General features: G+C 33.2%; 6 protein-coding genes across 7 annotated transcripts; 4 read left to right on the forward strand and 2 right to left on the reverse strand.

Annotated features, from left to right (window-relative positions):
* The first annotated feature begins 36511 nt into the window (after positions 1 to 36511).
* Positions 36512 to 92894, forward strand: LOC147078305 (acyl-CoA Delta(11) desaturase-like). Its single transcript, XM_085960525.1, has 7 exons — positions 36512 to 36617; positions 36862 to 36926; positions 77169 to 77476; positions 83665 to 83795; positions 87716 to 87921; positions 88759 to 88944; positions 92160 to 92894. The coding sequence occupies exons 3-7, from the start codon at positions 77179 to 77181 to the stop codon at positions 92461 to 92463; spliced, it is 1125 nt and encodes a 374-aa protein (XP_085816651.1). The 5' UTR covers positions 36512 to 36617; positions 36862 to 36926; positions 77169 to 77178; the 3' UTR covers positions 92464 to 92894.
* Positions 92895 to 115614: 22720 nt separating this feature from the next.
* On the forward strand, positions 115615 to 223769 carry LOC147078306 (acyl-CoA Delta-9 desaturase-like). 2 transcript variants are annotated; one of them, XM_085958425.1, is made up of 5 exons: positions 115615 to 115740; positions 212154 to 212398; positions 218528 to 218658; positions 220998 to 221203; positions 221915 to 223769. In XM_085958425.1, exons 2-5 carry the CDS (start codon positions 212176 to 212178, stop codon positions 222417 to 222419), a joined length of 1065 nt encoding a protein of 354 aa, XP_085814551.1. In that variant the 5' UTR covers positions 115615 to 115740; positions 212154 to 212175; the 3' UTR covers positions 222420 to 223769. The 2 variants fall into 2 exon arrangements, with proteins under 2 accessions (XP_085814551.1, XP_085814543.1); XM_085958417.1 differs by lacking the exon at positions 115615 to 115740 and adding an exon at positions 204509 to 204682.
* Positions 223770 to 226014: 2245 nt separating this feature from the next.
* On the reverse strand, positions 226015 to 238742 carry LOC147078307 (DDB1- and CUL4-associated factor 13). The gene is made up of 5 exons (XM_085958404.1): positions 238583 to 238742; positions 237955 to 238502; positions 230408 to 230574; positions 228782 to 229082; positions 226015 to 226358 (listed from the first exon to the last, which is right to left on the reverse strand). Exons 1-5 carry the CDS (start codon positions 238650 to 238652, stop codon positions 226107 to 226109), a joined length of 1338 nt encoding a protein of 445 aa, XP_085814530.1. The 5' UTR covers positions 238653 to 238742; the 3' UTR covers positions 226015 to 226106.
* A 791-nt stretch (positions 238743 to 239533) lies between these two features.
* On the forward strand, positions 239534 to 348702 carry PH4alphaEFB (prolyl 4-hydroxylase subunit alpha-1). The gene is made up of 12 exons (XM_085958437.1): positions 239534 to 239765; positions 331696 to 331884; positions 332651 to 332802; positions 334218 to 334374; positions 334795 to 334973; positions 337197 to 337321; positions 339903 to 340012; positions 340474 to 340627; positions 343607 to 343831; positions 344839 to 344907; positions 345769 to 345934; positions 348142 to 348702. The coding sequence occupies exons 2-12, from the start codon at positions 331697 to 331699 to the stop codon at positions 348264 to 348266; spliced, it is 1650 nt and encodes a 549-aa protein (XP_085814563.1). The 5' UTR covers positions 239534 to 239765; position 331696; the 3' UTR covers positions 348267 to 348702.
* Positions 348703 to 352468: 3766 nt separating this feature from the next.
* jdp (DnaJ domain-containing protein) lies at positions 352469 to 358008 on the reverse strand. Its single transcript, XM_085958394.1, has 3 exons — positions 357778 to 358008; positions 357527 to 357628; positions 352469 to 354492 (listed from the first exon to the last, which is right to left on the reverse strand). The coding sequence occupies exons 1-3, from the start codon at positions 357862 to 357864 to the stop codon at positions 354166 to 354168; spliced, it is 516 nt and encodes a 171-aa protein (XP_085814520.1). The 5' UTR covers positions 357865 to 358008; the 3' UTR covers positions 352469 to 354165.
* Positions 358009 to 393076: 35068 nt separating this feature from the next.
* On the forward strand, positions 393077 to 393604 carry LOC147078310 (protein CFDP2-like). Its single transcript, XM_085960453.1, has one exon. It carries the CDS (start codon positions 393077 to 393079, stop codon positions 393602 to 393604), a length of 528 nt encoding a protein of 175 aa, XP_085816579.1.
* The last annotated feature ends 27958 nt before the right edge of the window (positions 393605 to 421562 follow it).

Here is a 421562-nt window from a genome sequence, read left to right on the forward strand (position 1 = left end):
GAACACCCAACTGCAGGTACCAAATTTCCAATGTCGTAAATGGAACAACTCCACCCCTTTATATATGTTTTCTTTATGATAAATAAAAGGAAAGCTAAAATAGTGTATTAATAATTCATAGTGCAGCTTATTTGTAAAAAATATCCAAGTGTATTTTTGCAATAAATTGTTAAATGCCGCTCGATAGTTAAATGATTAAGTTTTTTCTCCTTCCTGAACAATTTGCCCAAATGGAGCCGATTTGCGGATTAAACAGTCGAAATGGCACTTTTTAACAATCGTTGAAAATCAATGTATTTACATTACGCCATTTAAAAAATAGTTATAAAATATAATATATAGTATAATATACTTAAATATAATACCTTATTATCGATACACCAGTTCAATAGGGGAACAACTCAAAATTTAAAGGTTTTGAGTTAAGAATGCCATTTGATGTAGAAAAGTCTTCTCTTTATAATTTAGCAAAAAAAAATAATTAAAAATTTCTTCAATGTGTCATAAAATCGAATAATCCTTTCTAAGATCAATCAGTAATTCCATTATATAATCAAATTTATTTGTTAATTCGTTATTAAAATGTACAATTTCATTGTGCATTGATGAATTCCACTAAATCAAATACAAAAAAATATACACTTTCATCAAAATCAAGGCTTTAAAATTAAAATAAGAATTACTGCAAAAAATTCAAACGCCATTATCTCGGAACAAGGTTTAATGAGTCGTTCCCCTATTGAACTGGTGTATCGTTATATACACACTATAATGAAAAGTTATAACATTTATTAGTCTACCTATTGAGTTAAACAAGTCATATATTTTAAATAATAATTTATAATACAACATCACATAAGAAGTATAATATTATATTATATAGAATAATATTGGTACGAAGTACAATCCAAACTATCATCCATTGGGTTCCGACCAACGTAATCTATAAATAAAGCCAAATTCTGTTTGTTTATCTAATCACGACGAAATTAACTAATATTTATGCGATTAAAATATGTTGTGTTTAATTTTCGTTAATATTGACGATGGAATTTCGTGATGTTTTACTGCTACTACACTACTAATATTGATCCTCATTGTAGTAGTGTTAAAAAGAAGAAGGAAAATTTTAAATCGTTCAAGTTTAAGTTATCTTACGTTGGTATACCTGAAAGAAGAAGCACACTACATATTTTAATATTATTAAGATAATTAACAAGCCCTCATAAAGGTAATATAACACATATGAGTCGCTTAGAATCATAACTCACATATTCCAAAAATCAAGTTTTGAGATAATCGCTAAAAACCAACCGAGCACTATTTTTTGTAATTAGAAGAACAGTATTGAACTCCCTAGAATATTAATGAGTGAGAGAGTCGAATAACTTTTTTTTTTTTAAATATATATACCTAATACTCCTAACGTTGCAGACATACAGCATACTATGAGAAATAGAGCTCCCCGATTGGTTAGGAAGGCGTTGGTGACAAAACTCTATTCTTTGAAATATACGACATATTACACCAACAATGAACTTTGTCAACGATTTTCACATGGTTTAAATTGACTTTTAATACTCAACTATTTTTCGGTATATAGATTAATTCATTTAGAATCACTTGGCATATTTAACTAAAAAACGACAAAATTGCAATATGTGAGTTATGATTCTAAGCGACTCATATATACTATTAGTGTTGCTAACTTTACTACCTTTGTCGAGAGCTTATCCGGGATGCACAATATCCAGGATTTTTATAAAAACCAACAGAAATTATGTAATTTTTCGTGAAACATCGCATTCTTATCGAAGATGCAAATGTTAAACATTCTATAAAATATTTTGAACGGAGTATCTAAAAACTCTCGATTTTCATTCTGGAAGCAATCCCTTAAACATACCAGAAAAAAAATATCAAGAAGAGCTAAAAAAGCTCCCAACTTTTTAATGCTCCTTCTGAAAAAAGTTAACAACCATAATATGTTCCATATTATTGATTTTATAATGAAAATGCAAAAAGGCTGTATTTTTCGTCATATTTTCCGGAAGAGGCATATATGCAGAAGGGGATTATTTTCACTACGCGATCTCCGCAAGTAGCTCAATATCCAAGATGTTGATGATGTGAAACGACTAGACAACGCTAAAGAGATGTATTACGGTTTGGCCACCAACCTTCGACAGATAGAAGGCGACACCAATAGAATACACGTTAGTTACGCCACGATCCATCTAATAACTGAACATCTTTGATATATATACATATGATGAAAACATAGTAGGTACCTACCCTTAGTTTCGTTTTGTGATTATCTCGCCCTCGATAAAGTGACTGTCTATCTTTTTTTACTTTCAACCATACGTTTTCAAAGACACCTAAAAATCATAAAACAAATAATCCAAACTGCCTATTTTGATCACGGGTTGAACATAATATTATAGACATCCGCGTTGTATATGTATGATCAATGACATTATTAATGGACGACGCACTCAATACAGTAGCTAGCAAGTAAATTCGCGCATTCGCATATAGGTAGACGTCACGCAATTTCGATTATGCGATATCACGCATTGGGAATTTTTATCAATATGACCTTTATTGTAATGGCGTTAGAGCAGTGTTTCTAATGCCAATGTTCATTTGAGCGAACCCGTTCAAACCGAACCATTCGGCAGACCCAACAAAAAGCATCAGGAATTTATAGCAATATCACCTTTATTGTAATGGCGTTAGAACAGATTATGCCATTCGGCAGACCCGACAATAAAGTGAGTGTCATTTTCTTTTCTAGATGATTCGTCCATGTATGACTAACAAAATTCAATTTCAATAAAATTATTATAAAAGTTGTCTGACAAATTCTGAAGCGTAACATGTAGCCATTGAAGACTCGGCACCAAAAAGAAGAACTGACTCCACAGTCTACGTGGACTGATTATCCACGTAACCAATACCTTGGGAGTCTTGGGACAAACATTACATACTCTAGTCACGCAGTGTTTCTCAACCGGTGGTCCGCAGACATTTTCTGGTGGTCCACGAATTTTTGGCGTCTAAATTTGTATAAATTTCCCCATAAAAATCTTCAAAGCCCGTGCACCTGCAATTGTTTGTGTATTGTGTTTTTGGTTCTTAAGATAGGTTAATGGTTTTGCAAGACAAAATCACCCGCGATCAGATGTCATTATACATTCTCTCCTTCTTCTTCGACCATGTCCGAGCCTAATAGGATCATATGTGCCGCCACAGAGTGGTGGTTTGTAGTAACAAATTTTTGTTTTTTCGAGAAATGAATGTCAGCCACTTGCTCAACCTATTAGGTACATACTCTGACTCATACACAAATTGGAAAACAATATGTGTACTTTCCAGACCCAGGATTTGAACACGGGACCCACGACGCTATAAGCCAACGCTTAAGCCGCGCGGCCATCGTGGGTACGTTACTTATTTTATATTTCTGTTTTAGCGGTCCGCAAAACGTTTCTAATATTTTCAGTGGTCCGCAGTTGTAAAAAAGTTAAGAGACACTGCTAGTACACAACATTCGCATCCCTGATCTTCGGAAGAACTCTCACGTCTCCCACCACAACTTTGAAGGACCTATCTATATCATTAGTTACAACACAATCATGGCCCCCACAAGAGGGGGGGGCTAACAGGGCTATAGCCTGGGAGCCTATTCATGAGAGACCCGGCGTGGCGAGTCGCCTGTGGTGCTATTTTCCTTTCGTAATGATTATATTTTAAAATATGTGATTGTTCGATATAATTTTGAATTGTGTCATTACTTGATATCAACTCCATAAGTCAACTGGATGTAAGTATAAAAATACACTAAATACCCTTTATTTTACCGTGAACGCCATTTAAACTGAACACGCTACTGTAGAGCATTATACTACCTTTAACATTGGCCTGGTAGGGCGGCCCGACATAGATCCTAGCCTTGGGGCCCGCTTCAGGATGTGGGGGCCATGAACAAAGCCATATTAAATAGTCGTATTTACTGTTAACACGGAAATTAGCATGTGCAATTTCCCTTAAAACTTGTTTGCTGATTATTAGTTACCATAATAATATAGTGCGCACGCAGGTACTATACTACGTGTTAACAGTAAACACAACAGCTATGATAGGGTTCGAAGATACGAAGATACAGAAAAATTAACTGACGAAGATTTCAGTCAATAAAAGTATGTAAAAAGATGAAATTAAGATTACCGAATAGGTACTACAGAAAATATTATTACAAGCGAATTACTCACATAATATTATGCTAATCAGAGCTCCATAAAAAAGAAGAAGAAATGCTGTATGGACATCGCCGATATTGATTTGCGTGAAGTCGTATCGAACGTTACATCTGGGCATTTCTCCGACGAGTTTATTTTTTCTATGTTGCTCTATGCCAGTCTCTATTGATTTCAAATACCTGAAGAAGAAGAAAAGGTTTAATCCATTAGGAAGTTTTCCAGTCGATAGTAGTAGTATCAACTAACAAATGACGCAGAAGAGTGGTTTGAATCTTTGCTTACTTGACTGCATCAAAAGTTTTTCGAAAAAGTCAATAGATGGCTGAAAATATTAGATTAATTACGGCCCGGAAAAAAACCGGAAATTTCCGGGTCCGGTGTGATAAGGGTAAGTTGTATTATTTTAGAGATAACGAATAAATATAAGCATCGAATAAGATTTATGAAACAAAGTCCCAGGTGTTCTTAGAGCGTTTTGTATACAAAGGTTTGACTAGTATATTAGTAGACCGAAGGTACTTGATGGAATTTGAATTTAAATTCTAATTGATTTAAGTTTTGTATTTTTCCATTTGAGTCGTTTCTTGGAACCCGGGTTTCGCCTTTTGGCATCTTCAGGCGCTGTGTATAGTCACCAAAAGGCAAACACACACTGACAACGAACACTAAACTCTAACTACTTATCTAATAAATCAATCCAATAAAGTAGGTAAAAACTTATCACCTACCTATTAAGTCAAGGATCATAATAAAAAAAATACAAAGAAATTATGTATAGTGGAAATGTTACATTTACAGGAACAGGTTACAAGAAAAACCCATACATTATCAATAATAATAATACACTCGATCAGCGTATAATAAAATCGTCAAACCTAATAGATCATTAGTAATTATAAACAATAAAAATACTAATAGTGTTCGTTGTCATTTTGTGTTTGCCTTTTGGTGAATATACACAGCGCATGAAGATGCCGAAAGGCGAAACCCGGGTCGCAAAAACTAATCAAATGGAATAGTACAAAAACATTTGAGTGATATAAATAATGTAACATACAGTTTCTGAATTATTTCGTTTAGTGAGGATTTCTTCAGGGTGGCAATAACCAGCTGTCCATCAGTTTTTTCGACAGGCATCTCCGCGACCTGACACCACTTTAGCGAAGGCTTTGCGACGCGCAAAGCTGCTCTCGCCGCGCGTCGTCCCAGGAAAGCCGCGTATCCGCCGGAAATCACGCGCTTTATTGCAGCCGTAGTCGAAGACGCCAAGTTTTGTGGATCCAACAGACTTTTCTTGTAGATTTTGAGCAGAATCTCATTGGTGGCACTCTGCGCAAATTAGAACACTTTTAAGACCACCACAAAATGTTGAGTTAGGCATAAGAATAAAAGAAAACGAATCGCCTATAGAAAATAGGAAGGATTGTTATTATATATTATATTATCTATCTAGGTATTAATAATTATTTTACACGCTTACAACAGTCAATATTTTTAATAATACTTACCTTACGGTGAATTTCATCTCGACTGTTTGCCACAAATCCGACGATGAAATTGTCGTTTTCTAGAATATCATCAATGTATTTGATTTGAGATACTTTCACCGATAAAAAAGATGCTATGGATCCAGAATAAGTGTTGCATATAATAAAACTGAAAAGCATAGCGCAGAGGAACAGGATCCTGCCGGACTTCATTTTTGGAAACTGTACGCCCTCTACAAATAAAGAAAACACGATTTCTAGTTTTCAAATTAATAGTATCATCATCGGCGGCGTCAATCCACTATTACTAGATGAAAGCCTACCCTAGCTCCATCCACAATTCTCGGTCCTTAGTTATTCGCTGCCACGTAATCCACCAAACGTTATGAGTTCGTCTATCCAGCGGGTTTTAGGGCGTCTCTGTGGTCGTTTAGTGCCCCATTGGGTACCGCTGTATGACGGCATTTATCCAATCGCCGACGTGTCCAGTCCATTGTCATTTTATCTGCTTAGCGACCTCTATCACATCGCGTACTCTTGTCTGTTTTTTTTAAAATTTATTATTTGGTTTTTCCGCGTTATTCCCATCATGCACTTTTCCATGCCACGTTGCGCTACACGCAATTTTTGAATTTTATTGAATTAGGGGCGCCTGAATAGTATCTGCAAATGCGAGCTTCCATTGTGTCTTAAGCAGGGAACACAACATTAATGGGAACTGGCTAAATATCTTGAGTGTGGAAATATGGGATAAACTTAAACACGTGTTAAAGAACATGTTATTTTCAATATTTAATAATATGTATTTTAGTCTGTCACGTTAGTGTAACGTGCTTTCAATCTTTGGGAACAGTCGACGCAGTATTTGGGTTTTATGGTGGTCAAGCCATAAACTACACTGCTTCAGAACTTTGGTCCATGGCGATGGCTTTTACATTTATCTTTTATATGGCCTTAAGCATAAAGTGTTGTACCAATGTGTAGTACCAGTGCTCACGCATGCTTGTGAAAATTATATAGTTATGTTGACATAATGTGAAATGTTAGAATGTTAGTAATCATACTATTATATTTAATTTTGTTATAATGTAGTGCTTTCAAACCGGTGTGCCATAGTATACGTGTGTGCTGCGAGTGACTCCAATAAACGGGCTATACGGCCAAGCTTTATTAACGGCCCACATGCTCAGCGTAGGTCAAAATGGAGCTTTTATGGTATTTTTAGAGCATAACCCTGGACATTCCTTAAACGTTGTAGATAATCTATTTATATCATTTTGAAGCCTTATTATCCTTTATATTTATTTTAAACATTTGATGACTGCATAAAGTATTTTTATTACATAAAATAGTATTCTTTTAAACCTCTCGCTCTAATGTTTTAGAATATAGTCAGATTTCAGTACGTCCATGTGAATTGGTGTTAAGATTTTTTAGATTTATTAATTTTTAAACGCATTTACAAATTTACAAATTCATTAGTAAAATTAATGTTAACATTATATAGTGTCATATTTACGATAAAAAATTATATTTTATAATCTTTGTGATCCCAAATTTGACAAGAATTAGGCATTTTATTATTCATAAAATGGGCACGATTAAGGCCATGCATTAGTTGAGGCACGGTCTAAAAAGATCGTTGCTAGGCGATGCGCGGATTGCGGGTCGCGGGTGAAAATGACGCCTGTCAAACGAAATAATATTTGTCATATAAATCCAACATACGTCCATTTTATGTTCTGTTTATTGTTCTATTAGTAACAATAATGATATATTCATTGACATGTTTTCTTTTTAAAGTAAATGGGTAACGTTTTTAGTCATCTTTACACGATTTTAGAATTAATTGACCCGTCGCCATCACGCAGCAAAGTGACGTGTTTCTGGCTCGACATTCTCTCACTGAATGGCAGCGAGTCCAAAATTTCGTCGCGCCTACAGTTGAAAATTATTTGGCGTTTCACTGATGCGTCACCTTAACACATTTGAAGAAAATTCTAAAGATACTGATTATAAGCTATGTCTTTGACCATTTAAATGTGATAAACATCCTACGAATAATGATTGCTTTGTAATAATTATTGACCTAAGAATAAGGTAGTATTTTTTGGAGGGTCAAGTGTGTCACTTTAGTAAAAAAGGTTTAAGAACACTGCCCTAGAGGTAATGTGAATAAATTTTGCAAAATGATACCTTTTCAGTATGGAAAAACAAATTGTTGTTAGATACTTGATACGCATGCACTAAAATCAATTAATAAAAGAAATAATTAAAAAAACCTTTTCCTGTCTCTACTAAAAAATAACGTTTTGCACTCTAACCTATTGCATGCAGAATTACCTTGCGATGTCATAGAAGTGATGTACCACATAAGAAAATTTCCAATTCCCGACAGACTGCATAAATATCTTCTACAGCGTATGCAATTATTTATTCCATTTTTTCTATAATATTTTATTTTCATTTTTTGTTCATTCTTTTGAAATCCGATTACAAAATTACTGGCAATACAGGTAGAGATGGCAATTAAAACCCCCATACTTAGTACACTTATAAGCAGGGTTGAACTAAATTGGAACCAAAATAATCCTCCGCTTTTTATAGATTTTACATCTAAGTAGTACATACATGACCTGAAAAATAATAGATTTTGATTAAATTAGAGTAGTCAGACAGTCAGTTTAAAGTTAAAAAATTGTATAATGGATGACCTATTTCATAATGAAAAATATAGTCTAGTTAGCTAGATTATTTATGTTTATCTCGCAAACCTTGGCCCTTAAGGGGGAGAGGCATGCCAGCAGAGAACGTAGCGGAAAAATACGAAGCTTGGAATTTGAGATTGTTTTTTGATATTTTACAATTTCAGCTGTATTATTAATATAATTAACTGTACAATTTATTTTAGGTATGGTCCCAATATTGAAACTCAATTTGATATAAATGAAAAGTATTTCAAGTTATTTATAAAAATCGATGTTTTTTAAAATAAATATAAAAATATTAAAACGATGAATTAGTCAAAAATCTAAACGACAAAAAATCTAAAACTTAATAAACTAAATTTTAATAATAAATATAACCATAATATATAATGTAATAATAAGATATGAGCCTGCAACGAATTCACATTTTTTTTTACAATTGTAACTTTATCTTTGAATTAAAAAAAAATCTTTTTAATGTTTTCAGATACATATTATCTGTTAATTAATATAGTTGAAATTGTAATATATCAAAAAAAATCTCAAATTGCAAGCTTCCTATTTTTCCGCTAGGTTCTCTGCTGGCATGCCTCTCCCCCTTAATATTTGAATATACCTACACACATACGAGAATAGTTTCAATAGTTTGTTAAAAATCAAGTAAAACACGTTTTTTGGAACAGAGCAACTTTATTTTTCAACGTCTTTAGGGTTACACAATTGGTCCAACGACTTTTCCATCCTTTCATACCGTTTGAAAAATGGTTCATGTCGAACTTATTCTTTGTTCTTATTCTTATTGAAAATATTTTTTGACTGTGGCGATGACACCTGATTCTTCACACCGAGGCAATTTTTTTTTAATTTGCCAACAGAAAAAGGGTTAAATAATACGGGGCAGATAACGAATATTGTGCATAATATTCATTCGGCGATTGTCCATTACAATACCAGGGTTTCTTACTCTGTAGTGACCTATATTGGGTGTTAGCTTCATATTTGGTACTAATACGGCCAAAGTTAAACTCATTCATCCAAATTCTTCAAATAAAAATAATTTGTGACAATTGATCACACGGAACTCGTTTTTTCCCGTCGACGTGGTAGATGCGAATGTGTAATATTCAAATGGCTGTCAAACGTTAGCTATGAGTTGAATCTAACTGAAACTTTGACAAAGTCGTTTTAATAATGATACTTGTCTTGTCAACAATATTTTTTCTTTATGAATTGTGGCTTGTTTGTTTTCAAACTATCCTCGTATATATATATATATATATATATATCGTCACCTCAATACTACAACTAGATAACTCTGATTTTGGTCATTGTTGGGAAAATGAAATTTAAACTATACTTGATTAAAAAAAAACTAGGCTAAAATTATTATTTAAAATAAAAATGGAAAATTGTGCTTGTCTAATTGGGAATATTTAAATAATGTTCAATTGTATGAAAAAATATTGTAGATATATTATATTATTTATTTATGGTTTTAAAGTTATCTAAATTAATTTATGACTTAAATAGATTTTATCATTTTGTATAGAAGGAAATGTAGAATCATATTCAATATCTATCTCAAAAACAGTGAATGTCAAATTATCTAGTTGGAGTATTGAGGTGACGACATATATTATTATTTATACTACGAATATCATAATGACCATAATAATTAAAATAAATTGTTACATTGAATTTCTTATAAGGGGATGAATCATGATTAATTTGGTGTCATCATCAATTGGAAAGTTAGTTCCTATTACCAAATCGGTATTGCCTTCCAGAAGACCAGTTACTAGACCGTTACTCTGAATCGTTTGATCCCAGCTGGAGAATTCTTTAACAACTGACCTGAAAAATAAAAAATGATATCTTCAGGCTACAAACTTCAAACAAACGTCGTTTGCGTTGACCGCGAGTCATTGCAGACAGAAATGTTCCTCTATTATTAGATTCAATAATTTGATAATATATCTATTGATATTAAACATATAAGTTGAGGGTAAGGGTTTACGTAGGGTGTTGATTTATACTTTTCACTTATTAAAACACTGATTCAGGGACATTGTAAGTATATTTCGCTTGACAAGTAACAATTAATTATTAATAACATTATTTTGTAAACGCACGCTTTGGCGCGAAAAGGGGGCAAGTTGTATTTTTAGAGGCGACGTTCGAGGCTCAGAGGTAGGTGACCGACTGACCGTACCTACTCTTGATCCTTCGTCCGCCCAGAAACAGATAACGGTAACTTTCTTTTTGTTTGTTTCGCTGTGAATCCTGGTCTAGCCTTGACTCATTTACAGTTACAATAATATTATCATTATATTCCCAACTCTGTCGATTGGAAGATTTTTGATGGGGGATTTAGGCATTATGATATTTGGTATCAAAGTATATAAGGTATTTGATAGGTATGACTTGATACTTATGAGCACCTACCAGAGTTGTATATAAATTATACCATATCGACTTTAGAAAGGAAAAAGAGCGTAATCCTCAGTTTTTTCAAAATAGGTTTTATTGGATAATAATGTTGTACACGACTAAATACACGTCCAAAGGATGTCATTTTATCATCTAAATTTAGCTGTCAATAAAAAAAACACAGGAAATGAAGTGAGAAAAACGACTTAACCATGATTTTTGTTGGTTTTTCTTTAATTAATTAAATGGGAATATAAAAACCAAATTTATAATTATCATGCACTTCGAGGTTATGTCTAATTTGTATTTTAACTTTGACCGAAAATCGTAACAAAAACATTTTTGTGCCTCCTGTAAAATTCTATTGTGCGGATTACGCTCTTTTTCCTTTCTAATGTCGATATGATTATTTAATTCTAATTTACTTACCTACTTATATTCTTCTGTCTTTCCCTTGTATTCCGGTGTTTTTACGTATTTTTAAATTGTTTTATTTATATGAATTTGATATTAATACTATACGGCAATTTATTTCTGATATAAAATATCGACACTCCCTACGTATAATCCTGTATCTGAAAAACATGACATTTTACAGGAGAGCGTCTCAAAGATTCAAAACGCAATTGCAAAGTAACGGCTGGATATATTTTTTTCAAAATTGGTACAATGCTAATTATCACGATTAACTGTGTTTCAGCCAACTGCATACGTACAAATCTCCGGACACGGATTTAATCTACACCAATTTGTTAAGTCATTAATTATCCGTAATTTTCCGTAGATACTCACTCACCTTACATTCAAATAATTTGAAACACTGCCAAGTATTTCGCTAATAATTTCTTCCAGGATCGGATCAGCATTGTACATCATTTTGCCGCAAACCAAATCCTTCCCTGTAAAATTGCTGGTTGAAAGCTGATCTCTGGGAAGAGGCCCTTTCTCTGTCCACATTTCTAAAAATAAAAAGTGAATAATATATAGGATGCTATTCAAATACAGCTCTTATTATTTTCTACATGATTAATAATTATTAATCGAGTATATTCCATTGCAAACAATAATATGATTTAGAATAATCGTTCTTACACTCAATGTCTTTATATTTGATTGTATATACATAATAGTAAAAATTCGTTTCATGTTCGTTGCGATCGGTCTTGTATAAGGTTGTTGATTTTGGTTGCTATGGTTTTTTACTCTTATATTTTCCGCCTGTCGCAGGTGTTGCCATCTCTGCTGCCACAATGATAATAATTAAACTAGGCCCAATGTTGGTTTTGGCCACCTCCAAGAAATACCTCCACTCCTCTTTGTCTGCTGAAGGATCCTTAGATAAGCGTCACTGTACAGGCCAAGTAGCGTATCCCTCAAATATCAAATTGTTCAGGAATATTTATTAATTATTTTATTAAAAATTGAGTGGCTTACTGTGTACGTACCATGTGGCTTACGTTTAGAGAGGGTTACAGCATTTGGTTGGAATATTTTTTGTCAAGTTACAAATGGCTTAAAAATAGTTTTGAATTATTTTGATGTGAAATATTTTTTTGAGATTTATGATACTTGACCAGTTCGTGTAAGAGTATGCAATAAGTCCATTACCATCAAAATATCACATTGGTAAAAAGGAAGGGTTACGCTACTTGGAAGTGGCGAAGACTCCATACTAGGCGATTATTTGAAGCCTACCTTCTTAAGACAAATATTTTTTAATTGAATATTGACTTATTTATATAATCACTTGATAATATTATATTCTATAAAATAATTTATTTTGCCAACGAGAGATGCCGTATGTGTAGGAATTTATTACACAGATAATTACAAAACAATCTGCAAAGGTTTTAAAAAATATACCACAGCGCGACATCTGTCTTGACGTAAATAAAAGTCGGATTATGTTTCAAATAATTCTCAATTTTTTTCATATGGACTTTACGTCACGTAGCCCCGCCCAGTCTATCGAATTGTATGAACTAAGGTAAGCTACGATCGCAGAGTCTAAAACTAAATAATTAATAATTAGATAATTTAAAAAAATAATTTCTATGGTGTTTAATGTTTTTTAAAATAAAAAGAACTTTTATCTAATGATTTTTTATGTGTTTACTATATGCATAATAAATAAAATAAAATAATGTAAACTATATGTTTTGAAAAAATACGTAATTTAAACTGATCGCTTAATTTTATGTCGTCAGTGAGTTTTTGGAAGTTTCATTAAATTAGTGTATGGTTGTCATTAGTGTGCACCTATTCATTAGTAGTAATATCGTATTATCTTTTTATTTCTCGTAAGTATACCTGACAAGTATGCTCTTTTTGTCAGATCTCCACAGCCTACCTCTTTCCAAAAGCCACCCTTTGCCACTGCTACTTGGCCTGTACAGTGACGGCATATTCTCTACAGTCTACATAGTCAAATTAGCTCATTTATCAATCCCATCTTTCCTTTTCAGTATATTAAAGAGAAGTCTCTTGGGTGATAGGATGTCTTCTATCCTGGAGCATCGCTAACCTTACAAAATCGATTCACTGTGACTAAAATTAATTAAGAAACCCTTCTATTGACTAATGACTTTACAACAAATACAGTTCATAATTATATCTCCCTCGACAACATCTTCCTTGAGATGTCACTATGTTATCATTATGCCTAAGACAGAGTGCTACTACAAGGCTTTTAGGTATACCTAAATTGTCTGTTAACAAACCATCGGAAACGTCCACCTGCACATTGGAAGGTAAGCATCAGGCCTAAAAATAAAGTGGAGCATCTAAAATACCTCGGTTGCCGTCAGATCAGGATTGAGATAGTAAAAAGCAATTTTGAAATAAATGAAACATACAATCAAGACATAGCTGTGGGCAGTCAATGGAGGTGCTACATCATAATATTCTACTCTATCTAAGGGCTCGAAGTCTGGATGTTAAAGTAACGGACGATGAGCAGACTGGATCTTTCAAGTGCGTGGCTATATCGGAGTACCATGAAGATATCCTGGGTTGATCACTTTACCGATGATAACGTTTTTAAGACAAGTCAATAAGCTTGGAGAATAGCTAGTATCACGCGTAGAAAAGTTGCATACTTTGGCCATATGTAGAAGTATGATTTCCTCTAACGCATAATGCAGAGGAAGGTAGAAGACAACAGAAGTGTAGGAAAAATGAGATTCTCTTTGGCAACGCTACCTCAATCAGTGGCTCAATGTCCATGGCGTTGGGAATTTGATACGATTGGTTCAGAATAGGAAGGGAAGGTGTACTGCAAAGAAAATATAATTTTATTTCTGTTTTTAGTTATAATTATATTTATACGTTTAAATTAATGGTTTTCAAAAATTCTAAGTAAAATTATTTGAACTTAATCCTATGTTTAATCTAAAAGTGATATAGTCAAAGTTCAGAAACTTGTCATAACTAAAATCAATATCAATACATGTAGGACATTGATAACTAAATATATGTATTTTTTTCTTTTTTACACAATTATAATGTAACAAGACTTATCGTTGATCATGTGGGGCTGCTCCTCAACCCTAGGTGGTGGTACATACTCGTATATAGCTATATTATATACAATGGTAATTATTAAACAATCATAAAAATCTCGCTAAATAACTTTTGTACAGAAATATAATCATTTCAATAGAAAATACTGACCACAATCGTGATTTCAATAAAAAATGTAAGTAGGCATTTATTTTTTCCATTGAGATATAATATTTACCTACCAACTTATTTACTTTTTAAAGTCAGGCATATCAAACCTTTTATGAATAAGTGTAGGCAGGATTATTTCAACGATGTTGGATTATAAGTAAAGTAATTCATTATTGTTAAAATTTTTAGTGTGCTTGAATAATTTAACCACAGAGAAAAAGGCATGCATTGGCACTATATTCAGCATTAAAGCACAGTGACATAAACAAAATTGCGGCCTGTTGTGACGTGTAGTTAAGCGTATAATCAGGGAACTCAGAAATAAGGGTAAGGAAAAGCAAGCAATCGATGTCGAGTAAGGAAGAATACGGGATAAATTTAAGCACGTGTCAAGAATACGCCATAAGTCGAATACTGACAACTGCTCTCAGTGTATGCATTAACGCTCACTTTACCTAACTTAAATAACTGATAACCTTTTAATTACGACATTTAAATAACACGCTAATTAAATCTAATGGCCAATAACTCCAAACGCGCCAGTCGCGGTGTAAGCACTAAATGAGTTAATATTGGTATATTACACACACTATTGCACGTCTATAACTATAATACGTGGTTCATTTTCGTAGGATACTCACACATTGAAAACCCTGCGTCAAAATGTACTGTAAACTATATAGCCTTTCGGAACTCTATTTATTATCTGTTCTGTGCGTATAATGCATTGTGGTGTTTGTGATTTTATAATAAAATGAGAATGTATTGTTGGCATTGTCAAATAATTATTGACCGCTTATATTCCGATGCATCTTTATGACGATATAGCCCTGTTAAATATATCTCACTATCTCAAAGTATAACAATGTTTTATTTCCTTCAAATGAACCTGCAATGTGAAATTACATAATATAGTTACAGCTAATTTAATAATTATATGTAGTAAGCCCCTTTATTTCATAACATTTGTAGTGAAACCTAGAAATGAGAACACTATTTTTATAGTGTAAGCAAACCCATCGGTGATTAGATAAAATAAATACAAGATAAAAAGAACTTTTTATAAATAACGTTTTTAAATTTCCTGTTGAATCATATAAACTTGACATGACTAGCTTAAACGATCAAAAAAAAATGTACTTGATAGAAATAATACTGAAATGTCATATTGATTTCCATAGTAACGCACGTATATATTAATATTAATAATTTAGTTGCTAGGACCCCCACTTAGTAACCAATAATATTTTTACTTTTTACGGATTTCTTCCGAAATAACTTTTCATACGAAACAGAATTAACTGTAAATGTTATCAATTCTACTTAAAGATGGCTAAAAGTATTTTAAAAAAATGTATTGGCATCGTGTTCTGGTATATTCTAAAAGTTTCAAATGTCTAGATAGTCAGGAAGTTAGTTAAAAATCGATTGCAAGATTTGTACCGGACAAAATAAGAATACGAGCTAAGAAAAACGCTGTAAAATGAACAGATTCGAGAAATGAACGCAGTTGAGAAAGTGGTTGGATGGGGAATAACACGAAGAAAATTCTACATAATTATGTGGAAAGGATGAGTGAAACTAAAATTCCATACATCATGCTGTACGGAAAACCCACTAACCGTCTTCAAAAAAGATGGAACATCTGAAGAATCCATTAAACCCGTCCTAATGGTCCACAACAATTTTAAGATGAAGCTTTTTCAGTTGTATTTTCATAACTAATATAATAATAATATAGAAGATGATGTTTTAATGTCTATCGTATATTTCACAATATCAATATCGAATATTACTGATACGACTTCGATATACCTAGCATAATTAAACTAAACTAATACGTCACCATTTACATAAATAAAGAAATAAACGATTAATGATTTTATTTTATTCATCTTTACCTACGCTCTATGTTCCATTAAAAATCTCAATATTTTTTAAGGAACGTGAATTTCCACCCATATGGAGTATACGTTTTATAGCTTTGCACCTTTTTTGCACTTTTTACTACACTGATATGCCTCTTTGCCTGATTACCTAACAAAAATTTAGATCAAATGATATTCACTTGTATTATGTCACAGTGGCGCACGCAGGATTTAATATTGGGGGGGGGGGGGCAAGGAGGAGAATGTAAATTAGTCCCATAGGCTCTTCTTCTTTTTCACAGCCTAATTTCTCGTTTATCGGCCTTTTGTCTATTTCACTCGGTGTACCTACACCATGGTCCCCACATCCTGAAACGGGCCCTCAGGCTAGGATATTTGGCGGGCCCACTATCCACCGCTTAGATTAAAGGCAGTGTGAAACACTACATTAATGTTTTTAAAATTGTGTTTTAGTTCAAATTGAGGTTAATACAGTGAATCATTGGCGATTTTCAATACATCTACTGTAATAATGGAGCTGTCGAGTATCGACACATAATAATCAGAAAATATTTTGGACAATTATATAATTTAAAATGTTCATGGTCATGAAGTATAATAGCGCCGCAGGCGACTTTTTTTACTATTAAATCTAATTTATGATGTGTTTATGAAAGACAGTTCATTAGGGAACGGGTTTCTAAAAAAACCCGACATTAGTGTTTCGAATTTTTTGTGTTAGAAATTAAAATATATGATTTTTTTCTAAAAAGGGTGCTGGAGATTACAAATCATTTTTTTGCCGTGTTATTTGTCTAAGCCCAAGGTATAGTTTATTGGCTTTCAATTTCAATGGGTAAAATCATTCTGATGATTTTCATATTTTGGGGGGTGCCAGGGCCCCTTGCCCCCCCCTGGGTGCGCCACTGTTATGTCACATATATTATGTAGTAATAAATAAATAAATAGATAATATAAATGTACAAAAATATTTTTAGAATATATTACATCATTTTCATCCTAGAGCCAGAGTGCAAAGTAAGTTATGAAGCATATACTAGCAATTTTCTTCAATACAAAATAAATGATGCAATCGATTCGTCAGAAAATTTAATAAGAGGAATCCAAATTATTCAAACCACAGTCACAGAATTATTAAATTGCACTAAACCTAAAAAGATGCATCTTGTCACAAATTGTTTTTTTTTATTAATATCGATCTAGATTTCCTAGAACAAACGCTCAACTATGTTCAAACCAGTCACGTCCCGTAAGAATAGCCAGGTTAAGCGTTGCTTAGAGACAGCAAATATTATAATATACCTACATCTTTGATAGCAGATTCTATGGACGTCACTAAATACGCCCCTATGCTGAGGTATAGTTCATTTTCAACTATATAGTATATACTATATAATATACTACATAATACATAGTATACATTTTATGTGAATGTGGAAATATTTAAGCTCACACTGTAGCTGTTTTAGCAAAATATGATAATAATGTTCTAGAGACCCTTTTACCAATATAAGTAGAGTTCATTTTTCATGTATAATGTGAAATAATGAATTTTGTGTAAGCAATCTCAGATGTTTATGAGAGTTGTCGATTTTGAATGGCTTTTTTAATTTCGTATATGCTGTGGCCATTAACAAGTTAATGCGTGTTTGGCAATATTATTTTTATACCAATATCATATAGGCACATAAAAAGGCGAACAGTGAATTATTAATAATACGGTCACAAAGACGCAACTTAAAATCATTACAATGCAAAAAAAATCATCGCAATCTGATAGGCTAGAAGGCTCAAAGAATTTGCTACATCTGCGTTATTATAATATTAATAACGCAATCACAAGCAAAGTATAATATACTAGGTGACGTGATTTGTCACGTTGAAAGATTTTTTTTAACAAAGAAGCAGTAGTTTATTTTAGATCTCTGTGAAAGGGTCTCGAAATATTTCATTGTATTGTGCTGAGATTAGGTACCTACCGCAAACAGTTGTGTTAATTAATGCATTCCTGTATAATCCTTGATTAAGGTAAGCAAAATACGTTGATCTTTCTAATATCTTATTTAAAATAAAGTAGCACATTCCAGAAACCGATGGTGGAAGTTTTCCATAAGGCAGTTTACATCGCAATACTAATAGATTAGTTCATTAGATAAAATCGCCCTAAAGTCGAAGTAGAAAGTCTTACAAAGACGTGAAGATATTTCTCTTCAGCTGTGTATAAAGAAACAATGAAAGCTTTAAAAATCCCGGAAGCATATAGCTTTGTTAACAACAGTAATTATTGTGATGTACCTATTCGCCCAATTTATAATTATTCTCTCTGTGATACAGGGTTCGAAATGGACAGGAACGCACCGGAGCGCCGTTCCTGTTCGTGAAATCGGTAAAATTATCGCACCGTCTCGTGGAAAAAATAATTTGACCATCTGAGGTAGAGAGGACAAATAATAGAAAATCTAACAATCTTATTTTTTTGAAATACACATAAAATTTGATATCTTTGCTATCTTCAGAAAACTGTTTAGCGCTCCGGTTCGTAAACTTTTCCATTTCGAGCGCTGCTGTGATAATAAAATAACAAAGTTTGACTGAGGTAATCGAAAGGATTTGAGAGCCTGAAAACTATTGCCAAAAGTTACCTCGATTGTGCCTTACGCGTAGTGTTCAACTAATCTTCATTATCCAGTACTCACATATGGATGTGAAGCAAGGTTGCTGATTTTAAGTTTCCAAAATCTACAAACATCTCAATGTGGCAAATTTTACATAATCTTCTTTTTATATAATTCTTTCTTATTTCACCAATGTACACAGTTAATAGTGTCTGATATCTTCGTAAAATAAATGTTAGTTACTATTGGAGAATACTGTCGTACTATTTAAAGTTGTCGCTGTTTTTCACATTGTATTTTCGTTATTTACGGATGGAATAATACTACATCGATTCGCATAAATATAATAAATTGTCATGACAATTAGGTAGGTACGTTATATTATTTTTAGAAAAATTTATTTCTATTCATAAAAAGTTAATTAATGTAAACGTTATAGGTACAATCAAGTGTTCTAGGCACAGTGTATATCAGGGATGGCGAACCTTTTTGCGTACGCGTGCCAAAATTTCCCAAATAATATTTTTCGACCGTCTGACGTGCCAAGCAGTTTTTTATGGCGAAAAATAACGTTTTTTTTTTAAGTTTTCTAAAATATGTGGTTTTTAAGAATACTATTATAAAAAATTACAATTGAGTTCTTGATATTCTATCTTCCATCGTATTTCTAGGTGAAGGCATGTCTTTTATTCTTTGAATATTTTTTTCCTTGTTTTCAAAATTTTCAGAGAGATCGTGAAAGCACTGAACCCCCCCCCCCCTTCTTTCATATTATATTCTCCATCACTGAACGGTTTTCCATTTTTAAATATTATGTTTGAGGCAAAATAACAAACAGTTTTTATATTTATATGACTGCCGATAATTAATTTCATAGGGTTTGTTGATTGGATATTTTTATTTTTAATTACCCGATCCTAAGGATTGACATATGCAATAATTGCATATTTACATGAAACGTAATGATTATTCTTGAAAAGGATTTGAATGCTATTTTCCATACAATGCGATTTATCATTTATGCAAAGATGTCGTCGTTTCCGCTTGGGCATCGATTGGTAAACTTAAAAAAAAACCGAAGAAAATACGCATGGCTATGTCGTTATTTTTTTTTTTCAATATAGTATCTACGTAAATACGTAGATATTTATATGTATTTTTTTTATAAAAAAAACACTCTTCAAATATATATAAAATAGTAAGTAATTTCTTTTCTCTTCAAAGTGAAACATTCGCGTGCCGTGCAAAATCATCTCGCGTGCCATAGGTTCACCATCCCTGGCGTATATTATATCATGGCCCTCACATACTGACACGGGGGCCAGGATCTTTGGCGGGCCCCCTTCCAATTGTCGAACGCAGTGTAATTGTATACGTTGTCCATATTTCAAATTATACATATTCGTATTACGTAGGCCCACGACATAAATATTGACAATATCTTTCCGAAATTATTCCCATAATCAAAATAAACTGTTATCTAGCACCAATATTGGCATCGGTAAATGTATCTCGTAACTAGTGACAACTCTAACCAGTGACGTCCCGTGGGGGTAGGCAGATTGAGCGTCGCTTGGGGGCGGCAGTTACTCGAAGGGCGGCAAATCGAGGAGAATCATTAGATAAATATAATAATAGGTAACTAAACTATCCTAGTTATAATGGAAATATCTATCCATTAAAAAATCAGCTCACTGGTTAGAAACAAAATGTATTAATTAACATAAAAGGTATAAGAGGAGTGTAATTTTTTTGTCGGTTTCGCGACGTCTAGTTTACTTCCGCTGTCCTCGGACGTCACGTCCTTGATGACCAGCAATTACATGTGCAGATTTGCGAATTATATTTGAATTATAGGTAGGTACCTAAATGCTTGGATGCCTCATTAATTTATCAAAATATTTTTGCCAGTGATTCGCGAGTTTTGAAAGTTGTCAGGTGTATTTTTAAATGTATCTGAAACCGTGGACTCGCAATATTTTCTATTGAAGTAGAGATGACATTTAAATAAGATTTTGTGGTAGGTATATATTTTGTTAGTAATGTATCTATACAACACATTTCTTAGATATTGGAGTCATGAAAGGATGATAATAAAATACTGTATAAAAATGGGGTGGCATTTTGTCTCGGGACCAGGGCTCGAAATGGACCGGAACGCACCGGAACGACGTTCCGAAATTATCGCTCCGTCTCGTGGACATATTAATTTGACGGTGAGCTAGATTTGCCATTTAACATAAAAATCTAAAAGTTTGTCGACACTGGTAACCTCATTAAATTTCACGATAATTATCAAAATTTGTTTGACCAAAAATTATTTTAATCGAAATTTAATGTGGTTGCCAGCAACTTGTTGCCAATGTGGACACGGCATAACACACTTATTTTTTTTATTAAATACACAACCAATTAGATAACTATGTTAGCATTTTCACAACATATTGAGCGCTCCGGTTCGTAAAATATTCCATTTCGAACGCTGCTCGGGACGTCGCCGAATCTAACATTCTTATCCCAACGGTAAATGAAAGTAAAAGCTCATTCTAAGTAATAATATAATATATTATATTTTTTTCGGTGATCAAATTCGTACAGCTATTTATTCAAAAACCCCAAAAAATGATAAGATAATAATATTATACGCTTTTTATAAAACTATTTTACTGTAATGCCACCTAGTAATCCATATTTAAAGTTTATTTATTTTTTGTATCCGGATGTATTTCACAGATGTCACTATATCAAAAAAATATATTTTATTATATTTTTATGATTTGGCGTAGGCACTGAGTTCCCTGGGCGTAGGTCATTCATACATTTTTTGGGTGCCCAATTTTATTGACAATTTTTTTGCCAAAATAAATCAAAAGCCAGCTTTAAATTTTATTACTTCCAGCGTTGGCTGACCTATAGTCAATCCCTTAAAAATACCTATATATCTTTAGATATCTTTACACTATAGAAATCAATAAAATCCATCTTTGAATTGCTTGAAAGTTTGTTCGAAAACACTTGAAAATTGACCAACACCATCAGCCACACTCACAAAGGGCAGAAAAACGTTCAAACGATGGAATTTCCATTAAAAATATTATTTCAGCCGACGCTGTTGGACTACTGCGTTGTTAGGAATTCAATTATGTTCTAATGATTCTCCGGCAAACCCACATATGAAAAGTTTTAATTGTATTGGCCATCGATTGAAAGAAATTCCACGATTCTACCTACGCCACACAAGAGAATAGAGAAAAGGATAGGACTTAGCTAACGGTTATAATATATTTTATTATTATCACGGTTGCACATGATTTTCTTCAACATTGTGAACGCATTTCTTGCTTATTCAATTAAACTTTTCCCCCTATTTTGATTCCAATTATAATTAGGTACTTACGATTAGATATATAAAAATTGTTTCACGAGCTATAAGCACAAATAGTCTTATTTTTCGCCTACCTACTTATATTGACAATAAGTTTGTCCAGGTTGCAAAATTTACGTATTGTTTTCAAATCGACTGACTCATATTATTTTGTTTTATTTTTTTAATCAATACTATGCATATTTATCTTTTCCATCGAAAAGAAATTTAAATTACTGTACGATATAGACAAAAAAACAAAATTATGTAAATAGTCTACAGTCGGTATATGTATACATCGTATATTATAATACCCGGCAGTGGCGAAGAGTGGAGGTAGACTCTTAAGATCCGATATAAATAGTGCACACTAAACTTTGTCAGTCAAACGTATTTGTTTTGATTGAACTAATATTACAATGTGTAGATAGTGTTTGTAAGTTTTTAAAATTCAATTAAACTCTGTATAATATAGCCATAGTAGATAATAATAAAAATATATTCGATTATCTATAAAATATCTATAATAATGAAAATAAACCGTTCATAACTTTAGATATTTTATAGATAGAAGAATATTTTTTACCGATTATGGTTTGGGTAGGCAGAGCTTAATTGATTAAAAAAAACTAACCAATACAGTCTGTAATAATACGTATTCTTAATTCATCGACAACAGATAAATATGACTGAAAAAGTGTGCACTATTTCTGTCGGATTGCTCATTAGTACCTAAACTATTATGGTTGGGTTTAGACAGTGTTTAATTAAAATTTAAAAACTAACCAGCACCATCTGCAAATCATATTCTTAGTTCAATGAAAACAATGTGGAATATTTATATCGAATCTTAACAGCCTACCTCCATCCTACGCCACAGATACTCGGGCTTAGCTTATTTTCTTATGTCGTAGAATGAAGATAAAATATTGGTTAAATTTTATTGTGGGTATAAGTAAGCTATATTAACTCTGCCATTCTTGGTGGTGTTGGCTTGTGTGTCTCTGATAATTACCTTAGGAATCGAGGGCATCCGTTGTTTGTTCTCCCACGGTGCAGAACTAACCTGCCATTAGTAATGCCAATTGGGAGGGCAATAACCATGTTTAATGAAATCGCTTCGGATATTGATATATTCCACTTACGTGAGGGTGAATTAAGGTGGTCGTTGTTTTTTAAATTCTTAAAATAGGGTCTGCTTAACTCATCCGGTGTACTTTCTTGTACCTATACCTATACTTAATATTTTTTGTATTTACACATTTATACTGTAGAATAACTTAATACTGATCTATCTCTTGTGTTATGTACATAAAACTGTTTTAATAATATTTCTTTGTTTCTAAATGTCATGTTGTGAACGTCTTAAACTTATAATTTGTAATGTCCACAATATGTAAAATAAATAAATTGAAATTGAAAAAATAAATTGAAATTAAAAATGGTACATACTATGATTAATAAACGTCTCATATTAAATTACCTTAAACCATATTATTAATATTATCACAAATAATATTTAATTCAAATATTTTTTTATTTAACACATAATACACGCAATTTGAGAATATAGTGCTTACTTATTATTTTATTGAATATGCATAATTCGGAAAACCTCAAAAACATACAATTGGCATTGTCTTGGAAAGATCAGTGCCTATTGTTATAATAATTATGATGGATCAAAATTTTAAATGTGATTACTGATTACCGATATTGACGAAATGTAATAAAACCTCGAACGTATTGGTTAATTTCATCGAGATGAGGATATGGTGCAGGTGGTCAAATTGGTAAACCACAGTTGCTGGAATCCAATCGATGATTGGAATGGGTATTAAGCCCACCAGGACTGAATTTATAAATGGGTTTTTTCTGATGTACTCCGAATTTTGTATAGGTACAAATAATATGTAGTTTTTAAATAATAATTTATTAAAGCCATAAAAATTCTCGTCTGGGAAACCCATCAATTCTGGTGATCAAAAAAAATATCAACTACATATTTTGAAGTTTATTAGGATAATAGGGTTTCCGTATCTATGTTTCAAATAATTATTTCAAAATTCAATTTGTGTGAAGATCTCGTATATTGTGTACTTCTCTTGGATATTGAAGCAAGAAAATTCGTTTATTTTTAAGTTTTGACAATGGTGCCACAACTCAAATAGCTATGAAAATTAGTTACAAAACTCTATGAAGATAATATTATATGAAAATAATAGATTCTTATATGTTTTTTTGTCAACGTAATCCCTACAAGCAAAAGTCACCACACGCTAATTATGAGAAACACCCACGATGGCCGCGCAGCTGCGTCGGCCTATAGCGTCGTGGGTCCCAAGTTTGGATCCTGGGTCTGGCAAATACACAGATTGTTTTTCAATTCGTGTTTGAGTCAGGGAATGGACCTAATAGGTTGAGCAAGTGGTTGACATCCATTTATCGTAAAAACAAAATCATTTATTACAAACCTCCATTCTGTGGAGACCATAGCCCCACATCCTGAAGTGGGCCCCCAGGCTAGAATATTCGGCGGACCCCCCTACCTATCGCTAAGGATAAAGGCAGTGTGACGCTCTACACTAGTGTTTTGCGCGTACACCAAATGGTGTACGCGGTAAAATTAATGTGTGTATTTAGTGTTTTTTGTATATTTTAATACATCCATTTGAATTATGGAGTTGTCGAGTATCGATACACAATTAAAAATTATATCGTGCAACTACATAATTTAAAAAAATAACATTATGGAAGGAAAATAGCTCCGCTGACAACTTTTTTTGCTATTTAAGCAAATCAGTGATGTGTGTATATCTCACTTATCTGGTCGACTCGCCACGTCAGGCCCCTCCTTAACCCGAGCCCCCAGGCTAGAGCCTTGTCAGTCTCCTCTTTGTGGGGACCATGGTGGAGACCCATATGATCTTATTAGGATCGAATATGGTCAGTCGGTCAAAATGACTCCGATCCGTTTTCTATAAACTTACACATAATATTATATTATGTATAGACATGTCACGGTCAACAAAATGATTGTAACTTCTCAAGGACCAATGCTACCTCGATAGTAGTGTGGACAAGTAGTATTGCAAAAGTGGTTTCGAACAGGAATGCAGGTGCTCAACATGCACCGAATATTATTAATCTCCATAATATTGCCAACAAATTAGCTACACGCACTGGGATGGAAATGTTATGTCTCGAAGGCAATGATGATTGTGAATAGGGTTGCCGCTTATTATCCCGGTTTTACCGGAACAGTACCGGAACAACAATATCATAAATATAACTAAACGTGTTATTACATTATTGTGTGTTTTATTCGGACAATAATTTTCATTTTTTATTATTTCAAATATCAAAAGTCATTTGTTTAAATTTAAATTCACTTGTTTTTGTCATTTTTAGTACGAGTATGTCCGTATTTTGCCAAAATTTTATTTCGCGTATTTTTGTTAATAATATTTTGACAAGTTATATATATTTTTCTTGGTTTAACTACTACCACCCGTCATGTATGTACAGCCGTGGACATGCACGGCCGCCTTCCATGAGTCTATAAACGTGTCTGAAAGAAGTGAATTTAAGTGCTCATTCCGTCCCGGGCGGAGCCGCATGGCACTGATGCTGCAACCATGCACCGTAGTGCTTAAAGAAGGAAGAAACTGGACTGGCTCTGCTGTCCGCTGACATTAAGCGCCCTGTTACACGTATTTTGTACTGTAGCGTAAACCGTGCTTTGATAATAAATTAACAATATAATAAAAAATAATATGCAAATGCGCCTACTGCGAAGATATATTTCAGACTTTTGATCCTCAATATAGAGTGTGGTGACCACCGCTGGCTGGAACCGTTTCATTACCCGCGAAGTTAATTGGGATAATAAGGCTATACCAACGTTTACCAGATTACTACAGTGCAGTACGATTTTTGCGCGTCTTTATCACGATCATCGCCCCCCCCCCCCACATCCTGAAGCGGGCCCCCTACCCATCGCTGAGGTTAAGGGCAGTGTGATGCTATATAGAGCGCTTTCCAAGTGGTGTTCCGCGTTACAAAATTAACGAAATTCAGTATATTTCTAGTGGTGTTTTTGTATTCATAATACACCCTCTTGAATAATTATTGTTGTCGACATACAATAATGAAAAATTGCATCGTACAACCACATATTTTAAAATGGTAATATTGTCAAAGTATTTTTGTTTACTATTAGAGCAAATTTGTAAATTGTGTTAATCTCACTTATATTGTCGACCAGCCACGCCTGGGCCCTCCTGAGCCCGGGCCCCTAGACTTGAACTATGTTAGCCCCTCTCTTATGGGGGCCATGGTCATGATTCAACTTCACATGTGAGCACCATCACTAACCTCACTAGATTGTTCGTTCTACAATCTGTCGTCAATCATCATCGTCTTAATCGTTGAATCTACAAGACGACGTAAATTTTCACCACTTTTGACGAGAAGTCGATGGTTTTCACTCAACCCAATAGCTTTTTACTCTGGATCTGAACACACATTGAAAAATAACATAATGTAAAATTTCCAGACGCGACATTCAACCAGCATACATATTAGGACAGTTTAGTCGACAATATTATATAACGTAACTAACGAGAAAATAATCAGTATTACGAATACATATAATTTATATATTTCGGTATTGTCTCAGGGTAATATTGGCAACCCTAGTAATGAAATAAGTCATGCAGTACATATGCAACAAGAATGGAAACCACCAATTACGCACTGCGTCTGTCTGACACGATGTGTTGAGCGCCTCCAATGTATTTCGATCAAAATCACATCCGGAATCTTGTACAATAAAATACGTAGAAAATGGGCTTTAAACCACAACTCAGCGCCCATGGAAATGAGAACCTAGGTCCTAGAGCAGTGGTTCTTAACCTTGTTGGAGGTATTGACCCCCACCAGTTTCATATGCGCATTCACCGAACCCTTCTTAATTGGAAAAATAAAATATGATTTTTTTCAAATTCAAAACATATGTATATATTTTACTGGTGCACAAAATGAGCCGTGCATCAACATCACTGTGTTCAAAGAACAAAACCATTAAAACATGATTTTCACACAAAAACAAAAACATAATAATGAATATTTACTGCAAATCAGTGTGACTTCTGCTGTTGCCTTTCAGAGACCAGTTCAGAAATGCGCTGCTTCACCTTGGCAAGTGCCACTCTCATGTCATTTTTGCAACAAAGTCTGTTCCTTTTCTTCGTTTTTTATGTCCAGTATCCTCGAAAAGGATTGCTCGCAAAGATATGTTGTAACAAACGGTATGAAAATCTCCAAAGTTTTCTTAGCTATAACAGGGTACGTTACCATTTGTTGACACCAAAACGTCGAGAGCGTTGTTGTTCTGAAGAGTTGCTGTTGAACATGGCATCACGAATCATATGAGTTGGGTGTGTGTCTTGACCTCCGCCGAACCCCTGAGACTGACTCACCGAACCCCTGGGGTTCGATTGAACCCAGGTTAAGAACCACTGTCCTAGAGGCTAGGAAAGCTTCAAAGATTTTTTGACTGATTAAATTGAATAGAAGAGTCAAGCTTTCGATTGCATTGTACAAAAAATACGATAGGGTTTATTTACCACGGATAGTATTTTTTACTTAGCTTATATTAACTTTCCTTAAGTACTATAATACTATATATCACAGGTTTACAGCCTGTTTCCGGTTGTGACCCCATTTTATAATACCAAAGTAAGCCATATTATTATATTAGCAGAAAAAAGCACAATAATCATAAAATAAATTTTAACATAATATGGATTCACAATCATCAAAATTTCTTTTATTCTACTGTTTTTTATGTCCGTAACATTTTAATCACGCCTTGTTTGTTATCAAACATTTTTTTGTTTTGAGTTTTTGTTATTTTAAATTAGCAAATATTACATTTCGTTTTTTTTATCTCTTCATAACTAAACTAACCGTTTTCGTTCATACTGAAACGAATGTTTCCACTATTAGTTCGATTCTCTAATTTCCGGTTAGCAAGACTAATCAAGCGTCAATTTTACATACATACTCATAAGTACATAGATTTTTCTCAATACATATTATATGTAAATTAAAATGTGAAATTGCGTACGTAGTACATAGTTCCATATTCGACAGTATTGCATGAATTTTGAATTTTACATCATAGTCTATTTTTTTCAGTTTACTATTTAGTGTGACTGTGGCGACACTCTAGAACAGTGATACTCAACCTGCGGCCCGCGGGCCACATGCGGCCCGTTAAGCTTTTATGTGCGGCCCGAAACACATTTATTATCAGGAATTTCGTATATCTTGAGTTTGTTTCGACTTTGACGCACAGGGGCCTTATGTTAGAACTTGCGAGTTGTAGTCGCCCGGTCGACATGACGTCATATGACATCATTGTGACGTACTACCGGAGTGATAATAGCATTCGAGAATATAACGCTACTAAAATAGTGGCGTTATCCATTGTCTCCATACACAAATAGGTGTTTCAGCATAATAATATATATGGTGAGCCGTGTGCGTTGGACGGCTTGCCTCGAGCGTGTATTGGCTGACGTCACAATTACGTCATGTCGTCGGGTGACTTTATATCACTAGTTAGAACATAGGGCTGCAGATCTGGTATAAGAGTGTTGCTATTGCACACGATTAATTTAAAAAACACGCATATTTTTTCAAATCTCAAAAATGTTTTGTAAACAAGGGGGGGGGGGGGTTTCATGATATTTTTTTCATCACACCAGTAGTGATGCGGCCCGCGTTACTTTACAAATATATTTATTTGGCCCGAAGAAAAAAAAGGTTGAGTATCATTGCTCTAGAACAGTATTTCTCAACCACAAGTTCGCAGAAAATTTCTGCCGGTCCGCAAATAGCTATTGACCATTTTAAAATCTTAAGCTTTCTCTCCAGGGATTTTTCAAACATATTTTTATACTAAAACGTGCGTAAAGTAGCTGGCTCTTTATTATTGTCATGCTATACTATAATATTATAAATATGTATATAGGTAATACTGACACCACATTTTTAATAAATATTAGACCCAGTGTCGTCCGCTTAGAAGGATATTCGTTGTATAATTTACTGTGATACTGTTAACTTTTAAATAATATTATTAAATTAATATTTTTGATGCTATACTTCTTTTGGGGCGTTTGGTAGAGAGTGGAATTGAGAGTTACGAAAGTGCGCGACAGTATGAAGTTAGCTGCGAATCAGTCAGCTGTATACAAACGCAAGTTTGATAGTAGAATTGTTCCGTTGCCTAGGCAACGAATTTATTATTGTCGGCCATTTGTAATTCCTTACGTAAAAAAAAACGATTAAACGTCAGAGTGACAGTTGTTACTTTAAAAATAAAAACAACGAGAAATAATTATATAATTTAGTAATATAAATTAAAGTGTATAGAAATAAACCAACGGCGCTCCAACGGCGCTCAAGAAAAATCTTGATTCTTGAGTGTGTAAATTAACAAGATAATTATGAGCTTTCGAAGAATCTAGGTTAACAAAAGTTTTGTTTTTGTTTTGTTACGCCAAAGTAGTATAACTTCTAAAGCGCGTACATAAGTACACACACCGATTTTTTTTAAATCGATAATTATTCTAAATTCAAAAATTCAAATTCAATGCTGCAAAGATAATGTGTGCTAAATGTAAAGCGATTTTCAACATATTGCATTCACGTTGATATTAATTTGGCAATTTCATCATGATCATAATAATATTATTATAACATAATACTGTCTTATTACGACGGATACTGCTGGCGCAATCTTTCTTTTGCCCCCGTTATTTAACAATCAATTTACAACGTATGAATATCACACGGATAACAATAACCATCTGCACAATGGATTCAAAAAAAAAATATTTAACGAATAAAAAAACTTTTTGATAAATTATTCACAAGTTCAACTAGGTACGTTATAAGTATAAGGCATAAAGCCCACCAAAAAAGCGTTCGGTGCGCTCACTACTGAGTAGGCCCCCTCCCACCCGCGCATTACCCTTCACCTATGTAATAAGGGGCTCAAGGAGCACAAAATAATTATTATTATCAGCGTCTCTCATAACAAAGCAATAAAATATTATTAAATTTCTCGGGGCTTGTAATTAATATCGGACACGCAATAACTAAACAAAGAGTTCACTGTTCTTAAATAATGGCTTCTCGCCCGTCTATCGACGACGCTTCGAGGAGCGTGATTTTGCTTGCCGTGTTCAATGAATGGACTACGTTGTATTTTCGTTATTTCTTATCGCTGAGAAGCCAAAAAACGGTGACTCATGAGGCAGGCGGGCACAATGCGTCGTCAAATATAGTGTGCGCTGGCGTATTTGATTACGTTGTATTTTCGATGATTCACATAGAAAATGCGCGAGCGCCCCGCAAGCCTGCTTTAGTGGACTTTATGCCTAACAAAAAAAATTGAGTGATCCTGACACCGGTTAGTAATAATTAAGGTAATTTAATACTTTGATTTAAAATACAAAAGCCGATTACCTATAATTAGTAATACACTAATTTGCAAAGCGCTTCAGAGAGTATTGTTAGAACATTAGTTAACTTGCAATTATATAAGATACCTATAGCATAGTGGTCAGTGCACACTACACATGGACGAAGTACGCAGGTTGGAAACCCGCTGGGTGCCGTATTTTTTTCAAAAAGATTTTTTCTAGTGGTTATATATTTCTCAAAAGTTTGTAAATAATGTTAATTAGAATTTATATTTATTTATAATTTTTGTATTCAGGTTGATCAATAGTGTGCTAGATTTGTGAACTCATTCGTGTTCGGAATTGATAGTATTTATTATGAATAATTCCTTATGCAAAAGGAAAACACCTTCTCTTATCCTGAGTGAAAATGTGAAGATTTCCGACCATTATGACAATACCATTTTCACAGTAAACGTCGCCTTGCCGGACGCCTTTTTTATTCTGATGATGGCATGTAGCGTCAGTTTAATTGGTCTATTGTCACACAGAATTTTGACGATTTTAATAATATATGTTGAATTTCAATTACATAATGTCTTTGGAGAGAATCTGGAGAAGAAAAATGACCTCTCAATAAGAATATCTAAATTAGGGATTGCAATACCGGTATTTCAAAACCGGTATACCATTATTTTTCGATACGGAAATACCGGTTTTAAAAAGCAGATAATACCGATATTTTCGATATTGAAAGTGATAACAAAATGTATTAATTAACACATAAAAAGTTTAACATCACTGTATTTTTATCGGGTTACGCGATGTCTAGTTTACTTCCGTTTCCCTTCAACACCAGGAGACCAGCAATGGAGAGATTTGTATAGGAAATACCGAACTACCGTACTAGTATTTTCATTCGGTATTGCAATCCCTGATGATGATGATGATGATTGCAATCCCCAATCTAAATCTATACGCAATATTGGTAATTTTTCACGTATTTATCGATATATGTACATTATAATTCTATTAACTTTGTTTACAATATGTAATTACAACATCTATAATAAAGACAATATGTCGTATATCGGCAGATGTGTGCCACGGACAAAATAATAATATTACCGCAGAATTACCAATAGCGTTGGTATATTACTAATACTTATAGAAGAATCGTAAACGAACCGAACCCACGAAGAAGTCGAAAGACATTTTAATTTAATCAACCTGTCGATAACAAAAAAATATAGGAACTACCTATCCGTTCTTCATTATTTTAAAATACCTAACCAAAAGATACCTTTTGAAATTTTAAGCCTTTTAAAAAAAAATTAAAGATGTTTACCATGAGGGCAACTGGTGAGTTATCCCAAAGTCATAAGGGGTGCTATTATTAGGATATCGAACTCATGTTCTGTGTCTCAAAGTTTTCGAAAACATTTAATTATAAAGAATGTAATTAGATTATACGTGGAATTGGGTTTTTTTGATAATTTCACTGATAATAAAAGTCTCCTAAAATGTTCGTTGATCGAGGTATAAAAAATTCCCACAGCTATGACGATGGTGTATCGATTTGTATTATATAAAAATTAAAAAAATTTAAATTAAAAATTATCTTTTTTTAAATTTAATTATTCTGTGAATTTATAATATTATAGTCTATGGACATTTTTTTTATATTTTCTTAAAAATCTTATTTCATGACTTTTTGTTGTTATACTTATTTATGGATATCGATAAATTCCACTTACGTGAGCTGAGTTATAATTTCTTAAGATATGCTCTCTCCCTGCACTTCTTTCAAGATATGTTTAGTTTTGTAACAATTTGTATTAATCATTTTATTTATTTAAATATATTAAAGACGAGTATTAAATAATATATTATATTGTGTCATCGTGCTTTGCTATAGTGTAACTTATTTTTCTTTTTTTTGTCATATAAATAAATAAAATTAATTTGTTTTTTGAAAACCTATTTATATGAATAACTGTGAATAACAATGGTCAACAAAGCATGCCATTAAAATTAGTAAACTCCGGTAGTTTAGCAATAATTAGCATGTTCCAAAAACATAGTAGGTACAGGTACCTATATAATATAATGAACAAAAAGAAAATTTATATACATATTGTATAATATTGACAATGTAGCAATGGAGTTTTTATTTTATATTCATCAAAATATTAAGATAAATCTCTTATTTGACCGTGGGCGAGCGTACCTACAATCTAACGCATAGGTCGGCAACATAGGGTTTCCGAGCGCAGTCGATGCGTATTTGTTCAACCTGAGAAGGCCATTCATCGATATAATACAACATAATCTTATTTAAAAAAAAATATGATAAATAATCATAGTTTTGTCAAATTTTAGTCCCTGTATCCGTACAATTCAAAGGATTAATGTTTCTAATTGGTTTTATTTTTTATTTCCAGTTCTCAGAAAATGAAAATATGTTAGATAAGGTTAACCTTTGCTTTTTGAATCAATATGTATAACGACGATCTTAAATTAACTGGTAAAGAAAATGTTAATATTATACAGTTTACACGACAACCAATAATTGTCGCATCGTTATAGATGAGGGGTTGTATTTTTTCTATTATATCAATGTCGACTTAATACAATATAACTACGATTGTAGCATTTACAAACTGAATGTATATAATATTTTTCCAATACGTACCATCGAATATATAATTTTTTTACTGTTATTATTTGATGGAAAGACGTATGTATTATTAAACATATCAGACACTTAATTGTGACAGATTTTTATGTTTAATTTTGTCATATTGACAATAATTGACAGTAGGAAGATGGCAAAACACGATAAGTGTGTCCGTTTTTTTAAATTATTCAGCAGAGCAATTTTAAACTTCGAAAAAAAATTCAAAAAATGGTCATATCACATCAATAATAATGTTCTGTCAATACAGAGCTTGTTTCTCCCAACCTATAAGACCTAGACATTCCATATTTTTATATCTTGTAGATCCCAAAGTTGCGAGTCTGAAGGTATACATAACTCAATTTGCCAACAAAACGAACATATCATGTTTTGCCATTATACTACAGAATTGAAAATAGCCTAAAGATTTTCAATGTACTAATTTAAGACACGAAATATTAAAAATAATATCATCGTTTTCACCGAAACGGTTGCCAACCTCTGCTATAAGCTTTTATCAAATTAGTCTCATAAATTTTTGATACAGCAAGGTTTTAACAAAAACGTCGTGATTTTTTTTGACATGTCTTTTTTATTTCTTACAAAACTGGTATTTTATTGAGAAATATGAAAAACTACACATGCGTGACTTATATCAGTGAAACCCAGATGCTACACCTTGATAGCCATGCTACAGTGATATATTTGATAGTACAGAATCAGATTAATTTGCTTTATACTGTGCCAGCGGTTCTCTTTTGGGGTCCAACGTATTTGAATAGATGAAGCTTCATTTGAAAGCAAATTGAAATCAATTTTATTCACCCAATATGTTGCAGAAATAAGCGGTAAACTGGCAATCTACGGGTCCGAGTTTGCTAAAATTCCATTAGTGGACATCACTTTTACAGCCCATATCCGTCTGCCTGTCTTCTTTCATCTTCCCAGATCATGCCAGCATGCCATAACATCGCTATATACACTCCAGGGCTTCGGAAACCGTTTGACTTGACACTCAGTGTAAAGTGTAATTAAAGGCAGCATGGTCCACTCTTTCATCTCATTATTCTAAAAGCCATACCATACCATTGCACACCCAATATCTTCCACAAGTCTATGTTATCGAAGGTCAGTATGCGGTTTATTTGAGTCTTTATAAGTTGCCATAAGTTGCTACCTATCATAAAGCAGAACCGTCAAAATACATGCGTTAAACTAGTAATATTTGGTTTTAACTGGATAAAGACGTAAGTCTTGGACATTCTGCATCGCGTTAAATTATGATGACAATATTAGATTTTGAAGCAAAGAAACCCGCACCTGGCAAACTTATATGCTGTATTTTACATCGTTTTTCTTAGTTCGTATTCTTATTTGTCCGGTGGTTCTTTGACCAGTTTAAATCTTGCAATTGATTTTTAACTAACTTACCGACTAGCTAGACATTTGAAACTTTTATAATATATCAGAAAACGTTGCTAATGCATTATTTTAATACTTTTAGCCATCTCTAAGTAGAAATGAATTCATTTTCAGCTAATTCTGTTTTGTGTGAAAAGTTATTTCGACACCATTATTGGTTGCTAGGGGTTTGGGATCTTAGCAACTAAATTATTAATATAAACGTGCGTTACTATGGAAATCAAAATGACATTTCAGTATTATGTCTATCAGTACAATTTTTTTTTTGATCGTTTAAGCTGGTCAAGTCAAGTTTATATGATTCAACAGAAAATTTAAAAACGTTGTATATAAAAAGTTCTTTTTATCCTGTAATTATTTAAATGTATACTTTTTTCGCCAGTATGTACCTAGAAGGTTTATCGAATAACTAACAATCTGTCTGAGAAAACTCTTCAGGAAACAGCCAAATACATAATATATTGAATTGAAGAGCCACAGGAGAAAATATCGTTTACTATTTCTCGAATAGAACACACAAAGAACACTTGATTCAATTTTATTGCATTCATTCATATCTTATTTGCATTTCGCTATTGCAAAATTGTTAGTATGAATCACGAAAATCGTTAAAAACATTCAACTTTTATTTATCGCATGTCATGAACAGAGAAAAATAATAAAACCATCGATTTCTTAAAAAGTGATTCAAAAAAAAAAAACTTTCTAAGCTAAGATAAAATATTTTAGTTTACTAAATCAAGGTAATAAAATATATTATTATAGTCTAACAATTTCAAATAAATAAAATGAAGATTAAAATGTATCTATATTTTATATGCAAAATTATATTAGCTGCATTATCGTCATAAATACTGATTGTTTCTGTATTAATTGTATCAGTAATTTGAAAATATCGCATGTATATACACACTAGACCAAAACCGATAGCCAACCTTATAACGCAATTCGATAAGCATTTCGTGTAACAATTACTAGTTAAAATCGTCGTAATTATCTAAGGCGCTCGTAGTTTAATTGATAAAATATACTGGCGCGAATCCAGTAGATACAACTTCAAGTCCCGTCGAATGTCGTATTTTTTCTACAAAAACGATTTTTTCTAGTGTGTATATGCATGAGATGTTTTCAAATGATGTATATTCAGTATATAGAATGTTACATTCTGAAATCTTGTGTCTTATTCGTTGAATAAAAAAAAATTGTTTTTTTTTAAATTGTATCCGTGTTGCCTAAATATCCTATATTGTTTAAAATCATTAATAATTTACATTGTAATCGTTTGGTAAAAACTGTTTAATGTTGCCAATGTTGATAACCGCTGGTCTATACGATCCACCCCGTGTCACATCGCAGCGATAACTGGCAAAATATGTTTGTTTCCGAGCGAATTTTCCGCATTTGATCACAACAGGTTTTGGCCAAACCGACAAATAATAATAATATCTTTTGAGACATATCTCACCGAACACATTATTTTTTCAAAACGCCCTAATGGCAGTCGGCATATAAGTTACTCAGCGGAGGCCACAAAGTAGAGACCTCTCAGTTTTTAATATAACGAACGTTTTCGTGAAATTTTCGATGTTGACTGTATTTTGTCAGGTGTGTCAGCCATATCTCAACCAATTTACTTCTACCTGAGCGTATTGATTGCATCATTTCGCAGGGTAATGTTAATGCAATTTTGTAAAAGTGCACTCAGTTCAATACTTGCCGTTGTGATGTAGTTGTGCTTTTGGCTGCATGGAAATTGGAGATAATTATAAAAAAACTCTCAAAAATAATTTTTGCTCTTAAAGTTAGTTAATTTATCGTGTTCATTTATCAATATTACAATATTTTTCAGTAACTGAAATTAACAATAAGTGAAAAGTGATCCTACATCGTATTCTTGGGAGTATTTTCAATCAGGTATTATTATTTTTTTAAATATGATTAATACACAATATATAATTAATTAATAAATAATTTACTTTTTGGTTTGTCAAATAATGCAATAAAATTAAAATATATTTTTTTTTGCAATTGCAACTTCGACTATAATATAGTTTTATAACTTTGCACTTTTTACTATACTGATACGCCTCTTTACCTGATTACCTCGCATAAAATTAGATCAAATAATGATATTCACTTGTATTAATAAATAAATAAGTATATAATTTGTATAAAAAAATATTATCATCATTTTCATCGTAGAGCCGGAGTGAAAAATTATGAAGCATACATATATACCCCACCATTATTGATAATAGTGTTATAACTGAAATGGCTTTAGACTAAAAAAAAACTACCATATAAATGTAAAAATATTATTTATATTATCCCATTAAATATCACAATATGTGGATAACACTTTATAAATATAATGAATAAATGTATTTATGTACCAAACAATATTTTTACCAAACTGCGATAAAAAATAGCTTTTAAAGTTTGTACCTAACTACTTGATAATGACGCTATAGTATCAATCAATAATTTATCTGTTTATCTCATATTTTTACGGCGAAATGGATTTTTTCAAAATTTAAATAATTGGGCTTAAATTTTGCCTTATCTTCAAAATATTTGCACATTTTGCCAACGTTTTCTTTTCACTAGGAGGTTACTAACTTTATCCTTGTCAAATCTAACAATCGTTTAATACCCATCTAGCTTTAAATAATTACATGATAAAAATAACTTTTTATATGCCACATTTTTAAATTTTCTGTTGAATCATATATACTTGACAATTCTGTGTATTAATAAATATAGAATACTAAAATGTCATTTTGACATTTCATATTGATTTCCATAGTAACGCACGTATATATTAATAATTTAGTTGCTAGGACCTACTTAGCAACCAATAATAGTGAGTAGTACTACTTTTAACGATTCTTTTTCCAAAACATACAAATCAGAATTAACTGAAAATGAATTTAATTCTGCTTAAAGATGGCCAAAAGTAATAAAAAATGCATTCCCTTCGTGTTCTGATATATTCTAAAAGTTTCAAATATCTAGTTAGTCGGAAAGTTAGTTTAAAATCTTGGACAAACAAGAAAAAATCTGTACGGGACAAACAAGAATACGAGCTAATAAAAACGTGATAAAATATACATTGACGTACGGCGTTAAATCTATCGTTTTTATACACATCATCATTAAAAAAAATTACATTAAAAAAATCTACAATTATTATACCTAAGTTTATTGATTTAAGCAATTACCGTATTTCTAACTGTATTAATTGTTAGAAGTGTGACTTATTCATTATTAAATTTGTGAAAGAATAATGTTCTCTAAAACACAATGGTCATAATATTTTTTATTTATTTATTTAGAAAACAGTATTATGGCATTACAGCGATTGGCCAATACATAATAAATACAAATTACAACAATGACTTAATTACAAATAAATAACAACCAATATAACAAAGAAGTATGTGCTTATGTAGCAATTAAAGTACAATGATAAATATGACTTTTATTTTGAAACACTCGTTTATAGACTTTTTTTTTAAATTTTAGCAATTAATATAACATTTTTGTCAATGACAGATTGCTATCTTAGATACATACGGCTCTTAAAAGTATATATTTTTTTAAATATATGTAAGTAATTTAATATATTGTTAATTAATACACAACACGTTCTAATTATGTCACATATATCTTCATCAGACTATATTTATTTAGTTACTGTACCTACTATACCTTTATAACAAAAAAATAACATGAAACTATAACTACATAATAACCACTGATGTCCCGAGGCAAAGTGACGCCCCTAAGCAGAATAAATAATTGATATGCCGTCCCTTTTCATTATCAGTTTCAAATTTTCCAAAAAATCTTTAAATTGACGAACGCAGTATCGACTGTAAATTAGAGAATTTCCACGAAACATACTCTCAAATCGGTAGTTTTAGGTATGTGAAGGTCTGTGACACTGATAGGTTTGGAAGCACCCTTCTAAAAATTTGCTTGTGTGATAAACTACCATTACAATACAATATAGTAGTAATAATATCAAGACTTTTTATGATTCGATTATTCTAATGAAGTGAAAGCATCGTATGCTTAATTAAAAACCACCATTGTACTCAAAAGTTATAATAACTGTATACGCTCCTTCATTTGCCGCCCTTTATAACGTGCCACCCCTAAGCAACGCATGATCTACCAGCCTGACTATAACGTCTATAACACACTACTACTTTTTTAGAAAGTAAGTAGATATATTTGATCTAGAATAATAATTTATTAATTTAATTTTGTTACGATATTGTATCAATTATAATACAATACTTAGATATACATATAATATAATATATGATAATTTTATTATGAAATAATTATTTCCTACTCTACAAAATATTTTAATATGCGTTCGCATATTGTATAAAAACGTATCTTGGTCAAGTAAGCAAAACTTTAATTCGTTTTTATCAATAAATATGTAAATAATTTTATAAATATGTAAATAATTTTCCAAAATGGTATAAGTAAAACTTCTGTGTGATTAGTGTTGGAGTAGTAAATATTATAATAATGTGTAATATTGACACGATTATTTAAAATGATATAACATTGATGACGTGTAACCTGCATTGGTAAGTGAATTGAAGAAAGCCATTACGTTACATATATAAAAACACACAATCGTATATTAAACGTAGGGATTGCAATACCGGTATTTCAAAACCGTTATTCCATTATTAATCGATACAAAAACACCGGTTTCAAAAATCATAATACCGGTATATAATGTTTGAGGCTTTCACGGTTTTTTTTTATCGTAGTAGATTTTTGGGTTTCCACCGTGTGTCCTTCTTCCTTGGGCATGGCTTCCGGCACTATCAGCAAAATCCAATATTCGAGCCGGTATCCCTGGTCGTAACGATTGACAGATTACTCTGAGCAACGTTTGCTTAAAAGCTAATCGGATTCCTTTTGACATTCGTAGAGCAACGTTTACTTACATTCACATACTTACACTACATTTTCATCATAAAACATAACATCTCTTGATAATGGCCTGCGCAACGAGCCCGAAACGTCGAGTAAAGAAGGAAGAAGGACACACGGTGGAAACTCAAAAATCTACTACGATATAATACCGGTATTAAGAAATCATTCCGGTTTATGTTTATTTTTTTTTTTTTTTTTTTTTTTTTCGACCATGTCCGATCCTGATAGGATCATATGGGCCTCCACAGAGTGGAGGTTTGTATTGACAGATTTTTGTTTTTCACGAGAAATGGATGTCAGCCACTTGCTCAACCTATTAGATCCATACCCTGACACACACAAATTGAAAAACAATTTTTTTTTGTACTTGCCAGACCCAGGATTCGAACCCGGGACCCACGGCTTTGTAGTCCAACGCTTATGCCGCGCGGCCACCGTGGGCGTGTTTATTACTTACTACTATATTGTTTATTAAATTTAGTGTATTAGTAGTAACCTACCAAAACGCAAATAATATATTGACTGAAACCAACAAAAGTTAATTAATATTAAAATAAAATCCTTCAAATATATAGAATTGTCGCGATGAATTAACACGTTTCGAAATATAAAACATACGTGGCAAATATTTCCAATTATTCTATAACTTTGCTATTGATCCAACGTTGATAGTACATCTAACAAACATTGAATTTGAGAGAGATTTTCCGTTATTTGTATCAATTAGCAGTTCTAAAATATTATGATTCATGCATCATATTTATAAAGGTCAACATAATAAATGTAGTTAGGTAGTTTAGGTTGCTATAAAATAGTATTTTAAAAAGATTTTAATAGTTATATTTATTGATGGGTACTTCTTTTTTCTATAATATGTTTTGACGAATTTTAATACAGGTATTCAATAATAAATACCGAAATACCGGTATTGATATATACATTCGGTATTGCTATCCCTATCATAACCCAAGTAGGGACCTGATCCATATAATTTAACAACGATTGGGTTTCGTCCGTTTAGGTTTAGGTTTAAGGGAATATATCGAATTGAGTTTACGATTAGATAACTCACTCTGTTCACTATAAAGCGACGAGAAATTGTGTAGATTAAGTCATTCCCGGACTATTTCACCTACAGATAGATTCACAAGCTTATTCAAAAAAATTATTACCTAATACCTACTCACTGCAATATTGAATAAAATTAAAAATCACAATGCTATTAAAAAATAATAATAAATTGTTTCGCCATAAACAATGCACGAATTTTAATGACTCCTTTAGAATTTTGCATAGGTAATTCGGGTTTTTAGCCAAATCCAATCCATTCTTGAATAATGCAGCAGCCACAAAGTTATCAAATAAATGATAAAAAAATCTTGGTATTATTATATAACTTAGTTTTACGTCTACGGCCAATAGAAAAATTATCCGCGACAGACAATTTTCTATGAACCAGATTAAGTAGATAGTTAGGTCCTATATTAATTATAAATTATTGTTAATTATGTTATTTGTCTTCATTCCACCGATAATTAATAGTCAACATCATTAAAAGTATATTTCATCATTTAGCCGGGGTCGATCCGCTGTTCAATGAAGGCTCCTTCCACTCTTCTCGGTTCCTAATTCTTTGATGCCATCTACATCCACTGAATTTCGTTGATTGAACTGGTTTGAGAACGTCCCCGTGGTCGTTTAGTGCCACTTGGGTATTAACCACTATACTGCCCTTCCAAGGAAGAAGGAAGTGAAATTGAGTTATGAATGCCATCCGTTAGGTAATTTCGAAAGCTATGTGCAAAAAATAGACATCTTCTAAAATAATATATTTTTTTAGCAAAAAGGCAGTAATTACACCTATTCATTACAGTTACTGCTTGTTTATTATTACTTTGTTTGTATTTTATCATCCTACTTATAAAAATTACTACCGTTTTTTATTAATTCACAGTACTAAAGTTTGAGAAAAAACACATTATGTCATTTATCTCGAAAGTGTGTGAGAGTCCGTTACTGCCTTCTTCCTTAGAAGGGCAGTATATGGCGGCATCTGTCCAACGGTTGTCCACTCGCCGACCGATATGTCCAGCATATTGTCATTTCATCTGCTTGGCAAGCTCTATACCTATATGGCGTACTATTGTCTGCTTCCTTAGCAATTGGTTTGTTTTGTGGTCTTTCCGTGTTATACTCAACAGTATACATCTTTCCATTCCACGTTCCGCAACCTGTAATTTTTCTCTTACATTAAGAGTCCATATTTCACACGCATACGTGGGTACTGGTAGCATACAAGTTCCACTGTAGTCAGGTCGTGGCGTGAAACGGTAGTGCTAGTAATTGCTCATACTTCGAAAGCAATATACTAAACTGTCTATAGAAAATGCTGATTTTTTAAAATATTAATAACCATGCCCTTGCTTTTTTGTACAACGTGGTTGGGTGAGTTAGTTGCATTGATGTGGGGCTAATTAAGTTCCTCCATTAATATCTTTAATTTTCTTTATGGCCAGGATTAAATATTTTGTGTAGTGTTACTGTGTTGTTCTATTGCTTAGTACTTCGTGAGGCTTTTGGAGATCAATTTCATGCTGATCCATCATCAAAATGCTGATTGTTGCATATAAATATATAATTATTTATAACCATGTCCTTGTTTTTTCGTACAAGGTAGTTGTTAATAATTTTGAACAATCACAAACACCCAGGCTTTGAGAAAAACACATAAATATTGTGTCCTGACCGGGAATCGAACCCAGAACTTTCGGGTGGAAGGCAAGCGTCTTACGTACTGCACCACGAGAGCCGCCTGATTATTGCATATTTAAATAAATGGTAATAATTTAAACGAAATAAGCAATCAAAAATCTTCATTTTTTACGAACAGGTTGCCGCATTGCATTTGAAGATAATCAATAACTAGCACTACCATCGTGATTCTTAATTCAGTGCCACTGCCTGAATATAATCGGCCTAGGGTAGCACATCATTGGTTGGACACTTTACACTTAACTTAACTTTACATAAGGGGGCTCACTTTTGAAGATACTATTCAGGCGCCCAAATGCGATCCATGCCAGTTTGGTCCTGCGAGCAATGTCGTCATCTCGGCAATCCAGTATTTAGTTGTAAGTATATTAAAATATACCTATTAATACAATCGAGATGATGAAAATAAATTATAAGTCATAAATCCTACATACTATTTTTTGTATGTGCCGATAAAGTTTTTTTTTACAATGTTAACCATCCGTTTTTGACTAAACAGGAAAATGCAGGCAAAATATATATTTCGTGATTAATTACTTTTGGCGTTGTGTAGGATTTGTTTTTCAATTTTAAGGTTCACAATATCATTTTATAGTGTATTGTCCTTGGCGTATCTTAATTCTTATATTAAATAACTCTAGGATGCAAATAATAAAAAAAAAACAAACCATTGTAACAGACTTCCACGTAGATCTGTAGAGTATATATTTTTTTAAATTTTATTGTTGCTGCTTAAAATTAATAATAGAAACTTTTTTATTCTATAATATTTTTGGCGGCTCTCGTGGTGCAGTGCGTAAGGCACTGGCTTTACACCCGGGAGTTCTGGGTTCGATCCGGTGTGGTCAAAATATATTTACATAATCTAATATGTAAATTCCTCAAGCCTGGGAGTTTTACCACTGTTATTGGGCTTCACAGCCTGTTGTGGCGTTTAACAACGATACATATATAAAAAAAATATTTACTAGTAGGTAGAGTATATTGTGCTTCATAACTTTGCACTCCGGCTCTAGGATGAAAATGATGTATTATATTCTAAAAATTTATTTTCCCCCATATATTATCCGTACTTATAACACCCACGCTGGCCGAGTGGCTTAAATGCCGGCCTATAGAGTCGAGGGTCGCAAGTTCGAATCCTGGGTCTGGCAAGTAAACATATTGTTTTTCAATTTGTGTATGAGTCAGAGTATGGACCTAATAGGTTGAGCAAGTGGCTGACATCCATTTCTCGTAAAAACAAAAATCTGTCAATACAAACCTCCACTCTGTGGAGGCCCATATGATCCTATTAGGATCGGACATGGTCGAAAGAAGAATATTTATGTATTACTACATGTATTAATACAAGTAAATATCATATTTGATCTAATTTTATGCGAGGTAATCAGCCAAAGAGGTGTATTAGTATAGTAAAGATTGCAAAAGAGTGCAAAGTTATAAAACGTATAATACTCTACCTAGTTTAAATAGTATTTAATAATGAATTATACATAATAAACACTTTAATATGTTTAGGTATATTTTATGTAACGCCCTTGCTGGCAAACAAGACTGGTTTCGTTTTAATGGACATATTGGTCTCCAATAACTGTGGAAATAAGATTTTTAAATAAAATATTACTATGTATTTGTTATTTCTATAGTGTCTTATACCATTTCTTTCCTTTAAGAAATAACTGTTTAAAAAATAAAATAATCTCTAAGAAAATTCCGAGTTTCAACATGATTTCCTCCAAACACTGTCTTTACTACTAATTTTAAAAAGTCATATATCTGAGTACTAATTGTAGTAAAGGTGAAGATAATTAGTAACTATTTAACATTTAATTAAATCGACTCGTAAAAATAATTTAACAACGAAAAGTTTCTAAACATAGGTGATACAAGACAATTGCCACAGATAACACGATTTATCCGTCCATCTGTAAGTGTTAATATCGTAACGCGAGGATCGACACACTTACATACTATGAAATTATTAGATCTGTAATCGGATCAATATTAATTAATCAATACATCAGTTTCTACACAAAATATCTAATATTGAAAAAAAACTAGCTAAATATTTAAAAAATAAATCAGTTGAGCTAAAAAATATGAGAAAACAAACTCCTCGGTAATTCTAAATACTACACATAAATTATTACAACACATAGATCACTGTCTAAGCGTGTATTGTTATTCTTTTCATTTATTATAATCGTTGACTTCCTTCCAACAAGCAGCCTTTGCCGCTGACGATACGTTTTTCACAGCATTTGTCCAAAGTTGCTATACGATACAACATACCTACACAATAAGCCCCTTATATTATTATATAATGTACGTATAACCAATTTACGCGCCAATACTTAATTTTAACAATAAATATAGTGAAATCGAATTAAAGCTCCCCCCGAAAAGCTGTAAATATAGTTTGCTAAAAGCTTAATTCACACTGTAATTAAATTAAGTTTCTACTAAAACTTATATATTATTATTTAACATTGACTCTTTTTTTGATAAAGTGTAAAGATTTAATAATTTTTTTTCATATAACAGGAAATGACAAATATATAAAAAATATATATCTTGATATTTATGTTTAATAGAAAATGGTGTTAAGTCATTCATAGTGTGTAGACATATCTATATTTTATAGTTTATTATTTCCATCCCCGGTTTCATTATGGAATTACAAAACAGACATTATTTATTTAAAACATAATTTTCGCGCCGTTTCGGACCATGGTCACAGATTGACTGAATGATATATGATTGAATGAAATATGATTGAATGATATATGACTGAATGATATATGACTGAATGATATATGATTGAATGATATATGACTGAATGATATATGATTGAATGATATATGACTGAATGATATATGATTGAATGATATATGACTGAATGATATATGATTGAATGCCTTTATTCTTATTGGTTTTAAGCCAATTTTCAATCCTTAGACCGATTTCTGTATCTAACTACCTACATCTCATAGTAGCGTTTTTTCTTTTCTTCTTTCTACCATGTCTGATCCTAATAGGAACATATGGGGGCCTCCACAGAGTGGAGGTTTGTATTAACAGATTTTATTTTTAGGAGTTAGGTAATAGTTCATACTTTAGTTCATTATTGAACAAATAGATATATACATAATAAATAAGATATAAAGTTTAAAAAAAAAAAAACAATACTGCAGGCTTTCCCAAGCTATGGTCCGTGGATCGTGGATAGGAGATCCGCGAATTTATCAGGAGATTATCCTAGTGTGTCGAAACGAGCTATTTTTGTTTCACTTTCGTTTATTAGCTACGACATATTTATGCGAAGCGGATTTTCTTATTAAGCTGCAACAAAATCAAAGTCCAGGAACAGTTTTGACGCCACACCAAATATAAGGATGTAATTTTCTAATATTGTGTCTGATATCAAAAAGATTTTTAATTCAAGGACCCACAATCATCATTAAGGACTTAATTCACTTATATTTTTATATATTATGTTTTAAAAATAATTATCGTTTTTATCACTTAAATTTATTGATTAAATATTATTTATCTACCCTACAAAATAATCAACGGCGGTCAGTTAAAATTTCAAGATTTTCAGGATTGAAGTGTTCCACCACAGGAAAAATTTGGGAAACCTTATATCGTCACTGTTCTGGCAGAAGACACTAATTCGAAAAAATGACATATTGAGTTAGTTATACCAAAATGTTTCTTATTTCAAACTTTACCGTCTGGAAACCTTCTTAATACATAAACAGTCTATATTTTAAAGTCATCCTTTTCACGATTACCTAATAAACTCACATGATAGACCATTTCAAACATTTTAACAACTTCAAAGTCAAATTACTCAAAACTAGTATTCTCCACTTAGTGTGTTCTGTCAGAACAGAGACGATATAGTACTTACGTGTATAACAAAAATATTGAAGAGCCTATTAAGTAAGTAAAATGACATATCCTTTTCCTTTTAATATTTTCAATTATTCGTTTATCTCACCAAGGCCTGGCTTATTTCAACAAAATCAAAAACGAAACATAATAGATTCCCCACACGTAATATGTGTCACAACTGGTAAAATGCAACAAACATTTTTAAGCTTTAATTTGGCAATAAAAAAGTTTACCTAATATAAATAAAAACAAATAATATGATGTAATGCTTAATCCATGCAATTTAATTAATATTGATAATACGGGACCGATTTAGACCGACAGAAAATATAGTATATTTAGCGGATTATTTTATGTGAAATAACGTGTATTATAATTATAATATATTGTTTCATTTTAATCAAAACAATATCTTTCGACCTAAGAATTCACAGTAAACACCATTTAAGTGACTGATCTTATATTTTATTTCGCCTTAATCCATCATATAATACGCACACAAGTGTAGATCAGTGATTCTCAATTTTTTTTGTTGTGCGGTCCATAAACTTAGGCTACATATTCTTTTTAATAACTTGCTTACATAGTAAAAACAGCGAATTTTCAACAAAGCATAATTAACCAAGACAAAAGTAATTACTAAGCCGTATATAATACCCCATTTGCACGTGCATGGATTTACTGTTGACAGTAAGTATTATCGCGGCCATAACAAGAAAATGTATGGGTAAACATGCATTATCCTGCAGTTGCAAGCTTGCATGCATGAATCAAAAAAGTTTGGAAGCTTCTGAATTGTCAAGCGACAGTAGGGATTTTTTCGATCTGCGCCTGCGCAGTAGAACGATAGTGGCGAACCTGCCGGCAAAAAACGAACTATACTCATTTTGAGGGTAACCGATTTTCACTACCTGTCAAATAGTATCATAAAATGACAACATCGCGTCTCGCTTACTCTTGAAGAATGAGATTGGTGAGACAGTCAGCACTTTTACGTGTAAACAGCTATTATCACGATAGCTTAAAATACGCACTATTACTGCCAGTAAATACATGCACGTGTACAGGCGCTATAAAGTATAAAAAGGAATATATTTTTTAATACTAATATACTGATAAATGAAAATAATATGAACACCTGCCATGGGTACATAATTTTATATTTTTTACTATATACAAAAATCAATCAAAAAAAATCAATCAACTATACATTGTTAAATATACCTATTGTTATTGTTATTGTTATTTTGTGACTCCCTGTAAGGGGAGTGCGGCCCCCTATGGTACTACGCCCTAGTTTGAGAAGCATTGGTTTAGGTTTAAACCATGCAGATTTTATGATGGAAACTTTTATAAATTTCATACATCGTAAAAATATGTCTCTTCTGGATGATGATAACACAAAAAAAATACTCAAAATTTTGGAAACATAATATTATTATTAACGTTAGCACAATTATTATTCTTCAACATTTGACTTATGGCAAGTGTAATTTATAAGTTTTGAGTTAATAGTTCCATATAATATAGTATAGTATGTGGTGCTGGAATATACTAACGGTGCAATAGAATAATTCCACACGGCACACACAAATAATTGATTATATGTTGTCCCTTACAACAAGTTAAATACGGAGTGATACATTTACGTTATTATTTCGTACGTTAGTTACATGCAAATGTTTTGTTATAAAAAGAAAATTATATAATAATCGAAGTGATATTGCAATATAAATGACAATTCTGCGACAAACTGTTTAGTATATCAATTGATAATTTTAATAATTTTATTGGCTAGAGTTTAATTTAATATTATGTATGTAGTTATATTGAATTAAATGTCCACAAATATGTTATTCAATTGAGTGTTTCACAAGCATAGTGAACCAAGTCCATTTTGGTTATTACAACGTTTTTCTTAGGTCGTATTCTTATTTATCCGGTGGTTGTTTGTCCGGTACAAATCTTACAATCGATTTTTAACTAACTTCCCGACTAGCTAGACATTTGAAACTTTTAAAATACATCAGAACACGATGCCAATGCATTCTTTAAATACTTTTAGCCATCTTTAAGTAGAATTGAATTCATTTTTAGTTAATTCTGTTTTGTATAAAAAGTTATTTCGATACCATTATTGGTTGATATGGGGTTCTAGCAACTAAATTAATAAATAATATATACATGCGTTACTATGGAAATCAATATGAAATGAAATGTCATTATTCAGTATTTCTATCAAGTACACATTTTTTTGATCGTTTAAGCTAGTCAAGTCAAGTTTATATGATTCAACATTAAATTTAAAAACGTTCTATATAAAAAGTTCTTTTTATCTTGTAATTACATTGTAAGGGGGGTATGATTACAAAAAGTGTTATTTTGAGTACATTTAAGTTATTATGTAAGGGAAATCATACCACACAATAAGAAATACTCAAATATTAAGTTTGAACCTAGCTTACTCAAAAATAACCAGAATGGACTTGGTTCACTATGCTTGTGAACCACTCAATTGATTGTCAGTTATATATCTTGAAATATCTATAGAGTATAGATTGATAGTGATTTAGGTGATAGAACGTTCACTAATCTTTATTACCAATAATTATTTCCACATTATTAATATAAACCAACGAAATGTTGACTACGCGTGTCTGTTGAACGCCAACGATAAATTTGTTTGAAACAAACGTGTGAATGCAATCCAACCTGCAACATTGCGTAAATAATGTCATAAAAGGAACCGAATATATACATTTTTACGGAATGCGCATTTTGTAGTTAGATTTAATCTGTTAAACTTTGTTTGGCCCAAATTTGAATGTCAACATATTAGAATGTTCATGTCGATTGGTAATAATGCAATCAATAATCCATATTATCATATATTTTTTAGCTATCAAAATGAAGTAGATGATTTTGAAATAGGCGTGTGATTAATATTAAAGCAGGGTACTAAACAATATGACAATATGAAGGTTGCTAAGCTGAGAAACAGTTTGGTGAAAATTTCAGTTATTTTTTCATCTGTAAAACTACGCCAGAAAAGATTATCCCGTAAGCTAGAACTTTTATAGGGTTGTTAATGACAAATATTATGACAATTGTGATGAAATTAATTAAATTCCATTTTCAAATTTTTCTTCAATTATTTGTCACTGACGTTCGTTTCTATTCAATAGTTCGCTCCAACTTCCATTTCTTTTATGGGACCTTTATATTGTTATTTTAAACAACATGTCAACATTGAAACGACTCCTATTTAAAAAATTAGAGCAGGTCAAAGGGGTCAAAAATAGTTTTTGCGAATATTTCGTTAACTAGTTTCACGGCAAATACGGTGACTTGTAATTTTTAAATATCTCCACAAAAACGATTATATTATTTGTTATCGTAGAAACAACCATTTTCCAGTCTCAGAACAAATGCATTCCTTTCCACACCACTTCGGACGTAGAATATTAAGCCGGATTCATACTTGACATGCGTGTCGTGTCGTGATGGGGTCTGACGTCGTTGCTAGCGTGCACATCTATGTGTCGTGTTTTGATGCCTACTGACCAGTGTTTCCAACCGTACTATAATTGTAGTATTTGTACTAGAATTTTGGTCCGCGTATTATGTACGATATAAAAAAGGCATAGTACGCCCAAAATACTATAATTTTGAATATCGGAAAAAATTTGTAAAATGTGATGAAATTTCGAGATTTTCGTTCGATAAATTGGTGCAAAGTTCTATAATTTCGCAATATAAGAAAATTTGGAGAACTTGGAAAAAAATTGCGAAAAACGTAAAAAAAATCCATTGACTTTGGTTTAACATGAAATTTCTTGAATTCTTCGGCAAGCATTTTTTGTCGGAAGAGGCACCTAAATAAAAAGGGGTCTCGGAGTTTCTCAAATTCTCCGTTATTTTTTCTGATAACTAAAAAACCTATACAATTTCAGCAGATAATAACGCGTATTATATTTTTTTCCCCTAAATATTATAATTTTGGAGGCTCTGTACTCATTCCACTTTGAAAAGATGGCAACACTGCTACTGATGCTATTTTGAATCTTTACAGTCGTAGCTTTCGGTACGATAGGACGAACAAAATGTTAGATTCCGATTCAGATAGTGATTTTGAAGAAGACCTCGCATTTCTTCTGTTAGCTCAACTTATGGGGAACAATGGGTTCATCCCATAAACAAACTAAGAGGGTATAAAGGAGAATTTCACTATCTTGTGAAAGAACTCGAGGACGATGAAGAAAGATTCTTCATATATTTTAGAATGAACAAGATACAGATTAAAGAAATCCATTCCATGATTGCGAACGACATAGAAAAGATGCATACACCATTTCGTCAGCCTGTCAAAACGGCGTTTACACGGCGTCAGAGCGGTGGTGGGGGCACTGATGCGATCAGTCGGAGCGATTTGCGTCAGGACAGACGGCGTAACGACAGAGTGCGTCAGAATAGTATGCACGCCTTCATACAAAATATAGGCTTCCGATGTGCTTCTGATGCATCACGATACTACACGAAAGTCTAGTATGAATCCGGCTTTAGTCGTATTTTTTTGTCGTGGTGTTCTTTAAAATTTTTCCCCATCCATTAAGTATATAATATTTTTGTATTCTAGATAAATAAAATAATTTTCTTCTTATTCGTCAATATGTTAGGTTGGCTCAAAATTCATGATTTCTGCGTTATGCTTTTCAATTTCAATTGCTTCCGCTAAGAAATCAGCTGCTTGATCTATCAATATATTCATTGATGACCAAATTGCTTTATTCTGCTATATCCGGTGATGCATTCAGGCGAGATTAGTTATGATAATTATTATTGGATGATTAATGTAAATCAATTTTCCTGCAGCCAAAATACAATTTACAGCCTTTGGAGCATTACAATTTTACAGGAGAGCCAAAAACTGGTTTATAAGCACAACAATGAAGGTAGCTGGTAGATTTTTATTTTTACTTTGAGAATAAACGGTGCTATACAAAGAGTTTGGACTATAAAATAGAATACGTTATGATATTTGAAATTACTTTACAAACGCATGAAGCATAGTTAAGTTGGTAATTTCCACAAATATCAAGATCGTCCAATTGCCATTCCGATTGTCTTACACATGGCCCCCACAAGGGGGGGCTGACAGGGCTCTAGCCTAGGGGCCCGGGCTCAGGAAGGGCCCGACGTGACGAGTCGACTAGAGGAGTGAGATAAATACAGACCACAAATTTGCTCTAATAGTAAAAAAAAGTCGCCTGCGGGCTATTTTGCTTCAATAATTATTAAGAATTTAAATATTTGATTGTACGATGCAATTTTTAACTGTGTGCCGATACTCGACAACTCCATAATCCAAATGGATGGGAAAAATACAAAAAATCGCTAAAAATACACCTTAATTTTACAGCGTACACCATGGAAAACGCTAATGTAGCGCGTCACACTGCCTTTACCCTTAGTGATAGGTAGGGGGGGCGCTAAACATCCTAGCCTGGGAGGCCGCTTCAGGATGTGGGGGCCATGGTCTTTCATATTATGCAATGGCAACCATTTTTTTATATTCATTGTGATCACTTACTCGAGTACAGCTGTAAACGGTTTTACAAAGTTTTTTCAACTAAATAATAATGCCGAAGTGAAGTATTATTGGCTACTTATCTACTCACAGTAACAGCTTATCTTTTAACTCACCCTATAAATTGGAAAATAATTGTCATATCAGTAGCAACACACAATGCGAAGTCTAGTGGACCAGTGGTTCTTTTTTCTCTATAGAAAAGATTTTTTCAACATCTTTGGTGATATACGTTTTTTGTAAATTCTTTTTTCAAAAATTATATTTGAAGGTTTTACTAAATTATATAATGTACTCTAAATGAACATAGAATATTTATATATATATATATACCGATAATAATATGTTTAATTATATATTTAGTAAGACATGTTTTTTAATAGTTAGTTATATTAGTCATGCTATATTAAAAAAAACAATTCATTATATTTCACGTATTTTGTTATTCACTTTTAAGAACAGTAACGATTTTTACAATGTACAACGTATTCTTGTTTGTCCGGTGGTTGTTTATCCAGTACAAATATTGCAATCCATTTTTAACTAACTTCCCGACTAGCTAGACATTTAAAACTTTTAGAATTTATATCAGCACACGATGCCAATGCATTCTTTTAATACTTTTAGCCATTTTTAAGTAGAATTAAATTCATTTTCAGTTAATTCTGTTTTGTATGAAAAGTTATTTCGGAAGAAATCCGTAAAAAGTAAAGGTCTGGGGGTCTGGCATGAATGAATGACATGAATGACATTTCAGTATTCTATATTTATTCAGTATTTCTATCAAGTACACATTTTTTTAACATTTAAGCTAGTCAAGTCAAGTTCATATGATTCAAGAGAAAATTTAAAAATATTGTAGATATATAGAAAGTTCTTTTTATCTTATAATTATTCTATAATATTGTAATATATTAATAATATATTTTTTCTTCGATAATTTATTCTTTAAAATCAATTAAATTTAAAATATCAAAAAATGCATAATTACTCTGTGACTCAATGTCAAAAATAATTTATAGGTAATATATTATAAAATAGGAGAAAATAAATTGCTGTGCAGATCAAAATTCGGATAGTTCTCAAGGATCGGAGGATAAAAAAAACATATAAATCATAATTAAATAAATATATTCCGAAGAACTCAATCAATATATTAAATTTATATACGTTGTCCTCTTTTAGCTTACAAGGTAAACATTCTCATATTATTATATATTTTTGATATGAATAATTAATATTATATTGATTAGTTTTACAAGTTATAATCATGATAGTGCTGAATACATATGTAATCATTTGACCCAGAAAAGATCTGAAATCTGACTACTCTGATCACAGAGCTTTGAGCTTATTCCACTCTTTTCGGTTCTATGCGTTGCGTTGCCAAGCTCTTCTTCTTCTGAGCCATACGTTTTTTTTGTTATTTGTTTCTTTGTTAAACACCTCAACAGGCCTTGAAGCCCAATAACACCGGGATCGAACCCAGAACTCCCGGGTTGTAGGCCAGCGCCTTACGCACTGCACCACGAGAGCCGCCTGTCTGTGATACTTTTGACTATTTTTTTCCTGTCTGTCGTTGCTCTAAATACAGATGATATGCTGAAGTCAAAGGTTACATGTAAATTGTACGTAAAATATTTCACCGTGACACAGTTTACCGTGAGCTTTGTTATCGGAAAGAGCGATGACCGTATACCATAATATGGTCTCCAATTTTTTTAGATTCAATATGAACATTAATACAATTTTCATAGCTGATTTTGGCAAAATTTATGATTTCAAGAATGAATATCTAACCGAACCTAAGCAAACCTAACCTAACAAATAATCTAGTATATCGGCTATTTTCAAAATTTGTTTGCTGTTGGCTTCCTGTAAAGTGTAAACCGACAAGAACCGTGTTTTATTTAGAGATAAATTTTATGTCAGTACTATACGACCCAAAGAGGTTGGACGGTCTTTAATATACGGCCATAATATATCTCAGATACAACATTTTACTGTGAAGTGTAATACGGCGAACTGTATACGTACAAGTTTCCGGACACGGAGCTCAAAGCGGTCGGGATATTTTTTTATAGAGTCTGGTTTGCCGGAAATCTACCCTATGCAGAAGTTGATATCTCTCAGGATGCCACATGATGTGGCCAAAGTAGCCTGACTTTCTGGTTTTTGTTTATCTGATTATTTCTTTTGTCTTTTCCATTCTCGACATAATATGTAACCTTGGCTTTCCAGGTGATACAGAGCATTTGTCTGTATACCTACATTTCGAAAATTTCAAATTTACTATGCATTGTTTCTGTGTTTAGTTTGTAGCCGCATTGTATTTTCATGGCACCTGGATACAAGATTGAATTTGAGTCTAGTTGACTCGAAGATTCTCTTCCCCATTTAAGGGATGCCAATATACTCGGGTCGCTGTATTTATGAGTCATATTCAATACCCTGGGGAAAATTCCTCAGTGATTTTCCCATGCCCTCTGGAAGAATATTTATTGACTGTACAGTCCAGATCCGCCGTATTTTATTAATTTTAACACATCTCACCTCTTGAATTGTTTGGGTCCCGAATCAGTTGAAATACGACCATATATGGTGGAGCGAGTTCAAAAGAAATTTTTGAAACTCCTCTATTTGAGGTTATATGGATGGCTTTCTCTTAGGTATACTTACATCCTACCATGTCTGATTCTAATAAGTTCATATGGGCCTCCACGGAGTGGAGGTTTGTATTAACAGATTTTTGTTTTTACGAGAAATGGATGTCAGCCACTTGCTCAACCTATTACGTCCATACTCTGACAAATTGAAAAAACAATATGTGCATTTGCCAGACCCATGATTCGAACCTGGGACCCATGGCCATATAGGCCGACGCTTAAGCCGCGCCGCCATCGTTGGTGTATGCTTACACACTGTAGTTTAAATACTAAAAGATGTCAATATAATATATGGCCACGTATTTTTTATACATGATGTAAATGAGAACTCTGCCATTCTTTTTGGTATTGACTCGTGTGTCCCTGATAACTATCTTAGAAATCGCGAGCATCAGTTGTTTGTTCTCCTAAAGTCGTCATAATGTAATTAATTAGATATTTTAATGCAATTTAATTATCTGCATATTGCGTTTGGTAACAAACACGTCACTTTGTGATTGACGCCTTGGGCGACAATTCAAAGTAAATGCGCACGTAGAAATATCCAGTTTTTTCAAACTAATTTTTGAAATCTTTTGATTTCGAAAGATGCGGTTTTGTTTTTTTATAATTGTATAGGTACACACTTCAAGCCCTATTTTCCCACACTTACATGTAGTAATCGTTGCACAATTAATATGTATGGGTGTGGTGTGTATATTAATTGAGCAATGCTCATTTCTTCGCTTCCTCGCCATGAGCTACTTAATATATTACTACTTCGAATACCCTTCTATTCATTTCTTACAAGTCCAAGGTTCTTAGGATTGACATATTATTTTCCAATCTAATTAAAACTATTTCCTGGATTACTTTTTAATTAAGGTTATTTAGCGTTTAGTTTAGTTTGTCAGCAATCTTCCATATTGGTCTTGTAGATCGGCCTTCATGGTGTATTTATGGCTGTGATTCACATAATGATAACTATTGTTTTGGAAATATCTTGAAATGTTTACCGATAGGGAACACCAACTCAAATCAGTCCAACCAGTTGTCTTATTCACCACAAATGAGGTGAACATGAATATTTCTCCACTTAAGTCAGATATACCGCTTTTTGTACTATCCTTTTCTTTGGTCTTTTCATAAGATGTTTAGTGGCGACCTAAGTTCGGGGTAGATACTCCCGAGAGCCTAAAAAACTTTTTCTCTAGACCTCCTATTCCATCAGACCATTCATAGACTGAGGTACAGGGTGTAGCATATGGTATATTATACTATGGGGTGACCTCTATTATAATGTTAATCTATATTAAAAGGTTAAATAACTATCAGAATTTGTATACCTATATTCTTTTTCTCTCCATTCGTATGAAAATTGATTATTTTCTCGTTTCGCGATGGATCTTCTGACAATCAGAAAGAAAGTGAAACCACTGTATAAACTCTCTGATTACAATTCATATTATACGATGCAATCGTGGAATGTCATTTTTTTTCTTTTTATTTTTCATCAGTATCGCAAAATAACCTGAAATTATAAAGATGATTATGATAACTTGTATATCTACATTCAATGTAATAATCCAAAAATCGACATATCCTTCTATACGATATTATTAAGATTAATAATTTCTTTCCGATACCTACAATACAGTATCGATTCGATACTAAGAAGCCATCCATAGGCTGAAACCGTATGCAGTTTAGAACCCTGTGGCATACTAAACTTATGATTTCTGTTCATGAAAATATATGTTCACTAAGTTTGCAAGTGTAAGTGTATGGTATAAACAGATCAGATGCTTTGTGAAAATATATTTACATGAACAGAGATCATAAATTTAGTAGATAAGGCACACGGTTGTAAACCGCATACGATTTCAGTCTATGGAATACATACTACACGAATGAATCTACCTGAACTTATTTTTTAGGAACAGCATTATTTTTCGCGGTAAATATGTAATAAGTATATTGTTTTGACGAAGAATTTGCCTTCAAAAAGCATCTCTACAATATTAGATTCTCACTACTTAGTACAGAGAACGAGGGGTTTCGGGATACACTATCATAACCTCCGGAGAACAAAAAATAACAGAGTTTTCACATGATTAGTTCATTGTTCCTACTACTGGTTTAAGAGATATTGATAATATCTCTGGTTTGATCAGTGGGTTATGTATGTGAAGATCTGCTTGCGGCGTTCGGATTCCACCAAAAATATTAAATTTAAAATCAAACGAGATGCGTTTTGGCCAAGTTCCCGATCAATACATCGGTTTGCAAGCATAGTCGCAAATGCTTATATTACATGCATTGAACCAAATTGGGACATTACGCAATTAATTAAGTAATGATCATTCTATCTAGTTCAAATTTAAATCAATTCCTCACATCAATATTGCAACTAGATAACATATATGTTGATATTGTTGGGAAATTAAATACTACACTTGGTACAGTGCATTGAATTAATTCTCCTGTCACTCCATTATGGATAAATATATTCAGTTATTTTGTAATTGTCAAATATATAGCAACAAATATATATCTTAAAATATTAGTATCGTAAGTGGTCTAGTTTTAGAGTTTATCTGCTTTTTCGAGAACCTTATATGAACGGTTCCCATTATATTATGAATTATTATCTGCTGATTGAGCTATGTAGAGCAGTGTTTCTCTATTCATTCTAGTCACGGACAGTGACACGCTAAGCTTGGGTGTGAGGGGTGCAAGATACCCGGGCGGCAAGATTGATGGGGCGGGAAAAGTCTGAAAGATACATGTTGTTAAATTACATATATAATAAACTGAATATTATTATGAAATATATGAAGTACTTACGCACGTTGCCTATTGCAGAAAGGCAGCATATCGAAGAGTAAGAGCGAATAAGACAACTATTTCTTATTAAATATTTGATCATAGTTGTATACAAAATATCGAAAAGCATTGTTTCAAAGTCTCAATAGGATGAGCCAGTGTCATATTTTAATAAATAAATCGTTTCTGTAACAATATAATTCTTTGTAAGACGTAAGGATGCGTCAGAAAATAAAATGAGGCATAAAGCTCCAACGTTTTAATAAAAAAAAACAATTTGTTTTACAGATAGTAAACAAAATCGCTTAATTTGTTTGTCGATCTCCACCCAAAACATTTCAATCGTTTCAAGTCACTTAATTCAGAATGCTATTATATTTAAAAGGTAAGGATAAAGTCATTATTTTTGTTTTGATGACGATTTTTTTTTCTTTATTCCACTAAAAATATAATATTTATATTTGGGGTGCGGCTATTCTGGTCTGGCACCCGATCGGCAGTCACCCTTGGCGCGGCCCTAATCACGGACCAATATGAAAAACATTCACAGAAAGCAATGTTTTTTTCTTCTCAAAGTGTATTTCTTCTCCAGTTTGCCCGTCTCTGAATCCGTGGGTCGCCTCTGCATAAATATCACTTGATTTTTAATGTGTTTTATTTCAACGCACATCCCAATAGGTTAAATGAATCGAAAGATCCAATCAGGTATTACTAATGAACAAAAACTTTCTACTAAATTATTATTTAAATGCATATATATAATATACAATACATTTGTATCACACATATATTAAACTAAGTGATATCACCCAAGGAAGTGATGTTTCTTAATAAAAACTCAGCTATAAATCAGTTGAGATTTACTGTGTCATTGATTTTTTTTTGTAACTTTTAAGCATTATGAAATTTGTTACCACAAAACCTCTTACCTGACACAGAAGTTTTTACGGAATAAATTATACTTACTATCATAGTAACATAAAATAAATAAAAAAATATTTTATAAAATAGAGTGAAAAAGAATTAATAAACTACTGCTTTTATTCAACGAATAATTCATAAGATTTGAGAATAAAACTCAACATTTTTTACATTGAACATACTGTATGTGTATATATACTTTTAAAACACCTCATGCATATTTTTATTTTCTTTTTATCAAGTCCGTTCCTAATAAGATCATATGGGCCTCCTCGGAATAGAGGTTTGTATTAACAGATTTTTATTTTGATGTCACCATTTGCTCAACCTATTGATTATTGTCCATACTCTGACTCCAAAAACAAATGTCTATTTTTGCCAGACCCAGGATTCGAACCTTGCGACCCACGATATGATAAGCCGACGCGTAAGCCGCTCAGCCATCGTGGGGCCATTAAAATCATGCATATACATACTAGAAAAAAAAATTGAAAAAAGATACGACGCCCAATGGGATTTGAATTATGTAACAAATTTAACTAGAATTTCACGTAGGAACATGAAATGTTTTTCACATTGCGTTAATGTTGGCTATCGGTTTTTATGATTTTAATCAATATTTTAATTAAGTGCCCTAATTACTAACCAACGCCTTGAGCAAACGCAGTTTTTAGTTGTAACGTACTTGCATTCGTTAATAATTCAATGATAAAATATGTGAAAATGCTCCCGGATTTTTAAAATTAGTTTTATATATATTTTGTCAAAAGAAAAGCGAGGAGTTTTCGAATAAATAATAAAAAAAAAGTTATATAGATATTAGTCCGTTATACTATCATCAAAAGTGAAAAGTTCTTGGAAAACATCCTAACTAATTTTTGTGGTATATATTCCACAAATAGCGCACTGACCTCAGTTTAAATTAAAATAATAATAATATTCAAGCATTCAGAATATGCGACAATTTATCTATACAAATCGTTACGTATTGAATTTTGTTGATCTTTTTCGACCTTAAGGCTCTATAAACTGGTTTTTGAAATACGTGGGAGATTCATGCACACGATACAAAAACAATAGCTAACTAAAATGCCTTTTATATCTTAAAATAAATGTTGTTGCGTATTTTGATGACGCTAGATTATTGAAAATAAAAAATTTATTCAATAAATAAAATATCGGTATGCATTAATAATAATTGTCTTTTCCAATGTATGATGTGATGACCAATCATTATAATGACATAATGTAAAAAAACGTTCTAACCCACTTTTTTATTGATTGATTTTGGGCCAACCGATTATATTCCATGAAGTATATACAAAAAAACAGTAAACATATTATTTATAAGTACTTAATTAAAAATCGTTTGACTATATAACATTTGATAAAGCTTTGCCATTTTATTGTTGATCAAAACTTATTGAGCAAAAAAATACCATGCAGCTTATATTTATTTTTTTAAATTTACCACCAATAATAAATATTAAAGCCAATAAATATGTTGATTACCTGTTCACATATCAGTAAAACTACTAACTATTTAATTAAATTTTGAATTTCTTTTCCTCTAACTTTGAAGTATAATCACCATAATAAGTAGCCTGTTTCAATCCATTACTGGAGGTATCTCCGCTCTGATTTCTACTTTATTATCAGTTGCCATGCAAATCTGCCGAGCCTTAAGGGGGGACATGCTCGTCGAAGGTCAAAATTGAGTTTTTATTGTATTTTCAAACCATGATCCTGGACAGTCCTTAAACGTTGTAGATAATCTATTTATATAATTTTGAAGCCTTATTATCCTTTATAGTTATTTTAAACATTTGATGACTGCATGAAGTATTTTTGTTACATAAAATAGTATTCTTTTAAACCTCTCGCTCTAATGTTTTAGAATATAGTCATATTTCGGTACAGAACTGTGCAGTGGCGTTAAAATTTTTTACATTTATTAATTTTTAAACGCATTTATAAAACCATTAGTATAATTTATTACGAGATAATTTTTGTAAAATATTCACGATAAAAAATTATTTTGATAATCTCTGTGATCCCAAATTTGACAAGAATTAGGCATTTTATTATTCAAAAAATCGGCAAGATTAACACATTTGAAGATGATTCTAAAGATACTTATTATAAGCTATGTCTTTGACCATTCAAGTGTGATAAACATTTTATGAATAATGATTGCTTTATAATAATTATTGACCTAAGAATAAGGTAGTGTTTTTTTGAAATACGCCATTTCTTTTGTCATTCCCTAGTGGTTAAGCTACAACATACGGCCGTAGCCATAAAATGACAAACTATAATTAAAGTAGGGAATAAAATTATGTTAACGCGCGTGTTTGAACATGTACCTAACCGAATTTTTTTTAATTTTTTTTTAAACGGTACATGTTCAAACACGCGCGTCAATATCATTTTACTCCCTACTTTAATTATAGCTTGTTAATTTATGGCTACGGCCGTATGTTGTAGTTTAACTACTGGGGAATGACAAAAGAAATGGCGTATTTCAAAAAAACACTACCTTATTCTTAGGTCAATAATTATTATAAAGCAATCATTATTCATAAGATGTTTATCACACTTGAATGGTCAAAGACATAGCTTATAATAAATATCTTTAGAATCATCTTGAAATGTGTTATTCTTGCCGATTTTTTGAATAATAAAATGCCTAATTCTTGTCAAATTTGGGATCACAGAGATTATCAATATAATTTTTTATCGTGAATATTTTACAAAAATTATCTCGTAATAAATTATGCTAATGGTTTTATAAATACGTTTAAAAATTAATACATCTAAAAAATCTTAACACCACTGCACAGTTATGTACCGAAATATGACTGTATTCTAAAACATTAGAGCGAGAGGTTTAAAAGAATACTATTTTATGTAACAAAAATACTTCATGCAGTCATAAAATGTTTAAAATAACTATAAAGGATAATAAGGCTTCAAAATTATATAAATAGATCATCTACAACGTTTAAGGAGTGTCCAGGATCATGGTTTGAATATACAATAAAAACTCAATTTTGACCTTCGACGAGCATGTCCCCCCTTAATGTTTCGTCAATCCAGCGAAGCGAATCTTGGGACAGTCTTTCAGTTGTTTTACATCATTCGAGTGCCACTGGATTATAGCATATATCCAGTGGCCATCATGCCTACGAGCTATATGTCATATTGTAAAAATATAGTATATTTCCTTGGATAATCTCTGGATAATTATTTTTTTCAAAATTACTTCAATGTGGGTTAGAGCGTTTTTGTGTAACTATGTCTAATTTCCTTCAGACAACAATTCAAAGAAAAAAATCTATATTCATACTGTAGGAAGCCAAGATTCGAAAAATATATAATGATAATAAAAAAACGTTAATCTTATTCGACAAAATCAAAATTATTGACTTTGATCAATTTCTATTGCATTGCATCCGGTAAAAAAACAACTCAACGTAGATCTTTGCCAGTATAATGATAAATTAATGTACGAATCAGCAAAAAAATGTCATCGCGTATTTTTTTAATTTTTGAGAAAAGTTCATTTTTCGTTCCATGATCTTGACGACAAAAATATGAATGGTGACTATGAAAATAAGGAATTGCTGTGTAATGTACCGGGTAACAATGAAGATTTTGTCATGCCTAAACTCTAAAGTCAAAAGCATATCCCAAATCAAGAACATGTGTATATTATTATTACTGTCTTATGTACATCATCGTCGCAAAAATCCAAGGTTTTTTTGTATTAGAACATAATATTATTAAATATTCGCAATGTTCAATGTTCACCACGATATATCTTGGTTTGAACTAGGGATAAAATAATTATAAGATAAAAATAACTTTTTATATTACATGTTTTTTTAATTTTCTGTTGAATCATATAAACTTGAAAATTCTATGTATTAATAATTTAGGACAAATAAGGCAATAACAAATCATTTATTTTTTTGCTATTTTGCAACAAACAATCAAACAAAATAAATATAGAATACTGAAATGTCATTTTAATTTCCATAGTAACGCACGTATATATTAATAATTTAGTTGCTAGGACCACCCCCTTAGCAACCAATAATAGTGGATTGGATTACGGATTTCTTCCGAAATAACTTTTCATACAAAACAGAATTAACTGAAAATGAATTCAATTCTACGTAAAGATGGCTAAAAGTATTAAAAGAATGCATAGGCATCGTGTTCTGATGTATTCTAAAAGTTTCAAATGTCTAGCTAGTCGGGATGTTAGTTAAAAATCGATTGCAAGATTTATACTGGATAAACAAACACCGGACAAACAAGAATACTAGCTAAGAAAAACGTGGTAAAATGAATATTATCAGCGAGAAAATTTTAAACCAATGAGCAAAAAAAATATCATTTCAAGATTAAAGTCGAGACCTTTTTAGGGTCGCGACACAAAAGTATATCAAAATCCTCCTTGCAAAATCAATTTAAACCTGTTTTCTGCCAGGTATTAAATGTAGGTACTTAAGTCAAAATTTTCAAAATAAATGGAAGTTGCGATTTAAGTCGTATTTTATCTCTATACCGTACAGGCAATAATTATTAATCCTGACTTACTCACTCACGAATAAAAATCAAATGTTGTGTATGAAATAGAACTAACTATATTATTTATTTTGTTTCAGACCACATGGTAAATAAATTAAAAAATGTGTATTTTCTGAAAAAATAGTTCTTTTCTCTGGTACATTTATTTAAAATACAAATAATGCTGTTTTCACGTACCAATGTCATATTGAATAATAATCAGTTTCAACAATACGGTAATTATTTTGAAACTGTCGCTATAACTATCATGCATAAAAATTGATAAAATACAAATTTTATTTGAACTCTTGTCATCATCATCATCAGCTGGGATCTAGCCACTGCTCATTTCACTCTTCTATGGCCGTAGTTTTACGCTACCAATTCCACCCACTATATATTATGCCAGCTCGCACATCTAAACTCGTCTCGTCTGCAACATGCCGAATACGTTGATTTAACGTCATCGTTATTCATAAAACACACATTGCCAAATGGACCTCCGCTCATTGGTGAAATGCGACTTTTTAGTTTGAAAAAAAATCTAGTATCGCTAGCATCAAATCGCACGCGTCTCGGGCTGCAACTCGAAGCCTCCAGTGTTGCGGTTACGCATACTCACACGCTACGAATTGGTCATTCCTGTTTAGACGTCGAAGCTGGCCGTCGCCGCATTTCATACATATTCAAATTTCCAGAGGTTTCGCGTTGGTCGCTAGGTGCCTATGTGCGCGGTGTTTATATGCAACATCGGTGCGATGTTCCTACAAGGTTCGATTTATGGCTTTGCAGCAGACGAGACTAGACTGAATTTGTCCAGCAGTTGCCAACTTGCTGAGAAACATGCCCAACCTATTATCACTGCATTAGCTTAGTGACCTCTATCAACCTATGCCACGTTGCGCTACTCGTAATTTTTTCTCATAGATTGAGGGTCCATATTCCACATACATACATACGTGTGCACCTGTAATATACGTTGGTTAAACATATTACATTTTAGACGCAATGGGAGGTCATTTTTGAAAATACTAATGAGGTAATCAAAGGCGCTATATGCCAATTTAGTTCTTCGAGTAATCTCGTCATACAAACCTCAGCCGTCAAAACATTTGTGTTACCAGAGATAGACGTAGTTGTTTATATATGTCTAGAATACGTGTAGGTATCAACAGAAAATTTATAAATATTGTATTGTTTAACTACTTTATTACGTACCTACACCTTGAGAATAACATATGGACAAAAACGATATTTCTATGAACACAACAATAGAATTTAAAATATATATAAACAATTATTGCCAAACTTCTTTTAGAAGACGGCAGTTTTTGGATAGGTACGAGTATCATTAAACTTTCACCGGCACAAGATTTTAACACCATTAGCAACTGCTTAATTGGTATAGGTAAAATGGATACTCAAGAATAGCAATAAAAGAACACTGCGAAATATTTTTGTCGATGCGTGTCATGTCATAATGATGTGTATATGAGTTATGTCATATTGATCACATGACAATTTATTACAAGTTTTCTTGTTAATATCGCGAAATGGGGCAAACCAATATTAATTACCTATGCCGATTATATAATGTAGTTTCTAGTACATTGATATTCAACTTTTTTTGATCGAATACCACATAAACGACTGATATGGTATATGAGATTTAACAAGAGTGACAATAATTGTATTAAGGCTATACTTCAGCTGGGGCACGGTCTAAAACGATCGTGACTACGCGACGCGATGATTGTGCCAACGGCGCGTGCATAACAAAACATAATTTGTCATAAAAATTCAACATGCGTCCATTTAATGTTATGTGTATTGTTCTATTAGTAATAACAATAATATATTCATTGACTTGTTATCTTTTTCAAGTAAATGGGTAACGTTTTTTTAGTCATCTTTACACGATTTAAGAATTAATTTCCCCGACGCATCTCCGCCAACGCATGACGCCGATCACAAAACAAATTGACGTGTTCACAGCTCGACTTTCGCTCTCCGATTGGCAGCCAATCCGAAATTTCGTCGCACCTATAGTTGAAAATTATTTGCCGTTTCACTGAAGTATGCTCTTAATTAAATCTGCTCACAAATAATTAATTGAGAAAATGGACCTCTCGTTTAACTAATAGCGTCATTTGCGTTTTAACTTCCTGTGGGTCTATTCTATACTTATCGCCCGCTAAAGTGATAAAGTGATAAATATTATCACTTTATCATATTTATGTATTGAGGTATTATAATTGTTATAATAAGTTAGCCGTCTAAACAGTCAAAACTGTCTATCTCGCTCTAAAGTTAACACAGCCAAGAGTGGTGCTCTTAAAACATTGCACTTATTGTAACAATTAATTATTACAACTAATTTATTGTAATTTTTACAATAAGTGCTAATATTTCGATTCAAACCTACCCTATATAGCTGCCTTAGAGGCCGAAAAGCAGTCTTGTGTATAGAATAGACGTGTAGCTGGAAGCTGATCTATTGATTAGGTCACGCGCTGACTCGACCACTAGCTACAACCAACAGTAATGCGACTGGCTACGAAAATCTATGCAGCTCGGGGTGGAAATCACTTGTTGACACGTACATAATATAATATATTATTATCATGTATGTGAAGCATCAAAGACAACCTAATAAAAATATTACGTACATAGCTATTTTTTATTTTACGTATAACAATATGTCACGGAGACTGTGTAACTTATGTGTAAATTGGTGTATGTGTGAAGAGAACATTCTTCTTATTGTGCCATTCCCTAGCGGAGGTCGGCCACCATCAAGGCGATCTTATCTTTGTCGTCTGCTACCCGGAACATTAGGGGAACATTTTAGTAAACGTGAATAAGGGCGTGTCCGGAAATTTGTACGTATGCAGTTCGCCGTATCACACCTCACCGTGAAATGTTGTATCGGAATTATATTGTCGTATATTAAAGACCGTTCAACCTCTGTGGATCGTATATAAGTACTGAGATAAAATTCATGTCTAAATAACACGGTTCTTATCGGTTTACAGTAAGCCAGAGGCAAACAATTTTTTAAAGTAGCCGTTATACTGGATTATTTGTTAGGTTAGGTTAGGGTTTCATTCTTGAATTCATGAATTTTGCCAAAATCGGCTATGAATTAATCTTCATATTGAATCTGATAAAATTGGAGACCGTATAGTATACGATCATCTCTTTCCGATAGAAAGCTAACGGCGAACTGTGCTACAGTGAAATGTTTTCCGTACAATTTACATGTAACCGAATATGCGATGGTTTACACGGTTTACAAGAATTTCTTGCCCGATGTTAAAGATTGTAAAAATTAACAGGTTTTACCTCTGCAGCATGTGCTCACCACAGACACTCGTTGCTAGTACCTAATTAATAACGATTTGTGTCAAACGGTACTTATATCGATATTCCATGAAATATAGTTTGAGAAACGCTGAAACTAAGTTAAAATCTCAAAATGCTAAAATATCTACAGCTATTCATAAATGACTAGATCTAAAAGAGCACCCGTTACAACCACTGAAAGAGCTCGTCACCAATTTACTACATACCAACCAGATAATATAGATAGACGGACGTTGTGTTCGTAAATATTCGTGAATGTAGTAGGTATATAGTACAAACGCATAGTTTATTCAAGGTTTTCCGCAAAAATGTATCTTTTTAATCCCACCAGTGTTCAACCTCCTACGAAATATTTTGTAATCTTCACTGTATTTTTGAGTTTAAATTCAAAGTCACGATAAATCATCGCGAGAGATACAGTATCTCTATACTATACCTGCAGGGGTCGGTAACGCAGTCTCCGCGTGTATCAGTGCGGTCGCAGAGAATCGTGTAAAGCAGTGGTCGGCAACCTACGTAAAATGAAGCAACACATTTATATATATTTTTTAATTATTGTCCACTCCGTGTGCCACCCTCTTCCCCTGAGATACGAGGGTGGGTCAATAAGTCCTTAGAAAAGCCGACAGGTGGCGCGACTAGTACTGTAAGCGGTTTGTTTTCATGCAGCGGCACTACCGATTCAGTATGCTGCGAAGTTTCAATCAGATTGGTCGGGTTGTTGTGTGTTTCTCGTACATTTAAAAAAAAAAATTACTTGTTTACAAAAACGGAAAAAATTGAGTTTAGAGCTGTTATTAAACATTTTAATATAAAAGGGTTAACAGCAAAGGAAATAAAAAATGAGTTGGATTTAGTTCACGGCATATCTGCTCCTTCACTTGCAACTATTTATAACTGGTTAAATGAATTTAAACGTGGTCGTACATCAACAAAGGATGAACCACGCTCAGGACGTCCTGTAGAGGTGACTACACCAGAAATGATCAATAAAATCCACGATATGGTGTTAAGTGACCGAAGATTAAAGTTGAGTGAGATAATTGAGGTTACAGGGATCTCAAAAGGTAGCGTCATTTCTATTTTACATGACAAATTGGGCATGAAAAAAATTTCTGCAAGATGGGTGCCGCGTTTGCTCATAGTCGACAATAAACGCAATAGGGTGGTGGCCTCTAAAGCCCTGTTGTCGCTCATGCAACGCAATCCGGATGATTTTTTTCGTCGCTTTGTGACTGTAGATAAAACACGGATACACCACTATACTCCCGAGACAAAAGAACAGTCAAAGCAGTGGATTGCGAAAGGCGAACCATGTCCAAAGAAGGCGCAAACCGTAAAATCAGCTGGTAAGGTTATGGCTACTGTATTTTGGGATGCACGTGGAATTATTTTCGTTGACTATTTGGAAAAAGGAAAAACAATAACAGGGGATTATTATGCATCTTTATTGGACCAGCTAAAAAACAAAATTGAAGAAAAACGGCCTCATTTAAACAGGAAAAAAATCCTCTTTCATCAGGACAATGCCCGTGTTCACACATGTTTACGATCAATGGCGAAAATTGAAGAATTGAAGTTCGAATTGGTCGACCACCCACCGTATTCGCCAGATTTAGCCCCCAGTGACTTTTTCCTTTTCCCAAACTTAAAAAAATGGCTAAGTGGACAACGTTTTTTTTCAAATGAAGAAGTCATCGATCGGACAAATGCTTATTTTGAGGCCTTCCGAAAACTTATTTTTCTGACGGTTTAAAAAAAATTGAGAAACGTCTAACCAAGTGTATTGAGCTCCAAGGAGATTATGTTGAGAAATAAAAAAAAAACAAAAATAAAAACTGTTTAAAGCTTTTTTCTAAGGAATTATTGACCCACCCTCGTAGATATTTTCTTACCATGTCCGATCCTAAGAATATCATATGGGCCTCCACATGGTGGAGGTTTGTATAAATTAACAGATTTTTCTTTTTAAGAGAAATGGACGTTAGCCACTTGACAACTTATTAGTTCCATATTCTGACTCAAACACAAATTGAAAAATAATATGTGTATTTGCCAGACCCATGATTAGAACATGGGACCCACGACGTTATAGGACAATGCTTAAGCTGCTCGGCCATCGTGGGCCATTTTAGGCATTTTTAATGGATCATTAAAAATAAAATATAAGTTTACATATAGATATATCAATACACATAAACATTCCCTTACCTTGTCTGTCTGCATGTGAATTAGCAATCATCACATTTTCTTTCAAGTTTCAATTTTACAAGAAGGTCGTTAGTGTCATTTTGGCGAAAATTAATTTTATTCATTCACTCATATGGCGGCAGGTGCAGGTGACAACATAGCAGTGGCGAAGGTGGAGGCAGGCTATTATCCGACATACATAGCGCACACTAAACTTTGTCATTCAAATGTGTTTTCATTGAACAATCTGTACAATAGTGTTTGTTAGTTTTTAAAATTCAATTACAAACTGCCTAGTCCAAGCCTTAGTAGATAATAGTCAAAAAATATTTGTTTATCTATAAAATATCTAAAATTACGCCATTAAAACAAACACAATTTTAGATATTCTATAATGATAGTAAAATATTTTTATCGATAATAGTTTGGTGCAGGCAGGGCTTAATGACTTTTATAAAACTAACCGACACCATCTGTAATAATAGGTATGTGTTTTCAATTCAACGAAAACGAATAAGTATGATTGAAGAAGTGTGCACTATTTTTTTCTGATCGTCCACAGCATATGTAAACTATTATAGTTTAGTTTAGGTAAGGTTTAATTGAATTTTAAAAACTAACCAGCATCATCTGCAAATTGTAATCTTATTTCAATGAAAGCAAATAAGTATTACTGACAAAGTTTATTGTGCACTATTTTATTTAGAATCTTAACAGCCTACCTTCACAACTCGCCACTGGTATATTACCTACCTACTTCTAAAATATTTGATCCACGATTGAAGTAACAAAACATCAAACTCAAATATGACCCAACTGCGAAAAAAGATTATGCCGTCGTTTGCATAGGCGAGCGGTGGACCTAAAAAACCCGTTGGTACGCCATCCATTATGCATTTTTTTCTAGTTTCTGATACCTAATCATAAAAATGTTCGGGACCACTGGCATGGGCGGTTCTATAATACCTGACAACCTCACGCTCACTAGTTGTCATAAGAAGACTTTTAAATTAACAAAATAATATTGTACTTTTCATGACAATACACCTGGCTATAGAAATATAATATGATGACGGATATGAATATTATTATTTATTGTAGCAATGCTCGCATAAGTACAAAACTATAATAAAATCATTTTTTACAACGTTTTCCTTCTATTTTTGAGAAGGAAAAGTCAATGCTGTTTCATTACAAAGATCAGCGATAATATTTTATAAAAATCGTCTGGAAATTCTTAATTATATGATATATTACTATGTTTTTATTAATTATTACCAACTCGAGAGTAGACACATCGTAAAATCGGCAACACTGCTCAAGGCGATCATTAAACCTTAGAATAAGGAATAAAACGAGCATTGCCCATTCTGTTTTGATTCTAAGTGACTCAGCCGTAGTGGTTTGGCGGGCGCGGCGCGGCGGCGTCTTGCGAAACTCAAACGTACGCCCGCCAAACCACTACGGCGGAGCACTAAGAGCACCTTCAAAAACCCAATAAAATAATTTATCGTGTTTCATTAGATTGAATGATTTTCTGCGTGCGTACAGTACACGTCTTTAAAAGACATGTTACGTAAAATGTTTTGGGCCCTTAATCATACAATTTGAAAAATAATATCTTATTTCACATAAAATTTATTGGGTAAAATTCATGAGAACAAGTAGAATTTTCTAAAGCGTTGACTGCGTACCTATTAATTTGTAGACTGTAGAGCAGTGGTGCACAACCTATTTGACAGAAGAGGCGCGTAGTGGATGGAAATGTTGAAAAATAATGATATATTTATTGTATTACACTAGACATACATTTTTATTATTTTTAATTTGATAGTTGCATATCAGATACCGATTTTGGGCCGAGGTTTATGCATCACTGCTGTAGAGCATTTATATCTAAAAGATGGTTTTCCGAAGTGATCGCTAGAGGGACATTGCTGGCCCCACGGGCATGAAGCGTTGAGGACCAAATTAGCAATAACAATTAATTTTTAATTTTACTGGTTTGATTACTAATAAAAATGGTGAGAGAAATATTATGTTTATGTGCAATTTCATCTTTCTTAAATTTTTTTTAATAAACACTATTATAAGTTTAGTTATAAGCTGTTTCATTTAAAAACTAGCCATTTCACAGACAACTATATAAATATTTATTTGGTGAAATTAAAATATTACAAATGCAATTAGTTTGAGATAGACATAGAATATTCCTAAGGGAGAGAGTCGCTGAAAAATATATATTTTAAAGAGGCAGGTAAGCATATGATGCTTTTATAATAATAAACTATTTATTTATTCAACGAATAATTCAGATCTCTTTTTTTGAACATATATATAATTCGAAAACACCGCTAGAAAAAATCCTTTAAAAAATATATAACACCCAGCAAGATACGAACCTGCGCCTCATGGGATTCGCGCCCATGTGCCCTGACCACAAAGTTATACGTGTTCTATCTAAATGCGACAAAATAAGTAGGTAGTAGTTTTTACAATACCCCCTAAAGCGCTTTCTAAAATCCTGCTATTTTTTAACTGACACTATTTTCCTGAATAACACCGACCGTAACACTCCTGAATAACAAGAAATCCAATTCACGTCCACGCACGTCCACCGCAATGCCGTGTGTCTACAGCCTAATGTGCTCTGAGAATTATTTGTCGAGATCGCATTGAATACATACATAGATACATAAGTGTCTCAAACCTGAAAAGCTAATTTTTACAATGAATCATCATTATTTAAATTATTTGAGGTGTCAGATCTTCATTGACTTTAAGGCGAAGTCTTCACTGAGCCTTTTTTAAAGAGGCACCTAGCGGAAAAATACGAAGCTTGCAATTTGAGACATTTTTTTGATAATTTACAATTTCAACTGTATTAATGAATAAATATGTATCTGAAAACATTAAAAATAAAAATATTTTTTATTTTAAGTCAAACATAAACTTACAATTGTAAAAAATGTAATAAAATGTGAATTTGTTCTATCGGACCGCACCGTATTATTACATATATTTTATGGTTATATTTATTATTAAAATTTAGTTTATTAAGTTTTCTAAGCATCACCTAAGCGATTTTTGACTAATTCATAGTTTTAATATTTTTTATATCTATTTTAAAAAACATCGATTTTTATAAAAAATATAAATGTGTATAACTTGAAATCCTTTTTATTTATATTAATATAAATATTTTATTTATATTTATAAAAATAATTTTGCAATTTTGCAAAAGTAACAACATTTTCCTCAAGTTGTAGGATTCTGTTGAAGTTGCATTTTTGTAGGCATGCCAAAAGCTTTTCCATGCGTTGCCTTTCACAATAACACCGACCGTAATACTTGAAAGTCCATATCCTAATAATATGTAATATTTTAGTATTGTAACTTATGCACATATTAATTAAATTCATTATGAATTTATAATGCTACATTTTGCAAAACTAAGATAGATTGTCTAATTACATCTGATCTTTGAAATGCCAACTTTATAAAAAATGAGAAGACTTGGAATATAAAACCTACAATCTTTTTATTGTGTAAACGCCATTAAGAGGTCAGCGACATTCTAAATAATATAAGTAACAAAAATATTGTGTAACTCGTAGTATTCATAACGTCGTTAAACCTATTCTGGAAAGATGCAGTCTAAACATATAACACTGAAACAACTGTTACATTGTAGATTCGTAAGTGATTTCGTTTTGCAGAATCATAATAATAAGTGTATCAAACATTTGGTACAGTTCGGTTATGAGGAATACAGCGGCAAACACATTTTGAAAATAGTCGATATACTGGATTATTTGTTAGTTTAGCCTAACCTAACCTAACCTAAACTAACCCAAACTAACAAATAATCAAGTATATCGGGTATTTTCAAAATGTGTTTTCCGCTGTATTCCTCATAACCGAACTGTACCAAACATTATTTAGTTTTAACGTACTTGTACTTAGATACTAATAATTTTTAATTTAACTAATTATTTTCTTCAATGAATAAGTCACAAAATTTAATAATGTAGATAACATACATATTTTGGAACATCCTAGCAAGATACCTACCTTATAGAAAATATATTTTTGTAAAATTATTTGTACAGGGCAGAAACGAGTTCCACCGACGTGCAGCAGCCCTATGTTATAACTTGTGATATGAAGTCACCCGATGACATGACATAATTGTGACGTAAGCCAATACACGCCCGAGGAAAGCCGTCCAACGCACACGGCTCACCATAGATAGTATTACGCTGAAACACCTATTTGTGTATGGGGACAATGGATAACGCCGGTATTTGAGTAGCGTTAATTTCTCGAATGCTATTATCACTCCGGTAGTACGTCACAATGATGTCATATGACGTCATGTCGACCGGGCGACTTCAACTCGCAGGTTATAACATAGGGCTGCAGATATGCTTCCGAAATTTTATTAGCGAGCATATTTTGTGATTATTTTCTTATTCAAAGCGTCGATAACATTGAGCTACTTTACAAGCTGCTTGTCAGCGAGCTTAAAAGCGGGCGAGTCAGCTAGTGCGATTGTGATTATTACACACAAAACTTTCCACTCGCTCAGAAGCCAACAAGCAAGCGAGTTGAAACCGTCATTTTTGGTACTATTTGACAGGACGTATTGAGTAGTTCGTTTTTCTACTGGCAGGTTCGCCACTATCGCTCTACTGCGCAGACGCAGATCGGCTAACACGCCAGCGAGTAGCTAGTAAAGTAGCCCGGCTTTCAAACTTTCTCGGAAGATTGTTTACAATCTGCTTGTTAGCTAGTTCGATAATGACAAGGATGACTGGGCAAGTTTACAAGCAGATTGTAAATTCACTGGCTAGTAGTTTGTAAGCTCAATACCATCGACGCTTTAGATAGCGTCAGGATTTCTCTAAATTTTAGTTTTAACGTTCTTTTACTCACTAATATAATATATTTTTTATTCAATCACTTAAAAATGTTTAATTAAAAAATATACATACAAAGCCACTCACCTAGAGCGCAGTCACACGGCATTGCAATCGACATGGGTAGACCTATTATTTGATTCCAATGGCATCCGACTAGATTCACCAATTGCATAAAACAAATCCAATTCACGTCTACGCACGTCCACTGCAATGCCGTGTGTCTACAGCCTAATGTGCTCTGAGAATTATTTGTCGAGATCGCATTGAATACATACATAAATACATAAGTGTCTCAAACCTGAAAAGCTAATTTTTACAATGAACCATCATTATTTAAATTATTCGAGGTGTCAGATCTTCAATGACTTTAACTGCTGTCATTCCAGGCAATTTTGCAAAGGTAACAACATTTTCCTCAAGTTGTAGGATTTTCTTGAAGTTGCATTTTTGTAAGCATGCCAAAAGCTTTTCCATGCTTTGCCTTTCACAATAGTTGCAGACTATTTGCAATATTGGCAATATTAACTATTAAGGAATATCCTTGTTCGGTACTCGATACATCTTTAGACAAAAAATCACAATTAATAAGACGACATTATTTATTATTGACAAACTAACAACAAATTTCAAAAGAGATCACTGTTTTCTTTCTGTTGTTAATAATTATAAACTATTGGGGTTTTATAACTGAATTCAACTGAATTATACTTTTATTGGGCTAATATTTTATAATACGCAGATAGGTATATCAAATAATGACAGCAGAAAAAAAAAACAAACGATATACGAAAACAAAAGCAAATTTATAAAAAGAACAACAGAGCGTTGCATCTTTCAGAACAGTGTTGTCACTTTCTTACGTGGCGATTTCTGTCGTCCAATCGTTTGTTGAATGCTGAATAAGAAATCTAAAGGAGCGTTTCCACGTAAGTATTGATCTAATTTGAACCGATAGTCGTAATGAAGATGGCGTGAGGTTAAAAACCAAGTTGATATGCTGATATTATCAGTTGTACCTTATACCCCACAATCAGACACCCACGATGGCCGCGCGCCTTAAGCGTCTGTCTGCAGCGTCTGCCTATGCCCTATAGCGTCGTGCGTCCCAGGTTCGGATTCTCAGTAAGTACATAATATATTGTTTTTCAATTTGTGTATGAGTCAGAGTATGGACCTAATAGGTTGAGGAAGTGGATGACATCCTTTTCTCGTAAAAACAAAATCTGATAATACACACCTCCACTCTGTGGAGGCCCATATGATCTTATTAGGATCGGACATGGACGGGAAAAAAATATAAGCGACTTGCTAGACAACCAGTTGACTTAGGGGCCGTCCATATATGACATCACGTTCTAGGGGGGAAGGGGTCTGATATAATGTGATGATTTTTGACGAAGGGGGGAGGGGGAGTCAGAGAAAATGTGACGGTCACAAAAAATACAAAAGGATCTGAAAACATAATATTAGGGATCAGAGGGATTTAAAGATAAATATCGAAAAAAAAAAGTTTTTTGGCGTTTATTGAGGGGAGTGTCAAAAATCTGACGTAATATAGACATGAGTGGTAAAAGGTTGTAACGAAGGTGGGTTAAAAAAAGCCAAAATCGTGTGACGTCATATTAATATGTGGACGGCCCTTAGTGATGATTCACAGTTGAATCGAGGGAAGTAGAAAGGACCTCAACACCATTCAATCCAACTTACAAAAGTTGATCAGCTTTCTTGAAATGTGGTTCCAATTTATCGATTGACTTTCAACTGTCATACAACATACAGTTGAATGACAAAAATTATCTCTTCAGAACACGGTATAATACCCCGTTTACACGTGCATGGATGTACTGTGCACAGTAAGAACATGTATGGGGAAACATGTATTATCCTGCAGTTGGCTAAATTGCGTGCATAAATCAAACAAGATTGGAACATTCCAAATTGTGATGATTTATTGCGCGCAAATAAGATTATTTTCGATCTGCGCCTGCGCAGTAGAGCGATTGGAGCGCGCATGCCGGTAAAAAAATGAACTACTCATTTTGAGCTCCGATTTTCAATACGACCTGTCAGATAGTAGTATAAAATGACAACATAGCGTCTCGCTTACTCTTGAAGAATGAGATTTGAGAGACAGTCAGCACTTTTACGTGTAAACAGTTATTGCCATGACAGTTTAAAATAAGGACAATTGCCGACAGTAATTCAATGCATGTGTACAGGTGCTATAAGTATCATAAAGTATACAGTAATTTCTCTGACAGCGTTTTGTTTTTCAAATAGTATGGGATGTAAATCACGGTATCGAACGAATGGTTAACAACTAATTTCCATAATATAGGTACTAGGTAGGTACCTCCACTTTATGGATACCTATTTGCTTAGTCTTGCAGCGAATAGTAATTATGATGATATTTCTGTTTTAAGTGATTCTTGACTTAGATTGATAGAGATGACTTATTTTTTCGACATTGACAGATGTGTACAAAAAGTGTGAATATAAAAAATGTAAATTTGGCCGTGTCAAAAAATTCTGAGCCAATACATCCATTTTAACCTTTCGCTTACTGTGATAATGTATTCCGTTTCGACATGTACCTTCAGTCGCCCTGCGTTACCATTTCTTTGTAAGAATTGACACTGCTTCATTATTTTCTCGAAACTCCATTAAATTTACTCAATATATTTTTATTGTAAATTTATAAATTGATTATTTGTCAAAATATTATCATGTAATTAAATATTGATTGACGCTTACGATGGCTGAGCCGCTTACGCGTCGACATGTAATGTCGTGGATCCCAGGTTCGAATCCTGGGTCTGGAAAATACACATATTGATTTCAAAGATGTGTTTGGCGTCAAAGTATGGATCCTCATAAGATCATATGTAGCACATATAATCTTATTCGGGTTGGACAAGTAATAATTGTCTTGTGATATGAGTGATGAATGATAGGTACGCGACTGAGTGAAATAAGTTAGTGAGTAAGTGGCTATTTCAATATAATGTTGTTTTATGCAGGGTTCGAACAGTTATTTTTTTTCCGTTTCGGTTTTCTTACCGGTTCAAGTAAAATATATATATCGGTTCCAGTTTTCGGTTCAGTTCCGGTTCGAAGCCCTGGTTATATGTTAACAATTAGGATTTTCTGTTTTAGGTTCCTATAAACGATTCATTATGAAATATTAATATTCAATTTATTCATTTAAATTACCTAAATGTGTTTATAATAATATTTTCTGATTAGCTAGTTAAATGAATTTGATTTATTTTTGAATATTTTCTCTGTTTTAAATTGATTAGTATAAAATAATGTATGTTGTTGTAAATAATCTTTTGTAGTTGACAAAGTACCTCTGAGGCGAATGAAATAGGTGCAATTTAATATTAATTAACAAAAGCGGAATTACATATTATGTAGGTACAAATTTTTTCGTCAAGTTTAAATTATTAATAACATTTTTTTTTGTTTTAGATAGCCAAAGATGCCTCCGTATGCACCAGACCACAAACCTTCAAACGTAGAACTACCCAAGGAGGCAACCGCCAGCGAAGAACTAATGAGAAAACAGAATTCCGACGATGCTTATTGCAATGATAAAGGAAGGGAAAGGAATGCATTTTTCTACTCCAGAGACATCAACGACAAACTGAGGAAGGCGTTCCAGTTCGAAACGCCAGTCAAGTGGCTTAACTTCATCAGCATTTCCCTGGTCCATATCATTGGCTTTACTGGTAGTCTCTTTCTATGGGACCATGGCCAGGTTAACACGATACTTTTTGGTAAATATTCTTTTATACTATTCCTAAAAAATAATTGATAAAACTCCACATACTCATCCGCTAAACCAGCGAAAATTTTGTGTATTAGTGTAAAAAGATTTTTTCATCTCACCCTAAAAACATGATATGAGCGGTCAATCAAAATTTTCCTTTTATCATCACATTATAGACCTTCATTTAGATTTGTTTAAGCTGTAAATTGAAACTCTGATTCGATCGTTTTCGAAAGATTCCCTATTTTCGTTATTTTCTGCATAATTATGCTTAATAACGTACCCTCTAATAACTTTTCTATTGTGTGTGCGGATCATTAACGCATATGAGCAGTGGCGTAACTAGGGTTGGTGTCCCCCGATGTGGTAAATTTACACCCCCCCCCCCCAAAACACACACATAATTTTCCATTAAAACTTATATTTTTAAGGTATACATTAATTTCAGTGATTTTTATATTATAAGGTCACATGAAACGCCCGATTAAGACCGGGTGTGGTTTGGTGGGGCCATTAACTTCAATGAGGTATTATAATTATCGTTACAATAAGTTAGCCGTATAATTTGTCAAAACTGTCTATCTCGCTCTAAAAGTTCTCACAGCCAAGAGAGGCTATTAAAACATAGCACTTTTCGACAGTTTAGACGGTTAACTTATCGTAACGATTAACCGGCTCAATACATAAATACCCACGATGGCCGCGTGGCTTAAGCGTCGGCTTATAACGTCGTGGGTCCCAGGTTCGAATACTGGGTCTGGCAAGTACACATATTGTTTTTCAATTTGTGTATGAGTCAGAGTATGGACCTAATAGGTTGAGCAAGTGGCAGACATCCATTTCTCGTAAAAACAAAATCTGTTAATACAAACATCCGCTCCACGGAGCCTCATATGATCTTATTAGGATCGGACATGGTCGGAAAGAAAAGAGACAGAAATATGGTAAACTACCGTCGATAGCCGCCTTGTGTATAGAATAAACTCACTGATGCCTTACGCCATGGTCCCCACATCCTGAAGCGGGCCCCAGACCAGGATCTATGGCGGGCCTCCTACCCAGTGGCGCACCCAGGGGGAGGGCCAAGGGGCCCTGGCACCCCCCAAAATTATCAGAATGATTTTAAACATTAAAATTGAAAGCCGATAAACTATACCTTTGGGCTTAGACAAATAAAAACACGGCAAAAAAATGATTTGTAATTCTCCAACACCCTTTTTAGAAAAATTTCTTAGATTTTAATTTCTAACACAAAAATTTCGAAACACTATTGTCAGGTTTTTTTTAGAAACACAATCCCTAATGGAACTGTCAAAAAATTCTTGGTGTCCACACGAATTCCGGAATGGTGTAGGTCATGGCTGGGGAGGGCTGACAGGGCTCTAGCCTGGGGGCCCGGCGTGTCGGGTTGACCAGATAAGTGAGATAAACACATCATAAATTAGCTTTAATAGTAAAAAAGTCGCCTGCGGCGCTATTATACTTCATGGCCATGAACATTTTCAATTATATAATTGTGCAATATATTTTTTGATTATTATGTAGATGTATTAAAAACTAAAACTAGAACTAAAACACAATTTGAAAAAGTTAATGTAGTGTTTCACACTGCCTTTAGTCTTCGCGGTAGGTAGGGGGCCCGCCAAATATTCTAGTCTGAGGGCTCGTTTCAGGATGTGGGGACCATGGTGTAGGTACAGCGAGTGCAATAGACAAAAGGCCGATAAACGAGAAATTAGGTTGTGAAGAAGAAAAGAGCCTATGGGACTAATTTACATTATCCTCCTTGGGCCCCCCCCCAATATTAAATCCTGGGTGCGCCACTGCTCCTACCTATCGCTTAAGGTTAAAGTTAAATAAAGCCAGTACGATTTTCTACAGTAGATAGTGTTCCCCAAGTGGTTTTCGCAAAACCCCAGGGTTAAGGGTATTTCGTGTATTTTTAGTGATTTTTAAATAAATCCAGTCTATTTATTGAGTTGTCAGCACTCAGCGTTTATTATGAAGCACTGATCGTGACCTCCTTTTATGGTAGCCAAGTAGCATGCAACCCTTCGCCATATTTGGATAAATAGCCATTTTGTAAGTCAATAAACACACTTAAAATAATTATAAAAAAAAATTCTACACGTGAATTATCGTTTAATTATAATAGTAATCATCATATCACATCAAATTACACCACACAGCCACAACTTTTGAATTGTTAATAATTATTAAGGGAAATAGCGCCGCAGGCGACTTTTTTACTATTCGGGAAAAATTGTGGTGTGTTTTTCTCATTTAACTGGCCAACCCGCCACGCCGGGCCCCTTATAAGCCCCGGCCCCCAGGCTAGAGCCCTGTCAGCCCCCCTTGCGGGGGTCATGCCTTACGCTAAGCAATCAAATTAACAAAATATCATTAAAAAATAGAATCTCACCTGATCACTGATTAGGTGGGCAGTCAAAAAATCGAAGCTGATTCAAATGTTGGTAATTATTATTGATACGTCATCGTAATGAGGAAAGCCAAAACAATATGGCCGTTGGGCGCTTAGGTAGGCGAAATCCCGACTCGTTTTGATAATATGCTGATGTCTTCTAGATTTTTTTTTTACAGCGAACGGATCGGGTAAAACCGTACAAATATAAAACATCGATCGTTTTTATTAAGCGGATAATTATTTTTATAATACCAAGTCAGTGGCCAAGTATTTCAATAGGTACCTGATAAATATATAATTTAAAAAAAAATGGTGTCCAACCTTTTACTCTTGTGTATTTAATGTGACTGTAAAAGTCTCCTCTAAATTGACTGATAATAATTAATTAGCAGCACGATTCGAATAAATTAAAAACAAAAACGAAACGAAAAATAATATATATATAATATATATATATTTACTAATATTTTCCTTTATATAGCTGTCCCGATTTAGGTGTCAGCTTCTTGACTTTGCGTATATATTCTATACACAAGGCTAGTTTAGTTAGCTAGTTAGTTATTTATATACATATTTATGTATTGAGGCAAGTAAATTGTTGCAAGTTAATCGTCCGAACTGTCAAAAATGCTGTTTTAACAGAACCTTTCTTGGCTGTGTTAACTTTTAGAGCGAGATAGACAGTTTAGACGGCTAACTTATTATAACAATAATTATAATACCTCAATACATAAATATGATAAACTACACTGGATAGCCGCTGATAGCAGCCTTGTGTATAGAATAGATGCGCTGATGAAGTATTTCTTAGAATTTTTCCCACAGTTTTTGCAACAGCACCTAAACTAAACTAACTCCAGTGGTCGCTATTGCGATATATACCTATAGTATTAATATAAGTATTTTAGTTCAAATTTATGACTTTTCATGAAGCGAAAATATAAGATATTCACATGGAAATATAAAGAGGATAGAGGAAGGGTGCCTACTATGAGATACTTTTTTTATGACATTCTCAAATCTAAAATAAACTCATTGCAGGGTATCTATTATTATAAATACAGCAAACATACTGTTTACTAATAAATTTGTAGTCATGATATTTTTCTTTCAGCCAGTTTATTTTAGATTCGCATTTTAGTGAAAAATGTCAAATAAGCTGTTCTCCAAAAAGTGTTCCTAATTTGAGATAGTCGCTGTTCCTAATATGAGACTATCTCATATTGGGAACATTATGAAAAAAACAACAGCTGTAATTGATATGGTATCATACATACAACTAATTAAACTATTTTTTATTATTTTAAAAATATACAAGATATATATTTACAATATTGTCGTGAATATACTAAAATCTGTCATTGTACCCGTAGCGCATTGATTTGAGATTTTCTGAAAGTATTAAATTATTGACATGCGAGGCGTTTGTAGAATCAGCGTTGTTAACTTAGCGTTTTTCTTACCAGAGCTAGCATTTTTGAATAAGTAATTAGCTTGAAAATTTTGTATCTGGCGTATTGCGTTAAATCTAGCGTTGTTTGACCCCGCAAACAACTTAAATCTTCTCATAATAAAGAAATTTGCTTGAAAATCAACACGCTGATTTTTTGTCACTTATCTACTTCAACTCCACGTATAAAAATATGACTTAACTTCTTACCTACTTATTTTATTAGTTGTAAAATACAAAATTTCTCTTCGATTGTTATTCTTATAAAAACAATGTACTTAAATAATTATGATATATTTTTTTGAAAATATGATTTTTGAGAAAATCTAGCATTTTTTGCCTTCTCGGTAGCTTATTTTTTACCCTATCTGACATATTTTTTTGAATGACAGTTTGCAACACTGTGTAGATTACTCCTGAATAAGTAAATTTATCTCAGCCGAAATTTGGTTCGCGATTCACTGGTTGGAACCCCTGTTCTAGATTATGATCAAAAGCAACATAATAAAACCAACGTCGCAATTGCATTTATAAGTCCCAAAGGGTTAGTTGAAATAAAAAAGCTTCAAATGATAATAAAAAATATATACCTACACATACACTTTGTGTCAATTTCACTACTTTGTCAACTCTCGATTTACCAGAGTAATACGGCGAGTTAACCGAGGCCTACCTTCGCTGCGTAGTTTTAGTAGCGTGTAATTCGTCTGAGAGAACTTTGTGAGACAGCACATCTGTTAAAACATCTCTCTAATCGAGTTATTTCCAACCGGGTTCCGCGTAACCCTAGTGCTAAAGCATGGCTCCACACCTTGAAGCGGGCCCCCAGGCCATGATGTTTGCTGGGCCCCGTACCCATCGCATAGGTTAAGGACAGTTTGATGTTCTATAGTAGAAGTCCCCAAAATGGTATTCCACGGAACCCAATGGTTCTGCGAGGTATACTTATTAAGAATGTTCCGTGTACTTTCAGTGTTTTTTTTTCTTTCTATTTTTCAATAAATTCACTTGAATTATTGAGTTCTCGGTACTCAACATCATATTATTATAAAGCACTGATCACAACCCCCTTTTATGGTAGCCAAGTAACACGCGACCATTCACTATATTGGATAAATACCAATTTTTATTAGTCAGAAAACACACATTATTATAAAATAAAATTCGACGCGTGAATTATCAATTAATTTTATCAATCATATCTCATCAAATTACATTGCATAGGCACATTTATCATTTAATGTTAATATTTTTAAGTAAAATAGCCGCAGACGACTTTTTTACTACTAGAGCAAATCTGTTGTATGTTTATCTCACTTAACTGGTCGAACCCCACGGTGGGTCCCCCAAAGCCCGGGTTCCAAGGCTAGATCCCTGTCACCCCCCCCCCCCCCCTTCCTTGTGGGGCAATGGGCTAAAGGTAAGTTTTAACGTGATGTGTATTTAAATTTAAGCAATGGAGTCCCTATTTGGAAAGTTTAGCGTATTGAGTTTAAATTTTGCATCATACTAAATCTAATTCTGACTGGGGAAGAGAATTTTTATAAAACGTATGTGAAGGAAACAATTTAAGGATTTCAGTTGTATTAACAATTAATTGTTATATTATATATCTGCTAATTATTAACTAACTCTACCGGCAAGAAGATTAACTTAAGACAGTCTAAGAGGGCGGCAAATTAAGGAAGGAATTTTGCTGGTAGATTACATGAATATTATAAAATTTTCACCCTTGATTTTAATGTGCGCCATCCAAAGACGAATTCCGCAAGATTAAAAAAATGTTTTAAGGTTCCGCCAAACAAAAAATGTTGAGAATCATTGTTCTAAACTAACCTAACCTGACCATTGCGAATCACACTGTCACGTATGCACATATAGCAGGGAGGAGATTTTTAGGTTTCCCAGTTATGTACAGACGTGGATATGCAGGGTCGCCTTCCATGACGCGTATCCGAATGAAAAGATTTTACGTACTCACTCTGCTATCCTGATACGGAGTCGCATGGGATTGATGTAACAACCATGCACCATGGTGCTTACAGAAGAGGAAAAAATACTTTAAAGAGAAAAGAAAAGGGTTGGACTGGCTCAGCTAGTTTCGGTGACATTAATTATAATTAATGTCTTCTGTATCTGTAAACTGAATATCAAGATTTGAATGCGATGGTGATTTTACGGAGGACTCAACCCGATTAATCTGCTCTCCATATGACTCTGTACATTTCTTAAATACCTCAAAGTGGCCCTTGATTGATAACAAGTCTGCGTCTAAAATTATAAAATATGATAATATACTTGTTTTGTTTTGTTTTTTCAGCATTTCTCATTGGTGGAATGGGAGGATTTGGAGTAACCGCTGGCGCCCATCGTCTGTGGTGTCACAGGGCTTACAAGGCAAAACTGCCACTGAGGATTTTTCTCATAATTTGCTTCTCAATAGCTGGCCAGGTGAGATATTTTAAGCAATCATTAATGATACATATAGCACACAGTGACAGCCCAAAACTAAATTCAATGACAATCAACAGTAAAAGTCTCCAGCAATATAATACAAGCATTCTTCGAAAAAAAATACTTTTGATTAAAAAGACTATGGCAAGTTACATTGTTAGACACAGTGGATTTTAAGTTATCTGTAAGGTTTATGAATCAATTACCTGGGTCGCCCCAGGAGGAAGTGGGCGGACTACGCAATAATAACAGTGTTACCTCAATCAACCTAAATTATCAACCCCTTAGAATCAGATTCCATCCATAGTGTACGTCGTACGATATACAGCATACATACACTATGTTTTCTATCACGACATACCACGAAATATCCTGGAATGGACAACACCAAGATTGATCAAAGAAGCTGATTGTGAAATAATGCAGAGATAGAGCTCGGAACAAAATTGTCTGGAGACAATAGTAATATATCGCTAGCCTAACTAACAAACTTAATCCTGGTTATATTTGTTCTGAAATTGTACCTATAGATTCAATAAGCAAAGATGTCTCTTAGCTTAGAAACATTAAACATTCTGATTTATCGTGCCTTTCTGAGTACCAATTATATACCATGATACATACATTATCCTAGTATGAGAATCTTATATAATACCAGCAAGTACCCGGCATGCGTTGCAATGCCACCCAAAGAAAGAAAGTGTTTGTGTTTTAGTTCTGTTTATTGAAGTGGTAGGTATATGCACAATATTTTTTGTTTTTCCGTCTCGTGAGTACTTATACGAATAAATCAGAAGATTTTAGAATAGAAAAAGATAGAATAGAAGAAGATGGTTGTACTAATTCAGAAACCTTTGCGGGTGTTGGCAGAACAACTGACGAAAGTTTCATTGCAATCGGATGAATGGTATAGGAACCATACGAATAAAAGAAGATATAATGAAGAAGAAGAAAAGGAAGAAGAAGGTGGTTTTTCTAATTCAGAAACCTTCGCGGGTGTGCACACAACAACTCACCAAAGTTTCATCGCAATCGGATGAATGGTATAGGAACGCATACGGGACAGACAGACAGACGGACATTCATTTTTATAAATAAGACCTACTCTAAGTTACTATGACTATAACATTCGCGCAAGTGCAAGCAATAAATTGATAAAGTTTTATCGCAATCGGTATGGCAGAGCATAAAATACGAACAAACAAACAAACAAACATTGATTTTTATATATTAGATTATAAATCATGTTATTTATAAAATATACATACTACCTAGTAAGTACGCTATTCTAGCAGAATCTGTATTTTCCCAGTCCATTTCATTCTTCTTGAAATATCGTTTTCATCTCCCCACTTAAAGCAAAGTAAATCAAATGACTTCATACAGATAATTAATGATATAAGGAAAACATTGTATCATTTTTTTAAAGCAGCAAAAATTACTTGTGCCCACCTTCGTGGCGTCATAATATTATATAAGATTGTAATTATAGGCATCGGCCCACGTGCTCGTCGTAGGTCAAAATTGAGTTTTTATTGTATTTTCAAACCATGATCCTGGACACTCCTTAAACGTTGCAGATAATCTATTTATATAATTTTGAAGCCTTATTGTCTTTTATAGTTATTTTAAACATTTGATGACTGCATAAAGTATTTTTGTTACATAAAATAGTATTCTTTTAAACCTCTCGCTCTAATGTTTTAGAATAAAGACATATTTCGGTACATAACTGTGCAGTGGTGTTAAGATTTTTTACATTTATTAATTTTTAAACGCATTTATGAAACCATTAGTATAATTTATTACGAGATAATTTTTGTAAAATATTCACGATAAAAATTATATTGATAATCTCTGTGATCCCAAATTTGACAAGAATTAGGCATTTTATTATTAAAAAAATCGGCAAGATTAACACATTTTAAGATGATTCTAAAGATACTCATTATAAGCTATATTTTTGAACATTCAAGTGTGATAAATATCTTATGAATAATGATTGCTTTATAATAATTATTGACCTAAGAATAAGGTAGTGTTTTTTTGAAATACGCTATTTCTTTTGTCATTCCCTAGTGGTTACGCTACAACATACGGCCGTAGCCATAAATTGACAAACTATAATTAGAGTAGGGAGTAAAATTATGTTAACGCGCGTGTTTGAACATGTACCTAACAGAATTTTTTTTTAATTTTTTTTTTAAACGGTTGTGAGTATCTTGAGAATCATCTTCAAATGTGTTAATCTTGCCGATTTTTTGAATAATAAAATGCCTAATTCTTGTCAAATTTGGGATCACAGAGATTATCAATATAATTTTTTATCGTGAATATTTTACAAAAATTATCTCGTAATAAATTATACTAATGGTTTCATAAATGCGTTTAAAAATTAATAAATGTAGGAAATCTTAAGACCACTGCACAGTTATGTACCGAAATATGACTATATTCTAAAACATTAGAGCGAAAGGTTTAAAAGAATACTATTTTATGTAACAAAAATACTTTATGCAGTCATCAAATGTTTAAAATAACTATAAAGGATAATAAGGCTTCAATAATATATAAATAGATTATCTACAACGTTTAAGGAGTGTCCAGGATCATGGTTTGAAAATACAATAAAAACTCAATTTTGACCTTCGACGAGCATGTCCCCCCTTAACAACATAACAAACACGTTTTCAGAATAATAACTTTATATTGGGTTAGCTCGGGGGAAGTTAAAAGTAAGTTATTAAAAATCTCTTGTTGTTGAATCGATATGTAAGACTAACGTTCGTAAATAGTTATGAAGTAAACATTAAATTTAGAGGACATTTTTCGTCATATCGTAGACCCTGACGGCAAAAGAGCGCAATGCAAATGGTGTCTTCGAAATATGGTGTTCGCACCAAATGCTAATAATTTCTTTGATCGAACTCAGCGAGAGACACAAAATAACAAAACGGTTTTCGACAATAATATGATTGACAGGCATTTTTATTTTTTTCGGAGAAACTTTTCATTATGAATTGGAGAATTTAGAGAGGTTGGTGGTTTTCGGTAGCTTTGGTTTCGGAAAGTCGAAGCAGAGGAAGACCAATGGCGAACTGAAGCAATAAGAGAAAGATTTTGGAGTGTTAAACATAATTTATTCTATTATAACTAAAAGCTATGATATACGAAATTTCGTGAACATGGATCTCTCGGATGGATAATAACGGGAATGGGATAACTGGGCGCAAGGACAATTGGACGCCGCACTGTCGAAAGAAATAAATATACGTTCGTTACGACTTTATACAGAAAGTAGATGAGTAATTTTAATCAGTTTCTATCTACTACTTAGTAGTTTTAATGCATTTTGCTCAATGCAATGTTTTTTTATTGCGGATTGAGAATTATTATCATGCCTGGAGCATTATATAAAAGTAAAAGAACTCTCGTCTCGTTGCATCTTAAACATATGCACAATAAAATCATTATTTACGTGCGTAAATTTAAATTATCGCCAAGTATTAAATAGTAATATAATAATATTAAATATATGGTTTTAAAGTACTTATCCATAATTCACGAACGTCTATTTATTTTCGAATTTCATTTGTTTGCGTGGTGCCCAATTGTTCCGGCGCCGAATCGTCCTAGATCCATAAGAACTTATAGGAGAATTAGGGTTAAGACTTACGTCGTATACAAACACCACACGTTATAATATAAATAAAAAATGATAGGTATTTTCTTTTTTTCCTTTGACAAATGACTTCTTCGTGATTAGGTAAACAATATTGCTACATTAATTTTTTTTTTCTTTTTTCTCAATTCATGTTTGCTTCTTAATTACAGAATCTAAGAATTACTGTCGTTCGTCAATCTTTCTTTTGTGACAAATAATCCTACAATAACATATTGCATGATTGATGTTTCAGAACACCATGTTCGACTGGGTGCGCGATCACAGAGTCCACCACAAGTTCAGCGAAACCGACGCTGATCCGCATAACAGCAAACGCGGCTTCTTCTTCTCGCACGTCGGCTGGCTTATGCTGAGGAAGCACCCGGAAGTCTTGAAGAAAGGACAGCTTGTGGACATGCAGGATGTATTAGACGACCCAGTTGTCAAATTCCATCAAAAGTAAGTACCTATCTAATGATTCAAAATAGAGTCATGCTCAGCTTCCTCTAGAACAGATCGGGTAACTTTTTTGAATTACCCATTTGAGTTAAAAGTGAAATTGTTGTATGGCGATAAACAACTCATTACCTGTGTCAGCAGATTGATCAGCGATATTAAATAGTGTACCACAATTACAAATTCTTTAATATGCATTTCCGTAGTGTCAAATTATAGTACAATAAGTAAATTGCTTACGGCAAAGGTTATTTCCACGCTATCTATATTTTATACAATAGTCAGCTACTCGTATGTCTATTGACGCAAATAAGAGTAAGTAGCTCTCTCGATTAATATAGTTATTTTCTAAATTATAATGGGTAGTTATTATATAAAAAGTGAATAATAATTCATCGGACATGTCACTCTAATATACGTTTCCTTTCTGTTACTATCTCAATCTCCATATCGTCCCGCACAACATCTCATTGTACCGAGATGCGGACCTCGGAGCCGTTTCATAAGTATTGTAACATACCCTTGTACCGACTGTTAACGCTGCAAATAAAACTCGCTTCTCCATATGGCAACCACCAAATCTCGACTTCTCATCTCTCCTTCTGACGACCACATCACCGTCCTCAACACCATGACCTACGACACGTCGACGACTCTCACAGTGGTGACTCACATCGAACCCCACAGTTGTCTTAAATTCTACAGAATTCGGAAACATCATAACATGAACATAATATTATAATGTGTAATGTCCATAATATGTTAAAACAAATTGATCTAAATAGAATATGAGTTTCTTCAATAGCTGTGAACTAACACCATTTTTTATTACCATTTCAGATACTTTCTTCCCATGAAAGCATTGTGCTGCTTTATCATTCCAGTGGCAATTCCAATGTATTTCTTCAAAGAGTCGTTTGTTAACACTGCCATCACCCAGTTGGTCTTCCGCTACTTGCTCGGACTAAACTTCACTTGGCTGGTTAACAGCTTGGCCCACATTTATGGAGGAAAGCCTTATAACAAGTAAGTCAACCAGATTCTTAACTTCTAAACCTCGCGTCTTGGCGTGACTTTGGTTGTTTTAATCTCATAAATTATAAGATAGTGAATAAAATGAAATAATTACAAGAAAAAAGAACTTTTTATATACAACGTTTTAAATTTTCTGTTGAATCATATCGTCTCTGTTCTGGCAGAATACACTAACTGGAGAATACTAGTTTTGAGTAATTTGACTTTGAAGTTGTTAAAATGTTTGAAATGGTCTATCATGTGAGTTTATTAAGTAATCGTAAAAAGGATGACTTTAAAATAAAGACTGTTTATTTATTAAGAAGGTTTCCAGACGGTAAAGTTTGAAATAAGGAACATTTTGATATAACTAACTCAATATGTCATTTTTTCGAAATAGTGTCTTTTGCCAGAACAGTGACTTGACTTGACTAGCTTAAACGATCAAAAAAAATTGTACTTGATAGAGAAATACTGAATAATGAAATGTCATTTCATATTGATTTCCATAGTAATGCACGTATATATTATTATTTATAATAATTTAGTTGCTAGGACCCCCTAGCAACCAATAATGGTATCGAACTAACTTTTTATACAAAACAGAATTAACTAAAAATGAATTCAGTTCTACTTAAAGATGGCTAAAAGTATTTAAGAAATGCATTGGCATCGTGTTCTGATATATTCTAAAAGTTTAAAATGTCTAGCTAGTCGGAGAGTTAGTTAAAAATCGATTGCGAGATTTGTACCGGACAAACAACCACCGAACAAATAAGAATACGACCTAAGAAAAACGTTGTAAAAAGGGTCCAAACGACCGTATAAATGACATATTGAACAGTTTGCAAATCGCGTTTCGTTGAGATTATTTTGTGGTAAGTGGGAAGTATTTTAATTGCTATAATATGTAGTTACAATCGGTTTTAATGTAAGTATACATACGATCATGTTGGTCTCAAGTAGAGATTCCAATCCTGGGATCCCGAATCCCGGGATCCCAAGCTATTTTCGATACCTATGAATCCCGGGATTGATAAACATAATCCCGGGATTTCGGGATTGATTTTTTTATCATTTTTTATGGAAAATCAAATAAAAGCGAAAATATAACAGAAAAAATACTTTAAAATAAAAAATAACTACATTAGAAATAAACTGAGTTTGAATGAAGTTTGATTTATACCCATGTGTAGGTTGCCGATTCATTTTATTTTTTCACATAAATTATTAAAAATGGAAAGATTGGAAAAAAACAATGCTTCGCACTTTTAACAAAGTAATTCCACCATGATATCATACGTTTTACGGCAGTTTCATATTTGTCTGACTAATTAGATTTATGAAGCGGAAAGGCCATAAGTACACCATGATTATTTGCTTTACTATTTTAAATCTCGCTAATCCATTTATTAAGTCTTTACTATCAGAAGCAGCAATCTCCTATTAAATTCACATTATTATTTAAATTACAATATTATTTAGTCCGTTAAACTTGTGTATTTCCAAGATTGAACGTATACAATATTAACAATAAATTTTTTAAATAGTCTCGATTTATTTTTGACCGATTTTATGAATGTTATTTGTAAATATAAAAATTTTATATTAACAATGGAAAAAATGCCAATCCCGGGACCAGTCCCGGGATCCCGGGATTGTCAAATTGTAATCCCAAAATCCCGGGATCAGAATTTTGGCTCGGGATTGGATTCCCTAGTCTCAAGGAACGATCAACCGAAATAATTGTGTATCTATGTAAATCAGTAGCGAAGGATGGTGCAAGGCTCTTAAGATCCGCCATAAAAAGTGCATATTAAACGTCGTTAGTCATACGTATTTGTTTTTATTGAACTAAGACTATAATTTACATATGGTATTGGTTATTTTTTAAAAATGAATTAAACCCTGGCTAAACCAAACTATAATAGATAAAAAATATTATTATATCTATAAATTATTCAAAGTTATGTATGATTGAATTGCATAATTTTAGATGTTTTATAGATACACAAGTATTTTTTGACTATCATCTATTATGACTCGGTTTTCGCAGAGCTTAATTGAATTTTAAAAACTAATAAGCACCATCTAAAAAATTGTAGTCTTATTTCAATGAAAACAAATACCTATGACTAACAAAGTTTAATGTGCACTTTCTTATGGCGGATCCCAACAGCCTACCTCCACCCTTTGCCACTGATGTAAATAGATACACACATTCTAAGCTAATTTAATAAACGATTTTTTTTTAATTGTAAGGCTATATTCAGATGTTAACAAAAATTATGTATTAGACGCGTGTTGATTAATTTAGAACTCATTTAATTCCCACTTAGATTCTTCACATGTTATGGTAGTTGAAGTTCAATGTAGCGACGGCTTGGTCATGGGGATATCTTGTGGGATAATACGTGGGTATCAACAGGGCTATTCTAATAATATCACTTAACTCCAAAATCAATTAAAGAAGTGATACATATGGTACCTACGTCGTATTCAGGCTGTTAATTATCCCAGTAAGTTATGTCAGGCGTGATATTTTTTAACACGGCCGCCTATGACTATGTTCACCATGAGCTGGCAAATGAAGTTGAGTAAGACGCAATGCGGTGTGTTTATTTATTTAAAAAAACACATATTGAGTACATGACAAATTATTAATTCAAAACGTTCACAATATGACATTTAGAATGAAAAGAACAGTAAATCAACTTGGTAAAAAAACAAGCCAGCATATAAATTGAAATTTTCCAGAATATCTGTATTAGAGACCATACCACGTCAACAATAATTATTGTAGATAACTCCCTTGTTTTGGAATTGCTCCGAGTGACATCCGTGTTATTTTTGAGTAATAAAAATAACGGGAACGTATTATGTACTGTGTTAACTACATATTAGAATAGCCCTGTTTAGAGAAAGGGCGCAAGGAAAATGTGAAGTATAATATAATTGATCACACTTCACGGTATGTACTTGTGCGTAGATGTAGCGTGTGGCTGGCTGCATCCCACATTCCCCACGTATCTCCACTATGCTTGATACGAGCACATTAAGATTGCCGTATTTAAACTGTCTCCGTATTAAACATCAGATCTGCGACTTCCTGCTATTTTGTATCAATATCTAGTTGCCGTAATATGCAGAGAGCCTTAAAAGAAGGGAATAAAACAAAACAGCACCACTAATATTTGCGTGTGCGCTAATTTATAATTTTATTACAGAAATATCAGTCCAGTGGAAAACAAGTTGGTCTCATTCTTGGCCATGGGGGAAGGATGGCACAACTATCACCACGCTTTCCCATGGGACTACAAAGCGGCCGAGATAGGAGCGTACTCCTGGAACTTAACCACGTTCTACATCGACATGTTCGCCAAGATTGGATGGGCTTACGACTTGAGGCAGCCGAGTAAGGAGTTGGTTTACAAAACAGTTACAAGGAGTGGCGATGGAACCCATCCCATATTTGGACACGAAGAAATATCCCCTGACGAAGATAATACTCCAGTCGTAAAAGAGTATTAATGACGACATCTTAGCCATCTGTGAAAGGATTAGAAATAATGTATAATAATAATTAATGTCTTTTTAAGAGTCGAAGGTTTTTTTTTAAGTTATAAGTACTTATTGTTAATTATTTATTAAACTATACAAAACATAGTAGAACAAGAAAATATCGTTATTATCATGATATAAAAATTCTCATAAAAAATACTTGTCATAATAATATGTCAATCCCTTTCATTATCATATTAAATGGTTATAATACCTAATATTAAAAATCATTAGAACAATGTGGAAAAGAATAAAATATTTACTTCAGTATTGCAATCATTTTAAATTCAACGCAAAATAAACTTAAGTACCTAGGTATATAATATTATGTTATTATTTGACATAAATTTATATTATGAATTTAGGGTAAAACACATAATATTGGCCACATAAAAACAGGGAAAACCATTATAAAAGAATCTACCATAAACAAACTAGTTTTTCGCTTCATGATTTATTGATGTTAATTTGGTTTAATAAGAAAAAATCTACATGCAAAATAAAACAAGAGTTTTATTGGCTACCAACATATGTATATTGTTGGTTGTCTAAAATTTAACCAACCAATGTATAAGCATGGAAAGATATCGAAAAAATCAACTTAAAAAAATCAATATTATAGACACCTACCAATTTTAATCTTACTATATATTATATTTAAGTTCATAATATTATTTTATAAATAAGTACTTGATAAAAGTAATTTTAAATGGCAAACACGTGTCTGTTTTACCCTATATTTATGATATATATATATATATATATGTTTGCATACACATTTACATGTGTAGTACATAAAATTACGATAGTGTTGTGTTGTATAAAAATACTTTTTGAAAATATTGAAGATTAAAATTATATACAATGTGTGTATTATTATTTATATTATAAAATAAAATATGAATTAAAGTGAAAAAATATTGGAACAAGGATTACTATACAGAATATATACATATCTTTATGACGACTGATTGTATGGGTTGGTGAAAGTATTTTTTTAGTTATAAATGTATATAATAATATTTTATATGGTTTATTAAATATAATGAAAATCTGCCTTGAAAATAAATAATAATATATTCATAAGGTACACAACAGACTGCCTTATGAATCATAATTAATGCAAACGGTTTGAATTTTTAATTATAATTAATTTAAAATATGTTTAGGGGAAACAAGACTTATCGATAATTCACAAACCCGAACGTTCCAATACTCCTTTAAAATATCCGACAAAATAATTTACTTTGTCAAGATATTAATGATTGAGTGTGTTTGGGTTGCGAGGCTCTGTTTGTCATACCCAAAATAAGTAAATTATCTTTTAAAACATAATATGAAAATTATTTAATACCATCGCCATTTCATTTCATCATTTTTCTATCATTGTTTATTTTGTAAAATTCCATTATTCATGAGATATGTACCTATGTAATTATTGGTTTTCATTATAGCTAAATAAAACAATCATTTCAGAAGAGTACATTTTTAAATATAATATTATTAAACAACTAGAAACTGCGGTAGGTACCTGGAAACATGGGTCTGACAGATATAGAGGAAGCCTTCGGAAAACCATGCTAGCATTATATAAAATATAAAAAAGCTCCTGAGTTTGATTTCAAAAAAAGCTAAATAAAAATAAAACTCTCGGCCTTGGACCAGATGAGTTTAAAAAAAACTGTGGACGGGATAAAATCCTGAAGTTAATAGACCGTAAAGAGATATATTTCCAATACTCGAGAATTATTCTATAATCTCGTGAAATAAAAAACTCGAGAATTCTCAAGCCCCATATATCTATTAATAAAAAATTTCCATTTGACTTTCAAAAATTATTTCTCGGAAATTATTCAGAAATCAATAAAACCAATCTTTGAGTAATTCTCGATGGTAGAATTTTACCTCGAATGTCGAGAATCGAAAAAAGTCGTAAAATCAGGTATATCTATAAGCGTTCGGAGTAGAAAGCTAAATATTATATTACAATACGAAAAGAAAAATAACTTATTCTCTATGGTTGAAAATGCTTGGTTGCATACAAATTTGTTTAAAATTCTCCCTTCACTCTTAACTCTTTATAATAAGTTATATGCATGCATATCAGTGATGACATCATAACAAGCTGTTGACCCCACAATCTCGTGTTATAATAAACAATAATTATTTTCTATCACGCAGATTTACACCTTCTACTTCATGCCAAAGATAAACATTTAAAAATATTTTATCTAGAATCTAGAACTATCAATTCCCATGATAATAATTGATTTAATCTCGCCATGTACCCAAGTGTGCTTTGACTAAATTTACATGAATTTAAGTTAAACGTGCCCACCGGAAAGATGGACATAATATGTAATATGAAGGCAAAATTTAAAAAGTAACAAAAGCTATTACAAGCATGCCGAAAAATCTAAGTAAAGAGATCTTCACGTTGACAACATGACGCCGCAAATTTTATAAATGTAACAAAATTAGCCTTTGTGGCGATCAGGTTGAACGGTCATATGGGACCAACAGCTAGTTGAACCAACTTGCAAAGTTCTTCCCTTTCATATCAATCGTACCAAATCAAGAAAACCTTGAACATCGAGCCACTCACGGAAATTGCGTAGCCAATAGAACCTCTTTCTGCGTAGGCGTCAGATGCCCTCTATTAATCCCCGCATTATGAGTCGCATTAAATCAAATTTATCGATGTTTCAAATAATATAGCCATAAAATCATACAACTTCTAGTTGTACCTATACGTTAGATGATGACTAAGGTTTTATATGTTCTATTTACGTATTACCTTAATATTTTAAAAGCTACTTATTGGCGACGTGATAAGCCCAGTAAATCATAAGCTTCCTGAACTTTGTAGTTTAAATTATTATTAATTTGTATTCTGTAATATTTGTTGCAATGTTGTATGCTAACTCGTGTATCGGTACATATGCATATTATGCAAGTGGCTACTTATTAGTCTAAGACCAAGCGGCCTTGACATTGTAGTAAGAGTTGTGTTAATAATTCTGACCCGCATATTTAGGGTTGACAACCATCTCATTGGCCCGGACCGTCCTGGAACTTCCTGTCCTGAATCCCGGTTGGATCATATCTGGCACGCAAAATGTCCCTAAATTTTAGAGAAAGCACCGAATGATCTCTCACTCTTTGAGACACACATATCACACATAATTCTTCGCAATTCTCATTTCCCATCTTCCGTCCCACCTATCCCAAACGGGTATCATTCCAGTCCAGTGTGATGAAAGCATTTGAGGTGTTGAGTTTATAAGGGATTATGGACTTTATAAAACAGTGAAAGATTGATACCATAGTAATATAATATTATGTTGCATCTTTCGATATGTCTACCAAAGCCTAAGGCCCACAATATTTATACCGCGGCACAAAACTGTGAATTTCGATCGTAGTGCTAGTTATGTCTTATACTTATAATGCATTATTGTAAACTGTTTGTAGCAAATAGTGATTGTTTCATATTGAAAAAAATTGTAAATTAAACATATTCATTTACTGCAAATATGTATTGCATTTGAATTCAAACAATAACTAGCGCTACCATTGAAAATCGAAATTTGGTGTAGCGGCCTTGATCAAATCCAGCATCAAGAATATAAGGTCCCCCATATGTCCCATATCCCCCAATGACCCTGCTTATATCTGGGACACCTTATACAAATTTCATTTTTTCGCAATATTTATAGCAATGATGATGATGATGAAGCTGATGAACGTAATATACAAATATACTCTACATACAATACTATAAATTCCAGTATAACAAACCCTCATTGATGTATAGCATTGATATCGTATCCCACTGAGCTTGCCCAGATGACGCTTATCTCGAAGTGATACGCTGCGAATGCATGTGGACGGCTCAACGAGGTCACTTTTACGTCGATATCACGTGCGTCAAATCGCGCCATCTGGGCAAACTCTAATGCGGTTGGTTGCAGGTGAGCGCTTAAATATTGTAACATACACATAAAATGCATTGCTTAGATAAAAAAAATAAACTTTACATTGCAAAACAACTCACTCTTGCAAATTTACATTCATGTTTTTCTAGCATGTTTGTCCCATGAAGACTGGGTCAGTAATAGAAGTGACCTTTTTAATCATATGAATCATGAATGGTATATGACCCAATTCCTAGACCAACGTGTATGGTAACTACCATATTAAATATAGTGATATGCGAAATTAGTAAATTTTCAAAATATGAACTCGTTAATTATTTCGTAAAAGCCGCAAAGAGTGAAAGTAAATGAACATTTCAATATGGATTTCGGGTCAGAAATGTCCCGGAATTACCTCAAATATAGTTGGCAACCCTACCGGTAGTTCGCATTTCTTTCCGGTCAGCAATGTTATGCTGGCAGGAGTCCGGACTGCGGTCATTCACGGTAGAAGGAGCTCACGTGGTGGACATCGCATACATCCGTGCCAATAATACAATATTATTATTCTGAATGCACCACATTATGCATGGGTGGTAACCACAATGTGTAAATATTTACTTTATTTAATGTAGAATTAAATTCATTGTGATGAGAGATAAATTCAAATCAAATTAATATCTACTTTTACAAAACAAAATATTATGGTTTCAAACCTGGTAATGCGAAAACTAAAACTATATCCATACTTATTGGAAATATATTGTATAGAACTTGAGCCTCTGGCTTCTCGAGTTCTGGGAATAGGTACTGCACCAATTTTCATACAATCTACTTATCTGATTATTTGCGTGTTGTTTCAATTTCAATGAACAAAAATTGTAACTTTGTCAAACTGAAACTTAATCATCGATTTTTATTGGGATACCATACAAGATTCTATATGGAAAATGATTCTATCTCTTTGGCATAATCAATAATAATTACAAGATAAAAATAACTTTTTATATACTTACCACGTTTTTAAATTTTTTGTTGAATCATATAAACTTGACAATTCTATGTATTAATAATTTAGGACAAGGTAATTGTCAACAAATGATTTTTTTGCTATTTTGCAACAAAAAAACAAATATAGAATACTGAAATGTCATTTTGATTTCCATAGTAACGCACGTATATATTAATAATTTAGTTGCTAGGACCACCACCTTAGCAACCAATAATAGTGGATTGGATTACGGATTTCTTCCGAAATAAGTTTTCATACAAAACAGAATTAACTGAAAATGAATTCAAGCCTACTTAAAGATAGGGATTCCAATCCCGGGCTATTTTCGATACCTCTGAATCCCGGGATTCATAAACCTAATCCCGGGATTTCGGGATTGATTTTTTTATCAATTTTTATGGAAAATAAAATAAAAGCGAAAATAGAACAGAAAAAATACTTTTAATAAAAAATAGCTACATTATAAATAAACTGAGTTTGAATGAAGTTTGATATATACCTATGTGTAGGTTGCCGATTCATTTTATTTTTTTCACATAAATTATTAATAATGAGAAAGATTGGAACAAAACAATGCTTCGCACTTTTAACAAAGTAATTCCACCATGATATCATACGTTTTACGGCAGTTTCATATTTTGCTGACTAATTAGATTTATGAAGCGGAAAGGCCATAAGGCCGGATAAGTACGCCATGATTATTTGCTTTACTATTTTAAATCTCGCTAATCCATTATGTCTTTACTATCAGAAACAGCAATCTCATATTAAATTCACACTTTATATTACAATATTATTTACTCCATTAAACTTATGTACGTCCAAGATTGAACGTATACAATATTAACAATAAATGTCTTAAATAGTATAAATTATACTAGATTTATTTTTGACCGATTTTATCAATGTTATTTGTAAATATAAAAATTTTATATTAACAATGGAAAAAAATGTCAATCCCGGGACCAGTCCCGGGATTCCCGGATTGTCAAATTGAAATCCCGAAATCCCGAGATCAGAATTTTGGCTCGGGATTGGATTCCCTACTTAAAGATGGCTAAAAGTATTAAAATAATGCACTGACATCGTGTTCTGATGTATTCTAAAAGTTTCAAATGTCTAGCTAGTCGGGAAGTTAGTTAAAAATCGATTGCAAGATTTTTACTGGATAAACAACCACCGGACAAACAAGAATACGAGCTAAGAAAAACGTGGTAAAATTATTGTGTCCTCACTCCTCAGTATTCCTTAATCAATAGTTATTGGACTTGGTTATTAAACTGCTTATAATATTGTTATATTTACCCGACGTGTAAGTGATGAAATGAAATTTAGTATTAAATTTTAAATTGTCAAGTTTAGTAGGTACTATGAATCAATCGCGTCAGGCTTCCAATTTCGGGAGTCCCGGGTTCGAACCCCGGGTCTGGGAAATTCACCTGTCGTTTTTCAGCGTGTCTTCGCATCTAATAGGTTGAGCAAGTGGCTAACATCCATTTCTCGTAAAGACGAAAATCTATTAATACAACCTTCACTCTGTGGAGGTCCATATTATGATCTTCCTAGGATCGAACAAGCTAATAAAAATATAATCAATATTCTTTCCGAGCTATAGATATTTGTTTCTATCATAATAATATAGTTGGTCTGGTGTATTCAGTAAAAGATTCTGGCGCCCATATGCATTGCATATTTATTATTGACTAATGTCATTAGTAGGCTTAGGATTCTTAGGTATTTAATTTTTTTTTTTTTTTGAGCGGCCCACAACCAAATATCAAATAATTACGAGATAAAAAGAACTTTTTATATACAACGTTTTTAAATTTTCTGTTGAATCATATAAACTTGACTTGACTAGCTTAAACGATCAAAAAAATTTGTACTTGATAGAAATACTGAATAATGAAATGTCATTTCATATTGATTTCCATATTAACGCACGTATATATTAATAATTTAGTTGCTAGAACCCCCTAGCAACCAATAATGGTATTGAAATAACTTTTCATACAAAACAGAAATAACTGAAAATGAATTAAATTCTACTTAAGGCCATACATCAGTTGAGACACGGTCTAAAAAGATCGTCGCTAGGCGATGCGCGGATTGAGGGTCGCGGGTGCAAATGAGGCATGTCAAACCAAATATAATTTGTCTTATAAATCCAACATGTGTCCATTTAATGTTCTGTTTATTGTTTTATCAGTAACAATAATAATATATTCATTGACATGTTTTCTTTTTAAAGTAAATCGGTAACGTTTTATGTCATCTTTACACGATTTAAGAATTATTACGGCCGTCGCCATCACGAAGCAAAATGACGTGTTTCCAGCTCTACATTCTCTCTCCGAATGGGAGCGAGTGCAAAATTTCGTCGCGCCTATGGTTGAAAATTATTTGTCGTTTCACTGATGAATCACCTTAAAGATGGCTAAAAGTATTGAAAAAATGCATTGGCATCGTGATCTGATATATTCTAAAAGTTTCAAATGTCTAGCTAGTCGGGAAGTTAGTTAAAATCGATTGCAAGATTTGTACCGGACAAATAAGAATACGAGCTAAGAAAAACGTTGTAAAAAACGTTGTAATAAAATATCTATCTGTTTCAGACAATTTTGAAAATTTGTTAGCACCTATTTTAAAATATTTTTGGATAATTACATATTTTTACATATTCTAGGTTTAAGCACATATTTTCACATAAATACAAAATTTCAATGTCCCTGGACCAATAGTATTTTAAATAAAAATACTGGACGCTGTTCAAATGCTGCAGAATAAGCTGTTTTGGAAAATCCATCAGATTCCTCAGATGTTTCAATTTTTTCTACTTCAGATATAGTTTCATTTACATACGCAATAATAACATCTGTAGAAGTGGAAAGAAGTTTTTCCGTGTATAAAAATTTGCTAAGATTAAATTGTCAAAGATTCACATTCGAAAATTTGAAGCATTTTTTATTATTTATTGTAATAAAGCGTTTTCTGTTTGTGAATAAATAATAAATTAAACTGTTGAAATATATATTATGATTTATTGTAATAGGTACTTATTTAAATGTTTAGGACCTATTTTTGTTTTTAGCACATGTTTATGAAATTTTAACAACATATTTTCCAATTATATCTACATATTTTAGCTACCTAACTATTATTCATTTTTAGCACCTAAAAATCCTAAGCCTAGTCATTAGAATACATTGGCCCTACAATTCGCCCTCCTTTTGCGAGAAATGCCTGTTGGATTCATGCTTCGAATTCAACACAATATTGATAAAACAGCATGTGAATTTGTGAAACACGAGAATTGAACCCAATTTAAAATTTTTCGTGAACTCGTGAACGTTCATACCACAAAACAGATTAAATAAGAAGAAATGCGATTCTCAGTCACCGTAGACAAAGACTTAGAAGACAGTTTTAGTTTATGATTAAATTTGATCACGAACATGCCATTAATTGTAAGAAATACAAAGCCCCCCGAATGTCTTAATTCAAATATTACCAATATTATGATACAGATATAAAAATATTGAAAATAACATATTTTAACAAGTGTTTAAGTTTTTCCCATATTTATTCATGCTCAAAAATCGTACCTTCTTACAGCTATACTAAAAAGGTATACCACTTTTCTTATTTTTGTGTTTTCTGGTCCATACTTTACTGAACGAGTGCGCAAATCTGTTCCTCGTTTGAATTATGCTACTGCACGCCCCAATATCAGCAGAATGGGGACGAGTCTTCGTGAGTTAAAACCAGCATTCTTCTCATGGCAAGGTATATGGACTGTATTCCGTGGGTCGCCGAAATTCAGTGGACTTGAAGAAAAATCAGGTCGTGATGAGACCCTCCGGCTGAAGGTATCCGTAGCACGTGGCCGAACCAGGTGCAATGTCACGTCGTCATCTTAAATGTGACAAAACTATAGGTGACACTTTATATACTAGTATATCTACATACCTACGTGTTTGCTTTTATGTATATTTTATTTATAACTTTGTTCGCTTAGAAGAGAGGACCTATGTTGCCATATTATACAGATATTGCAGTAGGTAGTAGATACTTTATTATATTTAATATTATATAGCTATTATTGTTTTTAAATACTCATGTATTGTATTATTTGTAATCACAACTAGATAAACTCTTCAACACATTTATTTGTGCATTATTTTTTCGTGTAGATAAATTAATCACTTCATATAATATGAACGTGATCAGTGATCAATGTGATCACGTTTTGTGAGTGCACATATTTTACAAGATAATATAATATTATTTGTTTATTATGTCAACATTTGCATATCGCATTCAAGTGATCAATTGAAAGTACATAATTATGCTTCAAATCGGGGATATAGGTACCGAGTAGGGATTCCAATCCGGGATTCGGGATCCCGGGATCCCGAGCTATTTTCGATACCTATGAATCCCGGGATTGATAAACATAATCCCGGGATTTCGGGATTGATTTTTTAATCAATTTTTATGAAACATAAAATAAAAGGAAAATATAACAGAAAAAATACTTATAATAAAAAATTACATTAAAAATAAACTGAGTTTGAATGAAGTTTGATTTATAGCCATGTGTAAATTGCCGATTTATTTTATTTTTTCACATGATTTATTAAAAATGAGAAAGATTGGAAAAAAAACAACGCTTCGCACTTTTAACAAACTAATTCCACCATGATCTCATACGTTTTACGGCAGTTTCATATTTGGATGACTAATTAGATTTATGAAGCGGAAGGGCCATAAGTACGCCATGATTATTTGCTTTACTATTTTAAATCTCGCTAATCCATTTATTAAGTCTCTACTATCAGAAACATCAATCTCATATTAAATTCACATTATTATTTATATTACAATATTATTTACTCCATTAAACTTATGTATTTCCAAGATTGAACGTAGATATACAATATTAACAATAAATGTCTTAAATAGTATAAATTATACTAGATTTATTTTTGACCGATTTTATCAATGTTATTTGTGAATACAAAAAAATAGTATTAACAATGAAAAAAAATGCCAATCCCGGGACCAGTCCCGGGATCCCGGGATTGTCTAATTGTAATCCCAAAATCCCGGGATCAGAATTTTGGCTCGGGATTGGATTCCCTAGTACCGAGATTGTTACCACCATAAACATTTACTCTGGTATAATTGAATATAGAATATATTATTATTTGGCAAACATTTACTACATAATTAGAACTCAAAATAACCGAAATAACCAAAAATATAATAAAATATTATATATTACATATTAATAATCTTCACTGTTATTGCTTGATGGTTGGAACAGACCCTTTTTTGGGTTGCTACGATCCGGGATCTAATACTTGCTCCAACTCCGCTCCAAGGTCTGCTCCGCTCCGGATTAAAAGTTTTAATAGATGTTATATATATAAAATGCTAAAATTTAAAAAAATGAATAGTTTTGAAGTAATGTTTATTATTCGTACTTTTCATTGTGAATCCTATTAAACAAAATTTCCGAAAGCAAATCGTCTTTCATTATCTGCTTCTTCTGTCAAAAAAGTGAGGTTATTTATCACTCGGCAGTGTTGCCGTATTTCAAATAATTCCAGTGTTGCAAAATGTCAAGTATAATATTTTCATCGGATTATAAGACGAAAATTTAATAATAAAAAAAACATCCGGAGCAGTAGAGCACTACAAATTTTCGGTGCTCCGGCTCCGCTCCTTCTCCGGGTAAAACCCCATTTCTCCACTGCTCCATGCTCCTGCTCCGAGCTCCGCTCCAACGCTCTGGATATAAAGACATGTCATTAGAAATAACAAGCATTTTGATATGTTTAATTATATTTTATTTATATATTATACTAATTGTTTATAATACAATAATTTTCTTGTGGAAACAATTAGGTAGGTACGATATAATATCAAAACATATTGAAATTTTGTTTTTATTAACCTAAAACACATATATTAATTTAGAATAACTGCCATATTTTGATATTACTAAGTAAATTTTAAATTTATTTATTTAGGTCAACCAACAGGATCATTCACAGAGAATAAGTATACTTAATTATAATATATAATAAAATAATATGTGATGGTCCCAATAACAGGCGGTCACAAAAACATAATAAATCAAATAAAATAAAATAAAATATTAGGTAGGTACAGCTGTAAGTGATGAATATAATTGGAGAGTTATTGAAAATGGTTAAAAAAGAAAAACGCATTAATAGTACCTAATCATAAGGAAAATAGAGAGAAAACAGGAAAACCTAAAAAAGTACATAATGTAATTATAGATAAAACGAGTACCTAATATATTATGAAAAGAAAAATGCAATTTTACAAAATACATTTTAAAAAAGCAGATACAATTAGTCATAGATTTTGAATATGTAATGAATTGAATAATATATTGGCTCAATCGGTTTATGAATGGTAAGTACCGGCTTTCCAAGTAATTTTTGGTTGTAGTGCTATGATGGAATTACAAAACATGTAACGAATATTAGATGCCTACAATAATACACTAATAATGTTTAATCAGAAAATGTTTGGTTATGCAGGTATTTTGGAAAGAAAAGTCAATATTTTCATCCTAGCCATGGGCCGAACCTTTACCTATAGCTGATATAGATTAACGAAAATTACATTAGTATTATTTCTCATAATTTTAATTATATATTAAAGTTCTTGGTTTCACACGAATGGCTATGCCAGTAATGTATCATTGGACTAATTAGAATACTAATAACACATATCTTAGGCAGGTAATACTTTTACCCAGGGCTTTTTTGTAATGTAACGCGGTGGAACGGCGTTCTGGCAACTTTTTTCATGGTGTTTTTAATGTTTCAAAAGCAATTAAGTAGACTAAACAATGTTCGCGCTTAGATAGTTTAAGTTAATTTTCCTGAATCATCTCATATGAAAAAGCAAAGGTATCTGAAAAACTATCGCGTTTGATAAATGCCTTGAATTCTATTACCATTTCTTCAAGTGAATGTGAATGCGAATTTTTGCAAATAAATCTAATTATTACCCCAATAAGAGCTTCGTTGAAGACCAAAACAGTTTCGGGACTTTTGTCTGTCTTCCGTAAAGTCTTCCGGACCATCTTTGACACTTGTTGGTCCTTCAAAACACGCTGATCGGTGGTGGTTACTTAGTGGAAGACATTCGACCATAAACCTAACACTAAGAAAAGGACTCGAGACGATTTGCCAGACGAGAATTGGAAAAAAACTTTGGAGATCACTACAAACTTTTATTCAACAAATACACGATGTTTTTACAATTTTATTTTCGACAATCATTGTATATTAATCTGTACCCGGGAGGCATAGGATATCATGTCCATTTTTGCCAAAAATAACTTTTCAACACAGGAATACTTTAGTTTTTTTCCTCTATCTAGGGGTATATAACAGTATCTCTAATTCGGTATATTAACAGAAATAATAGTGTATAAATGCACTATATCCATTTTCATTCCGGGGCATATAACATTATGTGGACATGTAGTTATATGCCTCTAATTATTTATTTTTCCAATGACATCATATCCACATATCGTTGTATGCCTCTAAGAACTTTTTCACTTTTAATCTATGGTCGGTACCTAACTGATATTTGATGATTATTGAGTGTCAATTTCACGAAATATAGCAGCTACTTTCATATTATAAAGACCCATATTTTTGTAATTTAGTATTATTGGTGTGGGAACTATATTTTTATAGTTTTTCATTTTTGGGAATAATGAGTTCGCGTGCAAAATGGATAATGTTGTTGGCGTCAACATCAGCTCAAAATCCTAGAGAATGTCTATCACCAGGTAAATATTCACACCTACATTAATAATGAACCTATCTACAGTAGATATGCTCTGTGAAATGATATATTTTTAAGTAAGTACTGAAGTGTTAGAATGAGTTGTTTGGTTTAAATTTATAGTCATATAATTTCACACAAGTTTTTTCTCCATACATAATTTACATGTTATTATTACCACAAATTATTATTTTATTGCAGTAACGATTAGGGAACATTTGAATGATACCCGAAATTTTGCAATAGAGGGAAATACATTGTTACATGCAGAGAGCTTCGATTAATCTTCGATCAACAGCTTGTTGAAGAAAAGATGTCACGGAGAGTTGTAGCTTTCGAGACGTGGCTGTATAGACGCAATCTCAAAATTCCTTAGACTGACCGGGTGACATAATATGTTGAAGTTCTCAATCGAATGGGAAAGGACCAAGAAGTTCTGCGTAGTATCAAAACCAGGAAACTACAGTACCTCGGCCACACTATGAGAGGACAAAAGTACAGCATTCCCCAGCTTGTCATTCAAGGAAAGAACAACGGTAAGCGTAGCAGAGGATGACACTGTATTTCATGGCTTAAGAACCTCCGTGATTGGTACGAGTGCAGCTCCACTGAACTGTTCCGGGTAGCAGATGACAAAGCTCAGATCGCCTTGATGGTGGCTGACCTCCGCTAGGGCATGGTATAAAAAGATGAAGATACCCTTTGCATAACATACAAGACTAAACAAGTAGTCATCGATATTGTCATACCCCACACCCATTAATAATAAAAAGTATAATGGTATAATGTCCTATTCGACAACTCAATCGAGGGCATTCAGGAGACAATCGATATGTTGCTTGACAACTCGTCTCGCATTGGTTTGAAAATCAACGCGAAGAAAACCAACGTTTTATGCAACAGCACCTGTCCTGATCCAGATTTCCCTCTGATTAGCGAGAGGCAAAATATCGAGAGCGTCAACAGCTTTAAATACCTGGGGGTAGGTACACATCACGGAAGATGGCATTTTGGGGAGAGAGCTCGCTACCCGAATGGGAATGGCTGGAGCAACATTCAACTCGATGCGGAATGTCTGGGACTCACGATTGTAGTCGGTCAAAACCAAATGCTGTCTATTCGACGCTTGTATTCTGACGGTGCTGCTTTACGGTAGCGAATCATGGCACCTTAGGAAGGCTCAGAGCAACCGTATACTGAGCTTCGAAAACAGATGTTTGCGAAGGATACTGGGTGTGCGGGTGTGCTGTAGTATGACTTTAGGAGCAACGAGGAGATAAGAGAGCGCACCAAGCAGCCTCTGATTACGCTGAGAGTGAGGATGTGGCGTTGGACCTGGCTCGGCCACGTGCTGCTGATGCCAGAAGAGAATTTCAACCTGGCTTGCCTGTTCTTCAATCCAACCGGATTCCGGAGTCCTGGAAGGCCGCTAAATACCAGAGTGTATATGGCGAAGCTACAGGATGCTGGTTTGACCTGGAACGATGCAAAACGACTGGCGAGCGACAGAGATTCTTGGAGGCGCCACGTGGTGTCCATATGCTCCAGCTAAGGGGCGGATATGGCCGAAGAAGAAGACTTTCTTACCTTCATATTCTCATGATTTTTATAAAAAATTAAAACATGGGGCCAATTCTCATGATTATCCTAAATGTGACATTTCTGATGACAACTAATCATATTAACTCTTCGGTGGAATATTGTAAATAATTTTTTTTATTTCAGAAGTACAATAAAATTATATTACGTTTACTAATTGAACAAATAAATAAAATAAAAAGTTAAACAAATGCGTTTTATTTCAAAAACATAAAAAAACACAAAAAAAATCGTTTTTATGCTCTCCTGTAAAGTTGTCAAAATGGACATGATGTCCTATGCCTCCGGGGTACACATTTGTATTTCTTTGTTTGTTGAATTTTCTATGTGCTTTGTGGCATAGGAAAAGCTGCCTGAAATTTCATTTAAACCATATTTGAATATAATTTTCTTTAGTAAAAAACTTGACGAGAAGTGAGTTCCGGCACCTGTTTTCTTTAAATAAAAAAGCCCTGCTTTCACCTTTTACAGATTTTTTCTTTCATAGTCTCGTCGCTTATTACATGGTCATCTATCTTAATCACATCCACTTATGTAATATTATAATTATTATAATATGATTTTGAAATTTAAAGCTGAAACCAATCAACTTTAAATAATATAAAAATATGTAAATTCGTAGGGTCAATGGTACAGTGGATCGGTTGGCATTAATATGTGATGTAGTGTAATGTAATGTGACTCAGAATGTCATACAAAATACATCCAATATACAAAACCAGTTTGCGGTGAAGATCAAGGCTATCGTACATAATACTACCTATACCAGGCAATATCGATACAATTATAATAGGAACATAGTGCAGGATCCCATAGACTTTTCGTATAGGTACATAATATGCGGAACGCATTCTGACAATTGGAATAGGTTCTAGGGGTCACAAAGATATATAATGTCGATGTTGCCAGGCGATATTAGTGGTCAATTTTTTTTTAATGAGTTTTCAATTTTTTTTCTTCATATAACCCACCAAAAATTACACCATAATAAGTAAGTGCAAACTTTTTCCAGATCTTGAAACTGCTGTAGCTCCAAAAATCCATTTCTTAAAGCTGAAAGTGCATCCTGCATTGCACTACCCGCTATTTTTATTTTTTCAAATGGGACGAACCGTTCTACGACCATGCCGATGGCATGGTACAATTATTGCATTTTCAGTCAATTCCTGATTCGGTCTTGGTTTTATTGAAGAACTCAGAACAATTTTTGGTGGGTTATAAGAAAAAAATTAAAACCTCAATAAAAAAAATGACCACTAATATCGCCTGGCAACATCGACATTATATATCTTTGTGACCCCTAAAATCTATTCCAATTGTCAGAATGCGTTCCGCATATTATGTATACGAAAAGTCTATGCGATCCTTAACTAATAGGTCACTATATTATAATTTATAATAAATAAATAATCGTAACACAATAATACCTATACATAATGGAATGAATCATTCATTCATTATTTATTATTAAATTGCCATAATCGGGTACGAAGACAACAATAATGTTGCGAGAGTCATAAACTGATAAAAATTAAGTACTTAGTTAAGTACTTAGGTACTGTTCAAAACGATTTTATGAACCCTATGACGAATTATAGTTGAAAAATAATTTATAACATCGTCAACGAACGTGCTACCATTTTTTGTTTTTGAGGTTTGAGATGATGATTGTTGAGAAATGATAGATAATTCTCAAAATTAAGATATTCAAGATTCACTTATTCTGATTATTTCTCAGAGAATTCTCGAGACGAGATTGTTCGATCACAATCTCTACTTCAAATGATTCAGTTACAAATACGAAAATCATGATGGTATAATATCACAATTAGGGAATCCAATCCCAAGCCAAAATTCTGATCCCGGGATTTCGGGATTACAATTCAACAATCCCGGGATCCCGGGACTGGTCCCGGGATTGCCATTTTTTCCAATGTTAATATAACATTTTTATATTTACAAATAACATTGCTAAAATCGGTCAAAAATAAATCTAGTATAATTTATTCTATTTAAGACATTTATATTGTATACGTTCAATCTTGGAAAAACACAAGTTTAATGGAGTAAATAATATCGTAATATAAATAATAATTTGAATTTAATATGAGATTGCTGTTTCTGATAGTAAAGACTTCATGAATGGATTAGCGAGATTTAAAATAGTAAAGCAAATAATCATGGTGTTCTTATGGCGTTTCCGCTTCATAAATCTAATTAGTCAGCCAAATATGAAACTGCCGTAAAACGTATGAGATTATGGTGGAATTACTTTGTTAAAAGTGCGAAGCATTGTTTTTTCCCAATCTTTCTCATTTTTTTAAAATTGATGTCAAAAAATAAAATTAATCGGCAACTTACACATAGGTATAAATCAAACTTCATTCAAACTCAGTTTATTTATAATGTAGTTATTTGTTATTAGAAATATTTTTTTCTGTTATATTTTCGTTTTTATTTTATGTTCCATAAAAATTGATTAAAAAGTCAATCCCGAAAGTTTCGGGATTATGTTTATCAATCCCGGGATTCGTTGGTATCGAAAATAGCTCGGGATCCCGGGATTGGAATCCCTAATCACAATAATAATATGTAACATTATAATATTAGTATAATTATTTTTTTTACAAAGGCTGTAGTTTGAGTGTGCCTGCCATCTTTCGGAAGTTTTTTGAGATAAAATCAACATTTAGGCTTATTATTAGATTTAACAGGTGACGCGTTTTTGTTATGGGTAGAATCTTACAAAACAAACAATAATAAATATTATAGAATGTAGATTACAAAATATAATAATATAATATTATTATAACCAAATTTAATGCATGCATAATTTATATTGTAATGTGACGTAAATACTCGCGTCAATGATACGGTAATCGTAGTTGTTACAACTAGAATAAATAATTTTATAATAAGGATAAGCGCTTTTCCTATTTGCATAATATGAATCTTATTTGATTCTAATTAGATGAAAAATCGTTTACAAAAAAATCAGAAAATGTATATAATTTGACAAAATATCATTTGCATAATACTGCAAGTGGAGAAGCTATGCCAGCGATTCCCAACTGGTCCGCGGAACCCTGGGGCTCCGGCGAGAATTCGCATAAACGATTAAATTTAATAATATAGTAATAAAAGGTTTAACATGACCGACTTTTAGTGTTTTAAAAAATTACCTTCTCTAATCAAGGCGAGTCTCTAATCAAGAATTACCTAGTTGTCTAGCAAGACATTTACGAAAAGATTTTTTTAAATAAGTACATGAGTACCTACCTATAATAATGAATGATGGAATAAAAATTGACGAATTGATTGGTTAGTAATGAGCATCTAAAATAGTATACGCTAACGACACAAACGTTTTTATTAGCTCGTTTTCTTGTTTGTCCAAGATTTGAATTGGATGATTGAATATTTTTAACCAACTTCCCGACTAGCTAGACATTTGAAACTTTTAGAATATATCAGAGCACGATGCCAATGCATTATTTTAATACTTTTAGCCATCTTTAAGCAGAATTGAATTCATTTTCAGTTAATTCTGTTTTGTATGGAAAGTTATTTCAGAAAAATCCGTAAAAAGTAAAAGACTATTATTGGTTGCTAAGGGGGTGGTCCTAGCAACTAAATTATTAATATATACCTACGTGCATTACTATGGAAATCAAAATGAAATGTCAAAATGACATTTCAGTACTTATTCTATATTTGTTTTTTATTTACTTCATATCAAGTACAAGTTTGAGCATATTGAGCATAATAATTCAACAGAAAATTTAAAAACGTTGTATATAAAAAGTTCTTTTTATCTTGTAATTATTTTTATACTTATTGCCACCATGTTCGAAAGATTATATATTATGAGCCTCCGCAGAGTGGAGGTTGTATCAACAGATTTTTTTATGATACATTGTATTCTATCCACTTGCTTTACCCCGACTACAAAAATGATGACAAAATAATCGTGTTCATTTTTTTATTATAAGATTATTAAAAAATATATGCTAATTTTAGTCGAACCGGTTGGGAATCACTGATCTAAATACTTAACAATAAAATAAAATTATGCTGTCATTGTCACTGTATACCTATAATAGGTAGTCAGGTGATGATGCAATAATCCATGAGGTGCAAGATAGGTGCTTACATTTTTATATTGCTGTATATAAATTAAATTGCATCATTCACCCTGCAATATAATGTAGGTTTATTATGGAAAAATCGACGTGGGAAAAAAACAACGACGCTAAAGATAAATTCTGACAAATCTGTGGCACATTATAATAATTGGTAGGGCATCATTCTAGACTGGCCCACGGAGGCACCACGTAGCTAAATTTTAGCGGTCATCGCGGAACGCGTGTTAAATTCGCGCGGCGGAGTGGGGTTTGACAGATCTCGTGGAAGGGGAAAATGCTAGGTGGGGATTCGCGCTCGAGATCGCGCGATGCAACACGTGAGAATTCAACGACCGCTAAACGTCATACGTGCGTTTATCGCGAAATATAAAACAATATTATCAATTATAATAAACAAACATTTTAATCGATATACCGTCACCGTTTTAGCAAAACCATCTATGTGCACTTTCTCAAATTGTGCAGGAGAAGGATAAAACTGAATAAAAAAATAATGTTACATTTAAACATTAAAATTATGAAGAATGCTTTATTATAATCAGAAAATGGTCTAAGATTATTATTTTGTTTACAAAAATCTTTTATTTTTAATACAAAAATAATAAAAATACAGTTTGTGATGTCACATAAGTTGTTTTGACCGTTTTGTAAATACACATAGTTTAATTTATTCATCAAAATGTGAATAATAATAAATTCATGAAAAACTGTTACATAAATAATAGTTGAAATATACATAGTGCGTTAGTGATAAATTGCAATATCATTTTATTAATTATTAATGCAATAGTGAGATGATATTATATTTATAAGTTCGTTTACTTTCTATTAGCAGGTTTAAATGTTAGGTTATCGTAGAAATAGTGGTGATCTTTCTCTATTACACTTTTTAATTCCTGAAGATGTATGTATTTCGACTGTGATATTGGCAATGATTCATTATATATATTATAAAAGCTGTTGAATCTCGATGTTTTTTCTCTCTAAAGATATAACTTAGAGCAGTAGCGAATAATTTATTTCGGTTTTGATATCCACACCCATCCGATATTAGAATTATTTCATTGTATTGTCCTGCTTTCGATGAGATGAGACAAATTCATTAGAAGATACATTATGAAGAATGTATATGGTGAAATTGTGTAGTTGCAGCTTTTGTTTATAATACATTTGTGCCTGTGTTTTGGACATAGCAGCACACTTTGGAGATCCATTGTGATTACTAACCGTCCAGTAATACTTCTGGTACTCTCCTTCATTTCATTTTTGGTCTTCTAGCATCTTTTTTTTTTTTAATAATGTGGCTATTGTATTCCATTTCTGAAACATTCTTCATTTTATAACTACAGCAGATGGCAGTGATGGCACACTGATCTTTACGTGGTTGGTGGATACTGATTTTTTGGTGGTAAATATACTGGAGTATATTCAGCTGCTTTATGACCATTTTCCAGAGACCATTTTTTATATTCATCATGCATTTGTATTTTGGATCGGAAACACGATTCCACATACACCCTGGAGGTATTTTCTCTGCAATAATGGGTGGGAACTTTGGAATTAGATCCAACCATAATGTAACATTTTTCCACAAATCTCTCCGTTTTGATTTTTGGTTGCACTACCAATTATTTATCTTCAGTCAGATTCTTATTACTTGTCATTGTTGCTTTCAATTGGCCACTGTCATCGAGGCGTTTGTAGTTGTTTATCCAACTTTTAAATTAATTCTCGCCTATACCCTATTGACCATGTAGGCATCTTCCAGAAATTATTGAATATTTCCTGTCTCTCTTTTTGAGAAAGCATCTTTCAAACCGTCGTGCAAGACCATAATGCATAGCATATAACATAGAAACAAACAATGTGTAGCCAAACTGTAAAAAAACATTACACTCTCGATATCAAAATACCATCTTACTTATATGTTACTATAATATACACATAGTTGTTGATATCAAAATACCATCTTACTTATTATGTTACTATAATATACACATAGTTGTTTTTGTGAACCGTGGTTTTTGAACCTTACACATAGCTGTTTTTTATTTTTTGAAATAACTTCGGAGCGAGTTTACCCAACACATAGATCATTTTACTGGCCTATAGAGAAAAAAATAAGGAATGACGTGGTATTTAAAAGTCATTTTTGATAAAAGTGACACATAGATGGTTTTGCTAAAACGGTGACGATACGTAAATCACACACCCCGTTATTATTAATGTCAATAGTTTATTTATAGCATGTTTATAATACGCACGTGTTTTACAGCCAGTACGAGTAGATACTTGATAATATAAATAAAAATGATCAAAAATGACACCGTAGGTTAAAAATTCAATGGTTAATAGATAAATAAATTAATTTATCATTAGAAAATACACCGTGTTCCATGCTGGATGAAAGACTCAAGTCTGTAACTTCATGCAGTACCTACTTGTAGCTTTCTTTTTGTATACCCCACGTCTAAGTAACCCCAGAAATAAAAATATTGGCTAAATTTTATTATAGTATTGCGTTCAGATTCAGACTATAGTAGTTGGCACCAGAGATGAAATTTATTAAATTTTCCATTTCTATTTTTTTTTCTTCGTGACGTTCTAAAGACAAAAGTAGAAAAGTCAAACAGACGCAATTTATGGCCAGAAGATAAGGAAGATAAACTTAAGGTGAAAAGTAAAGGGGAAATCTCGATCACGGTGACCACTACATGGCTAATGATGGGAAGTGACATACTTCTAAGGTGGATAGGAAGAGAAATTTTGTTATTCTATCAAATAATGATCTAATTAATCAGAACAAGATTTTAAGTGCCTCTTTTACTATGATTGATCTCATATTCATGAAACTATCGATACGATTGTATAGACTTGAACGTAATAATTAATTATTCATTCAATCACAAAATAGTACAATGCCGCCTCTTTACAAAATGGCCTAAGCAAGGCGAATGTTGGTGACCCTTGATGTGTGTTAAAACAACGACTATGTGTCGATATACGGAAAACATTTGCCGATCATGGGCCACACAATGTGTATGTCACAAAGAGATTGATGTCACCCTTTTGAAATTGTACCTTGCTTACTTCGTCCAATGTAAAGTGCAGCACAATATATGGAAAATATTGAAATATTCGACAAAACTACTAAGATAATTAATTCATTGCGTCTATTGTTGAAATAGAAATGAGTTCTGTAGAACCAAACATATCAACTAGGTAATCACGGATTTTGCACAAGTTAGTGGAAAATTTCAAACCTGTTAAGAGTGTCATAGTTAAAAAGGTCACAATAGCAGATAATAATTTATATCGATAAACATAGTAACGAATCTACAAGTCTAGTGCAAATTATATTTATATAATGCGTGTAATAAAATATTATTTTATTGAACGTTTGACGCATTACTATCAATGCAAAAGTGTCTGATTATGGATAAATTATATCATATTATATCAAATGTACAAAATTAGCAAATTATTGTATAGCAGATCAGGTAGGTTTTAATAAGCTGTGTATTTACTACATTTAAAAAAAAAACATAGTTAAGCGTCAATTACATTGAGCTTCTTTACGAGCTGTTTGTTGGCGAATTTAAAAGCGGGCGATTTTTTAATGGTGTTTCATTGCATGGTTTTGTTTAACATTAACAACAATCTATTTCTAATTTGAAAATACCAGTTTTGCGCATCTAGCCTATATACAAGATTGCTTTCGGTCCGCTACGGCAGCTAAATAGGGTATGAAAGTATCGAATTATTAACACTTATTGTAACAATTACAATAATTTAGTTATAATTGTTATAATACGTGCTATGTTTTAACAGCACCTCACTTGCCTCACCAACTTATGGTAATTGTTGCAATAAGTTAGCCATGTAATTGTTGCAATAAGTGTTAATAATTCGATACTTTCCTGTCCTATTTAGCAGCCGTAAAGCCGCGTTAACACGGTCCAAGTACGATCCAAGTACACTTGGACCGAGTGCCATCCAATTGCACTCATATGAGACATCTTCATACTAATTATTCCTATCCAAGCTACTTGGACCGCGTCCTACTCATCCAAGTTAGCATGGATAGGAATAATTAGTATGAAGCTGTCACTTGGATGGCACTCGATCCAAGTGTACTTAGATCGTACTTGGACCGTGTCAACGCGGGTTAATAAAGGCCGAAAGCAGTCTTGTATATCGAATAGATGCGCTGATCTGTATTAAATTATGTGGGAAAGTACTATATTACATAAAACGTGTTTTATTTTAGTTAGAACAATGCCTTTTTGCGCAATTCGAACTCAGCTTTAAGTAATAATATTGTTCAAAAGTGAATCCATAATGACGTGTTGATTTAATTTGTTATTAGCAGTGATACATACCAAAATTAAGAAAAATATCATTCGTTCATCAAATGTTATCCACAGGGATAACAAATTCTCAATAGATACAGTAAACCGTTTGGTTGTTAATAGACAAACTAATACAAATTGTTACGAGGAAAGTAGATAAGCGACGTGTAACGCCGTGCAACGTTATACTGTCAGGAAAATGTGCAAAACGGTGCGCGCGCTTATTCCAAACGTACCGACAACGTGCCGACGAGTGAATCATGAAGTCCGTGCGTAAAGGTTCAGTTTTGTTTGCGATTGTGATGTCACATCGGTGCGAAGTTTAATATCGTTATCTTTAGTCACACACTTGACAGTTTTACACGTTGTTTTGACAGGTGAGTGATTCTTTTATATTTGTGTTTTTTGTTAAAAATATCGTTTGAATTTCGAACGATTTTCGTGGATTAATTTAATGGCCACCTTTTGTTCTTGCTTGACTGACGACGTAAATTTGACAATTTTTTGACAACGGTTTTACATCATGTCAAATTCCCAAACCTCAACGTAAATTACATTTAAATGTAGCGAGATTCAAATTTTAAAATTTTATTTAAAACTTCGTATTATTACGTTTACTTCTATCATTCGTAATGTAACTAATCTAAAAGTCTATCTGTTTTAACCACACAGTTAAGTTAACGGTTCATAATAATTATGATTAGGCACTAATTAGAAAGTGGTCAGATGCTCCGTTGTTATTTGCCGGTATTTTCATTTAATTTATGTACCCATAAACAGTATTTCTGTAACGTACTTCCTCATTCATTGCTGTTTCCATGTTTTCACAAATCCTTGTTGACGAACATGGACAGATTTATACCATTTTATTATACCAATGCACTTCAATTTCTTTTTCTTTTGACGTCACCATGAAAATTGGACCGAACGCTTCAGAATTTTGTGATCACGCGACACAAACTAATGGTGACACCTGCTTGAATAAATTAATTAATGGTGGTAATTGAATTTCAATTCTAATTTATTTAAGTTTGTACTATATTATACTATACAATTTGAAACAGTAGGTACAACATTATTTAATTCATTTAGAATTAACCGTTACATACCTAGGGACCTACATTAAATCATAACAATTTAAACACGACCTATAGTATACCTACGTCCTGGTTCCGTTGAGAGATTTTTAATTAACTGCCATTGCACAAATACAAATTCACGTCTACGTACTTCGTAGCATTAAATTTAAGGTAAATGTGCCGCAGAGGTGGCCATGAGATTTTACAACTTTCTTTTTAGACCAAACCAAACCTAACCTAACCTGGTCTAACCTACCCCAACCTAATATTACCTCATATAATCTTTGTTTGTGATAATGGTGCATCAAAATGTATGGAAATTTCAAATTTTCAATGAACGATTATTGGATCGAAAAGCCGATACGCCAACAGAAAAATGTATTTATAATAATTGTCTACATAGAATAAACTGTTAACGTAAAAAAAATATAAAAGTTCATGGCCACCTCTGCGGCACAATTACCAAATTTAATTAAAACATGTTTGACTGTTATGACGATTTCTTATAGGTAACCTAGGTACCTAGGTAATTATGTGTTTGTACTTATCTACTGTTATTTCAGATAGGTATGCGTGATTATCTTCGGGTGGTCGTGGGTCCCAGGTTCGAATCCTGGGTCTGGCAAGTACACATATTGTTTTTCAATTTGTGTGTGAGTCAGGGTATGGACCTAATAGGTTGAGCAAGTGGCTGACATCCATTTCTCCTAAAAAACAAAATCTGTTAATACAATCCTCTACTATGTGGAGGCCTATATGATCCTATGAGGATCGGACATGGCCGGAAAAAAATGCGTGATTGTCTTACGCTTGTAACATACAAAATGGTTTGAATCTCAGTGCAGCTACGGAAAATACATTTCAGAGCACAATAATGTGATGTTGCTACACTCGAATCTGCAATGCGAAATGACTACAGTCCTACAAACTTATCTAAAGAACGGTCAAAAATGGAACCACCAACTACCATAGTATGGACCTCATTTTAAAAACGTCATTCGAATGTTAGATTCTGTCTGGTTGCGAGTCTTGATTGGGTAGTTTTCGACAGTGGTTCCCCCATCCATTCTTTTGATAAGTTTGTAGTCTGTAAATGATGTGCCAATGATAATTAATCATTAGCGTCAATAACTTTTATTTTATATATTTATGCTCCGTCTCCACGAAAGAAAGCTTTTTCCCCCAAGTATGTACCTATTACATTTTCACGAAAACGACACTTTATAACGAAAAATGTATAGCCCAGCCAATGACATTGAGCCCAGCTCCAAATAATGATTTGACAATAAATTGGAAATGTCGTGTCCCAATCAATCATAAAATCATATTATAGAGAGATATTACTCGATATTAGCCATGTATTTCCGGAATGCCAAATTGATGCCATGTGAAACGTTATTTTCAGCAGTAGTTATCTAATTTAAAATTGGAAAGTCAACCATTTTGCTACGTCAATTTATTGCTTTTATCCACTGGATTTTAATGATTGCTAGGTATGTAGGACGTATGTACACTTAGTACCGTATTATTAGGTATAACATAGTTATTATTGTCGTCTCTAGCAATTCTTATAGTAGGTAGGTACTACACATTTACCTGATAAGTAGGTATTACAATGAACAATTCTTTTCAATTTACGCCAATATGAACATAAAGCGCGAACCAAATTGAGGTGCATGTCGCGTACTATCACGTGACGTCACAGTAAGCTGCCGGTACGGGAAAAAATGTGTAATGTCATTGTTCTTGGTGTCTAAAATTTTATCAGACTGATGCTCCCATCTCGTAGCACATTTTGAACCTTTAAAGTTTAAACGAACATTGTCAGTTGGCAAAATCTGCCGAAATCACAAAAACAACAATGAGGTCACCTCACGTTGAACCGCACTGCATCGACATCTGCGTGACGTTTTGAACGTTTTTATCGTCTTCTACATGCCTACACTTTTCGACTGTCATGTCGAAACCACGTTTTTTTTGTTTTTAGCGTATGGCACTATGTATTTTCTATAAGAATGTTGTCTATTATCTATGGTCTGCATGTTGGGTTCTGTTCAAAATATTTTCTATGGATGTCATGCCGCAAGTATTTTAACATACGCACACGTAGAAACTGTTAACATTAATTGAAATTAGCATATATTATAGTTGGCACTCTTCATCAGTGTTATTCTTCAGAGATGGTGATCGTTCAAATATTCTGAAAAATGACGAAACCATAGACTAAATTTGTCGCCGCGGCAGCGTGACAGTTAGTAGGCGACATGTAGACGACATGCACCTCAATTTGATCAACTTTATAGTAGGTATGTAGTACCTACAATGAAAGATTGTTTTCAATTCACGCCAATATAAACATAATATTATTATGTCAACTTTTCGAACAAACTCTCATATCTTCATTTTAAATAGAAGTTCGAAATTCAAAAAATGAAAATTGTGAACAAACTACACAAAATGACAGCGATTCCTAGTATTTAGGAAGCTTGCAAATTTTTTCCACTGTATGGACACGTTTTAGATTTTTTTGTAGATTTTATTTAGAAATGATTATATTATGTGTTATGGATGCAAGAATCAACTGTTGGGATTTATGAGTTGGTTTACTGTTAACAACTTTACAAGATAGAACAACGTCGTACCCCGTTTACACGTGTATGGATTTACTGTTGGCAGTAGGAAAATGTATGGGTAAGGTAAACATGTATTATCCTGCAGTTGGCAAGATTGCATGCATGAATGGGTTGGGTTTTGAAGGTTCTGAATTTTCATGTGACAGTAATTGTTTTTCGATCTGCGCCTGCGCAGTAGTGGCGAACCTGCCGGCAAAAAAAACGAATTTTCAGGTTGACCGATTTTCAGTAGATGTCAAATAGTATCTACGAAATAATACCATAAAATGAAAACATCGCGTCTCGCTCACTCTTAAAGAATGAATTGGAGAGATATTCAGCACTTTTACGTGTAAACAGCTATTGTCACGATAGTTTAAAATTAAAATAAGCACTTTTGCCGCCAGTAAATCCATGCACGTGTACAGGCGCTATAATACTATTCGGCTATTCATATGTGTATATGTAAATAATATTTTAAATATTACGATGTTAATTCTGGATAATAATTATAAAACCAGTACCACAGGCGAAAATAAACGTGTGAAAGAGGCTACTAAATTTATAAAAATAATTAAAGCTTCATAATTTATTATTTCAATGTTATTGTAATGTTACAGAATCTGTGTGTGTAGAGTGAATTTGCAAAAATCGCTAACTGAAAAGGCACCAACGACCGCCCCTTAATTTGGCCGCTTGTTTGCGAACATAGGGGGAGCGGTGCCCCTGCTACTGGGACTGTTATTGTAGGAGTAAATGGGTCGTAAAACGTATCTGTCTCCCTATTTCGTTTATAAATTCTTTTATTAAATACGTTCTAGGTAATTACCTAATAAATTTACGTAGGTATCAGATTGATTAATGTGTACCTACGTCATGTTACATGCATGGAATGTGAACCTTTATCATACATCAACATCTTCAGCCATCGTCCACCCACCGCCGAATGAAGGCAGCCCTTAGCTTATGTATTTTCGGTCATTTTCCTTACACTGATATTCGTTTCTGCCAAAATAATCAATTCGTAAACTATGCGTCGTGCCTAAGTATGACAACTCTGTACAATGTAGAATGTACATCATCACCTCAATATAAATACAATTATGTAACTTGCTTTGTGCTATTATATTACAGAATCTGAGACATCATTTCCTTCTCAACGTAATGCAGATACTTGAGTACTAAATTGGATTTGAAAAAAAAATGGGTAATTGCCTACATAACCCTCATTACCTAAATACAACAAGGTATACATATTTATACACAGTTAGTTACCTACTGAAAATAACCTAATGTTTCGAGATTTGTTGCTTACTTTATACCCTTTATACCTTATTTCCTAGTACAGACCTACATCTACCTACATACACCTCCCCTAAACAAATGTATAAACGAATTGTTTAAAAGTTGTTTACAAACAAACATTACGTATTAAAACTTGATAAATATTTTTATACAAATGCCCACGTTTTTTTTTCTATTCCGCCGCGGGTGGAAAATGTGCAACTGGCAAACAAGCAAGTGTGGACATGTTGGCAGAAATGTTTTTGCTCTCACCGGAAGTTGGTAGCGATGCGTGGTCTCTTGTAGTGTTATTATCAGAGGGTTGGAGCTTGGAGCGGACCCTTTTTTGAGTTGCTCCGCTCCTACTTGGTCCAGATCCGCTCCAGGGTCTGCTTCGCTTCGGGTAAAAAGTTAAAAGTAATAGATATTATATGTACGCAAATGTTAACATTTTTTAATAAGTACTTAAGTAGTTTTTAAATAAGGTTTATTATTGGTACCTACTTTTCATTATTAATTCTATTTAACAAAATTTCGGACAGCAAATTGTCTTTCATTATCTGCCTCTTCTGTCAAAAAAATGAGGTTATTTATAACTTCCAACATAAATTATTTTTTTTAATTAATTAAGAATTAAATTTCCCAACAATATCAAAATTTTTGAGTTGTAGTATTAGAGTGACGATAGACAATAAATATAAATTTATATAATAATAAAATAGTTTTGACTATGTACCTGAAGTACCTATATTATAAAATATTTCTTCAATGACCTTATTCTGTAAACAAATATTACCTATTGGAAAAAAAAAGTTGGTATGAACTGTTTATATTAGATAGGTAGGTAAATACTAATTACTTTCCAATTCATTGCCGATTTCATACTTTAATTCCTGAATAGCAACATTGAAGGGCAATGTCATGGTTTGTGAATATTGTTGCTATCTGCATAATAGTTTCCAACCTTTGTCTAATTTCAATTCAATGTACGATTTTAAACTAAAATAATAACGTTTATTTCCTAACTTAAGGCCCCGATCGACAGACATGCAGATTTATGCGAGTAAAGTCGAAATACATAATACCTACCTACCTAATTACAAAATCGATTTTTTTTGAAAACGGGTTACGGCTCGCCAAAGTCGTGTGCCTACCGGAACCAAAAAAAATATTGAAAAATCCCTCTGTGGTTTCCCTATCAAAATTGCTGTTGTAGCTAATACGTACCATTTTTTATACAAGTTCAATGAACTGTGTCTCTATCTCTTCGTACTTTATACCAGTGCTCCGAAACCTTTTCTCACCCATGGCACACCAAAGGTATTCCCAGAATTCCGCGGCGCACCACAGGTAAAACAATTATACATCAAAATATGGACCCCACATGATGAAGCGGGCCCCTACCTATCGCTAAGGTTAAAGACAGTGTAAAGTAGGTAGTGTTTTTCAAATGGTGTTCGAGGTAAAATTAATTGTATTCATTGTATGTTTAGCTTTTTTTGTATTTATTAATACAAACACTCACCAATCGCATATTTAAAAATATTAGTATCAGCGTAGTAATATGCAGGCGACTTTTTTTTAACCATTAGAGAAAATGTGTAATTTTTTTTCTCACTTATCTGGTTGATCTACCACACCCCCCTGAGCCTGGCCCTCCAGTCTATAGCTCTGACGAAAGAGAAACCCGAAGTTCTTATCACCCGTCAAGTATGACTGCTTATCATTTTCAATTATAGCTGGAGATGAAAAAAGTTTCTCACATAGGTATATGTCGTATAAAATGGGAGCTGAACTGCGATAGCCTTGTCGGAAATCCGAGGATATTCTTTATTAACCGAAATCCAGAAAATACCCAATGGAAGATCGGCGAAATTCATTTTTAGCGTCACGTCGTTCCTCAATTCAACAAAATTCCTCACAAATATAATTATAGTGCTTCTATAGAATTTCCGGCATTGGTTGCAAAAGGGTTTCGAATCCAGTCGTATTGATTGTATGAAAGTAATGATGAAATTTCTTTTGCAGCAAAGTTATAAGTTTTTGGGCCTGACCCAAAATTCATTGCTTGTTTTCAATGGTAGTGAATTTATTTAATATCCCTATGGTAGTGAAGCATATCAATATATTTTCATTCTGACCTTGCATTTTTTTTTATTAATTTTATTCAGGTGCTCAAATATATTACCAGCCATGCACGCAAATTTAGCCATTAAGTAAGTATTGTATAATATACAAAATTATTTGCATTTTTTTGACACAATGCGCCGCGGCACACCTAGCATTCATTGTCTCACGGCACACCAGTGTGCCGCAGCACACCGGTTGCGGAGCACTGCTTTATACGACTATGGGGTCATTTGGTTAGTTTCACTTTCTTATGTTTAGGCCTTATTATTGACACAATTACTATCGAATCCTGGGTCTGGCAAATACACATATTATTTTTCAATCTGTGTTTTTAGTCAGAGTATGGAGCTAATAGGTTTAGCAAAAATCTAAAAAAAACAAAAATCTGTTAATACAACCCTCCACACTGTGGAGCTCCATATTATAATCATATTAGGACCGGACGTGGTAAAAATAAGAAAATTGATTCCAGTTAAATTATGTGCAAATCATTTTCCCACAATGAGATTTAAAAAACCCATTGCATTAGTGTTTCTTTTAATCGAGTGTTATATTGAACATACATAATTTGAAAACACTTCTCAGTAATATTTACACAATAAATACGACGCCCAGCAGGGTTCGAACCATCTCCCGTCTGGATTCGCACTCATATGCACTGACCACTAAGCTATACGTCTAACTATCTAATTGCGACGAAGTTGACATGTGGTTTTTAGAATACTGTCTGAAGCGCTTTCTAATTTACTGTTTTATATATTTACAACGAACCATTATTTAGATGAACAATTGTGTAAAATCGCAAATAACAGTTAATAGATACATCATACTGTGTTTCCCTTCGGATATTACTTTACTTTACCCCCTCTGACTGCCAAACGGCCAATGGCCGATTGACACCTTTTTCCGTGTCGAACTAAAAAGCATAGTCGCTTTAAATAACATTGCCATATTGTTGGACGCCACGATAAAAATCTTTTTACCTTCATAAAACTATTGTATTGTAATCCAAAATGTCTATCTCTCTATTATAATTCCTCTTTGGTTATATTTTTCTTTTCTTTTCCATTTCTCTGAGAAACCTACTTTTGGAACAACATTATACCCCAGAAAATTAATTAACCATAGATTTTGTAGGTAAATTATTATCATACTTGACAGCCCCAATTCACATTTTGAGACTATTCATAACAGAAACCTAAAATTCTAAAAATAATTATGCTAAGCTGAACCTAAGTATACTAATATTCAAGGTGTTAATAAACTTTAATTGCGTTTTTCCGAAAGTTTTCGTTTTGGAGATAGTGTCGTCTATCTCTCAGATACGGATATGCAAACAAAAAACCGAAAATTATTTCACTACCTGTAATAGCAGTGGCGAAAGGTGGAGGTAGGCTGTTAAGATCTGCCACAAATAGTGCACACTAAACTTTGTCAGTCGTACGAATAAGACTACAATTTATAGACGGTGTTGATTAGTTTTTAAAATTCAATTAAACACTGCGAAAACCATGCCATAATAGATAATAGTCACAAACTACTCGTCTATCTATAAAATACCGAAAATTATGCAATTAAATCATACATAACTTTGGATATTTCATAGATAGAATAATATTTTTTATCTATAGTTTAGTTTAGGCAGGGCTTAATGAATTTAAAAAAAAATTAACCAACAATATGTTTAATATGAGTATTCTTAATTCAACGAAAACAAATGAGTATGGATAAAAAAGTGTGTACAATTTTGTAGTATCGCCCGAAGTATACCAAAACTATTGTGGTTTGGTTTAGGCAGAGTTTAAAGGATTTCTAAAAACTAACCAATACCATCTGTAAATTTTAGTCTTAGTTCAATAAAAACAATTACGTATGACTTACAAAGTTTAATGTGCACTATTTATGCTGGATTTTAACAACCTACTTCCACCCTTCGCTACGACTATATAGGTAGTAAGTATATATGTTATATACATTTGGTTCAAAATAAGTAGAACACAAATTTCGCTCGTTTTAATACATTGTTGACAATGTTGTTTCGTGACTGCCGTCATTATTGGTAACCTAGGCAACACAAATTACCTAGTTTGGTAAAATTGCGTTTAGGTAATTCATCATGATCGCACTGACCATTTCTTTTTTCGACTAAGTACTCATTCGAAGTAAAATGAAATTGCCCCCGGGCTTCAAGAGAAATTCAAATCTCTTTTTAATTTGACGCAGCCTTAATTTTGTTTTATCGTGGTATTCAGCAACAAAGAAAAATTACGCTCGAATAACATAATCCAATATACCTACTTAGATAGGCACGCAGTCTGTACTAAATTTTATATTTTATTACATATTTAAAAGTTGAATTACATATCGTGAATTTTTAAAACTTTATTACAATTTTTCTTTTAGTGGCAACATTCTGTGTATTTTTCGCAGCGCTATTATAAAACAAAAGCGCATCAGTTTCGTTTTTCTTTGCACATATTGTGATCTTTTGTTATGAAAATCATGAGTTCTTTTTTTAAATTCTTTGTTTTAAGTTATAGCGGGCAAATACCTATCTAGTACTAAAATAACTAACGCGTTGCAGATTGATATTACAGGTCTCTGCATTACCATTTTATCAGAATCTGTGTACCTAACTTGTTATGATTCAATTAAATTAAATTTGACGTTTTGAAACATATCAATCAACCAATATTGTTTATTATTATGTAATAATATGACTAATTAGAATAGACTTTGCTCGTGTAATGTTATAAAATAACCATAATATACTTACATGCTAATCTCTCACCGCAATATATTCCATTTACCGCAATACTATTTAGTAGATAAATTATATTTTTTTGGTTTATACCTAATAAGTGAGTAATTAATCATTAGGTAATTATCATATAATAACGTGTAAAACAGACTGACAAAAATCTGCTCACAAACAAAAAATAAACATTGTGTAAAAACTGTTTAAAAAAATGTATAATTCTGTTGTAGATGGAACTACAAATGCACTGATAAACGAGCAGGATATGGCCATCTTTGCTGGAAAATTTGTTCCCTTAATAAACGCGTGTTCTCGTGAAATCGTTGATTAAAGCAGGCAAATTTAATTTCATAGAATTATTTTCTAGGTGTAGATATGCGTTGAGTTTCAAATGATTCTGCATTTGTGTGGCAGCTTTTACAAACCATTGTATAATTTGTTTGCGGGCATATGTATTTTGGCTTGGACTGTGGACTTGACTTTACCTACTCACTAATATTAAAGAAAATTAATAATCACCATGACAAACAAAATAATAATTGACCGCTTCGTTTCACCGAAAATAACATTTAGTAATACGGATTAGATTAGCTTAAGTATATTTTATAATAATTGTGAAGAATCCGGCTTTACAGTAATTTAAATGAGTCCATAGACTTTTCTTCTTATCATTACCTTGATAAGACAGTAACCACACATTAAACAACGAAATGATTTTTAAAACTCCGGAATTAAATTGTGTAGCTAATAGTTTTTGTCTCATCCCGGATCCCAGAATGTCAATAATATTAATCCCGGGTTTTCAATCAATCAGTAGCGAAGGGTGGAGTTAGGATGTTAAGATCCGCCATAAATAGTGCACATTAAACTTTGTAGTCATTCGTATTTTTTTTTTATTGAACTAAGACTACAATTTACAGATGGAATTGGTTAGTTTTTTAAAATCAATTAATTCCTGCCTAAACCAAACCTTAATAGTTTTGGCATATTTTGGGCGATACGACAAAATTGTGCACACTTTTTCATTCATAGGTACTTATTTGTTTTCGTTGGATTAATAATGCATATATCACACATATTGTTGGTTGGTTTTTTTTAATTCATTAAGCCTTGCCTAAACCAAACTATAATAAATCAAAAATGTTATTTTATCTATAAAATATTCAATATTATGAATGATTGAATTGCATAATTTTATATATTTTATAAATAGACGAGTATTTTTTGACTATTAAGTACTATTTATTTTTATTTTTTTTAATTATTAATAACCATGTCCTTGCTTTTTCGTACAAGGTTCGTACAAGTGTTTTTGTCATGACCGGGAATCGAACCCAGAACTGTCGGGTGGAAGGCCAGCGCCTTACAAACTGCACCACGAGAGCCGCCTATTAAGTACTATTATGGCTTGGTTTTCGCAGGGCTTAATTGAATTTTAAAAACTAACCAACAGCATCTATAAATAATTGTAGTCGTATTTCAATGAAAACAAATACGTATGACTGACAAATTTTAATATGCACCATTTATGGCGGATCTTAACAGCCTACCTTAAGAGCGTACATAAATGAAACGGCAAATAATTTGCAACACTGTGGAACGAAATTTTCGCCGCGTTGCCATTCGGAGAGGGATAGTCGACCTGTTCGCACGTCAATTTCTTTTGTGATGGAGTCGGATGAATATATTATTAAATCGTGTAAAAATGACTAAAAAACGTTCCGCATGTACTTGAAAAAGAAAACATGTCAGTAAATATACTATTATTATTACGAATATAATAATGAACATAACATAAAAACGACGCATGTTGAACTTTTATAACAAATTATATTTCGTTCGGCTTGCTTCATTTGCACCCGCGACCCGAAATCCGCGCATCGCCTAGTCACGATCTTTTTAGACCATGCCTCTTAAACCTTCGCCACTGCAATCAATCTGTTTCAGTAGGGTTGATGTCTGGTTTTCTATTTTTGGTTTTGATTTTAAGTATTGGTCCTCGGCTTTTCTCACTACAGTAATATGGTTCTCAACAATCTGTAGAATTTATTAGAAATATATGTCATTACGATATCCTGTATTTTCTCATCAATTGAGATTTCTTAGAGTTATATTGAAATACTATAAAAGAGCATTAACTGTAAACGTCACTGATTTAAATTTGACAATGGCAAAAATGGCGTTTTTTGTAGGTACCTAGGTACATGATACTATTATCTTCGTGGTTATGATACTTTTTTCAAATATTTCTTTTGTGGTCAACAAGTGCATTGTAGACTTAATTTGTGTTTCCTACCGTATATTTATATTGTATAATAATATTCCTTAGACTATAGATATTCCGTTTTTTGTACTTTGCAGTTTGGATTTTGACTAAGTAGTAATTTTGGAGAAATTAAATATTTAGCGTACTACATTTGCAATGATACATTATGTATTTTGTAATGATTTAATGTTTTTTTCTTTTCATCACACATTACGAAAATCCACGCATATTACGATGTTTTTATATCTATGTGTACTAATATTTAAGGTAGGTACATACCATAATTAGGTAGGCATTTACATGTAATCGTACGTACCTAACTATCTTCTTATAATATGTGAATTTAAATTTCTGGAAACATTAAAAGGATCAATCAAGGCCATGAACAGTGTAGACGTAGATATATAACTGCTATTTTACGAGAATGGGTAGTTAGCTACCATGGCCCACACAAAGGGGGGGGGGGGCTGACAGGGCTCTAGCCTGGGGCCCCGAGCTCAGGAAGGGCCCGGCGTAGCGAGTCGACAACACAACATCGCTATAGATTGGTTTGTCGAATATCCGTTTTTGTCGAAATCGATCTTTCAATGCAAAATGATTTTTTGTATCTAAATGAACTAGAACCATCCTTTTCTTTAAATTGATTTGTAATGAAAACAGCATTCATTTGCTGTAAAAACGACAATTTAAATACCTCCACGTATTTAAATATAGATAATGATATTTGTTTTTTGTCTCCTGAACATTTGACTTTTGGTCTATTCGACAAACCAATCCTACAGCGACGACAAGTGATATAAACACACATCACAAATTCTCTCTAATAGTAAAAAAAAGTCGACTGCGGCGCTATTTTTCTTCAATGATGTTATTATTTAAAATAATGTGATTGTACGATACAAATTTTAATTGCTTATCGGTGCTCGCCAACTCCATAATTCAAATGGATGTATTGAAATATGCAAAAAAAACACTAAATATACACATTAATTTTACCGCGAACACCATTTGGAAAATGCTATTGTGTCACACTGCCTTTATCTTTAGTGATAGATAGGGGGCCCGCCAATGATCCTAGCCTGGTGGCTCGCTTCAGGATGTGGGGGCCATGTTAGCCACTGTGGATTGGAATACACACATTACATGAAACGATAAATCGTTTAATTCCTCGTACCTGTGATTCTTCAATCAGTAGCCATTATCGGAAACAAGGTCTGGTAAGCTATAGATACTCCTCGTTCCTTCTCTATCAGACTGACGGGGAAGCGATACCCACATGCTACCCAGTAGCGAAGGGTAGAGGTAGGCTGTTAAGATCCGTCATAAATAATACACACTAAGCCTAATCAGTCAAACGTATCTGTTTTCATTGAACTAAAACTGCAATGTGTAGATAGTGTTTGTTAAAATTTTGTTTAAATATAAAATAAATATAAATGTGTAAATAGTTTGTTTACCTATTCCAAGCCACAGAAAATAATAGTCAACTTTGTTTTTCTATAAAACATTTAAAATTATTCCATTAAACCATACATAACTTTATGTATTTTATAGATATAAGAATATTTTGTATCGATTATGGTTTGGTCAGGCAGGGCTAAATAAATTAAAAAAAAAAACTAACCAACGCCATCTGTAATATTATGTATTCTTAATTCAACGAAAACAAATAATTATGACTGAAAAAGTATGCACTATTTTTATCGGATCGCCCATAGCATACCAAAACTATTCTGGTTTGGTTTAGGCAGGATTTAATTGAATTTTAAAAACTAACCAACACCATCTATAAATTGTAGTCTTCGTTCAATGTAGACAAATAAGTATGACTGACGAAGTTTAGTGTTCACTATTTATGTAGAATCAAAACAGCCTACCTCCACCCTTTGCCACTGATGTTACCCCACCTGTATCCCCAAACCGTCCCTTTCATTGAATATCAAATATACGACTTCCTGCTATATTTTATGATGTCTAAACGTCGCAATGTGCGGAGAGCCTTAGAAAAAAATATAATTTGATTGAGGATGTCCTATTTCGACAATCGTTTATTTTTTTGTCACCCACTGATCTGTTATTGAAATGGGAAATAGGTAGCCAGTGACAGTGAAAATATGTATAGTTTGCTGTAAGTCATAAATTTCCCACGTAGCTAGACAGGAAATTGTACCAGTGATTATGACTGCATTAAACAGCTGATTAGAATACAATGTGAACAATGAAAGTAATTTTAACTTTGTGGGCATATCAATGTATGCACACATATCCGGAAATAACCAGGTATATGACTATCTATCATTTACTTATAATAAGACATACGCTTCCATAATAATATCATCAAATACATTAGCGAAATAGGTCAAAGACACGAACGCAATTTTTTAATAACCACTATTACAGTATAGGATCGGACAACCTGGAGAGACTGGTAGTTTTGGGTAGCCTCCAGGAAAGGCGAAGCAGAGAAAGAGCGTCTGCGCGATGGAGCGACCAACTGAAAGAGCTGACTGGGGGCACCATCCATTCTGCCCTGAGAGAAGCGGAAGATCGAGAAGGATGGAAAGTCTTGGTCGCTCAAAGGATGGCGAAATTTAAATGTGGTCACGATCCTCAGCCATGAGTGCACGACCAAGAAGAGAGATTATAGTGGAGGACGTGTTGGTACATACTTTTTATGTGCATGGGGCATTTAAGGCTATACTTCAGCTGGGGCACGGTCTAAAACGATCGTGACTACACGACGCGAAGATTGTGCAAACGACGCGTGCAGAACAAAACATAATTTGTCATAAAAATTCAACGTGCGTCCATTTAATGTTATGTTTATTGTTCTATTACTAATAATAATAATATATTCATTGACATGTTTTCTTTTTCAAGTAAATGGGTAACGTTTTTAGTCATCTTTAGACGATTTAAGAATTAATTCCCCCGTCGCCATCGCAAAACAAATTGATGTGTTCACAGCTCGACTTTCGCTCTCCGATTGCCAGCGATTCTGAAATTTCGTTGCACCTATAGTTGAAAATTATTTGCTGTTTCACTCAAGTATGCTCTTAAGCAACACCAGCATGAGACAAAGCAAGAATTAGTTGGAGCGGTGTCAAGCGAGAGAAAGCGATATAACCGTAACAATAATCGCCATTCGTAATTAATGCGCAATAGGAGAAATCGCATTTGCACATGTTCAATGCCAAATAGTTAAACTATAACACAAAGATTAACAATAGGTACCTAATACCACAAATAGTTTATTTTTAACCAAATTCATACCATATATTGTAACCTTCCGTCTAAGGACCGCGTTGCGAAATTTCAATGGCGATAGTGCCCATAGAACGCGTCGAGCGGGCGAAGTCGGCGTATGAAGCGTTTATTCATAACCATAATCACACGTCTCTTGCCGCGCATTACCCTTCACCTATGTAATAAGCGGCCCAAGCAGCACAAAATAATTATTATTACAGCGTCTCTCATAACAAAGCAATAAAAATATTATATTATTTCGGGGCTTGTAATTAATATTTACGATGACATTATTCAACCAGCGAAATATAGGACACGGAATAAAATTAAACAATGACTTCTCTGTTATTAAATAATGACTTCTCGCCCGTCGAACGACGACGCTTCGAGCAGCGTGATTTTGGTAGCCGTGTTCAATGAATGGACTTCTTTGTATTTTCATTAAATCGTATCGCCGAGAAGCGAAAAACGGTGACTCATGCGGCAGGCGGGGCACAAGGCATCGTCAAGTCCAGTGTGCGCTGGCGTATTTGATTACGTTGTATTTTCGATGATTTACGCGCCACTTGTAGAAATTTTGCGCGAGCGCCGCACTCGCTGCGTCAATGGGCTTTATGCCTAAGGTTTGGAGTATAAGAAAAATCGAAACTATCATGTGGTCATTTTTTATTATATTTATCCACACCTTTTACATTCTTCCAGGAATATTACCAATACATTTTAATACGGTTATACATTACAGAATGCGGGAGAGCTAAAAGTATGACTAAATATCGCTCACAGTCTCCAGACAACAACAATGACATGGTTTACATTTTAAAATCATATATTTATCATTTTATCACATGGGCAAGAAACTGATAAAAAAAAGTTTCAATTTGCTGACAATGTTTTATTCTCGTACAAACCGCGCGAAATTTAAAATTTATAAAAATTAAATCAGCATATTGTGTATATAAAATTATCCCAATCATAATTATTATTCATCAGTTTATAAAAACCCTGCCGATACAATAGTATTATGTCATGATTAGGGATTCCAATCCCGGGATCCCGAGCTATTTTCGATACATATGAATCCCGGGATTGATAAACATAATCCCGGGATTTCGGGATTGATTTTTTTATCAATTTTTATGGAAAATATAATAAAAGCGAAAATATAACAGAAAAAATACTTTTAATAAAAAATAAATACATTAGAAATAAACTGAGTTTGAATGAAGCTTGATTTATACCATGTGTAGGTTGCCGATTCATTTTATTTTTTCACATAAATTATTAAAAATGGAAAGATTGGAAAAAAACAATGCTTCGCACTTTTAACAAAGTAATTTCACCACGATATCATACGTTTTACGGCGGTTTCATATTTGGCTGACTAATTAGATTTATGAAGCGGAAAGGCCATAAGAACGCCATGATTATTTGCTTTACTATTTTATATCTCGCTAATCCATTCAATAAGTCTTTACTATCAGAAACAGCAATCTCCTATTAAATTCACATTATTATTTATATTACAATATTATTTACTACGTTAAACTTGTGTATTTCCAAGATTGAACGTATACCATATTAACAATAAATGTCTTAAATAGTATAAATTATACTAGATTTATTTTTGACCGATTTTATCAATGTTATTTGTAAATATAAAAATTTTGTATTAACAATGGAAAAAATGCCAATCCCGGGACCAGTCCCGGAATCCCGGGATTGTTAAATTGTAATCCCGAAATCCCGGGATCAGAATTTTGGCTCGGGATTGGATTCCCTAGTCATGATGGTGCCAGTATTTTAAATGTTCGTGAAAGAATTATATTTTTGTGAGCATGCACCGTATATCTCGTCCATTAATAAGTCAATGCTATGTACTTTACTAATCGATATAGGTACAACAATTACGACGATCAAGCGGATGCATTATTTTAAACATTGTTTAAAATTTGCTTAAAATATGCATGTTGCTTATGACTATCGATTTACATAATCCATAATGCAATGAATATTCCATACTATTATCGAAGTTATATTTACAATGTCATTGTCAGGGTGTCAGGGTCTAGGGATGTCATATCGATACATATTCATACTTCGTATCGGTATGATTTAGGTTTAGATACCTACTTACAGAAGCTTTTTAAACAAGTGCACATGAGAAAAAATATTGATGAATCGAATTAAAACCTTCATAAAAGTAAATGAATTGAAAGTAAATTATTGTTTTCGCTCAACTACAACATCACCACGCATGCCTACACTGCGTTGTAGTTCTCCAGTTTTGAAAACCCGGTGTGGAAGCGTCTCTATTAAAGCACCCAAGCCATGTTAGCATTAAGGCCCACCCACATTGAGGTGCATGTCACGGTGCTTGTCGCCTGCTGTTATGGGCTACCGCTACGGGGGAAAAGTGTGTAATGTCATTGTTCTTGGTGTTTACAATCTTATCAGACTGATGCTCCCATCCCGTTGCACACTTTGAACCTTTAAACGAACATTGTCAGTAAAGTTGGCAAAATCTGACGTAATCATTATAAGAAGAATGCGCGCACTTCACTGCATCGGCACCTGCATGATTTAATGAACGACAATTGAACGTTTTTATCATATTCCACATGCCAACACTTTCGTCTGTCACGTCAAACTGTCAATTGACGTTCTTTTTTGTTTTTAGCAGTTGGAACTATGTATTTTCTATGATAATGCTCTCTATTATCTATGGTCAGCAGGCTGTGTTCTATTATCTATGAATGTCATGCCGCATGTATTTTAACGTACGCACACGTAGAAACTGTTAAAATTATCAAGAATGATTAATAATAATTCAAATTACTAACATATTATAGTTGGCACTCTTCATCAGTCATTATTCAGTGAATTTACGAGATGGTGCACGTTCAAAATATTCTGCAAAATGACGAAACCATAGACATTTTTATCGCCGTGAGTTCTCGTGCACATGCACCCCAATGTGGGTGGGCCTTTAGAGTTTTTGTGGGCTACCATTCCTCCATCCGTACGATATGCATATTACGATATATAATATTATCAGCATCAATTCAATAAAGATTCCCCACTTTAGGTTGTAGGGCGTCTGTCTTAGAAATTGTGAGTACAGGTTCGATTCCCACATCTAGAAAAAATACATGTTGTTTTAAAAAAAATGCAACATTTTACTGCGAATGTGACGATCTCTTCATGTTTCAGTTTCAGTATTATATTACTATTTTTGTCTCTCATGTGCTCCTCTTTCCCATGATGTAAAGTCAGTCAAAGCACACTAGAGTGCGTGATGACCTCAGTCTTGGGTAACTACTTCTGAAACATTACCATACATAAACAACTGGTAATACTTCACATTAAATGCAGGGCCTCGCGATACGCTCGATTAATACCGGGTGTAGTGTGGGGCAATTTGGTTTTAAGTTGCTTATATTATTTTGTGTTGTATTTTATCCAGGACAGCAAACGGCTAAAGAACATAATTCTATAAATAACCTGTCCAAATAGTACTTTCTTAATTGTATATTCATTTTGTTGTTTTGCTTCGTTCGAATTTTCGAACAAATTTCGAACAATTCGAAAACACCATCCCCTGACTACCGGAATTTAATGTCTTAAATTTGAATTAGAAATACTTTAAATGTCACATCACGAAACTTAGGACCTGCAGTGGGTCTATTCTATGCTTATCGACCGCTAAAGTGATAAAGTGAAAAATATTATCAAACTTAGGGTAGGTTTGTATCAAAATATTAGCACTTATTGTAACAATTACACGAAGCCGGTTTTTATTGTTGCAATAAGTGCTATATTTTAACAGCACCTATCTTGCTGCTGTTAAAATATAGCACTTATTGCAACAATAAAAACCGGCTTCGTGTAATTGTTACAATACGTGCTAATATTTTGATACAAACCTACCCTAAGTTTGATACTATTTATCAATTTAGTGTTCGATAAGTATAGAATAGACCCACTGGTATACAAAATTCAACATAAATACTTAATATTCAAAATATCAAGAACTTTTAATGTTCTAAATTTGAAATATTACTTTTCTTATAAAGTTATGATTTTGGAACGAATCTATATAGAGAATCCGTAGTGACGTTATTGTCCATACAATATAACAGTGAATAGATGGATAATATACTATACTTTACTTCTACATGACTGCGGGTTTTCAGTGTTTTCACTATCGCTATACTAATGCAGATATCGTGTTAACTTTTCTGCACCATTTTTCCAATACAGCCGTTATGATTTATCGGTACGTAAAATATTGGAAGCTAAGTGGCACTTACTTAAGTAATAGTTCTATTTTCTAAAAATAGTACTAAAGTAGTTAGTTACCTGATATTTTAGCAACCTACCGTATTACAAAAAGTGACTTTTTTAATAATACGAATAATATTTTTCACATTAAAAGTCTGTTTATCTGGGAAGTTCGTGTGAACTAATCTTATACAGTTACAACTTATTTTTAACCCGACAATTTGTTTTTAATTTAGTTAACATTTCTGTTTGTTTTGTTAGATTTCCTTATACAACAATTTAGTAAGCGAATTTTAATTCTACGACATACTTACTAAATCGCGTAAATTGACAGGTTTGCGTTAAAAGAACACGTTTTTTTTACAATTTACACATTTTATTCAGATTATCAGATAGCATAAATTATTGAAGCTTCTCACTTTTGACTCACACTAACATTACGTTGAAATGAAAAATATTTTTTCGGTAGCTCTTGCATGCATCGATCTAGATATAAAAATTGATTACATCCTGCGCGCCGCGCCCATTGAGGCCGTCTGTGTTTCCGTTTTTATGTATATATCTCCATTGTATATCCGCGTATGCATATCATACCGTCTGGCTTCTATATTTTTACTGCGTCGGAAAGGTCGACAGGCAATGTATCCGGAAACGTGTACGTATGCATTTCGCCGTATCACACTTAACCGTGGTAATGTTGTATCGGAATTATATTATGGCCGTATATACCGTCCAACCTCTTTGGGTCGTATAGTACTGACAATTCATGTCTAAATAAAACACGGTTCTTCCCGATTTACAGGAAGCTAGCGGCAAACAAAATTTGAAAATAGCCGATACACTGGATTATTTGTTAGGTTTTCATTCTTGAATTCATGAATATTGCCAAAATCAGCTATGAAAATTGAATTAATGTTCATGTTGAATCTAATAAAATTGGAGACGGTCATCTCTTTCCGATATGAAAGCTCATGGCGAACTGTGCCACGGTGAAATGTTTCACTTACAATTTACATGTGACCAACAGGCAAGCGGGGTTGAACGCACCGCTCCGTGGTTAAGGCCAGATAGGCAGGTGCCTTGCTTGGTGGCTACGTGCTAGGTGGCATATCCTAGTGAACGAACGCACACTATTCTATCGCAATGGCCGCCTGCACGCTTCGCGCCTCGCTACCCGAGTCTCCCGGCGAACCAACGCGTAGGTTATTTTTATTGTGTCACCTGGTGATTTTGCCATTGTCTATGGACTTTTCAAGATGGCGGATGTTTCTTCAGTAATCAGTATGACAAACCGAGGGCTTAGTGTCAAACAACACTATCTACAAAAGTGCAACTTTACAGGAGAGCCAAAAATCGTTATTTTAGATTCTTGTAACTCAACAAGGGAAATGTTTATTTAAAACCTAATGTTAATATTTTATAATTTATTGTGTATTGTACATTTATCTTGCTTATGATGATGTTAAAATTTATAGGGATAGTTTTAAAAAAATATGAAAACAAGGGTAACTTATGAAGTTAGCGTTAAACTTTACTGACGATTTAATAAGAAATTAGAAAAGATTGACATAACGTTGTTTGACTATCATGTAGCCGTAAATGTAAAATAACGTTATCTCAAAAAAAAAAAAAACATAGTAAAACATAGTAAAACAAACACTTTTTTGTAGATAACGTTGTCTGACTTAAAGCACTCGAAACGTCAAACAACGTATATTTTGAGGTCACGCAACAAGTTCGAATTTGCAACTTTCAAAATTTTAAACTTAAATTCTCTGTGAGAAGTAGCTTTCTGGTTAGTTTTGAGAGTGACATATCGTTGTTAACTTGAGCGCTCCCAAATGTTAAATGAATTTGTACCTTACCACGTAGCCTGCAATGTGGCAGTAGTGCTAGTAGACAAGCATAGCATCTAGCTCAGGACTAGCGAAGCACCTGCCTATCTGGCCGAAACCTTAGGGTTTTAGGCGTAGACGCTTAGCCTATTCTATGTTCTATGTTCTTTCTTTATTTATAAATAAACGAATAATTAGTACTCACACAAATAAACTAAAATTAACTTAATTTTTGCTATAATGAGTAGGTATAAAGCGTTAGTATAAAATAGGATTGTCATGGCTTGTATAATTAATCGTAAATAAAAGGACGCTTAAAGTGTCTGTTGGTGACAAAACATTGAGGCGGGTTGCTATTTTGCGTAACTTGTATTATGATTAATGAATTTTTTGATCGATCTTTCTAACCACACCTTTATTCGAAAAATACTGCAGAGTAATTACTGAGTAAAAACTGGGGTAAACCTAGTACACACCTATGTAGGTATTATACATCTTCCCGCAAATAAATACACACAGTATACGAATGTTTTACTTCCGACATTTAAAATCTTTTGTATTTAAAACTGTCATAATTCATTCTCCATACCTACCTCCGCGGATAGAAACTGTGTACTGACAAATTAACAAGTGTGGACATATTTCCGGGATTTTTTTTAAAAGTGTACTCGTATTTGCGTTTTGATGCGAATTATTACCGCGTTTTTATTAGGATATTATTATTGGGATAATAATGACCTACGCGGTTTGCAGAGGTGTGAATGATTCAAGTCGCTCAGACATCAGGACAGATTGATGAGCGTGCGATATCTCCGTATGACCCTAGGTAATAACCCCATGTCCGAACCGTCCCAGAAATATTTACCTATACTGCTACATTCTGCGGTTTGTGGTTGCGTTTAGTCGTTGTTATGGACGGCGGGGCTTACCCGATGTGGCTGTCCAATTTAATTTGATTGCTTTGACAATGCTTGCATGCGGTGAGATCCGTTCGGTTTCTAACTAAATCTTGTGTGGGGGATAATGTTTACAAACAACTATATACCTAATTTGATTGCATGGAGGTGTGGGTAAGTCTGTACTTAATAAGTGACTAAAATATATTTTATTTATGACGCTTTTCCTTACAGACGCTATCATGTTTTTGTAAATCGCGATCAATGGCGTCACTGAATAAAATCTATATTGCAGGACAGCAAAAATTTTGCGATTATTTTCATTATATCTGCCAATGTTATAACTTTACTTATAACCTCAAAACAACTATTTTACATTATTTTTATAATATTATTACATACTACTAACGTCATTAAGACGTATAACTGTCGTTGTTTGTTATAATAAAAATACAAATAAACATGTTTATAGAGATCATAGCAATGACGTAAATTGTTAGTAAACTTGGCAAAATGTATTAGGGTCAAAGCACACTGCGAGTGGCTGTGCGGTGCGCACATGGCGAGGCATATAATCGTTCGTTTCAACATTTCTTTCGCGGAGTGGCCGAAATAATTTAGTGCGGTACCGCGTGTAGTCATGAACATCTCATTATTTTGTTTTATATACGCTAGAATCATTTTTATTTTCATAATTTCCCTGTGCTCTTCTCTCCCCGGCGCTTTGCATTAGAAAGTAACTTTAAACTCAGTCAGAGCTCACTTTGAGCGTAGCAACCTTAGTCCTGGGTATGGAATCCAATCCCGAGCCAAAATTCTGATCCCGGGATTTCGGGATTACAATTAGACAATCCCGGGATCCCGGGACTGGTCCCGGGATTGGCATTTTTTTCCATTGTTAATATTAATTTGTAAAATTCACAAATAAGATTGATAAAATCGGTCAAAAATAAATCTAGTATAATTTATACTATTTAAGACATTAATTATTAATATTGTATATCTACGTTCAATCTTGGAAATACATAAGTTTAATGGAGTAAATAATATTGTAATATAAATAATAATGTGAATTTAATATGAGATTGCTGTTTCTGATAGTAAAGACTTAATGAACGGGTTAGCGAGATTTAAAATAGCAAAGCAAATCATGGCGTACTTATGGCCCTTCCGCTTCATAAATCTAATTAGTCAGCCAAATATGAAACTGCCGTAAAACGTATGAGATCATGGTGGAATTACTTTGTTAAAAGTGCGAAGCGTTGTTTTTTTCCAATCTTTCTCATTTTTAATAATTCATGTGAAAAAATAAAATAAATCGGCAATTTACACATGGGTATAAATCAAACTTAAATCAAACTCAGTTTATTTTTAATGTAGTTATTTTTTATTATAGGTATTTTTTCTGTTATATTTTTGCTTTTATTTTATGTTCCATAAAAATTGATAAAAAAAATCAATCCCGGGATTCATAGGTGTCGAAAATAGCTCGGGATCCCGGGATTGGAATCCCTAGTCCTGGGTATCGTCTCCTAGGGCATTCCCGGCCTAAAACTTAACTAGATGCTTCACATCGCCAATGTAGGGCCACGTGATACGCTAGATTAAGACCGGGTGTGGTGCGTGGCGGGTTTTGGTTTGGAGGGATTAACTTCAATGTGTTAATACGGGTGTAACGTTACATTGAAAAGCCCAGGAAGCATTTTAATGGTTGTATTGTCATATTTTAGCTGTGTCTTGATAATGAAATCAGTTTATTCAAAATCATGTAACTAAAGGACAGTGTCGAAAATAGTTAAACATACGTTAAAGATACGCAGATACAATGTTACATAATGTACGTCAAAAGACAGCATGTCCGATTTAGCTATCTAACTTCTTACGTTGGGTAGACCATAATAACATTAATAGTTTTTTTTATTGATACATTGTTTTCCTTATTTAGTGTAAACAATGTAAAAACAATAATCGCAGCATTTGAAATTTAAATTCAATTTTATTTATATTGATCTTTACAAAATACAATTTTAGACGTCCACAACATGAAAAAACAAAGAATTAGTATTAATACAGTATTTAAAATCAAAGAGATAGAAGTAGTATTTAATAACACAGTATAAAGAAAAAAGACAACGTAGGCACTATTTTAAGAATTTATAAAACAGCATCCACTTAAACTCGTCCTCACGTTGGTGGAATATATCAATATCGGAAACGATTCGATTTTACACATTTTTTCCGCCTATTTGGCATTCCCAACGGCAGGCTAGTTCTGCGGCTTGAAAGAACACACGACCGATGTTGCCGATTTATCAGATAGTTCTCAGGGTCACAAAGGTGAATACTAGCAAGAATAGCAGAGTGCGCATCTACCCCTGTAATAAGTCGGCATAAGTACGTAGCCAAATATTGGTGACTTTTGATTTTTAGACTACATTAATATGTAAGCATACTTATGAGAAAGCTTTATGAATGCCCTTTCGGCTTATTGCAGTGTTTCACGAACTTTGTTGTTTTTTTTATTCAATTCAAAATTGGATCGCTGAGACATTATGTTACATGTCAATTACCTATCCTATGTGGTCGCAGCCATAATTTATTATGGATCGGTGCCGTTTCATCGTGTCAAGCCTATCAGGCACCATTAGCGAGTGGTGCAAGACTAATCAATGCCCTCCCCAAAGACGTAGACATTTTTGGTGACGTGTTATGTATTTTATATTCGAAATTTTATTTTTCTGTATACAATAAAATTGTACTTAAGTATGTTTTTATTTCACAACGTTTTTATTAGGTCGTATTCTTATTTGTCCGGTGGTTGTTTCTCTGGTACAAATCTTGCAATCGATTTTTAACTAACTTACCGACTAGCTAGACATTTGAAACTTTTAGAATATACCAGAACACGATGCCAATGCATTTTTTTAATACTTTTAGCCATCTTTAAGTAGAATTGAATTCATTTTCAGTTAATTCTGTTTTGTATGAAAAGTTATTTCGACACCATTATTGGTTGCTAAGCGGATGGTCCTAGCAACTAAATTATTAATATATATGAAATCAAAATGACATTTCAGTATTATTTCTATCAATTACAATTTTTTTTTGATTGTTCAAGCTAGCAAGTCAAGTTTATATGATTCAACAGAAAATTTAAGAACGTTGTATATAAAAAGTTCTTTTTATCTTGTAATTATTATTATTATTATTTTACATATTCTCTTCTCTCTTGTGAGGGTAATATTTGTTATAATGTAAATCTCATGTTGTGTACGTCTTGAATTTAGATTTGTTATGTTCTTAAATAAATAAATTTGCTTACCTTATTTTCATTCCCAGTAAAATGAAAACTTTTTCGAAAATGGTAATCCTTTTAATAACGGATTAACGAAAAATAAACATTACTTATGGCACTTGTCTTCATTTCTTGTTAGGCAGAGTAATAATAACTCACTGGAAAATCGACCTTGGAAATTTTCCGAGATGGAAAATGGTCGGTATAAATTTAGCTCGCTCGTAAATTTGGGAATTCATCCGAAGAACATACTACCTACCACGTGTCTATGGTTTCCTCATTATGCAAGTCACGATCTTCTCGCATCATGACTTTGTGATATTATATTGTCAAGTTATGATGTTATGTAGACATCTTCGCGGTCTCGCACACACAAACTCGACACAACCGCAACACGACAATTATTATGTAATTTAGTTGACATTCACAAGACACTTTCTTATCTGTTGTAACACTCATTACCAAGGATCTTGATCACTCTGGAATTCTGCCGAATTCTATTTCATATTCCTTCATCGTTTTCAGTGAATTCCTTCAATTGGTTTCATCTCTTCATCAATCATTGCTGTTCGCACATTGCATTTTTACCTGGCACAAAACAATTACAGTGAACCCCCGATTCTACGGTTTCCAAGGGACCCTAAAAAAACGATGAATGCGGGAAATGATAATTGCGGGATATATATATATATAAGTATATAATAAATATATATATTTAAACTCGTTTTTCTCCTGGACCTTTTTCGACGTCTTGAATTATTTTCAGTTTCACAGCAGTGTTCTAATTTTCTTTTAGTTGCGACTTATAAAAATTAGTGATGCGAGGTGCGAGGCAAGCCTGAGCGCCGACCGACCTGTGCAAACAAAACGACGCGACTGAAAGGTCTGTAGGCATCATAAACAATTCTACGAAAGCGAAATAAAAAATATTGAACAAAAACGGTCAATCGGGATAATATTTAGACGTTAGATCGAGGAAAACAATAAATTGGGAACGGTTAATGCGGGACTATTTTTTAACATTCTTCTTATGTGTGTTTGGCGGGACTTTCAAAAATGAAGGATCCGTACGGGAAAACGATTTATGCGACAACGGTAGATTGGGGTTCCACTGTAAGCTATTGAGGTCAGCGAACAAAAAAGTCTATAATAATTCCTGCAGTATGGAGGCACCAGAATATGCAGCATCACACAATAGAGTTTCCTTGGTCTTATTTGCGCGGGCTTTTAAATTTATAATAACGCGGTAGCCTTGTCGCTTTCGGTTATAACCATCTATCAAACAATCGATAAATGTTCTTGAAACAATAAAGACATTATGCATCTGTATTAAATTAACGAATGTATTTAAAATTTAATTGTTTTCGGACACCAGCGCATCTACTCTCTACACAAGACTGCTATCGACGGTTACCGAGAGTAGTTTAACATATTTTTGTATTAAGGTAGGTATTATAATTGTTACAATAAATTAGCCGTCTAAACAGTAAAAACTATCTACCTCTCTCTAAAAGTTAGCGCAACCAAGAGAGGTGCTGTTAAAACATAGCACGTATTGTAACAGTTACAACTAACTTATTTTGAAAATTATACTTCAATACAAAAATATAAAAAAATACCCTCGATAACCGCTGATAGCAGTATTGTGTATACATTAGATGCGTTGGTTATTTGACAATTAACTCAATATTAACCTTTTGGCTATATGGCACACATTCTCAACTTTTTTCGTGTCGTAACCCCATTTTATAGAAACCATATTTTATGACCCGCGACCCCGATAATTTGTAAAAAGTCTTTATAATATAATATTTAAAATGCATTGAAAATAGTTTTTTCAATATAATATAATTTTAACATATTTAATTAATTCTTTAATCAGCTTCAAAATTTGCGATTGAGGTGTCTTTAATAATGCTAACCTCGTTGCATTATCAACATATTTTGATCTCTTTTTTGTTTTCGCTTTTTTTAATTAACGGTATTTTTTCATGAAATAAGTTATGTGACGTGGAATCGTTTTGCAGTCCCAAGAATTCGTTTTGTACTTCATTCGGGAATGCTACTACAACAAGGGTCTATGGAATAAATCACGCTAGTGTGGGAGAGTTGAGGTCGCATCGACTCCCTGTGTGAGAACCGCCTTGTTTGTGAGATGGCATATTTTACAATATATGCAAATTCCATGTTTGACAGAATCATATTATTAATATTATACTAGTAATATACGCAGTTCTGAATGTTCCAGAATCTAGATACATATACATAAGCTACATAGGTTTTGTCTATATGGATTTATATTATATATTTTGACGAATATTATTAGGAATGCGTTATAGTATTTATAGATATACGAAAGGATGAATCTACGTTTTTTTATTTATTCACTTACTCATGTATAATTATTGCATCGTTATTCAGGTTTTATATGTTAAAGAAACGCCATCTTATAAGTTATATGTGGACGTAGCTATAAAAATTGTATTTATTCTAATACTAATTAAATTATCTTCGAGTCATTTAGAAATATGTATATTTTTAATTGTAGCAAAATTCACACTTTTAGGGCCACTCTGAGATAAAATATAATGCTTCACACCAGGGTTAAAGGCCCAAAATAAGATTAAGAATATCACCAGATGGGAGTTCCTCACCCCAGATGCCTGCATTGAAGCTGCGTTTTCCAAACGGTGAGACGTAATAGCCTGGGGAGTACACGACCTTTCTTGGCGGAGCGAAAGAACAGCGTGCCTAATTAAATTGGAAGACTTTTTAAAAACAATGGATGAAGTGCCAGTACTAAATATCGATTCACCATCACCAGTCTGGATAAATCTATTGCTGTATGAAAGCCTCTCCAAGCTGATTCCATTCTTCTTGGTCCCATATTTTTCCTAATATGTTGAACCAGCAGTCTCTAAGTTTGTGCCTACCCATTGAAATATAACGGTTTTTACCATACTTTATAATAATACTAGCTGACCCGGCGAACTTCGTACCGTCTCAGAACCAATAAATTTTGTGTTAACTTATTAGCTGAATGAAATTCAGTTTTTTAGTAAGTTAAAATAAATACTCAAAATGATTTGAGTTCAATAAATGTGTAAAAATCAAATCAAAATGAAAAGTATTTTAATTACATTGAAATGAATGTAATTCACGTGGCAGCAAGGCATTTGCTTTATTGAAGCGAATCGAAATGATTCGCGTAGCATTGTTGCACTGTTTCTGTTAAACTATTTGCTGGATGGGTTGCACTCGAGTCGATTCCCTTCATTGAAGCACCTTGTGATATACAACATTTTTCGTTTTGTTGTCAGGTGCGAGAACGAACAAAGCGGATGGTTTGCCGACACGTGAACATGCTACGTACAATTGACCGTGAGAGAAACATTCATTTTCTAGATTCAGGCCACAGACACTCAAGGATTGGCCTTGTGATTTGTTGATCTTCATGGCGAATGCAAGACGAATCGGAAATTGAATTCGTTTAAACTCGAATGGCATATCGGTTGGGATCATCGGAATTCTCGGAATGAAAACTTCCTCACCTTTGAACAATCCTTTGATTATCGTCGCGTAAAGCACGTTGCCCATAAGATTTCTCACCACCAAACGCGTTCCGTTACATAGTTTTGGTTGGTTCAGATTTTGAAGCATGATGATTACCGAACCAGCCTTCAGTTGTAAATTATGCGGTGGCAAGCCAGGCAGATCCAATGAGTTTAAAAATTCAGTCGGATAGTTGGTTGCTTCGTCTTCGTTTGTTACACTGTAGATAGATTTAAAGTAATGCAGTGGACCAACGATTTGATTTTGAATTGTGAAGTTTAAGCGATCCACATCTTTGTTCTTTGCCGCAAGAATTGCTCGTTCACTCAACCAATTGTGATTTTTGTGGTTAGTAATGATGTTCGGGAACACTTTGTCGATGAGGTCGTCCTTCGTTGAGACGAAATTGCAAAAATTCAGCGAAAAAGAAGTCAATCCGTTTGATTCGTCGACAGGAACACGGCCGTTACTGATAGTCAGCAATTGTTTTGAGAAATCTTCGGCAGATGGATCGTTTAGCAATGCAACTCGCATGTTTATCGTCAGCTGAAGTTTCTTCATATAGCGCCACAGAGTCGATGATTTGAGGCAAGCGTTTATTTCAACGGCAGCGGTCGATCTTGGAATGACTGGTAGTGTTTGGCGGAAATCGCCAGATAGTAGAATCATTACGCCTCCAAAACATCTCGAGTCATTGCGCAGATCTTTCATAGTTCGATCGAGTGCTTCCAACGCGCGTTTTTGCGCCATTGTGCATTCATCCCAGGTGATGATTTTACTTGCTTCTAAACCTTTGGCCATTGCTGAGTGTTTCGCAATGTTGCATGTCGGTTTTTGAGTCGTTTGAAGGTTTAACGGCAATTTCAACGCTGAATGAGCCGTTCAGCAGCCTTCTAGCAACGTGGCCGCTATCCCGGAAGAAGCTACTGCTACATCAATTTCGGATCTTGCACGAACAGTGGCGAAATCAGGAACATGAGGAATGTCTTCCCAGTTATAACGGACGCATCGAGGAAAAATAAACCACCATTTTCATGATCAATTGCCTTCATTACCGTATCGTACACTTCCTTCTGTTGGGGGTTCAATAGTGGTACATTCGTTCGAACTGATTGGTTCAATGCATCTCAAATCATATTCACGTTCACGTTTGAAAGAGTCGTTTATTCCACGACGTGGCGTTGGCATTTCTTACTTGACTAACAAATTGCCGCACATGAGGTAACACATGTCTTCGATCAAAAGCAAAGCCTGGTTATGTATCTACTCATTCACCCCGAGATCGGGATTTCATGAACTGATACGAATTCAATGTAAGATGTCTTCTGACATGTCATCCTTGTACTTGTTTCACAGTTCAGGTGGATTGGATGGGAAGCATGTCGAAATAATGATAGCAAATAATGTGGGTGTCTGACTTGGAGATGCAAAAACAATAATTACTTCAGCGATTGTCATGTCCCAATGAGTATCGTTTTCAAGTAAATTGAGCCGTTGACATGCAGCACGAAATATTGGGCACACTACACCATTGACAGTTTGAAGTGATTCAAATGTTGTCGGCCCACGAACATTCACCGGCAACAACCGCAAGTAGCATTCGTCATTCTCCGGATGAACTGTGAAAATGCGACCAAGAGCATCAGCAAAACGCATATCCGTATAATCAGGAACTGCATCGCCTTGCTTCCGACATTGAAATTTCTTCTATGAAGCATTCCAAGTGTAATAACGTGGCATCTCAGAGTAGTGCAACGTTCGTGCAAACGGATTGCTTTGGCAAATCGAAAAGAAACTGGTCAATGTTGTCGCTGGAGGTGTTTCAGCACGTTCAACAACATTCTATGCATTGAAATAAATTCGTTGACCATTCTCCAGATGCACCGCCAAATGTACAACGGTGTGATGACGTTCATGGATGGGGAATGAGAAAATACGCCAAATCGCTGCATTGCAGCTCACATATCGACTAACTTGATAGTGCGTGATTTCATCATTGGTATTGGGAGTTTGAACACCAAAAACCGCCATATCGCTGCCTTTGGTGACATATTTGCAGATGTATTTGATGGACTTCACTGAATTGCAATACTCCACGTTACAAGGCGCCTTGAATGTTTTGGAAAGAAGTGGCAAATAGGGAACAATCCAAGTGTTGTCGACCACGATATCGTTTCCTTTCACTTTCGTTGTGATAGTTCTACTGTTATCATCGGGTGATCAACGCCGATATAGTGGATAACCATCGTTCGCAGTGATAGTCTCCGCCGTTAAATTTTGTGGATAATGCTTGTAACACTTGCCGTCGACCATGCACGGTGATTGGGGGTTGATGGTGCCACATGGTCCGTGAATCATGTTAGTAATTACAACATCATGCAGGTTTGGCTCGGTTTCGGGATCAGGAATCTCGTCAAATATGATGTCATCTATTTGGTCTGGTCGAATTCTTTCAACTAACCAAATAAGAATGTGTGCATGCGGTAAGCCTCGTTTTTGCCATTCAATCGAATACATCCTGCATTGAGTATCCCCAAAGACGCGATGATTAACAATGTAGTTCATCAGCGACAGGATTTTTTGTTTGAAGACACGTGCGGTGATGTCGTACTGATCATTTGATGTTTGTCCGGGGGCAGCAATTGAACAATTTCTATCCATTTCGGATTGCACGTAAAGGTGATGAATAGATCTGGATGACCGTAATGACGAACATAATATTATGTCATTGCATATTGCGCATATTCATGCATATGACGCGGGCTGCCAATGTACGTCGCCAGTAGAATAGTCAATCGACCAACATTAGCTGCATATCCTTCGGTGCTGATTGCATCGCGTAAATGAATATACTCCTCCGAACGCAGTTTGGCTTGGTTCAACTGAATGAAAGTGAAGCGCTCCGTCTCGATTTTGACGTACAAAACGAACAACAAACGACGAATAAATGACGAACAAAAAAAATCATCGAAATCAGCAAATTGAGCTGTTGACATGAAGCACGAAATGTTAGACACACTACACCATTGACAGTTAGACATTTCTTTCTTTTGTTTGTTTGTTTCTTGTTTATTGTTTCTGTCATGTATCAGGGATGGCGTTGTATACGGATTTAAATTTTTTGTGATTTTCTTTTATTTTAGAATGCGCGAATGGTTCATTGTTCAAAATGTCAAAATGTATGAGAAAATTAATTTTATTCATAATTTTCTTTTCCATGAATTTTCCGATGTTTTAATAGTTATTCTGCTATTCGGGGCTGAGACAAATCCAACAAATCAAAGATCGTAAAAATCGGTCCAGCCGTTCTCGAGTTATAAATGGTGTAACTAACCCGACTTTCTTTTATATATATAGATAATATAGTATATCGCATACTCTTGTATTTTCCGTTGTCTGTAACTAGGCGTTATGCACATAAAGCACCTTTATGTTTCTGGACATCCAACTTCCTGATGGACCATGTTTCCCATCCATATGTTATAACAACTATTATGTACATACTGGTTGAACTATTTATTTTCAACACAACGTGCGGTCACTATAATAGAAGACATTATTCAAGCAGCCACGTTGTTCATAGCACTAGGTTCTCACATCGGGGGTTTTGATTCGATTCAATTCCTATGAGTCCATAATACATAAATATGTGATTTTCTGAAATCTGTAACTGGGTCTCGTGTCCTCTTGTAGTGTTGAAAAGAGAGAAAAAACATGTAGGTATTTTGAATAATTTTCATAAGTTTTTAATATAGTAGTTACCAGCGGCGAAGGGTGGAGGTAGGCTGTTAACATAACCCCATAAATAATACACACTACACTTTGTCAGTCATAAGTATTTGTTTTCATTAAAATAAGATCACAATTTATAGATGGTTTTGGTTAGTTTTTACAATTCAATTAAACCCAGCGAAAACCAAGCTATAATAGATAATAGTCAAAAAACACTCGTCTATCTATAAAATATCTAAACATAACTTTGGATATTTTATAGATAGAATAGTATTTTGTATCTATTATAGTTTGGTTTAGGTAGGGCTTAATTAATTTTAAAACAATATGTGTAATACGCATTCTTAATCCAAGGAAAACAAATAAGTATGAATGTAAAGATGTTTGCACAATTTTGTCATATTGCCCAAAACATACCAAAACTATTATGGTTTGGTTCAGGCAGGGACTAATTGATTTTTAAAAACTAACCAATACCATCTGTAAATTGGAAAATAAATGGAAACAAATATGTATGACTAACAAAGTTTAATGTCCACTATTTATGGTGGATATTAACAGCCTACCTCCACACTTCACTACCGGTAGGTACCCACATAATAATATATGAAATTTGATTATTCAGAAAGTAGTTAGTGGACGAATTACAGGCATGTTACATTTTTTTATAGTACGTTATGCAGTAAAAATGTTTCATAAGTATGATATAAATGTTATATTTTATTCTCATATTATATATTCACATCACGAATGACCTTGACCGTACTCCTCAAAACCAAATAAACCTGTTATATCGGATTACGATAGATCAGTTGTGCACAACTTTTTTGACAGTGCTCACGGACATTATTAAGACGGTACTTCAGTGAAACGGAAAATAATATTTTCAACTATAGGTGCGACGAAACTTTGGACTCGCTGGCAATCGGAGTGCGAACGTCGAGCTGTGAACACGTCAATTTGTTTCGTGATGGCGACGGGGGTATTAATTCTTAAATCGTGTAAAGATGACTAAAAAACGTTACCAATTTACTTGAAAAAGAAAACATGTCAATGAAAATATTATTATTGTTACATTTATAGAACGATAAACATGACATTAAATGGACGCATGTTGGATTTATATGACAAATTATATTTCGTTTGGCACGCGTCATTTGCACAATTCGCGCATCGCCTAGCCACGATCTTTTTAGACCATTCCTCAACTGAGGTATAGCCTAAATACATTTTATAATTGTTTGCGGATCGCCGGATAGGAACAGGATACCAACGGCGCGGATAATAATAGATAATATAATGGATGCATACCACATAATCAATTAATAAATAAAATATATAATATTATTTTCCGTGTATAAATATTTAATTATTTTAATTAAATCAAAGGTACATAAATATAAAAATCAAAATATTTCCAAAATAGAAAAATAGCTGAGACAACGACCATTTTAATTGTTAATTTGGGGACAGAAAACTCTAAAAGATTTATCATCAGACAAGCTAATCCATTCACGATTCCAAAAGTGTGGACCAAAACCAGACTTGTCCAACCCACAATAATTATTATTCAGTTCTGAGACAATTAGTGTTAAAGTTATAGATTCATTGAAAAAAAACTCAATATTGTTTCAGCAAAATACCTGATGGATATCAGATGAATCACTTGAAGGCTTGTATTCACTGTTATCTGTTGAAAAGTCTAAATTCTTAATTTCACGAATGTCAGACTTATCCGCCATTTTTATGTGGAATAGACATATATGGCACTCATAATGAATTATTTCATGCGGTCATGATAGTCATATTTGGACCTGACAAAAATTTTAAAGCGATGAGATGTCCAACTCAGTTTATTTTTTATTTTTTGTGGGTTGGACAAGTCTGGTTCTGATCCACACAAATGTCTTACGTACAAATACACGCCTTGAATACGGGTCCTTTATCTGGAGTCCTTATGAGGTTTCATACAATCTTGTTTTAGAGTGTGTCCAAAAGAAATTTTTTCGACATCTTTATTTCAACGTATGTAACTATATTCCTTTTGATTTTCCGACCATCTTTCTTCAAGGCATGCTCGCTCTTCACTCCCTACTCTCACGTGGCATAGTTTCCAATCACGATATTTTGTAAAATTTGAATTTGTGTGTACACGTCAATTATTATATTACATGCGTGGTCGCAGTGAAGTCGTGACCTCTTTTGTATGAAAACTATTTCCTTGTGTCATACTTATCACTCTTTATCAGGCCACAATAGCGAGGACTGTGCGATTGGTCAATACGCTTCTTTGAAACGCAGACATTCTTAGTGAATTTGTTTTTAAAATTCTTTTTTATCGTTTATTTATTTTTTCTAGGATTATATTTTTGTTTAGTCAATTTCTTTCATTGTTTATTTTTTTCTATGTGTTTATTCTTTGGTTTGGAACGTATTGCATTAAGTAATATTATTTTTATGTAGGTAAGTAAGTACTTTCTCGATATGTGTTTTTTTAGTAAATAATTATACTTAATTAAAAATGAATTGATACCTATGCAAATACAACTATTGCCGAATATGTAGATACACACTAATAAAATAATATCAACATAAATTAATATCGTTGAATTAAAAAGTAAACCATGTTACTTAGTTTTTTAAATTTAATTACTTAAATCATACTAACAAAAAACCATCACAGATAAAGTTTCAACTTTCAATTTTTAACACTAAAATTAAATATGATTAACGGCGTAGAAAAAACTTTTTTGAAATGATCTGATTTTTAATTAATTCCTTGGATGCTTATAATGGAACACCTTCAACTTTGATCTAAGTTGACCAGTGGCGCGCCCAGGATTTAATATTGGGGGGGGGGGGGCAAGGAGGAGAATGTAAATTAGTCCCGTAGGCTCTTTTTCTTCTTCGTCTTTTGTCTATTGCACTCGGTGTATCTACACCATGGTCCCCACATCCTGAAACGAGCCCTCAGGCAAGGATATTTGGCGGGCCCCCTACCTACCGCTAAGATTGATTAAAGGCAGTGTGAAACATTACATTAACGTTTTTCAAATTAAGGGTACTTATACAATTATTTTACTATCAAAGCTAATTTATGATGTATGTTTATCTCACTTATCTGGTCAACCCGACACGCTGGGCCCCCCACAGCCCGGGCCCCCAGGCTAGAGTCCTGTCAGCCCTCCCCGGCCATGATCTACACCACTCCGGAATTCGGGTGGACACCGAGAATTTTTTGACAGTTCCATTAGGGATTCGGTTTCTAAAAGAACCTGACATTAGTGTTTCGAAATTTTTGTGTTAGAAATTAAAATCTAAGATTTTTTTCTAAAAAGGATGCTGGAGAATTACAAATCATTTTTTTGCCGTATTATTTGTCTAAGCCAAAGGTATAGTTTATTGGCTTTCAATTTCAATGTTTAAAATCATTCTGATAATTTTCATGTTTGGGGGGTGCCAGGGCCCCTTGCCCCCACCCACCCTGGGTGCGCCACTGAAGTTGACGGTATATTATGTCTCGATATTATATACAAAAATATGATAGGTTTACGTACAGACTATTGCAGCCTTTGAAAGCACAACTGTAAATACACTACCTAGTGTGGTGAATTTACGCGGGACTTATTCGCGACAAAATATGTATGGTGGAAGCAGTGACTAGCAGTAAGGTAGTTTTTGGTATCAAATGAAGCCTTTACCATGTTTCACTGAAAACATAGTCTAGGTCAGTGGTCCCCAACCCCCGGTCCGTGGATCAAATGGTACCGGGCCGCCCAAGGGATATTACATTATTTCCATAGTTTTGGATATCAGTGGAAGATGAATAATATCCATATTTAAGCTGTGAAGCTATAAATTTATTAATGTCATTTTCAACAACCTATTCGTGCGAAAAACCGTTTTCGTCCATGTCATCAATAAAATCGAAACGAAGGAATAGACTGGACGTGAATGCAGCACTTCGTCTGTCATAGACAGCACTGCAGCCAAGAATATCCAATATATTAACAAAGAAGCAACAGCAGGTTTCAAATTAGTTTGTTGAAAAAAACCCATTGTTTTTGTTAAATTTTAATTGTATCAGACTGTTATATATATATATATATATATATATTAATTGTTAGTTATAGTTGTGTCCATCTGTCACAATATAAGATTAAAAAAATATTACGTAAAAAACCATTTTTATTTCACCATTAGTGGTCCGCGAAAATTTTTTCTCTTTTTTACCGGTCCGCAGGTGTAAAAAGGTTGGGGAACACTAGTCTAGGTGACTTTCGCATACTCATATAAAATTTCATTTAGTGGGCCGCAATAAATTGTACAACGGGTTGTACACCACTGCGATAGATTATCCAATATATGTAATAAAATACACTACATAAATACATATATTATGTAATATATTATGACTCAAAGGATGAGTTTTCTTCCGAATTTTAATGTAATAAAGATAAACTGTATTTATTATTATCTAGCTACCTTGCGTTAATTTTGATTGACTATCAAAAATATCCGGTACCTACCTATGTTCCATTTAGAATTAGATGTAGGTATGTTATTAGTTTAGTTCACATATTTTCAGAATACAGAAATATAGAAAATAGAAAAATATTTTCACCCTATTGGAAGAACTTGAACACACATCCGACTATATTCAGGCAATGAGACTTAATCGCGAGATACGGCGGTAGTGCTAGTTATTGATTGATTATATTCGAATCGTTCGCGATAAATGAAGATTTTCGATTGGGTATTTCGTTTAAATTTTTACCATCTATTTCAATATGCAACAACTATGATTTTGTGCAAACAGTTTACTATATTGTATTCAAACGATAACTGGCACTACCATCGAAGTTTATAGTTTCATGTCACGACTTGATTATACTGGGCCTTGTTTTGTTTAACGTACACCTGTTGCATTAATGCACTAATCACGATATTCTGTCTCCTAACAATATACAAAAACGACTTAGCCGTTATTCCAATTTCCGTTAAGAGCGTACATAAGTGGAACGGCAAATAATTTTCAACTGTATGTGGAACGAAATTACAGCCGCGTTGCCATTCGGACAGCGATAGTCGAGGTCGAGTATGTTGATTCGTTTTGTCATGGCGTCGGATGAAAATATTCTTAAATCGTGCAAAGATGACTTAAACACTTTACGTATGTACTTAAAAAAGAAAACATGAATATACTACTATTATAACGAATATAATAATAAACATAACATAAAAAGGACGCGTGTTGAATTTTTATGACACATTATATTCGTTCGCCTCGCGTCATATTCACCCGCGACCCGCAATCCGCGCATCGCCTAGTCACGATCTTTTTAAACCATGCCTCAGCTGAGGTATTGCCTTAATAATGTGCGACCATCTTTTGTCATTTTGAATCATGATATTAACAATAGTTTCTCACATTGATTCTTAGATTGCATCAGGATATCTCAAAATTTTAGTTTTAACCTATTTGTAGCGTTAAATATTTTTTTAATTAAGTTATTTTTATTCAAATGACTAAAATACAAAACTTAAGAATGTTCCACACCACATTCGTAAATTTTAAAGTGGTCGGGCCCGCGACTTTTTTACCTTAAGCTGAATCTTATATTTGAATACTTTTGTGGCTCTTGTTACAACCAAAGACCACATCTATTAATATTAAAATCTAGCTTGTTGTATGTATGATGAAATGGAAAGTATTAAATAATAAACGGTAAGTATTTAAAGGGTCAATACGCTAGCCAGCATCGTTAATAAAGGGACACCCGAGTAAAATAAGGTGCGAGTGATATTATAGCAAACTCAGAATCGATTTTTTTATGTATGTAAAAAAACTTAAAGCTTTAATCACTTTTTGACCTTCCGGTAAATTGGATCAATCAAATAATAAGCCCTGTCCGATCAATTTTTAATTATTCTTATACCAACTCTAATGGAAAAATGTTGGCATAACGACATATTAATTGGTGTCGCTCGAAAAGCTTACTGAAATCGATAACTTGTGTTAAATACATTAGGCACTGTGTGGCAATTATTCTTTGATTTTAACAATTGATTTAGATTTTTTTTTCAGAAATCTAATAATCAAAACTGGATGAAATTCACATTAGTGACATTGCTAGCTCCGAGATAACTATGTAATATTGCCCCTTTTCGAGATGAAATTAAATAGTAATAAACACATGCATTACCCTGAAGTTAGGTAGTGTTAGATAGAAGTTAGATGGTTATTTTTCGACAAAACGAAGCCGTGTTCCTCACCTATAACGCACAGTAGAACCTCAAATGTATTATTATTAAGCCGTCTCGCACATCACAACTCGCCTCGTGTGCCTAACCGCCATAAATCAAAGCTTCCGAGAACGGGCAGGCGGTGTTCCTTGATAAAACCTCGCACATCTGCCTAGCGATATCGACATTCGCCGCATCGTAGCTGCTCCGAACGCGGCGACAGTCTGGAGAGAAATGGCCGTTTGTGCAGCTGTGCGCTTGCGCGGAGTCGACTTTTTTTAGATACAACATGCAGGCTGTAGGAAATGCGACATGTTGCATCTGCGGATCGTCTAGCGTCGCAGTTGCACCGGCCAATCTGCGAAGCGAAAATAACTATTTCTCATTTAATTCAGAGTTTTATAATCAACTTGACGGAGTCCCTATGGGGTTTCCTTTAAGTCCTTTGCTCGCAGAACTTTTTATGGACAAATTCGAATCGGAATCACTTAAAATAGACTCAGTAGCTGACATATTATATTACCATAGATACGTAGATGATATTTTGATTTGCTGGAAAGGAACTGACCGCCAACTTAACTCGTTCGTCAAAAGGGCTAACGCATTGCACTGTAATATTAAATTCACGGTCGAAGTAGAGATAGAAAACAGAATTAATTTTCTAGACCTCACTATTCAGAGGGTTAATAATAAACATAACTTCAAAATATATAGAAAACCCACCTATACTGAAACTACTATACATAAAGGATCGCAACATCCATGGATTCATAAGTTGGCGGCATACCATGCCATGATCCACAGGCTAGTTAGCGTGCCCGTGAACAAATTAGATTTTGAGGATGAACTACATACCATTAAACAAATAGCCTTAAGTAATGGATATGAAACATCAATGGTAGATAAAATATTATATAAAAAACAACTTAAATTAGCTAGATCAACAATATACCCTAACGTTAAAGATTCAAATCGTTATTACAAGTCCATTGGTTATCACGGCATTATTTCAGACAAAATTTATCAAGAAATTAAACATAGCGTTAACGTAGCATTCAAAGCTAATAATAATCTAGGATTAAACTTAAAAAATAGTAAAGATAAAATCAACAAACTGGAGAAAAGCGGAGTTTATAAAATAACATGTGGCACATGTAGTCTATGCTACATTGGTCAATCTGGCAGGTCAATAAAAACTCGTTTTGAAGAGCACCTCCGGTCTTTTAGGAATGGTAAAACAGATTCTCAGTTTGCTAAACATTTGATATCAAACTCGCATAGCATCAGTAACAATGAAACGCCACAATGTTTGCATATATGTAATAAAGGTCTAAAATTAAATTTACTTGAACAGTTGGAAATTAATCGCGAATTATCCAAAAGTAATCACATAATTAATGAAAATTTGGTAATGTATTCGTCGCCACTATTAAATATAATCTAAACACACGATTAAGACAATTATACTAATAATATTTTAATTGATTAATAATGTCAATAAATAACCATCGAACACTGTAATTTTGATAAATTTTGAAAATTTCGATATCCATTTTAAAAAACCCACTTAGGGTTTTCAAAGTATTAATAATATTACAATTAATAATAATGTAAAAAATCATAATATTGCTGGAACGAATAAGAAAATGTATTCTGTCTCTATCTATACACGTATAGTATTTAAGCAAAGGCAAACGGCCTATCTGAATAGTCTTGATAATGGTGTTACAACCGAAATAGCTATCGACAAACCTTTTAAAAAAACCTGTAGAATTTAATATTAATTATATTTTCATTTCCTGCGAAGCTCCATTTGATAACGTTTGTTTCTTGGTTTACGATGACGTCACATCGTCGAATTCGTCGTAAGACGCATGCGGCGAGTTCTGATGTGCGAGCCCACTTACTTAACTATGAAAAATTATACCATCATGTTGCTTCTCAGTATGGCTACCAAATTTAAACACAACATATTTAAACATATTTTCTACTAAATTAACTAAAAATAATTACCACCAACTTTATATTTAACACAAAAACAGTAAATGTCAGCAACATGTACCTACTCGCAGTTTTTAAATGAATGTAATAATTCAAATCAATATTTACCGGCGACGTTTCCAAAAAATATTTAATTCAGCCGTAGAAATTCTATCTTACTCTAACACATCTTGCAGAGATATAAGCATGCCGAATGCTTTCTCATTCGCACTTATGGTTCGTTTTTGTTCAGGCCTTGGTAGGTATACAGTGAATAAAAGTGTAACGAAAAATTAATATTCACAAACAAAAACTATGTAGTTATTTTTTTAACTACGTATTATATGTATTTATCTATTTAGGAAGGAATAACATTTGTTTAAGCATTCTCAGATGCTCAGCAGTGTCTCATTTAATAGTGCTCTTCTACTTTTCATATTTATGGCTTGGCCATGACAACATCAATGAGCGCAACACAAATAACAAATAATAATGTTATTATTCGTATGACGCTCTAGCGAAAAATGGAATATTAAAATATAATATCGTCTACATTAGAACTTACAACCCTTACCTTAGCAATGTAAACACCGTTTGTCGGTTCTGCCGATACGTGACATTTCTATATTATGATGTTCAATTATGTATCGAATATAAACCGTAATTTTGATCGAACTTCAATTCCGAGAAATATAAGGGTGACATTAATTCATAAACTCGTTTTATACAGAGAACTAGAGGTGAGTTGGAAATACTGTCACCAGTTTGCGTACTCAAGTTTCGGATGAAACTACCCATACTCAGTATGTGTGGCCCAATAAACTTATTCCAAAAAACTTGTGATGATATCATCGTGAGTTGCTGTCCTGTGCACTCGCCAGTCGGTAGACTTTTAACACTATTGACATTAAATGTGCGTGAACGAGATAGCACTGGAATATATGTATATTTTAATTTATTAGTCTATTGCGTTCGAATGTATGAATAATAGGTTATATATTTTGTGTCGCAGAACAGTAGTGAGATGACGCGCAGGCTTAGGCTTGTTATATGACCGCTCAAAGCATGTTTAAAATTAAAAAAAATCATTGTTATCCATTTTTGTTAACAAAAATATTGTAACCTAACAGAAAAACAACTCATAAATTTAAAATGTGTTTGAAATTTTATAATAAATGGGACTTTTCGACAAGCGGAGCTCAGCGTACTTTTAGCGATTCTATTGAAGCCGATACCCAGTCTGAATTTCCTGAGCCGATACGTATTTCAAATACTAATAAGGAGTTGGTTTTAGTTTCAGTTGACTATGAAACTTTTGTCGTAAACGCACGCCAAACGCTCTATATAGTATTCCTAATACTAGTAAGTATTTTGGTTTCACGTAACACGTAACAAGTTTCTATACTAAGTATTTTTTTATACTGGTAGTAAGTATACTTATTCTTCAAAATCGACCAGTTTTCCCATCTCTACAGAGAACACAAAAATTATGGAAGGTGCATTACATTCTGGGTGTGGTTGTAACGTTGTGAGAAGGTACGATTATCGAGTGTAGATAAATATGACATAATAACATAAACTTCAATATTTACGTCTCAATCATCATATGTATTAAAGTTTGCCACGTAAACGCAACGCGCATTGAATAGTAATACTATTTGAGGACGATAAAGGGGCTTTATATTTCTTGCGTTTTCATCAGCCTGAATCTATCCACTGCTGGATGAAGGCCTCTTCAAGCTGCTTTCACTTCTCTCGGTCCTGTGCATTGCGTTGCCACATACTTCCGCAGAACTTTATCATTTCATCGATCCAGCGGCCTCTAGGTCTACCTTGCGGACGTTTTGTACTTCTTGGATACCACTGGATGACTAGATTTGTCCAACGATTGTCTCTTCTTCGAGCTATGTGTCCAGCTCTGCCAGTCTTGCATTTCATGGTTTGCTATATTCATATACCAGAATTGCCTTCAAAGTCTTGGTCTATGGCAACTGGATTATCTTAAAACTTGTTTCGTTGATCTGATGGTGTATTGGTCGGCTTAGGGCGGTTTCGACTCGGATACGCCATCTGGACGCCGGGACATCTGGACAATTGGTCATCTTGGCACCGGTAAACGTGAATGAAATGAGTGAAAAGAGTAATAGGTACATTACAACTTGAAATATATGGTAGCCAACAGTTATGATAACACATTAATGATCTTGAATACGTTTGAATGGCATTGGTTTTAACACTGTTTGGATATTGTGTCGGTAGAATCTATATTTAATAAACAAAACTCATATTAATTAAAATGTATGTAATGATATTTCAAGGGTCTATCTCTATATTCTATATTTACTAGTAGGTACTTCGTAATATCATATACCTCAGAATAAAAGGCGATGAAAATGTCCAGCTTATCTTGTCAAGTCAAGTCTAGAACATATTATTGATTGTTCTTGTAGCATCGCTGAAGCATAAGTATGAGGTTGGAATTCATATAAAATTAGTGAATATCTTCACGGATCGATTGTTTGTGATACGTTCGTACCTACTAGTGTATCCCGAAAATTCGGAGGAAACATCTATTATCAAAATAACATCTTACGGGAATCTATCATATTTTGATTTTTTTCATGTGTTTACTTTAAGAAAATATAACGCGGAAATTAGGCGGGAAATTCCATTTGAAAATCAAATTTTCTCAGTGTGCTGGTAATTGTTTAGGCGGTCGTTCGACTGAAAGAAAATGATTTTCTTTTTCAACCAATTTCGTCTTCAGCGTGGCAATAAATTCGCTGAAGTGAAAAGTGTGATTCGAAAATTGTAAACCTCACCCTTTTCTAACCCGTGATCTAACCAAAAATCCATTTTCTTTTGACATTTTGTGATAGGTATACGCAGGGATTTTTTTTGAAAAATAAAGGTACCGGAACTCACTTATTGCCAAACTTCTTACCTACTAAAGAAAATTAAGTATCATTTAAAGTAACTTTTCCACAAAGCGCATGAAAAATTAAACAAACATTAATACAAATAAACAACTAAAGTTGTAAAAACATCATATTATATCTGAATAAAAGTATATTGTGAGTTCCATGGCCCACACCACATCTTGAAACGGTCCCCCAGTCCAGGATCTTTGGCGGGCCCCCTACCTATCACTAAGGTTAAAGACAGTGTGACGCTATATAGTAGCGTTCGTGTTCGAGGTAAAATTAATGGTATTTAGTGTATTAAAAATCATTGACCAAAAAATGCAATTACACAACCACATATCTTAAAACGTTAATACGTCTGAAGGAAATTAGTGCCGCAGGCGATTTTTTTACGATTAAAGCAAATTTGTGATAAGCGTTTTTATCTCACTTATCTAGTCGATCCGCCAGGCTAGAGCCCTGTCAGCCCCCCCCCCATTGTGGTGGCAATGGTGATTTTCAAAGTTCAGTCCAATTCTCGTCTGGAAAATTGTCTCGATTCCTTATATTAGTGTTAGCGATGGTGCCCACAGAACGCGTCGAGCGGGCGAAGTCGGCGTATTCATAACCATAATCACACGTCTCTCGCCGCGCATTACCCTTCACCTATGTAATAAGCGGCCCAAGCAGCACAAAACAATTATTTTTACAGCGTCTCTCATAAATAACAAAGCAATAAAAATATTATATTATTTCGGGGCTTGTAATACATATTTACGACGACATTATTCAACCAGCGAAATATAATGACACGGAATAAAATAAAACAATGGGTTCTCTGTTATTAAATAATTGCTTTTGGCCCGTCGATCGACGAGGCCTCAAGCAGCGTAATTTTGGTAGCCGTGTTCAATGAATGGACTTCTTTGTATTTTCATTAAATCGTATCGCCGAGAAACGGTGACTCATGCGGCAGGCGGCGCGCAAGGCATCGTTAAGTCCAGTGGGCGCTGGCGTATTTGATTACGTTGTATTTTTGATGATTTACGGCGCCACTTGTATAAATTTTGCGCGAGCGCCGCACTCGCTGCGTCAATGGGCTTTATGCCTTAGAGTCTATGGCCGAATTTCTTCCACTGAGTAACCACCGATCAACGTATTTTGATAGGATCGAAAAGTATCAAAGATGGTCCGACGTGTTTGATGAACAAAAGTACCGAAACTGTTTTGGTCTTCAACGAAGCTCTTAATGGGGTAATAATTAGATTCATTTGCGAAAATTCGCGTTCACATCCACTTGAAGGATTGGTAATAGATTTCAATGCATATATCAAACGAGATGATGAGATGATTCAGAAAAATTAACTTGTACTATGTAAACGCGAACACTGTTTCGTCTAATTGCTTTTGAAACATTATAAATACCGTGAAAAAAAGTGCCGGAACGCCGTTCCACCGCGTTACATTATTAAAAAAGCCCTGGGTATACGTATACCTACGTACATTATGTACTACATACGTCTACGTACCAACCACATAATTTTATAATCTTGCGAATATATTTTTTTTAAATTTTATATTAGAACTAGCCAATGAAGACACTATATAAAACAATTATACAGCATTGATCTCGACATGTTAAAAATAGTTTTAGTAGGTACGAGAATTTGCTAAACATAATACAAAACAATAAAATTGGCTGCCTATTGTTTTTACTTAGTTAGGTAGTTTGATTGGTATTTTCCCTGCGAGTTCCTAAGGCCTAAGGCCCTAAGGCATACGTCGCAAAGGGCAAGGAAGGTACCCAACTAAAAATATCGAATATAAATCGAATTTTTAATCGGTGTGGTGTCTCAATGTTCAAATAATAGAATTTCGAGTAAGTACCTTGTAAGTGGAACGAGCCTATATTTTACAAGCAAATACAGTCAAAGTGTAAAATGTAATATTTGTCAGCAAACAAACAGAGAACTGTGAAATTAATACAAATTGGATGATTGATAAAATGTACGCGAAATAAAATGTGGTGATTGCGAATTTTATTTAGTGGCCATATTTTAGCGTTTTCTTCGTGGCAAGAAAAGAGATCGCATGTTAAATGGCAATAGAAATACAGTATAACCCCTATTTTACGTTTTTTAAGGGACTGGAAAAAAAACCTAATTGGAGGGAAAATGTAAAAGGGGGGTATTGAAAAAAAGAACATTCAAATTTTATTTTTCTAAAAAAATAACGTTTTATTAAAAAACAACATTCAATTAAAATTTTTATTGAAAAAATCATGTACATATGTATATTAGTTTGTTGCATTTTAATTAATGTAATTATCTTTCTACTATATAAACATTTAAAAGTGTCATCTTGGATATCAGCAAAGTTTGTAAAGTAGGTTTTTAAACCCTCGGTGAACCTCATTGCTTCTTCTTTTGTTGGAATATCAACCTCGTCTTCATCAGACAGTTCTTCAGAAGCGCGCGTAACTCGCATATTTTTAATATTTCCGACGTAAATCGCGGGAAATAAAAACGTAAATGCGGGTATTAAATGTACTGAAATACATCGGGACCGAAAAAATTACACGCAATTGCCGGGAAAACGTGAATACCGGGCACGTAAAAACGAGGTTATACTGTAGTTGAGTACAAGTGATAACCATTAATAGACAGATAATTTATTTAAAACAAACTTTTTTACCACTGTAACGCGAATTCAATCTGTTTTTACCACAGTGTGGCCCTGTCAAAAAATATAAGAGTACAAAACATTCGTTAGCTGAATGCAGAACTATTCTAACTCACATTTGAAATATTTTGCAGAAGAGTTTTTTTGAAACAGCCTACTTCAGTTATTTATTTTTATATAAACAAGTTTATGCACCATTTTTTCATCAATCTTCTTCTTCTTCCACCCTGTCACTTCCCAACATTGGGGGATAGGGCAAGCACAAGTTCGCGCCTCTTCCCTCGGTCCATCGCCAACTCTTGCGCCTCTCAATAATCCTACTAAAATAATATGATGCATACATAAAAATATACATAAAGATATATTCATAAAAATAATAATTTCAGTAAGTGGTTTCAAAGAACTCTCTCGTAAACAAATTCAAATGTAAGTTAGAATAATTTATACCAATGAATCTGCAATGCTTAAAGCTTGCAGATAATTAAATCATATTTTTAAGGAATTTTATCATCGATTAGGCATATTCTAGCTCTTCGTAGATGAATGTTTTTATTTAAAATATTTGATGATGCGCTAGTTAGTTGCAGTTACTTAATTTTTATTTGTTTTTCTACTAAGTAGTAATAGATTTTTTTTTTAAATTCGTTACTACCGCTCTCCCAACAATTAACAAATTTCTAGGCCAGTGCGGTTCAGATCTTATTTTTATTATTATTTTGTACAAGTAGCATAAAATACTAGTTATCGACTTTTATTTTAAATGAAAAAAATTGACCTAATTTTTTGTTTGGTTGTAAAGAATCTTCTTTGTCAATAGAAGGTAAAAAGTTAAGAGTAGGTAAGTACCTACACAGGGGTGAGTCATATTATGAAATTTAGTATGTATGTAAAATATTATTCTGCAACATTTTTAGTTTGGTCAAATCCCTAGAATTAATCAAAAGAATATTAATCAGTCAGTCGTCACATTGAAAGATGGCGGCATATATTGACATGCATAGCATTGACAGTGACATGCATAGCCTTTTTGAGTGGGCGTCCTGTGGTATTCTTGATTTGATCTATCCATCTGGGGAAGGTTTCCTCACCCTCTACGACCCACTATCACGAGTTTTTCCCTTGTTGATCTTCTCCTCTCCGTATCATAATCATTGACCGGTGTAGACCCACTGCTAGATGAAATCCTCCTCTAGCTCTCTCCACCTCATCGGTACCCAGTTCTTCACTACCGCATATATCCACCGCATTTTATGAGTTCGTCTATCCAGCGTCTTTAAGTGTGGTCTGTGGTCGTGTACTATCCCTTGGGACGTACTGTACCTAATATATCTACCATGGCCCCCACAAGGGGGGGGGCTGACAGAGCTCTAGCCTGGGGGCCCGGGCTCAGGAAGGGCCCGGTGTGGCGAGTCGACCCGATAAATGAGATAAATACAGATCACAAATTTGCTCGAATAATAAAAAAGTCACCTGCGGGTCTATTTTACTTCAATGGTATTAATAATTAAAAATACAAAAAATCTCTAAAAATACACCTTAATTTTACCGCGTACCTACAACATTTTGGAAAATGCTACTGCAGCGTGTCAAACTGTCTTTCCCTAAGCGATAGGTAGGGGGCCCCTCCTAACATCCTTCAGGATTTGAGGGCCATGATATCTACTGTAATAGATTGTCGGAATTATACGTTTGAAAACAGTTTTTATAAACTGGTATAGTACATATCAATAAATTAAACATCTTGCTCTAACTGATAAATATATAGATGTAATAGTCCATATTCGTACTAAAACGAAGCGGGGCTTTAGTTTAATTTGAAATGCTAATCTCCCCAGTAACTAATGGTAAACATTAGTGTTCAATTAATACTACATACAATTAGGCTACCAACTAATACACGTGCCTGTAGCGGTTATCTGGCATTATGCCAATCAAATCTTAATGTTGACTAATATCATTAGCGAGTGAATTTGAAAATAACAATTTAATACATTTTACTAATGATGTTCAGTTAAAATAATCAATAAGTACGTTCTTATCTAATAACATTTTTTTAAGTCAAGAATTACCTTTAAAAATCTGCGTGCGTTGATTGAATTAGTGAATGAGTAACTATGTAGATCGCTTAGATTTAAATAAAAAGAATTTCAAGTAAAAAAAATATGTAATTTTTTTTTTTTAAACGAATTGACTTTTTTAAATAAAATACCAATCAAAAACAATCTAATTCAGTGGATACAATAATTATCAAGCTACATTTAATTAAATTTATAAAAAATCTTATGTTCTCTCTTATGTTGCTCTCACATTAAAAACAATAATTTCTCGTGCTTGTCTTTGTAAAGGTTTTTTTGTAATATCCCGATTGAGATGAGGTATTCATTGTAAAACTGTAAATATACTATAGTATCGTGTAAAACAGACTTTTCACACACAGACGCACAGTTTACACATACTATATGCGCACAAAAGTTAGTGTGCTTCTGCGCAGGTCCGTGCTTAATATGTTGTTTAGCTATTATAGTACCCTTAAGGCTATACCTCAGTTAAGGCATGGTCTGAAAAGATCGTGGCTAGGCAATGCGCGGATTGTGCAAATGACGCGTGCCCAACGAACTATAATTTGTCATATAAATTCAACATGCGTCCATTTAATGTTCTGTTCATTGTTCTATTAGTAACAATAATAATAATATATCCATAGACATGTTTTCTTTTTCAAGTAATTAGGTAACGTTTTTTAGTCATCTTTACACGATTTAAGAATTAATACCCCCGTCGTCATCACGAAACAAATTGACGTGTCCACAGCTCGACGTTCGCTCTCCGATTGCCAGCGAGTCCAAAATTTCGTTGCACCTATACCTATACCGTCTTAACAACCAGAAATGTCATACGTAGATAACGGAACAATAAAGTGCGTGTGGTATGACAGTTATCAGCTACTGACATGTATATTATTATCTAGTCACTAGTGCTTTAGTTACTTACTATCTAATATACATAATCTAGAATCTACATACATGACTAATCATTATACTAATAAATAACCTGTGACTAGTGATTGAGTCTATGTATAATTGGGTAAATTAAATTATGAGGTAATAATATATCGTCATGCTAATTGCGCCGGACAAGGTTTATTCTAATTAAGTTTCTTCTGTGGGTATCGAGTGACTCGGTGACTCGAGGGAAATATTGATTGAGATTCCCTAGACGAAAAAACCGATTAAACAAGTTTACCTATTACATATACAGAAGTAAATCTAGCCGAACTTTAGCGTCGCTAAATGCGGTACATTTTCACTCTGCTATTCACTTTGTTAGTTTTACTTGACTGGGCATTAAGGGCACAGATAGTACTATACCCACTATACTACCATACAATATAATTATTATATAATTTCAAATTCAGATTCCAAATTGATTTATCAATAATTGTAAACATCAATGAAAATTTTACCGAATATATTATTATCTATACATATTTTGCTAACGATTAAATTGCACGCGTTCGTTAAAGAATAATTTGAAAAAAATACTATAACCACCATTGACGAAGGGTAAAGGTAGGCTGTTGATCCACAATAAATAGTGCACACTAAACTTTGTCAGTCATACGTATTTATTTTCATTATAGAAAAATATAGATAGAGCTATTGCAAGTGTTTGTCCCTCAAAACATGACGAACCTTTTCACGCACTTGCCTTCCTCCTTCCTCCGCGACCCTTTCCTGGGTTATTCGAAAATATGTGATACTGTGTGCGAGTCGCAGTGTTGCCAGATATCGAATATTTATTCCAATGCTATAATTTTACAAGCGATGTTTTTATAAATTAGATTATGGCAACACTGGCGTGTTGGCTATGCACTTGGTAAAACATTACTCACTAAAATCGGCTCATGCGGAGGGCTTGATGCAGATAGTTTTAGTTAGTTTTTAAAAATTAATTAAGCCCTGCGTAAACCATGCCATAATTTTATTAATAATAGTCAAAAAATAGTGTATGTATAAAATATCTAAAATTATGCAATTGCATCATGCATAGTTTTAGATATTTTATAGATAGAAGAATATTTTTATACTTATCTTATGGTTTGTTTTAAGCAGGGTTTAATGAATTTAAGAAAACTAACCAATACCATTTGTAATAATATGTATTGTTAATTCAACGAAAACAAATGCGTATGGCTAACAAAGCTTAGTGTGCAATATTTATGTCGGATCTTAACAGCCTACCTCCACCCTTCGCCACTGAACCACGTACGTCACAACTATCAAAATATAGTTACATTCTGAATTTCAAAACGACGACGATTACAGAATTATTATTTTAATTTATGTGATTATAAAATTGTTATTTCTAGCATGGGCAAAGATAGGGCGCCATCATAATGAAATTTTCACCATCCTGCAAAGTCAAACTTCTCGCTTGGGTCCCAAAGATACTTTAAAATTATCTTTTCGATCAGTATACTGAATTCTCATTACTGAGGTGTGTCAGAGCGTAAATCGCAACTTTTGGGCCAAAATTCCGTTGACGGTTTACTTTAGTTTAGAGCACGTGAAGATACGTACTGAATAAAAATATTTTAATCAAACATGGACTTAATAAACATATAATCGTTAATTAAAAATTATTAGCAAGTTCGAGTAAGTTACAACATAAAATATTGGAGAGATCCGTGACGTCAGCTAGTAATTAAAAAGTAGTAGGTGGCTACATACCTACTTTGATTTAATAAACAAAAACCGATTTCCAATATTAGCTTGGTTTGGAAGAGCGCTGATGAGCAGGTATTATAAAAGGCCAATAGTTAAAATTTGTCGTAATTAGTATGTCACCTAGTAGCATAGCGGACAATGCGCACAGGACGTAAACCCAAGAGATGCAAGTTCGATCCTGCCGGGTGTCTTACTTTTTTCAAAAAAGAATTTTTCTATTGGTTGTAATATATTTTCTTAGATGTGTTTTTCAAAATTATGTACCTATGTTATATAATCTAAAGTGTAAAAGGGTCCTTGTAAATTACTTATTTTTTTCGTAGTAAACATAAAAAATCAGGTGAAGCTTAACGGCCCACGTGCTCGTCGTAGGTCAAAATTGAGTTTTTATTTTATTTTCAAACCATGATCCTGGACACTTCTTAAACGTTGTAGATAATCTATTTATATAATTTTAAAGCCTTATTATCCTTTATAGTTATTTTAAACATTTGATGACTGCATAAAGTATTTTTGTTACATAAAATAGTATTATTTTAAACCTCTCGCTCTAATGTTTTAGAATATAGTCATATTTCGGTACATAAATATGCAGTGGTGTTAAGATTTTTTACATTTATTAATTTTTAGACGCATTTATAAAACCATTAGTATAATTTATTACGAGATAATTTTTGTAAAATATTCATGATAAAAAATTATATTGATAATCTCTGTGATCCCAAATTTGACAAGAATTAGGCATTTTATTATTCAAAAAATCGGCAAGATTAACACATTTGAAGATGATTCTAAAGATACTTATTATAAGCTATGTCTTTGACCATTCAAGTGTGATAAAGATCTTATGAATAATGATTGCTTTATAATAATTATTGACCTAAGAATAAGGTAGTGTTTTTTTGAAATACGCCATTTCTTTTGTCATTCCCCAGTGGTTAAGCTACAACATACGGCCGTAGCCATAAATTGACAAACTATAATTGAAGTAGGGAGTAAAATGATATTGACGCGCGTGTTTGAACATGTACCGTTTAAAAAAAATTCGGTTAGGTACATGTTCAAACACGCGCGTTAACATAATTTTACTCCCTACTTCAATTATAGTTTGTCAATTTATGGCTACGGCCGTATGTTGTAGCTTAACCACTGGGGAATTACAAAAGAAATGGCGTATTTCAAAAAAACACTACCTTATTCTTAGGTCAATAATTATTATGAAGCAATCATTATTCATAAGATCTTTATCACACTTGAATGGTCAAAGACATAGCTTATAATAAGTATCTTTAGAATCATCTTCAAATGTGTTAATCTTGCCGATTTTTGAATAATAAAATGCCTAATTCTTGTCAAATTTGGGATCACAGAGATTATCAATATAATTTTTTATCGTGAAAATTTTACAAAAATTATCTCGTAATAAATTATACTAATGGTTTTATAAATGCATCTAAAAATTAATAAATGTAAAAAATCTTAACACCACTGCATAGTTATGTACCGAAATATGACTATATTCTAAAACATTAGAGCGAGAGGTTTAAAAGAATACTATTTTATGTAACAAAAATACTTTATGCAGTCATCAAATGTTTAAAATAACTATAAAAGATAATAAGGCTTCAAAATTATATAAATAGATTATCTACAACGTTTAAGAAGTGTCCAGGATCATGGTTTGAAAATACAATAAAAACTCAATTTTTACCTTCGACGAGCATGTCCCCCCTTAAAACTGTACTTGACTCAAGCGTATGGGACAGCTTGCGCTGTCTAAGCAAGAACGAGCTTTCGAAATTCGCACGGCAAAGCTCTCAAAAGGTCGTTGGCTTTTTTATTTGGGGGGTTTCAGCTCAGCCAAGCGCCAGTTCATTGTATGCTTATCGATTCCAAAACTCTCGTCTGCTTCAAATTGCAAAATCGATTAGTCCGCTTTGTGGAATAGCTTTTTGGAATTTGTTTAGTCGTTGAAGACTTTTACGACGAGATTTATAAGTAATATGAAATATGCAATGTAATCAACATGATGTACGCCTTTGATGGGCAAAATACTTCAACGTTTATAACGATACAACGAATTAATTATTAACAATCACGCCACTTCTGATATTGTTAACGGTGAATAAAGGAATCTTCAATAATTCGCACTTCCTGATGCGTTGGTCTATAGTTTATATTGTCGAGCATGTATTTCCGTAAAAAAATGATTATCAATTATTCTACCAACGGTATAATATTTCCATGTCGTTTTATATCTCTCGGTTGACTCTTGGATTAACTTTTCGATACTATTCCTTTAATCATTATGGCGTAGACTTAACCACTTGTGGCTACGACAGCTGGTAGCTACACGCTGCCGTTGTATGGGGCATTCGCATACGTTGTGCTTGATACTTCGAATGTCCGCAGCTTGTCGTTACGACCGACAACTGCACCGCGATTTCCTAACTATCGACTCGTGTGGCACCAGACGACATGACGTAATTGTGACGTCAGCCAATACACGCTCGAGGCATGCCGCCCAGCGCGCAGTGCTCACCGTAGATATTATTACAATGAAACACCTATATGTGTATGGTGACAATGAATAGCGCCGCTGTCTGAGTAGCGTTATTTTCTCGAATGCTATTATCACTCCGGTAGTACGTCACAATGATGTCATATGACGTCATGTCGACCGGGCAGCTGGCACTCGCAAGTTCTAACATAGGGCCCCTGATTTTCTACCGCACACAAACTCGTATCTAAAACACTCGTCGCCATGCGCGCCTGGTAAGTCTAGACTGGAATACAATCGTAGAGTGTATGGGTATGAGGAATGTATGCGGGGTACTTTCGTGGCGAAATCGCAGTACTTAATTGAAGTTTGTGTTGCGGTAGGGTAGTGTACAAGTAAGAATGGAACTCCATAGCACCAATGAGTTACGCCGCGGCTCGCTCTCTCTCGCAGACGCTGCGTTCGACGAACGCCACGAATTGTGTGCGAACGTCCCATACAAACAGTAAGATGTAAGGCAGGGGTGTCGAAACTATGGCACGCGAGATGATTTTGCATGCCACGCGTTTGAAGAGAAAAAAATACCTATAATAATAAATGACAAATCGCACCGTATACAAAATAGCAGGCAAATACTCTTCGAGTATTTATTATCATCATTACGTCTCATTACATTTTATCATTACGTTTAATGTAAATATATAATTGCATAGGTCGGTCCTTAGACTTTATTCGTCACATATAATATTATCACACTAACCTCATCAGGCGGCGGAGGATACCGCGCCGCGAACTTCTAATTTTGACCGATTTACGATGCTTGAGACCTCTGTAGCGAGAGAGTGCCTCATCTGATCGGAGAAATGCTCATGTCAATTTGTGCGATAAGAACCAAATTAATTAACACATTAACAAACAATTTCATTTCTACCGACAAAAAATTACTGCACCAAATAAGAAACAAAAATGATTGATGAAGATTGTAGTAGTAATTCTGGCAGACAGTTTCAAAATTGTTGGACCGAAATGCATGGCGTAATTTAAAAAAGTGATAAAGCTATATACGTGTGATGTGATATGTTCTGTGAGTGGTAATCTAGAAGATCATCATTTTTTTTAATAGATCTTTTAAAAACTGCTCGGCACGTCAGACAGTTGAAAAATAATATTAGCGAAATTTTGGCACGCGTACATAAAAAGGTTCGCCAACCCTGGTGTAAGGGATTCATCCCCATATCTTCCACTCTTTAATTCGCTTGATGTGATGAACACGTATCTGGCTAGTAGCTGTAACCACGGGTACCAGCCACTGCAATCTGTCATAGACACAAGTGTTCGCGTACCTATTCGATATAATAATACTATGTTACCCTTAATCTGTCTACCTATAATGTCTTTATTGTACCTAGTCATTCATTCTCTTGCTAAAGAAGTATGTGTGCACCTATAAATATTTATTTTAATATAAATACTTACTATCTTCAGTTCAGATTCACGTAAACGTGTCAAAAATGTCTCACCTATTTATATGCATGAGATAATTATCGAACAACAATATAGTTTATCTAACAAATAATTGAGTTATTTAAATTACTGATAACCTGATAAGATAAATATAATTAGATAATCGCGTATCTTTATCAATTAAAGTGTCTCTATCCGGTTTGTGCTGCAGGAAAGTACTTTTTCGTCTGTATATTTAATGGCATTAATCTTACACGCTAATGGCACGTTTCACTTTTTCTCTCGTTGCGTGTTCCGGGCATTACATTGAATAATATATGTACTCATATATCATATATATAATATACTAGATAGAAAGAAAAACTCTTTTGCTATTATTTTACAATGCATAATGTCGCTTCAGTCATAAGTATAGGCTGCTCGCCCTCTGCGGGTGGTGGCTTTTAATCAATACTTACATGAATAATACACAATAGGTTGTATGTAATCTTCAGTTTTCTGTGCAAAGCACGTATTGCATACATACACTCACTAGTTTCGTATCCAGCTATATTCAATTCACCAGCTATCCCTTAAACTCTACAATGTTTTTATTAGGTCGTATTTTTGGTTGTTTATTCGGTACAAATCTTGCAATCGATTTTTAACTAACTTCCCGACTAGCTAGACATTTGAAACTTTTAGAATATATCAGAACACGATTCCAATGCATTTTTAATATAATACCATCTTTTAGTAGAATTGAATTCATTTTCAGTTAATTCTGTTTTGTATGAAAAATTATTTCGGAAGAAATCCCTAATCCAATCCACTATTATTGGTTGCTATGGGTCTGGGGTCCTAGCAACTAAATTATCAATATATACGTGCGTTACTATGGAAAACAATATGAATGTCAAAGTATTAGTTTCAGTATTATTTCTATCAAGTACAAAATTTTTTGATCGTTTAAGCTAGTTAAGTCAAGTTTATATGATTCAACAGAAAATTTAAAAATGTTGCATATAAAAAGTTCTTTTTATCTTGTAATTATTTATTGCCTACTATACCTACTTATATAATTCGCGATAACATGTGACTTCGTCACACGGAGAGAAATTTAGACAGATGTCCAAATAAATAGACTGATTAGTATTATCAAACGTTAGATTTCTATGAGCGCTGTTCTGAATGTTCTTACTGTTGCAAGTGCGTTAATTTTTTGATGATATCGAGAATTTGAAAGGAAATTATTAACAAAATAGTCTATAAGCTGTGCAAGTGTCATCAATATTGGTCCAGTAGTTATAACTGAACAAACATTACTGGCAGATAGACACTCCAACTTTATGAGTGGGTTAACTACGTTTATTACGTATATATAGCGAGGGGTGCGAGACTAGTCAATGCGCTCCCTAAATATGTAGCTATTTTTAGTGATGTGCTGTGTATTTTGTTGCTGAAAATTTATTTTATTCTGTAAAATTGTTTATTTAATTTCGTTCTTGTGAGGGTAATATTTGCTATATTATATTAGATAAGTATGTATTTTTTTTTTCAATTTAAATCGCACGTTCATTTAAATTCGTGTCCTGAATTTTGATGTTATTTCCACAATGCTTTTTTTTTTTAAATAAATAAACGTAGGAAAATTACACCCTAATGTAAGAGAGATTAAAAGAAATCGAATGGTTGGACATAACACGAAAACACCGCAAAATAATTCAATGGATAAGGAGGCAGACATTATGCGAATTGGTAGATGTCGCTAAACTGATTAAAACGCAATGGGCCGGCGCGGCGTGTCTCCCGGCGCGTGAATAACTACTAGTAAACTACAGTTGAGTCGCTTAGAATCATAACTCACATATTCCAAAAATCAAGTTTTGAGATAATCGCTAAAAACCAACAGAGTACTATTTTTTGTAATTAGAAGAACAGTATTGAACTCCCTAGAATATTAATGAGTGAGAGAGTCAAATAACTTTTTTTTTTTTTAAATATATATACCTAATACTCCTAACGTTGCAGATATACAGCATACTATGAGAAATAGAGCTCCTCGATTGGTTAGGAAGGCGTTGGTGACAAAACTCTATTCTTTGAAATATACGACATATTACACCAACAATGAACTTTGTCAACGATTTTCACATGTGTTAAATTGACTTTTAATACTCAACTATTTTTCGGGATATAGAATAATTCATTTAGAATCACTTGGCATATTTAACTAAAAAACGACAAAATTGCAATATGTGAGTTATGATTCTAAGCGACTCAGTTATTTAGAGGTACCTAAACGGCCATGAATTTGTTCTAAAATCAGCTGAATTTATAACTTTGTTCAATTCAGTGTAAGTGGGTAGCGATGACAAACTGGGGACTAATATAACCATGGCCCCCACATCATTCTTCTGGCCTTCAGGCCACAATGTTTGTGTGGCCCCCCAACATATCGTTAAGGTTAATGGCAGTATAATGTTGTACAGTCATCTACAGTTACAGTAGTATTCCCCAAAATTTAAATAATTAATCCACTTGAATTGTTGGCACTCGGTATCATGTTATTATGAAGCACTGATCGCGACCCCCTTTTGTAACAGCCAAGTAACATGCGACTCTTCGTCATATTGAATAAATAGTCCTTTTCTTCGGTCATATCCACCCCTTCATTGGAGCATATGGACACCACGCGGCGCCTCCAAGAATCCTTGTCGCTCGCAAGTCTTCTTGCTTCGTTCCACGTCAAACCAGCATCCCGTAGCTCCACCGTACACACTCTATAGATAGTATTTAGCGGCCTTCCAGGACGCCGGAATCCTGTCGGCTTGAAGAACAGGCAAGCCAGGTTGAGGTTCTCTTCTGGCATCCGAAGCCAGATCCAACGTCGCCTTTTCACTCTGAGAGGCTGCTTGGTGCGTTCTCTTATCTCCTCGTTGCTCTTAAAGTCATACCACCACCGCACACCCAGTATCCGTCGCAAACACCTGTTTTCGAAGCTCGGTATACGGTTGCTCTGAGCTTTCATTTTTACAACGTTTTTATTAGCTCGTATTCATATTTGTCCGGTGGTTGTTTGTCCGGTACAAATCTTGCAATCGATTTTTAACTAACTTCCCGACTAGCTAGACATTTGAAACTTTTAGAATATATCAGAACACGATGCCAATGCATTATTTTAATACTTTTAGCCATCGTAGAATTGAATTTATTTTCACTTAATTCTGTTTAGTATGAAAAGTTATTTCGTAAGAAATCCGTAATCCAATCCACTATTATTGATTGCTATGGGTCTGGGGGCCTAGCAACTAAATTATTAATATATACGTGCGTTACTATGGAAATCAATATAATATGTCAAAATGACATTTCAGTATTATTTCTATTAAGTACAAATTTTTTTGATCGTTTAAGCTAGTCAAGTTTATATGATTCAACAGAAAATTTAAAAACGTATATAAAAAGTTATTTTTATCTTGTAATTATTATTAGTCAGGAAACACACTAAAAATAATTTTAAAATGAAATTTTACGCGTGCAAAAAGTAGGCGACTTTTATACTATTAGACAAAATTTTTGGTCTGTGTTTATCTCATTTAACCGGACCCCCAGGCTAGACCCCTGCCAGCCCCCCCCCCCCTTGTAAGTGAATATAAGTGCATAAAACTTGGGAAGGCGTTCGTCTAGCAGTACATCGACCCAGCCTGATCATCTAATATTACGATTGCGTAATGTTACTAAATTATTTCTTACGTATTAACAGGTGCATATTTCCATATTATTATTTATTACTGTTCTCCGTTAACCGCTAGTGCATAAGTACGAGGTAAAAATATAAACCACTTTCTAAAAATAGTGTGTTGTTATCACTTTTTTTATATAATAGTCTTATCCCACCTATGGCATTGTACTTTCGGCAAGATTCGACCGTGATATTGTGCTTGCGATCAAACCAGTCGCTAGTCAGAATGAATTGTGTCGACAGAGAAGCGCGGTTGAAATATTTCTAGCAAGATTCGAGTTGCGGGAGACGGGCTGTGCATTGGTTACGATTCGCCAATTGTTATTACAATTCCACGTTGATCTTGGATCTTTCTATTTTTGTATTATATAAGCCAGTGGCGAAGGCTGGAGGTAGGCTGTTAATACGTATGACTAAGAAAGTTTATTGTGCACTATTTATGGCGGATCTTAACAGCCTGCCTCCACCCTTCTCTACTGCTATAAGCATTTTATCATACTATTTTGTTTTTCGTGTTGTCAGCTATAATCCGCTATCGTTTCTATATCTATAGTTCACTGATTCTACAAATAATATGTTACATTCTAAATGTTTAGACATTTAATAAGTTTGAACGCTTTTTGATGATTTCTTTTTAATATTTCTTCTTTTTTCTTTCTTTCGCAGTATTGAAGAGTTTATAAACATATTCGTACGCGTCTTTCGAGTCACAGATTATTCAAAACATTGCCTTTGTCAGGTTCACTACATTAAACCTCCCCCCACTAATTTCCCACACTATATTATTAGATACACCCACGGTGGCCGCGCGGCTTAAGCGTTGGACTATAACGCCGTGGGTCCCAGGTTCGAATCCTGGGTCTGGCAAGTACACATATTGTTTTTCAATTTGTTTCTGTCAGGGTATGGTGGACCTAATAGGTTGAGCAAGTGGCTGACATCCTTTTCTCGTAAAAAACAAAATCTGTCAATACAAACCTCTACTCTGTGGAGGCCCATATGATCCTATTAGGATTGGACATGGTCGAAAAGAATTTTATTAGTTATAAATTATCAGCATCAGCCGGGGTCGATCCGCTGCTAGATGAAGGCCTCCCCTAGCTCTCTCCAGCTTCTCAGTCCCAGTTATCTGCTCCCACGTACCTAGATCTATCGAAGTTTTGAGCTTATTTATCCAACGGGTTTCTGGGCGTCCCTGTGGGTGGTTGTTTAGTGCCCCTTGGGCATACTCATATATATTAGGTATATAGTGAAGAAATATACTAATTTTACTATTGTCCGACCACTTTACGTACTCTTTTACTCAACTTGATTATTAGTTCTGACTAGATCCGCGCGATCGACAACGGTTGGATATAGACGAGCTTTTTTCTACTCGCACCTCACCACTACACCGCTGCTATCTGTCTACCTACTCACGATGAATTGTATCAAAGTATCTTTCAGATTGTTGTATCTGGTGTCATATCAATTCTGTATAGAAACACTAAATCTGTTAATTTACGACTAATAGCTAGAAGGTCTTTTTTCCGATCCACATTTATTTTTATTTTTTAGAATTATTAATAACCATGTCCTTGCTTTTTCGTACCAGGTGGTTTGTTAGTAATTTTGAACAATCACAAACACCCAGGCTTTGAGAAAAAACACATAAATATTGTGTGTCTTGACTGAGAATCGAACCCAGGAACTCTCGGGTGGAAGGCAAGCGCCGTACACACTGCATCACAAGAGCCGCCTCGTGTCATAATAAAAAATGTGGAATAGTTGATATCGATTGAAAAACAATTTTATCGGCTGAAAGGTGCTTATATAGTAAAGCAAAGATTAGATTGACCCTTAATATCAAGGCGTAGAATCGCGCTATTACATGGATTTGACTAACAGTAAATAGGAAATTTTCCGATGGAGATGAAAATCGATAGCAGTAGACTTATAAAAGTTATTAAATAAGCAAGTGTGTAAATTTGTTGACGTCTTGGGTTTCCTTCTAAGTGTCTGTAGACAATGAAGTAATGAAAAAACACCGTAATTATGAGATAATGAACATTTATTGCAAGTGAAATATATAATTATTGAAATAATAATCGCTGTAAAAAAAAAACACGAGGTTACTAACAATTTGGACTTCGAATAAATGAGCTGCGTATTCAAAAAATCGAATTTTGAGATAATCGCAAAAAACCATCATGAGTACAGTTTTTTGTAATTAGAAGAAAAGTTTTGCACTCCCTTGAATATTAGTGAGTGAGTCGATTTAGATTTTTTTTTTAAATATATATAATATTCCTAAGGCTGCACACTGTGAGAAATAGAGCCCCCTGACTGGTTAGAAAGACCTTGGTGACAGAACTCACATTATTCATTAAAAAATGTGAGTTATGACACCAACAGTCAACCTTGTCAACGATTTTCACATGATTTAAAGTGACCTTTGATACCCAATTCAAGACTATTCAAGTGTGATAAATATCCTACGAATAATGATTGCTTTATAATAATTATTGACCTAAGAATAAGGTAGTGTTTTTTTGAAATACGCCATTTCTTTGGGCATTCCCCAGTGGTTAAGCTACAACATACGGCCGTAACCATAAATTGACAAACTAAAACTAGAAGGGAGTAAGAAAATGTTAACGCGCGTGTTTGAACATGTACCGTTAAAAAAAACACCACTGCACATTTATGTACTGAAATATGACTATATTCGAAAACATTAGAGCGAGAGGTTTAAAAGAATACTATTTTATGTAATAAAAATACTTTATGCAGTCATCGAATGTTTAAAATAAATATAAAGGATAATAAGGCTTCAAAATTATATAAATAGATTATCTACAACGTTTAAGGTGTGTCCAGGATCATTCTTTGAAAATTCAATAAAAGCTCCATTTTGACCTACGCTGAGCATGATGTCCCCCCTTAAGTTATTCATTTTCTTTTCCTAAAATTAAATATTCTTTTTTCAAACCACTGCGATCGCATGTACAGTGACGCATGCAAAACGTGGCATACTTTTTTCCATATTTCGAATAATCTTCATCGCAACGCTTTTTACTAATATTTATTACTGACGTGTCATTCACTGGGTAAGCCCGTGTCAGTGGTTCAAAGGGCAATAAAACATTCGGATCAAAGATCGCATTAGCCCGACACTTGATAATCATCATCTAGGAACTGGCAGCATCGGCGGATTATCACTAATACATTACGAATTCGATGTTCATATAAAACGTTGGACGTCTTACCCCATTTATCAAATGAGCGCTAACCTCACACGCGACAACTAGTTGGTTGTACTATATCCTGATATAAAAGTGATATTAATATTAAATTTATTTCAACAAATCGATATATTATTAATAATTCGTGCTCAGTGTTTTAAGTGACTATCTACTGCTAATCGGTGTTCAAATTTATTTTGGATATTCTTTTAATTGAAATTGGTAAGTCAAATAATTACACATTTTAATATTTTTGTCGATAATAATTTGTTTTTTTCCATTAGCATTAATTGAAATTAATTCTTCATAATATGTATTAAAACTAATTATAATAATTATTCAATATTCTTAAACATACACGTGTATACAATTTTTTATTTTTATTTTTACAATTCGATAATGGCAAGGAATAATTGTTTCATTTCCTTCAAATACATTCGCTATAATATACATTTAACAAATAAATGGTAAATACGTACATACCTACATATTTTAATATAGCAACTTTATTTAGTTATTTAAAAATTTTATTACTATCGGATCTATCATTAGACGAAACCGGTCCCCATCTTCATTTACGTGGATTAAATACTTAATTACACTGGGTTTTATTTTTCGCCATGAATATTTTGGCAATTTTAAATTTCCATGTTGATTGTAGACTCACCCTTAGCAACGGCGTTATTCTCTGAAGCTTTCGGAAATCCAATAATATTACGAAAGAATGTATTTGTTCGGTCGCTCAGCGTTTACTTTATTTACTTATCTAATGTGTCAATAAAAATATATTTTTCTCTATCTATTCATATATTCAGAAGAGTAAAGGCATATAAAAGCTTTATAGATATTGATTTCCTATATCAAAAGATGTAATTTTCCAAGATTGTTCCAGTAAAGACGCGGTGTCATTTTTTGAGTTATTAAGTACTTACCTAAATATAGTTGAATAAAAATGAAATCGAAATGCATGTAATAATATCATGTTATGTTTTATTTATTTAGGTAATTGTTATTATGTCTGGGTTCGATTCCAGGCGAGGGCACAATATTTTTATGTGATTTTCTCAAAGCTTGGGTGTTTGTGATTGTTCAAAATTACTAACAACCAACTTGAACGAAAAAGCAAGGAGATTAATAATAATTTAAAAATATGTTATTATGTCGTATCTATTAAATGAGACATTTTTTGTAAAACTTTTGACATTTTTTTAATCTTTAATTCAATTGATATTATTATATAATATTGTAGTTTACAATAATTTTGTTATTATATCGCGTGATTGTTTAATATTTTTCCTACAATTAAATAATAACTTTTCTAAATTTAATTTTGTAATATTTGTAAAACTTTTTGTTAAGTATTTGTGTATGCAAAATAGCAAGAATAATAAATCGACTATCAAAAAATCTAATATATTCCTGATTATTGATTTTAGTAACAGTGATGGATTAAATAAAACGTATTAAATTCATACACCTGCACTAATTGTATTAAAGTTCTCATTTTAATTAAAGCATATATTTAATAGTAACTAGGGCTATACCGCAATACATTTAGGTAAATTAAATTAGGCTTACGTGCTAATAAATTAGGATAGAGCAATTTCTTACGATAATATAATTTGTACTGCGAGGTTGGGTAATTCACTATGACTTTATACCTATTAGCGAATGAACTTTACCAAAAAAAAATAACAAGATTATTTTCCCTCAGTGGAAATAAATAAATAAGTACCTACCTACTTTATGTCTGAATGTATTTATTTCACTGCACATTATTAGATTTCAAAAATAACAAAAGGCTTCTCACAACTTCTATGAAGATAACAAACAACACCTATATTGTGTTAATAAAGCTAAAAAACGACTATATTATAAATTTTAATAATCAGTCTACTTTAAAATTTTAAAGCATGCTACTGCCGCCCTTTATGGAGTGACTTTTAGAATTTTATTAATAATAATGGCATTTCCACATTTATATTACCCACGTACCTAACTAACTAAATACCGTACGGTATTATTATCTGACATTTTAATATAGTTTTTCGATCGAGGAATATTAAAAAATTCAATTAAAAAGTGACACATAATATCATGTAGAAAATGTTGTCAATATAAAAAAACATGTCACAAATTTATCATGTTACAACTAACGTTAATGATTTTTTAAACGAAACATTTCGAACAAATTCAAATAAGAAGAGCTTTATTGTTACTCGTTCATCGAAGGTTTAAGGAACGATTCGAGCTTTAAATTCACATTATATTTTTATATCTATTATATAATATGACAATAAAATTATTTCTATATATGAACCAATTCCCATGATACGTCCTTGCTGTAGATTGAATGTAATTAATTTACTACCTATTCTTTGTCTGAACTAGTAATAAATATTAAAATTTAAAAAGTATTTTTCTGTAATACCATATATTTTTACGTGTGCAGTTCGCCGTATCACACTTCACCGTGAAATGTATCAGAAATATATGGCCGTAAATTAAATACCGTCCAACCTCTTTGGGTCGTATAGTACTGACATACAATCCATGTCTAAATAAAACACGGTTCTTGTCGGTTTGTTTACGCTTTACAGGAAACCAGCAGCAAACATTTTTTGAAAATAGCCGATTTACTGGATTATTTGTTAGGTTAGGTTAAGTTTTCATTCTTATATTCATAAATTTTGTTAAAATCAGCTATGAAAATTGAATAAATATTCATATTGAATCTAATAAAATTGGAGACCGTATAGTATAATATGGTCATCTCTTTCCTATAGCTCGCGGCGAACTGTGCCACGGGAAAATGTTTTACGTACAATTTACATGTAACCATATTTTTAATCATTTTTAATTGGTATCGGAAGTATATATCTAGTATATATCTGGAAACAAGACCAGATATCGATCGAGTCGATTCAATCGCTTTGATCGATCCAGATGTTTGCAATTTACTGTTGATTAGACCGCAAAACATATTATGAATGTATTAATAGTCAAGTCATTTAGTACATTGCAATTCCGTTACTCATGATGGCTTTAATTATTTTGTGTCAACCTATCGAAGATGTGCCGTGGTCACTCGAATTATAATATCGAAATTATTGTTTTACTTTTTGTAAATATAGGTTACTTCTGAACATTATTATTAAATTGTTATAAAAATGTTTTAAAAAAATCACTGCAATAAGAACACGCCATAAATTATTTATTCACGCTTCCTAAAAACTGTAATGGAGAAGTTAAAATTAAATAAAATTCCCCACTAAATGTTTGAAATAATGATTAACACATAGTTATTATCTTATATAGAGAATTTTCCTATAGCGTTTGCGGGTAGTTCCCCCCCCCCCCTATAGCTTTTTACAAAACGCTAAATTTTCAAGGTCAAAAAGGTTAAAATTTTCATAAATATATTATATTGTAACTACATAATATGTATTTTATATATGTATCTACATGTGTATGTATAAAATTTTTGAAAAATCTTTAATTTGCAGATTTAGGGCAATTCACAAAATACAATTGAAAGAACGTATCCCCAAGTTTTGTATGGGCGCCTAACCCTCTATAACGTACGATTCCTATAGCGAAGTCCCAATTTTTACGCTATGGGTTTATGTATATAAAATCTAGAGATATGTGATATTTCTGTTTGATACCTATATGTATTGTATTCATATTTTACTAGCAATTATATTTTTCTGTCGGGATTCGAAAACTGAGCAAACATATCCGTTACCATATATACAATAATATACCTAGAATTTGATACAAAAGACAAACATAAACACTTTCGTTGTATTAAGTTTTCTGCTATAAGAAAACTATTGCCTAGTATTGCCACACACGATAATCAATAGTCGAAAGACTTTATATAAATTTATTTTTACAAGGCCTGATCATTTATGCAAACATAACAGGCATAACTTAACTATGTATATTGCTCTACCGGTAAGTTCGCATAATAGTGAATGTTACCCGCATCAAGAGTCACATAATAATTTTAGAAATTTTTCCACACTAATATTAATGAAATTTTGGTTCACTATGTTATAATACAATATCAAATTTCATACATTATTTATTGTTTAGGTAAGCCTTGTTACTTCACAATATAAACGTACTCTTGGGAGTTGGTTGGTATACGTCATAATATATACCTTTGCCGAATTATGATACATTGTTATTTTATTATCTAAGTTTTTCAAGTGTTACGTGAAAATGCTAAACTGTTATGATGTATTTGGAAAAACCCACTATTGTATTAAAATAATAATAAACAAGTTAGGTACAATGGTGCATTAAATTAATTTATTGCCCAAAAAAATCACGCTGTGAACATTTTCTAGATATACTGAGCAAATAATATGTACGAGTTTCCACATACATAATATTATTATGTAGGTCTTGTAATTTTTAAAATTTATGTTGGTAATCTATGTATTACTATAACAGTGACTACTAATAAATATAATATATGAGATTTATATCGTGATTCTTACACGAAAAAATCGGCTTGTATTAATTGTTTACGATAATAATTTGTATCCCTTGACGTTATATTATTCACCAATGAAATTTTTAAAACTGTAGATAATGGGTCAATACTATCAACAACCATTTCGACTGCTTTATCTCCAAGCCGGCTAACTCCGTTTGGGCAAATTGTTCAGGAAGGAGAAAAAAACTTAATAATTTAACTATCGAGGGAAATTTAAAAATTCTAAAAATCCACTTGGGAAATTGTTTTTTTTACAAATAAGCTGCACTGTGAATAATTAATACACTATTTTAGCTTACCTTTTATATATAATGAAATTTTATATAAAGAGCGGAGTTGTTCCATTTACGATATTGGAAATTTCTCACCTGTTGTTTTGTGTGAACAACGATAACGAATTTATTTGTTGGTTTAGGAATTTTTATTTTTGTGTGAGCCATAGAAAACATGCTTCATAACATAACAAACTGCCAGCAACATCTCATTTTTTGGTCCAAAAGTGCAGTTAGCTGGTTTGCAGAATTTGCGACATTTCATAACATTTTATATATAACTGAATTACATTTATAACTTCGTTGTTGGCAACAAAATTAATTGTAATTTTCGTACATGTTTATCATTTAAAAGATGGCTGACAAGAGAACAGCTGATGTTTTGCTGTTCTTTCAAGTCTGAAAACAAAACACTTGAATACCGTATATTAAAATTAATAATGTTCTATATTTGAAATATTGATTTTGAAAAACTTCGAGAAGAATTTTATTGGGATACGTTTTTTTAACTTGACTGGACAATTAATATAGGTGCTTACTAATAATTTATTACTATGACGTATATACCTACCCATAGCGCCCGATTATGAAATTGCAAATCCTTTAATTTTTATTGGTATAATTTTTCGCAATGGGATTAAAATATTAAATATTATTCTATCTAAAAAAACAGAAGCCCATTATTGTATCAATAATACCTATAATTAATAATAAAATGATTAGTTCAGTATTACGCAATATTAATCTGCATAACATTAAATTTATATAGACACGTAATATTTTTGCATAGGTAAATAGTGCAAGTATTACTAACACCTACGTCATTTTTATTATAAATATTTTTTTATAACATAATTATCTGTTTTATTGGGCAGATACGTGGAGCAATAAAAAACTATTACAGTTGATTTATCATAATGATAACAATGTTTATAAGACTATGCACATTGCACAGGGGTTTTAATTATTAATAAAATAAAAGTTATAATCCACTTGTAGGTAATTCATTGTTTTGAGTCTAGACCACTTTCTTAATATCTAATCTATCCCATTATCATAGTATATCGACTTAAAGTAGCCTTTTAATTTATTTATTATATATATGCCTATTTGGATAGTGATTCAAATATTAAATACCTAATCTATTTTTATATAGTAGGTACGTATATAAATAAATAATTATTGGATAATATTTTAATCTGCTGCCTATTCTAGCTAAAACCTTATGTGCTATTTATTATATATCTAGACGTAATCAGTATTGCACCGTTTGCTTATTTGATAAAGTACATTGCACTGAGTACGATAGATACAGGTCCAATTTCCGTTCGGTACAAGTAATTTTTGTAGGCATTTGAAATTATTTATCTTATTTTATTTTATTCATTGAATAAAAAATAGTTTAAGTACACACTTTGAATATAGGTACCTTGATTGTCGTACTTCAAATTCTAAGAGCATTATAGTCAGTTAACATACACGATAACTTTTTGATGTTCGGTTGGGATCGGCTATTTTCTGCCAGTACGGGAGCGTCTAAGAAAGGAATAGCCCGTATTACACGTAGCAAATCGTCAAAGTTACTTTCAATATGAATAATTATTAAACTACTCTCCATAACAAGATCTCGACGATAACAGGAAGTCGCTGTAGTCGCATGTAGAAGATTTCCATGACAATAAATATAAATAAACGTTTATTTTAATAATGTAATGTACCATTAGATAAGACCTCAATTAGAAATGTCAATGTTTGAAATCGATTTAATCACCTTGGTTACCCATCTACGCATTTATATCCATTGATAAATAAAATGAAATTTGGAAATAATACAAACACAATTTTATCTACGTTCTAAGATATATACTGTGTATTTAATAATCCAATGTGAGGTGTCATAAAATAATTTTTCTTCACGAGATATGGATGTTAGTCACTCGCTTAACCTATTAGGTACATGCTCTGGGTCTAAACACACATTGAAAAACAACGTGCCGGACTTATACGTTGGTGATGTGTACGCTAAGTGCCATACAACGTGTGAATTATTTATTGCGATCATTTTTTCTTTGTTTCGTTTATCTTAGCGTAAGGTAATTGAAATTAATTAATCGGAAAATAATTGTGCATTGCATATTTTTTTATTTCAGTTTTCTGCAGTTAGCGTTAGTTATTCTTTAATTGAACGTCATAAAGAAACGGAAAAATAATTATTAGAGCTCAATATCAAACAAAAATTAATTAAGTAATAATAATTGGTTTGTGAAAATTGTACGTACTGTAAACTAATTAATTTTCACCTTGTATCTAATATTTCGAGAGAAGAGAAAATTGTATTTAATATCGAATAATATTATTAATGCATAATCCAGGACGTGAACAAATTGTCTTTGCACAGTATGTAATTTGTTTGAAACTAATGGACATTCACACTTATAAACATTGAAATCAAATTTAAAAAAATTCATATTCCACGAGACCACGCGTCGCTACTTCCGATGAAACACAAGTTTTTCAAATATCATATCAAAATATTTTCATGTTCTTACGCAAATATTTGTAAACAATTTTTGTATAACGTTCGTTTGTTTGTTTACCCACATATGTATTTTGGACCTAATGATATGTTTTTATTTCATTTGTTCATGCGCAGTTTATAATTAAATAAATAAATGAAAAAATGTACAAAGCAACAACATTTCGGCTGTATTCATGACTAATGGTTATTATCTGATTGTTTTTTATACCTCTAATTAATATATTGTACTAAGGTCGCCCTTAAATGAGGTCACACGATATTATATTATATTTTGATCACCCTCACCCAATCGTCACACTCAGTCATGGAATCTTGTACCTCCTGTTTGAATTACGTAAACATTTTTCGCCCCCCACCCTCTCTGTTCGTTGTAAAATGTTCTCATGAAATGTTTTATTCTCAAAAGAAAAAAACATTTTGTTGATTTTACAACGTCACACTTTCGACAACCCCCATATCTCATACGATACAAATAGCATATTATTATAAAAATATAAGTACTTAAATCAAAGATTAGTTTAAAAAAAAAAAACAGTTTATCTTACCCTTTATTTATTTGCCAGAACAATTTTTACGTCTAAAACTTAAGAGCATTTATCTCCCTAATTAACTCAAGAGTTATGTTATTTATTTTAGGAGTATTCTATAGTTTGACTACAGAATTGAGAGGTTCAGTACGTATACTAGGATTGTGACAATAAGGTCGATCGCCAAAAATATTTTATTTATTTGTTCATAATTTGGAAGTATAATGGATTTTTATTTATTATACATATTAAATAATTACGCTGCAAAACTGTATTTACATTAAAGCAAGAGCTTCGGAAGATAAATTTTGGAAATATTTACCGGCAGATAAGTATTAAAATGTGCTGAAAATTTGTACGCCTATTTTGCTTCGACATACTTGTGCGAATCAGCATTTTCGCAAATGAACATTATAAAATCGAAGTACAGAACAACTTTAACGGGCGAGCATTTGGAATCATGTTTGATTAATTACACCCCCAATTATACACAAATTGTAGACACATTACAGTGTAGGTACCTAGGATAAGTAATTAAAAATAAATTTTATGTAAGTATTCAAAATAAAATAACTATAATTATGTAAATATTTCTTTCTATGTACAACGCTGTATTTAATTTTCTTGGTAAGATTCTATTTTGATTTTAAAATTATACTTTATTATAATTTAATTTAATATATAATTTAATTTCAGAAAAGATACATAGATCGCCGAGAATTTTTCTTCTCCTAATAATCTTATGTAAAAATTAGTTGACATCCCTGGTATATAGCAATGAAAATAAATGTTCACGATAACGTATAATCATAATATATTTATGGAATTTAATTAATGGACACACATTAAAAAACCGTATATATCGTACGTAAGTAAATGAATTATTCATAACTGTAAAATAATTTATTCTCACTGGACTTGAAATTTTGTACTACGTTTAATTAGCACAAAATAAAATTAGTCTAATTTGTATTTATAATTAGAATATATGTGTGCTTTTAAAAAAATGCGTTCCGTAAAGCAGTGCTCCGCAACCTTTTCTCACCCATGGCACACCAAAGGTATTCCCAGAATTGCACGGCACACCACAGGTAAAACAATTTATACATCAAAACATGGTTCACACATGCTGAAGCGGGCCCCCTACCTATCGCTAAGGTTAAAGACAATGCGATATTCTAAAGTAGGTAGTGTTTTTCAAATGGTATTCGAGGTAAAATTAATGGTATTCATTATATGTTTACTTATTTTTTGTATTTATTACTACACACTCCCCAATCGCATATTTAAAAATATTAGTACCAGTGTAGTAATATAGCGCCGCAGGCAACTTTTTTTTAACCATTAGAGAAGTTTTGTAATTTGTGTTTATCTCACTTATCTGGTTGATCTGCCACTGACTGCTAATCATTTTTAATTATAGCTTGAGTTGAAAAACGTTGCTCACATAGGTATATATGTCGTTTAAAATGGGAGCTGAACTGCGATAGCCTTGTCGGAAATCCGAGGATATTCTTTATTAACCGAAATCCAGAAAATAGCCAATGGAACATCGGCGAAATTCATTTTAAGCGTCACGTCGTTCCTCGGTTCAACAAAATTTCTCACGAATATAATTATAGGGAAAGTGCTTCTGTAGAATTTCTGGCATTGGTTGCAAAAGGGTTTTGAATCCAGTCGTATTGATTGTATGAAAGTAATGATGAAATTTCTTTTGCAGCAAAGTTATAAGTTTTTGGGCCGGACCCAAAATTCATTGCTTTTTTTCAATGGTAGTGAATTTATTTAAAATATCTATGGTAGTGAAGCATATCAATATATTTTCATTCTGACATTGCACTTTTTTATTAATTTCATTCAGGTGCTCAAATATATTACCAGCCATGTATGAAAATTTGGCCATTAAGTAAGTATTGTAAAATATACGAAATTATTTGCATTTTTTGACACAATGCGCCGCGGCACACCCAGCATCGTCTCGCGGCACACCAGTGTGCCACGGCACATCGGTTGCGGAGCACTGCCGTAAAGCACGGAAAATTAATATCGCACCTTTGTAATTGCTCATTTAAAAAGAAAATGCGAAACTCTCACTCTTTTAAATAATTATACTAGGAAACGAGGCCTGTAATGAATCACTGAGTGAAGTATTTTTTTTTCTCGGCGACACATATTTTTTTCTGTAGTAGGTACGCCCCAAGCATGCGACCTTACGTTTTCCTTTTCGCTTCGCTACGTTGTACATAGTTAACATTTTAATATAGAGCTGTTCAACACTGTTACAATGTTTCATAATATAATTTTATTCAAAAAAGGAATATTATTCGATAGGCAGTATCGAATTCCCTCTTATTTGATATCAATTAGAGGGAATTTTAAAAATCGAATCAAACCGGCAGAGAATATTGAATTTCGAATAATTTTGAATTCAAAATATTTTAATCAATTTTGTCGCAAATATAATTCGTTGGGGTTAATTGAATTATTGATAAGAAATAAATTGTTAGAGATGGTTTTCCCTTAAATATTTTTTTAATTAAATAAACATTTATTTAATATATATGACAAAAATAGGTCAAAATAATCGTATTAAACGGTTTTCATTTAACAATTATTTTGTATACTTAGATATAGGTAGTTGAAAAAGTCTTGTCACTACTTGTCAAAGATAGATAGATTAATATTAAGTTAGGTTAGAAATACCTACCCGTCAATTATAAGACTGTATAAATATAATAATTAAGACAACAAAATAGTACTTATATTATTAATAAAACCAAAAATATTTGACATTAATTTTGTCAGTTTTACGTTGTCAGAAACGTTTAGACAATTAATATTTAAATTCATATTTTTTTTAATAAAACTAAAACCTATATACCTGTGTACTTATGTACTTACACTGCTCCTACATTAAGTTTAAAATATACACACCTACACGCGATTTGATTTCTTTTACCTACTCAATTATTTGATATATCTTACGCAAATATTTCTTTAAACAATACGCAAAATTCCAATATATTTAACATTACACATTTTTACGTGAGCAAATAAATTACTAATGATATGTATAAAAATATAGTCGTAAATAAATTCCTGCATATACAATTAAAATAATATTGATTTACAATTCATACAAAACGTTAAAGTCAGGTAAATATTTGGGTAGCTTATTAATAATATAATTTCAGATACCTATTACTTTTTTATTTATTTCATTGTGGTGATCACGGCCCTCTAATATAGTTCGGCCAGGGCACTATCAACTTCTTAACAATGACGTCATCACGGTTACCCTAACAATTTATTTAACATTAATATTGCAATTAGGTAATAATGACGACGAAGTTTGATTCATTACCAAATAAGTACATACTTTCAAAACTCTGAAAAGTATATATAATAATGTCCTATTATTATATTTACCTACATTGAACCATTGTTTATTTTTTTCATAAACACATGCATTTGTATCATCTGCTTTCACGTAAAAAATGTATAACGCTTTGTAAATTTAATATACCAAGCTGTAGTAAAGTTGAATTCATTTTCAGCGGGTTATATTAATGTTCGTATTATATTTTTGTGAGATTATTGAGATAATAATATATATACGAAACTAATAACTGAAATATATGCAATAAAATCTCGTTAAACCTATGAATCAACGTCGCTCACAATATCGTGATGTGGCCGGAATTTAGACGACCTTATGTAGTTACTATAAAACGATGTATTAGACGCCATGTACTGTCTGATCTAATCTCACTACAGACCTACTAATACTATCGAGTGTCATAATTATTATCAATCCATACCCCGCTGTGCAAAGTAAGTAGGATTATGAGTTACTAGCTAAAATCTCGTGTTTTTTTTTTTAACAAATATATCATATTTGAATCCCGACATTCGGGGCGGGAACCCTGATCGAGAAAATGCTGTATTATAATATAATCTACCAAATACCTCTACACTAGGGATTCCAATCCCGGGATCCCGCGCTATTTTCGATACCTATGAATCCCGGGATTGATAAACATAATCCCGGGATTTCGGGATTGATTTTATTTATCAATTTTTATGGAAAATAAAATAGAAGCGAAAATAAAACAGAAAAAATACTTTTAATAAAAAATAACTACATTAGAAATAAACTGAGTTTGAATGAAGTTTGATTTATATCCATGTGTAGGTTGCCGATTCATTTTATTTTTTTACATGAATTATTAAAAATGAGAAAGATTGGAAAAAAACAATGCTTCGCACATTTAACAAAGTAATTCCACCATGATATCATACGTTTTACGGCAGTTTCATATTTGGCTGACTAATTAGATTTTGCAGGTTGAGCAAGTAGCTGACATCCATTTCTCGTAAAAAAAAAAAACAAAATCTGTTAATACAACCTCTACTCTGTGTAGGCCCATATGATCCTATTAGGATCGGACATGGTCGAAAAATTAGATTTATGATGCGGAAAGGCCATTAGTACGCCATGATTATTTGCTTTACTATTTTAAATCTCGCTAATCCATTCATTATGTCTTTACTATCAGAAACAGCAATCTCGTATTAAATTCACATTATTATTTATATTACAATATTATTTACTCCATTAAACTTGTGTATTTCCAAGAATGAACATATACAATATTAACAATAAATGTCTTAAATAGTATAAATTATACTAGATTTATTTTTGACCGATTTTATCAATGTTATTTGTAAATATAAACATTTAATATTAACAATGGAAAAAAATGCCAATCCCGGGACTAGTCCCGGGATCCCGGGATTGTCAAATTGTAATCCCGAAATCCCGGGATCAGAATTTTGGCTCGGGATTGGATTCCCTACTCTACACTGTGACAGGTATAATTTTAAAAAATATTGATTTTAATTATCTACCTGAATACACGTATATTAATCTGGTATCTAAAGGCCTTGTACATGCAGAGAAAAATGTTATCAATATAATAAACCATGTCACAATTGATTATTATTATTATGTAGGTAAGTATATAACATAATTTATTTTATTTGCTATTTAATTAAGATGGCATTTTTTTCTGTTAGCAACTCTGAAGCTGAAATAGATAGTAGCAGCTCAATTTGTATTGCTTTTCCGAAAATTTAATGAGCGAGTCAAGCCGTGTTGCCGATTTTATGCTTTTATGAAGTTAGGTTAGGTTAGGTTTAGGTATAAAAAAACTTTTGTTCTTTTGAAAGCGGGCCATCGATTGGTTACCTGTGGACATAATATAAAAACGTGAATAGCAGATTCTAACAGAAGTGCGTATTCGCTATTAATTATCAAAATAATAGTGTGACGTACTTGAGTTTTAATAATAATTGTTCTAATGTAGAACATGTCGACGTTTATATTTTTATTTGTATAAATAAATATTTAATTTTTTAATAATATAATTCTAAAATTATTAACTAAAATAGTAATATTATTGAGTAAAAACGCGTATTACGCGGTCAATCTTATCAATTCTAATAAAATTAATACTGCAAAACTAAATTATTTAGACCACTACCCATCTATTACCGTCTATCTATTCTGGGACCTATATAAGTTTGCCTATCGGCCAAATCTGGAACTAAATCGAGCGGTAGGTACTAATACGTATATAAAATCAGCTGTTGAACGCTTGCTTGAATAACGACTAATAATATCGTTGCTTAAATAAAATACATGTAGACATGTATAACACGTATTCCAAAAAATACAGTACGGTATAATTAGAGGGACATTATTGATTACTAACTATTGGTGTACCTAATGGCCCAAGACGAATTTTCATTTAATCTCAACAAAGAGAATGTCGTTTGTATATATTTGCTCATTTTTTGTCGTGTTATTTTTTTATTATTTATAAATTTACATCTTCCGATATTAATATTTGGTTAAAATCGAAAGTTAGTTGCAAACTCAGTAACTAACATTCAATAGCCGATATTTTTATATTGGTTAACAAATATTATCAAAATATGGTTTTCCAAACGTACTTTAGGTCCTTGTATTTCACTATATCGACTGCTTAATCTACAAACCAGCTAACTGCACTTTTGACCAAAAATTAGATTTTGATGGCAGTTTTTTTTATAAAGCATGTCTTCTATGCTCACACAAAATTTAAAACTCCTAAACCTATAAATAAATGCGCTATCGTTCTTCACACAAAACAACCAACTGTAGGTGCCAAATTTCCAATATCATAAATGAAACATCACTCCCCTCTTTATATAAATTTTCTTTATATATAAAAGGGAAGCCAAAATAGTGTATTAATTTATAGTGCAGCTTGCTTGTAATTTTTTTTAATTTCCAAGTGTACTTTTGGAATTGGTTAATTTCGCTCGATAGTTAAATTATTATGTTTTTCCTCCTTCCTTTTTGCCCAAATGGAGTTAGCCGGTTTGCAGACTAAGCAGCCGATATGCATTTATAATATTTATTTAATAATTATAGTTAATTTGTATTTTTCCATAATGAGATGGGCTTTATAAATATCTTATAATATTATTATTATTAATATCATTTTAGTCATCTTTATAATAGTATTACAACGGAAATAATATAGATTAATTTAAATTTAATATTATAACATTATAATTTGTAATTCTACGAAGTAAATTCTATATTAATATAAACTTATAATTACATTTTATGGGAGTGACTGACTGCAACGTTTGCCTCGTTCATACTTCGAATTACATAATGGAAAATTACTATTTTTGGTACATGTTTGTATTTTTGTCACATTTTCTGTACATAGGTGTACACATTTGTTTGTTATATTTAATCCCAGTATGCATTAAGTCGAATATTAAGTCACAAATCATATAATTAATATGTGTTGTCTTTTTTTATATAAGTAACCATTATATCGATAAAATAACATCGTATTTGAATAATTAATAATTGTAACATTTTCACGGCTACGTAAATTCATACTATTATATTTTTATTTAGACCCACGTGTCGGTACAACGATGACGTATTGACCTTATTTACAGCTAGAGGTCACGCGTGCTCTTGACAAATTATATCAATTTACTTACCCTTTTCTTTGTGTAAATTCAACCCTTATAAAGATCTAAGAGTTCTTTGTTCGTCGTGAATGAGACATAAACATCCCTGATAGTGACAGTGTAATGAAATCTATTACTTCTTCTCTGGCACTACAGGATGGGATGAACCTTGACCGCCTAAAGCAGACTCCTACATTTTCCATTTACTATTAAATTAAATCATCATAAAATACAAATACAGAACGTAAAAAATTGCAAACTCCAATTGAAAGTTTGAATATATTTCATTATATAGGCACTATAGGTACGGACCTACAAATTTATCTGAAGAATTGATGGGGGAGCCACAGTCGAAAACTACCCAACTCGCAACTGCATAGAATCTGACATTCGAATGACGTTTTCAAAATGGCGTCCATATGGTAGTTCGTAGTTCCATTTTTGACCGTTCTTCAGATAAGTTTGTAGGACTGTACATTGGACAAAATAATATTTTTAAAATGTTATAACTGCAGACTCAATTTCAAATCTATTATTTTAGATGGCGTTTATAATAATAGCCTTTTATGATTTTAATATATTTAATATGATGATTTAATAAATATGCCATAATAATGACATACATTCTAATAAATATTATTTCCTATGACGTCGACGAATAATTGTTCAGACTTAGCTCTCAAAAATACCCCAAATTCTTATGTTTCGACCTTTACCTTCAAAAGACAGTGTTAATGTTCTACTAAGGACTTCTAACCACAGAATACAAATCATGAAATAATTCAATTTACCATTAATTATCGTGTTTTCTTCATTTTTTTTAAATTATTAATAACTAGTCCTTGATTTTTCGTACATAGTGGTTGTTGGTAATTTTTCACAATCACAAACACACAGGCCTTGATAAAATCATATCAATATATTGACAATACAAACGCCTTACGCACTACACCACGAGAGCCGCCATGTTTTCATCGATTAACAATAAACTTACGATTTAAAATACAGTTAAAAATGCGCCTTCGGTCGAATAGCGTAACTCAGAAGGAAATGTCACTAGAGGAAAATTGCAGACAGAACATAGGACCCACTTTTTACGTGATTATTACAATTTAATTTTTTAGATTATTATAAAACAAAAATTTTGACTGTCGGAAAAAAATTACCACGCCCTTTAATTCACGTGTACTGTTCCCAATATAGCCGGCTATATATTATATTTCGAGGGTACACGTGTTTGGCAATGCCAGATTTTATATGCCGACAAAATCATACACAATATGCTAGCAATAGGTAATGAGAACAACATTGTAACGGACATCGAAAGGGAACAGAATAATACTATAACATAACGCTCCCTCTCGATACAGTTTATTATAATTTAGGTATAACAATGTATTATATAATAAAAACGTTTAGGGTTGTGTTATTATGTTATTTAGATTCAGAAAATGTATGAAGTGGTGAAAAGTGCCTTTGGAGGGTGGTATATGATAGATAACCAAAAATAATACTGTACATATGGACAGTCATAGGAACTTAATAATAATAATATTATAGACAAATATGTTTATAGTATTAAAAACAAGATATAAAAAATTTTCACAATCCATTGACTTTACAAAATTGTTTATTTTAAAATACACAATTATTTATTTTAAGAGGGACAAAATAATACTACGGTTTTATGGTACATATATCATTGATGAAGTATTATTATTAGTTTCCCATACTTTACTGCGAAGTTGCCGGTAGTACGTACTGGACGTACTGCTTTTATAATTTTCTGTTAGACGGCACCATGATTGTTCATACAAAATTTGATATAATTGTATTGAAAATAATTGCACACATTTAATAAAAAAATGTGGCGTCTCAGGCTTTTCTTACCTGTAGCACATTATTTTGCAAATAATTGACGTTCAATGATTTCATTATATTGAAACACGTTGACTTAATCGATAATGAATGACAATAATTAGAATATTAATACTATCAACCAAAGGTACCTATTTGGTGGAATTTGAATTTAAATTCTAATGGATTTAAGTTTTAATAATCTGGCTTAGTTCAGTAGAACTTTACAGGACAATTTAATATAACTTGTATTTTATGTTAACTGTTTGTAATAAAAATATTTTTTCAAGCATTTAGTAACAAGTCGTCACCACTGTAATAATATATTTTATAATAAAAATCGTTATCTAGAAGTCGTGTTATATTAATATACTTGATGTATTAACATTCGGAAAATTTGTTATTATTATTATTATTATGGTAGAGATAACGGCCGTTTTGACTAGTCTACGAAAACATTTAAAATATACCTCGCAAATATACGGAAAATTCTGTTTGCTAAACTAGAAGAAAATCATTGTGGTTTTCATTATATATATATTTTTTTAGCATTTCAGAATTCACATTCGTGTATAATTCTACATTATCGTTAATATGATTTTTCTCTGACAGTTCCAAGTAGCGCCGCTATATTTTCTTTTTATTCAATTTGCCAGAGAAACCAACGATATGCCGACTGAAGCACTACGTTGTTCTATATAAACAGTTTTTTTAATTAACCTTGAAAGGAAGTAAAAAACATTTTCATGTTACCCACAGTTTTTTTTAATGATAAATCGAAACGTACATACCTACTAAATTAATTATAGATTCTAAATTAATTATTTAATGAGTATTAAAAGCAGTAACTATAAATAAAGTATATAATTATGTGAAGTTGGTCATAGACATTCAATTATGTGATGATAATTATATTAGTATCAATAATTTACGTTTTACTAATGTAATATTGCAGATAGGTACGTGAAATGTTTGACACCGTGGAATTATTATGGTTTGGTTTGCTAGTGCTAGTATCGTGTTAAATTGATTAAGAAAAAAACAATTATTTCTAGTACACAGTTTGGTTTTGCATAATACACATTTTAGAAAAAAATAAGTTATTTTATTTGAATATAAACACGTGCTAAAAAATGGCTAGATGCAGTGAGTGTGAACGTGGCTGTAACAGGTAAATAATGTGAGTACTAAAAGTAATCAAAGATGACGATGCCAGAGCAGGCTCGCGACCGGTGTTGCCATGGTAGCGGTATTCAGAGTAAAATCTGAAAGATATTCCCGACTTGCCACAGTAGTTAAAATCAAAAAATTTGGAGACAGCTATTATATGTCAAAACTTAATAATATTGGTATTTTATACCTACTATGATTAAATAATGTAGATCAGTGTTTTTTTTTTTAATTTGATACCCTTGAATAATAATATGAAGAATCTGATACTTCTCGAGATATTGCATAAAGGCGAAAACAAGATGGCTAACTTCTTTATGAGTTTTCACTTTCGACATTACCTCGACGTTTATAACTGTATCCTTCAAGGCTTTTGGGTAATCTAGAAAGAAAATAATTATAACTAATCCATTAAACTTATAGACATCAAGGCAGTAAATCATATTTTACGTAGGTATACTATTATTTACTGTTTCTTAAAAAATACACTCAGATATTGCATATTGGCATATTGAAAAAAACGTTACCTACGTACTCACCGTGATATTGAATAAAATTAATAGCAACCACTACAAAAAAACAATAATTAGTTGTTTAATGATACGGATATGTGTTTCACTTATAATTTTAATAATTAGAGTTTACAGCCAATCAAGTAAGTTGCACGAATGAATTTTTCAATTTAAAACAATAATCATTTAGTAAATATTGTAAAAAAGATACTTACCTTGATTTAAAATTCATCGTCCACGGAAAATAACATTGTAGTACGCGCAATTAATTTCCCATGAACCTTTTTTACAGCTAATATAATATAATACATTTATTGTTATTAATCATACATGGAATAACATATTATATTATTGTAATACTGGCAATACTAAAGTACCAATATATCACAGACTTTAAATGTTTCAACGATTTGGCATAGATATAGTATAATATATTCTACAGTTAATCGATGTGCATATTGGCGTACTTTTATCTACATTCTTGATCTAGCAGTTTCGTTACAAGAAGATTATACCGTGTTGAGTTCGTTGTTATTAATTATCCGACCTCCATCGGTCAATGCCGCGTTTGAAAGTGCTGTGATATAAGTATACATGTAAATAAATATTGTGCACAAAAATAACTTATAAGTATTTAAAACAAATTATTTATAGATTCAGTATAAAATTTTGATCTGCATAAAAAAATGAACAACTGAAAATAAGCAATTGCGACTCCGTATTAGGTAATTGATTCAAAATGTGTCTCTAAAGTTTTGTGACAATCAAATCCAAAATGCTTATAGGTTTGAGAAATATAAAAAAATACATTGATGGAATAAAAATGTATTAAATTAAATAAAACAGCATAATATAGTACCTACATTTAATTGTGATCAGTTGTTTAAAAAAAAATCGCGAAAAAGTGTTAAGTAATAATATTTTTGTAAGTGTCTATAAATTTAGTAGAAAAATAAGTTCTGAAACTTCACTCCATTGTCAAAAAATGTGATTTTAGACTATTTATTCATTTGATGAAGGCAGTGTACCTCGTTATAGTATGTTGAGACTTCTGCGGTTATTTCTTCATTCTAATTCAATTATTTGCTATTTGTAAATAGTAGTAAGAAAACACATTAAATAAAATTTTATTTGTAGATTATCAATCACAACATTTTCAATCAATGTGTTGTCCATATTTACATATTATTATGATCAATCATCACATTTTTTATAAACTTTACTTGTCCCTGTTTGCCGTCAAACGATACACTTTTTCGCAATGGATTTTCGTCGATTTTTAAATTAGTAAATATTACATTTTTTTTTTACTATTTTCTGTTTGTTTATTGTCAAACAATTCACCTTTTCTAGTCTCTTGGTAATTAACTGTGTTTTTTTTTTAAATTGTATTGTCTGCATTTTTATTAATTATACGTATACTAAAACTGTTTGTGTCGATTTTCCAAGTGCCATATAAAAATACACATCTACAAATAAATTTTACACAAATTAATTTAATGCAAATATTACGTTTTCACATGAAGAAGATTTTTATTTAAAAAACTGATTCAACCATCGAGAAATCAATTAAAATTAATTTTAATCTCGCATTTTTTTATTACACATTATAGCGAACCTTTAGAGCAGGCACGTTCAACGCATTGATTGCGAGATTGATTTTGGTCAATCGCATCTTAGGCCCTTTAGGTCCATAGGAATTGAGTTTGAATTAATATGATATGATTTCATTGGGATTTTAACCATTCTTCTTTTTATTTCGTTGATCGACTTGACGTATACGTAGTTTTCATAATATTAACCGTGACAAAACCCGACTGACTTCCTCGTATCACTTGATCCTTATTCGTACACTCACGGCCTGCCGCGGGAGTGAGATAAAGAGAAGATGTGAATCGCCGTGCTTTAAACTGAGGCGTAGTTTACCCTTACCGTCACGCAGTTGGAGAATACTTTGACAGTGAGGACAATGAGTCCCCAACATAAGATTAGAACGTATCTTTTACACGAAAAATGAGAAATTAAGTATTAATAATGTTTGTAATGGTGACAGACCAGTAAGGTCTCAGTGTCCTTACCCAATAGTAGATCAGCGCCAGTTTTTATACTGAATAGTAGATCACAGCCTACTTGAAGTTGGACATGTCATGCCTGCTTTAGAGAACGTCTTGTGACCACACATGGGTTGGAATCCTGTGGTCTAAAAATTTGTATATTTTGTCAACAGTCAACATTATTTGCTAATTCGATTCTATTCGAAAACTCAGACCGAATACTATGAATTTTAAATTATGTTAATATGTACCTTTTATTCTCTAATTTTGACCTTTTGTCGATTTTAATAAAAATAAAAACATTTGAACTGAATATAAAGATTGTTTACAATTTACATAATTCGGTTCCCGAAATAGATTTGAATTATGTATCGTTGTGCCGAAATTCTAAATACGCTTCGGTAGACTTTTTTATATATCAATTTGACAGAAATCTCCCTAAATGCCTCCTCCCCATTTTACAATAATTCGTTCGCCCCACTGACTAACTAAATTTTCAGTGAAAGATTGTAAAAGACTTTCCTTTGTTCGCTCAGTATAACATTTAGTTTAGTGTCCTGCAATATATGTCATTGATCTAAGTGCAATGATTGGTGCAACCAATGGATGCTGTATATATATCCCCGAAAAACACCTGTGGCAACATACTTATTGCATAATATCACTACATCAAATAAACGAAACAAAATCTAGTTAAAAAGATAATCTGTCGTCTTACTTTTAGATTAAATCAAATCTCTTGTTGACAAATTAGAATATATCTGCAGACCCAACTAGATCCAACGATCGTCGTGAGAAATTGTCGACTTTAAACAGCAATTACACGGAACGATTCGGCTACCAACTCAATCGTGTTGTCGCTTGATTGAATTGGTTTGTAAAATACGCTCAGTTGTTAGTGTGAACAATTATAAGTAATTCAACAAAGGAAATTTAGACAAGTCTAGTAACGAGTTGCTGATTGTATTATTTTACTAGAGTATCCTTTTTTGTTTTGTATTATTATTGTCTGTTAAAATCAATGACATTATTAATGGACAACGCACTCAATACAGTAGCTAGCAAGTAAATTCGCGCATAGCGACATTCGCACATGTATAGGTAGACGTCACGCAATTTCCATTATGCGATATCACGCATCGGGAATTTACAGCAATATCACCTTTATTGTAATGGCGTTAGAATAGTGTTTCTAGTGTCAATGTTCATTTGAGCGAACTCGTTCGAACCGAACCATTCGGCAGACCCGACAAAAAGCATGAGGAATTTATAGCAATATCACCTTTATTGTAATGGCGTTAGAACAGATTATGCCATTCGGCAGACCCGACAAAAAAGTGAGTGTCATTTTTTTCCAGATGCTTCGTCCATATTAATGTCGTTGGTTAAAATAATAAATAAAGGCCTTCATCATGTAAACGTCAAATTTGTGTTGTTATGTCAAATGCAAGACAGGATATGCTCACCTGGGCACTCATGGAAGCTCAATTTTAATTCGGATATTTTCGTACGTTCTCGGTAATATTCGACGTGATCGTGCTCAAAAACTAGGAATTGTTCTAATTCGCTCACGACTCCATGGAATGATTCAAAAGTGACTTTTCACGATCGGAGACGATGGTGGCAGACGGTTGGCCTGAGAATCTGCCAATATTATTTGAGCTTAAGTTTCATCGTTACATATTTACGATGATTTGATAATTATATTTTTTTGTTCTGTCATAATCGTAACTATTCATTCAATGAGTAAATTTTTCTCAGGTTTGCATGTGTTTTAATGATTGTTTAAATATGTACAAATGATTACATTTTTACTGACATCCGCTTCCCATCTGCCAATTTTTATAATCGTCGTATTTTTTAAACGTAGTGCCTTACTTTCTTCTAGCCTAGTGAGTCTAATCTAAAGAGGTATTATCTTGCCAATGTAGGTTTAGCTGCTTATATTTGTATACATATAATATATATATAACTATATATATATGTAACCTGATAACGTTTTCGTCGATTACGGAGTCTCTTTCGATGCGAGTACATTATGCTTATGTAAATATCACATGGCCTAAACACGTACGTGATACGTGGGCTATATTCGATTATATGAGATGAAAAACTCTAAATAAAAATGTTATGATAATATAGATAGACACATATTTCAATCGCTCCAGAATAGAATGGAACAGGAAAAACAAATTTGTTTGTATCTGAAACATTTAACGGCTCTGAATGGAGCAAATTGAATATTAATTTTATGAGAGGTAGGTACCTACACTACCTACTCGTTTTATACAATAATGCACAGGTATGTACTATATATATTAGTGTGAATGAACCCTTTTCAAAAATATGTTGCTTCTACAGCCTAAATATAACCTCGGTTTCCTCACATCTCCACCTATGTTCGGTTTAGTCTCCATCAGTTTTTCACTATCAAATTAATAAAAGTATTATATTTTTTTGTTTATTCTGTTTTATTGATTAATAGTAAAATACACATAATTCTCCTATTCTCTTCTAGAAACATAATTTTACTGGTGGCCCATTTCCATGATATTCAAGCGGCCAAAAGCACTCCATCCCACCTTTGATGTATGAACAATTACAACAAACAGATGGATATCTGCTTATCAATGAGTTACTGCATAGATATTGCATGTCCAGAGTTAACCGAAATTTAATTATTATACATATACAAAATTATCACTTAAATTATACGTCCAAGTACAGGGTACCCGAGTCCTGAAACGATAATGTCTCATTCAAGTAGTATGAATGTCCATTTCGCCTTCTATTTTCAAATACTTAAACTTTGATTTTCTCAAAATACACAAAACTGGACATAATATAATCTGTGCTCTAACTTGACCTATATAAGTATATGTATTGTCAATTTTCAGATTTTACATTTTAGGGAGTTTTACGCTGAACGCTTACATTTTTTATTATATTATTAAATTGTCAAATATGTACATTAATAATATAATTAATAAAGCATACATAATAACACTTCTGAAAAATATATAACCAATAGAAAAAATCCCCAGACACCCGGTAGGATTTGAACCTGCGTCTCTCGGAATAGGCGGCCACAGACGGACAGTTCTCGTAACAGGTTGAACATGGCACAGACAATAACTGTTCAATAACTGTGCGTTAGTGGCCACACCACAGATCAGTTTAACTACCCCATTTAAATCTGTCGAACTGTCAACAGACGTGCCCATATACGTACAGTTATTGTCTGTGGCAGAGCAAGTGTCAAAAACTATGGAGGTTAAGTTCGCGGAGATATTACACAGGAGTATTGTTTCAATTAGTTTTAGGTAAGGTATACTTGAACGATGATACACGAATAATTTTACTTTGAATTTATTATGGTTATAATTGTTTTTATTAGAAACAAATTGACATAAAATACACACCTATGACGTTGGTAAAATAAATCATGATTTCGCTAGTGGATAATATAAAATATAATCTTTTCTTTTGAATAAATTATTCCCTTTAATGGACAGTATTAATTTAGTAAGAAAACGGTAATATTTATAAAGGTATTGATTTTATATACAATAAATTTAAACATGCCACAAAATTATATTTACATCGATCATCAGTATAATAATTAATTACTATGATATTATTAAAATATATACTTAAATTTTATTTAGATTTAGCGACATTGTCATTCACAATTAGGTATATTAATTTATGTTGTGAACGTCTTAAATTAATAATTTGTAATATTCACTACATACAATAAATAAAATTTGAGTACTGAGTTATTAGTCTATATTTTCACAATAACTTAATATTTATAATGCTCTCTAAAATTTTAACATTTATATTATATTGTATAAAATAATATGTTTACATAAATAACTATAACTTTGTTTTACTCTCGTAAAAATAAATAAAATATAATATTTGCGATCTCCGCGTACATAATATTATTATATTTTTAATAATAAATGAATTTGTATTTTATAACAAGCAACACCAGCCGTAGTTGTATCGCGCGGTATATTCTACTTTACGTTACCGACATCTAATGTCACTCGAGAACTTTCGGCTAGTTGAAATTCCAACAGTTTTACAAAAACACGGGAGTGGGGGGTCGCTGGCAGTTTGAACATGCCACACATCTGACAGGTCGAAAAGTGTCCGTCTATGGGCGCAGCAGATTATCTACCAAAGATAACTGTATGGCCGCCATTACGTATTAACTGGCATGTTCAACCTCTTACGAAAACTGTCCGTCTGTGGCCGCCTAATTCGCGCCCACGTGCATTGACCACTATGCTATGAAAATCTTATCTAATTACGAATTTTAACCATTGGTTATTAAAATACTCTCTAAAGCGCTTTCTAAATTGCGTTACTATTGGCAATCGGCTTTTGTATTTTAAATCAAGGTAGGTGTTAAATTTTTCCGACCATGTCCGATCCTAATAGGGCCTCCACAGAGTAGAGGTTTGTATTAACAGATTTTGTTTTTACGAGAAATGGATGTCAGCCACTTGCTCAACCTATTAGGTCCATACCCTGACTCACACACAAATTGAAAAACAATATGTGTATTTGCCAGACCCAGGATTCGAACCTGGGACCCACGGCGTGATAGTCCAACGCTGATAACCGACGTCACGGATCATTCCAAGATTTTTTTGTCGTAACTTACTTGAACTTGCTAATAATTTAATTAACTATTTTTCTTCGTTCGAATCCTGCTGGGTGTTTATATTTTTTAGAAGAGTTTTCAAATTATGTATGTTCCATAAAAAGAATGTTACATTCTTAAATCTTATGAATTATTCGTTTGAATAAAAAAAATAGTTATATAAATAATCCTTTCGCGTAGCTCAACTTTTGTGTACTTCATAAATTTCCTCAACGATACAATTTGGTTTATAAAAAAAGTTCCATTATCGTCATTCAAGTGGGTTCAATAAAAGCCTAAATTCACTCCCGTTTAATGTGACTCGTGGAAATTTCCTGACATCGATAACTCAAATTAACCACCTATCACACTGTTGTATAACATCATCCATTCTACTAAAAAAAAATATTAACCAATTTTGCAATATTTTGTTTCTTATTGCTCTCCAATTCGTGAAGGTTGGAAGCTATATTCGAGAATTCCTTAGGTTCGTGAATATTGCGAAGAGTGGTCGCCATTTCCACTCTTGCCTGCTTCAATTTTACTCAACTATCTAACAAATAAAAAAATATTTTAATATTAATACTATCGACCGAAGGTACTTGAATTTAAATTCTAATGGATTTAAGTTTTATATTATTCCATTTGAGTCGTTTTTTGCGACCCGGATTTCGCCTTTCTGCGCTGCCACGTACTTCCGCAGAACTTTATCATTTCATCGATCCAGTGGCCTCTAGGTCTACCTTGCGGACGTTATGTACCTCTTGGATACCACTGGATGACTAAATTTGTCCAACGATTGTCTCTTCTTCGAGCTATGTGTCCAGCCGATCTCCATTTGAGGCTTTTAATGAACTCTATTACATCGCAAACCCTTGTCTGCTTCCTTATCCACTCATTCCTTTTTTTGTCTTTTCGCGTTATGCCCAGCATGCACCTTTCCATACCACGTTGTGCTACTCTAAGTTTCTGGATCTCTATTTTACTTAGGGTCCATGTTTCACATGCATATGTGGTTATGGGAAGTACACACTGGTTGAACACTTTGCGCTTTAGGCATAGTGGAAGGTCACTTTTGAAGACATTATTCCGGCGGCCAAAAGCACTCCAGCCTAGCTATACTCTGCGAAAAATTTCATAAAATATACATACATCTACAGATACGTGTTATCCTAGATAGATGTAGTTTTTCACCTGTTCGAGCTGAGTGCCATTGGCGAGGATCTCTTTTTTACCCGCAAAGCAGTTGAACATGACTTACGTCTTTGTTACATTCATTTTTAATCCTACTTTGTTGCTTACTTCAGCCAGTTCCTGCATTCTGTTTTGGAGGTCTTCTGAGTCTTGCGAGAAAATAATATGTATCTACGAAATAATATTTTTTTCTTATATATTTTTCATTAAATCAATTAATGGATTAGTATGTGTGTCAAATTTCACCCCTCATAAATAGTGTATGCAGCGGTTTTCTCACGAATTAATAACATTATCGTGTTCGTAAATTCACGCGTTATTTGTCGCGTCACCGTCGACGCCCGTACAACGTTGTCTCTCTCGCCACCCCGCAGCAAGTTCTAGAATCACGCCGGTTTTCATTTCAGTAGCCGCCTCGCAACCGTCGACGTACCCCGGCGGTGTGTTTTCGCGATTTTTCCGACGTCCCCTGTGAAATTTAAGCGGAAAATAAAATTGTGTGCATTTGATGCGTTCTTCCCTACGCGATATCCTGCGTCGGATGAATGGATATGTCAACGTTATCTGGTGAGTTTGACATCGAAACCTCATCTCATTTCTGTGTGTTTACAACCGGCGGATTTTCACGACCCTCCGATGACCCGTGCCTATCTCAATTAGGGCAATATTGAGCAACGATTTATGCTAATGTCCATAATATATTAGTAAATCAATTTAAACACTCTTTCTAACACACATCTATATTTTTATTTTAAGAAAAAAACTGACTAGTCACGTAGGCAGGTACTATATATATTTATTTATATATAGTTTAAACTTTAACGAATTATTGTGTTTCAATTAAATACGTAGTTTATTATTTGTTTATATATAAATATAGATATTATATACATTACATTCAATCTTAATCTTAGAATTAAAGGCGTACAAATATTGACATAGGTATAAGAAAAAATAATTAGCTCTTAACAGTTTTTACACACCTGCATTTACATGCATGAAAATGGATTAAATCATATAATCTTTGTACGAAAAGTTATAAATAAGCATAATTAGTATTCCTATATAAACTGTTGTTTTTATTTTCATAGCAATGGTTTAACTTTTCAAACATTAATAAGTATAAATAAATGGGTAACCTACCTAGAGATGTTTTGTATTGGATTAGTAATAATTTATCATTTGAAAATCAGACATTTACATAATCTTGAAATCAGTTTTAGAATTTATAATCGCATATTTAACTATTAAATCGATTTACTCAGATTGGTTATGGTTTACCTGTGCTCCATGTGATGTCGCCAAATACCTACAGTTTAGCAATTCGAAATCTTGACCCATCAATATAATTTCTTCTATTCATAAAGATATTAAAACTATAAATAAAACAACTAAAAACATGTTCATTCTAAGGCCCAAAGCGTTCAAGTCTCAGCAGTATAATAAATTTAAATTATCAACATTTTTTTATTGCGAATGTCTTAAACAATATTTATTTACGCTTGGTTTGGTGGAAATTGAATAAATGTGTTTATCAACACCAAATATTTATTCAACAATAAACAATTAAGTATCTTAAAATAGTTATTTTACCTTTTTTATAATAATTCTGTAAAATGTTTTAAAGAAGTTTTTGTTAAGATATATATTATTTACTATTGTATAATAAGTAATCGATAAAACATGTTTTAAGTATTGGATGTTACTTAAAGCTTTGTTGATATACCAATATACCATTTTCTATTAAATAATGCTTAATTATATTAAATAAATTTTGTTTAAACCGACGTACCTTATATTAAAATTTACATAGCTCTCATAGTTTTACATTTAAAAGGCACAATAGTTGTCACTAGAAAAAAAAAATTGGTAATAGTGCCACCTGTCAACATATCTAAAAATAATACTATTTTTTTATAATACGAGGGTGGGTCAATAATTCCTTAGAAAAAAGCATTAAAACAGTTTTTATTTTTGTATTTTTTTTTTATTTCTCAACATAATCTCCTTGGAGCTCAATACACTTGGTCAGACGTTTCTCAATTTTTTTTAAACCGTCAGAAACATAAGTTTTCGGAAGGTCCTCAAAATAAGCATTTGTCCGATCGATGACTTCTTCATTTGCAAAAAAACCTTGTCCACTTAGCCATTTTTTTAAGTTTGGGAAAAGGAAAAAGTCACTGGGGGCTAAATCTGGCGAATACGGTGGGTGGTCGACCAATTCGAACTTCAATTCTTCAATTTTAGCCATTGATCGTAAACATGTGTGAACACGGGCATTGTTCTGATGAAAGAGGATTTTTTTCCTGTTTAAATGAGGCCATTTTTCTTCAATTTCGTTTTTTAGCTGGTCCAATAAAGATGCATAATAATCCCCTGTTATTGTTTTTCCTTTTTCCAAATAGTCAACGAAAATAATTTCACGTGCATCCCAAAATACAGTAGCCATAACCTTACCAGCTGATTTTACGGTTTTTGCCTTCTTTGGACATGGTTTGTCTTCGCAATCCACTGCTTTGACTGTTCTTTCGTCTCGGGAGTATAGTGGTGTATCCATGTTTCATCTACAGCCACAAAGCGACGAAAAAATTTATCCGGATTGCGTTGCATGAGCGACAACAGGGCTTTAGAGGCCACCACCCTATTGCGTTTATTGTCGACTGTGAGCAAATTCGGCACCCATCTTGCAGAAATATTTTTCATGCCCAATTTGTCATGTAAAATAGAAATGACGCTACCTTTTGAGATCCCTGTAACCTCAATTATCTCACTCAACTTTAATCTTCGGTCACTTAACACCATATCGTGGATTTTATTGATCATTTCTGGTGTAGTCACCTCTACAGGACGTCCTGAGCGGCGTGGTTCATCCTTTGTTGATGTACGACCACGTTTAAATTCATTTAACCAGTTATAAATAGTTGCAAGTGAAGGAGCAGATATGCCGTGAACTAAATCCAACTCATTTTTTATTTCCTTTGCTGTTAACCCTTTTATATTAAAATGTTTAATAACAGCTCTAAACTCAATTTTCTCCATTTTCCATTTTTCCATTTTCCACAAGCAAATTTTTTTTTAAATGTACGAAAAACACACAACAACCCGACCAATCTGATTGAAACTTCGCAGCATACTGAATCGGTAGTGCCGCTGCATGAAAACAAACCGCTTACAGTACTAGTCGCGCCACTTGTCGGCTTTTCTAAGGACTTATTGACCCACCCTCGTATCATAAGCACAGTAATATAGAGTAACAATATGCATAGCTAATGAACGCGTTGATTTTAATACCAATATAGATTGGTTGGTATATATTTCGTTAAAGCCGGTGTATTTTACGTGAGTTTCATTGGTATTGGTCAAGAATAGTGGGAGAGGGGTGCAACGTGGGTGTTATATGTATGCGATCGCGCAACAAAGACGCAAAAAATTTCGCATGCAAATTTACACGTACGTGTCAGAGAAAGTTTATTGTTAGCTGTGCATACTTTTGACAGGCCGAGTCTTTTGTTAGTACGTGGTTAATACACGTGTGAGTGAAAGTCATATACGTGCAGCGCGCATGAGAGAGATGGAACGTGTGTGTTCTATTCATGCGATCGCGCAACAAAGGCGCAAACTCTTTCGCATTCAGATTTGCATGATTTAGAACCTTCAGATAAAGAGATCTTACGCGTTATAGATATAGTGACAGATATACAGGCATATAAACCAAGTCAAATATAATTATTATAATATTCGTAGAAAACAGTAAAAAAAAAAAATAGTTAAAATATAGTGAGGTAAAATACATTAAGGCTATACTTCAGCTGGGGCACGGTCTAAAACGATCGTGACTACGCGACGCGAAGATTGTGTAAATGTCGCGTGCAGAACAAAACATAATTTGTCATAAAAAGTCAACATGCGTCCATTTAATGTTATGTTTATTGTTCTATTAATAATAATAATATATTCATTGACATGTTTTCTTTTTCAAGTAAATGGGTAACGTTTTTTAGTCATCTTTACAGGATTTCAGAATTAATTTCCCCGTCGCCATGACAAAACAAAATTGACGTGTTCACAAGCTCGACTTTCGCTCTCCGATTGCCAGCCAGTCCGAAATTTCGTCGCACCTATAGTTGAAAATTATTTGCCGTTTCATTGAAGTACCGTCTTAAGTATAATAAATTGCAATTGCATAAAACAGACATTACGATTAGGTAAATAACAAACTTCTATAAATCGATAAATGAATGTCTGTAAAACAAAACCATAAAGCAATGTTTCTGGTATTTATTTCGTGTATTGTTATAATTTTATCAGTAATTTCAAGGTTACTGGTTTAGTACGTTTATTAGTGTTATACTATTTTTCGCTGCTTGCGTTTCTATCGTTTTCCTCGACGCTCATATTTTTAATTAACCATAAAATTAATTAATTACTCATTCGTAGGTAACCTAACGAAGTAGGTATTGATTTTTTACTAACGGGCCTTTTAATTCCTAACAATTTACACGTACACCAATTGAGTGCTGTAATTTCACTGGAATTAATTTAAATATTCATCTGTAAATCGATCTGTTTAATGTTGGGTAATAATCTGTATCAATTATTTTGCTTTTATCACCAAAACGTTGCTGAAGTGGGTGGGGAACTAGAAGAAATTATATTGTATGTATGTACGTATCTATATTTCTGCCAACGGGAAATAGTAAAGAAAGATGACGTTGGAAATAACATGTCATGCGCATCTATTCTATACACACAATGACATTATTAATGGACGACGTACTCAATACAGTAGCTAGCAAGTAAATTCGCGCATTCGCATGTATAGGTAGACGTCACGCAATTTCCATTATGCGATATCACGCATCGGGAATTTATAGCAATATGACCTTTATTGTAACGGCGTTAGAACAGTGTTTCTAGTACCAATGTTCGTTTGAGCGAAACTGTTCGAACCGAACCATTCAGCAGACCCAACAAAAAGCATCAGGAATTTATAGCAATATCACCTTTATTGTAATGGCGTTAGAACAGATTATGCCATTCGGCAGACCCGACAATAAAGTAAGTGTCATTTTCTTTTCCAGATGATTCGTCCATATTAATGTCATTTCAAGACATTGTAATGTCAAGACTGCTATCGACGGTTATCGAAAGTAGTGTATCATATTTTTGTATTGAGGTATTACAGTTGTTACAATAAGTTAGCCGTTTAAACAGTCAAAACTGTGATATCTCGCTCTAAAAGTTAGCACAGTCAAGAGAACTGCTGTTAAAACATTGTAACAAATACAACTAACTGATTGTAAATTATTACAAGATAAAAAGAACTTTTTATATACCACGTTTTTAAATTTTCTGTTGAATCATATAAACTTGACAATTCTATGTATTAATAAAAACTTTTTATTGTACTTGATAGAAATACTGAATAAATATAGAATACTGAAATGTCATTTTGACATTTCATATTGTTAATAATTTAGTTGCTAGGACCCCCTTAGCAACCAACAATAATAACTTTCCATACAAAACAGAATTAATTATATGAAAACGAATTCAATTTTGCTTAAAAATGGTTAAAAGTATTAAAAAAATGCATTGTCGTCCGTGTTCTGATATATTCTAAAAGTTTCAAATGTCTAGCTAGTCGGGAAGTTAGTTAAAAATCTTCAATCGTCCAATACAAATCTTGGACAAACAAGAAAAAAAATGTACTGGACACACAAGAAAAAATTAGTACCGGACAAACAAGAATACGAGCTAATAAAAACGTGGTAAAATGATAATACTTCAACACAAAAATACGAAAAACTACACCCGATAGCCGCCGATAGTGGCCAATAGCAGTCTTGTGTATAGAATAGATGCACTTATGCTGTTTAATATAATTAATCATAGAACAGTCGCATTAAACACACAAAATTAAGATAACTAATGAGAATTTATTAATGTTTTATTTTATTATGCTCTATTATTGTCGGCAGCATTAGTAATTATTTGCAGCGGATTTCCTTTTTAGTTAACGGATTTGTAATCATGTTTATTTAGAAAATATAGTACTTAATCAATACGAATTTAACTGTATATTTCGCAACACGTGAAATGCTTTTTAAAATTTTTCTTCTGCTTTCTTCGCGCCCCTATTGCCTCCACGGAAACACTGATTTACATGATCATAATAAACTTTCTCTGTAAGTAGGTTTATTGAATGCAAGTTGCAAGGTCTCTATACGTGATTACCTACCGAGAGGTGTGTAGGTACCTAATTTTTTTATAAAAAATAATGCTTAACATTGTATTTTAGTGTATTTTTCATTAAGATACTCCCTTATTGATTTTTTTAAATATATCAAAATAAGTACGGAAGAATTTCTAATCATTTTGAAATTTTCCGATCTCCGATATACGACCTCGTCTATGGCATTATAGATACTATAAAAATTCCTTTCATAATATTAAAAGAATCCATCTACTTAGTTCGGAATTATTAAATTTATAGGCCTCTTATCTGTTATCCGTATTGGGTAGTAATTTCGTCGTAAAAACGCGACCATTATTATGGAGATTTCGTTTATCATCATGTCAACTTTCTTTTACGACGCTATTAACGATCTATTTTATGGTAATAATTACCCAATTTTTTCAATACACTTCTGGATAAATGCCTCTTCAAGCCGTTTCCATTCCTATAGGTGCAGTGTGTTACGGGGTACTTCCGACGTACTTAACTATTTCGTCGATCCTATTGCCTATATTTCAGTGTGTTTATCAATCTCTATTACATCGCATACCATAGAACAGATTATTAAGACAGAAATGCGAAGCCATCAAACAAGACTTGGAAGCCAGTTTTGGATGCATATTTATTATACAGACAATATTGAAAATAACATTTATTTATTAAATTTTTGATATGCGAACAATTTACAATCTGTGGACACCAATTGTTGTCCCAGATAGATGTATTTTCTCACCTTATTCTAGCTGAGCGCCTTCGATGTATACCTATATAATTTTAATCAGCAAAATGGTTAAACATAACATTAGTCTGTTATACGTATATTTTTAAACCTACTTTGCTACTTAATTTCATAACATATTATATTTCATGGGTATAATACATACCGTATCTACTGATAGCAATCAAGTAAAGCTTCGATTGTGGATTTATTTGGAACAATTAATAGTAAATCGTATTTGTTATTTCCATATACCTACCTACAATACAGTGAGAGAGAAAATATATTGTGTCCCATTTTCATTTCATATTATTTGATTGGAAAAGTTCAAAAATAAAGGAATGGGAAACGCTACGATATTATATTATAAAGTGACTATAATATACTCATTTTATATTCAAATAATAGAATTTCTGTCGGCATATTTTGGCGGTAAAAAATATAGCAATATGAATTTTAACGTTAAACTAATGTTAGGTACTTATTTAAATTTAGAGAATTATTTTTTATGTTTACAATGTTTACATCTCTCGGGAAATTATGTAAAACATTGTGGTTTCTCGATTTGTATCTTTTCCCCCTTTTGACAAGGTTGATTACATATAGGCCGTGACTCTGAATTGCGAATTATGATAGTAGTGCTAAATAGTTAGTGATTGTCTTTGAATTCATTGCGGTGACGTTGTTCGTAACAAATGAAGATTTTCGATTGCATATTTTGTTCAATTACCACGTATTTCAATATGCAAGGAATTTACAGTTCCTTATTATATAGTGACATATTTTAAGTTCTCTGAATGAGTTAAATTGCTCCTAGGCTATTAAATTGTAGCCGCTATCGAATCTGAAAATATTTTTGGTATCCGTATTTGGAAAAATACAGTAGCAATTTAATGATTACTAAGTATAATCCGATGCATATAGTTACTTGGATCAGTGTTGAGTTTTTAACTGTACAATAGGCCACGAAAGGTATAGCCTTAACTTAAACGGTAAAGAGCGCTTTACCAATAAAACTAAGTTGTGAATTTTTGTTAAATATAATATATTGTCTATAATGAATGTGTTTCTTTTGTTTACAGTAAAGAGTACTTAAAACCGACGATGCCGCCTTATCAAGGCCAGGTGACGGGGGTGCTCTTCGAGACAGACGCCAAAACAAACGACCTCGCCCTTGACAGCCAGGAGGTGACCACCAACATTGCCGAGAAGAGGCATCACAAACTCGTCTGGAGGAACATCATTGCCTTCAGTTATCTTCACATAGCAGCTCTCTACGGGGCCTTCCTTTTCTTGACATCAGCAAAATGGCAGACGGACCTTCTCGGTTAGTTTTCAAAATTTTATTGTATATATATACATACTAATATATTATTCGACTTTGGCAAACCAAAAAGGAATTAGTCTCAATTAGCAACTATACATGAGAGCAATTTAAAAAATAATAATCTTATGTCTTTAACTACCATGCCAAAAATGGTTTTAATTCCATACATAACCCATTTTCTCCATAACGTCTCTAACGCATGTTTTGCTTAGCACCTTCGAGTAGGTATACACCAAAGATTAAGTAAAAACTTGTAGGTAGTAAAATATATGCATAGTGTTACCAAATACCCTAATGCCTAAATCCCCCATCAAGAATACTCAAATCGATAGAGTTTGGAATATAATCATATTTATTGTAACTGTAAACGAGTCGAAGCTAGACCAAGATGCACGCACAGCTAAACAAAGAAACACAAAGCTACCGTTATCTGTTTCGGGGGGGAGGGTCAAGAAGTGGGTACGGTCAGTCGGCTACCTACCCCCGTTGAGCCCTTACGTCGCCTCTAAATACGATTCGCTACCTTTTTCGCGCCAAAGCCTACGATTACAAATGTTATTAATAATTAATTGTTTCCTGCAAAGCGAAATATACTTACGTAATGTCCCTGGATCAGTGTTTTCAATAAGTATAAAAGTATAAATCAACACCCTCCGTAAACCCATACCTATCAATAGTTAATACATGGGGAAGGCTGACAGGGCTCTAGCCTGAAAGCTCAGCGTGGTGGGTCAACCAGATAAGTGAGATAAACACATATCACAAATAATTCACCCAAATAGTAAAAAAAGTCGCCTGCGGCGCTAATTTGATTCATATATTAATGTTGATTGTGGTTATAAAACATGTAGTTATGTGATATAATTTTAGATGTGTGTCGTATTAAAAAATACTCAAAATTGCTAAAAAATATACTTATATACTTACTCTTAATTATTTTACCTCGAACACCATTTGGAAAATAAAAACTGTAGAGCGCCATACTGCCTTTAATCTTAGTGATAGGTAGGGGGACCTACCAAAGATCCTGGCTTGGGGACCCGCTTCAGGGTGTGGGGGTCATGGTTAATACAATAATATGCATTCATCTTTTATGTAAATATTAGGTACCTACATTTACTATTATTAAATTTACCAATCAGTTCACCCAATCTCATTGAAATTATCATCATCATCATCATCATCATCATCATCATCAGCCTGAATCTATCCACTGCTGGATGAAGGCCTCTTCAAGTTGCTTCCACTTCTCTCGGTCCTGTGCATTGCGTTGCCACGTACTTCCGCAGAACTTTATCATTTCATCGATCCAGCGGCCTCTAGGTCTATCTTGTGGACGTTTTGTACTTCTTGGATACCACTGGATGACTAGATTTGTCCAACGATTGTCTCTTCTTCGAGCTATGTGTCCAGCCCATCTCCATTTAAGGCTTTTAATAAACTCTATTACATCGCAAACCCTTGTCTGCTTCCTTATCCACTCATTCCTCTTTTTGTCCTTTCGCGTTATGCCCAGCATGCACCTCTCCATACCACGTTGTGCTACTCTAAGTTTCTGGATCTCTCTTTTACTTAGGGTCCATGTTTCACACGCATATGTCATCACGGGAAGCACACACTGGTTGAACACTTTGCGCTTTAGGCACAGTGGAAGGTCACTTTTGAAGACATTATTCAGGCGGCCAAAAGCACTCCAGCCTAGCTTTACTCTGCGAACAATTTCATCAAATATACATCCATCTATAGATACTTGTTGTCCCAGATAGATGTAGCTTTTCACCTGTTCGAGCTGAGTGCCATTGATGAGGATCTCTTTTTGGCCTGCAAAGCAGTTGAACATGACTTTCGTCTTTGTTACATTTATTTTCAAACCTACTTTGTTGCTTACTTCAGCGAGTTCCTGCATTCTGCTTTGGAGGTCTTCTGAGTCTTGCGAGAAAATTACTATGTCATCGGCAAAGCGCAGATGACTCAGGTATTCTCCATTTATGGGGATCCCTTTGTCATTCCAGTCAAGTTGCCTGAATAAGTCTTCAAGGGTAGCTGTAAATAGTTTAGGTGAGATTGTATCACCTTGTCGGACTCCTTTGCTGATAGGAAATCTGCGCGATGGTTTATGGAGATTTACAGATGCTGTTGTGCTACTGTATATATTATTGAAAATATTTATATAGCGTCCAGGGATTCCTTGTTTTCTGAGTGCGTCGAGTATTGAACATTTCTTTATCGAATCAAACGCCTTCTCATAGTCTATAAAACCCATGCATAGTGGCAGTTTGTATTCCTGGTACCGCTCTATGATTTCTCTGACGACTTGGATATGGTCCATAGTGCTGTATCCTCCTCTAAATCCGGCTTGTTCTCTCGGTTGGTTCTCGTCTAGTACATTTTGCAGACGGTTTGAGAGAATTTTTGTGAACGTCTTGTAGAGAATAGGGAGTAGACTTATTGGACGATAATTTGCTAGGTCTTCTCTGTCACCTTTTTTGTGAAGAATGACAATGCTGGCATTTTTCCATACCTCTGGGACATCCTCTTTGCATATGCAGGCTGTGAACAATTGTGCAAGTACTTCATTTGCATCCTTTCCTGCTTTTTTGAGGATATCTATCGTTAAACCGTCTTCCCCGGGGGCTTTCCCACTTTTCATGTAATTTAAAGCATGGGTTACTTCCCAGGATGTAATTTCGGGAGTATGGTCTTCCGAATTTCCATTTCTCTGAAGATCTAAGTCTATAGTCGTATTGTCAGTGTCATCACTGTAGAGATCGCTGTAGAACTCTTCAACTCGGCTTAACAAGTGTTCCCAATTTCTGACGATAGAACCATCTTTTGCTTTTAGTGCTGTGATTTGACGTTTTCCTATCGACAAGCATTGCTTGTTTTTGTTTAAACTTCTGCCTGCTTTCACAATTGCTTGTATGAGGTTTACATTGAATTTACGAAGGTCTTCTCTAATCTTCCTTCGGAGGGTTTTGCAAAGTGATGAAAACTCCATATCGTTTTGCGCCTGTCTATCGCTCTTGGTTTTCCTTCTCTGCTCCATAAGATTCAATGTTGCCTTCGAAAGCTTGGTGGAAGGTGTAACTTCTGAGCTTTTTACGCCTGTTTTTTCTGCACATTGTAGAATAATATTCGTTATATCCTCCGCGTTGGATAGGGAAACGGTTTCGTTCTCATCTAAGAAAGCCGATAGTGCATTTTTGAGTTCATTTTGGAATTCAGTATTGTTCTGCAGGTATACGCGAGCATTTGACTTCTTCTGCAGTTTGGATCTTTCTGATTTGACGTTCAATCTTATCTTACATCTCACCATCCGGTGATCACTGCCGGTGTTAAACTGATTGATCACCTTACAGTTTAAAAATGTATATTTTCTGTCAGTGAGGATGTAATCGATTTCGCTGGTCCTTCCTGTCGGGCTTCTCCACGTCCATTTACGTGTAGGTTTATGTTGAAAAAAGGAATTCATGATGTGAAGATTGTTGGTTTCAGCAAACTCCACAAGCATGTCCCCTCTACCATCCCTTGAGCCATGTCCGAAATGTCCGACCGCTACGTCATCTCTTTGGTATGATCCAATACGTGCATTGAAATCTCCCATTATGATGTTGAAGTGGCATTTACTTTTATTTTTCAAGGATGTTATTTCCTCGTAAAACTCTTCCACTTTTTCATCAGGATAGCTCTGTGTCGGAGCATATACTTGCAAAATCTGAATGCGGTACCTAGCATTGATTTTAAGTATCACGCTTGCGACCCTGTCAGAAATGCAGTTGAACTCGACTATGCGGTCCCTCCAGGCTTTGTTGACAACAAATCCAACACCGCTCGTGCGTCCTTCATCGGTTCCTTTGGAGTACAGCACATGTCCGCTTTGTAAAGTAATAATACTCTCACCTTTACTCCTTACTTCGCTGAGTCCGACAACATCCCAGTGGATATTCCGGAGCTCTTCTTGAAACTCTACAAGTTTGGCATCGCTGGACAATGTTCTTGCGTTATATGTATAATACGTTGCGTAATATGAAATTATATTTACTAAGAAATCTTTATTTTTTAATATAAGAAAATACGAAAAACAATCAATAGGGCATATTCTTTCTTACAATCTATATCTCTAAAATAAATATTAAGCCTTGTGCAAGAGCTGTTTTGGCCAATTTTTAAAACAGATCCGTCTGTTTGTCGTGTATTTTTATAAAGTAACGTAATTTAAAATATATCTGATGCTTATATAAATAATTGCATAAGAGTATTATTTAAGTATAAACTTTTAAAGAAAATATATTGTTTTTACTACCTAGTAACTACTTTTAACAGTCCATGAAAAATAGGTACACCTTTTTGTTGATAGAAAAATTTCGAACTCAGTCGCATTAAAACATTGGAAATCATTTTTTTACAAGGTCTCCGAAACACACTTGCAATTGTGTTATTTTTTTCAATTATTAAAAGTACTGACTATTTTATTGTTTTAACCATTTAACCTTTAGTGAAATATAAAGTATCTACATTATTATTTTCAACATTACAAAAATGTACAATACTCGTGTCTATCACGGGCCTGCATATTCATTTGTTATCAACCATCATGAATTTTAAATCTTTGGTAACTTGCCTATGTAACTTTTTATTTAGATGAGTCCAGTCCAACAGGATAATTCCAACAATTTTCATAAATTCTACACCTATATCTCTAACGTAAATAATTTTAGTAATCGTTGCAAAAGCCCAAGATCTCTGCACCTCACCCTAAGTCGTATGATTACTAAATATATATATATTTTTTTAAACCATGTCCGATCCTAATAAGATCATAATATGGGCCTCCACAGAGTGAAGGTTTTGTATTAGCAGATTTTGTTTTTACGAGAAATGGATGTCAGCCACTTGCTCAACCTATTAGGTCCATACTCTGACTCATACACAAAATTGAAAAACAATATTATTTGTATACTTGTCAGACGCAGAATTCGAACCTGGGACCCACGACGCTCTTGTCCGACGCTTGAGCCGCGCGGCCGTAAACGTACATAATTATAATTACCATTTTCGCTCATATGCAGAGCGCGTGGGTTTCCATAGATTGGTGATCGTATTAACAGACTTTGGGTCGTCTTTCTTGATTTAAGGATACATTGAAAAGACAAGCATACAAATTTTGCCAGACTCAGGGCTCTCGAACCCGTGACCCACAGCTTCAGAAACAGACTCTTTACGACTACTTCACCGTGGTTGTCACCTTTTGAGGCTATTAAATGTTATAATAAAAATAATTGTCTAGTGATTATTTAATAACATACAATTATTAGATATTCTTATTTTTTATTGTTAATTCTTCGTGGAATATCTCGATACCCATTGAAAGATGTAGGTAACAATCACTAAATATTATGTTTCTTAATTTTTTTTATAAATGTGATAATGTCGTGAAACAAAACCGGTCATGGAATTATTATTTTAAAAGGTGGAAAAGGTAGTAAAAAAAATAACCACCAGAATTAAAAAATGGGCTATGAATAGTTTTCAAACATGACATAATTAACTTTCCTAACATTGAAATATATCCCATGAATATGGTCTCTAAAATATTTTTATCATTTTCATAGCAACATATATAATTTGAATGTTTTGAACTGATTCGTCCTCCTTCAAACACTTTATTTTTTTTAATCATGTCCGATCCTATGAATATCATAATAACATGAGCCTCCTCTGGGTGGAGTTTGTATAAACAAATTTTAGTTTTTACAAGAAATGGATCTTACCCACTTGCTCAACTTAATAGGTCCATATTCTGGGTGCAAACACACATTGAAAAACAACATCTGATTTGTTTATAGCCAGACCCGGGATCCATGACATTATAAACCGACACGGTATCCGCTTGACTATCAAATACTTACTAAAATATTAACAAACATGAAGAAATACTAATTATGTATCATTTGATAATTATTAGATCTCATTTACAGAATTTATTATTGTATATTTTTAACTGTGAAGTCGATTGACTCAACTTCACCTCAATTATATTGTATTACATTAAAAAATCATTTGGATTATATTACAATGTATATAAATAAATTGAAATATACTCATCTGTCTTTATTTATTATGTTTCAGCTTTGGCGCTATACGTGATGTCAGGTTTGGGGATAACGGCAGGCGCTCACAGACAATGGGCTCACAAATCCTACAAAGCCAAGTGGCCGCTGAGAGTTCTCCTCGTTGGATTTAACACGTTAGCCTTTCAGGTGAGCCACTTATACTCCATTGTGCATTTTAAAATCAGACCATTAGTTCCGTTTACCTGTAGGTCCCAAATTTTTCTCATATGATTTTCTCTTTATAAGTAAATGTACTTAGTAAGTTTTAGCTAATATTTTTTGAGTGTACATCTAAAAACTAAGACAATGTTAATGCCACACATTGGTATTAATTTATGAATATAATTATAATAAATTTTGACCAAATCTACCTATACCAATAGATAAATATTACTGCAGGTAATAAGTATTAACTTTTTATAAAACAATATTACATACTAATTATAGTATGTATAAAAAATAGATCAATACAATATTATTTGTTCCCCATGTCAATTTTTAATAATAAATCAATAGAATGTACCCCATTTCATTTATTGGAAGTTGTGACCCACAACAAAGACTAGAAAAAGAATATTAATTATAAGTAGGGCCCGGATTTATATGCTAGTGCATGTTTTGTTAGGGTGTATGCACCAGTGGCGAAGGGTGGAGGTAGGCTGTTAAGATTCGCTATAAATAGTGCACACTAAACTTTTTTAGTTATATGTATTTGTTTTTATTGAACTAAGACTACAATTTACAGATGGTGCTAGTTAGTTTTTAAAAATCAATTAAACCCTGCCTAAACGAAACCATAATAGTTTTGGTCTAATTTGGTCAATACGACAAAATTGTGCACACTTTTTCATTCATCGTTATTTGTTTTCGTTGGATTAAAAATACATATTACACATATTGTTAGTTATTTTTTTTAATCCATTAAGCCCTGCCTAAACCAAACTATAATATATAAAAAATATTATTCTATTTATAAAATATTCAAAGTTATGTATGATTTATTTGCATAATTTTAGATATTTAATAGATAGACATATATATTTTGACTATTATCTATTATGGCTTGGTTTCTCATGGTTTAATTGAATTTTAAAAAACTAACCAACACTATCTGTAAATTGTATTCTTATTTCAATGAAAACAAATACGTATGTCTGAAAAAGTTTAATGTGCACTGTTTATGGCGGATCTTAACAGCCTACCTCCACCCTTCGCCACTGGTATGCACAGCTATGAGAGTTGCACAGAAATTTGTTTTGAAAGACACAGAATCCAAAAATAAAATTTTATTGTGCATATTAATGTATATTTGAGACGTTAGAGCATATTTGAGACATTAGTGCATATTTAATAAATAAATGCATATTTTAGAGCTTTTGAATGTATAATTTTAGTTTTTTTAAATTGTTTTATCGAAATATAACTAAGTTAGGAAGATAGTTTAGATGCACTTGCATTTTTAATGCCATCTCCGAGCTGTGGATTTATCAGTGGAAAAAGTGAAGTCAACTCGGGCACTATTATTTAAAGTTTGCCCAAAATACTGACAGATACCTATGCGGAAAAATTGAATGCCAGAGCATAATATTGAAAAAAATAATGTAATTTTTTTCGGGCAAAAAACAGAAAATATATTTAGGAATAGAAGTGTGTCGTTTTTGTTTTTTAAGTTATGTTTGGTTTACATTGCATTTATTATTCAATTATTTGTAGGTACTTGTGAAAAAACTATTTTGAAAATTGTAATTGATTAACTTTATATTCTTTGTTTGTGTTTTTTGTTCTGATATCGTATTATGTTGAAAAATTATTAACTAGTTATTCGATTTTTTGTCAGTAATATTGGGTAAAGTGGGTATTTACAATTTTTTCCCACAAAAAATGTCAATTTTTAACTGCACATTTCTTTGGTTTTAGTGCATATTTTATTGATTTTAAGTGCATACGTGCATGCATATAACCATGTTTTTTGTTGCATACAAATCCGGGCAGTAATTATAAGTTAAATATAATAAATCAGTATCTAATGACAGATTGATTTTATGCTTAGTCAATAACATTATTCATAGCCAATATAGTAAATAAACAGATGAAGTGTTTATATACAGAAATGTTACGAAATAGTTCACCATCAAATTTAAGCTAATCCGAGAGTCATAATCGTTGAAACATCGGATAATGTCATTGTGTTTTTTTTTTCATAACGGTCAATTCGTCACTATTATGCCAGTCAGCGCAGTCGCATACTGAAACTTGCTATCTGAAAGATGTTGCCGTTTTATAGATCCACTAGTATGTTGTCAGTTGAGTGGGGGCGCCAACTGCCAACATTTGACATATCATTCAATACTTTTTATATTGTAATGAGCTTAGTTCTAAATTTGAACACCTGACGATTTATGATGCTATATTATAATACAGTTCATATGATATTTTTTGCTGGACAATGAGTGCATAAATATAATAATACTAATTTTGAATTGCAGGATTCTGTTATTGACTGGGCGAGAGATCACAGAATGCATCACAAATACAGCGAGACTGACGCGGACCCTCACAATGCGACCAGAGGATTCTTCTTCTCGCACATTGGCTGGCTGCTTTGCCGCAAGCATCCTGAGATCAAGGAGAAGGGAAAGGGACTCGACATGTCTGACCTCTACGCTGACCCCATACTTAGATTCCAGAAGAAGTTAGTATTACAATAAATACAATCATTCTACTGGTTTTTCGCTTGTCTGATCCCTTTTCAATCACAAATGTTCCTGCGATTCACATTCTCTTTCTTCTATTAAAATTGTCAACAGCACTTGTTTTTACAGTTAAATTTTCATTTGCCTATAAAACCTAGTATTCACCTACATAAGTATAAGCACCTGCAAACAAACAAACAAACAAATGTATAAAAACTATTTACCATTTGCAATTGCATTTGCATTTGCATTTGCAATGTCGGCCGGTCCGTGTGTATAGACGGGAAAACTAAAGATCGCGCAAACCGAAAAGCGCTGTAAAAGTCTATACCGCGCAGGCAAGTCGCTGCCGTCTAGCCAGCGCATTATGCCGGTGTCCATCAATCAAATTCTATTTATTTTACATATAGTGAACTTTACAAATTATTAATTTAAGACATTCACAATATGACATTTAAAAACAAAGAAATTGTATTAAAACAGTACTTATATATGAATAAAGAAATGGATGCAGTATTAAGTTATTACAGTAACAGGTCTATAAATACTAGACTTAACAGAGTATAGATTTAGTGATGGGAATGTCATTGTATTCACGAAACCAAGCTATTTTTTTCCATTCCATTTTTTCTTGTTTTAATAATTGAGATATATTTTGATTAAACTCTTAGGATTTTTTATAATTATTTATTTCCAAATTATTTTTCTAGATACTACATGCTCTTGATGCCTCTGATCTGCTTCATCCTGCCCACCTTAATCCCCGTGTACTGCTGGAACGAAACGTGGACCAACTCCTGGTTCGTGGCAACTCTTTTCCGCTACACCTTCATCTTGAATGTGACGTGGCTGGTGAACAGCGCCGCACATAAATGGGGATCCAAACCCTACGACAAGAACATCAACCCGACCCAGAACATCTCCGTGGCCGTATTCGCCCTCGGAGAAGGATACCACAACTATCACCACACGTTCCCCTGGGATTACAAAACGGCCGAACTCGGAAACAACAGGTTGAATTTCACCACCACGTTCATTAATTTCTTCGCCAAGATCGGCTGGGCTTACGATTTGAAGACAGTCTCGGAGGAAATCATCGAGAGGAGAGTGAAGAGGACGGGAGACGGGACTCACCACGTGTGGGGATGGGGGGATAAAGATCAGCCGCGGGAGGAGATCGAGGCGGCTCTCATCATGCATCGAAAGGCCGACTGAACATAACAGCGACGAGACGCCATCGTCCACCATATTCCTAAGTTATTTATCATTCATTTTAGTTCATCGTCAGTATTGTAGGGGAATGTTTTTTTGAAGATTCGTACGGGCTGTGCTGGATAATATTTCCGAAATCTATATTTATTTATTTAAGCTTAACGATAATACTATTGTGATTTGATTAATTTAATATTATCTTCCGAACTACCCGAAGGATAATCATATCAGCGTTAGACACGTCGTTTCTATTTTTATATGATTGTATACTTTAATTCATGACACGGGTATGAGACGAGAGTATCGGGGAAGAAAGATTCCGGTCTAAAATTTATGCACAGTAATGATAATTAATAATATTCCTCGACTATGCGTCATCCCATAGTTTAGAAAGGTATCTAATTTACATCTCATAAATAAATAAGATCCTTGCGTTTTCTGTCATCGCGATTTACTGTCATGCCGTTTTTGATAGTCGAGATCGAGCAGCACAAACATAGATGTGAAAATGACCATTGGCAAGTCTGAAGATACTTTTACTTTAGTATAATAAACATAAGCTAAAATTTGTACTCAATGTTACATTATAATGTTATCAGTTCTCCGATAAAAGCTTTCGTATGACTCATCTCTGATGAAATCAATAAATGACACCCTGGCATCGATTATCTTCTTATTTTGTCTTATAAATGAGAGAAAATGTCTCCCTCAAGTGTCACAATCATTGATGAACCTCTACGAGTCATACTGAAATTATTGTCGGAGGAACTGTATTTTTTTTGTTGTTGATTTCCCATGTTTTTATTTGGTTTGTTGACGAGAGTTGTGTAAGGATACGTAAGAGAGAGAGACCTACCAAAATAGTGAAATTAAATCGCAGGGCGATTGGATATACGCTTAGTAGTCAAAGGACAAAATGACAGGACGAAAGATAAATATATACATGTTTATAATATATTTGTGTATATTTTGAGGTTCAAAATATTTTTGATAAGAATTGTTGGATCTTTGTACAGTACCTTTGGGTATTTTTTTATATATCATAAAATGAGGCTATCGACATTCAAATATAAAATTGTTTTTTTTTTTCATTTCTTTGGTTGATTTAAAAAAAATTTAATACTTTAAGTATTAATTATTACAGGGAAACAACAAATAGGAACCAAATAATAAATATTGCTAATGTGTAATTCAATATTCACTTTATTGAAAAATTATTGTAAAATACGTTTAATGAATACATATGTGACATTGATATTTCCATGTTGTTAGTGAACAGCTTTGTTCCTTATTTATAAATGAACATATTAAAATGTATGTATGTTTGAAAATAAAACCAGTGAAGAAGAGATTATCAGTTGTTTTAGTATTTGATACTCAAAATATTATAAAATAAAAATAGTAGGTAGACGAAGGACTGATTCTTCTGGCATTGCGGCCACGACAAAATCACTTTGGAATGGTGTTAATGTCATTTGAAAGTAACAATACCAACACATAAATGAGTCGCTTGCACTGCCAGAAGAATCTGACACCATTCTACAATGAAGCCGCATGGAAGCAAAGATGTCGAAAAAAACTTCCTGTATAGAGATTGAGTCGTATGAGTCGGTTCCCATTATGACAGCCAGCCATCGCAACACTCCACAACCGCTGGTGGGTGAGCATAACTTTGCGTAGTCCCTGTAGACTGTATACTATCTGGGTATGAAAAGAGAGGAAGCGAGGTAAACTATATAGGTCCTAAGATATGGTCTGCATGAGATTGTATGGTGGGTAAGAGGAGATCGCAGTACTTCCAAAATGTCTAATGGTTATTTCCACCAACCAAAGTATCGGTCTTATCGCACCCTGTGTTTCTTCAGGATCAAATGTGAGCCGCATTGTCGCTGCTTATTCATCCATACAAATCACGCATATGTGTTTTGATAAATCTGACATTAGGCTCTTCAACAAGCTTGTAGAGCTCGTGATCCCAAATGCCATCCTCACATATTGAGCCAAAGATCATTCGAAAGATTACTTCAATGGGTATATGTCCATAAATGTTATAAAAGTTTATCGAACTATATAACAAAAAATTATGCAAATTCCAGGCTGCATATATCTATATATATATAAAAGAAAGTCGGGTTAGTTACACCATTTATAACTCGAGAACGGCAGGACCGATTTTTACGATCTTTGATTTGTTGGATTTGTCTCAGCCCCGAATAGCAGAATAACTATTAAAACATCGGAAAAATTCACGGAAAAGAAAATTATGAATAAAATTAATTTTCTCATACATTTTGACATTTTGAACAATGAACCATTCGAAAATAAAAGAAAATCACAAAAAATTTTAATCCGTATACAACGCCATCTCTGATACATGACAGAAACAATAAACAAGAAACAAACAAACAAAAGAAAGAATGATAGTCGAAATGTCTAACTGACAATGGTGTGGTGTGCCCAACATTTCGTGCTTCACGTCAACAGCTGAATTTGCTTGAAAACGATACTCATTGCGATATGACAATATTTTGAACCATCACCATCTCTGTAAATTCACTAAATAATGACACTGATGAAGAGTGTGAGATGAAATACTTGCGGCATGACATCCATAGATAATATTTTTAACAGAACCCCGACCTGCAGACCATAGATAATAGACATCAAAAATACATAGTGTCAACCGCTAAAAACAAAAAAAACTTGATTTTGACATGACATTTGAAAAGTGTAGGCATGTGGAATATGATAAAAACGTCATGCAGTGCAGTTCAACGTGAGGTGACCTCATTGTTTTAGTGATTTCGACAGATTTTACCAACTTCCAATGTTCGTTTAACCCATTCCAGACAGAATTAATTTTTCAGGATCACCTAAAAAGGCACACTGATTACTAAAATTGATATAACTCATGTATTATTCATTCAATTCAAATAAATCTTTTAAATATTTATAGGTTTTGAATTTTTCTATTAAGTATTTACATTTTAAGTAAACTTTGTGTATAAGTGGAATGAAAAAAACATGTCAAATATAGTTTTTTGGGTTTTTTTAGCCTTTTTTTATACAAAATAACAGATAAAAAGTCCATGATAGAAGTAAATAATAAAAGGAAGATATACTAAAACTGGAGCTAAATATAATACTTTTCAAGATATTTAGAAGATGGATGGCCATTTTATGTTTTTTACTGTCTCAAACACCCCATACCTAGCGAACTGATCATTATTTTGACAAATTTAAATAAAAATAGATTTTATAAATCAAATATTTCTAAAAAAATATATTGGACTGTATATAACTAAGATCATAAAATGATAGCTACATATTATATTATTAAGTAATTTCAACTTAAAAAAAATCAAAATATAATTATTTTTTTTGATTTTCATCATGTCCTGCATCCTGTAACACCGGCGCCGATAGGGCGCGATGGGTTAAAGGTTCAAAATGTATTACGGATGGGAGCATCAATCTGATAACATTTTAAACACCAACAACAACGACTTTACACTTTTTTTCCGTAGCGGCAGCCTGTGTCAATAGGCGACACGCACCTCAATTTGGTTCGCAATGGACTTCAATAAAAACTGATGGAAAAGTTTTATAAAGAAACATATATTTTTAATTCAAACAGTGTACATATTATAATCAACAAGTCAATTTGTATTTGTATTACGATTGTTAAGACTATTCTTCTTCTCTAACAACATGTTTCTTCCTTAGCGACATGTGAGGCACGGTGCCGGGCTTGCTGTGTTTCCTCTTGTTGGCTTCCTTACGTTTTCCTTTGTCCCGGATGATCCTAAGTTCATTACGAGCATTCAAGACATGTTTGGGAACCTGCCTATGGCGTGCGATGCGTTTGATTTGTGGATGACTTGCAAATTTCTCTTTCAGGGCTTCTGAGTAATTCAATGCTGCCTTTTCTCGTGGTCTCAGCTGGAAATAAAATGTAAATACAATGTAGGTATGTATGTACAGTGACGTCCCGTGGGGGTAGGCAGATTGAGCGTCACTTGGGGGCAGCAGTTACTCGAAGGGCGGCAAATTGAGAAGAATAATAGAAATAGCTACCTAAATTTAGTAATAACGAAAATGTCTTTCCATTAAAAAATTCAGCTCAATGGTTGGAAAAAAATATGTGTTAATAAACGTAAAAGGTTTAGCAAAACTATTTTTTTTGTCGGGCTCGCAATGTCTAGTTTACTTCCATTGCACTTCGAATCCTTGGTAACCAGAAACGATGCGTACAAATTTGCGAATAATTAGTCTGACTTATCAACCAGTACGCACGGATGTTGCATTGACCGTCGAAATTAAAGATGCACCCCCCTCTTACAGAGTGTCCCACCTACCGCTTTTGGTCCAAGATTTTAATCTGTGTTGAAGCGTCGCGCCGTCATTATATTGATTATCGATTTAATAATGGCTAAACCTTTACGATCTCAGGCTAAAAATATCTTTATAAATGTTGCCAAGTTTTGAGAAGAAGAAAAGTGACACCGATTGCCTGTAATTCCTCAAGACAGAGCAAATTAATGTATTGCAAAAATAACATGTAAGAAGCCACTGTATTACCAACGTCAAAAAAATCCCCAATTTTGGTGAAAAAATATTTATAAATTTAACACATAATTATATATTATTTTGTTAGTGATGTATCCATTCAACACATTTCTTAGATATTGGACTCATGAAAGGATGATAAAAAAAATGGGGCAGCATTTTGGCGCTGCCTAGGGGTGGCATTTTGTCTAGGGACGTCACTGTGTATGTAGTAATATCTTGTTATTGCCATTTCATCTGTATGCAATAATGTACCGTTTTTTTTTTAAATATGATTAAATCAATGTTAATCAATTATGTATTTACAAAATGTAAGATAGCACAGAAATGTATTTATTAAACAATATAAAATAAGAAAAACGCTGAGCTCTTTGAACAATTTAAGCTCAATATAGTCTCTTAATCTCTCGGCTTATAATGTCGTGGGTCCCCCGTTCAAATCGTAGGTCTGGCAAAAATTTTCATGTTGTTTTATCCTATATGTTTTTTGACCCAGAGTATGAATCTAAGAGATTGAGGAAGTGGCTAACACCCATTTATTACATTATATCTTTTTATGATCGAACATGATAAAAAAAAAAAATTGAATTACATGTCGACTGATTGACTGGAGAGTAATTAGATTAGATACAAATCCAAAACTATGTGAGTGTTGGCAACATCTTCAATTGCATCTTGTAGGTCAGATGCCGCCACATTCCATGCTAAAGATTCACATGTTCTGTTTTCGGAGTGGGGTTGGTGTTTTTTTTAATTTGAGAATCGTGGAGTAAATATGAATTAGTTTTATCATACTAAAATCTATAGTGGTGATCTCATAGCTTTATATGCAAAGTAAAGAATGAATACAGGGGTGGATGCCATTGACATTTTTAGTTCCGCAGATCGCCACTAAGACGTCACAGTCATGATGATAATATATAAATATGTATATGTTACACCGAATGTGCGAAATTGACTATTACATGAAATGGCCAAAATTTTGGCTAATTCATGTAACAGTCAAGCCTGTTGCCTTATTCATGAATTAGGTAAATTTTCTGCTGGGTACATGAATTCGCCAGGGTATGGAATTCTTGAACTGTCAACATGACAGAAGAAAAAGTAAATTTAATACGGATGGTTTTATTAGTTATAATTGGATATAATATAATATTATTATTATTAGGTTAGGTTAGGTTTGGTTTTGTAATTCTGAATTAAAGTATTCAACTGAATGTCCATTTTGAGGTTAGCTATCAAGTGTCAACAAACTATCACAAACATTCAATCGACCAAGCACGAATCAAATCACGAAAATACTTTTCAATAAAATTCTTCCGTTATCATATTATAGTTCTAGATTTCTTTGCGCATGGTAAATAGATATGAAAGTCATTGCAGTTACATATTGATTGGTATATTTTTATATTATAATCAATGACATTTGTTTAGTTTGATTAGTTGCAAAAAATACCACCGGAGCGCGATCATCTATTTTGACCATAGATAATATAATATGTACATTTTGACCAATGCACGAGCATTTTGATACATTTAGTTTAGTTGCAAAAAATACCACCGTTGCGCTACTATCTAATTTGTCCAAGACATGAACTAGACAGAAAAATTACTGCCGAATTCACGCACTCTCCAGATATTTTGTCTAATTCATGAATAAGGTAACGGGCTTGCATTTTTCATGATTTAGGCAAAATTTTGCCCATTTCATGTAATATTCAATTTCGCACAATCGGCGTAACATATATAATGATCAAATTATCAATAAGAGATTTAAGTAAAAAGTCATAACATACTGCGCCAAGCTTCTGTGATGCTTTCGATTTCCATATTCTTATGTTCATTTCATCAGAACCGCTAAGAATATATTTATCATCTAATGACCACCTGACACACGTAAGCCTTTGCATTCTTTTAGTGTGATAGACATCTCTGGAGTGCCCCTTGAGTGATTCGAATATTCTGATGGTCTTATCGTAACTGGCGGACACAAATTGCAGACCAGTGGGAGAGTAATCGACGTCTATTACTGCGGATACATGGTCCATGTGAACGTTCATAGGATTCTTTAGATGCCTTGAATCGAATGTGTACAAACTGGAAAGAAGAAAAATAATATAATTAATCGTTGGCATTAATAGTCTTTGGATAGATCTTCGTTTTTTGAAGCACACTTCATCATATTGTTTACTTTTACAAATCAGCATATAGAAATATTGTATCCTTCATTCCTTTTATTCAAATCTTATAAAATACGTCACATGATTTCAAATCTAGATTGTATTGTTTTTATTCTTTTTTTGTGATACCTGGAGGATACAACGCCTCCTCAATAATGCACTTGACTACACTTATATGTAGGTATAAGCAAACAAAAAAATGGTAAATATATTTTTTCATATATTAATGAATAATAAAGAAAAATAAACATTCACTTGACACAATATGTACAATATTTTATTTGGATATTATAAACAATATTACAGTATTATCTAATTGACCTTTGTTTAGCACTGTGATGGACTGAACACATAAGGACATGGAAGCCAAAATTTCAAAAATCAGATACAAACTTTTTGAAGATTAGATAATTTTTATCTGAAGAAAGAAGATATGCATGCCCAATTGGACTACAAACAACAAAAAATGCAGGTGTTAAATAGTGAGTCTTTTTCATTTAACATGTTTAGACAAGAATGTGCTCTGAATCTTAATAACATATTTCACTTGGATCTTGAGGGTTTGAGGTGAAAAGAATTTAATTTGACGTTAAAAGCGCAATGTCCCATTTTAAATTGCGACGTCCAATAATAAGAAGAACTCCAAATGGCATTACAGCAGAATTCAATATTTATGAAGAATTTAAAGTAGTTTGTCCTCATGTTAATGCTGACCATCAGATTTGCCAGGCATCAACAGTTGATGAAAACGGTTTTTAGATTTACATGAGAATTTTATGGATCTAATGTCAAATCTAAAGTGTGTATGTTAATATTGTCGATTTTTCTGGTTGCCCTCGTATCATATTGAAGATAGATTATATTTGCTCTAATAAAAAGTTAGCAATAGTCACTTATATCACTGTGCCTTTCAAAAGCCAATCTTGATACATGTAGAGAAACAGTTGTAACCGAATGACATCAATAAATAAATGAAAACAGCTAACGACATCTTTGATTTAAATAAATACGAGTAGTAAAAATATAGATTGACAATTCTTTTAGTTTTTTATTTATCACTATTGCTTTCTACTTCTTTAAAGAGAATAATTGCTAGACCTGTTATTAATGTATGTTGTAGTTAAATTGTACAGTAAAGGGAGGTTATTTTTAATCTGTACACAAAAGAATATTTATATTTAATGATCCATTTTCTATTTATCTTGACGCCATAAGAAAGGAATTGTAGACAATTTTACTTACTTATAATCTTCATTGGCTACGGTGAAATTAAAAGCTTCCATTGGATTCCAACACAAAGTATTAGATCGCATTTCCATGACAACTTTACGGACAGCTCCCGCTTCCCGACAGTCATACAAGATTATACTCCTGTCGCTGGCACAGCAAGCCAATAAATTCTTTTCCACCTGCAATCAAAATAATATATTCAGCAACAGAAATTCATATTACTTACCGTCAAACCCCCTAACTTCGCCTGGTTTTTTAACAGAAAGTCGTTTTGCCACCAAAATATCCACCGATATGAAGTCACAATGCACAATGATTGTGTTTATTTTTATTTATATTGAAGTAACACCCTTTTCATAATAAATAATACAATAAATCACTATTTTTATATGGACAAAGTTACGACACGATTCCCTAACTTCGCCTAGTGTGTTTTAGTAGGTCCAGTACAAAATTATTGTCTATGGATACTCACGAAATCCATTAAAAAATGTGCTCAAGCAAATATAGGTCCTATGTCTATTTGACATATTTTAAAGAAATATCTACGTAAGTGAAGTTAGGAATCACTTCAATGACTGTTTCATACAACCTACCAGTTTACGTTAGGGCTGCCAAAACCGAAAGCATTATGCTATGATCTTTATGTATTGATTTAGATAGTACATTTTTAATAAAGGAAATATGAGAAAAAATGTTAACTGGTGATTCAAAGTGATGCATAGTTTTTAGTCTAAAAACCATAAAAATAAAAAAAACATCTATTTTAAGAAAAGCATTTTTTTGTGACAACCCTAAAGCTAGGGGAAGTTTAGGAACAAGTAGTTCACAAAACATTGCATACTCAAATAATTGATGTTTTAATAATATAATTATCGGAAATCGCACGTTACATTTGGCAGCAGACTATATCACCATATTATAGTAAAAATATGAAGAACCCACCTCTACAAGATTCGTAGAAATCAGCAAAAGTTCAGAGGTATTCCGAAAAAATCTCTTCAAACCGGACTCGAAAAAACGTTACTAACACAAACACGGCGAAAATAATGGCGGTTTGAAAATTGTGTGTTGACAGGACGAATATTATCATTAAAATCGCTTTAGTGGCTTAAAGTGGTCCAATAGTAAAAACATGAGTTTCTAGTGGTTAATTGATTTACTGTGCGAAAACATCTTCTTGGCTATGCTTCTAGGCGCTGTTGTTTACTAAATGGGAGGAGCTTGTTAGTTTATAATGGAAGTGCAGTTAAAAATGGGTGGAGCATGTTAGTTCACAGTATTAAGACGTAGCCAAGAAGATGTTTGAGGTTGAGGTTAGGGACACTTGGCGAAGTTAGGGGGTTTTACGGTATGTACAATGTTATAAAAATAAGAAAAATACGGATATTAGAGGAGTCATGAAATAAACAGCATTATTGAAATATTGATGGGTTATTCATTCTGTATGTTTTGATAAAATCGAAGGTGATATGGATATATGTGTCGCTGAGTATCAAAACCCGCTATAACACCTTTTTGAAATAATTGAGATATATATTATATATCAATGGATTCGTTATTAAAATCTCTACATGAAAATTTTATTGTCTCTGTCCGTTACGATTGACTGTCATTTCTGAAAGAAAATCAATTCACGCTATAACATTTATGTGTTACATTCAAAATCCCCTATAACACAACTGACCAATCAGATGCGAGAATCAGACAAAATGCAACATGGCCGCCAGTACATTTATGTTGTGAGTTGCGGTAGGAGTGTTGTTTTGTTGATTTGATATTCTTACGATTTATAGTCTTACTGCGATTATCGATATCGGCCGATTAAGGAAACTATAAAAAATGCATACGTCACGAGATGCGCACAGGAATGCGCACCAAACTTAAAATGACGGCGATCTGCGCGAGCTGTCAGTGTCACTTTAATACACAATGACTTCATCACAACAAGCGTTTAGTAGGAGGCTTGAAACCTTCGTAGGTTTTATAAATTATTGCGAAAATGTGTGTGAAACAGAAAGGAGGAGACGCTTGCGACTGCAAAAAAGATACATCAGAGATATGGACATTTGTTATTCCTTGGCTTCGCCTATTGAATTCGACTGTTATCCTAGCCCAGGCGGCACGTTTTCGCGCGTTGCTGAACGCATTTGTTATCCGCGAATTTATTATCAATGTTTCCCTATCGGCACAGCTAACTAATAGTTGCTTTTCATCTTGCGTGAAGTTAACTGCCCGTCGTCGTTGTGCCACAATAGGATTCATGATGATGCTAAAAAATGAAAATGAAAATGATGCTAAGCTTGTAAAAATGATCGAGATCGTCGGTCAATGGAGGTAATATTGACAATGATCCGTGAAGCTCTATTGCCATATTATGGAAATATTTACTAGGTATACTTTGATCATTTCGTGCATTATGAAGTATAAAATAAATATGATTTTATAACAAATAAATTATTTAAAGTTCATGATAATTATTTATTTATAATTATTAAATTTATATGGTACCGTTTGCACATTTTTACACCGATTCACAATTTCAAAATTTTAAATTAATTTTCGGGAAATTTAAATTTAAAATTAGGTAACATTACCCATGGCATGACGCGTATTACGTCGGCGACGTGACGTCACTATTCGTCAGATACATTTAGGTTTATGCATGCAAATTTGCAGTAAATAGCTTGAATGCAGTTTGCTGTTATATGCATACGCCTGTTAAAATGTGTGACGAACTTATAAATATGGTTAAATCTCCAGTTAATAAAGCTAGGAAGAGGTTGAGCCAACCAAAATCTTGGAAAGTCAACGAAATACACCGTAAACGGTAAGTTAAATTAGACATAAATGTGTTAAAAATGCGCGGGTCATCATCTGAATTTCCAGTGGCGTGTAACTCAATTATGAACTGGTTAAAACTGTTCTTTTCTCTAATATATTTTTATAATTTATAATAATAAGTTTATTTTTCTGTATAAAACTCTGTAAAAACGTTTTGATGGGTAAACGTTATCACCTTATCACTTATCACATATTCAGCAGTGGCATGTTATTTAGAATACTTTCAGTATGATTTTGTGAAGAAAACAGTTTGTTTGTCAAGCACGCCACTGTTTTAAAGAAAATATTTAGCTCTACAGTATTATTCAAATGGTTGCTCTGATATTAAATTTGATACTTTTTATAACATGTGAGCACCAAACCCCATAAAACCGATTTATTGGTCAGGCACTAATGCGCGACGATAAACCATGTAAATTATTATATTTTGGAGCATTTTTCAATGGCGCCATTCACAAACGGCACTTGTATGTTATCAATGTGTAGGTACTGTGAAATGTTTTATAATTTATTACACATAATAACTTAGTTACTTTATAAGTATAACAAGTACCTTTCACATTCAAGTTCAAGTGGTGATGCTACTGGCTCAGCGCGGTGACAGATTATTTGACTCACTTATTTACATGTTATTGACTTATAAAAAATGTTATTAAAAATAAAGAAGGCAAACAATTAATTTACTCAAGTAACATATTATAAAATAAACGAATGAAACGTGTTTGCAGTCAAATTATGAGAGTACCGCGTCACTCATATTTTTTAAAACCAATGTATATATTTTATTTTATATTATTTTTGTGAGAACGAAAAATATGCTATACATAGTGTTTTTATTTAAATCGCATTGTATTTTTAATTGAATTATTTTTACTGAACAATGAAAAATTGTAATATTTTTAATAATTTTTAATGTTTCCTAATTTTTAATTATGTCTTTATATTAAAGTTTTCCCTTAAATTTGTATTTATGTAATATAGGAACAAAATGATAATGTTTTTTTTTTCATTTTAAACTGCTATTTTAGAATATCTACCTACTTATAATACTAATTTTAAATGAAAAAACGTTTATTAAATATGTAACTCTTTTTCATTCTACCAGAGCGCCACCAATGGAAGATTCCGACTTTAAGTTGTCAAAAATTTCGTTAACAAAATTCGCTATAACCTTCAATGCGTATTTCAAAAACCGCTATAACACTATGTCATGTTACATTTCACGTGACATGTCTACATTTCAAACGCAGACTTAAATAAATAATGTTAATTAATTTAACAACAAAAGTTGGCACAACCTTGTTAACAGTGTGTGTCAACCCTGTTTTTCTAAAACAATGACCATTAAAAAAGAACCAATGGCGGTTCTTCCCGCTTTTTTGAAAGCGTGATGCCAACAAACAACTAATTTCCGCCCACAAGATTTCACTCCGGGATTAGATTTAGTGCAGTACGGACATCATCGGTTTACATTTAGATACAGTTTCAACGCCATTTGCGCCTTCCTCTCGGACAGGAAAGTTCACAGTTTTACAGTTCCCAGCCAAGCTGAAATTGCAGCCATCATTTAAAATATAAAAGTTAAGTAATCAAAACCATTTAAAAAATACTCTATGACCCATACCAAACGAACGCTTCTCAAATTTGTATTAAAATTTCTATTTGTTTTTTTGTATCAATTTTAAATTTCAATGTAGTACGCTTATCGTACGAAATTGATGGTGTGTAATTAAATAACACTTTTAACAAATTAAGCTGTGTTCTTATTTTTATATTTAATTTGTAAATACACACCTTTCAAGGCGCCCAAAAATTATAATTTAATATTTCAAACGAGTTTACAAATGACATTTTATTCGAGGTAGATAATGATTTATAAGGCATTCTTTACAGAAGGTTAAGTTGGCAGAAAGCCGAAGCTATATGCATGAGATTAATAGTACTAAATATTTCATGTTTTATCGATTGAATTAGTTGGCACTCCATGTTTAACAATTGTGCATACAATTGTTGAACCATTTCTATTATCATTCTAACGACACTACTTTACACTTTTTTTCTTTTTTTAAAATATGACAACTACTTATGTAACTTACAAAAGCCGCTATAACCAAACATTTTAAGTCTTTTATTTAATTAGTGGACTAGAATACAATATCGACTGTGGAAAGGAAAAGGGGCGTAAGCCTCAGTTTTTGCAAAGTGGGTTTTATTTGTTATTAGCAAAGTATTCAACTCAATACATGGTATGCCCAAAGGATTTAAGCTGCAAATGACGAATTATTATGAAAATTTAGCTTTTAGTTTTTAGAAATGAAGGGTGTGTGAATTTTACGTCCAGGAAAAGGGGCTCAAACCACATCAATGACATTATAAGTCGTTCAAGCAATCTTTTGTGGTAAGGAAAAGGGCGGTAAGCAACTTAATCCGTAAATGTATGAGAATAATGGCAGTTTTACTAAACGCTGATGGCCGGCGCTGGGTCAGGTATGAACCATAATGAAGATTAAGCCACCTAATAGTCTCGCCCGCTCGTTTGACAGTAAACACGTTTTTCGACACTCTCCCCATTAAAATTCATTTAAAGTATACTAATCAAGTGAAAATGGCAATAGAAAGAAGTTAAAATATTCTTAAAATTTGTGGTGTTAACATGGATGGAATAAACAACACAAACAAAAATGGTAAGTCCTTAAAATTACGCCTTGAAATTTTTATGCCGCACAAGTGAAGCGTCATCGTTAATTCTCTGTAAATTGTTATAAAACATTATCTTACAGCTTATATTGTGTCTTAATCATTGGATAATGATCTCTTGTTCATATTAGATGATAAAATAATAAAATATTTTCTATATTTACTACAAACACCGCCGTGCGGTTTATAGGTTATCTGACGTGTCAAACACAATTGTAAACTGAACTTGGTCCTATGTACGCTTATATTTACGATTAAAATCATTGTAATGGACAAAAATTATAATTATTCACCGTATTATTTATAGTAATAACATAAATCTCGAGTAAAATGCGTTTTGTTTTAATTTGTTGTCAGGAGCCACTGATCGAAGTGACAAGTGATTGTCAAGAATCAAATACATCCGCAAATATTGGTTATTTGTTATAATTATTGTAAATAATTAAGATTATCTTGAATCAATATACTTATGTCTATCTATATATAATAAAATATTTGCTATATTTACTATTATCATTATTACTATTATGTAATGATAATGTGTCATTTATGGTTTAATAAAATACTTTTTTTCTGAAAATAATAAATTATGATTGTTCTAATTTTAACCTTAATATAATTAAACCATAGGAAATGAAAAAGCATTAAATAAACACCTAGTGAAACACTATAAGGAAATACATTCCCAAGAATTTAATTTAAAATAAGTGTTAAAAAAGTCTATTTGCTGCGTAAGTCCACTGTATTTTATGAATACGACATTTGAAATTGGTAAGGAAAAAGGATGTTACCATCATTTTTATCGGTTTTTCTCTAATAACTTACGTAATTAATGTTAGATTGGGAAAATAATACACAAAATTATTAATCATTATGAACTTTAAGTCTGTGTATATTTTTTATTTTGATTTTGACAGAAAATCATTGAAAAAACGTTTTTTGCTCCTCCTGTAAAATTTGTTTTGTGTGGATTACGCCCTTTTTCCTTTTTACAGTCGATATAAATCGATATGCAAAATATTTCCAAAAATAATCCATCATTGGGCAAAAAAAGAAAAACATTGATAATCCCTTTATCCATAAACTGAGAAGTTTTTATTGATTTTCTCAACAAAATGAAAAGGTGTTATAGGGGGTTTTGAAACTCAGCGACACATATATTATTATGTATTTGAATTAGGCATTAACTTCTCAAATAGCCTATTTGTACACAATATTTTTACAGCATAAAGTAATGATGTAGGTAGATGCATGTGCATTTTGTGTGTAATAACTCAATTTGCTATGCACAAGTAGCGAAGGGTGGTGTAGGCTGTTGAGATCCGAGATAAATAGGTCACACTAAGCTTTGTCAGTCAAACATATCTGTTTTCATTAACTTATTACGTACGTCCAACGCAACTACTGCGTTGCCCATTAGACATAATTAGCATGTTATTTAAATGTGGTAATTAATTAGTGATTAACAGGTCCGCAGTGAATGAGTTAAACTAAGGTGAAGTGTTTATTAGTTTTTAAAATTCAATTAACCTGTTGACTGTGGAGCATTTTTTTACTATTTAATTACCGCATTTAAATAACATGCTAATTATATCGAATGGCCAATAAATTAGTGTACAACAGGTGTACCGTCCGCGTAGAAAGGATTAAATCCTGCCTAATTATTCATTTATTTAATTCAATGAAATAAAATAAATATAACTGAAAAAGTATGCACTATTTTTGTCGAATCGCCCATAACATACATAAACTAGTATGGTTTGGTTTGGCAGGCTTTATTAAATTTTAAAAACTAACCAGCACCATCTGCAAATTATATTCTTAGTTACTTAAATGAAAACAAATAAGCCTGACTGACAAAGTTTAGTGTGCACAATTTATGTTGAATCTTAACAGCCTACCTCCACCCGTCGCCACTGCTATGTACTAACAAATCAATATTTAAATATTTTTTCTATAATAACATTCTTTCATTAATTTTAAATTAACAATAAATTATTGACATTATGATATATTACCTGGTTAAAAGCAACATGGTGCAAACTGTCAACACCCCATTGGAAAGTTCTTATTGGTTCACTTCTCGTCTCTTCCCACAGCTGACAAATTTCTCCGCAAGTAGCAAACAGAGGCTCCGAACGGTGGTGAGACAAACCAGTAACCATGGACCTACTCAATATCGTATCGACGGGCTCTTCCTCTTCCCCGTCAGCCGGCCCTTCAACGTTCCAGGTTTTAATAGTCTTGTCATCTCCAACCGTGATAAATTTATCTCCTTTGGGTAAGAAGCAAATCTGACGAATGTAGCCTTCATGAGCATTAAAACTCCTCACACATTTCTGAGTAGGCAAATTCCATAATCTAACTTCTCCATCGAACGCGCCGCTGGCTGTCAAAGATAATTGTTTTGGATGTTTAGCGATACAAGATACTCCGTCTCGGTGCCCATCTAAGCATCCGATGAATGGCTTAGCAAATACTCTTTCAAGTTTAACTGCATTTAAAGCTCTCACATATTCTCTTGGCGCCTCGAATGGATGGAGTCCTGGGTCATAGTTTCTAGGAACTGAAACATCAAAACACGTATGTATAAAACTGGAAGTGAGGTTATATAGAATAGGTGAAAACATTCCTTATTTTAATTACCTCTGTGAATGTCACGTTTCGTTTGCCGTAAATATTCATCAGGATTCCTACTTATTACTTTTACCTTCATGTTTTGTATTCAAACTCTGAGCATATTCAATCAAAACAAACGGGACACGCGTGTCAAATATGTGTAGTAGTTTTTGTAAATTCCTTTTTTGACGTTTTCGGCTTGTACTTCCTCGATCTTAAATTATCTATGAAAAAACATTTGGGGCAATACTCCAAGAGCACTACATTAAAATATCCTTAAAACAAACCGCTCATAGTAGTTATTACCACAACAGATTTTTATAATAATTTTCAAACTCTTTATTATTATATTAATATAAAAAAATTAAAATAAAAAAAAAATAAAAAAATTACCCCATTCTTTATAATGTTTATTTTCTTAGTAAGTATCTAACATATTTTACATGTTGTTATAATTTTATTATTAGCAATGCGGATTTAATACACATTTATGGTACCTAGCTGTTTCTGATAGTTTTATGTTTAGACTTAACTTGTGGTAACACTTTAGTACTAGCACTTTTCGTAATAATTAATTTATAAGGTGACAAATAAAATATAATACTGTAATTATTTAAATATTTTACCAAAAAATCACCAATTTACAATTTACTATGTGTACGTGAAAAACATGAATTTGTTTATGGTGTTATGGTAGTGTTGCAAAGATAAAACTTTTCTGTAAATGGGGATTCATATTATAATAAAACATGTGGTGAGTACGTCTAAATATGAAAAATTATTGTATATGAAAACAAGTAAAAAAAAATCATTAATTTAACATATATTATTGTAAGAAACTAACGTGAAACTTTAATCTATCAAAAAAATTATAAATCTTTTCCTTGTCGATCCGACATCTGGCTACATTGTACCAATTGTCAAAAGTCAAATTCATTTTTGTAATCACAAAAACCGGAATGTTTATTTCACTTCGTCAGTCTTTTATAGTTATTGATGTTGTTGTGTCGCGTGTCGTTGATGGGAAAACGAGAAATCGGAACATTTGAGGATTGAGGATTATATTTTTCTCATTCTTCAATAAAAACATGTGCATGTAAAATTTCAATTAAAATTAAATTAAACAATTTAACTCATTTGAATATTGTGAACATTTAAAAAAGTGACACCGTTTCCTGTTGACACCGAGATAAATACAAAATATCATAAGGTCTGTGCAATACTTTTATTATTTTAGTAGGAATGTATTATTATATTTTTTTATTATTCCTTATAAGGAACACAGGAAGAGCGTCGACTCCATTCATTGGACGCATACATATTTAAAATTCTTAAAATAGTTTCGTTGGGTCTCGTAAATTACGTGTGTGGATAATAATGTCCCAACCTATGTATATAAAATATATTTTAATTAATAACAAACGAGTATGTAGGGATGGTTTTACGTTTCGAACTACCTTTGAAGAAAACTTTTCATTTCTTCGTGGTTCATACTCAAATGTGTTTATTCGTATATCAATACTTGTTTTCGTATTAAAATTAAGGCTCATCAAAGGTTTTCGTCTAATGAACAAAATCAGCCTACAATAATTAATAAGTAAGTACCCAAGGCTGAGACTACCCAAGAGTAGACTAATATACCTAATATTTATTTAACGTTTTTTAGCCAAAACATTTTAGAATGCACTTGTTCAAATATATAATAACACACCTTACATACCTTATACATTTTAATAACACCTCACACATGTAGAATAATATTTACTTTTTAGCCGGTAATCAGGAAGCCAAAACTTCGACCGCGTCACTTCTGAGTTTTTATGCGTATTATTAAACTTGCTGTTTCGTATAATACTCCCCTGCGCGGCACTCATCTGTTCTGTTGGCTAAGCACAAGATCTTCAGGGTTCAAATGTCCCGAAACCCAGTGCCCAGAAAATTTAAACATTTTAACTTATCTAGTTCTAGTTGAATTAATATTGTATGCAATAATTTTATCACGTTTCAGTTACTTGTTACAATAAATTGAATAGAGATGAATTCCCAGACTCTCAAGTTCATTCATTCACCATAATTATTGTGTATCTTCCTCTGTTGTCATGACGTGCTTACACTTTCTGTTCGATTTCTAAATTTATTTCATATTATAATATATAATACTATTTTTTTTAAATCATATCCTCGTTTTGTCTATTGCTATTGTCTTTTCTAGTTAGTGTACATTGGAGAGTAAAGTTAATATTGGAAAGAGGTTGTTTTTATTACATACCTACCTACCTAGGTACCTACAAAGAGAATTTTATAATTACATTATGACGAATTGTGAAAATGAAGTACTAAATTTTTACATAGGTAGGTAATTAATTACCTATTATATAATAGTATACATTAATTTCACTAGTGTCCCGATCATGGTCCCCACGAGGAGGGTTGACAAGGCTTTAGCCTGGTGGCCCGGTAAGGGGGGCCCGGCGTGGCGGATCGGCCAGCTAAATGAGATTAACAGAAAACAACAAGCGACGTAATAAAATATCGACGTTTGTTTTATATATTTACATACACCTTTCATTAATATTATTTGTTCCATAAACAGTTAAATTTTCAGTCAGTTTGCGTCTCGTAACCCGTTAGCGACATCACGGGGCTTCTCATGGACTTTGTGCCTAAATAACAACATGGCCAACCTTAATAATTACAGTTTGACTTGTATAATCAATCATTATTCGGTGGCATCATAGGGTAAAAGCATAGAGGTATTAAATAAAAAGAGGGGCAAGGAATCGGCTTCTCATACAACTGAGTGAAGCAGGCCAACAATAGCCGACAACTTTACTTAGAGAAATAGCGACGCGATAAAAAAAAATGCAGGGTATCACGGAGGATTTACTTTGGTCATTATAACATACCTATCCATATAATATAATGTTATCGTGGAAATTTTGCTGCAACTTGATTACCAGCCCGCCTCACCATACTTTTTCACCATACCAGCCTGGTTCACCATACTTTCACATAACCTGCCGCCCCTAGGGTAAAAGCGATTCGAAGTTGTATTGGGACCGTTTGTTAGCATTGAAACATACATTGTAGCAAACGAACCAATACAGGTGTGAATCGCTTATGGTGCCACTGTAGAATGATTCCTGTATGTATGTTATCAATGGCGAAGGGTGGAGGTAGGCTGTTAAGATTCGACATAAATAGTTATAAATTTTGTCAGTCATACTTATTTGTTCCATTGAACTAATAATGCAATTTGCAGATGATGCTGGCTAATTTTAAAATCAACCCCGAATATTTTTTGACTATTGTCTACAATGACTTGGATTAGACAGGGTTCAATTGAATTTTAAAAACTGACATACACTATCGACACACTGTAGTTTTAGTTCAATGAAAACAAATACGTTTGACTAACAAAGTTTATTGTGCACTTTTTATGTCGGATCTTAACAGCTTACCTCCACTCTTCTCCACTGGTGTATAATATCATAGGTAAAGATTGCGTAAATATAATATGTAAAAATTATAAACGTTTTCGGATTACGTTCAACGGGAATAATAATTGGCAGTGAACAATTGAAAGGCCAAGAACTCAAGAGGGGTGGGTAATGGAAAGAGTCAATGTACGCTACGCCCAACATTGATAATGATCACTGATGACATATTGACATAGTATATAAATACCTACCGATTATTTATAGATTTCACCTCATTTGCAATATCCCAAATGACAACATATTATATGAACGGATAGATGCATACCTACTACAATATCCGCTGTGCTATAATCACAGTAAGTACCTAATTACAATGCAAAAATCTCTTTGCACAGGATAATATTGTGCTCATTTCAGTCTAGTTTGTTGGAATAATAAATTATTATAATTTAGTATTGCCAGGCCTCGTGTATTGCGCAATATTTATACCTGCGGATAGTACGGATGTCCTGCGAAGGCTTCGTCATGACTTACTTATTAATGCATTTTAATGATCACAACACATTGCATTGGCTTTACAATACTGTGTGGATTATGGCTGCCTTCGGGATATTTCTCCATACCATGCCTACCTGTCCTTTGTTGAGTTTCTCCAGTTTTTCCATTTCGATTTGTTATATATTATTGGCTGCTCCTCAGACGTCCCTTGGGGATAGACAGATCATGCGTTGCACGAGGACAGAAAATTATAAAGGGCGGCAAATGAAAGAACGAATACGATCATTATAACTTTTTAAAGCATCGGTTGTTTTCCATGAAGGGGAGATGTGGTCACTCGATAAAGCTTTCGAGAAAAATAATTGTTTATTTTATCGACACGATTAAGGCACTATTAAGTACTTATATTGTAATGTTCACGTATCCGTTGTTACTACCTATAACAGAACAGGGGTGGCGAACCTATGGCACACGAGATGATTTTGCATGGCACGCGTTTAAAGAGAAAAAAATACCGATAATAATTATAAATGATAGATCGCATTGTATAAAAAATTGCAGGCAAATACTCTTCGAAAATAAGCATTACGTTTAATGTAAATATTTTATAATTGCATAGGTTGGTCCTTAGACTTAAATAATCTTCTTAATAAACAGAAGCCGATTGCCAATAGTAGCTCGATTTAGAAGAGCGCTGATGAGCAGGTATTAAGGGCAAATAGTTAAAATTTGTCGTAATTAGTATGTCACCTTGTAGCATAGTGGAAAATGCGCACGGGGCGTAAACCCAAGAGATGCAGGTTCGATCCTGCCGGGTGTCTTACTTTTTTCAGAAAGATTTTTTCTATTGGTTATAATATATTTTCTCAGAAGTGTTTTTCAAAATTATGTAGGTATGTTCAATAACAATTAAACTCCGTTAAAAAATCGCAAAATTAAAAAATCCGTAATAGTTTTAGTATGATTTGGGCGATCCGACGAAATTGTGTGCATTTTTATTTCATGCTTATTTGTTTTCGTTGAATTAAGGATATAATATCATCATCATCATCAGCCTGAATCTATCCACTGCTGGATGAAGGCCTCTTCAAGCTGCTTCCACTTCTCTCAGTCCTGTGCATTGCGTTGCCACGTACTTCCGCAGACCCTTATCATTTCATCGATCCAGCGGCCTCTAGGTCTACCTTGCGGACGTTTTGTACTTCTTGGATACCACTGGATGACTAGATTTGTCCAACGATTGTCTATTCTTCGAGCTATGTGTCCAGCTCATCTCCATTTAAGGCTTTTAATAAACTCTATTACATCGCAAACCCTTGTCTGTTTCCTTATCCACTCATGGATAAGAATGGAGAAGAATACAATATATTACACAATATTATGTTGTTGGTCAATTTTTTGACAATTTTTCATGATTAACCAAGCCATACCATAAGTATACAAATATTATTCTATCTATAAAACTTCCAAAAATATGTAAGATTTAATGGCATAATTTTAGATATGTTATACTTAAATAGACGAGTATTTTTTACTGTTATCTATTATGGCATGGTTTTCCGCAGGGTTTAATTTAATTGAATCTTAAAACTAACCAACAACATCTGTAAATTATAGTATTAGTTCAATGAAAACAATTACGTATAACCGACAAAGTTTAGTATGCACTATTTATAGCGGATCTTAACAGCCTATCTCCAACCTTCGCCACTGATGTGTATTCAATTAAGATACCATAGTCAAAGGTTTTTTTAAGCGGCCGGCAGTAACACGGGTCAAAATGGACCGTCCTAATCTTACATTAAAAGTCACAATAATTCGAAGTTCCGCTACTGTGTTTATTATACACATCATTTATTTTGTAAAGACATCGGTTGTGTGGGAAGTGCTGAAACGAGCGAAAGGGTCAAATGAAAGAAAAATTATATGAATGATAGCTACATGTCAGAAAATGTGATTGATTACATGTACCTACATGAAAAGATTGAAGGCAGTAGATGTGTGAATAAAAACAGTTTTTAGGATACGTAACCTCGTAAATTTGTGTCGTAAAATTGACGCGACTGGCACTAGAAACTATGTCATCGTTGTAGATGTTGGACATTCACTCGTTTTCAAGAATCTGTCATTATCTTCGAATGCATCATTTACTCGAATGCGATAATGCGAAATCGAGTATTATGAGTATTCTGCGCCGGGACAACTAAGCGCCACGCAATTGAATGAAATTAGAAAATAAATAGATATTCGTGAATTATAGGTAGATACTTTTAAACTATATATTATTAAATGTCATTATTTATATTTAAATTATTATATTATTATTTGAAACTTGGTGAGAATTCAAATATGCACACGTAAATAATGATTTAATTGTGCATCTTCTTGGCTGAGGATCGTGACCATTTTTTTTAATTTTGCCATACTTTGAGCAACCAAAACTTTCCATCCTTCTCGATCTTCCGTTTCTCTCAGGGCAAAATTAATGGTGCCCCCCAGTCAGCTCTTTCACTCGGTCGCTCCAGTGCGTAGACGTTCTTCCTCTGCTTCGCCTTTCCTGGAGGCCACCCAAAACCACCAGTCTCTCCAGGTTGTCCGGTCCGCGCCGGACAATATTTCCAAAAAACTGCAGAATTCGTCTCAGACTGTCTGCGCATAATTAAATATTATGTTTAAGTTCCAACGAGATCAGAGGTCCTTTATTTTTATAATATAATGCGTCAGGCATGATAATTCTCAATCCGCAATAAAAACACTTAATTAAGAAGTAGATAGAAAATAATTTAAAAAAATCCTCATCTACTTTCTGTATATAATCGTAACAAACGTATATTTATTTCATACGACAGTGCGGCGTCCAATTGTCCGATTCCCTCGAAATCCATATAGAAAAGTCAACCCCTTTCGCTGGGATTTCGCTTATGCGTTAAATGCAGCCCTACAATATTTTCAAGTACAATAATTATTAGTATTCGCTTGTATTATGCACTCACGCACGACGTTCATTACATTATTACAAGATACAACTGCGTTTTGCAAACGCATGCGTTAAACGCGTACGCGAAATTAATACGGATCGTATCATAACATTATTTTTCTCGTAATAATTGAATTCGGTGTCTTACATAAATTACCATTCTTATCGTGAGAAGACATACAGAATATTGATTGACGCCGCACGACAGCAAAAGTAATTTAAAAACGAAAGGGAAAGGTCATATTTATTTAAAATATGCAATTTACACTCACTCAAATCTAGTGTAAGTACCTACTTAAAAGTAATGTACAGCATTGATAATAATAATATGTAATATTGAAATCTTCACTGATATGTCTCTACTGAACTTTATTATTTTACCGCTGCAATATGAATATCGTATTAATTAATTTCATACAGCATTCGGTTCGGTAACCAAAATCGTGATAGAAATTTAGGTCTGCTTTTTAATTTTAATTTTTTTATACGTAGTGACTATTTATGTAATAATATATTTTTACAATATCTTACAATAGTAGATGCTAAATTATTATACTTACTACGAAATATTACCTTTTTTAAATCTGGCTCTAAAGACCACCCAGGTCTAATTTTATTACTAAGCATTGATATACTTCTAGACGAGCAGTTCCTATACAAGTGTCATTTTAAAAATGTACCACAAAAGATATAACGAATATCGTCTTATAATATTTCCTTGTAGGTATAATGCGTTAAGGCCGTTAACATGGATTCCCGAATTTCACCCGTATTGCCCTGGCTGTAAAACTAAATTTGCGTTCTTGGAATAGTGAACCTAAGGGTGCTGCAACGCAAAACAGACAGAGCAAGTCGTCATGCGCTGACTATTAGTTAGAGTAAGATGCAAGCTAGACCGGGCTTACTCAGGAAGTTTTAACAAAGGCCGAGTCGCTGAAAATCGGGCGTCATTTTAAGAAGCATATGATTCATCCAGTAGTATATCAATGTTACTAAGTCAACTTTACTGTCTTCTACACGTGTCTATTTTGAGCCATTTCTCTTAAGCATGACATTTATCTTTGCGTACATCGCCAGATCATCTCTTGCATCTTATAGCACCAGTCTTCACGTCCTTTTGTTTGTTTGCTGGAAAAACTCCTTCAACCTTCAAAAAATTGTTTGGATAATATTTTCCTGTTCGTCAGTAAATACGGCCAATGCTGAAATAGCTGGGATACGCTACAGAATATTTAAAATTACTGATAATAATTATTGAATAAAATGGCGAAGCTGTGTCTTCCGAGATGAAGTAGCTCATTCTTAGAGTAAAATGCATTTCTTACACAGGCTTAAATACTTCTACTACTTACTTCACCCTCTCACTTCCCAGTTTTGAGCCATAGGGAAAGCACAAGGTCGCTCCACTTCTCACGTCTCTCGCCTCCTGCCATGTGAAAAAACCTGCAAGTCTGCAGGATGAGGGAGGGTCGACGACGGAACCCCTGAGGTTGTCCCACAACCGTACGGGGTGTCGCACTCTCTGGTGGCATCCAGAACACATGTCCCAACCATGTGAAGTGTCTCTTCGTAATGGAGACATCGATTCTCAAAGCTCAGAAGTGGAGACCTTTGAAGCTTGCTAAGTCATGTCTCACAGTCACACGTAAACACAGGTAGCACGCACGCGTTTAGTCTCAAATTTAATTTAAATCCATTATCTTGCAAAATTCTGAAATGTATTCCTACTAACGTTTAGTTGACGAATAGTATTTTAACGTCGCAGGCGAAAAAAATCTCATCTCTACTTCTTCGCCAACGCTTGACTTGTGCTGCCTTTAAGCAGTGCATAAACCGCTTATCCATACGAGACTTTACTGGTTGTAAACCCAAGAATAAAGATTACACTGATAATATGTTTATTTATGGAGCGGCAGATAGGTTCAAAGATAACAAACAAATTTATGTTGTTAATCTGTTATCTTTTAAGTTCTCCCATCGTCTAATAAAATTGTAACATGTATAAAAGATCTAAGTTTATTCATTCTATGTAGATATCAAAATAACTTGAGCGTATTATCATACAACATTCTAGTCCTAGATTCTGGAAAATTACCAACGATAAGTTAGTTCACTTAGGTACCGAAGTTTCTAGACTAGACGTCCAAGTGCGTTTGTTATTGCCTTTTTCCTATTTTCCATTCATTTTATGGCTGGGAAGTTTTTGTGGTGTGTTGGTTTTATATGTTAAAAATAGAGATCGATAGTTTTCTTGGCGCCTCGGTGTTTACAGCTCGAAAAATTGGATGACATTGCGAACGCGGCAACCGAATAAAATGATAAAACTTTTTTTCCGTTCGAAAAAAAACTACACTAAAAACTGAACAAAAGTCTTTTCATTTGAGTATAATATTTTTACTATTCTGGCAACAATACTATTAATCAATTTTCTTTTTACGTACCTATTAATTTGCTTTCCACATCAGATCATTTGTTATTATTCATCTGACTTCTTCTGTGTTCCACTGCCTTGAAGATATTGTGTTCAGTGTGATGAAATTTCTCTTGCAGTTTAAATTACTTGATTTTCCTCATTTTGAACTGTGTCTCATGATTGATTGATTGAAATACAGAATTTTCCGCGAATTATTATGACAAAATATGTATCTACATAATGAAACATGTAATTTAGACACGTTTTTAATAATGTTAAGGAGGCCTCTAGACTCGAAACCAGTGTTTCTCAACCCTTTTACACCTGCGGACGACTGAAAATTAACCGTTTTGCGAACCCCTAACGCAGAAATAAAAAAAATATTATTTATATGGCAACGTATAATAACGTCTGATCGCGATTGATTTCGTCATATAAAACCATTAATCTATTTTAAGAACAAAATCACGATGCACAAAAACTTACGTTTGCACGGGTTTTGAAGATTTTATTGGAATTTTTAGCATATGCATTTGGACGCCAAAAATCCGCGGACCACCAGAAAATTTGTGCGGACCACCAGTTGAGAAATACTGCTAGACTATAATAATTGATACGTACATCACCATAATATAACCATCCATGTGTCTAGTACTTCAAAACGTTATAAGCTAATAAGATACCTTCCTAGATTGTTTATTTTATCGGTTAACTGAAAACCACCACCATAAAATATTCAGTTAATTATTACAAACACAAAAACATCTTTTTAAACTTACCTACCCTATCTATATACTGCCATTGTATTTTACTTTAACCTACCTATACATAACTCTGGATATCAAAGTTATTTGGCCAAATAAATTGCAGTTAGCGAGCAATATTTTATTCCGCGCTGCATATCAAAAATTAAGAGGTAATCCACCCATGGTATTTTCACCGTTCGTCGATGGCGTAGTAATTCCATTAAATTCACTATATTATTAATTTTATTATAATAACTAATAAATTATAAAAAGTTGTATTGATCAATTACTGAACGTTTTGCTACTAGTTTATTAATTAATTATCTTTCAATATCCATTTACATGTTATACTATAATATAGTATGTAATTAATTGATAAGATTAATATTATATCATTTATATTTAGTATCATGGAAATCCACCATTTTAATTATGGATACTAAATTTCGTCGAAATATACGTGGGCTACTTCGTGCACATTTTTAAATCGTTTTTTAATCTTTTGAATAATTCAAGAACATTTAGAAATATTTTGAATCTTCGATTACTCAGATACCAACCGTGGTGTTACAACATCAGTTAACTTATTTTGAATGATAATCTCTTAAAAATGTTTTTCCAAAGCATGTTTAGGATGTTGCCACTGTTGCCAGGTACGTATTATTTGCAAATAAGTAACTACGACATCCAATCCGAAATCAATCGGTAATGAGGGCATCTCTACCCTTTTATAAAATGCATCTATCATTATTTTAAAATAATATTGACCATGACAAATATTTAACGACAGTTATTTTGTTCATCTTTAATAAAGCTTTGTCAAGCTTTATTTATCAAGAGTAGGTACTAAAGTTTAACTGTTGTGTTTATATAATATTATAATTATTATTACCAATAATGCGAGGCTAGGGTTGAAAAAGAGCAGCTGAAAAAATCTATGTTAGAGGGTGGGAATATGTAATTGTGAAATCCTGAGGAGTGTTAACTTTGTGTTTGAACGTGAAGTCTTTATACTTTAAGCGTTTCAGACTATTGTGTGTCACTTTCTTCAGCACACTACTTCGAATAACTCTCCTATAGTAAGGTCGTTACATAGAATGTGACTAATCACTAAGCACAGGTAATGTTTTTGGGGGTAATTAGTGTTAAGTGTTGAATGAACGAATGTGCGCACTTAACCAGAAAATTTTAGCCCGAAATTAAATAACTTACTTTCTTCTAAACGAATCGAATATACTCGAACACGAACGACTGGCGGTATTATATACCTACGTCGTGTTATATTATTATCACTATTATCTACTATGTAAACCAGTGGCGAAGGGTGGAGGTAGGCTGTTAAGATCCGCCATAAATAGAGCACACTAAACTTTGTCATACGTATATGTTTTCATTGAAATAAGACTACAATTTACAGATGGTGTTGGTTAGTTTTTAAAATTCAATTAAACCCTGCGAAACCAAGCCATGATAGGTAATAGTCAAAAGATATTCGTCTATCTATAAAATATCTGAAACTATGCAATTAAATCATACATAACTTTGAATATTTTATAGATAGAATAATATTTTTCATCTATTATAGTCTGATTTAGGTTTAATTAATTTAAAAAAAATGAATCACCAATAAATGTGTAATATGTATTCTTAAACTAACGAAAACAAATATGTATGAATGAAAAAGTGTGCACAATTTTCACCCAAAATATACCAAAACTAGTATGGTTTGGCGTAGGCAGGGTTTAATTGATTTTTAAAAACTAACCAATACCATTTATAAATTGTAGTCTTAGTTCAATAAAAATGGCGCATCTTAACAGCCTGCCTCCACCCTTCGCTACTGATGTAAACAGACGCCATCTTAATAATATACGAATTTCATTGTCAATTTAAAATATTCTAATAATTTTCGGACAGTCTCAGATTTTTAAAATGGTTAAAATGTTCACCGTGTTACGATACTGTGCTTTTTTTGCATCAATACAACCCTCTAATTTCCAAACTGGAAGGCGCGGAGTGTTGCAAAGGGAGGCGCGAAAAGTTTAACACAATTAATGTACACAGGTTTGCAGTTTACAAAAGCATAGTTTATAAAACGGCCGCTAGTTATAAACTACACAAAAAAACAGTGGTATAAAAGGTTGTTTCCAAACCTGAAATGGAATAAAAGGGTCAAATCATAATGTTGAAATTTGAGGCAAATTTGTTTAAGAACGATAATTTTGTTGTTAAACTTGTGTATTTAGTTGAAAATTAAAAAAAAACTGGCAAGTTCGCCATGTCTCCACTTTTAAAAGATTTCTACGCCATATATATTGAAGCAAACAAAAATCTATTTCCTGAGTTCTTGGTTAGTTTGCTAATGCACTTTTCACACTATTTTATAAATAGTAAAAAAGGCCGCTGTTTCAGGACTACTAAATATTCTAAATATGTGGTTAAAAGATCCTGGCCTGGGGGCCCGCTTCAGGATGTGGGGCCCATGATAGAATCCATTTGTCAATGAACGATGATGAATTTGGATTGACTACTATTGAAATTGATTGTGCTAATAAACAAGCATATTCGTCGCATGAAAAACAAATTAATTTAAAAATGAATAATATAAGTAGTAAAACCCTGTTTATTTTTATATATTTTTTTAAATTTTTGTATTAGTACATTGTTGACTATTTAGAAAGGTGTCTGTATTATTTAATGAAATAAAGGGGGGAGGCGCCAAGATTAGATTTTATTTTAAATGGAGGCGTAGTAACATAAAGTTTGGAAGCCACTGCTCTAACGAGTCCAACGCGTAAAACGTTTTATGGTACGAGGGGGTCGGCCCACCACAACGGAATTGAGGGTTGAGGTAGCTGTAGCACCAGAGCTAGGAGAATCGTACTCTAAAAGACTGACTAACGAACAGGACTATACTACAAAATTACAATTACAATTTTTTTATTCACAACGTTTCGAACTAGTTATTTACTCGTTTGGAAAATTGCAGATTATTCTATTCCTATTTACATGCAATTATTGTTAAATGATCAAGGATTTTTGACAGTAAACATGGTCGATTTATTCGCTAGAAATGTATCACATTTGCTATAATATAAGTACACAAATATTTAAATGGAACATTTTCCGATGTGTTGTAATAATTTCGACCTTCTCGATCAATTATTGTCGAATTAAAAAAAAACTAGGTCTACATTATAAAAAAAAGAATGTGTGAAAAGCCGAAAAAAGTATTGTCGGTAAATATATTATTTATAATAATTTAAATTCGACATTGACCGTGAAAATACACAAAGCATCCAATTCAGATAATATCAGCGTATATTTTTGGTACAACAAAAAATTCGACATGAAAATTTTCAACACGTATGAAGTTAATGTTGTGGTTTTTCGACGTACGTGACTGATCCAAACGTGGGAACGTAACGTATTCATAATAATAATAAGTATCATTGAAATTCTCTTCTCTTATGTGTTGCAAATTTTCGTGAATCGCCTGATTCTATCTCTCCTCGTTTGACATTTTTCGTAGAAGATATACTCTACCCAGAGGGCACCTTTTCTTGTTCATTTTGCAAACCTGTTTTCGAATCTTTCGTTTAGGTTTAGGCGGAGGTTTTCAAAATGTGCGCCGCAGAATATTCCAAAATTTTAATAGTCCCACGGAATCTTAATTCTGTCCATTGATCTACGGCATAATGATTGATTTATATACATCTCTCAGTGGCGAAGGGTGGAGGTAGGCTGTTAGGGTCAGCCATAAATAGTGCACACTTAACTTTGTCAGTCATACGTATTTGTTTTCATTTAAATAAGACTATAGTTATTATTTACAGACAATGTTGGTTAGTTTATAAAAACCAGTTAAACCCTGCGAAATCAAGCCATAATAAATAATAGCAAAAAAATACTCGTCTAGTTTAGATTTAGAGTTAGTTTGGCTTAGGCAAGGCAACAATTTAAAAAAAAAGTTAAATGTATTCTTAATCTAACGAAAACAAATAAGTAGTAATGAAAAAGTGTGCACAATTTGGTCGTATCACCCAAAGTATACCAAAACTATTATGTTTTGATTTAGGCACGGCTTAATTTATTTTTAAAAACTAACCAACACCGTCCGTAAATAATTATGGTATTGGTTCAATAAAAAAAAATAAGTATGACTAACAAAGCTTAATGTGCACTATTTATGGCGAATCTTAACTGCCTGCCACCACCCTTTGCTACTGGCCTGGTTGTCTTCTTCTGGCATCCATTGTATAATTCATAGGAAAGCATAGCATCAAATTATCAATGTAACTTTGGAATATTTAGTGAAACTGCTAAATTGTTTAACAAGTCTGGTTTCTTCAAAACAACCCTGATATTTATGACTTTCAATGTTGTGGTTTTCTCTCACTATATAGATAGACTATAAAGAGAGGGTACGTACGTTTTAGAATAAAAAACACATGGCGCCGTGAAACGAAAAAGTTTTAGAATCGCTTCGTCCAGGCGCTGTTTGTTTTTCTCATTCACACATCCAGGTAGCGATCGGAAAGTCTTCACTGGTGCGATGATTTTAAAAACCGGACGTGTGTTTTTCATTTGTCACTGGAAAGTACCTACTTAGATATTTTTTTTTTTACAATTTCCTTGCTTACGTCATGGTTGCTGCATTATTCACGAGTGGATAAACAGATAATTCCTCTTGTCAATGGGATGTAAACTTGGGTAACCTTTACCCGTATCATTAAACGTTATATAGGTACCTACCCAATATGTGATGAAACGAAGTATTTACCTAATACACAACTAACAGTATTGTTTTGTAATGTAATAGTTTTTTTTCAATATCGCAATGAGCAGCTAATTTTTTTTAATCAACATGTGAATCTGTTCGCGTGGTCAATTTTCGGCCACAGTTTATTATGCTCATTACCATCATTGTTGTGGGTCGTGATTCATAACATTCATTGACTAAATTGTGCTGGCTCCATTGATCTCTCGCCACGTATGTGGGCTACACTATCTTGAGATCATTTTTATAAGAAAATCACTATTTAGGAAGCCAACGCTTTATCCATATCTTTAATGACGTTATGATACTCCATGCGAGTAGAAGAGATAAGAATGGATCTTGACACGGATCATGACTAAATTGTGAAAGGAATACAACAGATCTACATCTTTAATTTTTTGTGAAGGGACAATTGTATCTTCTTACCCTTCAGATGCATTATACTCATTATAGTATAAAACAATATTATTCATAATATTTAATTGCACTTTCAATTATCCTTAGTTGTATCCTCTGGCATCAAATATTTTTGAGGACAAATGAAAGTTGCGAATCAAAGGGCACGGGTAAAAGGTTGGTATTATTACCTAAGGTGAGATGAAGTAATAATCAAATGACAGACTCTCGTATTATAAGGAACTGCCATTCTCTTATTCGTATTGCATTCAATGACATTGCACAACTTGGATAATATATAATAGTAGGTAACTCACTATTATTTATAAGCTATACCATAATATTATCCTTTCAATATCACCTGAAGGTACGGTGACCGTATTTGCTGTGTGTTTATTATTATATTATTATTTAAAATGTATCTTACTCTTAATTTAATTTATTTTGAGATCATAATCCTTCATATCAGTCCAATAAGTAAAGATTTCTCATAGTACCGGACAGGGTAAGAAGATAAACTTATTGACAGAAATAAAAATGCTAGATTCTCTCAAAATTAAAAAAAAATATTCATATGGAAACCGGCTTTATAAAAGATAATACTTAATTATGTGGTGATTGGGAATTGACAAAGAATTTATTACAAACAACTAAAAAATACATATGTCATACAGCCAGAAATAATAAAATAATATAAGTTACTACAAGATTTGATCATCGATTAAATTTTATATTATACACCAGGGTTAGCGAACCTTTTTACGTACGCGTGCCAAAATTTCCCAAATATTATTTTTCAACGTGCCGGGCAGTTATGGGAAAAAATATTTCTTAAAAATTCTATTTAAAAAATGTTCTAGATACCAGTCACAGAACATAGCACACATATAGTTTTATAACTTTTTTAAATTACGCCATACATTTCGGTCCACCAATTTTGAAACTGTCTGCCAGAATTACTACTGCTAGCTTCACCAAGTTTTGGTTTCTTATTTGGTACAGTCATTTTTGTCGGTAAAAATTATTTTTTTGTTAATGTATTAATTAGTTTGGTTATGTATGCACAAATTTACATCAGAATTGCTCCAATCAGATGAGGTATTCTCTTGCTATAGTGGTCTCAAGCATTGTAAATCGATCAAAATTAGAGATTCACGGTGCGGCATTCTCCGCCGACTGATGAGGTCAGTGCGATAATATTATATGGGGCGCATAAGATCTAAGGACCAACCTATGCAATTACATATTTAAATTACACGTAATGCTTATTCTTGAAGAGTATTTGCTTACTATTTTTTATACAAAGTGATCTGTCATTTATTATTATTAAGGGTACTTCTTTTCTCTTCAAACGCGTGCTATACAAATTCATCTCGCGTGCCATAGGTTCGCTACCACTGTTATACATAATGTTAATTTTAAAACATATTATCTGGTTTAATATTCTAGTTTTTTTATGACAAATTTTAAGCTGTTAAAAAATGCTACAACTGTCCAGAAAAACATTAAGTTGGCAACGCTGTTTACGACACTTTTAATTAAACTGTAATACCTATATTATAAATTATAACGCAGTGACAGCATAAATATAATTTGTTACTACTCTGGTGTTGAGGTTATTGTTTCGGACTGTGAATATGGCACGTGGAAAGACCTGGGATCAATTCCCTGGGTCACGTGAACTATTATAACAGGACCCTTCATTAAAAGAATCAAATAATACTTTATTGTTAACTATAGTGTTAAAAATTGTCATTACAGAAGTGATGCTCATTTACAGCTACAATGAAAACAAACTTTTGTGTTGATATTATCATTTGAACACAAACAATACATAGCGGTTAACCCGTGCCTACGAACTCATTAAGCATTTATATTGTGATCTGTAATGTATTGTGTACTAAATACACATTAACGTATACTAAATACCTGTGATTAAACCCTTGTATCCTGTGCAGTTAAAACATGGACATTGGTCATTGATCCAGATTCCATGATACTGTTGCATCGCTGGTATGAAACATACACATGTACCATTATACCACTGCTTTTGTCCCGTTCAACTATCGAACTAGGAAATACATAGTCACCAAATTGAACCTCCAACATATTACGTACAGAGGTAAGCAGCGAACGGGTTGCCAACTTGGTTTGTCTTGCTTGGTTCCTTATCACAGTAATACCTATAGATTAGGGATTCCAATCCCGGGATCCCGAGCTATTTTCAATACCTATGAATCCCGGGATTGATAAACATAATCCCGAAACTTTCGGGATTGATTTTTTTATAAATTTTTATGGAAAATAAAATAAAAACGAAAATATAACAGAAAAAATACTTTTAATAACAAATAACTGCATTAGAAATAAACTGAGTTTGAATGAAGTTTGATTAATATCCATGTGTAAGTTGCCGATTCATTTTATTTTTTCACATAAATTAATAAAAATGAGAAAGATTGGAAAAAACAATGCTTCGCACTATTAACAAAGTAATTTCACCATGATCTCATACGTTTTACGGCAGTTTCATATTTGGCTGACTAATTAGATTTATGAAGCGGAAAGGCCATAAGTACACCATGATTTGCTTTACTATTTTAAATCTCGCTAACCCATTCATTAAGCCTTTACTATCAGTAACAGCAATCTCATATTAAATTCACATTATTAGTTATATTGCAATATTATTTACTCCATTAAACTTATGTATTTCCAAGATTGAACGTATACAATATTAACAATAAATGTCTTAAATAGTATAAATTATACTAGATTTATTTTTGACCGATTTTAGCAATGTTATTTGTAAATATAAAAATTTTATATTAACAATGGAAAAATGCCAATCCCGGGATTGTCAAATTGTAATCCCGAAATCCCGGGATCAGAATTTTGGCTCGGGATTGGATTCCCTACTATAGATAGACATTTTTGAATACACACGCATCTGGGATATGGCGTTAAATCTAGTGTTTTTCGACACCGTAAACCATGGCCCCCATAAGGGGGCGGGGGTTGACAGGGTTCTAGCCTGGGGATCTGGGGGGCTCGTCGTGGCGGGTCAACCTAATAAGTGAGATAATCACGCATCACAAAATATTTTCTCTAATGGTAAAAAAGTCGCCTGCGGCACTGTTTTACTTTAAGAGTATTAACATTTTAAAATATGTCGATATTCGAAAATTTTATAATCCAAGTGGATTTATTCAAAAATACAAAAAATCGCTAAAGATACACTGAATACCCTTAATTTTACCTGGAACACCATTTAGAAGACGCGATCGATAGGTAGGGGGCCCGCCAAATATCCTAGCCTGGGAGCCCGTTTCAGGATGTGGGGGCCATGCCGTAAACAGCTTATAATCTCTCATAAAAAAGTTAAAATATTACACAGGTTTGCTTAAATATAAAAGTAGTATTTAGCGATTACCATATTTCACGCCTACATTAATTTTTATGACTTCGGTGTTTATTAATTGCGAAACAATACATTCTTCATGTTCGTTTAGTATTACTTGGGTTTTAGAAATGCTAGTACAGTCCTAAAAACTTATCTAATGAACGGTCAAAAATGGAACTACGAACTACCATATGGACGCCATTTTGAAAACGTCATTTGAATGTCAGATTCTGTCCAGTTGCGAATCTTGATTGGGTAGTTTTCGACAGTGGCTCCTCCATCCATTCTTTAGGTAAGTTTGTAGGTCTATCTCATTTATTTTGAGAAAATCTGGAATTTATTCTACGACCCAGCATATTATTTTACCTTATTTGAAATATTTTTGTCAATGACGGTTGGCATAGTCCCACCCCCGGGAGACAAATTCGTCAGGGTTTCAAGAAATGGACCCTCATTAATTCGAATGCATTGAAACTTAATTTGATCCTAATATCTGTTGAATGAAATATGTAATCGTCACTATACGTTTCTACAGTTTTTACCCCATAGAAATCGATCTTATCTACAGCAATTTTTCATACAATTTTATTGTCTTTGTTATGATGTGAAAAGGAGACCAGATAACAGCGGCGAAGGGTGGAGGTAGGCTGTTAAAATCCGACATAAATAGTGCATACTAAATTTTGTCAGTCAAACGTATTTGTTTTTATTTAAACTAAGATTACAATGTGTAGATAGTGTGTGTTAGTTTTTAGAATTCAATTGAATCCTGCCTAATTCAAGCTATATTAGATAATAGTAAAAAAATATTCATTTATCTAAAAAAAAAAAAACTAAAATTATACCCGTAAACCATACATAATTTTAGATATTTTTTTGATAGAAGAATATTTTTTTATCGACTATAATTTGGTATATGCAGGGCTTAATGAATCTAAAAAAACTTACCAACACCACTCGTAATATGTATTCATAATTATTCAACAAAAACAAAATATAAGCATGACTGAAAAAGTATGCACTATTTTGTCGGAACTGCCCATAGCATACCTAAACTATTATGGTTTGGTTAAGCAGGGCTTAATTGAATTTTAAAAACTAACCAGCACCATATGCAAATTATATTATTATTATTAGTTCAATGAAAACGAATAAGTATGACTGACAAAGTTTAGTGTGCACTAATTATGTCGAATTTTAATAGCCCACCTCCACCTCTCACTACCAACGTTCCCTCTAATTTTTCTATTGTGTGTCCGGATCATCAACGCATCTGAGCAGTGTCACTCGTCACCCGGTGCGGTAATTTTACACCCCCCACCCCACAAACACACACATACAATTTTTCATTAAAACTTACATTTTTAAATTCGCATTTTTGCACAGATACTTTCATCAACAATAATTATTAATATATGAAACCGAGACTTTAATAGTAGTTGGAGAGTAATTCGTCAAAAAATTGAAACACACCTGTAGTTATTACTAAAATCTGGCAAAGGAAACTTTTACGAAATGTTTGTGTGAGGACTGTGCGGGGGATGAAGACATGTGTGCGGACACATTTTGGTAGGTGTGCGCACGCACACGCGCACACCTTACAGGGAACATTGCTCAGTGTAATTCACTTGCCAAAGAACTTTTATTACTCTTTACTTGCTTTGCTTTGAATGCTTAATTCAAGGATAGTGCCGTTATAAGTATACTAGTGTTTTTATTCATTTTGTTAGTTTTAAAGTTTGAAACAATGCTCCCGGAAAATATTAAAATACATATGCATGCATTTTATCAACGAGGTTAATCACTTCTGTCAAAAGTTCGTCATCCTTTTATGTCACCTAACAACCTGGTGGGTTACTATGGCAGGTACCTATAATAATGTAATTAACTTTGACATGTTATTTATTATTATTTGTATCACTGCGTCATCATACGTAGCAGTCATTGTCCGGGCGCTTTTTGTCTCGCCTGTATAATTTACTTCATTATAATATTATTTTGTTCTGTTTAATTTGTAAGGATATTCACTTTATACGACCGACAATTTGATATAATTGTCATCCGGAAATTAACAATAGAAGTATATTAACTATGCAACAGTTTGTTTGACCACGGCGCCTTCAGTCCAATCGCCCTGCATGTTATTTTTTTGGTCTACTACTCCTTTTATAATATCGGGCAATTAATTGTCGGTGCACTGTCAAAAGTCATTCTCCGCAACAATTCTGACACCTAGTGGTAATGATCGATCGAACATTCTTGAGAAACAGTGTGTTGAATCTCGTTTTTGAGAAGTTTCGAGATTCTCAGCTTTCGAGAAATGTATAATATGTAGGTTCCTACATAATAATATATTGATTAGTGATTACACCAGGGCTCGAAATGGACTGGAACGCACCGGAGCGCCGTTCCGGTTCATAAAATCCACAAAATTATCGCTCCGTCTCGTGGAAATATTAATTTGACCGTCTAAGCTAGATATTTCATATAATAAAAAAATAACACACTTTTATAGTATAGTATAATATAGTTGATATTTTCGTAAAATTATCGAGCGCTCCGGTTCGTAAAATTTTCCATTTCAAGCGCTGGATTACACTAATATCTCGTGAAACATTTTGAAACCGGAAACGTTTTAAATCCGTTGAATAAATGCCCGTACATCTGGATCTGAAAAGAAAAACATCTTTCTCTGCTCAGAAGCTCAGCTCAGTAAAGCTAAAAAAGCTCTTTAATCTCGGAAATGTATTAAGTACGGTTGACCGAACCTTACCCCTGTAGCACAACCTAAAAAAGCGATGTACGCGATGCATGTAGGTATCACATGCCGGGAGGCGATACGTTGAGATGGACCGAGGAAAATGGCGTGACCTTATGCTTGTCATTACGCCCCAACGCAAGGGCGCGGCAAGGTGAAACATAAGGATCAAAGCACGCTGGAAACGTCTTTTCGCTGTGCAGAGCCTCTCGCGCCATCTACGCCACGCGCACCGCTTTCAGTGTGCTTTCGTCCTACCGTAACACCAAAAAGCTGCCAACGTAGATAACTCAATAATTATAGTTGTGAGAGGTTGGTGGGCTGGATATTTGTTTATTATTTATATACTTAATATATTTGTATTAATTTAATTATAAGTAAGTATTTCATTTAAAAAAAAAATGAATAAACATTTATAATAATACAGTCTTAGTAGATATCTAAGTATGTATTAGGTAGTATTTTAGAATATTACAATGAAATCAAGACTATCATTTTTTTTATAACGTAGCTACTATTTTCGCACCTTTGACGTGTCCATAATATTCCTAAATCACCTTGTTAAAAATTTACCTGTTTTGGTTCTTTGTATTTTGTCAAAAAGTTTCTTATGTCAATATGCATTATTTCAAAATGTGTTAAGAGTTGTACTCAGCGTTGGATATTTGACTGTTGGGCATGAGTACAGAAAGTTTGAGAACATCTGTTCCGCACTTAAGTGATATTGTTTTTTTGTGCATATACCAATTAGTAAATATTTTAAATTATGTTCTTAACTTACGTTCAATAAAATATGCGTAATATTTACCGTAGTGTGAAATTATAATATTATATACTTATCAGTTATCACCAACGAAGATCTTTGGCACAACTTGCATTGTATGTAACACCAAATAAAACAATATAAATGCATGATACTGCGTAATTTTCAATGAGATTTGGAATTTTCTCTAAATCTAGTCAGTAAAATGTTTAATATTTGGAATATATTATACACTAGAGCCCGAAGACGTTGCAGACCAGAAAACGCCGACCGATCTCGAGTGTGAAAGAATATGGTATACCTCAGCTAAGGCATGGTCTAAACCAGTGCTCCGCAACCTTTTCTCAGCCCTGGCACACTACAGGTCGTACCAGAATTCCGCGGCACACCACGCGCAAAACAATTTATTCACCAAAACATTGACGCCAGGCCAGAATATTCGCCCCCCCCCCCTACCTATCGCTAGGGTTAAAGACAGTGTGATACTTTAAAATAGCGTTTTTTTAAATGATGTTCGATGTAAAATTAATCGTATTGATTCTATGTTTAGCGACTTTTTGTATTTATTAATACATCCACTTGAATTACGATTAGTTGTCGTTTTAACAATAATTATATATCGAGTATTGACACAATAATAATAAATTGTATCCCACAGTCGTATGTGCTAAAATAGTAACGCCAGCGACTATTAGAGCTAATATGTGATTTGTGTTTATCTCACTTATCTGCCTGACCTGCCACGCCGCCCCCCTCTGAGCTTGGGCCCCGCAATACCTACATATTCTCATGTATTTGTATTAGGAATAGAATAACTAATAATATGATTACTCAGTTTTATAGCCTTATAGCCTTGTCAAAAATACGAGGATATTCTTTATTTACTGAAATCCAGAAAATAGCATAAGCGCTTCTATAGAATTTTCGGCATTGGTTGCAAAAGGGTTTCGAATCCAGTCGTGTTGATTGGATGAAAGTAATGATGAAATTTCTTGTAAAGCAAAGTTAAATGTTTTGGAGACGGATCCAAAATTAATTGCTTGTTTTCATTGGTAGTCTGGTAGGTCCTTTGGTACATTTGTAGAGATCCTTGTCTTAAATCCTTCTAATTTGTCAGATCACGTCAATATATTTCCATTCTGACCTTACATTGTTTTATTAAGTTTATGCAGGTGCTCAAATTTATTTATTACTAGCCATGTACGCAATTTTGGCTATCAAGTAATTATTGTATAATATACAAAATCATTTGTGTTTTTTAAGCAATGCTCCGCGGCACACCGGTTGCGGAGCACTGGTCTAAACTCTAAATCTAGATCAATGATACTCAACCTTTTTTTTCTTCGGGCCAAATACATATATTTGTAAAGTAACGCGGGCCGCATCACTACTGGTGTGACGAAAATAATCATGAAACCCCCCTTTTTTACAAAACATTTTTGAGATTTTGCGTGTTTTTTAAATTAATCGTGTGCAATAGCAACACTCTTATACCAGATCTGATGTGGACCATAATGACAATCCTCTTCGGGTGTCACTATCTGTGTGTCAAAGTCGAAACGAATCTCAAGATATACGAAATTCCTGATAATAAATGTGTTTCGGGCCGCACATAAAACCTTAAAGGGCCGCATGTGGCCCGCGGGCCGCAGATTGAGTATCGCTGATCTAGATCGTAACGCTGCGACGCGCGGATTGTTCCAGGCCGCATCTGCATATCCCGGAAATGTAATTGGCAACCCTAGTTGTACCTGTAGATATAATTCAAACTCTTTGCAGTATCTATTTTATATAATTATTGTAGATAGGTATTAATTTATTATTTGTACTGCCTATATTGCCTGGCAAATAGTAAAAACGTGCCTTGCCTAAACCTACATAAATGTTAGAATCTTACATAATTTAAAAATTCATCGTGATTTTTAAAAGTACCTACATAATATGTTGCGTAAATTTGCATGCAGTTTGCCGAAACGTATAAACTCCTACATGTGTTTTTAATCGTCACTTGCTTCACAATAATTTGTATGTCATTTTTTTTTTAAATTTATCTCCAATTTATGCTAAACGCTGTCTTGATTATGATCATTATACCACAACAACTAGGCACGCCTCCGCCAAAAAGTCAAAAGTGAAAAATAAAATCAGATTTTATATGTATTTTATTAATTTCCGTAATAAAATACCGTCATATTAATTCTAACTAAACATTCTTTTTCTTCTTGGAATGCTGTCTTATAGCGAAAGTTGCCAACAATAATCATTGCTCAACAACTTAGCCTTCATCCTGAATTGAGTTTCGAGAAACATCTAAAAAGGGTTTTTTAAGAACGATTATTTGTACACCACTTGTATAGCAACCACCATACTATTGAACTATTTTGTTGGTATCATTCTGTGGCTACAAGAAATAAATCCACGACAAAATAATTGATAATTCTGACTGGACCGTGTTGATCCACTTGGGTTTGATTTGTATCCAAATTAGATTCAGTTTTAAAACCCAAGTCCAACTTATCTATCAACCTTCATGCCCTTTGAAAAAATAAGTCAGTGACCTGTTCCTAACGCAAAAATTCTCCTGATTTTTATTTTTTACGTTGCCCGATTTCTGCAAGCATAATGATAAATCACAACGCCTTATTTATATCTATGTTCCGAATACCTGTAGAATGTAGGTATACATATAAGAGAAAGAAACTAAATAATATTCTTATTATCTGCATAGTGTTGACTCAGAATGACACTATAATTTATGAACGGGTATAAGGTATAAGTCAGATACAGTATGCTTTTATTTTAAAGTTGCTACCCAGCTTTATTTTTATCAGAAATTAAAAAAAATCGTTTATATAGTTTTAACTAGAGCTCTGGAGTTGTTGGATTCGTGACTTATGGTTTTTTTGCAGCAGGTCCAACTATTATAAACGCACTCTGTTAAAAATATTATGTTTTTGATCAATCAGTCAGTGGCTACTGGCTGTCCAGTGTATGTAATTGGAATACATATTATGCAGTTTTAATGAAAAGATTTGTATTAATTTTTTTTTGATGATTTTGTTTCGCAGTCGAGAGTAGATTGACGAGTTAATGTGAAAAAACTGTGCGTACAAAATATTATTTTAAATTAAGTTTGTTATTTATCAAATACATATTATTTAGTGATAAATCTAATACCGAAAAAGCTTACAGGGTCAGTTGCTTTACAATAGAAAAAGGAAACAGATTTTTGATAAATAAAATCATGGTTTTGCAAGTAATTATTATGTAAAACTAATGAATTCATCCACTGTGTTATCCTGATAATCAATATTACTGACAAACAGAACAAATTAAATGTTTATTAAAGTGTTCTTTATTTTTTCATCTTGGTACCTAGGTAGGACAAAATCGCCGCTACACTTCGTGGTAGAAGGATTTAAGTGATTTTATCCTCAAATCTATCACATTATAAAATGGCATATTAAATTTCATCTTCCAATAGAAACCGTCAGATATGTTGAATAAAAAATATATTAACCAAATCAATAAAAAAATTATTTCATTTATCTGTCCTGTAAAGTTACTAATAGTCACTGACGCATAGGTACATAATGGTTCCATGTTTCATAATTGTTTTCAGTAAATTGTTCGAAGTCTTCATAATAAGTAATAATATTATATCAGACCTACGGGAGCTTTTTGTTAATACATGTACGTATCGTGAACATGCAATTATTACTTCATGCTACACATTTAGTATTATCATTTCAAGCAAAATTCAACAGACCATATCGCCCAATGTAAAATAAAATGTTTAAAAAAATACTTGCAGTTTATTTATGTTTATTTTAATACCTCGTTAACCTGTTATTAAATAGAATTTAATTATGCGTAAGTATTTGAAATGTAATCCATTGTGTGAAAAATCGGTATAATGGAGTCAAAAAATAATTCACTTAATTGTACTCATATACCAAGTTAAGGCTTATTTTTAATACTGTGTTCCTCAAAGTTTGACTAAGTCAAAGATTATGTAGGTACATATCGGCGATAACTATGTTCAATCAAATTGATTCGGGTATTGATATATTCCACTTGCGTGAGGTGCGTTTAGGTGGACGCTTTTTTATAAATTCTTAAAATAGGTCTCCTTAGCAAACTCGGTGTATTTCCTATTCCACCTATTTCTTTGAACTTCTATAGATGTATAATTGTATTTTCACTGCTCTTGTATGTTTCTATTATGTTCTCTTTTTATATTTTCATTTTTATCGTTTTTATTACTCTTTTCTTTATAATAGTGTTTCATGACGTCATGTTGTGAACGTCTTAAACTTACAATTTGTAATGTCCACAATATGTTAAAAAATAAAATAAAATTGAAATTAAATTATCAATTTAAATGTAGGTACTAAAGAATATGACAATGGAACTTTAAAATCATTTGAATTAAATCGTTTGATGATATTTCTGTGGGTCTATTCTATACACAATGCGGCTATCGATGGTAGTTGTATCATACTTATGTATTGAGGTATTATAATAATTATTGTTACACCAAGTTAGCCGTCTAAACTGTCAAAACTGTCTATCTCGCTCTAAAACTTAATACAGCCACTTTTTGACAGCTTATACGGTTATCTTATTGTCACAATTGACCGCCTCAATACATAAAAATGATAAACTACCGTCGATAGCCGCCTTGTGTATAGAACAGAACAACAGCTGTAAGTGTTTTTAGTGTGGTTGTAACGTTGTTCCATCGTTATATTAATAATTGTGTGTTTACGAGTATACCATAATATGGATAATGAAAAGATGGACAGCTATCTTTCCTCCAAAGTTTACAAGTTTTTCAGGCTTACACTCCAAAATTAGCCCCCAATTTGTCACGTTCATCCTAATACTAGCACTATCCTCTGTTTCCCCTTTAAACATTACAATACTCACCTTATTAACAGTTTCACTTTGCTTCTTTACCACATAATCATAAATATTATATTGTTTTCATATGTTTATACATTATTGATAGTTAAGATGGTGTAAATACGTTAATAGGGATGTTGAATGTTTTGCCTAACGATCCGTAGAGCCGTTGAAACTTGAATGTAAAATTAAATGTAATATTATACAATTATAATTACAATAAAAACAGATATAATAATTTATGGCGTATTCTAGTTTTGGAATCCGCAAAATACGTCAAGATCTGTCGTTATTTTTTATGTGTGAACATTAAACAAACCATAAATCAAAGATAAGTAAGTTCTTGCTCGAAATGATACTTACCCGAGCTTGCAGCAACCGTTTCCCGTTGTAAAAAATCTCAATCACACAATAGGATTCGCTAATTAACAAATTAACTTTGTTTATTCATTGTCTGTTGGTATTATTTATTGCTTTAATTTACTTATTTAGCTGATTTAAATTTATCACGTAGCCACGATGTAGACACCAAACAGAGAATTTAGCCCGTATTGTGGCAGCCCTGTCAATAACTAATATACTTCAATTATTGATCCAATATCTTACTGTTATGATTTATCTAATTCTATTTCGACCACTGCAACTTTTATGGTACCATCTTTGGAAAGTCGACGTTCTATATCTGATCAATATTTTCTTTTTAAAATTATCAATGGTTTTGTGGACTCGCCAAACCTACTCGAAAGTGTGGGTTTCCATTGTCCATCAAGATTTACGCGAAACCAAACTTTGTACCATATCAGTCGTAGCGTTTCTAATTATGCACAAAACTCTTTTATTCGGCGCTCTTGTCTAAATTATAATATGTATTTCTCCACCGTTGATCTTTTTAATAATTTACCTGTTTCATTTAAACGCGCTATCTCCAAAATATTGTATAAATAGATATATATATATATATATATATTTATGTATATATATATATGTTACTTTTTTTGTATATTATTTAATTATTCATTATTCTTCCTCATTTTTCTCATGTAATTTTCTTATGTAATTTCTTTATATTTATGTTATTCTTAATCTCTATCTTGTTAGGCTTAACTATATTATAATGTATATATGGAAACTTTGCTGGTTGCAATAACTTTTCATTATTATATTTTAAATTTTTGTAATCAATATGTAACTGTTTGTTTCCTTCAAATAAAATAATAAAAAAAAAATCATTGAGAAGACAAATAATACACACCTCATCGACATCAACATTGACATTACAACCCTTGGCGAGTTTTGGTCTCCTTCAACCTCTTTCCTCCATCCTGGGCGATCCAACGCCGACACACTATACAGTTCCTTTGACCTAGCGTTCTGAAATCTCCTTTGGCGCAGTCCAGCCATCTCAATTTCGGCTTTCGGGAGTTGCCTACATAATCCGCCTTGCTAGTATATCCTCCGGCATTATATGCACATGGCCGATCCAACGTAATCTCTGTATTTTCATATGCCACTTAATCTTTTCGTCCCTATAAAGTGGGTACAGCCCCAAAGATTCTTCTCAAGCATTGCCCGGAAGCCCTCAAATAATGGCACCCCGACAAAACCGCCCGGACATTGCCGCCAAAACAAATCCGCCCGTACCAGTGCTGCTCGTCAATACCGCCCGAAAAAATCCGCCTAGACAAAACCGCCCGCAAAAAACACAGAAATATAGAAAACAAGTGCTTTTTTGGTTGTTCGAATTGCGTATCGATAGAAATTTACATACTTATGATAATCTGTGTAATTTGATATTTGATCCGTTGCAGCTGTTAATAGAGTAATGAGATAAGTAATAACAATAACTTAAAATCATCAGCTTTTAACACTTAGTTAATGCCTTTGTATGGTAGTATTTCTAATTTAGAATATTTAAGAAGGTTAGCACACAATATTGAAATTTAATTTTAAATAATTTATATTTTTTATATCTTTATTACCACGTTTTTATTAGCTCGTATTCTTGTTTGTCCAGTACAGATTTTTTCTTGTGTGTTCAGTACAATTTGTTTCTTGTTTGTCCAAGATTTGTATTGGACTATTGAAGATTTTTAACTAACTGTAACTAACTACTAACTAACTAACAATGCATTCTTTTAATACTTTTGGCCATCTTCAACAGAATTGAATTAATTTTCAGTTAATTCTGTTTTGTATGTTTCGGAAAAAATTCGTTAAAAGTAATATTTACTACTCACTATTATTGGTTGGTAAGGGGGTCCTAGCAACTAAATTATTAATATATACGTGCGTTACTATGGAAATAAATATTAAATATCAAAATGACATTTCAGTATTCTATAATATTTATTCAGTATTTCTATCAAGTACAAAAAAAGTATTTATTAATACATAGAATTGTCAAGTTTATATGATTAAACCAAGATTCAACAGATAATTTAAAACGTGGTATATAAAAATTTCTTTTTATCTTGTAATTATTTTTATATACCTTTATTCGAATGTTTTTTTTATTTGTGTATCTAAATTATAATATAGTATATAAATATAATATAGCCAAGGCAAGGCTTGCACTTGCAGTCTCTGCTATTTTCCACACGCAATATTATATTATTATAGTCCTGTCCAAGCATACTGGGTCTGTATTTCATTCACCATCTGTCAGATACCTACCTATCAGGCTTCTACTGGGTGAGAAGGCCAGCTTCACCTTATTTGAAGGTGTTCGTCTATCATGATATAACGTTGATACTCTTCGTCATTTTTTTAAATATGATAATGTAGTTGTAGATCACAAAAATATATTGAACCGAAACATGTGTCAAATGTCACTGCATCTTCTGAAATTGACATTTTTAAATACAAGCGACTAATTTTATAAGAAAATGTCTCTTCATAAGTTAGTCATTCGATATTTAAATTAAGCTACATATTTGCAAATCATTTTTGCCTCGTGAACTTGAAAAACCTGAAAAATAAAATTAACACTCGGCAATAAAACTAGTGACCTTTCTTTAGTGTCTATATGCAATAAATGCATATCAATACGTTCATTTCGTCTCGTGTTTTTAAAGTACCTACATATTATGATCCCACTTGTATGACACAGAATTCGTAGACATATACCATTTTTGATGAAGTTCTAGGCTTCATAAATTTTCGCCCATGTTACCCATGGCATCGTGAATGTCACATAATGGAGGTTTGTATTAACATTTTTTTTACGAGAAATGTAATTCGTCACTGTTCTGGCAGAAGACACTAATTCGAAAAAATGACATATTGAGTTAGTTATACCAAAATGTTCCTTATTTCAAACTTTACCGACTGGAAACCTTCTTAATAAATGAACAGTCTTTATTTTAAAGTCATCCATTTTACGATTACTTAATAAACTCGCATGATAGACCATTTCAAACATTTTAAAAACTTCAAAATTACTCAAAACTAGTATTCTCCAGTTAGTGTGTTCTGCCAGAACAGAGACGATATTATGATCCCACTTATATGACACAGAATTTGTAGACATATACCAATTTTGATGCAGTTCTAGCCTTCATATTTTTTCTCCCATATTACCCATGGCATCGTGAATGTCTAAAATCTAAATATTCAACATAATGGAGGTTTGTATTAACATTTTTTTTTACGAGAAATGTATGTTAGCCACTTGTTCCATAGTCTAACATACATTGAAAAATAATACATGTATTTGCCAGACCCAGGATTCGAATTAGGACCCACGATATTATAAACCGCTCGGCCATATCAAATGCTCTGTTTTAAAGCGCTCCTCATTAAATGACAATCGACATTGTCGTTATTTTAATAAAAAGTTTTTGTTAATTCGTTTGGTTAAAAATTAAGTTTTACCGCGTGTACGCCGGTTAAATAAATAATATTGTTATTTATTGACATGTTGCTAGATTGCTAATGTTTATCATGCTAGTAGATCACCGTTCCCGTTCTTGAATGATTAAACTACTCGTAAAACTGTGTAGCCATTATGTTTGTCAATTGACTTCCAACATATTTTCAAATTAGACGACATCTCTATACATACAGTCACAATACATTCTATCTACTTGACGCCGTGTCCCATTGATTTGTACTGTACGTCAAACTGCTAATATTGCAGATAATATACAATGGGCATAGTATACTGCCCTCATAAGGAAAAAGGCAGCTTTTCGACAAAAATCACAAATTGAGTTAGTGTACAGATAATGGTCTACGTAAAATTCTGAACCATTTGACATAAAGTCAAAGCGGTATAAAATTTATTTCTGTATAATAATCGACATAATTGAATACGTGTATTAATTAAGGCTCTAAGTACCAAAAACAAAAAAACTGACATTTTTATAGAAAAGTGTTCTACATACTAACGCCAATAACTTTAGCTATGGTCTAAGTGCCTCAAGCAAGTCAAAAAAATACAGCAAAATATTTAAACCTGTTGACGTTGTAAGTCCATTGGCATGTTTTATTTATAATGGTGTAAATAGCACTACAGTGGTCAACTTCATTCAATATAAAATGGCTGACGATGATGTTTTGACACTTGCGACTTCCTAATACCTAAAATTATAGAAGCTGCCGTGATTGCTTTACACTGTAAAACCACATTTTTCAAAAGGTCTGCTTCATGAAATTTTACTGCAATGACTCGGTATTTTGTATCTACAGGCAATACTACTTTTTGGTACTTAGAGCCTTAATTAATACACGTATTCTATTATTGTTTTACGTTTTTTTTCACAAAAACGGTAGTTATTCTAAACAAAAATACATTATAACGAGTTTCATAAGCGAAAACACAGCATCGATTGAAAATATACTGGTTTTTGCTTATACCAGTTATACCATATATCAAATTTAATGATTCATCCACATTATTTAAAAAATTAAGAAAAGTTGAAAAACCGTTAATGTCTCATTATCTCAAAATGTGACTTTGACAGATAGCTGCCTTTTGGCTTATGGGGCAGTATTATAGTAAGCACAATGTTCACCGAGGACCAGAAAGCCTTGAAGATAGACGACTAGTCAGTCGTTGGCAGTATCGTACCATGGAAAGCAGTGGCGAAGGGTGACTTTTGGAAAGAGGTAGGCTGTGGAGTAACCAAGCTTATCAGATATATTTACGGGAAATAAGAAGATAACCCTACTGATGAATAGGTACACTAAATCGATGAAATCTCAATTAGTTTGATATAATTAGTTTATAAAGAAGCAATTCGATTGAAGTATGTATTTTCCTAAACATTTATAAACGTAATATACGCTCAAAATATATTATCTATCATCTTTGAAAATATCCGTTGTTGTGTATAATATGATCCATAACAATTTATAATTTAACCCGTAAAGCTATACATTTTAAAAAACTTCTATATTTAAAAGACAGACTTAGGTATAAATAACTGATAAATAAAAATCGCGAGATAAATTATTTTACATTTTAACAACAATCAATATTTAAATGTGATTGAATCCCATAGAAATTATTTTTTAAATTATCTTCTTATTAATTATTTTGAATAAATGTGCGGATGTAAGCGCTAACTAAACAGCCTATGGTTTAGGAATAAAAAGCCAGACAGAGACTGGCGTCAGTAGCGTCACGTGACTAAAAACGCATACAAACCACATCTTAAATTCCCATCGAATATTTCATAACATAGTTGAATCCATGCGGCAGTAGTTATGGTTATAAACCTTACTAATTTTTAAAATAAAGCTATGTACTTATGAATTTTGACGATAGATGACTATCAATTATCTTGGATTTTTCAGTGTATTTTTTTTTTTTTAATTTAAATTATTTGCTTGAAGATCTATTTTTCTTAGTAGGTAGGCTTTAAATAATCACCTACTATGGAGCCTTCGCCACTGATGGAAAGTAACAGAGGACGTGCAGCAATGACGTGGAGTAATGCAAGTATCCTTATTGTACTCCTCGCGGATGGCAAAAGACAATCCATTGGACACATCTGATACGATTTGATGTAAATAATCAAAAAAAAAAATCATTTACATCAAACAAATCGAATGTTACCTAAGGGCTAAAATTCAAAGTATACTAATAATTATTTTTCATCACACATTACTATGGTGACGATTGATCTTTATTTTAGTGTGATGTTCTTTATGTTTATTTTATTTGCCGAATGTCCATTTTGTCGTTTATTTGACTCCATCATGTATATAAGAAGTATACAAAGGCAGTTTTAGAACGCATTATAAAGAAGGCGAAAAATCATATAAATGTAACATATTACTTATCGACCATAGAGAGAAAAAAGGACGTTATCCACACAAATCAAATTTTACAGGAGGCATAAAAACGTTTTTGTTATGGTATTTGGTCAAAGTTGAAATACAAAATAGACATCATTTTTAAGTGCATGATAATTTATAATTTGGTTCTTATATTCCTAATCTGATAATAATAATTGAGTTACTTTAAAAAAAAAATCAACAAAAATGATGGTTAAGTCATTTTTCCCATTCCACTTTCTTCTTTTATTTAATTGATATTTAAATTTAGATAATAAATCGGCATTTGCAGCTTACATATTTTGGACACAACGTGAATTTAGTCATGTAAAACGTTATTATGCAATAAAACCTATTTTGAAAAAACTGAGGGTTACGCCCTTTTTTCATTCTACAGTAAAGTTGTTATGTAATTACAATTTTTAGATGATCAAATATTCTGCTTGTAAACGAATAAATATCGCATTTAAAGGGATTTTTACCACTAAGTACTCATGTATCATTGTCTGTTTTTAAGTTTAATACGGCCTGTTTGTATAAGACCGAACATCGCATTTATATGAATTGTCACCAAATTACGTCTCATTTCTTATTGATTTTGAGTGGTCAATCTTTCTGTCTGTGCATAAGCATTATTGATTGTTCACCAGTACGTGTATTTTATGTGTTTTAAATGGAAAAAACCCCTTTTCTTGTTTAAGCACAAACATTTAGGTTGTTTTTCACCAGTATGGCATGATAATGAACGTACAATGTATTTATAAGGCTTTAAAAATAATATATACGATCTTTTTTCAATGACAAGAACCTTTTTCAGATAACACATAGAATATTGAAGTTACAATTAATCACAATAGTCTGGCAGAGTGTTTTATTGTATTCGTCAGTCTTTGATTCAAAGCGTTGCATTAGGTAACATACATATACAATTTTATGAATATTACTCTCTGCTATGGGTCACGTAGACATAATCATTATATTAATTCTAAATATTCCATACTGTGTCCAAATAAACAAACAATGGCCGATTATGGTGTTAATTAAGGAAAAATCTCACAATTTAATTAAATAAAAATTTCCTTGCCAAAAAATTTTAAACATTTTAATTGGTCATATTCGAACAGTCTGTCAACACAATGCGTTTGTCTGAAAATATTTTTATAATACGTATTTATTTGTACAATTTTACGGATATAAAAATTTTGTTGAATCGGCAACGAAAATATCTCGAAATGTGGATGTCATAAAGTTTACAAAATTAATGTTAACAATGGGTTTTTAAGAGTGTAACTAATATCTTTAAAATAATCGACGGAATTATGTTAATTTTAATTATTTCATACATATCTTAAATCTCCTACAATATCTCATGTTCTTTTAAATAATGTATTCTGTTGACATTTTTTTTAAATTTAATTACATTTTAGTTACTAAGTAACTGCAGACAATATTCTTTAATAACACGTACACTATGTGCATTGTAAACTTAGTCCTTGTCAATTTTATTATATTGCATGAACTATTAATAAGGTATGTTTTAATGCTTTATGAGATAATAATTAAATTGTATGCTACTAGTAACTAGCTATGAAAAAAATACCTTGCTTTTCATTGTGTGAAAGGCGTTGCATTAATATTAAAATAAATAAGTCAACGAAATCCTTGACATTTTCACATTGGTTTTAATTGACGATCACTGCAAAAAAAGAGAAAATAAAATATACGTAGCCAACATACAAATACAATTATGTCATTATTAAGCATTGGAGAAACAGACCGGGTCACCTTTAACCACTTCTAAACTACACCGCCAATTCGCACTCTACTGCAAATTTAGCGCCCAGACACGCGACACTGCAATTTGTGTGCGCTTAAGCAAATCTTACTTGATTCCAAATGTATCCGCTTAGAATCTCGAAGAGTATTTTTTTTTACACAATTGTAGATTCTAATCGGATGCCTCACACAACACTCCACCGCTGCTATCTGAGTACATTACCTACGCATGATGAATTGTTATTTTTGAACGAGATATGGAGATTAAGTTCTATTAAATTAGACACTTGATTACAACGTTTTTATTAGCACGTATTCTTATTTGTTCGATGGTTGTTTATCCAGTACAAATCTTGCAATCGATTTTTAACTAACTTCCCGACTAGCTAGATATTTGAAACTTTTACAATATATCAGAACACGATGCCAATGCATTCTTTTAATACTTTTAGCCATCTTCAAGTAGAATAATTAAATTCATTTTCAGTTAATTCTGTTTTGTATGAAAAGTTATTTCGGAAGATATCCGTAATTCAATCCACTATTATTGGTTGCTAAGTGGGTGGTCCTAGCAACTAAATTATTAATATATACGTGCGTTACTATGGAATCCAAAATGACATTTCAGTATTCTATATTTGTTTGTTTGTTTGTTTTTTATTTACTTCATATCAAGTAAAATTTAAAAACGTTCTATATAAAAAGTTCTTTTTATCTTGTAATTATTTATTATTACTAGGTTTAGACTGGAAAATATTACTCATAAAAGCTCTAGTCGGATATTGTGTAAGAGGTTATTAATTATTGGAAGATGAATTTAGTACGTTATATTATATTCGTTATTTTTTGTTTTTTTCTATACTTCATCCCTAGCTACTGTTACTATCGGATTATGTCTAGACTTTGTACAGAATTACGATACTAATACCAAACCGGGCTCGACAAAATAGCAACCCGATTTAAGAGAAAAACTAGTTATTTGGCATCCATTCCAGCCAGCGTACAGTTATCCATTATCTTTATATGTCTGTACGCCTCCACTTTCAGAGGCAGGCGACAACAGAAAGCCTTCCCTGTCCGAACTGGCCCGATCTAGGATTATAATAACATTCTATAGAGTTATCAAATAAGAGTTATATATTTGTAATTTAACTCTTAATAAATTGATTGTGTCACGGGCTGTATGGCATGTTGTAAGAGTAATGTATCATCTTGTTGGAACCACATATCGTCCAGATTAAAATAATCGAATTCATGCCTGAAAAAATCAGTTTTTGTAGCGTTCTCCATTGGTAATAACTGCATTTCCATTTTCGTTTTTAAAAATTATACAGCCCGATTGCACCTTTAGACCTAAGTTAAGTTTTGTGGATGTAATGATGTTTCAAGAATAGTACCCACATGAGTTTTTATTACACCAAATGCGACAAGTGTGCTCGTTTACCCAAGCCATTTAAGCAAAAATGAACTTCATCGCTGAAGATGATTTTTTCATGAAATAATGGGTTTGTTTCAAGTTGCTCTTAAGCCATTGAGTTAAAGTTATTATGTTAACTGTATTTTATACGCCTTCAAATGCAAATCTTTATGAAAATATTCCATGTCTATAATAAGAAAGTCCTAGTTCTTGAAAACGACGTGTAATTGATTGTTCTGTATTTTCATCCACACTTTGATTCACAACATCGATATTTTCAGCAGTACGTTTACGTTTTTGAGGGGTTCTTCATTACCATTTGACTCGAAGTTTCCAATTAAATTACGAATAGTAAACCTCTGTAGGTCGATTATTTTGTCCATAAATCTCACGTAATACCCGAAACGTAGCTCGAATAGATTCATTATTGTTGTAATAAATTTTAACAATTTGTATACACTGTTCAACTGTGTATCTTTCCATGGTGATTAACCAAACAATACTGAACACAAATGTCAATTTTGGTGGGAATCACGAAAAAAATTGCTGCTATGAAGTTTTAAAAATCTATAGTACATATGTACTAATTTAATAACCATATACCTACAACATACATCATATTATTATATTCATTATTACCTATTGTAATACATTGTAACAATTTGTTTACGATGTACAACTGTGCATCTTTCCACGACGATTCGCCTAACAATACAATAAGTTTTTGATTTTCCAACCGTCATTGTTGCTAGGTTTTATCGGAATAAGCCTTCATAAGGTTTCAAATTCTGTTCCTTGCCTATCGAAAACAATTATTTTCGAATGTTGATTTTTTCGTCTTCTACCAAAACTTTGAGAGTTGTAATCAAAACATAACTCTACACACAGCCGAACAATTATTAATTCTAGGAGACAATGTATAATGGTGATACTGTACAATAATTCCAGTATATCTGTATTTGACAAAGTTTACTATGTGCGCTAAACACGTATTCTATAATAAAAAAATTACACATTATTAACATAGTTATGTTATAAAAGAGAGACAATAACTGTATTGGAAGGTCGTACCAATTTGACACTGTATTAGATTCAGTATCGATTTCCATTGTAACCAATGCCATTTTATTTGTTTTTTGAGGAAAAAAACATTTTTTGGTGATCTGCCCACGATTGCGGAGATTCATCGCATTGGCATTTTTCACGGTACGAGGTGATTTCTATTCAAATTTTAGATGATTTGATTACTTGGAATGACTATTTTATAGTCACCGCTACGCACCATTTGTGTTGACATTCTTTTTTACTAGTGAGGCTATTTTGTCGTTATGTATTTTTATACAAAGCAATGTTATGTCATAATAATTTATTCCAGCAATAGGATCTTCTTTTGTTATATAATTCTACTTTGAATCAACTCTATACGCTGCTGACTGTAGGATTCCACAAAAATCTATTCATTGTGCGTCCAGGACTGGTCGACGATCATTTGGGTGGTAGATATCGAGTTTATCTTCTTCACCAAGTTATTCAGTATAAGTTTTTTCACCTCTCTCAGCATTCTCAAAGATACCCAATATCTGTGGTGTCAGTGTCAATCTATATTAAATTTTATCCGTTTTATAAATTTTTATCTCGTTGTACTTCGTTGTATGGTAGGTCTTTTTACTACATTGATACGCCTCTTGGCCTGATTACTTCGCATAAAATTATATCAAAATGATAGTCACTTGTATTAATAATGACTGTAGTAATAAATAAATACATCGGTATATAATATATGTAAAAAAAATGTTTTAGAATATATTACATCATTTTCATCATAGAGCCGGAGTGAAAAGTTATGAAGTGGCAACTCTACTTTTATATTATAATGTAGGTGCTTATTTTTCTTTATATTATGTTCCATGTCATGTTGTGAACGTTTTGAACTTAGATTTTGTATATCTACTATTTTTTTATTCAACGAATATTTCGTAAGATTTAAGAATGTAACATTCTTTTATTGAACTTAAATAATTTGAAAACACTTCTGGGAAATATATAACTACTAGAGAAAATATTTTTCGCGGCCATGTGCCCTGACCACCAAAAGGAGCCCAATTTAGAAAGCGCTTCTGAGAGTATTATAAATAAATCACTAGCTAACTTTGTCGCAATTAGATAGGACACCTATAGCTTAGTGGTCGGAGCACATGCGTGCGAATCCTGCTCAGTGCCGTATATTTTTTGTTAAAAAAATCTAGTGATTTTATATTTCTCAAAAGTGTTTTCAAATTATGCATGTTACATTTTGAATAGTTCAATCATGTTAATAAATAAAATTAATATGTATCTAATGACGTCTATGTCATCTATCCAACGAGATTAGAATCTTGGGACAATGTTAAACTCATTTAATTTTTTATTGAATATTTTATAGTTCCAAATTATGTAAAATAGTGTCCTTCCATATAGAAAGTTACTTGAAATAAGTATAATTAAGATCAAACGACATGCTGACACGCGAAAAAAAATCTTTAATTTAGTCGCTAGATTCCTTACATACTGAAGAAAAGACAAAACTTTTTAAACCTTATTTTCTTTTCAGGCTATGTAGTTGGTCGTTCTCGTAGGATTACACATTATGTCATTTATGACATTTCTTTGGCGCATTAACCAAATGTGTTGAAGAAAGCCTTTTTCAGTGGCTTTTCAGGGTGACTTTAGGAAACAGGTAGGCTGTGGAGAAAGCACACTTGTTAGATGTATTTACGGGAAATAAGAAGATAATCCGACATAACTACTGATGAATAGGTAGGTACACAAAAACCGATGAAATTTCAAAAGCTTGGTAAAAAATTAAGCAATTAATTTGAAGTATGTATTTTCTTAAATATAAACGCAAGATACGCTCAAAATATATTGAAAATATCCGTTTTTGTGAATCTGTTCCATAACAATTTATAATTTAACCCGTAAACTAGACATTTTAAAATACTTCTATATTTAAAACACAGACTTAGATACAATACCAGATTTCAACTTACATAATTGGCTGAATAAATTGTCTTAGTCTATGAATAAACTAACTGACAAAGAAAAATCACGAAATAAATTATTTATTATTTTTAACAACAATGAATATTTATATGTGATTGAATCCCATAGAAATTATTTTTTTAAATTATCTTATAAATTATTTTGAATAAATGTGCACTTACGTAAAATGTAAGCGCTCCTTAAATAGCTTACCAATTTATATGGGCCGCCGCAGACGTCTTGAAATTATGAGAAACAAACTTCATATAAAAAAAGTTTTCGATTCACGCGAACGTAATCCATACAATATGTGAAGCGAAACGAGATGTCGCTTATTTTTAGTGAAAAAATTAGAATTTAGAAATAGTGGAAAAGATAATAAAATTATTATGACAATTATGCGATAGATGTCGTTGAGAATATTGAATATATTATTATGTGATTATATTATTTAATATGTCAATATAAAATTAAAAAATATTTTTCTTAAGATGGTAGGCTTTAAATAATCGCCTAGTATGGAGTCTTCGCCACTGGCCTTTTTATATATAAAAATAGTTAGCCAAAACATATAAAGATGACCCTTATTGTACTGGTTGGGTTAGCTACACATTTCAAGAGAATTTCATAGTAAATTCTACTATGAGATTTATTTCACAATTTGCTGAAAATACATTCAAATGTCATAATAGAATTAATATATTATATGACTCCTTCGAATCTTTCATATGTATAGTCTTAATTCGATGATCTGATGCTTCTACTAATAAACCGATTTGAAAAAAATGACGCTCAAAATACAATTTACTGTGATTATTAATAATTATAAATTATAACAAATGACAATACCCATACTATATAATTACGTTACAACTCGTAAAATGTTTTAAAAACTCTTTTTTTAAATCAAAATAAAAAAAAATATGTACGTGTACCCCACAGAACAGATTAATAAATGGAATTCGGATAGGCTATAATCCCAATACACCACATTTTGACGCAGGGTTTTGAATGTGTGAGTGTCCTACGAAATTGAACCACACATTATAGACGTGCAATTGTGTGTGTTGCACTCTTCAAATACACCAATATTGAATGAGCGTCAGTGCATAAACCGAGAGCAGTTGTCAAAACAAAGGACAAGCGTATTCTCGACACGTGTTTAAGTTTATCCCATATTCTTCCACACTCGAGATCGGTTGCCTGTTACTCCACACCCGTTAGGTATTATTTCTGAGTTCCCTGGTATACCCTATCTACATGACTAGAGGTTGTGATCGAGAAAAAATCAGAAAAGGCCAATCTCAAATCTAGATAAATTATCAATGACAATCTCGAGAAATCGATAAATTGTCACTAGGCTGTGCTGCCTAAGTAAATTTTATTTCTCGATTTAAAAAACCTAGACTTCTGATTCTAAACGGAATTTTTGAAATATTGTAGAAATAGCCAAAAAAAGCTCTCGCTTTGATTCTGAACGGAATTTCTTAAATATCTCGAATTCTGCATGAAGAAATGCATGAAGTCGGGAAAGACAAGACGTCATGTTTTGTTGATTGTTATTTTTCCTTATTAATGAAAAAGAAAGCGTATATTTAAAGTCTTTATTATTTTAACCGTCTCGTTTTAATTGCACATAATAGAGTTAAAACGTTTTTGTTTAATATCCGTAAACTCATTCATTATCATAGATGAGGTTAAAATGAATAATAATATGTTCGAGATTACATCTAAGGCGGGTTCAAAATACCCATTTAGCCTGAATGGTGGTTGTTGCCGATGTAGTACGACCGTAATTGATAATAATTATGTACGAGATGTATTCACTAATTGTCATGCATTGTAGTTGGCGTGGATGTATGAAACATGCAAGACTATTCATTGATTTACTAGTGGACACCTCAGATGAATGCCCAGACATAAAATTTCCATATAAAAATGCAGACTGGACATGTTAGGATAGTGGTAACTAAATTGTGCGTCGCAGTCTGTTTGAAAAATATAATAAATAATTCCAGCGCATCTATCCTATACACAAGACTGCTATCGGCGGCTATCGAGGGTAGTTTATTATATTTTTGTATTTGAAGTATTATCATTTTTACAATAAGTTAGTTTTAATTGTTACAATAAGTGCTATGTTTTAACAGCACCTCTTGGCTGTGCTAAATTTTAGAGTGAGGTGGACAATTTTGACTGTTTAGACGGCTAACTTATTGTAACAATTATAATAGGTACCTCAATACAAACATATGATAAACTACCATCGGTAACCGCCGATAGCAGTCTTGTGTATAGAATAGATGGGCAGATAAGAACAAAAGAATAATGTATTGTTATGTTTTCGGCAACCTTACCAACGGGCCCCGATCTTCACGTGGTCCAGTGGAAGGTGTGTACCTATCAGTAATATGTGTATATTAGTGGATTTTATTCTGCAGTGATGTTTATTCGTCATGGTCTCAAAGTACAGTTACACTGTGTAAGATAAAAGGGAAAGAACTTAGCAGAGTTCGATCCGCAGTGAAACAGCTCAGAGAGTAGAGCTGAGATAAGTTTGAACAAGTTGAAGGGTCCGAGTTGAATGATATTAGTAAGTGATGTTAGTGATGCTTAGTTCATGTACTACATGTCAAGGGTTTATACGTGTGTAGTAGCGTATAGCTAGATAGGGTGGATACATTGGGGTTGATCAGTAACATACTATAGAGTAGGTATATTGTGATAGTCGAAATCACACAAATCGAATATTCTTAACAATAGTACATAATTAGTAAATTAGGGTGTCGATGAATTAAACAAAAGACCATGTATTGTCATTTGGGAGATATCATAGAGAGGGGAGTTATGGATACATAAGAATAGTATTGTTACACCAGTGTGTTAACAGCACTTATCTCATGATAACAACAATACTTACCATGAAAATAATATGAAGAAGTTCACGCCGATCCAAGATCTAAGATAAATATTTATAGCTGTAGTCTTCACTCTTCACAGCCGTGTGGGTAGGCAGTACGTGCCTTACTTGGAGACTGTACATTGTATGGCGATGTCAGCGGCGATTTTCTTTAACGCAAATGACGCAACTGATTCGTTAGTCAGTCAAAAGAGGATCTCCAAACAGTTCAAATTAGTCATTACATTATTTAATTTTACAATTTCTGACAAATTGATAATTTTATTTTTTTAATAATATCGATTTAGATTTGACAGAACAAATGCTCGACTATCATTTAACAATATTTAAATCAGTGACATCACGTTAGCGTAGGAAGATCATGCGTTGCTGAGCGTAAGAGAAGAGACAAAACCTAACTGACAAATAATATATAGATACGAAGGCGCACACAGATTGCGGAAAATGCGTTGACAGTCTTGGAAGGATCGGTGAATTTTAATTGCCATAAAAATGATGCTTATGCAAACATTAGTGTTCTCTATATTTTTTATAAGATATTGAGTTATGGAACTTGAGGACAAGGCAGCGGAAGGCAATTGATGCCTTCGAAATGTCGCGTTGGCGCCGAATGCTTCGTATTTCTTGGACAGAACCATATGACGCAATAGTCAATCATCCAGAGACTACAGATATAGGAACAGTATTTTGAAACGGATTCTGAAGTTTTTTAAACATATTGAGAAAGCGAAATAGAGGAAGGCGTTGACGCGTTGGAATGACCAAATGAAGGGGCTTACTTGGGGCAGCCTTTACTCTGACCTGAGAGAAGCAGAGGATCGACATGGCTGGAAAGTCATGGTCGCTAGTTTAATGAATAAATTACTGCTAGATTATTTAAATTCTGCCGTAAAAACAAATTGACGACCGAAAATTAAAATAAAGATAAAAAAATTGATCAAAAAAAAAGATATCACGTTTCACAACCAGAGAAATGTTTCATCTCATTGTTAATATAATGCGATATATTAACCTGTAAATTTGATTTAATTATATTCACAGAAAAGAATTAATTTTAAATGTAATAAAAATGAAAATGGTAATTTTTGTTGTACCTACTGTAATTTTAGATTTCTTGTGATAGATACGGCAAACGGATGCAAATACTTAGTATGTTTTTGTTTAAACTTTTATTAATGCATGTGTTTGAAAGTGTTTTCGATTAATTAAAATTCGCAAAATGTGTTTTGACATGTGTCAAATCTCTGTGTTAATCCAAATCTAAAATATGAAAGCTGCTTGAGTGACAAATTTATTAATTGATCAGAGACGTTACTGATGTTTTTGTGCAGTTTTTTGATAACATGTTATCATTGTCATTTTTGTCGCCCGCGTTGGAATAGATGACATATATACAAATCCGCGTTCATGTCTTTGATCTATCGTGCTAACGTATCTTGCCGTGTCCACACCAACAAGAAGTTGCTGGCAAGCCCATTAAATTTCACGACAATTATCAAAATTTGTTTGACCAAAAATTATTTTAATCGAAATTTAATGATGTTGCCAGTGTGGACACGGCGTGGTGTGGATACGTGCTAATATGAAGAGTTACTGTCGGAGCGTGTATAAGTATGTATGTAAATTTTGTAAATGGTACAAAAGAAAGCAACGGCTAGATCTCATATTCTGCTAGCTAAAGCTAACGTGTCCACTTCGGACGCGTGTCCCTCCGCCGCCGGACCGACCGGTTTCTGATATCCTCATGTCCCTGCATTAAACACTGAACTTGCGAATTCCTGCGATATATTGTGATAACGTGTGCGGAGAGCTTTTAAGACGTCCACGATTGTATTTAAATATTCTATAAGTATGGCAGTGGTGGCGAACCTATGGCACGCGAGATTATTTTGCATGGCACGCGTTTGAAGAGAAAAAAATACCTATAATAATAATAATAAAATGACAAATCGCATTGTATAAAAATAGCAGGCAAATACTCTTCAAGAATACACATTGCGTATAATTTAAATGTATAATTGCATAGGTCGGTCCTTTGAATTTATGCGTCACATATAATATTATCGCACTAACCTCATCAGGCGGCGGGGAATGCCGCGCTGCAAACCTCTAATTTTGATCGATTTACAATGCTTGAGACAACTGTAACGAGAGAATGCCCCATCTGATCGGAGCAATTCTGGTGTCAATTTGTGCATACATGACCAAACTAACAAACAATTTCATTTCTACCCACCAAAAATGACTGTACCAAATAAGAAACAAAAACTTGGTGTAATTCTGGCAGCCAGTTTCAAAGTTGGTAAACCGAAATGTATGGCGTAATTGAAAAAAGTAATAAAGCTATAATTTTTAATGTATGCTATGTTCTGTGAGTGGTACTCGTATCTAAAATATCATTATTTTTTAAATAGAATTTTTTTAAACTATTTTTCCCCCATAACTGCTCGGCACGTCAGACAGTTGAAAAATAATATTTGGGAAATTGTGGCACGCGTACGTAAAAAGATTCACCAACCGTGATCTAATTCATGTCAGAAAAATCAGTACCTAATCTTGTTTCTGTAGCGTACTCTATTAACAGTAACTGCATTGCCATTTTCGTTTTCAAAAAAATACAGTCCAACTCCACCTCCCTACCATAAACCACACCAAATTGCTAATATTTGTGGATATAAAGGTGTTTCAAGAAAGCATATTATGTGGGTTTTAATTAAGTACTCCAAATGCGACAATTGTATGACCCAAGCCATTTAACCAAAAATGAGCTTCATCGCTGAAGATGATTTTTTCATGAAATAATGGGTCGGTTTCAAGTTACTCTAAAGTTTAACCTTAACTAATCAACAAATGATCATTTGGTTTAAGTTCTTGTGTTAAGTGTATTTTATACGCCTTCAAATGCAAATCTTTGTGGAGAATATTCCATGTAGCGCCATAAAAAATCCAAAACATCGATATTTTCAGCAGTACGTTTACGTTTTTGACAGGTTGTATTCTTAACATCACAAACACCACAATTTTCCAATTAAATTACGAATAGTGAGCTCTCTAGGTCGGTTATTTCGACCATACATTTTACGTAATACCCGAAACGTAGCTCGAATACATTCATTCATTAATATTGTAATAATTTTTAACAATTTTTTTACGCTGACCACTTGACTGTGTATCTTTTCATGATGATTTACCAAACAATACTGAACACAAATGTCAATTTTGGTGGGAATCAAAATAAAATGACTGCTATGACGATTTTTTTAACTTAGGTACATGTTCAAACACGCGCGTTAATATAATCTGACTCCCTACTTCATTTATCGTTTGTCAATTTATGGCTACAGCCGTATGTTGTAGCTTAACCTCTGGGAAATGCCAATAGAAATGACGTATTTCAAAAAAATACTACCTTATTCTTAGGTCAATAATTATTATAAAACAATCATTATTCGTAGGATGTTTATCACATTTGAATGGTCAAAGACATAGCAGCTTATAATCAGTATCTTTATAATTATCTTCAATGTGTTAATCGTGCCCATTTTTGAATAATAAAATGCATAATTCTGGTCAAATTTGGGATCACAGACATTATAAAATATTTGTTATCGTAAATATTTCACTATATAATGTTATAATTAATTTTACTAATGGTTTTATAAATGCGTTTAAAAATTAATAAATCTAAAAAATCTTAACACCACTGGACATGGATATACTGAAATATGACTATATTCTAAAACATTAGATCGAGAGGTATAAAAGAATACTATTTTATGCAATAAAAATACTTTATGCAGTCATCAAATGTTTAAAATAAATATAAAGGATAATGAGGTTTCAAAATTATAGAAATAGATTATCTACAACGTTTATGGAATGTCCAGGATTATGCTCTGAAAATGCCATTAAACCTCCGTTTTGACCTACGTGGCGCACGTGGGCCGTTAATACTAGTTTGATAGCCCTATACCGTACATCATAAACAAGGACAGTCTCGCCTCTTTTGCCAAGGTGCTATTACAAAATAAATATGTACACATGTGTGTTTAGATTAGCATATTATTCTGATGTTAATTATATTTCGATGCATATTTTCGATTTACCGATCGTTTCGCGAGCCATTATTGGTGACATTAATATGATCATTTATTTGACACTCTGAATTGTTGTAGTTACGTCTAGATATAATTAATGACATTTATTTATAAGCCAATGTCTTGCACTTAGCTATATATTATTCTGATTAGTGATCACTGATCAGATCGCCTATATCGCGTGTCATTGACCGATGTATCGATCTGCTTAATAAGATTTTCTTTTATGGCCAACTTTATCGCGAATGACATTTGGCCACGTTAGTTTTACATATATTTGCAGAATATTCATGCGCAAATTATCGACCAGTTTGGCAAACATCGATAAAAGCTGTTTATTACGTCTTGTGCCCGTGTTGCTCGCATATAAAGCCATAAATTTACCGTATATTTTACATATTATATTGTAGTATGCCTATTTACTAGTTTTATGCGAACACTTTTTTAACGAAGTTAGTTTAGTTTGTTTTATTTCATAAATTCATCAGATAGGAGTAGGGATTCCAATCCCGGGATATATAAAAATAAAAACGAAAATATAACAGAAAAAATACCTTTAATAACATATAACTACGATACAAATAAACTGAGTTTTAATGAAGTTTGATTTATTTATTACCCATGTGTTATGGCTCAAATAGACTCTATGACAATCGGTCATATAAATGCCGAAAAACCCGTTTCTTATGTTGGCGTCCTGTGTCACAGGGTGTCACAGAGTGTAAATACGATGTCATAGCGGTCATACAATATGTATGTATAAATGTCGGAATGGCATAGATTTTATTATAGACACTAAAACGCTCTTAGCATATATGTGCCCGATCGTCATATAGTCTATTTGAACCATTATAGCAATTCATTTTATTTTTTCACATAAATTATAAAAATGAGAAAAATTGGAAAAAAACAACGCTTCGCACTTTCTTGATATGAATTTAAGAAATAGAATAAATAAATCAAGAAATATTTAGTTAGACGTTTCTACCAAAAAATACTATTCTGGAAACCCACTGATCACAGAGGAATCACCGGATAATAAATAACCATTTTTTGCTGCCTTACGGAATCGTAACATAAAAAAAAAACTAAAAAAACTAACACTTCATGATAGTTTGTATTTATTGTCAACACAGTAGGTATGTTATTTTTATTTTAATTGAACTTGTATTTGTTATCTTTTCATAAATAAATATAACTGTTTTACTCTCACATTATTATTTATATTATAATATTATTTACTCCATTACACCTATGTATTTCCAAGATTGAACAACATGCACAATATTAACAATAAATGTCTTAAATAGTATAAATTATTTATTTTATTAATTTTTGATCGATGTTATCAATGTTTTTTGTATATATATAAATTTTATGTTAACTATCGAAAAAATGCCAATCCCGGGATCGTCAAATTGTAATCCCGAAATCCCGGAATCAAAAATTTGGCTCGGGATTGGATTCCCTAGATAGGAGTGATATGACCTATTTAGCTCACTCAGTGTACTTCCTTATTGTGTGTAATTTTCACCTGAGTACTGTTTTCATTGTAAGCATGTATTACATATTATTTTTCTTAAAATGTTTGCACCTTGAATTGACAACAAATTAATAAACAAAAACTTTCATACCCCTAACAAAATGTACTTATTTATCTAGTACGAATACAGTGATTATATTTTGTTGTTATAAAAGAGAGAATTTTTTAAAATATTTTCCTGTGCGTCAATTTATAGGGTTAATTTTAAATCTTCCGTTCAGGTCGTAAGTTATCTTTTTCTTCCATTTTGTCATCCGTAGCGACATTCCTTCCCAACAAAAGTATTCCGTCCAGAATCAGGCTCGAGACCATTTTTTTAAAGCTTTTCCTCCCTCTTTTTCTACCCAGAGCTTTTTTTCGTGTACAATTTTCAGCTTCCTTTCTGTCACCGATACATCGTAACTACTTACATAATAATATTACTTATATTATTTAGGGCTGTAAATACTTACGAGTTACGACTACTGGCTATATTAATTACGTACTATAGCCATATTGTATTATAAAAAATGCCTCGTATAGTACTGATTTCATAGAAATTGATTGTGATGTAATGTTTATATATACAAAACGAAATATTATATTCATTATATGTACTTACTTGTTACATTTTGACATGTCTGGCTTACATATTATTAAACTCGAGCCCATGATATTGCTAGCAGCCTGAGAAAGGCCATGTTCAATGCAAACCTGTACTATGCAGCAGTTATCAACCATCCGGTTTCTTCTAAAAAAAAAATTATGTTGGTTGATAACAATAACACAGTACTTACTTATTATTAAACTAATTTGTATTCGACGTATAAGTCACAGGATTTAAGAATGTACGTAACATTCTTTATTAAACTTTGTGACATGTTTCCAAATTATGCATGTCCAATCTTGTGAATTATTCGTTTAAAAAAATAGTTTATTAAATTGTTAGTAAGTGCAAGCACAGGCAACTCAGAAATAATGGGAACTGAAATACCTAACGGGTAAGGAGCAAGTAGCACGTAACCGATCTCGAGTAAGGAAGAATACGTCATACGTCGAATACTGACAACTACTCTCGGTGTATGCATTGGCGCTCATTTAACATTGGTGTATTACACATACTATTGCACGTGCATAATGCGTGTTTCATTTTCGTAGGACACTCACACATGCAAACCCCGGCATCAAAATGTAGCGTATTGAATATAGACTATCGTAATTCTATTTATTATCTGTTCTGTGTGCAAGTACGATTTGGGAAGTACCTATTTGTATCTTGATTCAAATCACAAAAGCCAGTCCAAATATTAGCAAAACTTGCGAACCATTCAGATCGTAGGTCTCTTCACTTAGTGATGCCAACCGTACTATAATTATAGTACAATACTATAATTTTAATTCCGCGAAAAAAGTTAAATACTATAGTTTTACGCCAAATATGCCAAAAATACTATAATTTTAAAGGATTCAAGACGAAATATGTTCCTGTACTATATATTTTTCAAAAATACTACAACTTTTACGCCTTTGTACTATAATCAGCATAGAAAAAGATGGCAACACTGAGTTCACTACCACCCTCATTGGCTGTTGCTGAAATTATCCGTATATTGCCGAAATTGCTAAATTATTACTAACAAGTATAATTAGCGATTAGTCAACGTTTAGTTTGATTAAAAAATATAAAACACCTACTTATATTATACTAGTACCAACTGACCAAATAAGCATTATCATCTGCAAGCCAAAGTTCAATAATTTATTAATAGTTCGGCTCTCTGCAATATGTACGTAATCCATAGAATTAAAATAATGAAGTATGTAGGTACGTGAGTTTTTAGTTTCCGACGACTGTGTTCTGCGTACTGTCTGTGGATAGATCTCAATATGGACTTCAGAATGTTGGTACACGGTGACCTTAACATCACATAATTTCTTTTTATAAGGTAAGCACCATTACATAAGTTGAGATACACGTTAAATAATCGTTTACTCTAATACAGTCTACACTCTACGCCATTTTGTCCACCAATGACCTCAAACTAGTTTTGGTATTTGTCTTCACATATTATTCTAAACATATTATACAAACTCAAAGAGAGAACTAAACTGAAATCGATATTTTTTGTAATACCTACTTAATATAAAATGTGATTTTTGTAGATATTTTCGCCATCAAAAGATTGTGAGCACATCACAGATCATCACATTATATGAAGGTAGAGAATTTTGAATCTTGGTATAAGCAGTATAATTCCGTGTTGTACCTAATTACCTAAAGTGGTCAGGACTAACGGATAAGGAAGAAATGGCCCTCGGAAAAGGGGGTTGAGCGTGGGGTTAACAACCCCACCTTGTAAAACCCAACTGTTACGAATCCTCCGCCATAAATAGTGCACATTAAACTTTGTTGGTCATACGTATTTGTTTTTATTGAACTAAGATTACAATTTACAGATGGTTTTGGTTAGTTTTTAAAAATCAATTAAATCCTGTCTCGATCAAATCATAATAGTTTTGGTATACTTTGGGCGATGCGACAAAATTATGCACACTTTTTCATTCATACTTATTTGTTTTTGTTGGATTAAGAATATATATTACACATGTTTGTGGTTCATTTTTTTAAATTCATTAAGCCCTGCCTAAGCCTATCCTGTAATAGATAAAAATATTATTCTATCTATAAAATATCAAAGTTATGTATGATTTAATTGCATACTTTTAGATATTTTATAGATAGACGAGTATTTTTTGACTACTATCTATTATGGCATGGTCTTCGCAGGGTTTAATTGAATTTAAAAAACTAACCAACACCATCCTAAATTATTGTAAAGAAATACGTATAACTGACAAAGTTTAGTATGCACTATTTATGGCTGGCTATTTATGGTGATGGCGACGGGGGTTTTACTTCTTAAGTCGTGTAAAGATGACTAAAAAACGTTACCCATTTACTTGAAAAAGAAAACATGTCAATGGATATATTATTATTGTTACTAATAGAACAATAAACAGAACATTAAATGGACGCATGTTGGATTTATATGACAAATTATATTTCGTTCGGCTCGCGTCATTTGCGCAATCCGCGCATCGTCTAGTCACGATCTTTTTAGACCATGCCTCAACTGAGGTATAGCCTTAAAATACTTACTAATAAATTATTTTGTTATTATCAACTTTTTCGTTTTTAATCTCCACTCCCTGCGGAAAAATCTATGTGCCATATTACATATTATTTTAATTCATCGGTGCAGACTTGTATGTTTATCAGATGTTTTAATGCTTTGTCGCTGTGCACCATTGTGACATACATTCGAGTGGAAAGAATATGTAATACAGAGTTGAATTGTGGTTTGTCAGTAATGTATATCTATTGGCCAATTCAGTAGAAGTGAATTGTCATTTTATTTAAAAATATTCCTTTACATAAAAAATATGACAAGTGAGGAATCTTTCAAAATCAGATTTAAATTATAATGTAACAGTCGATATCATAAATAAATACATACCTACGACAACTTTTAAATTACATTATTTATTTCCTACTATGAACCGGTTATAATATTTTTAATGTAATCTTTATTTGTATGCATGCGATTACCGTTCCAATAGTATCATAGTATGATGATCGTTTTCAAACCGAAATACATGCATGTAGGTACCAGTGGCGAGGGGTGGAGGTGGGCCGTTAAGATTCGACATAAATAGGGCACACTAAACTTTGTTAGACATACTTATTTGTTATCATTGAACTAAGAATATAATTTGCAGATGGTGCTGGTTAGTTTTTTAAACCCTGCCTAACCAAACCATATTAGCTTAGGTATATTTTGGGCGATCCGACAAAAATATTGCACACTTTTTCAGTCATACTTACATATTAATTGTTTTCGTTGATTTAAGAATACATAATATTACAGATGGTGTTGGTTAGTATTTTAAAATTCATGAAGCCCTAACCAAAGCATAATCGATAAAAATATTCTTCCATCTATGAAATATCTAAATTATCTCATTAAACCATACATTTTTTTTTTACTTTTATGTACTATGCCTTTATATTAGGCAGGGTTTAATTGAATTTTAAAAACTAACAAACACTATCTACACATTGCAAATACGTTTGACTGGCAAAGTATAGTATGCACTATTTAGGTCGGATCTTAAGAGCCTACCTCCACCCTTCGCCACTGGTAGGTAACTGAGTATTCTTTCGATTATCTGGACTAATTACGAAGAGGTGGGGGGGGGGGCACACGGATCAACTAAAAATTATTTATTTTTATTTCGTTTAACATATTTCTAAAGCAGACTAGTATTTTACCATCTAATATTCTAATACGTAAATCTATGGTTTTTCTTTTTTTTTTTGAGAATCTTTTAACCTTTTTTAAATATTTAGTTTTAATTGGCCCTTAAGTCCAACTTCGGCCCATATTGTTACACGATTACGTGTGATCTGTGACTAAGTGATAAAGCAAATAATCTTATTTAAAATTGTCAGAAATATTATCAATAATTTATTAATATAATAATTACCTATATTAGTATAAATTCACACAGTCTTCAGTTTTTCTGAACAATTAAGTCATAATTATTACGACTTGTAAAAAAAAGAAGAAAAAACTCTGGATGTGTTATAAAAAATTCAACATTAAAATAATGTCGAGTTACAGTCTGATGGCGTAGGTCTCTATAATCAAATAGTATTGATAATTCAAGTCTTGCGGATTGACATTTTAAAACTGATACAGTTCTGCCATTCTAGAAATCTCTACGGTCAACGCTTTTTATCACATTATATTGCGGCGAGTGACTTCATGGTATTAAACGTCACATAGGTCACTTGCAGATAGGGCTGTGCCATTCACAAGCATAATAATTATATTTGTTTAGATAAATTATTATTAATTAATTGTATTCTTTAATATTATTTACGTATTCCGCATTATTTAAAAAATATATCAGGACCGATTTCGTCCGCTTAAAAGGGACATTCTCAAACTGATACTAAATCGGTCCAGGTAGTAATTAAATAACATTACGTTTAGTGTACGAATCAATCAACCATTGGTAAAAACACACCCCCGCCGACTATTATGAAAAATTTAGTTGGTTTTTCCATGTTCATTCCATATCAGATGAACTCGTATCTAGACAACAAAAATATTCTGTCACAACTGACGACGTAAATTATAGTATTAGAGGCCATCCATGGACTGAAACCGTATGCGGTTTAGATCCGTGTGCCATACTAAACTTATGATTTTCATGAAAATATATGTTCACTAAATTTGTGTAACTGTATGGTATAAACGGATACGATCAGATACTTATAATATAATTTGTGAAAATATATATCCATGAACAGAAAAGATAAGATTATTATGGTACACGGTTCGAAACCGCATACGGTTTCAATCCATGGATGGCCTATTAGTGTTTGCGTATTTTTCAAACCATTTTGAAATATACGTAGGTATTTATTAGAAAAAATCTTGGACCGATTTATTTTCGAAAACACGTCTTCCTTTGCCTGGCGAGTACTATTAACGAATTATGCTGCCAACTCTTGTAAAATTCTACCTTCGTAATTCTTGCGCACCTATATTAAGTATCAAAAAAAAAATATATTTTAAAAAAAAAGTTGAGGATTAGTTTATAGCCCGAAACATTTGTCAACATAAATAAACCGAATATTCACAAAAATTTTGGTTGACAACCAAAAAATAATTGAATTATATTTGTTTAGTATTAGGTGATATTTTTCTATGATGGTTTTATTATTCTTTACCATACACTATTCTTATAATCTTTTAAATTACATATTCTGTACAATGAAATTAAAATCAAGGTGGCCATTATATTAAAGTTTTATTTAACTATGTATCGGAATAAAATTAACATTCTAAATTAGTAAGGCTTTGAAAATAATTTTAATTATGTACGTTACGTAATAACGTTGCTAGTTTAAAAAAAATAAGGCAATTTATTTTGTCAGCCCTATACATTAGCAATATCATGTAAAAGGAGTGCAGATAAAATTTCATTATCTATAATTAAAATAATTACACTACGTAATAATAAATTTATATAAAAAAATGAGAGTTCTGGAATCTTCCATTGTATTAAAAATAAAAGAATTTTTGCACACCCAGTCCAGTTGCTTGCATGCATGCCTAAGTCCTATCGAATGTGTAGTGTCGTATACGTAAACTGCCTGTGAATAGTATTTAGGTATATGTGTTAGTGAATTGCTCAAAATCAGCAAAATTTAAAATACAATATGCATAATCACAGAACAGATGAACACATGGAATTCCGATAGGCTACACCCCAATACACTACATTTTGACGCATGGTTTTGAATGTCGTCGGTGTTTTGTAATAAGGGCGAATCAACCGTATTGGTAAAATCGAGATTTTAATGAAAAGACAATATGTAATTCACTAGGTAGCTTTGTTGTGTAAAAACGTCGAATTTGTATCTCCACTGGAAAGTATGTAAGTACTTAAAAACGATAATCGTAAGGGCGAATATCCACTTAGTATTTCGAATAAAAAGACATATTATATTAGGCCTTTTAAATTCTTTTATTATAATGCCTATTATAAGGACAGTATTCTTTCTAAGCTTTATTATTATAAACTTGTTAGAGATTTATAATCATCCACAGGTAATTAATAAATAAATTATCTAAAGTTAAAAATCCTCCTCCTGTAAAATAGCATTTTGGTTAATTCGCCCTTCTTAAAATACCGACGATGTATGAGTGTCCTTAGAAAATCAACCACACATTATAGACGTGCAATAGTGTGTGTTGCAACCTTCAAATACACCAATATTGAATGAGCGCCAGCACATAAAGCGTGACCAGTTGTCAGAATGAAAGACAAACGTATTCTTTACACGTGTTGAAGTTTATTCCATATTCTTCCACACTCGAGATCGGTTGCCTGGTACTCCACACCTGTTTTTCAGTTCCCATTATTTCTAAGTTCCCTGTGTGTAATTTATTTATCTTCTGAATATATAAATCGATTTAAAATACTTATTATGATTCTGCTCTCAGTCAACAATTCACATTCTAGTCAAGACGGAGTTAAGTTGTATGTCTTTTTTTCTACAGGTTTACAATAGTATTTACTGACAAAAATATCAAAACTTTTATTACTAGACAGGTTTTTACGAATATATTAAAAACCTATAATTGTTAACGATGTTATTCTAAACGTAAGAAGTCGGGCCTAATCAAAAAATATGTGAATTAAGTGTATATATTTCATTATTTTATTAATATACCTATTTGCAAAAATATCGGCATAATCTTGTCAAAATTTTATAGCAATTTCCCAATCACTTAATACCTATAATAAAAAATATACGTAGGCATTTTTCCAGCATTCAGGCGCGCACAGTAAAACTTGGTCTGGGGGGAGCCAATTCGAAAGAATATCCAAAATAATTTATTAAGTATTCATTTTTTTAAATCTAGCCAGTGCCACTGACCCTGCCTACTACTTAAGCTTCTCGTCACGTCTACCGCAGACCCCTCCTTACACTTTTCCAGGTACATTCTCTATACCCAGACACTATGCATTTCGAGTCTAGCGATAAACACCTGATCTCATGATCATGATTATTACGATCGTTACTGTCTGATGTCGTCTAATGCCCACAGGCTTTGCGTGTCGTACAATACCGGCAGGAGTGTGGCCAACCCGTTGAAAAAGCTATTATTGGTCACGAGTCACGACCCTCAGTCATAAGGTCATGGCGAAGAGGAAGAAGCAGTATTCCATTCACTTAAATAATTTGTATTTTTCCCTTAGACTATAGATATTATAGGATTTTTCCCGTTTCTGGGGGGCCGGACCTGAACCGTCCGCCCCCTTCCACGTATACGCGCTGCTAACATTCGATTGGTCTTTGACAATGACATTATTAATGGACAACGCACTCAATACAGTAGCTAGCAAGTAAATTCGCGCATAGCGACGTTCGCACATGTATAGGTAGACGTCACGCAATTTCCATTATGCGATATCACGCATCGGGAATTTATAGCAATATCACCTTTATTGTAATGGCGTTAGAACAGTGTTTCTAGTGTCAATGTTCATTTGAGCCATTCCGTTCGAACCGAACCATTCGGCAGACCCGACAAAAAGCATCGGGAATTTATAGCAATATCACCTTTATTGTAATGGCGTTAGAACAGATTATGCCATTCGGCAGACCCGACGAAAAAGTGAGTGTCATGTTCTTTTCAGATGCTCAATGTCGTTGGTCTTTGAGTTTTCGTTTTATGAGATGTCATCAAACGAAATAATCAACATTGCGCTCATGAGAAAACAATACCTCGTATGCCACACGACACTATTTGTGCACGAGATGAAAAAATCTATATTATCTCTATGATTCCATCAAATTTATCACGTATTTTTCGTATTCTACTATTAATCTTAATTGTAAACTACAAAAAATTAAGAATTTTTATGCCTTGATGTCTAGAAAGAGTTTTCTTCGTCTCGTGTTTTGTGGCATACGAGGTATTGTTTTCTCATGAGCGATTGTTTTCTCTTGTATTTTTTATACACCTACGACATCCTCAATCATAATATAGACTTGCATAAAAAAAAAAACATCTCACATATTATAGTGTTTTATCTGACGTAATCTATGTTTACAAATTTGATTATAATGTACTTATAAAACTGTGCAATGTTTTGACCTCATCTCATTATATAGTATTATGTGAAAATGCGGCAAAGGATGAATATGTATAGCTCGTTTCAAAAACTTTCATTATCGCATCAAGCATACTTTCTATAGTAATTGTTAAATAAATAACAAATGGGTATGGAGACTGAGAAATGCAAGTAATAATATTATGACATAATTGTGTGTATTGTAAAATAAGTAAAACATTATACTTATTACCGGTACAGTGAAGCACAGTATTTTTGGAAGGAGGGTCAATTATATCGATTTTTTTGTGTTTGCGGGCCACACAGGATTGACGTATCGATTTAATTTTTAATTCATTGTGTCTCTACAATCTACTTAATATTAACACATTTAAACTCAGTGTTGGCACTGGGGCCCAATGTTAGAACTTGCGAGTGCCAGCTGCCCGGTCGACATGACGTCATATGACATCATTGTGACGTACTACCGGAGTGATAATAGCGCTCGAGAATATAACGCTACTCCGACAGCGGCGCTATTATTCATTGTCACCATCATTGGCGGCTTTAAGCCTGAAAACGGAGTAGGTCAATTTTGAATATATTATTTTAATTTGCCTTTTCGTTGTATACTTAAAAGACGTATTGCAAATTAGCTTTTTATACATTATAGAAGAAGTGCTAGAAATTGTTATAGGTAGGTTACTTACCCTTAAAAAAGTTTCCATTTTTCACGTTGTCAACTCATCGTTAACCGAAATTGCACCCAACACGTTATAATTTTTTGTAAATTAGGTCAAAAACCAAACGTTGTGTGTACATTTATACACCTAATAACTGTTGTACTTAATACTATTTAAGTACATACGATTAAAACAATCAAACATATTTAATAAAAACTCCATTATAATACCTAGTGTTATGGAATGGCGGGATAATTTATATATAAACACTATTTATATTTCCACTGATCTTATTAGAAGGTAACTTTATGATTAATATAGGTAGCAGATTACATTTTAATCGGTAACTTGTATACAATGGTTTAAATACAGAAAATGCAGTCGATGGGTTTTACTCAAAGGTTGGATTTAAACTGAACTACAATTAATAACATATGAAACTTTCAGACAACTGAGACAACAATGGTCAGTTTGAAATAATAAGCGATAACAAATAAGAATAAAAAGGTTTACCGCTTAAATGAGACCTTGTACCACAGAACAAAACTCTTGAAATATTTGTTTAGATGTTTTATATCATTCTGTTTCATTTTACATATTGAAAATAGTATAGCCATCTCGTTTTCAGCAATGACCAAAATTTAGTGTATGCAAGCGATAAAACAATATGAAAAAAAGGCGTGTTTTGTGCTTTCTTTCTGTCTCACATATGACAAATGAGAGAGAAAGAAATATTATTTAAAAATATGAATCTCGGCATTCATGAAACTGACCGAGCAGCGAATGACTGCGAGAGTTGAGATACGTGTGTGTTTATGGTGGTTAGATACATGTGCATATACATTAGTCTGCGTCACGTTACAATCGCTCGCCAAAACGGGAAAAGGCGTAAGATAATAATATATAGGAGATAATTGACATTGTATAATGTATATAGATTGTAAGATATTTATTTTTGGGAGGTCATTGACTATTTGACCTCTAAGGCCAGCCGCCACTGGTCACCATACACATATAGGTGTTTCATCGTAATAATATCTACGGTGGGCACTGCGCGCGGGCGGCATGCCTGGAGCGTGTATTGGCTGACGTCACAATTACGTCATGTCGTCTGGTGCCACACGAGTCGATAGTTAGGAAATCGGGGCCCTGGTGAGATCGCTGACACCGCAATATGTTGACAGCAAACGTTGAGGTCAAGTTCAATGTTTCTAGTTGCTACTCAGTAAGTATATCACTCAGAAATTATTAACGAATGAAAAAAAATACCATGTTTCAATGAAAACCTAGTATAGTCAGTAATACCGCAATAAATGTCATCTGACTGAGCGAAGATGACTGCTGTCTATGTGACGGGAACATCTCTCACACAGCGTGGCATGTCATTAGAGACCCAATGCCGAATACTGAAAAGGGAGAGATCCACATGTCTCTCGAAATACTAAACAACAAAATACCACAAAAACGTTACACAAAACGTCTAATACTGGCAATATTAAAATAAGAACGGTTGGTTACTGTTAGTACATTATTTAAAAATCGAAAAAAATCAGCGAATATTCCACCACATTGGGTCCATATTCCGTAAAGTACAAACAATATAATTATTAGTATGTTCTAAATCAGGGTTGGCGAACCTTTTTACGTAAGCGTGCCAAAATTTGCTAAATATTAGTTTTCGACTGTTATGTGCCGAGCAGTTTTTCATGGAGAAAAAATAGTTTTTAAGAATTCTATTACAATGATGATGTTCTATATATCACTCACAGAACATAGCATACCTACATATAGCTTTATCACTTTTTTTCAATTACACCATACATTTCGGTCCACCAATGTTTAAACCGTCTGCCAGAATTACTGCTGCAAGCTCCACCAATTTTTTGTTTCTTATTTGGTACAGCCATTTTTTCGGGAAGAAATGAAATTGTTTGTTACTGTATTACTTAATTTGGTTCTTTATGCGCAAATTGACACCAAAATATCACCGATCAGGTGAGGAATTCTCTCACTACTGTCTCAAGCATTGTAAATGAACATCTATCCCCCGCCGCCTGGTGAGGTTAGTGCGATAATATTATATGCGACGCATAAAGCCTAAAGACCGACCTATACAATTATGTATTATTTACATTAAACGTAATGGTTATTCTTGAAGATTATTTGCCTGCTATTTTTATAGGTACAATGTGATAGTCATTTATTATTATTATAGGTATTTTTTCTCTTCAAACGCGTGCTATGCAAAATATTTATTTCCTTTCAAAATAAAACATTTGCGTGCCGTGCAAAACCATCTCGCATGCCATACCACCACTGTTCTAAATTTAAAATAATATTCATTATTAAGGCCGAAATAATAGCTATCGTCCGGACAACCATTGTTTAAATGTAAAATTATGGATGAATCTATTAATAATATGTCATCATCATCAGCCTGAATCTATCCACTGCTGGATGAAGGCCTGTTCAAGCTGCTACCACTTCTCTCGGTCCTGTGCGTTGCGTTGCCACCTACTTCCGCAGAACTTCATCGATCCAGCGGCCTCTAGGTCTGCCTATGTATTCGCTATATTATTATGTCCTTATCTTTTTAAATAATATATTATTATGTAATTAATTATTTAGTGGCTCAGTGGGTCGGGAGCGACACTGATATGAAGTAAATCTTGAAGGCCGCTCTTCTTTAAGCGTGTAAACTGATAAATAATAATGGTCATTTAAATTTAATATAGATTCATTTAATATCGTTTTCATATAATATTTTGTACAGATAGGTCGTTGATCTACTGTTTCTACTGAGTCTAGTCTAAATCTGTAACATTGGCCATAAATATGTAAGTAAAGACCTATGTACAGGAACAGTCTTATAGAGTTATTATTTTAACTGGTTTTGTCATGGTTGGTTTACAGTTTATACTTTACTGGAATATTCCAATATGTACAATTGAGCACTGAGCAGTTAGCACAATACCACGTCAAAAGAAATTCTAAAACACGTGGAAAAGGCTTATTATATTCACTAACGAACTGTGTTTTTTCAAGTTCTCGCACATTAAAGTTACTGTCTTCCCTTATTTATAATATAAATCTCCAATTCACTTATAATAATTCCGCAATCTATATTATTATAGGTACCTTGATTGATGGTTTGGATGCTCTAACGTTTGTTATCGACAGCGGGGATTTTCTTTGACGCAGGTGATGCAATCGATTCGACGAGAGATTTAAAAGGGGGCCTCGAAACAGTTCAAATCAGTCATACAATTATTCAAAAAAAAAAAAAAAAATGACGAGTATTTGTCACAAATTAGGTAAATAAATGTTGCCCAAAGCATAACCTGCAGCCAACATCAGGGGAGCCGAAAACATAACCACTCACACGTATATGTATACGTACTAGTGTACACAAATATAAACCACTAATATTATGTGTCGTCATCGTCATCTTCGCCATGTACATGTATGTGCACCAACTCGCATTTTAGTGACGCGGTCGTACTAGAGTACCCCATTCGGCGGATATAATATTGATTCTCAAAACTCAATAATCGAGACAGATACAACGTCTCACTGCCATACATGAGCACGGGTAGCACGCACGCATTGACCAACCGGCGTTAGGCTCTCACACAGTGACGTCCCTAGACAAAATGCCGCCCCTAGGCAGGGCCAAAATGCCGCCTCATTCTTATAGAGTATTTTTTATAATCCTTTCATGACTCCAATATTTAAGAAATCTGTTATATAGATACATTACTAACAAAATATAATTACCACTAAGACTAAATCTAATTTTATTTAATGAAATGTCATCTCTGCTTTAATATACAATATCGCGAATCCACGGTTTCAGATGCATTAAAAAATACACCTGGTAACTTCCAAAACTCGCGAGTGAAATAATTCGCAAATCGGCACGTGTCATTGCTGGCGATCAAAGACGTGGCGTCCAAGCACAACGGAGGTAAACTAGACATTACGAACCCGAAAAAATTGCAGTCCTGTTAAATCTTTTATGTTTATTAATACATTTTGTTTCCAACCAGTGAGCTGATTTTTTAATGAAAAGATATTTTAGTTGTTACTAAGTTTAGGTAGCTGTTTCTACATATACCTAATAATTATTTTCTATTTGCCGCCTTTCGAATAAGTGCAGCCCCCAAGCGACACTCAACCTGCCTACCCCCACGGGACGTCACTGCTCTCACAGAGTACAGTGCGACTTCCGTGCGTTGGTTGAATGCAGATCCTGCTATGCTAAAATAGATTTTCACTAAAAAAACTACCATCGCTGGCAACTGTGGCTCCTAAGTACTTAAATTTGGTTACTAGCTCGACAGGAAGTTCGGAAGTCAATACATGGCAAATAATTTAATAATTAATATTCCGGGTTTTCCCAAAAATATTTTAATCCAGAGCATTATTTAGTGTAAAATTGAAAAAAGGTGGATTAAAGGAATGTCTCATAATAACTATTTAGTTCGTAGTTAAATTCCCACGTTAGCCTTGGATACGAGATAAAGTAGGTATATGCAGTTTTTGACGGAAACTTAGGCGGATGTACCTATAGATTTTTTTTTAATTCGCAGCTCTTCTCATTAAAAATATTCATTCAACTTCAGCTAATTCGTTAATTAGATGGGAATATTAATTTTCTTTTTTTTCACATTTTTTTAAATTATAATTACTCAATTTTTTCTGCATTTTTACCATAAACACCTGACATTTTATTTGTGCGCAGTCAGGTGATTTTCCACTGCATACATTATTTGCCATTAATCATTCCTAGTATCCGCAGATTTCATTTTGAAATCTTGCGACAGGATTCTTAGAATACGTTTAGATTATTTATCAATATTGTAATTTGCCGATTAGGAGTCACTCGCTTATTCATTTATTTGTTATTTGGTAATTTTAGAAATAATATTGTAAAGTACCTTTATAAATTCTAAAATAAAATAATTGACAAAATAAATGCTAAATCAGCTGTAGAATAGTTATCTTATTTATCTGTAGTGAGTGATAAATGTGACTGATACTAACATACTCAATTATTATAATAACAAAAATCCTTTATAATAAATGTATGCCATTATTGCAAATTCGCGTTCTCCCAATGTTGATTTTCAATGTGAGGGAGACACAGTGTTCTGACTCGCAGGGCTATTCTAACATAATATCACCTAACTCCAAAATGAATAAAAAGGTGATATATATGATAGGTCGTAGTCAGGCAGTTAATTATCCCAGGAGGTTGACATGGCCCCCACAAAGGGGGCTGACAGGGCTCTAGCCCGGGCTTAGGGGGCGTCATGGCGGGTTGACCAGTTAAATGAGATAAACATACACCACAAATTTAGTCTATTAGTAAAAAGAGTCGCCTGGAGCGCTATTTCATGGAAAGTATTTTATTTTATAATTATTTTTAGTGTGTTTTGTGATTAATACAAAATGACTATTATCTATTATCTAATATGGCGAACAGTCGCATGTTACATAGCTGTCACAAAGGGGGGTCGCGATGAGTGCTTCATAAAACGATGCCGAGTGCCAACAGCTCAATAATTCAAGTGGATTTATGTAGAAATATAAAAAATCACTCAAAATACACGAAATACCGTTAAGTTTACCTCGCGGAACCCTTGGGAACACCATTCGGAGAACACTAATATAGAATATTACGCTACCTTTAACCTTAGCGATATGTTGGGGAGGGGCGATATTTAATACCTCAAGGGGGTATGAGTGCGTGTATGTATGTATGTATGTATGTATGAGTGCTAACCATTATTGTAGATATATGGTAGGTACTGCTACCGAGTGATATCGGTGTTTTTTGAAACAACAAAAATAACTGAAAGGTTTCCGTGTTATTAACTATTTAGAATAGGCCTGCTAGTGTGTCAATGCTTTCACTCTCTTCGGAAATGGTAGTTGAGTAAGAAACTGCTAACTGGCCGCAAAAATGCTTCTTAATTTGAAATGATTATTACATATATCATTCTTTTTTGGCATTTAACATTATTATGAAATGTGCCGGAAACTATATAATTAAATAATAGTCTTTTTTTATCTTCAATACATTGAGTTATATATATGACAGAAGTATGCAGGTTTCCTGCATTTAAGATAATGTTCTGTTGAATCGCTTATCTGTTCAAATATAATCATATGATGCGAACATGAGATCCCAATAAACATTGTCTCAAAAGCCTCTCTCAAATTACTAATAAAATATTGTGATACTTAATTTTCTCTTTTGGTTCGTCTTAACGGCAGTATGTGGGCATAGCTTATGAAGGATGCGATAGAGAGTGTTTTTATTAATTATTGCAACAGCAAAACACCATTTCAATAATGTCATAACTCTGACCAAAGTTGAACTATAAATCATATAATCTCGTTTGTGGAGAAATGTTTGCGGACCGCTGGAAATCCCATCTTGCTTACGTGCCATATTCCACGTCGCTCCCTTTTTCGCTGGAAGATATCTGCGATTCCAAAACTTTTCACGGAAGGTTATTGACTCCAGGAATAATGTGCATGAAATTAGGTCATTCGTGGAGATTATATTAATATGTATGCTTTCACCATTCATTGCACCGGATTTCTATTGATTTGTTCACAGCATCTCAACTGTTGGACTTCTTCTATGAAGATATTTATACTATGATTTACAATAGTTATAAATTACCTACAGCAGATTGTTTAAAAGTTATATTAAAACTGTTTACAATCATTTTAAGTACGTATTAATAGAAATACGTACTATTTTTTGTATTACGTCACGAATGGAATACATAATATGCAATGCACTGACGTACATACATAATATCTGACTAAGTTTATGGGTTTTTTTACTGATTCATCGGAAGTACAGTCGCGTTGTGTCTTCGAATGTTGTTTCTATTAAAGCGCTAAAATTTGTGTGTACATGCATTCGTACAAGTAGGGACGCGGGTGCGAATCCCGCGCTTCACAATTTAACATGTTGTATTTTCAATGTATTTCATCTAGATTCCAGAGCATGGACCTAATAGGTTGAGCAAACGGCTGACGACTATTTCTTCTAAATGTGTCGCTACATTTCAAAATCAGCCAAGTCCACCTTTAGGTTTTTTTGACTTTTTGTGAATTGCTGAAGAACTACTGCTTTCTAACATTTCTGCATTATCAAAATGTGGAATTTATTAATTTTTAATATTCTATACTCGAAATAATATAAACGTTCACCCTTGTGACTGTGTATTTGAGAACACAAGAGGCTGTTTTTCTCCTATTCATCTATTATGGACTTTGCTGATTTTGAAATCTAGCGACACAAATAATGTGTCTTCTATGGGAGGCAGCATATACACCGTTTTGTAAAGTCAATATACAAATATAATGGTTATTGTGAAATTAGTGAAACATGTAAAATGATATACGAATAATTTTATTATAAACTTTTTAAAAGCTTGTGGCGTTAATAAACATTCTGAAATTCTTCGTTTATACTACCTTACCTTGGTTAACTTATTTGTTGACGTGAAAGTTGTGCGCCAACTTATTTCCGGTAAAAACATTTTATAATCTTTGGTAAAGATTTTTTTAATAAAAAATTAACATTGAAATCTCTTCGAGATCATTTTGTATAAAAATACTTCTGACCCCGAGAAGATTACTTCAATATTGTACAATATTATGTAGATTATAATATTATTGACCATAATGTATGGCACTTAGTGAAAATATCTAGGGCAAAATGATTTTCTTACGACATTTATTCACCTTAGGTGGAGGCGAAGACTGCCTGCTGGATGGAGGTAAACGAAAATAATAATAATACACAATGTGTTATCAATCATATACCTATACTATTACACTACATGTATAGCAAAGCTGAGGAACTTGCTGAAAAATGTTATACTATACTCGGCTTAACCCTAAAAAATCAAAATAAACTTATGAATACTTATGTTTAGTTTAGTTTAAATATTATTAAACTAATATTTCTTATGTTTCCAACGTGTGGTGCGGATCACCAATGTTTGTAAAAATATTAGTTGCGATTGCAGATCCAATAATCTCAATAGTTGTCGTTTGATTTCCGCGTTGTAATTTACATGAAATAATACATCATTTCGTAATATTTTTTGTGAAAAATGTCTTACAGGGAATTTTACAGACAATGCAAATTCATTTTAAAATTGTTGTTTCATTTAATAGAACGCATTTTTTGTGTAGTACTTATTCCACTTTTAATCAATAAATTAGGACCGGTTTCGTCCGCCTCAGAGGGACATTTTCAACTGAATACATTTTTTTAAAACAATATTTATCAAACAAAATTCAAAGCGACAGAAATAATATAACAGTAGGTACATAAATTATCCGTCCAATTATTTATGTACAATGTGTATTATTTATCTACCTATTGTTATATTATTTCTGTCGCTTTGGATTTTGTTTGATAAATATTGTTTTTAAAAAAATGTATTCTGTTGAAAATGTCCCTCTGAGGCGGACGAAACCGGTCCTAATTTATTCATTAAGATTGGAATAAGTACTACAAAAAATGCGTTTTATTAAATTAAACAATAATACAATGCAATTCCACCATGAATTGACAGTTAACAAAATAAAAGTCATTTTAAAATGTCTACATTTAAATTAGTCAGAGTAACAAAACGTTATATAATCGCCCAGTATATAATCTTTGCCACTGTCGTCAATATATCTAATTATTCCATAAATAAATTGGTCATATCTTATAATATACCTACCTACTTCGCTACATTACAGGTTTGCCGTTTATTATCTTTGAATTAATAAGTTTTGGTAGTAGGTACCTAGGATAAATAAGTAACATCTCTAATAAACTATTTTTTCTACAATGAATACGACAAGACTTAGACTGTAATATTCTATTTATATTGAACAACAATAATTTGAAAACATTACATGCATTACCCACCCGACGTATTTTTTTTCTAAAATGGATTGTTTTCTAGTGGGTATATGCATGAGATGTTGTCAAATTATGTATGTGCAAGTTAGTATTTTTCGTTCCGTATACAAAATTTAAGAACCACAGGAATATTACGTAAACGCATATTATTTTAGTACAGCGACATCCCACTGGAGCACACAGCTCCAGTAAATCAGAGATTCTAAAATATTAGAAATTATTTATTAATGTAGTTGCGGAGAAAACCATTTAACTATTTAACACATGCTCAATATTATAAAGAAAAGTGATTACGTACATATTATATAGATACATAATAAATAATATACACAGGAAACACAGATGTTCTGTGAATATGCACTTGTAACATCAGTAGGTATCTACCTGATAATTATGTATTATAATATTGTGCTTTTATTTTATGTTCAGGTGACATCAATGTTAAATGGAATGCTACCTGTTGATTGTAGGCAGAGTAGGCGGGTCGACCAGTTATGTTAGAACTTGCGAGTTGTAGTCGCCCGGTCGACATGACGTCCTACGACATCATTGTGACGTACTACCGGAGTGATAATAGCATTCGAAAAAATAACGCTACTAAAATAGTGGTGTTATCTATTGTCCCCACACACAAATAGGTGTTTCAGCATAATAATATTTATGGTGAGCCGTGTGCGTTGAACGGCTTGCCTCGAGCGTGTATTGGCTGACGTCACAATTACGTCATGTCGTCGGGTGACTTCATATCACTAGTTATAACATAGGGCTGCAGGATAAATACACACCACAAATTTGCTTTAAAAACTCGTCTGCGACCCTATTTTACTTGGACATTATTTGAACATTCAATGCGATTTGATGTGATATGATTATTGATATAATTAAATAATATTTCACTTGAATAATTTTATTTTATAACTATTTTTGCGTGGTGCTTGATTAATAAAGATGGCTATTTATCCAATATGGCGAACTTTCACAAATTACTTGCCTACCCTATCAAAAAAGGTGGTCGTGATCAGTGCTTCGCGAAATGTTGGCGAGTGCAGACAACTCAATAATTTAAGTAGATTTATTTTAAAAATAAACGGAATATCATTAATTTTACCACGCGTAATCCTGGGGTTACTGTACACTACTGTAGAACATCACACTGCTCTTTCGTTAACGATAGGTAGGGGGGTCGCTTCAGGATGTGGGGGCCATGTCTATTTCCTTATTATTTCTTATGACAAAGTTATCTATGCTTTTACAGGTGGTATTTTCAGTGGATAAGTCTGATATAACAAAATCGAGTCGCGTTGGACATACATTTATTACAGGAAACAACGATTTTCCCTCGTCAGTAGTTGACAGTTCAACTAGGTACCTACCTACCTACTGACGATTATATTATTTGTTTTTTTTCTTACGTGCCTTGAATACTTAATAAATATTCTGATTTAAATTATTCTAGCACTTTATTCGTCTGCGACTTTGTAAAAACCAAGCGGTATGCCATGTGTTCAGAATTAAATTTGCAAATAATTCCTATACTTACTTATTATCTTCCAGGATCATTGCAGCAGTCAACGGAAACATTCGGCTGTATTAGTGAAATGATTTGTTAAAACTAATATCCATATTTGTGACAATGCATGAAGTACCTACATATTATTTTTAAGTTAACAGTAAACCTAACCTAACCTAATAGCGCCTGTACACGTGCATGGATTTACTGGCAGCAATAGTCCGTATTTTAAACTATAGTGACAATAACTTACTGTTTACACGTAAAAATGACTGTCTCACCAATCTAATTCTTCAAGAGTAAGCGAGACGCGATGTTGTCATTTTATGGTAATATTTGACAGGTAGTGAAAATCTGTTAACTTCAAAATGAGTAGCTATAGTTAGAAAAACCCCTACTGTCGCATGAACATTCAGAAGCTTCCAAACTTTTTTGATTCATGCATGCAAGCTTGCAACTGCAGGATAATAATTAGGTACATGTTTACCCATATATTTTGTTGTTATAAAAAAAGTCTCTATCAGACGTTGAGCAACAAATGAACTGTCTTGATTTATTTGTATCAAAATTGCAATATTTTTTTGTTTGCAAAATCGTCATAACTGTTGGTAGCTAGTTAATTTGACTATAATATTTTTTTTACTTTTGTTTGTACTAATGAGTACTTTTACTTTTAAGAAACGCCGAGGTTTCAAGTAAGTATATTGATTTCAGATATCGCTTATTTCTAATTAGTACATATTTCTTTCTGTTTCATAACGTTCCTAGCCAAGCATATCTGTTGGGACTTTTTTACTCTACCGTACCCAATTAGTACTGTTGTCTTGTACGAACTTATGCCAATAAAATAAACAAATCTAAGTATTGTCCAATTTATATGCTGTACCTATATTTTATGGTCGCTTTACATTTTTTGACATTACTTAGCTCTGCTGTTAAATTGGGTATTAGGTGTTTTTGTAAAAAAGAAACTGTCAATAGATAACAAGCCAGTCTCTCTGTAGGAAAACAGCCATGCAAAAACTCCAGGTATACCTATATTAGGCTATATTAATATTATTAATCGTTAAATACCTCATTTTATTTTAAAATATTTATTTTCGTGCTTATGGATAACGTACAAAAAATAAATTTGAGAGTGATTTAAGTAATAGCAAATTTTAATAATACATCAATAATTGTGAATCGAATCAGTAATTAACAATTTTTTTTTTAAATAAGTAGATCAAATTTTTATGTTTGTTGTTAAACAAAAAAACATAATAATAGATAGGTACCTATACGTATCAAGAAATTACAGAAAATTTAGGAAATAGTAACCAGTGCTTTTCAACCTTTATACCAAAGCGACACGATTGACCCCATGACTAACTCCCCCCAAGCATCGACATAATATTAATAAAACATGAAGCTTTCTAAAATGAATGATGTACATAAACTTGATAATTATTATCTACGACTTGGTCAAATATATATACTATATAAATTAATTTGTTATTGGGCGGATAATTTATGTACCTATTGTTATATTATTTCTGTCGCTTTGGATTTTGTTTGATAAATATTGTTTTAAAAAAATGTATTCAGTTGAAAATGTCCCTCTGAGGCGGACGAAACCGGTACTAACTTATTGATTAAAAGTGGAATAAGTACTACAAAAAAATGCGTTTTATTAAATTAAAACAACAATACAATGCAGTTCCACCATGAATTGACAGTTAACAAAATAAAAGAAAAAAACAATATTATATAATATACCTTTCAAGTCACACCTTTAATTCGTTCAGTTAATTTAATTTAATTCGTTCTAGTAATAATCATTGATCACTTACTTGCGCCTAGATATTTTCAAATCTGCCGGTCGTAGTCATATGTGTGTGCATTATTAGAAGATTTGCTATATTATGCTCTTTATGTGTAAAACTGAAGAAAATTTGGAGGCACGCTAGATACAGTGTTGCCAACCGTACTATAATTTCGCAATATAAGAAGATTTTCTCGTCTCGGAGTTTCTCAGATTCTCCGTTATTTTTTCCTGGGAAACAAAAAACCTATACATTTTCAACAGATGACAACGCGTACTATATTTTTCCCCAAATACTATAATTTTGGAGGCTCTGTACTATAATTCAACTTTGAAAAGATGGCAACACTGCACTAGAACAACAGTCGCGGCACAACCGTTGAAAAACACTGTTCTCTGCTATGATATTTGTTATCAATGTATATCTACGTTCAATTTAATATTCGATTTAATATTTGAATTAATCTTCTTGATAGGACGAATACAACACAGTTCACCGTTTGTCATGTTTTGACGTTGGGGTTTTTGGCTCCACCAACCAATGGTTGGTTACACACCAATATTATTCATGCCATCTGAATACGTAATATTTTTATCGCGTGACATGTTAACAAAATAATGTCACATTTGTCAGGAGCAAAACTTTGTATAAAAACTAAATACCTACGTACTATTTTTCAAATATTATGTATACATACATATACGGCCATCAAAGTCCTGTGCGGTGACTTTTTTAGTGGGTATGCTCTCAAAAAAACATCCACAGCATCTATGAACCGCATGCCACCACCGATATATATAAAATAGTGTGGCAAATAGTATATCTATAAGTACAAGTACTGCACAGGATGAATAATAGGCCGTTTTTTAATTTATAAAACAATAACCACGCAACTAGACTCACCTTACACAAGTGGAATATATCGTTTTTTATTGCCCAATGACAACTTAGCTATGTATCTATGCACATTTGGCGAACGAACAACTAATGCTCCCGATTTCGTAGGGTGGCTGTCCATTGCTTTACAGTTTACACAATACCTATATATTATTTTGTAATTTACACATTGTTTATAAATACGGGGGGAGGGGTGTTGTACTTTACTATTTACGTGTACTTTACTATTTACGCTACTACCATCAACAGTAAACTTTTGTAGCTTCGATAAATTGACGAACGTGCAGCATCACTTCTACATTCCTAAACGTCTCATTTACAGTTGACTGTAAAGTTGTCACTATATCCGTCAATTGGATTATTATTTAATTGTATATCGTCATAAGTGCTTAATAAACGAATGATGCTGCATGATGATGACTGGTATATTTTTTTAATTCTATTATTGTTTGGAAGTGTATTATAATATTTTGACTATTGTTGAATCGGGTTTGACTCACTAAATTAGTTAAGTATGATCTAACATATTTTCCTATATTAGCGCCAACTGCAGATGTCGACGCTATGCAAAACTAACTACATAGGTACTTAATTATGAACAAAATGCGTGGTTGACATCAAAATCAAAACAATAAATAATATAGCAACGTCGCTTTTGGTGATAGAAAATGCAGAAATGTTTAAAATTCTGATCTTCCGCAAATTTAAAAAAAATATTATTTATAAAAGTGCATAATTCGACCGTAGAAAGGAAAAAAGACGTAACCCTCAGTTTTTTCAAAATAGATTTTATTGGATAATAAATAACTTTATACATGTCTAAATATACGTTTCTTTAGAATTATTAATAACCATATCATTGTACCAAGGTGGTTGATAGTAATTTTGAACAATCACAAACACCCAGGCTTTGGAAAAAATCACTTAAATATTGTGTCCTCACTGGGAATCGAACCCAGAACTCTCGGGTGGAAGGTCAACGCCTTACGCACTGGACCACGAAAGCGGCGACTAAATATACGTTGTGTCTAAAGGTGAAGGATCAAATGCTGATTTATTATCTAAATTTAGCTGACAATTATATAAAAAAGTAAGTGAAGTGGGAAAAACGACTTAACCATCATTGTTGTTGGTTTTTCTTTAATTAACTCAATAATTAATATCAGATTAATAATATAACTTAATAATCATGCACTTCATAGTTATGTCTAATTTGTATTTTAACTTTGGCCGAAAACCATAACAAAAACCTTTTTTGTGCCTCCTGTAAAATTTGATGTCTTACGATGTTTTACGTCGTTTTTCCTTTCAACACTGGATATGAATACTGCGGTTACATGTAAGTTGTACGTATGCAGTTCATCGTGGGACACTTATTCGTGCGCCGCAGTACGTGAAACATGAGTTCGTATAACATTTTATCAAATGACGAGTTCTTCGTTGAACATTTCACCGTGGAACACATTTGTACGTATCTTAAAAAATGCGGTGATAGTTTGTAAATAGTACTGTTCCAATTAGATTAACCCTAACCTAACCTAACCTAATCTAACCTAATCTAACCTAATCTAACCTAATCTAACCTAACCTAGTAAATACATCTCATAAAATTCGCCACATATTGTAGCATACGTACAAATATACTCCACGGTGAAATGTTCAACGAAGAACTCGTCATTTGATTAAATGTTTCACGTACTGCGGCGCACGAATGTTGAACTGTTTACGTACAAATTTCCGGATACGGAATATTGCAGCATAGAAATATTGAATACTTAATTACAAATTAATAGTTCATATAAATTTTACATAACCACGTTATCGGCGGTTTATTTGAATAAATGCTAACACCATGTCAGTTGACATAATATGTCAACTTACCAGTCAACGCATATTATGCGTACAATAAATTTAAAATTGTTTAAATAGTTTACTTTAATAATATGTACACTGATGTTTTAAAACCTTCAAGTTCTTCGATGGTCAAGTCTACATTTCTTCATGACCTTGAGATTCAGGTCCACGTTACGACAGGACCGAAAAGACTAGTCTTGTGTTTTACACAACCAGTTCAACAGCTGTTAATAAAATTGCTTCATCCGCTAAAGTTATTATCACTTACGACTAACGTGAATATAACTATTTACAACATTCAATGTAGACATCATACAATTTTATACAAAACAGATTAATATATGATTAGGTATAGTAAACTGTTTTTAACTTAAAGTTAACTATATTTCTTGAACTAGTTAACAGTAGTTAGTATAAAAAATCAAGTCAAGGTATTCAGTATGTTTTTAAACCAAAATTTAAAAAAAAAACCTCACAAACCTTGCAGTCAAATAAAAAGTATAGTATTACTATGCAAAGATTACTAGTGCTGTGCAACTAAAATTAAATACTGATAGTATATACGAAAATGGTGTGAAAAGGGTTATTATCAAAGACGTCGATGAAACCCTTCTCTACTAGATTGTGCTTAAATATATGAAAGTGATGATTATTAAATGTGACCTATTGCCGAGACATTCATTTGTTCGAACGTATGTTGTTTTAATAATTATTAAAGTGCACGACTTGTACATGAATCAAAACCTTCACATTTTAATCCAGTTTCGTGTCCTCACTAGACAGACGAAAAATTGTGACACCTTCCACGTTGAATTTTGAAAGTCAAGTCTCGTTCGGATATTTCTTCTATTGACATCAGGCACTCGAGCACTGCAGTACCTAGATGATTTTTTTTTGTTTTGTACCTACTCAACTTATTTTTTATAATATGCTGATTTTATTCTCTTTTTTCTTTTTTGATTTCTATTTTAATAATAATTTTTATTTTTTTTATAAATTATATTTTATCAGACAGCTCTCTGTTCAGGCACACACACAAGGGGGGAGTCCTCGGGTTCGGACCATACCTACCAGAAAAATATTGGTACCAAAAATGGATTTGTTTAGAATTCACGAGGGGGGAGACCAATGATTTGAGTTCCCTATTACCACCCTCCATGTATTTATATGAAGCCGCGTGCACGGTCGTCATCCACGACGTCATAAACGTGTCTGAATGCAAAGCTTTTAGTATTTTACCTCCTTGTCTCGAGACGAAGCCGTACATAGCCGCGGATTAGTTATTAAACCTTAACACAGTCTGACCCTCACCTGTCTATTCATTTTGTAGCTAAAACCCCCCATGTCTATATTTAGTTTGGCGCAGCTTATTAGTAAAAAAATATGTAAGCAGTTTATTTATTCAGATTAATTAATAGTAAGTATATAGCAGTGGCGAATGGCGGAGGTAGACTGTTAAACACATTTCTACTGTTTAATAACATACTATCTATCTCTATACTGATCTATCTCTTTTTTATGTAAAACTGTTTTATATTTCTTTGTTTCTAAATGTCATGTTGTGAACGTCTTAAACTTATAATTTGTAATGTCCACAATATGTTAAAAATAAATAAATTGAAATTGAAGATTATGATCCGCCATAAATCGTGCACACTACACTCAATAAAAACAAATACATATTACTAACAAAGTTTAATGTGCATTATTTTTTTCGGATCTTAACAGCCTACCTCCACCCTTCGCTACTGATATATACCTTGCAGTATTAAATAGTGTAGTGTATAAAAAATCTACGAACAAGAATCGACTGAAAACAATAGCTGATAATGTCTTATAAAAATTATTGAATGTTAGTTACAAGGCGCTATTGATCTTTGGTGAGTACTAGTATAGCATAAATAGTATTAATGCATACCTATCACACGCATTCAAGCATTGCAAATCGAAAGGTTGCACGAAATCGGAATCACAATCATTTAAAATCTATCTGTCTATCAAAACATTCAACTTAAGTGATATATTTGTTTATTATAAACAGAATATTTTTTGTTCTACTTTTTAATATTGTGAATGTCATAATTTATTTATCCATTGTCTATGATTTATGATTTAAACTAGTAGGAAATATTATTGAATTATCTTTAAATGAATTTAGAGTTTTAAAAAAGGAATTCGTCAAAGGTTATATATTTTATTAAATTCAAATGTGAGATTATTCTGATTTCAAATCACCACACATTTTTTTAAATATAAATTAACGCTAATTATTTTCTTCCGTGACAGTATAATTAATAGATAATAATATACCTATTAGCTACCTATATACTCGGGTTTGGAATCCCGTTCAATTCCTTGATCTCGTATCAGATAAACAAATATAGTGCAAAAAAAAATCCAGAGATTACCTAATTAATGTAAATGTGAACCTATTTAATAATCCGCGTAACTAAATATGTTTGTAGAATATGTAGTGAATGATAATAAAAATAATTAATTAATTAATTAAAGTAAATGCAACTACGCCAATGGTCAACAAGAGAGTAAGCGGTTCTCTTTCCGTCATGTCTTGGAAGCAACATGCATTTAGATTTATGTTTAGAAAAATCATTATATTAGTGTCATTCTGAAGATGGGCTCATAGCAGTCAACATAAATAACTAAATAATTGTAGATTCGAACCTGGGACCCACGGCGTGATAGTCCAACGCTTAAGCCGCGCGGCCACCGTGGGTGAAACTATTAGTCAATAAGTATTGAAAATAATAATATTACAAATATTATCATTTTGTCAATTAAAATAAAACACAATAATATGTAGTACATAATTTAATAACGATCAGGACCGGTTTCGTCCGGTTCAGTTGGAAATGCTCAACTGATACAAAATATACATTCTTACAGCTATAAACTAACAAATTTAAAGATAAAAAATTACAAGATAAAAAGAACTTTTTATATACAACGTTTTTAAATTTTCTCTTAAATCATATAAACTTGACTTGACTAGCGAAAATGAATTTAATTCTACTTGAAGATGGCTAAAAGTATTTAAAAAATGCATTGACATCGTGTTCTGATATATTCTAAAAGTTTCAAATGTCTAGCTAGTCGGGAAGTTAGTTAAAAATCGATTGCAAGGTTTGTACCGGACAAACAACCACCGGACAAATAAGAATACGACCTAATAAAAACGTTGTAATAACACTATATTCTTAGAATGTTCTCAGTTCGTAAATTATTCAATTAAATTTACATAGGTCGTGTAATGTAATACATTGATAAATACTTACTAAGTTTACTACTTAGTAATTCCAGGCTAGGAAAATGATTATTGAATATTATATGTAACCCAAAACTCATCAATAAATCAAAAATCAATTAGTACTATTTACTTACATAAATTATTGTGTTTTATTTTAAACTTTACAGTTAACAATTAACGTGATTATCATATTTAGATTTTTTGGTTTGTTTTTCTACGTGTTGCGTGGTATTTGCATCTTCTTTTGTCATCAAAAAACTAACGCCATTTGATTGCTAATGAGTGATGACTGATTATAATATTTGCGAATTATGCTAACTATTCAATTACTTAAGGGGGGACATGCTCGTCGAAGGTCAAAATCGAGTTTTTATTGTATTTTCAAACCATGATCCTGGACACCCCTTAAACGTTGTAGATAATCTATTTATATAATTTTGAAGCCTTATTATCCTTTATAGTTATTTTAAACATTTGATGACTGCATAAAGTATTTTTGTTACATAAAATAGTATTCTTTTAAACCTCTCGCTCTAATGTTTTAGAATATAGTCATATTTCGGTACATAACTGTGCAGTGGTGTTAAGATTTTTTACATTTATTAATTTTTAAACGCATTCATAAAACCATTAGTATAATTTATTACGAGATAATTTTTGTAAAATATTCACGAAAAAAAAATTATATTGATAATCTCTGTGATCCCAAATTTGACAAGAATTAGGCATTTTATTATTCAAAAAATCGGCAAGATTTACACATTTGAAGATGATTCTAAAGATACTTATTATAAGGTATGTCTTTGACCATTCAAGTGTGATAAACATCTTATGAATAATGATTGCTTTATAATAATTATTGACCTAAGAATAAGGTAGTGTTTTTTTTTAAATACGCCATTTCTTTTGTCATTCCCTAGTGGTTAAGCTACAACATACGGCCGTAGCCATAAATTGACAAACTATAATAGACCTACGACGAGCACGTGGGCCGTTAACATATAACCGTCTCAAAAATAGGTTAATTTTTTCCTTTCATGGGAAAATGTGTTGCCATCATGTCGATATCATAAAGATAAAAAGTAAGATAATTGTTGGAGCTGCAAACTATACTGATTTTGATGTGTTTTTAATCCTGATAAACCACGCTATACCAAAATTAGTAAAAACATAAATGTCCGTTTTTTATAAGATTGCTTGTTTCGTAATGATAAAAGTCGCCAAATAATTACGTGATGACATTTTTTTCTTTTCATGGATTCTTGTTTAAAATAAACTAGCCATGCGAAATTGATCGCCAACCCGATTTAAGCATCATTATGACAACACAATAAAAACTCATGCATTATTTTTATGTATAAAAAGATTTTCATTGTGTTTTACTATAGCTTTTGGATCTGGCAAATACGCATACTTTTTATAGTTATATTTTCATTTGTCTAATTCTAATAGCTTGGGCAAGTGGCTAAGATTAATTTCTCGTAAAAACAAAAATCTGTTAATACAAACCTCCACTCTGTATAGGCCCGATCTTATTAGGATCGGACATGGTCAAAAGAAAACAATAGATTTTGCTAAAGATTTTGAGTTTAGAGCAGTGGTTCTCACGTGAAATTTAACTGTGGCCGCACAATTGACATTGACAGTTCTATGGAAATGTTTGTTGGCAGCACCAAATTTCACTTTTGTTGTGATTGAAAAAATTAAAGCTAAATTTAATTTACTAAAAAATGGATCAATTTATTTATGGATAAGTCTATTTAATAAAATACATTTCAACATTTTAGTACATATCTATTTATTTAAAAAATAATGCAAATGGAAATTCTTTAATATTCCTTTTTTTCAATGCGAGCCGCACGACTGCTTCTTAGTTTTTATCTGTCAACTGGCTTCGATATTTTATGGTGTGCATTACACTGAATGATCTTTCACAGTATAAAGTGGTAGGAAAAATCAACAATATTAATAAAGCAATTATTTTTGCCAATTTTTTGAATTGACTTGATTCTTGGTCAACGTATAACTTCGACTAAAAATTTTCAAATGTGGTATTGTTAAAATGGTTTTTAAGTACTTACTTGGTTATGACTCATTTCCAATAACGCATATTTACCGTTAGCCCAGTTATTGAATTAAATACTGAAAATAATGTTGGTGGCCGCAGCAAAATCCTCTGGTGTATATGATATGAAGATTGATAGGTATAGATTATAGTTAAATGATAATTCATGTGTAGAATTTTATTTTATAATTATTTTTAATGTGTTTCCTGACCAATGACATTATTAATGGACAACACAGTCAGTACAGTAGCTAGCAAGTAAATTCGCACATGTATAGGTAGACGTCGGCCATACCTCAGTTGAGACACGGTCTAAAAAGATCGTCGCTAGGCGATGCGCGGATTGCGGGTCGCGGGTGCAAATGAGGCATGTCAAACCAAATATAATTAGTCTTATAAATCCAACATGTGTCCATGTAATGTTCTGTTTATTGTTTTATCAGTAACAATAATAATATATTCATTGACATGTTTTCTTTTTAAAGTAAATGGGTAACGTTTTAAGTCATCTTTACACGATTTAAGAATTATTACGGCCGTCGCCATCACGAAGCAAAATGACGTGTTTCCAGCTCTACATTCTCTCTCCGAATGGGAGCGAGTGCGAAATTTCGTCGCGCCTATGGTTGAAAATTATTTGCCGTTTCACTGATGAATCACCTTAAGCGATATCACGCATCGGGAATTTACAGCAATATCCCCTTTATTGTAATGACGTTAGAACAGTGTTTCTAGTGTCAATATTAATTTGAGCGAACCCGTTCGAACCAAACCATTCGGCAGACCCGACAAAAAGCATCGGGAATTTATAGCAGTATCACATTTATTGTAATGGCGGTAGAACAGATTATGCCATTCAGCAGACCCGACAAAAAAGTGAGTGTCATTTTTTTTCCAGATGCTTCGTCCATATTAATGTCATTGTTCCTGACTATAAAAATGGCTATTTATCCAATATGTCGAATGGTCGCATGTTACTTAAAAATGGCTATTTATCCAATATGTCGAATGGTCGCATGTTACTTAAAAATGGCTATTTATCCAATATGTCGAATGGTCGCATGTTACTTAAAAATGGCTATTTATCCAATATGTCGAATGGTCGCATGTTACTTAAAAATGGCTATTTATCCAATATGTCGAATGGTCGCATGTTACTTAAAAATGGCTATTTATCCAATATGTCGAATGGTCGCATGTTACTTAAAAATGGCTATTTATCAAATATGTCGAATGGTCGCATGTTACTCAGCGACCACAAAGGGGGCGCGATTAGTGCATCATAATATGACGCGATGTGTCTCGATAAATCAACTGGATCTATTTAAAAATACAAAAATCGCTAAAATACACGAAACACCCTTAATTTTACCTCAAAGAACCCTGGAGTTCCGCGGAATACCATTTGAGGAACACTAATGTAAAAAAATCACACTGTCCTTCACCTTAACGATAGGTAGGGGGGCGCCAAACATCCCGGTCTAGGGGACCGCTTCCGGGTGTGGGGCCCAGTGGCGCACCCAGGATTTAATATTGGGGGGGGGGGCAAAGAGGAGAATGTAAATTAGTCCTATAGGATCTTTTTCTTCTTCACAGCCTAATTTCTCGTTTATCGGTCTTTTGTCTATTGCACTCAGTGTACCTACACCATGGTCCCCACATCCTGAAACGGGCCCTCAGGCTAGGATATTTGGTGGGCCCCCTACCTACCGCTAAGATTAAAGGCAGTGTGAAACACTATATTAACGTTCTTCAAATTATGTTACAGTTCAAATTAAGGGTACTTATACAGTGAATTATTGGCGATTTTTAATACATCCACTTAAATAATGGAGCTGTCGAGTATCGACACATAATAATCAAAAAATATATAGCACAATTATATAAGTACTTAATTGAAAATGTTCATGGCCATGAAGTATAATAGCGCCGCAGGCGACTTTTTTTACTATGAAAGCTAATTTATGATGTGTGTTTATCTCACTTATCTGGTCAACCCGACACGCCGGGCCCCCCACAGCCCGGGCCCCCAGGCTAGATCCCTGTCAGCCCTCCCCAGCCATGACCCACACCACTCCGGAATTCGGGTGGACACCGAGATTTTTTTTTAGTTTATTGGCTTTCAATTTCAATGTTTAAAATCATTCTGATAATTTTCATTTTTGGGGGTTTGCCCCCCTCCCCCCTGGGTGCGCCACTGGTGGGGCCCATGCTCCCAGCACAGCATTAAGGTTACGCTATACCCCCTGAAGGATGCTGATACGTAGCGGATGATGAAGGGAAAGCATGTAGTCCAGTATTTTAAAAATGAACTTCGTGTTATCTCAGTGCCACTTCAGAGAACAAGTTTGAAGATTATTATAAAACAACCTTAAAATCGAAAATATTGGGATCTTACTTAATCATTTTAACCGGTTTTATTAATTGTCTTGCAACAACATAGGTGCAGGAATAATGGTTGAAATCTTTTGTAACTGAGAGATAATAATTTCTCTCTATTTTTTTTACAATAGGTACATAATGTCTTAACTAACAACTCTTATATCTAAAATGCTGCTTATATCTGACAAAATAAAATGATAAACACTGCTCGGATGGTAAAACAGAGCCCGGAGGCATATATTGTATCAAATCGACGTAATATGTATTTAAATAATTATGTTTCTCAACACGTCTTGCTGCGAACAAAATAGTTAGAAATTCACATTTCCTACTAGTTCGACATCGCACATATTCGTAGATTTTTTTTATATCATCATCATCAGCCTGAGTCTATCCACTGCTGGATGAAGGCCTCTTCAAGTTGCTTCCACTTCTCTCGGTCCTGTGCATTGCGTTGCCACGTACTTCCGCAGAACTTTATCATTTCATCGATCCAGCGGCCTCTAGGTCTACCTTGTGGACGTTTTGTACTTCTTGGATACCACTGGATGACTAGATTTGTCCAACGATTGTCTCTTCTTCGAGCTATGTGTCCAGCCCATCTCCATTTAAGGCTTTTAATAAACTCTATTACATCGCAAACCCTTGTCTGCTTCCTTATCCACTCATTCCTCTTTTTGTCCTTTCGCGTTATGCCCAGCATGCACCTCTCCATACCACGTTGTGCTACTCTAAGTTTCTGGATCTCTCTTTTACTTAGGGTCCATGTTTCACACGCATATGTCATCACGGGAAGCACACACTGGTTGAACACTTTGCGCTTTAGGCACAGTGGAAGGTCACTTTTGAAGACATTATTCAGGCGGCCAAAAGCACTCCAGCCTAGCTTTACTCTGCGAACAATTTCATCAAATATACATCCATCTATAGATACTTGTTGTCCCAGATAGATGTAGCTTTTCACCTGTTAGAGCTGAGTGCCATTGATGAGGATCTCTTTTTGTCCTGCAAAGCAGTTGAACATGACTTTCGTCTTTGTTACATTTATTTTCAAACCTACTTTGTTGCTTACTTCAGCGAGTTCCTGCATTCTGCTTTGGAGGTCTTCTGAGTCTTGCGAGAAAATTACTATGTCATCGGCAAAGCGCAGATGACTCAGGTATTCTCCATTTATGGGGATCCCTTTGTCATTCCAGTCAAGTTGCCTGAATAAGTCTTCAAGGGTAGCTGTAAATAGTTTAGGTGAGATTGTATCACCTTGTCGGACTCCTTTGCTGATAGGAAATCTGCGCGATGGTTTATGGAGATTTACAGATGCTGTTGCGCTACTGTATATATTATATAATAATATATAATAATCACTGATAATATCTGTTGTATCGAATATCAAAAATATAGACACATAAGTAATGAACACATTCCAGTTTTTACAGTACATTATGAAATGTTATGGTGCTACATTGATCCACTCACAACACCGCTGCGATGGCAACACCGGTCGCGCATCTTACCATCAAATCTGTATTAATTATTACTTTTCTCGTTGCCTTTGCCAATCACTTACCCGTCCCGACTCGCTTCATCCTAACCATAGATATGCACACATTTTTTATTTTCAAACTAAATACTTAACTTAACTTCTCTAAAAAAAATGTAATGTAGTACCTACACGAATAATTAACTAGTTACTAAAGTAAACCTTTGTTTTTAATCGATATAAAGCTGCCCGCCCATTTACACCGTGTAGTGGTTGGGCTTACCCGTCTAAGCTCCGCGTGGGCATACCACGCCGACTGGCTTGTACATTACCTATGGTTGGCTGGCGAGTGGGGATCGAACGCTGTGTGTTTGCGGAGACGCTAGCTCGATCCCAAAACTATCATAATACTAAATCATGAATTGTCAAATTTATTGAATTTTATATTTGAAAATATGTAACATACTATAAACATACCACATAAGCATGAGGTTCTATCATTTTAACGGAAAATTTGACCTAGCTAGAGCGACGTCGAGCGAGAGAAAACGATGCAATAGACTTCATGTAAGAGCAGTCGGAAATAATAATGGTAACAATAATAAAATTTACCCTATAAAATTCGTGCGCAGTAGAAGAAATAGCAGTCTGCGCAATTTCAAGGTTAAGTTATTCCACTATCTAATGATATATTTTATTGTGTTAACTGTCCCTCTGGAGCGGACGTAAACAGTCTAGATATTAATTAATTAAAGTGGAATAAGTACGATAAAAATTATGTTTTATTAAATTAAATTAATAGTATAATGATTTATTTATATTAAATATGTTATAGATTTCAGATTCATCTATGAACGTCGTTTATGTGGTACAATTTGACTATCGTAACCGGATAGCTTCATATTCACATCATAATATTTTGAGAATCTTTGTTCGTTTGGTATTAATATTAAATTGAAGTGTCATTTTCAATAAGTCTATAAGTTGCCTTTCTATTTGGAATATAATAATGTGAAGTATTTGTCTAAGATTATTTATTTAGCCTGTCTATTCACATTGTATAAATATATGTAGTATAAATCATTGTGGCATTTTTGCGCGTCTATAATCCAGCGAAGTGTACACAAGCGTCGTCAACACAAATTTAACGTAAAAAATATTCACATCAATCATCAGTCATGAGGCAATAGTCTAGTTGGGCCCTGACTTCCTCGAGTTGCCATCCCCAATACGATCTCTTCACCACCGCCCTCATCCAAACAGAGATACCAATTGCTTGGGCATCCTTGGTTACACCATCCAACCACGTTAACGGTTTTCCAACCAGACGATACAAATCCTTCATTAAATATGGCCCATTTTAGTCGGGAAATATTAGTGGATTATGGATTCGCCAATTGTAGCACCACACCATATCTTCTTTTTACTTTCAAAATTCTACTGTGGAAAGAAAAGAGGACGTAATCCACACAAATCAATTTTTACAGGACGCACAACAATGTTTTTGTGATGATCAAAGCTAAAATACAAAATAGACACAATCGTGATGTGCATGATAATTAATAATTTGGTTTTTATATCCTTAATCTGATATTAATAATTGAGTTAATTAAAGAAAAACCAACAAAAATTATGGCCCACTTCACTTCCTTCTTTTTAAAAAAAAATGCCAAATTTAGATAATAAATTAGCATTTGCAGCTTATATCCATTGGACACAACGTGTATTTAATCGTGTACAGCGTTATTATCCAATAAAGCGTATTTTGAATAAACTGAGGGTTAGGTACGTCCTACAGTCGAAATATATATAAGTAGACAATTTTCGGACTATTTACTCTGCATCACCCATGATTCCGATCCATAATATGTGAGAATCGGCCTCTACCAAATGTACATACAAAATTAGGAATACAAATACATTTTTTTTTACTTTAAACAAGATGGAAAAAATCTAAATTGAGTGTATTTTTGTTTTTCATAATTTATAGATAGATACCTATTTTGATATTATAAGTAAAGTAAAAATATACATATTCTTTTTAACACCACAATAGGCCAATGACAGAAGTCCCAATTACCCATTTTGAGAAAATCACATACATTCATACATATTATAATGTGACCTCACCGAGCCGAACTCGGGGTCCCACGGATGAAAGCCAGCGCCTTATGCACTGGGCTACGGGGGCCGGTTTCTTGATTAACTAATAATTTGATTATACAAAATGATAGTGTGACATATAAGCAGAGCATACTGATTTAGAGTAATTGAAGACCTGAGAATGAAAACTGGACAAAGACCAAATAGTGAATTTTACAGGAGAGCCCATAAACTGATTTAAAAAATATGTGTAATTCTATCATTCAAAAAGTGAATGTAACATGATAGTTAAATTGGTTTTGAACATGTTATAATCAAAATAATTAAATATTTGCAGATACATATTATTTTATCAATTAAATTGTGTTTGGTCTTTATCCTGTTTTCAAAATCAATTTTATTATTTTATTTTCAATACTAAGTAAATGAATATTAATTCCGTTTTTTGGCTTATTTACTTTCATAAATGTTTTTTTATTACTTATAAAGTATAAATATTACAAAATATGAGAATATCAACAATATTTTTCATTCATTTTGGGGATCAACATCTCAACATCGTATATCTCGTTCTCAAACTCATCGATAGAGTATTTTTTTTTAAATATAAAATTACCGAAAAACCGTTTTTAGTCTATGGTTTTTCAGACTTCTTGGTTTTTATTCTGTTTTCATTCTCAGGTCTTCAATTATTTGAGTCTTCTAGTACTAGAGAATCATTAAGATAAAAACTGCGAATGTTTCTCCGACCAGAATAATGTCAATGCCAATTCAATTAATGACTAGACGAAAGTAAATTTATATTACTTATAATTAAGTGGCCATTTCTATTCAGTGGCGCAGGAGAAATTATAATAAAATGTATTGCTAATGCACTGATATTTTAAAAATAAAAAAACCATACTATTTGAACCCAAAGTCTGCGATAAAATATCGATTTTTTTTTCACATTCCCTCTCTATTACAAACTTCTACTCACACCTTTGTTGTCTAATTGTTACTTTTTTTGTTAATTAATTTTTGTGGATGTATTACGTTTATATCTATTGTTTATTAAATTATTTTTCCTCTAATTCTTATATGTTAATAATTATTAATACGCCATAAATTATGACTGTTTTTAAGTCTCCCTCAACTTTCCATTCATGATATTGTCACAAAGGATCCATTTGGCTACCTATATAATATTAATGACATCGTGGTGTGGTTACTTCAGATTTTTCATTTCCTAGTTGATAATTCACAGAATACTAACTTCATATAAATATTCCGCATGGCAATTTCACGCGCGGCTGCGAATTTTCTATTTGATTACAGTCTCACGCCATACAAAACTGTCTTTAACAATATATAATATTTGCCTAGTAAATGCATAATATTTAGTTGAATAATAGTGACCTGCAATTGCACTCTTGGCAGTCATGCGTAAGATTCGGCACGCGTGCGCGACCCAGCAATAATTGTTTTTCAAATGCAACTTCTTTATGGCTATACCTCAGCTGAGGCATGGTCTAAAAACATCGTGACTAGGTAATGCCCGGATTGCGGGTCGCGGGTGCAAATGACGCAAGCCGAACGAAATATAATTTGTCATAAAAGTTCAACATGCGTCCTTTTTATGTTATGTTTATTATTATATTCGTAATAATAGTATATTCATTGACATGTTTTCTTTTTCAAGTACATGCGGGAACGTTTTTTAATCTTTACACCATTTAAGAATATATTCATCCGACTCCATCGCAAAAGAAATTGACGTGCGAACAGGTCGACTATCCCTCTCCGAATGGCAACGCGGCCAAAATTTCGTTCCACATAGTGTTGAAAATTATTTTCCGCTTACTTATGTACGCTCTTAATGCAGTGTGAATGCTTTCAATTATTTTTTTCATAAATTTGGCGCAACTGTGAACTAAAAATCCCTTCCATGGCATCTAATCTCATTTCTGTTTTCAAATGAGGAGCGCCCCCAAATTTATCATTTCATTTTACGCTCCCGTAGTGTACGGGTCTATCAATTTACGAACCTAATTTGAAGCGTTTTATAATAAAAATATGTCTAAAACGATCAGGAGTGATGATAGAATTATTATTAGGTTAATAGTATTAGCAAACGCATGCGACTTGTCGATTTTTTTCAAACAAACAGTCGCATGCGATCAATCTGCGGAGCTCCATTTGGCAACGTGTGTTTTGTGAATAACGATGACGTCACATCGGCGTTATCGAAATGTTGCTTACAAGGTGAGTTGAGTGGCTTAGTTGTAGCCTGAAATCTGCTGAAAGAAAGACATATGAGATAAAAATTCGTCACGAAATATCACAGCATGATATTGCGAGGGTGTGTTCCATTCGATTCGAATGCATTAATAATCAATTATTAATTATAACAACCTTTTACATCGATGTAAATCTTTGATAAGGAGACGATTTCCACCAAACTCTATTCACTCTAAAAAAAATCTAACATTTTATTGATATAAATAGAGTCACCGATTTGAAAGCGTCCATAGATGACACCACCCTCCTCAATTGTCATATTTTGTCACATCGTTTTTACCCCCGTCAGATTTAGGTACTTATATGTAAATTTGTTCAGAATTATCGGTTTCAGTATGAGTCTGAACAAAAACAAACTATATAAATACACACTTATATCTCCGCAATATGCGTTAGACCGTTAGAGTAAGATAGAATTTCTACGGTTGAATCAGATATTTTTTATACCAGTCGCCGGTAAATATTTATTTGAATGACTACAGTCATTTAAAAACATCGAGGACGTTTTGCTGAAATTTAATGTTTTTGTGTAAAATATAAAGTTAGTGGTAATTATTTTTAGTTAATTTAGTAAAAAATATGACCTGTTTGAAATAGGCGTGTATTTTTGAAGGAAGTATTAATATACAAATTTGAAAAGTTTTAAAATCCCAAGTGTCAGAATTTTTAATCATTGGTAAGTATTTATTTCGAAGTGTCAGAATAAGGACGCCAGTTTTAGTGTGGAGGGTAAAATAATGTTTGAGGAAGTAATAATATTAAAAAATCGGTTGTAAAACTAAATAATCATTATTTAAATTACGCGTGGCAGTAGATAAAACATATATCCATTATTATTATGATAATTTGACAAGTAAACAATTTTATATGGGACGCATAGCAATTTAGGGTTACCATCTCGCACGTAAGGGATATTTGTCTATGCTCTCACGCCAATTTCATGAATATTCGGTACAAATAACCATTATTGTGATTATTAAAAGAACACCAACTAAGAAGTAATCAAAGGTGCATCCAAAAGAGCGATAATTATATGAGCACATCAACAGATGACAGAATATAACCTCAATTCCGATAACTTTAAACCCAAATTATAATAATTTAGTGGTATTTGACGGTTTATAAATATTATGGAAATTAAAATTATACCTATTAAACTATTATTATCTAATTGAAATAACATGTTTCATAAATGAATTCTATTGAAACGATTATGGATAATTTGTCTTCAATTGAAATTACGTGCAAAATAACTAATTAGCTTAAAGTTAAGTGATATTTAATGGACTATTTCAACCTATATCTAATATACTTACTTAAATATTTTTAAAGAAAGTAATAATGAAAAATAATACCTCATTTTAAGGTTAAATTTGAGTAAAAATGTTATATTGTGAAATATTATTCATTCAACCAAATTTTTCATACATTTTGAATGAGATTAAAATACCTAATATGATTGATCGAACTAATAAATCGATAATTGAATGAGTTTATGTGATATTAGTATTAATTCAAATAAAATAGCTACCTACTTCCTGGTTTGGATGTCGATTATAAAACAATATTTATATTAGTATAAATCTTTTAGATAGCGAACCTTTTAATGTCGAGACAATTGAAACATGCCTATTACTTATTCCATATATCAAAATTACGGATATCGATAAATTATACTAAATAATTTTATTTACAAAATAAAAGGAATGTTCATTGATCGACAATGGCTAGGCATTTTTTGCTGTGGGGAAAATATTGATATATTTTTATAAAATTTACAATAACCTGGTCACACCGTTCACCGTTGACATGACAAGCCAAGCGACCCTTCAAGTTGCCATGTATTTTTTTTTGTAAAGAACTGAATTCTGCCTTATTCTTAATTTTTATGTCAAAAATAAACCTATAATAGACACATCTGGTGTACCTACCTACCTGTCTTTTTATTTTTTTAAATGTTAAAAATATATGATAATACACACTAGGCATACAACATAATTCTATAATGGAGGATGTATTTTCAATGGTCATTAGCCCAGTGTAGATACCTACTGAAAACAGTTTCTAATAAACATTAATAATTGATTACAAACTAATTCTGTTGTACCCAGAGCATAGAACCAACAGTTACAGCTGATGGCTAGAACGAATTTCTTAAAAAACCTGCTCAGAAGATCCACATTGAATTGTGGAGCCATTTTTTTTAGATACATTCATTATAATAGAAAGAAAAAATACTATTCTAATACTAATAGGTACTAAAATAATATTCTAGTGCTGAGGAAGTCAACTGTCATCTGTCAAGGTACAGCATAACCATAGACGATTATGGTATTAGTCTATGATACAACTAACTCGAATATTAGTCTATGTTATAACCCTGGTTGGAATGACAGAGAATGATACTATCCTAGAAAATTTAAAAAAGCGGCCAATTAAATTATTTCTGCCCAAATTTCAATCTGTTCTGACACATAAATATTTATACTTGACATTAAACATTTTAATAATTCCCAGTGCTTATTTAAATACTTTCTCATATATTATTTGAATACTTACCATTGAGCATTTTTTACTTCCTGCTGATTTTAAATTATTCCCAAAGATTAATAAAATACTTTTATTAAGATACTTCCTAGTTTTGAATATTTATACTTACCGAAAAATTAGAAGCCTTTGAAATATGCTGTGTTTAAATTTGGTGGCCGTACTGAGAAGCAACATGATGGTATAACGGTTAATAATAATCAAATTGAGGTTCTACTGTGCGTTATCCGACACTCACATCAAAACTCGTCCGCCTGCAACGTGCAGAATACGTCGATGTATCCCTAAATCCCTAAATGTCGTACTTCGTCATTCATTTTGGTTTGCCGCGTGACGTCACTGTCCTCGCATGACCTTGCTATACGCACGTATTGCCGGGTCCACACTGGCAACCTCGTTAGATTTTACGATAATTATCGTAAAATTTAATGAGGTTGCCAGCAACTTGTTGCCAGTGTGGACACGGCATAAGAAAGTTACATGTTACGCTTAGTTTTGATTTATGACTATTATCGCAGACGAGAAGATTTTCAATTTGCGACTGGGCTTTTCGCAAGACATACGGCTTCATTTTTCCGAACAATACCAACTCTCTTTATATTATTGCTCTTGAGGTTTCAGTAGTAATGTTATCACGGAATGAGTTATATTGAGAATATTTTATTATCTGTTTTGTTACGCGACATTTTCTACATCCCCCAGATTTTTCCCTTTCGTCACATAGACACATTATATCAGACCTCCTCCCCCGTCCTAATAAGGAAGTGACGGCATATTTATCAATGACCCTCAATCTGCATAATCGAGACGTTAAACTTTCCTTAGACATCGAATTGTGTGTAGAAAGTTGCATGATGTCTGCTACATCCGATAGATTTTATTGTCTCCCATTGAAAGTTGTGTAATAAATCAATTCCTACGCCTTGCAATGGAATCATTCAAGTTTAGTGCAATGTTTTTTTAATTTCTCTTTGGCTCTTCATTGTTTCGTATCCGATAGCGTCCGCCATTGGCCGCTGGATGAGACAGTAATTGATGATGCGGCCAATTAGGATAAACGACATTGCGACCGTCTACGCGATCTGCATAGACAAAACAAATCGTATTTATCGTCCCACGGCCATCTTGATTTTACACTCTACAATGCCTACATAGACGGACAATGGATAGATTTATCTAATCCAAATCGTTGCACATCGTACCCGATGTACCTACTCTACGATGCAGCCAAATTTCCAGACGTTGAACTGTTTACTCTTTTTCTTTTAATTGCGTAACCACAAACCCTTGTAGGGATACATTGAAATATTGCAACATATGATAGTAATGTTTACACCAGTGGCGGAGGGTGGAGGTAGGCTGTGAAGATGACCGACGCTATAACAACATTGTAAAAAATACTGAGTATTTTTAAAATTTTAAAATTTATTAAAAAAAAATTTCAGGATTTATAGAATCAACCTACTATGAAATGACATAAATCTCTAAATATATAGAATAATTATACTCTCCCTTTAAAGTGCAAATAGCTAGCTTTACATCATTTATATTATGTTATATCGTAATGGTTTCAAGCTTAATATACGTATCTGTTTTCATTGAACTAAGACTACAATTTACAGATGGTGTTGGTTAGTTTTTAAAACTTAAAATAAACCCTGCGAAAACCAAACCATAATAGATAATAGTAAAAAAAATACTCATCTATCTATAAAATGTCTAAAATTATGCCGTTAAATCATACATAATTTTGGATATGTTATAGATAGAATAATATTTTTTTGTCTATTATAGTTTGGTTGAGGCAGGGCAATGAATTAAAAAAAATGAACCAACAATATGTGTAATAATATTACGTATCCTTAATCCAACGAAAAAAAATAAGTATCAATGAAAAGGTGTGCACAATTTTGTCGTATCGCCCAAAATATACCTACCAAAACTATTCGAGTTTGGTTTAGGCAGGGTTTAATTGATTTTTAAAAACTAACGAACACCATCAGTAAATAAAATTGTAGTCTTAGTAACTTAGTTCAATAAAAACGAATACGTATGATTATCAAAGTTTAATGTGCACTATTTATGGCGGATCTTAACAGCCTACCTCCACCCACCGCTACTGGCTTACACTCTACAATTCGATGTTGCTGCATATAAGTACAGATTGTGTATCTAAATTATTATTTATCATGCCATTTTATCTTTTAGTCTTAAAACAATAGAGCCGTAATTACATTAACATTAAAGCGCCGGCTATACGCTCATGCTTTACCACAAGCTTACCTGCGCAAACCGGTTTGTATCGGGAAGTCCGTGTGTATGGACGGGAAAACTGTACCTCACGCAAACCGAAAAGCGCTGTAAAAGTGTTACGTATTTTTTGCACAAACTATACCGCTCAGGCAAGTCGCTGCTGCTTAGCCGGCGCATAGGGCATGAAAAATCTTTGACTCCATTTTCAAAAAATTAAAGCTCTCGCGCTCAGAATAATTTTTGAAATTTTCGCGGTTATTTTGAAAATTTTCGACACATACAAGATAGTAAAAAAAGTTTATCAATTTTATTATTTACCTAATTGCTGCAATCATTATGGAAACACTACTTTCAAGGAAGACGTTGTGTAAAAAGCATGTTGCATTGTCAAAATCTATTTTATAATATAAATTGATATTTTAACTTTTTTATGATAATATTATATTAAATCATTATAAAATACATATAGCATGGCAAATACAACACGAAAAATGATTGCTCGATTGTTCCAGTGCAAAATTGGCCAAATATATTTTTCTTTATAGTATAATGTACCTACTTATTGACCAAAAAATATTTTTTAAAAAGCGCCAATAGACGACCAAAATATTGGTTTATTCTCAATTTAAAATGACTACGTTCACAATAATACCCTTTTACAATATTAATATATTCCATTATTCCATATTATGATCATGAAAAAGTGTTGATTTCTAGGATGAAAAAATATAGGACAATGACATTATACATTTTTCCTGCATAGTCTGCAGATTATTCCAGAAATTCTTCGTATTAGACCTTTACCTTGCACATTAAGTCTTCGTCGATTATATTATTTTTATAAACGATCGCTCATCTCTTTCAATTTAATCTAAAACTAACAGAATAAGGTTTTATGTGTTCCGGTAGTTTAATTATTTTGAATAATTTATTGAAAACGTTTTTTATTAAATTGTATGATGCTCTGAAAAGTATAAGGGTTTTTGTGCAGCAATTATTAACTATGAATGTAAATTGTTCGAATCAATTAACATTAAATATAGTAAAATTATATTACTGTGCGCTTTGAAATAAATTAATTCGTTTATTTTTCCAATTATTATTAATTTTATCACACATGTTTACGAAAAAAAAAATTATGAATAGAGATTGCACTTTTATCCGTGCGTCGAAGACTACATACCTACTAACAGTTGTTTTATTTTTTAAATATTAAATAAATAATAGACAGTGCATGAAATGTATTTTTACAGTAAACACGTAATACGTTGTTATAAAAAGAACTACCTATTGTACCTAATTATGAATACATTCGTCGTTGTTTTGTCAAAAGGGCGAATCAACCAAAATGATATTTTACATGAGGATTTTTTACTTTTGACGTTTATTTATTAATTACCAGTGGATGATTATATAATAATATAATATTTTAAAAGGCCTACATATTATGTCACATTCGCGTGGTATTCGCCCTTGCGATTATCGTTTTCAATTACTTTCCTGTGGAGATACAAATTCGCCGTTTTTACACAACAAAGCTATTAGCGGTACATATTATTTTTTCATTAAAATCTCGATTTCGCCAAAATGGTTGATTCGCCCCTTTTACAAAACACCGACGAATTATTGTATGCAGGTATATTTTTAACTGAAGTTCTCATCTAAATCAAATTGTACCTAAAGTTTAAAATGTAAATTATTATTTTCGAGAGTAAATGTTTCGAGGAATAGTTATTAGCCATTCATTCAACCCGTCAGACACTAGCTATGAAGCAAACGAGCTATCCGTAAAAAGTATTTGCAGTTATGACATCTCTGAAGATGTTATTTCTTTTCCAGTGAAAGAAAAGTATGACGTGTCTGTGGTCACTATCGCCGACAATGTTTCAACCGCTCCTGTCGTATCGGGTTGTCTCTTTTGACCCCTTTCCGCTTTTTTTTACAACTTGAACTTGCTTAACACAATCACTGCTAACCTTTTAATTACCTTTCAATTGCCACATTTAAATAACACGTTAATTATATCTAATGGCCAACTGCGCCAAACGCGCCAAAGCCCTAAATGAGTTAATGAGAATAAGTAGACAAATTGAAAGGAATGACTGAGCACTGTGAATGAATGAATGAACACAATGAATATTGCACACCTGAGCAATAACACCAATTCAATACATCTTAAATTATGACAGAAATCAAATCTAAAATGACGAAGATTCATACCAATAATGATGTTTTGTCTTCTATTTCAGAATGCATTCCAAGTCTCCCGCAACATGTGCCGTCGTCTTCTTCGTGGTGAATCTCCTGGCTTCAGCTGGCGGAGAGGTGTTCACAGCTCTCGCAGACATGGAAGCTCTGCTTGAGACTGAAGGCATCCTCTTGGATTCCCTCGATACCTACGTCAGGTATCAGGAAGAGAGACTGAAAATATTGAAAAAGTACGTACCTACCCAATATATTTATTTTTGATGGAAGCTCTTTTCAATATATTTATTTTCGTGTCAAAAACCCGTAGTCCTATTTCGAAGCTGTCAAAATTTTAAATGTAACTACAGTCGAACTTGGTTATAACTACACTGACTTCACAAAGCTTGGATTTTTACATGCAATTTCAATCATATGCGTGGATACTTTTTCAATGTTGTTGGAAAAAAGACCAATTAGCTAGTTAGACACTTAACTAGTGTCATAAATGTAATCCCCGGTCGGATTTTATTGCTTAGGGTCGAAAATGTTGTTTTTAAACGATCGACACATTAACAGTTTTGCTCGGTATAATCAAGAAGTAGCTCGTTATAAAAGTGAATAAATGTATGGAGAAAATCATAAACTAAAATATCAACGAATGTTTCCTCATTACATCGGAGATCTCGCTATTTCCGTGATCGTAATAACTTTATTTAATACCTCTATGGTAATAACCAAGTAATGTAATTAAATAATAGTTAATTATTTTTTTGTTTTATTATAAAATCATAGGTACCAAATATGAATACTTATATGGATTTAACATATGGGGGGGGGCAGGGCTACTCGCAATCTTTTTCTACTATCTAGTTTATTTTCTTACCCTATCTGTCATATTTTTGTGAACGACGATTCGCAACACTGCTCCTATTTTTCCCTAAAATAAAATCACAGGTAAGTAAATTGTTTTATTGCCAGGGTTATGTTTTCATTAATATTACTTTTTTTTATTTTCAGAAAACATGACGAACATAAATCGGAACACGTCACTGCAATGGAGGATGTGACAAACTATTTGATGAATCCGATAAATGCATTTAAGATAATCAAAAGACTGACAACAGACTGGACACAGCTAGAACAAATCATGGCTACTGATATGGGAGCTAGTAAGTTCATATTATCATTGGTTTTGTGTTCAAGTGATACTTTATCAACCACAAATGGTCCTCCATCTGGAGTTAGGATAAAGAATGTATTGCAAACATTTTTTTTAAATACTCCCATTAGTAAATAAGTCGTGGGAAAGTAATTTTGAATGACCTACCTACTGTTTTCATGCAGAGATTCAATACGTGAAATACATGTTAACGTTTTCTATGCCTCACGATACTACTATGGCAGTAGCTGATGGGCCGCAGATTTTAAATGGCACACGTTGAATGTAGAGCGAAGTTTTACTAAAATCACTGTAATACCGATAATTTGTGGCTTAGTATTTCATAATTTTTCAAACAGATGTCACTCTGTGTTTTAATTTTTTTAGATTATGCAAATCAATCGACAGTGACTAGTAATTTGAGTTTAAATTCGGACGAGAAAACTCGCGAAATTTGTATGTGCGGCCTGTCAATCACGGCCTCATAGAGCGAGAAAACTCGCTGAAGGCATAGAACCGGTTTTTAACCAACATGATCATTTTGCAAATTTAATATCTTACACTAAAATTTTTAATATGGAATAATATTCCATATTCAAACATTTAATATTTTTAATTGGCACTCATTTGTTTTCCCTGTCATTTTATTAATAATATCTATTTATTTTATTGCATGCATTGAACTCTGAATTTTAAAATGTTCAATGGCAAAAATAATCTGGTACTCTCAATGAAGTTTGTCAAATATCACATTCTCATATTATGCACACTGTGATATAAGTAAAAAAAATTCGAAGGGGTATTTTTCATATTAAGTATATAATTTTACATTTTTTTTTTAAATGTGGCCGTGTAAGTGTGTTAAAAATGACAGATAGACAAAACAAATTATAATAATGGTGAACATTTTGCAAACCGTGAAAAAAATATTGGAAGCTGACTATTTGGATGTATGACTTGGATTAATTATTAATTGTGAAAACAATACCTACTTTTACATTATACAAGATATATTCCTTGGCAGAGTGGTAAAAATTGATGACGGGATTGGGTAACAACCAACTTTGTAGGAGAACTTTAGACAATCCTTCTTAATTCGTTTACATGAGGCACGTTTCTAAATTATGGATGACAGCATAAAGTTGCTAATATTAACAAAAAATTACTGCATCCTTCGTTGAGCTTATTACCTAGTCTGATTATAATAACTGAAGCAAAACAATTTTATCATAATTAACATCATATTCGACCCAATATTTTGTTGAGATATAAAAATATTATGCATGTATTCACAACTCTAAGGAAGCATTTAAAATACTTATTTTCTTTTGAAACCCTAAGATTACAAAATACCCGTAAATGCGGGGATTGATTTTAATTATTTTTTGTATTCTTAATAATATGTCTGCTTATTCATGCTTGCAGCATTTGTCAAAAATATCACGACGCTAAAAGAAAGGATGAAGTTCCCAACAGAGGAGGACCTTAGTGGAGCTGCAGCAGCTCTGGTGAGGTTGCAGGACACATATATGCTGGACACCACCGAAGTGGCCAAAGGAAAACTGAATGGAGTTCTTTACAGGTAGGTACCCACATACGATTTTAAATTCATGCATGCTTTATACTGAGATTAAAATCTGACTCTAGTTACAAAAAATATTTTGACACAGTGAAACATCTCTTCTGCAATCAAGTCATTAGGCTAACTTTTAGTAACAAAGATGTGAGTTACAAGTAAGGTGGAAGAAACTGGGACATAGTGGTAGAATTCATCGCCATGAAGCGACTTTATCAGTGGTTGGCTAATAATAGGTGATACGGTAAATGTAGCCTTACCATTATATCATGGCTGCGGACGTCTCAGCAGCGATCTGCGAAACTATGGATCCCCGCACTCTCAGATATAATATATCTACTAGTGTAGTATTGTCGGCCATGATAAAGAATATTTCATTTATAGTAAAAAATGAAATGTTTAATGTGATTATCATATTGTTTTCAGTACACCAATGAGTTCCCATGACTGTTTCGAATTGGGTCGGCAGACTTACAACTCTGGAGACTACATTCACACTGAGAAATGGATGAATGAAGCTTTAAATAAACATAATTTTGAGTCAAACAAGACTGTACCAAAGAGTGAGATTCTGGAATACCTGGCTTTCTCAACATATATGACGGGTGAGCTTATTGCAACAATGCTATATCGATAAATTTTTTTAGATATGAAGCCATTGCTCTATGGTCTATGTAATACAATGCATATTAAAATAGAATTATAGATTAATTGTAGATTGTTAGCTGTTACTATAGTATTGTAGTAGAACTTCGATTATACTTCGACTAATTTGGGATAACGATAGTCCAAATAATGATAAATTCAGATTGATTGCAAAATAATAAAACATCTATTTTACCTCTAGAATAAACCTTCTTGACAGCATTTTTTTTACTAATTATATATTTAAACTGTACCTTTTACTTATAACCATACGAAACTGACAATCGAAAATCCAGATATTCGTAATACGGATAATTGAAATCCGGATAACTGAGGTTCTACTATACAGAGTTTTATTTTAAGTCAATGTTATTTTACTATTTATTTTAAGCTAGCCGTTAGAACTTTGCGACATAGACAGATGACAACGACAGCCCACACTACTGCTCTGAAAGTAGCAATGTCGACTTTCTCTGTCGCCGTGTTTAAACCACTAGCTTTATAAGGTACAAAACCATACGAAACTGACAATCGAAAATCCAGATATTCGTAATACGGATAATTGAGATCCGGACAACCGATGTTCTACTATACAGAGTTTTATTTTATGTTAATGTTATTTTACTATTTATTTTAAGCTAACCGTTAGAACTTTGCGACATAGACAGATGACAACGAAAGCCCACACTACTGCTCTGAAAGTAGCAATGTTGACTTTCTCTGTCGCCGTGTTCAAACCACTAGCTTTATAAGGACCGAAATCGTAATTTCCATAGATTTAAATATATTTTTGATTTGGATATTTTCACTTTCCTCGATCTTATAAATGTTCACAAAATATTTAGTATATTGACAAAAAAGAACTGATCCTGAAATCTTGGCATTCTGACATTTTTGATTGCAACCAACTTAACAAGAAACTGATTCATTCTAAATTTAAAATGTATTTTTGATTGAATAAAAATGAAGCTTAACGCTTTCGCTGCTGAATAGATAATGAGATTTTAATTGCCCCCTTTAAAATGCACGTTAATTACATCGATCGGCCGCCTGGTCATTACGCACCGTGTGCGTCTTCCGCGTCCAAAGTATTAATAGCGCCTGTACACATGCATGGAATTACTGTCGGCAATTTTGCTTATTTTAAACTGTCATGACAATAACTGTTTACACGTAAAAGTGCTGACTGTCTCTGCAATCTCATTCTTCAAGAGTAAGCGAGATGCGAGGTTGTCATTTTTACACTTCTATCTGACAGGTCGTATTGAAAATCGGAGCTCAAAATGGGTAGTTAATTTTTTTAGCGGCATGTTCTCTATCGCTCTACTGCGCAGGCGCAGATCGAAAATAATCTTACTTGCGCGCAATAAATCATCACAATTTGGAATCGTCCAATCTTGTTTGATTTATGCACGCAATCTTGTCAACTGCAGGATAATACATATTTCTCCTTACATTTTCTTACTGTGCACAGTACAGCCATGCATGTGTAAACACTGCAGTGGCGAAGGGTGCAGGTAGGCTGTTAAGATTCGCTATAAATAGTGCACACTAAACTTTTTTAGTCATATGTATTTGTTTTTATTGAAGTAAGACTACAATTTACAGATGGTGTTGGTTAGTTTTTAAAAATCAATTAAACCCTGCCTAAACGAAACCATAATAGTTTTGGTATAATTTGGGCAATACGACAAAATTGTGCACACTTTTTCATTCATAGTTATTTGTTTTCGTTGGATTAAAAATACATATTGCACATATTGTTGGTTATTTTTTTTAATTCATTAAGCCCTGCCTAAGCCAAACTATAATAAATACACAATATTATTCTATTTATAAAATATTCAAAGTTATGTATGATTTATTTAGATATTTTATAGATATACATGTATTTTTGACTATTATCTATTATGGCTTGGTTTCTCAGGGTTTAATTGAATTTTAAAAACTAACTAACACTATCTGTAAATTGTAGTCTTATTTCAACGAAAACAAATATATATGTCTGAAAAAGTTTAATGTGCACTGTTTATGGCGGATCTTAACAGCCTACCTCCACCCTTCGCCACTGGTAAACGGGGTATTATCCTAAGATAGAAATTTTTCTTAGGAATATTCTCTAATGAAATGACATTAGACTTATTTGCTGCATGTCAATTTTATTTTTACATGTTTGTTTACAGGTAAAGTGGACATTGCCTTAAGCTTGACACATGAATTGCTCGATATAATACCAGACCATGCCAGAGCGAAAGGCAACATCCCACATTATGAGAAAGCCATTCGGGAAAAGAGAGAAACCATTGAGGTAAATATTGAACACTTTCGCAGTTACATGTTATTATATAATACTATATCTAATAACTTTTATGCTGCTTACTGACAATTCTTGAGGGAAAGCCATTATAAATAACAGAATATTATAACTAGGTAATACATAATCCACATAATGTAATATTGAATAATGCACCTCGATCATCCAGACTAATTGAAGATTAAGTTAATACGGATAATCAATTTTTTAGACTAATAATTAGAGATTTAGTTAATCCAGATAATGGAAGAAAAGAAATGAATAATAATTTTATCTTAACATTCTTTGAAAATGTCATAATTCATTCCTTCTTTTTTGACTTTTAATGCTCATTTGTTTTTATACCATGTTCGATTCTAAGATATTATTATTATTATGAGCCTTTACACCAGGCCTGGGTAATTTACTTATTTCAAACCGAGTATTTCGGTGTGGCCCGCGAGCTTTAATCGTGTTTTTGAAAAAGTTAACTTTTTCTACTTTCTAACGCCTTTTTAAAAATAAATTTAAACTTGGTTATTACGATCACGGAAATAGCGAGATCTCGGATGTGATGAGGAAACATTCGTTGACATGGTTTATGATTTTCTTCATACATTTATTCACTTTTATAACGAGCTACTTCTCGGGTAAACCGAGCAAAACTGTTAATGTGTTGATCGTTTAAAAACAACATTTTAGATCCTAAGCAATAAAATCCAACCGGGCAGTTAACTAGAGCGATGCCGCCGGGATCGGATTACGTTTATGACACTAGTCAAGTGTCTAAGTACCTAATTGGTGTTTTCGCCAACAACATTGAAAAAGTATCCACGCATATGGTTGAAATTGCATGTAAAATATACATTCTATGTAAAGTCAATAGGTACCTACCAGCGCCGGCGGCTCAGCACTTCATTACAATAAACAACTTATTTTGTAGCTTATGAATGCCATGCTGGTTTTGGGGATTTTAACGATGGTTTTCAATTTTTTTATGTTCGATGCTTAAATTGAATGTGGCGCGAAAAATGTTATATAACGAGTAATGCTTATAACGAGCAAATTCAGTCGGTCCCATCTTCCTCGTAATAATCAAGTTGGACTGTAATACATTTGAGAATTTTTTAACTTGTTAATTGTTTTATCATCTCTGGTTTTTTTCAAACTAAGATAGAATTTGAAATTGCATGCAAACTGGACCAAACCAATGTGGTGACTAAATTGTTGGCTATTAGGGAATAATTTATATCTAAAATTAGTATTTTATTTGCGGCCCGCCATTCCTAATGTGGTACTTCATTCAAAAAGTTTGCCTAGACCTGCTCTACACTGTACAGAGTGGAGGTTGCTTTAACAAATTTTTGTTTTTATGAATTAGCCACTTGCTCTGCCTATTAGATCCATACTTTGGGTCCCCATAAACACATTTAAAAACAACATGTGATTTTGCCAGGCCCGGAATACGAATCGGAGACCCACGACATAATAAGCCTGACGTGTAGCCGCTCGGCCACTGTGGCTGAGTGGTGCTCATACGGTTACAAAACTAAAATTATTGTACTGCAATCTGAATAATTGACAACCGGATAATCGAGGTTCTTTGTATTATTACTAAAATGAAAAATATCAGGCATTTCACACTTGCGATCAAAAACAGTATTTTTTTTGCAATATGAAAGTTCTCACAAAGTTTTTCTAAATTGATAATTTTAATATTATGTCAACTTACGACCAATTGTACAAACATCATTCAGTTGTAAGTCGAGGAATACCCAACTGTCAATTTTTCAAATATTGCAAGCTATTTTTTTATTAGTCAACTAAATTCACGACTATCCATTTTAATACATGACATGAGCCACATCTTCATAACTGCAATGATTTTTTGAATATCTAAGCATGATTCAAATTATTTTAGAAAGACAATTTAATATTAATTATATTTAAATTGTATGAATCAGTTTTTTAGTCGATAGCTATTTCAGTTGTAGCACCATCATCGAGATAGTCTTAATAAATTGAAACATTAATATTTCAGTTATGACAAAAAATGAATAGTCATAGTTAATAGTGATCATACCTACCTAGCATTGCCAGGTGTCCCGATTTTGCGGGGTGTCCCGCTTTTTAAGCACAAATAAATTGTCCCACATCACTATTGACAAGCAAAAAATTGACAGCTAAATTCACTATTCAACAAATACTCTCAGATGAATTTAAAATAGTCAATTGCAAGAAAGAGATGTTCTATTGAGTTGATAAAATTGGAATTAATTGTTCTCTTCAACATAATATAGTGAATTTTATCAAAACCCTCCAGGAAATAAAATGTTCAGCTCGGTCGTCGGGAAAAAATATTGTTTAATATTATTATTTTGATAGTTAAATAGTTTTGTAATTTTTGTTGTGTCATTTAGAATTGATATTATAGAAATAAACATCATAAATCTGTAACTATTCGTTTTTTAGGTTGTCCTGCTTTTTGCTCCTAAATCCCGGTTTCTTTTTAATTTCACGTGGTAAAAATCCCGATTTGGTAAAATACTTATCTGGCAACACTGTACCTACCTAATATCAATTCTTTTCTTTCCAGGAAGTAAAGGTAAATGTACCTGTGGAGAAAACTCCAGGTATGCAAGAGAGATCAGCCTATGAAGAATTATGCAGAGACGAATATCAACTCCCGGAAAGTCTTAAAAAAGAGTAAGTCCGATAACTATAACTTGAAGGGCAATGGTTTGAAGAACTAATAACTCGTAATGCACTGGCAATGCACTCACATCACGTCCCAAGTTATATTGCTGGTCTTTATCTATAATTGAACAGTAAATTTGATCCCAGTCCTATAATTCGTAATTTCATATCATTTATTTGACACGTTCAGTCGCCCACCAAGGCTTTGCTGGATGCGAATGAGCTTCCGTGGATCAGAAAAAATATGCATAATGCATGGGATCATAAATCAAGTTGTAAAAACAATACTTATTAAATAATATTATGGTATTTATTTAAATATCAAATACCATACTATGGTATTTGATATTTCTACAAACCTTGGCTACTACGATTTCTTGTATGCGGGTTTTGATGGGATGGCCACTAAAGGACGGTTGATTTTTCATGATTCAATTCATACATACTAATGCTTTGTGTTTTATTTTCAGTCTCAAATGCCGCTACGTTTCAAAGAATCATCCCTTCCTCCGGTTGGCTCCTCTCAAGTTAGAAGAGCACTATTTGGACCCCTACATTGTTGTCTATCATGAGGTTCTATATGAGAATGAAATGGAATTCATCAAGGAGTCAGCAAAGCCAAGAGTAAGCAATATTTTTATATTCAATATTCACCTTAGTCTTGCTTACACTAATATAGATAGATTTCAATAATATCAATGATGCACCTATATAGATAAATGTTGTCTTATCTGTCCACAATTATTTTTTTATTGTCAGATTTCTTTCTGTCTGTAATAAACCTATATAGATAAATGTTATCTTATCTGTCCACAATTATTTTTTTATCGTCAGATTTCTTTCTATGTCTGTAATAAACCTACATAGATAAATGTTGTCTTATCTGTCCACAATTATTTTTTCATCGTCAGATTTCTTCTATATCTGTAATAAACCGATATAGATAAATGTTGTCTTATCTGTCCACAATTATTTTTTCATCGTCAGATTTCTTTCTATGTCTGTAATAAACCTATATAGATAAATGTTGTCTTATCTGTCCACAATTATTATTTTATCGTCAGATTTCTTTCTATGTCTGTAATAAACCTATATAGATAAATGTTGTCTTATCTGTCCACAATTATTATTTTATCGTCAGATTTCTTTCTATGTCTGTAATAAACCCATATAGATAAATGTTGTCTTATCTGTCCACAATTATTTTTTTATCGTCAGATTTCTTTCTATGTCTGTAATAAACCTATATAGATAAATGTTGTCTTATCTGTCCACAATTATTTTTTCATCGTCAGATTTCTTTCTATGTCTGTAATAATAATTGTTGTTCTTCTTAATATTCTTCTATGTTTATTTTTGACTCTTATTTTATACCTATTTATAACACTGCAAATTACCATTTGTTTTCCTCGATAAATACAATTTTAAAAAAAAACCAATTTCAATAAACTCATTCTTGTATAATAAAATTACTTGATAAATTTCATTTTATTATTACGAAAAGTTGTGACCTGTTGATTTGTATAAGTAAAACTTTTCCATACATTCTTCTATGCCAAAGGTCCAATCACAGTTTGTCCATGGCATGTTCAATACCTCCGTTCAGGCACTCAAGTAGTACAGTTTATGAACTTCTTTGTTCAATATTCAACTCGTCTTGTTTATTTACTTTTACGATCTACTTATGCATAACGTCACCTCAATACTACAACTAGATATGTGGATTTTCACTGTTTTTGAGATAGCTATTGAATATGATTCTACATTTCCTTCTCTACAAAATGATAAAACTAGGAAAGTAAGAAGTTAATGGGATCCGTATTAATTTTGTGTTTGAAAATATTAGATAAACTTTAAAACCATAAATGCATTACATAAATAAAATAATATATCTTCAAATTTTTTTCATACAATTGAACATTATTTAATTGTTTTCAATTAGACAAGCATAATTTTCCATTTTTATTTTAAATAATAATTATAGCCCAGATTTACGTTAATCAAGTAAAGTTTAAATTTCATTTTCCCAACTATGACCAAATCAGAGATATCTAGTTGTAGTATTGAGGTGACGATATCTATTTTATTTTATTTTTACATACTCTTATGTTTCCTTATGATTTATTGATGTAAAATTATAATCTACATAATATGTATTATTAATATTTATGCATGTACACATTTACTGCCCTCCTAAGTAAAAAACAGTGTTTTTGATTTTGATGAAATGAGAACCCAAGTTATAAACTACCTTTTCTCTTATATTATGTAAAATTATTGGTTTGTTTTGACATAATCTCTAAATAGACAGATTATGTCAAAATAATTCAACAATTTTACTTAATATACTTACGAGGAAATGTAGTTTTAAACTTGGCTTTCCATTTCACTAAAATCAAAAAGACTGTCTTTTTACTTAGCAGGACAGTATATATATTATCTGTGTTTATTTTAGTGGAAAAGTGTATGATTTTATGGTGCATGTGCCCACCCATGTATGAACAAATTACTAAAAATATAAGTAGTTGCTTTTGTAATAGATTTATAGATTATTATGCATATTGCTAAACCAATTAACCAAACTTTAGAACCACTCTGCAACTATAATTCAATAAACAAGTCACACCAGTCCGGTGGTAACCGCCTATCAGAAAACCCCAAGATAAAATAGCTCCACCACATTAATCCTAATAAAGCAACCCATATACACAACAGTCCCAGTTAAAACAGTCGATGAAAGGGCTCACACCACCGCAATATTATTATTTTTTTGAATTTTCTTTTAGTTATCAAACATTGAGAGGTTTTTTAAAATCCATGTCAAACGAAATATCAAAAGTCCGCGTCGAAATTTTCAAGAAAGCAAAGCGGTAATCGCATGTTTTTTATATCTATTAAATTATAATAATATTGAATCATGTACATACCTACATATCTATGAAACGATGTATTTTAATTCACTTGGAAATGAAATAGCTGAGACAATAACGTCAGCTGAATGCAGAACTATTCTAACTTACATTTGAAATTTTTCAAGAGAGTTTTTTGAAACAACTTACTGAAATTATTTATTATCTTTATGGATAAATGTACGCATCATATTTTAGTAGGATTATTGATGAGAAAATCGGTGCATACACTTGTCTATATAAATAATAAATAACTGAAGTAGGCTGTTTCAAAAAAATCTTCTGCAAAATATTTCAAATGTGAGTTAGAATAGTTCTGCATTCAGCTGACGATAATTTCTGTAATTATTTACTTTAGAAATATTCCTCCATATTGATTTTAGCAAACGTCTCAATGGTGCTGCAACCAGCTTAGCGGCAGAACGTAACATCTACAATACATTTTATCAGTTTGATTGTATATAAAAAAAAACACCTAAAGACTATACTTTCATTTGAATGAGATATCGGTCCATTGAATATTATGAACTAACACGAAAAGAATGAAAATAATTAATTTGTTTTTATTGAACAAAAAAAAGTCATTATTTAACACACCATATTATGATATTGTGCATGCTTACAAATTTGTGTCGGTTTGGGATTAAGAGTGGAGTGAACACCTATCGATGTTAAAATATATATTTCTTTGCAGTTTAAGCGTGCTACAGTCCAGGATTCAGAGACAGGGCAGCTGGTGGTGGCCAAGTATCGCATCAGCAAGTCGGCATGGTTGAAGGACAATGAGCACAAAATAGTTGCAAAGATCAGTCAGCGTGCCTCCGACATGACGGGACTCAACATGGACACCGCTGAGGAGTTGCAGGTCGTCAACTATGGTATCGGAGGACATTACGAGCCACACTTCGACTTTGCCAGGGTAACTGACAATTTGATTCACATCGCAGTTTAAGAATATGAGATTTAATTTACCATTATTTATCATATACCCATACTAATTAGATTTTGTTATACATTTATAAATCATGTGATATTATACCTATAGAAAACTAATGAGTTTTAATTAGGGGATTACTTATTTGAAAGTATGGTAAGCAACGTAATTGAGGGGCTGAAGATTAAGTAAAAGTGACATGTAATTAAAAATTGAGAGAGAAAAAGGTGAATCGAGCAATTAACATGTTTGACTGGCTGACTTAATCAAAGCAATCAACCGTATCCACCTTGTCAAATAGTGGTGTGTACTATTCGGCTTCACATTGACATCTACATCGTGGCACTGTTAGCGATTTAAGTATTACGCCACACTTTTTGCATGCTAATGGTATTGCAATGGTTTTAGCTCCAGAAACGGCTGTAGTGACGTGTACATCTCGATACAGAATTCGAAGTATATGAAGTTTTGTTAAAAATATGATATTTACAACAGCCTCAGTGATGAAATTATCAGCGATCTCAGCTGTCAACCGAAAAGTTGATGAGGTCGACTGTGGCATTTTTTATTTTGTGATTTTAGAATTGTATAATTTGATAATTTTTATTGCGTATCAGGCGGATTCACTTTACTGGCGAAATTGCTGTACGTATGTAAACAAATTTGATTTCAAAAAAGTATTTGTAAAAGAGAAATGAATCATGGTTTTTATCAATAATTATCAAATTATGGATTCCTAATTCTTCTTTTGATTCAATATAACTGAATTAATCTAAAATATATCTAACAAATACCAAAATGACAACTCATGAAAATATTTTGATGAAATGTGTCTTGAGGAAGTATGGAGGGTTTTCAGTAGGAGTGAAGATGTTTCCTGGAAGTTTTACCACTCTGTGCGTTGTAGTGCAAGTGATTGACTGATTGTATGAAATGTGAAACTGTTATTTATATGAATTTGTTTTATAAATCCGTTTTTTTTTTTGTTACAGAAAGAAGAGAAAGGTGCATTTGGTGGAGAGTGGGGAAATGGAAATAGAATAGCCACCGTATTGTTTTATGTATGTATTTTATTTTTCATTCATTAACAATTTTTGTGATAGGTATCTATTTTAAAATGCTTAATTATATTATTTTCTAATAGAAAATGGTCTTTTATGTACATAGTATGTATTATTTTTGTATGTCACATGGACAAAGTTAAAAAGTAGAATGGATTTTTATTTTTAGAGAAAAAGATATATAGGTATTAGCTACGTACTTTTTTCGACTTATACGAGGTATAAAATGAAACCTCTGCCATTCTGGGAAGTGTTGACCTTTGTGTCCCTGATAACTATCTTAGAAATAGAGACCATCAGTTGTTTATTCTCGCAAGGTGCAGAACCAAACTGCCACTGGTAATGCCAATTGTGAGGGCGATAACTATTATTATATATATATCTAAAATCTACTGATTTTTTTAAAATTTCTCTGACCAGTTTAACTCATACAGCGCTGACAACACGGCTGCCGTGTCGGCATTATATGACCATTAGATACGATTAGCATGATAATTAAATGTGGTAATTAAATAGTAATTAACTGGTCCTCAGTGAATGAGTTAATCAATATTCAAACAGATTATGTGACAATTTGAATAATATTATTGGAAAATTTACTTTTAAATTAATGGAACACAATACATTTAATTCAAATTCTAATTTAAAGTATGACATAGCCTTAGTAATGATTGCACTGAAGCATTATCAGAAACCCTTTAACCTCTACCCCCAGAGGATTTTCTTTAATTTTTAGTTTTTTTTTTTAAACAAATTATTTTATATTTATACATAATTTAAGTTTAAAAAACTAAAAGTTTCTGTGCGTATTCTCAATGTGTAATTGTTTTTCTTAATTATAATATGCCATGCCGGTTTCAGATGTCCGATGTGGCCCAAGGAGGTGGCACTGTCTTCCCTGAGTTGGGATTGAGCGTGAAGCCGAAGAAAGGCACCGGAGTATTCTGGTTGAATCTGCATCCATCTGGTGAAGGAAACTTCGCCACTCGCCATGCTGCATGCCCCGTACTTCAGGGATCTAAATGGGGTAAGATAATAAATGACATAAATTGGGTCAATTGCTATAGAATTTTATTTGGCAAATATTTATCTTATAAATGTACCATCATAAATCCTCGACTAAACGGATGCGCCAGTATCGCATTTGTAATGTTGCCATATTATTTATTCCTTCGATTCATATGTAAAGCTAATTGAATTATTATATTGTTTGTTCGGACATCACTCCAAACTTTTGTATAATCTAGAACAAAACTACTTCTAATAAGTTACTATTCTAAATTCTAATTTAGTCCAGCAGCATAGCTCGGAAAATCAAGCTCAAGTTTAACTTTAAATTTGTATTCAGCACCAAAAAATACATAATATACAACACGAAAATTAATCGAATTAGACAATAATCATAGAAAATTTAATTTGTCTCTGCTATTTTAGAATTTTGGGGCTCAATAAAATTCAAACATGTAACAGTTTTGTCTGAAAAATTATAAGCGTTTTAGTCCTAAAGCTGGATTACATTTGATGGAGTACAATGTAATGTTGTTATTAACATTGCAAGCAATGTTGCCAACCATACTATAATAATCATAGTGCAATACTATGATTTTAATTCTGCCAATACTATATTTTTGAAGAATTCAAGATGAAAAATGTTCATGTTAGTAGTTTTTTCAGAAATACTATATTTTTTACTCCTGTGTACTATAATAATCAAAAGATGGCAACACTGATTGCAATGTTTGTGTATTTTATACAGGCGACCCTCGACTTTCGAACATCCTACTTTCGCGCAATTCGCCACTTCGTACATTTCTTAAAATTTATATTTTTGTTGATAATGCAAAAACTGTGCGCTTCCATGAAGTCGCTCTTCTCTCCTCCACTCCCCGTCATCTTCTCAAATACTTAATAGGGTGGTATTCAACTATCTCTTGACAAGTTTATAAAGAAGACACCTGATAGCTAATACGCCTCTTTAACTTTATTATACCGATTGATAAATAAATATTTTAACGTATGTTTTTTTTACATCGCTCTACTTTCGAACATTCAACATTCAAACACATTTTCAGGAACCAATTATGTGCGAAAATCGAGGGCCGCCTGTATTAATGAATAAATGGCATAGTAATAGCGGATCATTTGTGAACAAGACCACATTTACAGAATGTTGAAATGAGTTAATGTAGATTATATAATCGCATGGTCACCAGTGCAGTTGCATTTGTTCAATCCTCAACAACTCAATTATGGTATTAGGTACTTGTGGCGCCTTTAATTTTTTTTTAATAGATTTTATTTTTACATTACCAAGTCTTTCATTCAAGTCCTCAAACACCGAAACAGATTTAGTGATTTTCGCTTGATTTTAAGTACAATATGAATATTATATATAGATACAGTAGAACCTTGATATAATGGACTTCGGATATAACGGACAAAATATCTCGTCAAATGTATAAATCGTTAAAAACATCCTGTTAATGTTATACATGTCTAAATCCAAGTTTTACCGCTTGTAAACAATGTTCTGCACACGATAATCATGTCATACCTCTCACACTCAAATTCAAGTGATAATGCCGTCTTGCTCCTAGACAGAACGTAGCACTAACGCTGGCCGCTAATTCACACAGCTGCACAGCAGTTAAATTTATTTACTCGAAGTGAATGGATGGATGCATTTTCAATAAGTTTACAATGGTTCGAAATAGATGAAGGTGACTTTCGGTACATGACTGAAAGTGAAATAGCAGATGAAGTTATGATCTTGGAAAATGAGGATGGAAGTGTAGATAGCGAGGAAAAAGGAACAACACGCCAAAAAACAAAATTTTCAGTGATAAGATCACATATCGATGTTCTAATCACATTTATTGACTTTAAAAGTGCAAACGAAACTTGATTCTTTTTTCAAAGCAAGATTACCAAAAGCAAGCGTGTCGACATTGAAAATTAACGTCACTCCACAGCCGGTGTCTGGTTATATCATCCGAAGGCGAATAAAAAGGATTTTGTTTCTGTTTTTATTTAACGGACTTTCGGTTTTAATGGACACCATCCCCTCACCCGCTTTAGTCTGTTATATCGAGGTTCTACTGTATTTTTTATTCATACTTGGTTAAGCTATGTGAGCAACACATGCTTCTTAAATATTTTTTATTTGGTGATATGTACGTATATTTTATAGAATGTTACGTAAAAATTAATGTTACTTTTATTTGTTAATTTCAGTATCCAACAAGTGGATCCACCAAAGCGGGCAAGAACTTCTGAAGCCTTGCAATTTAGAATACCAAATGGAAGGTATCAACACCGAACCCATCAAACCAGTGAGAAAAGGAATTACTTCAAGATAATACTAAAGATAAAGAATAGCTATAGCAAATTTCAGCTAACTTTTATTTTTTATTGATGTGATTTTCTAGTGATTTCTGAATCTCATTGGCCAGTACTTCAACTGATTCATTTGTAAATTGTTATTTTATTAAACTGTTGATTTTTAAATGGATTTTTAAACTTTCCCCGAATGATTTGGAACGATTTCAATTTGTTCGTTTCCAAGTAAATAACTTATCGTGGTGGCCATATTTTTTTTATGAAATTGTATTGAGATATAACGGCTCTAAACCAAAATGTTCCTTATGATCTTATAATTGTAAGAATTTATTGATTAATAAGAAATTGTTATTTTTTAAGTGTTAGAATAATATTTTATAAACTGCTTATAATCGCATATTTTATTCATACACTGAACATATTGTATATTTGTGTATTAAAATTTGTATAAGCATATTGATTGTTTTATTATTAACATTTATACAATATTATCTAACCTTTCGCTCTAATTATGAGTGAGTACCATACAGAATGAAGCCTTCTTAAAAGTCAAGTGATAATTCTTCTTCTTCGGCCATATCCGCCCCTCAGTTGGAGCATATGGACACCACGAGGCGCCTCCAAGAATCCCTGTCGCTCGCCGTCTTCTTGCATCGTTCCATGTCAAACCAGCATCCCGTAGCTCCACCGTATACACTCTATAGATAGTATTTAGCGGGCTTCCAGGACGCCGGAATCCGGTTAGCTTGAAGAACAGGCAAGCCAGGTTGAAATTCTTTTCTGGCATCGCAACACGTGGCCGAGCCAAGTCCACCGTCTCCTCTTCACTCTCAGCGTGATGAGAGGCTGCTTGGTGCGCTCTTTTATCTCCTCGTTGCTCCCAAAGTCATACCACCGCACACCCAGTATTCGTCGCAAACATCTGTTTTCGAAGCTCAGTATACGGTTGCTCTTACTAAGATGAATTGCAAACGAACTATGCTCCATCGATGGTCAAAAAGAAACGCAAAATGATCTGTAATCCGCTGCCGATTCAAATGTATTTAGTAGTATATATAAATACAAACTACAACGCGCAAAGAATTTTGACATTTACAATTTTTCACTACCAGTCAAGTAACACCACAAAATGACAACACGTCTTGCTTACACTTGATGAATGAGATTGGTGAGACAGTCAGCACTTTTACACGTAAGCAGTTATTATCGCGATACTAGAAATTATACACTATTAATAATTGATGTCAGTAAATCCATGCATGTGTACAGGTGCTATTAGGCTTCGGTATTAATGATAGATTCTCAAGCGTACTCAAAAAATAATAACCAACTTACTGTGGTATTAAAGAATATTAATAATTACCATGAATGTAATTTTTATATTTTATTGGCTCTACAATCCAATGTGGATCTTAGCCGCGACACAAAGAGGTTTCATAACAGATTTTTTAATGAGAAATGGATTTTAAACCACTTTCTATTAATCGATGCTCTGGGTCTAAGCAGACTTTGAAAAATAATGTGTAAATTTTCCAGATCGGTTTTCAAACCCAAACCTACGACTTCATAAGCGACACTTTACCACTGAACAACATTACCCTTTGTTTCACATCAAATAATGTTTAATAATGCAGATAGTGTCTTATTTGTCATTTTGAGTAATCCAAGTTAACAACCACTTAAATCAGTCATACTGTTGGGATTTTTCTTTTTATCATTTCCTAAACAATGCAGAAAAAAATCCTGGAGTTAAAATGTGGCCTACATTCAATTTTCCATGAACCCTGGAGTCCAAAGCTTCAGGTTGTTCCTGGTTTGTGGAGCCAAATTCAGTGACGTCACAAGATTTTAGCGACTGCAAATAAAGGAAGAGTAAATGATATGTTTGGGGAGGGGTCACAGATTTTGTGGAAATTTCATCTCTGACGAAGTATGGTAGTTGCATTAGTGACTTTAAATTTTTAAAAAAATCTAAATGGGTGGCAATTAAAGAGCTCAGCTTGAGGGCAGCACTCTACCTAGGGATGTCGCTGGATAAAAAATATTAAATAAAATTACTTACCCAGTTTACTTTTACATGTGAAATACAAACATCTATTATAATTTAATATCTCGAAGCAGTGTGTTGCAATGTGAGTAGATATATTTCAACAAAAATGTTACATAAAGAACTACAATATTCACTTTATATAACACATCTGTTGTTCATATATGCAATGCATTAAATTTCACAGGAAGGATATAATAATTTGAAAATACAGCCAATGTTGCAGTACCAATTTCACAGCATAAGGAAACAAACATAGTTAGTACATGCATCGAATTTTTAGCATTATACCATACTGTGTTTGCTTTCACATGATGTAAATATTATATATTATGAAAATATTAACTCTATTTTACTAATGATCACTTTTGATCTTTTTTTTCAAAACTACAGCAGAGCAATGAACACACCCTTAAGTTTGAAACACAACTGAATCGAAATCACTTATGCCAAGTCACAGGCTGTATAGGAGTAATTTGTTTGGGCTATTATTCAGGAAAAATTCAAATGACTCATGTGAAATTTGATAACAATCATTTACCAGTGACACCATTAAAATTCCTAAGAAGCATTGTTCGAAGTTAGGTACCACCTTTCATTGGAAGTAATCAAAGCTTATTGCTGTGTACAATTTTAATCTTAATGCTTCCATTATTATGAACATTAAAATAACATACCTGACTGTGTACTTGTTCAATAATGAAGTGTTTGTATGGAAATACAAGGCACCTATGTATTTACTTATAGGTAAAATTTCAAAACATTCACCTGTGTAGTATCGATACCATTTAGAATTTAGATAAAAAATATCCACACAACCCATACTGACCTAACTCTTGATTTCATATAGGACCCTCCAACATCATATTGGTGTAGACTTAGTACATATTGTAGTAAAATAAACCTTGCGTAAAGCATGAATAAATATCTCCTTTTATCTACTGAAACTGATATCTTTACTTTTATCGGTAGGTATAATGTATTAGGATTACTAAACCAAAAGTGCTTGTGACCATTTGCAATTTACCTACCTATTCCAAAGGAGTTATTTGGCGAATAGTACGTAGAACATGTTGACGGTAGGTAACATAGATTAGTATGTATAGGTAATCAAACTGTTTGGACTATAACTAGAGGGAGTTAACTTTTTTTCTATTACATTATCATAAGCCTGAATCTATCCACTGCTGGATGAAGTCCACTCCAAGCTGATTCCACTTCTCTCGGTCCTGTGCATTGTGTTGACACGTACTTCCGCAGAACTTAATCATTTCATCGAGCCAGCGGCCTCTACCTCGCTGACGTTTTATACCTCTTGGGTACCACTGGATGATTTTAGGTTTTTAGCAAACTATATTACATCACAAACCCTTGTCGGTTACATACAACACTTTATAGCGATTCCTCAATATTTTTAGTGTTTCAATTAGTAACCATGGAATAATTAATATTCTATATGTTGGTCGGTGCATTTACAAATTCTTATTGTTTAAAGATAGCCATCTTTGGCCTGGTTTCACATTTTGTTTCAAGACAAGTTTGACACATGCAATTTGCTGTAATTGTTCATCTAAATATTCTATATGATGGCAATACACAAATTAAAGATTTATCTGGGCAAGAGCACACATTAATTAGTGTACAGAATTGATTTGAATGAATATAAAATTGTTAAAATGCTCAGTTTAAGTAAAATTTACTACAAATGATTTTGTAATGCGAAATGACTTGTAGTCAATTTAATTATTATTGGTCTTGGTAATCTTCTCTTCAACTTTATTTTCATATAGTATACCGGCATGTTCAATACCTCCATTCGGGTGTTCAAACACTACAGTACTTACCTAAATTATTCTTTTTGTTTCTTTTTACAACTTGTCTTTTATAATTTTATATGATCATTTCATTTTTTTCAGATAACTTACAGGTATTTCCTTTATAATGTACATAATATAATATATTTCACCTAATTATTGCAATATTTTGTTTTTATTGTGATGTATTCTTTTTTTAGTGTTTTTATGAGTTTATGTATTTATAAAGAATAAATATGTTTAGTCTCTGCCTATGTGGAGTCTTCAACTTGTTTCAGTAATAATACTTTATTATATTGTTGAGGACTATTCGGGTAAGTGATAGTATTTTAAGGAAGTGGATAAATAAATTACGAGAATAATTGTTGGAACATCAATATATATTTATAATATTCTTAATTTTGTTTTAATAACATCAAAATGATTAAATATTCTTAACAATACGATAACCGTAAATCTTATTGTAAAACATCAAAGATTGAGACAATGAATTGGCAATAAATGGCCTTGACATACGGTGTAACAATGAGACATTGACTACACATCCACGAAACACAGTGAGAGCCACAATCGGCGCGCGGGTTACGGAAACTGCGATGAGTCCGACACGCACCCGCGCCCACAGAACATCTAAGTTAGGAACACTTTGCATTGATTGTACAATTTGGTGGTCCAATATAAGAATAATATAAGGATCGGGTCCTACATGGAAGAACTAGGCGACTGATCATAGACTAGATCAAACATGATCGAGCGACTCGTTGACACGCAGACGCCTCCTCGAAAACTACCGACCGCTGCCATACCCTGTTAGACGAAGAAGGTACTATCTTTATCACATCTTCTCATCATCGATTATACATAGGTCAATATTCAATAAAAAAGGTTTACAAAGCAAATAGAAAATAAATAAAGTATCCAAAAATAGTCAGTACGTCTGCCCGGTGGCGGACAGATTCGATTTAATATAATTTATCTTTTCTCTTTATAATAATTATTTAGCGTCATCGAATGACTCGAATGTGATTGTTCGTCTTGTATATAACTAATTTTGAGTGCGATAACAACCTTGGTTACGTTTTAAATTCATTTTTGTTTAAAATAATTCAGCGTCGACCGACGTCTCATCGCTTCTACGATCAGAACTTAGGAATGTAAATTGATCAAGGTACATAGGAGGGACGATTAAATATAACATCTCTTACGAATTAAAACGACTACTTTGACAGATATTATTACATCCAACAGATAAAACATTAAAGTACATCGATTGCAAATACATTGTAATACTATTTATTTGTGAAAGCTGACTTGATGAATATTGTGCCTAATCTAAAATAAAGACCGATCTCCGACGGGGATCTCCGTGAGACAGTGACTTGTAAAGGAGCCACAAATACTGCTTCACCCATCTCCCCCCGAGATCGTCACCGCCACCATCACTTCACTAGTGTCCTAATCCAAAGGGGTCGTCCTCTTCTAATATTCGAAACGAATCATCCTAACGGGAAATTAACATATTTCAACATCGGAATGAAATGATGCGCTCAAAGACAGGCACAAAATCTTTGGCGCATCATTCTGTTCTATGACACTGTTCATTGACAATATTAATACATAGGAATAGGAATACTTGGCATGTGAGATTCCAAAATAAAGCATTAAATTAACTATTACATAAAAACTAAATCATAACAGTATATCCTTCAAAGATAAATACTTTTATTATCGCATTTGAAAATCACCTGATGACCAGCAATTTCTGTCAACTCGCCATACATTAATAACAGATCTCATTTCAATAAAAAAAATAATTATCAAACATAATAGTAACGATCAATAAACTAGAATATAAAAAATATACAACTAATAGTAAAATGCGTTTTACTACTTCGACGTGACAAAAAAAGAAATGCGAGAGATCAATGAGACTCCGCAAAATCACAACACGATATGTAACGAAGTGATATAAGAAAATATATTATTAGGTCGTCGATGCCAAGAATTTAACATTTGGAAGACCACGTCGAAGCAGTTTAATAAAATTGAAATGGATTTTTAGATCTCGTAGTTGCGGAACTTGGAGACAACTTCCGCGGGCGGCTCCTGGCCTTGGCCCGTCCAACGGCCGCCCCAATGAGCGGCCCCGCCCTCGGAAGCTCGCCGTGCCGCCCCGGGCCCGGTGCCCAGAGTGCTTCCTCCCGGAGCGGCAGTTCCGCTACCCGCCAGCATGCGGTCCTTAGTCTTGGGCGTAGCCCAGTGCATCGACTGCTGCACGTGCTCCTTCATCCCCAGCCACTGCTTGTAGCCAATGGATAAGCCGCTGGTTCGCCATTTGTCGTAGTTGCAGCGCTTCTCTGGATCGCACAGCGTCTCTTTAGCCTCCTGCAATGTGCAAAAAATAAACCGATGTCAACTCACCCTGCAGTTTATCTATTACAGTGGTCTTCAAACTGTGTTCCGCCGCACATCTCTGGGTGTTCCGCAAGTCAAAAAAAAATTCAACAAATAGACCTAGGCTTCGACAAATTGTGTAAAAAAAATGTAATTAACAGTCGAACTTGGTTATTACGAGGAAGATGGAACCGATTGAATTTGCTCGTTATAAGCGTTACTCGTAATATCAGAGAATAGGTATTTTTAAATGAGCGGTCACATAACACAAAAAGTCGAAAATAAAAAATCGGAAAACCATCGTAAAAATCCCCGAAACAAGCATGGCATTCATAAATTACAAAAGAAGTTGTTTATTGTAATTAATGCTGGTAGGTATCTACTGACTTCACAAACCTTGGATTTTTTTCTTATTTAAACCATATGCGTGGATACTTTTTTAGTATTGTCGGCGAAAACACCAATTAAGTAGATACTTAGACACTTAACTAGTGTCATAAACGTAATGCGATCCCGGCGGCATCCTGTCGTGTCGGATTTTATTGCCTAGGGTTGAAATGTTTTTAAACGATCGACACATTAACAGTTTTAATAAATTTTTTGACGATATTTTAGCTCGGTCTATCCGATAAGTTGCTCATTATAACAGTGAATAAATGTATGGAGAAAATCATAAACTAAAATGTCAACGAATGTTTCCTCATTACATCCGAGATCTCGCTATATCCGTGATCGTAATAACCGAGTTCGACTGTATATTTTTCTAAGGATGGGATGGGGTTCCCTGAAAAAAACTTATAATTCTAAGGGGTTCCGTGAGTCAACAAAGTTTGAAGACCACTGATCTATTACAATTGATTCTTCAAGTATTATGGCAAAAAAAGACAAAAATTCAAAAACAGACTGCAAAAACTCAATGTCTGGATGAAAATTAGCATATAAATTTATATAATAAATAACTTAAAATTTTATAAGGATACTAGCTGCCTGATACTGTTCCCTATGGGAACAAATATGATGCGGTGTTTGACTTGCTATTGATTCTGAATTTAATACTATTTAAAAGTGGAATGTTATTATCATGTAATAACTAATTTGAAAATAAATCAATAAAATCTAGTTTCCCCACTCCAAAAGCCAGTGTGCCAGTAACGCTACATTCATTTATTTTAAAAATCTTATCTCATCAAGTAATAAGTAGAAATAATATATTTCAAGTTTGGAATATCAGGCGTGACAAAAACTGGTACAACATATTATTTAAAAATACCCCTTATGATTTTCATAAATACAATAATTGTAACCAATGACATTATTAATGGACGACGCACTCAGTACAGTAGCTGGCAAGTAAATTCGCATGTATAGGTAGACGTCACGCAATTTCCATTATGCGATATCACGCATCGGGAATTTATAGCAATATGACCTTTATTGTAATGGCGTTAGATGGCGTTAGAGCAGTGTTTCTAATGTCAATGTTCATTTGAGCGAACCTGTTCGAACCGAACCATTCGGCAGACCCAACAAAAAGCATCAGGAATTTATAGCAATATCACCTTTATTGTAATGGCGTTAGAACAGATTATGCCATTCGGCAGACCCGACAATAAAGTGAGTGTCATTTTCTTTTCCAGATGATTCGTCCATATTAATGTCATTGATTGTAACGGACAAAGATAGATAATATTGTTGCACCAACCTACCTATGCAAAACTAAACCACAATTTCTTAAATTTCCTGTTGGATTGCAAAGGTGACAATTTTATTTTAATAACACTAAAATATAAAAAATAATGACTCATTGGTATTATAGGTATTTATACTATGTATTCAATTATTCTTCATTAGAGTAAGTATTACAAGTTACAATTTTTCATTGAACTAAGACCACAAAGTGTAGGTAGTGTTTGTTAGTTTTTAAGAATCAATTAAAGACTGCCTAATCCAAGCCATCGTAGATATTAGTAAAAAAAATATACGCTTATCTATAAAATATCTAAAATAATGCCATTAAAACTTACATAATTTTAGATATTTTATAGATAGAAGAATATTTTTTTGTCAATTATGGTTTGGTTTAGGTAGGGCTTAATGAATTTAAAAAACTGACCAATAACAACCGTAATATCTATTTTTAATTCAACATAAACAAATAAGAATGACTGAAAAAGCGTGGACTATTTTTGTCAGATCGCCCATAGCATATCTTAACTATTATGGTTTGGTTTAGGCGGAGTTTTACTGAATATTAAAAATTAAGCAGCACCATCTGCACATGGTACCTATTCTTAATTCAATGAAAACAAATAAAGATGACTGACAAAATTTAATGTGCACTATTAATGTCGAATCTTAACAGCCTACCTCCACCCTTCCTCACTGATATATTGTGACATAGGCACTTCTAGCATTAGTTTTCTAGCAATGGTTTATAAAAATATGTTATCATTAAACTTTAAAAAAAATACCTATTAACAAAAATGCAATTATTGATAGCAAGAAGCAAGGTATATTTACTTAAATACACTGGTAAAATACCATATTTGCCAAAAAACATTGTAGGCTATCAATCCACATACTTAAATAATATGTACAATTCGAAACCAATAAGATTCCAATTGGAAGGAAAGTTAAAAAATTAGTAACACTTAAAAGCCTCTTGCTAGTTTAAAACGTAATTTGCACTTGGTGAACAGATTTGATAATAATTGGTAATAAAACATACATAACTGAAACCAGAAATCATATCATAATGACACAATATAAAAATGAATTTATCACTTCTTTTTCCTTTCGAATTAGTCCAGTATTTTTCCTTGAATTACATGCGTCAATTCGCATGAACGTTATTTCCAAGCCAATTCATCAGATTTAAAAATTAATTCATACTCAGGGTCATTTCATTTAATAAATAAAAACGCCGAAAAAGACTACCGAGGCAAATAAAATAGAAAGTAAATAATATAGTCAAGGATGTTTAACAAAACAAATATTACACCTAACATATTTAACTAATTTTTACCTTCAATTTCTGGAATTTCGCCTCAGCATCCTTATCCCCGTCGTTTTTATCAGGATGACACTGCAAAGCCAACGTCTTGTATTCAGCTGTTATTTGCTCTATCTGAAATAATGCACAAAAACATTAGCGATCCATGACCTGTGACGACGCCACCTGATTTTGCATGCATATTGATTTGTAAACACAAAGAATACCCGAAATTGTCAATTATATTAATGCCCGATCTGATTATAATTGAATAAACAACTTACTGTCGAATTCTCATCGCAGTTGAGCAGGCCGTAGAAATCTTCGTCGGGGCTCTTCTGAAAGCTCAGTATCTCGTCCACAGCACTCATCTTGACGACCGACTACCCCAACCCTTGAATATCCAACCCTAGCTGCGACCTAGACGGAAAATCAATCTTTTCACAGCACACATACACAATATGTACTGCCGTACACATCCAACGACCAACACCAACACTAACGCAAACACATTTGACACACTTTTCTTTCGATCGCTACGTTGGCAACAAGTTGCTCCAAATGTCACAATGTTACCAAATCAGAACAATAAAAATCGGTGTTGCTAGTATTAAAATATTACCAACTGACAAAGTATTGAAAGTTTTAAAATTATATTTTTTAACAAATTGCGTAAATATAACTTTACTATTTTATCAAAGTAGTTGTCAAAAATCATAATTAAACATCAAAAGTATTTTTGTGCCACATTGAATGTAATGCGTAGGCATATTCTTATAAAATATAAAATTGTATTACGTCAAGCAATATTTTATAATTTTGATTGCTGTCACTACCTCAATACTTGTATGCTGTTGGTCTCGAAAATAATATTTCAAGACCAATAGTTAGATAATATCTATATATTACTACTAACTGACTTACTTACCACTGACCCGGCGAACGTCGTACCGCCTCAGATTCGATAATCCTGTGTTAACTTATTAGCTGAATTAAATTCAGTTTTTTATTAAGTTAAAATGAATACTCAAAATGAATAAGTTCAATAAATGTGCAAAAATCAAATCAAAATGAAAATTATTTTAATTACATTGAACTGCACACCTACGATGACCGCGTGGATTGAGCGCCGGTCTATAGTGTCGAGGGTCCCAGGTTCGAATCCTGGCTCTGGCACGTTCCCATATTGTTCTTCAATTTGTGCATGAGTCAGAGTATGGTCCTAATAGGTTGAGCTAGTGGCTGACATCCATTTCTCGTAAAAATAAAATCTGTTAATACAAACCTGCACTCTGTGGAGGCCCATAATATGATCCTAATAGGATCGGACATGGTCAAAAGAAAAAAAAGAATGTAATTCACGTGACAGCAAGGCATTTGCTTTATTGAAGCGAATCGAAATGATTCGCGTAGCATTGTTGAACAACCTTCTAATAAACTATTTGCTGGATGGGTTGCACTCGGGTCGATTCCCTTCATTGAAGCACCTTGTGATATACATTTTTCGTTTTGTTGTCAGGTGCGAAAACGAACAAAGCAGATGGTTTGCCGACACGTGAACATGCTACGTACAATTGACCGTGAGAGAAACATTAATTTTATAGATTCAGGCCACAAACACTCAAGGATTGGCCTTGTAATTTGTTGATCGTGATGCCGAATGCAAGACGAATTGGAAATTGAATTCGTTTAAACTCGAATGGCAATGGGATCATCGAAATTCTCGGAATGAGAACTTCCTCACCTTTGAACGTTCCTTTGATTATCGTCGCGTGAATCACATTGCCCATGAGTTTTCTCACCACCAAACGCGTTCCGTTACATAGTTTTGGTTGGTACAGATTTCAAAGCATGATGACTACCGAGCCAACCTTCAGTTGTTAATTGTGCGGTGGCAAGCCAGGCAAATCCAATGAGTTTAAAAATTCAGTTGGATAGTTGGTTGCTTCGTCTTCGTTTGTTACACAGTCGATAGATTTTAAAGAATGCAGTGGACCAACAATTTCATTTTGAATTATGAAGTTTAAGTGATCCACATCTTTGTTCTTTGCCGCAAGACTGCTCGTTCACTCAACCAATTGTAATTTTTGTGGTTAGCAATGATGTTTCGGTAACACTTTGTTGATGAGTTCGTCCTTAGTTGAGACGAAATTGCAAAAATTTAGCGGAAACGAAATCAATCCGTTCGATTCATCGACAGGAACACGGTCGTTACCGATAGTCAGCAATTACTTGGAGAAATATTCGGCAGATGGATCGTTTAGCAATGCAACTCGCATGTTTGTCGTCAGCTGAAGTTTCTTCACATAGCGCCCCAGAGTCGATGATTTGAGGCAAGCATTTATTTCATCGGCAGCGGTCGATCTTGGAATGACTGGTAGTGTTTGGCGGAAATCGCCAGATAGTAGAATCATTGCGCCTTCAAAACTTCTTGAGTCATTGCGCAGATCTTTCATAGTTCGATTGAGTGCTTTCAATGGCCGTTTGTGCGCCATTGTGCATTCATCCCAGGTGATGATTTTACTTGCTACCAAAACTTTGGCCATTGCTGAGTATTTCGCAATGTTGTATGTCGGTTTTTCAATGTTTGAAGGTTTAAGGGCAATTTCAACGTTGAATGACACATTCGGCATCCTTCTAGCAACGTGGCCGCTATCCCAGAAAAAGCAACTGCTACAGCATTTTCGGATCTTGCACGAACAGTAGCCAAAATCAATGACATGAGGAATATCTCCCCAGTTCCACCGGGCGCGTCGAGGAAAAATAAGCCACCATTATCGTAGATGTACTCTATCTCTTATGTAGTTATCGTAGGGGTACCTACGTAGGTACTACCTATTTACGCTGTTTGAAATATTTTGTTCACAATTTTATTTTATTTCGAGTTCGAAATTGACAGGAGCGCAACTCCAAATTTTAGATCAGTGTTATCCAACCTCTGTCCATATCAGGAGGGCAGGTATTACATTTTTAATAATTTAATTCTACGCAGGGCGAAATGTACGCGTTCGCGATTTTGCTGCTTGTCGCGATCTGCGCGCCATCTTGAAAAAATCATTCCCAACGGTTTTTTTTCTTGGGCGACGTTGCATATCTCCAACGGTCAAAGACAATGTTGCCGGCCGACTTTTAACATTATTAATTTTCGTAATCAGCGCTTTATTATTTGTTGGCTTTGATACCGATTCGGGCGTCTCCAGATACACAAAGACATCCCCAAATGGGGACCATACGGGGGTGTCACAGTACCTACACGGAAAGTGCGGGGGTCCGTGGTTGAATCGACGAGAAGCTATAGACTGCAGGGGGGGCAACCTTTTTGGATGGAGGGCCAAATTCAAGAATTCAAAAAAAATACCATTTTTAGATATACACTATTTATTATCACGAAAAATAAACATTACAAAAAAATTAATGAGAAGAATGAAACTGTTGTACATTTTTTTTAAATTCAGGTGTTAATTTTGTAGTTGATATTCTCAAAACTGCTTGTAAATGGGCATCGGAGATATTTAATCGTAAAGAATTTTTATAGAGGTTCATGATCGAAAATGTTTGTTCACATATATAGGTTTATACAAAAATAACGAACATGTTTCTTGCATAATCTTTAAGTTGGCCGAATTTGTCTCAAATAAGGGCATTGTAAAATTTGCAGATTTCTTCACGACGATGCAATTCTCTTAAATCAGTGTCACACTGCAGATCAATAATCTCAAGTTGTAGGCTCTGTTGGTACACTATCAATATCTTTTGAAAATAGATCGCGTACTATTGCTAAACTTGTCTCAATTTTTCGGAAGTCACCAAATCTTTGTGAAAAATCGTCATTCAGAGCTTTAATAATTTTACCATATTCTTCAAATTTATATTACAACTACAAAGTTGGAAAGTAGTTCACGTTGTTATTCAATATTTCTCGAAGGAATAACTTGAGTTTTAATTGAAATCCATTCAAACTTTTTACCATATGATGGGCATATATTTTTTTTCCTTGCAACGCGGAGTTAAAAGTATTTAAATGTGTCACGATGTTCAACGTAGAAAATAGTGATTACATAGTGTGAGACGAGACGCAAGGAAGACGTACTGAGATAATACATTTACGAAACAACAAATTCTTCAAATTTTAATCTATTGTCAATATTTTTTAAAAAATATATAAAAAAGTTATTCGTAATCAGAAGTACAATTAATGATGGCGGGCCGCAAAAAAATACCCGGCGGGCCACATGCGGCCCGCAGTTTACTACCCCCTGCTATAGAGTATGTATATGTAGTGGATGGGGTAAATGCGTTGATAGCGCCTTTAATATGTCATTGATAGCGCCTGATAGATTTTGTTAACCCGCCTCCACCCTCCACCTTAATAAATGGTTATAGATTTTTTTTGAAATGGACCTCCATGAAATGTTGTATCGTATCGGAAATATATGGCTGTATATCAAAGACCGTCCAACCTCTTTGGGTTGTATAGTAGGCACTGACATAAAATTCATGTGTAAATAAAACACGGTTCTTGTCGATTTACACTTTACAGGAAGCCAGCAGCAAACAAATTTTAAAAATAGCTGATATACTGGATTATTTGTTAAGTTAGGTTTTTATTCTTGAATTCATGAATTTTGCCAAAATCAGCTATGAAAATTATTGAATTAATGTTCATATTGAATCTAATAAAATTGGATACCGTATAGTATACGGTCATCGCTTTCCGATAAGAAAGCCCACGGCGAACTGTGCCACGGTGAATTTTTTTACGTACAATTAACAATTTACATGTAATCATCGTGTGTAAAAAAGGGTTCACTTCAACAATGTTTCGGTGGGTAGGTACCAGTAGCGAAGGGTGGAGGTAGGCTGTTAAGATCCACCATAAATAGTGCACATTAAACTTTGTTAGTCATACGTATTATTTTTATTGAACTAAGACTATAATTTACAGATCGTGTTAGTTAGTTTTTAAGAATCAATTAAACCCTGCCTAAATCAAATCATAATAGTTTTGGTATACTTTAGGCGATGCGACAAAATTGTGTTCACTTTTTCAATCATACTTATTTGTTTTCGTTGGATTAGGAATACATAATAAACCGAACTATAATTAATTTTAGAAATTTATTTTATATATAGACGAGTATTTTTTGACTATTATCTAATATGGCTTGGTTTTCGCACGGTTTAATTGAATTTTAAAAACTAACCAGCACCATCTGTAAAATTGTAGTCTTATTTCAATGAAATAAAAAACGTATGACTGACAAAGTTTAATGTGCACTATTTAAGGCGGATCATAACAGCCTACCAACACCCTTCGCCACTGGTAGGTACATATTTTATGAACGTTCTATTTGCATTTTACCACGTTTTTATTAGCTCGTATTCTTATTTGTCCGGTGGTTGTTTGTCCAGTACAAATCTTGCAATCGATTTTTAACTAACTTCCCGACTAGACATTTGAAACTTTTAGAATATATTAAAATACGACGACAATGCATTCTTTTAATACTTTTGGCCATCTTTAAGCAGAATTTAATTCATTTTCAGTTAATTCTGTTTTGTATGTTTCGGAAAAAAATCATTAAAAGTAATATTTACTACTCACTATTATTGGTTGCTAAGGAGTCCTAAATTATTAATATATACGTGCGTTACTATGGAAATCAATATGAAATGTCAAAATGACATTTCTGTATTCTATAATATTTATTCAGCATTTCTTCTATCAAGTATCTACAATAAAAAGTTTTTAGTAATACATAGAATTGTCAAGTTTATATGATTCAACAGAAAATTTAAATACGTGGTATATAAAAAGTTCTTTTTATCTTGTAATTATTTATGAATAAGTTACTTTTGTTTACACATGTGTAAGATATTATATAGATATATATTTGGTTGGAATGTTTAATTTGGTTCATGCGAAAGACGAATCAATGAACCATTAACTTCAGCGTCACCTATTCGGTCTTCAGTAATAATTGAATTAAGCCAACCTCCATGAGGGTCGGTTATTATTAGCGTTTATACAAGTTTCAATGACTTGTCGATATTCAATGCATTAATTTGCGATCGGGATAAAAGCTCAAACCATTTAGGTGTGTAAAATAAAATTGTATTATTAAACCAGCAGTAAATTCAACGAATTTATCTTTTAATTGTTTAGGCACTTGGTTTGACAAATGAAATTTAACTGATAAAATACGTCCTCGTAATTTGAATTATATTATTAACCAGCATTGCCAACTTAGCGTTTTTCTTGTCAGAATTAAATGAATAAACATCTAGCTTGTAAAATACGCATCTGGCATATGGCGTTAAATCTAGCATTTTTTGACATCGAAAACAGCTTTAAATCCTTAAGAGCGTACATATAAGTGAAACGGCAAATAATTTTCAACACTATATGGAACGAAATTTTGGCCGCGTTGCCATTCGGAGAGGGATGGTCGACCTGTTCCCATGTCAATTTCTTTTGTGATGGAGTCGGATGAACATATTCTTAAATCGTGTAAAGATCACTAAAAAAACGTTCCGCATGTACTTGAAAAAGAAAACATGTCAATGAATATACTATTATTATTACGAATACAATAATAAACTTAACATAAAAAGGACGCATGTTGAATTTTTATGACAAATTATATTTCATTCGGGTCGCGTCATTTGCACCCGCGACCCGCAATCCGCGCATCGCCTAGTCGCGATCTTTTTAGACCATGCCTCAGCTGAGGTATAGCCTTAATATAAAGACTCTGGCATATTACACCGCATTTGCTTTAAAATCAAAGAGCTGACCTATCTTAGCAATAAAATAAAATGTAACATACGATATTTAAGTGATGTCCAAATTTGGTACCTGCATTAATTTTGAGTTGTTTGGATAATTAAATGTTAGTTTAAAACAATAAATTCTTCAATATATTTGGTATCCAGGTAAGCACTGAATGAAACATGGCTTATCTTGCGCTCACGATGGCCGAGCGGCTTAAGCTTCTGCTTATAATGTCGTGGGGTCCAAGGTTCAAATCCTGGGTTTGGTAAATACACATAATAAATATTGTTTTTCAATTTGTGTTTGGAATCAAGAGTACCTACCTAATATGTTGAGAAAGTCGCTAACATCAATTTCTCGTAGAATCAAAAATCTAGTGACACAAACCTCCATTCCGTGGAGGCCCGATTTTCATAGGTCGGATATGGTGTAATGATGAATGTAAAATCTTAATATTCCTTCGACAATGTTGAACACATAAACCTTGTTAATATTTTGATTGTTATTCAGACAATATAATAATAATATTTGCCACTCTATTTATGGAACCTTTGTGTTTTATTCTATTATTGATATAGGTACCAATTTATTATTATTATGATAGACGACAGACTGGGATCATCTCTTCAAATATATCCTGCGTGATCCTGCGCATGGTTTGTCGATCCTTCGTATCTCCGGGGACAGAGGCGAATTAATACTTTTACATAACTAACATTGACGTATTTAATGGACCAAACACATTTCCGTCATTTTTTTCGCTCCAAAATAACACCGATATCACCCGGAGCTCGGAGCAATTCCATAAGCAAGGCGGTTATCTACAATTAATTGTTAACTCACTTCTTCTTCTTCTTCGATGGCGCTACAGCTCAAGTCGAGCTCTGGCCTCCTCCACCGCTGTCCTCCAGCCGGAACGGTCCTCCGCACGTCTTTTCCAGTTCCTGATGTTTAGTATCTGGTTGGCATCTTTTGTAACATTATCACCCCATCGTGTGCGTGGCTTTCCCACTGGCCTTTTCCCTCCTGGGTTTCCTTCGAGGATCTTCTTCGGTATCCGTGACTCAGGCATGCGCTGGACATGGCCTGCCCAGTTTAGCCTCTGGAGTTTTACGAAGTTGGAGAGTTTTGAATCTTGGTATAAGCCGTATAGTTCCGCGTTGTACCTAATTCTCCACTCCCCACCATCATTCATGGGTCCGTATATCCGCCTAAGGATCTTTCTCTCAAAGCAATCCACAATTTCAGCTACTTTCACATTTAGCGTCCATGACTCGCACCCGTATGCAACGACTGTGCGTATGACGGTTTTATAGAGCCGCGTCTTAGTTTTTCTGTGGACATTTCTGGATTTGAATATGGGCAGCAATGAGAAGTACGATTTATTTGCAGCGGTTATTCGGGCTTTTATTATTGTTAACTCACGGCACTGCGTATTTATGGATTTAAAATGTGTCCGATTAGAAGTAGGTACTTATTAAAAAATATTACTATTCAACGATATTTGACTGCTCGCTGTTGACCGACCGTGATAAACAACAACAAACGAATATGACATATCATATTTATCACTTTTTTATTGATTTTTGAGTTGTGATATATGATAGAATAGCCCTGCTGTTTGTATTTAAAATAACGTTTATATTGTCCATGCCATGCCCCATACATTTCTCTAATCTGCCCGAGTCCAAACATACAGATTTTATACTTTCGTAAACAGTTAAAATATATAATTTGAAGATTGATTCTCCCTGCATTATAAACTGTGTTAATTTGTATTTATGTATATATGTCATTATTAGTCATATTAGTAATATAGTATGAGAAAACGCCGACAAATATATCATCGGACATACTTGCATAATTTTGAAAACTTTTCTGAGAAAATATATTATAACCAATAGAAAAAATCTTTTTGAAAAAAGTAAGACACCCGGCAGAAATCGAACCTGCGACTATTGAGTATCGCGTCCTGTGCATTACCACTATGCTGCGACTGCCATACTTAATTGCGACACATTTTAACTATTGGCCTTTTTCATACCTGTTTACAAGCACTCTCTAAGCTCTCAAGCAATATTGGAGTGATCCGTGACGTCGGTTAGTAGGTAATTAAAGTAATAAATAGTTTAATTTAGAATACAAAAACCAATTGCCTGAATTAACCGTAATTAGACGTTACTGAAATTGGAGAGCGCTTGTGAGCAGGTATTAAAAAGGCCAATAGTTAAAATTTGTCGCAATTAAGCATGGCACTCGAAGCATAGTGGTAATGGACAGGGTGCGATACCTAAGAGACGCAGGTTCGATCCTGCCGGGTGTCTTACTTTTTTCAAAAAGATTTTTTCTATTGGTTATAATAATATTTTTTCTCAAAAGTGATTTCAGAATTATGTATGTTCACTAATTAGAATGGTACGTTCTTAAAATCTTATGAATTATTCATTGAATAAAAGAAATAGTTATTTAATTATTATTCTGTTCTATTCTACAGTTATTCTGCTTCTGTTTATTTTTTATTTGGTTCATATATGAGAATGTTTGTTCGCCACCAATGTTGTTCGCATATAATATAATATGTAGAGCGAAAGGTTGTGAGAATATCAAAAGCTATTTTTTTAATGAGTCATATAGTTTCAGGCAAACTATTCCATATAATATCAAATATTATTGTTTCTATTTTAGGCAGTTGTTTTATAGCTGCCCAGTTGTGCTGAGAAATGAGATGAGGTGAAATTGGAGTTTGTGTCTGAAGAGCCGCAAACATTTATGCAAAGAGCCGCTTCTGCTGACCCCTGTCCTAGACCCAGGAGTCAACCATCTAGCTAGAGACTTAAATAAACGGTTTTCTGATGCTGTTTTTTGAAAATATTGTTTGTCGCGAACCGGATAATCTGGACTCTAGAGAGACTATCGAGAATGGTGGTTTTTCAGGTAGCCTTCGGGGAAGGCGATGCAGATGAAGAAGGGTCTAGGACGATTCGGCGCCGGGACAACTGGACGCAACGCAATCGAATGAAATTAGAAAATAAATAGACGCTCGTGAATTATAGATTGCTTTAAAAATATATTGTTATTTATATTTAAATTATTATACTATTATAATACTTTGTGAGAATTTAAATATGCAACGAGAAGAAAGTTCTTTTCTTTTTATGTAAAGCCTCAGGCATAATATTTCTCAATCCGCAATAATAATAAAAACATTATGTTAAGAGCAAAATGAATTAAAACTACTAAGTAGTAGATAGAAACTGATAAAGATTCCTCGTCTACGGACGTCTATTTATTTCATTCGACAGTGCGGCGCCCAATTGTCCTGGCGTTCAGTTGTCCTGTTCCCTTGACTGCTTCATCCGGTGGACTCCACATTTCGGAGACATCAATAGCCTCCAGCTTCTTTGTCATCAGGTAAAAATAGATATCGGATCATATCTACCTAGGTACATACTTAAAAATTAACTCTTTGTTCTTAGTTTTTTTTTCTGTCACGTATTTCCGCCCAGGTTAAATCAGTATGTCGATGAATATTTTTAGTTTTATTAGAGAATATTAGTTATTTATTCGCTTTATTTTATATTCTTCTTATATTTTAAAATACTTACAACAGATGATATCAGTAAGTGCATGAATATCCATCCTCAGTTGGGCTCAGTGATGCCAACCGTACTATAATTATAGTACAATACTTTAATTTTGATTTCGCGAAAAATGTAAAATACTATAATTTTACGCCAAATATACCAAAATACTATAATTTTAAAGGATTCCAGACGAACAATGTTCCTGTACTATATGTTTTTCAGAAATACTATAATTTTTACGCCTTTGTACTATAATCAGCATAGAAAAATATGGCAATACTGGTTGGGCTTTTATTAATTGATTTTCAACACGAAACGTGTCCATGTCTCGCGATGTCACACCGTAGGTATTCGCCCGGTTTGTTAAGTTATGATTATATTGAGATGCACGTCACGTACTATCACGTGATGTCACAGTAAGCTGCCGCTACGAGAAAAGTATGTAATGTCGTTATTCTTGGTGTCATATTATCAGACTGAACGAACATTGTCAGTAGCAAAATCTGCCGAAATCACCAGTACAACAATGAGGTCACCTCACGCTGTACCGCACTGCATCGACACCTGCATGACTCAATGAACGTTTTTTATACATACACATTTTCGACGCATGTCAAAATCGCGTGTTTTTTTGTTTTTAGCTGTTGGCACTTTGTATTTTCTGTTGGAACGTTGTCTATTATCTATGGTATGCAGGTTGGGTTCTGTTCAAAATATTATCTATAGATATACCTAATATCGCAAGTAATTTTAACATACGCACTCGTAGAAACTATTAACATTGATTGAAATTAGTATGAATAATGAATATTAATTCAAAATACTAATACATTACAGTAGAGACACTCTCTATCATTGAATTTACAGAGGTGGTGATCGTTCAAATATCCTGCAAAATGACGAAACGATAGACAAAATTATTACAAAAAATAATACTTGTTTCAGTAGAAATTGTGTCTATAAAATGATACCATCATTATCTATCCCAGGCCATGTCATATCCTCGATACACTTCTGCAAGACGAGGACACAACTTCAGACGCTGCCATGGAGACGAGGCACGACGAGTGGTTAATGCATCATTATTTCCAATCAGTAGGTTACCCGTTCCATTCACCTATTCACTGGACGAACAGACTGGGTTATTGAATAATATAACGTCGTCAATTCAATGCAGACTATCAGAATCAGTTTTCTTCTACCAACTCTGTTTATTTTATGGAATCAAATTTATAACATAAAAATCGTAGCTTCAAGACTTCAATAATTTAGATTAATAAAAATGTAGCCTGCGGTGCAATTTTTAATTGCGCGATACAAATTTACATTTTGTTTATTTATCGATTGGTACTTGTTGAATTATCTAAATATTTTGATGGAATTCGGTATGCTTTTATATATTATGTGGTATTCTTTGGTTCGGCAGAGGATACATATTGCGGATGAGATACGGTAGTAATAATTGTTCGTGATGATGGAGGAGGCGAAATTTTATTTACTGTTTCAAATAACTACAATGGTACAATCGATGCAATATAATAAATATAACGGTAGTTCGGTGCGATCTGTCTTTGACGGAAACTCCTAATCGAGTGAGATGTCCAATCGATTCTGACCCGCTATATTATATTGAAATAATATGTTGAAATTATTATGAAATAATATTAATTCGCATTGTTATGATTGTTATGAAATTGCAGATCCGCTATCTAATAACATTACATATTATAGGTACTGACACTACTGATTAATTGTAAATGAAAAGTGAATATTTAATAAATAATACTATAATTGAACGTAGTTATGCAGAATGTAGCCAGTCCACAATAATGTCGAGCTGAGATAATGGCACTTTAGTAACAACATGATTATTAAAAATGTGTGTAAAAATGTAAAATGTCAAATTGTAAATAGTATTTTATTTCAAGAATATTTTTTTTGCGGCTTGGCTATTTTCAGCAGAATGTAGAGAAAACCTTCTCGCTTCTGATCTATATCAAATCTCATTTTTTTATTTTTTGTGGACTGGCTACTTTCTGCATAACTATGTCCAATTGAGATCTGGGTTACAGGTATCTGGCATATCTGCACATAATTAGCCAGGGCAGGTGTGATTATTGTTACGGTCGCCATCGTGGACTGTATTTATATTAACAATGTTACATTGCGTCCTCTTGCTCGGCACCTCTCCGACTATGTTTAGTTGTCTGTCAAACACTATTAAGCTCATGCCAATATGGTAAGTATGTGTATAGTTTATAGTATCACATCAAAATCTTCACTAAATGAAAAGCACTATATTAATTCATATGAGATTCAACTAAATGAAAAGCACACTATTAATTCATATGAGATTCAACTAAATGAAAAGCACAATATTAATTCATATGAGATTCATGGAGCAATGAACACACCGTGGAATGAAGAGATGCATATTGGCCATAACGCGTAAGGTCAAATAAGTCATAAAGGAACATACGAAGATCAGATAATATATTATCTACATCAAGCTTGTACACAGAAAAAATGTTTGGATGGGGTCCATAATAATTATTTTTTTATTTGTTTTTAAGGGGGCGGGTAAGGGGCTGATAACACAATCCAGCAGGTTTCACTGACTTCAACATCTACCCCGCCGGCGTAATACAGCACATTTCCGGGTACATTCCCCATACCCAGACACCCATCACTGTGTGTTTAACGATAAACATCTTTCCTGCATGTATAATTAATTAAGGGTGTTCACCTACGACTCAACGAGTTATAACGAGCTGTCGCATACACAAGTTGTTATTAATTGTGTGTGGCTTAACGGTCATAATTATTAAAAATTTTCAGTGTCCGTTTGTGTCGTCCTCGTTGTCTAGTTTTTTAAACACTCCGCATCGGAATATTAACCATTGAATGCCGCAGATAATTGCACCAATGCATGAGTGTCACGGTTCTTTAAGTGGCCACAGGCCTTGCGTGTCGTATAATATGCTTTCAGGAGTGTGGCAAATTCGTTGAAAAGGCTGTTTGACAGTCAAATCATCCGAGTCACGATCCCCAGTCATGAGGTCCTGACGAAGAAGAATAACAACAGCTAATATGCGATTTACCTAAACAATTTGTATTTTTGTGGACCCGAAAACCCCCGCCTCGTTTGCGCGCTTGATATAGGTAGCTACCTACATCAACATACATACATTATGCCGGGTCCACACCGAAAACAAGTCGCGCGACAACTCGTTAAATTTTACGATAAGCATGATAATTATCGTAAAATTTCTTAAGCAATTATGATAATTATCGTAAAATTTAACGAGTTGTCGCGCGACTTGTTGCCGGTGTGGCCGCACTTTTATGTTTACAATTCATTATACGAACATCTTGTGAGGTGGCTCTATAATATCAAACTTGAATGAAAGAAGAAATTCTGATATTCTCAATAAAATTGAGATTACCTAGTGCAAAATTTCATAATAATTGTGACTATTTTTTCACATTTTGTGAATAAAATTCTCATGAATGAAAATACAAAATATTACGGACTTCCATATATTTTTAGAACGTCAACCGGAAACCACGAAAATAGTTATTTTAGTAAAGTTATTGTGAATTTATTAATTTTGATCACATGCCAACAGATTGATAAATTGGAGATCTATCTTTCATCCGTGCTGAATATTATTTATTGACGTAGTAAGTACCAGATACATAATAAAATATACATAATCATGTCTTTACAAAACGTCTAAACCAGTGATTCTAAAGTGTGGGTAATTGTCCCCCTGGATGGCGCTAGACTTCTTAATATTGCTGTAAGTAGTGTAAGTCAATGGAAGTCAGAAGCATTTGAAGGCGTTAGGGGTCGCTGGGACTATCAAAAGAAATAATAAAAATAAAAAAAACAAATAGCGGCCTCTAACCTTCACCTGTATGGAGTTATTCGATGTGTGTGCATTCGTGTTATACGATATATTATTTTATTTATTGAAAATTCAAACCCTCTCCATGTAGATTGTAATGAGTGTAGACTTCTAGAGTATAGGCATGGCCCCCGCATCCTGAAGCGGGCCCCCAGACTAGGGTCTTTGACGGCCCCCTTACCTACCGTTAAGGGTAAAGGCAGTGTGATGCTCTACAGTACCTTTGTCCAAATGGTGTACGAGGTAAAATTAATGTCTATTTTTAGCGATTTTTTAATACATTTAATACATCCATTGGAATTATGGAGTTGCCGAGTGGCAACACACAATTAAAAATTGCATCGCACAACCAATTTATCTCACTTATCTGGTCGACTCGGCACACCGGGCCCCTCCTGAGCCCGGGCCCCCAGGCTAGAGTCCTGTCAGCCCATGAGTATAGGTATACAAACTTAGCAGCGTAATGCTTCTAGCAGCTAAATACGAGAAACTGTAATTTAATATACTATCGAGTTGTTTAAATATTCAATACGTAGGTTTATAAATATTAAAAAGAAAAATACCTACTTACATATTTTTTAATTAAAAATAAACTTAGATATAAATTATTATGAAATTGTCGTATAATGTGCTATTAAAATGTTGTCTAATAAGTGAATGGAATTTGGATGTACCGGTGCTATTTTTTAATAATTCATATTTTAATAATTAATGTGCTTCTTTATTTATTTATCTAGAAAATAAAAAGCTGTAGGCACATAGGTGTAACTTGAAATCCTTTTAATTTTTATCGAGTGATATGGAATATGCCGAATAATAATTATTATATTATACAGTGTCGCAATAGGTATAGTCCCCCAGTAACGTTTACGCGACTCAGGTGGAATCTATCAAACTTTATTATTAGATCAGTTGACTTGTTGTGATTATAGGCATCAAATTAAATTTAATATAAACATTTAGGTACTTACCTACAACCCAGAAGAAGGAATTTCTATGAAATTGTCCGGAGATCGAAGCTGGAATGAAATGCATTCGGACGTCTGCATAAAATATTAAAAAGAGACCTCAAACTTAATTAACTTAATTAGTTAATTTTGAAAAAAATGAACAATTTAGGCGGTGGGAGGGTGCGGGTTTCACAAAATCTATCAGGTGTCACTTCATTCCGCATTTACGACTACTTATAGGTACAGCTTTATCCGGGAGCATTCCCCATATCCAAGCACTCCGCACTTTGAGTATAGCGATGAATACCTGGCCTGCAACTATAACTCCAACTGCAACTGCAGCCACAAATGGTTATCGAATACACTTGGACTGACGAGTGGTTGGACATTCCGCGTCAGAAGTCCTAAAGCAAATATTGGATGTCCCAGATTGTCGCACCAAATAATGAGTTCTACGGGTTTTCCATTGACATGGGTCTTAAGCTTCGAATGCCCTGGTACCGAGGTCCTGGTGAAAAAGAAGTGGTAATATTCCATTCACCTACATAATTTGTACTTTTTTCATTTCGGGGGAGGTACGGACCTGAAATTCACCCCCCCCCACCCATTGTGCGCCCACCTCCCTCAAACTAACTAATATTTAACTAATGTGTTCGTGTGACAAATGTGACAAAAATACAGCATTCCCCAACTTGTCATTCAAGGAAAGATCAATGGGAAGCGTAGCAGAGGACGGCGCCGCATTTCGTGGCTTAAGAACCTCCGTGATTGGTACGAGTGCTGCTCCACCGAACTGTTCCGGGTAGCAGACGACAAAGATAAGATCGCCTTGATGGTGGCCGATCTCCGCTAGGGGATAGCACAATAAGAAGAAGAAGTTCATTTAGTAGTGCGGAACATAAATACCATTAAAATGCGGCTAAAATCAGCTAAAAACTGTAACACAACGAAGTATGAATCTAACAATGAATAAATTGGTAATGCGTCGATGACATTGAGCTACTTTACAAGTTACAAGCCAGCGAATTTACAATCTGCTTGTAAACTCGCCCAGTGTCATCATCGAACTAGCTAACAAGCAGATTGTAAACAATCTACCGAGAAAAGTTGAAAGCCGGGCTACTTTACTTGCTGGCGTGTGGGCAGTAGAGCGATAGTGGCGAACCAGCCGATAAAAAAACGAACTACTCAATACGTCCTGTCAAATAGTACAAAAAATGACGGTTTCAACTCGCTAGCTTGTTGGTTTCTGAGCTAATGGAGAGTTTTGTGTGTCATAATCACAATCGCACTAGCTGACTCGCCCGCTTTTAACCTCGCCGTCAAGCAGCTTGTAAAGTAGCTCAATGTCATCGACGCTTAAAGGCGGAAATAAGTATTGCATATTATAATAAAGTGTAAAGACCTTGAAATGGAGATTGGGAGGCCACATTTATAAGTCGAAGAACAGCTGATCATTGCTGGATAAATCTCACCGCGCATATTAATTAAGACATATTAATATGTAGGCATACATGTACCTAGGTTAAAAGGTGACAGAGAGTCCGTTGGAACGATGAGGAGATACCATGTTATAACCATAGATTAATAAAGGCAACTAAAAACGGATAAAAGTCGATACTATACCATGAAGGACCCTGCATCCAGCAGTGGATCGAGAATGGCTGAGATAATGATGATTTTGTTTATTATAATAATTTCAATGTTGCTAGGTATTGCAGTAGGTAGTTAGGTAATTGCATTATTTTTACAGGTGTTCCATTTTCAAAAAAACACAAACCTACTCATACATGGGATGTAAGCAATAAACTTGTGTAAACAATGTATTTTCTGTGGATATTTTATGTACAACATCCGACCAACATCATGCATCGTGAAGATGTCGTTGAGATTCGGAATTCGTTAGGGGTCGTGTTTTTTATTACTCTAAGCTTTCTATTCGGTAGGTAGTTTAACTGTTGTTTCGATGAAAGATGCATGGAGACTATATTTTTGAAATCCAGAGGCGCGCCTCTAAGAAGATGATAAGATCTAATTCTGACTTTAAATTTATATTGATGGAATATGCTATAATATAATTACGAGGCAATAACGTAGATATGTTTAGTATCAGAAGAGCAATCAAATTATTATTTGTATAATATTATATTATCGAGTATTGCACTCACCGAATAGATAAACAACAAAAATAACTTACTAAACCGCGGGTGAAACAAATCTTACCAACCAAGAATTGGATTTTCGATTTTAATTCATGTTATATTTCACCATTTTTTTTGATACCACGTTAGTTTCTTTCATATCTATGTGAATCAGCGCATCTATTCCATACACAATACTGCTATCGTCGGTTATCGAGGGTACTTTATCATAATGTTTGTATTGAGGTATTATAATTGTTACAATAAGTTAGCCGTCTAATTTAAAGTCTAAACATTCAAAACTATCTATCTCGCTTTAAAATTTGGCACAGCCAAGAGAGTTGCTGTTAAAACGTAGCACTTATTGTAACAAGTACAACTAACTTACTGTAAAATTTATAATAAGTACTTCAATACAACAACTATCTTCGATAGCCACCGATAGCGGCCGATATCAGTCTTGTGTATACTGTATAGCATAGAAGCGCTGGAATGTTTCTCCCTCAAATTTACTCGATCCACTGGCAAGTTTTTTTTTTTTTGCAGAACCTCATTATTTTATCAATCTAGTTGACTAAATATGTGTACGTCTTGATTTCTAATGAATGACTTCAGTCTGCGATCATCAATATTGTGTTGGTTTTGTAGGTAGTTAATTATAAAAAACTGGTGTAAAATTGGTGTGTGCACAGAAAATAAATTAGGTAAGTACATATTAAAATAAAATTATTAATGTTTCGATTCATATAGGTAGTAATTATTTATTTGATCATAGTATCAAATTGTCATACTCGTGAAAATTGTAAGATCTACTTTAAAATGAATTTATTTAGATTTGATATGATTCGTGGAATGGGTACGTCATACTATTTCCGTTCTTCGCAAATATTTTAAATATTTCGCAGTCAAAGTCCTAGTGTGTTATAATATTATTAGAATGCATTAGGTATAATATTATACAACGTACAAAAATATCTTTCGATTGTTCGAACCTATATAGGTATAATAGATATACCTAAAAATACTAATAACTCGAGTGCTTATAAAAATATAATTATTAATTATCGTAATAATGTAAAGTGATAGTTCGTAGATCACTAAAGGCTTGTTTAACTACGCACTATTGGTATTAGTGCGAGTAGTCAGTAAAAATGATTAGTACCAAGCCCGTGTGAATAAACCCTTAAGACGGTTTTTAAGGCTACACGGTAAAATGGAACTAAATACGTAGAGTGTAGTTAGGTGTAAATTATAGGTAGACTGTAGAGGTAGACCAACAATTTTGACGTTTATGTCAGCGAATGAACACATCCTCTGAAGCCGGTCTAGAATTATTATTTATATCGAAAGTCCATGATTATTGCTACAATGTGATTGTAGATACGGGATGCTTAGTGCGGTAGAAATGGTATGACCCGGCTAGTCAGGCTTAACCATTGATTTACCATATAGGTAGTATAGGCATTTAGCTAAATTAATATATATTTTATCAGCTCTCAGTCAATCATTTCAAAACACATTCAAACCCATTCATTAGCCAGCGTAGTGGTGTTAGAATTAGACGATATGCAGCCAATGAGATCTTATATCGGGTTTGCCCAAACTGTACGATTTTCATTTATAAGAACGTCTCCATGAGCGCAGCGAAAATAGCAAAGCTCATTGGGCTTAACAGTTACAGACCTACAAACTTATCTGAAGAAAGGATGGGGGAGCCACTGTCGAAAACTACCCAATCAAGACTTGCAATTGGACAGAATCTAACATTCAAATGACGTTTTCCAAAAGGCGTCCATATGGTAGTTTGTAGTTCCATTTTTGACCGTTCTTCAGATACGTTTGTAGGACTGTATAATGGTGAAATGAAGGTTTGAACTTTTTTTTATCTCGTCAGCTATCTAGTATAATATTGAATGACTGAACCTCAGTAGGTAGGTAATACTTGTAGTTAGTATCTAGATATCAGTTATGTAGGTACACTTCCAATTGGTAATAAATAATATTGACATTATTTGATAATGGTCAACACTACGAAAAAAGTACGTGTGCAAGTAAAGTATTGATCGTGATCAATGAATCTGTTTTTGTCAGATTTATTAGTCCGCGCTGTAGTATATTATAATATTGTTATGAATATCTTCGAAGGGGTGCAATATTTTCGTGGTGACCGAGAGCTTCCACGGGGCGCCCCTGCCAACAACACATGTGTTGATCGCTCAGTTTACGAGGGCGGGCGTCTTGTTCCGCTCCGCAGTATCTGCCAAACTCTCGGCGGGTCGCACCTCGCACCCGGCACCTCGCGCGACATCCGACCTCGAGTCTCTCTTTACTTTACCGCGCCGACAAAATCGCTCGACTTTGTTTTTTAATCGCGGCCGCAGGCGGGCAATCGCGAACAGCGCGCATTTCGGAACGTGCTCCTCGCGATTCGCGGAATTCGAAATTTAAATCTGACGTTTTGACAGATGTGCGCGCGTTTTATTTACAATTGAAAAAACTTCGATTTTGATACATTTTCACTGCTCTAATCAACATAATATCAATACGCATTCATTATAAAAACATCTTTAATACAGTCAATATATTAATCAAAAAACCAAAACGAAGAAATTGTGTTGTTATTATTAAAACTTTTCATGTTCGAGGTTGTTTTTGTTTTATAAAAATATTGTAAAACAAAGAAATGAGTATTTTACATTGATTCAAAATTCGAATTAAAAATAAGTGTTGCAAGTCTACACTCAAAATAAAATTTTAATCCGTTCATTCAATTTATTATAATACCTACTATTAATAACAAAGTCATCAATAACTTTATAGAAGAAGCAGTGTTGTGTGTTGAACGCAGGGGTAAAAAGTGCTCGTCGCGGAGAACAGTGAACGTGAACACAAAACGTTTTGTTTACAAATTGAACGATGTACGGCGGTGTGCGTAGACAGACATTTTACACGTGCTCCGTAAAATAAGTTAGGGACAAAACGAAAATACCACACGCCCGTCACGTAGCGGAATAGGTATATCTTGGCTGCAGCCAGCTTTGGATAGCGGAAGCAGGCGTCGAGGAGCGGATGTTACGATGGCTATGGGTAAGCTGAGACGCCTTTCGGCATATTAAAAACACGCCGGTAAAACATTAGGAACCACAACAACCATTTGCAAGCGTGCTGTTGTTGTTATACTATTATTATTTTGCGATGCGCAAGCCACTTGCGTTGTCTGTGTAGGTACACCCAAAGCACTTAGTAATTATTTTTTTCCATTGATTATAATTCCTTTAAGTGACAGAGAGTCCGCTTCTGATACTGTGAGTCCTGGGTTCTCTCGCGTCTAGAAAATAAAAATATATTTTCAATTGTGTTTGGATGTGAAGCATGAAGCAATGACTAACAATAATATCTGATAAAATATTCATCGGGAGTTTATAATCGTGTAATTTTATTTTATGTAAAAGCCATTTAAGTATGTATTTATATATTTATGTATTAATTTTGAAAAAAAAACAGTATTACGACCAATATCATATTGACCCAATATCATTAATTTATCCCATCATTTTCGTACATTGCAGTATTCGCTAAGCTTGCAATATGTTAGAACCCGTCCCCCACTTCTTACAACGTATTTTTTTTTTTTCATTTTTTGAGCAACAAATCTTTTTCAAAAATATTCCCTTTCTCATTCAGATTTAATATACTTATTTCGACATATTCTTGTATATAATATGATTTCCGATTTTCAGAATTAATGACGTACGAAAAGTAGAATTATAATAATTAATTATATATCACGTGATATGTACCTAGATATACGTGGACTAAAACAATAGTACAACTTTACTGTAAACAAATACGAGTGCAACAGTGCGAGGATTACTGATAAGTTATTATAATATTTTTAGAAATAAAACACTCAACCGAGTATTCCATTAAATCTTTTACGTATTAGTACCAAATTTTTGGAAACACCGATCTATTGCATTAATACTAAGCAAATTTTGCTTAGTTTTGGTTTTCCAACACATTAAAAAAAATATTTTATTTGGCTCTCGGGACGACAGTTTCGCACCACTGATTTATGATTGTTTGATTAGGAGTGACTTGCAGTAAACCTTAGTTTGGATGCATCTCTCAAACACTTTTTTGTAGTTTTATCTTGTCTACTAAAACATAGTGCACCAATAATATTATTTGTATTTTTATGTAAAAATATGTTTTTTTTATAAAGGTGTTTAAACTGTTATAAAAAATGATGATAAGGATCACTCTATCTCAAAAGATTGGTAAGCGTTTACTGCAACTTACTACATACTATTAATAATTTATAATATTACTTATCAACTATTATTGTGTATTTATATTTAAACAAAAGTAAACACATTTATTTTCACATAATAATTCAATCAACAGAATTAAATTAGTCAAACAAAAGAACTCGAATATGCGTATTTTCAAAGAAAAATTAATTCCAAACAAACTCAAATTTTGCATGACTACGTCATAACCATGCAATCAAATAGTAAAACCCTTAATTTTCACACTCAACAGAGGCCCATATTGTGATGCCACCATACGTCGGCGTACCCATATTAAAATAAACATAAATTTTAGTGTTTAGTATTATTTCTACTTTGGTAAATCGCTGAACAATCAACAAAACTTTGAGCCCATATTTAAAGCAAAGCTCTACCCGAAATAAGGATATTTGAGTTTTGACTTAATCATTGCATAATAATGCAAAAATAATTACAAGATAAAAAGAACTTTTATATACCTACCACGTTTTTAAATTTTCTGTTGAATCATATAAACTTGACAATTCTATGTATTAATAATTTAGGACAAATAAGTTATAAGAAAAAAATCATTTTTTCGCTATTTTGCAACAAACAAAATAATATAGAAAGAATACTGAAATGTCATTTTGATTCCCAAGTAACGCACGTATATATTAATAATTTAGTTGTTAGGACTACCCCCTTCCTTAACAACCAATAATAGTGGATTGGATTACGGATTTCTTCCGAAATAACTTTTCATACAAAACAGAATTAACTGAAAATGAATTCAATTCATTTTCAAAGTTAAAAATCGATTGCAAGATTTGTACTGGATAAACAACCACCGGACAAACAAGAATACGAGCTAAGAAAAACGTGGTAATATGTAATATTTTCCGAGCTCTCGATTATTCTTTCAAATTATTATTGAAGTTTTACTTAAAAATCTATGACATATTGTGTATCAAACGAAAATATTCTCTTCGGAGCCAGGTACGATACCCTTTTTTCCTAGCAACCGATCTAAACTTTTCCCTTCAAAACTAAATTTGGAAGCTTTTTTTTAGCTTTTGGCCAGTCGAAAATTTGCTTTCGAAGTCTCATATTACGGCGTTTGGCGAAATTACAGTACCTGCATATTTCTGTGTATACATTATTAAATTTATTGCTGTAGGTACCTACCTTTAGCCGACAGATTGTGTACCTACCCAAATTATTATATCTTTCATGGCCAATTCACATTTTAAGCTAATTCAAAACAGTAACCTGACAAAAACTAGTGCGTGAAAATTTTTAAGTTTCGTCTTTCTGAAAGCATTTCGACTTACGTTATAATGACTCTCAGGTACATGTAGAATTTGTATCGTAGACTGTAGTATACAATACAATATAGACATAGTAAAGTTCATCTGCTTGCTTCTAACCATTGATTTACTATGTAGGATAGGTCTCTATCTAAATTCACATAGATTTGATGCATACACAATTATTTAATAACAGTTCGTAGAGTTTTTAAGGCCAATCACTTGACAGCGCATTAATATGTATTAGACGGTATAATATAGCCAATGAGGTATCGAGTATCGACTAATTAGTGTATTGTATAGTGATTTTCAGCAAATGAGGTTTAGATGGGGGTTGTCCCAAACTGAAGGTGGGGAATGTAAGATTTTCGGTTGGAAAGACATCTCCATGAGCATCACATCTAATCTGCATTGCTAAATAAAAATAAAAAATGTTTTTTGGTTTCAGTGAAAAGAGAATTCAAGTTTTAAACTACATTTTCTCTTAAATTATGTAAAATTATTGGATTGTTTTGACATAATCTGTAAGTATACAGTGTCTGTTTAGATGTTATGTCAAAACAATCCAACAATTTTAAATATTATAAGAGAAAATGTAGTTTAAAACTTGGGTTGTCATTTCACTAAAACCAAAAACACTGTAGTTTTACTTAGCAGGGCAATAATTGGTACTAACTATAAATAGTAAATTAAAATAATGTGTGGCGCCATTTTTAAACGTGCTATAAGGCGCGACCCTTAATAAATAATATTAAAATTGATAAACATAATACAAATATGTACCACTATTGTTTACATTACAAAAGATTTAAATAAAATTCGCCGTATTGTTGACAAATACGCCGTGTTACGTTATACGCATGATTTTATCGATGTTGCATTTGCATGAATGTTTTAATGCAAATCGTATTTTTTTTAAATTTATTTATGACATTGTAAAAGTGTGCTTGCATTCTTACCATTATAAATATCGCGGCATGTAAATCTGTTTTGATTATAATGTCATATAATATTTTCAAACCGGTTACTCAATGTTTAATTAGGTACTTATCTCAATAGTAACTACCGACATAATTAATTAAATTAACTCGTTGAATAATAATTATTGTTTCGTTTCCTCCTCGGATAGGGAATGGATGATAAATTTAATAATTAACTGTGCATCCGTTTACAAACTTTAGCATGAAGCTCGACTTGGGGAGTTGTTCCATACGTATTATCCTATTTTATCATACAACTATCAAAACTCCCTCCGAATAGTGAGTTCACCTTATTTGTAACGTAATCATTCACTTTGTGGTAGTCTGTATGTATCAGTGTTGCCATTTTTTTGTCATCGAATAATAATTATAGTACGCGGTCCAAGAAATTATAGTACCTACTTCGGTAAAAATTATACATATAGTACCTACGCGTTGTTATTTGTTAAAAATGTACTTTTTGTACTATTGTACTATGTTTTTGGTTTCTCACGAAAAGAAAACAGAATTTAAGATATTCTGAGGTTATTTTTATTAGGTATGTAGGTACCTCTTCCAACCAAACTGCTTACTGGCTACTTAATTCAAAGATTTTCATTTTAGATCAAAGTCAACGGCTTTTTCTTACCTCTTTGCACGTATTTTTAGTACGGAAATATCGAACTTTTAGTACTTTTGGCGTATTTTGTAATGTTAAAAGTACGTAAATCTTTAGGATAAAAATACATTTTTCTCCGGTATTCAAAATTGTAATATTTTGGGCGTAGGTACTATAGGTACCTTTTTAATATCTTACATAGTAGGCGGACCAAAAATATAGTACAAATATGCATACCTGCTAGATAATCTTGAAAAATATTTTTTTTCCGCATTCTTTCACCCTGTCACGCCTCAGTATTGGGGCATAGAACAAGCACAAGTTGCGCCACCGTCCATCGCACAACTCTCGCGCCTCCAGCCATGCCAGACCTGCAGCGCGCAGATCTTGCCCAGAAACTACTATATACCTAATATAATAATAATATTACATTAAACAAAAAAAATCATAACAAGTGTTTCTATTAAAGAAGTTGAAGAAAACCTTCTATAACCTAGTCTAAACCGATTTTACATGATTGTGTCTTCTTCACTGTGTGCTTTCTCTATACCACAAGTTCCTAACCCATGTTTCAAGACCGCTTTGTGTAGGAAATCCTATAAAAATCTTATCTCACGAAACTGCTTTGATGGTATATTATAATTCGAAATCTTTAGAATCATAGATTCTATATTCATTTGGTTTCTTTTGTGGTCTTTCCACATTACACCGGTCCTTACTTACTAGTGGATCATGATTCATGAAACTGATTAGGGTCCACAGAAAATTCGAAGTAGGTAGCTAAACATCAAGGACTGGGAGGGATACAAAACTACTGCATGCCTTCATCAGGTAATGAGTCGACATCCATTGATTACTTTTTACCTTTGTTTTAATAGTTTACCTTTACAATTTTACCCCGGCTCTAGTGATTTGAAAATTTATCGAATAAATATTAAATAGTGTCTTTTGTTTAAATTCATAATTAATAAACAAAAAATATGCGCAAAACGGAGCGTTTTGTAAATTTTTAATATTGCACTCCAATTTGCAGCGCTGTAGCACACTGTCTATACATTCTCGTAGTTCACACAAAAGTCGTAGAGAATTATGTTTTCTATAAGAACAATAATAACTATTTTTTATCGTTGTTCCTGCTGGTGAAGAGATATTGTGAAAAGCCCCGGTTTTGTGCGCCATTTTTTTCAAGATGGCAGCGTCTCCCGACGTGTGCCAAGGTCGAAAACTTAAAAGTAAGTACCTTTTGCATGATAAAGCCCTCTCGTTCGGGCCCAGCTACTGGACTACTTTAGGGTTTTTGTTTTTAGCAATTTCAGATTTCTGTTATGAAAAGATTCAAAAGGTGAACTGGCACAAAAATGATAGGTAGGTACTTAAGCTTTAGTTTAGGACTAGAGATGAGATACACATACTGGCAACTCGTTATATGTTCGTATTTTTTCTCGTAAATACAACACACTGGCTCTGAGATAAGTAGGTATTAGGTACATGGTATTTTTTATTTTATTAAAACTTCTTATTTTATTTTTAGCAGCACTATTCACACTTGTCTTATTCTCGAATGCTATTAATAAAACATATTATTACTTCTTGAAAGCCGATATTATAGACTTCTCGTGACTACATAATATTATTACTTGCTAAAGAAAATAATAAATCTGGGAATCGTTTTTCGTAAAATGCGTGGGATATGTATGACGCTTCCGACTGTGTGTTGTGAAATTATGATTTTAATATACTTACTGAATTACCTTTCGAAAGGTGTGCTAGATAAAGATAGGTACGCAATGTTTAATTAAAAATCTATGATGTATCAACTATTACCAGGAAACAGTTGGTTAAAAAACTCTAAGAGTTCGACGAAAGAAAATGTTTCAAGAGAGAACACAAAAATAATGGGACATGCATTACCTTCTGGGCGTGGGTGAAATAAAGTACGATTCTCGAATGTAGAGAAATATGGGATGTTAAAAAATATGTATGTAGGTATGTTGATATTTAAAATATTTAGGTCTGTACTATAGTACTGTATAGGTCTCTACTATGTTATATTATTATAATAATATAATAGGTATACAACCACTAAATGGTGTCACGTAAACGCAATATCCAATATTGGTAATATTTGAGGACATCAGAGGTCTTAGAGCGGAATGCAGAAACATTTGTTATAACTAAAATTTCCTTAGCAGAAAACACTATGCAGAAACATTGTCCTAGTTAAGATCATTTCTATCAAAAATAATACCATATTTAAAAATTCTCTTTCCTATAGTTTAGGTAAATTATTTTATAATTTTTAAACGATGACAAAAATATGACAACTGCATTTTATAAATGCAATAACTATAAATACATATTAATATTTAATTATAATACTCTTAAGTTTCCGTTATAAGTCATTATACGTGATTCCACAGGCACCGCAAGATATTTTTTTTAAATGGTAACACTAGCGTCAAGTGTCATTCTATCATCTAGCATCTTGTATTTCTGCGGGCTGGCGTATAAAAGTAAAATAATATTCTGCAAGTACATGCCAAACGAATTAACACTATCAATATCCATATTGAGATACACTGTTAAATGAATTTGAGTATATGGACTGTTTTATAGACATGCGAATTTATTTTGACAGCAACTGTCAGTGGTAAATGGTAATACAGAAGGGGGCGTGAAGCGGGGGCGCATTTATTTGTATCTTATTATTCTCCTGACCGGCCATGGTGAATCCTGCGCCCGGGTGTTTCGCACCCCCAACACCCCGCTTGGAGAGTACCTGAATTTATGTTGATAGATACTGAGATAATAATAATTATGTCGTGCGGTTTCTGGGTCTCACTTCAATTACGGAATATTTTACCTACTTACGTGAAATCCAGCAAGTATCGTATAGGTATGTATATATTATATAAAAGTATTAATCGTTTCGTAATATTCAAAACATTTGGCTGAATCCACGATTATTATCTACGATTTACTATTTGTTTATTCGGTCGTATTATTTTATTCTGGCAACATCATCTCGTAAAATTTCTTGTTACTGAGAATACCTACGTAGTGGCTTTTCTCACAAAACCGCGGTGACTTCATCAATCTCACATTTTCTGCATCATAAATCTACATCGGCCAAATTTAGTCGCTACGCCGAACTGTTATTAGGTGAACTGGAATCGGTGAATACATTCTTTATTCAAATATTTACATCTACATTTTACATTTACATTTTACACCAATGAGTGCCCACCTATTTAGCGGTCAAGTCTAAAAATAAGTTCCTAAATATAACACTGTTCCAGTATTAATTTCAGCTGGAAATTTGTAAATTACTGAAGGGGTCAAAAAAGTGGTAGACAGCGTCAGATTAGGCCAGCGATTCATAACCTTTTTATCAATACCTATGATAATTAATTATCCGTGTCCGGAAACTTGTACGTATACAGTTCGCCGTATCACACTTCACTGTGAAATGTTGTATCGGAAATATATGGCCGTATATTAAAGACCGTCCAACCTCTTTGGGTCGTATACCTAGTACAGTACTGACATCAAATTCATGTCTAAATAAAATAAAATCTTGTCGGTTTACACTTTACAGGAAGCCAGCAGCAAACAAATTTTGAAAATAGCCGGATTATTTGTTAGGTTAGGTTTTCAAACTTGAATTCATGAATTTTGCCAAAAGCAGCTATGCAAATTGAATTAATGTTCATGTTGAATCTAATAAAATTGAAGACCGTTTAATATACGGCCATCTCTTTCCTATGAGAAAGCTCACGGCGAACTGTGCCTCGATGAAATGTTTTATGTACAATTTACATGTAGGTAACCTAATTTATCTAATTGTTTACTAGTCACACACATAATATTATTACATTGTCTACATTTAAAAAAATACTGTGTTTACATTTCAAATAAGAAATAACAACTGAAATAATGATGGCCCTAGTCAAGCGGTGTACAACTAGGGTTGCCAACTTCATTCTAGTATATTTATTATTTACTTATTTAATTCCGAAATATTTTTACGAAATAAAATTACCAATTTATTCTTATATTATGATTCCACATTATTTTATACTAAACATCAGTCATACAGAGACACGACGTTTAGTCAATTTGTAGAAAAGTGCATAGAGAAATATGAAATAATTACACAGAAATAGATCGTGTTAAAAGGCAAACATTTAATGATCTTTGATTAATTTAGTTTTTTTTTTAATTTCTGATCTCAATAATATTCTTATGTCACCATAGTTTGATAACCTACGTTTTCACGTGTAGTGTCGTTATGAAAATGCGTACTATGTTTTTTCTTTTTTGACAGAGCTTTCGTCGGAAGCGTTCAGCTTACGTAGCCGTTATGCCGGATACGTGTCAGCAGGTGTGCGCCAAAATGAAGGGGAATAATTATGTACTTACGTATCCTTAAATCTCGATTTTTCTCTTCATTTCTCATGTGAAATGAATTGTCCAGGGAAGTTATCAAAGATAATAAATTGAATGCTCATTCTCATAACTATTAGTGGCTTGGATATTATGTTATATGGGTACTAACAAACCGCCCTCGTGTTTCCGTTCGGAAATCTCGATTGAGAGAAGTGATGGAATGTTTTTGTCGAGGGGGGGGTAAACTGATTTATTGAGACAGTAGTATACAATTCTTTTTACAAAACGTCTGTGAGGGAAAGAATGAACTTCGTGGATAAACCAAACACGTAGGTAGTCAACCGGCTTTATGACTGACAGCGGGGCTTGCAATGCGTGCATATTATGGGTGCCATCATAAAAAGGCGATGCCAGCACCCACATTTTATATGTACCTACCTATGGTATTGGACCACAGAAAAAATACTTTTTGATTTTGTTCTATCGTGGTTCTCAACAGAAATTGACTATATTTTCTCTACGTAACTATGTAAGAAGGTACTATAACATAGTACCTATATACAGTGTATCCTAAATCGTGGCTAAAGATCTTATTTTTTATAAATTCAGGGATCTAAACCTTGAATAATATTAGGTTCCTGCCGTCTTGATGGTGTGTTGTCAATCCTAATGGTTAACTCTGATTTTTGTACAGCCGGTTATACTATTCGTCATCATTTTTTAGACGCTCTACTTTGTGTCAAACTTAGTTAAAAATCAGCTCACACGTACGTATCATTTTGGTGCTAAAATAGTTACCAAACGGAAAGGTGTAATGACCTTCGTTGAGTGAGAGGCAACCTAGGTTATTGAACACCTTTTCTTGGGTTCAAATTATATCCGGAATATATTTTTTTGTATGTGAGAAAGAGAATCGAACCGGCAACATCCGGTCCTGCGCGCCGGTTGTAATCCTAATTTCGTCACGCCCTAATCGCTTTGCCATTACAGAAAACCTGGCGAAATTAGTTCCTGGGCATTAAAATTGTATATTATACAAACTGTTGATTAAGAATTTTGCGCTTGTCTTGTCTGGGATTAATAATATTTTTGCCGTACTATGAATATCTAATTATTTATTATGAAGGTTTTAAATACCTACATAGTAATCTTATTATTATTATTGTTATGGGCAATTACAGAAACAAACTGATACGTAGTATAGTCAGTGGCGCACCCAGAGGGGGTGGGGGGGGGGCAAGGGGCCCTGGCACTCCCAAACAATGAAATTCAAAGGCAATATACTATACCTTGGGCTTAGACAAATAAAATCACGGCAAAAAAATTATTTGTAAATATTCTCAAGCACCTTTTTAGAAAAGTTTCTTAGATTTTAATTTCTAACTCACAAATTTCGAAACATTAATGTCGGGTTTTTTTTAGAAACCCAATCCATAATGGAACTGTCAAAAAATTCTCGGTGTCCACCCGAATTCCAGAGTGGTGTAGGTCATGGCTGGGGAGGGCTGACAGAGCTCTAGCCTGGAGGCCCGGGCTGTGGAGGGTCCGGCGTGTCGGGTTGACCAGATAAGTAAGATGAACAGACATCATAAATTAGCTTTAAGGGGGGACATGCTCAGCGTAGGTCAAAATGGAGCTTTTATTACATTTTCAAAGCATGATCCTGGCCATTCCTTAAACGTTGTAGATAATCTATTTATATACTTTTGAAACCTTATTATCCTTTATATTTTTTATTTTAAACATTGATGACTGCATAAAGTATTTTTATTACATAAAATAGTATTCTTTTAAACATCTCGCTCTAATGTTTTAGAATATAGTCATATTTCAGTACATGCATGTGCAGTGGTGTTAAGATTTTTTACATTTATTAATTTTTAAACGCATTTATAAAACCATTAGTATAATTTATGTCAACATTATTATAGTGAAATATTTACGATAAAAAATTATATTGATAACCTCTGTGATCCCAAATTTGACAAGAATTAGGCATTTTATTATTCAAAAAATGGGCAAGATTAACACACTTGAAGATAATTCTAAAGATACTATTATAAGCTATGTCTTTGACCATTCAAGTGTGATAAACATCCTACTAATAATGATTGCTTTATAATAATTATTGACCTAAGAATAAGGTAGTGTTTTTTTGAAATACGCCATTTCTTTTGGCATTCCCCAGTGGTTAAGCTACAACATACGGCCATAGAACCTACATACTTAAATTATTTATTACTTGTATAGATAAATGTATCCTACATCATATTTTAGTAGAACTATTGATTAAGAGAGGGGTAGAGTGTTTTGGGTAGGGGGGGGGGGGTTACTTCAGAATGATTAGTATGAAAACGGATTTATTGGGGTGCAGTTGCACAAATTACAAGATAAGTATATTATATTATGTTTGATTACACAGAGATGATTTAAAAAATAATCTAGACATTCTTTTATTGTGTTAACTGTCAATTCGTGGTGGAAATGCATTGTACCTATTATTAATTTTTAATAAAAACGCAAATTTTATCATACTTATATAAGTTGTAAATGTCTCTCTGAGGCGAACGAAGCCGTTCCAGTCATTGTCAAAAGTGGAATCAGTACGTTAAAATTAATTAATAATAATCTAGACCAGGGGTTCCCAACCTTTTTATACTCTAGAGCACATTTTAATATATCGGTGGGGTGGCGGGCACCACCTATTTTTAATCGACAAACTCCTTCCATAACTTCTCATTTTCCCATAATTAATTTTCTCATAATTTATTAATAAATAATAAACAAAAATGTTTCAAAATAATAAAACTATTATTCAAATTGCATACACACAAAGAAATGTATTTACAAAACGTAAACAAAGTAAACAAAAAACACAAATACAAAGAAAACATTTTATAAAAAAATAGAATATCAATATGTCAATGTGATCTTTGGCATTGCATATCATTGGCCAGTGCCTCATAATTAGGAGAGTATGACGATAATCCTGTTAGCAAACAATCATAAAGATGCTTATCGGTGAGTCGAGATCTATATCTTGATTTTATTAAGTTCATGTTTGAAAACAATGATTCGCATAAATATGTCGAACCGAAAAATGATTCAATTTTATATGCCGCTTTTTTCAAAAATGGGAACTTTTCTCTGTCCACTGTATTCTAAAAGTCCTCTGATATTAAGGATTTAAGCAAAATATCATTCTTAAGCTCCAAAATTTCTAACTCTAGTTCTTCTGTCTTACCTTGAACAAAATCTGCAATACATGCGGCCATTTCCATTACATTTATTTGGCAAGTAAAAGGATTGATACAGAAGGAAACAATTGGCTCGATATCTGTAAACTGCAAAAATCTCTCTTCAAATTGTTTTTTTAACACTTGAAGATGCTTAATAAATAATGACCCGCTTAATTCATTGTTACCTAGCATTTTATTCATATGTGGGAAATGCACGAGAGAATTGATCTGCAGATGTGATATCAACAAATCCAATTTAGCTTTAAATGACTTTACAGAGCTTATCATTTTAGCTATGTTTTTGTCTTTCCCTGCAACTCCAAATTTAAAGAATTCAATTTTTCCATGATGTCTGTGAGAAATCCCAAATCAATCAGCCAGCGAGAGTCATCTAGTTCATCATAATTTTCCTTTTTATCGTTTAAAAATACCGTGAAAAATCTGTCTCTGTCGAATAGTGGCGGGCACATACGAATCGTTCCGCGGGCGCCATGGTGCCCGCGGGCACGGGGTTGGGAACCCCTGATCTAGACTCTCGTTTTGATCGGATTCTTGTTTTAGACACTGAGGAGGCCCTTGCATGATTTTATATAGGGGGCAATATTTATAGCTATGCCACTGGAGGGGGGAGTTAGTAGTACATTGTAGTTACCCATAATAAGAATTGCAATATTTGAAAGAAAATAAATTTGTTACTTATTAAATTAAAAATCAATTCTTTTTTAATTTGTTTGATTTTATTTATACTTAGTATTTTTAATTTTCCACTTTTATACATTACCGAAACCGGCATTGTCTTACAACATTGTTGCTTTTTGGCTCCTTTTTACAGATTAAAAGTCCTCTCAATCAATTTCACTAAGCGCACTATACGAGTAGGTACCTACTCATCTTCTATAATCTAATATATAAAAAATAATATTTGTTTGTGTGTTTGTTTGTTTGTTTGTTTGTTCGTATTGAATGCACTGCCATACCGTTCATCCGATTGCGATAAAACTTTGTTACCTTTTTGCTTGCACTTTCGTGAAGAGTATAGGCTATATCTTATATATAAAAATGAATGTCTGTCTGTCTGTATGCCTGTTTGTCTGTCTGTCTTTCTGTCTGTCCCGTATGCGTTCCTATACCATTCATCGGATTACGATGAAATTTTGGTAAGTGGTTGTATGTACACCCGCAAAGGTTTCTGAATTAGAAAAATCATCATCTTCTTCTTCTTCATCATTCTATTTTCTTTTATTCGTATGGTTCCTATACCATTCATCCGATTGCAACGAAACTTTCGTCAGTTATTGTACACACACCCGCAAAGGTTTCTAAATTAGAAAAACCATCTTCTTCTACTTCTTCTTCATTATATCTTCTTTTATTCGTATGGTTCCTGTACCATTCATCCGATTGCGATGAAACCTTCGTCAGTTGTTGTGGTAACGCCCGCGAAGGTTTCTCAATAAGTACAACTATCTTCTTCTTCTTCATCATTCTATCTTCTTTTATTTGTATGGTCCCTATACCATTCATCCGATTGCGATGAAACTTTCGTTAGTGGTTGTGCCAACACCTGCAAAGGTTTCTGAATTAGTACAACCATCTTCTTCTTCTTCTTCATTATATCTTATGGTTCCTATACCATTCATCCGATTGCGATGAAACCTTCGTCAGTTGTTGTGGTAACATCCGCAAAGGTTTCTGAATAAGTACAACCATCTTTTTCTTCTTCTTCATTTTATCTTATGGTTCCTATACTTTATACATTATTCTTTATACATTATTCGTATGGTTCCTATACCATTCATCCGATTGCGATGAAACCTTCGTCAGTTGTTGTGGTAACACCCGCAAAGGTTTCTGAATAAGAACAATCATCTCCTCCTTCTTCTTCTTCTTCATCATTCTATCTTCTTTTATTTGTATGTTCCCTATACCATTCTTTCGATTGCGATGAAACTTTCGTTAGTGGTTGTGCCAACACCTGCAAAGGTTTCTGAATTAGTACAACCACCTTCTTCTTCTTCTTCATTATATCTTCTTTTATTCGTATGGTTCCTACACTAATCATCCGATTGCGATGAAACCTTCATCAGTTGTTGTGGTAACACCCGCAAAGGTTTCTGAATTAATACAACCATCTTCTTCTTTTATTTTATATTCTTCCATTCATCCGATTGCAATAAAACTTTCGTCAATAATTGTGCCAAAACCTGTAAAGGTTTCTGAATTAGAATAACCATCTCTTTCTTCTTCTATTCGCAATGAAATTTTGGTGAGTTGTCGTGCGCATGCCCACGAAGATTTCTGGATTAGAAAATCATCTACTTCTTCTATTCGTATGCGTTCCTATAACATTCAACCGATTGCGATGAAACTTTTGTGAGTTGTTGTGCGTACACCTGCGAAGGTTTCTAAATTAGTATTATATAAAATACAACGTTTATTGTTTGTTTGTTCCATGCAATTTTGATTTTTTTTACTACATATTAATAACGTTTGCATCATAGACTATAGATACATCTAGACACCACCCGTTGCATTGCTAAATGAAGCTGCGTGCCATGCGTTTGGTTTGTGAGCGAGCGAACGCATTTGTCTACAAATGTTCGAGACCATAGACCATTTCGGTAGTGCTCGCCCAAAGTGCTCGCACTAGACGCTCAGAATTAAAATATAATTTTCTATTTTTTTACGTTATATAGTATTTTTAAGCGGTCAAAATGCAACCATTAGGTAAAAATATCCATAATTTAAGTTATTTTAAAGAAACACTAGGTCACTGATAACATATATAATAATATACAAATAAATTATCATGAACATGTATCAACTTACCTATGAAACGTAATACCATATTCTTGCCTATCAGTATGGCTACCATATTTTAATACAACACACAGAACCATCTTTCCTACTTAATTAACAAAAAATATTTACCATTGACTTTATGTCTAACACAAAAAATAGCAATTTAGCAACACGAGCTACGATGCTACGTGAAGCGATTCTCCACGATTTGTTGGCGATACTTTTATAAACTAACGAAAACATATGTAGACCTTTTATCTTACTCTAGCGCGTGTCGCAGAGATTATAAGGGTGCCGAATACTTTCTCACTCGCACTCATGCATCGTTTTTGTTCAGGCCTTGGTTTGCATACTTTGGATTCGATTTTAATTTAGTGGTCTTTTGTTTGACCTATACTCCTATTAGAATTATTTTCATATTGCCATATTGTATAACACAGATATTTTTATATTAAAAAAAAAATTACCTCTGGAAAGGCCGAGCATCTAACAGAAATACTTTCTCAATACAAGTTAGATGTTCTCGGGATCAGTGAGTGTCGACTCACTGGCATTGGCGAGAAGTTTATTCGTGGGTTTCGTCTATTGTACTCCGGACACGCCATATTGCGACGTAGTGGAGTCGGATTGCTGATGTCCAAGGAAGCTTGCAAGTGCCTCACCAGCTGGGAACCTATCTCCGAACGTCTACTCCGCGCTACTTTCAAGACCAAGTCGGGCTCCATCACTTTTCTGCAGTGCTATGCTCCCACAGAGGCTGCTAGCGATGCAGATAAGGATACATTCTACGAAAGTTTGGCGGAAGCCGCTGGAAATATCCCCAGCTGTGATCATGCAGTTATCCTTGGTGATCTTAATGCCAAAGTAGGATCTGACCCCTCGCTTGGACCCTTTGTGCTGGGAAAACATGGCCTTGGCCAAATGAACGATAATGGTTCCCGTCTGGTAGATTTTGCCTCAATGAATGGTCTTGTGATTGGTGGTAGTCTTTTCCCTCATAAGACCATCCACAAATATACATGGACATCGCCAGACGGTAATACAAGAAACCAGATCGACCACATTTTGGTCAAAGCGAAATACCGGCATGAACTGCTAGACGTGCGGACATATAGAGGTGCAGACATCCACAGTCCACATCCACTTTCGCGAAGAGTATAGGCTATACTAATATATAAAAATGAATGTCTGTCTGTCTGTATGTCTGTCTGTCTGTGTGTCTGTCCCGTATGCGTTCCTATACCATTCATCCGATTGCGATGAAATTTTGGTAAGTGGTTGTATGCACACCCATGAAGGTTTCTGAATTAGAAAAATCACCATCTTCTTCTTCTTCTTCATTCTATCTTCTTTTATTCGTATTGTTCCTATACCATTCATTCAATTGCGATGAAATTTTCATCAGTTGTTGTGGTAACACCCGTAAAGGTTTCTGAATTAGTACAACCATCTTCTTCTTTTTCTTCATTCTATCTTCTTTTATTCGTATGGTCCCTATATCATTCATCCGATTGCGATGAAACTTTCGTCAGTGGTTGTGCCAACACCCGCAAAGGTTTCTGAATTTGTACAACCATCTTCTTCTTCTTCTTCATTATATCTTCTTTTATTCGTATGGTCCCTATATCATTCATCCGATTGCGATGAAACTTTCATCAGTGGTTGTGCCAACACCCGCGAAGGTTTCTGAATTTGTACAACCATCTTCTTCTTCTTCTTCTTCATTCTATCTTCTTTTATTCGTATGGTTCCTATATCATCCATCCGATTGCGATGAAACCTTCATCAGTTGTTGTGGTAACACCCGTAAAGGTTTCTGAATTAGTACAACCATCTTCTTCTTCTTCTTCTTCTTCATTATATCTTCTTTTATTCGTATGGTCCCTATATCATTCATCCGATTGCGATAAAACTTTCGTCAGTGGTTGTGCCAACACCCGCAAAGGTTTATGAATTTGTACAAACATCTTCTTCGTCTTCTTCATTATATCTTCTTTTATTCGTATGGTTCCTATACCATTCATCCGATTGCGATGAAACCTTCGTCAGTTGTTGTGGTAACACCCGCAAAGGTTTCTGAATTAGTACGACCATCTTCTTCTTCTATTAATTGTATGAGTTCCTATTCCATTCATCCGATTGCAATAAAACTTTCTTCAGTAATTGTGCCAACACCCGCGAAGGTTTCTGAATTAGTACAATTGTCTTCTTCTTCTTCTATTCATATGTGTTCCTATACCATTCATCCGATTGCAATGAAATTTTGATCAAGTGTTGTGCTCACGCCCGCAAAGGTTTTTAAATTGATACAACCATTTCTTCTTCTTTTTCATCTATTCTATCTTCTTCTATTCATATGCGTTCTTATACCATTCATCTGATTGCGATGAAATTTTTGTAAGTTGTGCGCACACCTGCGAAGGTTTCTAAATTAGTATTATATAAAATACAAAGTTTGTTCTATCCAATTTTGGTTTGTTACTGCATATTAATAACATTAATAACGTTTGCATATTTTGGATTCGATTTTAATTTAGTGTTCTTTTGTTTGACCTTTACTCCTATTAGAATTATTTTCATATTGATAAATTGTATTACACAGATATTTTAATATTAAAAAAATAATTACCTCTTATTATTTTTTAAATATCTAAGATAAATATAACCACGAAGCGACCCTGTGCGAAGCCGGGTACTTCAGCTAGTAATATAATAAAAATCACAAATTAATGACATTACAATAACAATACAACAGTTTTACGGCCCGCATTTTTGTGGCTGTTGCAGCTATCTCTGTGGTCGTAACTGAGCTCCCATAATCATAAGTTACTGTGCATCTGTATATATCGCTCCATAACAGCTTGTTTATGGAAGCCATCCACCATTGTTTCGCACTAACTTCGATCGTTCGTCATTTGATGGGAAAGTATTTATGGCGGAGTCCATTTGTGGTGTTGGCGACAGTGTTGGTTAGTGATGTACCCTGAAATAGTCCACAATTTAAAACGTGAAAATATGTCGTAACATTAAATTTGTAGATTTAAACAAAGATTTTACTTGTCAAAACACAAATAACCTTTCCTAATAGGTACTGATGATAAGACAGTTGTACAAAATTAATCTAAAACTACCTAGCAATTATTGTAGAAAACTTCGTTTAATATCGATTATCTTTCGGGGATCTATCTGTGGGGGTAGGCTGTTAAGATCCGCCATAAATAGTGCACATTAAACTTTCTCAGTCATACGTATTTGTTTTATTGAACTAAGACTACAATTTACAGATAGAGTAGGTTAATTTTTAAAATTCAATTAAAACCTGCGAAAACCAAGCCATGATACATAAAAGTCATAAAAATACTTGTCTATCTACAAAATATCTAAAATTATGCAATTAAATCATACATAACTATAAATAGATAGAATAATATTTTTTATGTATTATAGTTTGGTTTAGGCAGTGATTTTAATTTTAAAAAATTACCAACAATATGTGTAATTATAGATATTATGTATTCTTAATCCATCAAAAACAAATAAGTATGAATGAAAAAGTGTGCACAATTTTGTCGTATCGCCCAATATACACCAAAACTATTACGGTTTGGTTTAGGCAGAGTTTAATTGATTTTTAAAAACTAACCAATACCATCTGTAAATTGTAACCTTAGTTCAATAAAAACAAATACGTATGACTAACAAAGTTTAATGTGCACTGTTTATGGCGGAGCTTAACAGCCTACCTCCACCCTTCGCTACTGAATGACCATAGAATTTAGCAGTAACTATGCCCCTATAAGTATAACCGAACTGATATAAGTTGAAATCTCCACAGACTTTAACACAATGACATTATTAATGGACGACTCACTCAGTACAGTAGCTAGCAAGTAAATTCAAACGTAACATTCGCACGTGCATAGGTAGACGTCACGCAATATCCATTATGCGATATCACGCATCGGGAATTTATAGCAATATCACCTTAATTGTAATGGCGTTAGAACAGTGTTTCTAGTATCAATGTTCGTTTGAGCGAAGCCGTTCGAACCGAACCATTCGGCAGACCCGACAAGAAGCTTCGAGAATTTATAGCAATATCACCTTTATTGTAATGGCGTTAGAACAGATTATGCCATTCGGCAGACCCGACAAAAAAGTGAGTGTCATTTTTTTTCCAGATGCTTCGTCCATATTAATGTCATTGCTTTAAAATAAATATTTATTTAGATTTTTAAAACTAGATGTGTCTAAATTCAACGATAACTATCACTACGTATCGTTTATGATTAATTATCCAATAACCGTAGTGTTTTTTTATTGAACGAAGAATACAAACATTGGTAATAGTAGATTGCGAGATTGTTATTTGTGTGTATCAAACGGTTCGCCAGGACACTGGCGTGTCAGTAATGGGTCATCTCTGATGTTGCAAATGCCAAACAGCGGCTTGCACAAAATAATTGCAATTCAAACGTCGATGCAAATGTGCAACTCTAAACTAAGAATCCCGTTCTATTGATTGACGTCAGCAAACAGGCGAGTGTGCATTTGATACCTATGATGGCTTAACGACAGACTATTGTACAAATAATATTAATGTGCCTGTTAATGGATTACAGCAGCGGTTCCAAATCTACGGCCCGGTGGGTACACTGTGAGAACGAATTGGAATACAGTACACTCTCAGTAATCCACTGCTCGATTATCCGACAACTACTATAATCCGCCGTTATTTTTACTAGTTGAAAGCACAAAATCAAGCTCTATAATTCACCGGTATTCGATTGTCAAATTCAGTAGTCCGCCGCGTAAGTATACAACGCAGATGAGACGGGTTTATTTTGGAAACATCGCGATCGCAAAGAAAGTAATGTACCGGAGGAAAGTGCCCAAGGACCGCATCACAATTATTATGCCGTACTCCAATGCAACCGGGGCACACAAAATGAAGCTTTTGGTCATTCATATGGAAAGCCAAGAATCGTAAGCCATTCAAGAATATCAGCCTCACTGAACAACTGGTTGTGTCAAGTGATTTACTGTTTAATATTTAGTTAATGAACTTAGCTTATAAATACCTATGTATAATTTAGTAAATACTTGATTTTGATTATAAATAAAACCGTAAATTGCTAGTACAAATTTCTCAAAAAAACTATTTTTACGAAATACCTGTTTTAATTTTGACCATATTTTGTATGTATGCACTATATAATCCGCCGCTTTCACTAATTGGACACTTGTCTGGTTTTTGGGGTGGCGGATCACTGAGAGAGTACTGTATGTAGTTTTTAGTGACAATTTTATTAATTGTTTTACAGTATGGCATTGTGTACAGATTACTATATTTGGTACTCAATTTATTGCCTTTATTATTAAATAAACTATTATTTTGGACTTAGACGCGTCCGTACACGGGTCTGAAATACTTTCAATAATTATGCGAGCGAAGTTACTCAAAAACCTACCCCTGTAGTTACATATAATTGACGCGTTCTTCCTGGACTTAACTGATCTATAAATAGTCTATGGACTGAATGGTAATTTTGTACGCTTTACTGGAAAGCGGTTGAAATGTGCCATAAAGGATAAAAATAAATGAAGCTTCGAATATGTCAAATCAAGGTTAAAATACATGTTAACCCGTCGTCACGTTATCGACGTCCTTTGTATGAGAATTTTGTTTGCTTTGTGTCAATATACATATTCAACATTCAACTGATATTCAATAAGTTAAAAAATCTAATTAAATTTTAAACAAATTGTATGTTTCGATGAGCTGAATGCAGACATACGAAAAAGTGAACTGACTGCATCCAAGAAGGTTGGAGCAGATTGGAAAGGCGTGTAGTGCTGAGGGAAGGAAAAAATCATTTCGCCGATAGTGGCATTTCTTCAATAAAAAAAATGTACCAGCATATTATCATAAACATGAATTATTTTCTAATAAATATGTGATTTTACCTACATACATATATTATAATATTGTCTGTGTTACTCGTCACGGGCTGGAAAATCATTTTCGTGGCCTGCAGGTCTATTCTAACATATCACTTAACTCCAAAATCAATAAAAAAAAAAATGATAAATATGCTGTATAGTGTATCGTATTCAGACGGTTAATTACCCCGGGATATGAACTGTCACGCGTGATGTTTTTAAGAGGGACATGCTCAGCGTAGGTCAAAATGGAGCTTTTGTTCTATTTTCAAAGAATGATCCTGGACATACCTTAAACGTTGTAGATAATCTATTTATATAATTTTGAAGCCTTATTATCCTTTATATTTATTTTAAACATTTGATGACTGCATAAAGTATTTTTATTACATAAAATAGTATTCTTTTAAACCTCTCGCTCTAATGTTTTAGAATATAGTCATATTTCGGTACATAACTGTGCAGTGGTGTTAAGGTTTTTTACATTTATTAATTTTTAAACGCATTTATAACACCATTAGTATAATTTATGACGAGATAATTTTAGTAAAATATTTACGATAAAAAATTATATTGATAATCTCTGTGATCCCAAATTTGACAAGAATTAGGCATTTTATTATTTGAAGATAATTATAAAGATACTAATTATAAGCTATGTCTTTGACCATTCAAGTGTGATACATATCATATGAATAATGATTGCTTTATAATAATTATTGACCTATGAATAAGGTAGTGATTTTTTGAAATACGCCATTTCTTTTGGCATTCCCCAGTGATCATTTATTCGTATGTTATATGGGTATATTGGTATATATAATAATATATCTTGAAGGTCGTCTTGTATCAAGTTAAATAATTATGTTTGGAAGTAGGTTTTCATCGTAATCATTTGGAATTTTCAGTTTACAATGTAAGTATCTTAAATGCCATAGATTTAGATCAGTAGAGGCTTTAACAAAACGGCTGAAATGCATCAATAATTGTGTTTCCAATAATTGATATATAATTATGTTAGTGAAAATACATTGATATTGTTTTATTTATGAAAGTTTTAAATTTGGTCAAATGATAGCTTCTTTTTTCAAATCACATTTTCTTTTGTTTTTTTTTTAATGATTTTTCTTCTCGTGTCATTGTTGCACGTTACAAAGGATTATCGGTCTGTAATAAACATCAATATTATATTATCCTTTTGATCCTAGGACTTTAACGTCAAGTGAGAGATATAGATTAGACGTATTTGTCAAATTCCATTTGAAGTGTGGTGCTGGATGTAGAATGGATGATGAAAGTCTCCGAGTTTGACTGTGCCGAGCACTCTAATTTTTGGCTTCACGCTTGCGGAAGATGACATGGGAAAATTCGTAGTATTTGGACTTGTTGAAGAGTGTGAGAAACAACTTCCTTGTGGGATGGCGTAAATCATGAGTGCCAAATAATTTTTCAACCTTTTCACGTGACACGGAAATCCCAATACTACTATTCTAGATTCATTCCTTTGAAAACATTCTTCGCCCCTGATATATTTTACATTTGTCAAAACTGTTTTGTGTAGTTTTTAAAATTTACTGTGTATATTTAAAAAATGTATGTTTTTGATGTTTACTTCTGTTTTACTATGATTTTGTTGTATTTAAAAAAAAGTATTAGAGAGTATTAAAGTGCCCAAGAGTTTTGGAGTAACAATCTCACTTATTCCACATGCAAGCAAGATCCTATTACATATAATCAGCAGACGTCTGAAGCATTTCATCGACCGACAAATACCTAAGGAACAAGCAGGTTTTGTTATGGGCAAGGGAACTCGAGAGCAAATTCTAAACATCAGACAACTAATTGAAAAATGCAGAGAGTTTAATACCCCTATGATGTTATGCTTTATTGACTATCAGAAGGCATTCGACTGCGTAAGATGGAACTGTATGTGGAAGGTACTTCTGGAAATGGGAGTTCCATTACACCTTACCTGTCTCATCAAAAACTTATATGACAATAGTCACACAAAGGTAAGAGTAAATAGTGCGTTTTCTGAGAGTTTCCGAACCGAGAAGGGAGTTCGTCAAGGATGTGTTTTATCTCCCCAGTTATTCAATATATATGGAGAGCATATAATGCGAAGAGCCCTAGATCATTGGCAAGGCGGAATAACAATTGGTGGCCAGAAAATAAACAACTTAAGATTCGCAGATGATACCACACTAATCACTGCTGATGAAAGAGAACTCACATAGCTGCTACACCGGGTAGAGGAAGAGAGTCGCAAGTACGGCCTCCTTATTAATAGGAATAAGACCAAGTTAATGGTTGTTGATCGGGCCAACCTTCTACCAACACTAAGTACACTCCAAAACCTCGAAACAGTCGACGAGTTTGTATATCTTGGATCGACCATCAGTGGAAAGGGCGGATGCGAAGCGGAAATAAGGCGCACACAGATTGCAAAAAATGCGGTGACACGCCTTACCACTATAACATGGAAGGATCGGGGAATTTCGATTGCCACAAAAATGATGCTTGTGCAAACATTAGTGTTCTCGATATTTCTATACGGAGTCGAGTCGTGGACCCTGAAGACAAGAGAACGGAAGGCAATTGATGCCTTTGAGATGTGGTGTTGGCGCCGAATGCTTCGCATTTCTTGGACGGAGCACAGGACGAACCAGTCAATCATCCAGAGACTGAAAATAAAGGAACGGCTCTCGACGATATGTCTCGACGATATGAGTTTTTTGGACATATTTTCAGGCGCGGACCGGACAACCTGGAGAGACTGGTAGTTTTGGGTAGCCTCCAGGGAAGGCGAAGCAGAGGAAGAGCGTCTGCGCGATGGAGCGACCAAGTGAAAGAGCTGACTGGGGGCACCATCCATTCTGCCCTGAGAGAAGCGGAAGATCGAGAAGGATGGAAAGTCTTGGTCGCTCAAAGGATGGCGAAATTTAAATGTGGTCACGATCCTCAGCCATGAGTACACGACCAAGAAGAAGAGTGCAATAATTAGATATTGAGAATTGAGATGGACCGATTTTGAAATACTCCAATGGCAATGTCTCACTTGATTCCAAAGGCATCCGATCTGGTTCCAGTCCACGGACCACGACTACTGTCAGAACTCAGTGGACCGCTGGCCTATAGTGAAAATGAAATGATTGCTTTTTGTTTACGTCAAAGAAAATAAACAGTATTTTTATTTGACGATTTGGATTCGATACAAAGGGTAATAAGTCTGAACCTTATGGTATATTTATATTATAATACGATTGATAGGTAGTGTTTATTTATTTTAAAGTCTACCAGTTCTGACAAAAAAAACATTAAAAAATCGATACCGCCCAGCTTTACTAATGTAAAAATCTTATGCAGGTACAGTGCATCGACTTACTAATAACTAAAATAGAATCAGCATAATATATACGTGGAAAATAAAAGGACTTTAGTAAACGACATTGCTCATATTATAATATGTGCGTCTGGCAGTGGCGAAGGGTGGAGGTAGGCTGTTAAGATTCGCTATAAATAGTGCACGCCAAACTTTTTTAGTCATATGTTTCTGTTTTTATTGAACTAAGACTACAATTTACAGATGGTGTTAGTTAGTTTTTAAAAATCAATTAAACCATGCCTAAACGAAACCATGATAGTTTTGGTCTAATTTGGGCAATACGTCAAAATTGTGCACACTTTTTCATTCATAGTTAGGTATTTGTTTTCGTTGGATTAAAAATACATATTACACATATTTTTGGTTAATTTTTTAATTCATTGCCCTGACTAAACCAAACTATAATAAATAAAAAATATTATTCCATTTATAAAATAATCAAAGTTATGTATGATTTAATTGCATAATTTTAGATATATTATAGATAGACATGTATTTTTTGACTATTATCTATTATGGCTTGGTTTCTCAGGGTTTAATTGAATTTTAAAAACTAACCAACACTATCTGTAAATTTTAGTCTTATTTCAATGAAAACAAATATGTATGTCTGAAAAAGTTTAATGTGCACTGTTTATGGCGGATCTTAACAGCCTACCTCCACCCTTCGCCACTGGCGTCTGGTTATTTTAACCATACATAATTAAGTGAAACATTAACTCTATCTAGTTCTAGTAGATACAATACCAGGAGGATCGTCATTACAAATCTGTATTCTGCATAGATGTCCACATAATACTAATGCATTACAATTTTTTTTGAGAGAATTTCGGGTCAGTAGATGAAATTTTACCTCAAAGTCAGATTTAGAGCTTTTTTTTACAGTTTCCCTTTCCATTTATTCATACCAAGCGGCTTTTATTCTAAAAATCGCGTAGAACTAGGTTTTGGTTTCGCGACACAAGAAAAAAATCACTCCAAAATTGAGAGCTTTTTGGTCTGAAATGTTGAAAGTTGTTGACTCGTATGTTTAGAATGCTTAGTTAGAACGTCCAGCCTAAAATCTAGGTAGAGCGCTTTCTTAGATTTTCTTCCATATTTTCCAAACAGAATCCAAGCTGAGGCCTATTTTATATTTTCGTTAAATATTTTGTCGGTCGGAGAAGTTCTTTTCTTAGAGATATTTTAGTCCATAATCTAGGTAAGATTTATTTAACATGAGTTCCCTACTTAATTGCATTTTTCAAAATCAGGCACGTAACCTTTTATAGCTTTAATTATCAAAAATTTCCACTTTCACCATTATTGTTCCAAGCTGCCTGTTAAAAAACGGTCGATGGCTTCTAAACTTTTACATCCCGACTGCGGTTCGACCAGAGACCTGGGAAGGAATTTGTTTCCTGGTACTATCCCGGCCAATCCGGGACGATTGGTAACCTTAATCGTGTATCTAGTTGAAATTTAACTTTTCCACATTCCAATATGGGTGATTATTATTGAAATTTTTATTATTCTGCCAACACTAATAGGTACATGTTGGTTTTTTGTGGGTGTCCTGGTATAAGTCAATGGTTCTGTGTGGGTTTCCATAAATGAAGGCATCCCTCGAAAAGGAGTCTATATATATTATGTACTCTATATCAGTGGTCTCCAACCCCCGGTCCGCGGACCGGTACCGGTCCGTGGATCAAATGACACTGGGCCCCCAAGGAACCCAAGGAAGGAGATTGCCACCACAGCACTATTCACATTTCTGACATCCTATCTGTGTGAAGCGGGGTTTTCTGCAATGACAGCAACTAAAACAAAACGACGGAATAAACTGGACATAAGCAACACACTTCGGGTGCCATTGTATCCTGTTACCCCCAGATGGAACCGTCTCGTTGCAAAGAAACAAGCTCAGGGTTCTCATTTATTTAGCGTTCTTCTTCTTCTTCTTTCACCCTGTCACGTCCCAACATTGGGGCATAGGGCAAGCACAAGTTGGCGCCACTTCCCTCGGTCCATCGCCAACTCCTGTGCCTCCCGCCATGTCAGACCTGCAGCACGTAGGTCGCTTTTGTAGCATCGCTGCAGGGTGAGGGAGGGCCGGCCACGGCGACGGAACCCTTGAGGCTGTGCCACAAGGGTACAAAGTGCCGCACTCTTTGGCGGCATCCGGAATACATGTCCCAGCCACGTGAATCGTCTCTTCGTGATAACTTCAATCACCGAAGGCTGTTGTGTCTGCTCACGAACTAGTTCGTTCTAGTGAGTTAAAATGTTAAATCACTTTATATTCATTTTTTGGTGTAACTGTATTTTATTTTGAAGGCATGTTTAAATACAATTAAATTAAAATTATTAAATCAAAACAATCTAAAATATAAACAATCAAGGTCAACCCCTCAGCGGGCCGCGATAAAATTATCAAACGTTGACCGGTCCACGGCAATAAAAAGGTTGGGGACCACTGCTCTATATGAAAAAATTAAATTTTACAGGAGAAGTAAAAAACGATTTTTACTTTTATTGGATTCAATTCTAGGTAATGATAATATTATTTAGATAACTGAAAACACACTGGATTGTATATAAAAATAATATTTTTATTAATTTGTTAATGTCATTTCGGTGGAAAAGGGGTCTATATGCGAGAAATTTATTACAATCGTAAAAGGGTCTATATGAAATAAGGATATTTAATATTTCAATACAATTGCTACTTGCTATAACATTCTAACAACTAATAACGTGACATACCTTCCCAATTATTATTTGTCTCCATGTTTCGGCTCGTTCATTATTTTATTACACATCATTAATCTTTCAATGTATGTTTATTTCTGTGCAATGTTTATATTATTATTTTGAGAATGTTTTACGTTGTGGGGCTATTTTCATACTGGGGCGGATGTATGGCAAAATGGATTTTGACTGAGTAAAAAATTAAATAAAATCATACTGCAATCAAAGCATAATTATATTATGCATTGGCACTACTAATAGGTATATGATTGTCCAGTGTACATAACATTATCACATTGGCGAAGAGTGGAGGTAAGCTTTAGAGATCTGAAACATATAGTGCACACTTTGCAAACTTTAGCAGTTACACATATTTGTTTTCATTGAACTAACAATACGAATTGCAGACGGTATTGGTTTTGTTTTTAAAATTTAATTAAACCCTATCTAGACCAAACCATAATGACACACTTTACCAGTCATACTAATTTGTATCATTATCATTGAACTAAGTATACAAATTGCAGATGGTTTTTAAAAATATCTATTATTGTTTGCTTTATGCAGGGTTTAATTGAATTTTAAAAATTAACCAATACCATCTGAAATGTGTACTATTACCATGGCCCCCACATCCTGAAGCGGCCCCCCAGGCTAAGATGTTTGGCGGGGCCCCCTACCTATCACTATGGGTAAAGGCAGTATGACGCGCTGAAGTAGCGTTTTCCAAATGGTGTACGTGGTAAAATTAAGGTGTATTTTTAGCGATTTTATGTATTTTTAATAGGTATATCCGTAAAAAAAGTTAAAATTGAAATATTTTTAATTATTAATATCACTGTAGTAAAATAGCGCCGCAGACGACTTTTTTTACTATTAGAGCAAATTTGTAATCTATGTTTATCTCACTTATATGGTCGACTCGTCACGCCGAGCCCTTCCTGAGCCCTGTCACCCCCCCCCCCCCCCTTGTGGGGCCCATGACTATTACTACAATGAAAACAAATATATACCTATGACTGACAAAGTTCAATGTGCACTATTTATGTCAGATATACAGAGCCTACATCCACTCTTCGCAGCTTAACATAAAAGACATAATCTGTTATGGACCAAGTGATCGATAGTGCATTAGGTATAATGCCCGGACAGAGTGATATATGATGTAGGTAATTAATTAATTATTTTAACCGGGCAGTATTGCCCTGTTTTTTCAATTACATATCAACATTACTCAATTGTCGTCCATAAATATTTTAAAAATCATATTCAATACTGCCTTCTCTTTTTAGTTGGTAACTGTATATATATTGCTCCTACATATAAATAAGAATACGATTCGACTTATTATTCGGATAAATTGATTTTAGATAAGTATCTGGATATTAAAAATGTAATTAGGGATGTTCTTATACATATATATATATATAATTTTGTGTAGTGAAACAGTAGTGTAATTAGTGAAAGAAGAGAAACAATCACAAATACCCAGGCTTTGAAAAAATCAAATAGATATAATGTGACCTCACCGAGGATCGAATCCGGAGCCCACACATGAAAGGCCAACGCCTTACGCACTGGACTACGAGGGCCACCAATATATTCTTTCTTTCTTCTATAATTCTTCAACATCTTTGTGATTATAATAATATGTTAACCAATGCAGAATTTTATTATTAATAAGTACTATATTTTTACATACACAGTCAATGACATTATTAATGGACGGCGCACTCAATACAGTAGCTAGCAAGTAAATTCGCATGTATAGGTAGACGTCAGGCAATTTCCATTATGCGATATCACGCATCGGGAATTTATAGCAATATGACCTTTATTGTAATGGCGTTAGAGCAGTGTTTTTAATGTCAATGTTCATTTGAGCGAACCCGTTCGAACCGAACCATTCGGCAGACCCAACAAAAAGCATTAGGAATTTATAGCAATATCACCTTTATTGTAATGGCGTTAAAACAGATTATGCCATTCGGCAGACCCGACAATAAAGTGAGTGTCATTTTCTTTTCCAGATGATTCGTCCATATTAATGTCATTGTACACAGTACATATTTCGCTTGTTTATTTTTAATTTATGGAAGATACCTGTAATCTTACTTATGTTGTTCTTGAGGTCAATTCAGTAGATGAGTATCGTAACTGAAAATCATTAAAAAAATGTTCGGTTATAGTTACAGGCATCTTAGATAATACCTATATAAATTTTATACATAGTTGTAGTACAGCCAAAATACGAAAGGAAACGAATAATAATTCGGCAATCATTGCTTTAAATTTTTAAATGCTCATGATTTTTTGGATATCGTATCTAATGTAGCCGAAGAATTTATGAATGACGTGCAATTCGCATTTTCGCAAATAATGATTTTGAAATTGGAATTTGTAAACCCGTTGTAATATAATTTTCTTTGTAAATTTATAATTTTCTACAAAGGTCTAATGATCCCGAGAAGATAAGAATGTATAAAACATTGCAGAAACTTTTCATAATTATTTCAAACAAACACATTGCGCATAATATTTCATAACTTAATATTTTGTTGATATAAATAGAATTCCTCGTAGCTTAATTGCATTTCCTCTTATGGTTTCTTTGTAACACCAGAATGACCGACGATTTTGATATTTACCTACAAGTTTATGTAGGTACCTACAACATTGTTACCAGTTTTACAGCTGTGTGATGAAAACTTAAAATATATCCTAATCCAGAGGGGGGGGGGGGGGGGAAACTTTTTGAATGGAGGGCCAAATTCAAGAATTCAAAAAGTAAAATACCATTTTTAGATATACACTATTTATTATCACGAAAAATAAACATTACAAAAAAAATAATGAGAAGAGTGAAACTGTCGTAAAATTTAACAAGATTGTCGGCGACATGTTGCCAGTGTGGACCCGGCATAATATGGAATGTTACATTCTCAAATCTTGTGAATTATTCGTTGAATAAAAGAAATGGTTTATTATAAATTGTTAGCAAGTTCAAGTAGACGTTATAACTATTTATTTGGCGAGAGCCGGGTGTCGGTTAGTAATTGGCAATTAACATCCCTTACCCTTGATTTGAAACAGAAAAACCGATAGTGAATAATAATAACGCAATTTTAATAAGCGTTTCATGTAGGACCTACTAGTTTAAATTATCGTAATTAAGTAAGAGGCCCGTAGCTTGATTGATACATATACGGGTTCAAATCCCGTCAGGCGTCGTACCTTTATCAAATTTGAGGTGTTTTCAAGTTATGTATGTTCAATGTCCTAATTGATTTAATTTTTGTGAATTAGAGAATTTTTTCCAACCTTTCGGCATCTTCAAACTTATATCAATTATTATTTTTAAATTCAAATTCCAGGAGCTTCCCTCAGTGATAAGTTCAACCTCCTCTCAACTAATAAAGATCGTTTACTAAACGTAGCATAGATTATAGAATGTCTAGTTAGTATTCTCAGCTTTTCTACATAATAAATTATAATATAAATGGGAATATTATATGGAATATTAAAATGAGATTTATTAGTTATGATTTTATCACCGTATCCGACTGTAATTGTGTTTGTCTGTACTGTTAATTTGATTCGGAAAGTGTGTTTTCATTTTATGAAATGCAGTTTCTATAATGTTCCATCGTCTTTGTTTATGAATATGTGCATCCTGTTTTATCCTGAGAACGTAGGGTTGCCGCCGGTGCTGCGCCTTCTAGGACTGTCAGAAAACAGATATTATAGTATAGATTATTTATATATAATTTTTACCAGCTTATCTTTACAAGTGTAATTTGATATTTTTTGCGATTCTGAGCTAGTATGCTATCGGCTCTGTAGCCCTTAATAATTAAAGATGTGTCTGGTTCCAGGCGCGCACACAGAAAAATGTTATGGGGGGGTCCACTTCGAAAAAATATGCATAATAATAAATTTACTTACTAGGGGCGGGGTTCAAAAAAATCTAACAGGTGTCACTATTTTACCATGTCCGATCATAATAAGATTATATGGGCCTCCACAGGGTGGATGTTTGTATTAACAGAATTTGTTTTTCCGAGAAATTGATGTTAGCCATTTTCTCAACCTATTAGGTCCATACTCTGACTCATACACAAATTGAAAAACAATATGTGTACTTGCCACACCCAGGATTCGAAACTGGAACCCGAGACGTTATAGGAGGACGCTGCCATCGTGGGCGCCATACATTCCCAAACCCGGAAACCCCGCGTTTTGAGTATAGTGAAAAAAACCTGATATAAAAATATAACTACGGGTGGCTACTTACAATTTATTACGACCGATCGCATCATTATCGAACGAGCGCAGGATAACGATCATAATTATTAGAATCGTTATTGTCCGTTTGTGTCCTGTCTTTTAAAACATTAGATGCCTCAACTGGTTGCACCGATTGATAACTTTACTGTCAAGGACGGCTTGTCGTAGAATGCCGAAATGAGAGGTCCAACCCGTTGACAAGGCTATTCGACCAAAACTATGTTCCAATTTGATAGTATGCTTAGTGTCGTAAGTGCAATGGTAAGTATACTATCCATACAAATATGTATTTAAGAAATATCGCTGTGTGATTATGAAATACCTGAACTACAATAATTATAATTTAACTTTTTTTCCAATGCTATTAAGTAGGCACTTCTATTCAGCTATTTAATGTGTACTTACCAATCGGTATCGTAGTAGCCATCAAATTGTCGTGTATTGCAAAAAGAATATATTATTATGAATTATAATGTTCATGATCATGATCATAATGTTCATGATCATGATCCATGTCACACATTGTCACCTAATTGAACTTGATTTCTTTTTTGGCTGGAAAAGATAAATAATTAAGGTCTGGAATTGAAAAAAAATTACAGAGAGCAAAAAATGAAAAAAAAAATCTGCAAGAGGTACTTTCATAATAATGTAAATTTCTCGAGAAAACAAATTCTTGATATTGAGAATTATCGAATCTCTAAAAATCTTTTTGCGAGATATCGCCAGCTTTCCGAAATCAATGCCAGAAAATTTATTTGGTGGCCAAATAACTAAATAATACCTAATACTCGTAATTAAGAGTTTTTATTTTTTAGACATATTATTTACAATTCACACGATTCGAAGCATGGAAGCATGCGACAGAAAATTAATATCACAATAAATTTCACTACACATTTCCGTCATCTTTATATTGGTATTCATAATTTTATTTTTGAATTGCCTCCTATGCATAAAAATATCACATGTCCTAATTTTATATGTTGGCAACCCTGATCGCTGGAGTGCAAGCTCGGCACACGGGATTACAAGGGAAATGGGACACGTGCATTTTGGCTATAAACGCTTGCAGGAAGTGGGGAGGCTATTGAAAGATGTTCAAGTAATCCCGCATCTATAATCATTTTTACATTGTGAATGCGACTGTACTCAGCGCACAATACCTAGTCACCCTCTCCTCTATACATAGATTGATGTAGGGTGGGTCAATATTACTATTATACATTGAAAAACAGTCCAATAAAAAAACACAATGGACCAGGAATATAAATCTGATTAATCTATTGTGGTAAATACCTGATTAACTGCCATGGGCGCAGGTCCGGTCTTAGGGCGATTGGGCTCAATGTGGCTTCGCGCTCAAGTAGCGTCGCATCCTAAACAAATCGTAATAATGATTAACGTTGGTTTTTAATTTCATCGAGATACATATTTCAATAAGCAAAACATAATTAAAACGCGGGGTGCAGTGCAGTAGAATCATTGAGAACGACATGTTTCTAATGAAGCTATTAATGACAGTACCTAGTCCTGAACTAAGCAAACTTAAACGTAAAATATTTCGGTACATACTCGTTATAGGTAAAGCTCGCCACGACAGTGCAACACGTATCGTAAAACATTTTTATATATTTGGTGAATACCAAGTGATAAACACACATTTTATTAAATAATATTTGTACCTATTAGTTTTTTTTTTAATAAATTACCAATCTGTGAATCGGTGATCTGCTGATTTTGCTTTGGAACCTAACTTACTATTGTTGGGCATTTATGATATTATGTATATGAAGCGCTTAGTTTCAAAACCGATTAAAACGATTTTAGGTAGTTTTGAGAAAAAAATGAGAAAAACTCTATTAAATATAATAAATCTGTGATCTTTATGTATTTATTATTTAATTCGTACATTCTAACGAGTATTTTGGCTTATCCATTTTAGGGGTATTTGAAAAGTACACCCAACCGTTTTAGCGGATTTTGAAATTTACCCTAATATTTGATCATACGTTTTTTAAAGTTCAATCTTTGGCCATCATAATATAGATAACAAAAATATCCATCTACATAGGTACATATCTCACTAACTATAAACTCACCTTCTTTCCAGAAACCGTTTTAGTGGGATTTGACACTAGACGCTTCATATTATGTGTTGATTGGAATCAGTGATTTTAAGCCTTTTTTTAGTTGGTTAAGTTGGGAAACCCTTACCGAGTAAATTTCAATTAAACGCTTGATGAGTAAACTAGTGAGCGCAAGCAGTGCAGTGCAAAAGTGTCGCTAAAATATTCAATGGCGCGATGTCAATAATTAAGTGGAATTATTGTCAAAATACTTCATTGTTTAAATATTATTCTATAGATCATGTTAAATCCTTATTTACTCTATTACCAAAATGTTTATGCGGTTTCTCGCGAAACTCCTGTCACTTCTCGCTGAGTTCCAGGGTTTCGCAGACCCCTGGTTAGGAATCAATGATATAAATATTATAAATAATGATGGTTCATTCTATAAAAATACTTCTACGTTTGTAGGTACAATTAGCAGAGGTTGGACCCAAGTTGGAGCGGACCCTTTTTTGAGTTGCTCCGCTCTAGCTTTAGCTCCGCTCCGGGACCTAATACTTGCTCCAGCTCCGCTTCACATACTTATTCATAAAGATTAAGCGGTTTCTTCAACTATATTATTATCTAAGTATATTAAATTGAAGTTCCTCTTCTGTCCATGTTCGTCATAGTGTTATGTTATTATTATTGAGCGTATGTTGGTATATATTTGTAGGAACGGAAAGTCAGTCGACTAACTTGTGAATTAGTTGTTATTGAATAAATTGGTTGTTGGTACTGTAATGTGATAAATCATCTAAATGGATTTCGTGGAATCTTTCAATGGAACATTTTATTGCGAACGGTTGTATCTAAACACACATAACCGCACCACGTATATATTGCACACATTCAATAATAAATTGCCTGTGAACATTATTTTTTTATGGCTGCACCCGTGTTCGTTTTTAAAGGTCAATGTTTAATAGCACCTTGCTATGGCTACATGTAAATTGTACGTAAAACATTTCAACGTATCACAGTTCGCCGTGAACTTTCTTATCGGAAAGAGATGACCGTATACCTAATATACGGTCTCCAATTATATTAGATTCATTATGAACATTAATTCAATTTTCATAGCTGATTTTGGAAAAAAATCATGAATTCAAGAATGAAAACCTAACCTAGCCTAATCGGCGGCTCTCGTGGTGCAGTGCATAAGGCGCTTGCCTTCCACCCGAGAGTTCCTGGGTTCGATTCCCGGTCAGGACACACAGAATATTTATGTGTTTTTTTGCCAAAGCCTGGGTGTTCGTGATTGTTCAAAATTACTAACAACCACCTTGTACGAAAAAGCAAAAACATGGTTATTAATAATTCTAAAAAAAACATAACCTCACCTAACAAATAATCCAGTATATCGGCTATTTTCAAAATTTGTTTACTGCTGGCTTCCTGTAAAGTGTAAGTGTAACAGTGTTTTATTTAGACATGAATTTTATGTCAGTACTATACGACCCAAAGACGTTGGACGGTCTTTAATATACGGCCATATATTTCCGATACAACATTTTACGGTGTGGTGTGGTACGGCGAACTGCATACGTAGGTACACGGACTCATTACTCCGGACACGCCTTGCTATTCGGCCCCATAGGATCAAAGAAACCGATCAAATTTTTTGGCGATTTTGAGTTATGTATGGTATCTACTCAGGCGCGCACAAAGGGACATGGTTTGGGGGGGTTCATTTTGAAAAATTATCCATATTATACTCTTGGCAGAAGGCAGGGATGGGGGCGGGGTTAACACAATCCAATAGGTGCTACTGACTTCACATTTACCCCACCAATGACCTGTATGTTCTCGTCGGTTCAACCGCGGAATATCCCAATTTGCAGTACATTCTTCATACCCAAACAATTCACACTTTGAGTCTAATGATAAACACCGGGCCTGCAGGTATACCTGAGGGTGTTCACCTACCTACATGTTATTGCGAGCTGTAGCATCCACTAGTTAAGTGGCCATGGAATACTCATGACATGACTCAACAGTCATAATTATTATTCGTTAGTGTCCATTTGTGTCATCCGCGCTGTCTTCATAAAAGCAAGCATTGGATATCCCAGATATTTGCTCTAATTTATGAGTGCCACGGGCATTACGTGTCGTACAATGCCGAGGACAGTTATAGAAAAGAGTATAAGTGCTGACTGTCTCGCCAATCTCATTCTTCAAGAGTAAGCAAGACGTGACGTTGTCATTGTATGGTAGGTACTATTTGACAGGTCGTAAAAATTGGTTAACCCCAACACGTTGAGAAGGCTGTTTGACAGTCAAATCATCCGGGTCACGACTCACGATCCTCAGTCATGTGGCCCTAGTGAAGAAGAAAATGAACTAATATGCCATTTAACCAAGTAATTATTTTTTTACGTTAAGTGACAATGATACATTCAATTCTATAGTTTAAAAATTCAATAGTTAGTTGAATACAGGAAATTGGTATTTTCTAAAGCTTTTGGATGGATTATTTTTATTCACTGCATTTGACAAAGTAAAGGCCACGCACATTGCATTTGAACAGAATTTAAAATCATTTATTTAGTTTAATTGCCTGCTATAGTGATGGTGTGATAGAAAATGATAAAATCGACAATAAAGTAGATCATAATATTATTATACTGAATTGCCTAAACTCACCGCATTGCGATTGCAATATCTATCTATAACTACGAGTATATCAATATGCTAGGTATCAACGCCCACGGTGGCCGCGTGGCTTAAGCGTTGGACTATAATGCCGTGGGTCCCAGGTTCGAATCCTGGGTCTGGCAAGTACATATATTGTTTTTCAATTTGTGTGTGTCAGGGTATGGACCTAATAAGTTGAGCAAGTGGCTGACATCCATTTCTCGTAAAAAACAAAATCTGTCAATACAAACCTCTACTCTGTGGAGGCCCATACGACCCTATTAGGATCGGACATGGTCGAAAGGAAAAGGTATCAAACCGCTCTCTTACTCTGGACGAGCAAGGTGTGGAATCGCGGGAGAGCAGGGGTGGAATGTTTATGGTGATGGGGGAGGAGGGTTTGTTTCATGGTGAACACTGTTTTGATACAACTAATTTATTGACGCAGTAGAAATTACAAAGTTATGTATAATATTTGGTTTACACAACGCGTGTTCGGGGAAAGAATAAGGCCATTGGACCCGTTTTTTCCTGTCTTCTCAGAATCGTGGAAATGGCAAGGACGTTTAACACGAATTGACACATAATAAACACTTTATTTATTTAAAATCTAATAAATAATATTCAAATAACACTTTTTGTGTCATTAAAATTTTCTGATTCGCTTTACTTTTTAAAATAAATGACAAATAGTCGGTCCTGTTTTCGAAATTGGCCAAAACGACTGTCACGCCACAGTGAATTTTTGAACTTAATAATAGTTTTGCAGGTATATATTCTATCAAAGAAATGGGTAAAACAATACATTTCATTGATTAACTCACGTACTTTTTTTAATTTCAGAAAAATAAAGATTTTAAAGCCATTTTAGTTTGAGTATACATCAGCCAATTTTGAATGATTTTTTCTCACAAAATAATATATACTGCACAATAAAAATATTTTTTTATTATAATATAACATTTCCGTAATACTATAAATAATAATGAACAATGAAAAAATAAATAAAACCCTATAAATTCGGTACAATTAGTGACGCTATATTACCAAAACACGTCGTACGTTTTCATGTATTTATCCTATTTTCAGACAATTTAGATATATAATTATTTTGCAAAATTAACAAAAAGAGACCATTTGATCGATTAATCCATATAGTTTTTCTAATTTCTCATTTCTAACCTTAGTAGGCTTTTGAATTTCAACGGGTGAGGACGTCTTTTTTTTCCAAAATTTTATCCGTCGCGAACAGTATTTTAACTCATAGAAAAATGACCTTTACTCGCATTGCAGTAACAATCAAATTGGCAAGACCAGGTGTTATAATTTGTGTTGACAAATCAAACATCATAAAATACCAGTGAATGTCAAACTGAGAAAAATGTAGTTATATTATATTATTTATTATCTTGTAATACAAATGGTTGCAGCATGTGAGATATTGTAAGATAATTGAATCTTATAACCACGATGGCTACAAAGAAGTCCTAAAGGTATTCGTTCGGTGCAACATTTATAAAAAAAAATATTTTGGACTTGAGCAGTTTAGATAAAATATAGGTGGACTTTAATTATTTTGATAAATACCTACTTGGTTGGGCTTTAAACGATTTGAAAAACTTTGCATGTACTTAATACAGTTTTTATGTACCTGGGTCGCCATGTTTTGTTATTTTCAAAGGGACGTATCCAGGAGTATGTTTATTGGCATTATCAATAGAAACAAAATAATATTATTTTTCAAGGTCTATTTATTATCGATCTTAAGTGGTTTATGTCACAAATAGTAAATTTGTAGAAAATTTAAAGTAAAATACGTTTTCGAATGCTGTCATAGTAATGGCCACTGAAACATGTGTCATAATTTTCCTAATCGTCAAAATAATAATAAAATAAGTGTTTTGGGGCACAAAATCACGTATATGTTTTATGATGTATGTATTTTTCAGATGGTTTGTGGTAAAATCTTTTTTTTTCATACTGCCACAATTCAACTATTCATAATTAATTGTTTGTTAAATTTTTCATTGTGCACTTTGACTTAATAGGTAGGTGATAAAGTTTTTACCTTACTTTATTGTATTAATTTATTGTTAAGTGAGAATTAGCTGCTTTCGTTGTCAGTGTATATTTGAGGAGTGCGCATCCTGACGATGTCGAAAGGCGAAACCAGGATCGCATAAAACGACTCAAATGAAATAGTACAAAACTTTTAGAATTTAATATATTTAATGCCGAGTTGAATTGAATGGAATCACCTTAGGCATTTATTAGTAATTATTTAACTCAAGTAAAACATATATTGAGGTAAGAACCTATTTCATTGAATAATAAAAACAATATTACTCTTCACATCACAAGTGACAAGATTTATATGAATTGTGTATTGCCTGAACTCGTTGATCCTAGACTAACACGGTCGATGGATATAAGAAACCCTCAATATAATAATTATCAAGTAACAATTAATATCTATCAATATAATAATATCAATTATCAATTAATAGCTATCAATAGAAAAGAAAATAAAATTATAAAAAAAAACAATTTATAATAGTTATTCTAATACATTGCATACCGTTAAACCAATACACTAATTAAGGAACCAATTATTAATTTTCTATACACTAATGTTCCGAAATCCTCCGCGGCGACCAAAACGTACTGCCGTCAAATACATGCTATTATAATAACTGTTTCTTAAATCATAATTGTTGTGTACTAAATTTAAAAAAAAAAACGTTCCTCGACAAATATTCATTGAATTGCTTTCTTTTATGAGTCATTTTTTTATAATTTAATAAAAACGCAATAATAACAGAAATCTTTCATGCCATCTTGTGAATGTTTTAAACTTATAATTTGTAATGTTAGCTTATGAAAATGAATAAAATTATATTTGTTTACACTTTCGTGTTTTTTAGTATTAGATTTTTTTTTGAAAAATATTTGCACTGAATTTGAACCTAAATATGATAGGTTCAAGAAAAGGTGTCACTTCACAAATTCAGCATATCAATAATATGAGGTTCTTATTTAGAGGTCTACTATTTTTATTCTTATAATTTATTCTACCGACTACAAAAATGTTTATAAAATTTGTTAGGAAAAAAATATTATTAATTCAACACTTTTAAAACCTATGATTTCGTATCTACAACGCGAGAAGCCGAGCGAAGCGATTTTTGTTTTTTTACGCTTCGAGCATTGTTATTTTTCATGGCGCTTACGTCAAATTTGATTCTTGCGAATAAACCCATACGCCGTCAAACTGCTTCAACAGGGAGTCGGTAGGTACCAATGACATTAATAAGGTACTATTTGAAGTGTTTTTTGTACAGGATAGGAGAATCTGTTAAAAACTAGCTTAAGCTTGTGACAGGGAAGCAAATATTGACGAAAAACACTGTTCAAATGGGGAGAGTGAACTCCGTGCATAGTAAACCCAAAATGTGTGGCGAATTGGCCTTACCTTACGGGTAACGACTGGGCTTGAATTGCGACATTTTGGTTGCCGTCATAAAATGCAATGTCCGTAGATAAGTACAAGAAATAGCTATACTTACACATGTATTTTTATAACTTATCGGGAAATCGTGGGCAGAATGAAATTTTATTGAGTCGGAAATTGAAGAAACAGAATGTTTGTGGTGTTCAAGAATTGCATAGCAATCGATAGATAGACACGTATTGCAATATGGTCGGCCAACCATCGATATAAGACTAGAAGAAGAAGGTTTGCAATGTTTACAGACAAGAAAAATAATAATATAGTATGTACTTAAGTAATTTGTGTTGTTCTCATTGACTTTGGTTTGTTGACATCTCGTGTCAATACGCGGTATAATGATTTTTCAATATTTTATTGACTATTGTATTCGCTAATTGCTTTTGAATATGCAGAATGTGCTATAAATATTTATTGATATTGATACAATATTAATAATAATAATATTATAGTTATAGTATCACGATCCTAAATTGGATCATAATTTTCTAATAATGTCGTATTGTACCTAATTTGGATTAGTGTTTCAAAGTTTAGATTATTTTATTAATAACAGGTAACCTGTTTTAAATGTAAAGATACAAACATCGCACACATTGTTTTAATTTATTATTCTAGATATTCGGGCCGAGATAAATATTTTTCTCGACGACAAACTCCACTAGTTCACCTTTAAAATGACGATACGGTGTATGAAAGAGAGTCCAGATTTAGCGTTCTAAAATTCTCAAATTTCACCTTGTCTTCTGCTGCTCTGAGGTGAAACACCTGCTTTTAAATTGAAATGTCATTGGTAATGTATGTATTTAGATTGCCTTATTGTAGAAATAAATTCAAAGCGGTTCGTACTGTGTAGGTACCCGGAAGTTTGCAAAAAACTTTGTTTATTTTTAATGGGAATTCGGCAATGAATTTATTATTTTATGAGACATATTCGTTTGATACGCTGGTCTAACTTTACCATTAAGTAGGTACATTATCTCTTTATTAAAATTAGTATCTCAGCAAATATTTATTTAAAGTACCACCTACTTATAAAATAATCAAATCATACTCCACATAGTAATGGCGAAGGGTGATCTTTGGAAAGAGGTAAGCAGGTATATGTACTTACGGGAAATAAAAAAAATCACTAATGACAATGACACACTGTTTCGACGAAATTTCAATAGGCCACTGACGACATACAATTTAGCGATGTTGAATTATTATTTAACAATCTATATTTATTTATATGTGATTAAAAGCCTTAGAATATATAATATTTTTTTAAATTATCTAATTATTAATTATTTTGGACAAAGCTGCCGTCATAGACAATAATATTATGCGCAAAGGTTTTAGGCTTGGTGATCGGAGCCTACCATATTGCATACAATACGTTAGACAGATTGAGGCTACGTGATGTACCTGCAAGAGCCCGCGATGTGGGAGAGGTCGCTGAGCAGGTGAAATGTTTGTGTTTCACAAGTCGCTGGGCGAGTGGACAACCGCTGGACAAATGCCGTAATACAGTGAAACCCAAGGGGCACTAAACGTCCACGGGGATGCCCTAAAACACTCGTAAAGATCGGTGGATGTACGTGGTAGCGAAGAACTAATGACTGAGAAAAGTGGGGAGAGATAGGGGAAGTCTTCATCCAGTAGTGGATCGACCCCGGCTGATGTTGATGATGAATATAAAAGATATACATACTGAATGTGGTTACAGTATCCTTAAGTGAGCCATGGCCCAACAAATACAAGCCACTCAACATATTATTCCACCTGCGTCCTATTTCCTGTGTCAGTTCGAACAATACATCAATGACTCCAACCATCCTCCTGGCTAGTCGGAAGGCCTATGAGCAGAATATATAATCGTTGTATACGGCTCATAGTATTTGGATTGCTATGACTTCTATGAGTCTGGGTCTTCAGGAGTTATTTCTGGACACTCCCTGTACCTACAGTTTTCTTGATTATTACGTCACGCTACATACTCGATTAACCGGTGTGCAGACGTGGGGGGTGTTCGATAGAGGTGAGTTAGAAATACTGTCACCAGTTTGCGTACTCAAGTCTCGGCATGTACTATCCATACTCAGTACATGTGGCTCAATAAACTTGCTCGAGTTCTGATAAGTATTTACGCGTTTATCTGGTTTCGTCACGTCGAGTTTCTCAATTTTTTAGTGTTATAATTGGAACTTACAAACTTAATTCAAATTTTATGCGTGATTGTGTAAATGGATAATAATTATATACTTAAACAATTTGTGTAAAAATGGCTTCTAAAAAGTCTATTACGCCAAACGCTCTGTATATAATATCCCAAATACTAGTACGTATTTTGGAACAAGTTTCGATACTAAGTATTTTTTATATTGGTAGTAAGTATACTTAGTCTTAAAAATCGACCTATAGTGTTCGAGGAGAAAGCAATAGTGTCTACCGTGCTATGTTTATCATTTACAGTTTACACCCTCCCGTCATACGACTGAATGAATGCAGTAATTGTCAATATACACATAAATTGAGTATAAAAATTCCGCAGTTTTTAAATCATTTGCCTAACAAGCGAACATTACACATTTTTATGTCCCTACGTGCCTAAATGTATTTTTAATTGATTGCATTATTGTCTTGTCAATACAGCGTCAGTGTCCAGTATGTAGTATCAACTTATCAACATTTTACATTCCGATCGATCGTTTAGTTTAGAATAAATTAGTTTTACACGAGGCCAGGGCTGTACTTGGAGATGGCTGATAAGCAGTGATGCCAACCGTACTATAATTTTAATTCTGGGAAAAATGTAAAATACTATAATTTTACGCCAAATATACCAAAATACTATAATTTTAAAGGATTCAAGACGAAAAATGTTCCTGTACTATATATTTTTCAGAAATACTATAATTTTTACGCCTTTGTACTACAATCAGCATAGAAAAATATGGCAACACTGCTGATAAGAGCAATATACTGAGGTGACTTCGCGCACCCACGGCGAACGGCAATGCTTAGTTTTAGATTTTAGATGAACAAAAATGTATTTTCATTAAAATGAAATACCTACATATTATGCCTTCATATTAGTTGGTTTAAAGAGCTCTCTATCTCTCTGTTTCACATTGAGCGCATCGACAATAATGTTGGCAGATAGCACCATGGCCCCCACAGGGGGAGGGGGGTTAACAGGGCTTTAGCCTAGGGGTTCGGCGTGGTGGGTCAACCAGATAAGTGAGATAAACACATCACAAATTGACTGAATAAAGTCACATGTTAATTTTGATTATGGTTTTAAAGTATGTAGTTATGTGATGTGTGTCGATACTCAACAATTCAATAATTCAAGTGAATGTATTAAAAAATACTAAAAATCGCTAAAAATATACTAAATACTCTTAATTTTACCTCGAACACCATTTGGAAAATGTTACTGTAGATCGCCATTCTGCCTTTAATCTTAGTGATAGGTATGGGGGCTTACCAAAGATCCTGGTCTGGGGGCCCCCTTCAGGGTATGGGGGCCATGGGTGGCACTGCCGTCTGGTATTTTTTCTAGTTAATAATAGTTTTTTCCACATGGCAACCCTTGTTAGTAATGCAGACTGACAAGTTTTTAAATTTAAAAAAAATCCGGGTTGAAAAATGTCGATGTTAATTATAAATCTCTAAACAAAGTTGTATTTTTCTCAAAAGTTAATTTGTTTAATAATTTTCTTTCATTCGTATATTTGCAACGAGTAAAGCAAAAAATAACGGGGTGTTGAAATTTTTTTTTGTAGGATCCCTTGAAAAATGGCGGACCGGTAGCTACAGAATCCTTGCCAAAGTAATTTCCCAGCACCGCCATATTATTTATTTATTACGACGAAAATAATTTTTCTCCCGCTAGCTCATTTAAACACTAAGTACGGGTCTGTCAACAGTGCTCGAATTGCAAACTTCGTGATATATATTTTCCTATTTAATATTAATAATTCCATAAGCCGTAATTACATATTTATAATAATAACTGTACTGTCGATAGAAAACAGTAGATTTCAAAAGCTTGCGGCCAATTTATTAATTGTTTAAAAAAGTGGTCAGTATCATATTATAACAAGATAAAACTATAGAAACTGAAACCATTGGCTGTCTCATAACATAATAGTCATAATATAATATTAGTCAATGCTTTAGTATAATATAATATACTAAAGCATAATATAATATTTGTAATGTTTTAGTTTAGTAATTTTATTTTATTCAATGAATAATTCAAAAGATTTAAATTATGTATTAAACATACATAATTTGAAAACACCTGTGAGAAATACATATATAACCACTAGAAAAAATCTTTTAAGAATACACATAGCTTAGCGGCCAAAGCTTATGGGCGTGAATCCCGCTGGGTGCATGGTTTTTCAAAAAGATTTTTTCTAGTGGTTATATATTTCTCACAGGTGTTTTCAAATTATATTCTAATTTATGGTATGATATCATGCATGCAAATGTTTATTTCCGACAGACTATTATCTACCA

This window comes from Rhyacophila brunnea, unplaced genomic scaffold, assembly GCF_057557595.1.
Source record: "Rhyacophila brunnea isolate RB1 unplaced genomic scaffold, BYU_Rbru_1.0 scaffold_11, whole genome shotgun sequence".
Lineage (NCBI taxonomy): Eukaryota > Metazoa > Arthropoda > Insecta > Trichoptera > Rhyacophilidae > Rhyacophila > Rhyacophila brunnea.

Coding starts and splice junctions, on each gene's coding strand:
- LOC147078306 (XM_085958417.1), top strand. CDS start 204,624: ATGCGTTCTTCCCTACGCGATATCCTGCGTCGGATGAATGGATATGTC. Junction 204,683..212,153: donor GGATATGTCAACGTTATCTG/GTGAGTTTGACA, acceptor TTTTGTTTACAG/TAAAGAGTACTTAAAACCGA. Junction 221,204..221,914: donor ATACTTAGATTCCAGAAGAA/GTTAGTATTACA, acceptor TTATTTTTCTAG/ATACTACATGCTCTTGATGC.
- LOC147078310 (XM_085960453.1), top strand. CDS start 393,077: ATGTCCAAGGAAGCTTGCAAGTGCCTCACCAGCTGGGAACCTATCTCC.
- LOC147078307 (XM_085958404.1), bottom strand. CDS start 238,652: ATGAAGGTAAAAGTAATAAGTAGGAATCCTGATGAATATTTACGGCAA. Junction 238,503..238,582: donor GAAACGTGACATTCACAGAG/GTAATTAAAATA, acceptor TTGATGTTTCAG/TTCCTAGAAACTATGACCCA. Junction 230,575..237,954: donor ACCATGTTGCTTTTAACCAG/GTAATATATCAT, acceptor TTTTGATTGCAG/GTGGAAAAGAATTTATTGGC.
- PH4alphaEFB (XM_085958437.1), top strand. CDS start 331,697: ATGCATTCCAAGTCTCCCGCAACATGTGCCGTCGTCTTCTTCGTGGTG. Junction 332,803..334,217: donor GGCTACTGATATGGGAGCTA/GTAAGTTCATAT, acceptor TCATGCTTGCAG/CATTTGTCAAAAATATCACG. Junction 337,322..339,902: donor AAAAGAGAGAAACCATTGAG/GTAAATATTGAA, acceptor TTTTCTTTCCAG/GAAGTAAAGGTAAATGTACC.
- jdp (XM_085958394.1), bottom strand. CDS start 357,864: ATGAGTGCTGTGGACGAGATACTGAGCTTTCAGAAGAGCCCCGACGAA. Junction 357,629..357,777: donor ACTGCGATGAGAATTCGACA/GTAAGTTGTTTA, acceptor GCATTATTTCAG/ATAGAGCAAATAACAGCTGA. Junction 354,493..357,526: donor CGAAATTCCAGAAATTGAAG/GTAAAAATTAGT, acceptor TGCACATTGCAG/GAGGCTAAAGAGACGCTGTG.
- LOC147078305 (XM_085960525.1), top strand. CDS start 77,179: ATGCCTCCGTATGCACCAGACCACAAACCTTCAAACGTAGAACTACCC. Junction 83,796..87,715: donor GCTTCTCAATAGCTGGCCAG/GTGAGATATTTT, acceptor TTGATGTTTCAG/AACACCATGTTCGACTGGGT. Junction 88,945..92,159: donor GGAGGAAAGCCTTATAACAA/GTAAGTCAACCA, acceptor ATTTTATTACAG/AAATATCAGTCCAGTGGAAA.